This window comes from Typha angustifolia, chromosome 3 (genome assembly GCF_048772165.1).
Source record: "Typha angustifolia cultivar Huaian chromosome 3, ASM4877216v1, whole genome shotgun sequence".
NCBI classification, from domain to species: Eukaryota; Viridiplantae; Streptophyta; class Magnoliopsida; order Poales; family Typhaceae; genus Typha; species Typha angustifolia.
In genome coordinates, this window is record NC_133241.1 from 23,891 (window position 1) to 573,918 (window position 550,028).

Genomic DNA, 550,028 nt, shown 5'->3' on the forward strand with positions numbered 1-550,028 from the left:
TTTGCTGTCCTCCATTAGAACAACAAGAAAACCTCTTTTGGAATTATAAATGCAAGCGGGTTGCTTCCTCTGAATAAAGTACAATTGTTCTTCCAAGAAAAGTTAGCTAAGGCTGGAACAAGATATAGTGATGAGCATAAATCCATGGTCTGTTATATTACCTTTGTTTCTTTTTTATTCTGGAAGCATCTTAATACACATTGTAAGTCATCTTTTGGTAATTTGATTAATTTTTTAACTTACAAAGCATGCTTTCTAGGTCTCTTTATTTTCTTCTTCCCTTTCTGTTCATTTTTAGATTATTCCTGCATTAAATTTTAGGCTTGACCTTTGTTTTCCTTTCCCTTATGCCAGTTAAGATAATCCTGCAGTTCTTTGACATCATATTTTCTACTGCAAAGTTAGAATAATAACTGGTTATGTCTACCATCTGAAAGCAAAATAAGTCAAAGTCATCTAAGATGTTTTGGTAATGTTGACTGAATAAAGTGCGTCAGAAGACTAGTAAGAAGGAATTAATTGAATTTCAAGATGTTGCAGGTCAAGTACAGATACCAAAAATTAACTGTAGATACAGCTAAGCATTAAATAATTCCTTATTTGTTAGAACAAATTTCCAAGAACAAAGTTAAGTACTTGAAGGCACAAACAGCTTCTTTATTGGGCTCCCATTAATTGAGCATGTTTGCTAAATGTCTATTCTATAGTACTAATGTACACAAATGGGTCTCTTCCAAATAAAGGCTAGTATGCATCTGCACATACATTATAAGTTTATTTAACCTAGATGCTTGAGTTGTCCTAGGCCACTTTGTAAGTTCATCGGATACTTGTTCTTATTTCATCCATTTAGCCCAACATTCTGATTATGCACACTTTTGTCTTTTATCCATGACTCCATGAAATAATCCTGTGCTATGTAACTTTTATGATTGAGAAGCTCCATATCCTGCTATTTTGCTTAATTGCTTTCCTTGAATAGCCTTATCATTTGTTTATCTCAGTTTGAGTACCTTCATTTTCTGTGTGTAATCATGACTTCATGATAGCATCAGAGATTAAAAAAAGAAAGAAAAAAAATTCTAGCACTGACATGAACTATGACATGCTAAGGAATAAAACACTAAGTTACAAGCAGAAATGTCTGGTTTGCAACAAGAAGAAACATCTGTATAATAAAAAATTTAGTAATAGATATTTCATGCTTGTATTACAAATGTACAATTTCTGGTGCAATTCCTGGTACAGTAGCTTTGCCCATTGTGATGATTCACATCATAAGATTATAGTTTCTCATCATTTAATTTAGTAGCTGCACCACTATTATTTTACTACTCTGTTTGGTTGTATTAAACTCCAAAATTTTCTTTTAAAAGGTTGATGATCCTGATTTTGATGGTGATAATGGAACACTGGACATATCTGATGGACTCATACACTTTAGAATGAACTTGGAGGAGCTTTTTATAGATATCTGTCAGCTCTTAGGATCTGCTACATTTGTACAGAAGGTATGGAATTCCATGTGAAATTGCTCCATTATGTGACATATCTATGCATATGTGTGACAGAAGATTATGAGTTTTAGCTGTCACCATATAGTTGATATTTCTGTTATATTGTCTGTTGTCTCTTTCTGGTTAGACAGAACCACAGCAGTGCTGTAAATGACTGCACGGTTTTAAGACATTAGTAATGGTTTTTTTTTTCCACTTATTGAACTGACACCATAGTTCATTTGGAGATCTACTACTTTTGTGTCCCATGTTTTTGAGTTAATGCATCTCGCAATAAAAGGTGTTGTGTGTGTGACTTTATTTATACCAAACAAAGTACAAACCACCAAGGACTCCAGTTTCGGCCGATCCCGAGTGGGATCGGCCGAAACGGATCGGGATCAGCTATGCAGGCCGAAACCACCCGCCTGTACAAGTGGCTGCAAGCAGCCACCTGCAGCAGCAGCTAGAGAGTGAGGGAGAGAAAGGGAGAGAGAGAGAGGGAAAAAGGAAGAGAGAGTGAGGGAGAGGGAAAGATTAAAAAAAAAAGAGGGTATGAGAGAGAGAGGGAAAAAGGAAGAGAGAGTGAGGGAGAGGAAAAGATTAAAAAAAAAGAGGGTATGAGAGAGAGAGAGGAAAAAAGGAAGAGAGAATGAGAGAAAGGGAAAGATTAAAAAAAAAGGTGAAAAAGAGAGAGAGAAAAAGATAGAAAAAAAGAAGTGTGGGAGAGAATGGATACTTTAGACTAACAGTTAGAGGGACAGAAAAGAAGAGCGGGAGAAAAAGAGATTTTTACTTTTTAGGCTTTATATGTGAGTAATTATTATTTTTTATTTTCTTATAATTTTTTTCTAAATTTTTAGAAATTTCTCAACATTTTTAATAATATTTAGAATTTTATTTAATTAAAATAGTCCGATCCGATACAGGCAGTCGATACGGCTGATATAGCTGATACAACCGATATGTATCGTTTTTTCGGACGGCCGATCCCGATCCCGATACCGATTTTTGGAACCTTGCAAACCACTACTTTGTACATATGGTTAATGCACAAACATGAAACACTGTCTTTTAAAAAACTATTGCTTTCTGTGAACTTAGAAAGATATCCTTGTAGGGAATTGATTATTGCTATCGACCAGCATTTAACTATATCCTTGGAATGATATATACTTTAGTCAAGGGGAAGGAGACTAGCTTGCTACTATGGTGGTAGTCCTATTTCCTTTTGGTTTTCCTATCTTTTTATATTCATCTATAGGCCTCCTAGAATCCAAAAATTACTCTAGATGCTTGTGTGAATCCACAATAGAACTAAGTGTTGTTTTGTTGAGTATTACTTTTGCAGTTCTAGGGCTAGTAAGAAAATTTAGGCTTCAAGTTGTTGTCTAACTTGCATGCTTTGTCAAGGAAAAGCTAAAAGAAGTTAGCACCAAAAGGAAAAGAAAGAAAGAAAAAAGACAAAGCCTTATGTCCAAAATTAATTGGGACAACAAGATAGGCACATATAATATCAAGTGTTGGTATGATAGTGCTACACAACGCATACTATTTCCCCATTAGGTTGTCGTGCCCCATGCCAAAAGGACAACCGTGCCATTGACATGACATCCATTGCTTTTAACTCTCTTTCCATCTTGTGTGTTCCTATTCTTTAATAACTTAATCTTAGGTTTTGCTACCTAGGGACAATCCAACCCTATTCTTCCATGCGCAACAATAAGGCCTCGTTTACTTTAAGAATAATATCAATTTTAGAATAAGTGTTTATTTTTATTATTACCAAAATGAGATATTTAAACAGAAAGAATAATTATTCTTGTGTGAACTTGTATTATAAAATAAGGGTATAATAATTACTTTTGATGCAATATAAAGTGAAAGAAAAGATGAGAAAATTATGTTTTGTTTTTTGTGAAATTACTATGAATAATTTTTTATTTGACATAAAGTAGGTTGATGGGATAGATAGCAAAAATAAATTAGTCATTAAGTGATATAAAATATAATTTTAATGAATAGTATTTGCATCCTAGAATGAGAATATTGTGGTGTTTAACTGTTATTCTAAAATAAGAAGTTATATTCTAGAACAAGAAAAAAATTATTCCTAAAGTGAATGGGATCTAAAGCAAAGAAACTGGAGATGCTATGGGACAACTAACATGGCAAAGGATAACGTTGAAGACATTGACCAGCAGTTAGGCAACGAACCAAGTTAGATCACACTGAGTTAGTGAGTAGCGGAGGACTGTAATAATTTTAAAAGGGACCAGAATTATTCCATTATCTTGACCAAGATTTACCACACTCAATGCCAAATTGGTGCTTGCTGGTGTGGAATCACCTACTTTTGCACCCAGTACTCTATTCTCTTTTCCACTGGAATAACCGGTAGCTTTTCAGGCTGCTAAATTTGCATTACTTTTGACATGGCCCTTAGAGCAGGTGGGATACTTCTTACTAAAAGAAGTACGATAAAGAAAGTCAGATCAGAGAATTCTGAAAGGGCCTACTTTTGCACCCAGTAATCTACAGTTCTGATCAGAGAATTCTGAAAGGGCCTACTTTTGCACCCAGTAATCTACAGTTCTCTTTTCCAGTGGAATAACAAGTAGTTTTTCACACTTCTAAAGTAGCATTACTTTTGACGTGGTGCATGGCTCTTAGAGCATAGGGTATAAGTTCTTACTAAAAGAAGTATGATGATGAAATATTTCCCAGTAAATGATGTCTTAAGCTTTGGAACATTCGAGAGTTCATATGTTGACATGAGAACTTCATGCCTCAGCCATTTCTGATGCTACTTTAGCTGTCGAACTTGATCTACTTGTGAAAGAACTTGAGCTTATTGTCCTTTTTCAGAGCTCATGAATATTGATAATTGCTTCTATTGTAGCTCTTTTGTGGTAGATGGGCCTCTACAGACTCACTAATTCCTTGGGTGGAGGTGGAAACTAGAATGTTTGCACTTAATATGGTGAGCTCTTTTCTGTTAAACTACTATGCTTTTGATTTTTCATACTTATGCTAGATAACTGTTCAACCTTTTCTCTTTCTCCCATAATCACATACTTGTGAGGCAGTGGTGCTCTTGTATTATAGTTTTAATTTCTTAGCTTGGTGAATGCCAGAGTACCACAGCAACTATTTTTAATGCATTACATTGATAATGTTAGAGTTTTTCCTAAATTGGGTCTTCAGAAGATTTGGGCATTCAAGAGTTTTTTATTGCCATAAACTATAAACCAATTACAAAATTTATTAACTTGTCCAGCCAACTTATCACTATTAAGCCCGCATTACCAATATTATGGATCTAGTTTTAATTTCTTAGCTTGGTGAATGTCTGAGCACTACAGCAACTCTTTTTAATGTGCTAATCACATTGATTATGTTAGTCTTTCCTAAGTTGAATTTTCAGAAGATTTGAACATTCAAGAGTTTTTTGCCATAAACTACAAACCAGCTACAAAATTTTATTGGCAAATGAGTTAACTTGTCCAGCCAACTTGTCCTTATTAAGCCCACGTTACCAATATTATTGGATCTGGTACACTATAAGAGTGCTATCTGTTTGAATCATCCCATTTGCATGGGTACTGTTGCTGTTAGATTACTAAGTTCCATATGTTATTTCGCACTTCTTTTATATTCCATATGCTATATGTTGTGGTGGACTATCATGTATGTTTACAATTGTATGACTTAGTACCTAGATTTCATCACCTTGGAGGTTTAATAAATGCCTTTATTAGTGAAAATTGTCATGGAGCATGTGTGCTAATTTGCTGAGTTCCTTGTATGTTTCTTCTAGACAGGATAGTGATAGTAGAGTCATTTCTTCTTCTTGATATCCTGTCATTTACCTACCTAGGCCATAAAGCGGAGCATGTTCCCTACTTGAGCAATTCGATCTTTCTTCCTAGATTGCTATACATCTAGGTGTTTACCTTCCTTTCAAGCTAGACTTGTTACGTACACATCCGGTACGTTATCTGTAAAGTAGACCAAGTAGTTGATCACCTTTTAGGAACTATATGAAACAATATTCAAAAGATTATCTTCTTTTTTCTTTTTCTCAAATATTCTATTTGGGGCGGACACCAAACTAGATCATTGGTCAAACATCATGAGATGGGGACTTTGATTATGTGATGAGAGTTTAGTCTTCCTATGCTAGGGTATTTTAGTTTTTTGGTCTTTTAGGGTTTGCTTATATAAAGACTTGTTATCTTCTTATTCGATGTTAATGAATGCTTCGAGATTTGAGATCATCTACTTTGTTTCTCGTTGGTGGATTCCAACAACCCATAGGCAGATTCCATGGGTTTGCTATTTTGTTCTTATCCCATTATCATTCTGTGTTAATTTTTGTATAAAGCCAAATGTCCTACTATATTTCTTTTGATCATTGCAATCATTGAGCCACACATAAAGAGATCATCGTCGTTGAACAACAAGAAGATCTTGTTAATCGCCATCGAACCACAAAACGAGATTCAATGGCCATCCTCTTTAGTTCTTTTGTTGTCACACTGCAAAACCTTTTACCGTCTTCTCTGCCTTGAAATTCAAAATTGTCATTGATGTTAGCAAATTAGTGGATTCCATTGGTCTAGTATGCTCTTAACAGGAAAGGATTAATTTTTTTTTTATTGTATCTATTGATTATACTTTTTTTTCTAACTAATATCTAGTTGAATGTAGAATAAAAACGAGGACCAAAAACTTCATTTGTCAGCACAAGAATAACACGAGAATATTACATTAAATATTATTGATTTTTTAAAACTTCTGCACTATAAGTATTGCTCGTTGGAATGTCTCACATAGTCTTTATATAAATAAGAATTTTATAATTCTCCTATGATATAACATGAATATTGAATATACACTAGAAGTATCGACACCAACAAAAGCGCAGGCACACCAAAAGTATATGAAGATTGTGAATATAGAGTATAATAAGAGTGTTATAGTTTTGGTAGGTATGTTTGATATAATGGTAATGATGATAAACTTATATCATCTTATAGGTGCATCTTTCCTGATATTCTGTTACCTACGTACTCAAATTCTACATAAAAACAATACCTCTCTAAGGAGATTGTGTAATAGGGGTGCATATCTCATTTTTATCATCGTGGTCATCATCATCATCATTTCTAGTCTCACAATCATCAATTTTATCTAAGTCTTCTAAATGATTAATTAATTAGTTGATTTAATGATTAACGAAAATAGAAAAAAAATTAAAAAAATGGCTCCACATGATATAATGACCGGGCACGGCTCGGCACAGGGGTGTGCCATTGGCATTTGGTTTGGCGACCGCAAAGACAGCGAATAAAGCAATGGATAAGGCAGCGAATAATAAATAAGATTAATACAAGGCTACTTTTCAAACTACCATGCCAAATGGCGTGCCACTACTAGCACGGCAAGTGCCAATCAGCACAGCCATCTATGCTATTCCATTAGCTACTCATAATTAATATATTTGTTATTTGCATGAAAATTTGTAGTGCACGAAGATTAACATTTTGTGAACTATAATATTGCACATAGTACAATATGGCAGGAAGTATTAACATTACACAAAGACAATTATAATGCACGAAGTATCATATTCCACAAATATAATACAATGAATAAGACGATTAATATGTGAGTTAATCCACTCATCCGTGGTCCAAGTGGAATAACTCAAATCTCTAATCCAAGTAAAGATCTTCACCTTTATTCATAAATATATTTATATTTTAATTTAACAATATACAAATCTTCTAAAGTTAACATCTAATTAACTTTGGGTCAAATTCAAGCCTAAGACCAGCTCACAACACTAAATAAATGGTTTGGCCCAAACCCAAACTATATAGGATTGGGATGTTAGTCACAACCCACACACATGCCATCGGTTGAGCCCTCTCCTGGCCCAAACCCAATGACTCACCCAAACTCAACTTGTGTTTAGGCTCAGCCAAGTGGATTCCAACACCCCCTTGGTGGATTCGATTGGTTTGTTTCTTATTGATGGCTTCTAACACCTTGTAGGTGGATTCCTCAGGTTTGCTACTTTATTCTTCTCCAATCATCGTCCTACATCACTATTATTTGGTCCTTTCAGCATTTTAATATCCAACTTTACCAAGGAAGTATATTTCTTTTGATGGTTTACTAGGGACAATTGTGGTATTCTTCTGCTCATATAGATTAACAGCCTGCTAATATAATTTTCTAAACTTCAACATATATTAATCTTGTAACACTTGTATGCTGAAATATATTTATTAATTTTAACATGAATATATACATATATTTATTTACAAATGAGCTCTAATGAAATTTGGGCCAAGCTAGGCTCTGCAACAGTTGGGCTGAGGATAGTTTAGTTGATAGAGCATATATTCAATTTGACAGTAGATCCAAGAACTCAATATAAACTAATAGCACTAAATCAATTAAGAAAAACTCTCAAAATAATAAAGAGGTTCAAAGTTAGACAACCCATATCCTTCAAAATAATAATAAAACGACTAGTGCGACTAATGGGAAAACCAAAGTCCCAATTGGTGGTAAAAGATTTCAAAAGTTCTATTAACTGCTATATCCTGTCGGCAACTTCTAATATATTCTTGGTGGTAACTGTTATCAAGTCACCTGGAAATCATTCATATCCTCCCTAAAACTTATAGATTGGCTCCTCATGTCTCAGGTTGCAGAGACAGTTCTACAAGATGGAAGCTCCTTCGATTTTTCAGTGGTTATGCATTTGGTGACAGTTCTAACGAATAGTACACCTGATAAGTGCAAGGGTTTTTTGGCCTTTGTAAGATTTGACTGCTCTCAGAGTTTTGCTTATTCAGTTTGACCTCAGATTTCCCATTATATAAATGTTCATGGTATTAATGCTCCTATAGAGATACAGATGGGTAACATCATTTGATTATCACTTCTAATTTTCTTTTAAGGTTTACAAATCTGTTGGCGAGGTTGTTGGTTCTTATTCAAAGTGGATATCATCTTTTCCAAGTAACATAAGACCACTACTGTAAGTGTTGCAGCATCCCGTGGTTGGATTCTTTTTGTTATGGCTGTGTTATTTCTTTACTAATCATTCCATTCAGTCTATTTTGTGCGTCAGGGATTACAGAGTCCATATCATCAAATGCTTGCTCATCAGCATTACGCAAACTTTGCGAAGATGCTTCTGCAGTGATCCATGAACCTCAAAATCTGGAAATCCTTATTTGGATTGGAGAGGTAATCTTTGTCTTCTAGTTCAGAAAAATTAGCACTATGATTCTGTTTATGGGTGGTAGTTCATCTGTTCATGAAATGAAGAAACAATTTAAGCAAGAACAAGAGAATACGAGGCAATGAGTAAAACCCGCCATACAGGATAATGCTCCAAGCCTCCAATAAGCCCATCGACCCTATTTGTCGTTGCAAGTTACAAACATTTTGAAACCAAAGGTTCCCTAGATCCAGCTGGGTTCTCATCTTACATAATACAACCCTAGAATAATTATCATCATTACAACTTCTCATCAACCTAAAGCTGACATTCCAAACTTTTGACTTTGAAAATGAATTATGGCTCCCGCTCCCTAGCTGACCTTTTATAAACAATTATAGGACTTCCTAAAAATAACATAATACATAAACTGCAAACTTACAAGATATATTCCTAAATTGTAAAAATTAAGCACTTTTTGTGATTTTGACATATTTACGGTTGCATTTGTAAATCAATTTGTTGATCTGATGCCTCTTACATAACCAAGTATACCATCTATGCAATAGTAAGAATGAACTTTGAGCCCTTCCTTGAATTTCAATCTCGAGGAACATGGTACTATATGCATTGGGAGTTTCAGTCTCTTCATCTATCAAATAAAGTTGATGAGTGAGACTTACATATGCTTCTTTCTAGAATATATATGTCACAACTCAAAATCAGAATCATGACTAGCTATGTACCTAATAAAACTTGAGATAGACGAAGTCTTAACATTTAAATTTCCACAATTTAATATAAAAAACTCAATATAAGTTAATAACACTAAGTCAAGTAATAAAAGTTCTCAAGATAATAAAGAGTATTACTAGGAACCTTCAGATCATTTGAGCAATCCAAACCTCAAGGATCTTCTCAATCATAAGCAGCCATACTTTTACCTTGATTAGATTAGTCGATCCCTTGAAGGCTGTTAGGAAGCCTTGAGGAACTTTTTGAACACCGAGCCTCTATCCAAACTAAGAGGCATAGCATCAAATGTAGCTTGGGGCTGTGATGTTTGCCCACTAATAGTCTGGACCAAAGTCTAGATAAGAACTGAGTTAATAGTATGGGCAGAAGTAGTCATTGGCTTGGAAGTAGGAACTGAAGTATGTGTAGGAGTTTGCACATGGCCTAGAGCCGACTCTTGTCTCCTACTCTTACCGGGAGCCATCCTCTATGCAACAACTCGTCAACATGTATTGTTCTTCAAATTTGGAAATAAAAGTAAGTATAAAACTACTACCTGAGGTAAGAATGACTCATGCAAACTTGAGCACATGCAATTAAAACTTGACTCTATAGGGTGGCTTAAACTTAGCTTTGGTACCAATTTTGCCATGGCCCAAAAAATGAAATCACGAGAGATCATAGTACCTTAGTAGAACTTGAAAATTTGAGATACACGAAGCTTTGACATTAAATTCCCAAAATCCACAATATAAATTAATAACTCCAAGTCAATTAATAAAAGTTCTCAAGGTAATAAAGAGGTTTAGTACTAGGCAAGTAGGCAAACAATGCCCATTCAAAATACAACTTATGCGACAAAGCAAAAGGGTCCTAAGTGGAGCTAAAAGAATCCTAGCACACTGGAATCTTTTGTCCCACCAATCATTATATGGAATTTTGAGAGCTTGATAAGCTAACAATTTTAGTTCAATAGATGAACTCACTTTGTATAAATAAGTGAAAACTATAATCCATAAAACATGATTTAAAATCCAAATTCAACAATTTGTAATACATGGGTAAAACCAAGCATGCTCATAATATGAATAGTAAGACAAGAGCAATAACAATGTGAATAATAAAATGATATCATGTTTCATAATGTAAAACCTCTCAATCTCAATAAATATCATATTTCTCTTCTTTGGGTTTGTGCTCTTGGATCCTCATTAATTAGAAGTCACCGTCGAGCTTTGTCGCTAATCTGGTTAGAATTATTAGAAGATGTCACTAGATGATAAACGCATCTTGTTTTTTTATCTAACCATTGAGGGATTAGAATCACTATAGGAAGATAGACTGAGACCGTTTCCTAACCCCGCTAGTAGCGATCAGGATAAATTTGTTCTCTAAACTTTCAGGTAGACTCGAGCCACCTCCGAATAATTTTCAATCTAGCTTGGGGCTGGTATCAAAGTAATACATATTTATAATTTAGATTTCACTAGATAAATATGATATAACATTGAACAAAGTATAAAATGCTAGAAAGAATAATATAGCACAAAGAAAGCCATTGCATGAAGAATCAATGTTTTGAATGGCATTTTTGGCAGCCACCCCACTTTCTCAATTGGCGTCGGCTAAAGACGTTTACCCACCTTTGCGGGTCGCCTAGGTGGGCCAATTTGGTGGGCTGGCAGTTTGCCCACCAAATCTTAAGACATTGGAAGCGGGTCGAGTTGGAAGCGAGTATGAGTAAGTTCTATATATATAAAAAATAAATAACTATCTTCTCTTTCAATCCTCTGTCGGCCTATCCCGTGAAAAGTGAACCCTAAACCTCTCTTTCTCTTCCTCTACGGCTTGGCCAGCGACAACAATAGAGAAGGTCTCTCTTACTATTTGGCTCTCCCAATCCTCTTCTCTCGAGCAACTATGAACGACGACAAACGTCGTGGCAACTATGAATGATGGCAGACTCTGTGGAGTGTGGACAACGGCGGATGAGTGGTTTGAGAAGGGGTTGAAGGTGATAAATGATCGGTATTTGTTGAAGCCACAGATTGCCTCAGACATGCTGCTCCTCTTTTTCTTCTTTTTCTCTCTCTCACGTTGGGAACCACCAATCTTTAGTTTCTTTTCTTTTTGTCTGATTTAGATGATGGGAGTGGGACGAAAGCCACATGCTCCATATTGGCCACTTGCTCTATCACTAGGTTGTAAATAGAGGTCATGTGCTCCCTTATATGCCACATGATTGAGCTCCCAAATTCTCTTTGAAGTCTCTGATTTAGAATATGTATATGATTTAGAAAAGGCCACATTGCAATTTTTCATTTAGATGGCTATGTGTTGTGATTTATTATTAAGCTTTTAATAAAATATGTATACATATTTGTGAATTATGATCTTTTGTTTTTATAGTTGTGAATTGCACTATTAAGAATTATTATATATGGTATATTAGTATATAATATATAACACATATATTATTAATTTTTTTTTATATTAAAAATGTTATACTATCTTGGCATCCGTCTTCCGCCTTTTACACTATGCTGTGGGGTGATTGCCCACCAGCCGCAGCCATCTTTCAATACACAGTGGAGAAAATAGTAATTCATGACAAGGAGTATACATATATTTTTGTAAAATATGATGCGGAGTAAAACTAGGTGAATCTACTCACCTGTGTTCCATGCGGAATAACTCGAATCAATAATCATAATTGGTAGAAAAAATTGACACATTTTATATCTTAATTTAACAAATGGAATTTCTAAAATTAAAAATAATTTTATTCTAACAGAATTGAATCCCAGATAGTTAGGCTGATATGTGGCTAGGCTATAATAACCCACTTATTATGCTTGCACAAGTTGGGCCTTGGCCCAACTAAACCCAATTCAGTGCTGAGCTCCCAGCTCAACCCAATTCTCTCGACCACAGGTTGGGATCAAAATGTCCCAACCCATAGCTCATCTCCTCTCTCGACTAAGATGGAGAAGAAGGTGGCTGTCCACTGCCAACAATCCAAACCAAACAGTGCCTGAACGTGTAAAGAATTTTTTTTTTCTGGTTAGAATATATCTACTTATTGGTCTAATAGGTACTAAGATAAACCATTAGAACTTGAAGGATGTAGAGAAAGTAACAATGGGAGGGCAGATAATTCACACAGATTTGTAAAAAGTGGGATGAACTGGATTTACAACTGCATATTGTGGAATAATTATCTATATGTTTTTTACCTGAAAGAATGTAAATTCAAAATTTCCTAACTTTTATGGGCATGACCATGATAAGCTACTAAGCCAAAGCAGCTGCTAATTTTCATATGTATGCAGTGCTGCTTCAATAATTCTGCTAATAAAAGGCAGCATGCCATGCACGTAGAATTCTGGCGATGATTATTCTTGTAAGATCTGATGATATATTCTGATGTTTTGACAAGCAGTTCTTTAGAAGTATGACTTTATAAGTTCAACAATAGTTGTGTTTTCTAGGACTTGGAGAAAAGGGACATACCATTAGCAGAAGAAGAAGAGATTGTTAGTGCTATAACTCTCACTCTTACTTCAATTCCTGACAAAGAGCTAAAGAAGAGTTCACTGGCAAGGCTGCTTTCTTCTAGTTACGGAGCTATTGAAAAGCTTGTATGTTCCCCCTTCTCAATTCATGGCTTCTTATATGCAATACCAATATTCATATCATTGCCTAGATTAGCTAATGTCTTTAATGGAGGCATCATGCTTATTTTTATTTTTTTTGCAGTGTCATGTAATATTTACCAAGTCAATTTATAAAACCCTGTGACTGCCAGTAGCAATATGGCGGAAGTTTAAAGTAAAATTTACTTTTAATGGAAATCTCAACATCTCTTCACATCATTGCATGAAGGAGCATTATGCACATATTTAGACACATACAGTTATATTATTTATTTTTGTTTTGTTTATTTTGGTTGAAAACATTTATCACTTGTTTCCAATTTCAAAGAGCTATCTTCTTTCAGTCAAAATTCTTGAAAGATAAAGTCTTAAGTTCCAAAAATATAGTGACTGTATATGGCTAATTTATTGGTCATCTAATACATTGTTGTCTTCTAATAACTTAGTTTTGGAAGAACTAATTGTTCTACCTTTTTCAGCATCATCAACCTTAACCTTGGCTATTTATCATAAGTTAAAATTAGGAGAGGAAAATGTAAATGCATGCTTTAATCAAGTTATTTTTCATATGCAAGTACAATAAGCTCAGAAACCAGCTTGGCTTTTTTTGGAAGGTCAGCAACTGGGGCTTAGTCAAATGCAAAGGTCTCCATTGGTAACAGAATGATTCGACCATTGTGTTTGCTCTCAAGTTTATAGTCGATAAGAAAAAATCACAAGTTAGATTGGATTTATAGCAGCAGGTGTGTCAGCAGATGAGCTGGGAAAACTCATCCATCAAATAGCAGGGTTCACTGCAGCATAAGATAAGTAGGAAACTGGAGGATACAGTCATTACAAACAATAATGCTAGTGATAGACTTGGAGATCTCTGTCCTTCCTCTCTAATGTTACATTAGTGTGAACATAGATTTTTTTAGAATTTGGCATATCAATAAGTGGATCTCTATAAATTTTTGAATCATAAACGGTGTTAAAGACATGACATACATTGTTAGTCATTATCTAAAAGCTCAAGTTTTTTTGGTTGGTTAATATTTAATGTAGTTTCAGGCTAGTTTGTTTGGAGGTCATGGATCTAAACTTCAAACCTTGTTAGCGCACTTCGACTAACATGTTGGAAATTTATCATGAGGCTTATGATAAAAGTGATAGTGATAGTGAAGAACTGGAGATCTGTGTATTTTATCCTTTAAATGAATAATTGGATAGTTTTTGGCTTAAGGCAATTTTTTTGAAACTGGACAGAACTGAAGCTTTAAAGAAGGTTCACATATCCAAGAAATTAGGAATCTTAATTGTGGTTAATTTACTTGAAATCATTGAGACTCTCTCAGATAATATAGATGTTCAATTACCAATTTACCGTTATCTAACAGGGTGTAAGGTCATGTTATGTACTCCATGAATCTGTGAATCCATGAATCCATGAATGTTGATGTACATAGTGGAGCATTTTATATATCCAAATAGAACTTGGAATGAATTGAAAGTAACGTAGATTTCCAAAAAGACTGATAAGACTAAGAAGCAGTTTAAATGTTTAATCATGCAAAGCAACAAAGGAGGATATTTGACAGTTTACTTAAAATGAAGCAACACTCAGAGTCAGCACGGTGTTTCTAATTTATGAATTTCTGTTCTGGAAACTCTGATGGTGCTTTTATAGTTTTAAAAGTATTAATTATGATAGTCTTATCTTCCTTTCTCTTTCCTGGTTTGTTGTCATTATTATAAGCTATGAAGTACAGATACGGTTACGAATATGGAGATACGACATACTGTTAAAAAATAGAATACAGATACGGCAATAAATAAGTTAATAGAAAAACACATTTTCAATTTATACCAATAAAGCATACATAAAAAGATGTATATCATTCTCTAAAAGTTCATAGACAAAACCAACTTACACCGTTAGATAATTCATACACTAAATAAGTTCATGCACTATGACACCAAATGACCAAAATGACTAGAATAAAGACAAAATGAGACTAGCATAGACATTGCTACAGATTTACAAAAGCATTTTTGTTTATATAAGTAATATAACATTAAAACATATTTTATTTTAGTTAATGGTCACATATCTCTACTATCTAACAATAACATACTATGAACAAAAAAAAAAAAAACAAAACAGAAAGGACAATATTTATGTAGTCTTGGGCATTACTAGAGAAAAGAAAACAGAGAAAAAAAAATCCGAAGCATATGAATCTATGAACTCAGTGAAAGAAAACATAAAAGAAAAATGCTTCTAGAAGCCTGCCAGCGTGGGATTGATGCCGATGGCGGAGAGGATAAAGAACAAATATCGAGGGGGTGGAAGCCATGGGAGAAGAGGAGGGAGAAGTGGAGGAAGGATTGATACCTTCTAAGAAGCCGCCGGCAGCAATGGAGGAAGTAAGCTTTGTCAAGAAGGGAAGAAGGCGTTATCGAAAGAGGAAGAAGGCGTCATTAGACGTTGAGGGAGGAAGTAAGTGTTGGTGTCAAGGGAGGAAGGAAGCTAGGTCACGGTGGGTTTAAAAATTACTCATGCCCAATTTTTTCTTCTCTCACTCACTTATATTGTCTTGGTAGGTTAAACAATTAATGGGTTTAACCATTTAACTGGCCCAATATACAACCAATAAACTTAAAAACGTATCCCGCCAAATCTTGAGCGTATATGGTCGTATCCAGTAATTAAATTATTTTTTTTAATTTGGATACTCCAGATACGTGTCTAGAGCATATCCAACCGTACTCGTATTCGATACGAATCGGTTATGAATACGGGACCTGTTTTCCCATATCGGTGCTTCCCAGATTATAAGCAAGCATTCTGTTAGCAAAATCTTGGATGTCATTTGGTTTTAGCTTTATATCTGCCTCTTTAAGGAGCCATGACATGTTCAATTTTCTTCATTTCCAGATGGTTGAAGATAGAGAGCAATCTCTAAGGCAAAGTCCTGCTGCTTATACACAAACGTTGAACCTTGCTGTCAGGGCTCTTTACAGGTTGGTTTATATTAATCTACAACATGTATATCCTCAATTTCTGTATGTTATGCACTTGTCACATTGTTTTAATTGATGAATCTAGGATAGCATTGGATTCCAAGCCAGATGTAGAATGTAATTTTCATAACACTTTTGTGACAAGAGTATCTAGGAAGGGAGTACTTCTGTTATCTTGTATCTACAGTTCAACAAGAAGGTGACACTGATGAGGACATTGAAACAGAGCAGGATTGTTAAAATAAAGAATTGCCTCTACTATGTTTTGTGATCTTCATATACCTTAAGCTAAATAAAAATTGTATAACATGGCTATGAGACCAGCCAGCTTTGTGGGCCAGACTTCTGGGCAACAAGGTCATTCAAAGTTTGCTATAGCTAACTTAGAATGCTCGGATGGATGAGTTGGTTACTGGAAAGGATAGACTAAGTATATCTGATAGAAGTCAGAGGCAGCACCTATAGAATTAATTGCATGAGATTGGCTAGATGGTTAGAATTTGTGCAAAGTGCAACGGAGGCACATAATTGATCAACAAAAAGTAGGTTCGTTTGAACTTTTTAAGTAGGTGTCTTGAGTGGTATTGAACGACCAATGCCAACTTGAAACGAAGTAAAAAGGGAATTAAGCACTTAGTTTGTCAAAGAACCTTGCATTAAATTTTCATGCGGTGCTTATGAGTTCAGGATATACGTATGCACTCTGTTATCATTATTTCAACAGTTTGATACAGAAATCGGTGCTATATTTTGAGGCCTTACTTCCTGAGATACTCAATATTTACTCAATTAGTTTGTTATTTACAGTTAGAATTAGATAATAGATTCATATATACCTTTATTGAGCATCACCCTGTCACAAAAGTGCTACTTTCTAATAATTCATATTTGGTTCTTAATTTATCCTCTCTTCGGGTGGCATATATATTATTCAAAGTCCTAATACCTGTCATTTTGCACAAATTTCTATTTAATCGTATTTGATCTAATTCATGATTATACATACATAGACATTAGTGTTGACTTTCAGGATGGGAGCTTTATTTGGTCATCTGGCAAATCCTCTGTCAACTGATCAGGTTGAAGATGACACAATTCTTATTCTTCTTGGAGTATTTTGGCCGCTTCTTGAGAAACTTTTCAGGTCAGCGCACATGGAGAATGGTAGTTTATCTGCAGCTGCGTGTCGGTCTCTGTCACTGGCTATACATACCTCAGGTAAGTCTTATGATTTCTTTTCTTCTCTTGCAGCGTCTTCTACTTTTTAAAATAAAGGAAATTCATTTGTCAAATTTCCATCCTTTGCAGGGCAACACTTTCTGATACTACTACCTAAAGTTCTTGACTGCTTATCTACAAACTTCTTGTTATTCCAAAGCCATGAGTGCTACGTAAGAGCGGGTGAGATAATTTATATAATTTTTTAACTGTTCTTTCAGTGAATATCAAGTTAGCACTCTAAAATAGATCTAGCCAGCTGGCATAGATGATGTCTCTCTCTTGTTTTGTTACTTCAGTCAGGAGCATGAAACAAAACTTATCTCAATACTTCTTAAATAATCAGTGTGCTCAACAAATATCTCATACCTCCACATCAAGATAATTGGTATATATTGCATCAAACCCAAACCAAACTGACCATAAGACTTCTATCTCAGTGTATATTATGGTCTATTTCTACACTACAAAAAATGTAATGCAAATAAGAATCTATATATTCTATGTCTACATCCTCTCTTTGTAAATTTTATCTTCGGAGTGTCATCCCTATGTTCGTTTATAATTTTCTTCTTCTCTTTTTATTGTAGAGATGGGATACCTTACATCACCAAATACTTTCTTTCTAGAGGATCTAACCCAACCTACCCCTGGTCCCACTACTGCCATTGCTTCTAACTCCCAAGTCCAAGCCTATATTATTCTCTCTTTCAAATTCACTGATCTGGACTGACTAACCTTATAATATTTTTTTATTAATCTCCTCCATGTAAGTTTCTTTACGTTTTTCATTGTTATTCTCATTTGTCAATTATGAACCGACCACGAGGGTCGAATCAGCTAGGTCGAGTCAAGTCTAGTTAATTGATTTTTGTTTATTGCTTTTAATCTCAAATTAAAGCAGATGTAAACCCAGTAGGGCAAATTGGATCTAATCTACTACAACTCTACTCCTATAAATAGAGCTTATGAGTTAATTATTATCATGGAATGAAAATGAATTAGATCCGATGTAGTACGAGAACTTTTAGGCCATGTTGACTAAGCTGACTTAGTTAACAATAGTTTGAACTTACCGAAAAGAGTTTGAACGAATCTGCAACCGAGTCACCGATTGGTGGGACTCAACCCCAAAGAGTATTTTCATCAGTGGGGTTAGACATTGATATATAGGCTAACATCAAGGCTCTAAGGCTTTACTTTTGATGATGCTTTCTCTCTGATGGAGTCAAAGTTGGATCAGCTAAATCAGCTTCACAAAAAGGAGAAAAGGAAGGCGGCTCAGACCCAAAGCCCATTTGAGCCTACTCCTACTCCAGCTCAGCCTGCACGGGTGGCCTAGCACAACTGCCAGCATTTCAGTCAATAAACTAATCAAATTCAACCACCAATCATTCACAATGCTTTTAACTAATATGCAATTACTTCTCTTTTTTTTTATGGAAGTTTGTAGACATATCATTCGAAGAAATTAAATACAAGTTATGAGCAGTGATGTTAGATCTGCTGGTGTAGAAAACCTTAAAGGAGAAAACAATTTAAGCCACTGAATGCATTCATGGATCACAGGGGCAACAAGCCAGTCCATCTCCAGCCCACACCAATTAATTCCAAGCAAGTTTACATTGAAACAATTTATCAAAATTTTCACTTAGATCCAAAGTCAATGAACAATATGATTTTTAACAAAGCATTGAATCAAACTACATAGCATATAATGGGAATTAGATTGTTTTTATTTTTGGATGTATTTTTATCTAAGGAAACGAGGTTCGTGTCAAGTCAAAGCGATAAAGTGGGTTTAAATTTCCCGCTTCTGACTCTTTCCATTTTTTCTCAAAATAAGGAAAGGAGTGGTTTCTAGAGAGAAGCACTTTAACCTCTACAAGCGAGGCCACTTTGTTCGCTATCCCCTGCTACGTGGATCCCTCAACTGAGGAATCCGACCTCCTATACTGAAGGAAGGAGTTGATCGGGTTCAATAGGCCTACTAAAAGGTAGGTAGTCAGGCTTTGTTAATGCCTTAAACCTTCTTGATGAAGACATAAAAGCCCCTACTAAGGTCAAGATTATCTATCAGTGAGTGCAAACGTAAGCTTCAAACAAAGTGGTTGGGATCTAAACTTCATTGATTTGAGCACCTCTCTTTGTGTGGTCCATTCTAGTGACATTATTCCTAACCAAACCAAGTTGTCGAGCGGCCAGCACCATCAACTAGGTACCCATTTGTATTTCGGTTTTAGGTCTAACTCAATCTCTTTAAGAAATAGACGAACTGAGTTAAGCCAAGTAGGAAAGGAGGACACTAGTAACAAATCCCTGAGATTGGAATTCAATCTCTAGAAATTCATTCAACTAGAAAACAAAAAATTCAAGAGTCTCAACTCCAATAAATACTGCCAAAGCGTAAGTTTTCGGAGGAATTTTTTCCCTAAAGACTATTTGAGTTTAGAGTGTCTAATTTGGTTAAATGCAAGGTTCCCAGAGGGTAGGATAGGCCCTAACTGATCCTGATCCTAGCTAAAACTAGCCGGTTGGCTAGTTTCGACTGGGGTATCAGCCGCTTCGACTGATACCCAATCCATTTCGGACAAGATTAGCCATATCGGTCGATCCGGCTCGAAACGAGTCGAAATGGGTCCAATCCGACCCAAACCACCACCCCACCCCCCTTTTGCCTCTTTTTCTCTCTCTTTCCTTTCTTTCTCTCTTGCTCTTTGTCTCTTCTTTCTCACCTCTTCCACCGGCGACCGAGAAGTTCTCCGATAAAAATTCGACGACCTCGACCTCCGACAATCTCGGGTGTAGTTTTTATTTTTTAATTCCTCTCTGATTCTCTTTTTTTTTTCCTACAGATCCAATGACTTCTGTTGCTGTTGCGATGCAATCATAGCAGCAACAAGTGCTGCAGCATACCTACAGCAGCAACAAGTGCTATTGCAATGAAGCAGCAACACCAGTTGCTGAGAACCTAAGAGATAGAGACAAGGAGAGAGGGGGGGAAGAAGTAAAAAAATGAGAACCTTGTCTATGTGAATACTTTTTTAGTAAGTTTTGAATTTTGAGAGGGGGAGAGAGAAATCTTGGTATTCATTAAAGGTTTTTAAGTTAATATAATTTTTAAGTTTTTAGGCTTCATATATGACTAATTTTTATTTCTTATTTTTTCTAAAATTTTAAAAAAAATTCTGCATTTTTAAATAATATTTATAATTTTACATAATTAAAAAATAGTTTGATTCGATACGAGTGGCCAATACGGCTAATACGTATCATTTTTTTCGAATGGCTGATATTGATCACAATCTCGATACTAGGAACCAACGATGGCTGTGCTAGTAGCACGTGCCGTGCCATGTCATTATCGGCACGGCACATACCGATCGACACAAGGCATGCCGAGCGGCACGCTTCCGCATGCCCCGCTGTGCCAATGGCACACCTTTGTGTGCGAGTGGCACACCTCTGCATGCCAATGGCACGCCCCTATGTGCCATTAGTACGCATTTAAAATATTTTTAATAAATTTTTTAGGATATTGAAAGATGTTTTTCGGTCTTTGCTATGTCAATTTTTAGTTTTTGGTTTAAATATATGTATTAAAAGTTTAGAACCTACATTATAATGTTTTATCTTTAGATTATTTTTGTAAATAACATATTTTATTAAAGATAAAGCAACAATTAAATATAAATATTATTCAACACATACTATGATCGAAGACATTCATTAAAAATAATATTAATGATTAAACACTCCATAATATAATTGAATACATAATAGTCTTCATACAAATAGAAATTTTATAATTCTCCTATGATATGATATAAATATTGTACATGTATGGGAATGAATATCATCGGCACCGGCATCGGTACTGGCATATGCACACCATAAGCATATGCAGATTGTAAATATAGAGTATAATAATGGTGTTTTAGATCTGGTGGGTATGATTGATATGATAGTAATTATGGTAAACTCTTATCATCCTGTGGGTATACTTCTCCTAATGTTTTACTACTTACAAATTCAAGCCCTCTGTAAAAAAAAATACCTCTCTGAGAAGGTTGTATAACAGGGACGCATGTCTCATTTCCATTATCACTACCATCAGACTGAGTCTCGTTATTATCACCATCACCATCATCATCATCATTATCATCTCTAGTTTCATTATCATCAATTTTATCTAAGTCTTCTAAATGATCAATTGATCAGTTGATTTGATAATGACTGATAAAAATTTTAAAAAAAATGGCTCCACATGGCACAATGACTAACACCATGCTGTGTCAAACGGCACACAGCCGTGCTAGCCCGGCACAGGTCGGCACGGGGTTGTGCCAGTGGCACACCGTGTGCCAAGTGCCGTGCCATTACTGGCACGACAAGTGCCGGTCAGCACGGCTAATACATATCATTTTTCTGGACGGTCAATATCAATCACGATCTCGATACTGGAAACCTTGGTTAAATCTTCTAAAAATTTAGGAGATTTTATTGTTTAGAGTATTTTGAGGTAGGTTTTGCTAGGATTCAATTGATTTTAAGTTAAAAGAGTCATATTTTATTTATATATTAGATTAGGAAAGATCTGCATATGATTGTGCAAAGTAGCCGAAGAAGCTCATTAGATCAGCTGTCAGATGACCTCAGTAAAATGTGAGGGGTGGAAAAAGAGTGTCTCAGAGATAGAGGGTAAAACTTGAATCTTGAAAAAAAGACAATTAGGGACATCAATTACTAACGACTCCTGAGTCAGATCTATTTTAACTACAAAGAATTTCAGAAAATTTATTGTTGCAATGACTTTTTCCATTTCTCTTTTTTCTTGTAGTTAATATGTTTGCTCTCAACTCTTTTCAGCTGCTATTGTCATTGAAGAATTTGGTCATAGAGAAGAATATGGTTCTCTATGTATCAGCACATTTGAGAGGTTAACCTCTGCTGCATCAGTGACAGCTCTCAATTCTTCCTACATATGTGATCAAGAACCTGATTTAGTTGAAGCTTACACTAGCTTTGCTTCTACATTTGTTCGCTGCTGTCCTAAGGTCTCAACTCTTGCTTTCAGTAATTTTATTGATATATGATTTATGTTTGTGACAGATTTATACGTTTAAGAAGCAATGATGACTACAATTTTTCTTTTTCATGTATAAATCAGGAGGTTGTTGCTGCATCTGGCTCACTACTTGAGTTGTCGTTCCAAAAGGCAGCAATTTGCTGTACAGCAATGCACCGAGGGGCAGCTTTGGCAGCAATGTCATATATGTCCTGTTAGTAGAATACTATTATTTATCCTGCACAGCATACACAGTTAAATTCCACTTATCAGTAATGCGACCTTAATGATTTGGTGTGGTTACCTGGTATTAAGTTAATAACCTATTATTTCCTGCATGATATCTGCTCACAACAATTTATGAGAAGAATTTGTGAATTACCCAAATCATTAGCAGCAAGTTCATCCAAATTTGGTTTTATCTGCTGAGCGGGTTTAGATTCTAATATGTCCTCTCTGTTTCTTGTCCTTGCTTTCCTTGATATAGTGATCCGTAAGTTTGTGTATTCCTTTCCATATTTCGACCTTCTGGTTTGAGAAAATTGCTTAAGTTGGGACTCTTCAATTAGAAGTTATCACATCATGCTATATGCCTTGATCATAAACTGTTTCCTAAGTTCCATACCTTTTACATTTAATCTATAGGTTGTTATGTCTTGTATAAATGTAGCTGAAGTTTTCTAGTAGAAAATTTTGGAATTTGAATCTTTCATTTAATGAGATCCATTGTAGCCCAAAAAAGTCCTCATTATTTGGTTTATATTCCTTGCTATTTGATAACTAAAGAATACTCGTGTATGATTCCTTCATAGGATGGAAGTGGAGAGTCATACTTTTGTGGTATATGGTACTTATTAGTTTTCTTCAAGTAATTGTTATTTGTTTAAAGTTTAGACGTTACCTTTTCTTCTTCTTTTTCCCTCTACTCTGAATTAGATGATTTGAAATATATCCTTTTATGGATTCTTAGATACATTATTGTCTTATTGTTTTCTAACTAAGGTTATCCTTAGCTCCTCATCTCTAGGGATGTAAATGAGTCGAGCCTGAGCGAGCCCTCCAAAGATGTTTAGGCTCTGCTCAGTTCAACTCGAGCTGAGCTAGGCTGAGTCCAAGCTGAGCCCGAGCTTGATTAGAGGAGGAGGTGGCTGGGACGGCGGCTTGTTAAAGGAGGAAGAGGAGACAATAGCAACTAGGCAAGGCTGGAAGAGGATAAGAAAGCTGAAAGAGGAGGAGGAAGCCGATGGAGAGGAGAAGCAACAGCAGTTTGTTTATAGAGGACGAGGAGGCCGGATGGCCGACGCCGACGCTGATGGAGGAGGAGGCCAACACAAATAGAGGAGGAGGCTGACATGAATAGAGGAGGAGGCCAACGACGATGGTGGAGAAGGCCGACAATAATAGTGGGGAGGCCGACGCCGATGGAGGAGGAGGCCACTAGAAGAGGTCAAAGGAGCCAGTTGATGGAGGAGGAGGAGGAAAGGAGGAAGCGGTAGGGCGTTGGGTTTGCTGGGAGATTTTTTTAGATTTAGGGTTATGATTAGATAGAGATAGGATAATAGTAGCCATTAGATCAAAGATCTAATGGTTATAATATATTTTGAGGCTCAAAATTTAAATCAAGCCTTAAAAAAAGGCTTAGGCTCAGCTTAGCTCAAGGCAAACCAAACCGGGTTGGAGCTGAGCTCGAGGCGCTTGTTTATTTTGACACCCCTACTCGTCTCTTTTAAAGTAAAATCTTCTGGAATATACTAGCATGAATTGCGTAATGTCTGAAAGATATTTTTGTGTTTCATGATTTCATCCACTAGATGTTACTGCATGCGTAAACTTGCAATTTATATTGAATGGACTGCAATTATTTATAAATTATAGCCTTACAATCTATAAGCCTGATTTCGTCTAACTTTTCCCACAAGTTCTGTATTTGTGCCATTTTTGATGATTGGACCTTGTTATCTTTCTCTAATGTTTGGATATACCTTCTTATTGAAGAATCCTTGTGATGAATTTTGATGAACATTGAAATGCATATTGACAATGATAAGATTAGAAAGAACGAGATTGTCACCTCTGTTAAATTTTCTAGCTCATACTTGCCTGCAGGTTTCCTAGAGGTCAGCTTAACTTCTGTGCTAGAATCTCTTGCTTGTATAACTGAAGGATCACTAAGCTCAGTGGTAATTCATGTTTTATCCCGCTGCGGTGAAGGACTAATATCCAATGTGGTATATGCTCTACTTGGTGTATCAGCTATGTCAAGGGTAAGCCTTTAATTTCCGACTTTGGAAAATTGAGCATGAGCTCTTTTGTTTGTTTTCTTACATATGGCTGTTTTGTTTGCAACAAGATATTGCTTGACCATAAGTTTAACAAAATGAGGGGTCGTTATGTTTGAGAATATGTAACATGGAAATTGCATGAAGTTCTTTGAGTTTTTTACCATACTAAAATTGAGAAAATTGCAGAAAGATATTGAGTTGAGAAATTGCAGAAATTGAGTTGTAATATGGAAATTGAGTTTACTGCCAAATTTTCTTCTCACTATACATGTAGTAAAATTATACACAAGTCGCAAACTAAAGTATCAAAAAACAAATTATACAATTAAATTACCAAACTATCCTTTAGGTGCATAAATCGTAGATAGGTAAGCTTCTTCCTCTTATAGACCCGTGTACGCCATACAAATCTATACAGTATAATGTGATTGTCATAATTGATGAACATTTTCACAAAAACAATTTACAACATTTAAAATTTTAAAGCCTAAAGTACTTGCTGCACCAGCAAGAAGAATGGGGAGCAGAAATTTGATACTATACAAGCTAGATAAATTTTCACCCTAAATCATAAATTTTAAAACCTAAATTACACAATACAAAACTAAAGTACACGATAATGTAAACATGATTTCCATAATTGATGAACATTTTCAGAAAAATAATTCTCAACATGTAACAATTTACAACATAAATTACCTACTGCACTAGCAAGACCAGCAAGCCAACCCTAGATGTGGAGAACAAGGATGAGGGCAAGCTCTTCCAACCAATGTCACGAACCCTAGTGCGGAGGTTGAGGACAAGAGCACCAGCAAGAAGATTGAGGAGGAGGATGACAACGAGCACGAGTTCTGGGATTCCACTAGCAAGGAGTACCTAGATGAAGAAAGAAAAAACAACAATAAGAAGAATGAAAAAAATTACTAAGGGATCTGCTCTTATATAAACTATGAAGTAAGGATATTTCAAATAGTATGCTATGTCCATGTTTGACACTTGTCGAACAATGACACTCGTTGGACAGGTGACGAACAGTTCTACAACGTATCGAATATTTAAGAAATTATAGAATAAGTTAAATACTCCTCGGACACTTTTGGACACTCTTAAGACACCTTTTGGACATAAGATTTATCATATGTTATAAAAATTAATAATAGAATTATCTATTGTAAAATATTTCTGCATATATTATAGAAATATAATACAACAATCACAAATTAGTACATCAAAGAAAATTAATATTAAATATAATTATTATAAAATCACAAATTCGTCTATGCCATTTGCTGTCAAGTAATGGTAGTTAGTTATTTATTCTCATAATATTGAATTGTATTATCACGTATTAGTATTATCATTTTTGACTTTGTGATATTGTGTACATTTTGTTTTTCTCTCATTAATAATTTGTGCATGCCTATGTATTTATATTATAAATTTAGAAAAATATTTCTTTAAACATATCAATAATATATGTAATACTTTATTTATTTATTTATTTATTTATTTATTTTGTCGTCTCCTAAACATATCATGTCCTATTTTTTCAATATTTGTTGTATCCCTAAATGTTGTATCCCTATATCCATATTGTGCCATATCTGTGTTTGCGTCCGGGCTTCTTAGTAGATAAGTAAATCCTTGAGCAATTAAGCATTTTACTAGAACATGTCGATCTGGACAGCAGGTTCTTTTTGGCTTTCCCATTCTGCTATTATTATAGGTCAATGAAGAAATTATATAAGTTGCTTAACTATTAAGCAACTTATTATTTAAACATAAGGCATTTACTTATTATAAGCCACTTACCTGATCAACGAGTTATTGAGGAAAGTAATTTTCATATAAGTCACCGACTGGGTAAGCAATTTACTAATAAAAATTGCCATCTAGTTCAGTGACTTTGCTGAGTTGGATATACCCAAATTTGACGTGGCAAAAACGCACCTAATTTCTTATTAAAGTTTAGAAGTCAACTATTTCTGTATTGAAATTTAGTGGGGGACTTAGTATGGTCAAAAAGTCATATTTGGTTTGATAATGTGTCCAACTGTGTCTGACCATTTGACAATATATCCGAATCCAGTTCTCTTTAAGGGAAAACTGTCCCAAATATGTTTTTCTTGTTACAATATGTCCAATTTTGTGCACTACTTTCTGGGGATTAGTTCCTACATATTTCCTGTTAAATTACTTTGGAAATAAAAGGAGCCATACTTTATTTTACCGTGCTGATTTCTTGCTCTACTCAATCCTGTAACTCAAACTAAAAGTTATCGTTAGGATGTAACTTTGTGACCATACATCACCATCATGATACCAGATTTGTGTTCCTATCAGAAGTTTGGTTCTGTATTAACTTTGTAAATAGGAAGCTGTAATTCTACTGTTCATTAGTGAAGGATAAATTTTTGCCAAATTTTTACTTCTCGATTTGTCAAAGCAGATCCTCTTTCCATTTCTCTTACCCACTGCCACTGATGCCACTTTTAATTTCACATGCAAACAGGCTCCATTTTCCATTTGTCTTTCAAATTTCAACATTTCCACTTTTCATTCCGTCAGCATATTTGATTTTAGCAGTGAACCACTTATCCATGATATCTTCATTTGTTGTTAAATAAACATTAAGACATGAATTTTAATAGGCTTGTTTTTAACGTGTGATTGAGCCACTAATTATTTTTCATGTTTCTTAAACAGGTGCACAAATCTGCAACAGTATTGCAGCAATTGGCAGCATTATGCAGTCTTTGTGAGAGAACAACATGGAAAGCAGTTCTTTGTTGGGATTCTTTATGTGGATGGCTGCAGTCAACAGTCTCTCTCTCTCTCTCTCTCTCTCTCTCTCTCTCTCTCTCTGTTTTTTTTATTTTCATTTTAATATCCATTATTGAAAACATGGAGCTGCACTAAATTTTTGTCTGGTGGCCTTCAACCAATGGCTGTGCCTAGGCATGCCAACTGGGGATTGGCCAATTTCGGCCGTATCGATCAAAACTATTTTTTTTAAAGACTAAAATCGAATTTAAAATAGATCTGATATAAGAGATATCAGTAATTGATTTCCCCAGCTGACTTCTTTCAACATGGACATTGAAAAAGGCTTTTCCGAAAGTTCTCAAAACAATCTATAAGCAATTTGATTTCAATTATAAAGGTTCTTAGGGGTATGAGGAAATTCAGAAGGTCCAATATTCATGTGTAAGTAAATTCCAGAAAAACAAAGTAGAAAAGATGCACATGGGCTTAGTCCAAGAAAAACCTAGGACTTTGTCTTCTTTGGGGCCCACAGTGAGATCTCGAAACCCTAACCAAATTGGATTGAGCTTTGATGATGGATCTGGGCTTTCGTATAGGAGTAGTAGTGAAGTTGCATCGGGAAGTGTCTGCTACTTTCACGCTAGGCAGAGATCTCAAGGGAGCTGGATCTGAGCATGTTGGGGTAGAGGCTCCTGAGAGTGGTGTGTGAGATGAGGAGATAGTTTTCTATAGTACTGAAAGTGCTGAATCAGAGTTGGTTATTCTAGAAAGGGAGTCGGAAGGGAGAAAAGTTTTGTTTGAGGTAAACACTTGGCATAAGATGATGGTGGCTGGTGAAGACTTAGTTTGGAATGTAGTTGCTCAAATGAAGACAATGCTAAATTGCTAATAATTCCAATGAGTGGCAGTTGGCTATGTTCTTTGGGGACAACGTGTTGGATGTGGCTCCTTTGCAAGAAGTTAAGTCTCCAAAACTTAGACAATAACCGAGAAGGAAGAAAAGGAAGATGCCTCAAATCCCTACTAGAAGGAGCATTAGGCATATTCTAGAGACTGGGGGATTGGGAAGGCACACAAAAATGCTGACGGAGGCACCTAGGAAAAAGCCAGCCCAATCAGGTTTGAAATTAGACCCCTTCATTCACTGTTTATGTCTTAATAAAGTCTCTGATGATGATTTGCTTTTTAATTACAATGACTTGTGGTATTAATTTGTGCGAGAATAAGGAGGAAAAGGAGAATTTGATAATTTTGAAGGCTTTAGAGAAAGAAAGAGCCTTAAAATTTATTACTTTTATGAAAAAAATTCAGGGCAAAATAGAGAGGAAACAATGATAAATGAAAGGATCATCTGGAATATTAAGGGCTTTGGGGATCATGAGCAACGATGGCCGTGCCATGCCACCATCAACACGGCACGTGCCGGTTGGCACGAGGCGTGCCAAGCGGCACGCCCCTTTGTGCCACTGGCACGTATTTAAAATATTTTTAATAAACTTTTTAGGATATTTAAAGATGTTTTTCGGTCTTTGATATGTCAATTTTTAGTTTTTAGTTTAAATATATATATTAAAAGTTTAAAACCTATATTATAATGTTTTATCTTTAGATTATTTTTTTAAATGACATATTTATTAAAGATAAAGTAATAGTTGAATATAAATATTATTCAACACATACTATGATTGAAGACATTCATTAAAACTAATATTAATGATTGAACACTTCATAATGTTATTGAACACATAATATTAATCAATAATAGTTTAATAATTAAAATTAATATCTAGCTAAATATAAAATGACAAAGAGAATCAAATACTTTATTTGTCGACATAAGAATAACACGAGAATGTTGTATGAAATACTGTCAATATTTTTCAAAACTCATTCACTAATAGTATTGCTCGTTGTAACGTTTCACAGTCTTCATACAAATAGAAATTTTATAATTCTCCTATGATATGATATGAATTAACGATGGCCGTGCCACAGGCACAGCACGTGCTGCGGCGCTTGCCAGCCGTGCCGTAAGAAAAGGAGAGAAAAATGTACCACGTTAGTCATCGCCTTCGTCGCTGGCCTTCACCGTCGCCGCGGCGACGGCGACAGTGAGCTCGACGACAAGGTCGATGGTGAAGCTATTAGGAGGGGTGCCATGCGGCACCCCTCGTGCCATGTGCCGGTATGCCGCCAGCACGGCAAGTGCCGACCGGCACAACCATACTTGATATGAATATTGAATATGCACTGGAATGAACGGCACTGACACAGACACACCATAAGCATATGTAGATAGTAGATATAGGTATAATAATGGTGTTCTAGCTCTGGTGGGTGTGATTGATATAATGGTAATTATGATAAACTCATATTATCCTATGGGTACACCTCTCCTAATGTCTTGCTAACGACAAACTCAAGTCCTCTATAAAAAGGATACCTCTCTAAAAATGTTGTGTAACAAGGACATGTTTCATCTCTATTATCACTGCCGCCAGACTGAGTTTCGTTATTATCACCATCACCATCATCATTATCATTTCTAGTCTCATTATCATTAATTTTATTTAAGCCTTCTAAATGATCAATTTATCAGTTGAGTTGGTAATGACTGATGAAAATAGGAAAAAAATTTAAAAAAACGGCTTCATATAGCACAATGACTGGCACGGGGCTGTGCCGCACGGCACATAGCCGTGCTAGCCTGACACGGCTCGACACGGGTCGGCACGGGGGTGTGCCACTAGCACACCCCGTACCAAGTGTCGTGCCATTATTGGCACAGCACAGGACATGCCGACCGGCACGGCCATCCATGATCATGAGAAGAGGCAAACAATCAAAGAGTTAATTGGACATAATCGACTAGATTTTATTTGCGTTCAGGAAACTAAATATGAATGATTTAGTGGAAGGGTCTTAAAAACTATGGGTGTTGGCAGAATTAAGTCTTAGTTTACTTTACCTTCTGTTGGCCTATCTGGGAGAATGATTGTTGGCCTCAATGAGAATAGTATAAAGATGATGGATTGTAAAATGGATAGAAGGATGGGGAAGAATTGGACCTTATTAAATGTCTTTGGTTCCCAAGATTGGGATTTGAAACAGGTGTTCTAGGAGGAGTTGAGAAAAATTAAAGGGTGGCATGGGGACTTATGGTTGCTTGGAGGTGACTTTAATTCCGAAGATTTCTAAATGATAGAAAAGGGAGAATCAATGGGGACAAAGAAAGAAGGATATCAAATAATGTGTTGAATGATTTGAAGGTGGAAGAGATTAAGATATTTGGCAGAAGGTTTACCTAGTCTAGTCCAAGAGGATCCAGTTTTGACTATTCTGGATAGAGTGTTTGCTTCTGTAGAGTGGGAAGACTATTACAATCCTATCAATGTCAAAGTTCTACCCAGATATGGATCAGATCAAGTCCTTTTATTGGTGGATTTTACATTTACTCTGAGGAAGAGGTTGAGCTCATCATCAAATGCCTCTAGAAGAAACCCTAGATCCGTCTCCCACAAGTCCATCAGATCTATGATCTCCTCGGAGCGTGGAGGAGGGATGGCAATCACCTCGAGGCTCTTCATGATGGAAACGAGCTCTTCCATTGTCATCGCGGATATCAATGAAGTCATCAGGACGCATCTTCATATCCGGTGGTTCCTCTGGCTTAAGCCTCTTAAGGTTTGCACTATCGTCCATATAAAGTGTCGGAGAGAGAAGACTTTTATTTATGAAAGAGCTGATATTGCTCAGGCTCGGCTCGTTTAAAGCTTGAAAATTGGCTCTTTTACAGTCAAGCTTGGCTAGAATACGGCTGAGTTGAGCCTGAACAGAAATCTCAGCTCAAAATTAATTTCAAACCAAAGCCAAAGCCACTTGCTCAGGCTTGGCTCGGCTTGTTTACACCCCCAACTCTAGTAGATAACAATGTAGACAGGGTTATAAGAGAGTAGAAGCAGAAGGATACAAATAGAAGTGAGACACAAGAAAGAGTTGAGAAAATGGATTGTGATTTTAGGGTGGCAAATATCAAGCTGTGCCCATACTGGTAGCTCTCATGTTGTTCTTATTGTAGTTTTTCTTCAACAGTATGTTGCTATGCCTTTATATTTATTACTTCACATATTCCTGACTGATTTTGTGAATGACATTAGGTTCAATCTCTGCCTTCGGATTATCTAAAGCAAGGTGAAGGAGATATGATAGTTCCATTGTGGCTAAAGGCCCTTGCTAGTGCAGCCTCAGATTATCTTGATAGCAAGACCTGTGGTACTGGTAGAACTGATCATGGGCACATGCAAGGACAAGGCGGAAGGACCCTAAAGCGTATTGTTAGGAATTTTGCAGAGACCCATCGGAATGTTCCAAATCCCACATGATAGTGCTGTTCACCATACAGCTGATGGCCAATTTCTCTATACCTCCTTGCAGTTGCTGCCACATGTAACGTGATTTGTACATTGAAGGCCTATTATATAGCATCATTTTGGATCCAGCAGCTGCTTCATTAGGCTCTCTGTAATCCACTACTGTACAGTCAAGTAAAGTTCCAATTTTTTATGATCCAACATATGGTCCGGAGAAAGTCATAACTATAATTTCAAAGGTTGCACATCAAGAGCTTCAAACTTGTACATAATGTCTTGCTCAGTACAGTACGGACTACATGTTTGACTATGTGGCAGTCGTACAGCTGGGTATTTTGGAATCAGAGGATAATGGCGATGAGAGTTTGGAATGCCAAAATATGGCTTTTTTATTGAAAAAAGAAAACTTGAAATGATATTTTCGTTGGATGTCATAAATTTATTGCTGGAAATCGTATTTCTTTCCTTTTAAATCTTGACAAATTGTTAATTAGGATTATCAGGAGAGTTTTGTCCAGAGTTGTCATTATTAGGTAAGTGGCTTTAGCAACTTTATATGAAATGTTAGTCCACCAACTTAGGTCAATTTTCTGGCAGGTTTGCAATGATAAGGAACATATAAATAAAAAGAAGTTGCAATGTTACAGAAGAGTTCACTTTTAAGTGGCCTTTTTCTGTTTTACGTTTTTCTTTTTTTTTCTTTTATTTTTTTATGAGAAGGTGAACTAAAAGTTTGCAAAAGTTTGACATGCGAACGCTAGTTTCTTCAGAAGCAACAGGTAAGGTAAGAATGTAAGACAGACCTGCACACGATATTGATAGTATCTGCCTGTCAGAATTCTTTGTTGTTACTTGACGGCTGCTTATTTTGACGCAATGCTAATGTTGGCTAGTTTGACATTTCAATTTTTCATGGATACTGTTTGAATAGCAGCCCAATGGCATTCGTCATCTTCTGTCAATCTTGATTTGTTTGAATGTTGTAATTATTTTTTGTAGAGTGGTTACTGTCACCTGTCTACGATTTGAAATAATATGGTCGTCTTGCCTCTAGAATCTCAGCTTTTAATAAATTGTGAATTGGTTATTGGTAGGGAAAGAGTGCATGCAACTGTGGTTACTAATATTTGCCTCAATAATGGAATGTAGTCTCTATCATTTCAGTCCCTCAAATTTCAGAAATACACTGAACATTTTTTGGATGTTGAAATTGTTGGATTAACTGTGCGCTTGTGTGTTGATTCGTTTTACCACTGTTGAGGCCCAAAACTAATTAGAAATTTGACACTTATATGCTCTATCAATATTTTTCAAATATCTTATATGGTACTAAATTTATTTTTCTTTTTTTTTTAATTTCTATGATGGTCATTTTAAAATCAATTTTTCAATCACTTTTCTTCATAAATTTGAATAAGTAAATATATGACATTAAAATATTTTTTAAGCTCTTTTAATTCCACCACTAATTCATCATTAATAATATGTGAATCCCAAAGCTCAAAGTTTATAATATATTTATATTTAAATACATAATATTTTCAACAAAGTCAGGGATGGTTTGTTTCTGGCCAAGGTTCTTTTACATGGCAAGTGAGGGAAAACTTGCTTTTAATAGGTCATAATTATTTAAGCTTTTTATTTCTTTCTTTGATGATATTTCCACTGGAATGTGCCACATCACTATATTATGGTATATTGTCCTCTGTACTAATACTTGACAGCATCACAGCATGCCACAGTAAAGTAGCTTCAGCTTGTAATTCTTTCATCTGAAATTCATGATGATGCTCCATTTTCAATTTTTGTAGACCCGTTGCTTGATTGATCTTATATTCTTCTTCAATAATTTATTATCATTTTTGGACATCATGGTTTCAAATTCATCAGTTCATGTAAAACAGTAAAAGAGGCTTGTCAATTGATATAGGATATGAATTCAAGAATGTGAAGGGAGAAAAGTCGCCTTTAGTCTTTGATAGATTAAGGCTCGGAGTGAAGAAGACCGAGGCTTTTGCCTGAGGTTCACTATTTAGGATTTACTATTTAAAAATTAGAACTAAAAGAATATTAATTATCTACTAGAAACTTGTAGAGTAAAAGTTATATATCTCTTGTACAGTTTAGCGTATTTTAGTTCACAGCAAATAAGCAATCATTTGAAAGATAGATTTTTTTCGTTTTTTTGGATAAAAATTTGAAAGATAGTTATCAAGTGTGGTTATTTCATAAATTAAAACAGCAACTGTCAATTGATGTTTACACCTACACTCCTAGACCCTGCAAATTGGCAGAATCATGCATAATTCATGCATTGAGAATTAGGAATTGGGATGCCTTGGTCTTGGAAAACCTAAATACAAGTGGCCTAGAATATGACCAATTTCTTGATTCGTCCAAATAAAAGGCTGGTTTTTCTCCTCAAGTTATAAATTCTTCGTTCACTCAAGTTTAATCTAAATTCCTGATCTATGACTCATCCAAAGACTTAATCCAGTCTATGTGTCAACCATCTAGATGTCTAGACCAATCAACTAATCAAACTCAATTGGGCCAAATCGAAGTTGAACTGAAATCAAATTTAGTAAACCACAATTGGGTCCAATCGAGTATTAATGACATGGATCTCCGGATTCTCGTCATGACGAACTCTTGCCCTAATCTTACAAGAGGTTGCTTCTCTAAAGTTCCTATGACGGGTTTGCTTTAATTTATAGCTTCTGATAAATATCTTCCAGTGTTTTTATGGATTCTGAGTTGTCTGCCAACTGGTAGTTCTTTGGTGACTTCTAAGTTTGATGCTTCATGAAACATCACAGGTAGGTCAGAAGTTCTTACAGCCACAAACTGAAGATGTATAGTTGTATACTGCACTCGTGCGAGAAGCGTGCTGACGGATCTTGGTCTCCAGAAAACTATGAGAGAGAATTTCAAGAAGGGCGTGTTCACGGATCATACTATTGTTGAGGCTCTTTGAGGTGTTTGATGGGATTACCTAGCATCTATAATCACTGCTTTGGTCGTAAAGAGAAGCATTTGATTGAGTTATTTTTCAGATCAGAAATTACATATCTATATATATATTTCTCCGTTTTAGCATTTTGCAGGCCATTTAGAGCTTGATAAATTGATCAGAAATAATACAGTTCTGATGTCAGGGGCAATTATAGCAGAATCAATTGCAATTCCAGGAAACTTGAGGCAACATTATGAACGGAATAACTGTATTTAAGATTTCTTTTATGTAAATATATACAGATCACATTATTAGCATCTATACAAGGAAAGAATAAGTAACACCCATCGGGTGAAATAATAACTATAAATGATTGATACAAGATTGTTAAAGTGATGATGTTGCGTCTGACAATTGAATGGTTTGATCACGTGGCCGACTCACAAAAGGGTTCCCAGAGGCATCAACATCGATCAAAACTGTGTCTCCAGGCTTAAATTCTCCCGAAAGGATTGCTTCACTTATGACATCCTCAATGAGACGAGTCACAGCTCTCCGTAAAGGTCGCGCACCATAGCTCCTATCATAGCCTTGTTCACAAACCAAATCCATGATTGCAGCAGACACCTCTAGACCAATCCCAAGAGATAAAAGCCTGCCCTTCACTTCTTGTAGCATGATATTCAGAATCTCTAGCATCTGAAAGAAGATAGTAATCTGTATTAACTTCAAATTTCAACTTGTGGAAGTAGAGTATAAATTGAGGACCATACCACAAGGTATAGTTTCGAATCAGCAATCAATCTATCCTACATTAGCAATTCATAAATTGATGCTAGAAGCAAATAAGTTCATATACTACATGTTTTAATTTGAGAGACTGAAATTTTAGTCTTTTTTCCAACTCACTCCATTTTTAGTTAAACTTCAGTTTTCTGCACACAAACGTTCTTGTGGAACAGAGATCAAAGTCAGAGAACTGTCCAAAACCATAATCAGAGGAAAACAAACCTGAGCTTTCTCCAGAGGGCGGAACACAACCACCTCATCTATTCTGTTGAGTAATTCAGGCCGGAAATATGCTTTTAACTCTTCCATCACTAGAGTTTTCATTGCAGCATATGAGCTTGACTCCCTGTCTTCTGCAATCAAGAAACCTATACTCCGCCTTCCCTTGGAAATTGATGTGGAGCCCACATTTGATGTCATTACAATCAGTGTATTCTTAAATGAAACTCTGCGGCCCTGTTGAATACAGATTTGGAGGTTATGGAAGATACAAGCTTAAAATAACTTTGAAACATGACAGATATAATTATTTGCTTTCTCTACACATGATGTAGTTTTGTTACATAAAAGTTACTTAGAAATTAATAACTCAGAAATTGATAACAATTTGTTAAACCCTACCTCTATTTGCCCCAACCACTGCATAAAGAATAATTAAGAAATAAATGAAAAAAAAAAAATCAAGCACGTGTGCTATGTGATCATATAGTGAGAAATCAAAGATGGGATGTCTAAATGAATGATCCATTTCATTGGAGCGATATGAAACATCTAGAATAATAGAAAATAAAATTGTGATTTGGATGGCTTCAATAGTGCATCAAGCGAAAGAAAAGGATAGGTTTAAATGGGATGATGCATCACTATGGATGGCATTCTGAGGTCTCCAGACCAATTGAAATTTGTACATATGACTGGAGATACATAGACTGTAACAAACCATGTGGAGTCAAATTTTGGTAACACTATCAGATATTTTTTGCAAACTAGGAGTATTTTTATCATCCATTTTGAGTCTAACTGATGTACATGCAAGAAATATCACAACCAAATTATTTGTATTTTATAATTAATATGGGCGTCCAATCAATGCCCTTTCAGTGGTTTGATGGCACCTCTAATCCCATCAACAGGATTCCAGGTCAACTCTTAAAGGATGAATGTAGAGAAAAAATACACCAAGCTCATGATAATATTACAATTGAAGACAAAAGATAATAGAATAGACAACAAGATTTGAATTCATGAAAATCTATATCAAAAGAATGCAGCCATGCTTGTCAAATGGGTTCTCAAACATATGGGAGAAAAAAGAACATTGTGATATTATGTCAATCTTCAGAATTACCAGGTCAGCCTGTAAAGACTGTAAAATAAGTAGAAGGATCAGTGATGAAGTTCATGACAATTATATATGGAGTCAACCTACATAACCTACATGAGAACCTCATTTGAATAGATTCAATTATGAAGGTAATGACCCTTGTTGAAAATGAGACACTAATATATCAAGAGCACAAGGTATTTTCCATTTTCTGTTAGGCAGTAGGGGGGTGTAAATAAGTCAAACCTGACCGAGCCGGCTCCAACTTATGTTCGGCTCAAAATTAATTTTGAACCAAGCTTGGGATCCAGGTTCGACTCAGCTCAAGTCAAGTCAAACCAAATCAAGCCCGAGCTTAAATCAAACCTTGAATCAAGTCTGGCCGGACCGAGCCCAAGCTATCAAGCCTATATAATATTAATAAAAATTATTCTTAAGCCTAGCTTGAGTGAGCTGGCTCTTGAAATCGAGTCTAAAAACAGAGTTCAGACTCGCTCAAATCAAGCTGAACCAAGCCCGAGCGCTGGTTAATTTTGACACCCCTATACCTCCAAACAGTACATTTCTCAGGCACTACTGGTTCTGTAGATCAATTAGCAGGTACATAAATTTGACATAATAGAATTGAGACTTCAATCCTATTGGGAGGAGTGTTGCTATATGACATGAGCACATTGATGACCTACTGCACAACAAAATTTAATTAGTTATGCCTTACGAGGATCAGATCCTCGTTTATATGAACAAAGGCATCATGTGAGATGTCATGACTAGTAAAAGGTTAAGAGCAAACATAACTATGCAACAGAAAGCAATAAGTTTGTATACCACTAACCAGTTTATGTAGCTTAATGAAACAATGTGAAATAAATATAGCTCGATTAGTTTTGTTTGGTCTTGTTTAAGTATGATTCGCCATTCTTTTGCAGGAACAGCAATTCTACATGTCCAGGTATTCTACACAATACAAACTGGAACCAAAATATGTTTCAAACTTTCAACTATGCCATGAGTTATGGACATTCCAAAATTCAGTTGACTACACTTATAGCACCAAGTACTAACCTGAGAATCAGTCAGGTGACCATCCTCAAATATTTGGAGGAGGATATTAAATATATCTGGGTGAGCTTTTTCTATTTCATCAAGCAATATCACTGTGAAAGGTCTTCTCCTGACTGCTTCAGTCAAAGCACCTCCCTCCCCGTAGCCTATGTACCCTGGAGGAGATCCTATGAGTTTGCTCACAGTATGCCGCTCCATATATTCGCTCATATCCAGTCGTAGCATAGCTGCCTCCTGTTACAACAAAACAAGAAACCTACTTTTTAACCCCCCAAAAAAAAAACTGATAGTAATAAAATATTCATTTCAAGAGATACTTGTGTGCAAAAACATGTAGAATAGAAGAAGAAAGAAAATAGAACTAAATGGAACAAGTACTTCTTCAAAAACTGAAAAGTAAGAATGGAGGTCAGAAACTTGGAGATTTGAGGCTACTTAATGCATAAAACATAGCTCCAAAACCTCCACTTTCTCTAGAGATCTTCTGGATATTATAAATAGGGGTGAAAACGGTCATTTAATTCCGACCCGACTCACTACCCAATCCGGATCGGATACGGATAAAAAAATCTTGTCTGATAGTAAACTGTCTAGATCAAGATATGGATAGTCTGTTAAGAAAATATTTGGATCCAAATACGGATATAAGTATAACTAATATTATCGAATATGGATTCGGATAACGAATATCTATTTACCCACTATTTAAATACCTAACTCATCTAATTACACCCTAGCCCTACCCTCTCCATCTCCCCCAAATCCCAATTGAGCCCGTAGCCGCCTCCACCCCCAACTCTAAACTCTCGCATCAGCGTCCTCGCCATCACCAATCACCGGACGCCATCACCTCTCCGATCACAACGTCACCAACCTCACCTCCTCCGGTCTCTCCTCGAGCTCGACGGCTTCCCAACATAATCTCTCTACCACCATCGCATCTACGCCGTGACCAAACTCCGCTGCCATCACCATTTCGTCGCTTCACCAAGCTTCGTCTCCTCCCTCCTCGAGTTCACTATGATCAAGCTCCACAGCCATCACCACTCTATCGCTGTCACCAAGATCCGTCGCTTCATCAAACTCCACCTCCTCCCTCTTTGAGCTCGCCGACATCACCACTCCATCACCATCACCATCACCAAGCTTCGCAGCCATCACCACTCCGTCGCTATCGCCATGCTCCATCACTTCCATAATTTATATGTAATTTGATAGGTAATTTGAGTTAAATTATCTATTTATAGGTACTTTGATTTATAGCTCAGAGTTAAATTACCTATTTTGCTGGTTAGTTAGCAATTGGTTTATTCTAATCTACTTTTTTACTTCTTTAATTAGCAATTGGTTTATTTCATTGTTTTGGGTTCAATGCAATTATCTAATTATAAATTTTATTTTGAAAGTAAAATTGTAAGTTTACATCTTATTCTAATTCTTGTTTTGTAATTATCTAATTCTGATTCATTTTTTACTGAATATCTAATTCTTGTTTTAAAAGTAAAATTGCAAGTTTACATTCTTCTTTATTAATCTCTGCGTCTATTAGATCGTGTTTGGTTACTTTAATTTTCCTGAAGTTAATGTTAACTTTTGTCTAGACTTTGAATATGTGTTCATTTAATTTTCTTAAAATAAATGTGAATGAAGTGACTGTATGTTGAAGTTAATTGAAGTTTTTGAAGTTCTATTTGTATCAATGGTCAATTGAAGTGATTTATTATTTTCTATGTTAATTGTGTCTAAAAGAAAGGCCATAACCTGTTTAAGATTCGATACGTATCTATTTTAGATCCGATCTGTATCTAAAAACTATCTGATTCATATCCAAAAATTATCCGAACTGTATCTGAAAATTATTCATATTAATTTAGTTAAGATATAGTTTTAATTTTTCCTATCCGTCAAATATCTGTATCCGAACAAAAAGTATGGATCTGGAATGTGGGTTAAGCACTTTCCGATCCATTTTTACCCCTAATTATAGATCAAATCTCAAATCCAACAGTTAAATCTTGGACTTATGAACTCTATACTGGATTCCCAAGTCAAGTGTAAGCTTTCTGATTCATAGATATGTATTTTATAAGCGTTCCAAGTTTATGCTTGTTGTTGGTTCATCTATGCTTGGATTCTGTATATATATGTGTGTGTGTGTATGTGTGACTGAATATCAGTACATCTATATCACTTATATGTGTGTATATATATACACACACACACACATATATATGTGTATATGTAGAGAAAGAGAGGGAAATACCGATCCAAAGTAGCTTGCTGCTAAAGCTTTCGTGAGTTCAGTTTTGCCCACTCCTGTTGGCCCACAGAAAAGCATGGTGGCGATTGGTCTGTCAGGATCATTCAAGCCAACACGTGATCTCTTCACAGCCCGTGATATGGCACTAACAGCATCATCTTGGCCAATCACACGTCTTCTAAGTTCTTCATCTAAACCAACTAGAAGTTTTCTTTCATCAGCAGTAAGTTGCTGAACTGGTATTCCTGACCACAATGATGCAACTGTTGCTATTTCCTCAGGTCCCACAACTGGTCTGCATGAAATAGATAAAGTTAAAATAAATAAAAATTGGGTGCAGGTGCTAAACAACTTCAAAACATAAAGGAGGACATCTAACTCGTCATTGTCTAGAGCCGATGACACAGATGCTGAGTCCATCTCAATGTCATCCACTACTTCAGCATTAATATCATTTTCTTGGTTGCTCTCATTTTGAGAATACTTCAGTTTATTTGTCAATACCTATATACAAAACGAAAACAGACAGGATATATCTTTATATCAATTGAAAGAATAATTATCCACAAAAACACTGTGTCAAAGCCACTACCACATCATGCATTGCCTGGACAGCTCTAATCTCTTGCCAATATTCATCTGGTGATTTTGAGAGTATGGAAGTCTGTTCTTGCTTCTTCCTTTTGAACGAATCCATACGAGCTCTACTACCAGCTTCATCAATTAAATCAATAGCTTTATCCGGAAGACGTCTATCAGGAATATATCTAGCTGATAGGTATACGGCAGCATTTAAGGCTTCTAATGTAAATTTGCATTTATGATAACTTTCATATTTTTCACATAGACCAAGTAATATCTTCAAAGCATCCTCCTGTAAATCATTAAAGGGAACATAAATGAGAAGTGAAACACAATGAGCATATATACTAGGCAAGTTTGTCAAAGAAAGAACTCAGTACCTGGCTAGGTTCATCTACGAACACTGGTTGAAATCGACGAGCTAAAGCTTTGTCCTTTTCAAAATGTGTCCTATGTTCATCAATGGTTGTAGATGCAATGCACTGGCAATTCACAAATGATAGCAAATCAATTAATGAGAATTCAAAGATAGAACTTAAAGGGATGAAAGAACATTACAGTAAAAGAATTTGCCACATTGACATCATTATACATGCAGCAAAAAGTGTAATACTGCCGATCTGGACAAGGTTGCCTCATGGCAATATTGACACAAGTATCTTAACACATCTAATTTCCAAGACATAAAAACAGCAATGTGAAGAGATTTCATCTACACCTACATGAGCATATACTAAAATCTCTTATAGTAGTACCTAAATTTGTAAAGCATCGATACATATTTGATACATGGACAGGAAAGTGGCGCAGACATGCATTTCAATAAATCATGGAAAGTGAATCAGATGTCCCAAGATAAGGTTCAATGAAAACACTACTATAAAAACTGGTATATCATGTGCAAATGAGATTAGATTTATCTATCATAGCATGTCACTCAAGTTCCAGGACCACCAAAATGGTGGTTCATGCCCAGCGTTGACAGCCATGGTTCTACATGCAGTGGGAGACAGAACAATGGTACAGCCAACAAGTAATGCTTCTGGATCTATTTGGCATAGTACATACGTATAGTGCCGAACATTCTGAAGAATCCGTGGTTGGTTCACACAACATTGCAGGGCATCAAAGAAAGTCATTTACGTGATGATAGCTGACAAAAGTCGGATGAGTCTTCATAACTTACCCTCCGGGCAAGGAAGAAGTAGGAGAAGCATGATTTATCCATGTTTCTTTAGGTACTATCACTAGAACAACAGGAGATAGACCATTTATGCTGTCGGACCACTGGTAATCTTGGGAAGCAGAAATTGGAACTTAGAGACCATCTTATATAAAATTCTTAAATATCCATGCAATCTGAATGCTTCAATAGACATGGATGATGAAAAAAAATTATTATTTATTTAATTTCTATTTTCTTTCTGTTTAATGTAAACAAGATCACACAGCCAAGATCAGATGCCTTTACAAGCAATTGCAATCCACAAGGAACAAACTATGTGTGACTCTTATGTGACTTCTTAAACTTCTGTCAAATAAAAGTACATTAGGAACACAAATTTTAATCAACAAAGTGTCTGTAGGTACTACTATCATTTCAAGGGTCCTTTCTGTTGCAATATTATCTCAGAGGAGAGTGTCACCTGCAATTCACCTCTGGCAAGTGAAGGTTTCAGGAGGTTAGCAATATCCAAACCTGAACCCTTGTTCCCTCTCCCAACTGTGCCAGATCCAATAAGGTTATGAACCTCATCAATAAAAAGAATAACATCACCTGCATGTAGTTTAACAAGATCAATGCACAAAAAATGTGATCTTTAGAAGCTTTGATATCAGAGCATATATGCTAAAGCACCTGCTTTCCGCACTTCACTAATTAAACCAGTAACCCTAGCTTCTAGCTCCCCCCTCTCTTTTGCACCTGCCATAAGTAAACCCACATCCAGAGACATTATGCGCTTTGCCTGCATTAAAGCAACAAAAAGAGGTTAGGCCAACATTGCAAGCAGAGAAGAAAGTCGTATCACTGATAAAAGCATCTTGAGCATACAGCAAGAAAGATAGGAATGTCTGCATTGGCAATGCGGAGGGCCAACCCTTCAGCAATAGCTGTCTTGCCAACACCAGGTTCACCCAAGAGAATTGGATTGTTCTTCGTTCTGCGGCATAGGATCTGAACTATTCTCTGAACCTCAGTGTCCCGTCCAATTACGGGATCAATGAGGCCCTCACTAGCTCGTACTGTCAGATCCACACAAAATTGATCTAGTACGCTTTTCTCTGAAACTCAGAATCAAATAGATCAAATTGAGCGAGAATTACGAGCAGCCTAATACTGGACAAAGTAACAAACTTGATTTCTGATTGATCAGGGCTACGGACCTTTCCTCTTCCCAGAAGACTTGACAAGTGCAGCCTTTCCAGAAGGGGATTTTTCACGCAGTTTGGGGGATGATGCCACTGGCTCTCTGCCATCCTTTGCGAGCTCCCCTTGAATCCTGGAGAGTGCCACCGATGCTAAGTGATTCAGGTCCGCTCCTAAGCTACGAAGGCAATCCATATTATCAGACAAGCAGTCGGGGATTTTTTTGTCCTAAATGGAGAAAACACCCAAGGGAATGAACTGGGATGACGATGTACGTTTAGTATTCACAAACCTCTTGAGGACCTGGCCGGCGCTGCCATCGTCGACGGTGAAAAGGCCGATGGCAATGTGCTCCGGGGCGATAAAATTGCAGCCCATGTTCCTGGAGAATTCTACGGCAGCCTCGAAGACGCGTTTAGTGCTAACGGAGAAGGGAACATCGGTGGCAGAGGTGGATTGGGAGGAGGTCGCCGTTGGGTCGGTCTGGACGGCCCAGATGGCACGGACGGTTTCCCTGGCGCGGTCGATGGTGATGCCGGACCCGAGGAAGCCACCGGGGGTGCGGTCCTCAGCGACGAGCCCGAGGAGGAGGTGCTGAGTGAAGACCATCTCCTGGCCAAGGGCCCGGGCTTCGCGCTGGGAGAACACCACGGCCTTGATGGCACGCTCGGTGAAGCGCTCGAATACGGCCGAGATCTCGGTCGGGCGGCGGTGGTGGTAGCGGCGAGGACGGGGGAGAGGGCTAGGGGAAAAGACGGGAAGTAAAGACGGCCGGAGGAGGAGAAGCCTGGAGGTGGAGACAGAGGAGGGCCTCGTCCGTGAAACGGTTAGGGACGATCGGTGGTTGGGCCGCCGGGAACGGATGGTCACAACGATTGGTGGGGCGGAGGAACAGCACGCCGCCATGGTTTCTGATTTCTGATATCTGGTCAGAGACGATTGAGAAATTGGTCGTCTTCTAATCTTAGTTTTGATCGATGCGAGACTAAGTTTCTCTCCTTGCTTTTTTCCCCCCCTTCTATTTTGCTTCTCCTACGGCTTCTTCTTCAGAGAGTTGTAGCTTCTTTCTGCTTCTTTCTTTGAACAGTTCTAAATACTCTAGTTAGATATTTTCATTTTCTCTTTTCTTTTCTTTTTTTTTCTTTTAAAGTTCTCGTTTCCTTCTTATGACAATCGAGTATTCGTAGTAGCAGCGGGGAGGAAGAGTTTGACCAAGAAAGAAGAAAAGGAGAGAAGAAGATAACGGGAAGGAATCGGCGGAAGGAAGCAAAGAAGAAAAGAACTGGGTGGGCCTGGGGAAAAGGTAGGGATGGCATTCGATTGTCTGCAGCCCCGACCGCAGGAACTCCCGTACTTGCCAGCATTTCGTTAGCTTCAAATCCATCCAACAATAGAGTTACTGCAGTCAGGGATGCATACGACACGCTTGTTTCGTTATGGAGAGAGTGGAATCGCACACGCCTTTTTTTTTTTAATATTGTTATTCGTAGACACTACCACGTGGCACGTTGAATAGGAATGCAATCGGGCTGCCGTGACGAGTTGTCAAGGGCTTGATCAATTCTGGTGGGCTTCTCTGGTGAAGAAAACGAAAAACTTAATAATTAACCTGTTTTTCGTGCTCTTAATTTGGCACATCAACCAACGTGTCTTTTTCTTTCCCTATTTCTTTCTTTCTATTTCTATTTCTCTTTTTTATGCTGAGGCGTGGAAGTTGAATCTAAACGACGCGGGGCGTGCGTGCGTGCGTGCGTGCGTGTGTGTGTGTGGGGGGGGGGGGGAAATGAATTAAATTCCAAACAAAAGGCCAGAATAAATAAGAAGAAGTGAAAGTAGTAATTTTTAATTGATGGAATGAATAATTGATTGATGATACGTAAAAGGAATTAGCAGTAGTAGAGTCGCACACGAAACGGAAGCGAACTAGCAAAAGAGCGTGGCGTGAACACGAAGAGAGGAAACCAAAGTAAGCCGACATCAATGCAAACGTACGTGGAGCGACCACCTTCCGCGGGCGCTACTAACAGTAGTAGTCGTAGTCGTAGTCGTAGTCGTAGTCCTTCTGTCTCGCTGTCATTATATTATAACTTTTAGGCACTACTTATTTGCGAGTACTCTGACTTAATTGCATGGATCGATCGATGATTAAGACTCAATCGCCTAGTCCAACACAGCAAATGAATTAGTTTTGCTTTCCGTCACATTTCCTCGGCCACTGCCATCCGTAAGAAACACCAACAAATCCATGGAATTACCGACTCCGTCTGATTTAGTTCTCCCCTGGCTTATGGAAATATTTAAACAAAGACAGTTCGTAAAGAATTCACTACATTATTTTTACACGTATAACATAATTACAATAGTAATAATGAAAAAAAATAGAAATCTGCTATACGAATAATATAATAAAAGAGAAATTAAAACATTGTATAATTTTGCTTAGGTGCACTTTCCTTGTGAGCGGCCAGAATATCTATGTTGATCTGATTTCTATCGTATCCTTTACCAACGGGAGACTCTCTCATTATATATATATATATATATATATATATATATATATATATTAGCACCTAGAGTATATTGATTGTACTCTTTAATATGGTCATCCTACATATACGTGCCGCTGTGGTCGCCTTATTCATTGTATGCCTTGCCTGCCTGATCCAACCTAGCTAGTTAAATATTTCTGGCAGCAGATGGGTTAGAGATTCTTTAGCCCAACGCATGCATGCATCAGGCCGGTTCTCAAGTATTAAGCAAAAGTATCCCTCCATCTGAATTAATTGCACGCGCGGCTAAGGGATTAAAGCCGGCCAAAGCCTAAATAATTTTCTCATAATTAAACGTATAAAATTTGTGAGATCGATAGACAGAAAGCATCACACACACACACACACACACACACACAGAGTTGCTATATTTCTGTACTTCTCGGGCTCGATCGTCGTATCTAATAATTAATCATGCATGTTACATATCTAACTCACATCTCTCTTCCCGTTGCCCTCCTTTTTCTAGCTTGGACTTCTTAAGATCGGTACCTTCAAATATACAGAGAACCCGTTTCTTTGTATCCCTAATCTAGCTGAAGGATAAAACTCTGCGGCCTCTTGTAAGCTGTACCAATTAAAGCTCGACAGAGATAAAGGGAAACTGATTCTGCTGACGCTTTCCTTAGCTAGGTCTGCCATTTCCCTTCATCATAATCGAGAGGAAAAATAGAATCCTTCATCTACTACACATGTATGCATGTATGTCCAAGTTAGCTAGTAATGCTCGTAATGCGCTACCTGCAACGTCATGCGTGAAGTCCTATTGTTGATATATAGAAGAGTATTAATATATATATATAACCCCTAGCTCATAACATCATTAGCTAGCTAATAAGTGCAAGAGTGATGATGGATGGATGTACGATAACCTACTTTTCGTCGCTATTTGTCGTATCCATCGACTAAATTAAATTAGGTAAGATTATTAAATTAGTCAGATAAGTTTTATATATATATATATATATATATATATATATATATATTTTTTACGTTCAACCACATGAGCGAGGCAGTTGGACACATATTGAAAGGAGACTGATGTTCAGCTTTCTCTGATTTATTATTTATATCTTGTGTTGTAATATAGAATCAAATTAAACCGCATGTATTATATTGTGATCGAATGGTGGTGTCAATTTATATGTTAAAAGAAAATACGAAGGAAACAGATAAATGAAACCGATAGGGAGTGCTTTCGTTCTAATTTAATTCGTACATATAATATGTATAGTGACTTCTTTAATTCTCTTGCAATCTCTGATTTAAAATATATTGGTTATTTGAAAAATGGGAAGAATGTTTCTGCAATCTTCCTTCCCTCGAAAGCTTGCTTACACCGCGGCATACGCAAAGTACGAAGAAAGGAATCCTATACCTGGGAACAGTTTGCTATGATGGAAATAAAATAATAAAAATAATATATTATTTTTATATATTCTTGCTTGCTTGCTTGCAGAAACCTGGAAAACATACGTGTTAAATACATGTTTTCAGCAACCTCTTGGCTACTACTCCACATATATTATTGTTGGAAAATGGCTGCTGAAATGTTAGTTGCCAAGTTGAGCATTTCCTGACTTTCATCTAATACCAAACTGGACGAACTAGGTGCTTGCATGGTTCGGTATTATTGATTTGATAACCGAACTTACAGTGATCTATGACATATTTTTTTTCTCACTTTCCGACAATCTATTCAGACTAAAACCGAACAAGCTGTAAAGAACGGACAAAAGTGATGTCTAATGGAACTGATAATAACAACAACAATAATAATAATAATAATTAGAAGAAGAACATATGTCTATAGCTTACATTCGAGTTATATATAAAATCTTTTGTCTTCAGTGGTGCAAAGGAAACCAAACCAATACGGTGGGGATTCGGTATGGACCCTTTTTGTTTAATTAAACTGATCAGGTTGTTTAAAGAAGATAAGAGTTCACGGAAAAATACTTCGACTGATCTAAAATAGATGAAGGTTAATATATTAAACGAGATGTAAACCAAATTTCTGTCAACATCTTCCTAGAATAAATATGCATGCGTTGGTATCGTGGGAGGAATCGATTATTATAGGAGATCAGCACCAGCTGGATAAAACGTAGTACCTTTTTAGCATTCGATTACTGTATTCGTAAAGTGGGTCATAGCTAGTACGTACAGACATGCGTTCATGAGTCATTCCGTGCCGGATTTTTGGTAGGTAATTAAACAGCCATTGGCAGCGCTGCTCGATCATTAATTGAAGGAAACCTATATATACCTACCCAAATGTTTGGCTCATATGTATATATTTATTATTATTATTATTATTATTATATATATGCCATGTTCCAGTGGAAATTAAGGACAAACCCGGCCGCCACTTGCTCTTCTTTTTGAATGACTTGACGGATTCAAGTTTTAACACCATTCTTATAATTTACCAATATATATATATACATATTGCATGGTGTCAGCTATTTAGAAAAACGTGTGGAGAGAATCCAAATTCCAGTGAAATCAACAAGCATGTTTGAACTCTCCTACCCGATCAAACAAAGGTAGGCACACTCATATACTGGAGGCAGCTGCTAATTATTTAGGCTGCTCAGGCTACCAATTTATTAGTTGAATGAAGAGATAATTAAGATGACCTAACCTCAATTAATCAAATGCAAGCACCTAAAAAATCTAGAAGATCTAGGATCTCCTTTTGGCCTGTAACTGGGAGGCTGCATATAAACCCAACTTGATCCTCTCGTGCACAAAGGGAGTTACTTGAGAGGCACCAGCCAACGAGGACTAGTCCTTGTTAATTATCTCATGACCAATGAAGATGGCAAAATGAATGGTAAAAAGTGTGCCTGTCACCAGTTAGTGGTTATATATATATATATATATATATATATATATATATTTAAATGATAGAATCCAATACCAAGGTTTCACTTTTCCTAACTTATCATATGGCAGTACTCATAAAGAAGAGCAACCCCACTAGTTCATGCCTCCTCTAAGCCCACCAATTGGCTTTACCGGCGGAGAGGGTCCCTTCTCATTACCATTCGCGAACTCAATTAATTGGGTTCCGAGGATTGGAACATATTGCCGTTGGACACGTGGAGCGCAACATGTGAGATCTTCTGGATGGAAAAAAAAGGTTCCAATTAGTCAACTCAAAGTTCGACTCAGTTGGATCTTGGGTTGACTCAGTCTTGAGTGCTTAAAACTCTGGGTCTACTCGGCCAAACTCGATCACTCATAGGCTTACCTAGAATCTGTATAAACCCTAATGGCCCCACCAATAGTCATATGTCCCTTAAAGATTCTATTATCCTTTTATCCTTAAAAAAAAATTCAGGGTCCAATATGCTCTATGTTGTACGTAATTTTTTTTTTTATGAAAATGTTGTACGTTAATTAGTATAATCGTTCCCCAAATTCTAGCACTACTACTGCTAATAATAATAATAATAATAATAGCTTTTTTCTTTTTAGTTTATTTAAAAGGCCGTGGGCGTATATATAGTTCTGTTGCGCCGTGCACTATAAATAGGAGGAAAGAGAGATTGAGAGCCGCATTCCTCCACCAAGAGCAAAAATAGACCGAAACGATCGGTTAGGATGCGAGTATTGTAGGAAGGGGGAAGCAGAAGAGACGCCTTGTCGATTTATATAAATTCGTCTCTCACTAGGAGATCTCTTTACCTTCGAATAAACATCTTCTTTCCTTTCTTCCTTCCAGGACTCCTCCTCTTCTTATAACGTGTCCTGGAAGTACTAGAGAGAGAGAGAGAGAGAGAGAGAGAGAGAGAGAGAGAGAGAGAGAGAGAGAGAGAGAGAGAGACTCCAACTCCAACTCCAACTCCAACTTCAACTCCAATGCGGCGCGCGGCTTCCTTCGATCTGGTGATTCGTGCTCTCCAAATCCCTCCCTCCCGTACCATATATCGTCTCGCAGGGATGGGGGCATACCAATTCATCAAGAATACCGACGATGACCTCATTATTACTAATAATAAGAAGGACCTCGAGTCCGCCAATTTCTTGGGATCCCACAACCCTAACAATTCCAACACCTCCTCCTCCCAGCCTAGGATGCGGCAACGTCTCCTCTCGCTCGACGTCTTCCGAGGGATCACCGTAGCGGTATGTATATATACAATCTCGTACTTCTGCCTCGCTTTTAATCTATCTGCATTGTGAATCTCAATCGGATTTCTTCTTAGTTTTTCTTTTCCTTTAATTTCCATTAGACTTTTACGCTATGATTTATGTATTCTGATTCTTTATTTTGATCATCTCCGATGAGATGTTTTACTAATAGTCCAGGTTCTCCGTACTTTAAAAGTCTATCTTTTTCGATCTTATTTTTGGTTTTTTTTCCTTGTTCTCTCTCTGAAAAAAGAAAAGAAAAAAAACCCTCCCCTCTCTTTCGTGCTTTTTGTTGGAACGGATAGTTATTTGATAATATATTTTTGTGCCATATCGAACTTTTCGGATCATATCTATATCTGTTGTGGTCCAACAAATATTCCTTGCAATAGATGCAGCAAATTTAGGCGGTGGACAACTATTCTTGTTAATTTGATCGATACTGCGTCGTAACTTTCGGAGTTGGTTCGGAAGAAATATCTCTTGAAATAAGGGAAGGCCTTCTTAATTTTATCCAGAAAAATAGGCTACTAGAGTCGGTTGATAAGGATATAAATCCACATTTCCGATCTCCTCTTCCAGTTACAAGTTATAATCTTATGCGTGAGCACCTGTCTCTTTGGATGCTTTAACCAATCTACACCAATAGCTGACTTCTTAATATGTTCTTAATTAACTTTACGTATGACATTGACATATAACAATTGACGACAAGACGTATTTTAATAATTTTTATTTAATACCCTAATGAGTGATCATTTTCTCTATTTTGGGTAACACGTACATCCTTCCTCCCCCACGTTATACTTTGGAAATTCGTTAATGGCATATTAGAGCTTTCTTTTCTTCTTAACTCTTGTGATTTGTGGTCGTGTCCTTACCTAAAGCTTTCTTTTTGGGTTGGGGCAGTTGCGGAGATCTGAAGCTTAGTTGCTATTAACATAGTAACAAGCTAGGTGGCACAAGTTTTTTCGCTAACCTTGCACGAGGAGTTTAGGTGCACGTCACGGGGTTGGTCTAGCTCTCTTTGCTTTCATCTTCTTCTCTTTTCTTTTCTCAGTTTGTGAAGTGATTCTGTGAGACGTGTGGCTTGTTCGGTTCCTTTAGGAGGACAACGTCGTCTTTCCTTTTTAAATGTTAAAAGCAAGATGGAATTCCGTTTGGTAAGGACTAAGGAGGGTGAGTTGTGAGACCTCTCGTTGCTGGAGCTGGTCTACTGCCCGACTCCGTCCTTGAGAGATCCATGAAATGGAAGATGCATGCGCTTTGGGCAGTACCGTTAGAGTTTGGAATAAGATAATACAGAGGTGGGAGGATACCTGGCACCAATCTCAGCGAAGCATAGAGGTTATATGCTGGAGAAAAACGAGAAACCTATATCACGATACATGAGAGGTGAATTATTTAAAGAATAAGAAGACAAGTTCCAAAGGACGGGATACTGTCAAGGCCAGCAATGGAAACGGAATTTCTTTGATTTTTTTATATCATAGTGTTTTTCTAGAGAAAAAAATTTAGTAATGTCACAATTAAATCGATATCGTTGTAATTCAAACTCAGAAACACTCATATAATATAGGCTCTTTTAACCGTCTCTAAGTACTAATCCATTGGGGATTCGACATTAGTGTTGTAATTGGGAAATGGGAAAAAAGTTGATTGGATTTTACATGCTAACCGAATTTTATCTATCTATACACATAAATAAAAAACATGTGCCCACAAATTTTATCAAGAATCTGAAAAGCCTTTTGGAGGAAATATGCATGACTCCCCAAAACATAAGAGTGCACACAGCCTTTTGGAAGAAACATGCATGACTCTAAAAACCTGGAGTGCACACTGCCTTACTCTGGAAGGAGTAACATGTGAAATTTGTATTACAGTATCATGATTTTAGTCATTCTCGTGTTGTCCTGTGACAGCTGAATTTCTATGCAGAGCATATTATACAGGGAAGATTTTCGTTGGACTCTAGCATTATGCTATCTTCTTTATGGAGTTTGATCTCTTTACATAGTCATGTTCTTCATGTACATTATTATCTGTTGGCAAATCGTACTAACTACAATTGCTAACATACTGTCCTGTGTGCATTTCCCTCATACATATCCTTGTTTGCAGCTAATGATCCTTGTTGATAATGCCGGAGCATTTCTTCCCTCAATAAGTCATTCTCCCTGGGATGGTGTAAACCTAGCTGATTTCGTCATGCCATTTTTCCTATTTATAGTTGGAGTTTCTTTGGCACTGGCATACAAGGTAAGCTTAGCAAATTAAAGGACGAATCATGTAGCATTATTTTGGGACTTGTTATTTTGCATAGATCGTCACGGTAGCAAGGGAAGTATCTTGAATATATACATCATTGTCTAAACTTTTAGAAGTATGATCTCTGATGTATTGTGGTGACATTTGACCCTTGGAGAATAGATATTGACCAAAGCTATTGTTCACGTTGTGCACAGAGAGTACCAAACAGGATTGCGGCAACTAAGAAGGCTACACTTAGGGCAGTGAAGCTTTTTGTTTTAGGCCTAGTTCTCCAAGGTACCTGATTTTCTACTATTTACTGTTTATTAAGAAGAATCTGTTCATTCCAGTGCTCTGCTTTCTAATCTGAATTTGTTCTTTGACAAGGTGGCTTCTTTCATGGTATCCATAATTTAACTTATGGAGTTGATATTTCAAGTATACGGTTAATGGGTGTACTGCAGGTAATTTCCTGCAATTGTTTTCATCTCGTTACTACACTGATGGTTAATTTTAATTACGAATCGCTTCAACTAATTTAATACTGTGAAAGATATGATTTTATAGATAGAACGAAGCATGCAATTGAATAATTGACTAATTTTTTCTTCCGAAACATCTATAATTATTTTTATCTTCTTTCCTGAGAAGAGGTGATTATATGATTATCATCTTCTGCTGCTTGAAGCAGATGGCCATCCATTGTTGATGCATGTGCTATTTCTTATTGTTCGGAGAACTAAACTTTTATTTCCTGAAGGCTATTTTCCATGCATGGTAATGATCTACTAGTTGAAATTTTATTATGATGCAGAGAATTGCAATAGCCTATTTGTTGGTAGCAATTTGTGAAATTTGGCTAAGAAGTGATGGTGATGTAGATTCTGGATATGGTTTGCTAAGGAGATACAAGTTCCAATTGTGAGTACCGTGACTTACTATAAAGCTTTTAAATAGACTGGTCGACAGTTCCATTTTTTTATTTTTTATTTTAATTTTAGGTCATTCTCTTAATTTTCATGAATTTCTTACTTCATCCCTATTATTTCTTGTTAGATTTATGGGTTTCATTGTCACGATGACCTACATGGTCCTCTTATATGGCTTGTATGTGCCGGATTGGGAGTACAAGTTGCTGGACTCGGGCTCCGCAGGGGAATCCTTCTTTGTAAGTGCTATCTTATGTTTTTTTTTGTTTTGAATTGGATGGTCTTTTTGTCTTGGACATTGAGAAATCTGCTTTGCTTTCATAAATTTGTATTGCATAACTTTGTGAAACTTATGAAATGCTTTTATATCTTGGTAGCAATACTAATTTCAATTTGGAATTTTATTATTTTCCTGTTCAAATGAAGGTTCAGTTTTCAATTGTTAATATCTGCATATATAATATTCGCCAGGTGAAATGTGGAGTGAGGGGCGATACGAGACCTGGTTGCAATGCTGTTGGCATGATTGATCGCAAATTTCTAGGCCTCCAGCATCTCTATAAACACCCAGTCTATCAAAGGACAAAGGTTCTTACATGCATAGATGAGTCATACCTTTTGCCACCCCTTTCCTATATCGTAACAGCTAGCTGTTCTGTCCCTACAGCAATGCAGCAAAAATTCACCACAAAATGGGCCCCTTCCTCCAGGTGCTCAATCATGGTGTCAAGCTCCTTTCGATCCCGAGGGGCTCCTTAGGTCCTTTCTTTCTTCTCTCTCTCTCTCTCTCTCTCTCTCTCTCTCTCTCTCTCTCTCTCTCTCTCTCTCTCTCTCTCTCTCTCTCTCTCTCTATATATATATATATATATATATATATCAGCATCATACCAGCTTTAAACTTTCAACAAATGTCTTCTATCTATACTGACATTCTGTGTTACCATTGCAGCTCCATGATGGCGATAGTGACTTGCTTGATTGGGCTGCAGTTTGGGCATGTTATTGTACATTTTAAGGTACGATAATAATCTTCACGGTTTTATATTTAACCTTCACCTTAGGAAATATCTTATCCAATGGAATCTTAAACCTTATTGTTTGGATTACAGGATCATGGAGAGAGGATCTTCCAATGGATGATTTCTTCCTTTTGCCTGTTAGCTGCGGCCTTTTCACTTGATTTCTACGGTAAACAAACTGGCTTGTGTATTCATCTCAAATGGATTACACTCTAGTTAATCGCAAGCACTAATATATTTACCACTTCTCTTGTGATAGGAATCCATATGAACAAGCCATTGTACACGTTAAGCTACACTTGTGTCACCGCTGGTGCAGCTGGGCTCCTATTCGCTGGAATATATGTGCTGGTGAGATCTCTAAATTCTATGAGCCATCTACATTGTCTTATATCTCCTAAACATTGAAGTCCTCAACCTTGTGGAATAATTTCTCTTGGCAGGTTGATGTGTATGGCTATAGGAGACTAACCTTTGCAATGGAGTGGATGGGAATGCATGCATTGATGATCTTTATTCTAGTGGCGTGCAACGTCTTGCCGGTCTTTATCCAGGGATTCTACTGGAAGGAGCCTCAAAACAATCTTGTGAGCTTCCTGTTCCTTATTCTCCTATCTAGAAGCTGAAACAAATGTTTGTTTATTTGGTTTGATTGTCCTATCTTGTTGATTCTAAACAGCTGAAGGTCATTGGGATCTGAGATTGGTCTTCAAATTTTGGTGGGGAATGCAGCCGCTAGCTTATATCAAGTGCTGTGAGTGACGAGTTTTCTCATCAAAAAATAGCTTTGCTGAACCTTTGGGACGAAGAGGGAGCTGCAACATTGCTCTTCCAACTTGTATTGTATGTTAGTGGTTTAATGAGTAGCAAGTAGATATAAATTTGCTGATCTCTTTCTCTCTCTCTCTCTCACTGCGTGTGTCTAAGCCAAAATGATTCTATTTGAGGAACATGTGGGATACCTTATCCTTAAGGTCTCCCTCTATGGGTGCAAAGGAAATAAAAATCCCTCCCAACAAAGTTAACTTGAGCATCTGCAATCGTACTCCAAATCTCCAAATTTGGAGTTCCGGGACCCCCAATGGGACTCCAAATTTGGTGCAGCCCGGCTCCAAATAATTTCAGACTTTCTAATTTCAACTTTGCCTTATAAATGTTTATCGAGACTTTTAAAATAAATTTAATATTAAATTATTTTTGAATTAATTAAAATATTAAAATTATGTAATAAATATTCTTTTATTATTTAAAATTGATGTGTTCTAAAATTATTTAGATAATAACTCAAAATTATTTTTTAATATAAATATTAAATATTAAATATTAAAAATATATAAATACCTCAAATAAAAATTATATTTTTTTATTTCAGTTCCGTCTTAAGTATTCAATAAGCGTATTTTGAGTCTTAAAATATCTTTTCTATGGTATGTAGTATTACACAAGCACTCATATTTTAATTAAATAATAATAATTTAAATTAAATATTAGTCTTATTTTAAAGATTCGGAAGAATATCTTACCATATATTTTTATTCAAAAAATAATATTATATTAAGTGATTTAAAATACGTATTATAAATATATACATTATATTAATTTTTTTTAAATATAGGCCAAGTACCGTACTTTTGGCTATATATTTGGAGCAGGAGCAGCAAGCTCAAAAAAAATCCCCACCTCTATTTTTTTAAATTTAAAAATCTAAAGAAATTTGTACACGAATAAAAAAAATAGTCTTTGAAGAAAATAATCTCACAATAAAACATCAAATAATTAACTTGATGCATATTGATCATAAAATTCTCTTAGGAAACAATTAAGGTTATATAAATAAAAGATCATACACCGGTTATATAGTGAAAAATTCAAGAAGGGTTATCTTTCCTTCTCTTACTTTATAAAATAAGACTAATGAAAAATATAGTTTAAAGGCTCTCTCAGTTCTCTCGTATACTCTTACGTAACTAAATAAGACCACTATAAGTATATACTTGCTATCCCCAAGGTTCTCCTGCTTAATAAGTGAAATATCAAAATGATCTTAGCAGTAAGACATCAATTAGATGAGAAAATAATGACAAAAATATAAGCAAATAAAACACTAATTTTCAACACAAGTATTTAGAAAATATATTTCTTTAGGAAAAACCAAACAAACATTTCTCATGTAACAATCACTCACTCATGCCCACCATGAAAAAGCGCAAGCCGAAACAATCATATAATAAACTAAATTTTCAAGAACACAAAAAGAACCAATCATTGCGGAGATGGAGCTGTCGGCGGCGATGGTGGAGGAGATTGGCCTTGGTAGTAGGGAATAACAGTATAGATGGTCTGCAAGATGGTCATGACGAGCAGGAAGATGGCGGCGGCGAGGGAGAGGAACGCCCATGGGCTCCTGAAGTAGGTGTGGATGAGGTTGGCCCTCCACATGTTCCATGGCTTGCGGCAGTAGGCGTTCACCATCCGGTGCACATCGTCCAACGAGCTCTCCGGATCTAATGCCACGTCCTTCGACAGGCCGTTGAACAGCTTGGCCACGGCCTTGTCGCTCCCCACCGCGTTCTGGATGATCCCGTTGGAGTTGAGCAAGCTGACGTCCTTGGCCGAGTCGATGATGTTGTCCATGAAGAACACGTAGGACGTTACCTCGTTGCCGGCGCCGACGTGGAGGCGCTCGAAGGCCATGAGGTTGAGGAACAGGAATTCGGTGGCATCGTCGACCACGATGACCGGGAGATGGAGGACGCCGTGGCGGAAGCGGATGTCGCGGAGGCTGTTGGACTTGCTCTTCTTGAATCGGATGCCCGCCTCGTACAGCTCCAAGGCTGACCGGATGATCTCGTTGGACGCCGGCTCCGAGTGGCGGCGGCGGGCGGACGGGTACTGACCTTGGAGCATGCTCTTGCGGAACACGTCAAGAGGGTGGAGGCCTAGGCCTCCAATAGACGTCCGGGCCGCTATCGGGCTCGCCGCCAAGAACCTGAGCACCATCTTGTTGATATGGTCCTCGTCCTACATTATTCATTCCAATATTAATTAGTGGATCAAATTAATTTGAATAAGAATTAATAGTACCTTGAATTTGCCGGTCTCGACGGCGTTTAGCTTGTCGAGGACGAGAAGAGGGAGCTGGTTCTCAATCATGAGCATATCCCGCTTGATGTAGGAGACGGTGTAGAGAATGCCGTGAAGGCTAAAGATGGGATCGTTGCTGGCGTAGTCGTTTTGGCCCCAATTGGCGACGCGCATGACCTCCATCATGAAGCAACCGTCCACGATCATCAGCTGCAGGAATCGATCCTTGTGTACTCTCCAATCCTCGTCCAAATTCTCGTACGCGTCCTGCAGCTGCTCCACCACCTCCTCCATCGCAATCACGAACTCTTCCAAGGGCTTCTTGGCCCTCCTCAGGAAGTGGAGGAGTGCCCTGTGCTTGTGCTCCTCCATGGGTCTTAGCTGGGTCTCCCCGTGGTGGAATGGACCAAAGGACACGATCTGAGGCCTGTACGCCTTGCTGTTGAGATCTTTGATGCAAGCCGGCAACCTGTAGATCGAGTGCTTGCTCCAAAGCTCAAGCTCCAAAGAAGGATCCCAGTCCTTGAGCCTCTTCTCGGTCTCTATCACCCAGCTTTGCTCCCCGCCGGCCATTCCAATTTTACACCGAAACTATAGAGATAACAGAGCTAATGAATTAATAGCCCTTGTTCCCTGCCATTTATATATGTGCTCAGACAGGGAGAATATAGTAGGACTTGCAAAGGAGATCATCGATCATCTCGGCGTCGAAGCTTCCGCTTGTTCTCTCTGCTGCATCCTTTACAGCTAAGCCAATCAGGAGGATTTGACAGGCTTTACTGCGGGATATTGATCAGAAGGTGAGGGAAGAGTGTAGCGCAGGGGAAGTATATCTCTTTCTGGGAGACCGCTCCCTCCCGCAGGATTTTGACGAAGGGATGGCCCCCATGGCAAGTCATCTCACATATGCATAATTTTAGATCGATTTAAAGATCCGCCTTTGTATTTTCTATTCCCTCATGCACAAAATGATGATTGTCTGATTGCCTAAAAACTACTAGCTAGCTTAAAAGGCAACCTCATATTCTGGAATTTTTACCCTACATTATATAAATGCGCTTGCACAGCCTCCTTTATAATATTTACCATATTTGCACTAGGGGAAATGCCACTGGAATACGTTCGTTAGAAGCAGGTCGATCTGAATATCTGATGCATGCTTGTGCCTTGTCAAAATGTGAAAGGATCTGCTTAATTGGTGGATGTGATCTGATCTGACAGACACGCCAACACAAGACGACACGTGTATAATACTTTCAGGAATCTCTCTTCTCTAGAAATGGAATGTATGGTATTAAAAAAAAAATGAACTAAATAAACTAGAATATTCTGATTCAGGACATAATCATGTAAACTCAGAATAATGTGAGACAGGAATAGAAGGATGCTGAATTTGAACGCATGGAGGTATTAAACACAGGCTGGAGAACACAAAACATTCAATACATGACCAAATGAACATCAGGAACCAAAAATGTTTATTGATACATCAAAGGTAGTCAAAACTCCTTTTTTTAATGGTGCTGTGAATGTCTCCCCATTTGTTGTAGACATAGCATCGAATTGATAATATTTTAAGATGGCAACTTGAGGTATCAAACAGTTGATCAAGCCGCTATTTGTACTAGTAGGATGCTGAATCTCATAAACAAGGGAAAATGCACTTTTACATACATGGTTCTTCTGCAGCTTACTTAAATATATGAGAGTTATCTATAGTTCTTGCAATCTAATGCTAGCTGTCAATAAGTGCAATCAGCTGGTCCACAACATCAGGATCAGCGAGAGTACTTGTATCTCCTAGTTCATCCAGCTGCCTGGAGGCAATTTTCCTTAATATTCTCCTCATTATTTTCCCACTCCTTGTTTTAGGCAGTCCAGGTGCCCAGTGAATTTTGTCCGGAGCAGCAAATGCACCAATCTGAAAAATCCAATTCTAACCTTATCAGAACAAAAAAAATCTGCTCATGATTGCATCCAGTATAACAACCTTAAAGAAATGTGATGTTTGGGTATTTCTGGAGACAGATACTAAATCAAGTGACAGAAAGCAGGGATCAAATGAGTTATCTTTTCACCAAGAACTTATGTTGCCAGATATTGTAGATGTAATAACCTATCTAGAGTCAGAAGCACATTTAGCCGATGCGGTTACCACTGGGATTTCAAGTTGTCGTATGAAACTATAACTTGTCTTAGGACAGGGTAATATCTGTTGCTATTTCTAGAAGTGTTGCTACCACTGCATGCATGAAGTCTTAGGCATGTACACCAAGTCCACACAGAAAGGACCTCCTTTTGCAAGAATATGAGAGCCTAGCACTTGGTCTTATTAAATAAAGAAAAACAGAAATAAGAGCTAGTATAGAATCACTTGAGATTGGCACTCACAGCTGCCACAGAATAATTACTTTCTTACCTCATCATGACATACAATAGGTGAAATAGATATGACCATGTATAGTATGTTTGCAACTATTAAGGTAGAGTGAGAAAACTGCTGTGTAATGTAATTGTTAACCCCTAATATATCAATTCTGGCGTGAATGGATTAGGATGTTTGATTCACAACAGGCACACATGATAACGAAAAGGTACCAATGTTAAAGGATGCAAATTATGAAGGATAGTACTTGCCAACCTAAGACGTGATGTAGATTGTTCACCAATAGTATGAGGAAATGTGCAACAAGGGAATTGGAATGCTGAACTATGCATTTTAGAGGCCAAAAGCGAAGGCAGAAAAGGGAAAAAGAAAAACAAACGAATGAAGGGTCAACCACTGCAACAAAAATGCCAAATACCATTTAAGAGAAAAACTACCTGGTTGCGAACTGCTAATATGAAGCTCTTCCGGAGTTCTTCACTGTAAGAAACACTGTCCACCAAAGTAACAAAAGCATATATTCCCTGCCCTTTAACCTGGGGAAAATAAAGCTTGTTAACTGAGGGTCATATAATACAAAAGTAATGAAATGGAGAAGAGGCAGAGTTGCACTTCGTGCTCAACACCAACAACAGCAGCCTCTGCACACAGGGGATGTGAAACAAGGGCAGATTCTACTTCTGCTGTCCCAATCCGATGTCCACTGCAAACACATTAAGACAGTTAAAATAACAAATCCTACATATATATGAGAATATCTAAGTTTAGATGGAGGAGGATTGTCTCATTGAAGCAAGCTGCCAGTAAGTATCAAAATGGAAGATTAGCAAGCACATTTAAGATACCTGACATTTATAACATCGTCCACCCTTCCAGTTATCCAATGGTAACCATCTTTGTCCCTGAGTTATCAACACAAATAGCAGAGCATAACCATTCGTGCAATGTAGAATCTAGATGATGAAGGGCCAATCATATTGTCCAATTGACTGAATAGTTATAACTTATAACATACACTGGATAGAGATGGAAACTGGATTGGTCAAATTCTGAAATAGATTTACCTGCTGCAGCCATCACCAGTGAAATAATAGCCAGGGAATGGTTTGAAGTATGTGGTCTCATATCTTTCATGATCACCATAAAGTGTTCGAAAAGCCCCAGGCCATGACTTTTTGATGCAAAGATACCCTTTGCATTCGCCTTCTATCTCATTCCCTTTCTCATCAACAATGACTGGCTGTAATTTTTGTGCATGCTTAGTAATAGAACAGAACAGAATTCTAGTCGAAAACCTATTTTACTCGTTCAAGTCATGTCATAACATACATGAACCCCAAAGAATGGAAAGGTGGCAGAACCAGGCTTCTGTGGCCATGCTCCAGGTAAAGGCGTTATCTGCAGCAAACACATAAGAACAAAAATTATGCTGATAAAATATATGAAGGACCAGAGAGGAGTAGGCAATTTTGCTTTCCAACTTGAAAATCAGAAAACAGCAGGCCACTTATACATTTCAATAAGAAAATAAATATTGATGAAAAGACAAGAGTTTACCATAAAGCCACCAGACTCAGTTTGCCACCATGTATCTGATATTGGGCATCGAGAGTCCCCAACAACATTGAAAAGCCACCTACAGAGCATATGACGAGATCTCAAAAATCATTTCCAGTGAAAGTAGATCTAGTAATGCATAAATAAATCCTTGGAGAATTTGTATGACCTCCATGCACTAGGATTAATGGGCTCCCCTACACTTCCTAGAACACGTAGAGATTTACGGGAGTGGCGAGTAACATACTGCATGAGAGAATCAAGATGAACATAGAATATAATGAAAGTTAACAATATACATACTTGAGAAAGCCAGAAAGCTATTTCATATCACAATAAAACACATACCTCATCACCATCGCGCATGAGGGAACGAATCAGTGTAGGAGCAGTATAGAATATTGTTACTTTGTACTTATCGACAATGTCCCAACAACGACCAGGATCTGGGTAGTTTGGGGCCTGAAAAATGTTGTACACAAGTACTGTAAAGATGACAATTTCTCTGGGTACAAGCCTAGTGTACCTTGAAAATGAGAGTATAACAAGTATTAATGATTCACAAGTAACTTTTGTAGTTATAAGCATGCATATTACTGTAAGAGAAAACCATGGCTGCTTAGGATCGCAATCATACTGGGATACCGATGTGGTGTCTTCTGCTATCAATGAGCACAAAAATAAAGACTAGACTAGTAGTATAGCATGGAGCATAAATGACACGATGTTCAGATGACTATCTGGTGGTAGAAACTAGTAAGTAGTAACTTTAAAATAAAGATGGGAGCAAAATATGATAACTTTGTGAAGATTACCATTATATAAAATTTAATAGTATTTTAATAACTAATAACAAGTAATGGTTCTCTCAAAATCAGCTATACTAGAATATGGACCAGTTTTCTACCACCAATGCAGAAACATTAAGTTATCTAGGTCACTATTACTATGAAGATGTCAAGAATAAAGATATTCATTTCCTACATTTACGATGCATTAAAGATCATAGATAGTTACCCCTTCAAAAACCACAACAGTTGCCCCGTTCAGAAGAGGGCCATATGTAACATAGCTATGCCCAGTGATCCACCCACAGTCAGCAGTGCACCTGATGTCAGAAAGAAAAGGACAACAAGGATGTTATCAGATGACCAAACTTTGCAAACACAGCACCTCAAAGAAGGAAATTAATAACCCGACATATACCAGTAGACATCTGATGGCTTGTAGTCAAAAGCATATTTAAATGTTGTTGCACTGTATACCATATATCCCCCAGTTGTATGCAGAACACCCTTCATATAAAAAAAAATCAAATGTTAACTTTTGGCCCAAAAAGATGCTGGCGACAATTTAAACAAGTTTAAGGTGATCAACCTTAGGTTTCCCAGTGCTGCCACTTGTATAAAGAAGAAACAGTGGATCTTCTGCGTCAATCCATTCGACCTCACATGTGGTTAGGAAATTAGGGACAACATCCTGAGAGACAACCTCACACAAAGTATTAGCATCTACCCACTTACCATGATAAATAAATGAGATGAGCATTCAGTAATTCAGGACAAACTTTAGCACAAAAGAGATACACTTTAATCCATCCTCCTAAAGAACTGCAAAGGAACAAGTATAGAGATGCCAGTGCCTGAGCAAAAAAGTAGACCAACCTGCCACCAAACATCTCTTCCATCCTGCCATTCTGTAGCTTCTCTCTTCATGACTGATTTGTTTTCATACGTCAAACAGATACCTGCTTCAATAATATAGGGAGTGAATATGAACTAAGACAATGAAGAAAGAATTACCTTTCTAGGTGTCAGAATTAAAAAAAAAAACAAAAGTGTTCCAATGCAGAAGTACGGATATGACCAAGAAAAGAAAGATCTTAATAGTTAATATATCAAACATACCGTACTAGACTATCAGAAATTTGATGTCATGAAAGTAGGGAAAGGATAAGTCGTTTGATATGAACTCAACATCCTAATATAGATGCCGATAATCATCTTATTTCAATCTCTCAAAAGGTGAGCACAGTTGATGAATAGAAAATGCACCAAGGAACAATAATGTTATACACAGGTTATCACTATGCAGAATCTTATCTCTCCTGAAGTTCTTACTGCATACCTACAAGTATGTTGTTATTGGCACATTCAACCAGAGCAGCATCCACAATCTCCTTGAGATGGAGGACTTTCGAGCCTCTTCGTACGCCATTGCAAGTGATCACAACTTTCGGTTTACAATCTATGATCCTTTGGGCAAGTGCCTCTGCAGAGAACCCAGCAAACACAACCTGAACAAAACTGAAGAAAATCATCACATCATCCATTTATGAACCTGATTTTGTCGGTTGGACATTACCGAGTGGACAGCACCAATGCGTGCACATGCCAACATGGAAATTGGCAGTTCCATCAACATAGGCAAGTAGATCACCACAGCATCCCCCTTCCCTACACCGACATGCTTCAAATAATTGGCGAGCTGCAGTAGAAGATTTGAAGACACATTAGTATAAATCATGCCTTTGACATCCCAAACTAGGATCAGATGATAGATTGGTAGAGGTGTACCTGGCAAACCTTGTCCAACAGCTGGGTGTAGGTCAACTGACCGTCTTGACCCGGGTCATTCCCTTCCCAATACAGAGCAACTTTCTCCCCATTTCCTGCCTCGATATTTCGATCCAGAGCATTGTAACATATATTTGTGGTGGCTCCTTTGAACCACTATTGAATTACAGCAGCAGAAGAGGAAGATCAAACTCTGATGCAGCTACTACACTAACAGACTGATAAATGAACTAACCTCAATCTGAACAGTCCCCTTGGTCACATCAATATTCTCTGTATAGACCTCCGGATCCCATTTCTCTTTCCAGTAGAAACCGCTGGCAATCTCCGACCAGAAACCCGCAGGATCCTCTATCGACCTCTTATACATTTTGTGATACTGATTCAAGAGATAGTATTAGCGGCGAAACTAATTCAAAAATCCTTCCTTTCTGTCGTCTATCGTGGATTCATCGTTAACCCGAAAGGGAAAAAGTTACCATTTGTGTCCCGAAAAAAATACAAAAAATCGAACTACTACGTTTTTTTTTTTTTTCACTTATCTATATTCGAGTTAGCAGAAGTGTTGGCATAGGCATGGATCAAAGTTGTTAATAAGTAATATAATTCTAAACAAGACAAATGGCGGCGAAAGCAAGAAAGAGAGAAGAAGAAGAAAAATTATATCTTTGGGTGGACGGAATTGATAGCGGACCTGCACGGGGGAGGAGACGAGGGCTTGCTGGGAGAAGTCGTGGCTGGGGAAGACGAGGTCGTTCTCCTCGGAGGCGAGGGACTCGCCGAGGACGACGGCGTTGAGATGGGAGATTCTCCCAGCGCCAGACGGCAGCTCGGCCATCGACTCCACGTGCCGGAGGTTGTCGGAGGCCGCAATGCTCCGCCGCGATGACGACTCGGCCGCATCGTTCGTCCCCATCGCTCGGCAACCGGAGCTCGTCAGAAGAGGGTGAGAGAACCGCGCAGGGGAAGAATGAGAGGAGTAGTAGTAAGAGCGCAGGAGAGAGCGAGTAAGACGAGAAGGAGACGAAGAAAGATAGACGGGATAGTGGTATATAAGTTGATGAAGATGGGCCATCATGCGTCAGCGCCTGCGAGGTCCTTTTTAACCTAATTTCTGACCGATGATAATCAAACATTCACCAAAATATACATATATATACCACCATGCCCGCCGTATCCCTCGCTCTTTCCTCCTTTTCTCTGGTGGCAGCAGTGGAAGAAGCCCGAGGGCCGGTAGACTCTAAAAACGATTCCTTCTTTGGTAGTCTAACCAAGGATTAACTCACATTTATCTAATGATAGATAAGTAGGATAGGAAGACCGTCCTATTAAGATTTCAGGGGCATACGAAATTTAAAACCATCTTCACATTTGGGCTGCCTTCACCCCTTCCCTGTCGAGAGACGCTGTCGTATCCAATTTGCAACTTGGGCACATGACATGAGCCACATGTCTCCAAAGTCTGGCTAAGCCTACCCAACCAGAGATGGTGACATGGATAAATTAAAAAAATAATGAAACATGCTCCTTTACATTATTTACTCGTTGACAGAGTCAAGCAGCAAACTTTTATTTTTCTTAGCTCAGCCTTTGCGTCATATGGATCAAATAATGTCAGCGTACCCTTTAACGGGGAGACGTAGCTGTTGAATGGTTGGCCGGCACAGAAAGAAAACATCAATGCTTTTTTTTTTTAGGTGGCTTTTATAATTTTTGAGTTTAAATTTGTTTTATGCTTTCACAGCACGGAATGTAACTAGCCGAGTTTTTAGCTCTTTATGAATTCCAATAAAAAAAAAAAAAAAAGAACGAAGAGATAAGATAGACAGCAAATCGAAGGACTAATTGCCTCGCTTAATTAAGCTGTTGCGCTGCTTGCGCATACGTAGTTGCTTTCCTTGAAATCAATATTTAGAAATATTTTGCGGCAGACATGCATAAGACGTGGGTTATAAGGTTGGACTTAAAAGACTTTTGGAAATCAACGATTGAATAGAAAAGAGATGATTGTAGGTGCTGCTCAAATATCTTGATACTACGGTTTCTTTCTATTCTTGTATATATTAGCAGCCGAATAGTCAATATTCTGATAGTACGTTGTATTTAGTTGTCGTCGAACTCGGTCTTGTATGTAGGGTCGCTCAAATGTCCTTTCGGGAATCCACCCGGGAGGCTTGTATCTACGATGCTGGTTACACCTTATTAGAACAATAGGAATAGCTCACAAGTTATTGAAGCGATTCTCTTAAAGTATCGAGCCATAAAAGTTCCTTGTTTTTGTCGATTTGTCGAGCTTAGAAATTAAGCCAATTGTCTAATATTTTACTGAGAAAATAAGACAACGAAGAGAAGAGAACCAAACAACTACTACAGTGGGCCGGGCTTTTGTTTTTGGGCTGATATGAACCCAAGAGCGAAATATTGGGTATGTGCCAAATCTTACTTAATGATGGGCTCGGCTGTTGGAGTCGTTCTAGGCCCACGTATTCAAATATTGTTAACACGGTGTTATACGACAGTATCCATCTCCATGAATCCACTAAATCCTACATGTATTCTCCATTCTTTTCTCCTCTCTGAGAGAATTCTGGCACCGGAGGAGGCCTTACATTTTGTACTTCTCCTACTTGTATTGTTCCTTTTCTTTTCTTTTCTTTTCTTTTTTCTTTTATTTTTCCAAGTTACGTTACCAAGGGCGCCCTCCAGCATGTACAGATCCAGAGAAGTAATGCTTTTATCCATAGGTGGTAGTTTATCTCTGTCTCGTCAGTCTTAACTACAGGGCATTAAGATTGGAAGTAGGAGGACTAATACGGTAGATATGGAAGAATTCAAGAACAAAGATACAAATATACTAGTAAGTACGTAGCTTGTGATCTTCCAGTTTAAGCTAGCTTTTGAATGAACATACAGCTTCGCGAACATGTTATAAAATTCTTCTGCAATCAATGCTTGGACATAGGGAAAGGTAATTCTTGTGCGAAATGGCTACCCAGATCACCCCTGTGGCACATGTTGGATCTCTTGGGAAGCCAAGGGCATAGCATGGGCCCCTCGCCACCTAATAATACTTGTACGATTATTGTGGCGGTTAGCAATCCGGTGGGCTTGGACCTACGGGTTTCCTTTAACCAGATCTAACAGATATATGCAATGGATCAATCCTATTCCTGGGTGCGCTACGTACCCAGGACCAGCAGGATGACCCTGATATCTCAACCGCCAGCCAATGGTTTCGCCACAAACCAATTGCTGCCTATTATTTATTACGACACCCGAGGCTATAACTTTAAGCGTCATTTGTGAAACAAAAAAAATGTTAGATTACCTTGCTATCCTTAATTCTTGCGATGGTTAACTTCCTCCATTCTCCCGGAGAATGCCGGAAGAACGGAGATAGATATCTATGTAAAGAAAGAGAGGGCATTTGCGTCATTCAGCGGACTATTTCATTGTGGGCCCATGGTTTTCATTTCGTGGGGACGGGACTGCGAGTCGGTATCCCGGGATGCTTGGAAACGGGCTGCCCCGGCTCGGTCTATAAACAGAATCCCTCCAGCAGCAATGGGTTAACGCAGTTTGGCGCCTCAATTAAGGTTCTTTACTACTGGTATGTGCCGTGTCTCTCCTCTTCTCCCTTGTCTTTCATTCTTCTTCATTAATCCCTGCCTCACAAACGAGATCATAACCTCATTTCACCTAAATAAATCATCAATTAAGGAATTCTCTTTTTAATATCTTTGTCAAGTAAATGAACTCATTGGCGGCCCATTTCCTTGAATTTCTTTTTTCTCATACTGTTATGGATCTGAGTGAATGATTTGTTGTTTCGGTAATTCAGATCCTGATCTGACACTGGGGGAAGAAAAATAATACATTCTGAAACCTGAAATGGCATCCAACTACGTTGACGCCGGCGAAGAGATTATGGTGGAATCCTACCTCCACCACCATCACCATCACCATCAACAAGAAGACAAGGCGTCGCCGTCGCCACGGGAAAGCTGCCATAGTAGGAGTAGTGCATGTTCCCCCAACTCCTCCAGCTGCGGCCACGGCGCTGGCCCCAAATGCGTGTGCGCGCCGGCCACCCATGCCGGCTCCTTTAAGTGCCGGCTCCACCGCGCGAACTCGCGCCACCCGCCTTCCTCTCCACCACCGAGGGCTATCTCCTCTTCATCCAACCGAACCATCGCGGCCCAGTAGTATTATTTATTTTAGTAGCAATTCATGTTGGAAGTTGGATGCATGCCCTGCTTGCTTGCCGTTAACAAGAAAATAAATTAGATAGCTACAAGCTAGAAGAAGAGAATTATACGTACGCATGTGAATTGATCTCCATTTCTTTCCTTCTTGATCCTCTCGAATGTCACGGCCGGCCTACTTAATCTATTCCCTGTATAAGCGTGGAGTGTGACCACTCGGTGCAGCTAAGTTCATTACTACCAATATGTGATTGCTCTTTTAATTCTTAGAGCTTCATTGAGTGGGGGTGATTTTTTATATTGTTTTTTGAGAAGATTTGTTATCATTCAGAGGCATGTAACCAAGGCCATGTTCAAATGAATTCGGTGCATGCTATTTCTCTCGTCTCTCTTGTTACTTCATTATCTGTGTGAAAATTAAGCATAAGAAATGGAAATGATTGAAACCAACACGAAAGTTTGCAATCTGTCAATTAATGTCGACGGGCATATATAGTTTTCAGTGATTGTGCAGTTCGGTGAGATATTTATCTGGGCCAGCCACTGACGAGAAAGTGGGTCATGCATTACGTCAATGCTCTAGATCGCAAGCAAACTGGGCCCTTCTAAACTAGAAGCCCACACACATCTTTTTCTTTTGTCTAATTATTGTTGTACATTTTCAATCTATTCTTATCTTCTCCTATCTGAGATTCGTATATTTTAATTATTATCTAACCATGTGTCTCCCTTTAACTATATGATCATTGAATAAAAAATTTTAGTATCTTAAAAATATTGGTAGAAGACTCATATTTATTCAAGCAATGAGATTATTAATGTTCTAGGGTATTACAGTAATTTACACTTTTTCTATCCAAGTTTGGAAAATAAAAGTTAATAATTTTATATTAGTCTAGATCACACAAAGGGTAAAATGATATAAATAAAAATTTAACGAGAAGGAAATAGATACAATTAGCAATTGGAATAAATTAAGTAGGTTTGGATTGAATCAACTTCACCATAATATAAATATGACATAATGATTAAATAGATCAAAAATGGTAGACATGAACATAACTCTATTATTAAACAATTAGCACAATATGATATGTGCAATCAGTTTAATAAATAGGTCATTTACACATATAACACAATAACTGACACAATTTACATAATTAAAAAAAATTAAAACACTACACATTTGCTCGAACTTAAGAAACTTAAACAACACAAAAAATAAGTGGAAAAAGATATATCAGTGATCAAATAAAATGATCAATAAACACATAGCTAAATGAATGTATAAGAAAAGATTTCTATCAACTACTTGCACTTCAAACCACAAATAAGAGCAAATTAAACTGAATATTACAGTGAAAAAGACGAGATTAATTATTATTTTTTCCACTATTACTCGAGGTCAAGATTGGGTTGGTGGAATGTCTTGGATTGGTCGAGATCGAGGTTGTGGTAGCGATCACAGTTCAAGGAGTGGAGAGGGATTTGGTACGTTGATGGTTTTAATATCATCTATAGATACTGCATACTCTATATATAGGTAGGGATCGGCTTCGGTCTTCGGAGAAGAAGTCTCTGAATCCGACCGTCCCCTTTACCAAGGCCATTAAACATGAATGCGTCCATTTATCTGCTGTCCATCTGTGTAGAAGTTATGTAAGATGGGGATTGGTGATGTCAGGACATTATGGTAAATTTAAATAGATAAACTAATTGGGAGAGGTTCATATCAATGTGAAGTTTGTAATCTTCATGATTCCTGAAGGTTATGGATAGATTAATATAGCATGGTTATCATGGTGAATCGGTCCACCAAGCAGCACCCGGACTACGTATATTATAAAGCAGCTTGATTATTCTGATAATATTTCCGTCGAAATTAACTCAAAGTACTTATTCCTCAATGCATCTCTCTTCACCTGGATCTATATATGGATCTAGGACTTCCTACTACGGTAGAGGCATTAAAAATTATTAAACTCTCTAGCCAATTAGATATACAACAAGTTGCTCGAAGGATCAGATAGTTGACGTTATAAAAGGACAAAATTGATCCTTTTTTCCTCCTTACTAGAAAATGACATTTGTTATATTCTATGGAACTAACGTATATTTTATGGAGCAAACATTACTATTGAGACAGGCAAATCCCGTCCACGTCGAGGCATTCGAATATTTCTTGCTATTTGAGTTTGAGAAGAGAAACAGAATAAAGAAGTTTAATAGAAATTTTCTTTTCTTTTTTTCTTTTTTCCGGTCAAGAAATATTCAACTTGGTGAAGTACTGAAGTTTATGGTTTTATGGTAGTTTTAGGTCATCATAATATCTTCTTTGTTCTTAATGGGCTCAAACAGTGGTTTAAGCCTAAAGCCCAACCAAGCTTGTCTTTTCAAACACAAGTGTCGAATAACCTTCCACTTGTATTACAAATCAAATAAAAAAAGTTCCAAGTTTACACCGACATACACACTCGACCCATATAAGTTTAGTATATTATCTCTACGCCTAAATTTAATAATTAAAAGTCATAGACTATCAACTCAAAGATCGTAGAAGCAGAAACAGTCCACGGGCTTGTACGTGCTTTTTTATTTATTAATTTATAGGAATTGTACAGAATTTTTTGTCAACTCCTCTCTCATTAGATACTTTGAATCAACTCCTCTGCAGATTCATACGAGATACTCATCCATCTTCTCCCTTAACTTCGCATGCTGAACGCTACCAGGTAATCTCTCTCTCTCTCTCTCTCTCTCTCTGCTCTATAAACTTCGGAAGAGCACTCTTCCAAGAATAATCTGTTGCGCTTTCTTTTCCTGCAAGGAAATCCATTCATTACGTTGGGTTATGCATGATTTATTATCCGGTGTGATCGATCTACTTACTCGTATGAAACTTTTATTCAGATTGAATAAAAAGGTGAGGGATGGGAAGAGGAGAGCAGCTCAATCCTTGGGCGCGATCCGCCATCTGAACTAACTAATGGAAACATCGGTGCGCTCCATTTGCTCCTCGCTGTTGTTCTCTCTCTCTCTCTCTCTCTCTCTCTCTCTCTCTCAAGGACGTAGCTCGATGTGCCAATATACAGGGAATCGCTTCAAGGGAAAGACAAACTGCTGCTCCAACAAGTGAAAACGCCGAGTCCTACCCATGGGTTCATTCGTTAAGGAGAAGAACTCCATCCTCTTTGCAGGTGATGTTTGCTTCTCCAATAATCACATACTTGTTGACTCAGGTTGTCTTAGTCATCCAAATTAAGCAATTCCGTGTTTTATATCACAAAACCACTCTTATTTAGATTCATGACCTATGTACTGATAGCTATATTCACCTAATGATATCGAATCTCTTTGGTGGTATTAACTATCCTATGCCCTGTTATTGCTTCCTTTTTACAACAGAGACTGGTGTTCGAAGATCTTTAAAGATCGGTCCATCACTTGTTTTTGCTCAAACGCATTTTTATTGTTTCTAGTTTTCTACACAACCCATGTGCAGGAAACACCTATTTGAATTTATATAATCTTTGGAAGAATCGTATAGAAGTTGTTGTCAAATCGTATACAAGAGATCATAAGATGCACTGTGGAAAAGGTATCAAGGTTGTTCCAACTATTTAGATTCCCAATATTGCAGCCATTTTCACAGTTCTCATTTCTATTGCTCAAAGTAACTTTGTCTTTTCTTTATCGAGTTACATATAATTCAAATTAAGGCATCAAGCGACCATATGATATGAACTAATTGGAGCAACATGAAAGAAAATGAGGTACATGAAGAATAAGAAGTTTATCTAAGCTACAAGCTGATTGCTAGAAGCTCCACCAAAATCCACTCTAACTAATTTGACCCATATTTTGCATGATTTGGGAACTTTAAGTAACTACATGATAGACAAGTTATTACAAGAATATTCCTCTGAAATTTTTTCTTGAGGATAGGTGGTGTATCATTGTGATACGTAAAATGCACATGGACCAAAGTACTAGTGTCCATTTGTATGTTATAAGTTATAACTAAGGGAAGAGCTATAGTTAGCCTGCCAGAGGGATGAATAAGGTTATAAGGTTAGAAATTATTGTCGTTCTTGATTATAATACGGATTGGACACGACCAACTCGCCTCGAGTTGGATCATTTTTTGTATTTGTTTTGGATAAAAATAAGAAATTCTGGCTGATGCGTTCGAATGTCAGGAAGGGCCGTTCGAACGTCTACACAACGTTCTCACATACAGAACAATATTTTTGGCCGTTGAATGTGGTCAAAGGGTGTTCGAATGCCCATTGGCTAGTTGTTTCTTATTAGGATTTATTTATAATTTTTGAACGATTGGCTAATATCTAAATATGTGGAATAGTAGCCACTTTGTGATTTTTTATTATTGGAGCATTTGTTTTGCATCTAGGCTTGAATTGACCTTTTTCCTTCTCCTTCCTTCTCCTCGGTATCTATCCTGAGCTTCCTTCCACAACCGAGATTAATCCTCCGTCACTTCTCCCTCCTCACTCCAGCAACCAGTCAAACCTAAAAGTTCTATTTTCCTCCTCATCTTGTTCAAGATACTATTTCACCACCACAGTCATTATCCTCTTCTATAACTCTAACCCTAACCATATCACCAATTTTCATCATCCACATTCATCCTATCACCCTCTCGTTTTTTGTCAATATATCAACCATAAATTTTGATCTATCAATTCGATCGATAAGATTCCAGTTATGTTGGATTACTGATTTCGAGAGGAATAACATATATGAATCTCAAGTAATTTCAATAGTTAGATCAATTTCTATTGCCTTTAAAAATTCTATGTTCAACTTTATCCAGTATTGCGACTCGAATCAATCTTCTTCAAAAGTGATTGCAATAGAAGCATAGTAAATCTCATGTAGAAATCAGATGATTCAGGATGATAGCTAGGGAAACTTCTTAAACTAGATAGATTGGCATTCAATAGGAACAAATGATGTAACTGAATTCACAGAAAGTATGAATTCTCTTCTTCTCATACTGGAAAAATGTTAATATCCATTAGAGCTGTGAGAAATTTCTATGGCATGATATATATTTGCAAACTTCACTTGTCTTTACTTGCTAAGCAGTTGCATTGATATTTTTCGCTCTTGACTAGAATATGACTCTTGAGCGAAGCTAGCATAGCTAAAATCCAAGTTCAACTTGTTCTACATATGGTAAGTATCTTAAGCAAAAGCAGTTCTTGAAATGTTATGATTTAAGAAGACTATATTATCAGCATTAACTTTTTCTCCAGATGCACATGTGCAATTCAGTGTATTTACGATGGATTTTTATTTCATAAAAGAGTGATACTAGGGATTGGTCACTTCAGAATGCAAAAGTACAGCATAATGTGGCTCCTCAACAAATTTCCATAGATGATGCAAGTTGAATATTATTTCTCTGTATAATAACCATTTTTCACTAGTCATCATTACATTAAATCTCCTTTGATTATCTAACATGTTACCTGCATCCTACTCATCTATTAGCAAAGGAGTAACATATTTAAATTTATGATGCTTGTTCGAACATTATGTCAGAATAACATAATAAGTAGCTCTCATATTGTATCAGAGTTTCCAAATTCAAATTCCAATACTGTGGGTATATTGTGGGATACCATTAAATTCTCGCTTCTCTAAAAAAAAAGCAGCTTGAAGAAATCTCCTTGTTCATGTTTTGACTGTTACACTGGTGGCATTCTTTGTAACAAACAATTTATATTGTGGGTAAGCTATTAACGTCTTGAAAATCATATTTTCATTCAGGGTTGGTTTGCTTTTGGCTTTAAGTACAAAAAATAATATCTTTCAGCATGATATAGAGTCAAGTCAATTTCAGAAAGAACTAAACCACACTATAGCATGAGAAGCCGTTCATCTTATCCTCAAGTGGCTATGGGAGGATTTGAAAAGCTTGATAGGACAACCAGTGATCTAAATATTAGTTTTGGCTATCAATGCAATTCCTATCAAAGCAGTGATACTGAAGCTAATTGTGAATATAAGCTTTCTACCGGGCTTGAGGTTCAAGATTCCAGAATTTTGTCACGAAGTAATTCATTTTCTTGCTTATCCAGTGCTGCCCTTAGTGCCAATAATACATTGGCGAATACAAGTATGTGTAACGGTCTTCTTGGAAAGAAGATCTTACCAGGATTGGATTCCATAAATTCATTCAGAAAGTATTCTCCTATTGCAAGATTGGATTTGTTGTCATCACCTTCTGGGAGCAGCATATCAACTGATAATGATATACTTGAAAATAATATAAACTCATGGAGATCTATGAGTGCTCCTGCAACTGTTGAATCCTCAAGTTTTCTAAATTCTATGGACGTACAGATGGCTGGCGGACCAGCTGGGGAAGATCGAGTCCAGGTTGTATGTTCCGAGGAAAATGGATGGCTATTTTGTGGAATATATGATGGATTCAATGGAAGAGATGCAGCTGATTATTTGGCAGGTACTTTGTATGATAATATAGGATTTTATTTGTATCTGTTAGAGTGTCGCATTAAACAACAAAAGGAATCAAGTGGCTCATGTGAAAAAACTCTATTTTCATCAACTAGTGAAACCGTTAATAATGAGTTATCTTTGAGGAGATCAGAAGTTGAAGATACTCAAAACATGCCTTCTAATTCTTTAGATGGAGAATTCCCTTCTGAATCTTTTCAATTTAGTGTATTGAATTGTCTTACTAGTGCTCTTGCACAAGCTGAGAGTGATTTTATGAGCATGATTGAGCGAGAAATGAATGACAGACCGGATTTAGTTTCAATCGGATCTTGTGTCCTTGTTGTGCTTCTTCATCGGATGGATTTATATGTTTTGAACCTAGGAGATAGCAGAGGCGTGTTGGCTACTACTAGTTTTTCTGGTGATTCAGTGCAAGCCATCCAGCTAACTGAGACTCATACAGTTGATAATGAAGTAGAGCAAAAAAAGCTTGTGTCTGACCATCCAGATGATCCTTCAGTCATCACTTATAATAGAGTAAAAGGAAAGCTGAAAGTTACTCGTGCATTTGGAGTTGTCTATCTAAAAGAGGTAATAATAATATGATTGCTATTTTATATAATAATGATTCAAGTAAATTAAACTTTATGTTTGCTAATACCTATGCAGAGAAAATTTAATGATGCACTCATGGGCATTCTTCGAGTTCCAAATTTATGCAGCCCACCATATGTTTCTAACCATCCGCACACCTTGACCCACCGAGTATCAGGAAAGGACTTGTTTGTTGTACTCGGCAGTGATGGTCTCTTTGATTTCTTCAGCAACAATGAAGTTGTTGAAATAGTTCATCAGTTCATGGAGGAAAATCCTTTTGGTGATCCTGCAAAACATTTAATTGAGGAGCTTCTAGTTCGAGCAGCTAAAGATGCAGGTACCTGTTGGACTCTCTTTTATATGCAGTGCATGTGGTGTTCTTTTTTTCATTTCCATTTTTATTTTTATGTTATTTTGGTATACCTAGAGTAATATAACATGAATTGCATGTGCAATTTAGCCTCTTATTTTCATCTGAATGTGAAATTTGATATATGTCTCAGAAAACTGTCTCATAATTCTTCATGATTCTGGTCAAATCATTCAGATGGAAGATTATTTTCAAAATAATCAAAGCTCAAATCCAAATTATCACTGGTCTATCACAAGCTATAATGAAACATCAATTAATGTATTCTCTCTGCCATCTTAAAATTTTTCATTTGGATCATGATAGGATTACCCTTCTTTACATTGCTTTTGTTTACAAACTTCAATTTGGATGTCTACATTCTATCAGGTAACCTGAAACTTTTTCCGTTCCCTTCTGCTCTTAGATTTTTACATATGAAGTTCTTGATTCTCTACTTATGAGCTAAGATTATAATAAATGTATCTATCAGTTTCTAGTAGTTCTCTCTCTTGAGTATATGAAAATCGGTTCCTATTTCTAATCTCCATTCATTACTTGCATTTCAAGAAAGAGTCTAACAAAAGCTTTAAACTTTTACTGTTCATGTATTGAGTTTCGAAATGTTCTCCTTGGCATCAATTTCTTTGTTATAGACTAGTTATCTATTATGGTATAAGTGTTTGATTTTCTAGAGGTTTAGAGTTTAGACCTTGTTTAGCCTCATTTATTCCATCTTCTCTATTATATATTCTTGTGTGGTGTTGGGGACTGCCCACTCTATTATCTTTTATCCGTCCACATGCGTTTGTACAAGGGGCTGCATAAAAGGATGTGTTGAAGGCATAATATACATTGTTAGTCTTTTATCTTGTAGTTAAAGTTTTTGATTCAATTGATTATCTAACAATCTTAGTTAAAACTATTAAGTTTGACTTAATTTGCAGGTTTCAGTGCTGAGGAATTAATGAAAATACCAACTGGGATTAGGAGAGAATATCATGATGATGTGACGGTTATCGTGATCATCCTTGGAGATAAGCAGCAAACATCAACAGCATCAACGTCATTTTAGGGACCACCCAAAATGTTGAGCTGCATTGGATATTCTTTGAGAGCAGTTCGCCTGTAAGATTTGAAGGATAGTCAACAGAGTACTTAGTGTAGAAAAATCCTGAAGAAGTTTGCTGATTCTGTGTGCAATGCTATGTCAATCAATATGTTATCAATAAACTCTGGATTGTCTCATAAGAACAAGAGCTTTTATGTACGAGTTTCTGCAGAACTCACTAAGAGTTAAAGATCGTTGCCTGGTTAGACTGTGTAACCTTCCTTATCTGTAATTGCAATACGTTCTATAGAGTTGATGCTTGGTTCAGGATACATATTTTTGCAAATGTTAAATGGACCGTTGCTTATTTTATCCTTATGGTATAATATTTCAACATAGAAGATTTAATGTGGGCAACATAATTCGAATAATAATGTGGACTCTCCTAGCGTGAAGGGAGGAAGAGTCTGGAACATTGATGACTGCTGCAATTCCTAGTGATAGCACAGTGTTCATCTTTTCCTGTATGCTAGAAACAAGGAGGGTCATGCATCATTATCATAATTCATTTTAAGTAGAACTATTTATGCTTGCAAAACGGCCCAAACCCAGCATGTCACAAAAGGCTAAGTGGGTCATTCGTGCGATTAATAGGTTGCACATCTGCAGGGGAGTGCATGGCTACTCATTCGTGACCAAGTGATGAAGCGAGGGTATAGGGACGAAAAAAGGCAATCAAAGGTAAGTAATAAACTTCCGAAAATTAAGTTGAATATGTACGACAATAAACTGGAACGATTCAAGAGCCCAAAACATCATCCATGAGTAAGACATTTTCCATTTTAAAATAAAAATCCATTACAGGAGGACTGTCTTAATAATATGTTCAACAAGTTTCTAACAACACAAATTCAGACACAATAATAGATGCATTGTGTACAGGCAGTCAAATTATAAAAGTTTTAATTAATTCAACACTGGAGCTACAAAGCTCAGTAGTCATCGCCTCGCGAAATGACTTCCTTACAAGTAGGGCGGAGCAAAATGGTGTGCTCAAACTGCGATACATAGCTCCCTTTCACATCACAGAGAGGTGGGTATGGCTGCAGAGTGAATGTAGACAATGTCAGTGAATGCACCTTCACCATTCATCATCCATGAAACATCAACCTCTACTATGTATAATATCAAATTTATGGAAATGTAGAATCAACAACATATAAGACTCAAGTAATAAAAAGGAAGATGAGCTATACAAGGAATTTGCTGAACCACATAAATTTTTTCCACAAATCTCTTTTATTTTCCTCACATTGCTCTTGATCCAGCATTCTATACTTGCCAGAGGTTCAAATTCTTTTTCTTCTAAAATTACCAACGTGAAAACTCAGCTGAGTATATTTTTCCAAAGAAAGTCCTGCATGCATGGGTTTAATGTTGAGCATTAACTCTACATCAATTTCACCAGTCCATCCTGTAATAGAAGTGTAGTTGGCCCAACCTAGCATTGTTTTTTCTAGGAAGTCTTCTGCACGATGCATCAGCAGGATAAACTCTGTAGTTTTTTTTTTCAAAATTTAAATAACAATTATTGTTTTGGAAGTGATTTAGGCTATTTTAGCTGGGGTTAATTATAATTCGTAAGTTAGGAGGGGCCTTATAAATTAATAACTTAAGCTACATTTTATGGGAAAGACAAAATTTCAACATTAGTTGTGTATTGGCCAAAACAATGAACAGTATGTACAGAAAGTACTTGCATATGGACTACTACTTAAAAAAAAATATGTCAACATTGAGAAAGAACTCGTCGCAGATACTCCAATCAAAATCATACTAATAATCAACTATATTTATAAGCCTTGATGCTAATGAAATTAAAGCATGCATCTATGATGCACTGAGTATCATCAGCAGGGTAGCAACCAAAAGATCAACTTAAACACAAACCAACACCTCACAGGAAGATATGCTATCAAGTGCACTTCCTATTCGTCTACTGCATGATAAGAAGTACAAAAAACAACGTTGCGCCAATATGATATACCTGAACTATACCAGCATCACTTAGATTTTTCAGTGCCATAAGATACTTGGTTTCTCCAATGCGGTCCAAGTAACGCCTGCAAAAAGCCAACGTCGAAAAATGCTTGTTGATTGTTGTAAGAAGCTGCTTTGCTCTAGGCAATCTTAGCGGTATGTGTCCAACATCAAAGTTTTTCATGTAATGACTGCATTCCAAGTCCTCCCTAACATATCCTTTTCCTGAAAATTGCAAATGAACATGAGTTTCTATTAGGTAACTGTAATATCTGCTTAAATAACAATCAATTAAGACCCACTTTAAAAGGAATTCATTGCTTGTTGACATACAGCTTTTTGGAAACATAAGCCTCAAAACTAGCCAATCCTATCTAGGTTCACACCCACTATAAATGCACACTAGCAGGAGATGGATACCAATCCCTAGAACCAAAACTGCTCTAAGCCTATTATAGAACTATTCTAGTAAAAAAATTACTTGCATGTTTGAATAACTGCAAGTACAGAAAATAACTGTGAGGCTTAATTTCAGCACCCAACAACCTAATCATTAGTATTGAAGTACATGCGGTCATATTACCTGTAGATGCAAATGTTTCAATTGCAAAAAACTCTCCTTCCTCCATTTTTGTCTGCTCTCCACCTTTTACAATTGGAACAGATTTTCCAGCATGGATTTGATATGGCCCAATGCTGTGCCCATTCAGGTTTCGCACACTTTTAACTACAACAAACAGGTGGAATCTTTAACTTATGATCAATGAAATGAATTTATGAAGGAAATATACAATAAGCTTCAATATTTGTAGAGTAACTTAACAGCAAATGTTGCAAATCTATTTACTAATAAAGCTGTCAATTTAGCTGTTTGTTCGCAAAGAATTGTGTTCAACTTGAATAGCTATATATATATATATATATATATATATATATATATATATATAAAATCTTGACCTTCATACTCAAATCTAATAGTTGACAGGAAATCTAGCTATTAGATTGAGATTTAATGGTTAGATACTTAGATCTTTACTTTCATAAGTTACGAGTTTAATCCTAGCCAATTGAGCTGAGCTATGAACAAGCTCAACTTAGCTTGCCAAGCCAAACAAGCTGAACACTAGCTGGCTTGAATTTCTTTTGAGCCGAACACGACCTAGTATTTCAGTTCGTTCACTTTGGCTCGTGATTGAGTTCAATCAATTTAATTCATATATTATCAAAATTCTAATGCTTCTTTGATGAGGAAGTGTAGGCTGCAACATCAATACTGCACTGCCAAATAACAGTAAGACAAGTCCTTTACATTGAAACAACTTCGAAGAAAACAAATACAGCATCAGCATCCAATAAACAGATGATTTGCCATGCATAAGCACAACATGACCATAAATCACAATTACACACCTTGGAACACCTTTCCATTAATTTCAACCTCATATGATTCCATGACCTCTTGGATTGCAGCACCAACATCACAGAGTCGTACATCAATTCCAGATTCCTAGACAATAAGATGAAATAATTGATATTACAGTATTGGGAAGTGATGCACCAGAAAGTAAACTACTTTTGCAGAAAATTTGATTTCCATTGAAGCTATCCTGAACATATTATATGGCACTATGTTGGTTGATTGATCAGTTTTTATTATTGTCTCACAGATAGAAGTCAACAACACTTCATGAGATGAAAATATGAAATAAATGACAGTCAGGAATATCAGGAAATAAGAACCAAGGTATATAAGAGATTACTCCGGTAAGTCACAAGGATACAACATTAGTACCTCGCTGATGATATCCAGTATGTAACGCATTGTTCTTACAACTTGAGCATTATCTCTAAAACAATGTTATGTCCACATCTACATATCTGGTTTCTGGGTAAGGCAGCATCCACTTTACACCATAAGTTCTTAAAAAGAATGTATCCTTGATGCAGACGCACAGTCAGTTGCATTTATGAGGTACTATATTAGATATTGTGCAGCCATTCTTGAGACGGCAAACTGTCTCCCTGACCTGGTTTTTACTTATTTTTTCTGTAATTGGTAGCTTGGCAAGAAATATCTGAATACTTCATTTTAGATAGTAGGTTATTAGCGGTTCAAGGTTGGGCTCGGTCCGGCTCCGCTTGAATAAGGCTTGAGTTCAAAAAGTTATAAAGCTCAAAATTAATTTCAAACCAAGCTTAAGGTGGAGCCAACTCACTCAGGCTCCGCACGTTTACACCCCTATCTACAAGAATGTTGAAAATAGTGGGCATTCTATAGCCTCTATCTACATTATAGAACAAAGGACTTACCAAAACAAGAGAAGCTGAACTTTTCAAAGCACGTCAAACAAACTAAAGACAAGGTGAAGAACATTACCTTAACCCCAGTATTTGTAGCTTCTCTTGAAGCTTCAAGCAATGGAGTGAACATGGGATTAAATGCCACCGTGAATGCACAATCAACTATATGCCCTGCAATAGGTCATTGCAATATGTTGGTTAAAAGAACAAATTAAATGCCAGTATCTGGCATGGCAGAATTAAACCAGGGAAAATGCAAGTAGAGAGTTTGATGCTACCATCCACTTGTGTTCCAAAGTCTAGCTTCATCACATCATCATACTGGAGCACAGTTTTATCACCAGAATTTGGGGTCCAATGAGCTGCAACCCTATTAAGTTGGTCATCATCGAGTCAATGTTAATTGACCAACCAAAAGTAACTAGGATGTAAAAGATATAAAGTACCAATTTAAGGAGCATCCTGTAGGAAAGGCAATGCCTGCTTGGAGTCCATTCTCTTTGATAAGCTTCCGCACCATATTTTCCAAAGTCTCACACAGGTCAACCATCAAAATTCCAGGCTTCAAAATACTCCTGATATACTTCCGCACCTAAGAATTAGTAACAATATCCTGTCACTACTAGGTAAAGCTAGATCCATTTACTACTTACAGCAATGAATCTAAGCCTTGTGCTAATGTAAAATTAACAGTCAATGGCAAAGACGAGGTGCCTGTTGGAATTGTTTAGAAACCCTAACCTGTCTATGAACTTCCGCTGCTCGTCGAACGGAATTGTAAATTGGCTTCTGTAGCCGCTCCAGTTCCCTCTTTTCCTCAGATGTTGTTCTCCACAAATTACTGGTCAGAAGTAACTAACTTATTATGGAGTCCAGTAACTCACAGATTACTCACAAACAGTTCCATGAGCTGCTTAATGTATCTAGGTCCAGAAATCAACAACTCCTATCTTCTAGCAAGTTATTAAAATGATAAGACAATTATCTATAAGCAGACGAACAAAAACAAAATTTCAACTTAACTAATATTGGTAGAAGAATGGCATTAAGTTAAATGGTAGTAGGCTAAGTAATACAGGGAGATTCTGGTTAAGGGTGCCCAGCATTGCTTGAAATACATTTAAAGTAATACAAAGAAAGTATGTCATCTACTCCTAGACTTTTAAAGTTTCAACATTCAAGAACTCAGGAAAAATAGTTGCACAAATGGAAAGAGGAAATTTAGATGAAGCACAACTCGCTCTCCATAACAGTATTATCTCTACCTCCACAAAGTACAAAGAAATGAATGTGGGAAAATAATATTATGACTGCCCATCATCACCATAACAAGTTCCCTTTTCTTCACTTGGATACAGCTCAAAAATCACAAAATCTAATTCGGCTATCCACAGAGACACCTAACTACCTATGCAATTGATCTTCATGCGTAGAGCAACATAGCCTAAATTACATAGGCACAGAACTTTCAAAGCCTCACAAAAGTCATCATGCAGAAAAATATGTAAACATCATCCATAAAACTAGAAGGGTCATGCTCATAACCCACTTGTGTCCAAGCAAAAGAATGTAAAAGAACATTCAATTCTAAATTTCTGAGTATTACCACTTGAGTGTGTAACATTCTCACCAAACCATTAATAAGTTCAGGACATTTCAGCTTTGATGGCAAAAAATTAGGCTCCTTGGTAATAAGTTTCTTTGTTTATGATCACATACCTTCTCTTCTTTGGATACTTCTGTTACTTTCTAATTTCCTTTGCAATAACTTCAAGGTCCTAACACCTTAACTCCATATGATTGTAATAAGTCAACTCAGCCAATATGGAAGAGGCCCTATTTTGTTAACCCCCGCATACTTTGTGTAAGACAACATGTAAAAGCTTATAAAGCACAGCGCAGAACCTATATTTATCATATATGGAGAAAATCCGCAATAAATTAGAAAAGCAGAGGTTAAGGAATTAACTGATTACATTGGCAATCTAAAGAGCAATAGGCACTATAGAACCATGCTTTTCATATGTGTATCAGCAAACACAAGTAGGTCTCTTGAAAACATAAATCCTTTTCAATGATGAAACTACGAAAATAACTCCTCAATACTAATCAAAGCTAAACAATGTCACACACACACACACACACACACACACACACACACTCACTCAACTCTCACTGTCTCAACATTCCATTGAGAAACTATGACAAGAATAACAGTACATTACTTCAATCAATTTATTCCTGAGATCAATACATATTATAGGTAAAAAAGTAGAAATATAGTAATGATTAAGCTAATACTAAAGAGGTTGTCCAACATAATAGTAATAGTAAAAATCAATTACTTGGAGAATGCAAACCATGAAAAATAACAAAAATATGGCACATTGGATGTTAATAACAACTAATTGAAGTACAGAAAACTATGCTTACTCATCCTTGTACTGTTGGACTTCACCCTCAGGAAATTCCTCAGAAGGAAAGAGTTCATCAACAGGAATTGACGGAGGATCAGTCTGCTCAAGAGGTTCTTTCTTTTTCCTATACACATAAAAAAAACACATAACTGAACCAACATTGGTCCAAACTTTTAAGGCTAACCTAAGAAAACTTACTTAGCTCTGCTCTTCTTCTTTTTCTTCTTCCCAGATTCTGGTTTTAGAAATTCAACATGTACTTAGACATAGAACAATTGAGAAGCTACAGTTACAACAAAATAAACTGCGCTAACAGATAAATACAACAGACAGATGCAAAAAATTAAACTAATGTAGCTTTGTCAGTATAATGAAACATTAAAATTAGATTGATAAAAATTTGTATCAAGCCCAATGTCCATGCATATGATTCTTATATTCTAATGGAATGCAGCTATCAATAAGATGCTTTGTATATAACAAGTCAAAGCACTAAAATATAGCATTGAAATCACAGCAGGAATATAAAGGACTCTTGAAACCAAGGAGAAACAGAGCATAGCTTGAAATAAATTAAAAACCAGGATCTAATCAGTTCTATTATCAGCATTTTCTGCATAAGAGATGAACACGGAGAATAGATTTTGGCCATTCATTAGACCAGATTGCAACTTATTATTATTTTATTACTGGAGTATAACAAAGTGCTTCTCACCCTTTTGACAGCTCAGCCATTAGATTGACAAAATGTTGCAGGTCCAATAGCTAATCATCAACAGAAGCATGCTTAGGAAGGACATCATGAGTTTTAGCAGCAAGTCCATAAATGACAAGTGGAAAGAAATTCAGTAGCACCCATAGGCTTGCCATAGTTGGATGATTACAATGTCACATTGCTCCATAAGCATTTTACTTTAGCTCTCACATAAATTGCAGTATTGCACTAACATATTTTCCCCATAAAAAATGATGCAGTAAACACTAAGTTAACAGATCTTGGCAGCCATAAAACAGAGAAAATATGATCAATCAACAGCACCTCATGAGTCACTTCTTAAAGGTGGGGCCAAAACATATTAGATGTTACTTTGTTACTAAACTGAATTACTAACTAGTTCCAACGATGGCCATACCAGACCGGCACGCCTTTGGCACATTTTTATTTAAAATTTTTAATATTTTTGAGTCTTCGACATATCAATCTTCAATTTTTTATTATATTATAAAGCTTATAATAGAATCTTTTATCTTTAGATTATTTTTGTAAATGACTTATTTTATCAAAGATATAACAATAGTAAAATAGAAAATTATTCAACAATTCATTAAAACTAATATTAATAATTAAACTCTCCATAATATGATTAAAATATAAAAAAATTAAAAATAGGCTCCACACAACGTAACATATTTGTCACATAATAATAAAAGGTCCTCAAAATATTTCAGATTTATTACTCTAATGGATGCATTTCGGATCAATAAAATCCATTTTGAACCTCACGTGACTTGTACCAATCGGCACACATCCGCGCCAGCCAGCATTGGGGTGTGTCACTGGCACACCCCATGCTAGGCAAGTGCCGGTCAACACGCCCTTGCTAACTACTACATGGTTCACTGCCTATTATAAATTTATTAATACATTGTCCGCAAAAATAGCACAGCCAAGTCAAATATAGATGAAACAACATGAATTTAGAAGAGTATAAGTATGTTACCTGGTAATTCATCTTGAGTTGAACCATTTACTTGCTGTTCTTCTTCATTGTCTACCACGGAAGACTGGGACAGGGAACCCTTACCATTGTTATCTGTCAGATTTGAACCATTTCTTTCTTTTGACAAAATTTCTGATGATTTCGTATTAATGACCTTAGTCAAGCACCCCTGCATTAAAAAACTTTTAATGCCTCAAGTAATTTGCATGAGCATACTATGGCAAACATTTATACATGCAAACATATAAATATTTTAGCAGATAACAGAACATTAGTCTGAAGGGCAGCAGACTTATGACGTGCTAAAGACATATTTCAAGCTAAGGATCAGATATTTGCAAACTATAACTCAGATTCATAATGCTCCAACAGAAGGGTCAATTGATTAAGGTTAAATATAAGGAAATGGTTTTATAGAAGATTTATGGTAACCTTCACATAACCATCATTGCAGAAAACACTAAGAGCACTAATCTAAGTTTGAGTAAGTTCTTAAACAGGCCCAGAATAAATAGAATTGGTTTCACATAAGAATACCAGATAAACATATCAATAATCAAAACTCAAACAAAAAGCCAACAAAGGCCCAGAATGAGGTTATCAAGCATTACATTTGAACAGGTAACTTTTTAATAACAGTTACACAGTAGTGAGCACGTTGCTCTAATGAGTATAAGGCATATTAGACTAATGAATCCCAATCATTTGAAACTTTGAACTTCAAATTCTATTGTTAATAGTACATACATCTGAGATTTACCTCTCATCTTTCTGAAAGATTAAACAAGAATGAAAACAATTGAAGAATCCAAAGTTTATCTCATATATTTCCAAAGGATGAAACAAGAACATAAAAAAACAGGTAATGCAAAGTTTATCTCTCATATATCCAAAAGATGAAACAAGAACGAAAACAATTGAAGAAAGCATGCTCATCCAAGGAAATAAATGCCTGGAATGCAATCATCAATATGCTCTACATCTCATGAGACCCTCAGGAATCAAAGTGGATAACTAGAACTCGCAGAGAATACTAACTCCAGTTGCTGGATTTTGTCCAATATGCAACTCTTCCATGTCCTGGCCTACTTCTTGAACTTCTCCAACATCACTTCCACCCATACCTTCTCCCTTATAGTATAGAACCTCTTGTCGTAAATCTGTATTAAGAAAGAGTATGCAGTCATTCTGCGGAAAAGATTGCAGAAGTGAAATTCCATTTGAACAGTTATTTATATAAAGTTGACTAAGAATTCTAATTTCTAACATCAAATTGAGACAATATGAAAAGCTCTTCTTGCTGCTCACTTTTCTGCACTTGTGATATTTGAAATTTCCAATTAATTTCCCATGAAACCCTTGTCTTCTAGATCAAATATTGGTATTGCTCAACTTTGAAGTTGACTCATTTCTGTAACCTATGTTGTACAGAGAATATAGACTCCAACGAGATGCTTTTCTTAGCCGCTGTTTGGTTTGTGGAAGATTATATTAGAACTGAAATTCCCGTGCCTCTTATTGACAACTTAATTGTACAAATTGGCCTCTATTTCAATTGCATTTGCATCCATTTACTTGCAAAATATACTGCTGTGCCTGATTGGTTTAATTCATTGTCAAATAATCTTAATCTTACACTGTAAATTTGCTACATTAAGATATGGTCATAGAGGACTTGATATTTTTGTGTACTATTAGTTCATGGAACATATTATCAGTATTTAGAAGCAGCTTTTTTTTCCTTCAAGGTGAAATTTTCTAATGTAATCAAAGTTAATTATGATGATACCCACTACTGTAGCAAATTAAACAGATAAACTCCTCTACCACCGAAAATCTTAAAGTACCCAAAAGTACATCGCAGTCTAAAAAATTTATTCTTCATTGCAGTGATATAATCTTTATAATAATGTTTTTAAACGAGTCGCGTGGAGGCGATGGATGTTTAAGTTCTCCCAATCTGCTAACGAGAAGTACCGGATTCTCATGATGATCTAATTGTACACATTCCGAAACAAATAATAGTAGTAGTAGTAGTTAATTCGTATACCCAAAACAATTTTGTTTTAGAGCACAAACGTCAAGATTACACCAGGTATCGGTGTCGGCTAGGGAATTATTGGGTAGGGGGCCGAGTGAGGACGCGGCGATAGACCTGCAGTACCTTAGAGGAAAAATATTAGGATGAGGAGTTTGAGAGTTGAGATGATGAATAAATTCAATTCGAGGTCCGTCTGTTAGGGTTTATGGGAGCAGGTTGAGAGGCAGTTAAGAAGATAAAGACTCACCTCAGCCGCGGGTATAACCGATGAGATGAGATGAGATGGGGGTGGCGGTGGCGGTGGCGGTGGCGGTGGTAATTGGCGAGGTAGGAGACGTGATCGTCTCGGCCGCTTTGGGGACGGTGGAGCAGTGAGAGGGAGGAGGGTCGGGGAAAAGACGAGAGCTACCGTATTAATATAGGGAAGGGTTGTACCGGATCGGGTAGTTTGTAAACGGTATCCAGATCCTAACCGGGTCTATCTTTAGTTATCAACTCGATCCAGTTCCATTCTGAGTTTTTAAATATTTATATTCATATCCGATAGAATAGTATCATAGTCAATATAGGTATATCACTAGTGTAAACTACTATAAAAATAGTGACATAAAAGACTTTTATATTTAAATCTCCAATCTAATTTTAATATATATGTACTAATCGTCTATAAATTTCAGTAATTAAATCAAAATTTCTTTTTGTAAATTTAGAGAATGAATATGACATGTTGGACATTAGATTTGTATTCATAATTATAATTAGTAGATGAATAACTAAATTCGCTATTTGTTCACTATTTGTCTCTGTATTCAACAACATTTGTTGGATTGCATAATAAAAGAAGAATATTCGGTGGCTTCAACAGTATAGTTACTTTCGAAAAATAAGAACTTCTAACATTGTAGATAGCTTAACCAAACATCATCAGTAACAAGAATGGTGAGATTTGGAAGAAGTGTAAACATAGTGGGTTTTGAACTGCAAAATTCACTTAAATTCAAGGCATTATATGCAGATTTACGTTCTCTGTTTTTTAAATTTTGTTTTTAAGAGCCGCATCTCTCTTTTAATAGTCGAGTAACATTTAAACTAACAAGAGTGCACCATTCAGCATCAAGTTGCGATTTGAAACTGCATGGCAAAGGAAAAGTACGCAGCAGAGCTGATTCTTGATGCAACCTGGATTTTAATAGCCTCACAGTAACAAGAGGAAACGTAAAACACATCCCAATTGATAATTTCCGTCCACAGAATGACAAAACCAAATATCAATTTGATTACAAGTATTACAGTGCAATATAAAATTCTGGAAATGGTCCAATAGAATCAGCAAAACCATAGTATACTAAGCTTATTGATTACCATTGACAGCCAAGGCCATCTCTTATTTCCCTATTGTCAAAAGCAAGAAATTGATCAAATTCTGTTCACTTCAAATTGTTCCAAAAATATCGGTTGATCTTGTACACTGTAGATTCTTGCCTCCAAGAGTATTTGCATAACTTTAGCAGAAAAAAGACAACTTTCTTAAGCAGCATCTCACTTCCACTCATAGTTGTGCTTCATTTGATTCTCTAGCTCCTCCATGACTCATAGATGCAAAAGATAATGCTTAATAATTATGCTCTCACTGACTCGCTTGCATTTGTGTTCTTTCAATGTCAAGCTGAACTTTTGAGTTTCTCTATTTGGGTTTCATCAGCTTGATGACCTGTAAAACAAATAACTAAATTCACTTACTGACTAACATATCTCACAGCGGCAACTCTGATGCCTGGATTTCCTTTTATAAGTAAAGGTTGACATCAAGTGGGATACCAATCGGCTGATTTATCACCAGTAACCAACCGGATAATATGGCCTGAAAACTAGAAGGACAACCAGTTGCAAAATCTTGTCCATTCTTTTGACTGCCCATAACCAACTAGATAACCTGAGCTGAACAGTAGAAAAGACAGCCAGTTGTGCAGTCATGTCTATTCTACAACAGCCCAGTCTCAACCTTGAATTGTATGATTCGCAAACCCCCACATTATTTCGAGAATGCTCAGAGCCTCATTTTCAAGCAAAAGCTTTACAGAGTTGCCATTTTGTGTATCAAAATACTTGAATGCACTTACAATCAATTCTCAGATGAATCAACCTGGCTCCAGAGCATTTCTGCATAAATTTTTTCCTCTTCGTTCACTTCAGGAAAATAATCAGTTGTCCCCAGGATTTCTTCCTCTTCATATGGTATATCCTCATTCATCTCTTCCAAAGGTACTGCTGCTAAAGAAAAGTCCCTTTGTGGGATAGCTGTGTCAGCCAAGGCCTCCCGCATGGCCTGTGCAGTCGCTGGCCTATCATTTTGTTGGTATTTTGGTGCGGGCATAACAAATGGCAGGGTGATGCTGTCAATATCTAATATCTTTCCACCAATTTCTTTTGCCGCATCTGATGGGGGAACAATTATAATAATGCCAACCTCATAATTGCATATATGAAGTCTTGGTTCTAAAGCAGGGCTTCCAGCATCTCTAGACATATTTGATGAAGACGATGGTAAAACAATTTGTCCCCATGCAGCTGGGCTGAAGTTGTGCGACCCACAATACACCCAACCAAATGACTGCCTACCTACTTTGGACTGGAAGCGCCTCTGACCTACCTGTTGTAGAATAGATATATCAGACCAACATTAGAGTCTCCCAATGAAAAGATCATTCATCATCTTAGAAAGATGGGTACCTTGACATGCATTGGGTATCCTACTCTATCACATGGATTAGGAACAGCATCATGAAATATATCTGCCCTTCTCAATCTTTGCCATGTTTTCTTGTAAAAAGGAACATATGAGTAGAGTAAGTCAGGTCTGCTTGTCAAAAGACTTAAAATTACCAACACTATGATACTGTTAACGAAGAAGAAAAAAGGGACAACTTTCTAGTCAAATGAAAGATCATATAGCCCCCTTGTACGCCTTCACATGAGGATGGGACTGCAAAAACTTGTGTCCATAAAGTTAAACAGCTTACCTCTGAGAAGGAAAGCAAACGCCTGGATAGCTGGATCCCGTTAGCTCCACTTATCACTCTCTTGATGGTTGGGAATAAAAGCCTAATTGATGGAGTTCTTGATTCATGATCAGCTGTCCAACAACCCCACTGAAAGAGGAACAGAAGAAATGAACTCTCAAATAAGATGATATCCAATTTAAGAAAGTAAGAAACTACTTGAGATATATTAATAAAACTTACCTCCGGATCAGATTCTTCAGAATCAGGGTATTGGGATAATCTTTTGCCAGCTGCTGCAGAGAAGGCAGCAAGAAACTGTGTATTGACTGAAGTTCCAATTGAGGAAGAACCTTTGAAAGAATCAGAGAAAGGGTTAAGACAACCAACACACAAGGCAAATTTAATTGAGCAAGAAATTTGCTTCCTTGTGTAATCTAGTCTCTTACCATATACAAAATCTGTCTCTAATGATTCTGGCCACCTGTAGTGAGACAGTACCTAGATAGGGAAAAATAAAATCATTATCAAAGCCTCAAAAGGATTTGTTGGTCGATCATGTGCTGTGATAGCACTAATATGACTGATTGATTCTACTATCAAGACAAGCAAACCATATGTCAGTATGACACAAGGGGATGGAGTTCTAGAAATGATCTCAAATAATGTTAGCAAAACAAAAAAAAAGTCCTAAATCTGACAAACTTCTTTATCTTATTCCCTCTTGTTACAAACAAAATTTTATTGCACCATCATTTTTACATCTTTGAATTGTTCACGTGTCTTACATATTCCAGAATTTAAGATGTAAATAATCAAATAGCAATTAATAAATGTGTTCCATGAGCTAGTAGATAAAGAGACCTAAATCTTGCATAACATGCTAAGGGCAACACCAGTACCTCTTGTAAGCGCCAAAGACCAAGGCACCTCTTAATTGAAGCAAGAAGTGAGCATAAAGAAGCAAGATGTTCAGGGATCAATCTTGATATTTCAGAAAATTTTGGTCCCTGAATTGCACAATATGCAGATACGTAAGCATATGTTTTCATCTTTGTGGATGAGTGGCAGTTGACTTCTTGCAAGAATATATTTACATGCCTCAGACACAGAAAGTAACAGCTGCACTTTTGTATTGATTCCACCAAATGCAGCTGCAAGAGCTTCTTTAGGATAAATGAATGCAGAAAAGTTGAACAATCCCAAGTCACTGAGAGGGGATACCCACTTTGCGACCTCTTTAGGCAAGAAACCTAATTGTATAGAATCTGCTTCAAAGTAGTAATAGTATTAATACTCAGAATATAAAGGTTGTAAAAGTAGTGACAGTTAGCTTCTTGAACACCAAATATATATGCTCTTTAGCAAATGGAAGTAGCACAAGCATTGTATGACTCGAGTGTCTAGATCTCTTCCCTCATTCATGCCCCTGCTACACCTATCAATAAAATTGTAAACCTCAGGAATCCCTCACAATTGGATAAATGGCCTTTCATTACAGGTAACTCAAAGCATACATGAATATTCCCCAATACCTAAATAATAGATATCCTGATAAATAGTGTTCCTTAAATCTATAAGCTTGTAGGTGGTTTTCTTACATATATAGGAATAGACTACAAAGTACAAACTTTTACCCTAAATCTTTAGAGCAAGATTTAAGTATTTAACATATTCACAGCAATTCTGTACACCTGCCAATCCATAAAGTCATCCAGAGGTGAAAAAGAACAGAACACCTTCTATCTATGGATAAGTTACAAATTATCTATGCAGCCATAGATAATTTCTAATGAAGAGAAAATCAGTCAATGGACAAGTTAACTACAAACATTGAAAGATGGAAATATGGAAGTGGTGTAACATAAAAGGTGTTATATGCGAATTTCAGATTGTCAAAGAATATTGAGATATATCTGATAATAAGAGAAATAATAAGATAATTTTCTAGCTTGACTCTACCTGTTCGAGGCAATAGAAGCAAAAAGTAAACGATACACCATCCTTGCTGAAAATTTAACCCAATGGAAAACAAGAAAATTACACTTTTGAGGTGCCCACATTCAACTGGATAATACTGCGATGCTATCTATTGCAAAAGCAGACAAGTTTTGCCAAAGACAAATGCTTTAGAACCATATAAACCCATTGTAATTTGGTTTTCGCATGGCTTAAGATGTATAATAATGATCCAACTGGTGGCCTTTTAGTATGCACGGCAAATCCTATATTTCATGTTTTCAGTAGAATATTAACATTATGGAAAATGAACCAAAGGCAAAATATAAAAACAAGTTAGAAGTTATAAAACAATCTGAACTGTGCATACCTCCTGGAGAAAATTCCACTAAATCAGACACAAGAACACTCAAAATGTATGCTTTTAAAGTATCCACATGAATATCAAGTGGATAAAAAAATCTATGTTACATGGCAAGATACAAGGTTTTGCAAAAGATCGGTTAGAACTTAGAAGCATACTGACCCATCTAATTAAGTTTTTGCATGATTTAAGCCACATCATGATGATCAAATTTCTGGATCATTAATAAAAATGCAGAATCATATTGCTTCATATATTCACTAAAATCCAAAAATTGTAAAAAATGCAGCAAAAGGAAGAAACACCAAAGCAATTATAGAGTACATAGAAAAAAAATTCCAAAGTGTGCATACCTCCAGCAGAAAATTCATCTAAATCTGCAACAAGAACACTCACAGCATTAGCATCTGCAGGTATGTTTGTATTTCTTTTCAAGAGCACCTCTATTGTCCCATTTGCGTTCTCTTGGCATGTTCCAAGGAGTGAAGCCAGCATTTTCAATTGAGCCCCATTTGAGTCACTTGAAATGCGAAAAAGATGGCTTAAACCTACTACTGATGCTTCAACAGAACCAAGAAATTTCTCAGAACCAGAATACGAACGCAAAATCTGCTTAACCTGTATATAACAATTACTATCAATCAAAAAAATATGATAACCACATCTCCATAAACCATTGATTGCCCCAAAAGTCTACCCCATACTCACACAGCATGGGCTTAGCATATATTATTGATTGTAGAATCTTAAGCTTTGTTTGCTTTGAATTTAGGGACCCTCACCGAATTGGTTTAGGGACCCCTAAACCGGTTCAGTAACCAAACATCTTTTTATTTTTTTCATATCTAATCAAGTTTACTCTCAAAAAAATTAAGACTAAAAATGAGATATCTAATCAAGTTTACTGTCCAAAAACTTCAAAACTAAAAAATGAGACTAACTAGTAAAGTTCGAACTTAACCTCAAACCAAACAAGGCCTTACAAAACAATTTCTTACAATTTTACAAATCGCACTTGGTCCTATAACAACAACACTTAGTTCTGTAGTAAATGTACACGGATGGAATAGGATTCCAATTTCTTAAGACTATACCATTAATAAGAGAGCATAATAACGACAAAAATGTAGCATATGGTTGACGCAGCATATACCATAATAGAAGACTTTTCAAAAGAAATTCCAAATGATATATTACAGTCAAAAAAAAAAGGAAAAGGAACATGAGAGCACTAGAAGTACAAGCATCAGGATAAATTTACAGCACAAGATGCACAGCGTATTGCTTATAGTTTTCTTGTAGAGAGTGTGTTAAGTACAATATACAACCATGCCATGTGCTTAGCAAGTTTGAAAAATATCCAACCTCAGAATGCCATGAAACAGACATCTTAAATTCCGAAATGACAAAAATAAGAGTTAAGTATTCTCAATAGATGACAATTTCTTTAATAGTTTTATCTTGTTTTTGCAGCACAAAAGAATGCCCTACAAGTGTTCATTAACTCCACATGATTAAAAAGACTGGATAGCTCTGTCTATGTATCCACTTCTAACTAATCTACATTGTGTTTTGGTCTTTTCTCAATCTAAACATAGATCAAATTCCGATTGTATACGCTGCATTCAATGGGATTGCACTTTATTACAAGTGTATTAACTCAATATGCTAGAACTACTTACTGATAGAACATAATTAGCCCACAAAGGACATGGACTCTTAGCATGAATTCCAGGTACTGAAGCAACCAGTTGTCCAGCAGCCCCAGCAAAGTCATACTTAGTCAACTCTTTAATCCAGTCTGCTTGGCTGGGTACATCAGTAATAAGAGATGCCATAAACCCAGCTAGTTGAGCAGCAAAGTCAGATTTTGAGTCCTCAATTGAGCCAAAAAGAACTGAATAATCTGGAGCTGTTCTGCAAGGGAAATCTTGCCACCAAACTGTATTTGTTACGTGGTCCCACTGCGAAATGTAGCTTATTTCAAAGTAAGTAGGTAATGCAAAGTAAGTAGAACAAACATGTGCCCTTAGTACGGATAAGTATGACACATTCCAAAGCAGGATGAACAGATGCACGATATAATCATGGAATCACAAATTATACGAGACGAAGAAAGGAAATTCAAGATCAGATTAAGTCACTGTAATTTAGATAGAGTTGAATAGAATATTATTTGGAAACATCATAAAGTAATCGAAGTAGTTTATGAAGAGATTTAATAGAAAATTCAGGCTAAGCCCAAATGAAGACAGTTAGGCACATAGGCAGCACCCTGCAATAAAAATTATTAAGCAACTAAGTTACACCCACTCCGCCTGCTCAGCCAGCCGCACCCATGCAACATGTGAAATAAAAGAGAGGAAAAAAAACACTTTTGACAGAGAAATGGCTGCATCAACTTCCACTTAATTGACCTTTCAATTATCATGATAACATATCATTTTCACATCATAACAATCTAGAATAAGAGCCTCTTTGAGAAATTGAAGCCAAAAGAAAAAACCATGTATATTCATATTGTAAATTTGTAATACTATCGAAGACTATACACTTGATATAAGACAAGCAAGACTCTAAAAAGAAAACAAAGTGGGCCATGAAGGACCGCATCACATGATGGACAGGTGGGACCTATTATCTATTGGAATAATATTGACTTGCCCAGACCTAAATGGATAGCATCACTCTCTAAAGGTATGGAGTCAAAGAGAAGTGGATGGATAGGATCAGAATGAGATCAACTAATTGGGCCCTAGCAAAATGTGATTTATATATATCAAACTTATTCGCCCGCATTGATTGGCATGACTATGCAACCGCCTTAAGATAGAGCTAGAAATGATGATTCACATAACCAATGCAAGGCTTTAGGCAAAGCCAGCCCATTAAGAAGGGATTACTTTGTTATAAGCTCGAGCATTGCTAAGAGAATGGAAAATGATCAAAGAAATGGACAGACTGAACATAAAGATATAAAATGGACTTGTAGCATGTCTCACCTTTACATGTCACACATTATATAGTAGAAAGAAATACTAATCTGTGACAGAGTTAAATAAAAAATAGTAACAAGAATAGTAGAGCACTTTCCAAGCCCACTAGACGGACCAACAAAGAAGTCAATGCATATTTACCAACGAAAACAAAATGCGAGAAAGTTGATTCAGATGGTATTATAAAAAGTAATAACATCGTACAAATACAAAGAGAACACGAGTCAGTCCACATAATCATGATATGGTATCAAGTGGTCACCTGCTTTGGAACTAGATTGGCAGAAGTTATAACAACACGAACACTATCCTCCCTTTGCAAGAAAAAAAATTTTGGATGATGGCAAGCAACACCTTGCTTGTTGCGGTCTTTCCCAAAGGCTATTACATCAGGAAATGGAGGGTATCTTCAAAATAAAATCATATATATGTCAAAAATTATGGCTGTAGAAAGGTGTCGATTATTATTTTCTAGATTCGACATGTCTTAGAAAAAACTTAGTAAGGTCTACGTACACCAACAATAAGTTCGGATAACTTAAATATGGTATTAATGTTCTGCTTTCACGGTTAGCACTCCAACATCTTTCGCTGCTATGACATGCAATTGTCACTGGCAGATGGTTTGGGATTTTACAAGAGGAGAGAAACCTGAAAGGCATGACAGTACGAAAAATCTAATCATGGTGAGCAATTTGGAGTCAATTACATGGTGAGGTAAGTGAGTAACGTCAACAATCAGATATGAGGACGTGGACATACCATGAAGCATCAGAAGTAAATGTTGCAATAAAAATCCGCAGAAGACTTCCTACAGGATGGAGAAGCTGTGGCAACGTAACTCCTGTGCATTGGTCTGCTGCGCCAGGGTCAATACCTTTAAGGCGATTTAGAAAGAATGTCTTACCATCTGAATAACAATCAACAGCCGCATCCTTATTGGGATATGTGTGGCGACTAATTTTCTCACTTTCTACTGCTAAGTGGATACGTGGGTTTATAAATCCGCTACTCACAACAAGATTTTGTTTGCATCCATGCGAACAGGTCTCCTCACATCCATCATTTGTGTGGCTGTTGTCCAAACTGGAGCATTCTTTTGAATCTGAAACTACATTACTTGCGGCCTGATGCTCCTTGGCATTCACATCAATGTTAGCACCTTTGGTCCCATTAACCAAATGGAATGAATTCCTCAAATAGGAAACTGGATCCGAACACTCTAATATGTTTCTCAATTGTCCTAAAAGTAGCTCTGCCCTCGGGACAACATCATCGAACCCTAACTTGGCCTCCGGAAATAACAAATCACCTGTATCAAACCTTTTATATTCACTTGACAAAAGAATCCTCTCCACAGTAAAGCCATACTTAGCTCCTCTACAGCCAATTCCTAATCCATTCCCACAACCAAATAATACCTCGTCCCCCACCTTGAGTTCCGCGACAATGGTTCTCCGGAGCCTACGACCGTTGACGATGACTCCGTTCAAAGAAACCCTAGGGCTAGACCCTAAGCATACAGCCGACCGTAACCGCTGCCTGATATCTTCAATATCACAACTTTGAGAAGGAAAGAAGCCATCAAGCAATCTAAGCCTGTGATCGGAGCCATCGAGGAAGATCTGGCAGTGGCGCCTGCTGACGCAGCTGCCGCCGAGAACGATCTCACAGCGTCGTCGCTTCCGGCCGATGGTGTAGAGCCGATCCGATCTAAGGACGACTATCCTGCGGGATCGATCTGTGCCGCCGTCGAGGAGCCGGAGGTGGAAGAAACCCAATTTCTTATTACAGACTGGAAGTCTAGGATGATTCTCGGAAGGAGAAGGGTCAGCGTGGTGTAACACCATCCGTTTAACAAAAAAATTAAAAAAAAATTAAAAAAAGAAGAAGAAAAAAATCAAATCAAATCAAATCAAATCGAAGAAGAAAGTGAATCTAAAAACAAGGCGGGCGCTAGGCAAATCTCTAACATCCAATCGAGCAATAGTAAACCCTAATTCCCGCCATTCTCCAGGGAGGGAAGCGAAAAACAAATTTCTTTTGATTTTGCTCCTCCGGACCAAAACTTGGGGCTGAACTTTAAGCAGGCCGAAATCTGGCCCAAATACATGGCCCGTAAGGCGGCGTGATATAAAAAAGAGCGTCATTTAGATTTCAGGGCAGGCGGGCAGGCCCTACGTAAGGTAAGGTAGCTCTCCGACTCCATGTCCTCTCCTCTAGTCCTGTTTCAAATCGACAGATTCAATCAATTCAAAGCCCTTCCATCAACTTTTCTGCTATCATTCTCATTTTGGGCTGCAGTACTGCAAGCATCTATGGACCATTTTGGAGCGACTTACCATTAAATGACACATCATCCATCTATATATATATATATATATATATATATATATATATATGCATAAGTATGTGGTCCTCATCACTGTACATGAAGCCGTAGCACTTGCCACCCACACACCTCATTTATTGCATGCCATTAATCTTAGCATAACATGCATGCGATCGATGGCTTGGGGAATGGAGGGGGGCCACGTAAAATTAGGAAGCCCCCTCACAACTTGCAGACTGTTCTTGTTGGCTTGCATGCATGTATGAATGAGATGATAAAGCATTAAGTATCATCTACTGTAGGTCGTAAAATATCATTTTATAAGTTCCTATGGTGGACCAGAGACGCGTGGGGTCATGATAAGAAAGAAAGAAGACATGGAGCAGCTAGGTAGTCATAAAGAATTTGGTCGCTCTATCTGGGCGCTTGCAGACAGCGTGTGTTTAATTTGTGGTTGCATGATTGTTCATGAATCATGAAGGAACGAGGACAGTTCATTTGTGTACATATCCTCCTGCCCTGCCCTTCTATCTCAATAGGACAACGAATAATGCAACTAGTTACATATATACATATAGCATGTGAGCACAATTAATAGCATTAAAATTTACTGCTTTCACTTGCCTCTCTGCAGAAACTTTTTATTAATTTTTTGGGTGTAAATTCGCTGCTGCAATTAATTAATTGGCTTCAAGAAAGAAAAACATGTGCACAGTTTTGGATGTTTGGGACAGATGGGTAAGAGTTGAGTTGAGGGTCTTTGTAGTGACTCCAACGCAGATCGAGACCATCTTGCAAATTCCAATGCACCAGTTCAGTAATTAATATATATGCCTTCATATATATATATATATATATATATATATATATATAAATTAATTGACCGTAAAAAAAAAAAAAAAAAAAAACCCACTTGGGTTCAGGAACACCACCAACCAACCCAAGTACGTAGCTGTTGCGGGTGGTGACTGGCATCTTTTAATTGCTGCAAGATATCTCAAAGTGGGGTGGGGGGGGTACCTCGAAAGCTGAAACCTTGCTACCTCTTTGAGTGACCTTTTTCTTTCTTTTCTTCTTTCTCTCAAATCTTTTACTTAATGTATGTATATATCTTTTCATATCCTCCTTGCTTTAGTTAATAAGACTAGTGGATTCTTTTCTTCGGAATCTGGATTGCTTCAGATCTTAAAATGGATCAACATATAGTTTACAGGGGAAAAAATAATTATAATTATACATGCAAATGCCACCCCATGTGAGCAAGCAGCAAGATTGAAGAGGGCATTATTCTATGAATGCGACCAAGACTTTGGATAAATGCTCGATGCTTTATTCTTAAATTCTCTAATCTACCTTAATTATCTGCTGTAACTTAATTTTGGTATGAAGAATCTCATACTGTAATTAATGCTGCACGATTCCAATGAACTAATCTAATGATTTTTTGTTTTAAAGCGAGAACATGGGGTTAATTTGGCATTTCTTTACTTTACTTTGATTAGATATCTGGTATATATATATATTGAAAAAAGAAGTTTGATGAATTTTTTTTTTTAACGTTAGTTACATTGTCATGCTTATATATCTAACTCCATCCATCATTTTTAGTGGTGGGGCTAGCTATCTTATCTTATCTTATCAGATGACGAGATTATTTGAATGAGATTTACTATATTTATAGGAGATGTACCCAATGAACGGCTAGATCCATGGTTCGTCTACTCCTCTGCAAGAGCCAAAAAGCCTCTGTATCTATGGCCTAGCTTGGAAGGGATTAAAGGGCAATTCCCCAATTTCCCTGGCGTATATATATACATACATATATAGGGCCGTAAAATCTGTAAGTTTAAACATAGGGTGGTGTTTAGCAATGGGCATAAAATCTTGATCAAATTTACTCACACCTAATACCCATGACTGATGAATATATAGAATATCGTTTTATCGAACCCGAATATTTGACTCTTCCAACCTTCTCATACGATGGGAGCCTTTATCATTGTGCCGGTGGGAATTGAATATGGACAGCTTCTTTGACGGTAACGAGGCTTCGTTGCTCCATAAACTAATAGTGCTCTAATCTTTAGAGAGTCAGCCACAAATTAATGTGATGGTGGAAGCTATTGTAGTCAGAACAGTGTTGTTGTTTCTCAAATACAAAGAAATATCAAATATCACTACGAAGCAAGCTAACTCGGGTTAATTATCTAATAATATCTCTAAACTAGCTTGGCATGCGGAGACAATGGCAGAAGATATTATATAGTTTGTCATGTTTTTAGAGAAACTAATCGTGTTGCCAATTGACTTAACCAATCAAAGTAAAATTATAAATTATAATTATACTTGAGATAAGAATTTTACGTTTCAATCTTCTATCGTTTTTTAAGCCTCCCTCCAACTCCAACCCTGACAAAAAGAAATTTGTAACTATAAAAAGTTAATTTATAAAATCTTTTTTTTTTTTTTTCCATCGAATATGTTTGGGATGGGGGCCAATATCCCACATCACAGTACAAGTAAACCTCACAGCCTTTCTTTGGAAGCAGTGGAAAAGTGGTGGTTTCCTTTTATAAAGGAAGTATTACTATTTACTATTATTATTATTATTTATTTTTCTCTTTATAACAATTACTATTTTGCTTCTGTTTAATTATTGTAGACACGAAGGTTGTGAGATTCTAGGAGGACAACTTTTGGTGGCACTGCCAACCAGTTTCATTCACTCCACTGGGTGGTGTGGAGCAGCTAGCTATCTACTAGGCAATAAAGAAGCAGACTCTGTGGCCTAAACAAGCAAGCCTGCCTTTCATGTGACGAGAAAAGAAACCTAAACCTAAGAAAAAGCTACTAAAAGGTTTAAAGTAGCTAGGACAAGTCAACTGATATATATATATATATATATATATATATCCATATCCATGTTCAAACACTTAACCTCTGCCAAACATGGACCCCACCATCCATAATTCCTTGATTCCCACCACCCCCCCCCACCACCACCACTCACAGCAATATATATCGCATTCGTGAGCTAGCTTTAATTTACTAGTCTCCAGTCCATCAAATGTTTGTTGAACAAAACAACAAGAGATCTAAAATGAAAAGAGGAAGCACCGAAGCATGCAATATATCCTCACAAAATCTCGTTATATATATATATATATATATATAGTTTTTTCATGCATGGACCACAATTGCGAGGGACAGGCAGATGAGGACGATGGCATGCCGAGCAGAAGAAAAGTGAGGTACGTGGGCATCTGATGCCATTAATTTGCCTTAAGTTTGCTCCTGCAAAGACAAAGTCATGAGTTGGAGAAAAAAGATGGATGACAAAGATAAAAGCAGCTTCTTACTCCTGCTACTACTACTACTAGTGCTCACCCATGTGAAGTTGGAAAGATATTAATAGGTAGCAGCTATATCAACGGATCCATGATGATGATGATGATGATGATGATGATGATGATGATGATGATGCATATATATATATATATCCACACCTTTTGATTTGATTGCCGAGTGGTACAAATTTAATTAATGTGGGAGTACTCTATAATAATGCAAAGAACAATTCAGAGTAGTACGTACGTATCATAATGTGCAACATATGGTTGCATCGTCATGTCACATGAAAACTATAGTGCCGAGAGGGTTGATGATAGCCATGCAGTAAGAGTATGCAAAGCAAACAGCACAAAGCAATAGAGAGACCACCAACATGTACATATATTAATATAATGTGCATAAATAATTAAAGCATAAAGGAAAGGAGGTATGATTCATTCCTCCATCTCGGCAACTAGCCACCTAATAGGGTGTAGATAAAATAAAAGTTATGCCGATTTGGTGGTCCCAAAACGAGATTGTGATATATGAGGCATGCCGGTGCCGGACTGGATACTGCACCAAGCAGTAGACAGCCTTTTGTCTTGTTGTTGAACTGGAGAGATGATAACTATTAAACTGACAGCTCTGGCGAATCCTTTTCTTTGCAATTATAGCTACTACCTTGAGTTGAGCTATGGGAAGTGTAAATGATAATTAACAATAATAATTATTTATATATATATAAAAAAAAAGAGATAAAAGGAGTCGTGAGTCCGTTCTCTTTTGTGACCAACCACTCAGTTAATTGTAAAAACTAAAAAAGCCAGTGGCGGTGGTGGTGGGTGGGGGTGGTAAAAAGCCTGCTTCTCTACCTTCCATTCAATTTCCTCCCAATCCTCTCTGCCACCAATTGACCAAATATCTCTTCACTTCGGCCTTCCGACAAATCCCAATTCAAAGATACGGTCACAAATGAACCTCCATCAGAAAAAAGAAAAGTACGCCATCAATTTTGGTGGCGGTGGGAATGGTCGGATCAATATTTTCCTTTCGGTTCAAATCTTGTTGAAATTTAACAGGAACACTATTTAATTATAAATTAAATTTCATAATAAAATTAAAATAACAATTGGTCGAACTCACGAGATTTTGGATGTACATAAATTTCCCCCTATTTATTATATATCACAATAATAATAAAGTATAATATCACAATGCGATGCGAATGCAAGATTGATTGAAACGGATAAGGGGCACACAATTTAAGAAAAAAAGATAAAACTGCAATGTTAACAGGTCAATATCCACGTCTTCCTACGAAACCATAACATTTAAATATTATTTAATAGCAACCTGCGCAACTCCTCAACCTTTCTGTTTAATTAAAGAGAAGAATAAGTACGCAACTCCACTTTCCGAGGGTTGAGATCGACCACTACTGCTCGATTGACATGAACCTTGCCAAAGAATCACGCCACTAGTAATTAACACATCAACAACTCCCCGACGCGAACACCCCAGAGATATGTTTTGGAAAAAAATAGCCGCCGAATAAAAATGTGAACCAAATTGAAGCGTAATAGACAAAGAAACAAGATAAGAATTAAACAACGTCTATATACATTAATCAAAGAACATGGAAACAAATCGTCGCGCCAAAAAAAAAAATGAAAAAAAAAAAGCCTATCCCTGTCCACAGGGAGTAGCATAGCAGCAACCCGTGAAAACAAACTACCATCCATGATCATCCATCAACACACGGCCCCCCCCCCCCCCCCCCACACAAAAAAAAAAAAAAACTTGCCCACAAATAGAGCAGCAATATGTGCCAAAACGAGAGCTAACACGTTACCGGCCATGTCACCGGTTGACCTCCCCGCCGCCCACCGGGAAAAACAGGCACCAAAAAATATTTCAAGCCATGAAGATCTGGAGGCAGGCGTTCTTCGTGGAACAGCAGACGGGACACGTGTCGACCTTGGATTCGCACTCCTTGCAGAGGCAGAGATGCCTGCAGGGGAGTAGCAGAACGGATACGTCCCTCTGGCGGCACACCTTACACGCCCTCCGGCTTCTCATTTCATCGTCCTCCTTGGATCCCAGTTCAAAGCAGCACGACTCGGCGTCGTCGGCGGCACCGGCATCGCTGTCGCCGAAACCCTCGGGGTGATTCGCGCGTGCGCCGGAGTCCGCGTTGTTCTGGAGGAGGAGCTGCTCGAGCGTGGCGCGGAGACTGGTGGCGATGGCCTCGTTGTTCTTGGCCACGTTGAACCAGATCTGATTCTCGGCGGTCATCTGCTTCACTTTCTCCTCCAGTTCAATATTTTTCCTCCTGGCGATCTCCAGCTCCGCCTCCTTCTCCCTCAATCTCTTCACCGTACCCTGCTCCACCGCTGTCAATAAAGCCTTGCAGTGCCGCTTCCTCGCCTCCTCCAGTCCCGATCGCAGCCGTTCGTTCTGTAATCAAGAGTCGAACAACATCATTGTTGAGAAGCCCGAATCTCAGGAGCAGGCAGGGAATAATATCGTATCGTTAGAATGTTGTAAGTACCTGGAGACGGACGAGTGCGTCGACCTCGAAGTTTTGATGGTAGAGATTGGAGAGGAGTCCCTGGGCGAGCGAGGAAGCGACAGGTGTCCTTCCACTGGTGGATGTACCGGCGGATGCAAGAAGCCTGCTCTGGTGGTTGCAGTTTTTGTAAGCGGCGGCATCCGCCGCCGTAGCGATCGGGATTTGGATCGGGAGAGGAGTCATGGTGCTTTGTTGCTCTCTAGCGCGCTTCCTGGAGCCAGAGGTGGCATTGCAGGTGAGCTCGCTCTGAGGATTGCTCAACGCCGTCGTCCCGCCGCCGTTGCCGTTGTCGTTGTTATTGACTGCAACGAGCAATCGAAACCGTTGATGAGCGAAACGGACGATGGCTAAGCAAGCAAGCAAGCAAACAAGCGATGATGACTAACCGAGATGGGCGTAGGCGTTGATGAAATTGCGATCTTGTAGCACCTGAATGTCTTCCATCACATTGTTCCGAGGAGCCCTGCCATTTTAGAAACGGCGAGAGATTTTATTAGATGTTAATTCTTTTCCTGGCATAAGGAGAAGAAAAAGGAAACATACGAGATCTCTTATTAGATATTATTACCTGGTGCGGTAGTCGGGGGAGAAGGCGTTGGCCGGATACTGGGCTTGCACGGCCATTGATTACTACTTATTACTTTGTTAGAGAGCGGGAAAGGGGGAGGGAGGAGGAGGAAGAAGAGATTGCGAAATAGCGTATGGTAGCGATGGGGTGGTTGTATTTATATAGAGAGGTGGACACGTACGCCAAGAGAGACCCTCTTATATATATATATATATATATATATATATATATATATAATAAATAAATAAAAAGGGAGTGGTGGGGTGCACTGCAAATGAAAACAAAATAGGTGACGAGGGAGGGAGGGAGGGAAGGAGGTTAGGAAAAGGAAGGGAACTTGGTTCCGCTAATTCATACTTATCCACCTTGGTCTTGGACTTGATTACTTAACAAAGAAATCTTGGCGGAGAAATAACCGACCCGTTTCGTATCTTCGCCTTGTTGCCGTTCATAGAGACTTTCCTTTGCGTTGGTACAAAGATTGGGATGGCGGGGCCGACCAGGATTAAGTAGGAAAGACTGGCTGGAAGCGATGGTATAGATGGGAGAGTCTAGAGATTTGCAACTGACCGTCAAACCAACAACAGCTCACCGCGCACCAATAATTGAAGGTTTGATAGGTTTCTTTGGTTGGTTTTTAAATATGCACACCACAATCTTTCTTAGAAATAAGATAGCAGCAGGGATGGAAAGTAAATAAAACCCCAATTCTCTTCCCATGGTTTTTGGTTGACAATATAATATCTCTATATTTGGGAAATTGGTCGATTGACTGACTGACTGATTGATTTAGAGAACCTAATTTTCGTGTATGTATTGTGGGTTGGACCACATCCGACGCATTGAATGCAACACGAATAACGTGATGAGAGTATAAATAAATTAAATAAATGGAGGAGGAGGAGGAAGGAGGTGAGGTGGTGGAGACGTAATTACACGCGACATACATGAATTAATTACAATATGCACTAAAATTCGTGGGTTGCGGTGGAGAAGGCGGGATTGAAGTGGTTGTTGTATTTGTGTGACCGGACGGCCCCGCCCCGCATTGGGAAACCCCAACCTAAACCCGCAAAGGTACAGGACTACAGGGGGGGCACAGTGCACAGGGCACAAGGCACAAGGAACAGGGCAGTCAGGCATACACCCCTTTCCTAGCCGTAGTGAGTTGGCACGGTCTTCTGGACCCCACTCCATTTTCCACAACGGTAGGTTCCTGGCCCCCGCCATAGACGACGTGGTAGAGGAAGAAGGCCAACCTTTGTTGGGTCCCATTGTATACTACCAAGCATCTCGGCAACTGTGACCACTAAGATCTCTTTTCTTTTTTCTCTCTCTCTCTCTCTCTCTCTCTAATTGTTCTTGTTATTTCATATAACACCATTTCATCTCGGAACCCATAAATTAAGTTAAAAGAGAGGGTGTTATATGTAAATACGGTTTATTTGTTTGTTTGTTTGTTGGAGAGCTTTAAACACATGAACGCTGGGGTGGGGGGGGGGGGGGGGGGGGGGGGGGGGGTGGGAGAAAGGGTGGGTTATAGGCCATAGAGGAGGGGCAGGTGTGGTGTCGGAACAATTACAGCCAACGGCTTCTGACGACAGTGTCCTCCTACCTCTACTGCCTTTCCTTTTTTTCTATTTTCCTACACTTGTACAAATTAATAAGTCTCTTCTTCACTTTTTCTCTCTAAATAATAAATAATTAAGTAGAATTATAAGTGGAGCCCATCCCCATCCCCATCCCCTTATTATGGTTGTGGTGGCTGCTTTTACGAATGTCCGTACCTCACACAACTGCTACTTTTATGAAAGGAACTCACAGGGAGAAGGGTACGTTCTACAGTCCTCACCTCTGCTATTACCTTTCCCTTCTTTTTATTTCCTTTATCTCTTATCTTTATATATAGATATATAAAATATTATTCCCTCCACTGCGTACTGCTCCCTCCGCTGCCGATGATGATGTACCATATTGGAGGAATAAAATAGTAATAGTTAGAGATAAATAAAAAAGATAAGGAAAGTGCAGTAGTACATATGGCAGACAAATAACTGAAGAGTAATAAGAAGGGTGATTGCGAACCAAATTAAAAGTAGCTTTTTGGAGAGTGCACCCGAAAACCCCCCTCATTAAGGCTTAAGCTACTACTGGTTGGCTGCGTTTGGGTCAAACGAGGAAAGCCACCACTAGCTAGTAGCTAGCTACTCGATTCTCCTATCTCCAACGTAACCCCCACCCTTATGCCTTTTACCCTTAGCCCTTAGCTCTTAGCCGTAGCATTCCTTTTCCTTATCTATTATATCTTCTCCCCTCCTTCACCCCCTACTTTCTTCCTTTACTCTTTTTTTTTTTTAAAAAAAAGAAAAGAAAAAAATTCTCTGCCGTATGCCCTGCCAAGTGGCAAGTGGCAAGTGGCAAGTGGCAAGTGGCAATGCCATTCCTTGTTCTCCTCCGGAAGTGCAAAGATTCTTGTAATCCCACTGCTAATCTGCATCATATCACACACTAGAGTCCGTCACAATGCTAATTAATTTAGAGCAAGCAAATGGTTTGGTACTATATATATAAAAATAAATAAATATATAGATATATAGTTAGATGATAACTTTTGGGATACCCTAATCTGATCACGTGTACTTGCATGTGTGGTGGTCACCAGAATTGGATTCCAAGTCCAATCTCCTCCCCTACTCTTCATAGATCTTATTCAGGGACTTTGAATTATTCTTTGCCAACTCAATGAGACTAACTAGCTAACTAGCTAGCTACTCCCCATCCATTTTGTACGTGCGTGTTGGGTGGCTAAAAACTTTCCATGTACCAAGCCAAGCCTTAATTTGCTTACACTCTATAATATACAATTAATATGCAAAGGCAACAAACTTAGGATGCTATATATATTATATATATATATATATATCTCTCTCTCTCCACTTGGCCTCATACGATGGGCTATAGTATATGTCACGTCTCCATTCAATTCCCACTTTTGGACTCTACTCTGTTTTGCATAATTAATTCATTCATTATTCTACGGTTTGGGTTCAGATCCTCATACGCTGGATGATAGAGAGTTGCCAGCGTCTGAATGGACCCAAAACGTTAGTCTAAGAAAGAACAAGAAGAAGAAGAAAAAAAACACACACACACACACACAATTTAAATTGGATTTTGACACCAAGGAACGGACCATGGAGTTGCAAGTTGGACTTTTTGGTATCCAATTTATGCCTTTTTTTTTTTTGTTAGGGTCCACCATATTAATTAATTAATTAACTAATTAATTCCATGGTCCAATTAATACTGCAGGCATCCATACCTTGCTTGGTTCGGATCAAGGTCATTTAGTAAACAGCTAGCATTGACCTACAAAATAGGCCAGGAGTAGATTGAGCAACTTTTTTCGCAGCCTTGGAGGTTGAAATTGTCTACCTTGCTTACTACATTATATTTGCGGTTATATAACAAAGCAAAGTTGTACCTAGAAGATTTATTTAATTATGTTATTACCAATTGTCACTTAAACATTTTATCCGGATCCAAATGGATATGCCTTTTTAAAACCATTAGTGGAGGTGATATCTCTCAATTTGTTGGAATAAGAATCTCATTGACCTCCAATTCCCCCTTTGATATTTTATTAATTAGCTAGCCTACCTTGAGAGTTATGCTGATTGATTATTTTTATGCTATAATTAACTTGAGTTCAACCATGATATTCTTAGAAAGGCCAGCCGGCAATGATCAAATTGTTCAACTCCAAGAGGCGTCAAAGGAAATCTTCTTCTTTGTCAAACTCATTATGTATGTATGGCTGGAAATGGTTAAAGATGCATTCCACTTAATCCCCCTTTTTTGAAAGTAATGGGCATCGTAACAATATATCATATGACCCACAACAAATAATATTTTTATACCAAGGAGAGGAGATAAGAGATGCTACTAGCTAGGAGGAGGTCATTAACGTTTGTGTCCCTCACGATTTCTTTTCAAAATATATAACCCCCAAAAGAGGAAAAAGGAAAGAAAAATGCTTGAATGTTCTCGTTCAAAATTGACACCCCTGGCCCTGAGAGATTTTTTTCTTCTTCTCTTTTCTTTTCTTTTGTCTATATTCCATTTGGAATTCTAAGGATGCTCTCTTGACTTCATTTCCTTACGGGGAGGATTCCATCATGCTCATGGGCCTTTGTGGTGGCCCACTATAACCTTCACCTTCTAATTAAATACATCTCTTTCTCTCCTGTCAAACTAAACTATAGTATAGTATAGATTTATCGTTGCCTTGATGGCTTCTAAATCTAAGTATAAAAATGGAGGATGATGCCTTGTCAACTACTATATACTGTAGCAAATTAATAATGGCGTGGTGAGTGCGTGGTACCCTAACCCCCCCCCTTCATGTGAAAGGTGTATGGAGAGAAGCGCGTCCAATTAATTAATACTTCGATTAGAACAAAGTTTTACCACGTACTATATATATATAAAATAAATTAAACGATATTTAATGGTAGAAAATCACGGTGCTCATTGCGAGGGATAAAGAATGCGTTAGAAAATCTTAATCTTATGGCATGTGATGGCATCGAACAAATCCAACAAAGTGGGGCCCCTGTGAACTGGTCGGTCCAATTTGGCTTCATATATTGCATTAATTGCTTCCATCCAATCCACTTCCCAAAAGTAAAACCTATTCTTTTATATATATATATATACATATCTCTCTTTTTATTGGTTTCGTGCCGTGTTTTGCTTGAAAGTTTTTAATCGAAGCAAATGAATTTGTTTAAAAAATATTGTGGTTGTGCTTAATTGCCTCTTTACTGTCTTCCACCCAAAATTAATTTCTATTAATATTATTAGCCCCTTTCACGTAAGTTTTTGTTGCATCCAACTCTTTTGTTTTTGGAATTAGTTTCGTATCCCTCTCGTCCTCCAATTTGTGACACAAGTAGCCTGCCTGGTCCACCATATATAATATTATTCATTCATTTCTCTATATCTATATTAGTTTGTAGATACATAGTTAAAGATAAATTAATTATAGCCTAAGCTAGTTGTGTGCACGATTCCAGAGTGAGTCTGCCTGTGCAACGCCATAATTTCACATGGTGTAGGCAAGTGGGAAGATGAGTTATATTAATTACATGTTAATTGTGAAAGGTATAATTAATAATTAATTAGCAGCCACGTCTGTATATATATCTGCTCACGCTATTCGTTTGGGTAATTTGACTAGCAAGATAATTTATATAGTTCATTCTCAGATCGATGGTTTAATTTTGGATTAAGTTAACCACTCAACCTAAAGTTTTTAATTTCTGTCACATTTGTCCGACAAGTAGCGACGCTGAAGTTTATTCTTGATGGGCTAGCTCTAATTAGGCAAGTGTCATTAATTAATTTACAGATAGAGAAAAGATATCAAAAGTATCTCGATTTGAAAGGTTGGTCACCTGATAGCTGCATATAAATATATAAATATATATATATATATATATATAATGCGTAAGCTTGATTAATTAGTGCTCTAAAATAATACCCATCAAAGGTATGACTCTTGGTGAAAGGATAGAATATATAATCCCATTTTAAGGAAAGTATTACCTTTATATTCTATGGATTGGATGTTAATATCAGATAATACAACATATTATTTAGGTGGCCACCCAACCATGACTATAATATAAAACCCATGCTCATATATTATTGTTAACTTGAGTATATATATATATAAAAGGTCAAGTGCAAGTATAATGCGAGTCAAAGCCAGGCATTGTATTATAATAAATTCGATCACAACCACGTCTTACCAAAGATACAATGGATAGATCCCAAGGTGGGACCTAGCATGCATGTTCATAAATATATATATATTGTGTAATGGTTTGATTGGATCCTCTTAAAATATATATATATATATATATATATATATGAGCTAATTAAGATGTCCTTTTATTCTGGTTCTCTCTTTCAGTAAACTTTGGAAAGAAGATATCCAAGAAAGAAAGTTATTATTATTATTATTCATCGAAAAGCAAAGGCAGTAGTAGTAGTATATATATGTATACCAGGCTGATCTCTTGCTTTCAAATCACCGTCACTGTCACTATCACTACCCGGCCATCATTCTCTACCATCACCATCATCACTATCACTCTGCCTTGTAAACTCCCAACTCCCATTCTTAATTGATCTGGGCCCACCAAAAAGGCCCATCGTTGTCTCCATCGATCACAGAATTAAAGATGCCCAACGTTCATAAGGTAGCAGTGATGGTGGTGGTGGTGGTGGTGGTGGTGGTGGTGGGAAGAAATAGACAATGACAGAGCTAAGCAACGACTGATGGAGAGAGAGAGAGAGATGAAAGATAAGAATTAGATTCTGATGTAACAGGAGTCAGGAGGAGGAGGACAAAATTAAAGAGAGAGAGAGAGAGAGAGAGAGAAAGGTTTGGGAGAGAAAAGAGAGTTTGAATCTTATACAGACGTTGGTTGTTGGTTGGCCCAGAAATATAAACAAGGGACCCATGATCACTGAAGACAGTGACGTAGAGAGAAAGAGATTAGATATCAGAGATATAGTACAAAACTCCACAGGTACCGACATCGTTACGGATGCTAGCTGATGATGTGGTAGGAGTAGGAGTAGGAGTAGGACCCCACCATCTCCACCAATATGGTAACCACACAAGTCTATTTAATAAACCACCAACATTTTTTGCCAATATATATATATATATATATATATATATATATTACTATTCATGTGTTACCTAATTCTTTAATTCTCCAAGTAAAAGTAAAAGTCGGTACGCAGAGAAAATATCATTCATTAAAGGTTGAAGGTTGGATGAAGGTTGGAGTTACAATCAAATCCTGGCGGTGTTGGAGGTGCAATGTTTATATCAATATGTCCATTGGATTTAATTTGGAATCGATGGACCCCTCGATCCTCATGCAATGGGTGTGATTGAGAGTTTATTTAGTTGGCTATCTTTTTGGAACTTTACAAGGGAGAGAAAGATTACATTTTATGAAGGAAATAAAACATAGTTGGATTTGCTTAAGAGCCTTACTAACAACTACAATTATAATATGCGTACAATTAACTAATGATGAAACAAGAAAATATAGCCGAATGAACGATTCAACGTGATAAGGATAGGCTCATGATATGATATGGTTGAAGTTGGAACCGTTGAAATCAATCATTAATTTGAATTATAATTAATTAGTTTCTCAATTAATTAGCAAGTCAGCATTACATACATGTGCAACTAATTCTATTGCTTATGAGACTGTAAATTGCTTGCATTGTCAACTTCTCCAATGTTTAAATTGCCTTTTCTTTCTTTCTTTCTTACAAAAATAAAGAATGGTCAACCGTCAAATGCTATACCGTCTCATATATCCTACCAATCTACGTGAAAGATGCCTTCAACAACAACAACAACAACAACAACAACAACAAAGTTTTAATAATAAAAGTAATAATAATGATCAAATCAAGCAATCAAGAGGAATTAGATGACCCACTTTACATATATATATATATATGTGTACTACTTCCCACCATGTCAAAGTTGCAAGATCTTTTTTCTTGGGCAAGGATGAGGTTGATTCGAAGCAACTTCATTTTGGTGTACCCATAAATTACTTTTGTGAGTTAATAAGTTTCTTAGATGAAAAGTTATGATGGATGATCCACCAACATTATAGCTTATTATTAATGATCCGATAGGCAAAAGTCCTACATGACATAAAATGCAGACGCTTCCTCCGTCCCCAAAATTGACACCATATATATATATATATATATATATATATATATCAACTAATAGTTAGTTGTGTTTGAAGATGTTAGAGGCCAGTAGATTGTTGTCTCTTTTGGTTTGTCCTCAATGGAAAGCAAGCCATGCATGCATCTACTTAATTAATTAAGTAATTAATATTCCCATTCAGATCTCCTGGCATGTTTTTAATTAGTGTAAGCCATGATCAATTATTGTCCACATCGACATCGATGTGGTGATCGATAAGATTAGATTAGTCCTCACTTTTGTCGCGATTATAATTTGATCAACCTACCTCCCACTTCTGCAAACGTGGTCCAAAAACAACAACATGCGTATGAACATGGTGGTTGTCCGTCCAACACTTAAAAATAATAATAATTAACAATGCATGGGTGGAATGGAGCTAAGGCAGATATATATATATATATTTGATCCATGCCCCATGAATTTACTAATGAAGTTTAATTAGTGAACTAATGAATCATGTCATTTAATACATGTCTTAATTAAAAACCTCACTTGCTATTAATAAAAATCATCATAAGTCTAAAACAGCGTGCAGAATGCGAAAGATAACGACGACTTTGGAAGTAGAGAGGGGTGTAGTTTTCATTCACACGCTGTTGTTGCCACTTTGACATGGAATCTTACATACTCTCCAATCTCTATATATATATTCATATAATCCAATCTTCGTGTTTGTTGTTTTGTTTTCTCAGTCAATTAAGATCACAAAGGAAAGTCAGCAACGTGGCAACGCGGAGATACTTATACTCGATCTATATATATATATACTTTTTTAACAATATGATAATGGAGTTTGAAAAGAGATCCATGAGATGAGCATGAAGCATGCAGGCTTATCATGCTCTACTAATGAAACAAAATACGTACATTTAGCTACCTTATTATGTATTAAATTATTAAGGCCCAATACCGGCCCAGGAGAACATGAAATTGAATTGCAATCAAAGTAACTTCTTCAGAAATTACTTTCCAAGCAATCTTAAAGATGATACTTCTTGGATAACAAGGAGGATTCGTGCAGAGAGTGGGGAGGGTAGAGAAATATATATACATATATATTTGGGAAGAGAAATGTCGAACAGTGCTGTATTTGTTTCTAGATCAATAAAATTACACCACTTGTATGTGGAATAGAGTTTAACACCATTACTCTTGAAACTCTTTTACCCAGGTTTACGAAATTCTAGAGTTTCATTCTAGTTCTGTAGTAATTGAACTCAACAAGAAGACATAAGAAATGGGCCACATTTTACTACCATTGAGCCCATTAACTCTCTTATGTGCCAGAAGGTCTCACAGCCCATTAATAATGTTATCCATTCTCAAAAGCAATCTAGAGTGTTCTTTTTTTCCTTATCTTCTTTTAATCTTTCCTAAACAAACAAATGATTCTATACTTACCTCTAATTTCTCTAATTAATTCATCCTTTGGCTGAAATTTTATGATATTCTATAAAATTATTCGGAAGTATCAGCCTCAACTCTCAACAGTTCAAAGGTAAACTAATCCTTTTATTTTCTTCTTTATTATTTTACGTGGTTCATAAATCAAAAATAAAATTTTCTAGTTAATTTTGTGGAATCACTAGCATTAATGGTCTATGATATATATATATCCGAGAAGAGGTTAATTAGTGACATGCACATGTAACAAATATATAGTTTGGCCTCACATATTATATTTGATTAAACTGCCACTGCGTGCAGTCAACTTAGCATATCGGTGAAGTAATAATTAAGTCGTTATCCAAATACAAACTACAAGATACTAAAAGCAGGCAGAGAGTGAGTTAATAAGATAAAAAAGATTAATTTCACACATCTCTATCCTTAGTACACTCCGCAGGCATAGAAGGGTATCTGGACCTATCACTGCAGTAGTTGTAAATGGTATACTTCTGCCGGACCCAACTCAAGCTCCTGTATTGCAGCCCATCCAAGTCCTGGAACACCTTCTGGTCCCACCACTTCATCCCCTGGGTTGCACAAATCTTGGCCGACGACGACGACGACGACTCGCAGCCGTCGATGTGGAAGCCGCGATACGACGCCACGAATGGTGACTTGGCCCAGTCCGTCTTCTCGACCCCACCCCTCGTGGCCCAATCGTCTGCGTTCCAGAGGCTCGAATATATCTTCATGGGCTGCTCGAATGGAAATTTTACACCCACGTCCTTGCTATTCTTGAATACCCTAATAGGTACCTCATCTACAAAGAAACTGTTCCAACTGCAATGTCATTTTGTTGTATGAGATTTAAAATATATATATAAAGTAGTTACTTACACAATCTGGTACGTGTTCCATAGAACAGAGTAGGAATGGTAGTCTTTGGTTGGATCGAACCATAGATATATCCTCTGTTCTCTATTACCCTCTCCACCGGTGAACACATTGGTCTGCACTATGTATGGTTGGCCCGTCCTGTTGCCCAAGAACTCGAAGTCTATCTCGTCATGCTCTGAGTTTTGAGACGAGAGCTGAATCGCATCATTCAAACAAACCATCATAAGAATCGACATTAGTCGTTTATAGCTAGGGATCGAAGGAATTTACTATGAAGCGAACTCACGTAGAATGCCGTCACGGTTCCAGCAGAATCACCTGGGACTAGTTTTAGTTGCATACTGAAGTGGCCAAAGAGATAAGAACCCCTGGACTGAAACCCAGTTCCTAAAAGTAGCACCACCAAAAACAAGTTATATATATATATGCAGCAAACTAAATGTTAGATTATTCAGGAATAAGTAGTTACCTGTGTAGTTGTCCAAGTAGAGTTGGACTTCAGTGCCGCCGTTGATGTACTTGATGTGATCAGCAGCCCAAGTAGGAACGTAGTTGTTCTGGAAGGGCACATCTATGGGCTTTCTTGGTGGTGCAGCCATGGTGGTCTCAGAGACCAAACCAAGGAAGCAGAGGCATATAAGAGTAGTCAAACCTCCAGCCATTAATTTCTCTGAAAGGAAAGATGGATGGATGGATGGACGGACAATGACCAAGCTAGTGTTGTTGTGGAGGAACAGAGATTGCAACAGGGATCTTTTATAGACAAGAGAAACTTAATTAATTAATTAACTGATCTCTTACGCAAACGGTACGTTAATAGTTTACAACTCTGTTATCTCCCAAATTAGTGCAATGAATCACTGACGTATACACTCTGAGATTGAGGGGCAACATTTATTGGTATGTGGTCACAGTCAAGACCACATGACTTTACCGAAGAAAAAGACTATCCTATTTCGAGTGCACATATGATATAGTATTGTTTGCCAACAGAACCATGTGAAAGATAATTAAGAATGGGTTAAAGAGTCTTGCAGTCCCAAGAATATATAGGAAGAGTATATATATATATATATAACCGAACCCAATGTAGAGCTTAAACGTGGCATATGAATTGGTCAAATTATTCAAGGTCCGGACAAATTGAGAGAAAGCTCATGTTCCCACGTAGTGAGTGATATTTCTGTTCCCCTGGTCACCTGGTGAAGGTGGAACTCGTGCAAGTATTAGACTTGATATGAGGGGTGAAAACGGTCCGATTAACTCCGATCAGATCCCGCTATCCGATTCGATGTGAATCAAATTCGGATAAAAAATTTCTATTCGATTCGGATTCGGATTCGGATACGGATACAGATAGAATTTTTAAAAAAAATTTGGATACAAGTCGGATATATTTTTCAGATTCGGATACGGATATCGGATATCCATTTACCCACATATTTTTTAAAATAATTTACAGTTTTTAGTTTACTTATTTAAATAGTAAATATTAATATTATTACTAATAATACGTTATATATTATTTATAGAGATTAATTTCTCTAATTTTATATATTTGACATAAAAAAAATTATTTGCCGTAAAACTCTTAATAATTTTATATTAATTATATTTAAATAAAATATTATAATTATTTTAAATTCAATCAATATCCATTTAAGATCCGATACTTTATCCGAAAATTATCCGTATCTATTTAGTAAGGATATGGTTTTAAATTTTGCTATCCGTCCAATATCCATATCCGAACTAAAAATACGATTCCGGATATAAGTTAGTACTATCAAATCCGTATCGATTCCGTTTTCACCCCTACTTGATAGCCAAAGACTTTTACTGTCGTAGGCCTAAACTATGGGCGATAGATTTGTTCTTTTTCTACGTATGTACATTGCACTATCTGTATTATATCAGTCTACTGCGCTAGACCACCGAATCCTGAGGGATGGGCTCTGTTCATGTCTCCATTTCGGACACTCATCGATCCAGCAGCAACTTTCCAATTTGAGCCAACCATCATCCAAAGGATCATCTTACCAGATCCCTCTTTCTCTCTCTCTCTCTCTCTCTCTCTCTCTCTGTACTGCATATATATAACCTCCTCCATTAATGTTCCTTTGAATGCAAACAAAAGTATTTGAGGATGGCATATCACCTACCGCTGCCGCACATGCCACGATAGAGCTTCACTTGGTGTTAATCAAATACATGGCTGTTGTTGAAGCTACGCTCTCCGTACTATTTAATGCATGCTTTAATTGTTGTGAGAGTGAGACAGAGACCGTAATGTCTTTATTTGAAGGAAAAATATTTAAGCGTCCTGTGATCATGTGATAATTAATGCCTAATTCGGCCTGCAATTAAAATTGTTAGGCTGACTAGGACGAGTAATCCACCAAACCGGCCTAGTCATCGTTATTCCAAGTCAATTTGGATTTCCATTCCCACGAGGTAGGCCACGATTAACATCAACTATACTTTGAAATCTCACCAACTAGTTGCACGGTAATTTAATTAGCATCACATGTTTCAAACGCGAATGTTTCCTATAATAGCATAGGCTCAAACTTATTTTTCTGGTCATCCATAATGTTGTACTACACGACGGAACGTAACTGTTTAAACACTCTATCCTTAGGGTCTTTTTTTAAATGATTACCTAGCATATCAATTTTCTATGGGAAGCCTAATAAGTTTTTCTATCTTCTATCCTCTTTTTCTACCATCATTTGTTAAAAATTAGCTCAAAATTAAGTTTACCGTTTGAACGGGTTGATAATATTTATTACAATTTATTACCGTTCCAATTCTATATGTCGGCGTTGGCGGATGATGTTTGTAATTTTGGTGCGGCCTTATTTAGATCCTGTTAATAATACGACAACATTAATTTAAATTGCTGGTTATAATTTAAATTTTGACCAAATTTCAGACCGATTAAGAAGGGTTACAATAATTTGACAACATTAATTTAAATATTCTTCAAAGGTATTATTACTAGTTAAGAAGGAGGTAGTTTAATTAATTAATGATTTATCTTCGAACAGACCCATCTCTACCTTTGATCCGGTTATCTGTGAAATTATTGTATTTTAAATACACGCTAGGCGTTGATAGAATAAGTTATTTATTTATGAAATAAAAGAAGGGGACCTTGGGTAGTATTCGGATATTTTAATATGAATCGACCAAGAAAACAGGGTCGTCCTTCTTCTACGACTCTATGACAGATAGTCATAGATCATATATATATATATATATATATATATATATATATATCTTGCCAATTTGGTATTAAACTAAGCTTTACTTTGATTTAAAACTTTCTCAGCATGTACACCAACTTAGTCTTATGGATTCTTCATCTAATCCTTAGACGTCTACGTACGTTTGTCGACGCTAAACACAAGTTAATTTCTCAAGTTACTGTACTGTATTAGTTCATTAAATGCAATTAACTATAAATATATATAGCTCAGTTTACTCGTGGTCAATTAGAAGTACATTTAAAATTATGATTCCTTTAAAATTGCGTTTTCAAGTTGTCATGGACGATGTTCACCAACCAATTGAAAGACCAATGCACAAATCAAGGGTAAGAATTATTCATTATAATCATCAATCTTCTGTACATCTCAGTGCATTCAAGAAGTCATATATGCGGATTAGCCACACTTCCACTCCACCAAACTAAAGTAGAGTTGGTGAGCAAACCACGTGGTAGATTAAGAGCAGTATGGCTGTAATTAATTAGTGTAAGTAGTGGAAATGTTGTGTTAACTGAATTGACTTTCATAGGGAGTAAGTAGCTAGCCAGTGCATGCTTTTTGGCTGCAAATTAAGAAGCTGGATAATATGGCAAGAATTTTATAGCATTAAATTATTGTTATCACTTATTGGCGTATTTTAATTACTTTGCCTCGAACTCTGGATGCAGAAAGGCATCTACAATTAATAATCATAGATAACGTACTCAATAAATATATGTTAAGGTTGTTGGTAACCCCACATATTATTCCTCCAACTCTGGTTAAAACCTTATAAAAATACGTACTAGTGCTTTGATAGTAAAAATAGAACATCCCTATCAGAAGAAGAGAAAAGAGAGAAGAAATTATAGGGTAGATATTAGAACATTCGAAATATGCTGGCTTTGGGGAGAAGAGGATATGACAACTGTGGCCCCACCAGTTGTCCGTTAAATTCAGCGCCGGGGGACACGGATTCGGCGTCCCGGGCCCCACCTCCTACACGTGCCAGTTGACTACTCCCCCCCTCTCCTCCTGCCAACCTCCCACGTGCCCCTGCAAATTCACCCTCCAGTTCACTCACTTTGCCCGTCACAATCGGCCGGATTCGGGCTGAAGTTTGGACCCTAATCCACAATTCCGGATTGCTCACCTTCGATTACCACTCGCTTTCGCTTTGATTGCCGTCAAGACCACACCATCTTCCGATGCTTTCCTGCTTAAAAAAATATAATTAAGGAATCATAAAGAGAGAGAAAGAGAGAGCGAGTCAACAGGAGTCAACAGTAACCTCCCCCTTTATATGTCACTGCCTCACCATCCCCAAATCAACACACATAAGGAAGTTACTCCAATTCTCTAGCACTTTTAATTAATTCGAGATCCCAGATCTGAGAGGACAAGAATGGGCACCGATGGCATCGTCCCCGAGACGGAGCTAGCCGGAGGCGTCCCCTTCAGCGGCCCGCTCAGCGGACCCCTCAGCAAGCGCGGCGGCAGCCGGAAGAGCGCCCGGTTCAACGTCCCAGAATCTTCCTCCTCCTCCGCCGCCTCCGCGAAGTCAGCATCCTTCGCCGAGGACTACGTCGAGATCACGCTCGACGTGCGCGACGACTCGGTGGCGGTGCACAGCGTGAAAGCGGCCGGTGACGAGGATCCCGAGGTGACTCTGCTCGGGCGGAAGCTCGAGAAGCGATCCGCGTCGTTCGGGTCGTCGCTGATCCGGCAGGTCTCGCAGGAGCTGCGGCGGTTCGCCTCCTTCTCGAAGCGCCCCGCTCCCGGCCACTTCGATCGGTCGAAGTCGGCGGCGGCGCACGCGCTTAAGGGCCTCAAGTTCATCGCCAAGACCGACGGCGGCGCAGGATGGGCCGCCGTCGATGAGCGCTTCGACGAGCTCGCCGTCGACGGCGCCCTCCACCGCTCTCTATTCGGCCAGTGCATTGGTATAATTACTATCCATCGAACTGATTTAACTTAACGTTAAATTGTGAATAATTGAAGGGACTCTTTTGATAAATTGGGGGAAATGGTGATAGGGATGAAGGGATCGAACGAATTCGCCAGTGAGCTGTTTGATGCATTGGCGAGGAAGAGAAATATAACCGTTGATTCGATCACCAAGGCGGAGCTGCGAGAATTCTGGGATCAGATCTCGGACCAGAGTTTCGACTCCAGGCTTCAGACATTTTTTGACATGTAATTAATTAGTACTCTTCTTAATTTCGCTTTACTCAGTCTGCAGGTTCGTAGCAATTCCGTCATTAGAGATCTCAGTTGCTGATAGCTGTTAATGCATTCATTACTACGCAGGGTGGACAAGAACGCCGATGGAAGGATAACCGAAGAGGAAGTCAAAGAGGTAAATTAACTAGGAAGTAGCGTTACCTTCCGAGTAAATTTAGAGATTATTCTACTCGTAGGTACGAGTCAGAATTTCCGATTCACTTGTTCATTAGTAACCTTTGCCATTCCACATTGAAGGAAGTAATTACTAACCTTTTGGTTGGGTGGTTGGTTAATTTAACCAGATCATCTCTATGAGCGCCTCGGCCAACAAACTCTCCAATATCCAGGAGCAAGCGGAGGAGTACGCTCGACTCATCATGGAGGAACTAGACCCCAGTAACGTCGGCTATATTGAGGTTATTAATTAATTGCTCGAATGAAATCTAACTAGTGAAGTTCTTAATAAGGGATGGTAAACAATTTATCCTCGAATAATTTTTCAGATATACAACTTGGAGATGCTTTTGCTGCAAGGCCCGAGCCAGTCGGTGCGAGGCGGGACTACCAACAGCCAGAAACTAAGCCGAATGCTGAGCCAGAAGCTAAGGCCAACAGAGGAACCCAACCCAATCCGTCGCTGGTGCCAGAAAGCCAACTACTTCTTAGAGGACAACTGGAAGAGGGTATGGGTGATGGCCTTATGGGTCAGCATCTGCGCCGGCCTCTTCGCGTTCAAATTCATCCAGTACCGCAAACGCGCCGTCTTCCACATCATGGGCTACTGCGTGTGCACCGCCAAGGGCGCCGCCGAGACCTTAAAATTCAACATGGCCTTAATCCTCTTCCCCGTTTGCCGCAACACCATCACTTGGATCCGTAGCAAGACCAAGCTCGGCTATGTCGTCCCTTTCGACGACAACCTCAACTTCCACAAGGTAATTGCGGTTGGGATCGCCATCGGGGTCGGGTTACACGCAGGCTCCCACTTGACCTGCGACTTCCCGCGGCTGTTGCATGCGTCTGACCAGGCTTACGAGCCCATGAAGCCATTCTTTGGAGATGCGAGGCCGAACAATTACTGGTGGTTCGTTAAAGGGACGGAGGGGTGGACGGGAGTCGTGATGGTGGTGTTGATGGCTATCGCTTTCACGTTGGCCACCCCATGGTTTAGGCGTGGTCGCCTCAACCTCCCCAAGCCCCTGAACCGGCTCACTGGGTTCAACGCTTTTTGGTACTCGCACCACCTCTTCGTCATCGTTTACGTCCTCCTCGTTATCCATGGCATCTTCCTTTACCTCTCCCATAAGTGGTACAAGAAAACGGTAATTAATTAGCCATTAAGACCAACCAAGTTGATCATTAGTAATTATTTTCAGGGGGCTTTCTGTCATTTACTTGATTACTTCTTTTTTTTCTCTCTGTGTCTTTATCGGCAGACGTGGATGTATTTAGCGGCACCGATGATCCTGTACACGAGCGAACGGTTGACAAGGGCTCTGCGGTCGAGCGTGAGTCCGGTTAAGATCCTCAAGGTGGCCTTGTATCCTGGTAACGTGTTGTCCCTCCACGTGTCCCGGCCACCGGGTTTCAAGTACAAGAGCGGGCAGTATATGTTCGTCAATTGTGCTGCCGTCTCTCCCTTCCAATGGTAATTTAAAAGATCCATATCAGAGTTACCAATTAGCGAGAGCTTGGCATATTGGTTAATATATAGTCGTTAACTTTTACATACAATATTAGGCACCCATTCTCCATCACCTCCGCGCCTCAGGACGACTACCTGAGTGTCCATATAAGGACACTGGGCGACTGGACCCGACAGCTTAAAGTGGTTTTCTCCGAGGTAATTTGAACATAAAATATGATGATTCAATCTCCTAGCTTTATGAGTATTTAACTAACAACCTTTTTCTATTTGTTGTTATTTGGGTTAATTTGACTAGGTGTGTCAGCCACCTCCGGAGGGTAAAAGCGGCCTTCTGAGAGCCGATTACAATGGAGACGGGACCAGCTCCAACCCAAGGTAACAAGTCGTTACGAATCACTCTTGTCTCTCTCTCTCTCTCTCGTCTGCACATTACTGCACATAAAACCATGGGTTAGTAAAAAAAGGACCGTTGCATGTGCGTCTCCACCGGACCACCACGCGTACAAAATACTTCAATTCGTAATTATATTATGTATCAAGCTTGAAAAGGTCATCATCATTTGCGGGCATGCCCATTTCTTAACGCAACTTGATAAACACGTGACTTAAATATGTTCGATGATGGTGGATTAATTAATTAATAGTAATGCCGCTCATTAGGTAACCCTATATGTCTTAAAGCATGAGTTGATAATATTTCTAATCATCCACCACGCACTTGCATATAATGAATGATCTACGCAGCTTCCCACGTGTTCTCATCGATGGGCCCTACGGCGCCCCGGCGCAGGACTACAAGCAATACGAGGTAGTGCTCCTCGTCGGTCTCGGCATCGGCGCCACCCCCTTCATCTCCATCCTCAAGGACATCATCAACAACATCAAGCAAATCGAGGCAGACGGAGAAGAAGATCTTGAATCCGGAACCGATGAATCCAGTAACAACATTAATGTGCACAGGAGGGGTACTACTACTGGAACTAGCTCGTCGTTCAGGACCCGACGTGCTTACTTCTACTGGGTGACACGTGAGCAGGGCTCGTTCGAGTGGTTCCGAGGGGTGATGAACGAGGTGGCGGAGAACGACAAGAAGGGCGTGATCGAGCTGCACAACCATTGCACCAGTGTTTACGAGGAAGGGGACGCCAGATCAGCACTGATCGCAATGCTGCAGTCACTCAATCACGTAAAGCACGGGGTGGACGTCGTCTCGGGTACGCGGGTCAAGTCACACTTCGGCCGCCCCAATTGGCGCAGCGTCTACAAGCGCATCGCCCTCAACCATCGCGACCAACGCATTGGTACGTACTTCCCATTCACCTACTACTCCACATATTTGCATAAAACACCCTGCAATTTTTTTTTTACCATCTCACTCCTGAAAGGCGGAAGGCTACGTACGAATTACGATGTGAAAACATCTGTGTCTGAATTGAAAAAATCGTTCCAACATGTCAAAAATTTGTAACCTAGCTACACAATATTCTTATCATAGGATACCCATTATTTTCTCCATTTTGTCATTTTATCGCTTCATTGGGGGGCCACCACTTTTGGCCCTCATCAAAGTGATATATTCCCAAAGTTGCGAGCGCGTAGTGGTCGTTAAAAGTCTCACGCCCCCAGATTTGCGTAGGCCCTCTTGCTTACGTTTTAGATGTGGGACCATTTAAGGCATCCAAAGCCGACTACTCCCTCAGATTCAATGGAAGCAATTAATGAATCAAGAAAATATCCAAACTTTAGAATAGGCGAGGCTTCGGGGATATGAGAGTTAACTCATCGTTTAATCTCATCGTTGCATGTGTCAAATAATGCCAAATATTTGCATGTCGCTGTCTTAATATAGTATTGACTATTTATACTTCTTTTGAATAATTTTAACCTCATAGGTTACTAGTTTAGTGGTTCTTGAAATTATTGCAAGCTCCTAAATTTGTTCAACAGTGCGCTTGTACCAGAACGGCGTGCTTATCTTTTTAGTCATGCACGCGGGACCCAAATACTGGATGGCATGGCATCCCACTGTGTCTGTGGTGCACTATTTGATGCTGTAATGAATTGGCAACATACTATAAGTCTATAAGTTGACTTTAAAACTAAATCATTTTGGGGGGAGACCCATTAACCATTCTATCTTAGATTAGTGTCACTTATGATCGTTAAACTTACGTTTCTTTTTCTCAATTTCGCAGGAGTATTCTACTGCGGAGATCCACTGAAGATGAGTGATCTGCGTGATCTGGCTAAGGACTTCTCTAGGAAGACCACTACCAAGTTCGAATTCCACAAGGAGAACTTCTAGTATCTAAAATATCCACTCCCCTAGTCTAGACCACCAGTGGTCCAGTGGGCATATGTGTGTGTTACTTCTTGTACAGCTCACCTCATCCTATATTTTTATTAAATTAGTATTTTGCTCCCCTTCAATTCGTACTGACCATGAGAGATACTGTTGCTTGACGAGGAGAAGAAATCAAAGCTTTTAATTTAGAAGAGCCAACAACCACTTCATCAAGCGAAGACTAACATAGAATCTAACCCAGAAGGGTTGTATTCTGCTTCGTTTTCTTCTCTTTCTCTCTCCTCATTTATACTTCTCTAAATTATTGCTAGTATTCAGTTGTGATTTGTGTAGTAAACAAGTAGAGTCTACCCTACGTTGTATGTTGTGTCAAAATAAACGTGCTAGGCTGCAAGGCTTACTGTGCACTGTAATAATTATTCGTTTTGCTTTTCTATTCTGATTCGATTTCTCTTTCTCTTTATAGGTTTATAAATCACTTTCAATTAAGGATATTATCATGGCCATCACCATTACTTTCTGTCTAACAGGGGCATTAAACCTATGGATGATAAAAAAAAATGACGAGGTAGCTGAAAGCTTGTCCTGCAATAGCTCAAAAATTGCGGTCTAAGGTCACACCTTGGTAGTTGTGGTCCTATGAGTCTCTAATCAGTAGTTGCAGTACTCGTAGTATTCTAGACATGATGACATAACCTCTAAGAGCTTCTTCTTTTTTTTTTTTTTTTTTTTTTCTATAATCCGGATGCCTAATCCATGAATAGGGCTCCTTTATTCTTTAACCATACGCCGCCCACTGAATGAAACAATATTTTAGTGCCAATCATAGAGAAACCAACTAAACTAGAGGACCCAACTAGAGCCCAGTTGTTATTAACTGGCAAACATTCATATCCACGATGAATGGTCAATTAAAATCATATCCACATGTAGTGCATCTCAATCTTTCACAGCCTGACGCACAAATAATCTCATGCAATCACTTCAAGTGGGAGTTTGGTCCAACAGACTCATCCATCAGTAGCAGGCAAAACTCTTTCGATTATGAAAGCGCATAGAAAGGAACTACGGTTGAATGCGACTTCGGCAATGCCCTGCCAATAGATTCTTTAATCTAACTCCTATGCAGTAAAATATATTCACTCTGAAGAATGTGTCACACACTACAAACAGTCTCATTGCAAAAGGCTCCTGCAAATTTTGGTGAGGGCAAGATGTATTAAACCTTACATTAATTATGTGAGAGTCTTTATATATGGCGAAGGCATAGTTGGGACGACAATCTCTGACCAGGGTTCCAGATTCCAGTATTACATTAGCAGACAGGAATTTATATAATCCTGTCGAACAACTAAAGAAGAGCTGATGTCAAGAAAAGATGTAGAATCAATAATGTAAATAGAGGTAAACGGTAGGAAGTAGCTTTGGGAAAGAGAAAATGACTGATCATCAACAGTAATTTTGTACAACCTTTGGCATTAACAATTTTCCATCAATTCACTTTTTAACACCACTTTTTACGTGAAAAATAGTACTTAGGAGTAATCAAGCCACAATCTGATGAGATTTCCATCTGTAGAACTCTCAGGATGACATCAATGCCACAGTTAATTATATATTTGAATGGTCAGCAGAGAGATATTTCATCAACTCAGAGCCCACCACTATTACCAACTTATGACAAGCCAAGGTAGCTTGTCTTGCACAGTATTGTGGGTTCAGCCTTCGTCTCAGAAGGACAAATAATGAACACGACGTGTCATCGACTAACTGCAGCTTTAACCAACCCATTCACTAACTCCGACAGTTGACCAAATCCTTCAAGAATTAACATTTACCTCTGCTTTCTTTTTAATCTCTGGAAGTCAGGTTTCAATGGCTGACTCAAATTTGATTTGAAAGGCACCAGTGGCTTCTTCATCTGCCCACCGATGATACTACTGGAGACTGTCGGCGAACAAGTCTCTTGTTTCTGTTGCTTTGGTGTTTCCAGCCTTTCCAGAATTCTCGAGGTTTTCTCATCTAAATGTCCAGACTGAGTCAACACTTCCGAACTCTGAAGTCTGGATTTGGAAATGCAGGAAGTTGTATAGCTATCATTCATTTCATCGATAATGAGAAGTTGCTCCCACTCTTCTGTAACACTAGAAGAGTTCTTCTCCTCTTTAGTTTGGTTAGTCCACTGCTCTTCTATAAAACCTTGGGTTGATGATGGCTGCTTTAGAATGGAAGAATTGAGGTAATCAGGATCACTCTGTTTAGGACTTCTAAGATGGGATGGAGGGATCGATCTGCAAATCAGAATTTTCTGACGATTAGCTGATAGGTCTTCTGAGGGTAAGGTATAACACTTTGATGATGGATGTTATCACGATTAAAAACTCAGTTTGGTAAGCCAGGATGCTCTGGTTTCAAGTTCAAGCAACAACGCGTCAACTTAAATTTGATACTCTAGTTCCTTCACAGTCATCATTCCTCTGAAAGACTCCATAGATTGAACTTGCAAAATGGAAAAGAGAGCTAAAGCTGTCAGTTACCCAAATTGCAGACTCTCCTTCACCAACCAGTTTAGTTTTGAATGGAAATCTCTTTCATGCTGGAGAGGGTTGTAGTCTCTTAGGTCAATCTGAAAAGACAGATATCAAAGCAAGCAGATGAAAACATGAAAGTTAATCAGAATTAGCTTTAAACTGAACTCCGAGTAATCAAGTTTTATACATTATCAACTAAACAGCGGATAATTTTTCTAGATTGTGAAACATTATGACTTTTGATATCTAATCACCAATCTAAATGAGTCATGCAAAATGTATTGCCTTGCCATAAAGGAGAATGTACCTTTAATAAAGCGGCTTGAATGGAGTTGTTGATCTCCTCAGGTACAGTTAAGTTGCACTGTAGATTAATATCAGGAATGGGCAAGATTTCTTCACAGCCAGCAAGCCTCTATATACATCTTCGTGTAAGTGACTATTAAGTGCAAGCAACATAGACAACAGGCACTAATTTCCCTCTTAAGTTCTATCTAGCTTCTAAAAGATGATAATTACCTGAATTATAATAGGTATTAGGAAAGAATTATATAACCACAGCCAGGTGTATGTAATTTGACACAAAACAATTAGAGATTTATATTTTTCTTGATGAATTAGAGATTTATATTTTTCTTGATGAATCAGAGATTTATATTAAAGCATAAAAATGATCAGGTCCACATTACCTTGTTATTGTACAAAATAACATAAAAAGTAATCTAGTGAAGCTATAAATACCCTCAGAAGCATTGCTCCCTTTTCTGAAGGTTGAAGAACATAATAACATCGTAAGGTTCCATCTCTCATCGTCTCTGTGTTACATGCTGATGAACATACAAGTCCCTGATCTAGATGGAAAAGAGCTCTACATAGCCCATGAAACACTGCATTACATACCCAACACAGATATATTAGCAAGTCGCAGAGCTACATCAAAGCTGAAATATAAAAACCTCACATTGGATATTCAGATCAGACTGGTTATTTTTATCCAAGGAAGCTTCAATATCACGACAGTATGGAGTTACCACATAGGATGTCCCCAGTATCACGCCTGTTGCAGCAATAAGATTTAGATTACTTGGGAAGACTAGGTGTCTCCTTGTAGGTCAATTATAACATTCATAGAAGCAAGAAATGATTGTTCCATCCCTAAATTATTCCCTGTACTATTCCTCATCTCAAGTTACACAGTAAGGGGGCCAACTGAACCCATTTTCTGGGGTATCTGTCATTGTAATGTTTGTCAATGTATTATATATGCAAAAGGAAACAGAAACAATATGAGAACTCTTGCATTTCAAAATATAATACCTGTTGGAGAATTTCAGTAGATGCACTTTGGTTCACTAATTACGTGATTAGTCTGGACTATGATATCTCCTCTCTAATTTACCATTATTAATAAGCACGTACCTTCATTTAGAGTGGCCAAGTTGGTGCGCTCAATTACATCAAAATTTATGGGTGCAGAGATGTATTGGAGATTTGAGCCACCTTCAAAAGAGGGCAGAAACAAGATTGTTTGTTCTCCAACCTTTACTGCATTCTCGATGATCTCAGAAGCACCTAGCTCAAGGCAAGTGAGAGGACAGCAGCTCTTTGTCTTATTTGTTATTGTGATATCGATAGGACGGCCATGGCACCTGCAAGTCTATTAAATATACTAAATAATATCATAAGTTTTAAAGGAGCTATTACATGTGAAGCTATCCTCGTAACTCATTCCCAAATAGAATAATTTAAACCTTCACAGTAAGTAGCTACAATTTACAATGTTCACTCAACACCACTAACAGTTGCTTTATATAGCTATGAGACAATTAACACCGAAGTATGCCACCAGTGAGTTCAAAAGTAATGCAGACCAATATAGTCAGATTGCTAGACATTCCAACTTAAACGCATTAGTTTTAGGTGTTCTGCTGTGTGGACCTTTTCCATGTAAGAGCTGTATAAAACTATAAATAAATTAAAATGCCAAATTGATGTTGCCAACTATATTACCTGACATGATACAAAACCATCAACAATCTGGTTAGACGAAGCGAACAAGTTGCAAGAAATTTGATCAACAGAACCTAGAATGGCATATTTGAAGAGAAAGACGGCTCGCAGTGGCTCTTCTATGTCATTCTTTACCTCTTCTAACCATCTCTTAACTAGCCCGTACAATACAGACGGCTCTGCAATTTCAGATATTCTTTTAGCTCAGAAATAATTCAGATGAGCAAAAAACATTTTCATACCATGTTTCTTCAAAGAAATGTATCCTAATTTCTTTGTATAAATCCAGATGTATCTCAGGAAGCATCTAGATAATTTCAAACTCATGACTCCAGGAACACTTTGTACTTAAAGTAAAGTTTTGAAAAACATCTGTTTGACACCTAACAAGCTTAACGCAATTACATAACAAAATAAAATTCAGGGTACAAAGAATTCGTGCTCCATAGATTCTTCAGAAAACATAATGAACAAAATTGCAGCTACCAGTATTGAGTCAAAAGACTCAAAACCCAATTTCCTAATCAGTGGTATATATTACTTAACTATAAATGTTTTAGGTGACTCTTTACCTGAAATGAGATTTACTTACCAGGAATATAGCTCTGGATAACACAATTTTCTAGGTCACCGATATGGTTAATAAATTTACTGAGCTTCTCAGAAGTGCCATTGCATATCTTTCCCTCTGCTGATTCCAATATTAAAAACTCCACTGTGACACATTGTTCTGCTGCATTCTGTTGTGACAGAATAGGCCAGAACCATGTTAGCAAATGCAGGCATAAACCAGAGCAACAAGATCGTAAACAACAAAAAATATGTTTATGGTTAAAATTCATACCATAAGAGATCTACGTAAAGCTTCAGCATTCATACACACAGACAGAGAGATGACAATCAATTTCTTTGAGACATCATCGCTGCCCCAAGAATATAATGCTTCGTTACTAAACAGGTCCTTCAGTGGCACCTCTGCAGGCAGGCACACAAAGTTATCAATTAAACTACAACTTTCGTGCATTAGATTTTACTTTTAGTCATTCAGAACTATCTTTTGGTTGACCAGCGCAATATTTCAATATTTTTTTCATTTTATTTTTTAAAAAATATTTCTTTGCATTTGGGAAGAAGGGTAAGAGATATTTACCTAGATCATCATATGTGATATGCATGGAATCTCGCAGATCTGGCTGAAAGCTGTCTAAAGGCAAGTTATTGACAGCATGATGAAAATCTCGGAGACTGAATCTTTGCGAACTGGGTCTATATGCAATCTTGAGCTGTGACAAAACTTATTTCATGATCAGTAATATTAACAAAGGGAATTATAAAAACATAAATACACAGGAAACAGATAAATGAACTCCGCTGACTTCAAATTTTAACTTCTAACATGTCAAAATCAACAAGAAACCGAAAGGAATCCGGCTACTTGAAGTAAACAAAGTTAGCAATGTAAGTTGAGAGTAAGGTATTTTGCTAACAAAATTAGTAGTTAAAAAACCGGCGATTTAATTATCTATGGCATCCCGAAACCCTAACTCTTGTTACCCGAGTTGGAATTAGGAAGAGGAAAAGAAGAGAGAAGTGGATGAGGGAAGCAAGAAAAGCCGACCTCGGGAGAAGAGGAAGCGCCTCTGGCCCTGTCGATGTAGCACAACCCTAAACGATCCCGGAGTAAAGGGATCGCATCCTTGGATCGCTCCCTCTCCCCTCTCTCACGAGACACCACGTAGAGATTCGCGAGCTGTAGCAAACACTGGCCACAGAGAAGAAGAATCAAAAGAAAAGCATCTCCGTCCAACGAGATCCTTTATAAGAATTGCACTACAAGATCCTGATCGAGAGAGAGAGAGAGAGAGAGAGATCAAGCTGACCTGCTTGAGATCACCGAGGATTGAAGAGGGTATCCTTCGGAGATCGAGCAAGAAGCAGAGCAGCGTCATATCACTCTTGGAACGGACGAAGGAAGGAGCTTCAAGTCCTCGAGTCGACTCGAATTTTGGCGGGCACTTTTCCCTTCAGCGTTATTATTGCATTTAAAGGATACGTCATAATTCATACATTGGTGGAGGGATTTTTGCATTTAGCACCTTGTTCCCTCACATTTATCCCTGAATTTTGAATAAGAACACAACATGAGAAAGGTCAAAGGTGGCTTTAGAGATTTTTAAAATTGCAAAGATCAAATTAAATTATTCACGATGTAAATTGCAACAAACAAGTAAGACAAGGTGTGAAATGAAAAATCCCCATAATTTTAATTTTAATTTTAATATATTAAGTTAAAGAAGGGCCCTGCCTCAGTCCCTCAGTGAGGATGTCCGAAATCAGATCCAGATCCACACCACATAATCTTGTATAATAATTCAGAACTTCCACGAATCTGCATATGTCCACGGGCTCACAAGATACAAGACAAAGTTCTTCAGTTTTCCACTTCTCATTGTCATTCACCAGTTTAACAAATAAAAAACCATTCTATTTCTTTTGTCACCATAAAGAATAAGAATAATCATGTAATAACAAATATCGATTATATTTACAAATTACAATCTATTTACAGACTATAAATTACAAAAAAGAAAGGTTACAAAATCATTGATACATACTGAGAGATGCTAGTACAATTGGCAGGCAGCTCCTCCAATTTTACGGAGCGCCTCATCGGATAGTAGAATTAAGATCACAACTGCCATATCAGGGGCACACCTGAGGGACTGATAACTTAATGAAGAACTCAAAGGCTTTGATCATTAAGAATTGAAGCAGGATCAGTAAGTAGGCAACTCTCAATCCATTTGCAGAGTCTGTCCAAGCTGTGGTCTCTAACCTAATCTCATATGAGCATCAGCCTCTGGAAACTAGTCACATCAGATCAAAGAGAAGTTTTCCTAATTGAAAAGGCTGCGCCAGTATTCAGAGGCAGTAAGCTCCAACAGTTGCCATTGGCGTCAATACAACAGCTGTGCCACTTAATTTGATATGAACCTTCCGGGAAAGCCGAAACATTTAGCAAGCAAGCTGAGAATCCCTGCAGTTTTTCATTAACTTCAAACTGAACACAGGTTGTCACAAAATCAACATAGCCATTTTCAACACCAACAGCACTTGTCTTTCCAGTGTCTGCCTTTATGTGCCTCAGTAACATGGCATTTAATTCAACCATTTCTTCACTCTCGTGAAATTGAAAATCCCCAAGATGTTGGCCATCATCCCTTTTTCCTGCCTCAGTGGTTAAGCAGCAAGATCGTTTTGCAGCGAGAATGCAATACAGCTTAGTGACCCGTATGGAAAAACTTGCTAACACATTCTTCAACTGAATGCAAAGACTTAGAGACAACTGGAAACCAGGTGAGATTGATATTTCACTTTTATTTCTGGAGTCTGTATCAAATACAAAGAGCTCGGCACCAATGCAAGGTCTGCAGCAACATTAATCACTTTCACTATGAATTTCTTATTATTAATAGATGCTAAGAGACTAATATATTAACTTTAGAAGAAAGTGAAAAAAGAAGAAAAGAAAACAAAGATGATCAACTTTCCCATGGCCAAGCAAGAATTAGTTAAACTCTCCGTGATTATAAATTTCCCGAGGAACCTTCACAGTTTCTTAAGCAGCCAACTATATAGAGATGAGATATCTATGATTTCAGGACTTCTCAATTAAATAAATTTGTAGATCGCGATATCAATCCTACAGTAAAAATTCAAGCAAGAATGCCAAAAGTATAAAAGAGAACAAATGTGTAAGACTTAAATCTATCTATGTGGAATTATAGATGCTTATGGCCAGTGAAGTTCTTCAACAGGTTTGTAGTATATACTCGCACAATCTAGAATCTTTTTACTTCTAAAGACATACCTTACTCTGAAGAAGTACCTGGGAACCTGGAAAGGCAGTTCCATCAACTTCACCATAGTGTCAGATAAAAGTTGCAGTCCTCGGTTATAAAGAGATTGCAGATCTTCCTCATCTGTCACCCCTTTTGAATCTTCCCGTATGCAGATCAAACCTGGTATAGCAAACTGACAAACCAATACAAAATCCCTCTCCATGTGACCAGAGCAATTGACTTGTGGTCTTGACTGGAAGAATTCCATTTGTTCCGAATAGATAGTCATAAACTGCTGAACCTGAACAGCAGTTGTGCTATCGATGCCCCACAATCGCTCAAGTAAGTCTTGTAAAACAGGAAGACCGGAAAGCTTTTTCCTTGTACTGCAGGGCATGACAGTCTCAAAAGTAGGTGATAATGAGAAATCCAGGGCAAAAGCAGTGCAAAATGCCAACAGTGAGCAATTGAGAGCTAGTCTGGAGATGCTTCTAAAACTTCGGTGGTCAATATCTGGAAATGATGTTGTAAGAAGATCGTAGTCCTTAGCAAGCATATTAAACCTTGAAGAAATATTAGCCAAACCAAGTACAATAGTGTGTGTATACTTTCTATCTGTGAGAAAATGAAATCTCACATTTTCTTCACCTCTATTAAGGACGAGTCCAATCATTTCCATCAGGATATTGAGGAACTTGACTCTAAGAGTGATGAACCACCTCTGGAAATAGTAGACGCCATCTGAAGCTCCACTTGATGCCAAAGTTTCCTCTGACAAACATATTCTGCTACAAACACTAGCAAGTTTTCCTTCACAATCATGCAAATCTGCATTTGAATCAAAATTGCAGCGCTTATCTATTTCTGCACAACTAAGTTCTTTTTCACTATCATCCTCTCTCTGCAGTTTATTTATCAACTCTATACCTGCTCTAGGAAAGAGTAGTAGTTTTATTTCACTTTCACCACCAGCAAAAAGCATCAAAGATTTGAACCAGCAACTAAAGGAATTTGACAGAACAACATCTACCAATTTCCGAAAGACAAATGTTGCTGTAAACCACAGACCCTCACAACAAGAATACTTTCCAGCTCTGTAAGCTATCCAGTAATTCCTTTTTCTCACCATCTTTTTACTAAATTCTAGTGCATGTAGTTCCTGAACAACCCAAAAGCCAGGATGGAAGAATCCTGATATGGGATGAAGATTTGATTCATCTAAATCCTGTTGACTGTCACTAGTTATTCTTCTACTATTATATGCAATTAAAGAATGCATACGAAGACAAAAGATTTCATAAGTATCCCAATAATAAGATGTAGTCTGCTGTATGCACTCAATTAAAAGCTTCACAACAGGATAACAGTTGACTACACCTATATCATTAAGGATATTGAGACAAGCATTTGCAAACCTGCAAGTAGATATGATAAGTTCTGAAACAGCAAAACTTTGCTTCTTGTGATGAGATTCTTCAGATCTTGAAACAGGATTTGGCTTATTAACATCCACTTCCATTTGAGAAGCTTCCCTACAAAGAGAACCACATTCATTTTTTATAATACCAGGAGATTGAATGCCAAATCTGTCATGCATACTTCCTAGTGTTTGTATCAGACATCTTATTTTACTCACTGCAGCAATAGCAGAAGAAGGATAGTATTCAGCAAGTTTCCAAATAAGACCAAATAAGGCTTTGTATTCTTTATTTAGATCCCCACAGGAGTCCCTAATCTCCATGTTTACTTCTTCCTCATTGGATTCAATCATCAACTGCTCAACCAGAGATATATTTTGATCTATAGCTAGTGTAGTAACTCGGCAGGCAAGAAGCAATGGGTCATTTTTGTCAGAACCCAATGCTGTTGATTCTGAAATCCCTTGTAACTGAAAGACTGTGGGACCCCACTCACTGGTAGGAGCAGAGAGATGCTCTTCCCATGGTCTCCTTAAGCTGCACAAGATATCAACAAGTAGGTGAAGAGCGAGACGCGTCCTTAACCTCGCACGAGAGTGCATTGTACTTTCTACCATCAGAATAAGCCTAGGTAAATCAGGCACATCAACATAAGGTAGATTTGGTAGTATAGTGCCATATATCTGTGACGGTAAAATTAATATCAGTGACTAAAGAAGTAAAGATACACACAACTACAATAAAATTCCATAAAAAACAAAAGAACAAAACTATATAAACAACAATAGTTCATAGACAATCACCTTTTGCAAAATCATTAAAGCTCTGCAATGGAAATTTAGTGGAAGATTTTCATCCTTCATGATACTGAATAATGCATTACATACATCCTTATTGACAGGAAAATGGCAGGCACCTCCACTAAACAAAAAGTATAAGCATTTCAAAGCTCTATCCTTTTGGGGAGAAGCAGATTTGTCCTTTAGAACCGATAAGAGTAAGTCTACCTGCAACAACAAAAGATGGGGCAAGTAAAACATCAGTTATCTTGCAGAATGTTCCAGAAAGAAGCTTTTGGTAATTGAAAGTTTTCTAACGTTCTGTTAGTTAAAGAGTGTTAATATGTTTTTTATAACTGATAGTTGACAGAGAGACTCCTGAATATTTAATTGGCAAGTAACTTCCTAACAACATGTTCATGTCCTTTTAGACAATGATGCTCATACGCTAACTAAAAAACTGCTGGAGCAAAAACACAATTGCAAAGGTGAAGAAGAAGCAAGTTAAACAAAAAGGAACAAATTTATTCGACAAGATTCTGTAAGTCATATGGCAGAAACCAATAGTGCTTAATGTTTACAAATTTGTCATGCACTGGAAAGCATAAGCATGTATAAGTTTAAATGTTGATAAGTCGAGACAAATTGTACAAAAATGTGAAAATAAATATTCATGAACAAAAAATGGAAACCTGCTCAGCAACTAATATGATCGATTTGACAGCCAACTTTGATAGAGATGACAGCATGTCAGCTCTAAACTCAGCATTCAGTGAACCCAGCACCAGCCTCTTTCCAGCCTGCAACATCAACAGTGACAAAGAATCATAAAATATGCAGATGAGCCACTTAGAATCATTTTAAAATATGTACAAATAAAAAATATATGTACTTCACATCAGGTCTATGACTGATATTATATCGTAGGAGAACAAATCTACTACTACATCTTAGCAATAGTAAATATCTGCAAATCAGTAAAGAAAGGAGAGATAAGGAAGAACAGGAGAATGCTTGCAGCCTCTTAAAGTCACTGGTTCCAAGTCATAAACAAAAAATATGGAGAAGCAAATACAGTAGAAGTTTCAAGGATTTATATGTTCTTTGTCTCCAGGACTCCAACTCATTCTCATCAACTGTTCCAAGCTACAAATCAAGCTGCTTGCATTCTCCACTATGATGTAACTTTCAGTTAAATGATTGGAAGGTACAGAACACACAAGCAGGAAAAAAAAGTGAAGAATCCTAGAAAGTAGAAACACTATCAGCTGTTGGTTATTCCTTTTCAAAGCCTTCATTTACACAAACACAAACATACAATATATACACACACACACACACACATCGACTTCACTAATTTACTAGCTGTTTTATAATTTAATTGAGAAGGTCAGGTTGTCAAAAAGAGTCAAGAAATATAGATTTAAAAAAAAAAAACATAGTAGTATATGTCAGTGGCAATTTTGTATAAAAACTAACAAATGTTACACCAAGACTCATTTGGTTTCTAAAGCAAATAGGCAGTGAGGCTGTTTTGCCACTCGAAGTTGAAATTCCATCTCTTAGAGTTGCAATGTACGAATCACTTATGGAGGATCATACAAGTTAAGCTTCGGTTACAAGAGCTAGATGCACTTGTTGCCTGTCAGAATATTAAATTATATCAAATAAATATGACAAGTGCTTCATCAAATTGTTTATTTTATATCTAATGGGTTGCATGGCCTCAAAATTTATGCAACAAAATGGGTATTCAAGTACCTTATAAGCTCTCCAAATAATCGATGCCGTGCATTGCAGGTTTGAGAAAGCACGAACTGCTGTCACCATCACATCAGCAGGTACCCCTGATGAACTAAGAAGGTTTACCAATACCTTGAGAATTATGCATGCAAAATCCTCTGACAGTCGACACAAGCAACCAGCAGCAAACAATGCTGCCTTAACCTGTAAAGTGGAAAACTATTTTACTACAGATCCTTAATAAACTATTAAATAAGACGTCAATGATAATTTTAGTATTTATGTCATAAGTCAGAACCATATGCCCACTTATTCCTATGATGAGGTACTCTTAAACCAAACTGGGGTGCCAATCACAAAAGACCTAACCTCTGAAGCATGTGGAGCATGCAAGCTTGCGAGAATTGCATATTGTATCTGAGCACTGTCTTTTGCAAGATCAGCCCAACAACCAAAAAGACGCAAAGCCAAAACTTTGGCCTCACGATCACGTGTGTCATAAACTATTTTTACTCTTTTGAGTAGTTCTACATAATTAGGCACCCTCTGCTTTGCCAGAATACCATTATACCTTTTGCCCTTCTTGAACAGGTTTCTCATCTCCAAGAGGAAAACTTTCAGTATACAACTTCTTGTGTTGTTATCCCCGTACCTAAATGCATCGGCTAGTCGAAGAATGATTGTGTTGGCAAATGTCCTGTCCTCCCCTGGTACCAACTCATACATTCTTGATACTCCCATGCTGATGTTTGATTCCATGCTCCACTGTTGAAGTTTAGGACCTATCTGTTCTATTGCCATAATGCGTTGACCTGTATTTTACAGAAATATAACAAAATAAGGTCAAAAAACATGGACCAACAAGCTTACCAGATTAAATTATTGGCTATACCACCATCTAGCAAGTTTATGCATCAATAATTACTAATTAGCACGAAATTAAAACGTGCTCTTCATCAAGAAGCATTGGCTCAAATAAAGGGGCTATAAAAGTTTGAGAACCTTGATAATTGAAAGAAATTTGATTCCGTTGACCAATCTTATGAGAAGCAAACCAACCAGTTAACTGTTTAGCAAATCGGGAAAAGATTACTTGCTTTGGTTAAATTTTGCATGATGTGAAAGATCATCTTGGTTTGCATAATTTTCTTCTTGATGTTTCTAGCGAGTTGTCTGACCGCCTGAAGATAGATAAAAAAAGCTGTTTTTTGCACTCCATCCTGTTGCCATTTTTGGGGTGAACAATTTCCTACTTACCAAAGGAGAGACTCGTGCAAAAAAGGCTATATCGTTAAGTAATCAATAGATAAGGATGCAGAAGTAAATTGTGGTTCAGTAATGTGCCTACATCCACGGATAATGTGAATCTTCAATCCACTAGTAGAGATGTAAAATACAAATTATTTTCAATCCTCCAATCACCCGATATACAACATGTACATTCTCTCACAAAAGTTCTTTGATTAGTTTGCTCTAAAACCATCTTAATAGTATTTATAAGATTGACTTACAAAGGGAAAATTTCGTGAGGCATTCGAACTGCTACCCGAGTGCGTTCGGACACCCTTTTGCAAGTCTATAGATGCAAAAGCTTTCCAAGAGTTCGAACGTCCCGCTCGAACTCCCTATAGAATTGAGCCAAAAAACTAATAATTCTCCACCTTGGATAAAATTCCAAGACTTCAACTAAAATTTATCTCTAACACTGCAAAGAAATTGAAGAAACTTCAAAAAAATACATCGCCTACAAATTTGCGTCCTAAGACGCTAAATCTAAACAATCAAACAAATGTGATATTAATCAAGTCCAAACATCATTGAAACTCGACATTTGTCACAACTTTTGTCAACATATCTGTAAAATTATCTGCAATCCCAATCTTGCAAAGAGAAATATCATTTTTCTCCAAAATTTCTCTCACAAAGTGAAATTGGACATCGATGTGTTTTGTCGTAGCATGATAAACTTGACTATTTGCTGAACAAATTGCGCTTTCAGTATCACAATGCTCCTCTACTTGCTCTTGATAAACACCCAAATTATAAGTTAAACTAATCAACAAAATAGCCTTTTTTATAACCTTTGTCACTGTCATATACTATGCCTCTGTAAGTGATAGAGCAACAACTGCCTGTAAGGCAAACCTCAAATATATCGATCCTCTTACAAGTCTGAATACGTATCCAGTAGTAGATATCCGTTTTTCTAAATCACCTGCATAATCCAAATCCATATATCCAATAAGATGTAGACCAAGTCTATTATCTTTTAAAAATTTCAGACTAACTCTCAAACTATCATGTGTATACCTCAAAATTCACTTCACAGCCTGCCAATGCCCTTTCCCTGAAGCATGAATATATATACTGACAATACTGATGACTTATGAGATATTCGACCTAGTACACACCATTGAGTACATCAAGCTTCCAACTACACTTACATATGGTACATTGGACATAAAATCCCGCTCGATATCTGTGCTCGATAAGATAGTTGCACTAAGTTTGAAGTGAGGTGTCAACGGTGTACTAATTGATTTTGTATATTTGCATCCTATTGCTTTCTTCATCTTAGAAAGTTGCATCAAGTCCCATGTCTTATTTTTATTTAGAGATTTCATTTCTTCATTCATAGCCGTCTTCCAATCTACACTTTTAATATTTCTCACGACTTCTTTGAAGATTGTGGGTATATCTTAAAAACAACCGAAAGTGCATAAGTCAACATATCTAAATATTGTGATGGCTTTGTAATCTCTCTCCTTGGCTTTCTGATTGCTATAGAATCTTCCCCGTTTGTCTCTTGCTCAGTATCAACCTTTTGCAAATTTAGGTATTTATCTCGAATGCCATCATTTGAAGAGGTAGTCTCTGCTGGACCTTTAATTATCTCAAACTCCACCTGCTGTAGAATCTCTATCTTTCTGTTACCATCTGAACAAATTTCTTTTTTGACTTTGCTTCAATATTATTGACTCATCAAAAGTAATGTCTCTGCTAACAATCACTTTCTTCAATTCCGGCATCCAAATCCAAAATCTCTTCACATTTATGCTAAAGTTTAAAAAAATGCACTTATTGGCTCTAAATTCTAATTTGCTTTTCTTGACATGGTAATATGTAGGTCAATCAAAGATATGTAAGGAATTATAATATGAAAAGAATTTGCCATGCCATATCTCTAATGGGCTTTTCTCATTGTTTGTCGATGAAGAAAACAAGTTGATAAGATGGCATGCATAGGTCACCACCTCAACCCAAAACTTCTTGCTTAAACCAGCATTATATGACATGAACCATACCTTCTCTAATATGGTACAGTTTAGGCGCTCGACCATACAATTTTGCTATTTTACTGAGGTGTTTATCTAACAGTAAAGTGTCGCTCTATCTCTTTATATTTGCACAATTTTATAAAAGGATTTGATGTGTATTCACCACCATTATCCTACCTGAACTTATTGATCCTCTTTCCAATCTGATTTTCAATCATTTTTCTCCAATTCTAAAATATTTTCAACATTTCATGCTTATAGTGAAAGTGTACACCTAAGACCTTCTAAAATAGTATTATCTACGAAGGTCACAAACCAATGTTTTTCACCCAAGGAAACATTTCGAGTAGGTCCCTAATATCTATATGAATATAGTCCAAGATGCTCTTAGTTCGATGCGTAACATTAGCAAACTAGACTATTGTTTGCTTGCTCATAACACGGTGTTTGTAAAATTCCAGCTTGAGACTATTCATGCCCTTTAGCAATCTTTTGATTGTCAAATTTTGCAATGTTTTCTCTCGAATGCCCCAACCTCATATACTATAATCTAGTAGTGTTGGTCGCGTTAATTGAGTTGCTAAAAGCTGTGACTACACTACCAATATCAATAGAACGATACAAGAAGTATAAATTTCTTCTTTTATACCCTTCATTACAACTAAGGCTCCGACAAAAACTTTCAATGCTCCACCTCTCAACGTAATAATAAAGCCTTTGGATTCCATCACACCAAGTGAAATAAAGTTCTTCAATTTTGGTATATGCCGAACTTCTATTAGCTTTTTCACAATCCATCATGAAGCTTGAGGCGTATGGTGCCAGTGACACGGGCTGTCATTTTCCATAAATACAACTCCATCAAAGATTTTCTCAAAGGTAGAAAACTAATTCTGGTTATGACATATATGATATGTGCACCCGGAATCCAAGATTCATCCATCAGCCACACAAGAGCTGAGCCTATCAGTGCACTCTATGAATTCTCATTATTCAAATGTGTCACATTTGCCTTTGGAGGTTTTTTCTTCTTGCTCTTCAATATGTGACAATCTTTCTTTTAATGCCCTATATTGTGACAATAGAAGCATTGGTCTTTTGTAGATATTTTCCTATTTAAAGATGCACCTCTTGTCTTCAAATGAGATTTTTGCATTTCTTCACAAATTTTCTGTTCTCCGATCTACCCCTCACTAACAAAGCATCCGATGATGACTCATTAGTATCCAATTATTTATATTCATTATTGATCAATGTATTTGCAACATCATCGTAATGAACAGAGTCATTTCCATATAGCAAAGTAGTAGTGAGATGGTCATAAGTAGATCTAGCAACGAATTCAAGAGTACCAACGTCTTGTTTTCATCCAAGATCTCCACATCTAAATTTTATAAATTAGCAAGTAATTTATTAAAAGAGTTCAAATACTCGGTCATAGGTGTTCCAACCCTGTACTGAAATCGAAAGAACTTCTTCATATAGAGTCAACTTCAATACTCTTTATATGAATTTATCTTCCAATTTCTTCCACAATTTTTTTTGCTGAATTTCTTTTTCAACAAAATACTTTTGATATTTTGCTAAACAAATCCAAGTGATGCTACAAGTTTGCTAGTTCATCTTCTCCATTTTTTATTTGTGATTTCTTTAAGCTTCTCCTCCAATGTCTAATTCTTATTGAAACAAGATATACATTATTTCACGTTGCCGCATCCCAAAATTATCTGTGCCATCAAACTTCTCAACTTCAAACTTTTGCATTAGAAATAATTTTTCAAAATTTGGATGATTCTAACATTCTTTAAAAATCAATACACCAAATCCAAAAAGGCCTAGGTTTGAACCTTCTGCACTGATATTTCTCAACGAGTAGAGAAGCGAAAGCAAATCGTGGTTCAGCAATGTGTATATATCCATGAACAATGTGAATCTTCAATCCACTAGTAGAGATGCACAATGCAAATTATTTTCAAGCATCCAATCTTCCCAAAAATAATAGTTACGTTCTCTCTCAAAAGCCATATGATTAGTTTGCTACGAACTCATCTTAATGGTATTTACAAGACTGAATTCCGAAGGGAAAACTTGAAAAGTCCGCGGGGCATTGGAATGGCTGCCGGAGCGCATCCAATGCCCTTTTGAAGTCTCTGTAAATGCGAACGCTTTCCAGGTGTTCAAACGGGGCGCTCGATCGCACTGCGAATGAACGCACCTTAGAATTGAGCAAAAAAACTAACAGATATACTGCAAAATTTCTTCAAAAATCAAAATTTAATCCATACTTGGCTTTATCAAAAAGAATTATTCAGCTTAAATACACCACCATGGTCAACAAGGAAAATCCGAAAGCATTAACTTAGAGAACACAAATTGGGAACGTACGATTCTTATTTTCATTAACATGAAGCATCCCTATTTCTGGTAGAGAACAGAACAATGTAATGCAAACGAACTCATTCATATCTGCGTCTAAAAGGGGAAACGAACGAACTCGATCGAACTCGAGGAAAAAAACGAAACAAAGGGTTAGAAGAAGATAAGGGCATGGAGACAAGACCAGGGTTCTTAGAGCGGAGGCCCTTCTCGAGCTCGATGCTCCACTCCATGGCGCACGCCGCCGGAATCTTCTCCATCTCTCCGGTACGATATGTGTCGTCGCTGGGAGAGCGACTGGAAAATTTTTATAGCAGGAGGCGCGAGAGAGGGTTTTTGCGGGGACAGAGAGTGTGGGTAAACATATGGCCCAACCGGATTCTCTTTTCTTCTGTTAAAGATTTCTCTCTCTTTTAAATATAATTATACCTTAATTATAGGAGATATTATTTAATATTAAATAATTTAAATTTAATTATTTAGAGATAAACTTCAATTTAAATATAATTCTCTATCTCAATCTATTAAAATTTAATTTAAATCAATCTTAAACTAATGGGAGATATATATAAATAATCAAAAATAATCAAAAAGATAAAATATAATTAAATTTTCATCAAGTTAATTATAAAAGACATCAATATCCTTAATTTGATATATATACATTACTCTCAGTTAATAATATATATGTCTTTTACTTAATAAAATATTAAAATAATATAATTGTTAAAAAATAATGTGTAAGATTATATATCTAAAAAAAATTACCTGCTGAACCGGTAATATCTTTCATTACTATTATATCCTTAAAGATCTTAACCGTTAGATCTTCATCAAATTGATTAAGAAAGAATTAATTTTATTACACGGAAGTAACCATCTATTAATATCAACATATTACAACAAGACAATTTAATATATATATATAAGATAAGAGAAAATAAAACAATAATTAAAATAATAATTAAAAAAAAACTAGTCTCATATCACTACTTAGAGGACTCAAAGGCACACAAAATTATAAAATAAAGAAAAAATCTCTACAAATTCATGTGATAAAAGATTTTTAAGTCAACCTACTATTCTATTCAACAATTCAAGATATACCTCTATAAATTTGAAGGCTACAAGATCTAAACTTACAGTAGCCTATTGTAGATAATAAATATATATATATATATATTTATAGCATACTCAATCTTATACCAAAGAAAATAAAAATATGTTTCCACAAAATGATAATGTGTCAGTCTGGCCAAAACCGTTAGCCTCGGTCTAATAATTATAAGAAGATTATAGAATTAGAGCGAACATTATCTGAATTGTTGAATATGGGTGATGAAATACGACGTTAAACACTATTAACTTGAATGGGATTAGTTGCACCGAATTCTATTAAATGATCAAATTGATGCCATCCATTCAAGTCTACGCATCTATCTGCCTATAGTGAAATATTGAGCAGAGCTGATGCACGACTGGGACCCCCCCCAATTAACGTCCCTCTGCCGAAATTTTACTGTCCCCATAAGCATCCTCTTCTTGACATACATACCTGTTTGATTTGAGAGGAGGAATGTAGTTTATGGGATTTTAATTAGAAATCATCAAAACCCAAAATCTCCAAAGTCCAGAAAAAAATACATAAATAAATAAAGAGCTTAAACTGTGTCTCTATTTTAGTACAAGTGATAATATGAGAATATACTCCTAGTTAAGACATACAACAACAGGAGCAACTAGGGGTGAAAATGGGTCGGATAAAATCCGATTCGACCCGCTATCCGACCCAATTCGGATAAAAAATTTATATTCGATTCTGATGCGAATTCGGATACAAATAGAGTTTTTGAAAAAAATTCGGATATGAGTCGGATATATTTTTCGGATTCGGATACGGGATATCGGATATCCGTTTACCCACATATTTTTTTGAATAATTTACAGTTTTTAGTTTACTTATTTAAATAGTAAATATTAATATTGTTACTAATAACACATTATATATATTATTTATAGAGATTAATTTTTCTAATTTTATATATTTAACATATAAAAAATTTATTTGTCGTAAAACTCTTAATATTTTTGTATTAATCATATCTAAATAAAATATTATAATTCTTTTAAATCCAATTAATATCCAATTTTCTATCCGAAAATTATCCGTATCCGTTTAGTTAAGATATGATTTTAAATTTTCCTATCTGTCTAATATCCGTTTTCGAATCCATATCCGAACTAAAAATATAGATCCGATATGGATTGAGCACTATCCAATCCGTTATCACCCGTGAGAGCAACTCTTTTGAGCATCTAAATACTATTCCATTAGTAAAAAAATTTATAATATTTTCTTTTATTTATCCATTTCTTACTATTATTTTTTGGGTGGAATAAATCATCCGCACTTTTCTTATGATTTAATAAAAATCTGTACTAATACATATAGTTATTATAGAGGATTCTCCCATCGTAAATAAAATAAAAAATAATTATACGAGCAAAATAATTGCCTGCCACCAATCACAAGAAAAGATTTAAACGAGAATAAACGTGCGTTGTAGAGACGACTGTATGTTTTCAGGGAAGGAATCACTTTATCTTAGTTGCTTTTTTACTTTATTTTACTTTAAGGATTTATCTTAGTACTCATGGTGCATAAATTAGCAGAGTGATGCATATTTTTCTACCACAGAAAACCAATATTTACCCTACCAGTACTTATAGATTCTAGACATCTCGGCTACTTTATAAATTATCATAATTTTAAGTTTCAATCTGATTTCGTGTGCATTATTTGCTACGTTAGTCAACTTTATGTGATCTCGATGAAATATGTCTCTTTTAAATATTATTTTGTTACCAGCAATATATCTTTATTAATAATTATCACCTTGCATAAATTTTTACTTCTATTAACACTCATCACTGCATAATCTTTATCTCAGGATTAATAAACCTACCAATAAGACAATTCAAGTTATCAGACCGAAAATTTAATTGAGCTCATAAGAAAAGGTCAACCAGCACTTCAGCTAGCTAACTGGATAGATCTAAGTAAACCCTGTGCTCATTTTATTAAAATTATCTAGTTATCTATCGTATTATTTACCCTAAGAGTAACTAAAAGTGTAATACAAATTTTATATAAATCACATGATTTGATATACTTCAATTTAAATATTAGTTAAAAATAGCTAAATAATAGAAGAAATACAATTGTGTAGCTACATATTTTTTAGTTTATATAATTATTTAAATATTTATAATAAATTTAAATGAACTCGAAATCCTCTAGTATAAAAATCTTTAATTACTAGAGAATTGAGAATTAAGTTGACAATATGCATGATAATGCATAATTCATGAGGTCTTGAGAATTTTTTTTTTAACTTAAACTTATAGTATAGTATGGGTTAGACAAAGAGTTAATCATGGGTCGAGTTATAAATCGAGCCATCAAATTATTAAATATATTTTTTATAATAATTACTTTAGACAGGAGTAGATTTTATGATGTAAAAGGAAAAATGGCGCAGAATTGAATAAGTATTTAAGGCAGGATAACAATTGTAGTGTGGACAGCAAATTTGGTAATTCCTCTAATGATAGAAGGGTATCCTGGACTTCTCATTCATCCATTTCCCTTGCTAGGCTTTATATCTATCTCCTCTCTCTCTCTTCAATTTCCATCACTGTAACGCCTTTCTCTCCGCTTGTCTCTCTCCGGCCGAAGCCTCCACGAGGCGTTGTCTCGCATCCGAGTCTGACGCTTCTCCCTCCCCTTCTCTCATTTATAATTGGATCAAATTGCGGTGGAATACCAAAGAGGGGAAGAGCAGCTTGAGCTCTGATCGGATCTCTTTCTCGTAGGAGATCGGTGCCTTTCCGGAGATCACAGATCGGGGTAAGTTTGTAGCCGCAGATGTTACCGAAATCAACAGCGATCTGTCCCTTTTTGGCTGAAAGATCGATCGTTTTGCATGCTTTTTGAATGGATCTTGGATTTCTATGTGATTAGAGCTCGTCTCTTTGATATATAGTCGTCGATCTCTGTCGTACTGGTCGATCTAGTAAGGTTTTGCTTGATTCTCGCTGCATTCTCTTCGAAATTCTGTTATTTGGCGCCGATCTACGTTTCGATTAAGATGTTTGATTGATCTGTTGGAACGGATCTGAGGTCTTGTTGAGCTTTATTTGTTTGTTTTGATGGAATCTTCTGAATGGATTTTGTTAAAGTTGGTTCTTTTTTATGGCGGAGGTCACTAAGATCGAGAAAAAAATATGCATTTCTTTATGTTCAACTGGCCATCATCTGTTTCACTCAATTAGAGGAAGGAAAGATAATAGAAAATTTTCTGCCTCTTTTTCTACTCTACTTGCTCTCTGCATGCATGTAAATTCCAGCAATATGCAACATTTTTCCTGTGAAAGAACGGTGTCTGTGTTCGCATGTTGGTAAATTTGAACTTGATATGACTTCTTTTATTACGATGAAGAGGGTGATTGATGGTGACAGGTTGTAGCTGCTGACATGGCAACAGCGGCCGGAGCTACAGGATGGTTGAGGGGGAAAGTAAAGGCCGTTACTTCCGGCGACTGTCTGGTGATAATGGGAAGCACAAAAGCGGAGATCCCACCTGAAAAGACTATTACCTTATCTTCGCTCATTGCTCCTAGACTAGTACGTCAATGTACATTGGCTGATCGCTCATCCATGTGAAGAAAATTGTATATTTAATGTCTGTTTGAATTCAGATGTGCTACCTCAATTTAGGTTTATGTTATCAGAGTAGCATATGTTCCAGTAATTTATTTTCTTATAGAAGATTGGTTCCTATCCTTCTTTCATCAAAAAGCTAATATCCTGTAACCTCATAAGATGCTTAAATTTCATGGTGCACATTTCTTATGATGTCTTTTCGTATACTTTTACCAAAGCATGCTAGTGACACGTATCCAGCAATTTGACATTATGCGCTGAACCTAAATCTTTTCATTTGGTGTTTCTGATATATAACTAATGTGTTTCCATTAATGGAAGTATTATTTCTGCTGACATCAGCCTCTCTTTTTCTTATTGGTGATTATTCAATAGGCTCGCCGGGGTGGCATTGACGAACCATTTGCATGGGACAGCAGGGAGTATCTAAGGAAGCTCTGCATAGGAAAGGTCATCATTTTAAACCACAATAAGTTATTAACCTTCATTTAATTCCGAACATATTAATTCTGTTTCTGGAAAAAACTATAATCTATATCTTTCCTCTTGTAGGATGTCACATTCAAAGTGGATTATACAGTTCCATCTATAGGTCGAGAATTTGGTTCTGTTTTTCTTGGAGATAAGAATCTGGCGTATTTAGTTGTTTCTGAAGGATGGGCAAAGGTAAATAATACAAGTTGCCTTATAGGCTTATACCTTTCTTGTTGCTCTCTTTGTCATCGCACTTGTTATCTTGCTGACAAGCAAGTACTATTGCTTATTGCATGGTTACAAATGTCTATGCAGGTCAGGGAACAGGGCCAACAGAAAGGTGAAGTGAGCCCTTACTTGGCAGAACTGCAGCGATTGGAGGAGCAAGCTAAGCAGCAGGGTTTAGGTCGTTGGAGCAAGGCTAGTATATCCATTCTCTGTTTGTCGTATGGATCTTTCCTAGAGAGTATATTCTTTCTTCCATCTTCCTCCTGAGAATGGCACTGCATGCCATGGCAGTAATGCTTGCAGAGCATGTGGATCAATTTGATCCTCCACTTGAGTTTAGAGTCTTCTTTGTATGCCCAGTAGCATTAGGTTTCTTGTCTGGAAGCTAGAGCAGCTTCTGTGGTATAAGCATCGTGAAGGCTCACAAACTTGTGCTTCTCTTTTGATAATTGTTACAGGTAGGTGGTGCTTCGGAGGCATCAATAAGAGACCTGCCACCTTCAGCCATAGGGGACCCGAGTAACTTAAATGCCATGGCTCTGCTAGGTGCTAATAAGGGAAAACCCATGGAAGCCATTGTTGAGCAGGTTCGCGATGGCAGTACTGTTCGCGTTTACCTGCTCCCAGAGTTCCAATTTGTTCAAGTTTTTGTTGCAGGAATACAGGTATGCACCATAGTATATCAATCTGGCAAAAAGAGTTCTCATCTTCCTCACCCCCCTCGCTCTATGTGTGTGTGTGTCTGTAACTTCTTTTAACAATAGCTTGTGCGTTTCAAACATAGGCTCCGTCCATGGGAAGAAGGCCTACCAATGATGTGATTCCTGAAGCTGAAGTGACCACCGATGATGCAAATGGAGAAGCTTCTACTACTAGTGAAGCTCGTCCACAGCTGACTTCAGCACAGAGACTTGCTGCCTCTGCGACCTCATCCACTGAAGTTCCACCAGATCCATTTGGGAGGGAAGCGAAACATTTCACTGAGATTCGTGTCCTGAATAGAGATGTAAGTCTTTCTTTTTAGATCTCAATTCTGTCAAACTGTTAGCGTGTGCCCAGTAATTTCCTTAATTGCTTTGGAACTCTAGGTTCGAATTGTGTTGGAGGGTGTAGACAAGTTCAGCAATTTAATCGGTTCAGTATTTTATCCTGATGGTGATACTGCTAAGGACTTAGCTCTGGAGCTTGTACAAACTGTAAGTTTTGCCCTCATCACATGTTAAGCAATAGTTTCTGGTAAAAGAAGTTCTAACATCTGACAAGTACGCGAAAAACATTATATAATTTGCTGTGCAGGGTCTAGCTAAGTATGTTGAATGGAGTGCAAACATGATGGAGGATGATGCCAAGCGGAAGTTGAAAGCTGCTGAGCTTCAAGCAAAAAAGGACCGCTTGAGGATTTGGACAAACTATGTGCCCCCAGCTTCAAATTCAAAGGCAATCCATGATCAGAACTTCACAGGAAAAGTATGTTGCTATTTGACTTTTGTAAAACCATTTTCTCCTAATCAACATGCTTCCTAGATGTTTTATTCTATAGTTACATCTGCTTTCTCTCTAGGTGGTAGAAGTCGTCAGCGGGGACTGCATAATTGTTGCCGATGATGCCATTCCTTATGGCAGCCCTTCAGCAGAGAGACGGGTTAACCTCTCAAGCATTAGAGCTCCTAAGATGGGGAATCCTCGTCGAGATGAAAAACCAGCACCCTATGCTCGTGAGGCTAGGGAATTTTTGCGCACACGTCTTATTGGGCGTCAAGTACGTCTATGAGGTTCTGTAGTAAAGGTCAATGCTTCGACTGATATTAATTATTTGCTATTTGTCCATTTATTTCAGGTGAATGTGTCGATGGAATATTCTAGGAAAGTCGGCCCAACTGATGGACCCATTTCCGCAGCTGTATTAAACTCAGCTGATTCTAGAGTGATGGATTTTGGATCTGTCTCTCTGGTTTCACCTTCAAAGGCTGATGGTGATGATACTTCTTCTGCTCCCTCTTCTGGGAGCCAAATTGCTGGAGCAAATATTGCTGAGCTGGTTGTTTCACGTGGTTTTGCTACTGTAGTTAGACACCGAGATTTTGAGGAAAGGTCAAACCACTATGAGGCTCTTTTGGCAGCTGAATCACGTGCCGTTCATGGAAAGAAAGGGATTCATTCAGCCAAGGATCCTCCAGTGATGCACATAACAGATCTGACAACGGTTAGAAATTAGAACTGGAGCTGTAAAAATTATTCTACTTCTATCATTTGGTTTATTCATAGCATGCCTTTTCTGTTCAGGCATCAGCTAAAAAAGCAAGAGATTTCTTGCCATTTTTGCATCGGAATAGAAGGCATCCTGCTGTCGTTGAATATGTTCTTAGTGGTCATCGGTTTAAGTTATTGATCCCCAAGGAAACATGCAGCATTGCCTTCTCATTTTCTGGTGTTAGGTGTCCTGGTCGAGATGAACCTTTTTCAGATGAAGCTATTGCGTTAATGAGAAGAAAAATATTGCAGCGTGATGTTGAGGTGATTTATTTCCCATTAAAGTTTTAATATATATATATATATATATATATATATATCAAGTTCATTTATGTCCTTTATCTAAATCATGTGCATTTACTATCCAGATAGAGGTTGAAACTGTTGATAGGACTGGAACATTCTTAGGTTCCTTATGGGAGTCCAAGACAAACATGGCTGCTACTCTTCTTGAAGCTGGATTAGCAAAGCTCCAAAATTCCTTTGGCTCGGACAGGGTTCCAGATGCTCACCTCCTCTCACAGGCCGAACAATCTGCAAAGAAGCAGAGATTGAAAGTGAGCTATGATTACTAAACTATATGTCCACCAATTTCTGAATATTGGCTAATTACTATTTCCTAATTGTTTCTAGATATGGGAAAACTATGTTGAAGGAGAGGAAGCTGCCAATGCTTCTACAGCTGATACAAAGCAGAAGGAAGTTCTCAAGGTTCTAAATTTTAAATTTTTAATGATATTAGATATTACTGGAGCCCTTAATTTGAAGAAGCACTTATTTAATCTTGGTACCGATATTGCCAGGTTGTTGTCACTGAAGTCCTGGGTGGTGGAAAGTTCTACGTCCAAACCGTTGGTGATCAGAGGGTGGCAGCTATTCAACAGAAGCTTGCCTCGCTGAACCTCCTAGATGCACCAGTTATTGGTGCTTTTAATCCTGCAAAGGGTGACATTGTCCTTGCCCAATTCAGTGTGGATAATTCCTGGAACAGAGCCATGGTATGAATACTTCCAGATGTAGCTATTTCAAACTACTAGATCTTTTAACTGTTGGAGCAACGCTTTTGCAATAGGTGTAATCATGGTTCATACTTTCAGTTTCTATCTAGGTTTTAAGTTTTGATCCCTAGGAAAAAAAACAGAAAGTTAGGGCCAAAAGAGATTGTTTCAGCTGATAGTGGTCCGCAATGAAAGCCAAAACCACTGATCATGGTACTTTTGGTCCTGAGCAATGACTTTTGGCCTTAGTTTTCAATAACTTTGGGCGGTACTGTTCCATGTCATATGAAACTTAGACCACGAGTGTGATACACAATGCTTGTCCGGGTTAACTTGGATAAACTATGTACTTAGGTAGTTTTTACATTTTGAGAAACTGCTTGTAAATGAGATTTTCCAACACTTATAATTTCTATGCTTTTACACTTTAGGTTCCTTGCTCTATGTGTCTGGATAGCTCTGATAATTTCCTTCCAATACTTTTCTGCTCTGAGTACCGAAATTATCTGGAAATTCAATCTCGTACTTTATCTTTTATCCTACTACAAATTTTCACCTTTGTTTGCTTCTCAAGTACTTCACCTGAGGTTTATAAGTTGCTTCAGGTCTTTGATAGTTACTTAATTTGTCTTAGAATGTAAGTTTCAGTTCTCAATCATTAGACTAAATTTGAGAAGGTTTTATTTTTCTCGAACGAATGGTATGGTAGCAGTTGTATGGAAAACATCATCCAGGTTATTTCTTTGTTTATGACCATAGCAATTTTATTTTTACTAGCTAAATAGCATACTTGTATTCTGACACAATTACGTTTCCTTGAGACCATTCTGAAATGCCGTCTATGGGCTGACAAATATAATGACAGATGGGAAACCTCATGCTACCTTATTAGGTATCGACAACAGGGTAGTCCTACCACTTTTAAAGTGCATATAATATTGAGAATATTGCAAGAGAAATTTTTTGAATAATGAAAAGAACCATCTAGCCTTGATGCAACTTAGTGTTCTATGATGTCGGTTTTGCTTTTTTTGGTGAAAGATAGATCTAATCTAACTCTGTGTTACTTATAATACAAGGCTTCAAGTGTTCTGGTAATATCTGATATTGACCATCATGAACTTGTCTGGTCTTTTCATAGGTTGTAAATGGACCTCGAGGAGCAGTTGAATCTGCAAAAGACAACTTTGAAGTATTCTACATTGATTATGGGAACAAGGAAACTGTTCCATACAGTCGCTTGCGACCTCTAGATTCTTCAGTCTCATCAGCACCTGGTTTGGCTCAATTGTGCAGTCTTGCATATATAAAAGTTCCTGATTTAGAGGATGATTTTGGTCAAGAAGCTGCAGAGTATTTCAGTGAGTGCACTCTTAATAGTTCAAAAGAGTTCAGGGCTATGATTGAGGATAGAGATACTTCTGGAGGAAAAGTAAGAGGACAAGGAACAGGAACAGTTCTTATTGTGACTTTGGTTGATGTGGAAGCTGAAACCAGTATTAATGCTGCCATGTTGCAGGTTGGTCACCTGATCATTTTGCTAGTCTGTTTTTTGCCGGTCTGAATTTACATAGCACCTTACCAGTTTTCAAATTCCACATCTATATTCTGACATTCACCTCTAATTAGTCTCGTTAAAATGAGACTACAATCATTTATAGGTTTAAAATTCATTGTCCTGTCGGTAGGTAGACACATAATTATGCCTACCATATAGCTTGATGGAATTCCCAGCTAGGTACATCATGACTAAGCTTATTTCCTTTTCGCTCAACTTAAACTAGTGCAAGAAGTGAGATGGCAGTCATTTTATTGGTTTAAGATTCATTGTCAGTTTGTAGCTAGGTAGGTACAGATGTCTATCATATAACTTTAGGAATTTGCAACTATTTATATTTTGACTACAGTAACTTTTTCATGAGAGATATGTTATATTTTTTTCCCCTATAATTTACCAATGTTCTTCATTACTGTTATGTCTTGTCTTCTGTCTTCTTTGGATATCTTCAAATGATGTCTCCAAATCTTCTAAACCTTTAAATCAGATGTGGATTTACTTGTTTTTTATAATTCATTTTGCTTTAATACTTGGCTACCTGGGATTCACCTTGCCTCTGTGAGTGTTTCCTGTTTCTTGCTCACAGACTTCTGTTCTTACTTTGGTACATCACTATGACTTTGACAGCGGTGTGGTGGAGATTCAATAGGAATATTTCATTTGTTATGTTGTGTTCAAACTGCCTGGCTGAATGGATGACTTTTTAACTTGAAGCTATTATACCTCTTAAACTAGCGCATTTTCATGCATTTGAGGCTCAGTCTCTATCCCCTAGTTTTTTTTTTTTTTCCTTATGTCTGCTAATTTCCTCTACGTTTTGTTTAATGTCATATCAGGTTAGGGTCTGTAATTCACTGTCTTAAAGGACTAATTAAGTCTGACATTCCTGATATATAATGAGAGCAGTAATTTCACTTATGCTAATTGGGATCATACCCTGTCAATCTACTTTATAATTGTTCTCTCCTAACCTCCAGCTATTGTGTGACGCTCTTGCTAATTCATTGTTAAGCTATTAATTACTGTTGTTATTGTGAGTATCAACAGCTTATTTTACTAAATACTCCGTTATTTACCTATGATATGCTTCTTGGTAGTGCATAAGTACATATTCTGATGATGATTCTATATTTTAAAACTTTGTTCTTTGAGCATTTTAAATCTCTATACCTTATTTTGCAGGAAGGACTTGCTAGATTAGAGAGAAGGAAAAGATGGGATACCAAGGAAAGAAAGGCAGCTCTGGATAATCTGGAAGAATTCCAAGCGAAAGCAAAACGTGAGAGGCTGAAGATGTGGCAGTATGGCGATGTCCAATCTGATGATGAAGAGTCTGCCCCGCCGCTGAGAAAAGCTGGAGGCCGCCGCTAGTTATGCATCACCACAAGTGGTGCTGAGTTAAGTTATTAGGCTTAGACCGCGGGAGCTTGGCAGTAAGAAAAAAAAAAATATCTAGAGAGCTACTTTTACATTTTGATTGTTGTTTTCTTCTCATCTTATTTTCATCAAAAGCTTTGAGAGACATTGCTTTTCTCCTCCCAATAAGGACATCTTAACTTGTCGCTTCTTTCTTTTTAATCTATCTGAGCATCAGCGTATCCTGAAATATCACTAGATAGAAAATGACAATTTTGTATCCTTTTTAGACCTGAAGACAATAAATATCATGTTGCTTTACCCAATGTAGTTGTGTCTGAATAGTCTATTTGTTGCCATGCATTTCCAGCTTTCCCTCGCTCTTCATTCTTTGTGGAATTTGATCAGAACTCATAAAACTATGAAATTCACTATTTGCATCCCATAAAAGATAATCCTGTCGAAAGACAGCTTATTTGGGACAAATGTTCATCTTCCTCCTCTTACATCTTGGTATCTTTAATTCTCCCACCAGGTCTGTTTGTTTGTATTCCTATACGTATATATATTTATGTGTCCATGGACGTATATATGTTAAGTAGCATGTATACGTGACTCAATAGTTTTGTTACATAATCCGCTACTGGTGATTGCTTAAATTCTTCAGAGTATATTGTAGAACAAAGTGCTCTTTACTCTCTCACACCATGCCTCTCGTTGTGTCTGAACAAACCTAACATTGAAGTAATGGGAGTTCAAGATCCATCAAAATCAAAGCAACTTCCGTTGCTTGCTAGTAACGAAAGAAACTATCTTTTAAGACAAGCACATGCCCTTCTACAATATCAATACACTGTTAACAGCCGTGCATGTATTCTTGTACGTATATGAACCCAAACCATGTATTCATACAATTACAAAGTACGAATTTATGCTATTTTTAATTCCCCTTCTTTTCTTTTTTTTCCTGTTGCCTGCTTCATCTATTTTGTTTTATGATATCGAGACCTTGGAGTAGGTGTGGCCTAGAGACTTGGCACTGTTGTTGCCACCCTCTCGTGGGGACCAATTTTAATTTAGAACTAGAAAATGGGGGTAGAAAAGAGAGATTCCTTTTTCTTTACACACATAGGAGTTGGATCTGGCACGTTGCTCCACAAACCATTCCTTCACATACAAGCTTGTGAGGTTAATGATATATAGAGAGATAGAGCCCAATCTCTTTTATTTATGTTAGAATTTCCATAGGAACGCTATGATTGAGGATATAGAATACTACTAAAATGTTGGTGATGATCAACGTTTCCTATTTTCGGAATACAAATTTAGGGAAACTTATATAATTAACACAATATTTTTGAAATAAGAAGTTAGACCACCTAAACACTAATATTAAGATGTTTTTTTTTTAAAGTAATAAAAGCAAACTATAAGGGTCTAAGGACAACTACAAATATAATCAGATGTTAATAATTATAATAATAAGCGCAAAAAAAAGGTGTGGTTTCATAGACGTATGACGTATCATAATATGCTTTGGAAGAAGAAAAAAAAAAAAACTCCCAGATACGTAGGACCGTAACTCGTAAGTATGTTCTAAAATAGTTTTTATCTGTTTCACACGTTTCTACAGTCCAAATGCTTCTAGAAAGGTTTAATTTGCAATGGTAAATGCTACAGTCCAAATACCCTTCAAAAGTTTCAAAGTTTTGAATGCGTTGGATATGAGCAAGAGAGAGACGTAGTTTTGTGTCTCGTTTGCGTTGCCTCCTTTTCAAAACGTTTGGCGTCTTCTTCTTCTTCTTTCTTATATATATAATTATATACCCTCTCGTGCAACGTAATCAGATGAGGTTGGATTGAGATGAAACTACTCCTCTGGGTGTTACTTTACCTTTTCTTTTTAAGTCTTCGTACTCCGAGCTGTCTCAGGCCCCTCAAAGTTTTGATTCAGAAAAACATTTAAAGGACAGGGCCCTCAGACTACTACTAGTCAAACACACAATATTGAATCAAATACCACTTTGATTCCTTGGTGGTATTTTAAGAGGTTTCTTTTTTGACCCAAATATTTATTGGATTTCTTCTCCCCTAAAATAACTTCGCCCTTTTATTTTCTTCAACAAAGAAAAAAAGAAAACAAAGTTTAATCCGAATAAAACATCCAAGTAGGTGAGTTTTTGCTTCTAAGTAACACTCCTAGCATGGTAGCTATAGATTGTCTAAATAATTGCAAAGCTTAAATAATGTTTGTCATTGATCTCAGAGAAGAGCAAGAGAGCATGGTACTACTTACTACTGTAGCCTAACTCGTCAAACCGACATGTAAGCAGCTTTCCATTAGTGGCCTACGACCTACGTGGAGAATTCTCATCTCAACATGAGTTTTCTAGGTATTAGGTTTCGGCGGGAAGACTTAATTTGGGTCAAAAAAAGAAAAGAAAAGAAAAGGTTCATACTTTAAGCCGTCGTCCTAGGATTATTGTCTGTCTTTGTGGTCCACAAAATAAACGAACGTATGAGACTTACCTACCACACCTCAATCTTTGGACCAAATCGAACCTAACATAAACTTTCACACTAGTACGATTTATGTATTAGTCTCAGCTCAAAAATGGAGTGACACCTACCAATCTAACGTTTGCACAAAGACTGACCACACAAGTTTGACAGGTATAGTGGAAGCCAACTTGCTCTATTTACCCACATTTTATTTTACTCTTTCTATATGACTAAAAACTATGGACTGTATGTAGACTATGGACTATGGACTATGGACCATATATATATATATAGAGAGAGAGAGAGAGAGAGATATATTAATATATATTAATATTAATATGGGGTTGGGTTTTAGTCTTCTAGAGATTCGAATCTTTGAATACGATTTATCCAAAAAGTCGTAAAAGAAAGCGAAAGAGTTTTGAAAAAACTCAGTCAAAGTGTCAAACCTGCAACCAATCCAGTGCCAGAGAACTGAGTTTAAAAAAGAGAGTAATAAATAAAGTTGGAGTCACACACTGTTCGAACCCAAGATAATATTAATGTAAATACATCGCACCTGGTCTCCCGCCTCACAATACAGATGGCAACTCCCCCAATAACAATTATAATTTTCTTCCAAAATGGTATTTGTAACTTGAATTTTCTTTTTTTCTTTTTTTTTCCTCAAGCAACAAAAGTTTGCTCATTTTTATTGTCTTTTGTCTTCTATGAATTAATCACGAGCTAGTAGACTATAGGGTAAATAAATAGACTAGCCTAGCCCCCAAAATTGAGTCACAACTAGTCTAAATCATGCACATGTTGTTGAAAAGATTCATCAAATGTCAACCATAATTTTAATCACGAGCTATTGAAATGTAAACCATTGACCTATAAAGGTAATTTAAATTTTCTTATTTCTCTATGTCATCCGGTGGGATAAGGATAATTTTTTTTCTTATTCCTCGTTCTCTTTTAAACCAATTCTACAGCTCTCTGCTAGGGTTAGAACATATTAATTTTCCTATCCCAGAGGTTTTTACCTTATTGACAATAGGCATTTTCCTTCTCTTTATACCACCTGAATTGTAACCCCCCACCTAGCATGAGCACGTGCATGCCCATGCGCCCACACGATATGTGCGACGTACACGACATGACGGGTGGGGCCACCACAGACAAATACACTCCTGTGCTTATATAATTTATCACAAAATAAATCATGATATCATCAACCTGTTAATGAATCTATATTTAAATCTACAACAATTATACTAGACAGCTACATAATCTGATAGAACCTACACATGCCACAACGAACCATCAAGATATCCTTCTCCTTCTCTCTTCCCCTCCTCCTTTCTTTGGAATTCTCTTCCTCTTCTTTCTCATGATCTACTTTATCCCTCCTCACCTCACAATTGGCATTGCCCTCTCATCCTTCTCCCCATCCTCTCTAGCTTCATTGTCACAGATCTTCCTATCTCTCTCTTCATATGTTGTCTCGCATCGATTATCGCCTAGGGTGACAGCGCTGCAGGTGAAGCCTCAACTCAACCACTAGTGCATCGCTCTACGATTTAGGCTGATTAGGTCCTGATAGTTAGAGCCTTCCTTTGGTGTTATAGACTATCCTTGACTAGGCCTTTTGCTATAAAACTCTTCTAACGTTGTCATCTTCCTATGTATTTGCATCCCGATACATATCTCGTCGTATTTTGACATCAAGTTTGGTCACCGCTATCTTGATTCACTTCTTCCTCGTCTCTCTGCTACATGTTAGCCCCATGCTTCTTGCCGTCACTGTATAGATTGAGTTGCCAAATTATGTTGTTATCTTGGATAGTATTCTTCATTTGTGTCTACTACTAAGTTAGGTCTTCTGTGAGCTCAACAAAGCTACAGGTTGCTAACCCACTTAAGCCTCTTTGGGTTAAATATATGTACTTATGCCAAGAATCACTTTAGCCCATGTATTTCAGAAAGTCTTAAACTATTTTTATATATTTATGACTAAAGTGAGACTTAATTTTTTTATTATATTTAACCGAGTATCATTTAGTCATTTAGCTATATTGTCTCAAAACCTAATATCTTCTCTAACAAACATAATAAGAATATTTTAGTTACTTTGGTGTTATTATGTTAAATTTAATAGAAAAATAATTATTTTATTTTAGGCATAAAAACGAAGATTGTTTTGAAAATTTTGAAAATACAAAAAAATAAAATAATTTTAGATATAAGTATAAAAAGGTAAAATATATTTAACCACTTTTGACTCCAAAATAAATGGGGGTGGATGGAGAAAAATTGACCCGTTGCATTTTGTTTCTTAAAAAAATTAATAATTAAAGAAATACTATCTTGGTCCATATTGGGTACAACCCCCATGAATCCATGACCCATCCCATAGAAGTATAAAGTATAAAACCCACCCACCCACATGGCCACATGCTCATCCTCATACCAACTTCATCCATCTCTCTCTCTTCTTTTCCTCTCTCTCTCTCTCTCTCTCTCTCTCTCGCTCTTTCTTCACCCTTTTGAGTTCTTCTCCATCTCTCCTCCTCTTCTCATCATACTACATGCATCACCGAATTTAGCAAGCATATACATACATGCGCATACACACATAGCAGATCGATGGGACTGAAATCTCTAACCCTGCAAATGATCCCATGGTATTGCTTCCACCTATCGGGCGTCGCGTGTCCATCCCCGGAACGGAGCGAACCGGTCCGGCTCGTGGGCTCGGACGGCCGGGTCCAGATCTACCACCGGCCAATCTCCGCGGCGGAGCTGATGCGGGAGCATCCACGCCACCTCATCTGCCGGTCCGACTCCTTCTACATCGGCCAAAAAGTGCCGCCCCTGTCCTCCCGGGATCTGCTCCAACCCGGCCACTCCTACTTCCTCCTCCCCTCCCACTTCTTCCACTCCGTGCTCTCCTTCGTCTCCTTGGCCTCCTCCCTCCTCCTCGTCAAGGGGAATGGCAATAACAATAACTACAAGAAGGCCGGCGGGGTGCTGAGGCCGTTCGAGGTGGAAAAGTCGGCGACGGGTATGCTAAGGATAAGAGTCAGCGACGAGTTCTTGGTAGAGGAGGAGGAGCAGGAGGAAGAGGAGGAGGAAAAGGGCGGCGGCGGTGGTCTGAGGGTATGTAGCACGGTGGAGTTGGAGAAGGAGTACGAGGAATTGGTGAGGTGTAGGTGGCGGCAATGGAGGCCGAAGTTGGAGACGATCAGGGAGAAGAGGAAGAGAGGGAAAATGGTGGTGTTTGGTGTGTTTTGGGGAAAGGAGGGGAGGAGGAGGAGGAGGAGGAAGAAGAATGGGACCCACCAGTTGTGATCGGTTATTTTGTCTGGGTTAAATTGTAACTATATTTGTAAATTTTTAGTCAGTGAAAACTTTTTTGCAAGAGTTTTTACCAAAAAGTACAGGCTACACGACCTAAATATTATTTTGCAAATTTACCATACTGTTTAACTTAATCTCGAAACTTACCAGGATAATTTTGCTGTCTTCGGCCACGATTCTCAATAGAGATTATTTGTTACTTGTTGTCCTATTTTGCTTTTATTTCTTCTAAAGTTACATTTTTTTTTTAATTAATTAAATTTCTTTGTAAAAAGAAACCCTTAATAATCTCGATGTTACAAACTCTACACGTATGAGTTTGCAATTTTGAATAGTTTTATGTGTATTAATTAATTTCTCTAGTAGTTCCAAAGAGAGCACAAACACACAATAAAAAGCTACTACTACGGACAATCGACAACGAGAAGAGCTTTATTATCATTCTTTCTCCTTTGCCCTTCCATGTTTGCTTTGCTGTCTGTTTGACTCGGTCAAACGAGGTTGCTTTAGCTGGAGTTCTTCTGTCTGTCACCGGGGCAGCTCAGGGAAGATGCTAATTAATCTTTCATAATTGGTCGGTGATGCAAATTTGGGACAAGTAATCTTTTTATGATTACGGAAATTCTTTTGATCAGAACTACACGCGTGTGGGAGATTTGAGTGTAGATCTATCCACTCTAGGAAGAGGACAAATTAGTGGTCAAATGGGTACCTCGGTGAACAAATGAAAGTAGAGTATTAAATATATAAGTAGTCGCACTTTTTGAAACAGGAGGTGAGGGGGGCGTACACTTGCTGTTGTTTCAAATAGGTAAATTTGGCAGAGCCATGGATGCTGGTTAAAATGGATTCGGATCAGAAAACGCCCGAGAAACAAAACCATGTAAAGAAGCTAACCATTTAGACGCTCAACGAAATTAACACAGCAAGAGCATTCAACTCTCTGAATATAGAGATGGGAAAAACTAGCTTAACATCAAATATATATTAGATCAAGCGGGTTTACGTGGAAGAATCCCTTGCATGCTCCTTTTGCAGTTCAGAAATGAAAACGTCTTTCAATTGGTTATAAGAAGAAACGGATGATCAGATTACAGTATAAATACTCAAACCTAAAATGAGGGTAAAAGGTGAAACAGTGCCAGAAATAACACAATCAAAATTGAAGACCTATCTACTCTATGTCTCTCTTCTAGACCTCCTGGGGCGCAGAGCTGGTGCATCCTCTTTCTCATCCTCCTCTTCTTTCTCAGTGCTGCTTGCTGGAGCATCGGTCTCAGGAGCTGCAGCAGTCTTGGTCTCAGTGGGTTTAAGTGGAGCCTGTAACAAACCAAGAAAGGTTCTGAGGTAAGTTCGAGAAAGCAAAGAAAGGATATGATAGGTACAAAGCCAAAAGACTTACTGGTTTCTTTCCACCAAACAAAATCTTAAAGAGGACGGTCACAATGACGACCACAATTGATACAAGAATTCCGATAGTTAGGTTTGGCTGTTTCTCTCCCTTCTCAATGACATCCTGAAATATGGAAGCACAAGTTAAACACAATAAAATAGTCTATACAAAAATACTTGAAAGAGAATTATCGGAATTTAGAGAATATGATGAGATCACAAATGATCCCACATTTACATCTATACATAATCTATTGAATACATTAAGGAATGATACTACAACTATTAGACATGAAAAAAGAGGTCACAGGAAATAACATCACCATTGTCTCGAAATAACAGCAAAGAAAAAGGTATTTGGTGCTTACAATGATCTTGGTCTTGTATGCCTCCAGGAATGGAATATCCGCTATGTTGTAGAGAACATCAAATACCTTCTTCTGCAATACGAAGACATGTCAATCATATTGTTATTTTCAAGCAAAATTTAGACTCAATCCAATATTTCAAAGTACAGTGCATCAGAGTCACCTGGAAACTAGAAAGCCCGTCTGATTGATCTGCAGCTGCTTCTTCTGCCTTCTGCTTTTCCTTCTCGACTTCAAACTTAAGCTTCCATGTTTTATCCCGATATGACTCTGCAACCTTTTCATCACTATCTATCAAGATACTATCAAACAAAATGCCATCCTGCATTGTCCAAATCTCAATGCCAATGGCTGCAATTGGCTCGAAGTCAGGTTTGTCAAGCTCAAAATATTCAGGGTTAGGTATCTGCTGTGGTTTCCAGATACCCTTGTAATTGGGATTGTCAATCAGAGGAGCATGCCATTTTCCCTTGTAAGCAGGATTCTTCTTCATCGGCTTCTTCCACTCCCCACACCCAGGTGCTGTTTCACACAATGGGTTGTCAATTTTAGGTGCCTCCCACTCACCATCCTCATCATCATCCCAATCTTCTGGCTTGGTGGCTTCTGGATCATCAATTTCTTCAGGTTCATCATCCAACCATCCTTCTGGCTTGACAGCATCCTCATCCACAATTTCCATTGGGGCATCTTCATCCCAGTCCTCAGGTTTTACAGCATCAGGGTCGGGAATCTTAGCCCTCTCATCCCAGTCCTCCGGCTTCTTATCATCAGGATCAGGAATAGTCTGTGGTGGGATAAGTGCTGGCTCAAAGTCATCAGCAGACAGGAAATTAGCCTTTTTCTTTTCATCCCCATCAACCAAAATCCTCAACTCGTTGTCAGGTTTCAAAATAGCAGTATAGACATGTGTGAGCTTGTCAGATGGTACAGATGGAGGATGCTTGAGATGATGCTCAACAAACTTCCCAGTATTGGGGTTCTTGTGCTGAAGAATGAAATGCACCTTATTAGTGGAACCACACTTGTCAGGTCCAAACATGATACTATAAGGAGATCCATTATCAAACTCTTTTGATATCCATCCAGCATCCTGTGGACGTAGGTACTTAAGATATGCCCCTCCACATTCCAGACCATTTTGAAGCCGTACTTCAAACTGTAGCACAACAGTGCCATCCTTAAGACTAACAACTTCATCAATTTCTTTAACTATTGCATATTTCCTTGCTTTCTCGCTCACAAGGAGACCATAATCTTCATGGCCATCACTTTTGGAATGTTTCCATACACCTAACAATCAGAATATATTAAGATGAATTACAATGTTGAGCTGGACAGAGAAAATGAGGTCTTGGAAAACACACACCCCCATGCACATACACAGATCAATGGATCATCCAAGTACAGTGAAAACGCAAAACAAGTGCTGCACTAAATATTACTCCTCATAACAGTTCAAATAATAAAAAAATTTGAATATGTGTGACTGCTTCTGTTTCAGTTAATACCAGGTTCTCAAATATTTGGTACACACTGACCTTGAACTTGTTACAATTGATTTGTCACTCATCTCTTTTCTACATGTAGTAAAACTGACGTATCTATGACAAGATGTAACTTAATGTAATATGGTCAAAAAGATTGAAGAATACTCTATGAAATATTAATTTGTCATATGAACAATAGATAAAACAAATGAAGCTGATTTTTTATCCATAGCCATTAATTATGTGGCCATTATACAGTTATCTTTTTTCCCCTCAAACAGGAAACAACAGTTCTCACAAGGACCCCAGTTAGTGGTCATTCGAAACCTGGTGGATGATGGATATCAGCATCAAATGATCCTATTTTAGGGCTCCAAGACATGTCATTCTTCTACATGATATGTCTAACTCGTGTATTTGGAAAGAATGGTGCATACCAATGTAGAGGTAAACTCTACGCTGCAGTAATAATAGTATTTATCCCAATAGTTCAAAACAGGTAACCTTTTGGTAGCAACAACATCCGTACAAAGCTGGTACTATGAAAAAAGTAAATAAAAAAATAATTTTTGCCTCTTTCTTGTTGAAAAATAGTTCCACAAGAAAATGTGGACCTATTTTGTCCCCACTCATCCCTCTATGTGTCAAAAGTTGCTTGGTCATGCATAGTCAATGAAATTAGCTGAGGTAAAAAAAATCCAAAAAAGTTCCACTTTCAAAATTACTTCTTCCTTTTTTAGATTAGAGGTGATTACCAAGCAGGCTGGGCCAGGCCAAGCAGGCTGGGCCAGGCCAACCGGGCTGGGCACTTTTTTCAGAAAAAAAATCTGTTAAAAAATATTTAATAAATACAGTACATCTTTCATGTACTCATATTGTTGTTGGAATACAATTTAGACTGCTGGGCCTAGCTGTAAGCTATTTAAAGAAGTATTGTATCATAAGGCTTATGGGTCGGCTTCTGGGTCAGACTTCGGGCTAGGCTTTTGGGCCAGGCCAAGCGAGCAAAATGCTAGCTCATACCTCCCATTGGCAATTCAAGCTCGGGCTCAGGCCGGATAGGACATGTGAGGGTTGGACCATATGATCACCTCTACCTTAGATAATGTTTAACGAAAGAAACAATCCATTACCAAACTAACGGATTGGGTTCATACACTTGGAGCATGATTTGAAGTTTCATCCGAAATTGAGACATTACGCCGAAACACTTCATGTTTCAATCCTACCCGATTCGAAAACCCCGAAAATAGCAATAAATCAAAACAACCATAAAATAACATTTTTTTTTATAAGAATTCTTTTTTATTCTAAGCTGGATTTGACTTGAATCCAATTTGTACCTTACTTAATATCAACAACATTGCTCAAATGGTATTAGATTTTGTGTGATCCATTGAAAAATAGGATAAAGAAGAGTATTTGTCAAAAGAAGTTCAAAACCGATAGAATAAAACTAGAACCAAAACTGACTCAAGCGGATCAAAATGTTTCATTTTTTAACCGAGCTAAAACCGAAACCAAAACTTCAAACTATGCTCAAAGGTATCAAAACCTTTTGCAGTAACAAGATCAACTTAACCTCTAGATACTAATAACCAAGTTGTACACAATCTGTAATCCTAAAATGGGCATTCTTCATTGCAGTTTGACAAACTGATCTACCAAGACTAAGAATATTAGGTCCTGAGTGAAGATCACCCATACTGCATTTTTTTTTTCTTCTCGCCACCAGTAAATTGAAATTAATGCAATTGACAACAACAACGTGAATCACTGGTAGTGTGCCGCAAAATTCATATTATACTCAACTAACCAAAACCACATTAAGTTCATTAGAAATTAAATCTCTGGATCATAAGCAAATATGACTTAAGCACAACTAAAACAGATCTTACAAATCTGTTTTTAAGACTTGCACAGAACAAAAACTAACGTAGATCAATCCAATCTAATTGACTAAAGGTCAATCATCCTATGACAATGCACATTTTACTAATCGGTCTCTTTGCAACTTGGACAAATAAATTTTGCCGAGGAAGATACTATAGTCATATGAAGACACCGATAAGCAAAACTAACCTCAAATCCGACCTGTAATTGATTAATTATAGATTGGATATGCAAAACAACCGAGCAGACTTAAAGAAATCTATAGATCGGATTAAAAAAACACGAAATATTTAATCTCTTAAACGTGCTAATGCAAAAGTTGCCTGCACGAAACAAAGGCGATACCTGTGTAATCTTCCTTCTCGGAAACGACCCATCGCCCCTCGAACGACTCATCAAACGACTCGTAGAACAACTGAAACCAAATCCCATTAATCTCTCGGCATTAGAACCCATGGATCCATTAAATGAGAGTAAAGAACACATTTCAGATCACAAACTGAGGAAAAATAGATAGTTCAATTTACCGGATCCGCTGCCCAGATATGCACCGCGAGTGAACCGATCAAAAGTAGGAGAAGCTGCGGCAGGAACTGCCTTCCCCCCGTCATAACTATAGAGCGAAACAGAGATCGCAATGGGAAGAAGCGAGGACGAATTCGAGGAAGGGGAGACAAGATCTAAAGAGAAACTAACGGAGGAGATTGACGCGTAGAAAGTCACCTCGGTCTTCTTCGATCGGAAGCGATGGTTGAGACTAGAGAGTAATAAAAAGGACTCCCGTGACTTGTTTCAGCCAATCATATCAGAGAGCACGTCGATTCAGCCAATAACATGCCGCCACGTCATAAATCCTGCGCAAGAGCAAATCGACCCAAATAAAACTTTACACTTGGGATCAAATCGACCCACTTAGGAATGCGGATAAGCCTTGGGTTATCTACAAATAACACAAAATTATTATTATTATTATTATTATTATTATTATTATTATTATTATTATTATTATTTGTTGATGACTAGAATTCTAGTATATCCAAAAATTAAAATTATAGATATAGTTACACCTAAACTAATCTTTTGCGGATTATAATTTTATCCTAACCTCAGACAAAGTCCTTCAAGTCCCTACATCAAACGAATTTTTGGTACATTTTGATGGACTTGAGACATTGCTCTTTAATAATTTGGTATTCACCACGTACTTCCAATACTCCTTGAACTAACAAACGGAAGTTAGTTAGTCACAAGAGTGGAACGCTGTCAATGATGCATACGCATACGTATTGTTTCTTAATCTTACCTCGTCATCACATAATTATTTATCGATTAGAACCTAATTGACTTACTAACATATACTTATTCATCGTATACTTTTCAAATATTTAGTAATTAAATCAATTCACTCCACTTTCAAAAATGCTGGTGAATGTGGGGGCTACAATATGAACTTGGATTTTTTTTTCCTTTTTAGTGAAAGCTCACGGGTAAAAATATTTTATTAACTTTCATATATAATAATAAGATAAAAACTTGATATACAGAGTAATAACCTTTTTGACATCAGTCTATAGTAGACAGCACTATAAATAGAACAAAATATAAAATCTTTTTTGCCTTTGGTAAAAGAGAAAAATTCAAAGTCATAGGACCCACAAAAATTATAAATGAAGTATGACACTAATAATTTTAGAAGAGTAGAGAGACTCGAGTCAATCTGCATCTTCATTTTGATCTAGCAATCCAAAAGATGACCTTATGAATCTCTCAAGATAAGAAGACTGAAAATAACTAATTTACAACAAATTAAAAAAGAACATATGCAACATACTGAACTTTGTAGCGGAGCAAAATAAAGAAAATGAAAAATAAGATCCCATAAAGTATATTGACTGACAATGATGGATCAGTTGAGAGGCTATAGGAACTAGCGATACTTGGCGATAGTGGAGATGAGGAGGGAGAATCTATCGGATCTTGTCGCGAGGTAGTACAAGTTGTCATTATGCATGGAGAATGGAGGGTGGCGGAACAATAAACCAAACTTTATGTCTTCTGCAATGAAACTCAAATCATAGCCACCTCTTCTTAGTCCCCTCTCTCCCAAGGAGTGGAGAGAGAGTAGAAATGTGAACCAAAGTGGAGCTAGAGCTATGCGAACCAAACCTAAGATCTAATATTGTTTTACAAAACCAATCATAAAGCCATAAAGATATAAGAAGGAAGGGTCATTAAATGAGAAAAGATTAACCATAGGCATTCTCGCAACATTAATTAGCACCCCGCCTTCCCCAACAATAGAGAAGAAGGAGACCTCACAAATGGGGCACAATGGATGAGTCTTGGATAGTGGTTTTCATAGGGAATCAAGGAGGAACCGCTCTCGAGCCAAAACAGAGAAGAAGAAAAGAGGAAAAAAAAAAAAAGAAGAGAAAGAGAGAAGGAGAAGAAAAGAGGAAAAAAAAAAAAAGCAGAGAAGAAGAAAAGAAATAAAGAAGGAAAAAGAAGAGAGAGAGAGAGAGAGAGAGAGCCAGATCCTCACAAGAAGAAGGAAAAACCCCTCATATCTTCCAAGCTAATAGGGCTAGGGGAAGGAAGAGTGAGAAGGTCATAAATACTTACATGGAGAATCAATTAATAAGGGAGGAAAAAGTTATTCGGAACCATAGGGCAACAAGACTAAGGTGGCATTTAGTTTGTGCATAAAATAAAATAATTAGTGAATTAATTCTCCCTTAAAAATATTTGCAATTAAATACTCACTTTTTCTAAGCAAAACTTCTATTAAATTAATATAATTATTCACAGTTTGATAATCAAACATATATTCTTACCTAAATTTATTCAAGATAACTATTACATTTTATAACCAAACAACAAAATATATTAAAATTAAATTATAGATATATCTAATTTATATTTAAAAGGTATGCATAAGGTTATCCTTAAAAATATTTCATGACAAATTAGACTGATGCCTAATCTTTTGGATGAAGAGAATTCAAGTCGGGCCAATTCTAATGAGTCATATTAGCCGAGAGAAAGAGAAGATAAATTTTAATCAAAATATTTTTTAATAATATATAAATTTATTTAGGAATCAAAAGCACCTTGTATTTTGTTATTATTATCGTTTACATATCATCTTACTGGTACGTATATAATACATATTAGTTAACTTAATTGTAGGTATAAAATGACTAAAGTGGCCTTGCAATTAAGTACACAAAAGAAGAAAAAAAATGGCACATCTCATGGTGTTTTGATGAGGGGATAATTTAGGCATTTAAAATTTTTATATTTGAAATTTATGAAATATTTTTTATTTTATTAGGTGCTGTCAGGTTAAATTTAATCCGGAGTATTTTTGAGGACTAAATATAACACAAGGATCAAATAATAAATACTAATAAGATAGAATATAATAATAATAATAATAATAATAATAATAATAATAATGAAAAAATATAGCCGAGTGCGCCCTGTCAGTGGAAGTTTGAACTCACCAACTCGCGCCAAGTCCACAAGTTATCACACGTGGCACCAGATAATTGGCCGAATCGAGAAAACCGAGCATGGCCACCTACGTATATAAAACTCGCCGCCCTCTTCCCCGCTACAATCCAAAAGGAGAGAAGGAAATTTAGGAATCGTAGAGAAGACGAGATGGAGGCATCGAAGACGACGCAGGTAGCCGGAGGAAGGAACCGCGCATCCAAGAGGAAATCCACCTCGAGATCCGTGAAGTCCGGGATCCAATTCCCAGTTGGTCGAATCGCCCGCTTCCTCAGGAAAGGGAGGTACGCCGCGAGACTCGGCCCCGGAGCTCCCATCTACCTCGCCGCTGAGGTAGTCAAGTTCCCTCCTTTCCACTTCCTCTGTGATCCGATTAGGTTTCTTCGAGTTGGGTATGATCTAAATTGGCGTAATTTTTTATGGCCGTAGGTGCTTGAATTATCCGGCAAATCAATACAGCGAGGGACAACAAGAAGAATGGAATTATCCCGAGGCACGTACTCTTAGGAGTAGAGTAAGTTAATCGCGGGAGTGACCGGAACGCATGGTGGTGTTCTCCCCCAATATCCGCCAGGTGCTGCTCGATCCCCAAGAACACGAGCAAAGCCGAGTCTGAGACAAAGAAACCCAAAGGCCTTTTAATCATACTTTTTGGGCTGTTTGGGTGCGAAATGATGTAGATATTGGAATGCCATCTGTTTTGGTCTTGTTCGCTGTGAGATACTTGTCTCTTAAATGGAATTCATCGCATTTAGAAAAGTTCTCCAGTGTCGATATTTATGGGGTGTTAAGATTAGAGAAGTAATGTTTAGTTTCAATGTAAGTAATGGCCCTCCAGTCCTAATCCATTTCGACTTCTATTTCACTGGCTCGTGCTCCTCCGTTAATCTCCTCAATAATTAGCATTCAACTAAGTTTTATTCCATTCCACATTCTTGACTCCTCTCCTCTCCCCAAAATGATGCCTTGGTTTATAAGAAAGAATTCAGAGAATTGATACAGAAGGAGAGTTATTTAACGTCCGTCCTAAAGTACGACTATGGAGTGTGGTAAAAGAAAAGCGATCAAGAGGCTGGACGTCTCCCTCGTATTATTTGTAAATTAAACCCATGTCTTAAGCCCCTCATTCCGCAACTGTGGTGGTTACTCCCCATCTCTTCTCACTCTCAGATGATCATTTAGACTCAATTAACCGTCAAGAAAAAGAAAAGAAAAGAAAAATCTCTTTAAGAGGATTCAAATGTAGAGAGATTTAACTAATGGCATCACGCCAAACTATTAATTCCATTAGTCGAGCATCTACATCACATCGAACAGGTAGAACATATATTACTTAAATCTTACAAATGTGATGTTCAAACTAATGCTTTGAAATATTTTCCCGAAATCTAGCATCTATCATTATCCAACCGTCAACTGTGTAATCCAGCTAGTTGGTGTATTTAGTCTTGACTGGAGTTTTTAAAACTCTCAACTAGCAATCGACATATAAATAAGTAGCAGGTTTCTTGATATCCATTGCCGCCTCTAGTTATAATTTTCTTTTCAGAGAGCTACAGAATTATCAAATGGGAACAATTTTACAAGTAATTATGATAATGTTAGACTCTCAACTATGGGCCATGCATGCTCATTAGCTAGCTAGCTGTCCAGAACTTAATTCTCTACTCTTTAGTCCAATTTCAAACTATAATTAATGGCATCTATCATTTAATTTAATTCTCTTGATGTAGTCAGTTCTAGTTTATAATTAATTACACTACTCTATGTCTTGGTTTGTGATCACAAGTCTAGCATTGGTTAACAAAATATAAATTTAAAAAAAGCGGTGCAATTTGTCTTCCACCACCTTGCTTTCCTTCACCACCAAAGATTTCTTCCCACAATTAATGCAATTGCTGTCCTGCATTTTGCCCTCTCTTCTTAAATCCTTTCTATATCTCCATATATATATATATATATATATAGTTATAGCCTTGCAATCCCTTGCATGAAAATAATGGACCAGAAACAGCAGTCTCCAATGGGCGCAAAGAGACTTTGGAGCACCTCAATGAGAATTGCCTTCTTCATGATGAGGAAGGGCCTCATCTCAAAGAGAAAGCTCATGATGGACTTCAACCTCATAGTGGAGAAAGGAAAGCTCTTCAAGAACCATTTCATCTCCAGGAGCAAACCTTTGCAATATGGCCCAGCTGGCTTTGGCATACGTGAGTATGAGTTCTCATGCAGCAATAGCCCTAACCCTATGTTGTTCAACTCCACGTCTCATCGCCGTCGTCGACGCAACTTCTTCTCCTGCTTTGACCCCGGCGTCTTTGAGGATTACTCATCACAATGCGTCTACGGTTCGGCCCTTGTAGAGAAGCCTACACCTCTGTTTTCACCCTTATCTGTTAGGGTTTCCGATTACTCGTCGGAGGACGAGGGCGACGAGCTCAGGCACGAGGTGGATGACAAAGCTGAGGAGTTCATCAAGAGGTTCTATGAGCAACTCAGGGCGCAAACCCTTGCAAATGTGCTGCTTGAGGACGTGCATGCGTGATGTGTCCATATAGTTTGTGGCTATACATGCAAATTGTCGATCCAAGCTGTAATATTGTTCACTTGCTACGAAGATGGTCGTCGACCTCATGGTACGTAATATTGGTTGAAGCACTACAATAAATTCAGGGTTGTGTATTCCTTAAGCCCAACAATATAATAGCTACTTTGGCATATATAATCCGAACTGATAACAAGTCTGATCAAACCAACCCACCGGCGGTAAAAAAATTATTTTACTGTAATAAGTTACCTGGAGTTAACCCTGCGACCAGCTTTCTTAGCAACGTTAGAATTGAAAACGAGTGAAATCGACTAGGTTGTGTGAACGAAATAAACACATAATAATATAATATAGAGTGTGAAAGGTAGATTCAAACTCGGGTAGTGGATTGAAGCCAGATCGAGTGGTTGGGTTTCATAATTCATAGTGCCCAACTACTCCTCTGCGGCGGAGCCCGCATGTCACGTGAGATGTTCTCGTGTCCCTCGGAACTGGATAAAGATCCGGCAGAGCAACTTGACCAGTTGTAGAGTTTCTTTATGGGGATTTTTTGCACATACACGCCTCAAAAAGGGGTACTTAATTACTGCTTCCCATGTAAACTTCAGTTAAAAACCCCGATAGATTTAACAACCCAACGGATAAAGTAACAGACTAACAGCCCAATTACGGACTCCGAGATCGAAAGACAGATCTCTTCTCATCCAGAATAGTCTGAAGCGATATTAATTTCTTAGGACCACACGAAAAATATAAAATAGTTTTGAGGGTATAAATGCATAATACCTACCTCCAAAATTGTCGTCTATAAAGGTAAAGCGCTCCTTGATGGTTGATACTCGAGAGCGCAAAATAGACAATTCAAGAAGAGAGAGCGAGATGGGAGGATCTGAAGCGTCCATTGAGCACCCGCAGCACCCTTACGTGCCTCGGGATCTGCACCTTCCGGGCTACGTACCGTGTTTCCTCTCCCAGTTCGACATAGTCGTCCCCTACATTGGCTCCTCCATCGTCCTCGTCGTCTTCATCTGGCTCCTCTCAGGTCTCTCCTTCTCCTTCCTCTTTCACTTGCTCCTTTCACTTCCTCTCTGATACGGGAGTAAATGCTGCCATGAAGCTTCTCTGATCTGTTCATCTTTCAAAAGTTCAACCTTTTTCTCTTTGACACACGTACCCCGGGCCATCTGTTTGTCAAAATGCGCGTAAAATAAAGGAGCCAACTTTTTTTGTTCTTTTAGCTCATTGATTAGTCTGAAGTAAACCCAGTTAATTGGCATCTCATCGAGCTACACTTGGTTCCGATTTATTGTAGGGCGATATGCGAAGATTACCAAGACAGATAGATTGCTTATGTGCTGGTGGGCGTTTACGGGGTTGACTCATATAATTCTTGAAGGATATTTCGCTTTTTCGCCTGATTTCTACAAAGAGAATACTCCGTTTTACTTGGCTGAAGTCTGTAAGTTTGTTCCTTTTTTTTTATAAGCTAAGTTCCCTTGAAAACTAGAAAGGAAACTCTGATCTCATTGACAAATGTAGACTGCCTAATATGTATTTTTGGTTCATGGCTATTACATTCAGGGAAAGAGTATGGCAAGGCAGACTCAAGATATCTGGCCAGAGATGCAGCGGTTGTTGTTCTTGAAGGAATAACTGGGGCATTAGTGGGTCCGGCTTGCCTTGTTGCTGTGTAAGTTTTCAAAACTATTTGATTTATTGGCTTTTACTTCTTTAAGAGTTCTTTATACTGGGAAAATGACTCCAATAAGCATTTTCCAACTCTTATTTTCACATACACAAGAGAAGTGAAGTTAAGAGTCAAATAGTAATTCTTTCATAATAATGATTATTGAAAAAACTTAGACACGCGTATGTATTCAAACCCTAGATAATGGTATTAACCCTTTGTTTGAATAAATATGAAATAAATATTAAAAAGTAAAAGAGATGAACACCAAGATTTTTACGTGAAAAAATCCAAATGGAAAAAAATTCACATATCCAAAGTCGAATTAAGACCAACACTAAACTTGTAGTAGCTATAAAATTGACTTACAAAATAACTTGTCGATCCTCACAATTTTATTTTCCTCAATCTTAATCGCTAGAGCATGCGATTCACTGCTTTCCGTGATTAATCTTCAATCTCACTAACCCTCGAGATGATGACTCTTAAGACGAAAGTTTGGTGCGTTATAAAAGAGACGAACTTTGTTGGTAGAAGAACGTTGTAGCCTAAAAAGCTTCTTATCAAAAACAATCACCAACCACTCTAGAGTTAGGGCATCCCAACTCTTATATAAGTTAATAAGATAAAGCCAAATTTAAATTATATTAGGACTCACATAGCTCTAGAATTTTGCATATTAACGTGAGTGCATTCGAATGCGGTCTGAGTGCGTTTGAACGCACTGACTTGTTCTTAGGTACGTTCGGACGTGACCCAAGTGCGTTCGAACGCAATGACTTGATTTTCACTAGTTACGTAAATACACTCTTATGTATGTATAAACGCATTGTGAACGTATGTAGGGTGCGTTCAAATGGTCGGTGAGTGCATTCGAACAGCCCGTGAGTGCGTTCGAATGGCCGATACATGTTCTCTGTATTTGTGAATGTTTGAACATGCGTTCGAACAGCCTGAACACATTCTCTGTGTTTGCGAACGTCTTATCCTATATTCAAACGGTCGAAACCCGTTCTCTGTCGATCCAAATGCCTGAGTCCACGTTCGAACGCGATCTGAGTGCATTTGAACACGGTGCGAATGCATAGACTTTTCTCCTCTCGATCTTGAAATTCTTCAATCTAAATATTTTCAAAGCTATTATAAATGCCCATGTACATATATAAAACCACTTAAAATATTTTATACATAATTGCCAACACTAAAAATCTAACAATTACAATCTATATGATGATGACGACCACTGCCACCGCCATCGGTTACATCTTGCTTTCTTGTTAATGCCTCTACCCAAAAGCAGCTTGCCCATATCTTCCTATCTATCCTCCCCAGTTGACCTATTTTTGAAAGGAATTAATGTTCGTTCCTGCAAGGATCAAGTTGGTGGAATTTTTATTACTAATTGCATAAAGAAAATAATAACATAGAATTAACTTATTAATCATCATTATAAAGCGTGTGTAGTATGTACTCTATCACAGATGCCTTCACTTCTGTCAGAATTTTCCTCCGCTTGTTTGCTAGATTGCTTAAATCACATTTAGCTGTTGAGATTTGTCATTCTTTTCTTTTCTCCTTAATATGAAAGGTCTTCGTTGTGTCTTGGGTTGACATACTAAGTTACTCGTGTAGTAGAGAGCGAATGATTGTCGATATTGTCTTCCAAGAATTTTAAGAAAGTATTCAAGTCGAGGATGTAAAATGGAGCTTTGGATATGATTGTAGTTTTACGTTTGGCAGGTATGCAATTGCATCAAGAAAGGCATACAGCTATGCTCTTCAGCTTTCAATCAGTCTCGGCCAACTTTATGGATTCATTGCTTATTTCATGACGGCGTACTTAGAGGGCGACAATTTTGCGGCCAGCCCATACTATTACTGGGCATACTATGTCGGAGCAAACAGTCCATGGCTTCCGATACCAATTCTGATTGTAATCAGGTGCTGGAAGAAGATAAGTGCAGCACTGCAAGTTGACAAGAAGATGAAGATTAAGTGAACTTAGATTCTCTACCAATTTATTTATGATGCTGAAATTACATTTGCAAAAGTGAGATTTATGTTCTACATGCATTGACATTGTGGTTGGCTTGATTCTTATGTTTGCATTATGTTGAATGCCCTTCATCTGGCCATTCATGAGTCACTATTAACTGCTTATTACTTCTTCTTTGAGGCCCTATCAAGTACATCCGTTAGCCAAGCTGTGCCCTTTGAGAAGCCACCATTAGTGGCTGCGGAGATTGCTGAGTTCGTCTGCTGGACCATTATTCTTCGTGTATCGGAGACTAGATCCCTTACTTTGCTAACCAATTCTTGTCCTTTTATTGATGATGCTTGCGCCAGATTGTTAAATGTACTGGCTGGACTGTAACCTGCCTCCCTATCACCCTGTTAGACAACTGAATCCAATTCCTCATGGATAAATTGGCCAAGTAAAATAACTTTGATGTGAATACATCTCTTAATCGAGGTTTGTGAGGTATGTATGTTGAGAAATTTATTTCAAGCATGCTGGTGGAATACTTTGCAACAGGGTTAGTTAATTGTAGAATAGATAGACCTGACGATTTCTGTTGAGTTATTTGTTCAGGACATCAAAAGATCAGTCCAGACTGCATTATAACGGGAAGAGGGAAAGCATGCCTTGGTGCTCATGTTATCGAACTCGGACTCAGACGATTCTACTGGTATGTCTGTAATGTTCTCCAGAGGCAATACGCGAACTCGACGATCTCCTATGCTGGCACCCTGCAAAATTTAAAAATAAATAAATAAAAGTAGCAGAGCATCAAAAGAAAGAGGTGATATTAATTCCCTTCATCAAACTATTGTGATATGAAAGTTCTTCTCTTTTCCAACTACCTACAACTTACTAAAATTTCATACAGCAGGTAAGTGCTCTAGGGACCTTACGGCATATCTACATGAGTACTCATTAGATGTTGCTTGTCTCTTACATTTAAGAGAAGAGCTGTTTTAAGGGCATAAGGTTGACTAAAGGTCACAGTAGCCAACTGGGACTGGTCTCCTTCCCTGATGCAGCAAGAGAAACCACCAAACTGACATCATTGACATGGATAGTAATTGCACCAAGATTGTGAATGAATGAAGCCTAAAGTATATAATTAGATTAATTACCTCTGCAGTTGGATTTCATCTACAGTACCACAGTACGAGAAGAAGATGAGAAGATCAGTCTTGGTGGTCTTGGGAGAAATATTTGTCACCTGCACTGTGAGATCCAGAGTACCCATGGATACTTACTAATTTTTACTGATTTAGCTTTGTTCCACCTTATTATCTATAATATGGAAGAAACACTTTAAAGGTGAGAATCCAATCAGATGAGAATAAAGGATACAAGAAAGCAGGGGAAGAAAAAGTTATTCCTCTGGCTCCTGTAGTTTTGCGATTAAGTGGCCATTGAATTGGATTCGCAAAGATTAGTATGAGCAATAGAATCGCATTTGGGAGCTCTCTCACACCAACAAGTAGAACACATAAATCTGAAGTTGATTGCTTTGGACCATGATCTCCATATCTCATATTTCATCACTAATAGGCAGAAAGAGTTGTGCATTTAAACAGTAGATGGGTTCGTTAGATGAATCAGTTAGTCCATAATCTTAAACTATTAGGTAATAAATTAAGCAATACATATTATATTTTTAGTAGATTATTCTATTGAGATAGATGACAAGAGAGAAAGTGTTGCATATTTCTATACGAATTCCAGTTAAAGATAGATGGTAAGTCGCCCATCATTATCTTTTGCCTACCATTTTACTGTGCTCTTTTTAGAATGTTATTCTATTAATTAAATCTAACTAATCATAATTAAAAATAAAATAAATTAAAAAAATTATTTTACTTTTGCATAGATGATTTAAAATACAATATTATATTAATACTATAGTACAACAATAATATCTCTGAGACAGCCAACTATATTTTAAAATTTTAACAGTCTCATTTAAATTATAGATATATTGACTGACTTGAGAAATTAAAAAAGAGATTAATGACTAAAAGTGGGGGCAATGTCAGTACAAATATAGAATATGCCTAGTGAAAACGAACAAACTTTGACAAAAATGGGCCGAATTAAGTGTGTGTTTTGAAAGAAAGAAAAATTAAAATAATTATGGATATAAAACACACAAAAAGATTTATTAATTTATTTGTTCAAAGTTGAAACCTCTTATCCTCTCCTTGCTATCCTGTTTGAGTATTGAGAGAGGGCAGTGAAGTCATGCTTGTAGCCGTACGATTCCTTGCAGACGGTGTTGTCTTTCCTCCTCATCGATCTGATGAGATTTCAGCTTTGTTTTTCTTTATATATCTCTTTTTGGATAAAGAGAAGCTCTCATCTCATGGGCCATGCCAACCCCTCCCCCCCCCCTCTCACTCCGTCTCGGGTACACAAAAAGATTCCTATACCTCCCCTTGGGCCCCTTCCCCCACCCTTCCTTTAAAAACAAAAACAGAGCTAGCACGCACTCGCCCAAGGGAAACCCTCTTGCTTTTGCTATCATGATAGGGCTCGTCGATTGAGAAAATTACTGCACCAATCGACACTTTTACTTTCCTTTTTTTTTCTTTTCTTTTATTAGACCAATTAACCCTCTTAATAAAACTTACCCTAATAAGTTTACATGGCTAGCTGCTTGAGGGTGTGATAAAATGATTTAAAATTTATAATAGCTGGTGATTGGTTGAGATGAAATTTATTCGGAATATTTTATATAAATATTAGAAAAGTGTACTCCACCACCACCACCATCATCATCATCATCATCATACGGCTCGTGGAAAGAAGGTGACGCCTTTTGTCACCTGCGCGATCACTTCGCTACGCTTTCAGTGGCCCCCACCGAGTCTTTCTCGGATCGCTGCCTAGGATTATTTCCACTTTACCATATTAGCCCTAACTCCAATCCAAAACCCTCTTCGCCCAATTAATGTCCTTGCCAAAACCCTGTGGGGTTTTTCTCGTAATTTCACGGATCCCTTCCTTCTTCCATCGGCGCATTCTACGTCTTTTTTTCGATTCTTCTTCTTCTTCTTCTTCTTCTTCTTCTTTTTATGCTCTTCTGCAACTTATCGTCTAGTTCTCTTGCCGGAGACGAAAAATATCCGAGGTGCACTCCTCTGAGCGGGGCATAGACGCCGACCCGTACCTTCTCGTTGGTATCCAACTCACCTCCTCCGCCGTGGACGGCGGTGTGGTTTACCGGGAGCTCTTCCCTGAGACTCGATCGATCTAGGGGTTCACGATCCTGCGCCTTTGTTTTCATCTCGTTCATCGAAGGTTCCTTTTCCCATTCTTGAGAACGTCCATTTTGGAGTTGCATTCGTCGATTTTATCTCGTTTTGTCCTTTTCTTTTTGTCGATTTGCTCTCGCTTTTCTTGTTCATATTCGTGGAAGATAATGTAATGCAGGGGAGTGGTGAGGTTATCGTCGGAGCTGGGATTCTTAGAGGATGCAGGGGAAGAAGTTATACACAAGTCCTCGTCCTCGTTATGTGTCCGATTCCAACAGGAGGATCATTGAAACTGTTGGTCCACCCAAGCGGGTGTATCAAGTCTGGAAAGGAAGCAATGTGAGGTCCCTTCAATCTTCTCACTACTACTTATCTTGTTGGTCTTAATCTCACATGCCTTCATTTATGTTCTTTTATGGCATATCCACGTTGCTAGTTTGGATCCTTTTCTTGCTCAAAATTTTTGTAGCAGAGTTTATGCATCTTTTCCTTTTAAGCAGACCATCTTATCTTTGTATTTAGCATAAGCATCTCAAAGTTGAGAAAAGCAAAAGCAAAGATGTAGTTTTTATTCTCGGACATCTAAGCTTTCATTTATCAGTAAAATGTTGCTTCGATGCTTGTAGTGGAAGTTGTGTATATTAACTGCATTTTACTTATCTCCTCAATAATCTTGCAGAGGTTCTTTCTTGGAGGCAGGATTATATTTGGTCCAGATGTGAGATCACTGGTGCTTACTGTGTGTCTGATTGTAATTCCACTTATCCTCTTTGGTGCGTTTGTTACGCCAAAGTTGGTTCATGAGTTCCAGCACAATCTTGGGAGTCTCATTCTAGCTATAGCCATCGTCTTTGCGACATATGTGAGTTTCATCTCTTGTTTTATCTATTGCCACTACATATTGTTTACTGCATTAAACTTTTAGACATTTTGTCCAACTATATCTAACCATGGTGTTGACGACATAACAATTTCGAATAGTCTTCGTTTACATTGTCAATCTATGGCTATTTAGATATGCAATTACTTCTGGATGTTATGCTTTAGGTGGGTTTGATATATCCTGTATGGCATACTTCAAATTTCATAATTAAAGTACAGTGAGAATCTTCCTTTTTCTGTTTGAAGCCAGAACTTTTTTCCTTTTCCTCTTAAGGAAGAATTCTCTTAGATAATAATGCATTAGTGGAAGTAACAAATACATATGCAGCAGATGTCCAAGTATCTCTTCTATAATATCATGCTCCTTACAATTCCACTAGAAACAATAATTAATTGAACTATTTGGCTTCTGATCTCCATAGGTCATCGTACTTCTCTTTATCACATCTGGTAGAGACCCAGGAATCATTCCCCGTAATGCACACCCTCCAGAGCCAGATGATGCTGTTGGACCTTCACCTAATTCATCTGCAGAATGGGCTGTAAGTCAAGGTGGTGCGACAACTCTGGCACCAACCAAAGATGTTCTTGTGAATGGCATTGTTGTCAAGGTCAAATACTGCCATACATGCATGCTATATAGACCGCCTCGTTGCTCCCACTGCTCAATCTGCAATAACTGTGTCGACCGCTTTGATCACCACTGTCCATGGGTTGGGCAATGCATTGGAAAGGTTCATATTTTTGCTACTTCATCTTCACTTTTTGCTACTCCATTTTTAATAATTATGCTTGACTAATGCAATATGTGAAATTCTTACTAGATCTTATGATATAGTTAGATAGATAGAGCATATAACTCTCAAATTTCTAATCAAATTGTGGTTGATGTTCTTCTTCACCACATTGTTCTTACAAAAATAAGCATGCCCTCGTGGATCTGTTTTGGTGCTCCTTTTTTCAGTGGAGACAAGAACTTCTCTTGTGGGCAGAAATTTACTGTTTCAGAAAGTCAGTTTGAACAGGTGAATTGTTAGATCTGGTGACCTTTGGTCTTTAGTTTGTTACATCTTTCCTTTTTGAAGCTTTGCATCATTAACTACTGACGTCAAAAGTGTGAAATTGATACTATTTTATTTTTTTCCCTACATAACACTGAGTTTTGAGTATTTAATAACATACTTCATGGTTAGCTGGTATGGTTACCGATTGAATATCCATCAAGCACCAGAACTAATTTCAATTTCATCATATCATTCCTTCTTTTTAATATATGCAGAGGAACTACCGCTTCTTCTTTATGTTTGTGTCCTCCACAACTGTATTATGCCTGTATGTCTTCGTATTCTGTTGGGTGAACCTCAAAAAGATTATGGATGCATATGACTGCAATCTTTGGAAGGCAATTCTCAGGTCACCTGTTTCTGGTATTCTTATTCTATATACTTTTATAGCAGTTTGGTTCGTTGGAGGATTGACAGCCTTTCACATTTACTTAATCTGCACTAATCAGGTTTGATATGCTTTTACCGAGCCTATTACTTCTTCCTATAATTTTATATCAGCTACTCCACCTGAGGAAATATAAAACTCGTTCTACCTGCAGACCACCTATGAAAACTTTCGATATAGATATGATAGTAAAGTAAATCCTTATAACCATGGATGTGCCCGGAATGTCATCGAGATATTCTTTTCAAGAATACCCAAGTCCAAGAATGATTTTCGTGCTAAGGCGAAAGAGGACTCGGCCACCTTCAACTCCTCCCACTCTCTGGGGTGTGCCTTGAGCCCTGAAGTGGCTAAAAGAAGCTTTGACTTAGAGATGGGAGGAAAGAGGCAGGCTGTCGCAGCAGAGGACTTTGAAGATATACACAACCAGATAGAAAAAATGGGAAGTATGGAACGATGCGAGATCCAACCACCACATTCAAGCTGGGGTAATCACAAGGAGAGATGGGAAATAACAAATGATATAGAGGCACTGGCTGCTGAATTTGGAATGCAGCATGGTTATACTGACAGACAGAAGATCCACGGAATCCACTAGATGGATGTTTGGAAGGCCTCTTTGTATAAATTTGTTCTCATCCAGCTAATCTCAAACATATCTATCAGATTTGTCTATTGTTACTGAACAATATGAATCTGGTTGGTGTTTTCCAATCTTAACAAGTGGGATTTTCCTGAGAATTACTTCACGTTTGGAAAACATGCACAAGTTATGCTATATTTATCTGGAGACTCCTAATGTCTGCAAAGAGTGGAGAGTCATGGTTATGGAGTTACCGATCTTGTCGATAAGGATTGCGTAGTTATGCTAATTCAACATGCTGGAGATCAGGGCATCTGGGGCTGATTTTATCTGTTAAAGCTTAGCCTTCTCTGTGTGAATATAATGTCTGAAATCATCTCTTCTTAGGAAAATGGAGGAATGCTACACATATCTATCTCCCAGGAATTGTAATTGCTATGCCCCGAATCAGAAATGGTTCGGTGTAACCAGATATATCATTTTGAGTTTGCTGATTTCTGATTTTATATGATAATGTTTTTCTTTATTTTCTCTCAATGAAGTTATATAAGCTTACTTGCCTTAATTAGCATTACATCTGCAAGAAGACCAGCATATGCTTAAGCATAGTGGGTTTTCAGTAAGCAGAGCAAACGGCTGGTTTCAAACCCGTAGCTTGTCACATGTTGCTTCAGAAACCAAACTTGAGAAATCTTTAACCTTTCCAGCATTAAATATTTATATTTTGTTTTCTTACACTTCTTGGTACGTACTTTATTTATTCAGTATTTTGTTTCTTGCGAGATATTCAAACTCTGGCTTAGACCTCTTCATGTATTGAATCGGTTCATTGTCTCACCATGTCGAAGTAGCAGTTTCTCTGCGTTGATATCCAGAGCTGGAGGGGTTGTAATTTTCATCAACACTCTTTTCCAAGCTGATGCTGCTAATTCGTGTACCAGATGTCAAAAAAGGAACCCACACTCAAAGAATATCACTACCACATGGTACTTCTATTTAATCTAGCAAGAAAAATCAAGAGAGCATAGTTTTTTTGTTAGGAAATAAAGATTTTCATCAGCAGTCCTGATCACTGCAAGAACCAGTAAACTTCTCTTCTGTGCATCACATATGCCTATAGGTGTTCAAGTAGATCAGCAGGAGTGGAACTCTTCTTGCAAAGGCCTGTCGTCAAGGCAATTAGTAGCCCTGGAAGAAGCCTTTGAGGGAGAGAGTTCCAAGAAAGCCATGCCTGGGTCCTAAACTAGTGCATCAAGTTTGCACCAAGAAGGCATCTCTAACTATCTTTATGGCATGCCCATTTAAGTTTGAGAAAATGCTACTTCTAACTACAAAGTCTCTCTTTACTCTCCTCCGAGGCACACACGAAATAAGTAGTTTGACAACCTATGGCCATATATAATGTTGGGAAGCTACTATACAAAATCCTCTAAACAAACTCGAAATATGAGCACTCCTTAATTGTGACCGAAACAAAGACTAGGATCACCAGCTCCTTGGTAAATAGATTTTAAACATATTTTCCCATCTTTTGATAAAGATCTGCTATTTAACCTAAAATCTCTATCAGACTCATATTTTGTATAAGAGAATGAGAGAGAGGGGATGGTTTTTTTTGTACAAGGCCGCTGGTTAAATCGTTTCATGTTTACTTCCTCATCTAGTGTGTTGGTAAGTAAAGCAGCTGCATGGCAAGTCATGGAATTTAACGATCCATGCTGTCAAATGACACCAAATCCTTGCTTACTTAGTATGGAACTACTTATCGTTCATCTTGATGATTTCATGATCTTTGTAACACAAACTGTTTCTCCTGTGTCATATCATTAACTCAACTAGGAGTAGTTGCTGAATAATGCTACCCTTTGTATTACTTTATAAGGTTTGAATGTATTAGCACCACTTAAGGATTTTATTCTCCTAAACTGACCTTTGGAGTTGGGACAGAGTCAAGCTTGATTACAACTATCGAATCGTTGCAAACTCTTATCTTGAAAGAGATTCTGTCTGAAATAATGAACAAAGATAACTACTGCCTAATAAAATCTTCACCAAATATGATAAACACTTTCATGGAACTTCTAGGTGTTGACAATTCTTTATCCCAAGATGGAGAATAGCTGACTTTTGCTCAGGAGATTCCTTTGGCTAAGCACAGAATGCTTTTGCCACATAGGCTACATATATTCTATAGTCTCCATTGATGCATAAAGCTTGATATGGAGCATAATGGCAAAGTTAAAGCCATATAACATTTGGCTTTGAGGAGCTCTATCTGCTTCACTTGGTATTGACAGTCAACTCTTATCGACATCTAATCCTCTTCGACGACTTTCAAGAATTGGAACAATTTCTAGATCATACTTTATTCTCATTCAGTTGCCCCCTTGTAGATAAGTCACATGAGGAACTTCTAGCAGAAGGAAACCATGCGACATATCCAGGTGTCCTGTATGTGAGCATGCTAGAATTGAGGATCAAAACAGTATCTATGTTAATGAACTATTAGATAATGTTTAGAATATACTGTCCCTCTAGTAATATGGTTAATTTAGACGAATTAAAATTGTGATAGATGTCATCATCGTCGTCTAAATTTATGCAAGTTCAAATGTAAACTCGTCTTTTTCCGACTAAGGCCTATAACAAGTCTCATGAATGTAATTGAACATAATCTCAGATGCTCAGGGATTAGTGGTAAACATTGTTCATGTTGGATTCAATAAATTGAAAGTGAATTCTTTGTATTTTGTGCAGAAACGACAAACATATAAGGTGAGGCAATTATACGGCATCCTTGTCATGATAGATTACATTGTCGACTGAATGTAGACGAAGTATATCTCTGCACTAGCTTCTTTTGGTTACTAAGATGATTTTCTAGTGTTCTAATGCTTGAAGAATGTTAAAAGACATTATCACTTCTTTTACTTAAGGAATATGCTGTTGTTTATCATCATAGCTCATGCATTTGCAACTTAACTATGGACAATATCCAATGTAATTTCAATCCACCACCTAAGCATTGGTTCTCTTCTCACAACACTTTCCAGAAAGGCACAAGATCAAATTCCTTTTGGGACCAAAGGGGTCTGAATTGCAGATTCTCAGAATAATTATCGTTCTAATGTTCTATTGATCAGGGCAGTTGTCAACCTAGATCTTGAACTTTATTCTTAGGACTTACTAATCTTGTGGGCAAATTATTATGGGCAAATTATTATGCATAATGTACTGACAATAACCATATATCAGGGAAAATATTCTATGAAACTTGATACAGATAAGGATGAAATAAGAACGAACTAACACATGCCCACTAGTTGAGTGAGATTCTGACAATTCCTTCTGTTTAAGCTTAGTATGAGGTAGAACTTCTATATAAGTCGAAGGTGATGGATACTTCAGCAGCAGGCGAGAAATAGGCATTGTATCTAAATGCAAAACTTCCTCAACATTGAGATATGGCTAGTTCTGCTTCTTGTTCTCCACTAGTCACAGTAGGGAACTTACACTGAGGTGTTTGTTCTTCATCTCCCTCAAAGGCCTCCATTTTGGAGACGCTTGGGGAGATCGAGAGCACACCCCTCATCTTAGATTAGTGCCCGTATGATTCACCACCTCATGACTAGGCTCAAGACTAAGGTACTTCCCATTTTTATTTTTAAATTGTCAAATAAGCATTAATCTACTTGTTATACAGATAAATAATATTCGACGTCGACTTAATCGGTTAGAATGATAAAATGATGAAGTTTTTTTCCTTTGCATTTATAGAAGAAAGGATCCAACTAACTTTTCTCTTTAAATATCACCATGTACTTTACTACTAAACCTCTAGTTTCTTATTTTGCAACTCAGTGATTCAGCAAGTGCGATGATTGTAGCTGGAAAAAAAAACTCCTGTGCCTAGAAGCCCCACAGTTGTTTCTCCAATGCTTCTGGACCTTGAGACATCTGATCATAAGAATATATGTCTTGTTGATTCTGCTGCTGCCCCTGAGAGTAATTTAACATAGCAGGGTCGTCGCCGTAATTATGATCATCAATGCCAAGATTTCTACCAGATGACAAGCCCAGAAAATCTTGGGTCATTCTCATATCTCTTCCCCTTGGGAGGTCTTCATGAGTATCTCCCTGCATCTGTCCTTCCAAACCTTCTGCTCTTATTGGAACAGGAGAATTAATTAATCCATATGGAGGAAATGTAACAGGTCTAACATCAGTGCTAGACCATTGTGAATTTATCCTAAACTCGCTTTGATTTCCTAAATATGAACCATGTGGAGGAAATGACGCACTTTGGACTGTAGAGTTCTCCATGGAGGACTCCAAGCGTTGCAAAGAAGCACCTAAATGGCCACTGTTAGGGTCCTGGATAGAACCAGATGCTCTAGAGGTAGTTGAGTAGCCTGTGAAACCTCTCAGAAGTATAGGTGCAATACAATTATCACTGACCCTCACACCGATCTCTGCTGCTTTCTGCAGTAAAGCAGTCGCAGACATGTAGGAAGAGCCAATTAATCCACTTCCACCGAGCTGAAGGCAAGAAGACCTTGGCGTGATCAGGCTAGAGAATACTTCACAGTTGTCCTGAATGAGAGGATTCATTGACAAAGATCTTAGAGGGTTGTTTGTATTGTGCTCAGGAGTTGATGAGCTTTTTATTGTATCAGAAGTCGAAGAATTCAAACTAGGCATTGAGTGCGAGAGCATGTCTTGGGTTTGGCTGTGGAGGCTTCCGACCATGGCTGCGAGGCCGTGGTTAACTCGATAGTTTTCTTCTGTCAGTGCATCGCAGAAAGCCCGGTGTGTCACAAAGCTATCCTTCCTGAATCATCATAGCATGCCCTTAAGGTTCCAAATAGCAAGTAATAAGCTGTTCTGATAGCAAGAATTTTCATTTAAATACTATTCAATTCATGTTGCTTTTAGTCTGTCATCTTAATATTAGGCAGATAATTACTCATTTCTCAAGGTTTCAGGAGGACCACAAGCATGCAAGTTGCAAGGTTTTTATCATTAGTGTGTATATATGCTAGTAAACATTTTTTTTAAGGATTTATAAGGAAACAATCCTATGCAAGTATATGAGATGCTGGTCTCATGCATTACTATTCAAATATCAGAAAGAGCTAAATAAATCATCAGCTCTGCAGAGAATTACCTCGAGAAAATTGTTCCGCAGTCACACCGATACTCCTTGGTGCCGCATATCTTCAAGTGAGCCTTCCAATCTGATTGAACTGCATATCTCTTTGAGCACTTATCACACTTCCATTTCTTCTCTCCATGCTTTCTTGAGTAGTGCTTCTTGATGCCAGTCAGATCACCGAGAGCTCGACTGGGGTCATGGTGAGTGCAGCTGACCTCAGGGCAAACAAACACCCTTTTCTTAGCCTCTATGCTGCTTCTCTGCTTAAGCTTCCATGGCAAGTTGTGGCCTCTCCTGTGAAGCTGAAGGTTCTGGTCCCTCTGAAAGCCTTTATGGCACACTTCACAGACATATCTGTTTGTTGCCAAGAGTGTTCTGGGAGAAAGAGCAATCACTTCTGCATCTGGGTCTACAAATTATATACACTTACACAGTTTATACTTCTCATGTAAAAGACTTCAAGGACAATTTTTATGACTATGTAACCTTAGCATTTTGCCAAAACTAGACATCATTTTTCAAGACAAGCAAGGAAAAATATATACGATCAAGTTGTTCGTTCTGCATTTTCCTTCAGAAGTCTAATTGCAAAACTTCTTTACTTTTGCATGTGAGGAATTGGATTATAGTAGAGTACTAACATCATGGCTTTCTTTCAACAACAACAAAAAAGAAAAGAAGAAGAATACTAACACATACACGCACGCACACAGTTATATATATATATGTTCATGTGTGGTGATAGAATACAATTGTTCTCTTGCCTGGATTGCCTGGAAGACTACGTCTCTTCTTCGTCTCAGTGGTAACTGTATCACCTTTACTCGAGACCGGAATGCTACCTACTGTAAGAGATTGCTGCTGGAAGTTGTTCTGAGATTCTTCTTCAGATGTGTTGGACATTGTTTGGAAGCCGATGAGTTTCTTTGCATGATGGAAGAAGGAAAAAGAGGTAGCGTATATATATATATGGGAAACTGAAGGATACAAATAATTAAGCAGACAAGAGGAGGAAAGAAAATTCCATTTCTATCTGCTTCAAGGACTGCAGTCTGAGATATATATCAAATGGGCCTTTTAAGAACTGCGTTGCCATTGTTTAGATTTCTTTTGGAGCTACATGGTTAATTGTTAGTAACTTGCTGTATATCTTGGAAATAAATATCTAATATATCCAAAAGATTGTGGTAATAAATTAGTGCATGGATGCCATTATGGATCCTACTCTTTTGGGAATTGTTAGTAGAACAAGTAGGTAGGGAGACGGCTTAATTTGCCGGGCAAAGAAGAGTATATATGCCAATTGCCATTGGAGAGATCCGAGGAATGAGACAAGGTTGGCCAATGTCTGTAACAATGCGCTACTTTGATGGAGACCTCGTCGACTTCTTCTGTTCTGCCAAGAGCTTCGGTTGCATTGAACCAGAGCAAAAGCTAAAACAAATGCAAGCAAACAGATGGCCTTCCTTCCGAGGAATTTCTCACTGGTTGAAAACTTACATTGTTCCAATTTCTAAGGCAGCTTCTTTGGCTCAAACTCCGAACTCAATTAGTTAATATTATTTCTTAATTTTAATTTTTTTAAAAAATAAAATTAAATATTAAAAAAAATATTTATTTACTGAACTCAATTAGTTAATATCATTTCTTAATTTTAATTTTTTTAAATAAATTTAAATTTAAAAAAATATTTAATTACTGAACTAATTTATAGGTCCCTAAATCAAAAGAGTCCTTTACCAAGGAATAAACTGCATTGAATCCGGACTCGAAAGATCATATCAAATTGGCGACTAAAAGGTTCATCAGCAGTTGGATAGGAATATATACATCGTTTATTTCTTATTTATGTTTTGCCATCATTGTTGATTTGAATCTAAAATCTAAAACAGAGCTTCTTCTGCTATTTTCACTGAAAAAAGAGTGCAATTTGCCAATGAAGTGAATGTTCACAACCACAAAACTGACAGTAAACAATATACCCAGGTAAATGAGTTTTAAATTTATTTACATAAATAGATGAGTTTTATTCCACATAGATGCCATGTAAGATGAGGGGTATACGTTTAGAAAATCGCTACTCATAACTGGAAGTTGCTTACAAGTATAATTTATACTCTTAACCCTCTTAATACTATTAAGGGTACCAAAAAAAATAGAAATTTTTATTGAATAAAATCACTATTTCAGAAAGTGATTCTATTCATATGGACTAGAAGTCGATTATACAAAATTGCAAAAAGATCCATCACAGTTTCCTGCATACTGAACTGTCATATATGCAGCATAGATACATCACAGTGAAATAAAATATTACACTCAGTTTATTATAGCCTTGATTAAGCCCTTCTGCCAATTAAGTTGTCAGCCTTTTGATCTTAATTAGTGTTTATTGCATTCTACATAGATTGTTGAGAAAAATCTTATATAACAAGCAGTCTGAGGGACCAAAAAGATAGGTTTGAAAGATGAAATGCTCCATAGCTACAATTCTGTGCACATCTGCTAAAGCTACAATATGCTAACCATCGTAATTTCTATGAGAAAGAAGAGGAACACAACAGTTGACGATGCATCTGATAAAAACCTCTACAAGAAATTTAGAAGAAAAATCAACTACAAAGTATGTGAACATAGGTGCATTCAAGTTCACAATCTCACAAACAATTATTTGGACACTGATGCAGGGTTGCAACTTAGTATTCAATACTTATAGCAGAGATCAGAGAAAACTCTGTGAAAACCTCCACCAGAAGGTCCAAAAGGGTACTAATACAAGCACTTTACCAAAGCAATCTCTTTTTCGTGCACATCAGCAAACAGAACGATGGTTAATAATCAGAATGATGGTATGCAAGTATCCGCACTCGGCACACATGATATTTAAATAGATATTCAAGATTTCCACTTAAATAAGATATTACCTCTAGCATTACATGGAGATGATTAGGCAAACTTTAGCTAGAACATAATATAAATCAAATTAATTGCATGCTCCTAGTTTGCAGTTCCAAATTTCATGCGATGGTTAATATATCAAACACCAAGTAGTTATGAATTATGATTGAATGTATGAAACGACAGCAAAATACTTTTGCCTGCAAAAATCTCTTGACATGCATGAATATGTTGCTAGAAATTAAGATCAATAAAGTGCAAAACAAGCGTGTGAAAGTTGTTTATTCTTCAATTTGCTCAAAACTGTATAAGAGAATAGATGATGCACCATGTGGTTGAACAGGGCATTTCTCAACTTAACAGTCAATTTTTTAAGCCAATTTATCAGTAAAAGGAAAAGACAATTAAAACTAACTCTACCATGGTGAATGGAGATGAGGTCCGAAGAGACGACTTCTGCGTATAGCATCACTGAAATATGAGGGAAACAATTCTTTTGTTGGTTAATTAACTCGCGGTACAGTTTGCAGGGCATATACATTATTGGAGACTCAAATATGCTAACTCTAGCAAGCTTACAGTTGAAATCAAAACTTTAGTGTTCTGCATAATCATGGCCAATAAATACATAGACATCCTTGGACATGGTTAATTATTATAAACAGACACATTCACCTTTGTGCACCAGTGGAGAACCTAGCATGAATTTTACCAAACAAATAGTATTTCATCAGACAACTAACTAGAATTGAGCAGTACTGAACTTAGAAAGACTTCTATGAATAATTGTGGTCAAGTAGGTCAAGATGGGAGTTAGAATAATGGGGAAAAATAATGCACTGTCGACAAATGATGACTTTGAATGGAAAAATGGTTAAGAATAAAGCAGATAATCACTTTTTTTTTTACCAGGGTCAGTTAAAAAAATCAGATCTGAGTTGAAAATTGTTGCAATAGTACAGTGTACTCTCATTCAAAGTCACAATGGATAGTTAATTGACCATGGGCATCCAAATTCTTCACATTCATAGCAGGTCATCTGATCAGAATATATGGTCAGGACAATAGTTCAATGTGATTGATTCATGTAAAGCTAAATCTACCAAATATTGCACCTCCAATGTCTAGTAAGTCCTAGTTAAAACGCAACTAATATTTATATGGACAATCTTTCAGGATTCAAGAATAACTGAAGATGAATTTAAAAAAAATGAAGATGCATTAAAATAAAAACTTACGCCGTAACGAGAATGAACTATAGATTCCATTTGCGTATTAGCATATAAGATGCTGAAGTTATCATGAATCAGCAGATGCATCATGACTAAGAAATCTTAGTTTGCAAACTCAACGAATAATGAATACCTTTATTAAGGTAAACTAGGGTGAATAGAATTCAGAAAGGAATAATATTCTCCTATAGAACATGACATGAAAAAATTATATTCATGCATCTAACTCCACTGAAAGTATCCTTCGATTACAATAAATACAAGAAGCAAAGAAGTTCTATTTCATAGTAAAAAGAAGTTGACAAAGACCAAAATTCACAGCACGAGTTAATTTGATCAAGGAGGATAATCACAATACAAGTAAAGGGGGTCCACCCCATAATTAAGAAAAGTTGTCATTTTAGATCAGAACTCCCATCTGCCATTAAGAACTCCTCCCGCCGCATAGATCCATAAGAAAGGACACATCTCCCTCAGAAGAAAAAAAGCAAGTTTGTTTGTTTTTTTTTTACAAAGTCTCATGCCATTTCCGTCCCAGTAGCTTCTGTGTAAGCGATGTCAAGACGAATCACAAAAAGAACACCTAACATCTAGAGAGAGAGAGAGAGAGAGAAGCACTCACCTCCGATTGACAAATTCACGCCTGCGCTGAGCTCTTGGCAAGAGCCTTCATCTGAACATGATCTAAATCAGCAAGCGCGCCACCGGAAGACGACCTCGGCAGCGACTCGTAGGACCCACCATTATGCCTCCTCGTGATCCCAGCGCCAGCACCGCCTCCACCTCCGCCGCAAAGCCTAGTGACGATAATATACACCACGACGACGATTACCACCACGATTGCGACATGGAGCTCAAAAGCGAGATCAAGGATCTGCTTCGCGCGAGCTCGCGGCTCGTCGATCTCGCACCTGGTGGCAAATCCCTCAAGGAGGACATGGCATCCCTCCGGGATGAAGCCCTCGACGTAGAGGGAGAGCGCGGTTTGGAGAAACCAGAGGCCACGGAGGACGATCGACGAGGCGAGGACGATCTCGGCGAGGAAGAGGCGGGGGACGACGGCGAGGACGAGGGATGCCGCGGCGGATGCGGCGGAAATGAGAGCGGAGATGGAGTCAGACTTGGATTGGAGGTCAGTGGAGGGGAAGGCGGCGGAAGAGTGAGAGGAGGAGAGGGCAATGAGGGCGAAGGCGAGGGAGGCGAGGAGGAAGAGGACGTCGTGGGGGAGGGCCGAGGAGGGGAAGAGCAGGAAGAGGGCTAAGAGAAGGAAAAGGAAGAGGGGAATGGCGGTTTGGAAGGAGAGGAGAGGGGTGGGAATGGAGGAAAATGAGAGGAAGAGGACGGAGAGAAGTAGGAAGAAGAGGGCGAGGTAGAGAGGGAGGTGGCGGAGACGGGAGGAGGGGAAAGGGAGGGGGTAGTAGAGGCGGCCGGAGGTGGAGGACGGGGTTTTGAGGTGGGCGATGGTGGCGGAGATGAGGTGGTAGATGCCGTATGAGAATAGGGCGAGGAAGGAGAAGGCGTGGTAGACTAGAATGGCCATTGACGACTGACGAGAGAGAGGAGGAAGAAGAACAGGTTTGGGGTATTACAAGAGAGAGAGAGAGAGACGCGTTATTGAGTTGATGGGATTTTGGGAAGATCGATACCCAATAACTACCCAACTTCGTCCAAAAGTTGACTAGATTGCGACAAATGATATTTCCGAATAACTACCCAAAACTAACATGCGATATATTGGAGCAGTGGTCTTTTTTTCTTGTCCGAAAATTTGATGGTCGTCTCGGATTGGCGGATGTAACTTGTTAGGTTTGGACCCAATTTTATTGGTCGGGTTTGAACTTTGAAGGGGTCAGACCAATTTGGATATAGCAAGAGAACTGCTGCTCCTTAAATCGGGAGGTGTGGATCCATAGAATTCGAGGTCACATTCACAACATAATTTTCTTTTGCAAGTGTTATTTTAAAAACAAGAAAAGGTGATTTTTATTAAGATAGATTAGCTGCTATGGTTATAAATAAAATATTGTTGAGATTAGAGACCAAAAACTGAAATAGCAACACAGGAAATCCTCCGCTACTAACGTAAACGTAGATCCATATATGTCACACCTAGTACTTACAATAACTCAGCCCCAAGGTGAGGGCTCCCAACGGATGGTCGGGTCGGGTTAGGTTGGCCAGTTGTTCTTTGTTGTTGAAATGAACCTCATTTCCGTTTCCAGTGGATTGCACTCATGATCGGACTCTTGGCCTCGCCTTGTTATCTTTTTTATTCAGACGTAGGATGAAAACAAAATTTCCCTTTGTAAGTTATTAGTCTACTTTAGGAAATTGAACTGCAGGCACGAGGCACTTCTGAGAGCCTTCTACTAACTGTTTCGTAAGCTCAGTTTTTGGTAGATCCAAAATGTAGAACCGCATTGAATCATACTGATGCATAGCAGCTGTAGCAGTAAACATCTCAAACAAATTTGTGGTTCAGCAGTTATAAGCATCGTTACTTTCAGATTGCCTGTATATATTGATGCGCAGGAGACCGAAGGTAAAATGGTGCATAGATTGAGAACAAATCTATGCATGTTGAGCATACAAATATGAATGGCTAAAAAACCCAAAAGACAGTGAAAGCAAAAGTACTTTTTTATGAGCTTGGACTTGCCATTGATATAAAAGGTCTATTTACAAAGTTACAGCCGATTTAAGTCTTCCAACTGCAGCTCAGATAATAATACTCCACTAACAGTAGTAGGAAAGTGCAAGAACTAGATACATGAACACCTCATATATATACAAGGAAAACTCTGCAATTGTGCAGCTTCGAAATGCAACAATCGCTAGGCAAAGATTCATAGGAACCAATATCTAGTAAGGAGATTTACAGAGAATGGATAGTAAAGTTAGTCGGTTTGTGAAAGCTCAGGCGAGAGCAGAGACGACGCGACGGGACTTGGAATTTTCACAAGCAAAACCTTCAATTCTTACTTTGGGGCTACCACCAAAAGAAGCCCCACAAGAAGGGGAACCTATTTCAACTCTTCCTGCCGGCTTTTTGCTGAGTGAGTTTCCTAAAGGAGAACCTAGGGTTTGGGTTTGTTTAGCAAACTGCGGGTCTTGGACTACTGGGTTGTTAGTACGTACAGGGGGTGAGCCACAGAAGAAACCCATTTGGCTGCCAGAATCAAGATCGCCATCAGGGTCATCCTGCACATTATCAAAAAATGTGTTACATGTAAATAAATAAAAAGTAAAAGAAAGAAAGCTAGAGTATCCACAAGTACCTTGCTGAGGATAATATCAAGGATTTCAGAAGGGTAGTCCCCTTTTGGCATAGGCAAAATGCTGAAATGAAATATGCCAAATAGAATCAAATGACACAATCACGAGCAGAAAATATAGTTCAGTATTTAGCATGGAGTCCTAGATTTTTTCGTACGGAAACAAAGGAAGATAATAAGTAAACAGACAATGCCAGTGACCATCTTCTACATCTTCCCATCATCATGGTCGTGGAAGAAGCTCAGAGGAACAGAGCCCTCTGACATAGTCAGAGGAACAATGCATAACCAATGCATAAAGATGACTCAAGATGCTTTATATACCCATCAATAAAGCGCAGGCAGGGAAGGAATTTTGAAAGCGCTTATCTCTAGTTCACTACCATTAACCTAGGTTGCCTACATTCTCCCTTTTGATTCAAGATTTATTTAAGATAAGACAACATGGAAGGCCTATATCAGAAAGGAAAAAAAAACTAAAACAGGAAATCATGTGAGACTCAGTAAAACAAATCCAAACTAGAAGGTTTAGTTGATGATGAAGCAAGTAAACAGAAAGCCCACATAATTCTTTGTGCCTTGGTAATATCTCATACAATGCACATGCGGGTTCCAGCGCTCCAATGTTTAGATGCAATGATCTAACTAATAATGCAGAACTTAATGAGTTAATGTTATGTCAAATTGTAAATGCCATTACATTTTAGTGATCTGAGATCCGTCTTTAGAAAATTCAGGAAACTTGAAAATTTTCTTAAGTAGAACTGTAGAATTACTAACCCATTTGGCTTGACTCTGCTCAAGCTGTCAATAAAACATGGAACACGAGAAGCTCGTCGAGGTTGAGGGCAGATAACTTCTACTCTAGGGGTTGATTGATTATCAATTTGCCAAAATCTAGATTTTCTGTCAGATAGGTAATCTGGATTTAGTTGACTAACAATATTAAGCCTCATTGGACAGTGCTCCATTTAAATTGTCACCTGGAACAGCAAAGTCAGAAATTTCATTAGATCTAAAGCACTAGTGCGATCTAAACAATGGATAAGAAAACAATGGGAAGTGATAGCCCCTCACAATACTATTATTGAACTTCCAATCAAGAACAATCAATGAAGCAAAATGGACGAATGCATCAAAAACAAAATAGGATAGTTTAAGCTAAAAAAAAGTAGACACATAAAATACAGAAATGAACGTAAATGCATAGTCAACAAACACTGAATTATTAGGATAATTAAATGGCTAAAAGAAAGAATTATCAGGAACATCAGCACTATAGAGCGAACAATGAACATATATGAACAACCAGATGCGCAAAAGGAAATTAGTATACAGCTACAAAATACAACTCCTATTCTATGAATATTCAGCAAAAGTAGGACAGCATTTGAAGCATCAATTCATAAACTGTTTTGCCAGGATTATATACAGCATGAAAGCAGACCAAAATACGGACGGAATCTACCTATCATTTCACTATCAGATCTCAACCGCAAGAAAACATAACAAATCCTTTTGAATCCAGGGGAAAGAAGAAAACTTTTCAAGACTGCCAGATTGTTCCCGAAAAAGACATAGATCTGCGACTCGTTCAATAATAATACCCGATGAATACTTCGAGAGCACTCTGATGGCTTCCAACATTCACAAAACTCAGATCGAAGAATAAGTTGCAACAGCAACCAAAAAAAATTGAACTTGTTTGTTTTTTTTTCACAGATAATCGTACATCAAGAACAAAAATGAAGTAAAATTTATCGCAGTACTAAAAAAATTAGACATATATACTACGCAAAGCTCCCAAAGCCGAAGACTAGTCAACAAAAGACTAGATCTTTGAAGGAAATACCTAACAGATACATCTCTCCGAAATCTCTATTCACTTCAAACTAAAATTCTCACCAGGAACTCAACATCATAAAAGAACACATAAAGCAGGCTAAATCGCCTTCTTACCAGATTAAAAATCGCCGAAAAAGCCCAATCCCGCCGAAATCTCTCTGTAAATCTCGAGATCGAACCCGAACTACTCCCGATCGCCAGATCTACCACTCCTTGACTCGTTCGCCCATGAAATCCCCCCAATCGAACCGCAAATAAACCCTAGATCTCCATCTCTACAGATCTAAATCACATCCGAGGAGGAGAGAGATGCGGAAGAGGAGGAGGAGCACCAAAAAGTCATGAGGTAGAGAGATCGAGAGCGAGGAAAGCGGTCAGCCTCCTCCCTCCCGTCCTATCTCTCTCTAGAATTCTTCTCCTCTCTCTCTATGTCTCTCTCTCTCTCTCTCTCTCACCTCTCCTCCTTCTCTTTCTCCGAGAGGAACGCCGAGCTCCACTGCTCGCCTCTGTCTTTCGCTCTGGTCTTTGCGGTGTTATAACGCCGAGTTGGAGCCTCGATTAATCCCCGATCTGGGCGGAAGTTACGGATGTCCTGATACCGGATTAGTAATTAACTACTCTTGTCGTTTTCTTCGGGGACCTTTTCTCGGGTCTTTTTTACTCCGTCGCCGTTACACCTCGTGACATATTGACGAACGACGGTCCTAACTCCTAACGCACCTTCTCTTCTTTTCTCTATTTTTCCTTTTTAATAATTCCACGAGTTTTTCTTTTGACTAAACCAGTAGAATATAATTACCCTTTTTAATAATTAGATTAAATATAAATACAGACAACACTGGGTCAACTCTCGGCTCTAAGTTATATTTAAACTATAAATAATTTATTATTATTAGTAGTAAAAAAAACTAAGATATCTCTCTGATTAATGATTATAAACTAGAAATAAAGTAGTGTTTATAATCATTAATCAGAATGCAGTTAATTTAATTCACATTAGAAATTGTCAGCGATGGCAAAATAAACAGAATGCATGGTGTCTTTTATAAATCACCCTACTACTTCTTGAATAAAATTATTGTTAGTACTAAAAAGGTTTAAGGTGGGTGTTTCTATATTTAGGCTTTCAGCTCATGCGGAGTTAGGAGGGGGGAAAAAGAAAAGCTGACACTACTCATTTTTTTAGTTTTCCACTTTCACTTTTTACATTATTAATATGGAAGAAAAAGCTGACTCTACTCATTATGCCACTAACTTTTATGTTTGAGAGTAACACCTACTTTAGACACGCAGCAACTATTCCGATGAGTTGGATTTCAGAGGTAGAAAGTAAATTTCTAATAGGGCCTTGTGGTGATCACTGATCAAGAGATAGAATCTATTCATCTAATACTTGGTAAGAATTATCGACAATTTATTCCACTCTTATAATACTAATAGTACCGGAAAAAAATCTAAAATTAGGGAGATTTATCGAAAATGGATATTTATCATTAAATTTAGTTCGCCATTGTCTTTTATTCTAAGCGAAAAAACTTATTATGATAACTGATAATTAATAAAAGTAATCGGATATTTTAGAGATATTTTAGATTAATGATAATAAAAATAAAAGTCAGGAGGCTTTTAATAAATTTATCGTTGAATTTAAACTCCTCGGGAACCAGCCGGCTCGCCGCAGCCTCGATATCCGGTTCGCCCATCACGCGCGAAGAGTACACTAACCGTCTGATCAACTGGTCCCACTATCGAAACCTCTGCCGACCGTCCGATCAGCTCATTCAATTTTACGAACCAACCAACAAGGACTGAAAAAGAGGAGGCAGTTAAGATTCCGGTAAAGCAGACCGTCCGATCTTAATCGGACGGACGACACGGATCGATGGTGTGCGGTGGGGCTTTTGAGGACGAAAGCGATGGTTTGTACGATAAAGTAACACGTGTCGGATCGTGGTGGCTATAGCCGTGACGGGAATCGATTTGGTCAAAATATATTGTCAGGTATTGGTTGGATCTTTTCCCGGGTTCGGCGAACCAATTTGCCGGCTTCTGATCTGCCGTCTGATCAGGGGCCTACGGTCAGATGTGTCCTGCGATCATGTTAGATCGGATGTACATGCGTGTCGGTTCCAGAGAGAGAGAGAGCTGTGAACGTACTGCCGGATTTTAAATTTTGAAAATGTCTTGTTGATTGGATAGAGAATAATTTACTATTTTACATCATTTCTTTTGTGGCAATATACATTATATAACTATATATAGCCAAACGTTTCTTTCCCCTACGGGGGTTGTGCATCTATCTCTCTCTCTCTCTCTCTTTTGTAGTTGATGATCCAAGAAATAATTTTGTTACAATACATCCAGAAACTAATACGTATATGAATATAATCAAAGTCTAACCAAGTCACTTCACATTAGTCAAACCCATCTTATCTAGGTTCATTGGATGCTATTTCTTTTATAGGACTTTTAATTTCGAGCTCAAGCGGTCAAATGTCTGACTAACAATATTCAGATATCCTAACTTTATAATATCGTCAATATAATCATTGAACACTAGAATCCGAGACCAGCTTTTATCGTGAATGTAGATTTCAATCCGATTTGGATTATTTTGTTTGTTTATTTGGGGTTAAAGTTTAATTAATTTTAAATTAGTAGGATTAGCTTTTCAAATATATATGATCAATGAATATTAGATTTGCCTCATTTTCTATCTCTCAATCTTAATGTCATTTCTTTTTGTTATCTCAAAGTCAAGGTTGTCGTCTGTCATCTCTCCTTTGACTACTATGACACACTAGTCGTTTAGGATGGGCCTTCTCCTCCCCCTCTTCTCTCTTAATATCCGACCTATCTATTAATTTATAATATCATCACCGTCACCAAAAGATTTATATGGAACATATATGATACGAACTCATCCTAGGAGGTGTACGGTAATAGTGCTAAGAGATTTGATAAAATTTATTTTTATAGAAATACAATAATTATGAGGCCCCCTCCCCCCACCTTAAAATTATTGTTTTATATCATTGACCCATGCGGCCATGCAGCATAAATATTTTCTCTTAATTTATATTTATTTAACACAAAAAATATATATATTCAATATATGTCTTCTTTATTTATTATTTAAAATTTGATAGATATTGTCTTATCTAGTTATTTATAACTTATCGCTTACGAGTATCTTAAAATTCAATTTATAATTAATCAAATATAACTTAAAAATAATAATTTCAGTTTAAATATAATCATAAGAATATAAAGTGTAAAATGCCACACAAACATGGAGTAAAATATAATATAATCCTAATAAAGAAATATTTATGCAGAGTTTGAGACTATTCATGATACGTCAATGAATAATAAGGCTGTGAAACATCATTGTTAACAGTCTCAGTCTGAATTGCCACTGGCTATTGGCATGTGCAATGTCTTTGCCTTCCACAAGAATCTTCTATCCTTCCTTCCTTTCTGTAAAGCTAAGCTAGCTACCTCCTTTGCTTGTCATTTTACTAAGCTTCATGAGCATGTGCCTCGCCATTGGCCCTCCTCTCATTCGCCCATGTGACGCATCTCGCTTCCAATTTATCATTCATATCTTTGATTCCCTCTCTGAAAGCAACTCTCTTCATCTTAGTCGTTGCCTCCTTTCCATTGATATTATTATTCTTAAAGGCATTTTTGCATACTACCTACATCGATAGAGATCTAAAGCAAAGGATGAAAACGAAAAATTAAAATAATTATCGTGGTCGGCAGGATTCGAACCTGCGCGGGCAAGCCCACATGATTTCTAGTCATGCCCGATAACCACTCCGGCACGACCACATCTGATGTAATCAACCACGTGTCCCACCTATCTAACTAATTTAGAAAGTCCAATTTTAGATTGACAATAACTGATAGCATCTTCTTCTTCACTGCCTTTTGCAAAGAGAAAGTGTGAGAATCATCTGATCGACCGTAGGAAAGTGGAGGTGGAGATGTGCAAGAATCCACCATGAGAGAGAGAGAGAGAGAGAGAGAGAGAGAGAGAGAGAGAGAGCTTTGCACCTATATTTAGCTCATGGACTCTAATCAACAAACAAAAAGATAACTTTTCTAATCTAATCTATAGTTTTGAGAGCTGGCTCAGTCCAGCCTAGGGCCATTCCAGGGTCGAAGTTCGATCCCAAAGCCCACTATTTTACTTGGGCTAATCCAACTCAAATTGTATGCAATTTTCTTTCCCGGGAAATTATAAATATTAAATTTAGTAGTAAATTTACCAACAACACCCCATCTTTTGCGTTAATTTCCATTCACATCCAACTATACGTATTTTACGAAGAACCCTGCATCGTGCCTTTTGCCGTTAGTTTCCTTAACAAACAGTTATTATATAGATGAATTTAATTAATTATTAATTATAAAAGATATATTAAAAAGTAAAACGTAAAGGTTGAGTGAAGAATATTCGTAGGGTAGAGTGTATTTGATAAAGATTTCGAACAACTTAAGTTGGTTCAATACTTAATAAAGTATTAAAATTCAAACATCCGATCTCTGGCTCGAGTCCGAAGCCCAAATTGGGAAGCAACTCGTCTCGAATAATCCCCGCGCATGATGTGGCGCCTACTCCGAACCTTGTTATTTTAACCGCGTCCGATGTAAATATATAAATTAAGTTGGCGGTAAAACTCGTGCCTCGTCACACGTGACCTCTTCTCATTAGGCTAGACGTCGTGCGAAACCCGCACACGACCTCCTTTCCCGCGCTAAACCGGAGAAGGTTTCTTCCGTCAGAAAACAACTCGGAGATAAAAAAAAAAAAGGGAGAGGAGGGAAAAGGGGTTAAAAAAAAAAGAAGTAGAAAGAGAAAAAAAAGAGAGGGAAAGGTAGGGTTTTCGGATTTCTTCTACCGATCTTGGAAAACCCTAATCACTGCGGGATTCGAATCCTCGTCTCCGAAGCCGAATTCGCAGTCTGATCCGCCTTCTCTGGGGTCCGCTGGTTGTTAGCCGGCCTCGGGTTGGGTGCAGCGAGAGCAATATCGCGATTTCCCCCGAGATCTGTCGATTCTTTTGTGCGGGATCTTGTTCGTAGTTTCTCCTTCTGTTCTCCGATCTGGATGGATATCCTGAGGTATTGGTGATGGTAGATCTGCTAGGGTTCAGGTGAGCCTCTCCTTGTGTCGATGAGTTCGGGTTCGGTGGATTCGGAGGCTTCGAAGCCTTCGATGTCTTCGAATACTGAGGACGTTGATGCTGTTGAGAGGCGATTCGCCAATCTATGCGAGGTTCTCTCTCTCTCTCTCTCTCTCTCTCTCTCATATTCTTTTCTCTGTTCGCTGTTCTGTTTGTGATTGGGATTGTGATTTGGTTGCGCTGAAGGGATTGGCTGTTGATGAGGATGCCAAAAAGGAGGCAATGTCTCTGCTAAAAGATATCAAGAATATTGTCTTGGCATCATCATTTGGAACCAGACCGGTAAATTTAGTATTTCCTGATTTCTTTTGTTCGTTTTGTTTGCTTTGATCGTAATTGATCTAAAGTTTGAATCTTTTAGCGGGAGGAGCTCGAAAAGTACTGTTTCGCCTTTGTTCTGTACTGTGAAATGAAACTGAGCAAGGGGCAGGTAAAGGAGGAGAGAAAAGGAGGAAAGATTGGACTGTTCCAGATATTGAGAGGCGCTAAGCTGAAGTAGGTGCTAGTTTTCTTGCTTTTAAATTCAGTTCTGCTGCGTACTTTTGATCTGTTGCATGATGTATTTTGTTTTGTAGAGTTGATGATTTTTTCAAAGAGGCACTGCAATTTTCTTTCAAGGTTGGTCATATTTTAGGTGGTCTATATGGAGTTGATTGGGAAGAAAGGATCCAGGTAAATTATGCTTGGGACTTGAATTTAATTGCTAAAGACTAAATTTCTGTTCATCTAACTCCTGCTTATGTTTTTAAAATTTTCAGCTGAAGCAATCAGAAAATATGGTTAAGCTGTTAACTGATGCAAGCAAGTAAACCTCTGGCTTATGTTCATTTTGCAAATTAGTTTCTGCTATCTTGATCATTTTTAGTTACATCAGCTATGTTTTTTTATATTATCTGAAGGAATGATTTTAGAAACCCTGTGTTAACATGAAAGTCGTTCAGTCTTCACTTTACACACAATTAACCTGGAGAGATCAAGATATTGCTACAACATTTGCTAAAAGTTGCAAATGTTTCCAAATTTTACACAATATATTGATTATATCTATCATGTGTTGAATGTTGATAATTTGTCAAATTATGTTCTTTTTTACTTGATTATATATTGGCTAGATAGCTTAGGAAGAATTTATTTGTAAGTTTTTCTGTGAGACCCGCCTTGGAATCATACACCCACCACAAGTTCCTGCCATCCACCTCACACCATGAAACTATTTTTCATCTTTTCTATCTCACTCAAAAGAAGGAAAAAATAAGGATTTCGTGTCAATCCTCACACCATGAAACTATTTTTCATCTTTTATATCTCACTCAAAAGGAGAAAATAAGGATTTCATGTCAATACCTGGTCGGCACTAGATGTGCTTGCTCGGCATGCCCTTGCGTGTTAGTGGCACGCACTGGCACACCTCTACCATATTTTTTAAAGTCTTTTATCCCAAAGAACTTTTTAATATATATATTTAGTTTGCATATATCTAGTAAAATTAAGATTATGAAACTCGGTATTAGCATCATGATCGGCCATTAGAAAAAATGATGTACATCGGTTGTATCAGTTATATCGGTTGCCTGTATTAGATCAAATTATTTTTAATTACGTACACATGCAGAAAATTTTCTAAAAACTTAGAAAAATAATAGAAAAATGAGAAAATAAAATTAGTTACATGTAAGTTTAAAAACTAAAGAAAAAATTCACTTAAAATCCTGATGAATTTTGATTAAAATTTAACAATTTTTTATACCCATAATTACTACTGCAGAATAATAGTGAAGAAAGCGGTCTTTCTCTTCATTGTTGTTATATAGTCATGCATTTTGGCAGCCTATAGCTGGCAAGATTATTTTTAAATGCTTGTCTAGGTTTTTTGTGTTTTCTATTTGAACTGTCAGAATAATACTTTCTCTTTTCAATTGCTAATTTTATAAATGCACATTCATGTTTTTAATTTTTATGTTTTTTGAACATTGATTTGGTACAATGATACACCAGATTCTATGATAAAGCATTCAGAGAGTTATTTTCAAGAACAAGCATCGACCACCAGGCTGCTCTTTCTAGTCGTGGGAGAGGAATTTCCGAATTTCATTATTTTGGATGGCTGCTCTTCTTAGCACTTCGCAATCATTTACCTGAACTATTTAAAGATCTGGTATCCTGCGTTCATGGATTAGTGGCTATTTTGGTTAGTTTTTCTATTCCTCTTCTTTTTGTTAGCTTTTATCTTTTACTTATGATCTGTTGCTGTCTTACATGATGATAATGCTGTTGACAATCAGTAAATCGTTTGATGCTTAAACCATGGAGTGTGTAAAATGTTCGCAGGCCATACTCATAATTCATGTACCCACTATATTCCGGAACCTCACTATTCAAGATTCTTCCCACTTTGGTAATTATCTTTATGCTCATATTTTCTTTCATTTTTGCCTTTCATCCTTGGAAATGTTGCTAACACACTAGATCTGGTGACATTGTTTATTTCTGTGATTCAGTCAAAAGATCTGAGAAAGGCATCGACGTTGTTGCTTCTTTGTGTCACACTCACCATACCTCCGAAGATCGCTTAAAGAGAATAATTGGAAAAGCTCAAAATCTGATAGTGGATATTATGAATAAGAAACCTTTTCCTGCTTCTGAATGCAATGCAGAAAATTTGGATCAGATAAACACAGGTCTAGAAGTCTGCTCGACATTTTTTTCCTACTTGTTTTAAATTACTATATTGTGAAGTATTTTGGCTTCATTACTATGGCAGATGGCTTGACATATTTTAAGGATCTGCTGGATGAGAAGTCATTGCAATCAAGTGTGCTTATTCTAGAGAAACATTATGATGATTTAATCAGCAATCAAGAAGATCTAGATGAGCGGGTGTTTGTTCAAGATTGGGACAATTTACTTGGTACAGAAAGCTCATCTGGGGGTGCCACTAGCTTGTGCAGCACTAGGGTATGTTCATGTTATCATGCAAGTGAGGATTCCTTACTAAATATGATGTTTCCTTTGCAAACAATTTATGGTATATTTTCAATATATGCAGTGGAAATTTGAAACTTTAGCATCACCTACTAGGACAATGACAAGCATGACCCTTCCTCATTCTCCTTCATCGCCTGCCAATGGTAATTCTGTTAATAAGATTGTTCAAATGACACCAGTGAGCACTGCTATGACAACAGCAAAGTGGCTTCGTGATGTCATATCTCCACTGTCGCAGAAACCGTCATCTGAGCTTGAGCGCTTTCTTTCATCGTGTGACAAGAATACGATAGGTGATGTAACACGTAGAGCCAACATAATACTGGAAGCAATTTTTCCAAGTTCATCTGTTGGTGAACGATCCATTTCTGGAACTCTTCATTATGCAAATTCATTTGATACCACTTGGGCAAAAGAGAGAAAAATGGAGGCCTTGAAGTTGTATTATAAGGTTTTGGAGGCAATCTGCAAATCAGAATCACAATTACTAAATGGAAATAATCTAACTTCATTACTATCAAATGAACGTTTTCACAGGTGCATGCTTGCATGTTCAGCTGAACTTGTTTTGGCTACACATAAGACAGTCATTATGATGTTTCCTGTAGTCTTAGAGACAACTGGTTTGACTGCATTTGATTTGAGCAAGGTTATTGAGAGTTTTGTCAGACATGAAGAAACTCTTCCAAGAGAGCTAAAAAGACATTTAAATTCTTTGGAAGAGCAGCTTCTCGAGAGCATGGCATGGGAGAAAGGTTCATCATTGTACAACTCCTTGATAGTAGCAAGGCCGGCTTTTGCTCAAGAAATAAACCATCTGGGACTATTAGCTGAACCTATGCTGTCGCTTGATGAAATAGCAGTACGCAGTAATATTCCCATTGGAAGGTTCCCGCTTGTGCCTTCTAGAAAACGTGATGCTTCCCCAGGTAACTGTTCCTTTTAAAACATGCTTCAAAGTTTCTATCGTTGTTGTTGCATAAATCGAAGTCTACAGTTCATCTGTGAACGACAGGTTTTAAATAAGCTATTAGATGATCTTTTTATTAGTTTATTATTTTTACATGAGAGCTTATAATCTTTGTGAATTTCACTTGCTTCTTGTTCCGTTTTAAGGTTGTGCTAACAGAGTTACTGTTTCAACAGCTTTTTGTTGTTTTCACAGTTTTTGTTTAACTTTGGAGCTCCAAATTGACTTTAGTATAAGCTATATACTGTTATTTAAATTCCATTCCATATCCTTGATCATTATTTTTTCTGATCATGCTATCCTGTATGGAGTTTTGGGCTCTAATGATCTAGCTATTAAGGAGGACAAATAGATTGAGTCAGTTAATGGCTTATTTTGATTCAGTAATATCCAATGTTAGAAGAATTAGTATCAGATTTTCAGTTTTATGGTACAACTTATCTCCACAAAGCAGGAAGGAAGCAATTATCTGGATTGCTTTGGACTACAGAAGATCACTTTTGGATTCAAAACTTTTACATGATATGACAATTAAATCTGCTAGATACTTCTTTTTCTACTTTCTGTAAAGCTAACTTGTAGCAATGAGGATACAAAGAAACATATCCATTTTTATGATATCATGTGACATCTTGAGTTCTTATGTTTACTATGGAAATCGATTGGGCTGATGCTGGGGTCGTGATAGGTGTGTAATATAGTCAGATCCATGAGATTATGATTCCGTGGGGTTGGAAACTTTCTCCAGAAGGAAGCTATGGAACCTTCTAGCTTGGTAGGTAAATTATTCAGATTAAAAATTAGGGGTAGCACCTACAAAGCATCACTTACTATCAGAAACAAGACCATATTATGTTGATATCAGATATGTCTGTTTTATATTCTCTGTTTATTCCTTACATTTGTATTATGTCTTCCAACATAATTTATGCCATACTGTTGCAGTACAACTCACTCATTCCATCAAATCGTTTTCACTTTCTTATAGATCAGAATAGTGATGCTCGATCACCAAAGCGAACATGCACTGAATATAGGAGTATCTTGGTGGAACGTAATACCTTCACATCACCAGTAAGGGAACATTTTTCAACAATCAGTAGTCACAAATCAACGTTACTGCCTCTTCAGTCCACATTTGCAAGGTTTGAGCATATTCCTGGTATACATTTGAGTAACTTGAAGGTTCTTGCATACACACGTGTATTTATCATATGAATTTTACATTTGATTCTTTTTGCAGTCCGACTCAGCCTAATCCTGTAGGAGGTGAGGCCTGCGCTGAGATTGGAATCAAAATCTTCTTCAGCAAGGTAATATTTGTTTTAAAAAAAATCTAGAAGTACTTTTTTTTAGACTTTCTAATTTTTTGCATTTTGATTGTTGTACTTCCTAGATTTTGAAGTTAGCTGCCATTAGGATCAGAAGCTTGTGTGAAAGGCTACGGCAGTCTCAACAAACCTTGGAGCGTGTCTACAGTATATTTCAACTAATTCTCAATCAACAAACAGCTCTTTTCTTCAATCGGCATATTGACCAACTCATCCTATGCTGCCTCTATGGTGTTGCAAAGGTATAGTACTATAATCTGTAAGGCAAGCTGTTTGTTGTGCGTGGTTTCTTAATTTGATATAATATGTTCTTTCTATTAGGTTTCAATATTAAATCTGACATTCAAGGAGATTGTCAACAATTATAGAAAGGAACCACAATGTAAACTGGAAGTATTCCGAAGTGTTTTTGTTAGCCGTTTATCAGCACATGGCAATGGGGTAATTTTCTTGTCTTATTGGTTTGATATACTACTTTGATATATGCTTCTGAAGAGCCATCATTATAAACAGGGAACTGGAGTTGACCATGTAGACATTATTACCTTTTACAATGAAATATTCATTCCGACAGTGAAGCCTTTGCTGGTGGGGCTAGCCCCTGCTGGAGTTCGCGCTGAAGACAGGAATAGTGCTGATAGTAAGTATTCAGGCTTTTCTAGTCACCAACATTCTCTTCACCTGAAGATTTGCTGCTCATTCTGTATCTCCTGTGTCTCTTGTACTAAACAGGTCAGATACCAGGGTCACCTAAGGTATCTCCTTTTTCAAATCTCCCCGATATGTCCCCAAAGAAAGTCTCTGCTGCTCATAATGTTTATGTATCTCCTTTGCGACAATCAAAGGTTCGTCCATTCTTAATACTTCATTTGATCAATTTGGTAGGTTTTTGTAATCTTTCTTCTAGCAATTATTTTTCTTCCATAATCCAGTTATACTTATGGTTCCGAGATTGTAAGCCATGTAGCTAAACTTAGGTCTGGATACAGTTATCTCTGACAGTTTTTACTAGGATGCTGCTGTCACATAAGCTGGAATGTTACTGCTATATCTGGCGTAAGAGGTGGAGCAAATTGTAGGGAATCAATGAAACTATATATGAGGACTTAGTATATTTCATTTCTAATTCCACAATGGCAAAGTTACAAGATTTATAAGGTGTCAATACTATATTGCATGAAATACAAAAAAGAACTAGCCAACTTTTCATAATGAAAGGAAAATCTAAAAGCTGCAAGACTACAAGTCGGTTGTTTTGTAAGATAAGTACTCAAAAACTGTTATTGAAAACTTTGGTATATGCCTGAATCATAGGGTACCATCATAATTGGTCATTTGTGTCCCTCTTTTTGTGTGATTGTTTAGCTATCCGACTTTATACATGTAACAAATTTGTTGCTGGATAATTTAAATTTCATTATTTATCAACTAAACCAGCAATCACTAAAAATTTGAGCATAAAATAACCCAATGGACCAAAGTAGGACTTTTCTGATTAGGCACTAGTTTGGTTCTCAGATTTCCAGGATGTTAGAGAGAGGTACTTAAATGTAAGAGAGTATGAGAATTTAAAATATAAAAACTATTGTTCTGTAATAAAAGCTTAAGTTTTTCGAATAGTTTGTGAGTTATCATGGTATTAGAGCAAATGTCCTGATTTTGGTTTCGAATCTTATCAGGCCTATCCGTTGTTTAAAATATAGAACTTTCTTCTTTTTAAGCAAACTTTACTTTCTGAGCCTATTAATATATCTTAAGCTCAAAAGTGAGGGGGAGTGTCCTAGTCAAATCTATATTTGTGAGCTTTGAGAAGGTCTAGCAGGACTATTCAGTTACAGAAGTGATTTAGGAGCTGGCTGTTTGGTTCAACAGATTATTTTTAGAAAACAAATTTTGGAATTGCGAAGTTGTTTCTCTTATTTGGCAGAACCTCTTAAAGCAGTGAAGCAGTCTGGTTGTAGTACAATGTATGGAAAATAAATGGACATCATGAGAAATTAGTCTTTGCACACTCTTTTTAGGTGTAGTTCTAATGTTGCTTGTTTCCAATCTGAAACACACATAGTTAAATTCTTCCTGTTTACCACCCTTATTCCTGTTTTCAGGTGTTTTGATTGTTTTACTAGAAACCTGAACAACGTGCCATACATGCATGTCATTTATGTCGCATCAATTTTCTCACCATTTTCTTTGCACGTGGTGATTATGTTTTTATTCCATCTGGAGCCATTCTGCAAATTTGAGCTTGCAAGTCAATTGGTTTGGTTAAACCGTTAAAGGGTGGGATAATATTATAGTCATGAGTCCTACAACGTGCATGCACTGGAAATATTCCACTTGCTTATGTCATGACAAAGGCTGTAACTGTGTTGAATAGAACAAACTTTTTGGAATCTTTTTTTCTTTTCCCCTTTCTCTGCAAGTTCTTCTGTTTCTCAACATTTATGTCAACAGATGGATGCACTGCTTTCGCCAAGCTCCAGGAGTTATTATGCATGCATTGGGGAAAGCACTCATGCTTACCAAAGCCCATCCAAAGATCTGGCTGCCATAAACAACCGCCTGAATTTGTATGTCAGATGAATTAATAATGGTACATTTGAAGTACTGATTTTGTAAATGGATTCTGATATTTCTTCCATGTCATTTTAAATATTTGCAGCACTGGTAGGAGAACTAATGGCAGAATAAACTTTGACATCGTGAGCGATTCTGTGGTAGCTGGTAGTCTTGGTTATCAAAATGGCAGTTCTGCTTCTTCAGATGCTGCCGCCACCTTTAACCTCCCAATGAAGCACGAGCAACCTCAGCCCTAAAGAACTAAGGACCAACTGCCTTTGTATGTAGCCTAAAGTCCACACTTCACCTTTGTATTATTTCGAATAAGTTAGAGAGTTTTCACCTTCAAATTGTACATGAAATAGGAAGTGAGGAATTTCATGGGAAGCAGCATTTGCTGTAGAATAACCAATTCTGCTGCCCCTGTCATTCCGTGATTGCTGAATGTAATTTAAGCTCAAGATAAATGTAAGCTGCTGACAATTTAACCTTAATAAAATGTTCTTTTCATCTATTACATATCATTAGAGACTGCCTTTTGTTATGATTGTGCAAGAGTTTACAATATATGATACACATCATCATTCCTTCTGTATTTTCTTGGGAAATGTAGACTCAAACATTACTATTTATTAAGAAGAGGCAGTCATGATGCATGAACTCACAGAAAATATCTCTGGCCGAGACTATGGAAATGGAGAGCTAATGAGGCAGAGAGGGAGTATGGGTGGTTAGGGACCAAAGGTACCATGCTTTCTCTGCTCTGTTTATTATGTTCTTTGTGATATAGATAATATATTCAATGACTGGTGTTTGTACTGGGTGTCTCATGCTGAAGATGAATTGGCGGTGGTGTTGCTGCTCTTGGGCTTGCGGCGGCTGAGGGTCATATGCACTCCAGGGCTTTGCTGGGTGCAGGAGCTGTTGAAGAGCAGCGAATTGTTGAGGCACTGCACATTGCTGTTCACAAGAGAGGCCATGGGCTTTGCATTCTCTGCAGCTGCTGCTTTGGTTCCTTTCTTGCCACTGGCTTTTTCAACGAGAGTCCTAGGCCGTTCTGCTGGGAGGCTGCCTTGGCCGTTCTGCTGTTTCTGGCTGGGTTTGCCGTAACCCACCTCCATGTATGCCCCCATATTTTCTCCTGCTATATTGATGATACTGATCTCTCTCTCTACCTTTTTGCTAGTTTGTGTTACAGTGCTTTTATCTTCCTTTGAGGCAGCAGGAGTGCTTCTCCTGTCAAGTGCTTTTCTCTCTTCCTGTGGTGGAGGATGATCTATCACCGTAGTCTCTGTTATCGGATTTAAGGGTACACTGCTGCGAGGAATTCTGCTGCCATTGGATGCCGTCTTGATGCTCTTCAATTCAGCTGCCGGCATCTGCATGGACTTGGGCTCCGGTTCTGGGTTCACGTTCAGAGCAGCAGGTGGCAACGACCGGCTAGTCCTCGGGGACGGTGGTGGCGTAGGGGAGAAAGTCTTGATCACTTTGGGAGATTGGGGTGGAGTCTTGATCACTTTGGGAGATTGGGGTGGAGTAGGGGTCCGGGGCGCCGCTCTTGGTGCCGGAGCCAATACAGATTGTGGAAGCAGAGAAACTTGGCGGGCGGGCTGTTGTTGAGCCTCCACAACCGCAGCAGATTCAGTTGCGGTTGGTTCCTGTTGCGTCAGGGACCTCAGAGATCCTGGTGTCTTGATCGGGGATAGTGGCTGTGGTGTTGGTGCTCTTGGTGTCTGCACTTGTGGCTGTGGTGGTGGTGGTGGTGTTGGTGATCTCGGTGGCTGCGGCTGCGGCTGCAACTGTGGTGGTGTTGGTGTTCTTGGTGGCTGTGACTGCAACTGTGGTGGTGTCGGTGTTCGTTGTGGTTGCGGTTGCGGTGGTGTCGGTGTTCGTTGTGGTTGCGGTTGCGGTGGTGTCGGTGTTCGTTGTGGTTGCGGTTGCGGTGGTGTCGGTGTTCTTGGTGGCTGCGGTTGTGGTGGTGTCGGTGTTCTTGGTGGCTGCGGTTGTGGTGGTGTCGGTGTTCTTGGTGGCTGGGGTTGCGGCTGCGGTGCTGGAAGTGGCTGTACTGGTGGTTGGGTTGTCGGAACAGGCAGTCTTGACCTAGGGAACGTGGGCAGGGCGGCCAGAGGTGCTTGAGCCGGCTGGGTGGTTTCGGGTTGGGTGCTACCTCGGCCCAGCGAGGTCAGCCGGAACCAGGTGCGTGCAGTTGTGGGTTGGTTTTCCATAGGAACGGAGGCTTAGGGGATAGATAGAAACTCTACTAGGAAAACAGAAGGGAGATGGTCGAGATGGGATGTTTCCCACTCTCTATTTGTAGGAGCGCGGGAATGTTGAGTCTGACCTGGACGAGCCCTGAAACAAAATTAGGAAAAAGTTTAAGGCAAGGGATCCGATTCCAAGAAGAGATCGGGGAAAGGGACCTACACGGCCTCAGAGCTAAAGAAAGATTGGTATCAAATCTTAGAACATTTCTCGTACATCAATGCATGCATGCATGTCTTCAGTCTTCTCTGCTTATCTATTTATATATAATATATATAATACATATAATATATAAAGCGGTATGCATATGACCAGTTATCATCAGCATAGTGGTAACAAAGTTCTTTTGGGTTTCAACTTCATACGAGTATCATGGTTGCGGCTTATTGTGGTGGTTAATCGTGAGGCGTTCGAAGCCTTCATGCTCACTCAGAAGGACTTTAGACTTTGCTTACAGCAGGTAGATGCAAAGAAGGCCGTCCTTTCTGTAACCCCTCCGGTTGGTGAAAAGGCTTGGCATCTTTTTTTTTTCTTCTTATTTCTCATGAATTAAAGGCTTGGCATCTTTTTTTTTTTCTTCTTATTTCTCATGAATTAAAGGCTTGGCATCTTTTTTTTTTCTTCTTATTTCTCATGAATTAAAGGCTTGGCATCTTGGGTTCGTCCCCTTTGCCTCGCTGTTCTCCAAACCAGCCGTAAAGGAAAGATGGTTCCGTTGTTCGGAGTGGAGTACTTTTGTTCCGTGTGTTTCTCCTCTACAACCGGATTCTTCCAAAAAGCTTTGTTCTTTCTTACTTTTTAACATGCCGAGTAAAAGTTAAGTATAAGAAGTTGACAAGAATTACATTGCACACGTCGGCTGGAAAAATGCTCAATTACTCTTTCGACTCTTTATAATAGGTATGTAAAATTTGAGTAAATAGAGAACAGTAGTTCCTTTCGGGCCAGGTAAGAGTCGTAAAAACGCCTATTATTACTTGATTACTTCAGATCCCTTTCATTTCAGCCCTACTTAATTATTATAAGTCTAACTATTAGCGCAAGTAATTGAGTGTATTATCTCCTCAAGTAAAAGGTTAGAGATTTAAATATTTGTAAGAACGAATTATATCTAGTGCACAGATTTGGCTCATTTTTATGGGAGAGTTATTCTAGTTGTTTTTTTTTTTGGGGGTCAGTGGGGTGTTCGAGCTTGGTAGTATGAGCCGGGCTGTCAGTCCAAAAACTAACTCGAGCCAGGCTTGTTCTTGCAGGCCGAAATGCCAAACTCATCATAACGGCCTACTAAAATTAACTGGCATCATAAAAAATGCTTGGGTTTCAGCCTAAGATATAGTGGGCCGAATTCTGGAGCCCATATTTAGACCAGTACGATTCTTTTATATACTGCTTAGTGAGAGACGTGGCAGCAATCTAGAGCCAAACCCAAATCAACAACGATCCTTCTTTCTTTAGCGCCAGCCAAATCATTGCCGACTCTTTTATAAATTATATCCAAATTTCATACACAAAACCCAACGAAACCATCCCCAAAAAGAAAGGGAAAAAGAAGAAGAAGAAGAAGAAGGAAAGAAAGCAAGACCCAAATCGGAACTGCACACATGCATCCACAGTCCACACACGAAGCTGCGAAGGACGAACGAGAAAAGATAGTTTAATCCACGCTCTGGAGATCAAAAGAAGTAGGACGAGGACGAAGAATAAGATGATCCACCGAGCTGGAATCCATCGTTCGCCGCGGTATCGTCCGCCGCGGGCATCGGCCCAAAGAGCGGGCTATGCACGTACCCCTCCTCGAACCACATCCCCGCCACCTCCCCCGCCGCCCCCCTACCACACCCGTTAAACTCCTCCGCGTCACACCACACCATCCCCTCCTCTTCCTGACCCGCATCCATCGTCTCCGTCCCCGACCCGGCGGCGACCTCCACCTCCTCCGCCTCCACCGCCATAGGGGTCGGCGGTGCCAAAGGCGGCAGGGTCACCGGGGTTGGTGAGGAGTAGAGTGGGAGGAGATCGGGGGAGAGGTAGGGGGTGACGGAGGAGCCAGGGGGGAGGTCAGGGTAAGCGAAGTTGGTGCGGGCGCGGGCCCCGCGGAGCGTGCGTGCGGCGCGGTCGTACGCCACAGCCGCCTCCTCCGCTGTGTCGAACGTCCCCAGCCAGTGTCGCTCCTTCGTCGCCGGGTCGCGGATCTCCGCCGCGTACCGGCCCCACGGCCGCCGACGAACCCCCAGGTACCTTGCGCCGCCGTTGTTGTTGGTGCTGCTGCTGTTGTCGTTTTGCTGCCGGCGCCTGCTGCTCGACTTCTTCTCCTGCGGCGGAGCAGGAGAGGAGGAGGAAGACGAAGAGGAGGAGAAGAAGTAGGAGAAGTCCATCTCTCTCTCTCTCTCTCTCTCTCTCTCTCTCTCTTTGTTTCTTTGTTTCTTTAATCGAACGAATTAGTTTTGGTTGGTAGAAGATGCATGGTGAGGTGGGGTTTATATAGGGAGGAGGAGATGGATCATTTTTTTTTTCACTTTAACTACGATATTGCCCTTGTTCCAATGTTGAAATGACGTAATTGCCCCGAAGATGCTGGAGCCCGCGAGTGGTCAACCCAATGATTTGGACCAGTGGGAAGGGGAGTGCCACGTGGACCAACCGTCAAACTACCTATTTGTCAGTCGATCCTCAGTCCTCATGCATATACCGTCCATCAGTCCACGCGGCCACTCTTTCTAAGTCGCCTTATATATATATATATATAAGGATTATCTATTAATCATATATACCACCAAATAAATAAGTCACAGATTAGCTCGATAAAATTAAATAAAATTTACTACCCTTATATATATATATTTATTTTTTCTTGCGTATAATTAAAGCTGTTAAATTGATCTCAATGGACAAATTTCTTTCTTCTAACGTAAATTTTCTCATACTGAGAGAAAACTAAGAGACCAGATTAAAATAAATTTAAAGTTAGATGATGGACCACAAGCATCAAAAACCGACCTCAAATTGGCTACGTTATATATAAATATATATATATACAAAATTAATCCATGATTTAAGTTCAGATTAGATGCACATGCAACCATTAGCACCACCTGAGAAGCTGATGCTTTCCGTATTCTTCAATTCCCATGGAGGGTTCCAAGCGTCAGAAGCAAATCAATATGCCTCCAATGCGCATGTCATGCATATTCCAAAGAAGTCTAATGAATGGTTGTTGATGTGCTTTAAAAGCTCTCCATCATGAACCCTCTCTCTCTCTCTCTCTCTCTCTCCCTCTCCCTCCAAGGCTTCTAACAAATGATGGAGGAGAGGCTTAAATTCCACATGATTAGATGACCTCACATGAATGATTAGCATGTGCCATCTCTTCCCTTTAATTCCTCTCCTTGCTGTCTTAATTAAGGTGGCACTTGAAAAGTTCTAACTTGGATTGCAATCTAATCATGGATTCATTGTACCCAAATGATTACTTTCAGTCATAATAAAATGGGCTATTATAAGATTACACAATTTAAACTTACTTATCTGATCACCACCACCACCACCATCATCATCTAACAATGCAGCTAAATGCATGAGTGATACTGCTAATAATATGTTCTCTTTGCATGTTACTCGTATAATAAATATATCAAAGAAGGTTGAAGGAACGAAAGAAAGTTGCTTTACTCCATTTTAGTAACATTAATGATGTAAGTCCAAGATGGTGATGAAAGTTTTTGACTTATTAAGTCTAGAATGCAATGATGAGTATCACAATGCAACATCCAAGTATTCCTCTCATAAAACTCCATTAGTAGATTAAACCACACCTAATGACATAATGTGGGTCCTCCCTCTTGTATTCCCTTTTTCTAAGCCCAACTACTTGTATAAATGATTGAAATTCTACTTAATCAACTAACAAGTTAGGGTTTTGAATCTCGGTATAAATTATCAAAAGAATATCTTTATGAGAATATTGCAATGAGTACGATATGATTAGAGTTGACTCAATTGTTCAACCTAAAAATCATATAAATTGGCCGGTCTATATCCTATGAGCTCTCTGAATAATTAAAAATAAACTCTCTCAATGTTTAAAATGGTCTTCAATATGCTCCTCTTAATAATAGAAAAAGATTCTATCAATATTAATAAACTTTGAAACAATATGCTCCAATGTAATATCATAACTACAAAACCTCTTACCACCTTAATACTCTGCTTATGATTTGGAAAAAGTCATGCATGATGACCATCACAATCATAAGAGTGGAGTATCTAGTCCTTGCTATGTAGAATTTAAATAGAAAAGAAGAAGAAGAAGAGATTATTATCTCCCTTTTGACCTAAGGATGAAATATCTTAACCATGCCTATGTATCATTCAGAGGCCCCAAGAGCTTGGCAGTTATGGAATCAAAAGATTAGGTACACTTGCATATTAATATTAATATTAATATTATTGTTGTTATTATTATAATTTAATGAGAGTTTTGAGTACATAACATGCTCAGAATCAGCATGTACAAAAATTTAAAAGCTAATTTAAAGGGATTACCATGGCCCATCCATGTGCCTTCCAATTAGAGCCAAATCAATGATAAGCTCCACAAACCTTCCAACTTTTTAAAGCCAAATGGTTGCTTTAATCTTTTCAAGCTCATGGGGAGGAATATAAAGTTTTATCTCTTGTATATTTGTTTTGAGGGGGCATGAGACCTTGAATGAGCCAAAAGACATGTTGGGTTGCATGTGAGGGGAAACTGCTTGCCCTAATTTTCTAAAAGGAACCAATTGGTAGGCAGTACAATCTCTCATATCTAGTGATACAAAATCAATTATGGCAGAAGAAGATCTCTTCTTTTCTTTTTCTTTCTTTTTTAAACCATACTATAAACCCTTCACTGCTGCAAGATTCATGCATACTTGAACTACTTGTTATTGTTAATCCATATAGTCTTCTAGAAACTTTCTGACAAGATCAATCTTTGCTAGTGATGAAAATAATAAAGAACCATAAGAAATTTTGAAGAAGAAATCCTCTGGGTTCTCTTTCATCAGATCAGTTCCTCTGAAAGCTTAGCCATTTTTTTTCACCATCTGTCTCCTTGTATCCACTTTTACAAGGAACCAAGAAATGCTTTTCTTTCAGGATTAAGCTTCTGGTATCAGGTCAAGACTAATTCTCCAACAACTAAACTAGAGGAAGGAAGACAAGATAACAACTGCAAGCAGAAGATAAGGGAAATAAGATAACAACTGCAAACAGAAGAAATGTTCATGTCTCAGTTTGGTATCCTTCTCTCCCTTTTTTTTCCCCTTCTACTGTTCAAGAGAAAGAAGATTATCTCCATGAATGGCTTGGGCAGTGGATGAGTATTGTCTCTCTGATACAACTCTATCATGCAAATATTGTTGTTTGTGTCTTCAATAGTAAGTGGTTAAATTTTGTCTACATGCATTCCAGTCAATCTTTAGATGTGGGTTTTCTTACCTGCCCCCATGGTATTATTCAAGGACACACAGAGGTCACATGATCCATTCAAACAGGTAAAATGTGTTAGGTTGTTCTAATACTATATATATATATATATATATACCTTCTGTTTGAATGAATCTAGACTGGGTCAGTGAAACTCACCTACATAAAAATAAAGAAAACTTATCTATATCTCTCATGTGTTAAGGATATTGACAAATTTTATGCCATCTTTATCATCATCTATTAGCATTAAGCAACACTCTGGCCTAAATTTGAGTATGTCAAACTTCAAATAGAACAGATGAAACACTAAAATGGTCTATAAGAAATGTCATGCAAAGTCACAAGGTGAATGTAGAATGGGAATATTCAAAGGCATCTCTGTTCTCTTCTCCATGTGCAGCTGCATGTGTGTTAAAGCATACTATTACTAGCCAAACAAGCTTGCTTATCTTTACTATAGAGAAGTAAAGCCACAAGAAAACTTAAGCTAATCCATAAGAGAGAATCTTCAAGTCTAAAACCAAGTCCTCAATAAGGGAAATTAGTTTGACAATAGTTCAAATCTTCATTAAAAGGAGGTAGAGGAAATATCAAAAGACAAACCATATGCATCATTTTTTGCCTTATCCATTCATTTATCAAATCAACGTTTGACGAAAGAACCACACTGAAACCTACATTTGACTGGGATCTGTAGACTTGTGACCTCATGACTGTTTGTTAACAAAAAAACAAATACATATCCATAATCCATAATGATGCACTGAGTTTAAATAAACCCCAAGGAGGAATAAAAGCATATGCAAGTGAAAGATATTCGAGGGCCCTCTTGCAAGTTGATACCCATGCTTAACAGTAGCAGACCAAAATGGAAAAAGGAAACAAAAGGATATATATAAATCTATAATTGTAAAATCCTAAGTTTCCTTGTGACTTGCATCCATAAACTGGACAATGAAATGTAGTTATAAAAGCCCAATCCTGCGTGCATTACCTACTATGTGCATCTGTTTCTTGAGCTGAAGGAACCACATAAAAATCTTAGCAAGATTTTAGTTCAAAAATAGTGTCCATAGGAAAACAACTGCTCATTGGCTACTTAATATTTTATGAGAGGGTCTTCTCTTTGTTACATCAATGTCTTGCTGTTTGTTAAAGCAGTGTTGAGTTCAAAGATAAAATCTTTTAATGCTTAGAAAGCATACAAGCTTGTCTCTTAAAGCCCCTATCCATCTAGCATTGCATGGCTAAATAAGCTGAAAATCACACCCAAAAAGGGATCCGTGAAGTTGAAAAGCTGACATGGTGGATCTTGACAAAGTCTCATGAACTAGTTCTACTTCCTAGTTCCTACTCTTTAAATAGAGGAGGACATGGAAAGATGTGCATGGTTAGGAGAAGAGTCAAAAAGGGCAAATCCCACTAGGCTTAATGGGTGGTAACTAGTAAATATCAGTTTGCTAGTGGCTTCCAGTGAAGTGGCATAAGAACAAATCTAAGATTGATGACTCATTACTTTATATGGTGACCACTCTTACGGAACTTTATAAAGTGGATTAAAAATAACAGCCTAGTAAAGGTGACTCCAGGAACCATATAATAGTCTGTGGATGGAAGTGCCATTTTCCACGCTTGTAGGACTTCGAGGAAGACTAAGTTGAGCAGTTGTTTGTTATCGATCGCATCACTTGGTGTGGAAGAAAGACTTCCGGAATCTGGGGTGTGTTGGTTGGTCGATTATGCCTTTCTTCTCTCTCAATTGATATAGGACTCCTTTTTTCCTTCATCCAAAGCAATAGGAGCTGAAATTTCTGAGATTCTATGATCTCTCAATAGATATCCTTGAATCTTTCATAAGTTTGAGTTCTCTAAGAGAAGGGACAAGGAGTCTTTCTTCTCCAAGGGAAGAGAGAGCAATGACAATAACTTAAGGAAAGGTATGACACTAACAGAAGAGAATGGTAGGGACAGAGTACGCAACCACTAGCCAGGTGACATTGATTCTGGACCAGCAAGACCAAGTTGCCATGGAGCTACCCATTCAAAGTCCAATATATTAAGATTGGATTTGGTCCCTAAATGGAATAATGAGACCAAGGGGCTGGTCTCCATCAACCTGGGCTAATGAGCCCACTAATCTGGCCGAAGGTCTCTCCTTAGTAACAAAACTAAAAGATTAAAAAACATAAATGCAATGCACTTTATGGCTGATGCCATGTTAAATAGCAGAAGCAACTTAAAAAATTTTAGATAGAGGATCGACAACTTAAATCATGCCTTAACTGTTGAATGATTATGCTCAATCCACTTGAATCGTGGTTCCTTAAAATGTAGGCAAGTAAGGGCCATGTAAGTTACCTTAAAATGATTCCAACACAATCTAACCCATGCTATATGCACCGAAAAGTTGGCGAATAAGATCATGATTTGAAATGTAGCATAAGAAATCTTCCATTGGAAGAAATAGTACTCTCATAGTTCATAAAATATAGACTACAAATATAATACACATTTGGCACAAAGGGATACAGGCCTAGCAACAAAAGGCGATAGCTAATCGTCTACTCTAACAGGTACATGGATCATATAGAGAATTGACGGAAGAAATAGCTAGATATGAAGGACCGGGAATTGTAGCCGCAATATAGCAGAAATTTATACATTACCAAAGATGCACCATTACTATGGATGAATCACCAACTTGGGATGACCCATCTTACTCAGCCAATGCAATCTTTCTTCCAGTGGCCAACCTTCCCACACTTGAAGCAAGGAGAAGCTGGACTTCCAGTACACTTTTTCATCCAATGGCCTTCTTTACCACACCTGTAGCATTTTCCTGGACTTGGTGCACCTGGGCTGCCTTTATTGAGATTCAATCTTTTGATTGGAGAAGTTTCCACTATCAAGTTTGGTTGATGTACCCTTTTTGGTGAAACAGCTGGTGACTTCGCAACAGTTGAGAAGTCCGGTAAGATTTGGTATGCCATGGCAACTTTCATGCCTTCGACTTCTTCATGGCTGTCAATTTTATTTGTTTCTTGAGTCTCAAGGAATGATTTTTTACAAAAATAATTGTTCACTACCTCATCTATGTTGGGTATGTCCAACTCCTCAGGTAACAGAGTAGGACTCGAGAGCTCATTTTCTAGCTTATTTTCAACTAAATTGTTGTTCCCTATTTCAGGTTGTTTCCCACGGTTGTCGACCCACTGGAAGTGATTGCAGGCTCCTTGACCCTGAAAAAAAAACAAGATCTGATCTTTCCCTACTGTTGATAAGAATGAAGCAAAAGAGAAAATAAATAAGACTAATGATGTGACAGAATCAGTTATCATCTTATGTTAATACAAAAAAGTTACATAGTAATATAACTTTTTAATAGGGATGCCAGATGAAGAGTGGATGGAGAAGCAGAACCAAACCTTTGGATCTGCAAGTCCGGGGGATGCTTGGATGATGGAAAAAGGAGGACTGAAATAATTCCTTCTTCCAATTTTAAACGGCTAATGCTGTTATTACTTACTAGGCATGTATATGTCGACCTCACATAATAACCTACCTTCTTTTTCCATTTTACTTTTCTTCCTCAGTTGCCTAGAAATAATATCAGCTGAGTGTTGTAGGAGACTTAGTTTCTCCAAAAGGCCTGAATAATTTACTTTCTTTTCTCTCTTCCAGGTTGAAGAAGTAACAGGATATTATGTTGTTCTTACCCTTTTTCCCTTCTCTTTTGTTGGAAGGACCATGTAACCATATAGGACTATAATTGGATGCTAATGAGGAACCACAAGAAGCAAGTACCTTCATCCCAATATCGCTTAATATTGTCTATTACACCCATCATTTGAGTGCTGCAAATATCTGATTATAATTACTTGTCCCTTAGCCCGTTGAGAGCATATGTGAATGGTGCTCAACAATGGGGAGTTGCTATCACTTTATCACCTTGCTTTTGCAAGGAACAATCAACTTATGGTAGTAACATTTTCAAGCTTATGGCATACTGAACTAGTAGTTTGTGAAATCTTTGAAAGTAGCGGTATCTAGATTGCAAATGCTACATTTTAGGTCCAGCAGGAAGATGTAAACTTTAACCAACATGAAGTTCCTATTAATGATGCATGGACCCTTCAGAAAGGTAAAAAAGCACCATAGAAGGGCAACATAAAATAGGAACCACTACAACCATCATAAGTTTTTGCAGCATCAGTCTAACCATATATGAGGTTATTAGAGCACGTCATTTTTCAATGCCAAAGAGCAGAAAACAGCAATGTGTTTCATAATAATAGTATAATACTTCATAAGTAAATACTAGTATTAGACTATTCGACAAAGTGCAAATTACCTTCTTTATAGCGCAAGCATAATACTTACGCCCAGCATTCTCCCCATGTTGCATTGTCAAGACACTACAGCGGCCTGCACTGCAAGAACAAATTGGATATATAGCTTTCGAGGGACCATTTTGTTGGTTGAGTTTCACAGGGCTTCTAACATTGTATGTCTGATTGGCTGGGCTGTTGAAACCATGCTGCTGATTGGGACTCGCCATGTCACACCACTGGAAAAAATTGCATCTTTCGCTCACCTAGGATGGTGCGGTGACAAAGAAAAGGATGAACTAGTGTATAACAAAGTACAACTATATCCTGCTTCTTCACTATATAATAATTACAAATTAAAAGGAAATGAGACTACACCAAATGCAGATTACATTTCCCTTAATTATCCTAGAAGAGAGTATCGAAATAACATATAGGACACAGTCCATAAAGCATATTAACTACAACGAGAAAATTGGATACACTGAACGCATTATCATATTACTATAAAGAATCAAGACATAAAATTCACCACTCAAGTAGACTTCCAAGCTGTCAATTACTAAAAAACTTACTGTAAATAAAGCTCTAGAACAGAGAAAAAGGCAAACTAAAAAAGCTGAACTTTTTCAAGGTTCTAAACAAACAGAATTATTTGAAGGTAAAGAAAGGTCTCAAATCAACAAAGAAAGATCAAGATTTTAAGCGTACAACTCAATCATCAACTAAAAATCACATGATTCCTGCATAGAAAGCTCAATATTACAGCAAGATTCACGCAAAAGAAGAAAAACCGATTTATATGCAAACCAAAAGGGACCTTAAAAAACAAACAAACAAAAAAATTCACCGATTTCATGGGGCAACGGTAAAAATGGCGTCCAGGGTTCCGCTCGGTCCTCGATACCAAGACAACACACTGCCCTCCACCACATGGGCACTGCTTCACGGGGTAATCTCGGCCGTCTGCCGCGGGACCGGACGGCCCAGGGCTCGTCTTGGCTTTGAGAGGTGAGTCCAAAGACCGGTGCCCTTCTTGTTCCCCTACGAGACAGAGCGGCTTCTTCTCCTCGGCGGCATTTTGGGCAGTATGCTCGTCTTGCCGGAAAAGCCTCTGAGGCCGGAGAGATGGACTCCACGAACCCACGCTATCCGTACTCATCCCTCCATCAAAATTTGCTCCTTTCGGGAAGATATCAGCAATTTTTACGCACTTGAGAAGACGAATCGTTGAAATATTAACTGAAGATTAAAATAAACAGGAAGAAGGAGATGCTAGAGAGCTTTTCTTACCGTCGATTTCGAGTAGACAGAAGCGAAGGAAGACGGTGGAGCGAGAACATAATTGAACCTTTGGCAAAGAAAAAGGTACAAAAAGGGAGGGAAAAAGAAGCAAAGAGCGGCTACTTTAGCAAAGAAAAAAAGAAGCGAATATTACATAATATGCAATATTTAATATCCGCCTTAATCTCAGATGCTTTAAGCAAACACTGGGGATCGAAACGCCCGCAGGCCGCAGGACTAATTTATGCGCATCGTTGAAGTAGGACCGTTTTGTCCGTACAGGTTTCGGGAGATATGGTAAAAAGGTAAATTGCAAATTTAGTGATGCCTAACGTTAACGTTAAATTTTAAATTAAGTGGTGGGTTAACAAATATATTTATAAATTAAAAAATCTAGGGTTAATACACTTCTTTAACTTTACTTGATTTTCGGATAAACCCATAAACTATTTTTTATTACAATGTTCCCCATAAACTTTGGATCTAAATAAAATAACAAATGCAAGTAAAAAAATATATATCTAATGACTATTATACCCCTACTACTAGTTTTCTCTCTCCGACCTCATGTGAGGTCAACAAGGGGCGCGGGAGAACACCCACAACGAGGTCGGAGAAGAGGCAAGCATCAGGCTTGAGATAGAGGGAGCAAAGGTTGGCAATGAGGTAGGAAAGGAGAGCAGGGTCGAAGAGGGTGCGGCTTGAAGGAGTAGGTGGGGGATGTCTGGGAGGTACTCGTAGAGGTGTAATTGAACTAAGATTAATCAAACCTAGCTTTGATCAAACTTGAATTATAAAAAGTAGCTTAGATTTGTGCTCAGGTTTGAATTGAAATTATTTTAACTGAAGCCAATTTCAAACTAATTTTAAGCTCGAATCAAGCTTGAGTTTAAACAAGCCGATTAATAAGTAATTTTAAGCCTTAATTAATTCAAGCCAAATTATGAGCTTCATCAAGCTTTACTTAAATTAAGGTTGATTTAGGTTTGAATCAAGCTTAAAATAAGATCTAATTCAAAAATATAAACTAATGAAAACAACCACGTATTTAATATATATATATGATACCATAAAAATTCAAAACTGCACATAATAATCTACCTATGTAAAATTTAAAATATAATAAAAGTATATAAAATATTATATATGTTATATATATTATTATTATTTGGAGCCTTATTGAGCCTATTTGTTCAAGCCGCGCATGATCAAACTTGACTTAAAATTATTTTCAAGCCTATTTTGTAAATTAAGTTGGCTTAACTCATTTTCGAGTCGAAGTTGATCTTGACAACCCTAGGTACTCATGGGAGCAAAGTAGGAAGAGGTAGGAGTGTAAACGAGCCGAGCCTGAGCGAGCCAGCTCTGGCTCAGGCTCGGCTCGAAATTAGTTTCGAGCCTCATAATGTTGCTCAGGCTCGGCTCAGCTCAACCCGAGCCGAGCTCGAGCTGAACCTAACCGAGCCCGAGCAAAGCTCGAGCTCGATTAGAGGCGGTGGCGACGTGGGCGGTGGCGACATGGACAACGGCTTGCCGAAAGAGTCGGAGACGGATGGAGGAGGCCAACGACGGAGGAGGAGGAGTCGGAGACGGATGGAGGAGGCCGACAGCGAAGGAGGAGGAGGCCGACGGAGAGGAAGGTGTGGCGCCGTGGTGGTGGCTTGCCGTCGTTGCCGATGGAGGCCGACGGGGAGGGAAGAGTGAAGGTGATTAGGTGGATGAGGGTGAGAGTGAAGATGAGGGTGGGGTGGGGGATTGAGGATGGGGAAGGTGGTGATGGGAAAGGTGAAGTAATTAATGAGGGTGGGGTAGGTAAGAGTAGGTGAGGGTAGGTGAGGGTGATGAATATTGTGTTACGGGTGAGAATGAGTTAGTGAGGGACACGTGGCAATATTTCTTTATGCCACGTGTCCTTAGTCATAGGGAGTCAGACTATCGAGCCTATCGACCGAGCCTGAGCGAGCCGGCTCTAGTTCAGGCTCGGCTCGATATTAATTTCGAGCCTATTATGATGGCTCGGGCTCGGCTCAGCTCTGATCGAGCCGAGCCGGACTCGAGCTTCACCCGAGCCGAGCCCGAGCTGCTCGTCAAGCCTGACAGCCCTAGGAAGAGGAGGTGGAAGGCGAGAGCAGGGCGAAGTGGAAGGCAACAACGAATAAAGAGTAGAGGAGTTGGGAGTGAGAAAAGGAATAGAGGAGGGAGAAGGAGGTTGATGGAAAAACATAATCACTAGTGAGGAGAGAATAGAAGAAGAGGAGAGTATGGTTAATTTCATCCTAATAATATTTTGGTAAGGTGTAATTTAACCGGTGGTAGACTAATAGAACGATGACATTGAAATTGTTCTAATATTTTGGAGAAAATTTATAATAAAAAATAATTTAGGGGTCTTCCTGAAAGCAGATTATAGTTCGAGCAGGTATAAATAACCTAAAAAATAATCTACTGAATGCCTTCAGATTCGTGCCAATCAAAAATTGCCAACTAAATCGGACCATTTCGTAAATATATTTGTAAAGAGGTCTAGTTTGGTCAAATACTCGTCCTCAGCCTCAGGTTGTACGACCCTTTATCGTCTCACCCGAGTCCCTTTCTCTCTGCTCTTCAAGTGTTCTAATGGTGGCGGCCTCGGTGGCTCGGTTCTCTTCTGCGAGAGACTTCTCTCTCAGCGATGGCATCGGAGATAAGCATCGGTGTGCGGAGAAGAAGAAGGTATCTACTGCAATCTCTGCTTCGTTCCCCTCTCGAAAAGCTTCCCATTTGACCACTGAAGCTCTTCGGCTCGATTCGAAGGTATGGCCAATAGATTTATCTTATGCTTTTCTTTTGAGAACCATGTTAGTATCTTAAATCAAGAGGTGATTTGGTTTCATCCTCTCTGCTCTAGCATCCAAGCAAAGAAAACAAAAAACGTCTTTTAGTCTTTTTACGTTTTTGTAGATAAGTTCTCTTGTTTATATATTCATTTATCCATTTAGCATACTTGTGTTTAGATTCCTTTGTTATTTGATATCAAAAGACAAGGTTATGCATTCTTGTGTACGAGAACTATTACAAAAATATGTGATTTCTCATTTCTAAGGTTTCTCTTGGGAAAGTCCATGTTCGGAATCTTGCTTCCGTTGTATGATTCACTCTGTCCTAAAGGTCGTCAGATCTGTGTTTTCTTTTCTCTTTTGCCCCTTTCTAGATTGTTGATTCTGGTTTATGCATTGCATTTGCTTATTGAATTGGGTGCGTGTATTTTATCTTCTTTTGTTATATGACATGAAATAACCGGATTTTGCTTCTGGTTGAGGAAGATAGTTGATTTTGAAGTGCAATTCATGAATTTCTATCTGAATCTAATTTTCCTTGTGATAAGAGAAGGAGGTACATGTTTATTCCTGGCTTGCCGAAACTTTTCAGGGAGAAAATAGCGTCTAATATATGAATAGCTAAAATTTCGGAAGAGAGGAAGGAAGCTATTACTACATATATAATCAATAAGAAGCTATTGAAACAGCAGGGCGTGGAAAAATGATTTCAGATTATATACATACGTATTTTGTTTTTGCAAAATAACACTTTGTCTTGAGCACAAAAGTTTTAAGATATTTTTTTCAGAATTTTCTTGAGAAATCTTGGCTATTGTATTTTTAGTTGTATAGTATTTTCACAAAATAAATTCATTAGGTTGGGACCTTACTAGACAGTGTAAAGTGGGATGACAAAGGATTGGCTGTGGCCATTGCGCAAAACGTGGATACTGGAGCTATTCTTATGCAGGGGTTTGCCAATTGGGAAGCCCTTGCAACTACTATTTCTTCTCGGAAGGCCACTTTCTACAGCCGCTCGCGGTCAACATTGTGGACAAAAGGAGAGACATCCATGAACTTCATCAATGTGCATGACATTTTTCTTGATTGCGATCGTGATTCTGTAAGCATCTCCTGTACTAGTTTTGGAGAGCTTTTGGGTTGGCTTGTTGGAATTGTGACTGAATTTAGGTTCAATTTCTTTACTCAGATAATATATCTAGGAAAACCTGATGGGCCTACTTGCCATACTGGGGCAGAAACTTGCTACTATTCATCAGTTTATGATCAATTGGAAGGTCCAAAGGTTTGCAATCTCAACCTTCAGTAATGCGGTATATCTTTTTAGGATCTGTAATTATTAATTATTAAGACTATGTGGGGGAATATGTTATCTTGTTGTGCCATTAAATTGTTGGGGAGTATGCTATCCTGTAGGGACATTGTATGTTTGGGGAGAATGCTATCTTGTATTGACATTGAATCTTCTGCATTTTTGTGACAGCCCAGTCAAGATAGGTTGGTCACCACAACTTTATATTCATTAGAGGCTACTATTTCTCAGCGCAAAGAGGAAATAATGGAAGAGAAAAATGGAAAGCCATCATGGACAAAGAGGCTACTTCTTGACAAAGAGTTGCTTTGCTCAAAAGTGCGGTATGGATGAAATGTCATTATTTCAGTGCCATATTGTAGCTTATCTCAATATAATATGCATTGCATGGTTTGGCATTCCATTAAAGACAATATACTTTCTCAGTAATAAAATTGATAAATCTATGGTACTTCTCTGCTTTATTACTCAGCTGCCTTCTGTTAATCTGACTGCTCGGGAGTGAGAATGAAGTGTAGCATCAACTAGTTAAACAAAGAGTGTACATTCTGAGCAGCATTTTTATACTTAACAAATTGGCATGAAGATTATTTTTGAGTTCTGACTCTAAGATGATATAGCATACCTTATGTGAACATGCTTTCAGCTATTAAACTATATGACCAAGTTGATCTTTTTTATGTCCTGAAAACATAGAGATGGTAGCTAACTTAGCTATATGGTGATTAACTTTGTAGCATAATACTGGAAATATCTGTCTTATGCTCCTGCACCATGGCAGCTGAAATAAGAAGCATTTCCTGTTTATTGAATCACGTGTTCAATGTTATGTGGTGGTTCATTTCAAGCTTGTGATATCCTTGTGTAACAATTGAACTTTGTTGTTCCTTTTGCCTGCATATGGGACACACAGACACATGATTGTTAAACCATGTAGTGGCACCTTTCTTTTTCCTTGATATGCTTTCAATTCTTGGACATTATTGATTGCCATGAACAATCACTTGCATATTATACTTGGCTCCTAATCATGCTTTGGTCATTTGCCTCTAAAAAATGGGCTCTCTGTGCCAACCATAACTTATCCTTGTTGACGAGATATCTACAATTTTTTTATTCTTATCAGCTAAAGTTGAATAACTTGTTTATCATATCATCCTGATCTCTCCTCTAGATCATTTGCCATCTCTGCATATCTGCCATATTATACTTGGTATCTGATGGAAACAGAAACATATGCCAGCAGCTATTTATTGTAATTTTGATCACAAAATGAATGAACTGTTGAAGATGCTCCAGAGTATAGAGGTTTAATAAAATGAGAAATAAATTTTGGAATGGCATTGGAAGTTTGCAACTAAACTATTAAATGCATCGTGTCCTGAATTACCAAGGGTGGGAGGTGTTAATTGGAATTTTGTTATGATAAAGTGCAGTAGCATTATATGGAGAAGCAACAACCTGCACATTGAGAAGTTTGCTACAGAACCTCCATGTTCAAAGGACACATTAGAGAAGGAATGGCTGCCAAAATGATAAGACCATCTTATGAAATAGAATGTGACATCTGATGTAGGTGGAATACATATCTCAAGGGAATCCTGTTATGTATGTTTTTTATCCCTATAACATAGGTTTGATTTGTTGGTAGAGCCGCACATGACAAGATTTTACTTTGCAGTAGACAGAACCACTTAATGGATGAGCTAGGAGAAAGTTTTGACAGAATAGGGGTAAGATGTAAATGAATATAAGACCAGGAAATTAGAGGTTCCCCATTTCCTAAAATCTTGAACGATTCTAGTTGATAAAACTCCGCCTCTGGTTAAGCTGGTTTCATATTACAAATAATTGCCCTAAAATGCTGAGAGACGATCATGCAGATATAATATGATATGGCTTTCTATTAATTTGGGCACTTTATTTAATTTAAAAAAAAACCTTTTTCATTTTTCTGGAATTTCCTGTAATTTTCTGTACTTAAATATTCCATGTCAGTGAGTATATAACTAGATGCAGCGCTCTAAAAGTTCTAGATGTTTTTGTAAGTGTTCCTTCCCACATTACTTCGTTCAATAGGGTCTTGCAGACTTGGAGATATGATTTTCCAAAGTTTCTGGATCAAAATTTAAATCTGCTAAAATGTTGGCTGGAGTATTTATATGATAGGTACATGTTAAGATCTAGAATGATCGAAATATTGCAAATTTGTCACAATTTAGAGAAGGCTTTTTGCTGAGGTCTTTGATATGCATATCAAATTGCAAGTCATTTGAACGGTCGGATTAAAAAATTTGGAGATATGATTTTCCAAAGTTTATGAATCAAAATTTAAATCTGCTAAAATGCTGGCTGGAGTATTTATATGATAGGTACATGTTAAGATCTAGAATGATCGAAATATTGCAAATTTGTCACAATTTAGAGAAGGCTTTTTGCTGAGGTTTTTGATATGCCTATCAAATTGCAAGTCATTTGAACGGTCGGATTAAAAGAAATAATTCTTGAAAGAATAATTATATATATATATATATATATTCAGGGCTATTTCAACAGTTGAAAATTCTCAAAAATTATATGGATGGTTTTTTTATTATATCTTCAACCTCTATAACAAATTTCAGATTGTTCAGACAAATAGATCGAAATAAATCATTTCTTGAAGATCGAAATGCCAACGGTTAAATGCTGATTTTTGCTGAACTTTAGATCTTTAATGAAAGTCTGAATTTTCAATAGTGCTTGGCACAATCTTAATTTTATCTCCAATCCTCTCTGCTGGTCATTCTGGATCAAACCTTGATGTTCTTGGACTTGATTATCAAGTCTTTAATATAAATCTTTAACTATTATTGCAAATCTTATATAGTTTTAATCTCGTGAATACTAAGTATTTCAATCTTCTCTGTCATCATAAATGAAAAATCAAATCACACCATGTGGCCAAATAGCGGGTATCTATCCATGGATTTGATGTGGTAATCCAAATTAAAAGCAAAAAATTAAAAGTCCAAAGTTACAAGTTGATGTTGACATTTGTTGAGGAAGATCTGCAAATAATGTAATAGATTTGGAAAATTGCATCCTGTGGCCAATAGTGGGTATCTACTCATGGCTTAGATGTGATCATCCAAATCAAAAGCAAAAAGTTCACAAGTCCAAAGTCAAGGTTAATATTGATGTTTCTGAAGAAGATCTGGAATGACAGAGAGATCTAGAAAATCACAATATGTGGCCAATAGTGGATATCTACTCGTGGCTAAGATGTGATAATTAAAATCAAAAGCGAAAAATTTGAATTTCCAAAGTTGAAGTTGATGTTGCTGACTAAGACTTACTGCCATGAGTTCACCTAGCAATTTGAAAGATTGATAGACTTGAATTCTGTAAGGACGTTTTTGCGGACAAGTTTCTGTAGACAGAAAGCATGATAGAGAATCATCTATAATAGCATTGAAATTGTTAACCTCTTGTGACCATCTTGCAAGCTAACCCTGGACATTGTTCCTGTTTTAGTTTCTTGGTAGGTAAATCACATTACTGTGGATAAACTGTCTGGACAATCTTCCTCCAGTATATTAGTCAATTGAACCAATACTGTTGTTGGTGAACTATTCTCAATTTGCACTTTTCCTGCTGCCTTCTCCCAATTTTGAGACAATATTGTTCCTCTGTTTCTATATGGAGGCAGCCCTATTTGTCTTATCTGTGCAGACTGTTTAACACTAAACTGGCATATACGAGGAGTGCTATAAATCTTCAAACTAAGAGATGAAAATATCACAATCAGTTGATCTCCATTGCATTTTTAGTCCCTTGATGAATCTCAGAATTCTTTTAGTGATGGCTCATTAACCTATTAGGCCCAATTTGGAAGTAGGGTTACTTGGAATATAAAATGTTTTAATCTGGGAAAGATATGCGTGGAATATATGTATAATTCAACCATTTAGAACTACTTATCTTGGGATAGTAGGTCAAAAAGGACATCAATTTTTTTTTTCTGCCCGTTTATAATCTCACAGAGAAGGGAACCATTTGGTGTAGCAATAATGATAAGTGCAAAATACTCTTCTACATTGTCCTGCTTCCTGCGTAGCGTAAGAACTGCTGCGCTACATGCGCCTGTAGGTAGAAAAGTTCAGAAATCTTGTGGTTCTTAATGTTTATAGATTATTCCATGCATAACGACTTCTGTAAATAACAGGAACTTGCTTGTTCTCATGTTTAATGGATATATTAATTAGACCTGATAGAACACTCATTTGGTTCATTGGTTGCACTTATTGCAGTGAAGAGGCTGGAGAACTTGTTCAGACTCTGCTCGAGAACGAAGATCAATCGCGTACTGCCTCAGAGATGGCAGATCTGCTTTACCATGCGATGGTGCTGCTTAAAACAAAAGAAGTGAAGATGGAAGAGGTCCTCGAGATATTGAGAAACAGATTTTCACAGTCAGGTATTCAGGAAAAAAACAGCCGCAAGTGATCAAGAAAACTAAATTAAAGCCATTGGCCCTGCATAGTGGACTACATTCAGAAATTGTAATCTTGCTTGCCAAGCTATGATGTGGTAGGGAAACTTGGAACAATTTTATATGGTAATTGGAATCATTTCTGATTTTCTTGTTAAATTTCACAGATTGAGATTATCTGTTACCAGAGTAAGATATAATGATCTCAAAAAGGAGCTTTTGCAATTTAATTGCATGATTTTAAATTTAGCATATAAAATTAAGTGCATGTATATTTTATAGCTGATGCACATTTTGTTATAAGTAGAATACCTACAATTTACATGTGTAGTGTAAATATAATTAAATTGCAAAAGCTCCTCCCTAATAAAAGTTGCATAGAAATTCTAGCTGATATATTTTCTTTTTATGGAAGAATGAGATTGACTCAAGAAGATTTATTAATCTCTAAATATTATAATAATTGCCTACACCAAAAAAATTACAGAAATATTTTTTTAGAAAAATATATATTTGATACTTAAATTTAAACCAATAAGATAAATTTATTATACTCATTAACTAGCCTTATATTAAATTATTCTACTCATTAACTAGCCTTATAGTTCTTACTCTCAAGAGTTTTCTCTACCACCATTTGGCAATAATATTCTTAGAACATCTATGTGAAATTAACTGTTGGCAATACTAAAGAAATTGTCATTTTCTTCCATTTTTGCATCGATAGAGTAAATATTCAGATGATGATGACAATTTCAAGTACCAATATTACTAACAACCACTCTAATAAATGATACAAGTGGTTGCTAACTAATGCATTATATTGATGAGTTTTTGACCAAATTAGATCAGTTTTTTTTTTTTTAATCGAAATGGATCGACTCTCAAACTTATTATCTAATGCAGTCTGATTCACTGTAGCCATAATGAAAATACTAATCAGTTTAGCATTTTTATCGCTAATCAATTTTTTGTTTTCTTAACCGCCAAAAAACTAAGTTAAAAAGATTTAGCACTTTAGAATCAGATAAAAATGCATCAATGTTTTTGCATCGAGATAAAATGTTGATTATTTTAGTATTTTTGTTAGGACTATAATAAATATAATTTATTTTTATAAAAAAAATTAGAACAGGATTAGTTTGGTTAAAAGAAAAAAAAAAACTCTTATATTTATTCCTTTCTCTTTCTAATGTTAACAGCAAATGTTCCAAATGCATGGCAGACGGCACTACTATTTCCAAGAACTAATCTCAAGTGCAAATATAAATGGAGAGCTTGGTTTGGCACGTGATTTCTTGTCAGCGATCTTCTAATACACATTAAAATATTTTAGAAAAAATTATATTTTAACTCTTATAATTAGACTTAGATTTACACTTCATCTTCTATCCTCTTATTTGTACCATTATATTGATTGAATTCTAAATATGTAATATATTTATTATTTGATATTTAATTGGTATTATTTTATAGGTGATTATAAAGCTTATTAAATCCTTCACATCTTTGTCCTTAACGAAAATGTTCAAAATCCACTTTTAATTTGATTAAATATATTAAAAAAAATAACGGTTGCATCCTAGTATAAATGATGGAGAATAAATTGTAAATAAAACCATAGGAGAGTCAAATAAATTCAGAGGGATTACAATATATATTTTCCAAATATTTAGGAGCCAAACTATTAAAATCCATATTATATATTACTTCTAAAGACAAATCTCACTCTAGTGTCAGTGAATCCATGCATCAATATCTGCACCTCAAGTGGATTCAAAATAGTACATCCTTACAGATTAAACATCTTTATCATCTCATCCAATTTTGCATCCTATCTCCATGTCTTCCTTCAAAACTATTTGTTCTTAAATATATATATATATATTAATTAATAAAATAATAAGAAGATTCCCAAACTGTAGCTATTTGACAAATCAAGTGGCAGATTGGCTGAATCCCAAATCCTTAAACTATTGGTAATCTGGCTAATCTCTTTCGTTATGCAGCCGTGAAACACGATTGCTCTACTACCATACATAATACCCAATTGACTAGTGTTATATATATATATATATATAATAGCGGAGTATATTTAATCTACTGCTGTAATTTGGTTTGGAGTGTAATATTAAATCCAACTCAGAGAAATAAATGTTGGGTATAAACTAGTCCAAGTATTTGTTGCTGGGTCTATTCCATCTGATACTAGAGAGGTTAATTGTTTTTATGATTTGATTTGCTTTGCTTTGATTAGGCATAACGTGTCGAATTTAATCACTAACATAGTCGACGTACATTTTCATTTTGAACCTCGGATTTGTAGTTTATAGTGGGATGAGTGTTAAACGAGCAACTTGGCCAATTTAGAGTCACATTAATGTGCTACCAACTCTTTGATTTTCCAACCACACATATGTGCCCCTCCCCCAGGCCTCAAACCCGAACAAACACCGTCACCAACCCGCCGGGAGATACGTAGAGATACACGTGACTTACGGAAAAGAGACGCCGGGTGCGAATCTCGAGGCACTCCCCTTGAGAATCCCGTTGGAATCGACGGCTGGAAACTATATTGTAACGGTCCCACACTCCAAAAGGCAACTAACTGCTGGTCAAGTCGAGCGAATGCCAAGGTTTACTTAAACCTAACCGTCTTTAATTTCCGTTACCAAACATGGCATGGCGGAGGTGAGATTACCGCGCACCCCCCGCAACTAACCGCACCGGGAGGTTACCCACGTGGCGGCGCATCTACCTCGCCTTGGCCCACTTTTCAGCAGCCCACGTGGTAACCTATCCTCCCGTCCATCCGACCTACCTACTTCTATAAATAGCAAACAACGGTTCTTCCTAAATCCTCACCTCCACTCTAGCGACTGCTATCAAAGGTTCCCTGAGCTTCTCCTCCTTCCTTATACCTTAGCGACCTTCTTCTCCATTCCGGGTTAACCCAAGGTAGACGCTGATGGCTCGGGTGGAGGAGATCAGGTCCATGCAACGTGCCCAAGGTCCGGCCACCGTGCTCGCCATCGGCACGGCCACGCCCAACAACTGCTTGTACCAAGCCGACTACCCGGACTACTACTTCCGCATCACCAACAGCGATCACCTCACCGACCTCAAGGAAAAGTTCAAGAGGATGTGTTAGTATTATTATACTCTTCTTCTCCTTTCAAACTTAATTCGCTTTGCTTCAGATAATGCTAAGTTTACATGTGTGCAAGAAGCGTGTGGTTAATTACTTCAGCTGTTTTTTTTTTCTTTTTCTTTTAAAAGTTCGTCCTCTAGAAGTCATTCACTCATTCATCCAAGAAGTGTGCTCGTCTTTTTATTTTATCATTATTTATAAATAGCTTCTCCAACTAACAAACTGAGAGAATTAATTAAGTATAATTATATTACATGGCGATCGAACTTGTCGCTAACTACTTGGCACTAAAATTCGTGCGCGGCGTGGGCGTGATCTTGATGGATGGATTGCAGGTGACAAGTCGATGATCAAGAAGCGGTACATGCACCTGACGGAGGAGTTCCTGAAGGAGAACAAGGGCATGTGCGCGTACATGGCGCCGTCCCTGGACGCGCGGCAAGACGTGGTGGTGGTGGAGGTTCCGAAGCTGGGGAAGGAGGCGGCGGTGAAGGCAATAAAGGAGTGGGGGCAGCCCAAGTCCAAGATCACCCACCTTGTTTTCTGCACTACATCCGGCGTCGACATGCCCGGCGCCGACTACCAGCTCACGAAGCTGCTCGGCCTCCGCCCGTCCGTGAACCGCCTCATGATGTACCAGCAGGGGTGCTTCGCCGGCGGGACGGTGCTCCGGGTGGCGAAGGACCTGGCGGAGAACAACCGCGGGGCGAGGGTGCTCGTGGTTTGCTCGGAGATCACGGCGGTCACCTTCCGTGGCCCGTCGGAGTCGCACCTTGATTCTTTGGTTGGTCAGGCGCTGTTTGGTGATGGCGCTGCTGCGGTTATTATTGGAGCGGATCCTAATCTTGATATCGAGCGCCCGCTCTATGAGCTTGTGTCGGCCAGCCAGACTATACTGCCGGACTCCGAGGGCGCCATCGATGGACACCTCCGTGAGGTAACCAACTATTACTCACTATCACTTCATTTGCATCTTTCAGTAATATTAAGGTTTTTCAAATTTAAGTTAAATTTTAAATAATAGGGAATCTTCAAATTACACAATATATTACATAACATCCTTTTTATATTTGACACCTTGTACTCTTGCTTTCTTCTTTATTACAAAATCTAAAATTTAGTCTTTTTTTTTTACCTCAAATTACAAATAATGCAAAAGATGAGGGTGTCAAGGGCAAAATTACAAAAGAAAATGGTTATAATAAATTATATGTATACATGCGCAGGTGGGTCTGACGTTCCACCTGCTGAAAGACGTGCCAGGGCTGATCTCAAAGAACATCGAGAAGAGCTTGGTGGAAGCCTTCACTCCTCTCGGCATCGACGACTGGAACTCCATCTTCTGGATCGCCCACCCCGGTGGCCCGGCCATCCTGGACCAGGTGGAGGCCAAGCTGGCCCTCCACAAGGACAAGATGAGCGCCACCCGCCACGTCCTCAGCGAATACGGCAACATGTCCAGCGCCTGCGTCCTCTTCATCCTCGACGAGATGCGCAAGCGCTCCGCCGAGGAAGGCAAGCCCACCACCGGAGAAGGCTTGGAGTGGGGCGTCCTCTTCGGCTTCGGCCCGGGACTCACCGTCGAAACCGTCGTCTTACACAGCGTCCCTATCAATTAATTAATTAGTCAATCAATCAATCAATTATTACTGTCGACTGCGATCTGTCGATCGATCTTTTACTTATTATATGCTTGCGGAGTTGGTTAGAGTGATGATGCAGTCACTAGTAAGTGCTGCATCTACTGTTCAATAAGATATATGCTGTTGTTTTTGCCTCTCAAAACTTAATTCAGTTACTGGTAATTGAGGCTTGTGACCATTGCATGGTTGAGGTTGCATCTGTTTCATTGTGTTGTTGCTACTGCTCTGGTACCTACTTCTTTATGGACCAACGCGTAGGAATCTTCCGTGTAATCAATGCCATTCTACTGCGCATACGGACTTTATGCATCGAATAAGGAGAAAAAGTGAAAAAAGAAAAATTGGTTGAATGGATGTATATCTAGAAAGAATAACGAGTTTTTTACCAAATAACCTGCACCCTAAATTTAATACCAAAGATTATAAACTTTTTAAACTGTAATCTTAAATAAAATGTTAAAACTGTTATGCATTTTCTTCTGGATCGGTAGTTTACTAGAAAGTAATAATATACATAATACACTGAAAATTAAGCATTTTATTATTAAGAATAAAAACGTTATAATTTTGTGTTCGGTTATCCATTTTAATTATAAAATATATTATTTTTATTATATGTTGGAATAACATAATGATTCTCTATATCCAACTGTACTTAGAATTGTAAAAATAATTATAACTTCTCTAAATTTTTAATAATATTTTTTTAAAATAAGATGTTTAATTTTTTCTAAACATAAAACACTGAAAAGTTAAATATTTTATGAAATAAAATTTTCGACGTTTTTATTCAAAGATAACATACATAGGAGACGGTACTAAGAATCTATTTTAATAACTAATTTGGGAAATAATTTATTTAGACAAATAGGATATAAAAGAGGGGTAGTTTGGTCAAAAACTGAAAACATTTAACGGATGACGGCTGTACTACCTCGGAAGTCAAGACTCCAGAAGGTAAAGTATTTCCAAAGCGCGCGAGCCTCTTCGCTCTCCCCACTCCATCTCAGTTTCCCCATCCGCATATAAAATTTTCTAAGCAGTAGATCGATCCACCGTTCCTTCCGCCCTCTCCAACTCCAACCACAGGTTACGATTCACGTACAAATTTTATGCACTGGCTCTCTTTTTAAGCTAATAAACTTCAAATAAACATTTTAAAATAACTCTTTGGCAGCCGTCAACGTCAACTCCCGCCTCCACCTACACTCCTCTCTTTCGTTCGTCTTCTTCTTCTTCTTCGAAACTCATTTCGTCGTGGTTCCGAGAAATCGTAAGATTAGGGTTAGGGGATTATCCCAGCTCGGAGATGGGATTAGGGCTAGGGTTAAGGTTATGGTTATGGTTTCTTCTCGTCGCCTTCTACCCTCTTGGATTGGAATCCTCGTGCCGCCGTGGATGCGACCTCGCGATCGGATCATACTACGTCTCTGCAGGCCTCCGTCTCAACCTCACCTACATCGGCTACCTATTCAACCAAACTTACCAGGAGGTCTTCGCGTACAACCACAACCTCTCCACCGCCGACAGCCTCCCCGTCGACATCCGCATCAACGTCTCATTCCCCTGCGATTGCCTCGGGGACGGCGCTTTCCTCGGCCGCACCTTCTCCTACCGGACCATATCCGGCGACACATACACCGGGATCGCCTCCACTGTCTACGCTAACCTCACCACCGTGGCCGCCCTCACCGCGGACAACTCCTACCAGGCGAATCGGATCTCGGCTGGTTCCGATGTCAATGTGACGGTAAATTGCTCCTGTGGGGATCCCGATGTGTCAAGGGATTACGGCTTGTTCGTGACTTACCCGCTTCGCGCAGGGGAGAGCTTGGGTTCGGTGGCAGCGGAGTATGGGTTCTCATCGCAGAAGGATCTGCTGCAGAGTTATAACCCCGGTTTGGATTTTAGCGTAGGGAAGGGGATAGTCTTCGTGCCCACGAAAGGTGAAGTATTTCACGAAAATTCTGTGTTATTATAGTGAAGATGCGAATTTTCCTACTAGTTTAATTCGTAAGCCTGACATTTCGGGGATAAATTACTGTTTTCTGATAATTCAGTACTATTCTACTATGACTAACTTCTAGGAAGAGGCAAATGGAAGATAAAACAGAGGTGGAAGAATAAGAAGCTTTTTTGTAAATAGAAGGATAATTTAAACGGTATTGGTGTTACTCTAATTGGCAATGCAGTAACTGGTGGATTGATAGACCTTGCTTATTATCCTACCTAATTTTAAACCGATGCAAGCATCCAATTTTATTTTGCATATTTATCTATTGTGCATCAGTAGACATTGCTAATAATGTTTCATATCTTGTTGCAGATCTAACTGGAAGCTATCGCCCTCTTCCACCAAGGTAACAGATCTTGGGTTTATATGCAAAGCTCAGTTGAATCTATGTCAAACAATCTTTTCACTAGATAGATTTTCCATGATATTTTCCTTTTGTTTTCTTTTTTGCAGCAAAAGTGGTTGGTCTTCTTTTTGCCAAATCTGTCAATGATGATTTTGAGTGGTTGTTGATTAAAAAGTCAGATAAAGCAAGGCATAGATGAATGTTAAGAAGATATGATTTGGGAATTGGAACTCATGGTTTTGACATTGATATCTTCCAGGGCTTTCAGGAGCAGCCATAGCTGGAATATCAATAGCTGTATTGCTTGCTCTGCTATTACTGGGCATCTACATGTATTTTGGACATTTTAGGAGAAAGAAGAGGGAGAAATTGTCACTGCTTCCATCAAATTATGAAGTCAACTCAAATGCAGAGAGATTTGGTAATTCATCAGCGAACTAATTTTGTTGTTTGACTTTGAATCTTGCTATCTTGTCTAACCAAGCTCACTTTTGGTTATTTCACCTGTCTTCTTGCATTTCAATTTTTCAAGCCAACCAGATCTGGCACTTCATTTGTTTGTAGTTTCATTAGTCTCAACTCCTATATTATGACGTGCTAATTAAGTGTTCATATCAACATGCTAACGAATAAAACTAGGATATTCTATGAAGACTGCATTCTCATTCTGTATGGAACTAAAATGGGCAAATGACAGTTTAAGTGTAGCATGGGGGTCTGAAGAGAAATTGTTTGAATGAAAAGGTAAAAGGCCGCATTGATTTTAGCTGAACATGATCCTACTCCTATATATTTATTTTCGGATCTCTAGGCTAGTTACCTAGTTAATTTTTGACATTTCCTCTGTTAATCTTCTTGTTAAAGTCTGATTAGTTGCTTTTCTCAAATAGTGCTGTGCTTGCTTCATGTAGAAGCTCAGGCTAGGAACTGCTCTGATAGCAGAAGTGGTGCATCTAAAACCTCTTTATAAGAGGTACAGATATATCAATTTGAAATTGAATACTAGGAGAGAAGCAATAAATAAATAAATAAAGCATCTTACAACTTATAGAAAAGAAGAAACTGAGATTTCCAACTCAGATTATAGAATTATGCAAAAGAAAACAGAAGAGTTTTTTTGGTGGGGGGAGAAAATCTAGATTGCATTTGTAGTTGCTTGCATCCTAGACTATTCCCAGCTTTAAGTTATTTTATGTTACTGCAACATGTTGCACTAATAAGTACTTCTTGTGCCATTCAAGTGGTAAGAAATAAGGTTAAATTGTAGTTTGCTTCTTGTCATTGTTGAATAAATCATCTCTCCAAGTTTACATTGTTGTCTCAGTTCATGACATTATTCTTACAGCAGGTCTGCTTTTGCTGATAACTGTTTTATTTACAGTGTAGCAATTCTTTTAAAGATCCTGATCTATTTCTTTCTATATAGCCGATAAAATGGTGCCGGATAGAACTACAGGGTTAACTCCTGGAATTGGTGGTGCATCACAGCGAGATGGTCTTGTTGCTGAAAAGTCAGTAGAGTTCAGTTATGAAGAGCTTACCAAGGCTACAAATGATTTTAGTATGCTTAATAAGATAGGTGAAGGTGGTTTTGGAGCTGTTTATTATGCTGAACTAAGAGGAGAGGTTGGTTAAACCGTCACTGTGATACATGTCCTTTTTGTTTGTCATATAATATGTGATGGATAGCTTGAATGGACTCCAATGTTTTAAAAAGCAGCCGCGGTTTGCGGGCGGTCACCCCACTGCGTAGCGCTTAGGCACCTTTCATGTGTTCTAAGTTCTAACAGAAAAGTACTATTCAAATTAAATGCAAATTCAAAATAGTTAAATGCATTAACATGATCTTAATCATTCAGAAATATCATTAAGATATCACAAAGTAAAGCACGAAATGCACAAGGTATTCATTAAGGTACTAAAAGAGATCCACATTTCTCATAGATAATGCCTTTGACACTTGCAGCATCAAATCATCATGCTGACAATGGATATGAAAAAAAAAATAGCAGTAGTGGACAATATGAGAAGAGAAGATGATAGACAAACTGTGGCAAGAACTATATTATCTACACAGTGCCAAGTCACTAACATTCAGAAGTTGCAGTAGTGCATTACAGCTTCTAGGCTTTTGGCAAGTAAGACATATAGTGGGTGTAATCTTTCTGTTGAACATTCCAAACTAAAGTAACAAGACTTGCAGGAAGAGAACACCAACAAGGTCACAGGCTCACAGTATGAATTCATATGATATTTTTATTTGAAAAGGATACCAATTCCTTTTTATTGTCATTGCCTTTTTGATTGAATGTGATTGAAGGAACATGGTGGAACACAAAAGATCGTGGCGCATGATAGGAACCAAATGCCCTAGGCAACGTAAACAGACCATACAAATGCATAATCATAAAGGGGGAGCCTACATGCTGTTATCATCTTTAATCCTTTCTAGAATTCTTAGTATTTGTACTTTGTAGCCCTTAACCTTTCTGCTTCTCTTTTCTTACAGAGAGCTGCGATAAAAAACGTTTCTAGAATTCTTAGTATGGTACTTTGTAGTCCTTAACCTTTTTGCTTATCTTTTCTTGCAGAGAGCTGCGATCAAGAAAATGAAGGCGCAATCATCTAGAGAATTTATTGCCGAACTGAAAGTTCTGACTCGTGTTCATCACTCAAATTTGGTACGTTGCATTTTTTTTTTTGCACAGTACAATGTATTTATGCTAGATGGCAGAAGCCGCAGAACTTGGAAATTCACTCGTTCCTTCTCAAGTTGAACAAATTCTGGTTTTCTGGAAGTTCTCAGCATGTGATTATTGTAAAGAGATTCTTAATTGTGCTATTGTCTTTTAAGCCCTTTTTACCCTGTACTTGGCTCTTTCTTGGTTTGTGTAGAAGGACCTAGGAACTGCATGCGATAATGGATGAAGCTGTCATGTCCCTTGATAGTATTTTATAAGCATGAACTTTCTTAGTTTCTTCAAGTCAATGACATGTGAAATGCAATGCTGCATAAATTGCATGAAGCAAGTGCCTCTAGGTGTAGTGCTCTCCAACAAAGAAGAAATGTGTAAATAAAGAAATTTTTGGGTAAGTAAAGGAGTATCTTATGTATATCCTCTGGTATACTGAGTGTCATATTTGATATGGTTTTTGATACATTCATGGCTAGAATGTAGAGTATGTCAGTTCAAGAAAAGAGGCAAAAAATAAAGAACCTTAATACTCCATGTTCATCTAAGTGGCATTGGATATTAGCTTTAGCAATCAGGCATGTAATTGTCCAGCTTCATGTACATAATCAGGTAAGTAATTTAAGTTCATAATTTTATGTTCTTTCTTTATATCAAACTTTGACACTAATCCAATACTCCATATGGTTCCATTTCTTTGGACATTTTGTCTATAATAATTCTGATTTATTTAATATGTGAATATGTGTTCAGTTGATTCTGAATACTTCTTTCTCAAATATTGCTGAATGCTGATAACAGTCCAGTGCAGGTGCGCTTACTTGGCTATTGCATTGAGGATTCATTGTTTCTTGTTTATGAATATATTGACAATGGTGATTTGAGCCATCATTTGCGTGGATCAGGTAAAAACACTGGTTGCACATAGCAAGTAATCTCAAGTGTAAAGATTTTTTTTAAGGTTAAATCTATTGTTTTAGATTATAAAACTCTTCTTATGTATTTCCTTTTAGGTAAGGATCCACTGCCATGGTCAACTAGGATGCAGATTGCACTCGACGCTGCGAGGGGCTTAGAATATATCCACGAGCATACAGTTCCAGTTTATATACATCGTGATATCAAATCGGCAAATATTTTGATAGACAAAAATTTCCGTGGAAAGGTTGTCATGGTTGTTGTTTCCCAATATTCCCGCAATATGCATGATACCTGATAATATAACTATGACCACCGTGCAGGTTGCAGATTTTGGATTAACAAAACTTACTGAAGTTGGAAATATGACCATCCAAACTCGTCTAGTTGGAACTTTTGGTTACATGCCTCCAGAGTATGCATTATGCAATTGTTGCCTCATACTAAATAACCAATCTGTTCAATTATATCATTTTGCATGCTGAACACATGAAATTGATACTTATTTCAGTTAGATTCGTTGTTGAACTTTTCTACTGTGTATATTATTTTGCATGCTGAACACATGCTATTGATACTCATTTCAATTAGATTCGTTGTTGACCCTTTCTACATGATATTAATGGGGTTCTTTAGATTTGCACTCCCTTAGAGAATTTTGTCTTTTTCGATGATTGGATTGCCTTTAAGGCTTTAACTTAGCCTCTCTAGGGAATTCTTTGATCGCCATTCAGAGTTAGGTCTTGTCAACAAAGTTTTGGGTAAATTAGATGTTCAGAGAAAAAGGATATTTTGTGTTACTCTTTTCCTATAAGCCTCATCATTTTCAGCAGGGTATGCAAGATTTCTTTTTTCTTTCTTGGTTCCCATCATGGTGTAAAATGAACTTTAGTCTAGGTAACAGCAATGGTTCAGTCTTGGATGACCATTTGTATGACTAAGGTGCATATTTGTTTCTGTTTTTGTGCCAAATATGAGTTACAATCTTGGAAACGTCTAAGAAGTTTTCCTGCTGTAACTGTTGAATACTGAAAAGTATTTCTTTGCATGACAACTTTAGGTATGCTATTGGTGATGTTTCTCCAAAGGTTGATGTCTATGCATTTGGTGTTGTCCTTTATGAAATTATATCAGCTAAAGAAGCTGTAATCAAGAGCGGTGCTGTTACTGAATCAAAAGGATTGGTTAGCCTGGTTCGTTTCTCTTACCTTATTTAACTTGTATTGCTAGCTTTTGTCTTGCTGCTTTCATTTCCTAGGTACTCAATCAGAGTATCTTCCAGTTTCAATAACTATATTAGCAACCTGGTCGTAGGATCATATTGTGTCATGCCTGATAAATTTTCCAGTCTTCACATGTCTCAGAAAGCTGAGCCATCTAAAATTTAGAATGCGGAGCTTTAAAATTTATATGAGGTGGGAATTTAGAACTCTATTTTTGCTGTCAGTCTACTTAATTTTCTTTATCCCTACCATGGATACAACAGTTTGAAGATGCTCTTAATCAATCTGACCCGAGGGAGCATCTGCGGAGGCTAGTCGATGAGAGACTTGGAGATGATTACCCAATTGACTTGGTCTATAAGGTGAGACCAGCTTCTGCTATAAATTAGTATATAGTCTTGGCTCAATAATCAATTTATGTTTTATTTGCTGATTGTATTATTAGATGGCCCTGCTTGCAAAGGCATGCACTCAAGATAACCCCCACCTGAGGCCTAGCATGCGAACTGTTGTAGTTTCATTGATGACACTATCATCTAATACTGAAGACTGGGATGCCAATGCTCTCTATGCAAATCAAGCATTTGTCAATCTTATGTCCGGAAAGTAAACCCTGTGCTTTGGTTTGCTGTACGTAAATCATGCTGTCATGAACATTCATCGCATCAGTTTCTTATAGTTGAGTGTAATTTATCACTTGTACAGACCATTTCTTAAATTGCCCTCTCCCATGAATGTGTGGAAGGAGTAGAGATGGTTTGGAATGTAATGGCCTTTACAAATAAATGTAACAGCACCATATGGTGCTTTCTGATTTTACTGAAAGAAGACTTGTAGCACAATACAAATTGCTTTTGTTCTCTTCCCTTTATTAATAAAAAAATATGCTTCTAGTATGAATGAGATCAAAGTGATATATATTTTCATGTGATACTGGCATCTCTTATCGTATACTCCTCTCAAATGTTTCCTGAGAAAGCTAAAGCATGACTTGACCCTTCCTTTAATTGAGTACACAAATAGCTAGCTCCAATCTAGTGATCGTCCAATCTTGTGAACTCAAGAAATGCTGACTTTCCTTCATATTGTTCTGAACCATTTCCTAACATATACATGAACTAAGAGGAATTGGTAGAGAGAACATAATAGCAACTGAGAATTAGAGTTTTCTGGGTGAGGTTCACGAAGTGATTTGTCCTACTAAGATAAAATAAAACATTGCCTTCCAGAAATTATACTCCAAGTTGGAGAGAGAATTTGAGAGATTAGGTCACAATGACATTAAGGGATGTTGGAAACATTGGAATGCAGCTTATATGGAGGGTTTACACACGTATAACTCACTTTATGCTTGAGAAAGTCCATATGAGTAAAATGGAGAGGTTCATCTATAGAGTTCTTCAGATTTTGTGGGAGAGTTTGCATTTCATTTTTGGTACTTCCTTTCTATTGCCATCCGTGATTATCCCTTACCTAGAGGGTCTTCCACTCAATTTTTGTCTATTTTGTGCTTTTCTAGATAGATTGTCTCAAGCTGTGCATTTCACTGTTTCAATGTTTAATAGAGCACCAGCTGTAGGGTATACAAGGAGATCAAATGCTAGAGTTTGTAGTGCAAAAGCAGGATCTTTGAATCAAATTCATTATCCAATTTCCTGTTTGGCTTTCCTGAATTCTGAACTCTATGTAGCCTAGTTGCATGGCGTCTCCTTTTTTACTCGAGTGATTATGTCTATAGAATAGGAATCTTGAAATGTTACACTCATTTTTATCAAATATAAAGGATATAAAGGTGAAACACAGACTCGAACAATTGGTCTACCGACGACATATTTTTAACTCCTTATGAAGGTCCAAAATGGTGCCACAAAATCAATAATAGCATGCTTGTTCTTTGCCTTGACCAGTTCAATCAATTTCTATAACTTAAGCTCCTCTACTAACCTCCAGAAGCCCTTTTAATTGCATATGTGATGCTTTTTGAACTGTCATTAGATATGGCATCTTAGATTCTTAGTGGATTTAATAAATTCTAGAGTGCCAAATAGATCATCTAGTACATCCAGTTGGTGTATTTAGATTACAAGATGAAAAATAGATAACTAAGTTGATAACCAACTACTCCAGCAAATAAACTCAGGCTAGTGATTTGCATCTCTATACATGGAGATTATGCCATCTGTCTTTTGAGTAATATTATGAACTTAATAGTTGGTGTTACCCTACTCTTCCACGAAAATGCCGATAATGTTTCTTTCCTTTCTATTGTCATGCTAATTGTACTGGCACCCAGCTGTATTAGTATATCACTAAACAAGTTAGATCACTGCTTTTGTACAGAAAAGTGCTGGTAGATGTGCTTTGATATTAATTAGCTGTTCATGATAGGCAATCATTGAATGCAAATTATCGTTCCATGAATCCTAGTCTTATCTCATTAAAAAAAAAAGTTTCTGACACCATACTTAACAAATTTTAGGCTGGCTCACCACTCACCAGCAGCTTAAACTCATAATATGTTTCTCATTTGGTGTCCGTAATGCCAGTTTGTCACTTCTTTGAAATTAACAAAGGTTGTCATTGTGCACATGAGTTCCATTTTTAGCTAAATGCAAACAATGGATCCAACAATGTATTTTTTTGATTTATTCTTGAAAAAAAAATATATCATCTTACTTTGATACGCTATATGATTAAATATTCATCTTCATGGATTACTCACTTCTCATCTTTAGTATGGAAGGCATCATCTTTGTCTGATGTGAGTAATTATAGAACAGATTCCCTCAGAAGTTGAGCTCCCCATTAAAAGATGTCAGATTTGAGTTTGGTGGGTTTGGCCTTTGGGCAGTTGGATTTCTCTTCATAGTCCATGGTCAAGAAACTTCCAAGAGTTTAGTATGGAGAAGGCAGTCCTCAAGGAGTATTTATTGATCAGTTTATCTTAAAAGATTGTGATGCATATGATCTCAACCATAATAGGCTGTCAGAGTTGAGCAGTGAGGCTTGGTCTTTGGGCAACTGGAATCCTCCTCAAAGTCCATGGTTGAGAAACTTCAAGCTGCATTCACTTCAGAGTTTTTAATTGCAGAAAACAAAGAGATTCAGGAGGTAGAACAGTTGTATCAAATTATATTCATGATATTGGGGTCAGGTTTTAGATCCTGCCCTGCTAATGAAATCAGAGCTGATCCATAAAAAAATCGACGGGAATTGGTCGGCAAAATTTAAATCAGGTGATGACTTTAAAATTTTGCAGTGACCATGTGCATGGCTTGAAGACCCAGCTGCAGGATAGGCCTTGCCTCATGTGCCATTCCTTGGAGAAAGATTTGGATTAGAGTGGGCAAAACTAGTTTATGAATTCCACCATGTTCTTCCTTTTTGTTTAAGCTCTCTTATAGCCCATTTAAGTTCAAGGATTCCATCTTACTCTTCCATTAAATCAAGCCCTTGTTCATGTGGCATGTCTCCTAGTGTCCTCTATGACTTACAACAACTTGGGTAATTTCTTTTCCTCTTTTTTTTTTTTTTTTTCTTTCTGAGGACCACTTATTCTTGGATCTGATGAGTATTATTAATGCAATTTGTGTCTAAGATTACTAAAATATTCAGCACTTACCTCCTTATTTATTTAATTCTGGATTGTGATGTTTTGGTTTAGCCAGAGGCTGGTATTATAAAGGTTTGTAATGCCATTTGATTGGATCTTCTTAACAATGTTAATTAAGCAATTGGCTGTCTACATTATCCTTGCAGTTAATATCCATGTTGATGCATCCTCAAAGGAGGCAGTAGAAATGGTGAACTCCCAAATGCCTTGTGGCCCCTCGGACAAAATGTTCCAGTAAATGTACCACATGCTACTTCATCTCAAAGGAAGTTGTTGGATTAGTGTGAGATCCAAATTAATGGTTCCTTAACAGGTTGTCTTGGCTTGAAGTTTGTGAAGTTGCATGAGTTGTTGCAAAGCTTATATATATATTTTTTCTCCTTTCCTACTAAGAATTCCATTGAAGAAGGACTTTTAATAATTCGCATTGCTCAATCATGTGTCAGATTACTTGGTAAAGAACACAACTTTCAGTAGTTTGACATAGTGATGATGATGATGTAGTACTAGTAACATAAAAATGCAGTTAATACTTTGATGTAGATGCAATTTTTTTACTGAGAGACATTTTATATATAGTCACATCTTTCTTATTGGAACTTGCAGATCAGAAGCAAAATCTATGAACAACTCAAACTTTTGTGCATATTTACTTGTAGCTTCCAGATCAAACCTTATGTTTGCAGGCAAGCAGGACACATCATTAAGTGGAACATTCTTAATTCACCATTGTATATATAACCTCCCAAAAGAGGGCAGACACTAACCATAGTTAGATGCATAAATGGCCTTGTCCCTATTGCATTATCTCCTTGTAGGGGTAATATATATCATTTCAGAAAGTTTGCTTGATAGATAGTAAATCTTTCTTCTCTATCAATCTCAACAATCTACTACTTGAATGGCCAAAACACCCCTATGAAGGAGGTGTTATATTTCTCTCATTTGTTTTGTATAAAGATGCTTGGCATGTAGATGGTAGTACTAGTAGCAGTAGTGTTTGTTCTTTGCTATGGAAATAATATCCAACTACCTTTCTTTCTTTGTTTCAGGGAAGATGATGGCAACTCCCAAGAGTGCTTTTATGTACCTCCTGTGGGATCTCCAAGGTTACCTCCCTTTGTGTGCTGCATCAGCAAAGACTCCTCTTTTGTGATTCACATTTGACCAATCTCCAAATTTGGTCCTCCCTCTCACATGCCCTTTTTTTAATTAAAAAATAAATAAACTTTTTGTTTATGATCTCAATGGCCCTAGGTAGGTGTCTTTACACAATAAATTTTGGCTTCTTTTTTCCATTTCACACCCTACATTATGTGGTTATTTCGATTGACACCCCAAATTTTGGGATCCTATGCAACTTAATAGGTGTATAGTTTCATAGCGTGGAGTTTTTAGTTGTTAGCTCTTCCATTTTTACTTGTCTTCCGGCCTTTGCCTGCGCCAAGGCAACAAGCACACAGCCAGGCTTTGAAGAACTGAGTGGTCCTTTGCCCACTTCCTTTTGCTCAAACAAGCCAACTCTTGGTCACAAACACTAAAGAATAATACCCTCAGGAGTTAAACTTATTATCACACGAGAGGTTTTTCCTTCTTAAACTGCCTCAAAAACACTTTGCCGTTAATTTTCGTTAGTTGTTATTGAGGCAAAATGCAGGGATTTTAATGATAGATATTTCTTTCGTAGGGTATTTTTTAAGTAAATTTTTAGTTGACTAATTCGATACAAAGGAAGAGCAGTGGCATTTGCTTAGGCCAAGTTGACTCTAATCATGCCATGATAGCTACAAGCAGTCAAAGATCCAAGTGATTAAAGCCTAAAGTTGGTTATAAAGGTCAGCTTAATGCATCAAATCACATTATAGCAAAGATTAGATAGTAATCAATATATGCACATGTACTTTGAATGGAGGACCGTATATTATAATGCTTTTGATAAGCTTAAGTGTACTATTCTTGGCACAGAGTGATGTAGAGAGAGAGATATATATATATATATATACACACACACACACACACACAAATAGAGAGAGGTAGGGTTGAGGCTGCTTCCTTTGGCATCTAACAGTTAATCCACTTTGGCTTCAAGCTCTAGCTCTCCTCCTCCCCCTTGTTTTCCTCCTCCTCTCCTGCACTTTTCAAGGAAACTGTCCCCTTAAAATACAAAAAATGCTACCAACTATCTTATTCCTATAAATTGAAGCAACCAAATCCAGCAGATCCCGGTTGTATGTATGATGATCTAATCACTAACAAACAACCTGCTCCATCTTCTATTTTGACTCTCTCATTTGGCAACTGCTCCTACTGACCAATGTATAATTAGTTTTAGTTTTTGATGCTGTCATGAATGAATCATAATTAGTTGTAAGTTGTAGAGTAATATTAGGAGTAATTCATCTAAGATCAGCTATCAGCTATCCATGTCCTAAAAAGTCTTAACTGTGGTTGTCGTTTTAGGAGTGAATAAAGAGGAATGACTGCTTAATGTGCTGCTTGTAAATGTTATCAGAAGATTAGTAAATAAGATTTCTTCCAAGTACTACTCCTTTTCAACTTTATGACATTCCATTGACTCTTCAGATGATAGAGACCACTGAAAGCATATATTCAAGCATGAGTATCATAATTAACAAGAACCTGAATCTTGAATCTGAACTAAATTAAGGCAGATATTGTACTAATCTCTGCATGCAGCTTCAAAAAGCTGAAGTTAAACTTGTACTTCCAAATCTTACTTTCTTCCAGGTCAAATTAATTAGTGGAACAACAAGTCTATATTTGGATGTCTCTGTTGTACTATTCTTCTATGAAAAATGATATTTAAAAAAAAGAAAAAGAAAAAGAAAAGAAGATGAACAGTAAACAGTTTGAGGATATCCTTGATTTCAGGGTCAGAGAAAGCCAGACTAAAAGTTTGATCAGTCATACATTGAATGAGACCTGCCTGCATGCATGCATGTTTCAACCACTGAATTCCCTCATGATTCCCAGTACATTCCTTATCCTGATAAGCTTCCAAGTTGCGATTCTGCGGAACAATCGATGACAGAGCTGAACTCAAAACAAGCTATGATTAGATGAGCATGTACAGGAACATTTAAGCTGCATGGATTAGCTAGCTTTCATCCATCTGCTCAAATCTCCTAAGCATGCAACTGTTTGGGCCCTCAAAGTTGATGCATCTGTACTAAAATCTGGTGACATTGGATGGATGATATGGCTTTGTCTCTATCCTACTCATTCATTATAAAAATCCCTGGGGGTTTGACCAATAATATAGCTGCATCTATAACCAGACACGGGCACATGTGTAGGTCCTCCTCAACTTCTTCTCCCCCCTACACCTTATGCTCTTTCCCATAAATCTGTTCCGTATGAAAAGTTCCAACTCAAACCACAACTTCTTTATTCATCTCTGACCCCTTCCTTGATCAGAAGCTACCAAGAAACAGAAACCCAATTCAGAGAGAGAGAGAGAGAGAGAGAGGAGGTTGCTTGCTTTTATATAATGATCAGTCCCTCTGCATGACAGTATAGAGGCCAGAGTCCCTTTGTTGTTCCTCCTTAGGAAATGTGCCACTACTTCCACTGCTTGTGCTTAGTTCCTCGGCTAGCTAAACTCTTCCCTTCCTTCCTTCCTCCTTGGATCGTGAAACAATCTCATTCGCTTGCATTGGAGAAGTAGCTGTAGCTGTTGTTTTTCTTTCTCTCTTTCTCCCAGTATCCCCCCCCCCCCCCACGAGAGCAGCAGCAGCAGGAGGTAGCGATGATACCAGTCTGCGATCCCAATGACGGCCCGGGCAGCTTGAGGCTCCTCGAAGAACTGACCTCCAACGCTGACCAAGTCCAGCAGCGACTGCTGAAGGAGATCCTGACAAGGAATCTGGACACCGAGTACCTTCATGGATTCCTCCAAGGGGGCACCGACCGCGACCTCTTCAAGAAGCGACTCCCCGTCGTAGATTATGATAAAGTCAAGCCTTACGTCGACCGAATTGCTAATGGCGAACCATCTACTATAATCTCCGCGAAACCCATCACCGAACTCCTCACAAGGTAATTGATTAAGAAGCTAGCTAAAACTAGGTATATACATGCGTACTATTTATCATATTGTAACACATCTCATACTAATAATATACAATCCTTGATTCTTGTAACAGCTCTGGGACTTCAGGGGGACTCCCCAAGATGATGCCTTCGACCGAAGAAGAACTCGACAGGAAGACATTTCTATACAATCTTCTCATCCCTGTGATAAACAAGTGAGTATAGCTTACTTCTTCCTATATAGCTTCCATGGAGCTAATGCAACAGTGAGAGTAATTGATATAACACTTGAGAGTGAGCTCACTACACTTAAAAAAAATTAAATTAAATTAAATTTCCAGGTACGTCGATGGTCTAGACCAAGGCAAAGGGATGTATCTCTTATTCGTCAAGCCGGAGATTAGCACGCCGTCGGGGCTAACGGCGAGGCCAGTCCTCACAAGCTACTACAAGAGCAGCCATTTCCGGAATAGGCCTTTCAACAAGTTCAACGTCTACACTAGCCCAGATGAGACCATCCTTTGCTCTGATAGCAAGCAGAGCATGTACTGCCAACTCCTCTGCGGCCTAATCCAACGCGACGAGGTGCTCCGCGTCGGAGCCGTCTTCGCCTCCGCCTTCCTCCGCGCCGTGAAATTCTTGGAGGATCACTGGCAAGAGCTATGCTCGAACATCAGAACCGGCCATATCAGTGATTGGATCTCCGAAACGAGCTGCCGCAATGCGGCTTCCGGAATTCTGAAAGGACCCAATTCAGAACTAGCCGAGTTGATTGAGATGGAATGCCAAAAGGATACATGGGAAGGGATAGTAAAGAGACTATGGCCAAGGACTAAGTACATAGATGTTATAGTGACTGGATCAATGGCACAGTACGTCCCATTGCTCGAGTTCTATGGAGGGGGGTTGCCATTAGTCTCTACCATGTATGCATCATCTGAATGCTACTTTGGGATCAACCTAAAGCCTCTTGATCTCCCCTCTGATGTGTCGTACACTCTGCTGCCCAACATGTGCTACTATGAGTTCTTGAAGGTGGAGAAGGGAGAGGAGGAGGAAGAAGACGGAAGCATAGAGTGCAACAGCAATGGTGAGGCAAAAGTGGTTGATCTCGTGGACGTGGAGGTCGGTCGCTATTACGAGCTGGTAGTTACCACATTTACAGGTGAGCTCTCGCTATCCTTGGATCTGACCCACATGCATGACTCCATTGCTGCCGCTCTTCTGGTCTCCTCCTTGCTCTTCTAATGGTAGACAGCATCCATGTAATCCAACCTCATCCCCAGTACTCATTCTTTAATCTAGTTAGTTATCTCACTGTAGATCTAGCTGATTTGGCATCGCATCTCTAGATTAACATAACTACTAAATGTTATCATCACTTATCTTTCATGTGATCGATATGCATTGAACTAGGACTAGCTAGCATTCATTTAAACAATTCAAGTGGTTGGCCTACTTCATTTTCATGATAGCTTTTTATATCATTTTTAAGCTTACTGCATGCCCAGGTGGGTCCATCCAATCCAACCAAAAATGTCATGTGATTTGAGTTTGATTCCAGTGCTTAATTATGACGTATTACAAGTTTTGCATATATATATATATATACTCTTTTAATTGCCAATGCAATGATCTTGTCTGCTGATGGGTAGAGAGGAGATCTATTTTGTGGCCCTCTAAACCATTACTAGTTGTAAGGATTGATACTTAATTCAAGTAGAAAAACTCGATCCTCCCCATGGTATGAAATGAAGCATCAATTAGAAATTAACTTATCTTGCGGTTGTGGTGGTGGGTGCCAACATATACCGGGGATGCATATAGATGCCAAGTATTCCAACCACAAGAGAGTCTACTTTTGGGTTGAGTGCTCGTACTTTGTCTTCGAGATGGACACTTAGCCCCCACCCACTTCATGGACATTGGCGTTGGGATCTCTATCTCACGTGTTCCAAGTATAGATAAGCACACTTGTCTTACCCATGTGGATACCTTTTTATAGTAATTGTGTTTCTGGTGTTGGATCCAATGCAATATATTGCAAAAAAAAAAAATCAAAGAGTGAAGAAAAGGTGTATATATATACAGACATGCATATTGACCCCAAAAATAAAGAATAGAAAACTCAAACTAAGCAACCATTGAGAAGGGAGTATTAAGTCAAATATTGTCTTTTTGAACTTATGTACTTTAGAAAAATTAGCTCTGATATTAAAGTCTTATCTTCAAACAGGATTATATAGGTACCGCGTAGGTGACATCCTGATGGTGACCGGCTTCTACAACGCGGCCCCGCAATTCCGGTTCGTCCACCGCCGGAACGTCGTCCTGAGCGTCGACACCGACAAGACGACGGAAGAAGACCTCCTCAACGCCGTCACCCACGCCAAGCTCCTCCTTCGGCCACTAGGCTGCCTCCTCACGGAGTACACCGGCTACGCCGACACCTCCTCCATCCCGGGCCACTACGTCCTCTTCTGGGAGATCAAGGGCCCACCACCCCCTATCTCCGACCCCCACCGCCACGTCATCGAAGAGTGCTGCGCCGAGGTGGAGGCGCGCCTCGACTCCGTCTACCGCCGGTGCCGGAGCCGCGACCGGTCGATCGGGCCGCTGGAGATCCGGGTGGTCGGCGGCGGCGCCTTCGACGCGCTGATGGACTTCTGCGTCGCCCAGGGCTCGTCGGTGAACCAATACAAGACGCCGAGGTGCATCAAGTCTAAAGAAGCCATCGACATCCTGGAGGAGAGGGTGGTGGGGAGGTTCTTTAGCTCCAAGGTTCCACACTGGGAGCCTTTCAAGGTGCAAACTACATAGAGAAAGAGAGAACAACAACAACAACAACAACAACAACAACAACAACAACAACAAAAACAAAAACAAAAAAACAAAAAAAAAAATATCAAGATTCAAGAATATTCTAACTCTGAGATTCTCTCTTGTTGTACTATTGCATTGATTAGGGTTTATTATCTTGATTTTAAGAAGATGGTTTGGAATAGTTTGTGAATGTATGTAGTGTATTGCTCTACTACTCTATGTGATGTTTGTATGAAGTAAATTATTCCTACTTTGATTTGCATGGGAGAGGAATTAGGAATGCAATGATTTGGTTTTGTCTGCTGCTCTGATCTGATGGATGCATGAGAAGCTTATCATCTTGCCAGCCATCAAGCATGGGCACAAAAAGGCTCCATATATTGTCTCTTGAGATGCTTCCAAGGACCACATCAATAGTAAGTAGTATATGATCCAAGCATTTAATAGGATGCATGTGAGCTTCTATACTGCCTCTTTCATATCCTCTTGGAGAGATTTGGGCTAGGTCACATACATTAGTGTGAGTCCATGCTTTGATATATAATTAGTATACTATATCTTATGAGCTCACGACAGAGATCATGAATTTAATTTTATCTATCAATGTTGGGGTTGATATTTAGTGAGGATGATAGGCAGACCAAGAGTACTATTTGCGCATAATTTGAATATGTTGCAGTAAGACTAACCCTTTTGTCTTATATATGATTAGCTTACAGACTCATCATCTATCTATCTATATATATATATATATATAATAGGCTCAACTATACAAGACAAACCCTTTATATATATAAGTCCTGAATGAATTATATTGATCGTGGCAGTACTAGAAGAATCGAACGAAGACAAAGGTTTTATATTAGTTAAGCCGGCTAGAATATTTAGATGGTTGGTATTTAAAATTAGAGGTACTTAGCACAGTCATAAAATTTCGACTGTAGATTCAAAATTTCAACAATGGAAAGAAAAAACTGTGTTAAACTTGTATTACTACTCAATTTAAATTGAGTAGAAAAGTAATGAACAAATTATGAACCTTAAATAATCTAATTAGACTCACTAATTAATCATGATTTTGTTTATAAGAATAATGACTTGATCCGAAGAAATTAAATGTAGATCAACTAAATAATTACCACCAAGATCTCAACCCACATGAAAGCCCATGAATCGATATAAAAGCCCAATCCATTTGGGCCTAGCCTATTCTCCCAGCCCAAACGCTATCGGATCCAAGCAGTAAATACCCAGAAATCGAAAACCCGCATTCCGAACCCTGAAATCTCCTTCTCTCTCCTCCTCCCGATTCGGTTTACTTCCTTGCCTTCTTCTTCAGTTCTTCTTCGTCGTCTACCTCCCTTCTCCACCGCAAACACTAACCCTAATTCCAGATCCCCCAAGTTCCCGCCTCATACCTCTCCGATCTCCTCCTAGTCTTATTCGTCCGATGCGTCGCAAAACCTAACCCTCATTTCAAAACCCTAAACCCCCTCCTTCTCCCTTCCTCCAAGATGATGCCCGACGAGCCCTTTTCGCGCCATCGCGCCTTCATTTCCGCCTCCGTCAGCGCCCCTAGCTTCCCAACTTTCAACAACTCCCCCTCCTCCTCCTCCTCCTCCTCTTCCGCCGCCGCCGCCGCGGCCGAGCGCCGGAGCTCCATCTCTGCCAACCCCGTCCTCCATCCTTCGCCCTCGTCCGGAGCCACCTCCTCCTCTGGCCGTATCCTCTCTCCTCCATCCTTCGCCTACAATGCCCGCGTCGCCATCGCTCTTGCCCCCGCTGCCGCCTTCCTCCTGGACCTCGGCGGCACCCCTGTCCTCGCCGTCCTAGCAATCGGTCTCGCGATCTCTTATCTCCTCGATTCCCTCCACCTCAAGACCGCCGCCTTCTTCGCGGTGTGGTCTTCCCTTGTCTTCTCCCAATTCGCCTTCTTCTTCTCCGCTTCCCTCTCCCTCTCCTCCCTTTCTTCCCTACCTTTAACCGGCCTCGCCCTCTTCCTCTGCGCGGAGACCACCTTCCTTGTCGGCGTCTGGGTCTCGCTCCAATTCCGCTGGATCCAGATCGAGAACCCTTCCATCATCACTGCCCTCGAGCGCCTCCTCTTCGCATGCGTTCCCATCGCCGCCCCACCTCTCTTCACCTGGGCCGTCGTCTCAGCTCTCGGCATGGCCAACGCTGCCTACTACCTCATGGCCTTTGCCTGCCTCTTCTACTGGCTCTTCTCCATCCCCCGTCCTTCATCTTTCAAGACTCGCAAGAATGACTCCTCCGCTGGCGCTGATACTGGAATTCTCGGCCCCCTCGAATGCTGCCTCCACACCCTTTACCTCCTCTTCGTCCCCCTTCTATTCCGCATCGGCTCCCACCACTCTACCGTCTTCTCGTCCTTCTCATCGGTGTGCGATCTCCTGCTCCTCTTCTTTATCCCGTTCTTATTCCAGTTGTATGCTTCTACAAGGGGGGCGCTGTGGTGGGTCACTAAGGATACGCATCAGATGCACAGGATACGTGTTGTAAATGGAGCTGTTGCGATGGTGGTTGTCGTCATCTGCCTCGAGGTCAGAGTTGTCTTCCAATCGTTTGGGAGGTACTTGCATGCCCCGCCTCCATTGAATTATCTCCTTGTCACTATAACGATGCTGGGGGGTTCTTCTGCCTTGGGGGCATATGCAGTTGGTATGGTTGGGGATGCCTTCAGTTCCGCAGCTTTCACTGCATTGTCCATCCTTGTCAGTGCAGCTGGTGCCATAGTCATTGGGTTTCCAATATTGGTATGTTTTGACTTCTTTATATCCTGTAATTCAGGCCCTTATTTCTTGCAGCTTATTTGCTTGCAATTCCAGTTTATGTAAGCTTCTTTCTGTAATAGATTTATGTGCTATCTGCAGGAGCCTATTAGTTATCTATATTTGTCGACACATAGCTATGTTGATTACTTATGCTACAACTTGCTTATAAACATGCACTAACTTTACCTCCATTTTAGTTAACTTAATCAATTTAGTATGTACAGTCTCTCTTAGGTTTTATGCCCTTTTGTAGTCATGTTTTCTCTTAAAATTTAATTTACCATACAAAGGTGTAGTACTGTAATAGAGGTTAGAAACTCTTATAACTTCTTATGCAATTACATAAAACTAAAGACAAGAGTAAAAGCTCTCAAGAATATCTTTTAAGATGATATGGTGATATGAGCGATGTACTTGTGTAGTTGTAGATGCATACATTATTTGTATGTTTGCGTCTGTCAGTCTGTCTCTGTATTTTGTGCGCGTAGATATTTCTAGGCATATAGAACTCATGAAGACATGCATCAGAAAGCCTAGTTGGGTGCTTTTATTTCTGGGTTCAGTTGGATTTTGCAAATGTTATTCCCTAGGACCTAACCTACTGAAATGTATGATTGCATCGGGAAAATCACATCATTTTGTATTAATGACAAACCTAAATGCAGAGTTTTGGTTTTGGGTTCTTTATTATGCATAGATCTTGCAATCTTAGATTTTAGATCAGATGACAGACTCTAAGTGCAAGTTCATCTATTCGATGCAAAACGAGCTATACCAAGCACTAAACAGGCGGCTAGTTGATGGATGAGCTCGCTATATCAATTATCAAAAAGGTTGGATAGTTGAATCTCATGACCACTACCCTCGAGCCCCCAAGCATCTAAAAGCTGTAACATGTGTGTTACATCCTTTGTAGAATTTATCTTATCGCTTTATGTTTCAATATCTCATTTCATCCACTCTTGACCATTTCTTGAAGCATGCCTATTTATTGCTTCACATATACTTGCATTCTCTGAGTATATTATTTTTTACATTTTCTTGTCTTTAGAGCTTCACCAACTTATTTTGTTATTTTATGCTACATGCAAGATGTAATCCTGAGCACACTCCTATAAAGGATTTGTTTTCACCATAAGTCCATAACAAGTTTCTAGGTATTCGAGTCTTGAACCTAGAGTAAAGACCTATTAGCTATGGATGTTCAATAATTTTACTAGACTATGGCCTTGGTACAATGAGAAGTTATATTGGTTCTTAAATGCAATAGCAGATAGATGACAAGGATGATGCAAATTAGGCTTCTGCTTAGCTTTTATTTGAATTTTGAAGAAATCATTTGATGTTGCTATTGTCACCTGTAATTTATTTCTATTCTATGCCTGTGTGTTTGTTTCATCATATTGACATTTTGATTCCTTTTGCAAGTACAATGAAAAATATTTATAGTTCACCATTTTTTATTTATCACATTGTGGCCCTACTTTTCTTTTATGTGTTGTTGTTTATGACTGAGTGCATTCATGCTGATGGCATGATACTGTATTTATCTGTTTTATGCAGTTCCTCCCACTTCCCTTGATTTCTGGCTATTATCTGGCAAGGTTTTTTACTAAGAGGAGCTTGTCATCGTACTTCTCCTTTGTCACCTTAGCAAGTTTGATGGTCCTCTGGTTTGTTGTGCATAATTATTGGGATCTCAATATTTGGATAGCTGGTATGCCTTTGAAATCCTTTTGCAAGTTGGTAGTCGCAAGTGTGTTCATGGCAATGGTGGTTCCTGGGTTGGCACTTCTTCCATCAAAGTTGCGCTTTCTGACTGAACTTGGACTTATTAGTCATGCATTGTTGTTGTGCTACATAGAGGACCGCCTCTTCAACTATACTTCTTTGTATTATTTTGGATTTGATGAGGATGTCATGTACCCAAGTTACATGGTTTTGACGACTACCTTCTTGGGTTTAGCTCTTGTGCGGAGGCTGGCTGTGGACCATAGGATTGGACCAAAAGCTGTCTGGATCTTGACTTGTCTGTATTCTTCGAAACTAGCAATGTTGTTTATTACATCAAAATCAGTGATATGGGTTTCAGCTGTTTTGCTGTTGGCTATTTCTCCTCCGTTGCTCCTTTACAAGTATGCTTTATGCCTTCATCCAATTTATCTTTTTTAATGGAAGTAATTTACAAATTAGTTGATCAAATATTGTCTATGCCTTTTCTCTACATATCTTTTGCTTTTCCAGTTTGTTGCGTTTAAATGTTATCAGCATGTCCTCATTGTTGTTATTTGTACTCGGTTCTATTTTTTTAAAAAAATTTTGGCTTTAATTCTATCAGAGATAAATCGAAAGGAGCTTCAAAGATGAAGGCCTGGCAAGGTTATGCTCATGCATGTGTGGTAGCTTTCTCTGCTTGGTTGTTCAGGGAAACAATCTTTGAAGCTCTGCAATGGTGGAATGGAAGGCCTCCATCAGATGGTTTGCTTCTGGGATCCTATATCCTGTTGAGTGGAATTGCTTGCATACCAATAGTTGCCCTTCACTTTTCCCATGTTCAGGTACTTCCAGTTCATTTCTTTATTGTAATTTTAGACAGTTTGGATCTTGTATTAGCTTTGTTGACGCCTTTCTTGATTTTGTAATACTAAGAGCAGAGATGTATGCCAATTACGTATAGTCCAACTTAGTCACTATCATAAGTTCATAACCACCTATTTCAAACTTGAAAGTACTTGTGCAGCTCTCCATTGGCTACAAGTATTCCTGTTTATTAATCAGCAATTCCTTGTTAGTTTTGATTTAGATTCTTGACTATTTTTCTATCGCACAAATTGCACATACATCTATCCCTATTTGAAAACTAGTAGTAAAAGGCTAAATTATCTCAATTTGGCATACTTATCATAGTTACAGATAATAAATTTGGTTCCGGAGAATTGGAAACTATTATCAATGTCGACTTTTTTTAATTGTTTGAAACAAGAAGCAAGCTGAATACAAAAATTAGGAATGAAAAGCAAGAATGATAACAAGAAGCTACTAGTTTCACTATCATCTACTTGGGATCAGCTATATGGAGCCTTCTTTTCTTTTTGGCTCTATTTAACGTTCTTCGCTGAATGAAGTTTATCATGTTTTTCCTTGTTACTTCATTTCACTTCAATTCTTGGCCTTCTTTCTCTTAAGACACCTTTTTACATCAATAAAATTGCTCCTCCGTACTAGTGGATTTTGTGGTCTCATTTTTTACATGTCCAACAAATGCAAACCATCTCAAGCATTCTCACTAAGTTACCTCATGTAGGTGTTATCTCTAAATTTTATAGGATATTAAATGTGAGAATTGATACAAGAGTGAAGAGTCTGAAGATTTGATTGAACCTAAGGTCTAGGTGTTCAAGATAGAAGGGAAAGTTAATCAACGTCTCTTTGGGTCGGAAAGGTATAGAACATGCATCCTTTCCCCCTTAGTTTGACTGTTAAAAGAATTTTATTGAGTCATAACTATTACACTACCAATTGTTGTATACCATTATAATCAAGGTTCCTAGGATCAAGATCAGTATCGGCTGTTCGAAAAAATGATACTTATCGGGTGTATCGGCTGCTTGTATCGTATTAAACTATTTTTTAATTACGTAAAATTTTAAATGTTATTAAAAAAAAGAAAATAAGAATTTATTCATATATGAAGCCTAAAAACTTAAAAAATATAGTAACCTTACTTCCCTTTCTCTCCGTCAGGCTCTCAGCAGCTGATGTTGCTTCACCGCAATAGCAGTAGAGTTTGTCGAATCTACTCGGTGTAGGAAAAGAATGAGAGAGGCAATACAAACTGAAGAAAAAAAAAACTCACCTAAGGTTGCCGGAGGTTGAAGTCGTCGGAGAACCTCGCCGTTGCCAGTGGAAGAGGTGAGAGAAAAGAGAGAGAGAGAGAGAGAGTTGGGGGGGGGGGGGGGGGGGACATCAATAATTAATGTTTCCCGAGGTCGGATTCAACCCGTTTCAGGCGGGGTTGGCCAATCCTATCTGAAACGGATATTAGCCGATAACTTAGTTGAAACTAGCCAGGTTCGGCCCAATCCATTTCGGCTGATCCCACTTGGGATCGGTCGAAACTAAGAACCTTAATTAAAATGCATTGACTCTAATTTGTGAATCACGTTATCTAGTATAACTATATGCTAATCATGTCATAGGACTGTTCATGAGTTTTTCTGGCTACTTTCTGCTGTGCATTATTAGGAGATGAATTACATCAGATTGACTTGTTTGGATCCTTCAAATAGTTGTGAGTGTAGCTATATAGTGACAAATGCAAGTACTTGTTCCTAATGGAAGTGATCAACATCTGTTTCCCTGGGAATTATATATATTGCTCCTTTATTATTATTATTTGTTAGTTGATAATGTGAAAAGCCTGTAGTTAAATAGAGCTGTGGAATGAGACTGGTTTTTGTGGTGATTTTCAGTTAGTCAAGCTAATCTTAAAGAATAGGAAACAGTGTAATTGATGCAATGCCTCCCAGGAATTTCCAGTGTAGGATGTTTTGTCACTTCCAGAATAAGATTCAAGTTACCCAGCACCTTCTAGTCATGTCTAGCTTATCCATTAAGTTGACCAGGGAGATGTTCTTTATTTATTCTTCCCTGAGCCACCTTAATGTTGTGTCAGGTACTCAGATTTGTGTTCCAACCTCTGATTTGTAAGCACTGGGAAAACCTAGTTTGTGTTCCAACCTCTGATTTGCAATTTCGCTTGGGATTTTATGAGTTCTAAATTTATCTTTGCTCACATATCTTCTTGAACTCTGGTTTATGTGTTACAAATTTCTCTTCAGTATAGTAATTTTTTGCAATTTGGCATTGGTAGTTTGCTGAATTTGTTCTTTTCCTGATGTTTCTTGAGCAAAGAGTTTTGGTAGAAGATGGTTGACAGTTTAATACCTTAATCTTTTCTTGCAGATGGCAAAGAGATTCCTTGTCCTGGTTGTGGCTATGGGTCTATTATTTGTTGTTATGCAGCCTCCTATTCCTTTATCGTGGGCATTCAATTCAGAGATGATCAAGGCAGCGCATCAGTCTAATGATGATGTTTCGATATATGGATTTGTGGCCTCTAAGCCTACATGGCCATCCTGGTTGCTTATAGCAACAATTTTAGTTACGTTAGCAGCAGTCACTTCCATCATTCCCATAAAGTATATTGTTGAGTTGAGGGCATTTTATGCAGTAGGAGTTGGGATTACTTTAGGAATGTATATCTGTGTAGAGTACTTCTTCCAGGCTATAATTCTCTATCCCCTTCTTGTTGCAACCATTATTTGTGCATCTGTCTTCTTAGTTTTCACACGTCTTCCATCTGCATCTAGCACAAGGGTTTTGCCGTGGGTATTTTCTTTATTAGTGGCCCTTTTTCCGGTGACATACTTACTGGAAGGACAAGTAAGAGCCAGGAGCTTTGCAGAAGGCGAAGAATCAGATAAGTTCACAACCATGTTGGCTGTTGAAGGGGCAAGAATGTCGCTGTTGGGGCTCTATGCCATGATTTTCATGCTTATTGCATTAGAAATTAAATTTGAGCTGGCTTCAATGTTGCATGAGAAATCCCTTGACAGAGGTTTTCCACAAAATCAATCTGGTCGAAGTTCAGGCTTCCCACCAAAAACGAGGCTTATTCAGCAGCGAAGGGCTTCTGCTGCACCGTCCTTCACAATCAAGAGGTTGACAGCCGAGGCTGCTTGGATGCCTGCTGTAGGCAATGTCTCTACAGTTCTGTCCTTCACCATCTGCCTGATTCTTAACATGACTCTGACTGGTGGATCAAATCGTGCAATATTCTTCCTGGCACCAATCCTGTTGCTTCTGAACCAGGACTCAGATATCTTTGCAGGGTTTGGGGACAGACAGCGATATTTTCCGGTGACAGTTGCAATCTCTGGTTATTTGATCCTGACTGCCTTGTACAGAATATGGGAGGAAGTATGGCATGGAAATGCTGGATGGGGGATTGAGATTGGAGGTCCAGGATGGTTCTTTGCTGTTAAGAATGCGGCCCTTCTCGTTCTCACTTTACCAAACCACATTCTTTTCAATCGCTTTATGTGGGACTACGTAAAACAAACTGATTCAGTTCTATTGCTGACGATGCCTCTTAACTTGCCATCAATAATAATAACCGACATAATCACTGTGAGAGTTTTGGGATTATTAGGAGTTATTTATTCTCTTGCTCAGTACTTCATATCAAGGCGGATAAGAATTGCGGGAATGAAATACATATGATCTCATCCTGTTTTTTTTACTCAGGTGCTGTGTTTCTGATTCAATAATTCTCATCATATCATAGACCATATCTTAATCAAATTGTTGAAGTCACTTAATCCGTTGATTTGCAGGTCTCAAAGCAAGAACAGTGGTTTTTCCTTGGTAATCATTGTCTTTGGCTACTCTTCTTGGTGGAAAGAGAAATGGTTGTCACAAGCACTCATAATGTAAGCTTTTGTAGACAGATGAAAGTCAGCCTATTGCTTGATGGGTTCTGATGTTAGAGGGTGTGTTCTATTGTGAACTTGTGAACCACACTACAGTGAGAAATGATCTTTCTTAAGCTTTTTATTTTGAACTAGCAGGAGGGAGATGGTGTTTGATGCGTATACATTTGTGAGCCCTATCCCTGAAGTAGCGTCATTTTCTCATATATGGCTGCCCTCTGGTTGAATGAATTAATAATCTATTTCACAGGTCTTCGTAAGAAACTGCATTTTATCGATTTCTCCGGGACTGCTATACTGTTAATTCTATGCTTCTTCCTTCAGTTTTTCAAACTTTTCACCTTCTTTGAGCAACTGCTGTAATGCAGAAATTTTATGTGAAGTGTCAAACCAATGCAGTGTGATATCATCTCATTGATTAAGAACAACCTGCTGCCCGTTGCGAGTGGGACTCATTTAGGTCTTGGTGCTCTTTATCTTCTTTCTTTTAAAGATGAGGTTAAGCCTCCGATCTACAACCACTAGGGGAATGTTTATTCATTTATTTTTTTCAATCTCAAGCTAGTCTGATGATTTGTCAGATTATACTTTATTAAAGCCCTGTTAATCTTCATCTTGATACGAAGTGATGCCTAGGCCTTCGCATTTTCCACACTGCTGCAGTTTACACTCAAACTGTACTTGATCTTAGCTTTGGCTAGCTGATTAATTTGTTGAGACTCTCTTCTCCTTATTATCATAAAGGATTTCATGGGTATACATACCAAAAAATAAAAAATTAAAAAAAAAACCTTTTCCGGGAACTACCACTTACTTTCTCCCCGTGAGGCGTGAGTAAAGTGTCCAATAAAACCCTGGTCATTATTTTTCCACATTAGCATCCACGTGGCAACTCTCCCTCCTCTCTCTCTCTCTCTCTCTCTCTCTCCCCCCTAATTATAACTAGCTCTTCGTATAATAATTTGGTCGTCGTTGATCACATGCCCGAACGCCCATGGCGACGCTACGAAGAGCTCTCTTCCGGCTCCATCAAACCCTAGACCTATCAGCAAACTCCTTCAGAGCTTCACAATCTCTTCTCAGGTTACGGATCCTCTCTCTTCTCTCTCTCTCTCTCTCTCTCACTCTGCTTATCGACGCCTCTTTCTTCGACCTTGCAGGCCTCATCTTGGATCGGTCTCTCGTTTCTACTCTGATGGCAGATCGATCGAGGTGGATTTCTCTAACGAGGAGAGCAAGCGCCGCCTTTATAATAGGTATATTTTCTTCTCTTATTCTACCTTAGTTATGATTTTTTGTTTTGTTTTGTTTTTGCAGTAACCTTAGTTATGATATCGGAAACGCAATTCGGTTGTTTGGAATCCTTAAAGTTTTTTTTTCTTTATATGCATAGGTTGCTGTATAGGAGCAAGCAACGCGGGTTTCTGGAATTAGATTTGGTCTTGGGGAATTGGGTTGAGGAGAACATCCGTTCCATGGATGAGTTGCGGATCAAAGCACTTGTTGATGTCCTTGACCTGGTAAAGAAATAAAAAATCGAATAGCTTTATGTCGTTATGTGTCTTTTGCTTCTCCTCCTAAATGCTGTTCTTTTCTACTTTTGGTGTTCTTTCCTCTGTCATGTGTCTCTAGATGAGACCATTGAATGGTTTGCATGAAACCAATGGAAATGGTATTCCCACGAAATCCTTCCAGGAATTCATGTACATGGTCACTGGTTTTTCATCATGCCCTCCGCATGTAAGGGGTTATCACGGGCTAGTCTTACCCGGAGCTTTACATTTCCGGATCAGCTAAAGAAATCTCTCCCAGGATATGTAGCATACTTATTATCTTAATGACTTAGAATTGTTGACTTTTGCTGGTGGTAGTTTTAGTGAACCTCTTACTTTCTTGTTGCTAGCTCGACAATTGTGATTGCTGGTTTTAGGAGCTAACTCGTTTTTGATCTGCAAGCTGCTCTTCTGTTTTACAGATTTTTCTTCCCTTCAATTGTGATGGTATGTTTGGCGAGTAATAAGATGGATTATGAGGATTAAGGGAGAAAATGAGAGTGGGGAAATTGTTTTTAGAATAATTCGAAATGACTTTGAGGATCAGGAAGCATAGATAATATAAATCAGCTAAAGCTGCAGCATTTTATGGTTTTGCATAGAATTATAGAAGAGTTTAAATGCTTATGCATAGAAGTAGGAGTTCTAAGAACTTGTCGAATATTAAGGATTGTGACAGTTAGGAATGGGATACCATTTGCTTTAAGGCACCTGTTGTCTCAATGTAGTTTATTTGAGGTGGGGTTGTCCCTTTGTGTTGCTTCCATATTTTTAACAGTCATGCAGTTCTTTGATATGCTTAGTTGCAGATATATATGGTCATGAGGAAGCATCTAATATATGATTTTTTTTTTCAGTAATTCTACATACAACTCCTTTAATGGTAGCAACTTGCAAGAATTCCCAAATTCAAAAACCATGGTTATTTAAATTACACCAAGTCATGCTTGTATTACTATCTATCAATTTGATTTGAAATGACCATTTTCTTATGTAATCGTAAATTTTTTCTTGCTTATTATAATATTTATTGGTAGAAGCATCTAATAAAGAACATTTAGTCAACTAAGAAAAGCTATATGTAGCCATTCTTAGTTCTTGTCTAAGTGGAAACTGCTCTAAAACCAGAGTTATAGTTATTCCACAAAGATTGTCAAGTGATAGAACAGGCAAAGTGGCTAGGCATTCTAATATGCCCAGTGGGAAAGGTCAGAAATGTCTTTGAGTATAGCACAGTGATTAGACATGAGCTATGCCTATTTGAGTACTAATGCAACATGACTTGTTTGAGCTGGTTTGTGGAGGACAACAATTTATTTGTGCTGCATCTGGGCCAGCTAGTTTGGCCTCATTGCCTCTCATATGCTGGCATACAAACAAACAACACGTGATCACATATATACACATCACCTGAATTGCTAAATGTTCTTTGAGAAATCAAGACAAGTAACACTGTATGCAATCTCTGCAAAAGATTTGTCCAGCAAACTTAAGTGGAGTGAATCATAGTAAGAGATTTCTTGAGATCTGGGTTAGGAGAACTTTGATGTTATTTTGTGTCACAAGGTTGATAAGGAGAAGAACCTTTTTTTTCTTTTGCACTTGATGGGTGAGACCTTATTTAGCACATTGCTGAACCGAAACTGCAACTTGGCTATTGAAGGCCAACACACCACTACCAGGGTGGGACCTGGTCCTCGGAAGGAGAATAATGATTGGTAGAGAAGAATGGACACAGCCTTCATTAAAGAGCTTATAGAGATTATGGGTCAACAAAAGTTCTTTCCTTTTGTGCCTATAACACTCAAATGACTATCCACTAAGATTATTTTATTTCTATGATTAAAGCAGTTGCGTTTTGTATCGAGTATCATAAGAATTAGTTATGAGGTCTCATTATGATTGACTTCTGACTGATTATTCAGGAAAATCCAGATTTATGGAAGTGGCTTACTGGCCAAGAGCAACCGCCAGAGGCAGTAAATAATAATCCTGTATGGCATATCAAACTAATGCTAGTTTTCCTTTCTACCTTTCACGAGGTTTATTCTTTGTGCTAACATCTGTTTGTTTAAGTAGGTATTTACGGCTGTTCGGTCAAAGGTCATGGATAACCTTAACAACCATGCAGCTCCAGAGACTCGTTCTAAGCCTGGTCAACCATGGGTAAGAGGATGGGATGACAAGAGGGGGCTAGATGGTGGTCCAAAGTATGGGAACCAGTGATCTCGTATTCACATTAAGGAGGCCAATCAGTTTTAGCATATAAAAGTGGGCATTTTGTATAATATCCGCCTAAAAAGGAAAATAGTAATAGCTACTATATTCACGTCTATCTGCTTCTTGCCTGCAGCAACGCTGGTTAAGAATCAGTGTGATCCAATAATCATATTGTCCACTTGATTGGAATTGTAACTCCTGAAAGTTTTCCTGTTGCACCCTACGCTGTAATTCCTACTGTGTCAACTTTTGAATAGGTAATATTAGTATTTGCTTGAGAGCTTGTTGCATTTGGTGGTGTATCCATGGAAATATTATTACGTTGTCCTCAGAATCGATGGTTTGAGAATTATGTTTTCTAACTCATGAACGAATTGCTTGTTTCAAGTCTCTTCTGAGGGGATTTGCATGTTTTTTTTTAATTTTCAATGAACTCAAGTTTCTCAATATTCTTATTTAGCTCAGAAATGAAGCAGTTTCTTACTTAATTTGTTGTGGTACTCGCTTTGTATCCTGCTATTTCGTTTACAAGATTTTATCCTAGGAAGTTTGGGAGAAAGGGAAGTGATAATCATTTTATGCAGTCTTCTCCCCAAAAGAAAATTTTGGGCAGAAAATAAATAAATAAAACACAATCAAATTGCGAGGAAGAATTCGATTGCATCTTGTTGCTAATTCACAGCCAAACGTGGCTGCGTTGTACTGATGAATCTTTGCAATGTTGGAATCCTTATTAGGTTGCTTTGAATCAACAAAGAAGCGGAAACTCTGCAGTTCAACATTTTAGAGCTCTTTTTCCACAGACAAGTTTATTGAAAAAGAATGGCACACAAAAGATAGCTAGTTGCAACATAATAACTCAGATGATCCATATATACACCTTGTTCCAGGTTACACGAATGATACAAGGAGGACAACACATAATTACAGATAAAGTAATGAACGAATGAAGTGTAGATTCATGTTTCTCTTATATTACATACACTACAAGCGTGACTGATGAACATAGAATCATTGCACTAGAGATTCCATGAGTGCAGATAACTGAAAACAAAGAATACCATTTCAACATTAGATTATCCTAAAGATGATGAAAAAGAATTAGCAAGCAATTTCACCTTGGAGAACTAGGGGATAACGCCTTGTTGGGCTCTCATCACCAGTTCTTCAGTTGTAGTGCCTATGATCTCGTTTGCACGCTTCAAGGGAACACAAAAGATTCTACCAACAGAGTCCTGAATATGCAAGGTAACCAAATAATTCAAGTACAACACGATCTGTACTCGTGTACCAGACTTCTAAAACTCAAGTACAGATATGGTTCTCAACTCATCATGCCAGGATTTGGACAAGAAGCAAAATTGCTTGCTGCAACTTACAGATATGATAGCAAAGCTCGAGAATAGACATGAAAAACAATAATAAGTTCAAAATCTACTAGTGATCTCTATAAATGAGATGTGCGTGATTTTTAAGGTTGTATCTGATTTATCTAGAAAATACTAAGTAGCATAATTTCAAGAACTACCAGGAATTAGCTCCAGTATACTTTTTCGAATTTTTCATCTATTGCTATAAGATATATTTCTTGTTCTATGATTCATTCATTTCTTGTCCTGATTCTCCTATATTAGCAGTATCCTCTGTTTAAAATTTAATCAGCAGTTCAGCACCATAGTTGAGTATTCTTTAATGATCTGATTCTTATCGTCTACAAGCTTCAAATTAGTCATAGAAAAGAATCATTTTCAGCAATAAACCTTTGGCAGGTGATAAAAGTACAATAGCAAAGATTTCTAAGATAGAAAAGGCATATGAAGAGTAAGTTGGACTGGAATTGAAGAAGTAAACTCACCCTAGAAACAATACCGAACTTCTCCAGCTTCTTTACAGCATCCATGACATCAAAATTACATTGCTCGTCAAACTCTTCTTTAATGAGTTCTTCACACTGGTAATCAAGATCCTGCATGTCTTAGAAGTAATTAGTAAAAAAGAAAACTGCACATGGTCTTTGACTTTATCTGAAATAAGGGATACCATGAAAAAGAAAGAAAAAAGCAACTTGTGATTTGTGAGATCTGCTCACCTGAATGGTTGCCTTTCCTTGCTCCATCAAAATATAGTACGCAATTATCACCTCTTTAACCTATAAATTAAGAGATGAGATGCTATTAGAAAATTAAAGAGATAAGTTGTCAGCAGAAATAAACAAATGCCTGCAAAGAATCATTTCTTGTTGTTAACACCTACTTCTTGTTGAATGACATCATCACAAAGATGAAGAAGTGTGCCCTTCCCACTATCCAGTTGTTTGTCATACATTGACTTGGTGATCAAGTTTTGATAAGTTGCCATGTTTTGCTGAAACCTGCATGGCAATTGATAAATCAACAAGATGATGATGCATTAATAATAAAAAAGGGAACCAACTTTCCCGTGGATTACTGAACATGAAAAATTACTTCATGTACCACCCAACACAAAAACCATTAAATGCAAAATGAATAAGAAAAAGTGTATATCAGTGGTCATGGACACCAGTATCAGTAAATGCTAAACCATGCAACATAATAGATCAGGAACCACAAACATAGTCCTGATTAAATGATATCCTGTTTACTGAGGGCAAGTAATATTTGAAGCATCTAAAAGTAAACATATCCTGTATAATCTGGAGTACCACCCCATAAAAAACATACACATAAGATAGGCAGGGGAGACCTTAGCACAACAAACACACACATAAAAAGAGCTTTAATCATGAAAAATGCACTTACGTGAAGTAGACCTTGGCACAGTAGCCAATCAAACCAGATAAAACAGCTATAACAACCCAAATGTCAGCTTTAGGCATCTCAAGTGAACTAATTAGAGTAACCTGCAAAAAGTAAATCATGAGATGGAGCCATTCCCCTGAATAAAAGTAATATGTAAAGTATCTGGGACTTACAAGACCAAGCACAACGGAAATAAGGAACTTGACCCAGTCCATCGGTGTTAAACTAGGATTCTTCTTTTCAGGCTACGAGATAATGATCCAATCTCAGTGACTAACTCATGCAGAAAAGTTTAATTCTAAATGACAAGCATTGTTCCCATAATTTTCTGGCAGTATCTCACCAGAACAATCTCCATATCAGCCATTGGAATATTCTTGAAATGTTTTACAAAAATTCCACGATCTGCTTTTGTTTTTGTGATAGCCTTCCTGTAAAGTTAATTTAGCATCCCCATTAGTACCACGTTCCCCAATAGGCTATCCAAAATCTCACAAGTTTCTCTATAAAATGATAATTATAATTGCAATTTTCCTTCATATAGCATTATCAGTAACAATTTAATATGTATTATAATCAGAAGACATCCTCAGTAACTAACAGACAGTATAAAATCTAACAAAATCCCCTTATCAAATATAAGCTCATAATTAAAAGGAGCATTTACAGAAATTTCTACCTGTACACCACAATCATCCTATCAAACGTAGGCTCTTGAATTGTGATATTGCTGAACAGGTTTTTCATGCTGTAAGAAATTATCATATGCATCTATCAGAAGAAGCTAAAGTTACAATGCAAAGATCGATAATGAAAGAAGCAGAGTAACTAAAACCTTAGCTCCATGTTTTCAATTCGAATACGCTCAACAGATAATTCCATTTCTTCTGCATCAGCAGTTATTTCATCAGTTTTCTTTGTGTCCTGTTTGGACCTCAAATGTCTCTTTCTAGAGAAGAAACTTTGAAGCCTGTGGTCATAATAATTCATAAAATTGCACTTGCAAATCAGTTTTGTAATAGGAGATTGCACAAAATGATAACAATGGAAAAGCTAAAGAGAGCCTCACCTAGTAACTCTGAGGAACCACATCCAAATACGTGATATGATCATATCCAGTTTCTCCATAAAAAAATAGTCTGTTGTACGGTCCATCCCAATGCCCCGACGAAAAATGATATACTACAATTCATGAAGTAGTGAAAAGATTTAGTATAGGAAACATTAGGATTTTTTAATATAAAAATTCCTAAGAAGAATCAACAGCCAATTACAGAAAGTTTCTTCTATTTTTCATGAAAAATAGAGTATATGATTAATAACAAAACCTTGCTAGAATATAAGTATCGAAGAGAAGCTCTTGACACTGATGAATGAGATGTCCACATTAAATGCTCAATACGTGAAGGAAATATAATCAAGACACTGCAAGACAAAAGACTAAAGAAAGGGTCTAATGCACTCTTTCTACTTAGTTCCACCAACAAATTATAAAATGAATACTACCAAAACAAAGTTCGGCATTCAATGAATCACCCGGAAGAAAATAAAGCATGCATTTGCTGTACAAATCCACAGGCTGGCCTTGACTAGAAATGTGCAACCCAGTACAGAAGAGCTTGGAATCGAGCATCAGGCCTAGTAAACATAATTAACCTTAGAACTGGGCCATGAGGTCATTATCAATTAAGTACCCATAAATATTGCACCATAAATTGAGTTAGCATATGGTGGTAGGCAAGAACACTGCAAGTCAGTAACCCATTGGCACGGTATGCAACTGACAGCATTGTGGCATAGGTGGTTAGTTCTATTGTTGCAATTACGACACTGAACTTAGAAAGTCTCATTTTCATAGTAGACCAACATAGTGAGTGAACACACAGGAGCTGAGGGCCAACACGCTTAAGCCGTTGCACCATTAGTTATACTAGTATATGACACTAGCATTGTACATATCAGCCCCTGATGTGGCCCACATGGTAAAGCAATGGATATAATATAACAAGACATCACTTATATGGTTATATTTTACTTTTGAATTGGTCATCATCTCTTCCCTTATCAAGAAGTGTGGAGGTCTTGACGACTGAGTATAATGATATTGGATTAAAAAAAAAAAAGAGAAGCCGTATAGGAGGTTAAGTTGTATATAATATGAAATAAGCTGAGGTTGGCATGACACTCTATTTTGACAAAAGGCCAGGTTCTTGGAGAAGTTTCTTGTGCTACTCATTGCACCAAAGAAACATGCCCAAGCACAAGAATAGGTTATTGTCTAAGTGAAAATTCTGAAAGAAAGTTTGGATATATGCACACTTGAATGGTTAAAACTTCAAACACATGCATTCCCTATGGATGTAAATATCCATGCCAACTAGATGTGTATATCGAAGTCATCAAGAAACACCAGCCAGTATCTTTATGTTCATGTGGAGAGATACCCTGTCCCATGTTGCTGCATCTAAATTTTGGAACTTGACTTGTCAGCCAGTTGTATCTGTCATTGTCATCATGTGGCAACCATGTCTCTATGCCATCTATATCAAAGTTCCAGATAGCAGATCCAAGATTATGACAATATCATAATGAAAATGTAACCCAAGATATTTCATCTCCTAGCTACTAAATCATACATCAAACACATGTGCAGCTATAATTTAACATCAAGAAAAAAATGAGGTTGTCAAGTATAAACAATTTTAGCAGTATTGCAGCTATGAAACTTTTAAAGTTTTTCAATGATAGCACAAAAGAACTGATATCTACATAGCATTTTTTTTGTCAGCACTAAATGCTGAAAAATAGCATATTTCAGACAAGTCGAATAACGGATGGGCAATAAGTGATGTTCTCACATTAGAACTTGGTGAAAAGGAAAATATGATACCATGTAAAGGGTTCAGGATAGAAACTTGGGTTTTCATGTTCACTTGAAGGTCAACCTGAAATCTAAACAAATCAAGCATTCAATTGGGATACTAAAAATGTGGCACTCTTTTCTCCTCCATGTGACATCTAACCTCAAATGACCAACTGGCTAGCTTAACAAGTTTCACTACTATGCCCATTGCAGTGAGCTCCTCTAATTCACTTGTTAACATCATGAAGTTACTAATAAATTTTTGAGATGCATATGTTTTAAGTATTGAGTAGCTTTTCTAAAAGGGCAACTAAAATCCAAGTATAAGAGTCAGCTCCCAGAAGTCAGTACTACTCAAAGAATTGTTCTACACTACTTTACTTACGATAGCCATTTTGCTTGTGATTTCATTCTGAATGGTTGAAAAGGGAATGCACAATATTGAGTAGCATGTGGTGCTATCATATAAACAGAAACTGCAGAGGGTGTGCAACTCGTTTCCGGGGGGAAGTCAATGTTTAGGAATTCTAGGTTGAAATGTCAAATGAAAATGATTATTCTGCACCAAATAGATGAAGACAATATGAACTATCACAATTGTGCATTCCATGGGGAACAGGGCAGCACATTAGTTAGAGAATATTATTCATGGGAGTAAGAGTTTAGTGCTTGAGAGAAAGTAAATATGCACAGAGATATTGCAAGTATGTCTAGCCACATCAAACAATTGGCAAGCTTATAATCAGGAACAGAAAAGAAGAAGAATAAAAATTCTTTAGGAAACTTTAAGTTTCATATATGAGACAAAATTGTCGAACATATCTTACTGAAGGAAAAAAAAAATTCCCATTACTGGATAGGAGAGTACCTTATCAGAGAATTCTGGGAGGTTACTGTAGGGATGATCTCTAAAGTACCTCGGCAAGAGTTCTTTGTCCAGCTACAATTGTCCAAGAAATCAGAGTTAATCAGATGCACTAAATATATATGTAGGATCAATCAAATATATTAGGCAAAAGTTACCGAGAATCAAAGTATGGAATCATTATTAAACCTTAGATTCATCCACATTAATTGGTAGGTTTAAGAGATATTGCCCAGACTGTGCAACATCATACTCCTCATCGGTTACCAGCTTGAAGTTGCTCTTTTCCATTATCTGCTTCAAGTAAAAAATATATACATATTGAAAGATCAGATTAGAAGTTTCTTACAAAAGCATTAACACAAACATCCCAGACAACTTGGGGATGAAGAGTGAAGTTAGAAACGTCAGAACAAAAATTGAAGTCCATCACATATGGACACAACCATGACTTCAAAGCATAATGCAACAACTAATCAACCTGGAAAAGATATGTCAGAAAATTGAGTTCAAGCTTATCAATCTCGTCCTGATGCAAATTCTGCTGTTCCAACCTCCTGCCACCATCCACAGGATCAAATAGAGAGTATAGTTGCTGCAAATTAAAATACAACCAATCATTTAAAGCTCACAGAAGGAAAGTTGACAAGACTTTTCACATAATAATCACAATTAAAATGAAATGAGCACCAATAAGCATTACCATCAGATCCTCAAATTGCAGAAGATACCAAGCCCGAATCGTGTACTCAACTCTCTTGCAGAGCTTCAGGAACTCATTCCGGTCAGAATCATCCACTGGAAAAGAATCAAGATTGTATATTTCACAGTCCAGAAAACATGCTGAGAACTGTCGAGGTAAAGAAAGCCAGCATGACACCCAAGCAATCAGATTCAGACCATGTACTTTCTTCCAAAGACAAATCCCATCAACGGAGAAATTGACGATTGACCCAATATAATACATGCAAAATTATAGAAAGACACGGACTGCAAAGATCATATAGGGAGGGAAAAAAATTTTGAAGACCCATAAAGGCAGCACTTAGGGGAGTGCTTGGTTGTGGAAAGAGAGACTTCGCGAATTCCTCTACTCTCCTAAATCTACTCCTTCTCCCAAGCTATGGAGAGTGACTCCCTCCTTTTTTTCTCTTTCATCATCGCTATCCAAGCCTCCACTCTCTTTCCACTCCCCATTTTATAAAAATATCCTAGTCTTTAAACTTCAACTCTAGAATTACCAATCTATAACACCACGAAAAGAAAAGGAAATCCATCATTTCAAATTAGGGCAGTAAAAGCGAGAGAAAAACAAAACGAAAACCAAAAAAAAAAAAAAAAACAACAGAAAGCAAGAGAACGAATCGAAAAGGAACAGAGAAGAACAGGGTTACCGATGAGTTTGGCGAGCTTGATTATGAGCTTGGGTTTGATTATAGGGATCACGGATTCGCGCTCGAGGCGTATCACCTCCTTCCCCTTCTCCATGCCTAATCTAGCGAGAGAGACGAGATGAAAGAGAGAGACTTGTAATGAGCTAATATATAAATAGCAGCAATGGATTCGAAGGCGAGGAGAAGAGATAAGCGAGCGCGGAGGCAAATCAGATTCGTCGCGTGGTCGATACTTCTTTAATTTGTGCTGCGACACGTGATGATGACGGCTGATATTTTTATCCGAAAATCAAATATTATAAAATAAATAATAAATAAATAACAGAATGTTTGGCGCCGTTTTTTTTTTTTTTTTAGTTTTTTACTGCAAATTCCTTTTTTTTTTATTCTTTCTTTTTTGGAAAATATGCCAAAAATCTCGAGTTTTTTTTACCAAAATAGCTCTATTTTTTTAATTTTTTACGGAAATAAACTATCCTCAAATTTATTTATTAAATAAGGTATAATTCACTATAGCCCTATAAAAACGTTAATCAATTCAGCATTTTTATCGCCAGATAATTTTTCTCTTAAATTGCTGAAAGACTAAGTTAAAAAAATTTATATACGTTGAGCAGATCGTCGTTTTAGGATCAGACAAAAATGCTGAACTGAATTTCTTATTTTTTTTTAGAAACTTTATAAATAGCATCTCCATGTTTTAGATCTTTATGATTAAGCCCTTATCTTTTGCTTTAATTAGCTTATATAAATAAATTTATGAGGCTGGATCGTAAGTTATCAAAATTCCAAATGGATAATTACAGTAAAAAAAATTTGAACTATCATTTATTTTCATATGTACCCCTTCATTTTCTTATATTAACTCTCTTGAAAAAATCCTCACCTCCTACGTCAACGAAAAGCATCAAATAATTATTTTATTATTATTATTATTATTTTCTCTTTCTTGTTCCAAAAATAATGATAAAATAGTCTCGGTGGACTTTAAATTGATTATGTGACACCTACTGTGTTATTCTTCAAAGGAATTATATACATATATATATATATATATATATATATATATATATATATATTCCTTCAGCATTTGGAAGAAATTATTGAGTAAACTAGAGACAAAAGCTAAGTTGTAGACTGGTACGGAGCAGGGATTATAACGCACAAATTACTTGTTGCTTATATATATATATATATATATATATATATATACATCCATGTTTTGCCAAAATTTGGTGGGCTATTGAATGATATGATTGGCATGCATTCACAATTATTGAGGTGGCTGTCGTCGGTTGGTGTGATGTTATTTTCCTCAATCTTTCTTTAGAGAGAATGCCATTGTGACCTTATTTCTAGTTCAAAAGAGCATGAATGCTCTTCATTTTGTGAACTTTTCTTTCTCTTTTTCTTTTTACCAATTAGATGAATTTGAAAGAATAAATGCCACTCTGTTTGGCACCTAGATAATGCGCAATTCTCTCCTGCCGTCTCCAATGCTCTCGAGCTCAGGATATATTTCTAATAAACTTTTTAAATACTTTGTTATCCTTTCCTTGGAGCATCAAATCTTCTTGCTAAGCCACAAGGATTTCCAAAAATTCAAGCACATAGCGGTAATGCGAAACTCTAATTTTACTAGTCAAAACAACTAAAAGATCTAAAAGTGGCATGCACAAGAAAATTTAGTAGATTTGGATCATAATTGAAGTTAAAAGCCTAGAACTGGAGATAGCAACAGTTAATCCAGGGGCTAAATTAGATGGCAAGCATAAAGTAATTTACTTTCATCAGTTTGATTAGTCATTACATATGATGCCAACACTAGCTAACCAGATGAAAACTCCCATCAATGTAAAATTATCATTCTCACATGAATTGTGTAAATCAACAATCTCCTGATCCTACTTGCCCTCAGATGAACTTATATCTTTGTTCAGTTTTACGACCTCCATCTCTGTCGCCTTCCTAACCCTGTATTTGTACCTCTTAGCAAAAAATAGAAATGCACAGAAGTTGATTATACTCAGACCGGCCAATAGCCAATACAAGTAATCGAACCTCCCAGTATTTATGTTCTGAGCGAGCCATGATGAGCGCCCCTCAGCCTCATTTCCCGTGATCGAATTGATAATGTTGTTCAATATGGTTGCGACAAAGCAGCCAAGACCACCAGCCACAGCAGCATAGGCAGAGCCAATACTCCTCATGGCATCTGGAGCCTCCTGATAAAGAAACTCCAGGAGAGCCACAATGCAGAAGACTTCAGCTATTCCGATCAGGCAATATTGTATCAACAACCAAAATGCACTCAGATTTGGCATAGGAGACAGGAAGAGGGATTGAAAACCATGCTCGATGGCGTAATTCCTTCTGTACCTCTCAAAAACCCCAGCCCATGCCACAGAAAGGATGGAAATCACCAGTCCTAGGCCTACTCTTTGAAGCTGTGATGCACCCTGAGGGTGACCTGTGATGCGGCGTGCCAGGGGAGCAAAAGTTGAATAGTAGAGGGCCAGAATGAGGAAGATGCTCAGACCGGGAAATACGGGCATACATGTGACCGGTAGTTTCAGGTGGCCCAAGTGAGTGTTCAGTGTATATGCTTGTTGGACGGATAGAGTCAGGAATTCTGTCAGGATTACACTCAGCATAATTGTGCAGCTAGGTATTGGCAGAAGCTTCAGTAATATCTTAACCTCTTCAACTTGTGTAACTGTACAAAGCCTCCACGGACTGGGATCTGTGCCATCCTCTTTAAGCTGCAGAGCTGCCTTATCCAAACACCTAAGCATTCAAATAAGCATGGTCAAGTGCATACTGATGGTCATTTCACATAAAACAAACTAAATAAAAATATAAATAGATTTGAGAAACTTCAAGTTGGAGATCAATGTTATTACCAATTCGGAGAGAATTGGGTGGAATCTATATTTGTATGACCTAGTCCAGTTTTAAGGAAAGAACAACTGATCAGCGTACACAGTTTAAACTTTAAGGTACCTGAAATCATCGGTGTGTTCTATTTTCTCACTACCCTTGATGGCAGATCTTTTCCCTGGAAGCTCATACAGGCCAATAAAGTCACTGCTAGAGAAAGGGATATTTCTCTTTCTGAAAGCAGCAACTAAAACCTGAGCAACTCGTGTGAAAGGGCTACCCCCTGGTAGCCTATGCCTGTACAGTGGTGTGCCAACAAAAAAGACTGCATTTGAGATGCCCATTGCAAGGGCCAGAGAACCAAAAGCAGAGCCCCATCCATGTTCCATTTGAATGTAGACAACCATGGTGAAGGCCACAATTGCTCCAACTGTAACAGAAAGATAAAAGAAATTAAAGAACCTATCTAAATGAGCCTTGTAGTCTTTACTCCTCTCATCAAACTGGTCAGCTCCAAAAGATGAGACACAAGGCCTTATCCCTGCGGCTCCAAAAGCTGTAACATAAAGAACCACATAGAGGTATAGCATCTGCCATGGCTTCGCTTGTTCACAAGTGCCCAGGAGTACAGATAGTTGATCGCAATCAGCTTGATTCGGTACAAAAACACTCATGGTAGCGCATAAGGTTATTCCAGTCAAACCCTGGATGATAGGTTATAGAATGTTAAACTTCTTAAGAAAAGTAGTACGAGAAATGGTTTCTCCATGTCTTCTTAAATAACAGAAGATACCCTTTAATATCATCTAGTGGGAAAAGGTGTTCTCTCAAGAGTCAACTAAATTGGTACCCGTCTCCACCATACTATATCAATGCTTATAAATTATAAAGGACGCATTTCAAGGTTACTTTCAGAGCAGATATAAGTACAATATCTATTTCTTAAAAGGGTGCATAGTTCAAAAGGCACATAGATTTTCATATTTGAACTATTAAAGAAACATGGTGTCCTCAGGACTTCTGTATCTTATGTCACAAACCTCTCACAGTGGGAAGGTATAAACTGTAAAATGGGACGTTTGTTGATAATATCACCAATCCACCTCTCCATTTTTTGAAATCATATCTAATAAATTTATTGCCTTGGAAACATCGGGGCACCCATGCCGACATTACCACTGTTGAACTCATTAAATCATACCTATATAAACTTACTCCAGGCTAAGCAGACAGCATCCCACATGCAACAAGATAGGTAACATCAAGAATAAACTTCAGGTTCTAATGTCATGAATCATTGCAGAAAGATAAAGGCAAGCAGAGTTTTCATTACTAAGTGTCAAATATACCTGAACCATCAAATAACAAAGAAAAAAGGATAAATATAAGTCCCAAAAAATTCTGCCACTAATCAGTAAAAAAAGTAAGCTGAGAAAAAGTCGCTTAGTAGTTATTAACTTATTATCAGCTTCAAATTCATGGTTTCTGAAACTTTCCAATTTCGGAAGGGAGATCACATGATTTGAAAAGGAGTAATACAATCATGCATCTTAACTACATAAAATGAGCAAGAAACTGAAGGGACATCACTTGAAACAAGAAAAATGTTCATACCAAAAGATAGATAGTAGTGAATATAGCAATTGTCCAATATCTACCGAGATAGGCGTCAGCCAGAAAACCACCCAGCACAGATGAGGCCTGTGATATCCCCAGAAAGTTGTTCACCACATTAGCCGAGCTTGTAAATGGCCGATGCATGATGTAGAACATGAATGTCACCATATTGACTGACAGCCCAAAGTATGCCATTCTCTCCGCCATTTCGTTACCTGTTTGCAATCATATCTGACTTATAGTGAGGTAAGTCTTATAAAAGTTCAAGATTTGAATTGCAAATGTTCAGACAAAAAAGCACAGGAATATTATGTTGCCACTTTTCTAACAAAGATAGCACAAAGACAGTATAGAGTTATAATATATAAATCATTGATACATCAAAATATAGCAGTGATTACGATGTTTCTAGGAAGAACTCAGTACTAAAATATATGCAAAAGAATGAACTATAAATTTTGTTCTTCAATTTTACAAAACAGGACTATATGTCATGCTTTCGCAATAATTAATAAAATTATGCTAGTATCAGGGGAAAATACTAGTAGCCAAAGAGAGATCAGAGACCAAAATGTGAACAGAGGTAATAAAAGTTGATGAAAAAATTAAACATTCTTTCTCGTTATTTCTTTCATATTCATAAATGACACTGTCTACATATATGCAAATTTCTACTAAAGTAACTGAAAACTTGCTTGTTCCAGCAAAGTAATAGTCTATCAGTCAGAATCTTTCAATAGAACTAAGAGAAGAACGCATTTTTTTTTTCAATCAAAAGACAATAAAGCATTTCAAAGGAACAAATACGAGAAGAAGGAAAATACAGGATAGGTTACCAACCAAAGATGAAGAAAGCTGCAATCCATCCCCCAGTCTTAGAGAGATCCTCGATTGGCTTCCCCCTTATGTTCACTGGTGTTGTCCCAACCGAGACATACTCCCCACCCATCGCCTTCGGGAATTGCCTCTCATCACTCTCGGCAAAATGGATTCCGAGCTTCTTTCTCTGCTTATAAACCATGATTCCCTTTCCGTCCTCCCCTGCACTCCCCATTTGCGACCTCTGTGGCACGCTCTCTGGCGACTGGATCTCAATCGACCCCATCTCTCAAACACCAAAATGAGGCAAGGTTCAAGGAGTCCTCGGAAACCCCTTTAGCTCCAAAAAGATCAACCTGAGAAACAAGACCCAGGGATCTCCAGAATACCCCCTAAAGCTCCAAATAAGAAATCTTTTTCCAGGATAACAACGGTATGAGCCACATTCGTACTCTTTAACACGAAAAAACAAGACTTACACAAAAACAAAAAAGAAAATAAAAACCCAATTTTGCCAACGAAACAAGGACCAGGGAGCTCTACTAGACCTTCTTAAACACCAGAAAGATCCAAACGTTTCTATATAAAGAAGATCGAAGAGCCCCGATGTATCACCCACAGCCGCAGATTTTCCTCACGCCGTGCAACAACGAGGCTTGAAGGCATCATGGGTATGTGATGGGCGGGCAATTAAAGCGTCGCCCACCAAATTGTTCTGCTCGGACATTTGAATGTTTGGCACAATAAATGCCGACAGAGAGATATATATATAGAGAGAGAAAATTTATATATATACATATATATATATATATATATATATACACACACACACAGAAAGAGAGAGAGGCCATTAATGGCCGCAACTGTGAGATAGAAGCTGATTGAGATCCGGCTGCGAGCTTCGAAGGGACCCACGACATGGATTCCTCGCCGCAGTTATCGATCGACCCAACCCCCATCGTTTTCAAATTGAAATTTGGAGATGTAGGGTTTGAAACCCTACGGTTTAGCTAATCACTAGGCTTAAATATCTCGACTTCTCTAGCAATAAGGCCGTTGGACGATTTTAATGGCCGTGGAAGAACTTCTATGCGTTCGGACGCGAGATCGCGTTCGGTAATAGCTGGTTTGGCGGCAAAAGGGAATGACGGGGGCAACGGGGGGTTTCTCTGCAGCCCGTATTGCACGAATTTGCTGCATGTGAGATACTTTGCAGTTTATGCCACATGTCCACGTGTATGAACCCTAAATAAAAGTACAACCGGTTTTAGAAAGAGGTTGAATAAAAATTGTTGGATGGTTTGACTCAATGATTAGACTTAATTCGATTGAGTTTAAAGTATAGATTAATCAGCTTAATATATTAATTTAAATATAAAAAGATCTAAGTTACTCTTATGGAGACAAAAAAATAAAATAAAATTTATTAGACGGCAGCAAAGTGATCCACCTACCAAGATCCATGGCAGCAAATATAGCCCTCATAAACAAAAGTGAAAGTGCTTTTGTCCTTAAAATATCTATTTAAATGCAACCCACTCGAGAATAATTTATTCAATACCCCTCACCTCCCCCATATAGTACGAGTTTAACCAACCCTATTAATACTAATTTTTATTGCGGATAATTTCCTAGTTTTTCGATAAATTTCATCTCTATATGTGATGAAACATCCTCTAGTTCACAGACGAGGAACTCTCTCTCTCTCTCTCTCTCTATGTATATATATATCCTTGATTTGGTCTTTCTGCGAAGACATCCCTTATGATCTGAAGGGATATTAGAATTTTAAAATGAACCAAAAAGAGGAGTTGTATGAGAATCTCTTCCAAATAAGACTAAAATATGGATATTTTATGAAAATATTATTATAATTTTGTCACATCAAGGAATGAAGAAGTTGATCATAATGGTGGTTGATAAGGTAACCTTTCAGATATCATTTTCTGAGAAGAAGATTACCAGAAGATGAGGAAAGAGATTTAAGCTTAGTAAGCTGGGAATGACCAATGTGAAAAGTATCTTTGAAAGACAAGTAGATGACAGAGTGTGAGGCAACCAATTAGGGTAATTCACACAGCTACAGGGAGAGAGAGAGAGAGAAGAGAAAACCACTTGGTGAAATAATCTTTGGGTTTCCATGATATGAAGGATAATCCATACGACTGAAGTGCTGGTACTTTTAAGCGTCTTTATATGACATACTGTTGAACTACTAAAAAGAAATCACGAATCAGACCTCAAAAAGCAAATCATACAGAATCATAGATATTGTATTTCTGAAAGTAAAAGTATGAGATAATTTTACATCCACCTGAAAGTAATATTGATGGGCAATTGACGGTTCAGCCTACCAAGTGAAGAACACTGCAAATCATATGAAATCAAGTTCCAAATCGTGGATGATCTGAGGATTGCACCATCTTTTGTGCGAGTCAGAACTCCAGTTCTTGTTCTGGTTAGTTCATAGCAACTTGAATTGCATGCATCTGTAACTATTAGACCTCCTAAAGTTAGCACATTAACAGAGAACATTAAAGAAGATAATGAACCACAAATGAGTACCTTGTTTACGATTAGCTTGGAATGATCTTGAGAAGCTCTATATCAAAGAGGAGAGTTTTGTCTATTAAGCCCTGATTCCTCAGAACAAAATCCAGAGCTCTTTGTCCCTGCCAGGTAAGTGTGGCAATCAACATTAATTGTTCAAAACTGACAGAATGCAACTCCTCCATAGATTTAGTACCGAAAAATTTGTTGGCCTTGGACCGAGTTTGTTGAAGTCACTATCTGGATAGCCCAATTCTGGAGGTACTATTATCCTGCACTCCATCAAGTAATCAATCAGTGCATGCATCTTCAATACAAATCTTTCTGTGATAAGAACTCTTAGTATCCATCAAGAGGTAGAATAAGGTCCACAATACACAAACTAGAACTAATTGATCATATAATTCATCAGACGTATGCACCATAGAACATGGATTTGGAGTAACACAAATTGCTGATCACTACAAATTTCCACCTTTACCTCTATGGATTTGTCACAATAAGAACTACATGCTTCATATGTGGACATCGTGCATTATGAAGACTCAGCTGGACCCTAGTGTGCATGAATCCCTAGAGAGCACCAGCGTACAGCCACTTGCTAATCATGCGAATCACCACAGGTGGGTGAGCAGATTTGTGTTGGTCCCTATAGCTGAAGTTTGTTGCATCCTGGGCCTGCCCAAATTTAGAATTAGGCATTGGTGGTGACTCCTGTGGATGGCGGATGACTTCACATCAACCTCTCTAGGGTTCTGTACACACCAGAGAGAACTCCATATCTACTGTATTAAATGCACACCTACATCTGCAATGTACTGTATGAAATCCTGCTACATGATTTCTGGCTCAGCTATTAATTAGAGATTGACGACACAGTTGATAAGTAGCTAAAAAGACCAGCTTCAAATCTAGTTAGTGAAAGAAAATAGTCATTAGTTCTACCTTTCTGTAACTTATTATGCTTCCAGGAACTACTTTTTGGTTCTTCGGGTTACATCTTAATCTTAACATATATTATTATCCTTCAAGACTATAAAGCATTTGTGGCATAGCAATATTTATGATAAATTTACGCATGAAGCAGATTTGCAGCAGATTATGGAAAGCTGAACGTGGCTTCCTGTTACTACAAAATTGAGAATCATATCCAACATACTGAAAGAATTATTAATTTACCTCCTGACACCTCCTAAAGCCATGCCTGCAACAGCCTCCTCAAAAGCTGGTATGACCTGATTACTCAAAACAATAAGCATCGCAAAGCTAGCATCCCACTTATTACTCTCCAAATAGAAAACAACAGAGTTTAAATAATACATCAAATTAGAACTGAAAATTCAAATAAATGAAATTATCTCCTTTAAACAGGTCTCATGTCAGATTATCACATGAAGGATAAACTGAGGTAAGAAACCTCATTTCATTATGATAAAGAACGGTAAATTAATACTTAATTAACTTAAAATATCTAAATATTTCACCAATAAACAAGACCGTGGAAGCCGAAGCAACAGTAAGAGTCAAAGAAAGGGGAAACCAAGTTACAATAAAAGTGATTTGGGGGGGGCGGGATCAGGATTCAGATACAGAATTGATGAGGACTTTAACACACTTTCAGTTTGTGTCTGTTCGACTCAATTAGACATGCATTCTACATCAAACGTCCGACTATGTTTGAGATCTATGTCAAGCAAAGAACAAGAAATAAACCACGAGATCTCCATGGCAGAGTGAGGCAGACGAAGCCAGGCACTGTCAGAAACAACATTTCCTACTAAGATAAGAAAATTGGTGTAAGAAGATAACCTCAAATTGTGTCTTCCTTCTCACTCACATGAAACCCACAATTCAGACAATGACACACGTCAACCAAAGAAAATTGCTTATTACAACTATACAAAGATTCATGAGTGACTGAAAAGATATTGATGTCTAGATCCTGAAGGATGAAATCCAGAAACAAGAATGTTGGGTTTTCAGTCTCATCTCTTCTATAAGTATCCTTCCAGAAAGACTAACAGATTGGAACTTTCCTATCTATATGGCATTTGATAGAGCTGGCAAGTAAAAAATTATGAACACATTAGATCAGATCACAGGAAGCACATTAAATATAGGATAAAATGCAGAACAGCAGAATGGATCCCTGAACAGATAATGACATATACTGATAACCAGACATATAAAGGTTACTTGAGTATTCATCACCTCAACTGCAAAGATACCACTATTGAAGTGGTCAACTATTCAATCACCTGTTGTGATCCAAGCTTAAACTTGAAGAAATCTTTATCATCTCCCTGCATATTGATAAGATATCATATGTCATCTTAACAGTGATGTGGATATGCCAAAAGCAGTTGAGTAATCTCAGCTACCATTTTCTTTTAGTGAATTATAAAAAAGCTCATGTAGTAGGGTCTGAAGGCTAGGTGGTTGTTGTTGTTGTAGCAGTAACAGAAGAAGATGAAGAAACACAGAATTTTCAGATACACACAGATTTTAATGAGACCTGATTTATCAGATGTTGATGTTGTAAAAAAATGAATAGAAAGATTTTTTTATAAAAAGTCCCGTGAAAAATCACGCTTTTCGGCAAAAAGAGAAGACATAAGATGATAGTAGTATAGGACAAGAATAGTAAGTACAATCTGTCCAAAAGACCCAAGTTCTATCTATGCAAAAAGTTTTTATCCCATATTAACAAATTCATAAGGTCTCCAAAATGTTACACGATGTGATTCTATGTAAGATAGAATCAATATACTTTTCAACCCTTATGTGCAACTTTAATAACTCTCAACATTTTAATAGTTCATCCTAGGGTTGTTTTCCCTATTTTATAGATAGAATTATCTGGCTCATTCCTAGCATATCCTATCATTTAAACACGTCACTCCGATTTTTGAGTCTTTTGACATCACCTATAACATGTACCCAACCACTCCCTTGCTCGCAGCCTCAATAATAAAAATCAGTTCAGTAAGGTGACACAATGAAATATCGCTTACATTTCTTATGTTGACAATTTAAAATCAACAGCATGTCAAAACAAAATTACAAGTTTGATATGTTCTGCAGCTGTAAGCCAAAATAGTTGGATTTGTTCAGTACCTCGAAAGAACCACCTTTCGTCTTGTTCCTAGCTTCAAAAATGCGGCCATAATATCCAATTGTATAACCGTCCCAATCAACCTTAAATGCATTCATAATTTGAAATCTGCATCAGAGTGTGTGTGCAACTCAACCACAATTCAGAAGATTTTCCAAGTCTAGTTACAAGAAAACATGTCAGTAAGGTCTAAAGCTGATTGCATTTTAGTCTAGAAAAAACCTCATGTTCTGGATACTGTGCCAATAGATACTCTTATAGAAAAAAAAAAAAAAGCATATATCAGGTATTATTAGATTATCCCACTTAGCTTGTGCTCTAATTTATATGACATCAAGAAAACGAGAACTTGTACCTTAATAAAACCTATTTAATGAAATAAGGAGTCCAATAGCAAGTAGAATAGGAAGTTGCCACTTACCACCACTGTCTCCCCCATCTTCGGAGAGGGACCAACACCAACTCGTAAGTCCTGTTAAATGTAGTAATTAGAATTCTAGCTAAATTTGTCTCCATTATATGCATGTAGCAATGCATTACAGATAACCTTGTACTGAAGACCTGACTGTGTCTCAGTGTAATCTGGATAGCGCATTTTTGTTTTACCATAGTCCTTCCCACGAAGTGCTGGCACTGGGTCCAGGAATTCAAGAAGCAAAGAATTAGCGCTCTGTTATGCTAATAAACTTGTTTCGTTCTTTATGCTTAAAATTGTCACAGTGAAAAGGATTAATTCCAAATAAAGAACAAAGAATAATATTTAGTAACTATGGAGAGACTTGTTGGGTAAAGGTGTACCCCATCAAGGTCCAGTTCGAAGCAGATTGTCAATTGTAATGGTAATTCAGGCATTCAATGAAGATCATCCCTGGTGATTATGAAAAAAAAAAAGAAGGGGCTGATATTGAATTTTAAGCTAATTGCATAAATCTGCTTGGTTCTGCTGTTTGGGCTCTGCAACTAAAGAATAAGAGTCTCAAAGTGGTTTTTGAACGTGAAAGGGAACTCCAGAAAAGGTGAGGATGAAGGTAGAACTAGATATAAGGGAAAGCATTTGTCTCTAGGAGAATTGAAAACTTCAGACAGATAACCAAATAAAATCTCAACAGAATTACTGAAACCTTCATGTCTGTGACCTCTTTGATTATGTCACCTCTTTGTTGATCCAGAAACCAACTGGATAACCTTCTTATTAAATTATACACAAGTTAAATCCCTATCTCTTAGAATACGTTTTTGTTTTGTCTTACAGAGAACAGGAGCAAAGTTGTGAACCAGAGGACAAGTTTATCACAATACCTTTTTGAATATGTTCCATCTTTATCAGTTACTATCTTGCATGTGAGTAATAGTAACAAGCAGTCCCTGGAGTGGAATACAACCAGAAATTTCATATTTACATGGTTCCTTAGGTATGCATACAACAAAGAACGAAGAAATAATAGAGAAAGCTGAGGCTGATTTGAGAGACTAATTGAGCAGGCTAATCCCTTAATCTCATGGAGAATGTCTGAGGGGAGAGATTATATAGTAAATGTATCAACATTAGTTCAAGAAAAGGCAATTCAAAGAAGACTTACTATCAGCAAATTCAGATGCTACTGCCACTCCCTTGTCCAGAACATGCTGAAGGGCCCCGAGAGTAAGCCCAATTGTCGAAAGGGACAACAGTTTCCGTCTTTCTAAAATTTTACCTAAAACCAACATCACTCCATGTAAATGAACAAGGAAAAAGAAGATCATGAAAAAAAAAGAGGTGAAAACCCAGCTAAGCATCATTTAATAAGCAAAATAATTATGAATTCACTCGACTTCATGGCCTCAACACAAACAGTAACACATGCTGAAACATTTATAACAACCTTTATGAAGAATGTTGGAGAAATACTATATACGAAAAACAAATGAATCGCTTACATTGTCTAGCAATAAAATAACCACCATTCAAAACTAAGATAAAATGAGAAGGAACTGGTATTACTAATGCTAAAATATATAGTGAAGGTAAAGATTGGACTTTTTTTTTATATATAAAGCAGATGAATTGCCAGAGAACTCACCCATTGAGCTGGATACCTCCGACTCCGCAATCACTTCTGATTCCCGGTAATATCCTCCCACAATCCACAACTTCCTTCTCTTTAATTCCATCCTCTGGCGATCCAAACCATGCGAAAAAGAAAAAAGAAACGAAATGAATTCATATTTTCGATCCACAAATCTGCACAGCTCGACAACTAGATTCTTAACAAACCTTGGGATAACAAAAAGATCTCGCCATGGAAGGGCTCGGAAGAAACCCTATAATTGAAGGCGACGCCATTGACGTTCTCTGGAAGGAAGCAACGGGAGGAAGCAACGAGCAGATGGGGTCCGGCGAGAAAGAGAAGATAAAACGGCCGTAGTGTGTTAAAAAGACTGTAATGCCTTTATTCTAAGTACTGCAGCGGCGCAAGGATGAGGGCTTCGTTCGTCATTTGGAGGTGTGCTGCGTTCTACCGTCTGAGTCTTTCAGAGCTATCCCGAAGATAAGAGTACGTGGATTGGAGCGATCCAGGGACCATACAAGTGCTGATGAACCACTAATCGTAGCAGCATCATGGATGACCATTCTCTTCACATCACCGTCCATTTTATTTCTATTTTTTGGACAATTTTATATTGTTTTTTGAGTGAAAGGAAAATGTACACTGTTGTTGGGGTTATTTACAGAAAAAGTCATTAGATTTTAGTAATAACAAAATTATGTTTTTAAAACTAAATACTTTTGTTTTTTTATACTAAAATACGTATAATTTATATAAATAATATGTAAAAAACTCATGTTTACAATGTAAAGGTTATTAAAAAAAGATTGAATATCCCATCGTTGATGTGTAGGGTTTTCTATTGGCAAACTTTCGAGTATTACACACAACTCTATCAAGTCAAAAAAATCCTAAACATTAACAACATTATTAGGTAATCACAAGGTATCCCTCTCGCATTGCTCATCGAATACAAGCAGATATGATATAAGTTACGCCTTTGCGAGATTCTCCTCACTTATTCCACACTTCAGGACAGGAGAGTTCGCAAGAGTTAAATATGAATTTCGAGTACAGAGATGGGGGAGACACGAAATAGAAGTTCACAATGCATACAATTGATGAGTTTATAGTAGAGCAATAGGCCCAACCTGGGGGAAGAATTATTCAGAACTCGCAGCCAGAATAAAACTGGCAGATTCAAGATGATGACATGCTGAACAAGCAAAATTATTAGTATGTAAATATCTAAACAAATCATACACTCCTAGCAGGCAAAAGCTCAGCCAATCAGTAGCTTGTTCTCCTCCATGAAGGAGTAAGTTGGCACCTCCAGGTTGAACGGTGCTGGGCCCTTGCGGATCCGACCAGAAATGTCATAGTGAGAGCCATGGCAAGGACAGAACCATCCGCCGAAGTCTCCTGCGTTGGGCAGTGGAATGCAACCCAGGTGAGTGCAGACACCAACGACTACAAGCCACTCAGGATTCTTCACTCTAGATGCATCCTCCTGGGGATCACGAAGGGACGCTACATCCACACTGTTTGCCAACTTAATGTCATCTTCAGTGCGGCGCCTAATGAAGACTGGCTTTCCACGCCACTTCACAGTGACTGTGGTCCCTGGCTCGATGCTGGAAAGATCGACCTCTAGAGAAGCTAGTGCGAGGACATCTTTACTGGCTGACATACTCAACACAAACTTGAGAATCAGGAGACGAAGCAATGAGGCATAGACAAATCTTCCTCCAGTCAAAACAAAGTAGGCGAAAGCTCGTTTGCTGGGATCTCCTGGGGGATAGCGTTCATGGTTATGCTCGTCATAGACAATTTTTGAAGTTGGATTCTTGACAGCTGCCACAGTCGCAGGGAGATCTGCCAACCCTACATCGTGGTGTCTTGGGATGAGAGATTCAGAAGCAAAACCTGCGAAGGCTAGTGATCATCACTGAATGTATGGTAACTAATACAACTACCCAGAGAGAAAAGCTCAGTGTGCAGTTAAAAGGGAAAAGGAAAAACGAAAGTCACATCTGTAAGTACGGACCAACCTATGATAGAATAAAATACACTCACTGTACTAGCAGATCTAATTCACACAGCATAACATGCAGATGGACATAGTAACACAAACAATTGATAAATCAAGCATGATGTAAGACAAGAAGGGGTAAGCATAATGAAGTAACCTATAGAAGTGTTGAAATGAAAAGGCATACAAATTTTATTGAGTATCATCAGCTTGTTATTAAGAACTTGATAAAAATGTAAAACAAAGCTCTAACGAGAGAATTCAACTTTAATAAAAAGGTTGAACAGGTAAAAACCTCTACAATAAAGACTAGCAGTGCCAAGGTTTTAAAGACTGCGGCAGCAGATAGGCAAACAAACAGTGGGCAGTTGACTAGGCAGATGCCCAAAAATCAAAACAATTAAAAAATAAAGAAATACATCTAGAAAAATAAACTATTTGGGAAAATTTGAGGACTTACTTCATGGTGACCTGGGCAGATAAAATTTAACAATCTCAGTCATATATAAAAGAATATATGAGAATTCCAATGGTAGAAATTGATCCAATGAGAATAACAAATCAACTAAGATCCGAAAAGGTACTATAAGAAAAAAAATAAGCTGATTGCCCACAAATTTGTGAAGCAGGAGCGCTTTAAAGACAAGTAACAATGACCAAACAATCAAAATTACATCTTTGGAAATTAAGGACCTTAAAACCTACCATCATACTGATTCCTACAACTGAAATTAGATATGCATTCAGAATATGGTAAATTGATAGAAAAATACAAAAACACATTGAAACCCCTAATGTCATACAGGATTAGGAGAGGGAAAAGAACCCTAGATTTATTCAAAGAGAATAGGAGACAACCAAAAGACAGAGAGAACCCGAACCTCTGGCCTAACCAAGAAAACCAGATTTGAAGGCATATCGGGATAGGGAGAACAAGTGAGACGCCGAATCATCTCTTGAGAAGGCCAGATAAGCGTGGATCCAGATTCTTTGAGGCAAGGGCAGAGGAGGCAAGGCTCGACTGCCATGAGAAACAATGCGAGCAGATTAAGGTATATAAACAATCATAACTTAGTTCTTGACAACAACGTCAGATGGTGCTTTTCCAGTAGGATCATTCCAACCATGTAATGCATACCACAGATTCAAGTAACCTTTGACTTTAAGCATGGCTAGAATACCAATGCAGAAGAAGGTAGCCAATAAATCACCGCATTAGTTAGGCCTGACTGAGACATTGGATGATATCTTGAGTACACAAAGTCCCATCATCATATGGTAAGAATTATCGAAGCTCTAGGAAAGTTGTGACCTCAACCTCAAAAAACAGCCTACCAATAGTCCTTACAAGAACAAGACCCCTTTTCAAACCGATGAAAACGGATCCTATCTCTCACCACAATGACACGACATAGAACCTTTGATATCATCTTCATCCACTCATGACAATCATTGCATGTTCGGAGATTCTTTGCCACCAGTATCTCTGTCCCAGGAGCAGTCTTAAGCACACAATAAGCCACTGCTAGCTTCTCACTGTGACAACTAAGATTTTCCTCCCGTTCCTCTTCCAATATATCCATAGTAACCAGCTCAATCATTGGGGCAAATCCTTCAGCCTTGACTCTTTTTGCCAAACTATTCAAGATGCGATATATACCATCTGTCTCAGGATGGGATCGATCACCAGCTTTAAATTGGTGTATGTTTTGCCCGAACTCCACCCAACTCAAACCCCGATTCTTCCTAATCTTCTTCTCCTTCATCACTTCCCACACTTTCTCAGCATGGTCCCATCTCTTTGCAGATGAGTAGATGCTAGAAAGGATCACATAATCCCCACTACCGCAATAGGCCATTTGCCCAATTGCAACCTCGCCAAGTTCAGCATGTTTATCTCCTCTACAACCACTAAGCAATGCCCTCCATATTGCAACATCCGGCTCCATGGTCATCGACCTTATCATATCATATGCTTCTTCCAATAAACTAGCTCTAGCTAATGCATCCACCATTGCACCAAAGTGCTCGATCTTTGGATCAATCGAGTATTTCACTTTCATCATATCAAAATAAGAACGAGCCTTTTCTACCAGACCACAATGGCTGCATGCTGTCAACACCGCAACAAATGTGACCCCATCAGGAGTCAAACCTTCTCTCTCCATCTTGGAGAACACTTCACTTGCATCTAACCCAAGCCCATGTATTGCTAGGCCGTTGATCATCGAATTCCATATGGAAACGTGATTCCTCTTAATAGAATTGAATATCTCCCTAGCCACCTCAATCCCTCCACACTTGGCATACATATCAATGATAGCTGAATTAAGTATATGATTGAACTCCACCCCATTTTCTACCATCAATGAATGAACCCACTCACCATAACCACGGGCACCAAGACGAGCACACGCCGACAGCACAGCTGAGAACGAGAAGCCATCGGGCTTAAAACTCAAACCAATCATCCTGCCAAAAATGCTCATAGCCTCCTTTGGGCGCAAGTTCTTCACAAGTCCAGCAATCATGGAGTTCCATGAAACCAAGTCTCTACATGGCATTCTCTTGAATACACAATTAGCTTTGTCCACTTCTCCTCTTTTAAACAGCTCCATTATCATCAAATTCCCATAGAAAGGATTGATATCCCATTTCAAATTCAAAACATCATCGAACAACATTTGTGCTTCCATTATGTGATTGTGGTCAATGTAGAATCGGAATAGCGGAGTTACTACAGACCCATGAGACAAGAACCCGGTTTTAGTAATCCTAACATGGATTTCCATGGCGGCTTCAAGGTTTGAGGATTTGTTGCATGCTTTCAACAGAAGATTATGGGTCCTATGGTCAGGTTTGAAGTCTATGAAGAGGAGCATGGCCCTGTGATCCATGATAGCCTTATCAAAAGAACCCTTTTCTAAGGATGCTCGGAGGATGGAGTTGCAAAGAGGAAGAAAATGCTTGCTAGGGCGCTCTGTTGAATAGTTGGGTTGCGAGAGAGTAGAAAAGGGCCATTGAGATGAGGGTAGTTCGATACACAAATGAATCGTAGATTTTCTGAAGCTGTTGTAGCTTCTTTTCTTTTTTTCGTACTGGGCTGGTAATTCTGAGAACAGAAAGAAACAAGCACGTGATAATGCAATCCTAGAGGTCTTGAAGATCATTTGCATGCATATGATTACTCAGAAATATAGACTTGTATTTGTCAGTATCTGCATCTTATAATCATTCATAAGCAATAGTGGCTTCTAACCATGTCGTCGTACATTCGATTCCCAGACTGCAGAAAAGAATAGCATTTTTTATTATTCGTGAATCTCTAGGTCACTATCCTAACCCTATAGGTGACATAGGCCTCAAAAAAAGTTCCGCCTCAAAAAGATCACATAGTGTATCATAAGTGCGACTATTGATGCATTCTATCTATTCTGTCATTCTAGTTATACATCGTATGAAATACCTCAGGAGCAACTCCAAACCTCCATAAGCCATTTTTTTCTTTTTGATAGAGTGTTCGCAGGCTATTTGGGCAGAGTTTAGCTCTCCCCTAATTGGATATAAGATCCCTACTTGCACAAGCGAGCTCGTTATTCTTTCTCTACATACATAATCCCACAAACTGCTCATATGAGCTTTGAACCCAGGGGATTAGCATCACGTACTATCCTGTTTTGCACTCTTCCAAGCAGAGCCCTTTCAATATTTGGTATTATCCTCCTTTACATATCATATCAGGACAGGGATCTATAAAGAGAAACAGGAACAGATGATATTTTTTTTTAGCTCAATACTGATCGGTCGAACTTTAATTCTTCTTCTGGATTAACTAAGAGTTAAGCCTACAAGAAAGTATTAGCAAATGCATCCAGTGCTACAGGTATTCAAAATTATGCGAAATTGGCAATTCGCTAGAGAACAAGTAGAGTGTTAACTAAACTATAATTTAATATTTCTTATCATGCATTTTTTAAGATAAAAGCATAAAGGATCTTAAAAACTGCCACCTTATCATTACCTCGACCATGAAACTAAATAAAACCTATTGAGAATGATAAATTGACAAATAAATACAAATACACATCGAAGTCCCTTATATTATACATGATAGAGAGAGAGAGAGAAAGAAAAGAATCCTAGATTTAGTCAAGGGGAATAGTAGACAATCCGAACATAGAAGGAACCCTAACCTCTGGTCGAACCGAGGAGAGCCGATTCGAAGGGAAATCGCAAAGGGGAGAAGGCGTTAGACGACGAATCGTCTCTTGAGATGGCCGGATCGGCATGGATAGGATTCCTGGAGGCGAAGACGGAGGACGCGGAGCTCGGCCGCCATGAGAACGATGCAAGCCTTCTCCCTGCGACCCTCAGCATTCTCCCAGTTTTCTTGTACTCCGAGCTCTCAGGGGATTCTAGGGCTTCGTTCGATCGAGAGGGGGAGAGGAGGAGGGGGGGTAGCGTAGAAGACGTGGAAGTAATGGGGGAGAGATCAGAGATGTAATTAGATGGGCTAACAATTAGGCCCAAACTTTTCATCCTAGTTGTGGGCCTAAACGATATGAATGATGAGGCCCACTTTATTTTCTTCGAATTAATATACACAAAAAAAAATTATATAGTATATATCTACTGTAAAAATATTTTATAATAGGATAAACAAGCATATAACCTCGAGTTGCTTTTTTGATTAATATTTGATAAATGATTTAATTAATTCTTCTATAGCTTAATCAAATGTTAAGCTTAAGAAAGAGGAGGAGAAGGAGAAGAAGAAGAAGGAGGAGAAGAAGAAGAAGAAGGAGGAGAAGAAGAAGGAGAAGGAGAAGGAGGAGAAGGAGAAGAAGGAGAAGGAGGAGAAGGAGAAGAAGGAGAGAAGAAGGAGAAGAAGAAGAAGGAGAAGAAGAGAGAAGAAGGAGAAGAAGAAGGAGAAGAGGAGAAGAAGAAGAAGAAGAAGTGAATTTAGGACTTAAACATCTCAAGACCAGAAAACTGCAGATCACAAAGAGATTGAAGATGGATTTCTCAAAGCTGGTCAGCGGAGTAACAGAGGACCCACGACGGGTATGGACCAGCAGTGAATATGATAACTTTGTCTGGTGAAAATATCAGAGCGTCTATGGTCAGAGGTGATGCAAGAAACAAAGAAATGTTGAATTCTGGAAGCAGAAAAGGCCCGGAAATGGGTGCTAGAGTTAACAGCAATGTGCAGAGCATCAATAAATCACAAGTAAACAATCTGAACCAGTGATTCAGACGGCTAGAATACTTTTTTAAGTAAGAGGTGCCAATTCGCACTTGGATAAAAGATTACCTCACGAGCCCAGAATCAGAAGAAGGTGCCTTCGTGCGTTGTTTTCATGGAGAGCGAGAGTGATCCAGAGAATCCTCAGAAGCCACGGCGCCATGGATGTCGGTTTAGCTGCGACGAGAAAAAGGACCAAAAGGCTAATCATGGTGAAGTATCCACTTCTAACTCCAACCACTTCTGGCATGTCAGGAAGAGCTTATGGATGGTGCTGTAATGGCGCATACCTTTTAAGTAGATCTCGAATGATATGTATTTATCTAAATTTCCAATTATCCATTCATTCGTTTGCTACTGAAATGTCTATTTTTCCCTTCAAAAGAAGGCACAGATGTTTTCCCCCTGTTTCTTTAGATTAATTCTTTAACTACAAAAAACTAACATAAACAAATGTAACGTAAGTGACCCATCAACTAAAAGGATCCTCTTCTGCTCTTCCAACTCTCTGAATTCAACTACATCCTTATTCTACGCTACACTCCTACTCTCTTCCCAGCTACATCTCCTTTGTCTTGAAGATAAATCTTCAACCCTAGCTATTTGGGTCTTGGCCAAACGTTCCTCTCAATCCTGTTATCCTATTACCATGCACTTGTTTTCCCTTCCTCCCAGATACCCATCACCTCTTGCTTCCAAGCATCAGTTCAACCTAATGAAACTCTCACCAACTACTTGTCCTCCTCCATTAACAAACTGATGCATGCCAAACCCTGCAACTGGCCTACCTATATATGAGCCAGGCACACCTGAACATTGTACATCTCAAAGTCATTCACTTCTAGCTCTCTTGAAAGAGAATTAAGGATGGGTTTCTCCTTCTTTGGCCTTCTCTTGCTCGCAATCTTCTTCCCCTCTGTTTCACTCCCTGCTGAGGCTGCCATTAAAAGATACCAATTTGATGTGAGTAATTGATTACAAACTCTTTTTAGCTATATGTTTATGTTCCGTTAGAAGTAGTACATAAATGAGTTTTATGTTTTTTTTTCTCTATGAACCATAGGTTGTTGTGAGTAATGTGAGCAGACTATGCCATGCCAAGCCTATAGTTACCATTAATGGGAGGTTCCCTGGACCAACCATCTATGCTCGCGAAGGAGACAGAGTCATCATCAATGTCACCAACCATGCACAATATAACATGTCCATCCATTGGTATGCTCATCTATATCAAATAATCTCATGCAATTACCAATATATCTTCGAGCCTTGTATTTGCCATTAATCGTACCATTAATTTTCAGGCACGGATTGAAGCAGTTTAGAAATGGATGGGTTGATGGCCCAGCTTACATAACTCAGTGCCCAATCCAGAGTGGAGCAAGCTACACCTACGACTTCAATGTGACAGAGCAAAGAGGAACACTATGGTGGCATGCTCATATCTTGTGGTTGAGAGCCACTGTTCATGGTGTCATTGTGATCATGCCCAAGAAAGGAGTCCCTTACCCCTTCCCACAACCAGATGCAGAAGCTGAACTTGTCTTAGGTGAGCTGGTGATGGTTATAATTAAAGCCTAGTGCGCAAAGAATTGCATATTAAGACATGATATACACTGTTGATCTTATTGGGGTTGTAGGAGAATGGTGGCATGCCGATGTCGAAACCATCGAGGAGCAAGGCAACATGCTTGGCTTGCCGCCGAACATGTCAGATGCGCATACGATCAACGGAAAACCAGGGCCTCTCTTCCCCTGCTCAGAAAAGCGTAAGCTCTCCTAGGTTTCTAACTTTCTATTGCGTTCTAGCTATTCCTTAGTACAAACTGTACAAGAACTAACAATGCATATCGTATCTTTTAGATACATACGCGTTGGAAGTTGAACAGGGCAAGACTTACCTCCTCCGGATCGTCAACGCTGCACTCAACGACGATCTCTTCTTCGCCATCGCCGGCCACAATATGACGGTCGTCGAGATCGACGCGGTCTACTGCAAGCCCTTCACCACAGCCGCCATCTTCATCGCCCCGGGACAGACAACAAACGTACTAGTCAAAGCCGATCAGCCCTCCGGCCGGTACTACATGGCCACTCGAGCTTTCAACGACGTTCGAATTCCGGTAGACAACAAGACGGCGGCGGCGATCCTACAATACAAAGGCGTCTCTACATCTGTAATCCCGACCTTGCCTCAATTGCCTGCACCAAACGATACGACGTTCGTCGGCAGCTTCCATGACAAGCTGAGGAGTTTGAACTCTCCCCAGTATCCTGCAAACGTGCCCCTCAACGTTGATCGCCATCTCTTCTACACGGTTGGGCTTGGAGTTAACCCATGCGCTACTTGCTTAAACGGAACACGGCTAGCTGCCTCGTTGAACAATATAACCTTTGTCATGCCTACCATTGGGCTACTCCAAGCACACTACAATAACATCAAGGGAGTTTTCCAGCTAGACTTCCCCGATAAGCCGCCGACGGCGTTCAACTACACCGGCGCGCCGCTCACCGCAAACCTCGGGATGTCGAAAGGAACGAGGCTGAGCAAGATCACGTTCAACTCCACCGTGGAGTTGGTGTTGCAGAATACTAACCTTCTCTCCGTGGAGTCCCATCCTTTTCACCTGCATGGCTACAACTTCTTCGTCGTCGGCCGGGGGATCGGAAACTTCGATCCGGCGAAGGATCCAACGAAATATAACCTGGTTGATCCACCGGAGCGGAACACAGTTGGGGTTCCTACAGGAGGGTGGACTGCAGTAAGATTTAGAGCTAACAATCCAGGTGAGAAATATACATACATATATAATCTTTTCCAGCACTAATTAAGAGCTAAGATGAAACTAATAATGAATGTTTTCACGCATGCCAGGTGTTTGGTTCTTGCACTGTCACTTGGAGCTCCACACAACTTGGGGATTAAAGATGGCATTCGTTGTAGAGAATGGCAGCGGAAAAGAGGAGTCAATCTTGCCCCCTCCCAAGGATCTTCCACCTTGCTAGGGGAAATTTTCTTTTGTCTCTTCTCTTCTTTGTGTTTCAATTTATGAAAAGAATTGAGTGACCAAATGGTTGTAAGCCAACATTCATTAAAAATTGCAGTGAAGTTTTACAAATGATCTAGTATTCCAAAGAGTACATTGAATATATATTTACTGATATAAGAAGATGAGATGAGATCTACTTAATGCAACCACCGGGTCCGCCATAGTAGAATCTGCCAAAAGTCAAACTTACCAACTTGATGACGATCCTTGTTACTGTTAACGTAGTCGCCGTGGCGAGAAATATACTGCACACCTTTAAAAAAAGTCCACGGGATGACAAACTCCACCCTTCTCAAAGTCAACGTACATATCCTATCCCACCAAAGAGTAGTATGATTAAATAACATTCTTTATTAATTGATGATATCTGCTATTTGAGAATAGTTAGCTAGATTTAATAAACTTGTTATCTTCCTCCATATACCATGAATATTCTGAATGTCATGTCATACACTGTTCCCTTGCCAGTATAAACTGGTTGGATAACATTGCCTGGAGTGATCACAGCTATCACAGGTAGTGTAACTTATCCATGCTCATGCTTATCGTGACTTATCCATGGCATTGTTTTATTCACGATGATCACGATGCTCTCTATCCACCTGTATCACTCCTTAATTCCAGCTGCATGCTCTACCTTTAACTGATGCGAGTGCAACCTTTATTTGAATCTCTAGTGTGGAGAGTTATTGTAACGCATAGTGAAACTTATCGCGACTTATCCACGCTTACGTCCGTTATAATTAATTTTCCGGATAACTAAGCTTTATACGTTACTCTTATGCACTTCTCTTGCACGTGTCTACTCGCATGGGAGCGGTTGAAACAGAATAGGATTCAACACGTGTGAGGTAAAATTACATCTCACGTAATTTATTCTCAGGTTTTAGACATATAATTTGTATGAAAAATATGCCCAGTTATTATATTTACGATTATTAATACTATAAATAAAAGATTATTTCATGCATCTTGCTCGATAATAAGGCTGCGAATAATAGATTAAAATATAGGATGAGAAATATAACTTATCTTAAACTCTCTAGATTATTTATAAATTTTGAACTGCTTAAATATCTTAAACACTCCTTTTATTACATTTTCTTTATAAATTATCACGGGTAAGTATTTTGATATTTTATACAAACGAGGTTGAATGGACAGGTGGCGGGATTTAAAAGGCAAGCTACGTGATGGGCTCGAAGTAGTACGGCGGGTGATGTACACTGCAGTGGAGGGGACCCTTTTGGGCTGGCACTAGCGCTTGTATTATTAAAACACGAGATACATTAAATATAATGGAAAACGTATGGCAAGTTAAAGCAACGCATCCCTTCAAGGATTCGCTCAAAGATCTTTTTTCTCCTCTTTCCGCGAGAGTCGCCTCTTGTTCCCTAAACTACCCTTTGGATACAGGGAGGATGCGATATACTAGCGTATCCACCAAATACACTGAAAAAAAGAGGAAATTAAAATGGAGTGGTAATTATGATATTTTAAAATGTTTCGAGTGAATATTACGCAAAGGACCCTTAAATGTAATGTTGAAATAATAATCTCTTTAAAAAAGACATAGTCAACGTAATATTTGGACGAATACTATCGGAAGGCAATATTGTCATTTTGGATTCGTCAATCGTCATCCCTTACCATTTACCCCCCAACGCCGCGGCATTTCTCTTTCTAGTCGCTTACTATAAACCAAAGAAAGCGACCAGTCCGTCTCTCAAGCCAAGAGGTAGAAAAGAAATTTCAAACCCCCTCCATTTCTTTTTTTTTTTCAAAACCCCGCCTCTTCTTCTTCTTCTCCTTCTCCCCTGCCGTCTCCAAAACCCTAATCCTCTCCTCTTCTCCTCGCTGAGTTCTCCAATGGCGTCAGATCTCCCGTGCGACGGGGAAGGCGTGTGCATGATCTGCAAGGCGGCTGCGCCGGAGGCGGAGGTGATGCTCTGTCGCACGTGCGCCACCCCGTGGCACGGGCCGTGCCTTTCCAAGCCGCCGGAGACGCTCTCCGGGGCCGTCGACTGGCTCTGCCCCGACTGTTCCTTGCCGGACGACCTCCCCCTCGCCGGCACTGGCGCCGCAGCAGCGCCGTCGGCGGGTGCCAGCGCTGACCTGATTGCGTCGATCCGGGCGATCGAGGCGGATGGTTCGTTGACAGAGCTGGAGAAGGCGAAGCGGCGGCAGGCGCTCCACGGCGGCGGCGCGACGGCGGGGGATGACGAAAGTGGAGAGGAGGAGGAGGAGGAGGAAGGGAAGAGTAAGAAGAAGGCGAAAGCGAGCAATGACGTTCTTGATCTTCTTGACGAGAAGTTTAACTGCTCCTTCTGCATGCAGTTGCCGGAGCGGCCCGTGACCGTGAGTTCCTTGCTTCTCTTTTTAGTTTTGACGATTTTTTCTTTAGCAATTTTCTTATTTATCCAAATGTTGTATTGGGAGTTGCAAGTGAAGAATTTTGAATTTTTAGATGGCGTGCTTGTTTTAGATATTTGCTTTCAACCGGATCATTGCTTTGACTTTTATGTTTTTACTCTTATCGGAGATTATGAAGTTTTTTTCATGCGCTTGTGTATAGTTTTTCAATAATTTTGGAGGCCCTTCACTTCAATGCTATTTCTTTTCTTTTTGCTGGTCTATCGATTATTGATGGTCTCAGTAATCCTAGATTGCAGGTAGTTTCTTCTTTCGTGTTTCCTCTCTGATTTCTTTGGGATTCATCGTTGTGTCAGTTGGTGAATCAGAAATCTTTGTGTCACGCAGTCATACTACCCTGTAGTATGGCTGTTGTCATATGGCTATTGTCATAAATTAGAACTTAGTTTAAATGATTGTATGTTGTTACTGAAATGAGATTGTTGGTCTCCGAAGCATTGAATGCATTCCTTATCTCCTTAAATGAGATTATTGGCCTCCGCAGCGTTGAATGCATTCCATATATTTTCCCAGGCCGGGTTATAATTAGCAAGTATTGTTTGTTTCTTTGTTACCTTTTCTCCATTGGCATTAATTTTTGTAGATAAAACATGAATGATGCATTGAAGAATTTTTTTTAATATAATCCTTTCCTCTTTTACTTTATGTCGTATATGAAGTACCTATTAATTGCATCTCTGAATTCTAAATGGCCACCTGGTCTTACCTTAAACGGCTGATGCAGCTATTCGTTTTCATCTGTCTTTTGGTTCCACCATTAGACATTACTAAACTTGTTAATTTCATGTGTTCTCATTCACTACGTTACATGTCTCATGAAAGCAAAACTGCAACTTAACTACTTTTGGTCTGGGTAAATGACTATTCCATAGAGAATTAAAGATCATAGATGCTAATCCAAAGTTTTGGAGGGGGTCAATACTTCACTTCAACAGGCCCTGCTACTATTGCCATATCTAGTTCTAGATGGTATAAGTTTCTTAGATGAGAAAACAGAAAGCTGTTTAATGGATGCATTGATAAAGTCATCTTATTGAGTTACTTTGGCATACAATTTATTTTAGTCAACGGTTCCAAATGCTGCGTGTTATCTCATAATGAGTTAATGACAAACAGATAATGAACAATATGTTTTGCTATACAATATTCCAAGTACATAACTGCTGCACTATAGTTCTTACTTATTAGACATGATTACTGCTTTCTTTAGCTCTTACACATGGCCGTTTGACAGTTTGTATGTAAATGGGGAAATTAAAGAAGAAATGGAAAGAATGAAATGACACTAGGTAGGCAGCGATAGGGAAAATACAAATAATAAAGAGTATAGGAGTAGCAGAGGGTTGACTATGGTTTGAGTGGCGAACTTGAGGAGATTGAGGAGCATGAGGAGCCACAGTGAGACAGCAAGAAAGGTATTATAGGAGAGGAAGAAGAGATTAAGAAGGATTGAGACATTGCATTAAGGGAAAGGGAAAAGAGGAGTGCACTTATGGGATGTAAAAGAGGATTAGAGAGGCCATGCTTACTGGCAGTTTAAGATAGAGGAAAGATTTGCAACCATAAGTTGCTCTCAACTATTTACCTCTAGCTCTTGTGGAAGGATAGAGAGAAGTGGAGTGCATTAGGACATTAAAATTGGAGTTGGCATGTATAATGATTCTAGTTGTATTCTCATTCTCAGTGTGCTTGCTGGCACAATCGAATCGTCTAGGAGATTCAATTAAGCCATCAAACACTTGCACATTACACATTCGCTTCACAGAAAATGTATTCTCTTGGAGAACATATGTGGCCCGTTAGATGATGTTTTGGATATGGTAATAGGCCCCATATTTTGGGGATCCCTATCACTTGCACACACGTCAACCACGCTTACACATCCATCAACCAACTTCCATGGCACGGTCTTTTGGCAGTTGGCTTTCCTTGATCCAATTTCTTACAAGCATGGAGTCACGCTTACACATCCATCAAACAACTTCAAGAGCATGCTTACACATCCATCAAATAACTTCAAAAGCACATATTTGGTATAAAACTTGCTATGATTGGTTATTTTGACGGTGTTGAATAGATGAATAGTGAAATAAAATAATAGAAAGTTAATATAAGGATGAACGAAGTTTGTATTTTTTTTGTCTTGCATTTATGGCTCGAAATAATAGAAAGTCAACAATGAGCAAATGATTTTTAAGACATTAGGCACAACATCTTGGTACAAAACATGGTTGAAGTGATCTATTGATTACGTGATCACAAATCAATCTTCATATAACTTTTCATTGCTTCATGAAAGGAAACAATCGCTTGTAAAATGATATTAACCATCTAAGAATTGGTGTCATACTATTAATCAGATATATTTTTGTTAGTGCTAATAATAGTAGAGAGGAATGAGGTATTTACATTGAGATTGTAAAGAGAACTCTAAAGGGAGATACTTTGAGATGTTCAGAAATTTATAATTTGATGACCAATATTATCGCAACTCTTAACTACCAAAGTATTATGAATGTCAGGCATTTTGCTTTTTTGCTTGGGGGGAAACGACACCTAGTGATGGACCACATCCAATAGTTTAAGTATCACAACCTAGGTTTTCTTTGAAAGAATAGAAACGACAAGGCAAGAAGTGAAATATGTGTTCTCGTAATCAAGGTTTGGAATCGTGAGTGGGATCATGATCAGTATTGGCCACCCAAAAAACGATATGTATTGATTGCCAGGATTCAATCATAGTATATTTTTATTATGTAACATTCTAAATATTATTTAAAAATACAGACAAATTTCTAAAATTTATAAAAAAATAACAAAAAAAAGGAGAAAATAATAATTATTTGTATATAAAGCCTAAAAATTAAATAAAGATACCAACTTACTCAAAATTTTGATGAATACCAATTTGGCTATTATAAATAGCTAGTGAAGATGAAGAGAGAGAGAGAGGCAAAATAGAAAAAAAAACTGCAGTTAAGAAGAGAAAAGAAAGAAAGAAAGAAAAAAAAAATCATATACCCGAGGTCATCGGAGTTTGCTAGAGTTGGTTTTGCTTGTCGAAGTTGGACCTCAACGTCAAAGAAGCAATAGCTATGGTATAGAGAGAGATTATTGATGTCCCCAACCAATTTTTTGATCCATGCTCATAATTACAGTGAAGTGATGTATGAGGTTATTCAGAGTAGTTCCCAATTAAGTTTGATATCAAGTTGATCAACTAATTTAGCAAGAGATAAATGGGAGGCAATACGACTTAATTGATGCATCCGAACCAAATCCTGTTTGAGTTGCTACTACACTAAAACTAACAGCCAATCAGAGCTAAGGAAATCAATTAATTTCCTTGGTACTCATTTTTTGTGGGTGGGGGGGGGGGGGGGGGGGGGTTAAATGGTCACCATGTAATTTAAGATGGAAAGAAGTTAGTTGATCATTGAACATGCGAATCTCTAACTTTGTATCACTTGCCTTCGCCTCTTTTAAGATTGTAGGTCAAGAGTCCGAAAGTGTAACTATTGTAGTGCTATTTCAAATATGCTTAGATGCTGGTCATTTTGATAGTTAATGTTGGATAACGGGGCAGTCTTTAGTTCTCTTTGATGTTCTTTAATAAAATTGTGTCCTTTTTCATTTCTATATCATTCTTTGTAATTTCTATGTGTGCTACATATGGTTGTCATCTATTTCTCCATTGAAATACCTTTCATTGTTTGTTAGAATATAAATAATAAAAACTATCATTCTCTAACAGCTTAAACTTTTAGAGTTGATAAGTTAACATGGTATTGAAGTATGAGGTTGTATTAGAGTCTGTTTAGCTTTTATTTAATTTCTTGATGGTTTTTCTATTTGGCAGACACCATGTGGTCACAATTTCTGCTTAAAATGCTTCCAAAAGTGGATCGGACAGGGCAAACTCACGTGTGCAAAATGCCGATCATCCATTCCATCCAAAATGGCATCCCAGCCTAGGATTAATTCAGCCCTTGTTGTCGCTATACGAATGGCGAAAACTGCAAAGACAGTTGCTTCTGGTGGTCCAGCACATGTATATCATTTCATGCGTAACGAGAACAGACCTGAAAAAGCATTTACAACTGAGAGGGCTAAGAAGGCTGGAAAAGCAAATGCTTGCAGTGGCCAGATCTTTGTTACAGTTCCACCTGATCATTTTGGTCCGATTCTTGCTGAAAATGACCCCAAAAGGAATAGTGGTGTTTTGGTAGGGGAGTTGTGGGAGGACCGAATGGAATGTAGACAATGGGGTGCCCATCTACCTCATGTTGCAGGAATTGCTGGCCAATCTGAGTATGGTGCTCAGTCAGTTGCTCTTTCTGGTGGCTATAAAGATGACGAAGACCATGGAGAGTGGTTTCTCTACACTGGCAGGTTTATTCATTTGACTTGATTTCTTATCCCTAGATCAGTTGGGTCATTGTTTTGTGTGATTTTTATTATATTAATTGTCTTAAGTCTCAACATCAGCTTTTGTGGAGTTGATCCAACTTTATATTCCATTTTTCCTTTGATCTATTTACTTGTTGGTTGCCTTGTTGGTCTAGTTTCCTCAACAATGTTACATTTTGTAACTGCTTGTCATAAGTTTTTTGACATCTCAGTTTTCCTTTGTGAAAAAATTGTGCAGTGGCGGTAGAGATTTGAGTGGCAACAAGCGAACAAACAAGGAACAAGCCTTCGACCAGAAATTTGAGAAGCTTAATGCAGCTCTGCGAGTGAGTTGCTTGAAGGGTTACCCTGTTCGTGTAGTGAGGTAAGTCTCTTGGTTATTACTTGTCATATGTTGTCTTAACAGATTGACAGGCAATTGTATATTTATAAAGGGCGATGTCTATCCTCTGTTATCTGCGTGCATAAAGACTTGATTGTGCTGAAATCTTTGCTAGGAATTCTCTATTTTTCTGTTATAAGCTTTTATTCAAGCTGCAGCTGTGATCAGTAGTTTTAGCTGACAGGGAAATGATGGAATTACCTTTTATCTAATGATACCCAATCAGAAATCTAGAAGTTATAGTATTAAATGGTGCATTTAGATCTTTTATTGGTGATTAAACATTTAAACCCCTTTATTTTTGAGCCCATGTCCGTCCTGACTTTTTTACACTATAACTTGCTGATTCTATTTTAGTCGCATTCTTTATTAAAGATATCTTTACTTGGAAGGTCTCATAAAGAGAAACGCTCTTCGTATGCTCCCGAGTCTGGTGTGCGGTATGATGGAATATATAGGATTGAGAAATGTTGGCGAAAAGTTGGGATTCAGGTAATTCTCTCTCTTGTCTAGGCAGAGGGAATAAATATCCCTTATTTAGTACCTCTTTTTGTAGACCAGTTTTGGGAGAAAAAATTCTTAGATCAATTGATATTTGTTCTGCATCTTGTCTCAGGGTTTCAAGGTCTGCAGATATCTTTTTGTTCGATGCGACAATGAGCCAGCACCTTGGACCAGGTATCTTTGATCTTTCATCCTTGCATTTCATCCTTTTTTTGTTCTTTTCAAGAGCTATGCAATATTGTTGTCTAATATTTTATTCAACCACATGACAGCGATGAACATGGTGATCGTTCAAGACCATTGCCTGCTATTAAAGAATTGAAAGGTGCAACAGACATTACTGAGAGGAAGGAAAGTCCAGCATGGGACTATGAGGTATAAATGTGCTGTTGAATTTGCTTTACAACATCTTGAGTCATGAATTGATTAGGCTAGAGACTTTATTTGCTTAAAGCAATTCCTGAAAAATCTACTGTGGGCTATTCAAGTTCCAATCTTTTAGCATTTACTGTGATATTTGTAGATAAATTTTTATTACCCATTTGCATTGAAGAATTATAATAACAATTTTGGTAGTAAATCATAGCATGCTTTTCCTTATACCGATATTTGCTAGGTAAGTATGTTGCTAAATATCTATTTTCCATATCTACAGAATATCATCATTGTCCTCTAAGTCTCCACTGTGCAGAGAGAAGATAATAAACAATGAATAGAAGTGCATCATTTGATAACATGCCATTTATAACTAGAAACTTCTGTAATTGAAGTAATGCTGTATCTCTGTTTTGTGTAACTTACGGTTTTATTTTGTAGATTTTTATTGTCCTTGAAGAATTGGACTTTTAAGGATTACGAGAAAATCTTTGTTTTAACTTTCTGCCAAATAGGAAGAGAAAGGCTGGAGATGGATGAAGCCTCCTCCTGTAAGCAGGAAGCCTGTTATAACTGGAAACCCTGAAGACCAAAAGAGAGCCAGGAAAGCAGTAAGGCTTGCACAGAATACATCTGTCAGGGAGAAGCTGTTGAAAGGTTTCCACCCTTCTGTAATATGTTTCATTTGCTTTTTTATCATGGCATCCTTGTGTTTGTTGGTGTTTTATTTTATGTCTGCATGCTTTTCTGCTTTCTATCCTCTAATTAATTATTGATTGCTTGGGACTGCAGAGTTCAGTTGCCTTATATGCCGCAATGTGATGACTTCACCACTCACAACTCCCTGTGCTCATAACTTTTGCAAGTCTTGTTTGCTTGGGGCATTTTCTAATCAGTCTTTTGTGCGGGAGAGAACCCGTGAAGGTGGTCGGACCCTGCGAGCACAGAAAATTATTAAGAAGTGCCCTGCTTGCCCAAATGATATATCTGATTTTATACAGAATCCCCAGGTAACCCCTATTCAAAGCAAAGCATCATACTCTTGAGTTCTTGCTCTTCCCAAACACATTTGAGAGCACTCACACTAAAGTATATGCTCGTTCCAGGTCAACAGAGAGTTGATGGATTTGATCGAGTCACTTAAACGAAAGAATGAGGTGGAAAATGTGGAGCAGCAAAATGAGGATAGAAGCGAGGTAGTGCTAAAATACAATGAGAATGTATATGATAATACTATGGTGGAAAAACAACTGAGCAAAGATGAAAGTGCAAATATGGAGAGCAAGTTTGCATTAGAAGATGCCAGTGATTGTGTAGATGATAAGAACTTGAACGAGGAAGAATCTGCTATTGGAGAGGATAACAAGATTGAAAATATACCAGAAGGTGCAAACTCCGCCAGTGGAACTGGATCTATGTACTCCTGCAAACGAAAGAAGCAAGCTGTGAGTGGCCCAGGTGGTAAAAGGACCAAGAAGAACAACAAAGTTGACAATGATGCAGTTGGCAACTTTCAGTTAGACTTTAAGAAATCTGGTGCTGAAGTTGACACCCACATCAACCTGGATGGAAAGTCTGAGGTTGCTGCTGCTGCTGATTATGAAGTTGAAAATAATGGCGGGAAAGAACCGCAAGATCTTATGGATGATAAGTTTGCTGGTTCTCTGAAGCAAAAGGTTGTTAAGAAGACTGGGAATGCAAACTCTGAAATAGCCAATGCTGAGTCACCATTAAGCCCCCTCCATGTTCCAGCTGATGACGACGACTCCCAGTAATCAACTTATCAAGCCAACATTTATTTACTTTGAAATGTTTTCTCTTTTTGGGTTTCTTTTCTTGCGGTTCTTTTCTGGGGAAGCGCATTAGAAAGTTCTCTATAGGTAGCAGTGAGCAACATGTTTAAACCTCAGGTTTTGCAGATGCCTCAATATCTGGCATCTATATATATATGTGTCTGAACCGTTCTTTTTGGGCCCTTAAATGATAGTATCGTCAATGTTTCATCTTTCTCATGCAAATCTCACATTATTTTCTACTTGTTTCTACTTCTTTCTTCATTTAAATATTTGATAAGATAAAGAGACACTGCCTCTCAGATATTACTCCAACTGACGAGGGTTGGTGATGTTAAGCACCAAATTTATATGCCAGAAACTATACGCAAAGAGATTCGAGTTCTATTGGATGTGTGGTTGAGCCTAATATACCTCTTATTAGGTCTACGAATATTATATAAGAACGACGGGCACAAATAAATCAATGCTGGCTCTCAATGAACTGAAGAAATCTTCTTGGAAACTCCACACGCGTTTTCGACCAAATTAGGCCTCCTCCCAAACTTAAAATACTCGAATAGGCCACCCTTTAGACTTGGACATAGATCGATAAACTAGTTTGGACTTTGGAGGCCACCCAAACTTTTGGAGCGATCTACTTCTAAGATTTATTATTATTTTACTAGAAAAAAAAAGGGGGGCATACTTAATTATACCAAAAAGAAAAATTCTGTTTGGGTGGAGTCTATCCCTCTCGTCATAGATATTTTGTATAATTCTATTTACTATACTTTCTATCAAAGAAGAAAAATAAAAGGAGTATTCAAAGAAGACTTTGTCTCATCCCTTTTTTATTGCATAAAATCAAAACCAACTAAAGGATATTACTTTTGAATTACAAGACAAGATGCTTTTTAATAAGTCAAAGAAGAGCCTCTTTTATTTTCTTTTACTAAAACGTCAATCATATAGGTGGTCATTCTAAAAAATAATTAAAAAGGACAATGTTGTTATATAGTCTAAGGTGTATTTCTTATAATATTGTCTATGATCATAATGTTTTATATGACAAAATCACAGAGCACCACAAGAGGGTGTTGCTTGGAACATCCCAATCATAGACATCAAAATAGAAGATATCACTCAACAGCATCCTAATCTCGATCCGACTCGGATTCACCAACTAGTGGAATTGGTGGATCCACATGGCTTTGGTCCAGCCCATCTCCATTGTGATGGTTACAGAATTGGTCCATCCCCACCGAATCTTTGAGATTTCTTTCATGGATATTGCAATGGCTTTATCTCCATCAGAATTCATCCACATTCTGATAATTACTTTCAAACTTTTAATCATAAAAGCCAACAAGTTTGTAGAGCCCCATCATATAGTTAGGTCCCTGTATCATAATGAGATTGACATATTCTTTTTATATTATTATGTTAGGCTTTGTTTGATTCGAGGCTAAGTTCCGAACTCGATCAGTTAGTCTTATTTTTTAGTTTTAATCTTTTAAATAACAAACTTAATTAGATTAATAAAAAAAATATTTAATTACTAAATTAGTTTGAGAGTTTCTGAATGAGGGTTCTTAAACTCAAAAGTGAACGAGGCCTTAAAATTTTAAAATTTAGTCCTCGGAGTGTTTTCTTTAGAGATCTAACATTGTTAAACACATTTGCTCCTCAAAGTTTAAAAAAAAAATGGATTTGGCTTAATTTTAATGTCTCAAAAGACGATCACTATATATAAGTAATAGAATATTCTCCATTTCATTGGTTGCTTTGCCTGTTAGGTGAAAGTTAACTCTCTTTGAGGTATTAAAACAAAACGTATGTTTGAAAGATAAATATTAAAATAGTAGGGTGTGAATGATAAAAGTTTAGGAGAGGAAACAAAACATAGGATGTATTTAATTTGATAAAAGTTTCCAAAATTTCACACAAAAACCCCTCTTATTTTAGATAATTATTTGCATGCAGTCTGCATGGGAGGAGTTCCTTCCCCCACAAGGCTACAAGCCAAGATACACGTCCACACACGCATCCCCGCGTGCATGTCTCCACGTCAGCACTTGGACCGGGGGGGACCACGTCAAAGAAATCGGACGGCATGCATAGAGAAACACACACGTGGCCGAACAGGAGCGACTTAGATTTGAGGAAGATCTAGTCGCCACGTGGTGTCGTACCGAAGGACAATTAAAGTGCTCAAGAACTCTTCTAGATATCGATCCACGTAGGCATATAAATAAGCTGCAGGCCAGAATTAAAAGCTAAGCCAACGCCTTAAATCTTAAATCCTAAAGCTCGTATTGCATCCCTTAAAAAGAGAGATATATATATATATATATATATATATATATATATATATATTTAATGATAGTTATAAGCTAAAACCAAAAGCCAAAAAGAGAAAGAAAAAAAAGGTAGCTATAAGCTATGAATGGTAGTAGAAGGACCATATCATCAGATAGCATAGATTCTTTCCTCTCTTCTTACTTCTTCTTTGGATCTTTTTAGACTATAAGATTGTATATGTCTTTCATATAGGAACTGTAATATGTTGATATATATATATATATATATATATATATATATATATATATATATATATATATAATAAATCCTGTTGCCTAATTCCTTTTTATATTCTATTCTATATTCTATATTCTATTCTGTCTCTTTCTCTTGGAAATATTGCCAAATTGTTGACAGTATTGCCTCTTGCTATATTCTCTTCTGTCTAACTGGTTAGCACACAGGAAATCCATGTAATCTAGATTTTTATGGGTATCAATAATATATCCTTCTTCTAGATAATCACTGTGACAAACAATTTCCATGTCATATATTCCATATATCACATTAATTTTCTTATTCTTTTCTATTTTTAATTCTACTCTCTACGGCCTAGAATAGTATTGATCTTGTGCCATTCCAACCCCCTAAGGCGCGATCTCTCTCTTTATCTCTAAGAATTCGGCGAAAAAGAAGTCATAATACACATTGTTGATTCGTCATCTAACAGCGTAAACTTTTGAGTGAATCGGTTACTTAACATGGTACCGAGTTAAGTTTATCTGTGAACTGTTATGCATCAATTAATTGGTTATTTGACATTCTTCTCAACAAGCAACAATATATGCCTTGTGCTTCACATCCAGTGAAGGGGTGGAAGAACAACAATGATCGACAAGAAATTAATAATAGATCAGCAGTAGCTAATTATACAACAGTTAAACTGCACCAGTTTATTATTGAGAAGGGATCTAACAAATCAAAAATATCTCAGATCTATAAATCTAAACAAAGTGATTTTTTTTATATGATGTTATCCTAATGCACACATATCAATCTTTCCTCATTGCACTATGAGCTAGCTAGCACCTCCTCTCTTTGTCTCCTTGTTGATCAACATGAGTCCATGATCTAGAAGAAGAAGAGGAAGAAGAAGAAGTTGTGAACTGCTGCGAATTAGAGAACTCTATAAATTGCTGCGATGAACTACGAGAGGATCCTGAAAGCCCTGATGGCACACTGTTCGGGTCCTCATCCCTACTCTGGAGGAGTTGAGCATAATGGAGGAGATCAGGATATGCAGTAGTTGCCTCATTCTTCGCCGCCGGTACGCCGGGACTAACCAAGAAGCCGAGCTCAGTGCGGCCTTGGACTCTCTCCGGGAAGTTGAGCTTGGCCTTGGTGCCTTTGAATCGGAGGGCGGCCTCGTCGTAGGCTATCGCCGCCGTCTCCGCCGTGTCGAAGGTGCCGAGCCATACCCTAGCTGCCTTCTTGGGATCCCTTATCTCTGCCGCCCATTTGCCCCATGGCCTCTTCCTCACTCCTCTGTAGTGTCTCATGCGCACATTACCTTAGATTCAATGCAAACTTGGTAAGAATTTCTTAGTAACAACTGATTACCAGCTTAAGATTTAGCTTATGTTTGTATATTCACATTGTAGATCATGAAAACTTACTTATGAAGCGTATCTATCTACTCATTTTATTCTTGAATGCAATCTCTTAGAACTAAGAGTCTTGAGCTTAAGCTTTTTAGATAATTAATATGGTCATTTCATAGAGTTCGTGCTCAAATAATATAATACATATGTATCCATATAGTTCTGGAGATCTCAAGTTGCAACCAATATAAGTTCATAGTTCTAATAATTCATGTCCACAGGGCTGTTAGCCTTAGTTTTCTTTGATAGTTACTCAATTAATTTATGGGTTTTGACTTTTGATAACTCTATATCCAGAAAACATGAAAGGCATGAAGCAAGAGCACTACATGATTTGAATTTTCTATTGCCGATTCATCTTTGAACAAACTCACATACCCAAATTCGAATTGTAATCTTTAAACATGAAATTAGCTACTAGAACAAGAAAAGAGATACTGGTGCAATAGCTACTTTAACCTATATATATATACCTTGCTCCTCCGAGGACTGGTTATTAATTACCTCCCTCTCCGTTGATCCGAAACCTGGCACAACTACGACCGAGTTCCCGCCGATCGCCGCAGGCTCCCCTTCTCCTCCTCCTCCTCCTCCTCCTCCTCCTCTTCCTCTTCCTCCTCCTCCTCCTCCCTGAGAGCTCGAGCTGATCACTTGCGCGAGGGCCGACACCATCGCTGACGAGTCCTGATCGGCGCGTGCCGATGTGTAGTGGTGTGAGGCCATGTGTCTCTTCTCATGCCTTACTTTGCTCCACCTTAACTCTCTTAGTAGCTTTCCTCTCTTTAGCCAATCTAATTGGCCTTTGATATCTATATCAGAAGATGAGATATATGTAGTGAACCTCGAGAATATATATATATATATATATATAGAGAGAGAGAGAGAGAGAGAGAGAGAGAGAGCTGAAAAGAATAGTGGCAGCGGTTGGGTGGAGACTTTTATTTGTTGAAAGAATCGAGTCATATTATGGTTTGATATTATCTCTTACTTGGTAAATAAACAAATTTCACAGGTGATATATATATATATATATATATATATATATATATATATATATATATATATATATATATATATCCTTTGAGACTAAGTATAGATGTGTAGAGAGATGAGAGGAATAATGGAGTAGGAGGAGATTCCAATTCCCAGGTGATATAGTCAATGCTCTGATATTCTAGAGAGGAGACATAAACTTGTGATCAGGTCTATTATGTGACACTTCCCGGACTTGCACGTTCCTAGTTGCATTTTTGAATATGGAATATTTCAACTTGATTCAGTTCCCATTAACATTTGGTTGGTTACAAGTAAAATGAATAGTTTATATAGGTGCCGCGAAATATTTGCATTAATAATTTCTTCAGGTGGATTAAGTTCAATTTTTTTTAATAAATAAGTCAAATAATAGCAGCATGTCATTATCTGCACCATGCATAGCGGTCATCATCTTCAAGTGTGACAGTTTAAATGATTTTATTATCATTTACGCTGCTCTGTTGTTTGAATCTTCACGGTTTGACTCCTTTTCTTCTTCTTCTTTTTATTTCTTATTAGAAGACACTATGAATTGGATTATAGCTTAATATGGGCTAACTTGACTGTGTACAAAAATATTCCATCTTTTTTTTTTTTTTTTCATTTGAAAAGAGGGTATTTTTCAGCTAATAAAATAAAAGCAGGGATCGAACTGTTAAAATCCAAAAGACAAAATATAAATAATAATAATGATAATACACTGTAAATCCCCTTCTTATTATTATATTGTCTTCATCGACTATGTAAAACCTACGAATATTTGTTATAGAATATTTCTTTTCACCTGGGCTAGATCTTGGCAAATGACAAGCTATTGCTGTTAAGAATCTAACAGGCCGAAGCAATTAAAAATTTAGTATTAGCTCTCGTGCCGTGTCCTCTTTTGGTTGCCCGTAACCTGTTCGAGTTTTGGCTTCTACGAAAAGATTGCAGTTTGTTTAGTCCTCGAGCTATTCACTGCAACACGCATCCACTTGTTCTCATTGTTCCTCCACCCAAGGGACACGTCTATCCCTTGTCCTTTCCACTTCATGACCTTTTAGACGCAGAAAATAAAGAGAGAAAAAAAAACCGAGAAGAGTTCCCTTGGAGCCAAACACCCTTGTTCAAGGTTTTCAAGCTCTTGGATTTAGAGTTAAGTTCCAAGTTGTACTCCACTTCTTTTGTGGTTGGATAAGCTAGTATATACGACCGAAACAGTGGGGCATTTCTTAGAAGAAAAAAAAAAAAAACAATGGGCCATTAATTTTAGCCAGTAGGATATATGACTTGACCGTTGAAGTCTTTAGTGGAGGCTATTTATTAATTCAGCTGATCTAAACCTTGGAATCTTGCTTGAATTTTAATCCACCGTCTAGAGTCTTCTGGAGTGATGGGTTTTGGGCACCATTAATGCAAAACTTGATGTCAAGGAAGAATGTTTGTCTCTCTAATGCGTGGTGGTTGTTGCATATTGATAACGATCAAAGTGTGATTTGTTGTAAACTTAAGATCAGAGCCTTCAGGACTAACTCAAATACCTAAAATGATTACAGTTAAACAAAGAAAAAAGTGATACAACTAAAGACATGAAAATCGTTAAAACCGTAGTAACTGTCAGAACCTAGGTGAACTGTTTTATATTTTTAGTAGCTGCAATCATAGGTTGAGACTTCAGAATAATGGGGTTAGTTAAATGGGCCAGCCAGTCCAGCAAAACCGAGTGGGATAGGCATGGTCTAAAGTCAAGAAACTCTACCCACCAATTGAATAACACAGTAGGGCAACTAGAACTTTAGGAAGCTCTACCCTACTCTAAACTGTGCCCAAGTCAATGGTTTGAACTTTAGATGAACAACCAACAACCATCAATCATTCAACAACCCAGCATGGCTAAAGATAAAGAAACTCCTCCAACTTACAACCTCTATTCATCGTAGAATTCAGAAGTAGTAGTTATGGGTTGCTTTACTGTGGCATCAATTAATAGTCTAGTAGATTACGTCAAGGCTGCAAACCCAATTTATTTTGAAAGTTACTCAAGGGACAGGCGAGTTTCCAAACATTAAAGACCAAAAAAAAAAGGTTGAATCAAATGGGCGACTTTTGGTGCAGAGGTACAACCTAACGACTCCATATTTTGGCGAAAGTTAATTGCTCCCAAGATGGGGGACTTTTCGTGCATAGGCACGACCTAACAACGCCTAGAAAGAATGCTAATAGAATGATGTTTAGATAGTTAAAGAGAGAATTTCTTTCTAAATTTGAATCTTAGCAGCATTGATTTAACTTGGATATTATTAAGTTTTCACTTCTTGATACCATTAAATTTTCACTTCTAAATAAATATATATATATATATATATAAATATACCACTACGGAGAACACCCACGTATGTTGATTCTGATAGCAATTAATTTTCATCAAAAGTGATTCGACCTATTTCTCTAAAAAAAATTAGAAGCTCACATATTTCTACAATAAATTAAAAAAAATCCAAAAAAATATATTTGAATACATATATACTAATATACTACATTTTAGTCTACTGTTGGGTCTTACATGATTCAAACTAATGGCTTCTGCTTCCTAATCTATGTTAAACTCATCTTTTTCAAAAGGTAAAGCTAGTAAAAGAGGTTCGAGTCTATCTTTGATAAGATGCTTGCCATGATTCATGAAGCAACCTAAGGTTGACGAGGACGTTCGCAGTTTGGCTTGTGAAAAAGACATGTATGGCCTACCACTATAGCTCTAGTGTACTCCACAGAGAAGGAGGGGTAAGCATAGAGTGGTCTCTGATTTGGAATACTTAAAAAGATTATCCTCTTCTTAACCACAGAGGAAGAAGTGTGTGCTGGAGATATCCAGTCTCCTGAGAGTGATGTGAAGCCGACTTCTTCCCCTCAAGGTCTCAGAGACAACTTTGTGATGTAATGTGATGTTGGTTAGGTTAACAATGTCACATAAACGGTTGCGTTAAGTATAAGGGAAAAAAATGTAATTCATTTAATATAAACAAAATTTGAATCTGAGAATGTTTCAAGATACTTACACGATGTGATCTGAAGCAATCTTCACCAGAGGACCTATGAATGACACAGCAAACACAAAATTGACTTGGCTCTTAACCTTGGATTGATAGATAGTTAAATAGTTAATACAGGTCCGAAACTTCTAACTCATTCTCTACAATTACCCGACTCAGATTCTTACCGTCCTTTCCTTTTCTGTGGAGCAGGTAAATCTGAACAGGCAACAATATGAAGAAGAGCAACTGGAACTGGACATCAGTTCCGAAGAGCAAATGGCAGCAAAATGAAACAATGAAGGCCATATCACACATCTACATTTCAAATGCGCAGAGAAAAGAATTACTTATGTACCGACTTGTTGTTTATATATCTCTAGTCCTCATGTAGCTCATGAACTGTCCAGGCAACTCAGAAAGAAGTGACTGAATCACTGATATCTCTCCATCTGAAAGAAAGGAAAGGCAGAAGTCATCACTATTTCTCCCCTCTAAATAAAGAAAGGTTACAACATAAATTATCTAAGTGGAAAAAGCCATATTTAAAACTCGTAACTTGTAAGCAAGAAATATTGAATGACTAAACCCTAGCCAGATTAGTGAGGATTTGTACATGGCACTACAGTCTTTCTAGAACAGCGGCAAGCTGCCTCCCTTGTGGAATCAAACTTTTATTGCTCTGATTCCTAAAAAGCCCAACCCCGCTAGGGTGTCTGAATTCCACCCTATCTCCCTTTGTAATATAACTTATCGACTTCTAACAAACTGTTAGCCAATCGGCTAAAGCCTCTTCTGGCTCAGCTCATTACGCTTGAGCAGTTTGCCTTCGTTGAAAGCCAATTTATTGGGGATGATATCTTGCTTGTTCAAGAGATGGCACTCTTTGAAATATAAGCTTACTAATGAAGCTTATATGATTGTCAAATTTAACATGGAAAAAGCTTATGCAATTAAGGCTAAACCCAAATGGGAGCTTCTCTGGAAATTGTCGATTGCCCCGAGAATTAAAACTTTCTTGTGGAAGCTCACTTAGAACCGTCTGCCTACTTAAGCAAGACTTCTTAGGCTAGGTATGCCAATCAAACCCCTCTATAACAATTATGGCCTTAATCTTGAAACTGCGAATCATATCTTTTTAAATTGTATCAATGCTAGATTTGGGATTTGAACATGACCATTCTTGGTCTATATATTTCCTTCAACGGTAATTGGTTGGAGAGAGATTGGCTAAATGATGGGGAAACTTTACCAAAAGAAAAATAAAATTTCGTTCTGGCTCTGATTGCAAACTCTTTATGGCAACTCTAGAAATATAGAAACTTGATTAATATCAAGGCTCGACAATTCTCCTCCTATAATTGCCGGTGAACTATTATCACAATGACCATGGACTATTTTAACCCTAATAGAAGTTCTAGATCCCCAAAAAAGCAACTTCCTCCACCACCAATTAGGTGGGCTCGGCCTTCGCATCCTTGGGTAAAACCCAACTGCAATGGCAAGGTTGGCTTTTCCGAGATGCCGATGCTGATGATCTCTTGGCAGGTGGTGCTCCTACTAACTACGATAGTGCACTGGCTACTGAAGCATGGGCCGTGTGCGAGGCTCTGGAGCAAGCGGGACATCTAGGCCTCCACTACTTGATCATTGAAACGGACTCCAAACAGCTTAATTAGTTTCTGGCCACAAGAGTAGGCAGCCAGAATACAAAAGACACTATTATGGATGTATTGCACCTCTTTCGTTCCTTCACGCAAGTTAAAATTAGTCACACCGTTAGAGAAGGGAATTTTGCTGCTAACTATCTAGCAAAGCAGGCTAAGTTAACCTCTTCCTCTTTTTTGTGAAATGGCTCAGGAATTCCTGAGCTCTCCTCTATCTTATGTCTTGATACTGCTGGTACCCTTCATAGAAATGACAGTAAGAATGTAATCTTTTGAGGCGCCTTGCCCATAATTATTGAAGTTTTTAAGTACAAAAAAACCAAGATAGAGCAAGGACGAGCTAAGTCATCATGTCTATATTGCCAAGTAAGATTTGCACTAGATACATACTACGGTCTTATCCCAGATAAGCAGTTCCATCATTTGGGTACATTTTGATATTTCACCGACTATAATTCATTTCCTTTGGCGCAAAAGGCCAAAAAAATAAAAACTCCCAAAGTGCCAACTATAAACATTAAACTACTATATGTTACTTTCGCTCCTCTTCCATCTTATTCCACTTTGTGACTCATTTTTTCATGCCATTGCAATCCCTCCTTTCCTCTCTCTCTCTTTCTCCGCGCTCTTGGTTTTAGGATCATTAAACTAAGACTTTATGATGAATAAATTGTATGAATCTAATAATCAAATTATAACAAGATTCCTGAAGTTGTATAGCAAAAAAATAGGAGGAATGCCCACGTGATAACAAAAGAGCAAATGTTCCTGTTCATCGCCGAGGATTCTTCAGCTTGTACTTTCTTACCTAATACATTTCTATCAGATTCTCTAATTGTATAAGAACACTTAGATCTTTTCATGGACACTCAAATGCAAGCATGAGCTTAAACATATGCATGCGAGCGCGCGCAGACACACAGACAGAGAGAGGTCTATATTTATTACGTCACGGAAGGTATCTGAAATCAGGTAGGAAGAACTGAAAAAAGAAAACCCATGATACTCCAAGAGGTAATTTGTGAGATATATATACGTACACTGCACGTCGCGCATAGGAACAAACTGTACAATATCCCGCGATGCAACTCGTCCAGAGGAACTTTCGAGTTTCTCCCCTTTGTCTGCATCTAAAATCTGCATTAGTGAAATTAGTGAGATCAAAATCTATACTGACAGGAACAAAGTGCTTCTGTTGCTGCTGGTTTTCCTTAATTACATACGTTCATGCAACAAAGTTATTTCTGTATATTAGATAAAATGATTTCTTTATATTAGACAAAATGGCTTCATGTAACAAAAAATATTGAGAATATAACAAGGAAAAATAAGCAGTTTGTCACTGCACCTCCATTTCTTTGAAGTCAGCCCCACCAACTCCAACAATGAGTATTGACAAAGGTAGATCGGATGCCTTCACTAGAGCATCTTTAGTTTCCTGAAGATCTGTAACCACTCCATCCTGGATATACGTTTCATAGGTTCAAAAGGATTGCAATAATAAATATAGAGTACTAAGCCTACTTACTTACCGTAACAATTAACAAAATAAAGTACTCCAGTCGACTGCTGGCAGAGGACTGGCTTGCCATCAATGCAGCAGTATTAATTACTGGACCAAAAAGGGTAGGGCCTGCCAGTGATACATTGTGTAGAGCACTGATATAAGCAGACATTATACCATGGATTCCTTCAACCTGAGACCAATTAAATGCAGTCAGAATTTTCACATCATTTACCCGAGATTAATCTCTATACAGTTGATATTTAATACATTAAACAATGTAGATTGCAAGTAAGTAACCGTATATCCTTCCAAATCAGATTCATTATCATTTTACTGACATGACTGACAAGCTTTTGTGAACAAAACGGAAAGGAAATAATCATAAAATACTTAGAAATGACCTCAGTGTGGTAAGTACTTCCATTCAAGTTGAAACAATGAGAGACAGGACCATCAATTGGTCTTGCTCCAAAGCCCCAGGCAGGAAAACGTTTATCTGTGTCGTAAAATTGCAGCACCTCTCCAACTTCTAGTATTGCCTGCAAATAAAGAATAATTATGCATCAGTCTAGCCTTCAAAGGATAGTTAAGACATTAAACAGACAAAATATTATCATGTGCAAAGAAAGATGCATAAAACTGTTCCTCACTCGCTGATATGCATTCGGCCGACCTGAGGGGTCAATATAATGCAAGGAATCTGGGAGGCGCGGATTTCCATTGGAAGCTGTCAAAATAGATATTTAATAAAATTATACTGTTAAAAGCATTATAGAGATTAAAAGGCGTGCTACCACTTAAAATCCACCAAGTTGAAGTTGTACCACTTAAAGCATAGATATACCTGTGAAGTCTATAGCTACCATGAACTTCAATTCACATCCACCAGAAACATAATCCAGGAATGTCTGTCTCTTGCTTTCAGAGTATTTCTCCACAACTATCTGACTTTTCAAAACCTGAATGCAAAACAAAATATTATTGTCAATACACAATTATTTTGGCCATGGTCTATGGAGAAAGGAGTGCTCAAGATTCCAGATCAGAAGTCTTTACCTTATTGCAGTAATCATGCCCCACAACAGTAGGTAGAAAGAAATTCTCACCATGCTTACTGTGGTGAAGGTTTTCCAACTCTGCCAGTGATTTCACAACTTTGCTGTCCAGTTTACATAAAATTGATAAAAAGTTAAATCCCATGCATAAATCATGTTAAAACCTTTTATCTTGTTTTATCATATATTAAAATGTACAGAACCGAAGTCATGCACACTCAAGGATGTATAAAGAGTACAACCACATGCACGTGCAAGCATCAAATATAAGAGGGATAAGTCAGAGTACCCAATCAAATCATGCTTGCCGTTGCTGTTGAAGTTAAAGCACTCTATGTTTAGAGGGTTTTCCTGCAACAAGTATATTGGATGGTGAGACAAGCAACAACCAGAAAACTGAGACAGTCAAGTAGAAATTGCTAATCTTTCCAACAAGGATGTTTCCCAATTGTTGGCACCCCTTTATGGTTAGCAAGAGGTGCTATGCTCATTCATATAAAATTTTTTCACTCAATTTAGCAAGGGTGCCATTGTAATACTCCTTAAAAATAGTTGGTGATGATCAAAAGGAAAAAAAAACAGAAATAGAGAAAAGAAAAGGAAAGAGACACACATGCCTTGCTTCCGACTTGTTGAAGATTCAACACTACTGGCTTCCACATGGGATTTAGGTCATTTTTTCTTACTTCTGTCTTGCAAATTGGAACAGGCACACCACTCTCTGTTACCCTAGATAATAGCAAGAAAGGGTCCTTAAGAAGGAAAAAAAGAGAAATAATGAAGCATCAGTAAAATCCATTACATCATATAGATATTTCTTACAAGAAAGAAAATGAGAAGCTGCCTACACTTTTAGAGAAAACATCCTTGTTTTCCAAATCCGAACAACGTAAAACCATCTCTACTAAGGTCTTTGAACCGATGCATTCTTCAGCATGAACAATGAGCTTGCCAAACTTTTTGGGGTGTGAACCTTGAGATTCTCCATGGTCAAGATCTAGAGTCAGCAATCTGGAAGATTTAGTGATGACCTGCAAAAGAACCGGAATAAGTTCAGACATCTTTGATAAGCAAGATGAAGTTATAGTTCTCTGCAAGTTGCAACCTTGAACTAGGATGCCAGTATGCCATCAAGCTAATAGAATATAATAATGATTGCTGTAAAAATGGATCACTATCCATTATCCATACTGCACATCAAATATTGGTCAAATCTCTAGCTTCTGGTAATATTAGAGTATTCCAAGTAGATTTCTAAAAGTTCTATTTTTCTAGAAATATCCATACAATCTAATTTTAGTTAAATTTCAAATTACCCCCCATGGCTATAACTAAAATTAGACATTTAAACTACCTTTCTGTATCACTTTGCCTCCCTGTAGTTTAGACTAATAAGAATCTATTAACTTTGTCATTCAAACTTAACAGAGAAAGCATAAATTACCGTTAATACCCCTATAATATTAATAATCCCATTGCTCGAGAAAATATGCTATATATTTAAGGTGATTAAAATTTCATTCCATGATCATATATAAAGAGAGGAACATTCTGGTAGTTAGATAAAACTAAGATTTGAGACTTGCAATCTTATATAGGAGAAGATAAAAGAGGTAAATAATTTCAAATTAGTTTAAATCACAGATGAGCAAAATAATATAAATAAAAGTTTAGGAGGTAATTTGTAGGCAAAACCGCAAAGGGCAATTTGTAAATTACCCTTGAATTCTTCTTAAAATTCCCATTATTATTGTGTACTTGTAGATCTGTTGGTAGTGGCACATTACAAGGTTTCTTATATGCTGGAAGGAAATAAAATGTAAGAATATAAATTGCGGGAAGAACTTCCATTATAATACTAAAAATAGATAATATTCCTGAACAAAGCATTTCATTCAGTGGAGATTTTCAACAACTAAATGTGCTTTCAGCAAGCATACCTCAGATAAAAGACAAGTAGCTTCTCCAAGAAATTCTTGCTCCTCCAGCTTAAGACTCTGCATAATGTGAAAACTTATTCCAAATAAAATCACCTAGTAGATAGCTAAACATGATATGAAACTACAACAGAGCATATGAACTATGAAGATCCAATCTTTGTAAGTGATTTTTTGACTCTCAAGAGTCAAGAATACTAATGTCAACTTTGGAATGAGAATAAAGACTTGGAAAATGATAAGTAGATATCACCTCATAAAATATACATCAAATAAGAAAAAAGTAACCTCATGCCCCATTGAACTTAAAACATACAAACACATAAATGATATGCATATATACTATATAACATGGATGATCGTGCCGACAGACATGCCCTGTGCTGACCGGCACTTATACCTCATAAAATATACATCAAATAAGAAAAAAGTAACCTCATGCCCCATTGAACTTAAAACATACAAACACATAAATGATATGCATATATACTATATAACATGGATGATCGTGCCGACAGACATGTCCCGTGCTGATCGGCACTTATTATGCCGGTGGCGTACCGATACGTAGCATGAGAGGTGTCGTACAGCACCACTACTAGCAGTTTCGCTGCTCTTGCCACTCATATCGGGTGCCCTAGCCCGAGGAAGAAAAAAGGGTGAGAGATGAGTCGAATTAGGTTACTTTAAAAAAAAAATTTAAGTTGCAAATCCGCAAACAGCGAGCCCATTCTCCTTTATATTTTTCTCTCTATCTCTTGCAGCAACAGCCGGCAAGTGCTGCAGCACATGCCTTGCCGGCTGTTGGTCGGCACAGTCCGTGCTTGTGGCACAGCCATTCTTGCTATATAGAATAAAACGAAAGACTATTCTTATAATAAAAGCATACATATTAATCAAAATAAAAGGTGGAATATGGAATCCAAACATCTATATCAATTGACATGATAAAATACGATATACAACATCTAGTTGCGTAACTTCAACTATATGTTGTATAATCATTCTCTTGTCAAACTTCAATAAAGTGAACACCTTGTCAAAAGAAAATTATGCTTGCCTATTTTTTCCTCATATGAATTACACTAACAAGAAAATGCATATAATGACAATTAGCAGAAGAACAAGCTACTATTTCACTGAACTTATAAGAGTGTAGACATACCTTCTCTGGTACGTTATGAAACTGTGAATCAATATCATATACCTGAAACCTGTGGCAAACAAATTATTCAGAATATGTAATCTGACAATAATAAAACAAGAAAAATAATAAAACTGATTCTTAACTTAAAAGGGGAACCTATATACTGTCAAAAATGCAAATACATCAACTGTAAATCGAATTGAAGCTTACACCAAGGGCTGGACAACCTCAAATTGGTAGTTCATAATAACTTTTGCAATCCATGAAGGATTCAATGAATTCAATATTACTTCAGTGCGGCCAATTTCTTCAAGTGTTCCATCTCTTCTTTTTGTGAAAATGACAGCCATTGGGTCACTCTATGAAGAATACTAAGATCATCAGTAGTATATATACATGAACCATACTAACAAATAATGATGGGATCATGGAAGAACACTGTGAATCACTTTTATCACAACGACTAAGAATTTATGAAAAGATTCAAAATAAACATATGAGAACAGAAGAGGTCCACTGTATAAACCTCGACTCCACAAGGTAATAAGAGAGTTCAAGCAACATCATTTTCCGTCTTCATTGACAAAAGAGAGAATGGTCTTGTTTTTGAAATATTCATGTTCTCTTTGAAAAAGAGCTCAACACTAAAACTAACTAGAATGACTAGCACAGGTGTAAGACAGATTGTACGGTACAAGAGAGCATGTGAAAGACAGATCATACGGTATAACAGAGCGTGTGCTAAATGCTCAATATTAATCAACATGTGCTTCTTTATAATTCATCATAGTTATGTAGTTGCATAGTCTTCTTAATAAATTTCTGGTATTTCTGGGGTAATATTAAAATTAGCTCTCAAAAATGAATTCTTATATCATGATGGTCCAAAATCTTTAGTTCCACTTACAAAATAGACTGCCCACATCCCCCAATTGGATTGCCATGGTGAGTCTGCTGACCATATATTGACACAAATATGTGGCTTATCTACAATAACACCTCTGTATCAACTATTGACAGTGTTTTTTTAAGCTAGAGCACCTTATGAGATTATAAAATATAAATCACTACCAAGCTCGTAAATCAATGCAGTCAGTGATACTTTAATTGGTCAGTGGTCATGTTATACAAGTTTGTCTCAAGTCTCAACTGACATATTATGTCGATGAAAGGAAGGAGGAGGTGTGGTCAGTGATCTGGTGGAATCTGTTATATCATGTACCTCTACATTTGAGCAGTCAGTGATCCCATAAACATTCAACTTGACTTAGTGCACAGTTCTCAGTTGAATCAAGTGCTAATGTCTTTTTTACCCACCACTTTCCCATGGACTTTGGTCTTCCCTTTGAAAGATGTTCCTACAGAGTAACATCCAAAAATTTACACATGTATATCTATCAACATCATCCCAAAGCCTTTTCTCTGCCAATGTGGGAATGGCTAGATCATAGACAAGGAAGATAAGTTCCAAAACGATTGATATATTTCTACAATCAACCACAAATCTGACATCAACCCTCTCAAAATTAACACTAGAGTCCCGACTAAAGTATGACTATGATCAAACAATAAAGCTGCCAGAAAAGTTATAAGGTAGTTGTCTTGAATTGTGATGGTGGTCTGCTTTGTGTTGCTGCTTACTGTTTAGGATTATACTGCATCCTTTTTCAAAAAGTCCTCTAGAAAAGAGAATGATTGACACAGGGCTAAAGGTGATAGCTTTTAATTATAGTTCTCTACAGTCTAAATATTGATCATATAGTCCTTTATATTTATCATTGAAGGGGATGGTTAAAACAGGTTGATCACAAAAGAGAAAGTCAATTGTGAGGACGGTTTGAACCTTAGTATCATTAATATACAAGCCTATAACTGTTTATATCATGACAGCACGAAAGTCGTTGGTGATGAAAACCGGTTCTTTCATGAGAATAGACAAGATAGACATGCTTTCACTTAAAAGTTCAAAGCATATATTAGCGAGTAATGAAGCAAATAAAAGGAGAAAAATACTTTTATTCAGATCTCAACACAACTAACTCCATAGTAGTACATTTTGGTGAAAGGACCATTTATTAAAAGTACAAAAGAGAAACAAAAACATCAAAAATAGGCCACTACATCAATCTATGAAATATTACTTACCTTTGAGAGGAAGTCTCGATCGCGCAGGTCAGATGCAGACAGTGACAGCTACAAAATATTGTGCAAAAGGCAAAATGAGGAATGATATCCAGGATGTGAACATAATGTTAAATAAGAATAGCTAATATCTCCGTAAACATGGATGGCATAACATTCTCAAAACCGTTCCAAATTAAGGGAAGTTGGGTTCAATTCTTGTAAACCAAAACTGACATCAGAATAGCTAATATCTCAGTTAAAGTTCGATCTACTTCAGCCAAGAGCAAATTGAGCAAATCGACAGCAATTCCAGAACCCAAAGATCTCAAACAAGAATTACAGAGCAAATCACAAACTAGAGCTACTTCAGAAACTAGATCAGAAGAATTCAGACCTCGATCTGGGAGAAAAGGCCGCCGCGGGACTTGAGTAAGTGCTCGACGGCGTCGGCCGCGTCGCCGCCTCCATGGGAAGCGACGGCGCCGCCGGATCCGACGGCTTGCCGCCCTCCAGGGACGTCCTCAGAGCAGCAATTTCCCATGACGAGGGCGATCGACCTCAAGAGAGATCGAGAGAGAGGAGGAGGTGACGGTGAGATCCAGAACGGAGAGGTGATAGAGAGCAGGGAAAGCGCGTAGCATAGATAGAAGGGAAGCACCAGGGAGAATAAACGAAGACTAAACTAGGACGGAGGAAGACTAAATTATCATCTTAGCCCAATAGATAGTAGTGGAATAGTCCGGAAGAATAGGGGCGAATTAGGGAATAAAAAATGTAAACATATGACGGCGTTTTAGGGCGAATTAGGAACAAAAGCGGTTAATGACCAATTACGGGCCTGGGAATTTCCGTACTTAAAGAGTCGGCGATTATAAGTGTTACGGCGGCGTGTTCTTTCTATAGTCGAAGCATTATGCTATGCTAGACAAGTAAAGAAAGTTAAGTGGACTTTGGCTTTTGAAACTAGTTTTCAATGCCTTGTATAGTGGCTTGACTTACAGTTTGACCATCTTCATGCTCCAAAAGCAAAGGGCGGTTGCTGAATAAAGAATATGTATTATATATGGGTTAATTATTTCCGTTGAATTATATTTGATTTTTACGAGATCCTCAGTAACTCTTTTAAGTTATAATGTCCTCTTAAACTTTAAAGAAATTTCAATATCATCATTCTATTTGAAAAATTGGATAAGTTAGCTTATGCAGCAGTTAATTGACTCCAAAATGACTTAGATGCCCTCGTTGCGTATTTCAATCAAATTAATAAAAATTTAAATACAGCTTTATGTTAACCCTTTAATTAAATTAGAATAAAGAATATATATATAATTAAGGCTAATTTATCATCTTCAATCTTCGCTCAACCTCCCCTTCAACATCGTATTCACGTAGAAGCTAACAGCGCTGAGATTCTTGCCGATGACATTTCCCTGTCACCAACTTATAACAGCCTCACACCAATTGGCCCAAGACCCTAAGCCGATCCCCACCTTTCCCTCCTCCTCCTTCCCCTGCCTCACTATTGGCAACTCTTTTACACACAGTGAGGGTGAGGGTGAGGGTGAGGGTGAGGGTGGTGAGGGCGACGGCCAAGGCAATGGTTTTGCCTTCTAGCAAACTAAGGTCATTGTCTTGTGGCTTCCGAAGGCCCTTGGTCGTTGTCCCACCTTGAGTAAGAGGCAAGTGATTTTGGGAAAAAGAATGGTCGTAAGTTTGGTGAAGGAGATGGGTGATTTGAGACTATTAATAAATTTATCTTACTTTCTAGTTATGGCTAAATTGATAATCTAGTTTACTTATTAGGGATATAATTGTCATTAGATATTTTTCATCATTCTCATTTTATTTTGTCCCAAAATTCAAGAGATATTGTAACCTAAATTTTTTTTAAGGGTCCGTAAAAATTAGATATAATCTAGAGTTGTAGTCGTAATTAATATATATATCGTATGCACTTTATTATAATAAAATAAGCATTGAATATATTAAAAAAAAAAAGTATGCTCTTAGTTTTATAAAAAAACTAAATAATTGAATTGCAAAAGTCTAGAAATCGGCACATTAGGTTTTAACATTTTAAACTATAAAAATTAACTGACCAGCTGTGTTATTGTTTCTTTTTTTCTTAATTTTTATGAACTAAAATACCTCTCTATCGTATATAACTAAGAATTATTAGTTTTACATCATAATTTTAATTTCTCTAATATAAATTCGATATGAGAGTAAATTTTTGATGCAGTTCTCGATTTCTTTGACCAAACTAGCCCTTCTAAACTTTTTTTAGGTGTCTAATAATTTAAATATGAGATTTGATGAGTTAAAAAAAAAATCACTTACTGCCCAAAGCGTTAACTATGGGAAATTTTTTTTATACATGTATTTTGATTCATCTTGGTAAAAATATTTAGAAATATTTATATATAACTTTCTCCTTTTATAACGTAATTATAATTTACTCTTAGTATGATTTAGTTAAGTTTAACTAACTGATTTAAAGTAGGGCATTTTTTTTATATATTCATTAAATTATAGAGTTTGATAAATGAACAGTGAAAATGTAGAACGTAAATTATAATTTTATTAAAAGATAGGGTGTTATATATAAATTTTTTTAATAATTAATCGTCTAGTAACTTTAAAAAAATGATCCTAACAAAAGCGGTCGGCCTGAGGGCCTCTATGAATGAATGCCCCGTACCACTCACTCACCGGTCGTTTGGTTGGGTGTCGGGAATTAAGACACTCCTCACGGTCTCTATGCTGCCTTCTCTTTTTGGCCATATTATTGGATCCATCGCCCCCGTCTTTAGTTATCAATTTATTGCAAACGGATAGCTCCTCTCGTCATCGATCTCTTCTCCATCTCTCACCAAAAGGCTGCGACGGAGCTCTCGAGGGATCCCTCCTCTGTTCCCTTACTATATGTTGATGTATAATCCCACTCTCTCTCGGCTGCTACTCTATTTGGTTGCTTGAGATCTTGTTACCGAGGGAATTCGATCTCTTGATGATGATCCAAATGGCGATTTGTTTCCATTCTAAGCCCGTCCTAGGCGGTTTCGATCGGCCGAGAGCCTTTATGGTTCGTGGTACTGGAATCTCTCGAGAGGGACGTGATTGCATTTGGTGGCGTCGCGGGGCCCGGCGAGCTAGGGTTTTCTGCAGCTTGGAGGTGAATTTGTTGACTTCTTGGTGTCTCTTGTACATGATTGTTTTTTTTTTATTAAACTCCTTTTTATTTGTTCCCTTATGTTATCCGTTTGGAATAGTAAAATTAGACCTGGTATATAGATCGGTGGATGGTGGTACTGTCTGTTTTTTATTTGAGAGCATTGATTGTTGATTTTTCCTAAAGGTGGAATCATCTTTTGGACCACAATTACTGCTAACGTAATAAAGAAGTGCATGAGAATTTTAGTGGATATACCGTTGGAAATATCATGGATTTGACACTAATATTTTATTAACTTTGAGCTAAGTGTTAAATGACATATTATTAATGATGGATTAATAGTAGAATTAAAAGAGCTCAAAGAGTACTTTATTGTCATATATTCATTTATTCAAATCCATGAAGAGAAGTGAATGAAAATTAGTTTTAAAGTAGGTATTATGACAATGAAAAATAAAAAAAAGTAAGTTTAGTACCATATTGGATATTTGAGTTAATAATTAATATGATATAAAAGTACCAAATTTCTTATAGGATTTGGGCCCTAAAATGAGTACTTATTTTGTGGATAAATGATACTATGCAAATTAATTTACGCACACGGACGCCGCCCTGATTCAGGTTCGGATCTGGTCTTGTTTGGGTTGGGTTTAGTTGGTTGAACCCGTGCATGCTTACTGTTATAAATAAATCTTTAATATGCATTTGTGGTAGTTGAAGACCTACATCCACATGGAGAAAAGCTTGAGAAGTTCGTTGTCACAACTCAATAGATATAATCCAACATAAACAAAAGATCAATGTCATGGATAAAATAGTACAATATGAAATTTATAACTTTAATAAAATTTAAATTCAGCGATATAAAATGACAATTCTACTAAGTATATTCTTAATAACAATAATAATAACAGCACATGTAATAATGTTGTAAATCATAATCATAATATGCTTAGCATTAACATACTGAATTTTTCTCAATAATAATAATAATAATAATAATAATAATAATAATAATAATAATAATAATGACATATGTTTCAATTGGGTCAATACTCTTCGGATCCACATTACTTAGAATTCACTTCGAAATGACGCTCAAGTCTTTTCTTTATAGTTGATTTGGCTAGGATTAGCAGGAGGTGTCACCATGTGATAAACACATATTGTCTCTTCCCTTAAGGGTCACTAGAAGGTGTCACTATGTGATAAACGTATCTTATTTTTTTTTTCTAAGAGTCACTAGGAGGTGTTACTATGTGATAAATACAACTTGTCTCTTTCACCAACCATAGAGAAAGATTAGAGTCACCTTAGGGAGATTTTTGATTTAGTCTGAGATTGTTTTCTAACCGTACTAGAGTTGCATAAACGGATCATGTACTGATTAGGAATAGGTCTGTCTCTTGGACTATTATCTAATCGTATCAGAGTCACCTATAAGTATCATATGCTGATCAAGAATAGTTTTATCCCTCGGACTATTCTTTAATCGTACCAGAATCACCTAAACGAATCATATGCTAATTAGGAATTACCAAATAAGCCTGTGTCTGTTCTCAAAGTTCTACCACGTATTAATTATATTTTTTCATTAATATTCATGATCATTTATATGGTTATATGCACTAAGTATAGCAATGCATTGATTCTTATTTTTGCTCATAGAACATAATAATGCACACAAAAAATAAAATAATTAATTACACAGAAATATGATGTTTTATTTGCATATAAAGATATACTTGATCTAATAAGAAAAACATGAAGTATAAGATAAATAAATATAATTACATACGTGAATAAATCCACTCACCTAAGTCTAGGTGAAACAACGAAAATTTCTAATCCACATGCTAAAAATCATCACCGAGGAGTAGTAGTGGTTTTTGATTGCTTTGGTGATGCTCCGGTGATCCGATCCTACTAGGTGATACCAATAGTAAACAAAATAAGAGAAAGACGAAGAAGAGAGAAGAATGGGCTGGGTGAGTCTAGAAGAGGGTATTTTTTATTTTTGTTTATAGGTAGAATTTTTGATTTATATTTAGATTTGGAAAACTAATTGAGTTGGCTGAAAAACTCGTAGCTGCCTCGTTGCGTGACGGCGAAAGAGATGGCAAAGGGTCTGCACGTGCGGTGCATGTTCACTTTTAGAGATTTTTTTTAATGTTACATATAAGGAAACAATATCTACTTCTAAAACTCTTATATGAAAAGAAGCTATTAACAATGAAGTTGAATCTATTTTGCAAAATCATACCTGAGAGTTGGTGGATCTTCCACTAGGGTATAAACCTTTGGGTTACAAATAGATCTTCAAAAAGAAGATGAAAGCAGATGGTTCAATTGACAAATACAATGCGAGACTTGTAGTCAAATGATATAGACAGATAGAGGGAATAGATTACTTTGATACATATTCACCAGTAATAAGAATAACGTCTATCCGATTAATAATTACTCTTGCGGCATTATATAATCTAAAAATATATCAGATGGATGTGAAAATTGTATTCTTGAATGGTGAATTAGATGAAGAAATCTATATGGAATAATCTGAAGGGTTTGTAGCTCCAAAACGAGAAAGGTGTGCAAATTAGTTAAGTTTCTTTATGGGTTTAAACAAGCACCTAAACAATGGCATGAAAAATTTGATCGACTTATGGTGTCAAATTGTTTTCGCATTAATGAATGCGATAAGTGCATTTATGTGACAAACACATCAAATAATTATATGATTGTATGTCTTTATGTGGATGACATGATAATAACTAGTAGCAATATTAATGTCATTAAAGTTACCAAAAATATATTCTAGTAAGTTCGACATGAAAGATTTGAGAGTTGCAGATGTGATTTGTGGTATAAAGATCACTAAGACAATTGAAGGATATGCTATATCTAAAACACATTATATTGAGAAATTACTCGATAAATTTAATAAAGATAATAATAATCTAGCTAGAACACCTGTAGATATGATTCTTCATCTCATAAAGAATATAGGTGAATATATATATCTCAGTTATAATATTCTCGGATAATAGTCAGTTTGATATACGTCATGAATTGCACTCGTCTAGATATTACATACTTTGTGAATAAATTGAGTGAATATATAAGTAATCTAGAAAATAATCACTGAAAGACGATAGTTAGGATACTCAGATATTTAGAATACATCAGTAACTATAAATTGCACTACTTAAGATATCCAGCAGTACTTGAAGGATTTAATGATGGACTGATACAAAAAGCACCAAATCTACGAGTGAATATGTCTTTACATTTGGGAGGGTGCATTTATTTCATGGAAATCTTTTAAACAAATATGTATAGTCAGATCTACTATGGAATCTGAATCATAGCATTAGATAACGTTGGAGATGAAGCAGGTTTCAAAATTTCTTAGAATATATTCCTATGTGGTCAAAACCTGTGTCAACAGTTTGTATACATTGCGATAGTTAATCTGCTATAGAAAGAGCACAAAGTCAAATGTATAATTCCAAGATACGACATATACGTTGTAGACATAATACTGTGTGACAATTGGTCTCAACACAAACACGGCCTATTTATTAAATGGGCTATATGTGTCATAAATGGGTTTGTCGGATGGCACAAGTTATTAAATTTTTATAAGTTATTTGGGTTATGAACGAGTTTATTCAAATTGTAAATGGATTTTTTTTTCGTGTCATAGACGGGTTACTCGGGTAATAAATGAGTTTATCATGTTATAAACAAGTTAGTGAATAAATGGATTAATTGGGTTGATGTAATAAACACGAACATGACTCGTTTAATAATTGGATTAGACAGGTTAACATGTTTATGATCTGAATCCGATTAGATTAAACTCAAACTCATTAAAAGCCAAGTTATTATGTCGAGTTATCGGGTTGGGTCAACTTTTGCCACCTCTAGCTCGGACTAAGTTGAGTTGAGCTTGAATAAAACTTTTGGCTTGAAACTAGTTTCGAACTGAGCCTGAGCCAAAACCGACTCACTCAGGTTCGGCTTGTTTATACCTCTATAGACTTTTAAGAACCTCTTCAAGTATGCTTGGAGATTCATAATTTGACAGTAATTAGCTTACTATCAGGATTGGCTGCTCCCCCTAGACTAAACTATCATTTATGTAGTTTAATGATTCCTGATCTAATGAATCTTATGATTGCCTTTTGAGGATTTTGAAGTTATGGAATCATACATTGCCTTATCATGTCATGGGCTATTATATGTAGCTTTCTATTTATCGTTGTTCCTCTTTAACATATTATCTGATGGCTTCTTAAATTTGTCTCATAGTTACAACATCCAGTAAGGAGGAGGTACTCCCCTTTTCTAGATAATGCACTATTGCCTGGTGCCAACAAATTGGTTTCAGATGACTGCGGAGCAGTTCCAGATATTTGGAAATCATCAGCGGAAAAATATGGTGATCGGGTTGCTTTGGTTGATCCTTACCACAAACCTCCATCAAAGTTATCTTATAAGCAGGTGAAGACATAAGAAAAATGTGCATTTTTTATTTGGTCCATTATCACATGATAAATTATCTGTCCTAAATAGTGATTGCCACATCTACAGAATTTGAATGTGATGTCTAACACTGACACATGTATAGAATTTGAATACAACATTATACAAATGCATAGATGTAACAAATTTAAAGTAGGGCACAGTTTAGTTGGTTATATAGATATATAATTATATAGAATGTAATTATTTTAAGATTGAAGAAGGGAAAAGGACATTGAAGAGGCTGTCATAGTTCTCATTATAACATAAATTCCAACTGTTGAACCCCCTGAGATTTGTAAACCATAATTCATTAAATCTGAGATCAATATTAAATGGAAGTCTCTTTTCAGTTTGACCCATTAATATAGGGGTTCTTCATCAATAATTAAAACATAAGTTCATCCATCTGTTCGCCAGAACTGTCCTAGAAATCTGAGCATATCCAAGTTTGGGTACTATAAAAGAAGTATCTGACATGTTTTGGTGAAGCATCCTGAGTATTGTTTCCTATACTCATTAGGCACAGTAGTATGTCGACCAGATAAAAGTTGTCCATGATTATATATATAACCAGTATTTGACATCTCTAATGACTTGAAAAGTTTCCAGTGATCCAAAATTGCATGGAACTTTTGGCACATTTTTAATAAGCAAGGTTTCTATCTTTATGTGCACATGACAGCAGTAAACCTAAAAAGAAAAGATTCTTAAACTTCTAGAAAGTGGAATCACAATTCATGTTTTAATGGTATCAATATCACATGTTTTTAGAGACTTGGAAATGGCTTAAAGTATGTTATAGGGACTCATGAATAGTAGTTGAATACTAAGTAACATCTAATGAATGGAATGATAAAATCATGGTTAGTTTTTTATTGATCAAAACAGTTGAAGCAATCAAGTAGTCCAATTCCTTTGATTTGAATAATTTTGCATTCCTGGCCAAATGGAAATGGCAATTCAAGATTAGACATCTAACCAAATAACCTACTTGTCGGAGAAAGACACATATTTTTGAACTATTTGATTTCAAACACCAGATTTATGTCTTTATTTTCATACATACTGATGGAGATCAGTCAAAATCGAGGCATATTTTTTTTCTTGAGGCCTCGTCAACCTGAGAATTGTCTTCAAATCCATGAGGGGAAATATTTTGAACACTATATGTAAATTTTCGGAAATAATTATCTTCTTAGATTTTATGAATGCTTTATGTTGCTCAAATTGTAAATTGTCTTCTCTACTGCAGCTTGAGCAAGAAATTTTGAACTTCTCTGAAGGCTTAAGGGTTGTTGGAGTTATTCCAGATGAAAAGCTGTCACTTTTTGCTGACAACTCTTGTAGGTGGCTGGTTGCAGATCAAGGTATCTGTGCTTTTCTCTTAATAAATTGGCTACTATAGTAACCTCACGGACACCCTTAATGTACTATAGGTAAATTCATTCTTGATTATGACAGTCCAGATTAAAAGAAATTTCCACAAAACCTGTTTTTGTCGGTTCTGAACAAATTTCTTGTTCATGGATAGAGCAACAACACCTTTACTCATGTTACCAAGAACACTACTAGCATTGCCAAGAATGTCAACACCAGAAAGTAGTTAAAGAGGTTGGCTAAGAAAATCCTGATATAGTGGACTATTGCCAATCTTGTTGTTTTCCCACTTCTTAATGACTTTCTCTTTCATTGTTTTACTACTCATTTGTTGCTTTTATCTTATTAGATTCATGTCTTTGCTCTTTGATTTAAATGGTTGTGTTCCAGGGATAATGGCTACTGGTGCTATTAATGTGGTTCGAGGTACGAGATCTGCTGATGAAGAGTTATTACAAATATACACGCATTCTGAAAGGTGAGAATTTATATTCTTCAATCCTTGGATTCATTTAAATTGTTTTTCTTTGAATTGCAGGAAAAGTACAACCTATAGATATACCCTTCTAAATCTCATTTAAGAAATGCTAATTGCTAAAAATAAGATATCATCAAAATACATAATCTCAATTACCTACGTTTTGGAGACTGGAGAGGGGCTAGAAGCTTCTTTGGTTCCTCGTATTCCCTAAATCACTATACACATAATATGGTTATTTGATTTTCATGTACTGGATATTAAATCAGGTGTTTAGCAATGATACCTCCTTTATAATGGTGTCAATTTTTAATGATGAAAGATGGCCTTTTTGTATTAGAGTGTAAATTAACAATCTTTAAAATGTTACATCCAATCCCTTATGGACTCTCTTTTTCATGTCTATTAAATTTTCTTTTGAAAACTTTATGATACTACTTCATTGATGTTTGTCATCACAGTGTTGCACTTGTGTTGGATAGTCCAGAATTCTTTAATCGGCTAGCAGAATCATTTATTCTGAGTGTTGACATAAGATTTGTTGTTCTACTTTGGGGTGAAAAGTCATGCCTAAATAGCAAAGCTGTAAAGGACATACCCTTATATGATTACAGCGATATCATAGAACTTGGACGAGAAAGCCGCAATGCATTGCTCCAATCTTTGAAAGAAGGTAATTCTCATATCATGCAAAGGTAAAGTAGCATATTCAGCATACATGTCTCTGAATCATTGTTGTTTATATTTAGATTATATATGTCACTACAACGTATACTCAGTAACTCCATGTCGATGAACTAAGTTACCACTATTTGTAGGGCAGCAGTATGTATTTGAAACCATCAATCCTGATGATGTTGCAACTCTGATGTATACAAGTGGAACAAGCGATACACCAAAAGGTGTGATGCTCACACATCGGAACCTCCTGCACCAGGTGTGATTATGGATAACCAGAAATATACTTTTGTTCTCAAATCAATAACCATTAGAATTACCATTGTATCAGGTAAACTTTGCTAAAACTCATCTGTTTTGTGTGCTGGTTTTCTTTAACCTATTTTGTGATTGAATAGCATGGGCAGAGGGAATTAAGCATTCCTGCTTATCTATGAATTCTCTCTCTTTATTTACAAACAAAAGTATATTAAAGAATATCCATAAAATGGTCCTTGATGCTTATTGGTTATTTTTTCAATTCTCGACTACTCCTAATTATTGAACTTTCCTTCTCTTCAACCAAAATTTATAATATTCAATTTTTCTGTGTTTTCAATATTATTATAGATAAAGAACTTGTGGGACATTGTGCCTGCAAAAGCTGGAGACAGGTTCCTAAGCATGCTTCCTACTTGGCATGCATATGAGCGAGCTAGTGAGTATTTCATATTCACTTATGGAGTCGAGCAAGTTTACACAAATATAAAATATTTGAAGGTAAATTTCTTAGATAAATTTTACTGCAATGTTAGATTAGCTTGCTGCATGAAACTTGGTCTGTGCACAAGAAACAAGTCAACGACATAAGATACATATCTTTGTACTTATGTGATGGCTTTTAGCTAGTTATCAATTATATCCTTTTTCTTGTAGCATACCAGTTTTATAAATTGACAAGTATGCTGAGTTACTGTGCATTTGACATTTTTGTCTATACATCTTGGTAGGATGATTTGAAGAGATATCAACCTCAGTACCTTATATCAGTTCCTTTGGTTTATGAAACACTGTACAGGTTAGCTCTGTGTTTGCATTTGTTATAGTCCAATGTAATTTCAACTCAATGATGCTCACTAACATCCACAGTTTGGACAACACCACCTTACATATGAAGACTACAATTTTTCCTTCTGCCAACCTTTGTTATTTAAATTTGTTAAATAATAAAGAAATAACATAAATTTTAATTTAACCCTAATAAATTTCTGAATTTTAAAACTAAAATAAATGGCTAAAATAGGTTTAATAAAACCCATTGGATTGAGCTGGGCTGCAGCTTATCGGCAGCCCACCTTCTCTTACTACTCGGGCTAGGCCAAGGCCCAACCCAAAACTAACGAAGGATTGTGCTGCAGGTCAGCCTACAGCCCACAACTTACTAGTAAAGGGTCAAGTCAGGTCCACAACCCAGACTCAAACTTGAGAGAAGAAAAGGCCAATCCTTTTCTTCCCCAATGAGATCGATAAGGGAGAAAGAAGAGAGAGGGAGGAAAGGGAAGGGAGAGAGGGAAAAACGCCGGCGATCATTGTCGCCGGCAGTCTGCCAACCTCGCCAAAGCCCTCCTCGTGACCATGCCGACTACACAAGGTGGAAGAGAAGCCACCGATGACGACCAACAGCCTTATTCCTTGGTTGGTGGCATTTCGAGCCATGAGAGCTCTCCTTGAAGGCAACCATGGCACGAGGCCAACAACGTGGAGCTCCTATGCATGAGCGGCAGTGACCTGAGGCCGCCGGTCGACCCGATTAGCCAACGAAGCCGTGATCCTCTAAATTAGATATTTTTATTTAACCTATTAAACTTAAATTAAATTTGAGAGGTGCGAGAGGGCTTACCGAAGAGTCACGTGATGGTCTCCAATTGCTTTGACGGTGCTCCAGTAGTTTGATTCTATGGCAATAACTCCGACGGTAAGAAAGAAAAAGAAGATAGGGAAGAAGGGGACTAGGGTGGGTCAATAAGATAGGATTAGGGTTTTTATTTACAAGTTATGTTTTAATCCTAATCCTTAATCAAATTTTGATTCGAAGTGGCTAGAAATCCCGCCACTCCCGTTATGTGACTGAGAAGGATGGGGGAAGGTTGCACGTGCACCCTCTTCTCTCTCAATTTCTTTTCCAACTCTTACAACTATTTCCAACAAAAAAAAAATTTCGTTCTCGAAATTAAATTAATGTAATAAAATGATGAAGTAATATCGTAATGGTCGCTATGTATATTGAGGAAATAGTTCTGGATGCTTCTCCTGCATTTCATCTTCATGCTTCCAAGTTGTTTTTTTCGGCTTGTGGTTTTGCTATAAAATCTTCACAAATAAGATTACCTTGTTGCACAGAGTTTTTTGTTGAGTTTCTAGAATTTCTACAGGTTGCTCCTCATAAGATAGAATTTCTCGGATCTCCAAAGGTTTAAAATTAATCGTATGATCAGCACTAGGTACATACTTTTCCAACATAGAAAAATGGAAGACATTATGTACTTTAGCTAACTTCAGTGGCAATGCTATTCGGTGTGCCACCTCTTCAATGCGCTATAACACTTTAAAAGGCCCAATAAAGCCAGGACTCAATTTGCCTTACTTACCAAACTTGATCAATCCTTTTCAAGGTAACACTTTTAGAAAAATTATGTCATCCACTTGAAACTCCAGATTTCTTCTCTGATTATCAGTATAACTCTTCTGACGACTCTGAGCTATTAGAAGCTTTTCCTTGATTTTGACAATTGAATGGCATTTTGTACTATATCTGGTCTCAATATCTATCTTTCACGACCTCGAATCAACAAAGTGGAGAATGAGTAGGATGCACTGAGACTTCGCTTCCACTTAAGATCTACTTTTTTTACCTTTCAGTTCTTTTGGTATTTATGTTTTAGACTATCTGTTAATTCTATTTGCTTAGAGACGCATTTTGTACTATATCTGGTCCCAATATCTATCTTTCACGACCTCGAATTAACAAAGTGGAGAATGAGTAGGATGTACTGGGACTTCGCTTCCACTTAAGATCTACCTTTTTTACCTTTCAGTTCTTTTGGTATTTATGTTTTAGACTATCTACTAATTCTATTTGCTTAGAGGCGCATTAGTGATAATTTTTTATTTTTTATTTTTTACCTTTCAGTTCTTTCGGGTCATGGCAATATATAATATTTTTGAATTTTTTAAAAATAAAAAATACTAGATCGCCTTGTCACCTGCCTTCCAATTTGGTGCTAAGCTATGGGGTGACTGCTTCTCATCTGCGGCCGCAAAACATTGGCTAACACGTAGGAATTTATGCGCACGGTGACAAGTTGACTACAAGTTCTGGAACATGAAGATGGACTTGCTTGGCTGCCATGTATACTGTATAGCTTCCTGGCCATCTCTGCTGCATTGCTACAATCACACATTCCTAGTTCCTGAATACTTTTGCCAGAATTATTGCCTTAAAACAGCTTTTAGTCCACAGCTTTTATTAAGCCATTTCGGATCTACTCTTAATGCTGAGTTATCAAATTTTGTTAACCATCTAAAGAAACTTAAAGCTTATGGAGCCAAAGTTATTGCTTCTGTTAACAGAGAGTCAGAGGTAATCATACTGATGATCACACTACCTGTCTGTAGTTCAATCCAGAAGCAAATCCATGCAAGCTCTGCTGCTCGAAAGTTTGTCGCATTCACATTAATCAAGATTAGTTTGTTATATATGGAGGCAAAGAGGGTTTATGAGGTTCGAAAATAATGTAACTCTAACTTGTTTCAGCTTAATATAACACTAGCAAACATGCTGGCTTACCTTGTTTTCTTTTCCTTTTCTTGCGTGAAATGCTTTTCATCTGGAAAAGGGAAAATTCCTAATAGAAAAGCATATCCAGCCATCATCCTTTATTGCTATGATTGACTGGTTCTGGGGAAGGACTATGGCTGCACTGTTGTGGCCCTTGCATAAGCTGGCAAAACAGTTAGTCTACAATAAAATCTACTCTGCTATAGGCATATCACAGGTATAATTCTGGGCTAATGTTTTTGTTTTTGGATGATAATCTACTTAATCTAGTGAATTATCTGTGTTATCTTTTTGTCTTGTGTTAGAAGGGGTTGTTTTATACTTTTATGTGTTTCTGCCTTTCTGGCATTCTGAGCTTTGTATGAAAAATTGCAGGCTGGTATAAGTGGTGGTGGAAGTCTTCCATTGTACGTAGACAGGTTTTTTGAGGTCAGAATCTTTAAATGGTATTTTGATACAATTTTTGAGTTCTGGTGTTGTGAAGTCAGAATCTTTAAAACATCAGACAGGTTCTTTTTTTTTAAAAAAAAAGAATTTTTGGGGCTGTTATATATTTTCTTGTTTCAGGCTATTGATGTGAAGCTGCAAAATGGTTATGGTTTAACAGAGACCTCTCCTGTTGTTGCTGCTCGACAGCCAGCATGTAATGTAAAATATGAAACCTTTCCTTACTAGAAACTACATGATTTCCAATTTTCCATAATAACTTTGCTGTTTTGCAATATGACAGTGAAAGAATGGAGGACATGATTTTTTGCACAAATAGGCCTGTTTTGAAATTTGAAAATTTCTAGAGTAACTAGATATACAATTGTGTTTCAGGATCTCTTCTGTTTAGGTTGCAAGAGATACTCTTCAATTCACAGTAACTCTTGTTAAGTTTCTGACTTCTTTTATAATCAACATAGACATTGAATATCCTGATGTCAATACCAACGATGGCCGTGCCGGCCCGGTGGCCGACACGGCACGTGCCGTAAAAGGAGGAAAAAATAAGAGATACTCACCTTCGTTGTTGCCGACTGCAACTCGCCGCTCACTTGCCGTTGCCACTCGCGCGTCGGGTGCCCTAGCCCGAGGGAGAAGGTGAGATCTCTCTCTCTCTCTCTCTCTCTCTCTCTCTCTCTCTCTCTCTCTCGATCTCACCTCCCTCGGGCTAGGGCAGTTGATGCGCTCGTGCGACGGCGATCGGTGATGGTGATCGGCAACGGGTAGCTCGACGGCGAGCGGCGGAACTATTAGGAGGGGTGCCGTACGGCGTCCCTCGTGCCATGTATCGGTATGCTGCCAGCACGGCCATTCATGATCAATACTATATCATGTATATTTTTGGGTGTTGTTGGCACTTTAGAAAAGAAGCACTATGCTTAGGTGGTTACTTATTGTATGTACAGTGAGACATGATATTGGTCTCATAATTTGAGAAGTTTTTTCCATGAGCTGTTATTTTAATTTGCAATTGTTTTTCATGATTTTGTTGTATCTGCTCACAAGGTTCTAATAGATAGTTACAATGGATTGTGACACGGGATATTTACATTACCATGACATTATTTTTTGCTAAAATGCTATTCCTTGTAAACAATCATATCTCATTTGAATAGAAATCTTTTTCTTACTCCTCATATATTTATTTTTATGAGGAAGATTACTCAAATTATTTTGTGAGAGATGGAAACAATTCTCTCTGAAAAAAAAACTGAGCTTGCTGACATGCTTGATATTTAAGTCCCTCTCCTCCCTTTCTTGGTAAAGCATAGTAGTAGTTAGAAGAAGCGTTCCACATAGGTATCCTCAATTAAGGATACTTTTATACTTGGAGTAAACCTCAGTTGAGTAGTATGGGAAATTTTGGATCCAGGTAAGCAACATCAAAAGGAAAACCAATGTGTGTTGCCTAAAGCTTTTGGTATGATACATGCTGACTATAAAGGTTGTCATGATGGCCCCCCTTTCCAAACGGACCAATATATCCTAAAATGGATTTGTGAGGTTGGTATGTGTTTACTCTTTACACAAGTTAACGTGAGCCCAGTGATGATTACTTCTGTCATGTTAGTGAGTACTGAGGTAACAGTGAAAATAACAAACTTGCACATTCTTCTAGTTAGGATGGAACAGTGAACAGAAATCCATGCTGGTTAGGACCATATAATGTCTAAGGAAAGTTGTGAAAGAAGTAAATGCTTATTCTTTTTAGGGATGAAATCATAATTTAGCATCCTATTGAAAATGAGTCAGGAATTTCTTTTATGGTTGATAAGTTCCCTTTTCTTATATTAATGTTTGAACGATTTCGTTTTATTTTTTTGTGTTTACTTACCGATTACGTTAAAAATTAAGTTGTTAGAGAATGATAATTTTTTATATTTATATTTATATTCTAACTTTTCCTCACTTTTGGGCTCAAGACATTTTGATTGGTCAAAAAAATAGATTTGACTTAAATGGGTGGAGGATTTATACTTTTAGACAAAAATGAGCGTGACGGGATTTGAATCCATGATCTCTTGTTTAGATATTGTTAACTTATTGTTACTTTAAAATTTTAAGTTGCAAGGTAATTAGCCCTTGTTTGCTTTGAGTTCAGGGTGGGTCCCTGAACTTGGTTAGGGACCCTAACCATATTTTTATCTTTTTTATTCTCCAATAAATGAAATAAAAATAAAATAAAATTTCTAATATAAATTCAAATTGATTCTAATTTTATTCTTAACATGATTTAATTCTATCATTTTCATTTCTTATCAATGTTTCATCTCTTCTCTCTCCTTTCTCTCTCTTTAAAAAAATACATAATTTTTTATTATAAAAGAGCTCCTCACCATGACTCACAAAAAAATAACCTTGGAAAAAATATTTATACAACACCGGTGAAAAATATTAAAAATATTATTATTGACTATGGGTTTTAAATGGCTAACTTGCATTTATATTTTTATAAATTGATAATAATATTTTGGTACGATTTGCATGACGCATACTCAATTTCCCTAAATAATAAATATATTTTGCTTTTTTATGTCAAGTAATGATTACACTCTACTATCATCTATATCTAATTTTCCTCCAAAATAAATACATTTCTCTTTAATTTTTTTTTAAAATTTAGTAAGTCCAAAATAAATTATAGAGGGATTTCGAGCTTATGAGCTTTTAAGACCGTAATAACTCACTTTTTTTAATAAAAATTTGCAATACAAACTTCTTAAAAGTATTAAAAAAGTAAATTATAAAATATTAAAAATATTTTAAAAAGGGTTTAGATATATTTTACCATCCTATACTTATGCCTAAAATCATTTTACCTTTTATACTTTAAAATTTTCAAATCAATTTCTATAATTATAACTCAAATGAGATCGTTAGTTCTTTTGTCAAATCAATCTCTATAATTATAACTCAAATGTAAGCCCATTTGTGGGCATGTATATATAAAGGTGATCATCGAGCGGGCTAGGCCGAGTTCGGGCCAAGCTTTTCAGGCTGACCGAATTTAAATATTTGTTCACAGCCTAAGCCACCAATCACTCGGGCTGGGCTATAATCTTCTAGCCCGTTATCGCCACACTATCCTATTATATATTGCGCTTGAGTCGGGCGTAATAGGTCTAACATAACATGTTGTCTTTAAAAAATATTATATCTTATCAGGTCGAATATAATAGGCCTCTATAAAGAGTTTTAGTTATCTTTCATGAGAATATACTTATATATTGATATCTAGTTTATTAAATATTTGATATGAGACTTAAAAAAAGTATATGAATATGCATGTATTATGGGTCGAGCCATAGATAAGTGTAGTGGGTTGAGCTTGCGGGCCGGGCCAGGTAGGCAAAAAGCTTACCCCATGCCATACCATCTTGGGCTCAGATTGGACTAGGTCTAAATAGGGCTTAGCTCAGTTAAAACCGAGTGGGTTTGGGTGAGTCGGGCTTAATGATCACCTCTGTGTATATGTAAAGTCGCAAATAGTAATTAAAATAATTGATTAAGAATAATATTTTTTAAGTTTATCATTAAAGTCAAAGGGCATCTTGGTCTATTAATTTTATATATAATTTATTTTTCTCCAAAAATAAATTTTTTTTTTTGCTTTTTTACACCACATCAAGTAATAGTTGTACTTTAGCTTAGTTCACGACCTCAAATACCATATTTTCTTAGCTTAGTTAAAAGTATTTAAATTAAGACTAAGAAATAAGGTTAGCTAATCAAGTTCGGCTAGCTAATTAAGTTCGGGTTAGCCTCAAAACAAACACAACCTTATAGTTTTTATATTTATATTCTAATGTCCTACAAACCAAGTTTAAGTGTCTAACCATTATATATTAACAAAGGCTCTTAGATCTAGCGGAATAAATTTCTCAACATATAGTCAATATTACACCTAAATGCATATCAAGCTTGTCCATGTTCCTATGATTGCTATTACGTAAAGAGTTGTTTTACGAGTTTGATCAATTTCCAAGAAAATAAGTAATCCTAAAGCTTTACTTTCTGGATCAGTTGATTCCAAATAATATTGACTGGATCATTTGTTATGAAAAGAGTTTTAAAATTCATCTTTCCATACTGGTTTATGTTTCTATTATGAGATAAATACCTTTATGTCATGTCACACGCCAACCTTTTGGGCAGCCTTTTTCTTTTGGCTTCATTAGAAGCTCTCCTGATTCTAGAACTTTTTCATGTTGACAATTTGATATTTCCCTGCTACAATGCATTTGTAGTTGGATCTGTATACTGTTGCTTTAGTTTGTTTGCCTTATAATTTTTAAAATTTCTCTTCTATTGATTGCCTACTACACCAAGTGTGGTATTTCTTTTATTACTTTGCAAATATTATTCTTGAAGGTTCTTGGCACAGTTGGGCACCCTCTGAAATACACAGAAATTAAGGTTGTGGATGTAGAAACTGGTGCAGTGCTCCCAGATGGTTCAAAAGGAATTGTGAAAATCAAAGGGCCACAAGTGATGAAGGGTTATTATAAGGTACTAATTTCATCTGGGGGAGTAATATTCTGATGCATTATGTGTAATTGAATATTTTTGAAAGATTTATTAGCTGCTTAGTTATATGCATGGTTTTGTAGCTAATAAGCTCCGCTCCCAATTCACCAACTTAAAATAAAACTAATATAGATATTGATTTAGTGTAATTATAATTTGGAAAATGCTCTATGAAATGATAAATAATAGGATTAATTATGCTGACACCCTTTGAAGTATACCTAGTTTTCATGGGAATCTCCTAAACTTTGGGGCAAAGTGAAACGGATAAAGGCGGTGACGAAAAATACATAATGACCAACTATACCCCTAATAAGTTTATTTAGCTCACAAAAATATATTAATTTATAAACTTACCTAAATACCATCAACTAACTTATACAAGTTTTTTAAATAAATTACCTCATTATCATTCCCCATCTCAAACCCACTGTCCGTTGCTCATCTCCTCACCTTCTTCTCCTCCCTCTTCCCTTGCCTCACCAGTAGCATGATGACGATCGCACCACTGATGAGATCAGTTGAACCCATCCATCACCTCGATCACGATCACCTCTGTGACGATGATAAGCATGCACTGGCCCATGCGAAGGGTAAAGATGGGGCTGTACCGGATGCGTAGGTCGCAGGCCACGTACATGAACGAGCGTCGCTGGAGGATTGATGTTGTCGAGGAGGGCGAGGACCACGGCCTCAGGGGTGCTGCCCTGAATCTCGTGCGCTGATGTCACTGCCCATTTGTGAGCGTGTCAAGGAGGTCGACGGTGAAATTGAGGTGTGTGGAGAGGGCAGGGTAGGAGAGATGGAGATCCTGTCGCGGTGGAGACCCTTGCCGTGTACCTCACAGATGGTCAAGGCGTGGGCGGCAACATCGTCAAGGAGAAAGAAAATAGAAGGAAGAAGGGAATGGGGAGGGAAGATGAGGGTAAATTCGTCGTTATTGTTAGGCTAAAATAAAATTAAGTTATTTACCTCCAACAAGGACAGTTAGGTTATTTTACATCTAAAATTACTGCCACATAAGCTAACTCTCCCAGTTTATCTGACGGTACACTAACAGAAGAATGTCATTGAAATTCTTCTGAAGTTTAGGGATGATAATATAACCTAAAAAAGTTTAGGAGGTCCCCGTGAAAACCAGGTATACTTTTAGGGGTGTCAACATAATTAATCCTAAATAATATTCACCACATACTTTCATTATCTATTAGAAGTTTGTAAAAAATATAAAATGTCTTTAAATGTTAAGCTATCATTTTCTTTATTGCTAGTAAGAATCAGTTAATTATCTTGTAAATTGTGACAACAAAAAGGCTTAGCTTGTTTTGAAAAATTAGGAATTTATGATTGTTTCTTGAACTTTGCATTCATATCAAGAGTTCATATTATATGAATATATATTATAAGATTGGAAATTTTGGAATGTCTAACTTTATCTGAAAGTGCAATGTGTTTATGCCCTTCTTACATCCTTATATATCTCACATTCCACAGAATCCATCTGCTACGTCTGGAGCAATGGATGAAGATGGCTGGTTTAACACTGGTGATATTGGTTGGATTGCACCTAAACATGCCATAGGACGGAGTAGGCAATGTGGGGGTATGCTTGTTCTTGAAGGTCGAGCAAAGGACACTATAGTTCTTAGCACAGGTTAGTAGAAGCCAAACTTTACAAATCTGACACTGGAATTTGATTAGAAGGTAACAAAGTTGAATTTCCTACTAAGTACTAAACTAGGGCAATCCATAATATGTAGAATGTTCAGAAACTATCAGTTGACCAAACAAATACGAAGGAGCAGCTTTAACTTGCCAGTCTATTTGTGTCCAGTTGCGTTGTTGAGTCTGATTACACTACTTCTGCACAAAGATTTTGGGTGGAGTTACCAAAGGGAAATGACTAGGTAGATATTGAGGAGTAAGATTTACAGTTTAAAAATGCTAAACTGTGATTCTTCTAATGCAGTCCTTTAACCAAGGCAATGCATTCCTCTGACAAATGTCAAAAGTGGGTTTCTGCTAAGAGCTGGTTATGCTATTACTGCTATTCCTATAGGATTGTTTGGTAAATTGGCGGCGAAAAGGGACACCTAGAATTGTGGCACTAACTGCATGTAAAATTCTTTTTTTTTCCTACTTGTCAATTTAAAACAGATGCGTCTGTTAAGCTTTTCAGAGCTCCTTAAAATTTGGTTTGATGCTCATAGAAATTTTTACGAAGTTCTTGTGTTGGTAGTTATTTATACCCTGCATTGTTTTTTCCAGTTGGCACTGTAATATTTTTTTATAATCTTTTGAAAAGAGATATGATAGCAAGAGAGAAAAAGTAATTTTAGGATCAAACATCTTCCAACCTCCGCGTTCTGACTTTTTAAACTTAAATTGTAAAACTTGTAGGTGAAAATGTGGAGCCTGCAGAACTTGAGGCAGCTGTGACAAGAAGTAGTTTAATCCATCAGATAGTGGTCGTTGGTCAGGTGAAAATAATATAACTGTAGATTCTTTTTGCATGTGAATAGATAGGATAAGGAAATAAAACTCTGATCATATAATGCATTTAGAAATCTTTTCTACTTCTATCTATCTTTTTAATGTAGGATAAGTGTTGGGATAATTACTTTTAAAGTGTAAGCTGAACTCCTGATCTTCTAACTTGGAAGTCTGGAAAGAAAAACTTGTGAAAAGATCTCCTTTCTTTCTTTTGCCTTCTATTAAACTTGCAGAGTGTTTTTTTTTTCTGCAACCTTTTCTCCTTCTTACTTAAATTCTAAGCTTTGCATGGTGTCTAGGATATTTTCGCTGACCATACTCCTTATAATAGGGTAGCTTCATGGTTAATTAGAGTTCATTAGTTCGTTGTAGATTTTTCACCTAGCAGAAGTCATTGGGAGAAGTTGATGTGCAGTGGTCCAAAGGCTCTAAACTAGTCCACAGTTGTAAAGTATATTCTTTATTCTGTTTTCTCTGATTGGTCAATTGTCATATCTAGGATCAACGACGTCTTGGTGCTCTTGTTGTTCCAAATAAAGATGAAATTTTAGCGGCTGCAGAAAAGCTTTCCATTTTAGATGAAAGCATGGAGGTCAGCAAAGATAAAGTGTTGAATTTGTTATATAATGACATAAGAGCGTGGTAAGAATCAATCTTAATTTCTTCCTCTCTCTTATTTCCAGAATGTATAATTGCACATCTTGAAATCAGATGTTTGACATTCTATGCCATGCTAAGCCTGATAATCAAGGACTCACTGCTCTTACTTTCATTTTTATTTAGCTCACTTCTATTTGCCTTTGAATCTCTCTCTCTCTCTCTCTCTCTCAGACTACCAAGTTCTTCCTCTCTGTTGTGTTCAAGACCTTTTACATTATTGATGAGGATTACTGCCTATTAAAAGAATAAAGGCATACGTAGTTTGAATATTGACTCTTTTGAGTAATCTTGACTTTTGTTCATCTCTCATGAAATTTTTCTCATAATTTTACAAGTTAGCTGGACTTCTGGCACTTCAGAAACCAAATTTTGAACCTTCATGTTTAATTGCAATTTGTACATGTTGCCTATTCAATTAGTTAGCAGAAAGCGATTAATTGCTACTATCTAATTTCAGGACGGCTGGTTGTTCGTTTCAAATTGGACCTATAGTGCTTGTGGATGAACCATTTACTGTAAATTTCACTGATCCCTCCTTTTACTCTTATTGCTTTCATCATTTTATAGATGAAAGTTGCATTTGATGTCTTCATCTTTTCAATTCAGATTGATAATGGCTTAATGACGCCAACCATGAAAATACGGAGGGAGAAAGTGGCTGACAAATATCGCGAACAGATTGCAGACCTTTATAAGTAGATAGTATACTCAGATCATCGTTCTTTTGCTTGTAATTTATGTCAACTTGATGTTTGAAGAAGATATCGACATCGATGATCTACCCAACAACTCAAAGAATGTAATAATGTGTTCTATTTTTTTCTTGAGATAATGCCTCAAAGTATCTTCTCTTTCTTTTTTATCTCATTTTGTTGTGAGAGAGACATTAGATAAAGTATCAAACTGTAGATACTTCTGGAGCCAACTCTCTTATCACAATGAAGTAGTCTATCCCGAGATATAGATTTCAATAAATATACATGAAGCAAATATTAGGAAGTTTTGTTGTAGAAGTTACATTAAAGATGTGGCTTTACTAAGCAAAGCCTACAAATATGGTCAAGGATTAACATAAAGCAAATTTCCATTAAAATAGTTAAACCCTTTTTTTTTATTTTTTTATTTTGCCTTTCCTAATTTGAGATGTTTGCAATACCCGAAGTTTATAAATTAGAGTAATCTGGAACCAAAAGATTATTCTACATCATAAGGGTATTTTGGTCTTTTCAATAAGATTACTTTTAGGGCTTCTTACACAATTACCACTGAAACAAGGAAACTTTTTAAAGATAATATTTAACACTATATTTTTCAAAACATTATAATTGCCATGGAAGTAATTATTTTGCTCTTTCAAAAATACTATTTAAAATGGTTGCTTTATCTTTGCACAAGTTTTTTTAAAAAAAAAGTTTAAATATATAATATTTTATTTAATATTATAGTACCATGAAATATATATATATATATATATATATATATATATATATATATATATATTGTGAGTTAAAAAAAGTATTTATAAATACTTTACACTCTAAACTTCAAGAAAGAAGCACATTTTAAATATGTTATTAACTTTAACCCCCCTAGTCTGTCAGGAATAATTCAGTTGAAAAGCTTTCAGTGGCAATTATGTAAAAAAAAAACCCTTGTATATATAACTAAGTTGGCAGCCGATGAAGGACTACCAAGTACCCGACTGCAGCAGCAAATTCCTGCAGTCCGATCTGCCTGCTGCCTCTCGACGTCTATAAATACACGCTTTAAATCTTCAAATCCAAGAAACCAAACCAAAATCACCACTGAAATGGAATCCTCGAACGAGATCGAAGACAGCACTAAAATGGAAACATCGAACGAGATCGAAGACTCCACTGAAATGGAGTCCTCGGACGACGTCGAGATGGAGCACACCACTGAAAGTGAGATGGAGGAATCGAAGCAAGGAGAAGAGGAAGAGGACGTCGAGATCGAACACACCACTGAAAGGGAATCCTCGAAGCAAGGAGAAGAGGAAAAAGACGTCGAGATCCAAAAGGTGGCGTCATCGAATCCTTCCTCTCCTCCTCCTCCTCCTCCTCCTCCTCCTCCTTCTCCTCATCCCTCTTTCGCGATGGTCTCTTGGCTCAACGAAAGCCGAAGCAAGGGGATTGAAGTCTTCCTCAAGGCGGAGGAAGACAGGGTCATCTTGCCTCTCGTCGGGAACAAGGTCGGGATCTCGTCTCTTTTGAATTCATCTCATTCTTGGAGTTTTTATGTTGATAAAGATGTGCTGCTTATTTCCTCTTTGAGCATTCTGCATTCGTGAGAAGTGTATAATGCCACATGATTCACATTTGCAGATTCTTTTGCATTTATTATATTTCCAGATTCCATATTCTTGAACAATTAGTATAAGAATCTGGAATCGTGCTTCTGGCATCCTCTTTATCATCACAAAGTTCTCTCAAGATCTTAAGGGCAAATATCGGGATAGGAATAAAAATGAGGAGTTAGAATAAGATGGATAAGTTTTGGATAAAAACATGAGATAAGAGTGATGTTCGGTTGCAATGTAAAATAATTGTTACTTTTTTAAGAAAGATAAAAAATCTAATTAGGTTAAAAATTAAATATAAAATGTCATTTTGTTTTTACTTTTTGAATTCCTTTATGATTTTAGTTTTATGAAAGATTGGTATTTTGGTATTGCAGGAAGCTTTATCATCATTACTCACTGATTTTCTTCCAGGCTGCTCAGTCATACAGGAAAATATCAAGGTTTACAACTTGATCCTGCTTTCTTCAAGTTTTATAGACATAGTTTTGACTTCAATAAATTGTCCTGAGTTGATTTAGGTATATAATAGGTTGATCATTTATGTTTCAGTTGCTTGATAAGGAATATGCTAGTGTCAGACGAGTACGCCGAGATGGGAATAGTTTCTACAGAAGCTTCATCTTTTCCTACGTAGTAAGGCATTTCAAATTTTGCATCTCAATTGTGGTTCATCATTGCATGGAAATTCAACTTTCCAGAGGTCATAGTGTCACTTACTCAATCTGCATGACATAACTAGGAGCAAGTTATTGAAATGCCTGACGCAACAGAGATATATCGTTTTCTTGAGCGTCTTGAACAACACAAGCTCGCGTATCTGAGTCGTGGAGGGAACGAAGATGTTTTCAAGAATCACATCTCTGTAAGTCCTATCTTATTGCATAGGAATATTGTTTATTACTATTATTTGTTAATACTGTTTTCAGGAATTTCATAAGATGTTCATGGCACTTCTGAATTCGAGGGAGGATAATGAAAGGTAGATAGTGACACTAAGATTTATCTGGTGGATTTTGAGTTTATAAGTCACTAGGACTGTGTAGCATAGTTTCTGCATATTTCATTCTGTCATAATTTCAGTGATTTTTCTGCTTAATAAGTTGTGTGCTTTTTGTAGTTTCAGCCATCAGCAGGTTCTGTGGCGGAACCGAGAAAATTATTTTTCAGATCACTGTGAGAACCGAAGAGCATACCCTATTAATGTTAGAATAACTGTTCATATAGCTAGACTTTGATTTTAATATGTAGTTCATATTTCGGATCAGGTTTAATGTTCCTCAGATTAGTTACTTCTGTTGAGATTCAGTCACGACAAGAATTTTACCAAACTTATCTTCAAGAGTTGAATAAAACTAATCTGAACGAGGTTAGTGGTGCCCCCAAATTACTCTTCATGCATCATATGTGATAATAGCACGGTATACTGACTCAAAATTTTGGCTAATTTTTGTTAATCTTCTAGTGTTGGTCAATTTAACAGTCGTAGGACGACTTAAATAAATATATGTGAATTAACATTTTCTGGATTTTCTTATGCTACATTAGTTTAGCAAACTTTTAATTGATCTTGTAGTCTATGTAGGAGTGCCTAATTGATGACTATTTATCAAGATATCCTCAATTTCTGAACTTTAGTCCTAGGCTCCTAGCTTTGCAACTGGAGCTTATCTTTCAAAGTATCATATTTTGTTCTCCTTGATATCTTCTTTTTTTTTTGTGTGTGGTCATAATAGGCAGAAATAAGTGGAAAAAAAAGGTCTCAATTCCCTCTCCTCTCTACTTATTTCTCTGGTTGCTTTCTTTGGCAACAGTTCTGCCAGGAGGAAGTTATCCCTATGGGTGTAGAATGTGATCTTCTCCAAGTTGCTGCCCTCTCGTGGGCACTAAACGTGCCTATTCGACTAGTGCAGCTTGATGTTCCTCCTCCTCCTGGATCTCGGTGCTTGATTCACATTGAGTTCGAGGATTCGAATTCTTCTTCCGCTGGTAGTAATGAGATCAATGGCGGTGGCGACACTTCAAATCCTTTGTCAGCAGCTGCTGGTGAAGATGTTAAGGATTCTCACACCAGTAGCCCTACTGATGATCCTACCATCAATCCACCATCGCCGAGTACCAGTGATGACAGACAAGTTCCGCTTGTGATCCTACTGAGCAGCCCGGTTGGCTATGACATTTTGTATCCCGACTGACTCTTCTACCTCAGAAGCCCACTTCTCACACCATGTCGACGTGATTCAGGATTTCACTTGCTACTCTCTCTCTCTCTCTCTATACCACCCACTTTGTTTTCGTCGTGTAAGTAACATCTGGTACAGCAATAGGTTGCATTTTGAGGAGGGTACATAACGTTCATTCTATCCTGTGCACTCTCTTGGCTACGAAACTCTCTAAGTAATTCACTGTGGTCAACTTTCTCTTCGCCTAGTTTGAAATATCATACTTCTGTTGGCTAATTTTGTGATTTTTAGAAAAATGTACCTATTATAGTTTGAACTCCACATACATATTGATGGATATTTTTTGTTCCTCTCTAATTGTTTCTGTTATCAGTTTTCTTTGGGTCCGAATTTAAATTGTCTTCTCGTTATTTCGTTTCTTTTGTGTTTAGCCTAAAACCAGCAGAAGATTGATGAATGTCTATGACAATAAAACAAAATACTTAAAAGATGAGATAGTAATAAATAAATAATAAAAATATATATAACGTAAGTTGATTTAAGTTTGACATGCCCTATTATTAGTACGAATTACTCCCTATTATTTTCAGGCGTTGCTCTATTTTTTATTTTTTTTTTCAATTAGTTTGTATAGAGATACAGTAAAAATGACATTAAAAATTGGTTGTCTAGTCCAATTAAAGAACAAATTTATTAGTTGCTCAAGTAAATTCGAGCAATTGTTTAATAGACTTGAAACACTCTCTATTGACAAATATGAAATATCCAATACGACACCAACCGCTACAACGACCTCATGCTTCCTCCCAATTCTACCCTTATAAATACCCCCCCCCCCCCCCCCCCCCCTCCCTTTAAACCTTACAAACCCCCAAATTAAGTGCAATTTCCCGCCTTCTGGAATCCGAAATGGAGGGTTCGAGCTCGAAAGGCGAAGACGACGAGAGCGAGAAGATAGCGAAGGAGGAAACCCCACTCGACCCTTCCCCCTTCGCGCGCCGCGAGGGCAAGGAGCCTTTGGTCGTCTCCTCTACCTCCTCCTCATCCGACGACGAGGGGATCGCTCGCCGGAACCGTAATCTTGGAGGCACGAGCGGGGCCGCTCCAAGTAGATCGATTCTGAATCTCGGAGGCATGAGGGCGGACGCAAGGCGAGAACGGAACGCGCCGGTGATTACTGATGTGATCGATCTGCCGCCCGATGAAAAGAACTTTCAGCTTATAGGTTTGGGAGGAGCAAATGATGAGAAGACTAAGAGCACGGAATTGCCCTGCATCGGAGACAAGGTCGGGATCTCGTTTCAATTTGAATGATTCCTTGATCTCGTTCTTGAAATTTGTTTTCTGAAAAGGTATGTTGGATCTTATCCTTGCCTTGATATGTTTGAATCTTTTGTCTTATTCACTGATATAATCTCTTTCTTGCATAACCGTTAAATAACTAAAAACTTTTGTTCTTTCTCGATCTCTTTGTGGTTTTCTTGATTTCAGAAGGTTTTCTTGAATTTTCCTTGCTTTCTTCTCTCTTACATGCCCTGATTTCTTGTTTAATGCGATGCGAACGTCTCATTGAACACTATCCAGGTACTCGGATGCATACTTACGCGTACTTGATTCGAGGATGTGTTTTGATTGCTATCCAAATATGTAGCTTTTGATCTTTCGTTAAGAGCTTCTACGTGGCTTTTGTCTCCCATTTAAGACCTCAACGGAAACACGTTGCATCACATGATGATGGTTTCACTACCAAGCACTCCACATTTTTGCATATCTATCTATGCACCTTTCTTCCTCAAACGAACTAGATTGGCCCTGGTGGTATTATCGCAGTCTCTTAGATGTCCAGTAACTTCCTGGAACAACAGAGTATTAATCATGAGTAGTTGGTGCCCTTAGGTGAATTCACTGTCTAGGCAGGTGAAAACTGAATTGTTCTTGTATTCTTACTTCATGGTTATATGCGTGGAAGATTATTGGCACATGCAATGTGCAACCTGTCTCATGCACCCACTATTTGTGTGGTACTCTAGGTTCTTGTGCAACAATATGACCTGCTAACTGTGATTGAAGCTAATGTAGTAGCACTGCTCATTTCCGTAGCTAGAGAAGATTTTTTTTTATGAGCAAAAATGCTTTTATCTCTGGGATTGCAATTTTTAGTTTAAGGGGATCATTTCGATAGGCATTAGTTTACTCTGCATGATATGTATATGCAGAGTGTTTAAGGGAAGTGCATAAAGAGAGAAAAAGAAAATCTATAAGCAAATTTGAGGATGACATCTTTGAGACTATATTGACAATTTAATTCAGGAAAGAATGTACATCAGAAAGGCTTAAAAATGTAATCGAGCATGTTTTCTTAGTAAGATTGCTATCCTTGATCACTAATCACTAAGAGAACTCTAATGGAATATATTTTCTTTTTACCAGTGGATTCTATATCTTTTAATCGAGGTTTTGACCTTTTTCACCAAAAATAAAATCACAGAAACGAGAGAGAGAGAGAGAGAGAGAGAGAGAGAGAGATGGTTGGGTGAAAGTGTGGAAACGAATAGATCCTGATAGAACTGGCACAGGTAGGAGGATTCCATCTTGATCTTGCTTATTTGCACCTTCCATTGATCCATTCCCTTAGCATGAAATAAAATCAGAAAATACATTGTGTATGTATTTCTAGGGTTATCCGAATTTTGTGCATCTTATTAGATTTGTCTGCTATATGGAGATAAACCAGATACCTCTCCAATATAAGGAGAAAAGATCTTAGTCATAAAGATTTCTGAAAAAAAAACTGCTAATTGTTCAAACAAGTGAAATTTTGAGGCTCTTTTATAGTAATCTCTTGCTGCCTGCAGCATGCTATATATGAATAATGATGAAGATGGATCAAAATAATGGATTTATTTCTTACTCAAAGGGTATAACTGAAAGAAAAGATTTTGGTTTTGCAGGAACCTTTCTCAGCATTGGCTACTGATTTTCCTCCGGACAATTCCATCATACAGGAAAAGATCAAGGTAAATTGAACTTGGTTCTGGTGCTTCAACTTTTATAGCTATAACTAGTTGCCTCATTCAATTATCATGGTTTGGCTTAGGTGTACTGATAGGTAAATAATATATGTCACAGTTGCTTGAGGAGAAATATGCTTCCTTTAGACGAACACGTCGAGATGGAAATTGTTTCTTCCGAAGCTTCATCTTTTCCTACATGGTAGGGCAACTCTCGTGATTTTCTGGAAATCTGATTCATAATTATATGAACCTAAATCTTTTGGACATCCTGGTCTTAGTGACTGATTTTGAAAGAAATAAGCAGGAGCAAATTATTGAAATGCCAGATGAAGATATAATCTACAATATTTTTGAGCTTCTTGAGGAATTCAAGCTGGTACATGTGGGACTTGGGGAGATGGAAGATACCTTTGGCGATCTCCTTTCTGTAAACCCTCTTTTATCTTTGTCAATGTGTTCAAATCATTACAGTTATCATGTAAATCGTCATTCAGTGTTTGCTATTTGTATAATGAGGACATACATTTTGCCACCAACCCGTTATTGCAGGTTTCTTCATAACCATTATTTGTCAATATTGTTTTCAGGATTTCCGAGATATGGTCATCACAGTTCTGGAAGCAAAACAAACTTCTCTAAGGTAGACAGCTCTGATAACTTTTCTTTGGTGGGTTTAAACTTGCAAGTTTATTGTCTGATGTTTCACTCTCTTAGAGAACTGCTATGCTCTCTGCAGCTTTTGCCATCAGGAGCTTTTACAGAAGAGCCGAGATGATTTTACTTCTGATATGAGTGAGCATACCCTCTGATATATCTCGTACCTATTTGTACCCCATGATTTTAGTTTGTAGTGCATATTCCTGTACAGGTGTAATGTTCCTCAGATTTGTTGCTTCTGTTGAGATTATGATTCGGGCAGAAAATTATCTATCTTTTCTTAGTGACATGAACCAAGGAAGCCTGTACGAGGTTAGTGGTGCTGCTGATTACTTTTTGAAATACTTTTGAAAAGAGTGTTATTTTGACGCGACAATTGCAACTAATCATTGGCTTCTTATCTTAATGGTGGTAAATTAAATAGTTGCTATATGCCTTTTAAATATGTGAATCAGCTTCTTTTTTTTTTAGATTTCCCCATAATACTTTCTTTTGCCGTCACTATCTTGATAAACTTCTATCACGATCTTATTATTTTTCAATCTCACAGTTCGTCACTTCATGGTATTAGGAAAGTAGACTTGTATTTGGTTTCTGAACTTTAAACATAGCTTGGTCTGGAACCTTTTTTTTATTTAGTTTTATTCCCCTTGACTGCTTGGTCACAGTTAGTCACTCCCCTTCTCTAGATGTGTGTTCTTATTTTCTGATTACTTCCTTGACTACAGTTCTGTATGGAGGAAGTTAAACGCATGGGAGTACCGTGTGATCAGGTGCAAGTTATTGCGTTGTCAAATGCATTATGTGTGCCTGTGAGATTGGTACAAATTGATTCACGTCTTTCTTCTTCTGGCGCTGTGAGTTTGATTCAACATGACTTCATCCCGAACTTAGTCCTTCCTTCCAGTGGCTCTTCTGGGACAGACGACTCAAATGCTAGCATCCTTCCAGTTTCAAATCCTTTGTCATGTGACAACATCGAAGGTACTCCAGATTCTCTGCCAGACATGCCCTTCGTGACCTTACTCTGTACCGATGGCCATTACGATATTCTCTATCCCAAGTGACTCTTCTACCTCTGAAGCCACTCCTTACAGTATGTCCAACTGATTTAGATTTCAGTTGTTATTCTATACCACCTGTCCATAGCCAGCTCTAAATTTGCCTTGTAAGAAAAATTTACTGACAAAAAGCCTAGTGTGCTACTAAGTGAGAACATTGAGGAAGATATGTAACTTTCGTTCTCTCCTGCCGTCCCTTTGCCATGAAATTCTGCAAGTAATTCACTGTTGTTAACATTCTTTAACTGGTCCGATATATCAAGGTTGTATTGCCTATTTTTGCAGCTTCAGTGTCCTCTAGCTCTAGGATTCTTCACAATTTCAAGTCTCATGCCTAAGAAAGATGAACTTATTATAGTTTGAACTCAACAGACAAATTGCTGGACACCCTTCTCTCTCTCTCTCTCTCTCGCTCGCTCTCTCTAATCAATTAATTTTCAGTTCTTTTTGGAACCGAATTTAAAAAGTATTATTTTGGTTTTATTTCATTTATTTTCAGACTAAAACAAGTAGATGTTTAGATGAATGCCTATTAAATGATATAACTCAAGATAGTTGATCCTGGTAACCGCTGGTTCGATTGCTTAACGTAAATTCATATTATAAATGAAGCCACACAAGCTTAACTTGATTCAAGCTTGATGCCGTATTATTAGAATGAATTATTTGAGATACCACATATCTAACTTTTCTTTTAAGGTCCTTTATTTCCCAATATTAAAATTAATTTGAATATATTTCATTCTAAAAAATAACAAACAAAATTTTTTTAATCCAGTCTTAGACGTGTACAGGCTACAGGCTACAGCATCTCTGCCCAAACTGCATCGATTCTATCTAACTCAACAGCACTGAAGTCGGCGCCGATGTCGACAAGCATTTCCGTCTACATATAAATACCTTGGAAAGAAAAGAACCCCACTTCTCCCGCCGAAAAAGAAACTGAGGAGGAAAATGGCTGCGCCGCTAAAGAAGCGATGGCTACAAAAAGTCGACGTCTCGGCATTCCAGGAGAAGCCGACCCTTTCCTTCTCACCCCGCCCCCTTTGCCGTCTTTCCGCCTTCGTCCTACGCGACCGGTTCGAACCCCTCCTCCTCTCGGAGTACGAGGCCATCCTCGCCAATGCGAGACGCTTGCTCCAAGGGAGGAACACCTACCTCCGGCCGAAGCGGACATCGACGGTGGACGACGAGGTCAGGGAGCAGCAGCAGATCCTGCTTGATGAGGAATCCAAGAACCAGCCCATCCTGGGAGAAAAGGTACCGTTGTCTCTCGATCCCGTTCTGGTTTTTTACTTCTTGATGCCGTTCTTGCCTTTGGAGAGTTTTGTTAGGAACTCTCGTGACGATTTCTTGGAAGATTGCAATTGGGACTAAAAAGCCTATCTTTTTGTTGCGACTAACGTTCTGAATCTTTCTCTCTTTTGATATAATTGGAAATAAAAGAGTCTATCTTGTGAATCTAACTGTCAAGTGATTGGTTTCATGTGTACAGTAGTTCACATGACTGTCGATATCCACTCTGAAATTTATGAAATGAAAAAAAAAAGTATTTAAATCTTTATTTTTTCTTGCGAATTTGTAAACATCTTGGAGTAGAGGAACAATCCTTATCATTGATTGTGAAGCTTCCATATTTGAAATGCATATGTAAATGCGGGAGACTTTCACATCGCAGGAACCTCTGTCAGCATTAGCCACTGACTTTCCATCAGATAGTTTGATCATACAAGAAAAAATCAAGGTTTGGTAAATCGGATGCACTCGTTTCCTGTTCATGGTTATTTTTCGTATTCAGATAGTAGGAGCGATTCAATTGTATGCATAACTAAATTATCTTAAAAACAGCTGCTTGGTGAAAAATATGCTTCCTTCAGAAGAATACGCCGAGATGGAAATTGTTTATATCGTAGCTTCATCTTTTCCTACCTGGTAAGTATTTTTCAAGCCTCCTGTTTGTGATTAGTTTATGGTTGGAGATGTTATGAGGCTGTCTTTGGAAGTCTCCTACTCATAGAGACTGAATTTTGGGTATGTAATTAGGAGCATATTGTTCAATTTCATGATGAAGATGAGGTCTGTCGGATTTTTGAGCATCTGGAACAGTTAAAACTGGATTATGTTAGCCTTGGAGAAAGTGAAGAAACCTACGAGCATCACCTTGATGTAAGTCCTTTTCCTCTGTAGTAGTTTTTCATTTAGATTTCTATCATTTACCATGTGGCCGCTGTGTTATTCTTTATTGGTGCGATGTTTAGTTGATGCATAAATTTCATTATGCAAACATGGTCTCAAATTCAGGAAGGAGATCCATGTTTGCCTATGAAATCGTAAGTTCTTCCCTGTACAGGTGTTTTTCTTTTTATAATTGTTTACTCTTTCGTTCATTTATATGCTCTGCTCTAAAAATCTTGTAACTCTGTTTGCCAGAGTTCCATTGGCTTTTAATTTTCACCTAGTTTTCTCAGGGCTGATTTTGTTGACAGTATTAATAAGGCATATGTTTAGTTGATGCATAAATTTCATTATGCAAACATGGTCTCAAATTCAGGAAGGAGATCCATGTTTGCCTATGAAATCCTAAGTTCTTCCCTGTACAGGTGTTTTTCCTTTTATAATTGTTTACTCTTTCGTTCATTTATATGCTCTGCTCTAAAAATCTTGTAACTCTGTTTGCCAGAGTTCCATTGGCTTTTAATTTTCACCTAGTTTTCTCAGGGCTGATTTTGTTGACAGTATTAATAAGGCATATGCTTTTTACTAGATATATTTTCTGATATTGTCCAACTCATTAACTAAATTATCTAAATTAAAGAAGTATATTTTGAAGTTCTCAGTCCCCATTTTCTGTTGAATGAAAAGCCTTGATTCATAGGCCTGGATCCCTTATGTTTCTTTTGATCTTATAGTCTTCTGTATGCAAGCATGATTTTCAAAAAGATTATTCATTCCTAGTATTGTTCTATTTTTCCAATTTGCTGTATTTAATTTAAATTATGTGCAATGCTTGCTTATGCTGTTTTCAGGACTTTCGAAGTGCAGTCATATCAATTCTGGAAGCAAAAAACACTTGTACAAGGTAGTTGCTCATGAGTAAGACCATCTTGGAAGTTTTAATTATAAAAGAAATCAACGAGGTAGCTTTGTATGCTTGTCTCCGATTGGTTGCCCAGTGGCAGAGACAGTGACTTTCTCTCTCCAGTGACGAATAATTTTTAACTTTTTAACTTCTCTAAAGGAAGAGAGAGAGAGAACAGAAAGCATCAAATTCTCTGGAGATCTCATCCTACATTCTATTTTCAGAGATTTTCTTCTCTGAAAAACAAAAAAAGGAAAAGAAGAAAGAAAGCATCAGATGCTCTGGAGATTGCAATCTGTATTCTATTTTCATTGGTCTTCTTTTCCTTTCTTGGAGCAAACTATCTTTTCTGTTTTCTCCTGCTCCGAGATTGACCTGTTGTGGTCTTTAATAATTCCAGCTTCATGGAGGTTGTGCAGAAGAATCTGACTGAGATTGATTCACATTGCAGTAAGATGCATATTTGTAATTCTGTTTGTCCCTCCTTTTACCATGGCGATAATTCAGTAATGTAATGTTTGTTTGTTTCCCAGTTCTGGTCTTCCTCAGATTAGTCACTTCTATTGATATTCGCAAGCGGGAAGAGTTCTTCAGACCATTCTTTTATGATGAGATGAAGCATATACCCATTAAAGAAGTTAGTTCTGCTGCTACATTGGACTTTATTTCCTCTGCAACAAAATTTGGACATTGCCAGTAATTCTTCGGTTTGCTGCTCTGACAACAGTTCTGCGAGAGGGAAGTCCTCACAATGGGCGTGGAAGCAGACAATCTCCATGTCATTGCTCTCTCAAATGCTTTCTGCGTCCCCATACGTGTGGAGAATCTCGACTCGTTCTTATCTGCTGGAGCTGTGAAGCTGAATCCATACGATGTTTTCCCCAACCAACATTCCAAACATGCTCCAGTTTCAGATCCTCGGACAAGTGGTGTTGACCAGACCGATTCTGCAAGCTCTTCTGCTCCAAAGCTCTCAGGCATTAGCTCTGTTTCACCTGGAGGAGTGCCATTTGTGACCTTACTATATAGGCCTGGCCATTACGACATTCTATATCCCAGGTGACTCCTCTGGCTACACCTATTAATTTGGTGACTTGGAGTTGGCACCTTTTTTTTTAACTCCTTTTTTTCTTTAAAAAAAAAACTAAGAACTCTTTAACATAGTCTCTCTTTCTTTTCTTTTTTTAATTATTTATGATCCCGAAAGTTAAATATGAATTAAACAAAGGACAAACTCTTCTTTTATACAAAAATACTTAGATCTCATCGAGCTTTTAGCTGTCTAGTATAGACTTTAAGCTACGTATATTGCCGAATAATTATTCCTAATCAAACGCCACAGGTGTTTCTTTAAACTAACCGTATTATAGAGTTATTAAATAAAAAAATTAATGTCAAACCGGCAATGCAACGAAGATGTATTGTATACAAAGCTCGAAATAAGTCTTAAAACTTATTAATTTGTCTCTGATATAAGCTAACCATAATTTTGTCATTATTTTATCCTTTCAAAGAGAGACGAAAGAGAGGCATCTAAGAATAAACATTTGAAATTTGAAAAAAAAATTTATCAAGAACACCCTATTTTTGTTTATATTATTAATTCACGCCATATAGTTCATAGGAGTATTAGTGATAAATATGTATATAATCGCATAAAAGTAGTGCGTTTTTTTATATAAAAAAATTGCCCTAAAATTAAAATGTATAAGTAATTGAAATTACGATTTAAATAAAGCCTAAAGAAGAAATGACGCGGTTTGAAAGGCCGGGAAGGAGGCCAGCTTACTGGGGAAGAAGCTTTCCCGCCTTTTACCATCGTCCTCCTCCTCCATTAATACCACGAGGCCAACCTCGAGGTAGATGGCGAGGCTGGATACCACCGCTATCTTACCGTTCTCAGCCACGAAAGTGGCGATCTTACCGTAGAAGGAGGGAAAGGAAACATCATCCCGCCTCTTCCCGTCCTCGGCGTCCTCCGTCCCTTTCCAATCCCAAGCCGGAGAAGCTCGAATTTGATCCCCTCCTCGTCCAAGACAAGGCAAGGAGGCTCCTTTCTCGGTGTTTTTGATTCCTTTTTAGTTCTTCGAGGCGGTTCTTGAGCTCTTCTTCTTACCTTTCATTTTTTTTAAGTGCTTTGCGATGAGATGTAGACGGTTTAAGGATGATTCTAAGTAATAAAACCCAATTGGTTAATTCGTTTTGGTTCTCCGATTATTCGATGGTTTTCTGATTTGATTGCGTTCTTGATCGTTTCTTGAGCTCTTCTTCATTAAAGTATTAATGAGACCGTAGCTTTGGTTTGTTAGAGATTTGATGTTCTTCGATATCTTTTCTGCTTGTTTACGTCATCATAAAAGCTTTTATTTTTCGAAAGACTGGTTTTTTAAGCTCGGATTTTTCTGGGTGCCTTGCAATATTTTTCTTGCATTCTTTTTCTTGGTTTTTGTGTTGGTAGAAATTGGGCATGTTCTTGAAGCGATTCTCTTTCTTTAGTGGGAGCAGTGGATACTGATATAGATTACGGGAATTTATTCTTTTCCAGAATCTTGTTCCTTTTGTGTGTGCGCGTTCTCTCTTTGTGGGTTAATCTGTGCAGTCGAATGGAGATAAATGAAAGGTTGTTCATATTGCAGGAACCTCTTTACTCATTAATAGCAGAGTATCATGATGGATGCCCGATCATGCAGGAGAAGATCAAGGTTTACTGGGCTGATGCTACTGCGCTGGATTCTTGTTTTTTATGTAACATTGTTTGTCAAGCTATTTTAGAGAAAAACTGTCCGAAATGCAGATGCTTAATGAGAGATATACTGCTTATAGGCGAGTAAAAGGAGATGGGAACTGCTTTTATCGAAGTTTCATGTTCTCCTACCTGGTAATTATAGAAGAATTATATTTTGTAAGCTTGGCTATCACAGTAATATACCGTCAACTCAGTCAAGCAAAGTAGTTGTGTTAATTAAGTATTTTCATAAATGTGTATATAGGAGCATATTTTGGAAGCACAAGATATAACTGAGGTTGCTCGCGTTGATGCAAAGACCGATGAATGCAAAAGGACAAGGGAGAGTCTTGGAGCTGCTGAATTTTATTTTTCGCTTTGCGCTCTGGTAACTATTCATCGAGAACTTTGACCATTTGATCCTTCAGCTAATTTCTCTATATGTCTTCTTATTTTTGGATGGGCTATTAAGCTTGAGTTCATGATCCTGGTCAGTCATCTATATATTTTTTTTCTTACTCAGAACTAGGAAGGTAAACATTAAGAGCACTTAAACAGCTAAATCTGATAGTTACTAACTGGTGTTTCTACTCTCTTGTCACTCCGACAGAGGAAATAATATTATTGAAAATGTTAATCATGTAACTAGAAATTAAGCCCTAGAATAAGTGGCACCTGCATAATTTATTTTCAAGGGAGCACTTTTTTAGATGTGATTAGGTCACCTACTGTGAAGATTCTGGCTGATCAAACTGATTTAAAAGTCCTTCACGTTCACTAACTTCCAATCTGTTTTATTCTATTCAGTTCATATTTCAGTTTATAACAAAAGCTGGATGGATCTGATTGCTGACTTTGTTGTCATTTGACATTCTTTTGTTTCACTAGGTTGCTCATCTTCTCCTAGATATCTCAGCACAGTAGTATACTTTCTGTACTGAACTTTCTGTATGTTCTTTTTTGTCCTAGCCTCATTAAAGTACTTTACTTAACATTTCTTTCCACCGGATTTTCTTTGCTTATTGTCAGTTGTTCATTTCCAAGCTGAAAAAGATGATAGAGGAAGAATCAATAAGGTATACTTTGATACTCGTCTACCACTTATGAATAAAATTCAGAAACCCAATAAGTATTTATCTTTTAAAAAGTGCTTGGACCTGAGTACCCAGTAAGTATTTATCTTTCAAAAAGTGCTTGGACCTGAGTAAACATATGTGGTATTTTCGTATTTCAGTCATGTGGAATTGTTGAAGATATGCCGTACAGTGTGGTTTTCAGACAACTGTGAGAACTGTCGTTCACATTGCTACTTTGCTATGTCATGCCTCTAAATTCTCCTTCTCCCTAATAGAGTTTGTTTGTCAGTTGTGAAGTTCCTCAGATGTATTACTTCCCTCGAAATACGCCGGCATCCAGAGTTCTTTCATCCATTTCTCACATATGATACTGTCCTAAGTTTGGATCAGGTTGGTGATTCAGATGACCTTATCCATTTCTCCTCCTAATTGTACCAATTGTTGCATGGTATGCTGGTTCGCGTTGATGACACCAACCATCTACTCATTCCTTATACTCAATATTTGCCTACGAAAAAATATTTGCTTGTTTCCATAGAATCTGGAGTTGGACTTAAAAGAATTTACAACATGCCCTATGTCACTTCTTAATGGCCATCTGATTCTTAACTTGATCTCAAAGTATACCTACCACAAGAAATCAATATGTGTAAATTTGAGAAGACTAGTAGATAAAACTGTATCCGACTGATGAAAACTTTAAAAGTTTCCTTTTTCTAATGTTGCTTCTGGATCAAACAGTATTGTGTGAATTTTGTCGAGAAAATGGATGAAGAGTGTGAGCATGGCCATATAACAGCTTTATCAAACGCATTGGGCGTGCCGATTCGTGTGGTGTGCGTTGATTCAACCATGCTGGATGGCAAACCATGGCTGAATCATTATGACTTCACCCCTTTGCTCGCTGCTAGTGATGCAGGCACCAGGTATGGCTCATCTAAAGAATTCTTTTATGATCGCATAGCTATATCCTGCTTCATGTTCTTCCCATCACAAAGGCTGAATGAAGTATCGACTTCAAGCAGCGTTGCTGAGCCGAGTGGATGTAGCACAACAAACTATAACACTGCAAAGAATAGGAGCTCCAAAGAGAAGAAAGACAGTCTCCCTGCTTGCAGTCCTCCAGAGAGTCACAGCGCTCAGAGCAGTGAATGTGATACAAGCAATGCAGGCACAAGTGATCCTAGTTATCCACAAGAAAACCCAGAACCATTTGTAATCTTGCTGTATAGGCCTGGCCACTATGACATTCTCTACCCCAATTGAGACTTCCTCTCCTGCATCCTTCCTTATTCAGCAAGTTGTTTTCGGGAGGGTACAAGATCAGGATTTGGACAGTGGATTGCATGGATGGTAGATATTGATCCAATAATGGCAAAACAAGGAGCTTTTTTTTTATTTGTTGCATTGTCGTTCTTTAGTTTTTTGTGGTGTACATACCATGCTTAGGATATGAATAGCTTATGTGGTGGAAGTGTATGTAGATTGATTGATTACGTTCACATACAATGAGAATTCACACTTTGTGAGCAAATAGTCTCTTGTGCCAAAATATTATATTTTTGAGGTTATGCCTTGTTGAGTAAACCACAAACATATATTGGTTAATAATATAATTTACACATCATGAAGGTGAAAGATGGAAAATATGTGGTTCTTCCGAATGGCATGTAACAAGAATTTGGAATTAAAACCACAGAGATCTAAACTTGACAGATTGGGATTTAATTAGGTAGGAAGCCAATCATAAGTTGAGAAAGAAATGGCATTAATTTATGACAGTATAATTCATCATTATTCTGGCACCCAATCATTTGAATTCAATTGTTTTTTTATATTGATCATAAGGTAATCTGGAGATGGATAAGTTATAGATAGAACAGCAGATAACTTTTGAGGACCAAAATGATTATAAAAAAAAGGGGGGGCATGGAAATCAGCAAGATTTCATTGTCAATCTGTTTCAACAAATAGCATATCCTATCAAATTGCAGAGCCTCTTTTTTTTTTTTTTTTTACCAAGAAGAGCAATCACTGAGATGGAAGACCAATATGTGAAGTATTAATGTAAACATTGATGTCACACCCCAACAAAAAATAACATTCAACAGGTAGACCAAAACACCTCAAAATTCATGCCATATAGATGTGCGCATGAGTACATCAAAGATGACAGACAACAATAATTGATGACATGCCGGGAAGAGCTCACAACAACGGCTCCCCGGCTGTCTCCAAAAAATTGGAACTCCCTAAAACAAGGGGGAGTCCCGAACTCGAAAAGATGCAAGAGAAGCCAAAAAATAACAGAAAGAAAAAAAATGCAGGGATGGCCTTCTCAAACTGCGGTAACTGAGAGTATTTCATACTGTCCTCCCTTACTCTGTGGAAACTCCTGTACAATGGGCATTCATCCAAGGACTTAAATCTCTCCCTGCGCCTTTCTGTATTTTTGCCTTCAGTTACTATTTTCATGATCAAGGAAAACTGGAAGCACCCTCTCACTTAACTTGGTGATGAAGGGCAAATCTTTGGCAAGCCTTGCCATATTAGTTATCACTACACATTCTGGATACACAAAAACAACAAAAGAAAAATGGACTTGGAAACTGGAATTGAGATCATGTCACAAGACCGGTCTTTAAGGTTAGTGCCCCTGGAGGGACTTGGTCACTCTGGGTCCTTGGTGGAACCTGACGGTGAGTCAGCTCCATTGCCAGAAGTTTCTCCATTAGCGGAAGTTGATGATGGACTGCCCTGATGGTTCTCTTCGTTACCAGAGGTTCTGTTTCTCCCAGACCTTGAGCGAATATTGACACCCATGGGGAAGGGCTCCTGTAAAGGAAAAGCCTTGAGTAATTTTCAGATGATGCATAACAAGAGCCATTATGAACATAATCATCTCTTTCTTCTTTTCTAATTTTATTCTTTTGTGTTGGAGGGAGTTGGAAGGCTCAGATATGGGATGTAACCTGTGAGATCAGAAGTCCTTAAAGAATCTATTGTGGATTATTTATCAACCTGTCTAAATTATTCACAGAAGCACCAATTTATTTATCAGTAGACAATAGAAAGCAAAGCCAATATTTGAATTGACTACACCAACCATATTAAGAAAAAAAAAACCACTTGCTCAAGGTGACAAAACGCAATAAAAACCAAGTGCTGTATAAGATTTTACTCTGCACTTCCTAATGGGATTGGAGCAACTCATGGTACACTACTTTATACTTCAATATAACCCCAAGATGATAGCCTATGAGGCTAAGCATATATTCCAGCAGTTGCTGTGACTAACAGGCAAGGAAAAACCTAAATCCATAAGAACAAGGAAAAATGTTAATGTATCAAATTTGGCATCAATAGAGGAATGATAAAAAAGGCTTCCAGCTCAACTACCAAATTGATGAATACATTCACAAAGCACAGACTTACAAAAGGAAGAAAATATAGATAACAGCTTTAACATGTGAGAGGAAAAAGATCATTGCAGGTAAATGAAGGCTTGGCATGTACGGTTCAAGTAAAAGTGTCAAGACAGGTAATAATAGAGGTTTGGAATGAATCAAAAAAGGGTAACCCGAAAACCAAATCGAAAAATATGGAAGGCAACTCATACCTGATCCCCCGCATTGGGACCATCTGAATGGAAGAGAATAGGACGGCAACGTTTGTCCTCGTTCATCAGACTTGAGTTCTGGAAATGAGCGATGAGAGCAGATTTTCCTTGGATTCTAGCATATGCAAGTGATGCCACTTTTTCACTGTTAAACTTCTCCCATTTTTTACCATTAAATGTCTGCAGAAAAATTCAGCCACTTACTTTTAGCATTTTCCACTCAGAACGTGAATGCAAACTTAAAAAGAAAAACTCCAGAAAGCATCAGAAATGAATACTTATATGATAACAGAAAAAAGAAATCTTGTAAAAAGTGAATTTCAACTTTATCATACATTCATGCTTGTAGTGGTTAATGGAACCAGACACGTCAGAATAAGTCTAATTCTTGTATCGTCTACGTTTAGCAAGACAGTAGATCATACCTTATAAAATGAAACAATGTGCTTAGGATCAATCATGTTGATAAAAGCATAACCCACATTGCATTTGTTCTGAAATGAAGAAGGGGAAAATATAATTAGACACCAATGATGGAAAGACTTCTGTTATAAAGAAGCTATAGTTACCTTAAAGTCAATTGGCAAATAGATGAAATCATAAGTTCCTCGGTGGTTTTCGTCAATAGCAGCCAAAAGCATCTTAGAGGTGTACCTGTTGATCAGTTTCAAGAGAGTTAAGAAAAATACAAAAACTGAAAAACAGTTAAGGTTGTGAGGAAAGACATGGAGAAAAGTTTGGCAGGTATTGTACACATACTTGTTAGGAATGTTCTTAATCATAAGTGTTGTCCGTAAGTCTTCACCACGCATAATGCAGTCAATGTCAAGCTCATACTGCTTCTTATTGTCACCCTGATTAGCACTTGCATCATTTCTTCGGCTCCTCATCCGATCATTAGGAGAATCAAATGAACCGGGCATGGGGATCATGGAGTTCCTTCCGTGGAACATCTGACACCTTTGCTGAGGTGACGGAATTCCAACATGTGCTGGAGAAATTAAAGCATCCATACAGTTTGCTCCGTTATGAGGAAAGATGTTACGAGAGGCAAGTTCCAACTGGTGCAACTGAGGACTGCCACAGAACCCCATACTTCCAAGAGATCCAGGATGAAAATCTGCTGAATCCCCTGCATAGGCATGTCTCCTGTCCCAGATAGATGGGTTAACAGCAGGCGCAGAGCCCACATGATGGTGTAAAGGAAGAACAGCGTTTAGCATATGAGATGGTGCTCTCGGAAGTCCATGTATCTGGGATGGCGGATGAGCAGGAATATTATTAAGAAATGTTGGTGAATTTGACCATAACATGGGAGCAGAGGGGTGATGCTGGAAACCATTTGAATTATTCCAGGAAAACTGCTGTCCATGCAGAGTGCAACTTCCATTTCCAGAAACCCCAAATGCTGGAAGGCATATGACGGTTACATATTAATACACAACAAAATGAAACTAGATAAGAGAACCTACACATATGCTAGCAAGAAATAATTATTTTGTCGCTAGAAAAACTGAGATATATCTACTGGCAGTTCTGTGTAAGGAATATCAGATTATAGTTTAAGTTTATTGAACTTACCACTTTCACTACGATCAAAGGAATGGCTGTTGAGGCTACCGGAGCCTACTTTAGAAAGATGTCTGTTGTCCACTCCTTCAGCAGGTCTGGAGTTGATACTTATTCCCATGGCTGACATAGTGTTTGGGTTATAAGGGACACCATTTGCTACTCCATTGTGATACTCTGGCAGAGAATGAGGATGGAAGGAATGCATGCCCTGAAATCCAAAGTTCATCTGACCCAATGAATGGCTGAGCTCACCATTAACAGACTGATTACTGTGATTACCGACTGATGAAATTCTGGCAGGGGAGGCTAAAGTTTGAGGTACACTAGAAGAGATGCCACTAAATGCTGTTTCCACAAATGGTCCGATTGGTGCACGGATGGTAGAATTAAGACCCTGGATAGCTCCATTTTCAAGGGAACCAGTTGTGCTCACACCAAGGGGGATTGATCCTGCTAATTCAGAATTTTAAATCATGTGATGCCCACATAACATAACATAATAACTGTCGGAAAACTTTATACAGCAGTTAGACATTGCATAACATCATCTAGAACAAGTAAAGATTAATATATCATACCAAAGCATCCAGATGGAGAGTTGTTAGGGCTCCCTTGCCTGCATAAACTAAATTCTTCCTGCTCCAACTCCAGAGATAACTGTTGCATTGAGCTGCCAACGCAGAGAGTATCATGTCACTAAATGGCAGTGCACAAAATATTTTTAAATCTAAACTTCATTGGAATTCTTAAAGACTGAAAGGTTTTGTTTCTGGGCGTATGTGCAATTAACTAGAAGGACAGAAATACATGGAGGGAAAGTTAACCCCAGAATAGAAATTGATCATGTTAGAAACCAAAATGCTGAGCATCACGCAGCAAATTACCAAAAGAACTTATTACATAATTATACACTTGAAATAATCAATAATTGAAGCGATGTATAATAAACTACGAATAGCACAAAAACCCACATGCATCTTTGCATCTTTTAAGAAGGCTGGATTCTTCAAACTCAAATACATGGAGGGAAAGTTAACCCGAAAATAGTAATATATCATGTTAGAAAAGAACCAAAATGATGAACATCATGCACCAAATCACCAAAAGAACTTATTACATTAGTATACACTTGAAATAATCAATAATTGAAGTCATGTATAATAAACTATGAATAGCACAAAAACCCACATGCATCTTTGCATCTTTTCAAAAGGGCTGGATTCTTCAAACTCAAAATCATGACAAATGTGTAAAAGAGGGAAATCTTTCAACTGTCATTATCAGAATCATCTTATCTAAATAGGGTATTTTCAACATATAAGACAAGGTGAACAATTTTGACAATTGTAGTATCAAAGTTAGGGTCGATTTGCTGGGTGAATGTCCTACAAGAAAGAGGAAAAAAAAGTTCCAAATAGCAAACAATGTTGAGAGGAGAAAATGATAATGGCTCGTTTCTTAAAAAGAGCAATATATCAATGCAAGGATACCAACTAAGCGCAAACAAAGACATGCAACATAACTATAAATTGCTAAAGCATAAAGAAAGCATAATGTCATAAGAATCTCCATATTGACAGATATAGTGTATCTAGCAAAACATATTTCTAGAGCTGATATTCAATCTTTTAACATGCTAACCTGAATTTTCAATTTCCAATCATTATTAAAGTGTTAGAAAATTTAAATATGATGACTACAGGGTTTTCTTTTCTCAGAAAATCATCTCCAATTTGACCTTCAAATACCTTCCTAGGGGGAAAACGAGATTTCTAAAATAGCAGTCTGTTGGGTGGTAAATGTCAATTATCAGAACAATCAGTTAGGAGTGCTTGAAGTTCCCTAAGGATAATGTCTAAAATGACGAAAGAGACAAGTGTGTCTGCATGGATAGTATTACCGTCTTGTGCCTCCAGGACGGCTAGGCTCAAGCTTGATTTTCTTGCCTGCAATATCGCTCCTGTTTAGAGCATGAAGGGCAGATTCCGCTGCCCTGACATCATAAAACTCTATAAACTTGTGATGACGTTTGTGGGGCGTCTCCCTGATCTGAAACCAAAAGCTTAGATGAGTATAATTTTAAGGAGTTCAGCACCACAGCTGAGAGATATATTACCTCTTTGATTTCACCATAAACACCAAATATCTGATGAAGTTCGTCGTTCGAAACAGATGAGTCGAGATTAAATACCACCAGAGTTCCCTGATTAATATCTTTCTCCGAAGGATTATCCTAACAAAAGATAGCCCATCATCATAATGGAAATATCAGATTCACTGGAATGCAGGTATATGTCCAGAGGGACTCAAAAGAGTTACCCTAGACAAATTTAAAATAAAAATTTAGCATGATAAAGCAACACTGAAAACATGTGATAGTTTAGTGAGTGAGACAAGGTGTGAAGAATATCTGGCTACACACCACTCCTGTAGTCAGCAAGATCAATGTTAAGATGTACAGGTTGATACAGCCTTGAAACATGAGATGTACATGTAACTTCTTTGACTGATGAAATTTGATATTAAATAAATGGTGTCATCATGTTCCGCAAGATAGTAACTTATGTAACTTATGCTATCGTTTGCATAATTAAGAGAACAATACTAGCAAGTATTCATGTAGATAACTTTTCCTAATAAGAAGTTGAGTTTGAGGATGGGATCAATACGTAGAATTACTCCGAAAAAATAGATGCTTCCAAATTGTATATTTATCAACATTCAGGACTACTCAACCTAAGGCCAACACATCAGGGTCAAAATCTTAAAAAATGTGAAGAGGAAATATGTATTGACAATTCCCATTAAATAGACTACTAACACTCTGCAAATGCTAGTTAGATCAGTTGACCACAGAACAGTTCCACGTCACCAGCGATGCAAATCTTGGGATCTGAGGACCATCTGCATATTTGTTTCTTTAATTTTTTCAAGCACCAGAAACATTGAGAATTTAAGCATTTAGAGAATTTGAATACTGCTGTGACATTCTTCTGGGAGGTACTCAGGACAAAAGGTAAATAGCACAAATCGTTTGGTATATCTTACCCACATAGGACAGAGATACATATCACATGGTCCAAGTGCATATCATATTGAGGAGACTGAAGGATGAAACTTAAAAGAACATAGAAGTTTAGAACCATCTTTCCCCAGATAGGAAGCATTGAAGTTAGGGAAAACAATAGTATCCATATTTATAATCATTATTAAGATGTCAGATGTTACAAACAGAATAAATTTGAATTATACTCCTCATGGTTTGCTTCAAGAAGTAGATATCCAGGTTGAGATAATCTGGTCAATGGGACACTTCTAGGGATTTCATCGGAAAGAAGGGAAATTAATAAAACAGAAACTCCACAAAATTCAAAAGAATATATACATAGTTGAAAGACATTGCATAAATCGTCACCTTTGGAATAGAGAAGTGTATGTCAAGCTTCCGGCGTCTCAAGGGCTTGCTCTGAAGTGCCCTCATTGCATTTCTTGCAGCCCTTATATCATAGTAAGATATCATCACAAAACCACGATGTTTGCAGGCTGTATAAAGCGTGCGTATGTCCCCATATTGCTTAAAAGAAAAAAAAAACAATATATTAGGAAATGAAAAGGCTTTTACATCAAGAAGACAAAGTATGAGTACTTAAAACAACTATAATTTAGGTAAAATAGAAGTACTTAAAACAACTATAAAATTTAAATAAAGTATAAGTGCTTAAACAAATATAAATTTAGATACCTCAAAAAGAAGTCTTAACTCAGAATCCTCCACATTGCTATTGATGTTTCTAACAAAAAGGGTTCTAGAAGGGTGTTCACCATATGGGTGTTCGCCAGCAAATGGGCCACTCATCTCCCCTTGCAGACCATTAGAAGCTTCTAAACCAATAAATTCGGAAATTTTGTTTCCATTGCCATTATCATCAGCTTCTAGTTCCATTCCTCCTCCAGTATAGAAAATATCATCATCATTATCATCCTCATTGTTTCGCTGACCAATATATCCAATATCATCAATAAGACCAGATAGTAATTCATCATCATCAGGGAGAAGATTTCCAATGGTTTGGGCTTCCATTTCTTCCATAGATTCAAAAGGCTCATCTTCACCACAGTTGGAATCAATGGACTGACCAATAACACTGTTTGATGCCAATATCACTGCCCATCCATGAAGGACAAATATTACTCAGAGAAAAAAATTCTGAAATTGTTGACACCATACAGAATTTATACCATAAGTACTTGATAATATGAAACTGTTATTTTTAAGATTTTCCTCAGAAAATTAATGGCACTAAACAACAAATTGCAACTTGCTATTTTTTATTTTTTATCACTAGGAGGAAAATATGCCTCTTTATAGCAGCAATTCATTAGCATCAATACTGTAACATATAAGAGAGAAAGAGAGGGAAGTTTACATTTCTTATTGAAGATATCCGGAAGGGAACTTGAGAAGTGCCCATTCTCATAGTTGTTCCCATTCTGGTCAACTTTCTTCGCTTCCGCAAATACTGATGCATTGACGAATAAACCGGAGTGGGATCCAGAAACTTTGTCACCAGTCCTCCAAGAAGTTGAAGACAAGTTGCTAAACCTTTCTTGTCCCATCAAATTATGCTCTAGGCCAAACTTAGTTCTCTGGTTTTTAAGGATATAAGCCTGTGGAAGTTCTAGACTTCCAACACGATTTTCCTCCATTGGATGAAGCTTTTCAAGTGGAGAAGAAGAAACTGACTTGCTTCCTGACAATAATGGCAATCCCTCTGTTCCTGCAGTTCAATCAATCATCATAATGAACCCAAGGATGAGTATAGAGAAGTAAAGATGTCCTTAACCAAATAGTCCGGGACAAATCGTGTCCAAAAACAAGTCTCAAATACCATGGCAACTGGAATTTTAGATAGCAAGAATTTTCACCGTAAATCCAAATTTTGACCTTTTCATACCACTCATGAGGCATATATACAGCAAGATGACTATTAATGAATGTTAACACAGATTTGATGTCTCTGTCAAATTGATCAGGTGATCTTCACTAGAACAGATAAAACTCTGTTCAATTTTATATCGCAGAAAAAAGCGGACATTTCCCAGAAAGATCACCCAAACCAAAATAACTATACAGAACTTCAACGAAGTGCTAATACTCACCACGATGATCAGACTCGAGTTTCCAAAATCCAACTTGCTTCTGCATAAAAAAAAAAAAGCTGACTAATTAAGACACAAGGTAGAGTTCATCTGGGTCACCAATGAACAGAATTCAAGAGAAAATAATACAGTTCATGAAAAATTCCCATAAATAGAAGACTGGCAAAAATAAAAACATCGCCATTCTATCGTGAAAGAACAACATAAATGCACCTAATTTGGATGAGGAATTGCGAATAACATTTTAACCAAAATATAATACCTCATTTGGAAAGCGGAACTCCTCCGAAAAGAAGGACGACGTCTCCGAGGAAAGGCGGAATGGGGACGGATGCCTCTGATCCATGACTCTAGATGGCATCCTGCAGCTCCCACACCATAGACCTACCCCAAATTCAAATTCTTCTTTCAAAAGACTTGACCTTCCTCTGGTTAACGACCCACAGCGCTCTCAGCAACAATACCTACTGTATAAACTTCAATCAGATCAAAGAAATTGTAACGGAACTTTTAGCCCAAAACTAGCAAATTGTATAAGTCAGTCGAGATAGACTTCGTGTTAAATTAGGTGATCCAGTTCTGGCTTAAGAAACTAAATAGAGGGTAAAAGGATAAAACGATCGCTAATAATTAGGCGAAATTTCTAGAAATTCAAACCATTTTGGCGCTGAGAAATCTAAGGTCACCAAATTTGTCAAACAAAGGGACGAAAAATTGGAATTCGACGTGAATCGTTTCAAAAACTGAAATTTTCAAAGAAAAAAAAAAACGAGAACGTGGAAGCGACAGAAAGTTTGAGATCACACGAAAATTTCATCAAACGCCAGCAAATTAAACAGCCCAAGAAGAAAGAGAAATCCCAAATTCAAGCTCGGACCCACTCCTCCCGCCGCGATCCCAAATCAACCCCAACCCAACACCCAAACTTTCCAACAAGAACACACAGACAAGAGCTCAGAACGGGAATCCTCACCAGATCTCTCTCCTTCCTCCTCACAGAGTTCGAATTAACGACAGAAAACCCCAAAGGCGCGAGCTTTAAAGGACAAAACCGCCTGGAGAATGGATTACGCCATAAGGCAAGGAAGAGAAGAGGATTAGGAAGCGAACAAGGAAGGGATTCTACTTCTCCGCAGCCGTGCCGTGCGCGAGAATCCAACTACACGATACCTTTCCTCCCCTTTTCCCTCCAATGCAAGCCTCCTCTCCCACTTCTCGCGCCGCAATCCCAAATTATTCTATTCGCGCCCCCACTTTTCCTTTCCCCACGCCTTCCGTGCCTCGATCCTCCAGATTCGAGCCGTGATCTCGGCTCGCCGGTATCTATGGCGCTCGCCGGCGAGCAGAGAGAGACAGAGAGAGAAAGAGGGAGAGAGAGAGAGAGAGGAGAAGAAGGGTGGGGTTGGTGCCTATTTAAGCGTGGGAATGAAGGAGGGCGGTGAGCGAAAGGGCGGAGCACCGAATCCCGGTTCCTATAAACACGAGGTCGACGGGGTGGCTGAAGAAACGCCGTTATCCACCCCCGTAACGGCGTTTTATCCGAGCACGGGAGTGGGTCGGATCGACAGGTACGTACCGGTGATTTAGCTGCTACTCTCCCCATCTCGAATGACAAAATTACCCTTCTCTCTTATTTTAATGGCGAACGAGACCGATCCGGTTTACACTCACCGCTACAGTCCAAAACTGGTTCTCGAATCGACTTCATAATGACGTGATTTTAGAATATCACCATTATTTTTCAAATAACACCCCCAAGAAACGAAATATTCTGTACTTTTTCGTCGATCCCATTCAAACTAAAGGGCATCTACATCTTACTATCTTCTCTCCTATTAAAGAAACCGTAGAGGGTGATCTACAAATGATTAAAATAAAGGGGTATTATATGCAAATCTCCTTTAGATATTATTTGTTTAACAGGCTGCTGCTAATAAGCGCCAAGGGGAGAGAATTGCGGACACGCCGAGGATAAGTATGAAGTACATGAAGCACGTGGGCCCCGCTAACTGCACTCCTCTCAACGTGGCGTGGCCCTACTTGCGAACTAACTGTTCTCTGTTCTCAGTGTCAGAGCTGTTCTCTTCTGCGATCCTGGACGATCCAACGGCGGAGATTGAATCCCAGGTTTAAACTTGTCACGGGTACAAGATGGAAGATTCGGAGGAATCAAACACGCAGGATGCGGCAAATCTACGTACTCAAATGCCGTAATTAACACCGAATTATTAGGTAATAAATGGGCAAATCCTCCATCATACGCAACGTCTACTCTTGACCAGATCCGCTGTTCTCATCCTCAATGTGCTTTCGTCTCGCCGCCCACTAGGATCCTCCCACGTATACAAGATGCCCTGGCCGCAAGTGTAGAGGACACAGCGGATCCACTCCGGATAGCGTGTGCGTACGATACACGGAGCCGGCAAGTGTAGTGTGTCCTTAACGCCGACGCGTGGACGAGGCGGGAGACGGAAAGCGTGAGAGAGTAAACCGCTGTACGCCGTCTGATTCAGATCGGACGGCATCACTGAATCCTAATTCGTTAATTTCCCATTTTGCACCCTGGGCTTCTTCGTATTTATCGCAATTCACATTGCCACTATGTTTCTCATAAAATTTTAATCACTTTTATTTATTTTATTTTATATGTAAACCCTATGTGCATTATTATATATTATCTTAATAGGCAAATAAACTTTATAGAGCCTTAGACATTGTGTGAAAAGGATTTAGAACTCAGAAAGAAAAGACTATCCAACTAATTAAGGTGTTAATGGGGAAGTTGGGAATAGTGCAATAAATGGGAGACCAATCAATGAGTAGGGCATATTATATTCAAGGGTGTGGGGATTATGATAGTAATAATAAGGTTGGATTTATAATTCTATAGACACACGTGTGTATATTAGCATTATTACGTTGATTAAAAGAAGTGCCATTATACTTTCACAGAAGAAGATGATTAGAATAGCAAGTAATATAAAAAGGAAAAAGAAATTGGGCTATGATGATTATCATGTAACAGCTAGAGCTATTATTTTGACCAAAACTAGTAATGTTTTAATTTTTTTTACCAAAATATATTACTCTTTAAATTTATTATCAAATGGGGGTCTAATTTATTATAGTCATAACAAAAATGCTGAATTAATAAGTGTTTTATTCCTAAGCAAAAATACTGATTAATTTAGCGTTTTTAACTGAACGGAAAAAAAAAATTTGGATATAAATAATAAATAAAAAATGCCTCTAGTTTGGTCAAAAACTCTTTTACACCTGTTAGTACTCTCTTTTTTTAACAATATTATTTTTATTTTATGGTAGATATTAGAGCAAGTATATTTATTATATATATATTTTTTATTATTTTAATTGAAAAGTAGTTATCTTGGAGCAGTAGATAAGTCAATTGCTTGTTATGCTGCACATTTGACTGGCAAGTAGAGGTGGAAAGAATGTAATTGTGGGTTGAATTTTTATAGCCTCTGTTGATATTAATTTTGGATCTATTTGAAGTTAGACAGAAGAATAGTCCTTCACATGAAACAAATGACTGAGATTATTGTTATTTTCTTAGTAGAATCTCATATTTTATTACCATTCATATTAGATATTTCATAGTTCTTTTAAGATATTTGAAAGTCTAGTATGATGTTAATATTTTAAGATGAAAACACTCATATAATGTGAGTTTCTTTGATCACCAATCATATTGGCTTTCATACCTTTGTAACAAAGGTTATAGACTTAGAGAATTATAAGGAGAAAACAACTATTTATCTTAAATACTCCTCTTCCATTTAATATTTTTATATTTACTAATTATTATTTTAGTCTCAAAAAAATATCACTTCGACTAACTATTATCTTAATCTCTAATTTATACATTATAAAAGGGTATTTTAGTCATTTATCAAACTATCATTTTAATTTATGTCATATTAAATATAATTATTACACGTTACACTAGTTTACAAATAAACATCACAATAGCTTATACCGGTATAACATCTCTTGAACAAGCATCGCTACACCAGTATAGAACTTATTCCACGAGTGAATACTTTCTAGATTTTTTTATTAAAATCCTAGAGAGACGATTTTACTTTTATTTTAGAGAAGAAAAAAAAAAGAGTTGAAGGTAAGTGGTCACATTTTATATACTATTGTTAGAATGAGAGAAATATTAAATAGTTGACAAGGTTTTTGATAAAACTAAGTATAGTTAAACTATAGCATTATTATATATAATAAAAAGAAATAGAGGGCAAGGGCAAGCAAGTCATCATCAAGAAAGAAGAAAAGGTTGCATAATGTTACTGTACCTGCTGGTGTTCCTTTCTCGTGACCAACAACAGCCTTTGCATTCGAGTAGTATTCAATGATTCAAACCCCTTTTCTTTCTTTCTTTCTTTCTTTCTTTCTTTTAAAATCTCTCTTTTATCTAAGTGGAGTGTTCAGCTTTATCCACCTTAGATTTAAATGGATTATGATAAATTCAAACTTGTTTAAAGCTTTTGATTAATGTCAGGTTATAATATAACATAAAAACACTATCACTATTTTACCACTTGATATTGTCTTTTATATATATATTGTTGCACTGCAAGTGCCCAAAAAATTGAAATAAGAAATATAACTACTTTCTAGTTCTTTTCTTTTTTTTCTTTTAGATTCTAAGTATTTTTTTCTTTCTTATCCACTGCAATGCATGTACCTAAAAAACTTCTTTATGATAAGCAATAAAGAGGAGAATCATCTCTAAGAAAAGATGATGACAATAATAATAAAGATGAGTTATCTCTTCAATCTCTGTAAGGCTGTATGCAAGAAAAGAGAGCAAATTCATGCAGACCAAGTGATTGAAGTCCAAAAGGAATTATTTTTTTGCTTTGGCAAGTATAAAGGACTTCTCCAATCACTTTAAACCTTGGGATGAAGGCTTTTGATGTTATATTGTGATTTTGTTCACCTAAAGAACAAGTCTTATATTACTTCTTATCTGATAGATTATGAGCTCGTAAACTAATTATAAGCTAGACTTTCTTAATATATAACCTAGATAAATACGGGAGCTACATGGGCCGGTAGGATACGATTATTGTGGTATTTTTGCTATTCATTATCGAAAAAAAAAAGAAAAAAACTTTTTTTATTAAAGAAAAATATTTGGTTAATCTCGGGGGAAAGAAAATTTATGGAATAATAATATAATTTAACATAATTACCTTTATGTGATTAGAAAAATTAAAATTGTATATCTCTCCATTTAGTATCAGCTGTATTCTTAACAATATACATGTCATATCTTCATCCTCTTAGACTCATTTTCTACTCTAATTCAAGTGGATCATATTTAATAGAATATCATAAATAATGTGAATATTTTAGTACATCAAGGATTCATCATAAAAGATAAATTTTTATTTATGATCCCAACCATATTGTTTTCCTTCCTCCATTGATAGCAAAGACTTAGCAAACAAGTAATTAGATCTAAGAGACTAACCAACAACCACATTGATGAATAAATACAAGCACCTACACATCTATACTACCAAACTTTGGTTATAAATACATCATATGAAAGATAGCTACTTGTGCTATTATTAAATGAGGTGTCGGTATAGCTAGGATTAAGTTATATAAGAAGCTAAACATTAATGCAGGAATCTGAGTGGTAAAAGATATGATTTCCAAAAACATAGAAAATATAGTCTACATGTCTTATCACTTTATAGGGGAAAAATCAATTCAAAGTAGTGATCTATTTACAAAATAGACAGCTTATTTTTTTTTCCTTTGTTGATAAGATTGTAGATTGATATATTATGGCAGTTAGTTAATCAGTTGATTCAAAAAATTTAAAATTATTAATTATCATCGTATAAATCGACTATGATACATTTTATATAATATATATCACTAAGCAAATTCGATAGTTATCGACCTAGTAATGCGAAGGAATAAATAGGAGAAAACGATAAAAACTACTATATATTTTGTTTTTATTATCATTTCATACTTGGCGAGAGCATTTTCGAGGCAATAATAGCAAAATATAGAGAGTCAAATAGAGTGTTTTTGATTGATCCTCCCATAAAATTAAGAAAATGAAAATCTAAACAGTATGAAACAGGGTTTTACTTTGGCCTACTGGGGGACACAATTGAGTAAAGATTTGGAAAGGGTTATGCAAATGGAGATCTTTCACATGGGGGAGGCCTAAGTTGGTGGGACACCTGCAAATATATATCCAATGGAGCCTGGAACCTGGAGCCCTACCTGATTATATTTAATTCACAGTGAAGGACCACTCTGGGGGCAGTAGGAAGGTGTACTTGGTGGATCACAATGCCTTTGTGTTTGTGATCAGTTTGATAACCCCTAACAACAACACAGAGAGGGCCACCATTGCCATGGCTAGAAACCACAAACAAGTTCTCTGCTGCATCCCTGACAACTCTCTTTCTACATCTACAATCATTGTTCAGTTCTATATCAGCCTGCAAGGTTGTAATCCAGTGGACTCTCTCATAAAAATTGGACAGAGGAAAGAGAGAGAGAGAGAGACAGAGAGCGAAGGAATTCAGTTGAGAATATTCTCATTTGCCATCCCTAGGGAGAGAGGGAGAGAAGAAAGTTACTGCCCTTTTTGTTCTTTTGTTGTTTGCATTCCAAACAAATATATCTCCAGGTCACACTAGTTTTATTTTATTTTCTTTAAATTTTTGCAGAACTACTATTCCAAGTCCTGTTTACTATCTATGGATTTCATAAATATAATAAATAAAGAATTGATCCATCTCTGTGCTTTATCTGATTAAGATGCTCCTAAGAAAGCATCTCTTAGAAGTTCTTATCTTATCAGGAGAAGACTTAACCCCTAATTATAATGAGAGAACTACAATAGAGATGTACTAGATCTATGTCATGATTGAAGCCTTCCTCCGTTTACTTCTACTGCATCAATATTATAGAGATCTTCTAACAAATTAAATGCAATATATATATATATATCTATAAATTACACTGGAGTCAACAGTGGAGAGAGATGGAGTATAAAATCTATCTGGCAGTCTCTGCCAGCAATAATTGAAGTGAAGAGTTAGACAACTTCAATTTATTTTAAGAGTTTAGTATTATGGGTTGCTAATTGTCTTGATAATTGCAGGAGATTCTTGCAATTATTGCTGCAGTGCACTGAAATGATATAGTACTTGTGGTCCTCTAAATCCTTTGAAATAAAACAAAGTAAACCTCAAGTAAAAAAGAAGAAGAAGAAGAAGAAGTAATTCCATCTCTTTTACCTTTGGATTATGAGATTAGCCTTAAATTGTCCTCTAAATCCTTTCATAAATTAATTACCTAAGCTAGCCTTTCCCCTAATTGGATATATATATATATATATATATATATATATATATATATATATATATATATATATATATATCTGTGTGTGTCCACTACTGTCTCAGAAAACAATTTAAAGCATTGGCTTCCCAACCAAATCCCTCTACCCCTATCTTTCTTTCTTTCTTTGGATTCTTAAACAAATCCCTGTCAGTTTATCTTGATCTCAAGAGTAAGAGGAAGAAGAAGAAGATAATAATGCAAACAATTTTGATTTGTGTGTAGAAAAAGGACACACACAATGAGCTTTTAAGGATATGAGTTGTTCAACAAGGAGAATATTCCATTCTTATTTGAGAAACATCTCATGCCATCCAATCTTAATGCCTTTTTGTAGATAGATAGATAGATATATAGATATATAGATGGATGGATGGATGGTTGGTTGGTTAGAGAAAGGGATGGATCATGTGACAAAGAAAGCCAAGGTTTGCCAATTGTGGGGCTCAAGATCAGAATAGAATAGAATAGGGACAATGTAAAAAGACATAAAAAGGAGAATAGAGTGGCATAGTCTTCTCATCTCCTCCAAACAACAACCTTAGGAATTCAAGAGATGGACCCAATTCAATCATTCATATTCTTTGAGAATTTTCCACCCTCTTTTTTTTTTAACATAATTATCAGAATCGAACACGATGTTGACCTAATTAATAAGCCACTCGGTCGAACCGTTGGTTTATCTAAGAAAGTATATCAATAAGAGTACCAATACAATTATACTTCTTCTATTATTTAGCTATTTTTAACTAATGTTTAGGTTAAGTATATCAAATCATATGATCTATACAAAATTATATCTTAATTAGATTTTTTAAATATAATTATTTTAATTTTAGGACTAAATTACCCTTAGGGTAAATAGTAAAAATTAATTGAATATTAAGAATAAACAAGTAAACTTTTTTTTTAAAAAAAAAAGAACAACTCATTCAGTTCGTAAAAACTCATTTAATTGTAAGTTTAGCTGGTTGAACCATCCGGTCTGCTAGTTTTTATTGAATCAATTATATATTTGGTCGGATAAAAAATCAAATCGACTTAGTGGTCAATTCACCGACTCGATCTGATTTTAATAATTATGACTATTATCAAAATTACACCCCGAGCATAAGTGGTAGTTTATTATCGAAATTTTATGTGGGTGTCATATGTATATAGTTTATGGACTTAATTACACCGCAACATCCACTGGATTACAACCTTGCAGGCTGATATAGAACTGAACAATGATTGTAGATGTAGAAAGAGAGTTGTCAGGGATGCAGCAGAGAACTTGTTTGTGGTTTCTAGCCATGGCAATGGTGGCCCTCTCTGTGTTGTTGTTAGGGGTTAACAAAACAAAACTTCTCTGCTTGCCTCAAAAGCAAGTGTCCAACCTTTGGGCTCCAGTAATAAAGAATACAACCCAACTTGCATTCTATTCAATTAATAGATGATTCATTGAGTAGTGAAGTGGTCTATAAGATTAGGTGAGTAATAAATAGAGATCACTAACTTTAGATTCTTTTTATTTAACCCCCATATTAGATGAGCAATAATATATTATATGTGTCCATAGGTATATATTTACAGTCATGTTATCTATGGGATAGAAACATATTAAATAACTTATAAACTTAAAAGAGAATTTTCACTTGGACTAGTTGTGAATTATATAAAGTAGGGATAAATATATTTTACTTGCTGAATAAATCAAAATCATATGTGATGATATAAAAAATATAAAATAATTTTGATCCAAACTAATATTAAAATAAAAAAAGAAGAACAAGAGTTGTGCTACTGATGATGGAGATGATGGTTACTACTTTTATTCCCTGGGCTAAGTTAGTGGGATTTAGTTTTCAAATTGGCCCTAATCTTATATTAATGGGCATATAGAATCTATTGCTGTATTATATGTTGTCATTAGCAATCATTAGTTGAATGTGCTTTCATGGTGGATGTTTAAATGAAATATTTTTTAAAAAGAAAGGAGGAGTCTATGATTAATTATATTAAGATATGTTTAACATTAGTTAATTACAGCATTTTAAGAGGAAATATTGCATATAATATTAAATAGTTTATACTTTAAAGTGCTACTCAATTTTGGGGAATTCTTTTTCTAACAAATAATCAACTATATTTTTTATATTTGCAAATGGAGTCCTTTTATTAGTAAAAAAAATAATAATCTTATTAATTTAAAAATTAAGTGCAATTAAATTAGAAAAGCCACGCACTTAGCACGTGGGTGCAAAAATGGCCCAATGTGGCCCATAACCCATTCCAATCATCAACTCTTTCAACTCAATTAAGGTGAAAGGCAAGTAATGAAGAATAAAAGGATGTTTAATTTGTTTAATTATCTCTCTCTCTCTCTCTCTCTCTCTCTCCTCACCTTATTTAATAGAGAATGTTTATGGCATTTGGTAAGATTAGGACCTCATCTTGGGCCTTGGCATGTCAACATTAAGCAGATAGCATTGTGATCTAATCCATTTAAGACACCAATAAAATCTTCTAAATGAGTAATGAGTTAGGTAGATTAGTTGAGTGAATAAATGATGATAACTTACTCTCAATTTTTTTTTTAAAAAAATTCATATTTAATAATATATTATTCAGGGCATATTGTCTAGTGGTATGATTCTCGCTCAGGGTGCGAGAGGTCTCGGAGTTCAATTCATGGAATGCCCCCAAAATTTGTACGTAGCACCATGTCTTTTAATGAATTTATGGTTTACATCTTATATTTTTACTATTTATAAATTAATTTTTATAATTAACGAATATGTAAAGAAAACACTATGGATTAGATTTGAACTAACATTGTTAGCTAGTTAATTAAACTTAACCAAATCTTTGAGTTAAGTTAACTAAATTATAAAAATACCTTTAAATAAGTCATACTAAGAGTATTTTAATTATTTAAAAATAAGAGTATTTTAGTTATTTTAAAAATAAAATATTTCTACTTAATAGAATATTCCGACTGTGTTAGCTTAAATCTAACACATAGTATTTTATATATATTCTCGCTAAATTAGAGGGATCGATTTGTAAATAATAAAAATGTAGAGTGTGAATCACGATATTGTTATAAAGCTGGGTGTTATATATAAATTTCTGAAGATGTTTATGTATTGTACTTCAATTCTCGGGATAATTTCCTCCTTAATTTTGGCAAAAATGAAGAAATGGATGCTTTTGTTGGTTGCAATACTTGAACAGTAGTAGGAGCAATGTGTTTGAAGTTTGTATCTCATAGCCTTAGAAATCCTATACTACCATTTAAATCCAATGCCTTTCCCTCCTTTTCTTCTTCCTCTCCCCTTCTCAAATCCCCCATTGACCCCTTTAACCATGTGGTGGACGCACGAATGATCAAAACTGGCTTTGATCTCCACACCTTTCGCACTAACCTCCTCTTAGAATCCCTTGTCGCAAGGGGGGAGCTTTGTGAAGCCCGCAAATTGTTCGATGAAATGCCTCACAAGAACAACTTCACCTTAAACCGCATGATCTCGGGCTATGCCAAGGCCGGCGATGTTGAGGAAGCGGAACGGCTATTTGATGGCATGAGAGAGCACAGCGCTGTCACTTGGACCATCATGATTGGCGCCTACTCCGAGGCCAACCGCGCGGGAGAAGCATTTCGGCTTTTCAGGGAGATGACCGCCGGAGGAGTTAAGGCTGACCGTGTCACGATCACGACGCTGCTTAGTGCTTGCAGTGGCTCGGATGCATCGAATTGGGTTGCACAAGTTCATACTTATGTTGTCAAATTGGGTTTTGGAATGACCCTTTTGGTATGCAACACATTGGTGGATTCTTACTGCAAGTGTGGCCTTCTTGACATGGGCAGGAGGCATTTCGACGAGATGCATGTCAGGGATTCGGTCACTTACAATGCGATGGTCATGGGCTACTCCAAAGAAGGGTTTTACTCTGATGCTTTGGAACTCTTTGTTGAGATGCGGGATTTGAACCTTAAGCCATCCCAGTTCACTTTTTCAGGTGCTTTAACTGCAGCAATCGGATTAAGTGATTTAGGTCTTGGACGACAAGTCCATGGTCTTGTGATGAAAGCAAATTTTGGTTGGAACGTGTTTGTGAGCAACTCTTTATTAGATTTTTACTGGAAAAGTGATTGCTTATGTGAAGCAAGGACACTCTTTGATGAGATGCCTGAGAGGGACAATGTTTCTTACAATGTAATGATCTCAGGCTACGGCTGGAATGGATACTTCAAGGAGTTCTTGGAGCTCCTCAGGGAGATGCAATTGATTGGTTTGGATAGGAGGAAGTTTCCTTTTGCTAGTTTGTTGAGTGTTGCTGGAGGTCTTCCTCATTTGCAAATGGGCAAGCAAACCCACGCTCAGATAATCCTGACTGATTCAGCATCTGATGATCTTGTGGGAAATGCCCTGATTGACATGTATGCAAAATGCGGCATGTTGGATGTTGCGGAGATGATTTTCATTGAAAAAACTGATAAAAACACAGTCTCATGGACAGCAATAATATCAGGCTACATCCAGAATGGTCACTGTGAAGAGGCATTAAGGTTACTCGGTGAAATGAGAAGAGCTGGTCTGAGCCCTGACAGGGCAACATTCTCTAGCATCCTCAGAGCTTCTTCAAGTCTAGCAATGATTGGACTTGGGCGGCAACTACACTCTGTCTTAATAAGATCTGGCCATATGTCCAATGTGTTCTCAGGAAGTGCCCTTCTTGATATGTATGCAAAGTGCGGTTGCTTGCACGAGACCGTTCAAACATTCGAGGAAATGCCTGATCGAAACATAGTCTCGTGGAACGCAATGATTTCTGCCTATGCCCAGAATGGGCAAGGTATGAAGGCTATCGTGTTGTTCGAAGACATGTTTCTGTGTGGTATTGAACCAAATTCAGTCACCTTCCTAAGCCTCCTCTCAGGCTGTAATCACAGTGGCCTTTCTGAAGAAGGTTTGCATTACTTCGACTTGATGATGCAGAGATACAATCTTACACCAAGGAAGGAACACTATGCTTGCGTTATTGATATGTTGGGTCGGGTAGGTCGTTTGGATGAGGTGGAAAAGTTAGTGGATCAGATACCATTTGAGGCTGATGAGATAATATGGAACTCAATTCTTCATTCGTGCAGAATCCATGGGAATCAAGAGTTAGGCAAAAGGGCAGCTGATAAGCTGTTTGCCATGGAGCTGACAGATGCTGCCCCATATGTCATAATGTCAAACATGTATGCTAAAGCTGATCAATGGGAAGATGCCGCCAAGGTGAAAATAATGATGAGAGATCGAGGCGTAAAGAAGGAGCCAGCCTATAGTTGGGTTGAAATCAAGCACAAGATTTATACATTTTCGTCAAATGATGAGACCAACCCAAGGATAAGTGACATTAGAGCACTGTTAGATAAGTTGGGCAAAGAAATGGAGAAGGAAGGTTATGAGCCTGATACTGGGTCTGCACTTCATTTGGTTGATGAGGAAATGAAGGTGGAATCTTTGAGATATCACAGTGAGAGGCTAGCAATAGCCTTTGCAATGCTCAACACCGCACCAGGAACACCAATAACGGTGATTAAGAATCTAAGGACATGCGTGGACTGCCATTCCGCAATTAAAGTTATATCCAAGATTGTAAAGAGGGAGATTATCGTGAGGGATTCATGCAGATTTCATCATTTCAAGGAGGGGTTTTGCTCTTGTGGAGATTTTTGGTGAGCATCTGAATTACCGGAAACAATTGGAACTTAATGAACTGGAGCTCCATTGAATGAACTCGAGGAGCGAAGCAGACATATGAATGTGCTACTATAGATGATCCAAAACATGTAAGTTCCTTCCCCATGTATATATTTCTCAGAATCTGGCATCCATAGACTACCAAAGTCATTGTGTTGAGATTGTCTGACGCAGGAGTCACACATTGAAAACTAATACTAAAGTCTCATCTCTTCGCTAACTTTTTGTTTCCTTATGCACAGCATCTATAGTTCTTATGTTTTATCATGTGGTGTTGGTTGTATACCAAAGTCTGAAATGTGGAATTGGTTTGTATTCAGGAAAGCATTACCAGAACAATCGACGTTTTGTTTGCCTACTGCTGGATTTCAAGTGCCATTCTGAGATGTGCTTCAAGCGAATGAATTCATTAACTATGCCAACAAGGTAAAATCTACTTCCAGGATAACTTTGTAAAGTACATTTTGTGTGTATCTATTCATAAAGTTTGCTTATGAGAGGGCTTCTATGTGTAGGTATGAGAAAGGCCAGGAGTCAAAATCCCATGTTGGAAGCTTTGGGTTTAAAGGAAGGCTTTCAAAGAAACCTAGAGGGTGGAGATGCTATGCTGCAGGAAGGAAAAATGCTCACTAGTATTTGATAGATTAACTGTTGTAGTTGACTACTAAAATATGGTTTATGAATGGTATCGAGAACTACACAATTATACTCAATAAAAATATGTCAGACCACTAAAAGCATATGCAAAAATAAGGTTGAAAAACATATGCTATCATACAATAGATCTTCTGCAAAAACTGTTATGTTCTACAACTTCCTTCCCAATTTGTTTGACTTTCTGCAAAACTTCAACTCAGGCTCATAATTAGCCTTATCTAGCTATCATGTTATTAAGTGGGGCAATCGATGCTAGGAAATAACATACCGTTAAGCAAATCAAAATTAACTGCTCCCTATGTGAAGCAAAGCATGACGCAAATAGAGGCAAGTATATACATGAATTTTCATTTCCTATAAACAAAACTTCCAGGATATTATTATTCATTAATTACATAAGGGCTATCCATCTTTTTCTCCAGTGACAATGAAGGGGGGAAGTTTAAAGGTGAGAACATATCATCATAACTCAGCTGTGGAGCAGGCTTGAATTCATAGGGACCTGTTTTTGCTCCCCATACCTGTTAAAAAAAAAAATCATCATGTGCTTTATATTCTTCTTTCAAACCATTCTTGATATCAACTGATAACTCGTGATTTTTTGACATGGTAAAATAATATACCAACATGAGAAACTAACCTGAGCTCCTTCATTATCATGGCCCTTGTCCCAAGTATGTATTTCACCATTCCTGTAAATTGCTACTTCTGATGTGCAATAACTGGCACCATTCTGTCAAAAAAGGAAAAGAGAAATCATGAGACATACATCTCTATAGATGGAAGAAGTTAAAGAACAGGAGATCTTATGTTTACATTTAGCAGATTAGATAGCTTCTTGTTGTTGAAGCTATGAAGAATCAATAGGGTTGGAAAGGTTTTAAAGGTAATCAGAATAGGGAACTGTAAAGAAGGATACCCAGGAATTAGGGAAGCCACCAGATGGAGTTGATCCTTCATATAAGCAACGCTTTCCTCGTTCGCACCGTGAGAGGTGTATAGTTGTCAGATGTTCCGCAATATCCTGAACACAACCTTCTCCTTGTACTTAATAGAAAAAATAACCTTGTGCTCTGAAACCCTAGAGAACTCAGATGACTTGATTAAAGAAATTAAGATCACAACAAGACTTCATATGCAAAAAGAGAACACTGATATGAAACTAAGGAATTTACTATATCAGGAAGTGACATAGCAACAGTTAGCAAACCCAATAAGGCAACAAAGAAGCTAGTTAAGATGAGAAGTTGATGCACATATGAATATTCACAACAATACATTCTAGTTGAAAGACTATTGTAGAGCCTGGATAAGCCCTAATGCTTAAGTGAAACAGCAGATATTTTTGTGATAATAGTCCTCCTTGACAGAGTTGGCTTTAAACTTCATATGGCTCGTTGCTTTATTTGGATTTCAGAGGAAGACATACAATCAAAAACTACCACCTTTTATCCTCTTCTAGACTATTCTCATATCAAAAGGACTTAGTCTAGAGGTGGCTTGTGAACTGGGTCCAATTATATAATTCTCATTCACTCTCTAGCAAATGACTCCAGTATTAGCTCAGTGACAAAAATATGTAATATAGTGCTGTTCCACCAGCCAGTAGATCTCACTTCAATCTTCAGCATCCATGATACACGGACTTGAATAAACTAGTATGCATTTGATGGCAAAGAGAAGAAAGAATATGTATGTGATCAGCAACAGAAAGTTCATGAGCAAATCAGCATGGGAAGAGGAGGTCAAGCAACGTTCTATTTTGTACCTAAAAGGACTCCATTTATGGAAACTCCTCCATAAGGCCATATTTTCCCTTGTGCTTTATATTTCATTTATATCAATAATTGCACACCATAATGGGATACCTCATGAAGAATCAAGAAAGTGATCAATATGTGTAACAAAAAAGTGTATTATTACGAATTTCATTTGTTGGGTGTTTGGATTTCTTATACATAGGAAAAATAATTTTCATTGGACCTGGAGCATCTAATTATTGGAGAACTAAATCGTACTATAAGGCATATTAGCTAAGACATTAACAATCTATTGAAAAACAAATTAAATGGTATGTCAGAGATAATTGTGCACTCAAGCAGAGCATCTCATGGTCTGTGTAAAATTTGAGACTAATCTTAAAGTTGTATTGAAAGCAATCCTAACTATATACTAGACTGGAGACATTCTGACAAATAACACTATACTAGACAACAACAAGAAAAGTTGATCCAGCAAAATAATCAGACAATAAACAAACACAGATTATTAGAAGACAGAAACATACCCCAATAACTTCTTCAGGCAGCGGCCTCCCGTCCGTTGGACGGTCACAGAAATTCTTGTACTCTTCCACATCCCTGATGGCATACGAACTCAACTGTCCATTGAAAGACTTGGAGGATTAGAAATGGCAACTGCAACTGCAACTTTGTCGAATGCAGTGTTGCTGACAAGTATCCAGGTTTATTCATGATGCAGATATGTCCATAAATGGTGTCTCTATTTCAATCAGTTTACCCAATTAAATACCTTTGCTTCATGGATTCTGAGTTACTGAAATTATTAAGTGATTTAAGCGAGAGTTGGAGTTACAAATACCCTAGAACCCAACAAGAACATACCCAAAGTGATTATGGTTTGACAAAGTTCTACAAATGAGAAAGGACTATATGGTGCCTCAAAATAAGTGACTTCCACGATTCCTGAATAGCATGTCTTTGGCATAGTTAGGACCCACACCTAAACCAAAGGGCTATATTGGATAGCAAAACCTAGTCTCATATGTTGAGATGAGAAGATTTAGAGTGTGTACTTGCTAAGATTGCTTATTACTATGGCAGATGAGTTAACTGCTGAGCTACTAAATAAAATGAAAAGAAACAAAAAGAAAACAACTCTCAATTAAGTGCCTATGTATCTCCTATTTACACCAGTTTCCTTTGTTGTTACTTATCCATGCATCTTTTGTGAAAGTTCTTTCCTTAGTAAGTGGGCAGGTAAGCATTGTCCACATAGACAGACCGAGTACTGACCAAGTTTGTCTTCTCATTCCAACATGACTGAAAGTTGGGACATTTTTGGGCTTAGAGTTGAGAGTTCTCCAACTAAAATCAAATATCAACCAATCCAATTCATTGTTGGCTGACCAAGATATATATAGATAGCTAAGAAAATATTACGACTCTTAGAAGATAAAATTAGGCAGCCGGCAAACCCTATTTGTGGCTCCCGGTTGGCAGTTAGACTGCATTGGCAGGCTTGGCTCACCTTGGAGTTTGGTAGCCTGGCAAGCTGCAGTGGTGTTTAGAGGGCTTGATGAGCTGGCATAATATATTAATATATAAGTATATAGTATACTATATTAGAATACTATATACAATATTAGTATATAATATACCATATTAAACATATATTATATACTATATATAATTATTTTTAATTTTGTATATGTTAGACTCTCAAGGCACTCGCATATCATCTAAGCGCTATGCAATGGGGTGACAGTCTACATATCGCGAGCACTTCTAAAAACATTGGACTCACTTATGCCAAATAGTCACAAAGACTGATGGATCAGTAGTTTTAAGTTTCATGATGTTACGAAGGAAAGCTTAAAAATGCCAAAGCAAATCGAAATATCTTAAACAAAAAAGGAGATCCGGTATTAATGCAAAACATTAGCTAGCTCTTTAATATAAATAAATATCAGAGAAGTAATCTCACCTCAACATCACATTTCAACTCTTTTGGACAAGGCTTCACCATGTAAAATCTCTACAACAACCAAATAACAAACTCTTATTACTTAATGTAAAAGACAACACTAAGTAAGCAGTTGACAATAACCACAGTCTCAACCAATCTAAGTGAACCAATTATTACCAACACTACAACACAAAGCTCACATTTAAGGTCCTATATATACAACAAAATTAGCAATTTACCCTTATATTTCTTCATGACTTCATGTATTCTTGTGTTTTTAGATGATGATGATTACATAAAGTTTAGTATGACTACAGTGTCAAAACAACCATGAGAGACATACTTTTCAGAAGCCAGAAAGGACAAAAGTATGCCTATAGATTGTCCACTCTAAAAAAGAGAGGAAATTTTAGTACAGCTTCGAAGTTACCATACTTGCCGAAAAGGTTTTTCTGGAATTCTCCAAAATGCCTGCCATGAAGAAAGAAATAAACTTATTCTTTTTAAGAAAAAATATAATCACAAAAGGGAAACCTAGAGACAAGAAGCTAGTACTAACTTGCTCAAAGTATAAAACCCTGGAGCCATCTACCATCTCTGTTGCAGGGCAAGTAAGCATTCTGTAGTTTAGGAGAAGAAAATTGATGAATAATCACCAGTAAAAGAATTATGCTTGGTCCATCGTATGCACAAATGAAGATATGCAGCAACATCCTGGTCATAAGCTCCGATAACTAAGGTTATTGTAACTGTAGAGAGTTGCTAAGACAAGAACAAATCAAACAATCTCACAACACATTGTTTTCTAAATTATCTTACTGGGCATCATGTATTACTCAAATCATCCTAAAAGATGAAAAACAAAAGAGAAAATGCATATAAACAGCTGATAAATCCTAAAGCACCTAATTGTGCAGACAGTGCTAACGTAGTACAAGTCCAATTTCAACAACTACTTCAGTACAGCAAGAACGATGAGAATTTACAGTTTAAGCAACCTTAGAACTAACTAGGACAACTGATTACTAATTATACGGAAGAAGGCACTAATTCCATATGCTTCAGTGCATGTAACATTTAAAGCAACTTTTATCATCAATAGTACAAAGAAGAAACCTCACCTCAGATTGAAATAATTATCTGGGTCCCTCCGAGCTTGCTCCCTCGAGAACTTAATCACAAATCGCACCGAAGAAAGCATCAGATGATCAATTGAACCAAAACGCAGAATATAATACAAGCAGATGAAACGAAAACAAAATCTCATAGAGATCTCCTTACCTTCTCCCCCGAGAGGGCTTCGGCGACGGCGCGAGCATGGTCCCACCTGGTCGTCGACTTCCTCAACCTTTTGAGAAGCATCACTCCACCGAACAAAACTAGAGCTTTCAGGACGAAACCCCGAACTCGACTTCCCCCACTGCTGGATCCCGATTCCATTCCCATCCCGCCTCGAACCAAAGGAAGCTCCTCTCCGAATCGAGAAATCACTGCGCCAATTCCGAAAATTGTAAGAAGCGATCCAGAAGAATCGTATCCGTAGAGAGAGAGAGAGGAGTAGCACGATACGCACGTGAGATGCGAGGTGTTGCGTTCTTGGTATAATGACCGTAGAGATTGGATGTGGTGTGGCTCACGGCTCTCGCGGTGGAAAAGGATATGCCCACCAAATGTTTGACAAAATGTCTAGATGCGTTACTCCTGCCAAACTCGCTTTTGGTTTGTCTTTGGTTTGGATTGGCCTGGTTCCATGAACTCTTTTTACTTATGAGACAAAAGCTCCACATTTTTAACGCAATTTATAATTTACACCCTACAATTCTTTTTCTCTTATTATCACTAAACAGCCTGCACTTTATTTTTATTGCATAGAAACACCCTGAGTCATTAGTTTGAATTCGAGTTTCATGATCCTCCCATTTCAGAGGACATTTGGGTAGTTATGGGGTAAGTTGTGCTCAAGGGCAAAAGACCATACGGCCCATTTTGCCCCCAAGGACGGGCCTGCTATTGCCCGTCCATCGTGTGGTGAGCAGGAAGTCTTAGGGGACAAAGGAGAGCCCACGAGGACCGTCCGATCCATGGGCCCCACTACCCACAAGCCCAAACTAGTGTACCCGACCTGACCCCCGTGCTCCTTTGATCCACTCATCGCCTGTGACCATTCTGGCACCCAAGGACGAGGACGTGGACGATCCCCATTTGCCAGCTCAGTGGACCCACTGTTCCATTACTGCCGCGTGAGCAATCCGAGCCGTCGATCTGGAATCAAGTTGTACCCGTGCATCCCGCATTACAGGCTTTTGGACCAACTTGAACCGGCGAGAGCAACCCGGTCCGGCTCGCAAACACCGGCTCAGGGAGCGAGGTCTAACCGGACGGACGAAACGGCGGAGGGGCCAGCTCTGAAGCCATTCAGACGATGCCACGTTACTACTGTAGAAATATTATTACATCCGGGGATGTAGGCGACCGGCTGGACCCTCACGCCTTATCTCGCACCGTAGGGTGAAGTCGGACATCGCCATCACCATATCACGTCCGTCCGTATCGTACTCGGGCACGAGATGTCACGTGGCCTCCCTCTTGTGGTCCCCACTTCGTAGCTTTATTGTATAATTTTCTTGCTCCGGCATAAATAGGGCGTTCCTATTCGATGGGTCCCAGGACTCAGGACCCAATAGTTAATCAAATTTGAAATGCTAATTGCTATCATAATCCCATGATTACCGGACCTGCTCCGTGCTTGACGTCACCTCAAACTATAATTCAACGAGCTTTGGCCTCCGGAACGTAGCGTGGACGGTCAGGATCCGATCATAAGCCGGGATATTAAGGAGAAGGTCAAATGGGGTGGGGCCAGGGCCTGAGGCCACGTGGGCAAGAGCTCCTCAAATAGGCTGGGAGTTGGAGTGGGCCCCAGTACACGGCGGCACTTGTCGCTTGCGAGCGGACACGGGTGGAACCCTCTTGAGATCTCATGATCTGTCACACATGTTGTTGATGAACGGATGTGATTAAGGCAGTCCGATGAGTATTTCGAAACTGCCGAGTCGGCAGGAATAGCTGTGCGCTGCTTGTGGCAGACAGCTAGCCCTGCTCCACAAGGACCACAATAGCTCGGCGAAGGCACAGGCATCATGATCTCCCACGGAGCACCGGGATCTGCTTCGGTCGATCTAACACGCACCTCCCCGCCGCTTGCCGCTCTTCTCCCGAAACGTGTCCTCCCGTTCCGGGACTAGCCACGAGAAAGCCGACGTTGCCCGTTGATACGGGACAAGGCCAGCCACCTCGGACATAACGGAGTGGCGACGTTTCCGAAAATAGTAAACGGCGTCAGGTCCGGCCTAACGGAGTTGGATTGGAGTGCACTTTCGGCTCGGTTTAGAGTTAAACCGGTCGACGACTGTCCCAAAGTGACAAGTGGGCGTCCTCTTCTTCCTTCTCTCTGAGCTCTTACTCTGTACCAGAGAGAGAGAGAGAGAGAGAGAGAGAGAGAGAACTACAAAGGAGAGGAGTTTTAGGGTTTAAGAGGAGGAGATTTCTTCGAACTAGGGTTCTACTACTTGGAATTACGGGTTTGGTTGGGGATTTTAGAGTTTTACTTGGTAGAATTGGGGTTTGAGAAGTGGATGAGGTGGGACTCGTGAATGGAGGCGAGCAGTGGACGCAGCGAGCCTATCGGAGGAGGCAGAAGAGCCGGCGGAGAGGATTGTAGTGTTCTCGGTGGAGCTCCGGTTCTCGGGAAAGGTCGGACCTTGCCGGTCTCCGGCGGTTGGCCGGAGAGAGTCCAGGTATGGTTCATGATCAGCGTGTTCTGATTAGGTTCTCTTTTGTTGCAGATGGGGTTGACGCGCTCTATAATGAGCTATGGCACGCGTGCGCGGGGCCATTGGTGACGGTGCCGCGAGCAGGGGAGAGGGTGTTCTACTTCCCCCAGGGCCATATAGAGCAGGTAAGCTTCTCAAACCTAGTACTTTTGAGGACCTCTTGGCTTCGAATTCGTTATCTGAGGTTTCGGGGTCGTGGCTTAGGTGGAGGCTTCGACGAATCAGGTGGCGGACCAGCAGATGCCGGTCTATGATCTCCCGTGGAGAATCCCCTGTCGTGTGATCAACGTGCAACTGAAGGTGATTCCTCTAAGACCCTAAACTTTTAGAAATCAAAGTTCGTGAGTGGTTCTTCTTGCTTGTTAGGCGGAGCAGGACACGGATGAGGTGTTTGCTCAAGTGACGTTGCTTCCTGAATCCAAGGTACTCTCTTGAGACCGCTGGACTTTTCATGCCAAAGTCTTCATATTTTTGGTCAAGTTGGAGAATTTCTTCTTCTCTTACTTTTTACTGTTTGTTGCTTTTATTAGCAAGATGAGAATAATATGGACAAGGAAATGCCGCCCCCTGCGCCGCCCTCGCGACCTCAAGTACACTCCTTTTGTAAGACTTTGACTGCGTCGGACACCAGCACGCATGGCGGGTTCTCGGTGTTGAAACGGCATGCGGATGAGTGCCTCCCTCCGCTGGTTAGCGTTTCAGCTATATGATTATTACGCGTTGGTATGGTTGGATTTGTAGGGTCTTGGCTAGTACGCAATATTATAAATCTGGTTGTGTTGATCAGGATATGTGTCAACAACCTCCGACGCAAGAGCTGGTTGCAAAGGATTTGCATGGGGTCGAGTGGCGCTTCCGCCATATTTTTCGGGGTAATTTCTTACTGACATCATATTCTTATATCATTGCATCTGTTTTTTCGTTGTACCAAAGATAATTCTCTGAAGTTTATTGGCTTCATCTGTGGAAGAGTAGCAAGTGGTATTTGGATATACAGACTGGTTGTTGTAACTTTGAACCCTGGGCTATATAAGAGTTTTGAATATTTGCTAGGATGGGATGCTAGTAATGCATTTGTGCTATTATCTGAAGTTGTTTGGTCTGAAGTTTCTAAGGTTAAGCAGTTTATTAGGTCTGATAGAGCTTAATTTTTCGATTACTCTTTAGAAATAATGCGTAAGTGCTTGATTTAGATATGCAAGATTTTTGTGCTTACTTGGGCATGCTTGACTGCTACTGCATTTACTAAAGGCCAACCAAGGAGGCATCTGCTTCAGAGTGGCTGGAGTGTCTTTGTCAGTTCCAAAAGGCTTGTTGCTGGGGATGCTTTTATATTTCTAAGGTCTAAAACTCTTTTAACCTTTGATGGTGTATGTTGTTAACATTTAAGTTTCAGTATCTTATGTATTAAGAGCTGCAATTGGCAGAGGAGAGAATGGCGAACTACGCGTTGGAGTCAGGCGTGCAATGAGACAACAGCCAAATATTCCATCTTCAGTCATATCATGCCACAGTATGCACCTTGGTGTCCTTGCAACAGCATGGCATGCTGTTAACACGGGGACCATGTTCACCGTCTACTACAAACCAAGGTTTGTGGCCACTGCTCCCTAGTCTTAGGAACAGGCTCATCTAATATACCAACTTTTACTGTTATGACTGTCGATCTTTAATTGGGAAAAGAATCTCAAATTTTTGCAAAGCACTGTTACGTCTGCAGTTCTATTTTTTGTCTTTTCTATTCTGTATATACTTTGTAATTAGCTTCTCTCATTCAATTGATCTGACAGGACAAGCCCTTCTGAATTCATCATCCCATACGATCAATATATGGAATCTGTCAAGAAGAACCATTATATAGGGATGAGATTCAAGATGAGATTTGAAGGAGAAGAAGCTCCTGAGGAGAGGTATAAGTAGTTGGTGATTCCGTGTCACTTAGTGGATATGATTATTTTGAACACTCCAAAGTTAGCTGACCCATCAGAAATGTCTCAAATTTGTCATTCTTCCCCTCTCATGTCAGGTTCACCGGGACAATAGTTGGCATAGATGAAGCCGACCCAAGCAGATGGACTGGATCAAAGTGGAGATGCCTCAAGGTAGTGTCAATGAGCTTCTTTTATGGTCTATGTCAGTTATATTTAATATTTGTTTCTGGATGTCAGGTGAGATGGGATGAAACCTCTTCTGTTCCTCATCCAGAGAGAGTTTCTCCTTGGAAAGTTGAACCTTCTGTAAACCCTACTCCCATAAACTCCCTTCCAGTGCCTAGACCAAAGAGGCCTCGGTCAAACATTGCTCCTCCCTCACCTGATTCATCTATTACTATGAGAGAAGGTAGAACCATTATCTTGACTTAGATATGTGAATGGTTTCAGTTATCGTTATCCTTTATGCAAACTTCCATATCATGCTTCCAGCTTCTTCTAAAGTCACTGTAGACCCTTTCCAACACAATAGTCTTCCAAGGGTCTTCCAAGGTCAAGAAATGACGACCTTGAGATGCAATTTTACAGATGCTAACGAGTTGGATACCGCTCAAAAGCCCATTATTTGGTCTTCAAAGTTCAGTGAAGATAAAACTAATGTCTCTTCCCAGAGATGGTTAGGCCCTGAGCAACAGGTGCAGATAACGAGGCATGGTACTTCTAATATGGAGTTCTCAGGATTACGGGCTCCTATCTATTCACGTGATTCACATGGATTTTGCTCATCCTTTTTGGACCAGAACTCAACTGATGAGATGTCTTGGAAGACACAATACCAAGATCAAGAAAGCAACCACATTATGTTTTCTGGCTCAAGGTCTTTAATGCCTCCACATCCTTTGAATCAGCAAAACTCGAAGATGACCGCCCCAATTGGTGACATACCTTATCAGAAATCTGGAATTATTAGTTATGGTGGACTGGGGGATCATGATGTGTTGCAGAGCCCACGGGATGATCAATACTCAAACTGGGCTGCACATTTTCTGCCAACATTTCATACAGAGAAAACCTTGCAGCATAGGTTGGTCAAGCCTCAACCTCTGGTAGCTTGTCAGAGGGAGGTTGCAAAACCAGAAAGTAGTGGGATATGCAAGCTATTTGGGATTCATCTTAACACCAGACCAGCAACATCTGGACCGTCAAGATCATCAAGTGCGCCCCATGAGCCGCAGACACATGTTCGTCCAACAGCAGCAATGCAACAGTTGCAAACCATAGAAGCAGACAGATGTTCAGATCTACCCAAGTTAGTTAAGTCCGTTGATATTTCTCCAGCTGGCTGTGATGTGGAGAAACCGCGTTACCCCCAAGCTTCTAACTATATGCAGGGCAAACCTCAGAGTGTCTCAATGCGAAGTTGTACAAAGGTACTTATTTTTACGTACAGCGAGCTGCCATGTTGTTCCTCATGAGTTGCAACTAAATATCTATTCTCTTCTATGATTCATGTCTTGGTAATCTATAAGCTTACTCTCTTGTATTATTCATATCTTGACAATCTATAATCAGTTTGTATTCTAACTTCTACGAACTAGCCTGAGTTAAATCTTTATATTGTATGACATACTTAAAATTCACATTATTGATGAGATCTGAAATTTAGAAGTTTTCCTGCCTCTTTTAGCAGAAAACTAATATTGATTTGACAATATTCTGAATCTTTTAGCATTAGAGTGAAGAATTTGGATACAGTTTCATACTTGTGGATGTACTGCTTTCACTCTTTAAAATTGCTTATCGAACTTTGTCCCATGCAAGCACGACTAATTTCAAGCAAGCTTTAGTAATTTTTATTGCGATGCACATTTATCTGTCTGAAATATCATTGTTTCTACAACGAGCTATATATGCTAAACTCTTGAAATGAATTGATTGCCTAGTTGACCACAAAGACCTAGTTTGTGAATCAAGATTGATTTGTGTAAGCTATAAATATCAATAGCTATCAGTTATTATATATTCTGCCATTAATTTAACACAACTATGTTCTGAATTTAGCTTGTAGTCTTCAGATTTTTGAAGTTTGTTTTCCTAGTCTTTTTAATTGAATCAAGGTCTTTTTAGATTCAAGTTTGCAAAGACATTTTTAATATTTTTCCCTCTTCAGGTGCATAAGCAGGGAATTGCCCTTGGCAGGTCTGTGGACCTTACAAAGTTCGATGGTTACGACAAATTGATTGCTGAGCTGGATCGGATGTTTGAGTTTGAGGGTGAATTGATGAGTCCTGCCAAGAATTGGCTGGTTGTCTTCACAGATAACGAGGGTGATATGATGCTTGTTGGGGATGACCCCTGGCAGTAAGTATGCATGTTTTAGTTTTATACTTGCTCTGGAGATTACTCTACTGGTTGACATTACATAAAATTTCTCCTTAAACAGCGAATTCTGCTGTATGGTTCGTAAAATTTCCATATATACACGAGAGGAGGTCCAGAGGATGAATCCAGGTAAACTACACTCCACAGTTGAAGATAATCCAGCTGCTTCAGAGGAACAAGGTGTCTCTGCCAGAGAAACAGAAGGCAGTTCACCTAAATCCTTTCATCTAGAGAGCTGCTAGGGTTACCTTTCAAACTGACACTGTGAGTGGCATGAACACAGTAGATAATTGTCTGATATTACCTCTTATATATAGGGTGTTTTTTTTTCATATATACCCTTGTAACTCCCTTATTTGCTTGTATGTCCCTCTAATGTGGATATTTAAAATTCATAGTTTTTAAATGTATACCCTTTAATTTTTCTGATTTTTTGCATATGTATCCCCTTAGAGTTAACGGTAAAATTTGAACAATTGGGAGGATTTCTATGCAAATAATATATGTTTTGAAATGTATACCTGCAAATATCGACATCAGGGCGGCACAAAAGTAAATAACAGATTTTGTCAGGGTATACATGCAAAAAAAAAAAAACTTTATATAGAAACATTTCTTTTGCTGGTTACTGCTTGCTTCATGCATTGCTACTAATTTGTTCTGTTGGATCTGCAATTCTGCAGCATACTTTTCCATTTGAAACATTAGAACTGAAAGGAACTCATCTTCTCTCAATTGGTTTGCACAGGTCTCTGAAGTAACAGAGTGATGGAAGTGAACACAAAATGTTTTTGATAGTGGGGCCATGCTATGATATATTGGTAAGCCCCATCTTATTCTCCAGTTGGACTTTGAGCTGCTCTGGAGGCCACCTTATCTTAATACAGTTTTGGTTATGTATCGGTTTTGGCTTGCAATTTGTCCTTTGTTTATTTTCTATATATAGGCATATATATGTATATTTGCTGCCTGAGCGTAAGAGGGGCTTTGAACTTTCTCAATCTACCATGTAAATACTTCTTTTTGTTTATCTTATTATGAGCCTTTGGTGTCTCACCTTTGCCTCTGTTTTTGCTGAACACCCATCTCTAGTGACTTGCAGAATTGTTTGCCATGATTATTGTGTTTATGCTTAGAGGACTAGTGGTTTGAATGATGTGAGATTAGTGTAGTAATTTGTAGAATATTCGCGTAACAATGTCTAGTTATACTTATTGGATTGCATATATGCACTCTGGGATATCCTCTCTTGTATGGTAACCTCTTAGGATAATTTTTGTTGAATGTCTGGACCATCTATTTAGTTACTTTTCACTGGACTGTTTATATAAGAACAAAAAATTTCTTCACAAAGTTGTTTCAACATGGTTATTTTTATCTTCTCATTTTTTGAATGATTCAGTGGAAGTAACCTTTATCATACCTAAAGTACAGAAATAACTATTTATCTCAATACTATTTTATTAGTACCTACTCTCTCTACTCACTTTAAATTACTTAATTTATTTTAAAAAATAGGTTACATATCTATCCTGATTATGTTCCCATCAATTATCATTTCTCTTTTAAAAGCCATGATACTGTGTGGAACCCCTAAGTAAATAAAATAAAAATTTAAGGACTGTTAATGTATATATATATAGAAATTTAGGCTATTCCATTTTGTATAATTTATATTGAAAATGGTCCGTAGATTTCTGCATTCAGTCCAGGTTATGACCCCACTCAAAGAGGTGAGTCATCATGATACGTTCTACGAGAGCAATGCTGGAAAGCAAATCTAGCCAAAGTACTGTAGCAGATCTGGAGGGAAGGAAAGGCTGCAGTCTAGGGGTGAAAACCGATCCGATAAGGATCGGATAGTGCTCAATTCATATCCGGATTCATATTTTTAGTTCGGATTCGGATACGGATATTAGACGGATAGTAAAATTTAAAACCGTATCCTAACTAAACGGATACGGATAATTTTTGAATTTTGATCGGATAATTTCCTAATATGTATTAAATTTTAATCGAATTTTAAACGGATACAAATCGGATCATAAATGGATATAAATGAGATCATAAACAAATTATAACCTTTATTTTAGACACAATTAACATAAAAGATTATTTCAATGATAACAAGCGAAAGCTTCAATTACAAAGAGTCAAATCACACTTCCCTTGCACCTAAAATAACAGAGAAAACTTTGACAAGTCAAAGCACACCTCCCTTCAGACTTGATTTCTAAGCTAAAGATACACTCCCTTTTAAACCAATGTAATATTTACTGGACACAGTGATAAGAACAATAAAAAAAATAAATGGTTGTGACAAAAACAACATATATGAATTCTTTAAAAAGACGTAATAGAGAAGAAATCATGCAATTTGCTCTTCTAACATATATATTCTTCATTTCTGCACAGCCTCCAAAGAGAATCTGGAGGCAAAGCAGAAAACACAAACATTGACGATCTTCTAAAGTCAATCCGAAGAGATTTGCTTCGCTAGTTCTTTTAACCCTTGAGGCCAATCTGCCATTTGTAATGGGCGCTACATAGCTGCCATTTTCTCCTAATTTGAAGCCATGTATCAAATGTCAGTTATTGAAATCTCAGGTCTTAAAAGCAGCTGCAGTGAAATAAATGTTCTGCTTAGTCTGTTTGCTTACCCAACTGATGTTATGAAACCAGCAAGTAACATCGCTATGGTGTCGATATAAGACTTATTAGGGTTGTATGGGAGCTTTTCCCTTCCAAATCGTCTTCCCACTATGTCAGCCACACCTGCCAGCACACAAAAAGGTGGAATATTGCTTATATAATTTAAGAATATTTTGTTGTTTGTTTTCATGAATATCTGGTTAGAACTTAAAGGTAATACCCAATAACATCTATAATGTCTGAGCTTAAGAAAGATGCTATTTATCATGACAGAGAAAATTATTTCATATCTTCCAGATGCCATCTCAAGCCTACTTCTCTAAGATCTCTCCTAGAATCTAATTTGATCGAGTCAAATTCAACAATCAACAAGTAATAGTGTAAATCATTGATCCGGTAATAAAGCAGTATATGAGTATATCAGATAACAAGAAATAATTTTCATACCATCTCTAGCACACAGATTGCAGATTGCAACTATTGTAATGGGAGATCGCTAGAAAACAGTAGTAGCCAGCGTAATAGTACAACAGACCCTTGCTCGCAATGGAGTTCCAAGCCAATAGTGCTGCAATGGACCCTTGGTGATGACGAGCTCGAGTAGGGAGGACCGCAGGAAGCGGAGCTTGGTGACGCCAAGCTCGAGGAGGGAGGACCATAGGAGGCAGAGCTTGGTGACGCCGCGACGGAGTGGCGATGACGACGGAAAGGCCGGAGAGGTGATGGCGACGAAGATGGTGATCGGTGATGGCGAGGAGAGATTTTGGGTTGTGGAGGTGGAGGCGGCTACCGATTGGATAAGAGATGGAGAGGGAAGGGTTAGGGTAGATAAGTGGGTTGGGGTTGGGTATTTATATAATCGGTTAAACGGATATCCGTTATCCGTATCCGAAACCGATAACATTAGTTATACCCGTATCCGTATCCGTATCCGAATCCGAATTTTTTCTAATAGACTATCCGTATCCGGATCCGGATCCGGACATTTTATTACACCCCTATCCGTATCCGTATTCGGATCCGGATCGGATAGAATTTTTTTATCCGTATCCGATCCGATCCGGATCGGATAGCGGGTCGGGTCGGACTTAATCCGACCCGTTTTCACCCCTACTGCAACCTATCCTTACAGTCCAGGATAAGAGGCACAATTCCTCTTACTCTAGTTAAAAGTTAACATCCATTCCATTATCGGAATTCTGAAGACCAACTACCTCTTATATATATAGTTACCATTCCTTACGAATAAGGTTATGAGATCCACTCTTAAACTCAAATAATTATTATAAAAAAAGTTATATAGTGGCTTGGTAGCTTACAACTCTGTTTAGTTTGAAGTTTGACGAAACTAACGACTTAAAGTTTAAACTAAACAGTTTATATATTAATTAAAATTTGATGAGATTAAGTATCTTTGTTTTTATGAAAAGTCTATGTCTTAACCTTCGGGCTCTTGGCTTTTGAACGGCAAAAGAAGAAAAAAACTGAAGCACACCAGAAATAAGAAACCATATTCTGCGAACATTCTCCAGAATAAATTGAGGATCTTATCACAACTTTTTTTCTTTTCTCTTGACCTTTTTTGGGATTGTCTCTCTGTAGAGTATATAGGTGGCCCAAGCCAAATCATATTCGTTGACTAGATCTGAACATTCCAGACATTCCCAGTAAGATCATATTGTACATTAGAAATAAGAGCACCAACCCTACCACTCTTTAACAGTGGAGGGAAATGACATAATAATTAGAGACTTTTATAGTTTCTCGTTGTAATATTTGAGCCAGTGCATAAATTATTGGGGCAACAAAAGAAACGTCGACAAAATGACGAGTTAAAAAATAGCAGGAAGATCTCCTAGAGATTTGGAAGACATGGGCCCTGAACTAATCGACTATATCTATTAGGTAGTAGAATTTGGCAGCCTCAATTTATTGTTGAAAATGCTCTACTGCATCAACATCAGTCATTGAGCCATTCTCGGCCTCAAAGAAGGCTGAATGGAGTGCTTGGATACACTGCTTCGCCTCGCTATCATGAACAACTAGGGAAATGTTTACCTGTTGCAGTGTGTATTCCATGGCAGGGTCAGATATGAGATATTCATAGAAATGACACAGGTGAAATCAAGCAGGATGAGAAAATTGCAAGAGAAAAGACCTTCGAAGCCCCTTGCGAGATCATCTGGACATTGACTCCTTTATTCCGCAGAACGCTGAATGCCTAACATCGCATATATACATTATAGAAGCAATGAGTTGATGAAGTATTAGGATGGAGAGGAAAACAGAAACTGAAACTGAGGTGATAGGCATGCCTTTTCTAGTATCAGTGATGATCGTTGCACGTTTCCAATGAGAGAGATTATTGATCTTCGCTGGAGAAGATGAACGAAAGCAATTTTCTCGAGCTCTTCTACCAGATGATCAAGTTCCTGCATAAAATAGTTATTTATAGTATACATTGATCTAGCTGTTATACTACATTCAATCAGAAGTACTGCAAAAATGAGAAAAAAAAAAAACAATGCATTACTCTGTACTGAACATGGTAAAAAGAATCTAGCTAATCTCAGATGCAAGTTGCTGATACCCATTAATGAGCAGACTAAGAAATCTTATGTTGAAAGCATGACGGATAGATTTTTTAAGACTACAAGAAACCAATAAAAAAGACAAAAAAAAAGAATAATATTTCAACTGGCATCTTAGACTTTTAAGTTTCAACACTTATTTTACATGAATAGATCACTGGTCATCATCACCAGCCTCAGTACTGCCTTCAAGAGAGTCATGTTCATGGCCAATGCTATAAGGCATTTGTATTTGTAAATCCGTGAAGAATTAACTAAAGGCATGCAATAGTGCAATAGTTGGATGAAGTATGAATAAGTCACTTACGCTTTCCTGCTGAACTAGTTCTCTGTTCCAAAGTTTTGATGGGTCCAATGTCAGTGAGATACTCACTTCACTTGTTGCTACACAATCGACAGAAATACCCAGGTCTTCAAATATGGAAAAAACCTGGATTAATAATGTCCGACATATTTGCAGCAATGAGAATTGGCCAAATTTTGTTACACCACAGATAATTTATAAAATGGGATTTGAGACTCCACCTTTGCTAAGAAACCATACTGCCCGAGCATCCTAGTGCTCACAATATCCAACATGGTGATATTTGATTTCAAAACAATACTGGTTAGTACAGCCTGTAATAACATGTCAATGGCTAGATTAATTCAACACAATAACCCATGAAAAAGAACAATGGTGCAACAAACCTCACTCATATCTCTTGATCTTGTTATGACGGTACCTGGAGCTTGAGGGTTGTATGAGTTCTTGACCCTCACAGGTATATCACTTTCTCTGGCAGGCCTCATCGACTGGGGATGTAGAACCTGCAATTAGAGATTTAGAGAATGAATTTGAAATAATGCTGAAAGAAGCTAAATTCTCCAGTAAAAAGTGAAAGCATATTCAGATTCTCAAATTTGTTTGGGACTTGCTGATGCATAACTAGACATGACTATGATATCTTTAATTTCACATGTGGCATGGATATACAAAATATGTTCCCTCAAAACACTGAAATATCTGAAAGTACAAAAAATTCTTCCTTGGATGTCATTTCCTAAGGAATCAAGCAATCTGCAAATAAAATGCCTTTCATGTGATCGAAACATGAGTAGTGATGCTAAAATCAAAGATCGTTGGAAACCAGAAGAAATTAACAACTGTTATAGTAGCGATAAACCTACTTGTGCACCAAAATATGCTAATTCAGCTGCCTCTTCAAATGTCAAATGTGGTACAGGCTTTGCCTTTGAATGAATATTAGGATCACATGTCAGAACACCATCAACATCCTTCCATACCTGTTAAAAAGGTTCTTTAATTAATATGACAACACAAGGGATGTAAAATTTCCAGAATCATATAGTAAGCAACCAAGAAGGATCTATTTTCCTTCTACAGATGATCCAGGCATAATCAACCAAGATATAACTTTCAATGTGTTTTGAATCTCGATTTGACATAATGAGCACAAGATGAGCATTATCGGGCTGGCAAAAACAAATACACTTTAAAACTTGAATAAGACCTGTATCTCTCGTAAACCTAAAGCTTTGCCAATTGTGGTAGCTGTCAAGTCACTACCACCCCTACCTAAAGTCGTCACCGCACAGGATCTCCAACCCTGTTGTAAAGTCAGAAGATATATGATCAATGAAGTATTACTCTCATGTACAAATCTCTCTAGAAAATAGATGTGGTTCTAGCTTGGAAGAAAAATACCTTTCCAAGAAAACCAGTAATGACAGGGACTGCAGGATCATTTAGCCAGTCTTCATGCAACCTCTTTGCTATAGCAGGGTAAGTAGCTTCCAAGATGTCCGCATTTGTGAAGTCGTCTGTGGTTATGAAGCCAATATCAAATGCATCATACTGCAAAATATTTCGTTGCAATCAGTTAGCCATAATTCAAACCAAAATTTAGTACAAGGCATATTTGTAAGAAGTAAGAACAATGTTAACAGAGAGCAAACGTGAATAGATAGGTGATCATGGAAGATACTTGAACGACTTAGAATCCACAGAGATTTTCCTGATGTATCAATGTTAACTACAGATTACGTCCCTTTGTCCCCACAAAAGATTGAGAGGCAGCACAAAAGCAAAAAATCCACAGTTAACCAAACAAACTGAGTGGGCAACTATAAAGCAGAAATAGTTAAATTACTCCAGCAGATTTCGAATTAGGCATTGGATCTGATGTTTCATTTTAGTACATTATCATGTGTTTGGGTACTTTTTAAAATCAATATTTACCATAAAATATATAAATGTTGACACGGCTCAGATATATCTAATTATGCAACTGATAAGTCCAATGAGCAGAAAAGATGCAAGTTATCCCACAATTGTACTTTAATATACAACTTCCACTAGATTAAGATTAAATTTGGTTGATGACTTACCTGGCGTGCTTTGATACCAATTTTGCTCAAGTATGCAGCAAAAATTCTTGTCGACATGCATTCTCCGAATGAAACCAAATAATCTCTAGTACGAAGAGTCAACTCTTTCATCATTGCAATGCCCTTTAAAAGTTGCTCCAGGTCGTCTAATAATGCTGTCAAATTTCAACAGGAATACAGATGTGAAGAAATTAATCTAAAGGCATATGTCATAGTACAAATTGTGAAAACACAAGGTTGGCGAACTTGTCAATGAAATTCGGAGATATAAACTTCCTAAAATGCAGAAGGATTACAGAAGCAGCAAGTTTTACCATACTAAGGGTCATTTCTGTGTAATTAAAGCTTAAGATCAACAAAGGATAGGGTCAAGTCCCAGAAGTCATGACAGAGTATATTAATCTAACAAGATCAGATCGACCCAAATACTTGTGCTAACCTATTTTCAGCCCAAAATGCTTAGTTGTTATCACATGACAGTCTATGACCCTAACCAGCCGATATGTTGAATGGGTCACATATGAGTCAGGCAAAATATAGCTTCAAGTGTGGTTCATGGTTCAGGTCTAGCTAGGTCAGCTAGACATAGTGGAGGTTGACTGGCCATAACATGATACAATGCAACTCTTATGATAATCAATTCAAAAATATAAAAGAAGATAACGAACCTTCAAGAGTATACTAGCTACTAGAAAACATACTCTAGGTAAAGGTAATTAGAGCCAAAAGGAATATATTACGAAACATCACAGATAAAGAACGAAACAAGTGGGAAGGCTTAGTTTAGTGGCAAAAGATGAGTATATTCTGAGGTTTAAACAAGAGTGCAGAATGGCAAAAGCAGATAAGTGGACAAACAATTTTCTGAAAGGAAAAAAAAATATGACGGAATTATTACATGTAAGTGAATCCAACAATCTTTTTGTAATTGCAAGAATGAAAAAACTGAAAAAGGTGATCTCCTTAGTAACTTGCTTTATTTTCAATGATCAGGTGAGGGGTCCATGATTCAATAATATCATGAAAATATTTGATTCCTAAAGCTCTAATATATTGTACACGTAATGTTGTGGGATATCTTAAAACTTTCATCAATGAATAGGCGATTACTCACCAGAAATAATTGACCTATCAATTCCAAGTTCCTCAACAGTCCTGCACAGAGCAAGAGAATCCAAGTCGCATAAAAGAACAACTCCATGACTATCAAAGCAACAAAACAATAAAAGCGCATCCTAGTGCAAGAGGCTCCTGCCTATGCGAGTCTGGAGAGGTTGTTTCCAGAGCTTGAATTCATGATCTCTTAGATGTAAAGAGCAAGTATTACCATAACATTAACCGACGTCCTAGCAAACCAATGTAAAAAATGAAAATCGTATACAATGGCATACCTAATATGCAATTCTCTAATAAAGTTTAACTCTGTAATTGCAGCTACACATGACACGCCACAGCTGACTGCTTTTTCCCCAGCCTAATTTAGGCATCAAGAAACAATTCACCTGAGAAATCTAACCAAATAAGCGAGTACTGTAAGTTAAGATCATAAATTTCATATTACCAGCAAAAGCTTATTCGTAGTCTTCCCCATGGCAGAGAGAACAATTATTGGCCTTTCCTGTGGAAAGCTTAGAATGAGGTTGGCGACCTCCTTCATCCTGTCAGCAGATGCTACCGACGACCCGCCGAACTTCATCACGACAGTCATCTGTTCCGCTGCTGTATCTTGTCTTACATCCTCATCCTTCTTTTTGACATCAGCAACAGCTAATCCCTTGCAATTTACCTCGAATCCTCTGCTCTTTCCACACTTATCTTCCCTGCTCCTTAAAAATTTGGCTGGTGACAATAATCCAATTCTATTCCGCAACCTCGGATGAGAAGCAAGAGAACAAACGGACTCCTTTCTGAGTAATGCACAGTGGGATTGGACACCAAAATGGAGCGCAATAGCCATCTTCTCGAGATCTGTCGTCAAGATTGACATTTTTACCAAACATCTATGAGAAAGCTCGCACCTTGTTGGAATCTAAGCTAGTGAAAGCCACCCAATCATATATAATTGGCTCTTTACCATCTTTGAGAGATCAATGCACAGAGATGGCAAGAGAAACAAAAAACTGCCAATAAATTTACAAAGAAAAACCGCATCGCGAACCTACCAAAACCCTATATACTACCTACTACACCAGCAAATCAAGAATCCTAACTCGTTCGAGAGCGAGTAATCAACGAATTAGTACCTGGAGCTGGGAGATTTCTACCAGAGCTACACAGAGAAAGGAGAACCAGGGGGTTTTCCTTCTCCCTTCTTCTCCGACTCGAGCCGACAGAGAGAGAGAGAGAGAGAGAGAGAGAGAGAGAGGAACTAAAAGAGATCTCAAATGACCGCGGCGACGGCGTTGGAATGGAGGAACGAGAGAGAGAAATAGAGGGTTTAAATAGCTACGGAGAAGAGAGAGAGAGAGAGAAAAGAGAGAAAGGGGACCCCACTTTACTCTCCCGCCCGAATCTTTCATCAGAACGGATGGATGGGATTCTAAGCTCGAATCTTAACGCGCAGTAGATTTGACAAATGATTTGACTTTTGACTATAGGCCACGTCACCTCGACTCAAAAGGCCAAGCGCCTTTAAATTTTATGCATGCCATCGTAGCACTCATTGCACGTTTCCAACGCTTCGTAGCATAACTAATATCCCGATCATTATCCTTATTTCAAAAAACATTAAAATAAAAATTATGACAATTAATTTCTCAATTATTCTATTGGACTATTAACCATGTGAAACACATAATTTGAATATAAAAGCATGTTAGTCAAATGCTATGGATCAGATTCAAAATTTAGCCTTGGATTCTATCAATACTATCATTTAGCTAAGAGAGAGTACAGGCATAACTTATTATTTAAGAACACTTTAGGTGAATTTAATATTCTCAAAATAGTGCATATATGAATGCTACTAATCCATGGAGAACATTCTATGTTCTGGCTGGATGCTAGTAGGCAATTTAGTGCAAAAGTACAATTATTCTTGCAGCCATCCTATCTGATCGTTTACACTTCCATCATTTTCAGATGATAGCCATTAGATTGGCAAACATGTCACATGTCACGTAGATGTTATCCATTAATGCACATAATTCCGTCGTCCTTAAGTTCCACCTTAGAAGTAAAAATAAAATAATAATAATAATAATGACTTTAAATTCACCGAAGAGAATAACAAAGGCATCAATGCATGAGCTCCGGCATGGGCAAGTTCAACTGCTTGAAGGTTGTGAACCCGCCGTCGACCACCATATTATGGCCGGTGACGAACTTGGCGTCGTCGGAGGCTAGATAGACGGCGGCCTTCGCGACGTCGACGGCCTCGCATTTCGCACCCTTGAACTCCCCTAGACTGCTGACTATATCTAGTATTTGCTCCTCTCCACCGCCCCTGTATATCTTCGAAAATTGTTCCAGAACTAACGGCGTCGGTATTACAAACGGCGAGATGCAATTAACCCTGACCCCCGTCCGGCCTAGCTCACCGGCGGCGGCCTTGACGATTCCGGCGACAGTAAACTTGGAAATGGTATACGGGTACGACCCGAGCCCACCCATTAGCCCGCATATGCTCGCGGTGCATAATATCGAGCCCGAGCCCATTGGGCCCATCACGCGGGCCGCGTGCTTGATTCCGGCAAGGGTTCCCCTGACGTTAACGCTCATTACTTGGTCGAACTGGGCCAGGTCGAGCTGGGCCATTTCCGGCGCCGTCATCGGGCCGGTGATGCCGGCGTTGTTGTACATTATGTTAAGCCGGCCGTGCTCGGCGACGGCGAAGTCGACGGCGTCGGCCACCTGGCGCTCGTCGGCGACGTCGCACTCGATGAATTGGGCTTTCGGGCCGAGTTCTTGGGCCGAGTTGAGTCCCGATTGGTGGTTGACGTCGGCTAGGATGACCGTTGCGCCCTCCTGGATGAATTCTCGGGCCGTCGCCTTTCCGATCCCACTCGCGCCACCGGTTATCAAGGCAACCTTCCCTTCCAGCCTGCCATCAAGATTCGCGAAAATAGCGCGATGCCTTCAGATTCGTGCAAAGGGAGAAAAGAGAAAATTAGAGCTGAAAAAGGTTTGACTGACGCGTGTACCTTCCTCTTGAAGACGCCGCCGCCATCGAGGAGAAACCGGCTCTCCCGGTCACCGTTGCCCTCCTGCCCAAATCCCATCGGTGTCACCAAAAAAACGAAAAAAAAAAAAGATCCGATATAGTTCGCCAAAATTTCCGAAATTCCACTCATCCCATAACCGCGGACAAGAGCTCGAGATGGGAAACGTCCGGGTAAAAATATCATACCTTCCGATGAGGCGAAGCATCGCACCGGGGGTGGCGAGGCGGAGAGGCGGAGCACCGGACACCAGCGGCGGAGGACAAGATCCCGTTCTCTCTCTCTCTCTCTCTCTCTCTCTCTAATCCCTCACTTGGTCGGCAAAAGTCTTACCGTTTGTTTGCATTGCTGAGGGTGGTGGGAGGCATAACGCTTAAATAGGCCGAAGAAACGCTCGAATCCCCATGCAACTACTCTTCTTCTTCTTTTTTTTACTTTTTCCTTTATTTTATATCAAAGTTTATAATCTAATAATATTATCGTAAATATTTTATTTATGTCACTTTATATTTTATATTTGAGACTAATGTTCTCAATTTATTATCACTGTGTAATTTTCTTTATATATACGATTATATGTATTTAAAAATAATTGTAGAATTTTCTTAGATATGTAAAATAAATATTCGAGAGGGGGTAATTTGGACAAAAAACTCGTCCGAGAGCCGGTTGACGAGACTACTTTGGACAATGAAACAGGAGCGAAAAGCTTACAGTTGCCTCCCTTCTCCTCCAAGTGGGCGCTCCAAGTCGTGGCACTGATAAACAAACCACAGGCGTAAGATTCTTACGACGCGAAGGACAAGTCTTGTCCAATGGACAGTGGAGCTGATCACGTGAAGGTACCGTATCGAAGGAGTTCGCTCTCTTTTTTACTGGGGATTACTTCACACGCAAGAAGGTGTACGCAGCCATGGAGTTGTCCCGTCGAGTACGACTTGACATCTTTGAGGGTCTTAATTGCAAAAAATAAAATAAAGTTTTACGTTGGCTGACGTGTAATTTTTTATTTTTATTTTTATTTTATATATTTTTCATCGCAGCTGCTGCCTATTTGACGAAAACGGATGCATCCACGTGGGGGATGTGGCAGTGGCCAAATCGATCGCCATCACCTTCATTGCCTCCATGGACCAACAACGCCAACTATCCCATTAAATACATTAATTCTATATAACTTTTTTTTCATTTTACACCCTGAATTTGAACTATTCTTAATTTAACTCGCATAAAAAATATAAATTTTGTTATATATATATATATGTAAGACATGATAATAATGTTAGTTGCCAGCAATTGACTTATTAGTCACACTATAGGCCAAATGGAACACCCTTTTGCCATGGTAGCAAATATTGGCTTATTTGGTGTCCAGTAACAAGGGCCATGTTCCTCTCCAAATCAACGAGTTTAGGTAGGACCCTTTTATACAATATGTAGTTGATTTTGGACCTATGTGCCTTTTTGCCAACTATATAATTTGATACTAAAGTTACGCACTTAGACAAAGTTAGGGACATGGACATATAAAAAAAAAAACGGTAGGTTGCTGTGCATTGCCCCAACATTGACAAGTTATAGAATTTTTCGTATGGTTTCTACCTTAGGGTTCTATATGCAAGATTTCTCATGTGTTAGGGAATTTTACTAGAAACACCCTGCATTTTGCCTGCCTGTGTTGTTATTAACTCCTATTATACGGGTATTTTGTAATTTTAAATAAATTTATAAATCAAAACCTATATTTTATTTATTTTATAATTCGCACTTCGTTTTTATAACCGACTATTCTTTTTTTCTTTATAATTCTCGTTTAACACTCTAACACTATTTTGACTAACTAATATCGACTAAATTACTGAAATATTTTTAACATTATTTTTCCCCCTCTCTGCTTCTTTTCTAATGAAGGCACGAATAATTTAAGTATATATAAATTATTTTATATATTATAACATAATATTTTGTTGTCAGTAATATTTAAATTAACGGAATGTGTTAAATAAGAATTATAAAGAAAATAGGAATTTTATGTTATGAAAATCTCGAAACGAGATATAAGTAGCAAAATAGATAAAATATTAGTTGTGATTTGTAAAATTCTCAAAATAATACCACAAAAGCCTATTTTATTTCTCTCACTTTTGTTCAAACTGGATCCAGACATCGCGGGTGTTGACAATAATAAAAGAAAATAGATGGTGTTTTTAGTAAATTCTTGTTTTTAATATTAGGGAGAGGAAGTGGGGTGTGGGAGACAACATTGAGACAGGCATGGGTGTCCCCCAGCTGGACTCTCTTGTTGTTTAGATAGACTCAGGTCCAGCTTAGCTTAGAGATGGATTACAGGGTGTGCTTTTGTTTAATAGTGCACCTTTCTCGGTTTCCCTAATCATCGGACTGTCCATCAATGATTGGGACGATCGCCAGACGTCCGATCGCGATCCTACGGTCACTGCTGCCATTAGAGCAACGTATTATTTATTAGAGAAGATGAATCTACTATTAGGTGGTTTTTGATCAGCAAAATGGACCATTTTAAATTAGTCAATATAAATGTGATGCAATTTTTCTTTTAATATTTTAAATTTAAAATTCTTCAAACTGTGTAAGTCTTTATTCAACCGTCTCAAATAAATTTAAAAGACTATTTTGATCCAGATCTCATGCATGAACTGGGCCTGAATTGGGCTAACAAAGTTGAAATTTGGGCCGGCTAAATTTTTCTTTTTTTTTTTAATAATCCTTTAGTCACAATTCAATAAGTGTAACTAATTTAATAGAAAAAAAACAAAAAATGTCCTTAAAAAAGAGAAATATATGAAAACTATTATAAGGTATTTTTATCTGTTTTATAATCTAAATATTTAAATTTTAATTATTAATTAACTCTAAGAAGTATCCGTATAAAAAATATATGTATGCAAAATTGGTGTGTTTCAAGGAATATACATACAAATGTTAATATTAGAAGGGTTTACATATAAACAAGAGATTTTCAAAGGGTGTATATGGAAAAAAAAACCTTTTATTTATAATTTATAGCAGGCCATAGCCCATCCCAAGCCCGTTTTGTAACCGGCCCAACTCGACCCAAAAGTCTATTGGATTGGCTCAGAGTCAAGCCATGTCTAAGCCTGACCTTACTCGACTAGAGCCTATAGTCCGGTCCATTAAGGCCCATAAAGAAGGACATGTCTTTTGAGCTATGTCCCTCTACAACTAGTTTGACCCATATCTTTTAAATTTAAATTCCTTAAACCATATTTAATTGCTTATATTTCTTAAATACTAAATATATGTTTCTATTATTGTGTTCATTAAAAAGCATTGCGGAGGACCACAAAATTTGATTATGACTAACTTGGCCAACATTGAAAATAATTATGGAAGCAAGAACATTTAGAAAATTTTGAATCGTATACACATTTTTTTTTCAAGCATTTGAAAAATATTCTACCATATAAAAATATTATTTTTAAACATTTACATTTGAAAAATATTCTACTCACAATTGGCATGGACTGGACGGGGTTAGAAAACTTAAACCTGACTTGAGCCTGGACCCGATCCAATACTAGTCTAATCTCTAGGAATGGACTACACAAGATCTTGTCCAAGCTCGAACCTAATTTAATTTTGTCCGGACCAGACCTAACCCGCTCCATGAGTCCCTGAGTATGAAAATGATACCAAAAAAATCTAGTTACAAAATTCTTAAAAATAGGGTGTGATTAAACTTTTGTAAGGTGTAGATGAGTTAGAGTAGTTAGTTTGACAAGTTGTACAATTTTCAGATAATAGAAGAATTAGGAGGACAAATTATACCCTCATCTTCTTCAAAGGTGTGATATAACACAGGCTAGTAGTTCAAGGGTACGATGGTAATTTAATAAGAAGAAGAAGAAGAAGGAAAACGTGTGGCTTCACTCGCTGTAGCGTAGCTCAGGCGGCTCATCAAACTAAGAGACAAAGAGGAAGCCGAACTTATCTTTCCCTCTTTATCTCCCCCATTTCCTCTTCCTCCTCCCTTTGCTTCCTCCTCCTCCTCCTCCTCTTTCTCTCCTCTTCTAGGGTTTCGCCTTCATCAACTAAGCGGTAAGCGGTTCCTCGCTGTGCTTTTGAATCCTCTCGAAGCCACCTCTCTCTCTCTCTCTCTCTCTCTCTCTCTCTCTCTCTCTCTCTCTCTCTTTATCTTCTTGCGCTGTTTGGTCTAGGGGTCGCGCTTCTTCTTTACTTACCTCGCCGATAAGGATTGGATAGGATTTGGATTGATCAGCTCGTTTCGGTTTACTTTCGTTTAAAAAAAGTTCCTTTCTTGCTTCTATTAGTTACGGGTCGGGAGTTGCTTCGATTTATTGTTATTTTCCTTGGTGGTATGGATTTGAATTTCTTATCCGTAGTATCGTAAATCATGATAGGTATTATAGGCGCAGAATGGTTGACTTTTAATAACTTGTTCTCCTTATATATTTTCTTGATATCCGATAGCTAGATTGTGTATGCTTGTTTGTACAAAATGATATCTTTATTGCTGATGCTAATGTTTGTTAGTGTAAATCCCCGAAATGGTTGTAGTAACTTTAAAAATACCACGTTCTTAATGGGCGCAGCACGCGTGGTCCTCTTAATGGCCGCAGCAACCTCTTAACAAATGTTTTGTCTATCATTTCTTTTCTCTGACCGTGGTAGTATGTTCGAAAGGAAAAACGAAACAAGAAAAGAATTTGGTGCATTACATTTTGTAGTGCAGGTTTCTAGAGCCACTGATGTCGTGTTTAGGACAATCTGCTTCACTTTGAACTTTTCTGCATATTTCTTTGTTTCTCTTACTTGAGTTCACCGAGAAAATTTGTCTAGTTCTTTGTTAGATTTAGTGTACTGTAGTGAATTTGATTCATCATGGTTCCTTTTGGTTTTGGTTGGCCGGCTTCACATGTGTCCATTATCAATCTTAATGATAATCTTGATTTTTAGGATCTGTGCTTTCCTAGTATCAATTTCTTGTCTTAAAATTTGAGGAAGTCCTCTACCTATCTACCGAGTACTCTTTTTCTGTCTACCTGTTATGGGCCATTGTTGTAATCTTGTAGAACTGTTTTCATTTGCAGAAGTTATGGCCGGGGCTTTGATCCAGTCAGCAGTTCTTCCTGCTCTAAGTAGAAGACACAGTCAGACTCGCAGATCTGGGAAGGCCAGAAGGGCAGCCAAAATGATGTGCAATTTGCAAGTGGGCCCTGTTAGTTTCCAAGGATTTTCAGGCTTGCGATTAGCAAATAATTTGGATTTCTCATCTCGATCTAGGCAGGATTTTCGCTCTATGGTAGCAAGTCAAGTTTTTGCAACCAAGGGAAAGGCTAGCCGGGGAGTTGCTGTAGCTATGTTTGAGCGCTTCACGGAGAAAGCTATTAAAGTTATTATGCTAGCACAAGAAGAAGCAAGGAGGCTAGGCCACAATTTTGTTGGAACTGAACAAATATTGTTGGGTCTTATTGGTGAAGGAACTGGAATTGCTGCAAAAGTGTTGAAATCAATGGGCATTAATCTTAAAGACGCACGTGTGGAAGTTGAGAAGATTATTGGGAGGGGCAGTGGATTTGTTGCTGTTGAAATACCATTCACACCACGTGCCAAACGTGTTTTGGAACTCTCATTAGAGGAAGCCCGTCAACTAGGTATCATTATTTAGGCTGCTGTCTTATGCAAGAGCATTAATACTTGCTTCTAATAATTGTTGTGCTTTCTCTATGTAGACATACCACTATTCTGATTTAGCTTTAGTTTGATGCTACTTTAGCCAGATTGCAAGCCATTGAATGAATACTTCTGATCCTAGCTCTTAGTCCATGTCCAGCTAGTTTTATTGTCTCTCAATCTTTCCCTTATTTTGTCCTGAAAGTTAATCTGGCTAACCTGTGAAGGAATATTTTCATGAAAAATGTTCTATAATGAGTTTCTATGATTAGTGCTTCTTATGAACATTATCGTAGTTTTCTATAAGCTTCAATAGCCTGATTTCAGAAGCAAATGGATGAATGATCACCGGCTGTTGGGTGCTATAATTACATGAGACATAAATTAACATGAATGAAATAGTTTATTTTATTGATTGGCATTGTTTTGTCCAATGGTGCCAAAGATTCTCAATATATGCAGTATTTGTCATGTGATTTTTTTATTACTTTTACTATTTTTGGTTGCGTCATGGCACCAAAGCTTTTTCCCTACCATCATGCTGTGCAAGTTGTGTAGATGAACATTCTCATCTGTACCTTCCTTACCTTTTTTTCGAAAGTCATAAAACCTTAATGTGCTATGCACAATAGATCCTGAATTTAATTTCAGTTTACTACTATTTAGCTAGGTTAAAAACTTAAGTTGTGGATCTGGATTGAGCGATGGTGAAGACGATGGTGAGAGGCGAAACTATTAGGAGGCGTGCCGTGCAGCACCCCTTGTGCCACGTGCCAGTAGGCCGTCGGCGCAACAAGTGTCGACCGGCATGGCCATCCATGAAAAGAATATTTTTCTTAAAAGATTGAAAGTTAGGTTCAAGTCATGTAATCTTTTATAATACACATGATGTGATCTTCACAAAGAGTATCACAATCTCAATTATTTTAGAAAGCGAGGGTAAGGGATCTCTTTTCTTAGTATAGTTATAGGAGGAAATGCTGCCTATGAGTTCGTAAAGAATCCGAGGTGGTAAAGATTGGTCTCTCTGACGGCAGTCCTTATCTGCTTTACCAGCTTCTGGTTTTAGACTCCAAAAGGAGACTGTCAAGGACAAGACTAGTGACAAATCACGGGTTAAGCAGAAAATTCTACTCTAATACGAGATCTGGCAAGAAAAAATGGCAAGATAAATAGAAAACGACAACCCTTGCTCGAAAGACCGAAGTGGCAGTGAGGGACTTATACTTCTCCTGGGGCTATCTACTCCAACTGGATGGCCAATGGCTGGAAATGGGTAGTAGGGAATATGAGAATCCCGTATCCCGTTCATCGTCTTTCTCCTTCCTAGGTTCCCGTGGTTCCTATGCCCTTATGCGAGGACGGTAGGTGGTGCTTTAGAGATGGGAGGAAGGCTTTCGGCTGAAAATCTAACTAGGAAGGGCTAGACTAATTGACTGAGCAAGACTCCATCCAACTATTCTGCATCCATAACGCAAATTCACCGAGTAGAAGTCTTTTTAGTTGTCTCCTGCTGTGCCCCTTGGACCTTGGATTGGAGGAGACATATCCTACTGAACCTGCAGTGCTTCCTCAATAAGGGAATGATGTCTAACAATGGTTGGTAAAGTACATTCTCATAAGGACAACCCCATTTTTTATGCTAGCATTCCAGATAACTGTTATGTTTCTCTATTTCCTAGATTGATCCTTGCTGTTGGATTGCAGGAGCCCGAGCTTCAAGTAAAGGGTAAATTAGCTTACTTGTCAACTGCCGACCCTATAGTATTTATTTATGCACATTTTGAGTCCTCTAGCTGATATGTTTGGGAAAAGTTTAAATGATGATGAGTAGTACCCTCATGTAGTTGAGGAGCCAAATATATGTGCTTATTAAAATGTTGCTAGTTATACTATCTTTGGATGTTTTAGGTTCAAGGGATCAGTTACATGGAAGCACCACCAAACTCAATGCTATTCTCTGTTATTATAGTGCTTATTAAAAATTAAAATGTTATTGGCCATACTGTCTCTGAATGTTTTAAGTTCAAGGGATCATTTATATCGAAGCACCACCAAACTCAATGCTATTCTCTATTATTATAGTTCTTTCCAAGTAGAATAGTATTTTTCGAAAAAGAAAATCACTATCTTCTATATGTAAAATTTCTTTTCCATATCCAGGTCATAACTATATAGGGTCTGAGCATTTGCTTCTGGGATTGCTTCGTGAGGGTGAAGGTGTTGCTGCTCGTGTACTTGAGAGTCTAGGTGCTGACCCAAGCAACATCAGAACACAGGCAAGTCTCCACAGTGCACGTTGATTTATTTATCGTAGTTGTGGGCGAAGATTAAGTTTACATGAGATCTTTCTTTGTAAGTAGGTTATACGAATGGTTGGCGAAAGCACAGAAGCTGTTGGTGCGGGAGTTGGAGGAGGAAGCACTGGCCAGAAGATGCCAACGCTAGAGGAGTATGGAACTAATTTGACAAAGTTAGCTGAGGAGGTATCTTCTCACTTTTGCTTATAAGTGATGCTTGTTAGTGAGTTAAACTTGAATAAGTTATTTCATTGTGTTGTTTTACAGGGTAAGCTGGATCCAGTTGTTGGCAGACAGGATCAGATAGAGCGTGTCACTCAGATCTTGGGAAGGCGGACAAAGAATAATCCTTGCCTTATTGGTGAGCCTGGAGTTGGGAAGACTGCTATTGCAGAAGGACTTGCACAACGCATAGCAAATGGTGATGTTCCAGAAACAATTGAAGGAAAGAAGGTCAGCTTACACTATTACTTGATGTCTATTATGAACGTTAATCATACTTCGTTATTCTTTGGGTCTATCATGTGTGTTAATATGCTATTAAATCTCCTCTCCACAATAGTTATGCACTGACTTGTATTCTATTTTATTTCTGGTTACTTTAATCTGCAAGTATGCTGTTTTTGTTTTTTTGACTACCGTGCCTAACACTTGCCAAGATTGTTAATTTGTGCTGAATCTCTCTTGATGTTTTTCCAATCAGGTTATTACCCTTGATATGGGACTCCTTGTTGCTGGTACGAAGTATCGTGGAGAGTTTGAGGAAAGATTGAAGAAACTTATGGAGGAAATTAAACAGAGTGATGAGATTATCCTCTTCATCGATGAAGTCCACACATTAATTGGAGCAGGAGCAGCAGAGGGTGCAATAGATGCTGCTAATATCTTAAAACCAGCTCTTGCTAGAGGTGAATTACAGGTATTAATCTGTTCCTCATATAGTTACATGCGAACTGATTTTGGTTTCTTTTTCTCTCTCTCTCTACTCTCTTCACAGTCTCAACTCTCGAGTTGTCTTCAAAGTTTTAAACATTGCTTCATAACCTAGACAACCTCTTTCCTGGACTTATAAAAAATTCCTTGTATTCTCTTATTGATACTTCATAAGTACCAAAAATGCTAATGTCTAGTGTACTAACTACTAACATTATTGTGTTCAGTGTATTGGGGCCACAACACTGGATGAGTACAGGAAACACATTGAGAAAGATCCAGCTTTGGAAAGACGATTTCAACCAGTGAAAGTACCAGAGCCAACTGTTGATGAAACAATACAGATTCTGCAGGGACTCCGTGAGAGATATGAGATTCACCATAAACTTCGTTACACGGATGATGCTTTAGTTGCTGCTGCACATTTGTCACATCAATATATCAGGTTTGCAACACAAGACAATAACTCCTGTGCTTAATATGCAGTACTATAACCAACAAGCTTCATCTGTGCTTGATGTTTTCTATGCATGGTATGTGCCTATATGATTATCAGCATAAGCTTTGGTCATGCACAAACCAACACCCTGAGATTACTTCTGTCACTACCTCTGTCACTACCACTTCTGCTTTCAGGCAAGCATCACCAATTGCCAACATTCCACCATAAACAAATTCTCTATTTGTCCTCTTCATTTTAATGTCATATCTCTAAGCTTAGTTGAACAAATCCTTGTAATGAAGCCAGTGAATTTCTTTCTTGTGGAGATCACATTTGCCATATATCTATATAAGTATTCTGGTTATTTTGTTCATCCTGAATATACTAATTCAGAAGGAAAAAAACAACATATCATGATTAGTCATTATGAGGTTGAAAGACCATACATCCAAAAGGGTATATTTAACCGAAAATTGCCAATTGGCAAATTTGTACATTTGCAGTAGTCCATTTCTTTTCTTTCCCACTGTGAGTTTGTCTCTTATTTATTTCATTTGCCTGCAGTGACCGCTTCCTCCCTGATAAAGCGATTGACTTGATTGATGAAGCTGGTTCTCGTGTCAGGCTTCAGCATGCACAGGTACATTACTTTTCACTCCCGCCCAACTGGCATATTTCATTTGCTTAATTGTGGTTAAGCAAGACATGTTTTTGACAGCTTCCTGAGGAGGCCAGAGAGCTAGACAAGGAGCTTAGGCAGATCACCAAGGAGAAAAATGAGGCAGTACGTGGTCAAGATTTTGAGAAGGTATTCTCATATCTTATCTTTGATAAACAATCAATTCTTATATTTAATTGGTGCCTTGAAAATGTAAAGTAGAAATCAATTCTATATTTAATTGCATCAGAAAATAGCCTTATGGTGTAAATATTATTCTTGCTAAGGAGCAACTATATGCTACATTAGCTTTTCTTTTCTTCTCGTAAAATATTAATATGTCACCATTTAACATTTTTTTTGGTGTTATATCTCAATGATTTGTCATGTAATTCACAATGGCACAAACTTACTCTCACAATCTATTAGTACTTATAATTTTTTACTTCTGTAAAGGCCGGGGAGTTGCGAGATCGAGAAATGGAGTTGAAGGCCCAGATCACAGCCCTGATTGATAAGGGCAAAGAGATGAGCAAAGCAGAGAGTGAGTCAGGTGATTCTGGCCCAGTTGTCACAGAAGCAGACATTCAACACATAGTGTCTTCTTGGACTGGAATCCCGGTGGAGAAAGTCTCAAGTGATGAGTCAGACCGCCTCCTGAAGATGGAGGATACTCTTCACAATCGCATTATTGGCCAGGATGAAGCTGTCAAAGCGATAAGCCGTGCCATCCGCCGTGCCCGTGTTGGCCTAAAGAATCCCAACCGGCCGATAGCCAGCTTCATCTTTTCTGGTCCAACTGGTGTTGGAAAATCAGAATTGGCAAAAGCATTAGCTACCTACTATTTTGGGTCAGAGGAAGCCATGATCCGGCTTGACATGAGTGAATTCATGGAGAGACACACAGTTTCCAAGCTAATTGGCTCACCACCTGGTTATGTCGGCTATACTGAGGGAGGTCAGCTAACTGAAGCAGTTCGCCGTCGCCCCTACACCGTTGTCCTATTTGATGAAATTGAGAAGGCCCACCCAGATGTCTTCAATATGATGCTTCAAATATTAGAAGATGGGAGATTAACAGACAGCAAAGGACGGACAGTAGATTTCAAAAACACACTCTTGATCATGACATCTAATGTTGGAAGTAGCGTGATTGAGAAGGGAGGGCGCAGAATAGGGTTCGATCTTGACTATGACGAGAAGGACAGCAGTTACAACCGAATCAAGAGCCTGGTCACAGAGGAGTTAAAGCAATACTTCAGGCCTGAATTCTTGAACAGATTAGACGAAATGATTGTGTTCCGTCAGCTGACAAAGCTAGAGGTTAAAGAGATCGCTGATATAATGCTGAAGGAAGTTTTTGATAGACTGAAGGAAAAGGAGATAGATCTTCAAGTAACAGAGAGATTTAGAGATAGAGTTGTTGATGAAGGTTACAACCCAAGTTATGGAGCCAGGCCCCTCCGGAGAGCTATCATGCGGCTTCTAGAAGACAGCTTAGCTGAGAAAATGCTTGCAGGTGAGGTGAAAGAGGGAGATTCCGCAATTGTCGATGTGGATTCAGAAGGTAACGTAATTGTCCTCAATGGTGGAAGCGGTGTTCCCGAGGCACTATCCCCAGCTATTCCTGTATGATGAATGGCGCCCTTAAGTATTTTAGGGCTATTGTTCTTGCTAGAGAGTCTTCCTAGAAGGTATCAGGACACAACGCAAAGCCTTACATCCTATCTTTACTTGTCTGTTCGGATTTGTGAACAATAATAGGTAGTTTTGAAATTAAGATGCCAAATTTGTTTTATTCCTCCCAGCCAATTCAACTATCATTTGTCAGTGTAACACTTCTTCCTGCTTCTATACAAAAATATGAACTTGCACTTTCTTGTGGGCTGAGTAGACCATATATTGACACAAATTGTACTGCAGAAGAGAGTTGTTCAAGATTTCGACGTACCTTTTTGCTCTTTTCATTCAGCATGAAAAATCGTGCATTGGATATTTACCAACCAAACTGATAAACTTTGAACAAGGTAGTCTGGAAATGGGCCTCTTTTGTGGCTCTGGTGTTGATCATTGGATGCAAAATCTGTTGATTAAAGTAATATGCAGGCTTTAGTGCTTCCAACTGTTTCTGCAATTGCTTTACACCTGAATCGTTGTTCTCTGCTATTTAATTCTAGTCTCTTATATCTTGTTCGAAAAGATTAAAATTAACAAGTTATCCATCTCTTTTGTGGAGAAAGAAATAAGTTTTTTCCTCTTAAACTATACCAAGTGATTTTGTCCGGTCAAAGCACTATCCTTCTATAGACTTTGTGATGATTTGTGGTGGATTTTTTTATTTATCGGATAGGATTAACTCAATTATCTCATCTATATAACAAAAGGGCTTATGATGGATTAAAAAAAAATAAAGAACTATTATCAGATCCGACAATGACCTTTACCTTTTCCCTTAAAAAAAATGATGGCCTTTACCTTTGCCCTATAAAAAAGATGGCCCAGTACTTGCCGATAAATGCACTTTGTTTTAGTGTATGATTAGTATAAATTCGTCCCAGTATTTTGTCAGAAATTTAATCTATGACGAGTAGTCATTACAGTCTTAACACAGGGGAAAACTTACACACTGATCCATGATATGCACATCCGAGGTTAGATGTCTCTGAGATTACCTCTAATCTTAAAAACATTATAGCTTTCTCCTTCTTAAAGCTCTTAGTTGAAATAAATAAATTATAAATTAGTGTGTTATTATGCCTTTAAGCACTTTTGCTGTTGTCAAGATAGTGATTAATAGAATTATTTCATGATTAGTTAGTAATAAATGGATGAGCACAATGAATAAGTTAACGAAGTCATCTTGCAAGCATTGTTTTAGGAGTACTCTTAATTCAATTGCCTAATTCACCATCATTTTAATCCTAACTTGTTTTTGTTTCATCTTTATGTATAGTTTTCCATCTTATTTGGTACTTCTGAGATAGACTATCATGAGGAAGTACAAAATATTCCAAGGAATGCTAAAACCTTTTACCAGGCTTTGGTCAAAAGCTGTATACACTTGAAATTACTTTGCTATGTAGTACATTAGTTCCTCTGCAGCATTCATCATTTACTTATTATCCAAGCTCATGTGTTAGATCTCTTTAAATTGTGTGGAAATGATGAACAGAAATGGAATGTTCTTTACCTCTGATTGAAGAAATGAACACACTTTCTTTGTTTCCTCAAAAGACATATTGACATGCAGTAGAAGTTGGTAGCTGATTGAAGAACACACATTCTAGTGCTCTTTACACACACCGGCAAAATAAAAACTCAAAAGGTGAATGCTGATCTCTCCTTTGCCTACATACACAGACGCGACGCAAAACAACCGCTCACCGGAAAAAGGTTGATGTTTTCAGAATGTCTCCGGTAGCGGTCTGCCTGTGAGGAAAGCTCTGAACAGCACAAGAGACCTCTCAGGCTGTGAGAATGGAGCTTCATGAGAAGCTCCCCTAATGGTGGCAAAGGAGAGGATATCCCCGTACACCTGAGTCCAGCCACCAACCTGCACACACACCATTCAGAAATTTGACCATTAACCTAATTGAGTAGAGAATAAGAGGTGGCTACAAATGTTGGATTTGATTCTACCTGCTTCCCTTCAAACCAAACTCTGTAAGGAACTGTAGTTCTAAGCCCTAATCCTCTCGCCAAATTCTGTACAAGCTTTCGGCTTCCCGTTAACGGAATAACGGAATCCTGATCACCACTACAATGAAAGAAACAACAATGGTATAAGATCACTTCCATTTGATCTTGTTCATATGCTTCTAGTTAACAACTTCCAGTATGGATTTACCTGTAAACCAACACTGCAATGCCGGACTTAACAAGCGATCCAACTGTTGTAATTGTAGGGATTTGCACATCTAGTAGCTCATATTCAAGAACACTGAAACGAACCAAAAACATTATGAATTCGATAATTCTTGCATGTATGTGGAATTTGAAGACTACCAACTAATAGTGAACTAAAAAAAAAAGGAGCATTAGCACCTGCTGCAAACTGCCCATTTCGTCACTCCGGTGAGACGAGCATGTAGGGCTTCTCGAACATCTCGCCGGTTAAGGTAATTCACAGTTTCATCTTCAACGCATACATCTATATGTTCACCAACTTGCTGCACCAATTAGGCAAAATGAGGTGAACTCTGAGAATGTAATAAAGCTTGGTATTATGTGATCGTTAAGGTATGAAGCTTACTTTTGGAGTAAGAACCATGGATTGCGAAAGAACTGATGAGATACATACATCAAGGGTGACATCATATTTATCAACAAATCTACTGGTTTCTCTTGTCACTTGGCTCATCACTCTTGCACAAATTGGGCTAAGTGAGCCACCATAGTACTCGCTTACATAGCGCGAATAGTTGCAGGCTGAGGTAAAGATCTTATAAGTTGAATCTGATATCAATCCATGGGACCAGAAGAACTCAGCTCTTGAGTTGAAATCAGTGTAGAACTCAAGAACTGGATTACCCAACTGTTACAAAACATAAGGCTAGTCATATTTATATAGAAAAGAAAAATGAACTAATTGCCTGACATACTGTTTTTTGTTTTCTTGATTACTTACTGCAATTCCTTTGAGATTGAAAAGCTTTTGGTTTTTATTGAATTCAACCATGAGCTCTGCCAGTTGTGGAACATAATGACCTAATCCCCCCACCCCCAAAAAAATAACTCTGTTACACGCCAAAGCCAATGGCAACAAATAGAAATAGAACAATAAGAGCATTAGTGCTCTACCTGCATAGCTTTCTCCAGTTATGTAGAGATCTCTGTCCTTGTACTGTGGGAACTTCTCAAACCAATGTTGCAAGAACACTAGATTGTCGCTAGCTTCAAAATCCAACAAAATTCACAGTTTTAAGATGCAAGCTATTCCATACATAAAAGATCTCTTCAAATCAATTGATGTATACATGATCCAACTTAAGAAAGAGAGAAGAGGTTTCTTTTTTTCTTTCTTTTTTTGTACCTGTCGTCTTGTCATCCACACCCTCATAGTAGGAAGGATCAGAGGAATAGGAGAATCCAACTCCTGCTGGGGTCTCCAAATACAACATGTTGGCTTCTACAGGCACCCAAAACAAAATTGTTTTGAATCAAGAATGTACCCAAGAAATTGGAAAATTAGTAGAAAAAAAAACCCATTAAATTTCTTGTTTGATACCTTTGTTCCAACTATACTCATTTCTGATTAGGCCTTGCCCACTTGGTCTGAAAGGTCCATTCTCAGAGAATGCTCCAACTCCCAGAGAAGAACACCCAGGCCCTATAAAAAAAAAAAGTAGAACTTATTAAGAGCAGTAATTACCAGTGTAGAAGAGAGAAGGATATGAACCTAACTTCCCAAGCGACCAAATTGATGAAGAGAGAAAGGTGGGAACTTGGTTACCTCCATTTAACCAGAGCACCAGAGGCTTTGTGGATGGATCTATCTCAGCTTCCACAAAGTAGTAGAAGAGAGCCCTCTGTTTCAAATCATCCACTGCAATGTACCCTGAGAACTGCTGGAAATTGACCTGGGGTTGGCCAGGGAGCTTTGTGATCTTATCTGGGTGGGAAAGCAAGGATTCAAGCTCTCTGGAGGAGCACAACTGGAAGAGTGCTGCAGCTACTACCACCATGGCTTTCCATGCCATAGTATGCATGTTTCAAGAGAGACAGAGAGCGAGTGAGAGAGAGAGAGATGTGAAGTTTGATGGTAAGAAGTGACCCAGAAGGGTATTAATAGTGGCAGATTGGCCAATTAAGCTATAAAGATTACAAGTCAGAGACTAATCTTAGAAACTAATTTTTTTCTTACATATTCAAGTTGGACAATTAAACTAACTTCTTTATAAAAATTAGTCAATAATATTTAGGAAGAAATAGAACCTATAACTTTATTATGAGCTGTTAAAATAAATAATAAACCACTTAACTACAGTGATGAACTATAGCATCAAAAGACAGATCTTATACATAGCTCAGTTATATGAGCATTATATTATTTATTTAATGTATAAAAAAAAAAAAAAAATATATATATATAGTCAGTTTTTAAGATTATAGAAAGTTTAAAGCTTTTTAGGGTCACATCATCTGCTTAAACTTTTCCCCCTCACAGACAAGATGCTGCATTTGGTTTCTTGATGAGAGTGAAAGGGGGAAAAAACTCTAAACTCAAAATAAACAAGAAACTGGTGCTTGATCTGTTTTTTTCTTGTAAGAAGCTTGCCAAAAACCTGAAGCTCTTGTCAGGAATAACTCATGTCACTTTACATGGGTCTTGTCTTCCACCCAAAATTATTATATTCACAAGGCCAGTGACTGGAGTGACTTGATGGTTGATAACAGTGTTTAAGTACTAACCCTCATTTTATTGTTATTGATCTCATTTTAAGGATAGGGGGAATTATGAGTTATACAAATACCAAGATATTCCTCCAATTTATGTCCAATTTCCAAAGAAAAGGCATGATTACACTTCCTATCTTTTGAAGAGTTCTTTTCCCCCTTCAGCACCTACATATTTGCTCATTAACACATGATTTTCAAATTAAGAACTATACCCTTGTCAATTATATATGCATAGTTTTGATTTATTAGATACTTAATTGTCTAACTTATATATTAAAATAAATAATTACATTGTTTACAAAGGAAAGTTGAATATTAGCAGAATGAAGAGGTTTATTAAAAAAAGAATTTGAAAAAAATTTGCAACTCTATTTTTTATATCTTATTATCCACAAAGGAAAGTAAAAGGAGGGTGGGGGGGACTCATTAGAAAACATTAGTGGAACTATCAATGCCTTTTTACTCATAGATAATTGCCTGTAATTATTGATGTTTGGTAATGAACAACCTTTCTCCATGAAAGTCTACAAAAGGGGGTCAAGAAAAATGGCACAATATGTACTGTATCACATGGAGAATTGTAGCATTCCAGGCCATGGATTGTATTGATGAAGACTGGTAAAAAAAAATGAGAGAGCATTCTTCCTTTGGAAACTTCACAGTAAAGCCATGCTTGTCTCTGGGCTTTGGCCTTCTGGAAAGGCATTCTATTAGTGACACTCAGATTAAGATCAACCCATCTATCTATATTCTTGGCTTATTACTCCATCCATGTCAATAAAGTCTCACAGTACTATGACAACATCTTTTTATTATTCCACAGCACTCAAGCTAATGCTATATATATATATATATATAATATGTGCAATATGTCCATATCCATCTACTGTATTTAGGTTTGCAAAAGTTAAAAAAGAGGCAATATACCAATTGATAGTAGTCAAATATAAACTAAGTCTAAATTGTTGTTGTTTAGCTAGCAGGAAAGCAAGAAACCATCATCATCATCATCCCATCCTTCATCATCAGTCATCACTATCACCCCTCTCTGCTTCCTTGTTTGAAAATGGGCCTGCAAAGTAGGCCACTGCTCAGTAGCAGAGGGGAGGAATTCCTCTCTGCTCTCCTCTGGTAGCATAAAGCATTTAGAGGCCAAAGAAAATAAAAAAGAGTTAGAAAAGAAGTAGTCTGCAAGTGTAGCAGACTGGCACTTAGAACTACTGACATGGTCATTCATACATGTGAAGTCACTGCCATTAGAGAATCTCCAAAAGAAATACTTCTCCATCTCATCTGCTATTTTCTCTCCTCCTCCCTTCTGACCTACTCAGCTGCTCTGCCAGAAGATGCCACACTGCAATTCCCTGAACACAAAGACCAAATTCTTTTGTTTTGCTTTTATATATATATATATATATATTTTATTATCGTTTTGTTCAAATTTATGGGGGTTTCTTTTTTTTTTACAGATAACCGCCTGCATTTTAATCAAATTTGCAGATGGCTCAGAAAATACTCTAAATATAGCTGTAAAATGAGGAGCCGATTTGAAAATATCGAAAATAAGAGTCGGACAAGCTGGTGGATTGTTTGCAAAAAAAACCCCTTTAGATATTATATATATATATATATATATATAAAGAAATCTACGTAGAAATGAGCAATAATTCCCGCTGTCTCCCACTAAACATTAGAGGAGGCCTACGATTTATATAAATAATCTGACTAGCAAATATAATAATAACATAGAGCTAGGTTTTTAATGCAAAAGTGTGCATGCGTGAGTAGTATTGAATGAATGCCTCCCGTGCTCTTCTTCTTTGGACCCTTGCGAGGAAAGCAACGACCAAAGACGATGAGGATGAGAGGAAAAACAAAATAAACTCTCTTTATTATTTATTTATTTTAAGTTGGTTCTTTTATTTTACCTTTTGCACCCCCATCTTTTTCCTCTTCTGTCGTCTGCCCCCTCTCCTTTTGTTATATATATTACTTTTAAAAAAAGAGTGAGAGTGAGAGAGAGGGGGGAAAAGGCCAAGAGCTTTTCCACCATTTTCTTTTCTTGTGGTCTTCTTCTGACAAATTCCCCTTGTCAATCTGAAAGAAAACAAAACAAAACAAGAGCTTTTGACCATTTCTTGAGAGTTTTGAGTACAGTGTAATAATCTGTATAACAGAAAAATAAATAAAGAATAGTAGAAGGTGTGGAATGGAAAGAGAGAGAGAGAGAGATAGTAAGTTTTAAAACATTTTCTTCCTTCCTTTCTTCGTATTTTACTTTCTGGTCCCTCTGATAATTTTGTCAGGGTGGTAATGATACATAGGATCCAGGGGGGGAAACCGAAAGTTGGGACACCGCGTGACACGGGTACGATGACGTGGCGGATCGCAGTACACTGGAGACTGCCAGCTTTCAAGGTGGGCCCCACACCGGCAGGATGACTTTTGCTATTAAACCCCCCACCAATTACCCTAATTTATAATTTTCTCCCTGATAGAGTTTTTATTATGGTTAAACGCACATTAAACCGGTTCTTATACTCATGATTAAAAATAAAATTACTATTCTAATAATTCGACAGTATTATCTTAAAAAACTCACGTGTTTTACTTAACAAAATATAATTAAATCTATTAATATTAATGTTTTTAAGTCTATTATTATTATTATTATTGCATGAATGCAACGATATAATAGAGTGCGACATAGAGATAGGTTGTTGACTATGGAATGCTTTATCCTCACGATTCATTCCAGTTCCACTGAAGTGACACCACTAACTATGAGCACTAATGTCCCCCCTGACTTTCTCAAAAGGAAAATCAATTAAGCCTTCTAATCTTAGCTTCTCTTTTTTGACCTATTCATGCAGCCAAAGCTTTTAGGGAATCAATCAAATTTATCCTAAATATCAACCAAAGTTATAGGCTCGACCGTAACCCTAAACAATATTGTTAAAATGTTTTTTTAGTAGTTTGGTGACTTGAATCGATTCTATTGATGGCTCAGCAATTTGGTGAGTAGGTTTCGACAGCTTTTGATTCGGAGTAATTGTTCGACTATACCTATGCCTTGAGGCATAGGTATCTAAAAAGAGTTGGCTTTTTATCCAGCCCATACCAATTTTAGTAAAATTAATAGATAAGTCTTCTATTACTCTAATGCTAAATTATTTTTATACAGAAAATTACTTGATGACTTAACTTGATAGTTTGATTTGATTAATAGTTTTACGGTGCAGTAGTTTGAAGGAGCGGTTCAACAACGCGATCAATTAAATCAGTGTCTTGATGTCGATTAGTTCTGAGCAATAGCTCAGCAATGCATACGACATAAAGTATAAACACCTGAAGGGCTGGGTAGAAAACTTTTGACAGATGTCATATTTAAAAAAAAAAAAATCTTAACTCAACTAAATATGAGATATTGTAATATGATCAAGACCATAATTTAGTTTGTGAATTGAAATGAAAAAAATACACAGGGATCAAGGAGGAGGAAGCAAAATAGAGCTATAGAAAATTGCAGCTATATGGGTAGGTATTTTGTCTATCTCTTGTCCACTAAAATCCAATGAACAAGCTTAAGCCAAGTAGAATAGCGACAACTCATTCCGTGATTCCCTGCAATTTAAATCATCTCTGTCTCTCTTCGAGTCAATGGTCTCAAAAGACCTAACCCTCCTCCCTCTTGGACTGGAGCTAAGCAACTACTAGACATCTAAATGCAAAACAACAAACGATTAATATACCCCTTTGATTTAGTTGTCTTTATGTGTGCACATTACCTCAAACAATTTTCTTTTAAAGAGAAAGAAAAACAAGTTTTATTTACACTTTATTATATAGATATTTACGGTTAGTTGCTGTATAGATGAGTAAATTCTTATTTTAAGCCGTGGCAAAGGCCCTGACCACCGGCCGACACGACACATGCTTCAAGAAAAAGATAAAGGACACTCACCTTTGTCTTTATTGTCGCCGATCGTCGTCACTTGAGTTTGAGTCGGATGCCCTAACCCGAGGGAAGGATGAAAAAGAGAGATATATATATATATATATATAGAGAGAGAGAGAGAGAGAGAGAGAGAGAGGTTATCATATCAGTTAAAAACTTAAGTTGCAAATCCAACCAACGTGAGCTCGACGAGTCGATGTTGAGCAACGAAGCTATTAAAATGGGTGTCACATAGTACTCCTTGTGCCACGTGCCGGTATGCTGCTAACACGATCATCCATGATTTTAATAGTGAAAAGAAAAATAAGAATAGAATAGGAAAAGTAAAATGTAGAGATATAATGAATACCTATAAGGTAAAGTGTGAATGATTCAACTATGAAGAGACAATGCAAATTGAATTAAATTCTGTGCCGGTGTTTGGCTAAAAGAATAGAAGCTATATTTTGGAGGAAAAGAATGATTCAGGTACAGTTCAGAAAAACTTCTTGTGTAAAGTTTATTTGAAAAGTCAAATCTTGCAATGGAAAATAATAATAATAATAATAATAATAATTTACAATCATATAAAAACCGAACAAATCATATATGCCAGTAAACTGCTGCTGCTGCCGCCTTAGATTATACCAAGTAGAAGTAGGCAGCATGGTGAAATGAAAGCAAACCGAATTAATGAGAAGTGAATGCATCCTGAAGAGAAGAGTAAGCTACCAAACAATAGGAAACCATGCTAAGTGCTTTCATTTTGATTGGCCTTGAAATCCTTGTGAGAGGCTTCCCATAACAATTGTTCGATGCTCAGCTTCCTCAGCTCTATCAGGCCTCGCTCCACTGTGACATCAAAGAGCACATATAGATAGGTATTAACGTCCATCCATAAAGAGAAGAATGTCATGTCTCATGCAATGATGTGCAGTTTTCTCAACGCCAGTTTGCACGAGTTGAGTTGAGTTGAGTTTAATGGCTGTGTTATCATGTCAGTAACTATTGACTGGGAAACAAGATGTTAGTTCCTTAAACTGAAATCAGCAAAAAGTGATTCAGAATTCGGAGCAGAGTTGTGTCAAAGCCCAGTCTGCAGAAGGAATTCCTTCTAATTCATACATGCTTTCTACAAACAAAACTTAAGCGTAGTTAAGAGAATGGATAAGGAAGAATTACCATCAACAGCGTCATGTGAAGTTGGTTGCTGACCAAGGCGGTCAATCCAGAATTGCAACCTCTCTTCCGCGATGTCTTCTTCCACAAGATGGTCTTTAGCTCTTCTCCAGAAATAAATCAGCCATGCCTGTTCATGCAAGACATGTTGTAGGACGATAAAATTGAATTCATAAAAAGAAGAACCGCAGGAATGGAATTCCAAATAATGTTGCCATGAAGACTTAATGATAGACTATAACAGGTGGTATCATCTCAATTCTCAAACCACGCAGAACTAGGAAGTCTTAAAGAGCAAATGTATCTACTCATGCATGAGAAAATAAATCCTCACCATAATAAGCTGGAGACTCTTGTAAACATTACAACTGGTTGTATAAATTAATAGCTGGACTAAAGAATGACAATGATGGCTGAAAGAAACCGTGACGGAAATAGGAGTAAGAGTTTGGCAGTGTAAGTTCGAACAAAGGATTTTTTATTACTTCCAAATTATCTTGGTTTTGCCTCACCTCTCAAGGCACCACCTGCTTCAATAAAATCATTCCTTCATAGGTTTATTCATCCTAGCACTATATCACCTTCTCGCTTACCATATAGAATTGCTGTTTCAATTATACTAAGTCAAAACTAAATCTATGACCATCTGACGTACCAACAAGAAAAGAACCTGTGCCCTTTAAATGTGTCAGCTTGTATATCAAGATGACTTTATTTGTGTACTTATCTATGTGTATATATGTATCACGTCACCAATAATCTCAATTTCAGTATTTCCTGTTCTATTTCATTAAGAAACTGAAAGATAATGTCGATATGCCAAATGTTCTCCTTTTGTTCTCTCAACCAGTCAACCCAGTTCAGCAACCTTTACGAGTATCTGCTATATTTGACAATTTTTTTGCACTATAATATAGAGAGTCGAAAGAATTGGAAGTTGTTAAGTGAACAAAAATAATAGGAACAAAATTAAAGTAAATCTAATTCACCAAGAAATTGCATGCCAAAACAACAACCAATCCCTTAGTCTCGACCATATGTGGAGCCAATCATTATGAGGAATTACATATAGCAACAGTAATGCAATGAGGAAAAAGCAATCCACAAGATATATCTAAAAAAATTCAGGATGGACCTGCTTGAACAAGACATCTTCCACCTCCTCCTGATGTAGATCTGGAAAAATCTTGATTTCAGTAATATATATGCTCCAATAACTCGTACATCAAGTGAGAAATATACGAGGCATAATTGAGCACCGTAAAAAACATATGGTAGTAAAATAATGAAGAGAATATCATAAGCAAACAGTTTGTAGCTATAGAATAACTGCTAATAAAATTATAAATCACATTTGACTAGAAGAGAGCAATAAGGAAACTTTACACCTAACGCTTGAGAAAATATAAAATATCTATACCAAATGCCTCCATGAATTTTGGATCACCAGGCGATTTAAGATCTGCAGCAAGCAAAAATATAGAAATGTCTTATGTGCTTCAGATATAGGAAACATGTGCAAATTGCTCAGCAAAAAGAGAAAGGAAAATGAAAAGCAACTTGTGCTGGCAGAAGATTCTAACTGAGATCTTCCCCATTTCATTAGGAAAAAAAAACCTTACATTTGCAGAAGGTTGCAACAATAAAAACTGAAATGAATTTAGTACATATTTAAGCATCTTTTCATACATTTAGTGATAATGCAGTCCAATTATTGAAGAGCAATACAGTAGAGCAGATTGTATCTTGATTAGGCTCCTTTTGTTATAATCTACCCAGAAGATAAATGCAGCTACTGTATTCAACCTCATCTTCTTCCATCTTCACCTAGACTATTCTCTGGTGAACCTCAATGTTGTTACATTCAAATAATCTAAAGGGCATGTTTGTATGGCAAGAATCATATAATACATGTTCTAAGGAACAAACCTGCATCCGTCTGCCAAAGTAAATTAGGGCGTCGATCATGGGCTAAAGCAAGTATGACAGCATCCTCAACCTTAAGATAACATCAACCGAACTTAAGAATAGGGAAACTTTCACATAAACTGAAAATGGTAAATGAACCCAGAAATAGTATTAAAATCAAGAAGATCAGAAAAAGAAAGTTCATATGTCAAGAGCTACACCAAGGAGAAAGAATACATGAGTAAAAAAGAGAGGAATATAACAGAATCTCTGAAAAATGGAGTGAAGGGTACCTTCAAGGAAGCTAGTTCTCTCAAACCTTTCTCAACAGAGAGCATGCTTTCTATGTTGCCTTCTCCAGTTAGGTCACTTAAATTATGAACAAACTTGTTTCCTCCCTCAGGATCAACATTACCTATTTAAAAATAATAATTAATAAGAAAAGAGAGAAACTTCTAGATTTATTTATATCATAAATGTTATAGCAATAGTAAAGGCCTTAAGGCTTTCCACTGCACAACCTTCTTCCTTAGCTCTTTGTCCAGCAGAAATGACAACATCAAAAGGACGAGGAGCAAGTGATGACCAGTGCTCATGCTTGGATACAGCAATCTCAGGGTAGATGCCTATGAAAATAACAAGGCTCAGTAAGATGTTATCTAACTGGCTTCAGAATGAAATCAGTAAGAATGAGAGTGCAAGGTATACTTTTGAAATGTTTCAAGTATTAATTTCTCTCGTGCCCATACATGCAAGTGCAGGCAAATACACACAAGCACACAAGTGCTGAAAGTTATACAATGCTTGCCCATGCACTGCTGATTATGTCTGCAGCTGCATAGTGGGAGCACAGACACAATCTTGAGCAATCAAGTGTGAGGTGTCCCTCATGGTTGCATGGCTGCACACTATAGAACAACATGGGCACAATATTTGTTTTTTTTCACATACACATTTTTTACATTTCTAGATCACATGCAATAGTTGGCATCAGCCCTTGAATATTTTAGAAATACCATGACTTAAATGATTACCATATTGAACAGCTAGGCCCCAGTACCGTGAAAGCCAACACCTCTTTAGCTCAACCTCTTCCTATAATATGGACGAGCATATGAAATCAATTTTTCTTGAAGCACAGTAGTTTTCAAACTTCACAAAGGACTTGCTTAAATTTAGAGAAAAAAAAACCATTTCTTCTTTGGTTAAGATCATTCTCTGTGTCATGGAACGTAAAGCTTGTCCTTCAGATTCAGCTTCTCTAAGTTGTTGCACAGCAGTTGCAACCTCCTCCCTTGCAGACTATAATTCAAGATGCCATTGATTAAGCTAAAGCAAAAACTCGCCTGAATAAACAATGCTTAGCAAAATACAGGTTCCAGCACAAAATGGGAAAAAAGGCTTGTACCTGAACTTGTTGGTGAAGAGCTGCTACCTCCTCACCTTTCGTATCATCCTTAGTTTGCATGGCATCTCTGATCTCTTTCTGTTTTTTCCAGATTAACATTGCAATTCATTCAGCATCTCCGATCTTGATAAGCTGGTCGGTAACATTTTAAGAGCAAAGAAGAGGTATGCAAGCAGCAGAATATTCTTTTTACAGGTTCATTCAACCATTTAAGGAATCAAGCTTATTAAAGCTTTACTTTTCTGGGCTTTTTTATATTACTGCTATAGTAATGCTACAACGAAGAAAAGAAAAGGAAATGATTTGCAAATGAGTCAAAACCCAGGACCTATTTACTCTAATATGGACTTCAACTGAGGACTTCCTAAAGTCTTGCTAGAAAATTCCCTCTCCCCACCCAAATTGCATGTCTTTGTAATCGAAAGGAACTACGACACAAAGATTCTAATATTCTCTATCAACGAAAGGTAGAATATATAACTGAGATTCTTCATTTGAAAAAACCCCACCACTAGCCTTCTTAACAAAAGTACAAATAAAACTATGTAAAACATTTTTAGATTGCTATGGCCTAGGTGTTTGAGCAAGTGAGCATGTTGGGATCCAGTTTGTCATGTCTCTGCACATCCCTAAACATTTTTATCGGGAATATTCACAAAATCAAGTGTATCCAATTAGATAAATCTTCCATTTTATTAAGAGACAGCTATACAATTCATACTGTGCAATATTAGATTAAATTATCTGGTACTGACTAACAATATCTTAACCAAGTTAAGCTTTGATTTGATTACAACAATCTACAAGAATTATGACTCAATTGCATAACATCATACCTCCTTTTGCAACAGCATTGCCTCCTTCCTGCATTTAAAATATCTTATCCATAAAAGGAGCAAAAAAAAAAGGAGAGAGAGAGAGAGAGAGAGAGAGAGAGAGAGAGAGAGAGAGAGAGAGGCTCCATAATATGAATTGCTCAAAATTACCTTTTCATTAGCCGAACCTCCAAAGATAACCCTTCTCCAAGATTGGAGACCTGAAAAGTTGATTAAAAAATTGTACTCTTTCAACATCACAGAAATTATTCATATGGTCACACCAAACTAATATGAAATCAAGGTGCCCTAATTTGCATTTATCCAGTTCTCAACTACCTCTGTCCATTTACATTGATCTATTTACCAAGGATTTAGATGTAAAAAATAATCTCTCAGGGTTCTCTTCCACCACAAATTACCTTCCAAATGCGCCACATATAAATCAAGCCCCTTGTCCTTTAGCACTACATATTCCACATTCTTTAAATTAACAGGCCCCTAGAACTTATACCATAAGAGTTGTTGCAAAGACCTGCTCGTATCTATATGGTCAACGCTATCAACCAGTGTTCTAAAACTTCATCAAGTATAAGTGTAAATCGATGGTTCTCTATGTATTCCAATATGCGACATGACATGCATGTATGTTCGAGATAGATGCCAATATTTGCTGAACAATAGCTTTCTAGATACATAAAAAAAAAAGCTCTGTCAGAATAGTCAGACGTTAAAAAATGTTGCATTTCCCAATTTATAATACTGACAGACTTAATAGCAGGTTTCGTTGACACTAAACCACAGATCTAATGTATTTCACCTTCAAGTTGAATCTTGACAGAAGAAATCATGTGAAGATCTATAACTAGACTCTTCCAAATCTAGATAACAATGGACTAGATCGTGCACTTGGTATATGTCCCTAACAGAAGAACAAGTAAAGCTGTTATATAGTTTACAATAGTATTTAACAGAAAAACTGATAAGAACCTAAGACATCATTTGATTTGCATACTTATCGAACTCCAAAGTTCTTCAAATCACAATAAAAAAAGACAATCAGTTCCATGATAAAAGACTTAAGACAACCAAACAATCAACATCTTGATAATAGTTACAAAATAGTAAGATGACAACTAGACTAACAAATAACCTGTTTCTCGAGCTCCCTGGACCTGGCTTCTGCTTCCTCAAACTTCTGTTCAGCTAGTCGCAACTGAATGACATATTCCTAACAGTTACCAAACGCCTTATAAAGCTAGGATACTTTAGTTCAAAAAGTAGAGGTATAACGTACTCCATTGAGAAGTTTTTCATTCTCTTCTTGTAGCATATCAACCTGCAAATTTGCAAAAGCCAACTAAGATAGAATATTCACTGATTGTTTAGCATTGCCTCTAATTACTAATGATTCTAGCTTGCTTGAAAATTGAAGAAAAGAAAAGAGTGAAAAATAATCAGAAAATTCATCCTCCAAGTGCTTCCATTTTATCAAACTGTTGGGGAATGAACTTATAAATTAGAGGGATTACCTCATCTCTTAACGCAGAAGTCTCACGTGAATCTACTGGTTCTCTTGAGTTTAGATGCCCTATGTCCGGAAGAACTCTGCAACATAACCAACAGTTTTTATGGAAATCAAGAATAGTTCAGTAATTTTCTTTACCTAAACTGGCTATATGTTGATTAGTGGAAAGATTTTCAATGAAAACACATGAAAAAGCAAGATATGCATAGACATGTGCAAATTTCACTGATTAATGATATACTCTAAAGAATTTGGAAAAGCAACTTGAATATTATTCTTAATTACGAACGGTTCAATTTGACCAAATAGTATTGTGAAGAGGTTTTGGGACTATAAAGAGAGGGCAAATCAGACATCACGTCCAGATTGTATACTGGAGTTACTGATTGCAGCTTGTAAGCCTTTGATTTATATTATTTTATATTATCAGTTCAGTAAGACAAAACTAGAAACTTCAGAAAATTTTAAATCAATTATGTTGAATGTGAATTATCAGCTGCGCATCCAGAGCTTATAGTGTTCCAAATGAATATAAGGAATAACAAGAATTGCTGACAAAAAAAGAGATGCACGGTCCGAAAATATCCACAGTTATGAATATACTGGAGATTAAAAGCTTCATATACATCCATCTGTGGCTTCAGATAAATAGATAAATAAGTGCACCTTATATTGATCAGCACATCAATAACCATAGGGTAATTCTATGAATTTATAAAGCTGGCAAAACAAACTATAATTAAGCTGGCATTCCTGAATAACTACCCAAGCATCTATATGAACCTATGTGAAATAAAAACCGCATTGAATTGTTCTGGTAGTTATCCACCTATTTGGCAAGCCTAGTAACAGTCGAGCTAGTAATACACTTCACATAATATTCCTAAGCAGAAGTGCATCATAACATTGAAGAAAAATGACAGTCTTACCTTCTATCATTCCGCCTAGTGACGGGAACCTCTATTGCTGGTAAAGCTGACGGTGTCCTGTAACTTGATGGCATGATAGACGGTGTTGTGCGAATTGATAAAGATGGCCTTCCGGTAGAAGTAGTGCGACCCACTGGAGTTGGTTCTATAAGTTTCTGACCTAACTAGGTAAATTGTGATAAGATAAAATTAGCCAGGTCATCTTACACAGCCATTCAATAATAATTAAATCTTCATTCAAGCAACTAACATCATTATATTATTGAAGTCAACAGATCAAAAATCAATCCTAACAGTAGTCAATTGGAAGGAGATCAGAAGAAATCCAACTAAAAATGAATCAAAGGCAAGAAATTTCAAATTAAATCTCAAGACAATCAAATTAGCTCAATCTAAACTAGGAAACAGAACAAGGAAAACAAAAACCCAAACTTTTCTAATTCAAGTTAGTTACCGCTGGCGAGGTGGACCTGCGAGACGTCCCAAAACCAGCGGCGGCGCTTTTTACGCTCCGGGAAGGACGGGAGACGGCGAACTGGAACTCGCCCTCGTCGTCCTCGTCGTCCCCGGCGACCCGCGACGCCATGACCTTGGCGAGGCGGGCGTTGGCCTTCCTGGCAGCGGCCTTCTGCGCCCTCTTGATGGCGGAGGCGCCGGTCTCCGAAGCTGAACGGTAGTTCGACGGCGGCGACGTCGAGCCCGTGCTGCTTGAGTCATCCATCGCCGTCGGGATATTTAGTTTAAGGTGGAATGGGGAACTCTCCGAGGTGATCTCGCAGGGAGTGGGAACTTAAATGCGGGGGAGGGAAGGAGGGAAGTAAGTCAAGCGGTGGGTCCCATGATCACGTGTCAGATTGTAACACGTTGTCGAACGGATTGGGTCAATGGGTTCGTTGGATACGGGAGTTTAATTTTTAGCGTTGAACGACGGAGTTTGGCGGGCAGACTCGGAGTTGTTGATCAAAATTCGTCTAGTTTTTAATTTATTTACCAAAATAAATCACACTCAAACTTAAATACAAAATGGGTCTATTTAGCTCTAACTAAAAAGCTCAACTATTAAAAATTTAATTAAAAACACTAATAAGATTGACATTTTCTTAAATAAAATACTAATTTTATCATATTTTTATTTTGAAAAACGTTTAACAATTAAGTATTTTACTAAAACACTTAAAAAGATAATTATTTTAGTTAGTGTTACAGTAAATCAGATCCCCTTTTTTATCTAAGTTTGAGAGTAATCTATTTTAATAAATAAATTTTAAAATAGATATAATTTGATCAAAAACTAGTAAACTTGAGACCGGTGAACAAGTAATTTTATTTTTACATCGTTACAAATTTACAATTGAAAGTTTTTTTCATATTACTATATTCTTTTTTAAATATCATAATTATTACCAAAATTATTAAGCTATTTCCAAAATATCATATCATTAGTTAAATCTAATAAATTATAATTAACACCAGACTAAAGATTAAAAGAATATTTTACCGTTGCATAAATAATTTAAAATAGTTTAAAATATATATAATATTCTATCTAATGTTATAAGCTCATAGCACAACAAAAATACTCCAGTTATTTATGTGTATTTATAAATTTTAAGAATAATATGTTAGAAATATTGTTAAAAACTAACTAGGAATCCTCAAAATGCAAAATAGTTTGGTAATAGTATTAATAATAATTACGCTATTAAAAAATGTATTTAACCCTTATTTTCATCTTAATATAATTTTAAGCTTAAAAATCAAGCTAAATTGTTAGAGAGACGCTTGATTACAGTAACCGAGGCTAGTTCAAATCAAACACGCGTCAAGTTTAATTTCACCAGCTTGAATCAATACAACCTTGAGCCCTTTGACTTAATACCTAATTTTAATTTTATAATATATTATATATAAACACGTCTGAACAATCCAGTCATGAGGGCCCACCTCCTAATACACGAATCACCGACGCACGGATCTCAGAGCATGTTTGACTTTTATCAATTTGAATTAGAAAATTCTCTGCTCACTTTACGTGCTTATTTCATTTTAAAACTTATATTTTTTTCAAAATTTCCAATTCAAACTGAAAAAAATAATTTATTTGGACGCTTTTTGAAGTAAATATAATAAGCTATTTCATAGGTATTTAATTAGAAAAGCAGAAGTGATGGTGTGATCCGGAAAAAGAATATATAAAACGAAGGGTGTGAAATGAAAAATATTAAAAAGAAAAAAAAATATACGAACGAGGGTTTACCTTAGGCGAAGAGTTTCTCCCCACCCTCTCCAACCCATAACCTCCGCCTCCGCCACCGAATCCGTTACTAACCATCCCTGACATCCTCGGGGATCCGGTCCGATACCTAGCCGTGGCCCCTCCTCCGCCGCCGACGATCGCCGGTATGAGACCGCCGCGTGCTCCTCCTCTGCCGTGCTCATCGTCATCGTCGTCGTCGTCGTCGTAGACCGGCGTCACCATCCTCTTCGCGAGGAAGGCGCTCACCGCCTTCGCCCTCTCGGCTCGCCTGCCACTCGCCAGCGAGTACGCCGGCGAGGAGGGCTCCGAGTAGCCGCTGCTCCCTTGCTGTCCGTACGCGGGGCTCCCCGCCCGCCTCCGATCCATCGAGGCCGACGACGGTCTCCCGGCCAGTTGGATCCGGATCCGACGACGGAGATGGAAGAGACGGAGGGAGATGAAATGGGAAGCGATCGAGGACGAGATTCCAGTGCCGGAGAGGTTATATACGTGCGAAGGTATGGGGATCGGGTGTTTCGTCTCGAACAGCAAAACAGGTTAGTCTCATAACTCTCTTCTTTGTAATTGGTACACGTGGCGTATCAAATCATCCGACGCACGAAAGATAACTGAGTCCCAAGTTGCCCATTCAGGAGTTCCAACGTCACGAATCACGAGGCAATGCTTCTGTCACGAGTGCATTAAATGTTAGGTTCGTCAACGTGGCATCGCCTCCTCTATTTTATTTTATTTAACCATTTATTTGATTAATTCATAAACGAATATAGATATAAATTAGACAATAATAAGGTCTCCGGCATCGCTCCTTTATCTATTAGCGATTACTTTTCTCCTTTTCTTTTTATTCAATTTTAATTTCGGTGAGTTGGATGGCAGTTGATATTAAAAACCGACCATATTTGATTAAATTAGGTTTCATTCACGAGAAAGTTGTAGGGTTTGTTTGCCTTTTTCAGCTAACTTGACATCAAATTAAAAGCGATTTTTCCCAAGCTTTTTGTTGATAATTATAAGTTATTATATTTTTCTCGTTAGCTCAGATGATGACGTATGCGGAAAGAATTATTTTTCTTAGATTTGGTTAACAGACAGGTTTGAATTAAAACCAATTTGAGTCTACGTGATCAAGTTTGAATTAAAATTATTTTAATTTAAACTAATTTTAAGATCATTTAAATTTAAACTGGGCCTAAATAAACTCATCAATAAATAATTATAATTTTAAATTAAATTTTGAGTGAAAATATAAACTAATAGGAATATTTATATATTTAGAAAAGATATGATACGATTAGAATTCAAAATTAAATTAAATTATAAAATATATAAAAATGTTTATTAGAGATTAAGTTGTAGAAAATTAAATAGAATTTCTAACATATTTAAATTAATGATTAAAAACTATTTAAAAAGTATTAATTATAAATTATAAAAAAGATAAGTTGATATATGTAAATTAGAGGGAGTAAAGTGAATATAAACATTGAGTGTAATTTTCCTGAAAATTTAAATGAAAAAGGCATATGTATTATATATCCACAGTTGGGAGGGTGAAAATGTAAATTAAGCCCCAATAGAAAAGGCAGACAAATTTCGACCGCGTGACTACCTCTCTCTCTCTCTCTCTCTCTCTCTCTCTCTCTCGCTTCCCCTTCAGATCTCGATTTGCTCGATGCTTCTTCCTCCGTAGCATCAGTCTCCCCCCATGGGCTCCGCCTACTCCCAAGCCCAACCTGAGGACTCCGACTCCGACCCCGACTCTGATCCGCCTCCGGCGGCGGAGCCGGATCCGGATCCGGATCCTCGTCGCTCCTCCAAGGAGAAGGTCCTCGAGCAAGAGCCGGAGATCCTGCCCTGCCGCGCCGCCGCGTCCCCCCTCTCCCCGCAGCTGTCCGCCGCAGGCACACCTCGCCTCCTCGGCCCCACCGTCAAGGTCTGGGATCCCTGCCACGTCCTCCTGCCCCCCCCGGCGGCGTCGGCGGCGGATCGGGCGGCAGCAGAGGTGCTTCTGATCAGCCACGGAGAGTTCGCCGCCTCGCTGCGGCCGGATCTTGTCGGAGGGCGGTGGCCGGCGGCGGGGCTGACGGCGACAGGGGAGCGGCAGGCAAGGGCGCTTGCGGTGTTCCTTAAGTCGCAGGGGGTGACGTTCGAGGCCGTGTACTGCTCCCCGCTGGATCGGGCGAGGGCCACTGCGGCGTTGGTTTGCCGGGTAAAAGAAGTTCATCACATCTTTATTCCTTCTGCATTATGGAATTAGAGCATAAATTTTGTCACTTTATCTAATTCTTTCAATATTAGTTTCTAATTGAAGCGTGTTTTTCTTGATATTGAGATTCCTAAATTCCTTAATTGTTTGGAAGTCGGATAAAGTAGTTCAGGCACTGCCCAACATGATATTTTTAATCACGTTGAGAAATCGATGCACATTGTGAAATTCTGTAGATGTTGTGAAAGAATTTAGTATCTCTTTTCTTTCATGAACGCAATTTGCTAATTCTTGACTATTGTTTGCAGAAAATTTAATTTGTTATTTGATCTTGGTTCTCCTTTTATTCTAGTAACGATATTAACCGTTAGAACCTAGCCTTTAAGAATTAGTTAGAAGTTATTGATCAAGTGAGAAGAAAGGAAACTTTCTAACTGTTCCTCTGGGAGATCTATCATATCATCTAGACACCTACTAGGGTGCAGGTTGCAATGTAAAGTATATAATCTCGATTCCCTTTAACAATTACCTTCCTAACCCAACGATCATTGCGAATCTAATCCGAAGATGGAATTGGTTTTCGACTCACGAGCAGAAAGTTTGGGTTACCACTAATCTCAAAATTAAAATGTAACTCTAGATCAAATGGTCGGATGATAGAGTACTTTTGAGGATCGAGATAGATTCGAGATGGAGAACAAATCTATCTAGATGGATCATGAAAATGGGAGGCCGAAGAGGCGTGGTTGTGATCGGCCTAAGATTGTGGTATGGTTGTGGAGATGACAATGGTGAAAGTTGAGGTACTCAGTAGGAAAGTGATAGAAAAGAAGTAGAGCTATTCCTTAGGGGCGCAGCCAAACAAAGAGGAAGGCAGCAATAAAGATCCTAGATGGTGACTAGGGTTCTAAAGCTTAGAGGTAGCCGAACAAGGAGGAAGGAGGCGATCTTGCAAATTAACTTCAATAATCCAAAATAATTATTTGGGTGTACACCACATCTATTTATATGTAGCTCTCTGACTCGACTAAATTTGGCAATAGAATCAAACAAGCTCGAATCTTATTGCCTAATATAAACAAAAACACTTAATTAAAACACCTAAGTTAGGGTTCCTCGCCGTCCGGTGTCCAAACGCCTATTAATTTTTGGCTCTCAGATCGTTCGAATGCCTGTAGGGTCGTTCAAACGCCTATTTAATCTTTTGCTATTAGGAATTTGTATTCAAATACCTGAAGGGCCGTTTGAATTCCTAATCCTGAAATTGGTTCTTTCGACTGCTTGAACCTTTATTTCTTTTGCAAATAAACTATTAGCTATCGGTTAAATTCCCCCTTTTCTACTATGTGCTAATGCATGTTGCACACTTATATGCAGAGATATAGGTGTAGGTAGCAGCTTTTTACTGTTGATGTTGTTGTCTATGGTGGCATTGCAATGTGACCTTTTGTTGAAGATAAGTAGATAACTGATCTTAAAAAATCATGCCAGTAATAGATGATCTTGGAGTTCAAAAGGTCTATTTGCCATTGATGAGGTTATTGTTGATCTTTTGTCACACATCTTGGAGTTCGATCTGTTTCTCTATGGCATGTTTCGTTTTTCACGAACCACTATTATCCTAATAATAAATCAATCTCTATTCTACATCTCTCATATATACTGAACCATTTCAATATAATTGTGCAACTGACTGGCCAAGAATAAGCAGTCAGTTGAGTTATTGCAACTTCATGATTTTTGTCCTGGAATATGATAGCATATGGGCTTGATGTGGCTGTTCTTTGACTACGTTCCATGCAACTTCTTTAAACGCTGACACACAATTTTTGAATTTTAAATATTTAAGTAAAGATGTCAACTTTCTGACGAATCATTTTCAAAAGCTGTAATCTGTAAAATGACAAAAGTCATTTTAGCAAGGATGAAAATTGCTTTCCAGCAGAGAAGAAATAGCTTTGAGAGGAAATGGTTAGAAAAATGGAGAAAGATAAGATTGATTGAAGAAGAAGAAGAAATGGACGAATCAATAGCTGACATTTACTCCTTTTCCTATATACTCTATCTGATACGACTGATAACTTAGCATAACTGGCCTAGGACTTCAATTGGTAATAATTGACTCGAAAGAGAATTTTATAGCAAAAGATTAGCTAAAGATTTTGAGAAGTACATAACGGTTAGTATACTCAACAAAAATCTCAGACAACTAAATATAATTATCATCCTAGAGTTGGGTAGCATCTGATTGTATTCGAGATGCTCAAAAACTCCTTTGCTGCTGTTCACACGCCCTTTTCTACCAGTTTGCTAGGATACTTTAAATAGATGCAATATAGTTTCTGACCCTTCTAAAGAGAGAGTTACCTGATCAGAAGTGGCTATCCTGTTATGAGAATTGCCATCCTCAAACTGAACAACCCGTCTATGAGAAACATCTGGAAAGTTCTGCTAGTCTGTCCTTTGAACTGTTTTTAGTACTCTTTTCATCTGCATGGTCATCTGAACTGAATGATATATCATCCATTTATGCAGGAGCTTGATTTTCCAGATGATCAGATACAAATCTCGGATTCTTTGGTTGAGATGAGTCAGGGGCAGTGGGAAGGCTGCATTAGATCAGAAATTTATACCCCAGAAATGGTTAATTTAATTGACAAAGCCCAGCCAGATTTCTCTGCACCTTCAGGAGAATCACTCAGGCAGGTGGAATTTCGGATGATTGAATTCCTCAACAGGACAGTCATCAGATTACCTGAAAAGCTGGCCATAGAAGATTCATTAATACATCAAAATGAGGTCAAGGGGTTCTCTCGCCAAAGCTCAACTAATTCAGTACAAGAACGAGATGGCCCTCAATGGGATTTGCTTTACAGGCTTAATAGACCTGGCCTTCAGAGGAAGAAATCTGGAAAGAGCAGGCTTCAGTTTGTTACATCCACAGAAAATGAGACTGAAGATGACTTTTCTCCTAGTGAAGGCCACAAAGGAAATATAGGAAACCCTAACACTGCCATTGGGATTTTCACTCATGCAATCCCAATAAAATGTCTTCTTGCTGGCTTGTTAGATTGCAGTCCTATGATATCTCATAGAATATGTATAGATGACTCTTCTGTGACAGTCCTGGAGCACTCACTAAGAAACGGATGGCAGATAAAGGGGATGAACGATACTGCACATCTCAGGCTTCTTTAGAGAACCAACAGTGAAAGACTTCCTTTTTCTCAAGCAATTATGAGTCTGAAAGATTGCGACATGCTAATTCTTGCTAAGAATTGGGTGTCTAAACTGTGTTTGCTATTGCAGAAAATCCTGTATGCAATCTATCAGTCAGAATTGTCAGCTGATTTTTGATAATATTAGCAGGGGATAACGGTTCTTTTGTTGATCTTGGTGCAAGTGGCCAGACCATTGAAAGATTTCAAAGGAGAAAAAAATGTTATTTGTGCACAAGGCTCCTGGAGTTGTCCACTTGTACTTGTATTTTTAATCACCATCTCCACAAGCTAAGGAGATCTGGTTTGTGAGTTATTGTATTTTTTTTCCCAGTTCCTTTTTATGCTTAAATTCTTAAATTATGATATTTTGTTTTTGATCCAATCATTTAAAATATTTTGCGTTGATCTTTTTGTAATGATAAAATCTTGAGAGTTGAGACTGTTATGTTCTATCTAAATGTGGGACTACAATTCTATAGTTCCTTCGAGGTGTTTCTACTTAAAATTTTCATGCCAATCTTGGGACTGGAGTTGCCTAGCCTTGGTATCAGCAGTGATAGAATGGTTGGTACCCAGGAACTCTGTACAACCATTAAATGCCTGTAGCTATTCATCTCTTAAATCAAAATTACGATTGTGAATATAACAAATTCTTGATTGAATTATATTTATATGTGAACAGATGGAAACATTTTCTTCTATGTAAAGATAGTTTTTAGAGTTGAACTATGCAAACTAGCATTTCCAGAGGGGCTTATGTGCAAACATTCTTTCTGTGATTATGACATTGTAAGTCTAAGATTGGTGTGCCAACTCTAAATTGAAACCATAAAGCTAGCCACCTACCTTCTAAGTGAGAATTTTCAGTTATAGTTGGACTTTTAGTGTTACAATTTGTCTCTTCTTAGTTGCTTCCCAAAGATGATTTAAGCAGTGGCAACTTTTCCCACCAAATTTGCAACCCCCTCTCCTCCTAATTATAAAACCTTTACACTCTCTGTCACGATGATCATAATCACAATAATGGCCTCTTTAAGCATTTTATACATCATTCCTCTCTCAATTTCATTGCTCCTCTTGGTTACCTTCAACTTGGCTGAATCAAAAACTTGCTTCATAAATGCAATATATAGTTTCGGTGACTCCATCGCCGACACCGGCAATCTTCTCCGGGAAGGTCCGATAGGGTTCTTCTCCGGTATCGGAAAATTTCCCTATGGAGAGACCTACAAGAAATCCACAGGCCGCTGCTCTGATGGTCTTCTGATGATAGACTTCTTTGGTATGCCTTAATTTCTTTCTTCTCATTATTATCCGAGTATTCTATCATTATTCAGATGCATGCTTATGTTTACATGACTAATGATTTTTTTTTAAATTTTTAATCTCTCATCTCAGCTTCGGCACTGAATATATCATTCATCAACCCTTACTTGGATGACAGTGCCGACTTCAAGAATGGCGTGAATTTTGCAGTAGCAGGAGCCACAGCACTTGATAAATCCTTCTTCCTTGGGAAGGGGATTTATATGCCATTAACGAGTCCTCTAAATGTTCAACTTGGATGGTTTAAAGAACATCTCAACTCCACTTGCACCTCACAACCAGGTATTTCTTTTCTTTTCTTTTTCCCCAAGAAGATTTGAATTGGGTACTTTACTCCTCAACTTCAACTGAACTCTAAAAAACTTACAGATAATTGTGCTAAACATCTCGGACAATCATTGTTCTTGGTGGGAGAAATCGGAGGAAACGATTACAACTATGCTTTCTTGCAAGGAAGATCCATGGACGAAGTCAAGAGCTATGTGCCCCAGGTTGTGCAATCCATAATAGATGCTTCTAAGGTACCTCCTATATATTTTTCTTCCATATACTCTAAACTTAAGCATTTTAACATCTTTGTAATGGAAACAAAATTGCAACTGTTATCGCCTACAGAAATACATGAGGTCTTATTCCAACAAATATAGACATGGGTCTGTAAACAAGAGATGATACCAAAGCAAAGTAATCAATTTCTTTTTCATTTTTGTGGTAATTAATTACATTTTTTTTTATCTATATTTCAGGAAGTGATTAGGTTAGGAGGGGTTCAACTAGTTGTTCCAGGAAATCTCCCAATTGGATGCTCACCAAGCTATCTCACAGAATTCTCCTCCTCAGAACCTGAAGCTTTTGATGAGAGGAATTGCCTCAAGACTTACAACTCCTTCTCTGTTTACCACAACACACAACTTCAAGCAGCACTAGATGATCTCAGGGATGCCTACCCTGATGTTACCATCATGTATGCTGACTATTACCAAGCCTTTTTGCATCTCCTTGATGAGGCTTCAGATCTAGGTAAGATCCTACCATGAATATATTTCCATCTATTTTTGAGTATTTTCCTCTCGATATATCATATATGAGCTCAGTTTCGGTCCGGGTTAGGGGGCTTTTACAATTTAATTACATATAGTTCTTTTAATTTAGTATATAAACCTGAATGTATATATCTTCTATAGTCAATGCATATTTAATTATATTAGAGTGTACATAATTTATTTGTACAATACACGCTAGAGTCTATTATTATAAATTTAAAAATTAAATATAATTAAATTGCAAAAGCCTACATCTGCCGGTTATAATTACACATGAATAGAATTTCACAAGCATATAAGTTATCTGATTGGCAAATGTGTGCCATCAATATGTTATTTTTCTATTTTTTTCTTCCACTTACTATTAATAGATATTCGAATACTATATTTTTCGCTCAAACTTAGGGTTTTTTTTGGGGGGTATCTTAACTTTCTATGTTTATATATTTTCAAATTGGCTCCAAATTTAGGTATTTATTTGCAAATTTGCATTGAAAACTCTACATTTTAAAAATATTAAAAAAATACCATGTGAAAAGGTTTGAAATTAAATGCAAATTCCCTAAAAAGAATCAGTATAATTCTCTTCTTCCAAGATTAATTGCTACCACAGAATTGGGTTTCAAAATTAAAACAATTACATTGGCCAGGGTTCAAGCAGGATTCTCTACTCAAAGCTTGCTGTGGAGCTGGTGGTGCGTATAATTTCGACATCAGCTTGAATTGTGGATCACCAGGCACCAACATATGCTCTGATCCAACCCAATTCATAAGCTGGGATGGCATTCATCTCACTCAAAAAGCATACAAGATCATGGCTGAATCAGTGATCATGGAGGGCTTTGCTTACCCTAATAACAGAGTCCAGGAGATGTGGGAGTGTTAAAATGCCAAGTATTATGTGATTGCTGCAATGTACTACCTTATCTTAGATCATTTTTGTTTTGTTTCTACTCAAATACTTATACTAAGTTTTAAAACTTTTATGTCTTTTTCTTTTTGTTGAGATAAATGACTTTTGAATCCAAATTAATATGACAAAGCCAGCAAGGGTTATTGTGGTTATTGTGAGGAAGAAACCCTCTTCTCAAGGAACCAAACACTCCATCATGGAATGGATAGTGGTCTGGATGGGAAAAAAGGAATCTATATATATTTTTGTGGGCAGACCAATGATGTAAAAAAGTAGTAGAAAGAGCAAAAATGTGATCATTCCAAAGTTCAAACTCAAAAACAAAATGAAGCCATCTTTCTAATTTTTGGAGGCAAAGTGCCTGATGTTCCTTCCCAAAACTTCAAACTTCAAGTAAATATATATATCTATATATATTTTAAGAAAAAGAAGAAGGAAACACTCATATCCACACTCCTCGTTTTCACCATAGCAAACACCCACATTCCCATGAAAAGAATACAAACTCATGTTTGAAATAGTTTTAACTATATGTCAGCAAATATTATTATTTGTACATATGTGTGTCATATTACAATGTACTTAAAAAACTATATACAGTCCCAGAGAAGCATATGGATAATAGATAAAAGGAATTGGGGCATGCATGAGGATGAAGTCCCTTAATTTTGCATGCCACTGCCTCCCAAATATTCCATTCCCTTTTCCTTCCTCTCTTTCCATGCTTCTAACTCCACCATCATCACTCTCCATCATGGCCAAGCCAAAAAGGCCTTTTATATACCCCTTTTATGGGGGTGCATGCACTCCTCTGTATATATCACTTTATAGAGAACGAGAGAGAGAAAGAAAGAAAGACCCATCTTTTACCCTAAAAAATAAAAGTCTAGGAATTGCATAGTGTTTCCATGTTCTCTTCTTACACAATAGTAATAATATATATATATATATATATATTATATTAAGAGCTACATTGGGCTTTCTTCTTTTTCCTCATCAATACCATTACACTATTAAAAATTCAGACTATACCGACAGTTAAAAAATTGTCACTGTTGGTCAACAACGGTATTTAACCAAAAGCCACTTAAAGTAATATCGGTGTTAGTTAACACCTGCATTTGCATTTTATTTAGCAGCATTTTCTATGTGCGGACGAATAATCTAATGCTTATTGCGACTTAAATTTAAACTGTTGGATAACGATGACTCATAATACCACAATATTAAGAGTTAATAATTTTAATACTAATTAATTCTTAAAAGTGCCAACTAGAGTTAGTTTAAGTCTTATATAATATCACTCAAAAAGGTGTATTCATGTAAGTAGTACCACTAATTATTTAATTAAGGGTAACCATAAAAGAAATACTAATCCCTAGTCAGACGAGTTCTAAAACCATGGGCACCCAGGGAGGAGACCCGGAAAGGTGACCGAGGCCAGAGCCACCACAAATGCCGCGACCCCTCTCGCGGGCTCCGCTTTTGGTACGACCCACGAGTAAAATTCCCGACATGCGCCGGGCCCACCGGATTCCACGCCCCCTCTGAGCAACGCGTGCATTGGTGGGCCTCCAAGCGGGCCACCACTCGAGGGAGGGCCCACTTTAAAATTCTATAGAAATTATGGGGTGTTACCAGAATTGTACAATTTTGTCACGGCCATCCATCATTAACTCGTCCACTAATTTGGCTATAATGTATGTAAAGTTAACATACTTTGAGGTTCGTGCTAACTATATTTTTAATAACATACTTTTCCACCCTAATACTATGTTAACCCCCCTCATGCTTCTCTCTCTCTCTCTATTTATATATATATAAATATATAATATGATCTATGTGATTCATATATAACCATCATTCCTACACGTAGAGTTTAGTGTCTTATTACAAAATGATTAAATTTAAATTTAAAGCGATGGTGAGATCTTTGAATAATAATAAACTTGGGAGATGAATTGTTTAGGTAAATAATTCTGTGAGGATGTCTCGTTTGGTCAGCAATATATATATATATATATATATGACTTTAGAGTTGATCCAACCAAAGTTGGTGTACTATGTCTTGTGAGAAATAGTCAAATTAGAGGTAGACCAGACCTGAATAAAGACATCATTCTCATGTGAGGGTGGTGTCAGATATGAGAAGGAAAAAAGAAAGGAAGAATGAATGAAAGGAAATAAAATAGAATATATTAGTTGTACTACTACTACTACTACTACTAACTTGATCACTATAAGAACTATCCACTTGTATATACTCTAAGCATGTTGTTTAATTTGAGTGCAAATATAGGCACCGAAATAACCCACTAGATATTTGGGTACAGCTTTTGGTCCACAAGATCTTGTATGATAAATCATAGACTTCATAAGGGAGATTACTATCACACATCTTATCATGTCTTCTTTTTATCATGAGTAGTATTAGTCACTACAAGTTTTTTTTTATTTTTATTTTTGGGTGGAGTGGTGGCAAACAAAGGAGCTGATCAAAGTATATATTGTCAAGGTGGGAAACCACATGCATGCTGACAAAAACTTGTATGGAGAAAGAAAGGAATGAGACTTTTGCAAAAGTACTTAGTAGATCAAAAGTTGATGCTATACTTTTGTTAGGAATTTAGACCAAATACCACACCAGATGTTGGTGTTCAACCTTATCATAGTGGGTCCATTCATCATTCAAACATATCCTCGTTTAAGATTCTCTCTCTCTCTCTCTCTCTCTCTCTCTCTCTCTCTCTCTCTTAGAGATATAAGTGTGCTTGTGTTTAGTGTGTCAGCTTCTTTTTGAGTAGATGGTAGTTCGTATGATATCTAGTAGATTAAACCAAAGATTAAGATGAAGAAGATGAGAGGTTTAAACATCTGGGGTCGTCTGTACGTATGCTTGCATGCAAGCATGCACGTGTTAAACGTAGGCAGAGAGGGAGTACTCAAGATGGCCGTAACATTTGCTGTAGGGTTATTGCAATTAGTAACAGATTGCTTGTATGCAATAGTTAGCTTGCTTGCAGTAAAGTCTATCTGTGGATGCATATCTTTTGGTGCTCATGAGCAATGATGCTTCCTATATATCTATCATCTCTTCTCTTCTGTAGCTCCAAACAAGATCAAAGAGAGAAAGAGAATACATATATAATATAATTAAATATATACATATATAAAGTTGAATCCTTTTCAATTCCCAAGGTCTTTTAGGCCTTCTCTGGTGGTTTTGATACGACTGTGTATGAAGTGAGAGAGAAGTTAATTAATGACAATCTGGGAACAAGAACAAACATGTCATGTCCCATCAATGGTCAGTAATATGAACAGACAAGCACCAATTGCTGTCTTTCTCTCTCTCTCTCAAAAGAGAGTCAATCACTAAATTGTGTGAGTAGTACAAACAAAAAGGAAAATAAATAAATAAAAAGAAAGTGGACCAAAATAATATATATATATATATTATTATATATAATCTAGTTTAGGGTTTGTGAGTATTGATTAAGACACCACATGCTTGGTGATCATAATGTGTGGTCCAAAATTTTAAGGACGTTGAAATGAGATAGAGAAAGAGAGGAAAAGGGAAAAGGAAATTTGGGCTCTCTGTGTGTGTGTGTGAAAGAGATAAGAGTATGGGCAGGCATATTAGAATCTCCCATGAAGTGGGTAAGCAGTTCAAGTCATCATGTCTCACTCTATCTCACAACATAGGTGATAGGGGGGATCAAATGGGAAGGGGGAGGCATTCATTTCAGTGTACTGTTTATGGAAGTTACAGAAGAACTGAAACAAATGAACTCTCTCTCTCTCTCTCTCTTTCTCTAACAAGTCTTCTCAACCTTTAGCATAACACCATTCTGCAGTCCACCAATTTAGAAGCTATAAGCCTAATGGCATTTACTTAGCCCATATCTTGGGTTGACACATGTTACTTGTCTCTGAATTTTAATGATTATATCTTGTACTTTTTCATACATTATTTTACTAGAAAGCGTGCATTAGCATTTACCCCTCTCTTGAATATTCCAATCAAAATTGATTACATATCTGATAGAATATATAAAAGTCAACCAGTTTATTCTCCTCACCTAATAAATGAGAGTGGGCATAGGGATAACATTCAAGAGAGGAGAGATCATTACTGCATGTACTTGGTATCATACTTCAAGGGTGGGAGTATGCAGGGAGTTTAATACCCTAAATCATAATCGATCAATATAGTATTGGTTGTTGTTTTTAAATTTCAAGACATGCCTCTGTACGTATATGTACGTATACACATATACATGACTATGAATATTATATACATGTCACTTATAAATTAAAGATGTAAATCCTAATTAAGCTCTGACTTCTTATGATGGTGGAAAACTTTCTATTAGCTTAAGTCTTCTGTTAGTCTATAAATAATCTAACAAACTTTTGGTCCAAGAAGTTGAGTTCATATCAATAAAGTTTCAAGATATCTTCTCAAAAATTTCAACTTCTGCCTTCATAAAAAGCTACCTTCCCTGCATTACCTTCACAACAAGATGACCAAAATATTAACTTCATTAATGAGTTACACACACACTCTCTCTTTCTCTATGTGTTAATAATACAAGTTAAAGTCCTTGGTAATATTGATGACAAAATTAATAAACCTGACACGACTTCCTTCCTAACACGCACACACCAACTCATGCATGCATTTATACTTGCAATGCTGACATCTCATTCAGTAGTAGTCCACATGCATGCATACATACAACTCTCTTCTCTCTCTCTCACTTTCTATCTCTTGGTCTTTAATTCCTTCCTTCCTATGGGTTATGGCCTTATGGGTATGTTCGGATGATCAGGAGGGTCATGATGGTACGATGACGACTGGATGCATAACATTTAATCATACATGCATCCTGAGGATATACATAAAGGCATGGATACACGCATGCATCCATATATGCATGTGAAAGAGAAGTTCCTGACGTGAGCCCGGGGGGGGGGCATCTCTCCACTTTGCATGCATGGTTGTCATGCCCATCCCCATTTAAAGCCCTAACATGGAATGCTTCCCTCATGGTACAGACCTTTATTATTTCTTCCAATATTATTTTCTCTCATGCATGCATGTCTTCGATCCATTTGTATCCTGCTACACTGCCAATGGGATATAATTCAGTTGATTAAAGAAGCTCATATTACATTAAAGGCTCTGTAATTCTAATCTTTAGAAAAACTTACTATGTAGCATGATGGCTATGCACACAGATGAACTCAAACTTACCTTTGTAACATTAATAAGTAGATCATCTCACATTAACCAAACTAATCGCATGGTTAATTGAGCCAACTAATAGCCAGTCTAAGACCATGACTGCTATCAATCATTTGAGCTCATATTGCTATCTTTTCAGAGTTGACATTTTGAGCCTCCCATCTTAGATTTTATTTCTAAACACTTGGTAAGTATAATTTATGAGGAACAAAATGGTATTAATAACACATTCTCTTATCTATCCAAAAGAAATTCCTCCAATATATATATATATATATATATATGAGAAGCCATTAATTAATTCCTTACTCAAATTATGTAATAAGAGTTGGGTGTGGTGATGTATGCATAGCCAAAGAATGACTTAAGCTTGGAACGAAAGCATATATGTATAGATAGGGGAAGTTGATGGTGATATTATCTTCTCAACCAAAATTATTCCTCCAAATTCTATTTATTTAAATTTAATACTAAAATAACTTATAGTTTTTTTTATCAAATAAAATGATAAAATATTAATAAATCGAATTAAAGTAAATTTACTGATGATCTTATAACGTCCATGAAGATAATAAAAATACTAAGATATGGTATATATTAGTCAATGAATTAAAGTTAGAGGAGTAGCAATCGTTGGTAGTATGAGTTGTATTATGGCAACTTAATTTCACATCTCCTTATCAAGGCCTCAAATTGTCATTAAACATTTAATGTCTCATGCTAACATCACTATAACGTTGCCTCAATATTTAATACATACAATCCTTGGATTTCATAGGCCTTTTATCACGTATAATATCTCTAATAAATCTTCCTTATTTAAATTAAATTAAATTTAACTACATACGGATAATGAAAGACATGCATATATTATAAATTTATATGCTCTTTTATATATATATATATATATTTTGGTGGGGGGGCGGGGGGGGGGGGTGTTTTTCATTTTCGACCCTGTGAGTAGAGAAATTGCAGTCAATGAAGCAACAGTGTGTGGTAGGTAATGGGTGCTGAAATTTTTGTTCGAAAGCACAAGGTAACAAATTTTAATACTTTTTTTTGGGGGGGGTAAAAGAAAAAAAAGGATTTTGGAATAAATGAATAAAAGGACAGGTCCGTAAATAACCCAAACTCCCATGGGCCTCCTCGTAATCCGGGTCCACTCGCAAGCGGCAATCACATCACGACAACTATTCTTTCCGGACCCCATGACTCCCACGTAGATGATATTTATTTTATTTTCCCTATTCTATCCTTTTTGCCTTTTAAACCCCTCGAAAGACGCCGATTTATGAATCAGCCCCCGCGATTGTCAAAAGTCAGAGGGGGCTTTTCGCATGTCGCGAAAAAAAATAATAAGAAATCAACTCCTTTGCTCATTTTGACTAAAATGCCCTTGTTACTTTCCTCTTTCTTATATTAAGTAGAAATCATGTGAAGGGTATTTTAGTCAACGTAGCGAAAAAATAGAATTTTCTATTTCAGACCCTACCGTATGCACTTATTGCAATTACACCCTTTTTTTTATATGGTTATATAAAATAACGAAAAGAAACACCCAATTGCTTACCCCTATATAACCACCCTCGTACTTACCATCGGAAAAAGAAAATATACAGCAGAAGAAAAGGACACGGTGGTATGCAAAAACTTTCTAAGATCTGAGAAAAAGAAGTAAGGATATTAAAAAGTAGTAAGGAGAGAGTGAAATTAAATAAATAAAAAAATTTAAGGGTGCGAAAAAGGAAAAAAGAAGAAGTAAACCCCGATGAAAACCATATATCAGAAAAATGGAGGTGGTAATATGCAAAAGCCCGGAATAAGGACCGAGAAACAAGAAAGGAAATGGAAATATAAACAACCATCTCTCTCTCTCTCTCTCTCTCTCTCTTCTATTTGATCTCCATAAGCTTCCAAGCAATAGGAATTAATGGAAAAAAGCGATCTCGAACTCTTCTCCTCTCTCTCTCTTTCTCTCTCTCATAGTCCACCTGTGTCTACGAAGCGGTAATCTCACCTCCTCCTCCTCCTATTAACTATTAACCATCTCCTCCCCCATGAAACCCTCCTCTTCCTTCTTCCACTTAGGTTCTCTAGTAGTTTGATCATCGAAGAATAGAGAGAGAGAGAGAGAGAGAGAGAGAGAGAGAGAGAGAGAGAGAGAGGATCGAAGGGGGGGAGAGGGACCATGGTATGAGACGATGGTCCCGGCCCGCAACCTCCTCCGGCGACACTACGACTCCTATGGAGCCTCGTTCTTCGACGACAGCCACCACCTCCTTCTCTCCTCAACTCCTCCTACTCCTCTTCTAATCCACAAGCCCATGGCCCAGGAGCCCTCTCCTCCTCCTACGCCGAACCAAGAACAAGCACGAGAAGAAGTCAAGGAGCAAGACGAAGAAGACGCGGGAACCAGCACCAGTGGCGGGGCCAACTCTAAAGCATGGCTCCAGTTGGGCCTCGGCCCATCAACGTCGTCGTCGAGGGGGGAGGGCGGCGGCCCCACCGAGCTCGACCTCTTCCCGAGGGCCTCTCCTCCCGGCGCCGCCGGCCCTCCTCCCCCGCCGGCGCAGTGGGCTGGCTTTCGGTTTATCAGCCCGAGCACCCAGGCCACAGCCAGCGGCAGCTCATCGGCGCCGCCGGAGTTTTTGTCGGCGGGGGCGGGGGCGGGGGGAGGAGGGATGAGGGTGATACTGCCGCCGCCGCGGCCGCAGGCCGGCATTTGGTTCGTGCTTCAGGCTGCACGAAACCAGTGAGTTCATAATTAATTAATAAATATATGGTCAAAACTACTACTAAATGTGAGTACTTTTATTCCTCCTTCATTAAATTAATTTGTTATAATATTTTGTGTGCAGAAGGAAAGAGCCATTCTTGCCTCAGATAACCAAGAGCTACCTGAGGATCAAGTACATTGCCTTACTATAATTCTTCTTAAATACATTTTCCATTGTACTAACTATCTTTATCTAAGAATTATTTTTTTCGTTCATATATAGGGATGGAAGGATGAAAGTTAGGTTATTGATCAAGTACTTGGTTAATAAGCTTGGACTTGAGCATGAAACAGAGGTACATATCTTCATGTTATGCTTCAACCTATGTTTGTTTTTGAATGTATATCTATTTCATTATAGTAGAACTATTTTGTTTTTGTATGATTGAAAGGAATTTGGGAGCTAGAATGTGTACTCTTAGGAGTCTAGCTTTTGTATTAACTTGTTGTAGGTGGGATGTGAATGTCTGAGTGGCACATCATTGCTCAGCGTGATGTATGCCCCTTGAGATTGTCATTAAGCATGCATTTTGGGGTTGGGTAGATGGTTAGTTATCACTGGTGATGTGGGTTATACAAATATATTATATATATATATTAAGGTACATAGAGGTGTATATAAATATAGATGTATTATAAGTATGCTCATAATGTGAGTTGAGGGATGGAAAAACCCTAGGGCTCATGACCCATCATGGAATGATGGAAAAGTAACTTTTCCATCCTAGGCTTGACATGCCATGGATTGAAGAGAAGAAGTAAAGGCATGCATTTGATATAAAACTTTGGCATGCTATAGGCTGCTAGGTATGTGTGTATATATATTTTGCCATAAAATATTATGTGACACTAGGAAAGGTTTGATAAAAGTTATGTTTTTAGGGACATCACTGTCCTTTCTTTGTTCCAAGTTGGGTGCGTGTGATAAACTCCAAAAGCCATTACTTACCTACCTTCACTGAAAGTTATGCACCATCCTAAGCATGAAGCCACTCGAAGGTTGGAGTTGCAAAGAGAGACTCTCTCTCTCTCTCCCTTTCTCTCTCTCCCCATCACTGCTAGAGAGATCTCATCATAATGACTACTAGATTGTGCTCCATTATAAACTCAGTGGACCTATATATATAGGTACAAAAATGTACAATATATGTAAGGTAGCCATCTTTTGTTGAAGAATAAAAACTATTCCTCCTAAGAAAATATTGAGTCAATATGTAAGATAAAAAGAAACTATTTTGAGAGACTATAGTTTGCATGCATCTTTCTATCTTCAAACTTTGGATTTGTTGGCGACTTAGGCATATACTATTACTTTTTATTTATCGTATCACATAAGATTAAAGCTCGTTAAACTACATATAATGTTAGAGCATCTTCTCATTGATCATCTTCCAACAAGTTGCTATATAATTTGACTCGATTGGATATGTTAGTCCATGACATATCCTTTTTCAAAATAAGTTGCTCATTGTTGATACGCCCCTTTTCTATAATTACTACTAAGCATTATTCTTGGATGTCAATCCTTCATCTAAACATAATCCTAGGTAAACTCAACCATCATTGTTAAGATTAATATTTATCTTAGTTTCATTATTCCTATTCACCATTGGAGTACACATATAGTAACTTGTATCCTATCTTTTGTAATAACAACACCCAAATATTAACTGTCGTGAATAAACTGTTATCATAGTAGGAGGATATAAAGATTAGAAAAGAAACTGTAAGTATTCTAATATTCTATACTCTGATGCATAATTTTGCTCAATTTTTTTGGTACACCCAAATATCTTATTACATATGAATTCTAATTCTTTTCAGCACCATAATTTTAATTTAGGAGTTACTTACATTCTAGCCTCATCTAGGGTAATGACATTCTTGATTTCGTTCAAAATGGTTCTCAAAAGATCAAGAAAATAAAGTTTCAGACGGTTTATGTCTTCATATATTTCGTCCGTGGCATGTCATTCTACACCTTTCGGTATCCGCTATACTTTAGAAGCAGGCTCTAAATATATATACTTTCAATATTTCAATTACTAAGTTTATAGTGCAACTCAAATTACTATAGCAATTTAGTTTGTTAGGATTAAAAAGATGCTAGATATAAATGACCATGTAATCCTCACTACCCTTCTGTTCAAGGAAAACAAACATGTCATACTATAACAATTATTATTAACTTGTCGAACTCTCTTGATTCTTTTCTCGAATTATTGAACCACCCACATGGTAGTTATCCAATGCATATGATTTAATTAATAAGAACCACATTGGTTCTTAATTTGCATTAGCTTATCATATATTGTATATATATATATATATATGCTTTCTTCCCTATAACTATGCTCATCTTGATGAACATGCAGTTTAGTATATAGAAGGTTTTATTTTATCCACTCGACTAGTGAGTCTTCTTTCATGGCTACTTCTTTGTGAGTTATTATATCCACACCTACAACATTCACTTCTATTTAAATAGACTGTGAGCATATATATAAATTCATGCCATCATTACTTCATCCTTTACAATATTCATGTCATAGTATTACATCACTTATATATTACAAGGTCAACTCTATGCCCTCAATTTAAATAGGCATCTATGTGACATGTTGCATGGGAAGGAGAGGGAGTTGAATAGCAGAAACCATATAGATTAATTACTCTCTCTATACATATATATATATATATAAGTTTTGACAACTCTAGTTAAAACCTTGCCTGTATGTGATCATGGTTAGCGTTAAATTACGATCAAAATTCCCTACTGATCAAAGATATTCCATCCTATTTAGTACAGCATAGGATGATGATATCTCCACTTATTTAGTTCTTAATGCTTAATTAATGACCACCTAGTAATATATTCTAGAATCATTTTAGCTAGCAAGAATTTTATTATAAGCTTTCCAAGTACTAATGATGAAAGCTACATGTTGGAGAATTACAGCATCTCTTCAAGTGGATCATCATCATAGTTTGATAATTCTATACGTGGATTAATAGATAAATTAAGCTTGCAAACTCTATGCAAACATGCTTGACTTTGATTATAAATATATGCACTGTATAAGTGGTGGCCAAATATATAAATTAATGAAAGATATACTCTTATCACCTTAGCAAGATTTGCATGGCCGGACGAGGCGCTCCGGTTCACCGTCGTCACGCTCTCGTCTGCCTTACCTCATCCTTCTACTCTTGAAAGCAATTAAACTAGGGCCCTACACTCCAATCCTTGTTTGAAACCTATGTTTTGTGCTTTGAGGGCACATCAAGGGTGTCAAGTGGTGCACTTTTGTTAGGAATTTTTAAGGCCCATCATCAAATCCTAGGTCCACAAGAGAATAGGAATTTGAGAAGGTTGGTGTTTGGGGGAGGTGGGGGGACCTGAAATCACTAAGCTAGAAGCACATTCCTTCTATATAAGGAAACAACAACAAAGTAGTTCTTCTACCCATGCTTAACAATGAAAGAGGAAGCAAAGAATAGACAAATCCAAGGACTGCCTCGCGTCGTCTAAACCTAGAGCTCAGAAGAGCAGTAGCCTGGTTGATGGAGATACTCCATCTTCTACAATAAAAATAAAGAAATATTTGCATGCATGGGAGTACTTGGATATATTAAAAGCTGGAAGAGAGACCTCAAAAAGTATTTGTCTGAAGGATTTGTGGGGATAAAGAATTGAGAGAGAATATTGACTTGTTTTGGCTTTTACGATAAGTGGGCGAAGTGGGGGTGGTGGTTGTAATGTGTGTGTGTTTGTGTGTGGAAAGAGTCACAGCAACGTGAAAGGAGACGTGCATGAGATTGTGTCGTCGAGTGTCTACGTTTGGTGGGGAAAGGGAAATTAAACAACAACAACAACAACAACAACAACAACAACAAAAGAAAAGATCAAATCGAATAAGAAAAGTTAGGTGGAAGGTGTGTCACCGTGGAATAATTTCCATACTTAGTTTAGCTGTGATCATATTCTAATACTTGCATAAGATGACGTTATTATGGTGTTTAGTTGTGAACTAGTATAGTAAAAAAGAATGATTCGAATGTTAGATGGAAGAGGAGACTAATTATACTAGATTAAGTGGTAATAAGTTATTTCTAATTCATTAATAAATGTTATATATATATATATATATATATATATATATATATATATATATATATACGTTTTAACTTTGGTATATGAGAGGGGTCTTTTATTTATATATTTTCTCTACATGAGGGTACAAAAAGAAGTCTAACAAAGAAATGATAATTACCTCATAATAAGATATCACTAAAAATGGGTGGAAATTTATTTGACTAAATAGATTTGGATGATTTGTTGGGCAGCTTTAGGTATCATAGAAAGTTTAACAAACAGTATGCAATTTATTACTACATATAGAAACTATATGAACACATTATTAGCTTAGGGTTTAATAAGGTCTTTTTGGGGTAGAGAGTTTTTGTTTTTAGTTTTAATTTTAGGGTTAGAGAGTTGCCTATTTCCAATGGTATAGGAATTGAAGGGGAATCTCTTTAATTTGCCTTTGGAGTAAAGAAAAGGTAAGGGTAAAGTAGAAGTCAGCTTGTGACCACAATGCATCCATTCATTAAAAGTAGCAATCATTTGATTAATTTAACAAGTAGAAAAAAAAATATATTATCACATCTATAAAACTATAGGGTATACAATGATGCATTAAATTAGTCAATTTGATCCCTCAATAGAGAAGAAGAGCATCTCAGTATCTTCTTCATCTTCTTCTTCTTTAAATTAGCTCACATTTGAATGTGGACAAAGAGAAGATCAAAATGTGATCCCTAGAAATTAGAGGATACAACATCAGTATCAGCAATATAAAGAATCCCTTTCATAGAGACAACATCCTTGTCAAAAAGATTAAAAAAAAAAACTAAGTTTTAAGACCCCAAACCTAACAATGTTGCTCAGTGAATCTTCATATCATGATATTCTTGTATATTGCAATGAGAATTTGATACAAAATTATCAAACCTAAAGTTTGCAATTACTTGTACAATTCATCAGGTAGAGGTTACATGTAGAGGACAAAGGCTTCTTCCATTCTTGACAATACAACATGTTCGAGATAACATTTGGCGTTCGACGGAGGCCATGTCTTCATCGTCGATCGCAGACCCACCGACGGCAGACCATGTCACAGATCATGTGATGACATTGCAATACAGTAGAAGCGCGTAGATTTCTACTACGCCTACGGTGTAAAACTATTCACTTTGCTAATTTCTTTCTCATCCAATTCATTGAGAAAGGAGCTTGGAAGTACAAAAAAGCATCAAATGAACTGTATTTCCAAGCCATCTTGGCTTGATATTTGTTTACCTCCTCTAACTTACTAATTCCAATTTCAGATGTTATTTTGTTCCTCAAATTTGTCATGCATTTGATGAGCCATCAGACTAATCATTCATTAAAGTGAAGCAACCTAGATGCTTGTAAAAGGAAATGTTGGCCATAAACTGCTCAAATCAACTGAATAGAAATCCGGATAAGCCTAATACTAGTACTAATTAGCAACACTCAATGAAACCCAACACATTATGCAATTTTTAATTATTCATCAGCTAGAGTTCCAACAAAAATGAAATAGCTTAAAACTAACTTACAGTAAGAAAATTGGCACACTGGGAATTAATCTTGAAATGGTGCCTGAATAGAAAAAAAATAGCAGGATAAAATAAAAGAGGAAAGAAATGATGAACTTGATGTATAGTTTGATACAGCACATACTCTACTCAGGTATATGGCAGTAGGAAGTCAGCATCATTGAGAGAAACAAAGAGAAAAAAGTGAGGGCCAAGTCAAGATCCAGGCAGAGAAGTATGTAAAGCATAACCACGTATACTTTCTTAGAAAGTGACAGAGAACCAAAGTACATAAAGTCTGAACAGAAAACAGGAACTTTGTATGCCTGAACCACATTTATAGAGATGCAACTAGGAAATTAAGTTGATTGAAGACTAGCAGAAATGGCAACCATTTGAAAACCCAATAATTTGAAACCTACTAATTCCGAAGCTTTTGCTCTAGAATCCAGAATCCTAGAAATAGTCTGGAATAATAAAGCAAACTGAGGAAACTTAAGTTCCATTAAAGGCGACGAGAATGCCAGAACAGCAAGATCAGTGCTTATTAGGGCTATTTACAAAATGGAGAATAAACAGGTCTTGCAGCCGAGAAGAATAAAAAATGTCTCATCTCTGCTCAGAGGGTGAGTAATGCCATGATATCCAATGTAGCACCACTGGGCTCTAACCAGGCTACAAGAGAGATCATGATCCTAACAAAATGCATCAAAATAGCTTCCAGAAGCAATAGAAGAGGATATCACAAAGTTTTTTCAGTACAAATACAGCCAGTTGGATATACAAGTAGGGCCAGGAAAGAAGTAAGAACTTACAATAGACAACCCATAACAGTTGAACTGATAACAAGAAGATGTCAAGACAAGTTGAAATAGTAGACAGCACATTCCAACAAACTAAAAATGTCCGCTACATAATACCACCAATAGAATGTAAAAACAAGACAATTGGTAGTAGTTAATTGCTTTACTTCTAGAAGAACAATGGCCACTGAATTACACAGATGAGCTACAACCTTTACTAATATTTGCTCAAACCCCATAGTCTATGAGGCTACATAACATTTAAAAGAAAGCGGCACTTGCTCGCTTCTTACCTAGTTTCCTGACACTAAATGATGTTTCCAAGAATCTAATGACGACAAAAATGTGCCAATCAGTTTGAAGACTTTGTATTGAATAGAAACACTAAGCAATCAATTATCCATCCATCTTGTGTCCACCCTGAGAGAATAAATCCTAAATTGAAAAATAGATCTTCCCACTCCCAGCACTCAAAATACTACAACTATACAGAATAGAGCCACAAGCCATAGTCAAACAAGAAATAAGAGATGCAAACATAAATCCTAAATTTTAATATATTAGTTGACAATGCAGTCACATAGGAAGTTTGGCATGGATGGACTTACCTAGACATTCAGTAATTCCAAGAAACGAGAACATTTGATCAAACCAACAACCATCTTGTCCGATTATATGGCGCCATTGTTCACCTCAACCCTAACATGTTTTAGACAAGGTACCAAAGTATTCAAGCTAAGTGCCTTTCGACATAACAGTCCACAAAGAAGAAAAAGGCAAAGAGATTAATGCCAATGGGTTAATCCCAAAGCATGTAGGCAAAATGTTACTATGGGCCTTAAAAAAACATAAAAAAATATGTTTGAGATCAACCTAAAAGTCTCTATAACTATCAAGTAGCATCAAGATTCAAGTATCAAGGCATCAATTAGAAAAGATAAATGATTGCATTATCAAGTTGAAACACAGGAAATTCCATCCACATAAATTCCTGAGAAAAGAAAAAACAACTCAGAGGCTACAAAGACTATTACATGTTTTAATTATTCCCATTCATTTCATTACAAAGTAGCCAGCTCTTTTGAAATTCAAGAAGTTATTTCTCACCATCTTCCTCATTATTCTGACCATATCGGCGGTTGAACTTTGCAATCTGACCAAGACTTTGAGCCATTTGACGCTTTGCTCTGAAATGATATACTTTGCCAACATTATGTATTTTGGTCATCATAACATTCATCAGCCGACCACTTTGTGTCACGTATGAAATCCACTGCACCTGAGGGTGTAGCCCTTTCCTCATCTTTTTCCCTGACTACCACGAATTCAAGTACAATCAGCAAAGCCAAGAAGTATGATAACAGAGTGTTCGCTTTTACATCTCTAGAACCACCATATAAAGGAGAAAAGAAGAAGAAGAAAGCTAATGAAGTGTGCAATTTACCAAAATCGCATTACCCCCCCTCTCCCTTTTGCTTTAGACAGTATAAGAGACAAATTGTATGATATTATTCTTCAAGGGTGCGTGCTACATTCAGCCATAGTAGAGGGGGTAAAAAATTTATGATGCAACAGTTTATTAACTATAAAATAGCTGTTTTAGAGAAGTTACAAGATCACTAACTTGCCTATATTTGATTTTAAGCAGAAATTGGTGTACTAGAAGAGCAGCATATAATATATTTTCAAGCCCATATGCAAGAATTTCATCAAGAATAAATTTAAAACAGAATTACTAGGAAAAGAATTCAGCCACAACATAAAGCGCAACACAAAAATAGTGATCTTTGGCTCAGATAGCAAGCCCTCACACTTGTAAACTCAGAATTTGCATGTAATCAAAATAGTAGAATTTTAGAAACACCAAAAACACCGTGAAAGGCTCGTTCTTTCACACTTTTGGATCTCTCTCTTCCTAACGAAGTGCACAAAAAGTGCTACTTTTCGTAATTCTACACATACACTGAGAGAGAGAGAGAGAGAGAGAGAGAGAGATAGAGAGAGAGAGAGAGAGAGAGAGAGAGAGAGAGAGAGAGAGAGAGAGAGACCTGTGGCTGTGAGAAGTCTCCGCCTTGTCCACCGACAGATGGAGATCACGCCGTCGTCGATGAGGAGAGAGCGAGGGACGATCTGAGAGAGACGAGAAAGGAGGATTAGGTTTAGGTATGGGTTTTCAAACGGCCCAGATCCGGCCCGGGTTTCTCGGCCCAATGACGCCGGCAGTGTCTTCTTTACCATTGCCGACTTCGTGTAAAGTACCATATGTATCAATTGCCGAGTTCGACCGTAAAGTCTTTATACTGTAACATATCTACACTTTGCCGACTTCAATGCAATGCATCCTGCTGCCATATAGACACAAGAGACTTGGTTCTTAGATCAAACAAAGAAAAGTCTAAACAACTTGAGTACTCATTGATAAATTAAGACAATTGAATAGCTCATTATTATATGCTCCATTCAACTACTATTCAATTTGTTTCTCTTATCCTTACAAGAGACATAGGTAGTTCCCAAAGTTAATGCAGCATCCAACTCAACTACCTGACAAGTTTCATGAGTTTTTAATCACCCATAACATTATCCTAATTCCTAATAAATTTCAATGCCTCCTTATTCAGGAACAAAATATGGCCAAATGGGTCATCCTCCTCATCTTCTGGGGAAATACTTGGGAGAGGAAGAAGACCTCCCACAGACTCTTCATTCAGAGGAGAAAACAGGGGAGAGCTCTGCTGAAATCCACTGTGTGTAATGTGCTTGCAAGTTGATAGTTTGCTACTTAACCTAATATACTTCTTCTTACAAATGGCACTTGCTGCTCAAGATGAACCACATAGATGAGCTTTCATTTTTATTCTATTATCATTCACACACGACTATATGGATATTTTTATTGGACTCTATATTTTACTTTTAATGTCTCAAAAACACGCAAGCTAAATTAATGCTTTCGAGTAAGTTTTTTAATATTAAAGTTTAATATACTTTGAAAATTGGGTTGGTTGTTATTAGGGTAAAATTAACTCGGACCAAAATGCAGAAGTATGGTAGGGTGTTTTTATTTATTTATAAATTTCTCTTTAATTTATTTTACATTTAATAGAAACAAATCTTATGGGCACATTATGTGACACCCTCCATCAATGCACCAGAAATGACAGAGAATTAGTTGTTTCCTATTTTTCTAAGCCTACATACAAAGACAAAGTATTGGTCAATGCCAAGAGGATATGGTGAGAGAGATTTGAGGAAGAAACCAAAAAATAAAGGGTAAAGAAAGATGCAAGAGGAAATTAAGAACATGTAAGGATATCAATCACCTCTCTGTTTCAAGGACAGATCATGCCAAAGATTATTAACAAACATTGTAGTATTTTTTTAATTCCATGTTCATCTTCTCTCCCTTCCCTAGACACAGCCACACCCCTCACCATGCTGCCATGCTCCACCATGATGGGCCCCAGCCAAAGCCCGGCACCGGCCCACGTCGGCCGGGCCCAGCCCACATAGGTAAGTCCCACCACTACAACACTAGTTCCTTTCTTAGTGGTTATCCACAAAAATATTAATATAAAATGGACAGGGCTACTTTGTGGAGACATTGGGGGCTGACACTTGTTTCTAAAATCAAAAATAATACTGTGGGAGATTGTTTGGAATCACTTACCTACAAATGCTTGGTTGCACAGTCTATCTCTTGCCCCCCACCCCCCACCCTTCAGTGTCCTGCCCTATATGCAATATGAAGACTGAAATTATTAGCCACCTGTTGTTTATTTGTGACAGAAATGAAACAATGTTTAGGTACCCAGTTTAGGTTTAGGTAGCATTGAAAGAAAGGAGATTAGATCTGTGAGGAATCAGATGACAATATGGAAGTGACTTTCCAAAGAAAAAAAAAACATCCGTATAGATTGCTGGCTTTTGGATTAGAATTCTTACTCTTTTTTTTTAATCTTTTATGAGCCGGTATGTTAGATATGGGTCGGACAAAGGGGTCAACCATTCCTAGATACAGAGACACTTTAGGTCTCACCGAGTTTTTTAGCTATCTAGTTTAGGTTTCAAGCCATATACGTTGCTGAATAATTGCTTCGAACTAAATACCGCCGAAACTTACTCCAAGCCGTTACTTTGCTAAGCTAACCGCACTGCCGAGCTATCAACTGAATCGAGGCAAGCAACCAAACTATCAATTATCAAATAATTTCTCTATAATATTATTAAGGGTTAGAGTTGAACTCATGACCACCTTGTTGACGAAATCATCAAGATTAACTCAATCAAATCGTACTACCCATCACTTCTTTAGAGGGGGTCATGCCTATCTCGAGGTCCTCCAACTAGACTTCCAAGCTAGAGATGCCAACTTTCTTAAGATAGCTATTGAATTGGACTCTGAAGGCCTTACAAAAATTAAACATCATCTCCGAATTGTTTTCTGGTGGATCAAATACTGTTTTATTTAATTTCATGTATCACTTTTGCCTCAATGTTTCACTGCTTCAGAGAAATTAACCAACTAGTAAATTGGTTAGCAAATCTGGGTAAGGAGCAAGGATTAATTCAATCACATCTTCTATAACTAATTCAGAGTATATAGAGGGTATTGTTTTGATACCTAATGTTTCTTTTTTCTATTTTAACATAATGAGATTACCTTTTCTGATAAATATATGTATATATATTTGTATCAGAAATTATTTCAATCCACTTGTTTTTTTTTTCCTTCTTAACTTGTTGTAACTTGTTAGGGTTTACGCCGTCGATCAACGAGGGCTTTTGAAAAAGGCACATGAACAAACCGAGATATAGTTTAAATGTAATCATTTATCCTTTGAAAAAGAAAATATTAAATGAATAGATTGTAAATTATAAAATTGTGGTATTTCTTTTTCTTCTGATATGTGAATGATAAAAGAAATATGGATTAACGCCCCCGGATCTATTTAGTTTCATGCAAAGGGTTTTAAAAATTGCGAGAAGAAGAAATAATACATCTCTTTAGTAGCTAGTGATATGAGCTACTTACAATACAAGATCCTTTTTCTCCCTCTGTGTCACCCTTTGGGAAAAAAGAAAAAAGAAGAAAAGAAAAGAAAAGAACCTAGAAATACACCATGAGATGAGCATTTTAAATCTTTTGGTAACAGTCTCTTGTACTTTGTGCATGAAAGAAGAGGTCCAATAGCCTAACAAGAAAGAATCCCTAGGAGATATGGCCTTTCAATTTGTGGGCTCCTCTATTCATTTACTATAAAGAAACTTTCATATGACTATGATCCATGCTGGTATTCTCCATCACTTGTCTGCCACCAGTCACTGTTGTTTCCAACTCCTGTAGATGTAGCAGAAAAAAAAAAGAATACCATAATGATATAATTTAAAATTGACAAGAAGTGAAACTACTTTGAGATAATGTCAAGACTGTTCTTTCCCTACTTGATTCATAAATCCTTGTATCAGAGAAACCACCACTATCCTGGAAAAAGATGTGCATGATTCAGTAACAACCTGGTGTATTAAGTATTTGAAATAGGATTAAGAAGCTCTACAAAGATATATTAAACCTGAGGGAAGGAGTTGGATCTTTCTCCATGCAGTAGAACAGATGCTGAATGATCCATCATTTGGTAATTGATTGTGGCAGTGCTCTCAAAAGCTGCAGCCTGATTGTGATTGGTGTGTTGGTCTAAACCTGGTACTGTTTCATGTGGTAGGGTCCACATCCTCTGAGACTTGGAGACAAAAGAAGCCCATCAAGATGAGAACCATGCAGGAATGGATAAGTAGAGATTAGTAGAGTGGATTTCCAAAATCCCCTACCTCTGAAAGACTCATGAAATCATCAAAAGCCACATCAGAGTCATAACACATGGGACTCACAGAAGCAAGCTTCAATGAGAGAAACTGGAAATGTGTCATAGTAGTTGGTTAGACAAAGCTCAGCAAGATTGCAAAAAAGAAAGATAAAAGAAACACTACTTGTACCTCAATTTGATTCTGTAAGGACTGAACATAGTTGATTATCTCATCAAGCATAAGGGCCTTTCCAGTGACCTGCTGAACCAAAACCATCAACTTTAGAGTATCTCCATATGAAATATAGAAGGGACCAAGAGAGAACAAAACAAACCATCACCTTCTCACAGCCAGGAACAAGGCTTTGCAGTACCTTCATCCTCTCATTTATTTTCTCCCTTCGTACCCTCTCTGCAAGGCTATGGCTGTCTGTGGCCTGACCTCTCCTTGCCCTGACATGAATGTACTCACTACAAGTCTGCTTGGCTTTAAAATCAACAGCAGCTTTAGTCTTCTTCTCTTCCATTTCCCTCAAACCATCATTGGATCTTTTCTGCTTCTTCCGCTTGCTCCCATTTGTATCCTGATAAATTCAAACAAAGAGAAAGCAGAGTATGTAAAAGCCTACTTCTATGTGATTCAAGTACTATAGTTGATGATCTTACCTTGCATTGAACTGAGCTTTGAGTGTTAGAATGATGAGATCTTGTTACAGTATCAAGAGAGCTGGTGTCACTTGTTGTGAACTCTGGAATGGCTTCAGATGAGTAGTAGTAAGGGGAGGAATGGGAGGATTTGGTCATTTCTCCAAATTGTTGTAGGGGTAGGAGCTTCTCCAATGGGGTGCTATTTGTTAGGGTGGTGGTGGAGTTAGTATGGGAAGGCTTTCATAAGTGAATTGCTGAGAAGTGTAGCAGTGACTTGAATGCAGAGAAGAGAGAAATGGATAGAGAAATCAATACAAGCCTTGAAGCAGGTAGCTTTGATGGCAGACTTGAATTGGCTTATAAAAAGATGGGAGGAGAGAGAGAGAGAGAGAGACAGAGTATAGATATGTGTCAAGTTTGACTGGTCTTAATGTAAGGGCCTACTGGAAGAAAATTTAAAAAAAGGAAACAAATAGAATGGCTTTCTTTTCTCTATCTTTTTGATGATACATAAAACCACATATATTTTAGCCTGATTGCAACCCAAAAAAAAAAAATCCTCTTATGACATAGCAAAATTGACAATGAAATATATCACCTAACATATACTTTAGGAGAAATTTTTCTACGACACAAGGAAAACTTGAATACCCAGAGAATCTTAACAAGTATGAACTCAAGACTCAAGAGTTCTGTTTCTAAGTCTCTATTGATCAAAGACAAAAGAGGCATTAATTGCTAACTGTTTGATCCATGCTGCATAGTACTTCTTGAAAAGAAAAGGGAAGAACCTGGACGTGTTTCCTATGTTTTGACCACAAAATTATCCATCATGAAAGGTTGGAAGCTCTATCCAAATGACCCACAATGGTCTCTGCATGGGTTATGTATGTAAATATACGTACAAACCCGTGAAACATGAAAAGAAGCCTCTAAATATGCGTCTGAGATCTGAATTGGATCACACCCAGCGTTCGGAGATTTTAAAAGTATACTCGACAAAAGTCAACTGGATCTGGATGTGGCTAACCATTTGAGTTTAATTTGAACATAAAGATCTGACAATGTTCCTAACTCACATGATTTACTATAGAAGTACAGGGATTCGCCATAATGTTACACAGTAGATGAATAAATTCGTCAAGTTTGAGAGTGTAATCAATCACTACCCAGTGTTTAATTTGTAAGCCTGGCTATTAAAAATTGCATCTGAGGTATAATACTCATCAAAAGACACTAAACTTGGGTGTTAATCCAATGGAAAAGTCAAAACAGTACATTAGCACCAGAAGAGCAAAAATAAAAATAAAAAGTTGCACTTATCATTCAACTAAATACACACATATAGAAGGTCATGAACAGTAAATGAACGACATTTTAGCTGGAAAACAATATATATAATGCTTCTGATATATTTGCGTAAGTCAATTGGGCTGGTTTGCTTCAATTGGAATGATTTGCAATGGAACGGTGGATCCTTTCAATCATTACTTTCTTACTGCAGCTTCTCATGACCCTGTTCTGCACACTTGGGGGGTTCCACAGGGAAGTATTTGATGCCAACAAGGTCTCCAACTCTGCTGATAACCTGGAAATGCAGTAAAACATTAGGATTACGTAAACTGATTAGAAATAACTTTCAAGGAATGGTTTGTTGAAAGGTTGTGGCTTGAGATTTTAGATTCATTCACCTCCAGGCCTTTAATCAGGTCTTTCCTGGTGTGCGAAGCAGAGATGCAGAAACGAGCCCTTGCCAGGAGAAGAGGTGTCGCAGGAAATGCAACAGAGGCAATGGCAACCTGAACAAAATCCAAAAGAAAGTATAAAATTTCACTGCAAAATAGTAAGGCAATCAATGCCGATAACGTATAGATCAAGAGGAAAGAACTTGCATTTTGTTTACGACATGATGAGTTCAAGGTGTATCCTATTAGAATTTATAGAGTTGAATGTGTTTTCTACAGCATGCAACATATCGAATGCAAGGTGAAAGAGATCCTACTCACATTTTGTCTAAGACATTCCCTTGAAAAAGCTGGGATTTTTGCTGGGTTGTAAAGCATGATTGGCATAACTGGTGAATCATTGTCACCAAGAACCTCAAAGCCCATTTTCTTAAGCTCGGATCGGAAAAAGTTGCTGTTCTCACGGATTCGCGCAAGTTTCTGTGCACCTGATGTATCATGTAGGCCATGAATACAGAATTAAAGTGAGCAGCAACAACCTCATGAATTATCCATTAGGAAACAGGGAGAACGAAGCTATTTCCTTAAAATACCTCTGTTAGAGCCATCTTCTCCAAGAATAATTTTAATGGCACATATAACTTGTTGCACTGCAGGTGGTGACATGGAAGATGCATAAAGATGTGCTGGACAAGTGCGCTTTACGTGTTGAATTATCTCCTGACAATAAAATAAGATGAATTTGGAGAATAAGTATCATCATTGGGCACAGATGGCATGTCATGTTGGCAATATAACAGTGATTGTTGAAGGAGTAGCAGACCTTTGATGCTGCAATGTAACCTCCACAAGACCCAAAAGATTTTGTGAACGTTCCCATCATTATATCGACATCAGCTGGATCCACTCCTAGGAGCTCACAAACACCTCGTCCGGATTTTCCAACTGCCCCAATGCTGTGGGCCTCATCTAAGTATAAGTATGCCTGTTTGAGAACAAAAGGCAATTACACTAAGCTCTTATGTTCTCATTGTTCTACTTGAATGCTCTGAAAGTCAAACTACTGATATTTATCTCTTAACTTATGAAAGAGCAACTAGTTGTGATGTTCCTAACTGCGCAAAATGAGAAAATAAACTAGATTGCAAAGGAAAGCTCTAAATTACCTTATATTTCTTGCAGATGGCTATGATCTCAGGGAGTTTGCAAAGTTCTCCTTCCATGCTGTAGATGCCCTCCACAATAACAATTATCTTTTTCCAGGCTCTATGTGTTCGAGGTTGTCCCTCAGCTATCTGCTCTCTCAACACCTCTTCCAAGTGAGAGGGAGCTACAAGTTCATCAGTAAGAAGTTACCGGTGTACATGTCAGTATACTAGCTTATATTCATGCAACAGAGTGTAAAACTTACAATTATGTTGGAAGACTCGCACCGTTGCACGCGATCCTCGCGCACCACTGGCAATTGAGTTATGATTCAGAGAATCACTAACTATTAGTCCTCCCTAGAAATGATGAGAGTGAATGCAAAAAATATATATATTAGCAAAATCCTCCGAAAAAAATGATATAGTAAAGGGGAATTGCATTTTATAATTTGGAAATATCATATAAACCTTTCCAATCAGACAAGGAATAATCGAAGAATTTGTAATATAACCCATTCCAAAGATTATAGCATCTGGCTTTCCGACAAAACGTGCAACTAGCTCCTCGAGTTCGGTATGCAGTTTAGTTGTGCCTGATGGCAAGGCAAAGCGGCATTAACTTCAAAAGAAGGTCACTGGATATTTCAGATTCAGTAAGTTAACATGCAAAATTATTCCTACCGCAATCTACACGCACGCTGCAGGTACTTGGTGAGTATTTCTTCAGAGATTCTATAACTCGCGGTGTGCAGTATTCATCTGCTGATGCAAAACCTAAGTAGTTGTAGGATCCGAGGTTGAGGCATTTAGTAGTATTTGAGGTTCGGCTGCAAAAGAAAGAAGTTAAATCATAAAAAGTCTTCCAGATAAATCATCTTGAAGCCACCTGAATTGAATTATAGTAAATGATCATTCAGATCTTTCTATAACTTCTTCCGCAGTCGGATTTTTATAGACATAGCCGATTAATCATACTGCAAAATGCCACATAAAACATGGGAAATACTTACTGTATTGTCTTGTTGTTGTCATTTGAGTAACGCTCGATTACATCAATCCAAGCATCTGGAGCACTTGCTATCGGTCGGTTAAAACAATCCTGGCGAAATCACGAATATCGAAAAGTACACATCACGGAGCATACAAATAACAAATGTAAGTAGAATTATTTCACACAATCAAATGCTCGAACATTTGTCCTGCTACACTATCTTGTTCTATCCGGTTCTTCTGCACAAATTAACTTCAGTTTCAGTAACCAGGCACATTACATTCAAGTCCAACAATTTTGGCTATATTTCCACTTGATCACCTCTACTTCATCCCCTCTTCTTCTAATCTTTAATCAGTTCTTATTCTTCTTTGCTTCCCAAATCGAACACCCATCGATCTTTGAAAAAAGAAAGCAACCTTTGACATCTAAAATAGCGCACCTGGACGCGGAGATAGAGGCGGCGGACGTAGAAATCTTCGAGGCCCAAGCAGATTGGCGCGTAGCCCGGCTCCTAAACCGAAATCCGACACAAAGGGTAAGTGCGAAATGGAGAAGAAAATCTTTGATGCGTTAGAAATGAAAAAGGTGCGACCTTTAGGTCCTTGGAGCTGAACCAACCGATTAGGTTGCGGAAGAAATCCCGCAGCTGGCCGAAGGCGAAGAGGAGGCCGTAGCTGAAGAGGGTCGTCAGCGCCGTCGTGTAAGGTAACCTCACCATCTTCACGAGCCCAAGAAAGAGAACGAGAAAGAGAAAGAAAGAAAGAAAGAAAGAAAGAAAGAAAGAGTTGGAGGAGGTAGGCGGCAATAGGGAATGTATATAGAAAGGGAGTAGATGGAGGAGGATGGGATTTAGTGGAGGAGAAGAGTGGAGCTTTAATGGAGTTGAGAGAGAATTGAATGGGATTACTACGAGGGAGGGAAGAAGGAAGGAGGTGACTTTTTTCCATGCAATGTATGTATGTATGTAAGTATATATACATAGTTGCACTAAAAACTCCATCCAAAATGAGGGGGAAATTGGTGAAAATAAAATTCCAATCTTTGAAGAGCGCATCTATGTAGTTGTGATAAATGGTCGCCAGAGTTGACACGAGAAGAGGCCAACTAAATCATTAAAAGAGTGGGACTCCGGGGACGCATTCTTCGGTAGATTGCCACTGTATTCACGTACGAACCAATGATCGTTTACTATAGCTAGCGAACTATTCAACATGTCGGTACAATCCATACGTGGCAATTGCCAAACGTGGAACACCTTCTGTCGGTCAACTTCAAACTTAGTCAAGCTCTCAAGAAAAAAGAAAAAGGGGAAAAAAAAAAAAAACCCCCCTCCTCATTGCTAAGTTCAAAGAGTTAAAAGCTGATTTACTGGTTAATAGGTATTTTAGTCCTTAGATCTCTATTTCTAAATATTTATTAGTTTAAATTTAGGAACTTGGGTCACATTTGAGTTTGATAAATTATAATTATTTCATTTAAATATGTTAGGTGTAAAATAATAAGAAAACATATTGGGAGGGTCCACGATCAATAAATTTTAAATTTCCTATTACATGATTTAGTTTTTAATATTAAAATTATATTTATCTTAAAAGAGAGGAGTATATGACAAGATTTTCAGAATTAGTTCTTTGTATAAAAATTATTAAAAAAGTACTAATAAGAAACGAAATTACTCCTTAATTATGAAATGTTTCGTAAATATGACTCACAAAAAATAATGGCTATTTTTTTATTTATAGATAAGAAGGTTTATTTATTAACTCCCACGGTTATAAAAAACTTCTTTTGAATGAGAAGCTAAAAACTATAGAAGATCCGAAGGAAAGGACCCAGTCAAGGACTCAAGGTACAACTATAGCCTATGGTTCTAGCCCAGCTAGCAAGCCAGTTAGTAGTCCGATTGGTCTCTCTAAGAACGTGAATAACTTTAAAATTTTAAAAATTGCTAGTTAGGATTTTAATGTTGGGGATATTCTTGTTCGGTTGCTCTGAAGGAAAGTTAGTGCTTTCCGCATTGCTATTGCTTTTGCTACTAATACCGAGTTAAAGAAGCCGCATTTTGAACTTACATATAGAGGAGCACAATTAGGTTGTTGAACCACAAAGCCGATCCTCTCTGCTGTCCTCTTTGTTGATGAATGATCCATCAAATATTCACTTTAATCCACTCCGGAAGAGGTGGTTCCCACTGAATTAGGATAACCGAGTTAGCTGGATTTGTGGGTTCAACAAATCTGTGTTCAAAATATTCATTGGTTAAGATTAGAATTCGACGATTAATTTGATTAAGATCCTCTCTTTCATCTAAGAAGGACACGCGGCTGTGATATCTCCAAATTTGTCATAGTACAACTCCCTTTCTTCATTAAATTGTTGGAATTTTTTGTTTAACTTAACTAGGGAATATTTCAAACTGCTCCATGTCGCCCTGCTCCTACAACTTATTTCCTTTTTCTTTTTCTTAAAAATAAAGCGGAGTCCAAACTATAATAAACATATAACATAGGGTGTGAAATGCAAAAGAAGCCTTTTATTTTCGTTAGGCTTTCTTCTCTTACAAAAGCTCGGCCCAAATTAGTTTATGCAACTTAGATAGGTCGTAGTGATTGCCTACATCCTGATCTGTAGTCGATCCCACATTCAGGAAGTTTGCCTTTGTTTCTCCTCCCTAAACCCTAATCCCCATTGGCGGAGGACAATGGAGGACGACGACGAAGTGGGAGGAATAAAGGAGGTAACTTTTCTTGGGAGGTATAAAGGATGTAACTTTTCTCGGCGCTGCATTGAGTTGTAATGGATAACGATGTTTGCATGCACCTTTCTGCTATCTTGGATCAAAATTCCAATTTGGGATCTTTTGAGGTTCTTGATATATCTTCGTCTGTCTTGTTTGGTTAAGAATTTCGAGGCTTAGACTTTTGCGAAAGAGAGTTGTGAAGCTGTAGTTTAGTTCTAAAATCTTGATGCTTTAGGAATGAAATGAATTATTATGCTGTTCTTTGTTTGATTGTTCTTGTTTTCACATTGGTAAATGTTGAAGGGTGGCAAATTTAACCTAAATAACGGTCATTGACAGGTATATAGATATTAATCTTTTAATGGCTATTGGTGCTAATTATTTAATCATATTTATTCCTTGGTTATTGTTTCTTAAGGGTATCTTAGTTGACTAAAAGAGCCCTTTTTTCCTTCACATTACTACTCTACAATAACACTATGTTGGTAGAGTGAACTAGTAAATTTTCTTCAGCAATGTGAGGAACAATGATATCCTTTTATAATTGGTAATCTGAAGATCCCATAATATGACTTAGTTTCTCCTAAATCTGTTAGGATTGATAATAATCTTTTGTCATTAATTGTAAATCTCGAAAGCTAGATGTATTAGTTTCTTTCGTTCAACATTTGAGCCAAAATTTACTCATGCTGGGGGTGTATCGATATTTTTATAGAACAGCAAGGAGGTCAATGCATACAGGTGTATTTTGAAGAGCTAATAAAATTCATAATGATCTTTTGTCATTATCTTTAAAGCTCTAAAGCTAGGTGTATTAGTTTCTTTCCTATTCAACATTTGAACCAAAATTTACTCATGCTGGGGTTGTATCGATAATTTGATAGAACAGCAAGGAGGTCAATGCATACAGGTGTGTTTTGAAGAGCTAATAAGATGCATCCAAACATCTCCTATTTGTTTCTTTTGCACGTTATTCTACTAGAAATTGGACTAGAAGTCACACTATAATGGTTGAGTGTTTATATAAGAAGACAGGGTTGGATGGATACACTCTTCAGGCATTTTTACCTCTTTAAGTCACAGCTAGACAAAGAGATGCAGAGCGAGAATCCGGCAAAGATACCATGCATCAGTGTGATGGTGGCTCTATATGACTATCCTTTCAATCCTACTGTTCTCTATTGGAGTTTTCTCCATATGAACCATTTCCAGAAAAAGATCTTCCACCAGCATATCATTAAATTTTATTCTATTTGCTTGTCCTTTTGAACTTACCCAAATCCATATGCTTTCTCTTGTTACTTTTTGTTATGTTTTATATAACTCTACACAGTTAGAATCGTTGGAATCTTAGCACCTACATTTACTTTGCAATTGCTGTTTATTTGTTAACCATAAACCTTTGCGATTTTGGTGCTTCGATTTGCATGATGATTTGTAGTTTGGTAGATAAGGAAATTAATTTTCTGCTTAATTCTCAGATGATCCTACCCATACTCTGTTTATTGTTTCTGTAGATCTCTCTTCATCAACAATCTTTCTGAGAAAAGGAAAAATATTAGGGGTAACTAATCCTTCTGATCACATACACAGATGTGAAACATAGCAATGGCAACCACTAATTAAGCATTGTTTGCCCTGGAGTATGATTGTACTTGCATATAATTTTCTATCAGATCAGTTTATTGCAGTTTGTTCTCACTATTTCCAATTCATTCATTTGTCTTGTTTTGGTTATGGCCCTCATGGATGGCCTGAAATCTTCTGAGATTCTATTATTAATCAATTCTTTAGGAGAATCTATGGTAGTACCAGTACATTATGTGGCACCATCTTTGATTACTTCTGGTAGAAGTTATTCATCTCTCCATAAGTTGCCTAGTAGATAATTCATAATCATCTCTTTTCCAACCAAGATTCTCTTTCATTTTAATGTACTTTTACAGGTAGACCTCCTCATGGCTATTGATAAAGCTTGAAGATGATCAAATACAAATACTCTAGTTTTGTTTCAATGGAATCTCAGAGAGAGAGAGACAGAGAGAGAGAGAGAGAGACAGAGAGAGGTGTATCATCGATTCCTCTGTCGTCTGATCAGAATCGAGAGGCGATCACGGTAGTGACTCTTTTGGCTCTGCCTCATCATAATATTCCAATAATTGATTCAAGTAGTGCATCAGGGAAGTGGTTGCAGTTGTTGTGAACTCGTGTATATATATATATATATATATAGGTCTAATATCTTAAACAGATTGCTCTCCACTTGCATTGCTACTTTCTCTTTGAAATGCTTCACATGGTTGCAATTCCAGCAAATGATGTTCAAGAGACATGAAAGTTATAACATATCAAAGTAGATCTTGGGTGCCTTTTTATAAACCATTCCCCATTGCCCATTACTTGGCAGTCACAATATTGTATGTGAAAGTGGAGCTCTCTTCCTAATCTTTTTATCCTGTGAGGTTATTGGCGGCTCCGATCTCGGCCGTCGGATCGTCATCGGATTCCGGCCGTCAGATCCTCGTTGTCTGATTCCTCCGATACATGCATCGATCGAAGAAAAGGACAAAAAAGGACAGGTGAGTGTGGTCTTTTAAAACCCTAGTTAAGGGAGGAGGGAGGGGGAGGGAGGGGCCATTATCCCTAACACCTACAAGATGCTTTCCTTGCTTAATTATTTATTTACCTCTTATATGATAATTAAGCAAATTGTACAACGTTTTTATTCTTCGGATATGCAATTGGCAACAATAAAATAAAATAAAATCTGGATGACATCATGATCGATCGTTTGTAGCCGTCCATCTACTGCCGCTACAACACCTTCTACTGTATGGGAGTCACACCGTACTCAGCCACCGGCGGCAAACACGGCAGCCGTCTGATCTATGCCACGTGTTTAGCCGGCAGCGGATTATGGGATCAGGACGGTGTCAGTCCCCGTACACTCTCTGATGTCACGGCGTCCACGTGGGCCCCGGTCGATCACGGCCGTCCATTGGGCGCGGCTCACCTCCCGATATATTCCGTCATAAAACGGGATAATATAAATAAATATATAATCCGTAATTTCTTTGGATGTCAGACCAAATCATTAAAGACTCATGATCCCGTTACTAGTTAATTAAAGCATCGTGTACATTATACGATGGCATTTCATGTAATTTGGTTTCAAACATCTGGGCTTTTATCTGTCTCGGTATACGGTCTTCTCTCTTTCCTTTGCTATCCTGACCTCTTCTTATCCTCTCAACTGGCGGATAAGGACACATGGGGATGGATAAACCGGAGACCAAGATCTGACGGTTGGGATCGGTCTATGTGAACCGTCAAAGAGAGTGGAACCGTCGGATCTTTTAACCGGGGTTAAACGCAGCTAACTCTGGTCAATGGAGAGAAGAAAAAGGAGACGAGAAGAGAGAGGAGGTGGTCTTCTTCCCCTTCTCCTTCTTCTTCTTCCTCCTCCTCTTTCTCACTTTGGGCTCGGATCTTGTACTCTGCCGATTTTATTACTAGTTTTATCTTTTTTAAAATTGGGATCGAACGGTCGATCTCTGAGGAGGCGATTTGTGTATATTTTTCTCGGATTTTTTTTTGGGGGATTTTTCTGATGTTATTTTGAGGTTTTGAACCCCATTTCGTCTGCTCCTATCTCTATTAGTTTTGTACGAGGTAAAAAAGATCATTTTTTTTTAATCTTGATTTAGTGGTGGTAGGATCTTTACCCTCGCCGATTTACCCACAAAAGAAGAGGTTTTTATGCTACTTTTGGTGATCATGGTGGGTTATGGAGTAGATCTGGAGTAGAAGTAGAGTAGGTGGAAGCTGGAATTTAGCTGCAGGAGCTAGAGATTTCGTCTGTTGTCTTCTTCTTCTTCTACTACTTGGTGTTACTTCGAGCGCTAACCCTAATTTTTTAAACCTAAGTGCAAAGCTCGAAGCTATGACGTACTTCCCGGAGGAGGTGGTGGAACACATCTTTGATTACCTCGTCTCCCACCGAGATCGGAACTCGGTATCGTTGGTGTGCAAGGCGTGGTACCGGGTCGAGCGGTCTAGTCGCCGGAGTCTGTTCGTCGGCAACTGCTACTCCGTCCGGCCGGAGAGGGTTCCAGCTAGGTTCCCCTGCGTGAGATCTCTTAGCGTAAAGGGGAAGCCACATTTCGCTGACTTCAACCTGGTACCGCCGGACTGGGGCGGGTTCGCGATGCCGTGGATTGCGGCGGCGGCCCGTGGGCTTCCGGATCTTGAGGAGCTCCGGTTTAAGAGGATGGTGGTTTCGGATGAGAGCTTGGAGCTGCTCGCTCGATCTTTTCCCAATTTGCGGTCGCTGGTTCTCGTCAGCTGCGAAGGGTTTAGCACCGATGGGCTCGCGGCTATTGCTACTCATTGCAGGTGAGGCACTCTCTCTTGGGAATTCTAGTGATTTTATATTCTAAAAATTGGAGCTTTTTTAGTTCCTACTGATTAATGGATTAATGCATTTAATGCCAAATTAATTCCTTGAAATATTTTTTAGGGTCTCAAAAGTCCTTCATTTAGTTCATGAAATTCTGGTTGCTGCATTTGATTTTTTAAGATGTGAATTATTAGCTGACTTTTTTCCTCTTATTTATTATTTTTTTTTGTCTTTTTGTTCTTGTAAGGCTACTTAGGGAACTAGATTTACAGGAGAATGAGGTGGAGGATAGAGGGCCTCAATGGCTCAGTTGCTTCTCTGATTCCTGTACTTCAATTGAGTCCCTAAATTTTGCCTGTCTGAAAGGGGAGGTGAATGCTGGAGCATTAGAGAGGCTCGTCGCAAGATGCCCGAACCTCAGGAGTTTGCGGCTTAATCGTGCCATCTCTGTGGAGTCATTGTCAAAGATCCTTGCTCGGTCACCTCATTTGGTGGATTTGGGAACTGGTTCGTTTACGGCAGACCATAGGTCTGAATCTTATTACATGCTAATAATTGCTCTCCAGAAATGCAAATCTCTGAGGAGCCTGTCGGGATTCTGGGATGCTTCTCCTCGCTGCCTTCCTGCAGTTTATCCCATTTGCGCAAACCTGACAAGTCTTAACCTTAGCTATGCTCCTGCAATTCAGGGTGCTGACCTCATCAAACTGATTCGTCATTGTTGGAAACTTCAACGTCTTTGGGTAAGATTTTCATAAGTCATTTCTTGGGTTGGTATGGATTTTCCTTGTAGAGGTTAAGGGTAAGTAGTTAATGGTTTGGATTGTATTTCCAGGTCTTGGATTGCATAGGGGACAAAGGATTAGCAGTAGTGGCTTCAACATGCAGGGAGTTGCAGGAGCTGAGGGTATTCCCTTCAGATGTATTTGGTGCAGGAACTGCCTGTGTGACAGAAGAAGGGCTGGTTGCTGTATCTGCAGGATGTCCAAAGCTGCATTCCTTGCTATACTTCTGCCACCAGATGACAAATGCTGCACTTGTAACTGTCGCAAAGAACTGTCCAAAATTTATACGCTTCAGATTGTGTATTCTTGAACCACGAAAGCCAGACCCAGTAACTAACCAGCCCCTGGATGAAGGTTTTGGAGCAATTGTGAAGTCCTGTAAAGATCTAAGGCGACTGTCAGTATCAGGCCTCTTGACAGACCGAGTTTTCTTGTATATTGGCATGTATGCTGAACGACTTGAGATGCTTTCTATTGCATTTGCTGGAGATAGTGACAAGGGAATGGTATATGTGCTCAATGGGTGCAAGAATCTAAGGAAGTTGGAGATAAGGGACAGCCCATTTGGTGATGCTGCACTTTTGGCAGATGTTGGGAAGTATGAAGCAATGCGATCCCTTTGGATGTCATCCTGCGATGTTACTTTAGGGGGTTGCAAGGCCCTTGCGGCAAAGATGCCAAGACTCAATGTGGAGATCATAGATGAAAGGGATGAAGGTGATGAAATGGAAGAAAACCTTACTGATCTACATAAGGTGGAGAAAATGTATGTTTATCGGACCGTTGGTGGACCAAGAAATGATGCACCACATTTTGTCTGGACAGTATAGAGTCAGAACAGGACCGGCCCCACTATATTAGTAGACTATGAGGTAATGTTTTTGTTGCTTAGCTATGTCTTTCGGTATTGTTTGTTAGTGGTAGAATATCTTGGTTATACATGCTTGTAGATTGAAGTTAGGTGGCTGAACTCTGGACCCAAGATTTGTAGTTTATTTTCTGTTGTAATTCTTCGAAAACTTTGCATTTGTAATGGTAGTTGAGGCAATTATTTGATATTGCTAGTCTAGTTTATGGTCCTCTTGGATTATCTTTCATATCTCAATATTCAAGTAATTTGAATAGAGGTTTGAAAAGATTTTACTACTACACCTTTCCAGTTTCTATACATACAATTGTGGGTATATAACTTGCTGAACCAAGTTAATCTGGAAGCACGTTCAATCTTATTGAGTGCTGCATCTTGGAAATCTTAGTATTGTTTGTTACCTCTCTCCTTTTTTAGTTCGTATTCCTTCATACAACTTGTCTCAAACGGTTAGGCTAAGGTAATTCATACACAAAGGGAAGGTGCATTTTGTACCAGGCATTATATCTGCAAGCTTGTTCATCCCTCATGCATTACCATCAGAGTTACCTCCATATGTGCATGTACTTGTCTCTTCACCTAACCTTCGCCATGGCTACTTGGTGGATTTGATCTCCTAATTTGGGTTCAAAAACTAAACAAGATTGGTGAGGGATAATTATCAAACAACTTCAAAATTGAAAAATTCTTGTTTGGATATTAATGAAACATATCATTAATAGGCCCAGACTGGAATTGGATTTGGGCCAGAATCTTTTCAGTAATAGGCCTCCAGCCCAAGGGTGGTGAAAAACTCCTTCATTCACCTAGCTCATCCTACCCGTGGACAAGAGTTTAGAGGGCATTATAGAAGCACCCATAGCACTTATGTTCTTAAAAAAATGTTTCATGGTCTTATTTAATATAAATAATCATCCATTTGAGCGATTTTCGGTCGACTTACCGAAGCTAACTCTCTGTATGATTCAGTGATTTATTTGCATTTATCTGATTTATTAGACGTATTCATCGAGTTAGTGATTTTAATTGGATAAAATGCTATTATAAAATGTGATACTTCTTGATGTATACGCATGGTTGGCATTCATATGAGCTAGAAGTCATATACTTGGATAAATAAGTTTGCATCCGGAAGCAGGTGTGCAACTCTAGGTTTAGCATATGGTAACCTTTGTAGTACCTTATACTAACAAGTCTTTGCTTACTCATATACTAATACAACTACACGGATGTAAATGGAATACAACAAAGTTCCATGATATATTTGTTCTAATTTTTCTTAATCCAAGAGGCAATTACAATCACTCATTTGGAAAAAGGAATGGAAAAAAGATAGAAAAAGAAGGTGTCACCATCTTAAAGCAACTCTCATTGTAAGCAGGAAGAGGACATATTAGAAGTCTGGGAGTCTTTTCTGAATAGGAGAAGAAGCTGATGGGTGTCTCTGTAACAACAATGAGGAAAGCTGAAGCTATCTTTGTTTTGCTGCTCCTCTTCCTGCTCCCCTATATCACAAGCCCTGCCCTTTGCCCTAATCGTGGACCAATCCATCACACACACACTCTCTCTCTCTCTCTCTTCCTCTGTATAGATTCCTTTCTGGCAAACCGAGGAAAGGTTCCTTCGTCTGATGCTGTGAACTCTGTTGCCCACCACTTTATTCCCTTCCTACTTCCTAGTTTACTAGATAAAAATAATAAATGAGGACTTTATAGAGAATTATTATGCAAATGGGCTAGACGTCTTTTCAACTTTGAAGATCTTTATGGGGATTAGCAAAAGAGATTGAGTGATCGGAACAATTAATTGAACTAGAGCTAGGAATTAAGGCCATCTAATTAAGTGGAAATAATAAGAATTCTAAGAAACAATTGGATAGTGATGTTCAAATGCCTGACAATACTAGGGACGTTATTTCCGTGACCAACTTACAAATACAGAGGTTTCAAATAAAAAGATGATATAGTTAACACAAGACTGATGCTATCTTGCTAATTATTTGTAGATTGATCATCAGGGTTTCTTCTTTCTGTTTGTGTTACCAGTCCGGGCTTTCCTGAATAACAAGTCCCCCAAAGCCCTGTTTAAGCTTGCGAAACGTGGAAGAATGGTGGTTCCCATCGAATATGCCGGCATGCGATAGCAACGCCCACAAATGGGTTAGGAATTCTCCACCAGAAAGAATATATGCTTGATGTGGAGCTGGTCGTGTAGATGCAGCAAGGTACAAGACGAACCCTGTCCAAAACTCCATCAACAACTCCCAGCTCTCTTTTTGATCAGGAATTCCGATCAGTTCCTGTGCAAGCTTTGCACCCATTTTCAGTATGCTATGTCCCTCCTCTCCTTGATCATCAGTCTGATGCTCGTCTGTCGTCCTTCCCTCCTCTCTTTGATCATCAGTTTGACGATCGTTTGCCGTCCTTCCCTCTCCTTCAGTTTCAGGCTGGTCTCCTCCGTTTTCAGGAATATTGTGTTCTTTTCCAACAAATAGTGCATCAAAGATACTTTGCAAAGAACGACAACTTCGTAAACGCTTCCGAGCATCACGAATCGTTGCTTTGAGGACAAATTTTTGAACAAAAATATGATCTGGCACTAGGTCTTTTCTCTTCCCCAGTAAGTAGGCACAGTAGTCTGATAAGCTGGTAGCGGCTATGCAATGAGATCGTAGCTCCTCACCGAGGTTTTCATTTTATTGACGGAGCTTAATATCGCACAGGCAGGTGGCAATATGCCAGACCAAGATTGTGTGAGTATCAGTTTTAAGATTACAGGCCCAAGAGAAGTGTTCTCTAACTGATCTGTGTAACAGCAACAAAATGGCATCACTTGGGCGCCGGCCATCGGAGGAGCACCGGTGAACGCCGTCGAATGTCAATGACTTGAGTGATGTAACGATGGCTTTCTTCACTTCCTCGGGCAACCTAGTTTTCCACACAACCATGTAGCGCCGCCGATTCCAAACATTGTATCTGAAAGACCTGAAAAATAAGTCACACTGAGAGATGCTGTCATGGCATCCGCGTAGGACTGTAAAATTGCACAGAAGGCGGAGCGCAGTCTCCACGATCTTGATCCTCGTCCATCCAGGATTCTTGACATACTTACATAACACAAGTACTTTGGTCCAATCCGAGGAAATAAAAGTCACCATCTCCCAGAACTCTTTTACTATAAGCAAAGCCAGAACCCAATATGTTATAACAACATCAACATTTACTCCATTGATGAAGTTGTTAAATTCTCCTTCTGTACGTCTGTAGGTCCTATGTATTGCTACGGCAAGCCAAATGATTACGCCAATCACCATGACTGATAGCGTAAGCCTCATGACCGGGAAGCCGTTGGCAAACAGAATGGCGTTTCTATTGCAGAAATAATCATTAAGGAATGCCATCTCAACTTCAACGATCCTGAATGCCCTCTCGTAATCCTTGTCGTCTCCGTTTCCGAGGATCCCTCGAAAGACCAGATCCCAAGTTTTTGGGAGTTGGGCCTCATGTATCTCCAAGTCATCGAACCTGCGCCGTAGCAGTTTGTACAACGCGAATGAAAGGCAGACATCTTTCAGTCGACCATCCGGATCACCCCAAGTCTTTTGAAGCAGCCTCCCGTCGCACTCCCAGACCTTATCGATGGTGATGAGCTTCTTCTGCTCGTGGGTCACATCTTGTTGGATCGAGTAGCCGGCCGATCTGGCTCCCACCGCCTGTTTGGTTTCTCCGAGGACCAAGTACCTGTAACCTCTCATCCGAACCGGATCGACTTCCGTGGTTCCACTCTGGTCGTGCTCGTGCTCGTGCCGCATGTACTCGGCCACCAGCCTTGTGTTCTTTCCATGGCTATCCGATTTATTGGCCTTCTGCGAAGCCACGGAGCCTTGAATAATTCTAAACGAGTCGAGAGACCACAGCAACCAAAGAAGGAACTTGAACCGACTAGTGCGTCGCGTGCCTAGGAGATTTGCTGACCACAAGGACGACATCAATTTGGCCAAGGAATTCTCCTTCACTGGTGGATCGAAAGCTGACATGGTAGTGATGCTGGTTCCAAGTGTAACCGAGATAACAGCCCATACCTGGAGGAGCTCATTGTCGAAAGGAGCGAGCTGCATCAACCCAAGGCTGTAGTGCAGCATGGAGCAGGACAACGCGTCAATCACACCTATCCGACAGTTGAACCGGCCTCTATAGCGGCTCCGGAATGACCTCAAGATGAAGCGCCAAATTTGAATCAATGTCACGACTGCCACCGCAACTTCTATGCGCCCTAACATTGCGCTGTTGCTGTTCATCATCTTCCAATTTGATCCACCCACCGGAGACTACTCTGCTTGCCTCCAACTCTACAATGTTATGTAGGGCATGGAGTTTTATAATTCAAAAGAGGAATTAGTATTAGTCTCCTAGTAATAGCATATATCCCGGCCTTAATCAATCATATAAGCTAAACTTATTGGTGGGGACTGGGGATGGGATGCTTTCTTATCTTTCTAAAGTTTAAGAGACAACAAAGTAAGCTCTGAGGAAATAATTTTATACTCAAGCCTCAAGCCTCCCAGAGGTTGTGAAGTCTTTGTCGAGGAGTAAAGATCCCCATTAGAGAATCTGCTGCAGAGGACAAATTCTGTCCAACACATGTGTCTCTCGTTGATGATACTAAAATTCTAATTAGTAATTTTAATAATTATAAAGTTATACATACTTTTAGACAAACTAATCATACAGTTTAATTTTTAACATAACTCTTTTCTTAAAAGAAAATATTTGAATAGTCTATAGTCTCCTTGAGTAGATAACATAGGAGTCAAAAAGATCATCTTCTATTCCAGAGTTAAATTAATGCAGTACATGAATTTAGACAACGGATGAAAGACAAAGTTGTCTTTCAGCAAATCAACATAATTAATACATGATTCTGTAGACAGCATGGTTAGTAGCATGGAATAAAGTAGAAGGCAGTACAAGTTCTCTTGACTCTTTTGGTGATTTCTCGCGCTAACTCCCCTCCCATCCCACTGCCAAGAAGGATGGGCAAGATGATGGACGGCCTGCGTTCTAGGATTTCATCCTTCCTCGTAATGCTTGAGACCAACAGCGCCAGGTTAGCCCGCTTGGAGTTCCTGGTGGTCGTGATTGCGTTGCTTCTCCTCTTGGTGTTCGTCCTGGACACGTACCGGCACCGCTCCCGCAGCGCCGCCGTCAAGTACACCCTCTTGGTACTTGACGCAGTTTCCGAGTCCATGGTGATCTACACCATCGGCTTGACTCAGAGCGCTCCCTTCCACAATGAGTTCTTGCCCGTGTGGATCGTTCTCTTGATCACCCTTCGGTATAGTACCGATTGCATCTCCTCCTATGGCCTTCGACAGCCGGAAATCCGGAGGAAAAGGGAGTTGAGAGACGTGGTGATGTCCTTCTTGACGGCTAACCTTAACAGCACAAGGAACACAAAGTTTAAGCTTCCTCTCTGGCTGTTTTGGTCTCTAAACCCGTTAAGGGTCCTAGATCGGGTGGTGGCGTTCGAAGTGGCGACCCGATTATTTCAGCGGAAGAATATGTGGGTTGCGGGGTACATGATGTACGAGCACAAGCTGGCGACCCAGCCTCTCAATCCAGCCGTCATGGGAGGGTACAGGTACTTGGTTCAGGGAGAGGCCAAACAGAGAGCGGAAGCCAGAAAGCCTGACTCCCTGATCCTACTTAATATAACATGCGAGAAGAAGCTCATCACCCTCGAGAAGATCTGGCAATGTGGGGGGAGGCTGCTGCAAAGTCGTTGGGGCGATCCGGATGGTCGACTGAAAGATACCTGCCTTTCCTTCGCATTGTACAAGATTCTGAGGCTCAGATTTTATTGTATCAATGTAGCTGAAGAAGAGCAATTCTTGAAATCCCAGGAGTTGGTCTTTCGAGGGATTCTAGGAGAAGAAGACGATGAGAGGGCGTTCAGGATCACTGAGGTGGAGTTGGCTTTCCTAAATGATTTCTTCTATACTCGATACCCCATTGTCTTCTGGAATGGCTTTCCGATCATTAACGTTGTACTCTACTTTGCTACCGTCGGAATCGGTGTCTGGCTTGCATCAACTATGCACCTATCTGGGACACCGAAGGAGGGTGAACTTATCCATGTCCTGCAGAGAGTCGACATTGATGTTCTAATTACCTGGGGAATTCTGTGTTTTATTTTCCTTAAAGAGACCTGGCAGATGGTCGCATACTTGTTCTCAGACTGGTCCAAGGTGGTGCTGCTATCTAAGTATGTCGAGAGGCCTTCGTGTTGCTGCCAGAGGAACGCCTTGATGGAGAATTTGTTATGGCTTTTGTGCAGATATAACCTCGTCAACCGATGGCATAATAAGATGGGCCAGTACAACTTGGTGCAGTCCTTCGGTTACAGCCCTCGGTTGTGGAATCTGCTGTCCTACGCGAGTCTTGGCTTGGTGGACAAGGCCATTGATGGAGGAAAACAGGGCATGGAAATCGAATTGCCCAAACAAGTAAAGAAAGCCATCGTCCGATCACTTCGCTCCGTGGAGCGCACCGACGGCGGTCAATTACCAAGCACCGGCTGGACACTGCAGGGAGACGAGACGAGCAAAAAATTTATGTGGGCATGCCAATTTGAAACCAAATCCGACGTTATCCTCGTCTGGCACATCGCGACTTGTCTCTGCGAAATTGAGCTCTATCAAAGCCAACTCAATACCAACCCAAGCAGCAGCTCCTCCTGCTTCCCTTCTCGTCTGTCTTCTTTGAAAGATTGGTGCTGCTCGAAGAACGAACCTTTCCTTGTAAAATTAGAAAAACTTGAAGGAAAGGAGGAGTTAAGATCCCATTACGTAGTGGCCAATGCCATATCCCGGTACTGTGCCTACCTACTGATATTCTGCCCAGAGCTGTTGCCTGATCACAGCTTCGTCGCTGAATCTGTCTTCGAAACAACAGTCCGTAAAGCTCGACAAATTCTACAAGGCTGTGATTCCCTCGAGAGCATATACACGAAACTCAGAAAAGAAGGAATGACAAGGGATGAGACGGAAGGCGAGCAGGAGGAGAATGATGAAGTGGTGAAGAAGGGCGCGGAGCTCGGCATGGAACTAATCAATACGATCGGTGCTCAAGTAGCTCGCTGGAAGGTGTTGGCCGACTTTTGGGCAGCGTTGTTGCTGTCTTTAGCTCCGACTGGGAAGACAAATGCCCATAGAAAAGCTCTAGCTACAGGTGGGGAGTTCATTACACATCTCTGGGCTTTGCTTTCTCATGCAGGCATCACACACGTAACATCAGAAACGGATGAAATAGCACCGGAGGACACATCGGAGATCAGTAGTAGTCCTTGACACTGTTGTCGAAAATGATGAAATGCTCGATTCAGACATTACAGAAGTTGTTTACTGTCTGTTTGCTTCTATAAGAAGGAGGTGTGATGAAATAAATAGATGAAAAAGAAAAATTTGGTGGCCGATATTTCCAATCAATTTTATAGACTAAATGTGCACGTCTTTTTCTCCTGTGTTTATATTTAAGACTTGTAAACCAACCGGGAAACATGAGTTTTTGAAGCATTTGAAGCCTCCCTGTTGGCTTTGTAGGAGTGAGCAATTGATTATGTGCTAAATCACCCGGTGTTGAGTATCTTTACTATGCCAGATAAATTCTACACAGGAAGACAGATATCTTGAGATAATCACCGTCTTCCCCAAGAACTCAAAATGGCTGCAAGAGTTAAACCATTAGTCAACTGCTATCTAACTAGAAGAAACAAGTATTTTAGACTCTAAGGTTAGTGTTTAGTGTTTAGTACTGGATTTATCACTAAAACGCTATATACGTGTATAGTTTAAATCCGTTATATCTTGTTACCTTAAGAGATTGATTTAGTTGTCTAATCTATAAATAAAAAAAAAATGTTAGTATCTTTGTCTAACCCGTTGTAGCCGACAAACTTATGATCTATGAAAATAAATTTAAACAAGATTGATAAGGGATAATTATCAAATATACCTCCTCATTATCAAACAACTCCTTCAAAATTGCATAGAATGGTCTCAATTTGTGACAGTGGCCCTGTGAAATATATCAGGCCCAGACTGGACTTGGCTTCAGAATCCTTTCAGTAATAGGCCTTCAGCCCAAGCCTTATAAGGAACGGGCTTGAAGAACTCCTCCATCTAGCTCATCCTACCCATGGACAAGAGTTTAAAGGACATCATAGAAATACCTGTAGCTATACATGGGGTTCATGAGTTTTGATATGGTTGCATAACAGGTCAGTCCCAAATTACATACATAGTATATTTTATCTATTTTATAATTTATATTTTTTTTCTAAGGTTTTTATAACTTGACTTTTTTTTTCTTATAATTCTCATTTAATACCCTCCGTTAATTTAAACGGTACCATAAAAAAAGAATTTTATTACAATATGTGAAATATTTTTTAAATACCAAAATTATATATGTCTTCTTCAGAGGAGGGTTCGAGAGGAGAAAAATAGTGATGATGGTATATTAGTATTTTGGTCGATATTAGTTAGTAAAAATAACTTCAGAGTATTAAGTGAGAATTATAGAAAAAAAAATGAGGGATCGGATTACAAAATCTTAAAGACGAAGTGTGAATCGTCAAATAGTTAAAATGTAATGTGTAATTTATAAAATACTCCAAATTTATTTACCTTACTAGGTCATATTATTTTAAAAAAATCGCTTACTAATTTGATTTAATATAAATAATTATCTACGTGAGTAATTTATCTAAATTACTCATGACTTCTTTAGAGAAGAGGCAGAGAGGAGGGAAAAATAATGGTGAGGGTATTTTAATAGTTTAGTCAATATTAGTTAGTAAAAATAACTCAGAGTGTTAAGTAAAAATTAAAGAGAAAAATGAGGAGTCGGATTATAAAATCGTTAAAAACTAGATGTGAATTACAAAATAGGTAAAATATAATATATGATTTATAAAATACCCTAAATTTATTTACCTTACTGGGTCATATTATTTAAAAAAAAAATTGCTTACTAATTTGATTTAATGTAAATAATTATCTACGTGAGCGATTTTTGGTACTCATGCAACCTACGAAAGCTAAATTATCGTACGATTTCAGTGATTTATTAGACGTACAAAAAATTGTTCATGTATATACGTGGTTGGCATTCATGATTCATGTGGGCTAGGAGTCAATCTACTGGGATAAATAAGGCAGTAACTCTTTTATCTAAGCATAATTAATATTCATTCGACAAGCTGGTCTACAAGTCTAGGTTTAGCATAAACTATAACCTTTGTCCTACCTATACTAACAACTCTTTGCTTACTATATATTTTTCAATCACTCATCTGAAAGAAAAAGAAAGTGTCATCCACCATCATCTTAAAGCAACTCTCATTGTAAGCAGGAAGAGAGCATCTTAGAAGTCTGTGAGTCTTTTCTGGATAGGAGAAGAAGCTGATGGGTGTCTAGAAAAGCTGAAGCTACCTTTGTTTTGCTGCTCCTCTTCCTGCTCCCCTATATCACAAGCCCTGGCCTTTGCCCTAATCCTGGACCAACCCATTACTCTCTCTCTCTCTCTCTCTCTCTCTCTCTCTCTCTCTCTCTACTCTCTCTCTTCCTCTGCATAGATTCCTTTCTGGCAAACCGAGGAAAGGTTCCTTTGTCTGACGCTGTGAACTCTCTTGCCCACCACTTTATTCCCTTCCTAGTTTACTAGATAAAAACAACACCCATTGCATCTTAGCCCCTTGGCAATGCTGCTGCTGCTGCTCTCTTATTATTTACTATCCAACATCCCCCTCCCTTTGCTCTGGTGGCAATGAATAAAGAAAGGTTTTATCCTTGTATTTTTTTGTTCCTATGTCATCTAATCTTCTTGGGTTCCTACCAAATGACCAAAAGTTCATAAGTTAAAACAATTAAATGAAGAGTTTTTAGAGAATTGTTATTGAGCAAACTGGTGAAAAGTATGAAGGGATGGGAAGAGTAATTTTCTAATTGATACTAGTAAAAGATCTCCTAACAGTACTATATACACACAGTTGCTTCGTTTACAATCTTCTGAACAACAATGTCTTGGTACTTAGAAAAACAAGGCAGTACAATAAACGCACAGAGAGAAAGAAGAAATCGAATCAGGATAAGACAGAGATATTAACCGTGAGATAAAGCTATCTTTGTTATAAGAGCAAGGCAAGAATTTGCGAAAGGGTTGCTAGAAAAGAAGGATTTTTACTCCATTTCCCGAGCAAGAACACAAGACCCAGATCGATTTACGCCTCTAATGGTTAGATGCAACCACTACGACCAAGGTGGAGAAGTCCGCCGCCGCACTTGGGGCAAGCCTCGTCGTGCTTGGGCACCATGAAGTACATGAAGCAGGACTTGCATCCGGCCAACACGAGCACGTGAGCGGCGGCTGCGTCGCCGCCGCCGATGAACTCGGAGGTGGAGGAGGTGTAGGAAATGGTGGACGAGTCGTCGTTGTCGTCGTCGTCGTCCTCCTCCTCCTCGCCATTGCTTGAGGTGAAGTCATCGTCTTCGTCATCGTCGTCCCAGTCGATGTCGTAATACATTGTTCCTCTCTGCTATAGAAATAGGGGAGAAAACTAAAAAAAGATTCGAACTTTGATGCGAGGAATGAATAAGAATGCAATAAGAAGAGAATCTATTGGTCACTAAAGTAGAAATCGAAGAGAGAGATTGGAGACTTAGGCAAGCTACATTTATGATCAATGATTGGAAAAATATCGTAATAAAGGAGGGCTTTTTTCTTTCTGTCACCTGCATGCGGAGGCATTGCTCCCACACCTCCGAGTTCAACTCCACAGCGAGCTCGCCGTTCTCGTCGCTGGATTCGAGGAATGGCGGCGGCGGAGGCGGCGGTGGCGATGAGGCTATGGATGTTGCCAAGGAGCAGTTCTGGAGAGAAGCGGTGATCATCTCGATGTTGGAAGCTGTCATGGATGAAGACAAAGCCTATAAAGGAGGAAAGAAAATAAACAAGAGGATGTTGTTATATCAGAGTGAGAGTTAGGAAGGGTATTTTGGTAGATATAATTTTAATAGAAAAATACTAAATTACCTTTTTATCCTTTAAAAAAAATGCCCCTTTTATCATATTACACAAGATATGATATAACTTATTAATTTTTTATATAACAACTTAAGCTTTTTAATCAATTACTTATCTATTATTTATTTTTATTTTGCATAAATTCCTTTTTTGAGTTTAGAAGGAGTTCAAACTTTTTTAAATTTAACACCAGACTCTGGTAAAGTCTGTGAAATTGGATCAGAAGAACTTAGGACAGAACTACGGAAGACGTTCTACCATGATTAGCAGCCCAATCTACGCATTCTTAATGATATTTTTTAATGTTCTCAGTGAAAGGACTTAGGAGGAGATTTTGAGTACCTTTGCTTCAATCCAAGTGATTGAGTAGCAAGACATAAGAAAGAAAGGGCTAGAGGAGGAGTGGATGTGGAGATCTCACTTTGGAGTCTAGGGAGTTGAAAGGGGGTTGTTACTAATTTGGGGATTGGAGAAGCTTGACTTGCAAAAGAGTTATTCTTTTATTACCTCATTGGTGTTGATGCATCTTTAAGTAAGAAAGAAAACCTTTTATGCCATGTATTAAAAACAGTAGAAATATTTTACTAGAGTTTAGAGTTTAGAATTTTATTACTTTTATTTGCAATGTGTTTGCTTATATGCTAAAGTAGACCTTTGTTTGCAAGTAATATATAAGTTCTGGTTCGTTTTTGCTAATTTGGAACTAGATCCGGGTCGGCATGCCCAATAGCCCAAGACCCGTTAACCCGATTCCGTCGGTCCAATAGGCCGCCCACTACCTGGTCTCCTTCGACCGACGACTTGGACCCGTTACGCGCCTATTTTAATAGACCTCTCATGCTTGCTTCGAGAATTAGACATTTGACGACGAGGAACGACTCGATCTCGAGATCAGCGATGGCGACGAAGGGAATGGGAGGAGAAGAGCCAGCCGTGGGAGTGCCCTACGCCTACCCCGGGGCCGGGAACTACAACGGCCACATGGCGGCGCCGGCGCCGGCTGCGTTCTACGTCCGCGAGAATCCTTACCAAGCTGGGGAGATACCGCCCAACGCGGTGTTCGGCGATCCCAAGGGGATCCCTTTGCACCAGACGATGTACCGCGACACGCCGGCGCCGTTCCAGTGCGTGTATTGTGGGTCATCGGGCCTCTCGAGCGTCAGGTCGTGATTCCGCTCGCTCTCTCTCCTTAACCTCCCGGTTATGGATTAAAGTTGATTTCTTTTGCTTCTTGACGCTAGGGTTTTGGTTTTCTATTTCTTCTGGTTGGATTTTATTTCGGTTTTGTTTGATTGCGTTGGTCGGTCGAAGGAATTGGGGGTTTCTTGAGGAAATATATGGCTTCTGGAGTTATGGAGTTTTGGATGAAAAAAAAGGCTTGATTTTGAAGGACCTATCTTTCTAATTTACCATTTCGGAAATAAAATTAGAGATGTCCGATTAGATGAGCATATTAGATGACAAAGTTAACTGAGATTACCGTTTTTAGTGATTCTTTGAAGTCTACTGTTGTAAGTTTATCTATGCAAAGAGTCTTAATGTAAGCTTCTTTTGGATTTTGGATTTTTTCCTCTTCTTTTCCGCATTACAGTAATAGTACATATCACTTTATACTATAATCGCATTGAATAATCAGCGATGTAGATTATTTTTCATCCAGTTGCCATTTAGATTGCTGTAGATTCTCCTTGACCTTCTTCTGCATTTGTGACTAGATCAAGATGATTACCATGGTAATGTGATGATCCTTTAAACATGAAGAGCTGCAGATTGCCAATGATTAGGCTTTAACAAGTGATTCTATCTGGAATTGCCGGCATACCATATCAAACACCTCATTTAAGATAAACTTTTAAGTTGTGAACATTCATTATCTTTTGGAGCTTGCACAGGTTTTCATGATGTGTTCTGTAATTTCATTGCTTTATTCTTCATTCAACTGGCATACTGAAGATTACAAATCACGAGTGCTGCATATCTGGCTATTATCAGTAACATTTTACATCAGTTTATCTGTATTACTGACATTCTCTTTAATTTGTATAGATCAAAGCCAAGTCTGGCAGCCGTTGTGGCGTGCATGATGCCATTTATGTTGGGAGTTTGCTTCCTTTGCCCTTCCATGGACTGCCTCTGGCATAAGTACCACTACTGTCCTAGCTGCGGAGAGAAGGTTACCTTTCTTTTTCTTGACTTGATTTTCTCCTTACTCCTTCGTCATTTGCAGTGCCGCGTGCTTAACATTTAGCTTTTGCAATTCCTTTATGTGAACCTCGCAGGTTGCTGAGTTCAAGAAATCAGATCCGTGCCTCGTGATGGATCCGCCCAGTTGGAATCAGGAGAGTTTTGCCGTGCCTGCATAGTTCATATTTATCATGCTGTTCTTCATCTTGCTTCCAACTTTTCTACTATTTGGATTGCCCTGTGTGAGACTGTAAATAAGGTTGTTACAGATGAATTGACTACAATATTACTATGGAATAAGAATGTGATACTCTCAACTGTGATTGCTCATTCCTTATGTATACTGTTGCAGATCTGTCAACAGTTTGATCTGAATATAACTACTACATAATGTTTGTGGAGTTTTTACTACCTTCACTTTCTTTTGGTATTTTCCTTTTGCCATGCTAACATTTGTATGTGTTTTTCCTCTCATAAATCTCCACTGAGATCACGGTACTTATAATCTCTGATGATTACTGAATTGGGATGATAAAAGTATCAATCCTCATTAGTTTGTGGAGATTTGTAGATACATCTCAATTTATCAGTGTAAACCGTATGATTACACTAAATGATATATGAATAGATGTTGTATGTCAATGCTATGTTATTGTTTTGCATCTTCAATCATGAAGTTTACAGCTAAAGTGGTTTTTGAAGCAACTTCTTTGATATCTCATCTGCATTTTGGAATCTCCAATTCTTCATCTCTGTCTAAGTCTTGAGCTTGGTTTATAGATGTGTTGGACTCCAACCAATTTGTGCCTCTACTCTACTTTATCTTCAACTATATGAAAACAAGAGATGGAAACTCAAGTACTTTGAAACTATGACTAATTGATTGCTACAATTAGATAGGTTCAAAGCCTTTTGTGGTTGGGTGGGTAGAAAGGATCGGTCATGTCCAATAGAGACCATATAGGATAACAGTTATTAAGGAGATTAGAAGAAGTGATATTTTAGCATAAGGTGATCTAAAATGGAGAAGTCCATACTGTCCATTTACTGTCTTGGGAGGAAGTAAGATGATGGCAAATAATTTAACAAAGAGGGAGACCAAAGAACACAACTAATCATTACAATGTTTATCTAATTAGAAGAAAAAGAATTAAGTTATAACTAATACACTATGGTTAAGTTATAACTAATACACTATAGTTAATATCTGACTATAGATTTTTGTCAAAAAAAAACTAATGTTTGAATTAGATTAAAAGGATGTGAACGATATCAGTAGCTAATTGTAGTCACATAGTGTTTAATAGTAACTAGTATGAATTTTAAGTGGAGATAGTAGTTTTAACATTGAAATAATTGATATATATTAATTTTTTGTTAACCAACTGCAAGTTATATCTGATATATAATTTTATAGATATGACTCCTAAGTTTATGATCAAATGCTGCAAGCATGAAAAATCAAACAAGCAATAAGTTACAGGTGAAACACTACTGGATGCATAAACAATCTCCATGCCTGAACAGCAGAAACCATGCATATATAGGTCTAGAAATTTAAATCAAAACAAATCATTGTTAAATGACAAGATTAGTCTGTCTGTCTAAAATTGTTGACAAATGACAAATGTGATGCTTTCAGATGGCTAATCCTCAAAAATGTAGAAGAGATGCAGGCCTAGCATGAAGAAGAAGAGCCACCCAGATTAGCCAAGGAGACTGCCTATGAACCAAGTAACAATCTCGACCGCCATGGCTTCGATCACCACCGAGATTTTTAGGATATAGGCAAGTCATCCTTGGCTATCAGAGAGATGCTCTTATTCTCATGTAAGACCTCATCTCCTTCAATTAAGGCCTTCTTCTCTGATGATGAAAGTACTGGCCTTGCTTGCTTCTGTATTTATAGCAGAGTGGAGGAAGGTACAGACTCAGCTCACCACATACATTGCATCAACACAAAATTGTCTTACGCATGACATTCTCTAAGGTCTGTGAGTGGCCTTTCTCTCAATATTTTCACACACAATATATTCTCTTGTGATCTTATGGGACCAGTGGTAGTGCCATAAGGGGAGAGAGAGAGAGTTATCTTTCAGAATACCTTATTGATTACACTTCATCAGATAGCTAATAAGTTCTTTTATAGTTTCTTTCAATGATAAAAGTCTTTCCATATTGATATTAGGTCAATAAACCTTATCTCTCTCTATTTCACTTGCTTTTCCTTCTACTTTAGGTAGTAGGATTTGTGGAATGCTTAAAAAGAGGAGATTCTCATAATACTGTAGAAAATATTCTAAGTATCATTTTGATGTTCGAATGAAGCCTTATGTGAAGAATTTCTAGTATGACTTCTTTCTCATGCTTTATGTAGATGTTATTCCAATTGAAAACAAAAAATTGAGTCAATTCAGCCGCAACTTGATAGAAGTTTTATTTGTTCCCTTCTTATTGGGGTTGACATATGTTAAGGATCCACAATGCTTAAATTTTTCAGGTAATGGCAATGCAAGTAGGGGGATTATGCAAAGCTTCTTCAATCAAAAAGGTTAATGAGATTGTTATCAATTTACATATCCTTTTGTTTTCTTGTTTGGATTGCCCTAATTGTCAATGTTCAGTAAAGAAGAATAAGCATTAGAATCTCTTCAGAATTGGTTTACGTGTCTCGATAAGGCGGCGAGGAATCTTGGAAGGTTGGACATTGACATTCATATCATCTTTTCTGCCTTTCTGCCATTTGATTTCTGTAGCTTTTGGCAGAGGAGTTTTGAGCATCACATCTTTAGGTGTAATATAAGCAGAAGCAGCATAAATGGAGATGGCTCATATGCAGTACTTGATTCAAGCTTAATAAGATTGAGTTTGACTCACAACCAAATGGGTGAAGGAAGCGGAAGCAAGACCTTCACCCCTAAATATCTCTTATGGGAATAGTGAAAGAGAACACAATGCAAAGCTTGAAAATACTCCAATAAGGATGTTAATGGTGTTAGAAAAGCCCTAAGCAAGTTCTAATCACGGATTAACACCCTAATATATGCAAGCACCAACAAAGACAACAATGGAGACAATAGAGAGAGAGAGAGAGAGACAAGATTTACGTGGTTCGGCGATGTGTCTACGTCCACGGGCGGAGCAATCTTCTTTACTATGCAAATCCCTCACTTACAAAGAGTTTAGCAACTCTAATCACTCTCAATACAATGGTGGCTCAACCCTCATTAATGTTCTTCCAACTACCAATCCTAAAAAACCCACTTTAGTATTTATAGTCAGGTTCATATTTGGGGATTTTCAGTGTCGCATTCGAACGCCCTCGGGGCGCGTTCAAACGCACCCAATGTTAATACAGCAAAACTCAAGGGGCATTCGAACGCGGGAGGGGGCCGTTCGAACGCCTGCAGAAACAGCTGCTCTCGGGTTGGCTCGCGTTCGAACGCGGCTGGGGTCGTTTGAACGCCTGCAGAAAGTCTGCTCTCGGGTTGGCTCGCGTTCAAACGCGGCTAGGGCCGTTCGAACGCCTGCTTCACAGACTGCTCTCTGTCTGAGTCCGCGTTCGAACGCGCGGCACAGAAATGCTGATATAATGCTGAATATTGCTGAAAACTGAATTTGAGCCAATTTTTAACAATTGGAACTTGAGTTTTCCATGATACAAATAGATTCATACCCATGTCCTGTTTCATGCTTTATCCTTGTTCTCCTCATCCAATTAATCATTTGTTTAGCTAAACTCTTACCACGAGTGTTGGCTATTGTATTCATATATCTATTTGAATCTTTTCAAGCCTAATTGCCTACAATTAAAGATCAAAAGCATATAATTTTTAAGTGCAACTAGAAGATCAAGTAGATACTACATGGTCATCCTAGAAGTTGTTGTCTTGCAACCTATTCAATGGATTCAAAGCCACTGCTAAAATTTCTTACAAAGTTTAAAGGATAATTACAGCTAAACTCCTGAACTCTTGTCCACTTTCATATAAACCACTTTTATTTATTTTTCTTGACACCATTTTAATTATATAAAACTTCTAAAATGCTTCTTTCCTTACTTATTCATAGGATTTTTAACTTTTAAAGAAAAGTTAAAGATTAGATGATCATACGACGTTTTCTTTAACACAACGAGCTATATTTCAGAAGGTCTAAGTGTAATTAATACAAAGCTTAAATATAAAGTTTATAGTCTTTGAAACTATATATATATAATACTGATGGGGGTGGGATAAATATATTCTTCATTCTGAATGCCTTGCTGAAATAAATATATGCTGTCAGCTGAATGTTCCTCAAAACTCCTTTTAGATGTACAGATCTGGCAATGATCTCTTTCAGCTGAATCCAAAGCCACATATAGTGATCCATGAGCTGTTCATGTGGGTCTACACCATTAATCTACTTCTTCTTCTCTTCTCTCTCTCTCTCTCTCTTTTTCTGGGAGTCATGAGAGGCATGCAAAAAGGCAACCCCTCAATTAATGAACCCAAATCCATAATCCACATGTGACAACATGCACAATGTTTGTATAAAAAAATGGTTATACCTATAACTTTTAAAGAACACAATCAAGCAAACATCTGTCCTTAGAGTAGTAATATATATATATATATATATAATCATCTATAGAGAGCATCAAAAAGGTTGTATTAATGATTCCTCCATCTCCATGATCAGTAAAATAATAGCAAAGATTCCTCCTCTTGTTCTTCTTCTTCATGGTGATTTGGCTTTGGTTTTGTCATATTAGCTGACTGATCAATTATGCTGGCAAACTTTTGGTCATGTAGATTTTATGATTTAAAAGATATCAAATGAGCATTTTTACTCTCAATTCTTTTCTCTAGATGATGGTAGAATGCTAAATGATCATTTATAAAGTTTTACATATAGTTGAGGGAGGTCAAAGTTCATAAAAGATTAATGAGAGAGTTTATGTTGTAAAAAATGAGCAATAATTTAGAAGAGTTTAGGTATAACTATCATTTTTTTTGTTGATATTCTAATGTCACAGGCTAATTTAATTATTGGACAAGAGCCACCTCTCATAATAAAAAATATATTTTCTGCTAGATAACATTAGATATGAGATGAGAAAATGAGGAAGAAGAATGATATAAGACTACACTTGCATAAGATTCAAGCAAGAACAATTTGAAGATTTCCATGACTTAAAACAAAGAAGGTTTGAAATTAATTGACATAAAATCATGTTCATCAATTAAAGTAAACTAAAAAAAATATATTACCTTATTTTAGGAGCCAATAATATCCTGCAAATTAACCTAATCATTGTAGGAATTCCATTAGAAGATAACCAAAATAAAAATCTGAGCCCACTTGAGTTGATAAGATCACATTGCAACTTGTGGAGGGATTCAACTTGGCCAACTCCTCCACTTAGGTTTGAGCCAATAACTTCCATACAGATGAAGTGTCCTTTTCTTCTCTTAAGATTAGTATGTGAAATAGACAAGTTAGTTAAATGGTTGCTTTCAATTAATCAAATCATAAATGTATAAAAATATATTACCAAAAGGAACAATAATTCATGAAACTTTTCATAATAATAATAATATTATTAAATGCATTACAAAATTAGTTTGAAAATTGGAAGTTCACAAAAACATTATGGAATAAAAATATTATATAAATTTCAGTCACAATTTGAAAAATATAATATATTTTTTTTGCAATTGGGTTATTGATCCAATATGGGTCATTAATACTTGTCCTTGATGGTCTTTGCTTATGCGTAAAGAAGCTGCAGTTGACCATGCAAAATTTGATGATTACCCTAAACCTAATTGCTAAGAATTTTAATCACCCATTCCAAGTCAACAACTAATAATTAAACTACTTTCAAATGAATATATATATATATATAGTTGTATTAATAAAAAAAGAGAAAAATATAATATTACCTTTAAAATTAGTTTTTAGAAAAAATAAAGGTAAAAAAGAAAAAAAGAATTTGGTGTAATTATTACTGTAATTATTTTATTATTATTTTACAGAATAATTTTAGAGTATACTAATTATTTAATATTCTTTAAAGTGTTAATAAATAAATAAATAAATAAACAAAGGTCTACGTGAGGATCGGCTCAAAGAGTTTAGGATGAAATTAACCATAGTAGGCTAGTAGGTAGTAGTGTGGGACCTAGGCATTACTTATCGAGTCCTTTTTTTGGGTCTACTTTCTAGGTCAACGTAAAAGATGGAAATCTTTTCCCTCTTTTAATAAAGTCGCAGTTCCCTCCTCTCCAGTCTACTCTCTCGCGTTCCACTTCCTTTCCTTCTCCAGTTTCCCCGCCACTTCCCTTTTCCAGCTTTACCCCTCTCCCCGCCATGAAATTACCCGACTGCCCCGTTGCCGACGAGGACGAGGAACTCCTCCTCCGCTGCCGCGGCTTCCTCTCCCTCCTTTCCTCCTCCGCGTCCTCTGTCGTAGCCTTTCGGGGGCGGTGGTCAGCAATCGCCGCCACCGCCGGACGCCTCTCCGCCTCCCTCGACGACCTCTCCGGACTCGCTGGAACCACACCCCTCGCTGCCGACCTCCTCCGATCGCTCTCCCAGACCCTGGACCTGACCCTCGCCCTTGCCAACGCCTGCCTCTCCGCCGACCCCCCGGCCGGGAAGCTCCGGACGCAGAGCGACCTCGCCGCAGCTTCCGCCGCTCTCGACCAGCTCGCTGCCGATGCCGACCTTCTCATCCGCTCCGGCGCGCCGGCCGCGGCGGCGGGGGGCCTCGTGATCGGTCTTCAGGTCGGAAGCTCGGCGTCGCGGATCGCGGCGTTGGATGCTCTGATCGCGTTCGTCGCCGAGGACGACAGGAACGCGGCGATCGCCGCCGAGGAGGGAGCTGTGCGCGCCATCGTCCGCCTCCTAGACTCCGCCTCCGGCGGCGGAGTCCGGGAGAAGGCGTCGGTGGCGCTCGCGAGGTTTTCATGCGTACCGAACTGCCGCGATGCCCTCGCGGCCGAGGGCGCCGCAATCCTCGGCCATCTCGCTCGAGTTCTCGAGTCCGACGGCGGCACCGCTAGGGAGAAGGCGTGCGCCGCCCTCCAGACCATAACCTTAGCTCGTGACGCTGCCATCGTGATTGGATCCCGAGGTGGGATCGCTGCGCTCCTGGAGATCTGCCGCGGCGGGAGCCCCTCCGCCCAGGCCGCCGCAGCCGGGGTCCTCAAGAACCTCGCTGCCTTCCAAGAACTCCGGCAGAGCTTTATCGACGAGGACGGTATCCCAGTGCTCATCGGCGTTTTGGCCTCCGGGACGGCACTCGCGCAGGAGAACGCCATCGGTTGTCTCTGCAGTCTGGCGAGTGGAGAGGATGAGCAGGGTTTGATAAAGATCACAATTTTCAAAGAAGGTGCTTTGGATTACCTCAAGAATTACTTAGAGAATGGTCGAGGAGAGGACCGGAATCTTGAGCCAGCGATCGGATTGTTGAGAAATTTGGCATCTTTTAGGTACATCGCGGAGATCATTGTATCTGCGAGCTTCCTTCCACATATAATTGCAGCATTTGGGAGCAACAAATCCAGCCTCAGAACTGAGGCAGCGAAGGCAATTACTGAACTAGTTGTCGTAGGGAAGGCGAGGAAGGAGATTGGAGAAACTATAGTTCCACTAGTTCGTATGTTGGAAGCCAGGACACCTGAGGAGAAGGAGTCGGCAGTGAAGGCTCTAGCCTCTCTGGTGTCATTCTCATTCTACCGTAAGATATTCCATAAGGATGAGAAGGGAATTGTGAATGTGGTTCAACTTCTCGATCCTTTGGTTCGGAATGTGAACAAGAAGTATCCCATTTCAGTATTGCTATCTCTTTCACAGTCGAGGAGGTGTCGGAAACAAATGGTGGCAGTCGGAGCTTGTGGATTCTTACAAGGGCTTCTTGTTGCAGAGGTGGAGGGGGCAAAGCGGCTTCTAGAGAGCTTGGGTAGGGGAAAGATACTGGGAGTGTTTCCTAGGGCATGAGAACTGACGGTTTCGAGTCCAATGGTTTCCTCTTGATCTGTATGTACGATAACCGCAATCTCTATTCTCACTTGCTTTGTTCCTTTCGTTCATCTGTAGATGTGTTAGTGAGCTGGTTGGTGTTGTACATGTTGTGGATTCTTGTTTCTTAGCAGGCCTGTTAGTTCATGTGTAGAGAGAAAAGGAAGAAGCTGCAAATGTGATATTTTTCTTCTATTGACACGATAAACAGATAGCTAATTTATCTGCAATGTTTCCAATATTAATGGTTATATGTTTTGATCTGTCTTCTGGTGGTTTCCTTCTCTTATTATCAAAATTGCACCAAGTCCTTTTGATGGACCTAGGCTGCTGCAACTTGGGTTTTCTTCATCATAATGAAATTATGATATAGCTGTGAAAGCTAATGAGTAAATGATCATTTGGATTACTTCCTCCTTCAGATAATCTTTTCGGTCGGAGATTTTTAGTTATTCATTTGACAATCATCTGCTGTTCCACTTATATGTATCCTGCCATGCTCTATAAATCTACTGGAAGCTTGATCTAATTTTCTCCTGTCATATTATCATGTAAGGGTGTCAGCTATATGTGTATTTATTTCCCCTGAGACAGTTTAGCTCAGATGCACATTATTATATTCTTGTCTCATTGTTGACGGAGTATTTGGATTTGTGCATATCTTTGGCCTTACTATAAATTTAACCTAAAATCCATTCAGGGGAACCATTTGCATCACATGCTAGCGATGCCTAGTTCTTCTTTAGGCTAATCTTGTTTCAGACCCTTCTTTTTCTTATTGTTGAGGGTTAAGAACAAGTGAAACCTTTGACTTTCTCTCTAATAGTTTATTAGCAACAGGTAGGTGAAGAGCAGTATCCTGCTCCTTGAATACCTTTACTGCTTTACATGAATACGATTGCTTAACCTTTTGATCTTCTCCTTATGTGCCATTTGGAGATTCTCTAAGAGCCTCGTATCATTGTAGGTCTTATCAATGTTTAATAATGTCGTAAATATTAATTTTATGACAGCTGCAGACTAAGATTCCAATTCTTTAGCCTTGATCTTCAGGTCATGTTTCACAGCTACTCAGGATATTAAGCTCATTTCAGCCTCGCTATGTAACATAACAAGGAAGCCTGTTGAAGACTTGAAACTTTGTTAGCATTAAACCAACACATGAGTGTATTTACAGATGCACTGGAAAAGAACTGTAACTCTAGTAGCAATTATGTATGTAGCTGTCAAAGTGACACTAGTCACACTATTATTCTGGTGTTGACCATTGTTGTTCGCAGGTTTCGGTTTCAAATCCAGTGCAGGTTTTGCCATCTCTAGTTCTCAACTGTCAAAGGGGTAAAAAGGTGTTTTGGAGATTGTTGGGCTGGGTGGGGTGGGGGGGGAACATGGCCTTAAACAACGACTTGGACAATATAAGCAATGAGAAATGCGATTGATTGAACCTTGCCACCTACTTGAGTAGTTATACATCACAGATTTGTTGTAAGAAAGGTGAGTAACTGATTGATGGAACCTTGGCAACTAATATCTGTTCCAATATCTGTTCTTTTGCTGCATATAATGCCCATGAGTAATTATCTGTCACATATCATTGTGATTAAAATTGTCTTATGACTTGGATGCATATACAGTATCTGCTTGCAAAAAATGCTGTTTATATTGCATACAGCAAATGTCGGATACATTGGTTTGATATTTTGCCTGTCATATTTCCATTTGATATCTGGCTAAAGTTGTAGCTCCAATCTACATGCTGATTAATGAGTATAATCTCTGGCAGTATAAATCTGATTTTGTCAAAGATTAAAGAGTAATGCTCTGCAGTTTGTTTTAGCTTTCACTGCTAAGTGTTTGTCATCTTGTAGGAGATGAACTGAGGATTTCATTTGTCTCTGTGAAGACTTAACTGTTCTCTTTTTGGAGGAACCGTTTGTTGCGGTTTCTATATGGTGTACAAACCATGCAAGTGGATAAATTTCAAGTTCATTTGGTTCCTTTCTCTATGCATCACTACTGACCCTTTTGAGGTATGTACTAATGAATTATTTTCAGGATTGCCAACTTCTTTATAATTCTCCTTAATATGTTTTCCACTCACAAGGTCTCACATTCAGAGTAGTTCTTCTTATATATTCTGTTAGCATGGTCCACTCAAATTCAGAGTTCCAGTGGAAGCATGAAGTCGATACAGAATCAAAACATTATTAAATGCTAGCATATCCATATCCCCCACCCACTTTATTTCCAGCTAGACTGAGTATGAAGCTTATCTCCACATTTATTTGTCAATAGATTTGGATATCAATCATACACATGCTTTTTCTATTAGAACATATATATGCTGGACCTACTAGTTTCCCCTCCACGAGGGTTTCTCCCTACTGTTGGCCAGCCTCAGCAGAGGCTTCTCCTCTTGCTTTACTTCTGATCTAATCTCTCTCTCTTCTTCCTCTTCTGTCCCTCCTCCCTCTTCTCTACTGTGAGCACCCCCCTCTCTTCTTTCTCCTTCCTCTCCTTACCACCCGCACAGCCCACTCGCCCTTCATCTCGTCGTCGCTAGCATTGTCACTGCTACCGTCTCTCTCCTCCGTTCTATGTTGACTTACCACCATACGTCGTCTAACAGCCAATGTCTCTACCTCTCTTCTTGTTCCTATTGCCATTGATCAAATTACTAGACTGTTTATTTTCTTAGTTCGGATATTTTATAGCGTTTGTCGTGATTATCATATTCATATTTGTTACTGTCTGTTGTGTTGTTTATATAAGTTTGCTAGCAGATTGCTAACTCACTAACTCTTGTTGGCTGAGATGGATGCTTATTTTTAGGATCGCTGTTCTTGCTTCTCCGATTAATTATAACATGAATGTTTATATTGTTATATACTCGATACCAATATTTTATTATTGCTTTGTTTGTATTTTAGAAATTTGTTATATAATTATTGTCCTTTCTCTCAAATTTTTTTTTTCTTGGGTATCAAGTTGTAAAATTTGCGTGTTTAATTTTTTATATAGCTCTCCAGTTTGGTTATATCCATGTGGCAAATATTAATTTTAATATAAAAAATTAAAAAATATATTATTGTTTTACGATGAAAAAACTAATTAAAAGTTTGACAGCTCTAATGGAATATCATCTTCACAATTAATTAATTTTGGATGGAAAAAATTAATGGGTGCACTTTTCTAATGGAATATTTGTTCTAAAACGAGATAATATAAAGGATAAAATAATTTAAAATTTGATGGCTAAAGTTCACTTTTATTTTTTGAACGAAAAAAAATAAAGGCTAAATAACTTAAATAAAAGTTTAGAAATATACTTTAAATTTTATAAATATCCTAAAAGAAGTGGTTTCTTGCAAATAAACCTTCAATTAACACATAAAGCAGGGTGTTAAATGAAAAAATAAAAAAATAAAACTCTCCACCACGAGCTTCTCGCTGTTCTAAGTCATGCATGTACTATTAAAAATAAAAAAAGAATTCATGCGAGTAGTAATATCTTTCTCGACTCCACTTGGATGCTAAACAAATTAAACCTCGACTCTCTTTAATTAAGAGACTACCACTCTCATGCATTTAATTGCAAGATTGGAGAGGATCAAGATAAGAATAATGGAGGAAATCGGAGGTAATTTAGCAGAGGAAGAAGATGAGAACTCTTCTGGTTCTGTTTCACTGCTGCTGTAGGAGGAATAGTTTCAGAAGAACGTGAAATCTATGGTATAAATATATAATCTAAGAATCTTAATTTTTTTTGCAATGAAGTTAAGATGTAGGGGATTATTTGCAAAAGAAAGTTAAAAATCTATTGTTTGATTTGGTGGAAGCGTACGAGTTTAGTGTCTTTGTTTACTACAGACTGGCTGCTGTTCCTCCGCCATCGCCATGTGAGCTCTTCTCGGGAACCGCGAAGATCTCCATGGCGCGCGGGCGAGAGAGATCTCCTTCTTCTCCCTACTCCGAACCTTCTCCATCCCTTCCCTTCTGTCCATTTCTCGTAAGTCTCTCTTACCCCTCCTTCGTCTCTGTTGAGTTGATCCGCTTCTTGATTGAATTCGACAAATCTGCAGCTGTAGAGATCGGATTTTGTCAATTGTTTCGTGGTGATTATGCCCATTTCTCTGTTGGGTATTCTTGGATATCGAATTTTGTTGCGTTGTTCTGGTCTCAGGGTTTCGTATGGTTGAACTTGGGACTAAAAACCCGATCTTTCTGCGGATTTCTTGCGTTTCCACCTCTTTCTCTCTAATTCTTTCTCTTTCTTGGGATATTGCTAAAATGATGTTTTATTACTGTTATTTGGTCCCCTTGGTTCGTTGGGCATGCAATACTTTACGATCTCAATCGATTAGTTTCTTTTAATATCATGCTACTATAGAATGTAGATGTGTATCCTGTTTTACTTATGTTTTCTTTTCCTCTAATTATCTTAGAGTTTATAATTTCTGCAGTTAAATTTCAAGCTCATCAATTTCAAGATTAATTTTATATCCACCTACTGCTCTCTCTCCCCCTCTCTATTGAGCTATTATATATTGTTGTACTATCTGATATATTTGATTTCTTGCTTCTTTGATGATACTAGGATGTTTGGCAAGGGAATTTGCTGGATCATTGGGAAGAATGGGATGCACTTCATCCAACCCGAAGAGATACATCGCAGGAAGGAGGAGGAAGAAGCAGAGTATCATCCATGAGGTTGCAGTTTTTGTGCCGGCTCTCCGGGTTCCGGTGGCTGTGGATTTCATTCGTCCTCTCAGGGGACTGATATCTCGAGATGTAATAGACAAGCTCTGTGTGCTTCGCAGTCGGGTCGTGTCATTGGCTGAGGAAAAATGTATGTGTTGCTGTATGTGATAATATCCTGTATTTTTGCTAGAGTTTGCATTTATTCTTCAATTTGTTTGTTCACTAGGCCTTGTAGCTTTACCTACTGTTTTGGTGCTTCAGCAAGCCCTTGAAGAGTACTTGCCTGTTCTTCTTGGCTTGACCAAAAAAGGTTTGAATTTTCACATAACGGGTTCTGTTTCACTGATTACTGATATGTAGTCTTCTGATTGAAATTGTTTGTACTTAGAGAACCATCTTGAGGCATTGGTAGAATTTAAATGGAAAAGCTTAGATGATGATAAAGTAAGAATCTAATCTTATCACTGTAGTGCTAGGATTATTCTTTATATAACTTTTTATTGATATTATCTGAAAATAATGAGCTTTAAATGCAGCAATCATGTTTTGCAAGCGTTTGGTATGAAGTTCTGTCGGTTGTTCACATGATGGCAATGCTTTTATTGTTGGAGGCCAACTTAATGCTTGTTCCAAAGGACTGTCAAGAGACCTGTGACAGGAAGGTATCAGAAGGTTAGTTTCACTCTTATTCTCCAAGTACTTGACTTTCTTTCTTCTTGTGATGATGGATTTTCTGGTATGATAAGAAATACTTGATAAGTAATTTAAATTATACTGGCAAGCTAACTAAGATTGAGTTAATTCAAGTTGAAATCCTTGCTCAATGCATGATTCTTCTTACCTGCGTAGCTTAAATTTACTTGCATTATCTCTGTGCCATGCAAAATAGAGGAAGAATTTTCTTATGATTGATGGCTAAATAGGTGATTATTCATTAAAATGAGTGTACTAATACTTTCTACTTTTCAAGTTCACAATTTATACATTCTTATTTCGTTTCTTACTATTTCTGGGATAGAGTACCTACTGATTAGAACTTTAGAGAACACAGGACATTTATGTTATAATTATTTCTAGGCTTTTTAGGATTCCTTTTGAAATATGTTCTACTAACTTCCGTAACATTTTTTTCCTAGTGACAAGCTGAAAATTATTTCTTTTGCACTCAATTTATGCCATAAGCCAATACGTTCCTCCATTTTGCTTTAAATACTCAAATTTTCACCTATATCCTTACAGTCGTCTGAATATTATACCTACTGATCATCTTGTTTCTGTCAGCAGATTCCAAGAAGGATGTCATTGATTTGTTGCTAAAGGCAGCAGGATGCTTAGATTATTGTGTTAATCATATAATCATCCATGTACCTCTGCAGATTAGGTATGTTGACAACCTTACAGAATAATTATATTGATGATTGATTTATCAAGCCAATTGTATGGGTATTTTGCTTCTGAATTATTGTATTAATTCTACTTCTAGATGTGAATATTAGTGCTCTAATTAACTTTCTAATTTCTAGGAAGAATTTTCCAAGAAACTTGCAAGAGGACATGCTGGAGGCCATTTCCATTCAAGCATTGGGTCAGGTGGTTGTTGAAAAATGCTTGAATACTAATTAAATCTTTCAAGCTAATGGAGTATATGGTTGTTGAGAAATGCAACATCCTGGTATTAGAATACTTTATCTATTTAAGTATTTATCTGGAAGAGATTGGATGAAAATTAGGTTAGTCATTTCTGAGTGGAAGCAGTTCTCCATTTTCTCTCTTTCTATTGCCCTCTATTAATTCCTGCTCTCCGATTTTCAAAAAATTGTACTGTCAGACATAGATATATCAATATGTGAAAGACTTTGGGCCATTGACTTTCTTGATTTGTCTTTCTAGTATGTAATGATCTATTTATTAACACCTACTTGAACCCTAAATATCCAATTTCAGAAAGTACTCGGCTAGATAGTAAACTATCAGAGACCAAGCATGAAACATGAAAATTTGGTATTACGCTAAGAAGAAACTTGTCATACTTGTTCTAAGAGACCAAGTATGAAACCTGGAAATTGTATGGATACAAACCTTATTATTTGTGGTTTGATAGTTCTTTAGGATGGAGATATATGGGGATGCAGATCAACATGCCATAGTGATACAGATTTGGCTTTACGAGTTGTATTTCATCTGTCCACCTTTGTCTTGAAAACTAGACATGTTCACCTAATTATTATTGTTTGTCTTGATTGGAGAGACCATTTCCATGGTACAATATTCTCTTAGTTAAAACTCAAGGGTACCAGACTTGATGGTCTAATGGAAAAGGAAAACTATGACTAGTCTCAACAGACTCATGTTCTGCTACATTACTAGTTGTATCTGGTAGCGCGCTAAAGTCTAAGAATGCAACTTGCTTGGTATATTTTCTTGTCCTATGGAGATTCCTCATTTTTGACTTTTATACGGCATCCTTCAGGTTGCCGCATAACAATAGAAAATGATCTCTTTTCCTGTCTGTAATAATAGTAACAATAGCTTCACTTTCGGCTTAATAATAGCTGGTAGAATGAACTGATGGACTTCTTAAATGAGTTGCTCAATAATAAGCCCAATGCTTAAAATTTATGAGGTGCTTCATTTCGTTTCTATATATATTAGTTATCATGTTCTTCAGTTGTCACTTATCTGAATAAGATTCTATTTAAACTATCACATTCTACATTGCAAGAACAACTTCTCTTAACTTACATAAGTTTCCTTAGCATCCATATCACATGTGAACTGTTCTCTCAATTGGAAACTTCACAGGGCATAGAAATGCAACTTGCTTTGGCTCTTGAATGTGAAAAGGCCACTTTGTCTGTAAAAAGGAGGTTGGCATGTGAGGAGGTCAGCTATTTCTCTCAGGTTAGTTACCTAGATGCAAAGTACAGTGATATGCATGCCACTGGACTTTTCTGAATTTTCAAACTTCTTCACTAGTAATGAAGTATTAGCTAATGAAAACGAAGGACACGACACTTATTTATGCTGTTTGAAAATATAGTGGCCTTGTTGTAGCTTAAAACAAAGCCTTGATTTGATTTATCTTGTTTAGTGATCATAAATTACTGTCTAGTGAAATTTTTTTAAATAGGCATGTGGAGAGCAAACTTAACGTATAAATTGTGAGTCATCAGCAAACTTTCATGATTTTGTGGTTATTGCTTATTTACTATATCCATTCTCTTGATCAGGCTCACTACTGCTTGTCAGGATGTGATACTAGTGATTCTTATGGAAAGAAGCTCCTCTTGTTCATAAAATGGAAGTACCTAGAGGCTAAGGTGAAGCAATTTCTACCGCATCCTGGACCACTTTTCTATTCTTCTATTATACTCAGACTGATCTAACCATCACATTATGTCATCAGGCTGCAGCATTTTACTATCATGGTCTTGTTCTTGACAAGGGTAGTGAACCAATCAACCATGTTAGTGCAGTTTGCTGCTTTTGTGCAGCTGATGAGCTCCTTATCGATAGCAAGAGAGCTTGCTTAAGTTTTTGCTTAGCAGTTCCTGTTACCAGGTTAGAGTTGCGAATAGTAGTAGTGTTATTATGTGAAGTTATTAACTTTACAATGTCATCCTTTTTGTTTTCTGATAGATCTCCCTGACAGGGTCCCTCCTTCATGGGGTGTCATGAAGAATTTGCAAAAGAAAGTTCCTGAAATGGCATGCAAGAAGTCACAGATGTATGGGTATCTTTTTGAACAAGATAGGTACCTCTTTAAGCTCAAGTTCCATTCTCTGTGCTTTTACGCCTTGGGTGACGCAGATGCTATTGTCCTATAGGACTATGCTAGAATTTGCTTTCAATTCAATTTTTTCTTCAAATTGGAACTTCATATTGTCTTAACAAGTGGCTCATATTGCAATAATGTAACTTCTTGGCGTTAGGGCAACAGAAATCTAGGCTGCCCTTTAATAGGGTTTCTTGCTAGATATGCCGCTAACCAAATTGGAAGAGCCAAAAAGATCATTCCGATACGTTGTCTAATGTGTCATGCTGGAGTTTTATTTTAGTTTCTTTTTCTTGTCACCTAGTAGTAAGTACAATAATATACCAAAAGTTTCCATATGATTTGTTCTGTTCAAATGTGCACTCACTTGGACAACCAAACAAGTTTGAACAATTCTTGCTGATGAACAAAACCATTCAATTACCTACTTGGTGTAGGTCTCTCCAGTCCTTGCCTGATCTCCCAGAGTTTCCTCTCTCACTGAGCCCAGAAATTTTCGAGTTGCCGCCTATCGATGCATCATGGGATAGTGAGGATTGCCAGCCTCAGATCCAAAGCCTCAAGGAGCATCTCAAAGATGAAGAAGATGAGATAGGGATCCAATAAAGCTTCGCTCCGCAAACCTCATGTTTACTGCAGTCATGACATACTCCTACATAAGCCGAAGTACTATTAATGGAAAAGGTTTGCCGAATCCAGGATTTGAACATATTCATGCTCTGATGAAATCATTTGATGTATTACTAGAGGGATGAAATCGGATTATCTTAATGTTTGTATAACGAAAACATAATTAGTAGCCTGTTTCTATGGGGGATTTGTTTAAAGTGCAAAACCAAATGCTATAAACTCTCATACCTGTGAATGAGGTATTCATTGAAGCTTGTGGGTAGAATTAGCATTCACTTATCCAATGAAAAGTTGTTCATGAACTTTTTGATTCTAGCTCATTAAATTCTGTTGGAAATGCTTAGTTTTAGCTCCTTAATTCAATCCAAACTCATCCATTAAAACTAAACAAGTGAACTCAGATATCATATCCATGGGATTAAGCTGGATTTTAAGAACCTAGAATCACAGAATCACTAAACTGTAGGGTGTTATATGAAAAATTCTCACAAATTAATTTTGGATTTGGGTAGCCACAGAAATGTGTAGTTGTTTTGAGTCTTTTAGATAACGTTCATGGGCCCACTCGAGGCCCAGATTCCATTCTCGCAACCGTTTCTTTTTTCCAAGGCAAATTATATTTTAACACTTTAATTTTCCATTATTTCCGATTCCAACCCTGCCCTTGCATCATATTTCTGAACTATTCTAGGATGGATTGAATATTCACACGGGTTAAATATATGGTTTGTTTAAATAATAATAATAATAAATACAGGGGTTTAATTGAGATTTTGTCGAACAAGAAGGGATCGAACCAAGAATAACAAAAAGAGAGGGTGGAAAATAAAAGTTCATCTTTTTTTTTTCTTCTATCACTTCCGTCTCCTTTCTCGTCTATCGCGGAGAGGAAGGAGAGGGGGAGAGTTCTCCGGCTGAGGTAAGAGACCGATTCCTACGAAACCCTAACCCTAACCCTATTCGACAATCTCCTATCAAATCTACTAGGGATTCCGATTCCTTCGGTACAATTGGTTCGAGTGTTAGATCCCCGAAACCTTCGTTGCCATCAGCTCAGCTGTCCTATTTCGCCGCGTTCGGGGAGGTTCTTGGAGGCGAGAATAGAGCAAGGTACGAACTAGGTTTTCGGATGTTTGATTCAGTTCTAATTCCCCCTAGGGTGTGGGGAAGAGATTTCTGTGAAATACTTTTCCTTAGTTTTATCCTGGATTAGACATTGTGCTCTTTTGATTTCACATTACGTTTAGTTGCGATTTGTGATATGCTGTATCGATTTCTTGCTAGTTCCACTTGAGATTGGAATGGCGGATTGTGTTGCTGTGCCAGTGTTTTCTCAGTATCAAGTGCAAAAGATACAGTTCAAGAATAACGTTGTCATGACCAGGAATGTATATGTTAGGATGTTGAAAAGGTGAACTTATTGTCCCAATAGGGTTTCCATGGGGAAAGTCTGATCAGGAGACTCGAAATCATGTTGCAAAATTCTCTCTTTTGTACAGGAACTACATTTCATGGGATGCTCATCTGTTTACCAGCATTCGTGTTCCCTTAACTTTAAATGGAAGGCGATATCTAAAAGAGAACTCCTTGAAGTGTCGTTGCCTACGATCTTTTATAAATTCCGAGAGTGCTGATCCATCAGATTTGATGTTTGTTGTTGATCAAGCACTTCTGGCTATCAGCATAATGTTCACATATCTTGCTGGAGTTATACCTCAAAGAAGGACCTTTCCGGGTGTTGCAAATGACAATGCTAGTCAACAGAATGGTGCTGCTAACTCGATCAGTTATGGTAGGTAAGAGTAGGCTGCTAAGGTTTTTGTAAGTGCCAAGAGCATTACATCTTTTGTTCTTACTCTTCTAGAATCTTATACATCTTGCTCTGAAGGTGTTTGTCTTCTACTGATGGATTTCGTATAACATGTTCTTGGTAGGCCTATTGATTTTGATGTAAATTATCCTTGGGATGAGGTGAAAATAAAAATTTTGGAAGCTTTGAAAGCAAATGAATGTATGGGTGATTTAGATGATAAAGCAGTTGGATTTGAGAATTCTGGAAAAACTCGCCCTTTGAATATGTTTGCTGTTAATGAAGGCCCCAGGTTGCGATTGCTATGGGTTACTTTCAACCAACTGCAGAAAGAGGCAAGTGGCATTTCTAATTTTCTACTTCATTTCTGTCCTCTGATTATGTGGTGATTACGCTGGCCTTTTTCAGGTTTATTGCTAATAACAAAGACAAATATTTTAAGCTAATTCATTATTTTAGCATGGTAACTGTTATAACCAAATGTCAATATCCAACAAGTTGTTCTGTTGACTTCTATCCAAGCACAAAAGTTAACTAAGTTAACTACCTTGTAATGGCGGACCTACATAGAGTATGACTTTGATTGAAGAATATGTCGTATTTCTTGCTCACAGCAACAAAAGATAATCACTTCATCAGCTTAGAACTCAACCATTATTAGTGTAGTGACTGCAACAAAAAAAAAAAAAGTTCCAAGTCTCAAAAGGGAAAACACCTCAAACTGCAGAAAAAGGATAATCAATAGTTCTGTTATGTTATAAAAGATACAGTGCCTTAATTTTTAACTTTTACCCTTTTTCCATTGAAACAATTGCTTTCGAGTCTTATATCTATTGTATTGATGCCCCTACACTGAAGATGCTACAGCCTAGTGCAGGTCAGTAATGTCTCAGAAGCCTGTATATTCGCTGGTACAGATAGCTGGATGGTGGTCGCAACAGACATCATAAAATCTTCAATCCAGGAAATATCCTTAAAATGGCTGGAAGAGGAGCTAATGCTGAGAATTGGAGACCCAAATTCAGTATGGTGGATCTCTAGAATTTTCATTGTTGTCTTCTTAATTTCTTCGTCTTGTATTAACTTGTGCATTTCTGTTTCAGATGGTTATTACTAGAATTTGTCAGAAGTTAAAGGGAGATGATAGGATCTTACAGAATTTTAATAGATCAGGAAAGGTTGAACTATATTCAGATTTACTGTTCTTCCTGAGATTTGGTTCTCTCAGGTATGTAATAAAATTCTCACAGTTATTACCGCCTAGTCAATCCTTTAAATTAATTCTAGTTTTCACAACCTTTATTTGGATTTGCTTATAGCTTTAGCTACAACATGATGATATAGTTGTTTAATTCTTCAGAAACTTGTCAAGCTTTGTCTCTTGAGAAACTTTCAGTAGACAGGTTAAGGTAGTGCTTTTAAGCAAAACTTTGAGATAAGATCTGCAAAAGATAAGCAGGTTAAGTTAGTGTATGTAGGCAAATGTTTGGTTAAGGCTGAAGTATAAAAAATCAACTTGCTAAGCTATACTATCTTCTCCAGAAAACTTTCTATCTTTACCCTATCAGGCTGAAATTGCCAGATGGTATCATACATCTAAGCTGGATCCTTGGGAGGCTAAGAAGACATTTATAAGATTTGGTAATGGCTCATGAAGCCAAGCCTCACTTGCATTAAAGTTGCTTTACTAGAAATGTTTGAAGATGATGATTCACCTTCTGATGCCTAGTTGCACATATTAAAGGAGCGATTCTCTCCACCTGCCATTTTAATTTGTTTTTTCATACCATTTTTTCATGTCAGAGCAGATTGTAAATGCTTATATTTCACTTGCATATCTTTTACTCTTATTTTTAGTTTGAAAAGGTTTTTCTCATCTCAAAATTACCCTGTTTATCTACTTGTTGATTTGTTTTGCACCATGCCACTTATTTTCCTTTAATCTGGTAGCAGACCTGGCTGCTGTTATGACACCAAGTTAATGACTAAAAGTGGAACTGAAATACTAGAAGATCTGGTAATTTGGTTAGCAGATGGAATAGCAAGCATTTATCTAGAGCTTATTTCTGTTGACGGTGAATCATCTAGTGAGATAACTAGCTTGGGCTTAAGCCTATGTTCTCTCTCCACCAGAGCACTTCAAAGACTCCGTAATGAGGTAATGTAATGCAAAGATTTAGGTCATATGTTTCTAAGCAATTTTCATCATGTCTATGCTTCTCTAACCTTTCATTAGGAATGCTCTTTTGACATATTTTATTGTTGCCACCCTTGTGGATGCTGGCACGTATATCTTGGTCAAATTTTGTTCTTTTTCTCTGGATACCATCTTATTTTGATGCTCATATCTGCTCTCCGATCTTGTTTTTCAGCTTGCACTGAACCGGTGGCTGCAGCAAAATTTTGAGTCAGTTATATCAATGTATGAGGACAGGTTTGAGTTATATGTCCTCTGCAGGCAACAACGAGAGATCCCAGATGATAATCAAGAGGAAGTTATTTGGTGGAAGAGATTAGCTTTTAGAAAACCTGCAGCACGATCCTTGGTGAATTGTGTTCATATCAGCCCATTTTCCTTGCCTGTTAAGCGGACAAAGGAGCTGAGAGCCTTGACTGGATGGTATAGTCATCCTCTGCATAGTTCTTATGAGATAAACAATTTGGCGTTTAGTTTTTTAAATTAAGAATACAGCTCCATAAAGTAGTCCTAGAGATTAACTTAAGACTTCTTTTGTCGCTATATCATTCATCTGTAAGTTTTATAAAAAAATAAATAAAACCTGAGTAGCTAACAATATGCCACTCTTAGCAGCCCAACAATTATCTTCTTTTTCAAACTTTGTTGATGTCACAATTCAACTGATCAATTGGCCACCACATTGTTTATGAACACATTAGCTATTTTGTGCTTGACACCATCTTTCCTCAGATGTGATGCAGAATTTTCAGTATATGTGAATTAATTTACTAATTTAGATATCAGAGAACCAGTCTTTACATTTAAGATATTATGATAGACGTCAGACAAACAGAAATTATTATGTTCTGATGTGCTTTCAGGAGGTATTACTTCAGCTTGTTTCTGGAGCTATCTGATATCACAATGCCATTTGTGAGAGCCACTTGCACAAAGATCAGCAATGCGGTGTCTTTCTTTCTGGTCTACATGATTGGGAGGTCCGTAGGACTTATTTTTAATGGGATAAGACAGTCCCTTGGCTGGAGGTAAGAAGTGATTTGTTTTCCACAATATTTTTTTTTCTTTTCTTTTTCTACATCATTCCAAATTGTACTGGAATTTGATTCTTCAAGCTCACAAAGGGCTTCTGTTAATAGTTATTTCTTTTGTCCTCGAGCTCTGAAATGACACTAGATGAAAATTTTGATGAACATGTTTCACTGAATCACTGTAACCACTGTCCTTTTTAGTCACCTGATGAATGAAGGTTGGCTATTTTTCTTCTAAATTCAAGTAAGCAAATAGTCTTTCCCTTCTCAATTATTGACCTATATCTACTCATATAGTGCTGGCATGATCTGATTCTTTTGAATACCATTTGAAATGAAGATTGCATTAGAACTTCCAATTAATTTGTACCACCCCATGGAGAGACTCTGCTGGTTTTGATTTGATGTACTTGGTCTGATTAGTGCCATCGGTAACTTGGATAAGTTATATAGGGTACTTTTTAGGTGGATAGTATATTAGGGTGTTAACTTGGAATGTATTTTCCAAATTTGCATACTGATGCAGCTCTTGAAATCTAATATCATGACAGTTTTATTCTCGACCATTTGAATCAGCTAAATCAGATGCTTAGCTTGAGCTGTTTTGATGTTAATTTGAGATAAGTATGAATTGGAGATTATTCTAGGTAAGAGATAATATCAATTGTAGCAATTTGTAAATGGTTATCAAAATCTTCATATAGATTAATGGGTCATTATTGCATTTAGTTGACACATGTGAGTGGAGTGTAGAGAGAACCACTTCCTTCGCTGATCTTTCACATAGGATGTTTCTTAGGCAAGCATAAATATCAAACTTGCCTTATACATTATACTTTTGGGGTTTTTTATGTATACTTGTCTGAAGTTAATACCTTTACTATCATACTTTTGGAATTTTTTTGTATATATATTTTAAAGTTAATATTTGCATGTCCATCCCTCCAAAACTTCAATTTTTCATGGAAACCCTTTAAAACTCTTATATTTTAAATAGATATCCTTCAAACGTAACTAACCATTACAAATTTCATCAAGTTAACTGTAGAAAGAGCAAAAGCACACTTATTTTTTATTCACATACATTCTTTTTAGTTGAGAGTTTTCATGTCTTTTTGTCTATTAATTTACTGAGTTTTTAACTTCCAGCAGTTAAAAAGTTACTTTGGAGGACTTACATTTTTCCTCATTCCAATATGTAGGTTCACTTCATAATTGTACAGTCCTTGTCACACTTTGCCATTCTTTTTTTTTTTTATTCACATACATTCTTTTTAGTTACGAGTTTTCGTGTCTTTTTGTCTATTAATTTACTGAGTTTTTAACTTCCAGCAGTTAAAAAGTTACCCTGGAGGACCTATATTTTTCCTCATTCCAATATGTAGGTTCACTTCATAATTGTAAAGCCCTTGTCACACTTTGCCATTCTGTTTGCTAAACCTCTGCCACAATGGAATTAATTCCAAACTAGTCTAGTTATGATTATTTCTTAAATTTGCAGCTTATGTTTGATTAGACTAATATAGTGTTTGTTTTTAAACTTGGTACAATGGTATAATAATTACACTTAATGTGATATGAAAATAATAACATTTTCAGATATTTTAGTAAATGATTAAAATACTTTTTATAGCAGATGGATGAGAAGAAGAAAGGAGAGAGGAGAAAGAGGAAGAGAATGATTTCAGTGATATATTTTTGAGTGTAAAATAGTAATTGATAAATATAAGATATTAGATGGAAGAGGATAGGAGAGAGTAGATATTAGATTTTTATCTAGCATGCAATTTCAGGTAGGATATTTTCAATTCAATAGGAAATGTAGGATGGAAGAAGACTTCATGCATTGCTGGGTCCAAAGTTTGAAAGCTTCAAGCTTATCTCATTGACCAAATAAACTCTTTGGCATACTCTTAGTTCACTACTCATTAAATATGTTCACAAGTGTGAACATGCTATGGGATAAATTACTTGACAAGTTTTATATGCATTTTAGAAGCCCTGAGATCTTTCATTATTTGGACTGAGCCCATTGACTTGCCAACTCATTTCATCTAGAAAAATTATAATCCAGACCTTATAACACTGTTTCTCTTATGGGTTCTTTGGTTGTTAAAAAATAATAGAAGAAAGTAATTACTTTAAATTTTTTATCTATATTTAATGTTTTATTATAGAAAATAATTTTTTACCTATTAAAATTAGTTTTTTTTTTTTTGTTTGGCTTCCTTCTTCGAGAGGAGAGAATCAATATTGCTGCTTGATTAAACTCTACTTTTTAGCAACCAAATATGCACATCAAAATGCTATCTTTATATCTATGTAGTTATGATTTCTCTGTCAATAGAAATCTTTGCTCTGTAAACATCACTCCCATTTTTATCAGCCTTATTTAAATACTGTAAAAGGTGAGATGTTAGTTTATAAAATTATGAAAAATATAGCATTTGAAATGTGAGCTTTTTGTTCTTTCTTCTATAATTAAGTTGTCAAAAAAAAAGAATCATATCCTCTATGATGGAGTTTGTAGCTCACATTTAATTGGAAGGGCCCCAAAATGATCTACATTAAAGAATCATGTGAATCATAGAAGTTGTTGTAGTATATGCTCCTACACTTAGCTATAAAATGATTTGATTAGGGTAAAATTTATGCTGACATTTTATTAGACAAAACCAAAGAAAACATAAGCAAAGGGCACTAACCAATATATCCACATCACTAGTTTGTGAGATGTTGTAATTCTTAAACAAGGTTAATATTTGCAGAGCAAGAAATGTGATGTGATTAATTAAATAATGAGTCTATGCAAGACTCCCTAAAACGTGTATATCTTTTGGATTAGAGTTATTAATCTTCTAGCTGAAATAATCTTAAGTAGAAATAAGCTATTTTTCAAATTTATTACTAAATAGGGTCTAATTTATTGTGGCCCTAATAAAAATGCTAAATTAATTATTATTTTATCTCTTAAAAAACAATAAGTAATTCAGTATTTTATATATATAAATACTTTTAATTTAATCTTTTATTAGTTAAGATAAGAAAGTCTAACGATAAAAAAGCTGAACTGATTAGTGTTTTTAAAAATGCTAGTTATTTTAGTGTTTTTGTGAGGGCCACGTTAAATTAAATTTTATTTTGTAATAAGTTTGAGAGATAATTTATTTCGGTAAAAAAATAAAAATAAAATTAGTTTGGTAAAAAAACTCAAAAATTAAAAAGCTAAAATAGGGAAAAAAATTCTTCCTTGTTTAGGCGAGAAAGAACTTATGTATTAAACTTGGTGTTTGCTGTTTGGAATGCGATAGCGGATCAAAGTGACGCTGTTCTGGTGGTCGGAGTAATGGGGCGGGTGGTGGCAATTAATAAGAATGTCAGGGGCATTAAAAGCGACTGACACGTGTCCGTGAGCAGCCCTTCGTTACACTGTCATCGCGTGCGTTGACTTCCTTCCTCTCCCGGCTCCCGGCAAAGGAATCCCTTTTTCTGTCCGGATGCTTCCCAAGATAACCCTCAATTTTCCTACAAAACTACGAGACTGCCCTTCTCTCCATTAAGGTAAAATTTAAATTAAACGCTTTCTTCTTCTTCTTCTTCTTTTTTAATTAGTTCTTTTTTCTTCTTTTAAAAAAAAAATCTGTCTTTTATAAAAAATTATTCAAAAAAAACCCTGAGTTAACTCAAACTTATATTAACTTAAAAAGAATAGAATTGTTCCATTTTATTTAAAATAATATTTTAAAAATTTCCATAGTTATCATCATCACCGTCTTCTTCTATAGAACCTAGAAAGAGTCTCGAATAAAAATAAAAAGAGTAATTTTAAAATTTTAAACTATTAATTTAATAGGCTAATATGAGTTTAACTAAAAGTCCCATTATGTAGAAGCTTTTAAACATATTTTCCTATATTATAATATCATTTACTCCAAACTCATTAATTAAGACCAAAACTTTGAACCATGACTATAAAAATAAAGATAACAATAAGAGCTTTGGAAAATAAATATAATTCTCTAGAGCACCTACTTTGATTTGGTCCATATCCTACTCATAACTGATGTTGAAGCCTGTCTTTGACATTTTGGTGGTTGATAGATATATGGTAGCTAACATTTCTCCTTTTATATTACAAGAAGCTCCTCTCTTAGCCTCTTGACCTCCTTCCCTCTGGAAGGTAGTGTGAATGTGAACTACTTAATATAAGCATATCTAAGTAACTTATCCTCATTATTATGTGAACACACATTGACACACATATGACCATCATTCCTAAGGAATTTTTATAGAAAATACTCATTTTGCAACTACAATATATATATTCTTTTGTTGATGAACAGAGTAAGTATATTACCGTAAAATGGGCACAGTATTACCTCGCAGGTATCTAGACAGATACCCGATGTATCCCTATACGCATGAAGATATTAGCAGCTTAGTTAACCTCCCTAAGATAAGATAATGAGAGAATAAATAAAATTAAGAAAGTCATAGGTGAGAGAGATGCCTAAGGAGGTTGTTGAGATTTCAGAATTTTAATTTGATTAGGAAAAGAGAGTCAGACTAGAGAGTGTTTGCCAATCACTTCTTTTTAGCTTTTCTCATTGTAGATGTCTTCCTTCCAGTATTATCTATAAAATAGGTGAATTTAATGCAATCTTATCAAGGTGTTAGATGTATGAACAAGGAGAACAAGGTTACATGACTCCATATGTGCTCCACTACTTGTAGCAGATCACCTTGCAGGATGGCTACATGAATTCTTTGCCATTTGGGTATGTGGCAGCTTGTGATAGGTTATCTAGCTATGACTTATTTCTTTAAGGAGAAAATTTTATTGCATCATAGGACTTTTTGATCAAATAGTTTGTCTCTTTCATTAGGTCATAATATGATGTCCTAATTTATAAGGAAGTGAATATTTCAACCACTACTTTCCATTCTCTTTGGAAGATAATCGGGTGGTTGACTGGACAGCCAACTACGATAAGCTGGCCTCGTCCACTACTGTTTCAGGACTTTCAGATTTTTACACCCAGATCTTTATAATCTTCAGTTGGTCAAAAAATACCTAGTTGAATATAACTCTCTTACTTTAAGAAAATAAGGGATAATTATATTTAGCTCTATTATAATTTTTCATATATACTTCTTTTTTTTTATCATCGATGTAGACTTTTGAACTAAGAAAAATATCTACGTAGACTCTTCAATTAAGAAAAATATAGTTACTATACTAACTCTCTGAAAATCTTTTGAAGTTAAGGAGTCTAAAAAATATATATGTGGTAAAAAATAGTTGGAAGTGTATGTGGTAAATTGTGATAATTTGGAGGGGCTAAGTGTAATTAATCAAGGTCAGTTGGGTTGTATGAACATGCTGCAATGTGTAAACTTGGCTGCTTGTTATCCGAAGTACACGTGATGGAGGAAATTCCTGCTATAAGAGGTGTAGACGATCCTCTGCCTCATTTGCCTCCTGCCACCATTCTGGCTTCTGATACGACCACAGTGTTAATTCTGCAATTTGTTCTGAAAGTCGTGTCCTCTTTCTTCTCCCTTCCGAACTGCATGCCTCGACTAATTGGAGCACGAAGAAGCGAAAGCTACTACTAAATCGACATCATCTCTCTCTCTCTCTCAGACCTCCTACGAGTTCCTCCGCCCACGAGCATGGGCTGCTTCCTCAGCACAAAGCGCCGTCGTGGAGGCGCCGCCGCCACCGCTGCCTCCGCCGCAGTCAAGGCCGATGCCCATAGCCGGTCAACCCCCGAACAGCGGAGGCCGAGCCCAGTTTCGATCCCGCCCTCTCCAACCGACCAGTCGGCCTGGCCGGCGTGGCTCGTCGCCGTGGCCGGGGACGCCCTGGCCGGATGGGTCCCCCGCCGCGCCGACTCCTTCCAGAAGATCTCCAAGGTCCCGTCTTTCCCCTTAAAAATGGTAGAAATCCTTATGTAAATTCGAAAAAATCCGTTCAAAATTTGATCTTGTTGGTTGTTCACTTGGGTTGTTAGATTGGGTCGGGGACGTACAGCAACGTGTACAAGGTGAGGGAGGTGGGGAGTGGGAGGGTAGTGGCGATGAAGAAGGTTCGGTTCGAGGCGGGCGAGAAGGAGAGCGTCGCGTTCATGGCGAGGGAGATATCGGTGCTCCGGCGAGTCGGGTCCCACCCCAACGTCGTCCGCCTCGAGGGCATCGCCACGTCACGCGTCTCCCACGCCCTCTACCTCGTCTTCGAGTACATGGAGCACGACCTCGCCGGCCTCGCCGCCGCCCCTGGCGTCCGCTTCTCCGAGCCCCAGGTGAGTCCCACCTCCTTCCCCCTGTACCCCCCTCCTCTCTTCCTTAGCCCCGCACGAGTTTCAAAGCATCGAGTTCTCTTGCTCAACTATTCGCCGCTTCGATCCCGACAGAATTTTTGTGCTTTTTTTATATTTTATTTTTATATTTTTAAACTTGGTCTCCTCTAGAGCTGTTCGAGATCGCATCTTTGGCTGTTTACAAAGAGAAAGATCGTATCTTGGATTACATTTTACCCCATCCATTGTACCAATATCTCTCTCTCTCTCTCTCTCTGTTTTTTTGGAATTTTCTTAAAAGGTCTCCTCCTCTTTAGCTCTCTCGAGTCTTTTAACTCTGCGTCCTTTCTCCTTATCCACAGTTAGGCTCCAAAGACCTCTTCTTGGAACAACTTTTACCTCTCCCCAGTTTCAGGTACAGCAAAAGCTTTGGCCTTCCCCAAAAAAGTTCCCTCCTTTTAAGCTCTATTCGAGTTCTCTTTTTCTTCGTCTTCTTCTTCTTCTTCTTCTTCTTCTTTTTCTTTTTTTTTTTTACTACACTTTACAGAGCTTAATCTCATAAAATTGTTGTACTCTGGGACAGGTGAAATGCTACATGAAGCAACTCCTCTCTGGTCTGGAGCACTGCCATGGCCGAGGAGTCTTGCACCGTGACATAAAGGGCTCAAATTTACTCCTCGACAACGAGGGTGTACTCAAAATAGCTGATTTTGGACTAGCTTCTACCTTTGATCCTAAGCACAAGCAGCCCATGACCAGCAGAGTTGTCACCTTGTGGTATCGTGCTCCGGAGCTCCTCCTCGGGGCCACCCATTACGGCGTTGGCATTGATCTCTGGAGCGCCGGTTGTATCCTGGCGGAGTTGCTCTCCGGGAAGCCCATCTTCCCGGGCAAGACCGAGGTACAGTAGAGTTCGCAGCCATGGCCATGGCTTGGCTCACTCGTTTGTGTTGCTAATCCTTCTGCTCTGCTGTGCTATTCTAGGTTGAACAATTGCATAGAATCTTCAAGTTATGTGGATCTCCTTCAGAGAATTATTGGAAGAAATCAAAGTTGCCGCATGCAACTATTGTTAAGCCGCAGCAACCGTATAAGCGATGTATCGCGGAGACTTTCAAAGACTTCCCGCCGTCGGCACTGTCTCTTGTCGAGAAGCTCCTAGCTATTGACCCTGCTGAGCGAGGAACAGCCACTGATGCTCTTAACAGTGAAGTTAGTACTCCATATTTGATTGTAGTCAGGAATTTTGAATACTAGCTAATCTTGTAGTAATCTTATGTATTTGTTTCGGATGCAGTTCTTCACAACAAAGCCTTATGCGTGTGAGCCGATGAGCTTACCGAAGTATCCTCCGAGCAAAGAGATGGATGTGAGATTGAGGGAAGAGAAGTTAAGAAGGTCAGAAATACATAATTGCCTCTATGTAGATATCAATGCAGAAGCTTCAATGTGGTTACTAATTTCGAATCTTCTTGATCTGCAGACAGAAAAGGGTTGAGAGGAATGGAGATGGCGAAGCTACGAGGAGGTCACAAGTCCATAATCGGCGAAGCAGAGCAGTTCCAGCTCCAGAGGCAAATGCTGAGTTGCATGTTAACTTGAATGTATGTCCTCACTGTCTCTATGTTTCAGCTCTTTTCCGCTCCCAATTTAGCTATCTGAGATTAAAAAAAAAATGGTGATGCTTATATACATTGGGTAGAACTAATTTATGAAGAAAAAGTATTTCGAAGCGGTTCGCAATTAATTGCATGTAGTGAGGTGTGATAAGTGAGAGAAAGGTTTGCCTCACTTAGCCAATTGATGATCATCTGTTAAAAGAAACTATCTTTCAGTAGATTGCTCCAATGTAAGCTACGGCAACCAAATGTACTTAATATGTAGCAGTAAAATGTAACTTTTGAAGGGAAAAAAAACCTCCAAAACTGTCACAAATTAACACTTGGTGTGCTAAATGGTGATAAAATATGTAACTCAATCTTCGTAAAGAGTAAATTTGGTCAGCGGATCATGAAAAGAGTGCATTAGTATTCAGCAAAAGTGGTGGGATTATCGACATTCCTGTGACTGAAAGAATTTTATATGAGAGAAAGAATGGTTACAAAATGGAACATAATTTAAGCAAAACATCGTAGCTAGCTTACTGAACTCTGATGGTTCTTTCTACTTCTATGTTCTTCTAATTTCCAGAGACAGAGGTTCATGGCTCGAGTAAATCCCGTGAGCAAAAGCGAAAAGTTCCCACCACCGCACCAAGATGGATCAGTAGGATTTCCATTGCAGGATCCATACAAGGGGTCGATGTCTTTCGTCGCAGCTGATGCATCTTTCACTTCCTCAATCTTCGAAATGAACAAAGAATCCCGCAATCACAGGGGCACTAACGGACGGAAGAGTTCGAGTAAAGATAAGCCTCAGATAGCTGCTTCTAATAATTTGATGAAAGGACTCAAACCTTCATCCATTGGACTGCTTATGGAACTCAGAAGAACTACCAAGATCCATAGGAGTAAGGGAAAAGAAGAACTAGAAGTGTTTGGTGGAGGGCAAATAAAGATTTCTGAGAGTTAGGTGTGTTCTTTTACTTTTCAATATTGTACAGGTAGGCTTTTGTATTCTCTTTTAGTACACAATTAAGATGGTGATATTGGCAATGGATTTGTATTTGATGATTGGATAACAGGAGGGCCATTGAATAAAGTGTGATGCTCTGCATTGTCTTCTTTGAATCACTTTGTCATGCTGATGCCGATGGATAACCCCCCCAAATTATTCCTATGTTTAGTGTTTGATTAAAAGAAAAAAGGATAAAGTGTAACACGATTACAGAGGATATTATCCTACCAAATCTCAAATGTGGGAATTATCAGCAGTGTATGTACTTGTAGCAAAATGGTATTTTGGTCCGACAAGGGACTTATACCCGAATAAGATCCCTTATCCGGATTGCGTCCTGTTCCTCTCCTCGTGGGAGAAATCTTGGGTACGTGGAATAGCATCTCAACAAAAATGGAGGCTAAAATCGTAATGGCAACGGCTTAGGTCTTCTAGCAATGGCGCTACCCAATCCCAAGACTTAATTCGAGAGAAGAGTTGTTATTCCGTTCTCTGGATCATTGGTTTCAGGTGAGTGCAATCGTCTCTTTTTCAATCCTCTTAGGCGAATAATTCTGGTGATCTCTGCGTGCTCTGATCGTCGAAAAGAGTTTAGGATTTGGGGATTTGTTGTGGGAGAACAATCTATGTCATATGATCGCTGCTCTTCTGATTGGAATTGATCACGTAGAGGTTATTTGATCCCTCTGTAGATGGCATATCACTTCATTTGTCAATGCTGATTCTTCTCACCATATTTGAGTCTTTTGTCAACGGAAGTAGAACACGACTTAGATGAGTAGGAAATGCAGTTGAAACTTCCTTCGTATTACTCGTTCTCAGAATCCTTTGTTTCTTGTTCAAGATATCATTTAGGGTTGTGCTAAACTGTTAATTATTGCAAAGATCAGGCTTTTACAATACTTTTTCGGAGAATATCAGTAAATTAATCTGGATTCCGGGGGATTCAGTGCTATAGTAAATTGAAGGGCTATTGTTAAATTTATTAAATTATTTTATGAGGTTATAGAGAAGCATTTGCTTGTTTGTTTTACCCTGGATGCATCTTTGCAGCTCATCGGTGTGATCTTCTTGAAATTAAAATGTGGTCTCATTTTAACTGATGCTCTCAGACTAAAAGGTGATCAATCACCAGTGACATTATATGTCTTTTGGTAACTTAGTATGCATAGATACCATGAGAATTGAGAACTAACTTCGTTTAAGACTACATTTGAAGGTTATTGTGTTAATGGGTGATGTTACTTCAAAAACTTGAATAATGTATCATATATTGTGCTGCTCATTTCAGTTGTTTCTAATGCTTCCCAGGGATGCAGAAACTTTAGGTACAAATTCCCTTTCTACGAATGTGTGAGAAGCCCTTGAATATGCATTGATAAAGACAACTACTAAAAGCTCAGAAGTTACTTCAATGCTGGAGTCATCTCTCTCTCCTGCAGCAGATACTGCACAACTGAGAAGTTCATCATCAAAGGAAGAAAGCAATCCTGAAAACCAAGAAATTAGTGACGATGAGGATGATGATCGGAATCATAAACACCGTAGGAGGGAGGTTGAGCCTCATTCCTTTGACAACAATGTCATCAAACAACCTCTAATAAGGTCTAACGGCAAGAGAAACAGGCCTTTTGGGAATGGGAAACTCCTATCAGGAACTGATTCTCAGGGTGAAATCCTGGAGGATTACTCTCCAAAGTTTGAGAAGCGACGTCCTGGCTTGACACCTCTTCGAGCTTCTTCGGAGTTAGGTGGACGGAATAGAGTAAACCAAGCATATCGTTCTAATCCTGGTCCTTGTCTCACTGTTTCTGCATCCCCAGCTCATGCTGTGGGACGAGGTAGAGGACAAAATATGTTCCCTTGGAGTCAGCATGATTCAGGATATAACCTGCTTGACACAATCGATTTTGCATCAAAGATGGCTTCACAAGGACTATCTACACATCCTAGCTTGTTTGTGCAGACAGGCCTACCAAGTGCTTCTACACAAAATAGTTCTTGGGGTGCATATGGGTTTGTTTCTGGAATGACCAACAGAATATTGGATCCACTTCACTCACTTGGTTTTCATGGGGCTCTTCAACCTACTATTAACCCTCTAATGAATCTTAGCATGGCCCATCAACATTGCAGAGACTTTGAGGAGCGTGGGTTTTGCTTGAGAGGTGATATGTGCCCAATGGAGCATGGTGTAAATAGAATCGTTGTCGAAGATGTGCAGGTCTGTTTCTTTTCAAAATTCCGTCTGTTGTTACTATGAGCTCATGCCATGTCCATGCCAATTTTTATATTCTTACATTATGTTATGCAAGTTCTGGGAGCATCTATCCAAACTGTAGGTTATTGTATCAAAAATACATCATGTTCATTTTTAGCTTTATGTGATAACTGACATGATCCTGTCTTATGTATTTTTGTATATATGAACCATTATATACTCAAATTAAATACAAGAATTACTTGTCCCTCGATAGTTTATTATATTGTGATGATATTATCTGGCCCTTGCTTACTCAAGTACAAACTTCAGATGCAAGTCCTCCCAGATATATGTGGCTGCAAGAATCTATCATTCACATACCATTTGTCATTTCAATGAAAGGGTTGACAAGGCGTTGCATTTTGTTTTCATATTTCACAATTAATATCTTCTTTGACATTTTGCAGAGCCTTTCTCAATTCAATTTTCCCAGCTCAGTTCCCAATTCACATGCACTGGGTTTTCAAGCTGAGGCAGATCCACCTATTGTCAGTGCTTCATCTGGTCTCCTAACAAACAGAAAAGCTCTACCTGCAAAAGATATCAAGTCCGGAGTGACAATTGATGGATTAAAACTGAGTGGAGATCTGTCTACTGCAGCTGTAGCTGAAGCAGATGTGTATGATCCTGATCAACCTCTATGGAACAATGAGCATCCTGAAACATCACCTACTGGCTTAAAACTGACTTCACCTAGTAATATCAACGAACTGGTAGGGGATGCTAATTCTTCTGTTCGTCAGGATCTCAGGTTATGTGATGACATTGAAAGTGAATGCCAGAGTGGTAGAGTTGCAGTCAATGTGGGTCTAGAATCTACAGATTCATCTATTTGGGGGCAGACTACATCTGGGAGTAAGTCAGAAGCAGAGATTTTTAATACAACAAGTTGTCTTAGAAACAAAATGAAGGTAGAAGGCATGGAGGCAACACCTGTTACAATTCAAGGAAAATCTGCAGCAATGAGGGAGATGGCCCTGATGTCCACAGATGAACCTCATTCAAGACTGCATGCAGACTTGGGACAATATTGTGCTAGTAGGACATCTCAAAAAGCTTCTCGTAGCCTATATGTCAATGGTATACCTAAAAAAAACAACCGAAAGTTTGCTCTTCTTTCGCATTTCCAGAAGTTTGGCGAAGTAATTGACATTTATATTCCACTGAACAGTGAAAAAGCATTTGTTCAATTCTCCAAAAGGGAGGAGGCTGAAGCTGCCCTCAAAGCACCTGATGCTGTAATGGGTAACCGTTTTATAAAGCTATGGTGGGCAGACCGAGATAGGATTTCTGATGATGGAGAAAGTAGGGTCCACTCTAAGTTGCCGCAATTGGCAAATATTGTGGGGCACTCTATCCCACATCGGCCATTTGTCTCTGACAGAGAAAAAAGAAATCTACAATCTGCAGGTCCAAAGTCAAGAAATGCATGTGATGTTGAAACATCAGTGCCTGCTGTTAATCCTCCTAAAACTTTAGCAGCAAATGGTCAAAAAGCAGCTCCTCCTGTACAAAAGAAATTGGAGAGTTTGGAGCTTCTTGAAGAACTTCGTAAAAGGCAGGAACTTTTAGCCCAGAAAAGGGATGAGTTCCGACGACAATTAGATAAGTTTGAGAAACAGGTAATTTCCTCTTCTTCTTTTTCGAGTCCTTTTGATATACTATAGAGTATAGACTGTTAATGATATCAGTCGTTTCTCAAGAGCAAGACTTTCTACTGATGCTAAAAGTATTGACTCAGTGTATACCTTTTTTTAATAGGAATAGTTGTCCTCTCATTGTTGTTTCCTTTTGCTTTTGACCCTTTTAAGTTCGTTAAAAATATTGTTTTCCAAATTATGGGGACAAGGTAATCAACAATGATAGTAACTTCAAGGTTCAAGATCAACGTGTATGTTTCCTAATCAATTGGGCTTATATTACAGGCAACTTCAGTCAAAAAGGGAGAAACTACCGGAAAGGGGCGTAAAATGGATATGCCTACTGAAACTGTGAAAGTTGCAGCACCAGAGGCCGTAAATTGTAGTGCACAAGGTATACAACAAGAAGATGGAAGTATACTGGAAAGGAGAAATGCTGGTGATGCTCTTGTTTCGCCCAATTCAAATGCTAATTTAACAAGAGTGCAACAATCACCGAGGACTACAAGACAGACTAATTGCCTGCCATCATCACAGAATAGATTTAAGCTGGACAACCATCCCACTTCATTCAGAATTTTGCCTCCTCTACCTGCTGAAATTGCAGATGTAACTCTCTCTCTCTCTCTCTCTCTCTCTCACACACACACACACACACACACACACACACGAGACCTATCAACTTCTACTGAATTCTATAATATGTGAAGTATTGGATACATATCAATTTCAACCTTTGTATCTAAATGGAAATAAAAAGCCTTTTTATTTAAGCAGTGGTTTCCATATTGTTTAATTTCTTCTTACTTATTTGCCACTGAACTGAGAGCCTTTTGATAGGAAGCTTTGCTCCTTTTTAATCATGGATACCTATTCTCTGTACTAGTTGTGCTGATTATGACAGGTTAATTTCGGAATGTTTTTTCTTACTGTTGACGTCCATCTTATGTTCTCCGCAGGTTGCTGTCATAAAGGATCATTTTTCATCATTTGGTGACCTCACATCTGTTGCACTTGAGAATAGTGAAACCCTCATTGAAGGTGCAAGCTTGAAGTCTTCTCAATGTTGTTCTGCTTGTGTTACGTTTTCGACAAGTCAATCTGCTGAAAGAGCATATGCCGCTGGTAAATGTTTGCAAGGCCACAATTTGCAGTTCATGTGGCTTATAGAAACTGCCATCTCCAAGGATAACACTGGGGTCCGAAAGACTTCTATTCCCATGGAGACTTCTAATGTTGAGATCCAAACTGAGCAGGTGACAGATGGGTCATCCTCATCAAATATAGGGAAGTCAGCATGCAGTGCCATCTCAGATTCAGCTGCCAGTAGAAATTATGAGTCAATGCTAAATGCGAAGAGCGTCATCTATGCTTCTCTTACTTTCCCAAAGGATATAGTAGAGGCTTCTAGTTCCAGTCCACCTCTGTCATCGTGTAAGGAATGTTTTGCTGATTGTGATGTTCCGGAAGATGGAAAATAACATGAATGATGGTTTTCCACACTGAGGTATGCTCTAAGTGACTTACATCTTAACTATTTAGGCATAATAAATGATGTATTATTTTGTTCCAGATGAATACTATGTGTACGTCTGTGTGACATTTTAGTTAGCACATTTCTTTTTAGATCAATTGTATAAAAGAAAGATAAATATGCGCTTAATCAAACCTAAGTCCCAAATAGGAATTATTACTTCAAAATCTAGTAAGGTTACACTTGATGCTTGGTAAAGAAACAAACTTGGATTTTAAATTCTTTTTAAGTTGGATGATACTAAACTGATTTCCCCCAAAAAATAGTCATATTTGAATGAAGAGCTCATCCTTGTTCCTAATAGAGTTGGTCAAGAACAGTTCTGTTCCAAATAGGTTTTAGCATGATTCTTATCTTTTGGCTCAAAATCAAATTTTACTGAAGAATGAAGAGACCTTGATGTGCTGTATCTATTGTACTTCTGCCAAGATGACAACTTACTTTCTAGGTTAGAAATCCACCTTGTGCTAGTTAATTATAGCTACATGAGTCCTTAGTATGGTGGGAAGGCTTGTCTTCTTGCACCCAAGTAGATATGTGTTTGAGCCAAGAAGATAGGAAGTTCCTCTTAAATGGTTTATATGGAATTGGATTGCATCCATATAAAGCTCAATTAGAATTACCAGCCAAGTTATTAAGATAAATGTGGTATAATTTTTAACCTCCCTACAATTCATCCTTTGAGGAAGTCCATGTAAGTTTTTCCTGCACCTTGCATGCACATGTAGGAACATATGCTTGGATGCATTTTCAGGTAATAGCATAATTGCAAACTTGTAATATTACCTAATTTGAGAACTTTAAATTTATTGATTGTTATTCTTGATGCACTGTAGTTTGCTTTCTTCACTTCTCTTCCCTCCCATAATATGGAGAACTTTTACAGGAAAAAAAGAAAAAGAATCAGAGATCCTAAACATAATATTTTGCAAGATATCTGCGTCTCTCAAAATACACAGATATATTCAAATGAAATTTTTGCTTTTATTGCTATTGTCTTCTTTCGCTTTGCTGTCCTAACTCTTAAAATATTCAAATGAGGTATTTCTTAATTTCTTTGTCAAGGTTTGATTGATGTCAAGCTTCATGAGGTTTTCCAAAGGCCTTTATATTTGAAGAAAACTTATTACCGTTTGAGACAGAATTATTTTTATATTAAAAGATTCTGTCATTAGACTCATTACTAACATTTGTTTTAGTCCATATTCTTCCTTCCTCAAGAAAGTAACTGGCTAAAATTCTCCACTGTTGGCAAATTCCTATCTTTTAGCTGGTAGACTTTTCTGCAGAATTTATCATATGGTAGCTGGAAACCTTACTTTTCACTTTCAGTAGTTTCCTCGTATACTCGTGAGTTATTGTAATATCAAGAAAGTGTAACACCATCTGTTTCTTGGACTCATGTTGCTATGTATTACATGTTCTTGCAGGCAGTAGTCTGTCCTTAATTTCGTGTTAATGAGGCTTCACAACTTCGGCATACGTAATACCCCTTGCTCCTATGGCACATATTGAGTTTATCATTTCCTGGGCTGGGAAGAAGGAAGACTTTCTACCAATATTTGCAGTACTTTAAAAAGTTATGCAGCCGAGAAAATCTGACTACAAAATAGGTAGAAGATAACTTGACAACTGTGAATTACTCACCTTCCACACATCATGGCCTGTTCTCTGTATTCTGGTTTAGAGATATAATTTCTTTTTGATTACTTGTACATTTCCCAGTAGACATTGGAAGTTTTACCTTAAAACATACATCAAATTCTTTTCTAATAGCTTTCTTGGCATGTAGTTGAATGCCAAATGTTCAGAATTATTTGTAACTGCCTATTTTTGTTTAGCTAATGAGCAGGTTATATTGTGCTGAATCTCTTACTCTGCATAAGCACAGGACATTTTTTTACTGTTTCACATTTATGTTGCAGATCAAACATTTATTCTGCATTGCAACATAGATTTTCTTTCAGTAATTTTGTGAAAAGTATAAGGCAAAATGAGGGGGAGAGAAGTTGTGGAATGGTTGGAAGCTATTAGAGATTTTTCAGACAGGCAGAAAACATAATGGGAGATCATACAGAGTACAAAAAAGAACTCAAAAGAGGAGGGAAAAAGAGCAGTGGTGGAAAATGAATTCTGACATACTGTTCAAACAATCTGAGAGATCAGAAGTTAATTCTAAATTTTATCTGCTTATCAAATTCTATAGTTTTACTTGTGACATTTTATCTGCTTATAAATATCTATTTTTTTATAATATTTAACCAAAATACATATCAAATTCAATTGTAGAGAATTAAATAAACTTTCCGACGCATTTAAAATAATATCGATTGAATTCAAATAATAAAAATATTAAAGAGTATATATCTGTTCAATATATTTGTCATATGAAATCTCATCAGTATTACCTGGATGCGTTCGAAGGCTTATTTATATGATTTTTAGATTCGACCTTTTCAAACTAATTAAATATGATAAAAAAATTAATAGTTTCAGTTTAGATATAATTATAAAGAGGTAAAATAATACAAATAAAACTATAGAAAATTAAATAAATCTAAGCATAATCATACGGTGACAAAGATACAAAATCCCATTAATTGGAAATAAGTTTAATAGATTTACAAACTTTCCAACTCTATCTTTGCAGCATCCTAATTCCTAAGCTCCATTACTTGGCCAAGAAGTAAGGAGTAAAGTATAAGGATTGCATCCGTACTAAACTTTCACTAAGCAAACCACAATCAACACCGAAAGTAGAGCAGCAAAGAATCAAAGATAGCAAAGCTAAACAGAAAAAAGAAGGAATAAAGAAACAGCACAGAAGAAAGGAGAGATGACAATAATGACATAATAGGAAGGAGTACAGGAAGAGAGAGAGAGAGAGTTAGGCATAGTTAGTGGATGGATGTGATTCGTTTGCTTTTAAATTCAAGTATTGGGAATTAGAGGGTTAAATTTATTACTTTGGGGAAGCCCAATATCACTCCAAAGGTCTCAGATGGGGAATTCGAATAGTTTTTGTTTCCTTTTTAAAAAAAAAGAAAAGAAAATGTAGTACTCGAATAAAATTATTTTGTATTTCATAATTTTATTCATATCAATTTACTTGGGTTATAATTACTGAAATTATTATTTTTATTAACGAAATTTAACTTACATTTTTTTTGTTCTTTTCCCTCCAAAATTACAACCAAAATAATTAAAAATTTAAAAGAAGAATTTACATATAACACCCTATCTTTTTAACTAAACTTAATTAAACTAAAAGAAATTATAAAAAATACGCTCAACCAAGTCATATTAAGATTTTAGTTATTTTAAAACTAAAGATATTTTAGTCATTTTATAAATAAAATATCTCACTCTAGGGTGTAATTCATAATAATATTATATGGCAGGGTGTTATATATAAATTTCTCTGTTTAAAAAGATTAAAATACCGTTGATATTACGCATATTTGATATCTTCTTCCACCGGTCGTCAAAAAAAAAGGACACGTGGAGGTATCCGTGGGTAAACGAAGGGTTTTCTATATGTATTTAAAAGGATATTTAATAGAGAACTTCTTTATGGGAAGTGACGTCCCTCTTATTTTATATGCGGACGTCTCGAATATTCCATGTAAAGCATTCCTACCTATCATCCGTACGTGCGTACGGAGCCTTTGGTTCCCTAACGGCTAAGGCATGGGATGTGCTTTTCTCTGGCTCGGTAATATTTTCTACAATAATTCTCATTCGAAAAGCGATTATAAAATCGTTATCGATTAATTTAATTTAATTTAATTTTAATTCGTATCTATCTTAACAAATTACAATAATAATTTAAGAGCGGTTTATTAATTGAGTTCATTTTTTGATATTATTTTCTTAAGAAATAGTTTGAACATATCGTAGCAGCAAACAGTAGCGAAGACGTGAAATGGAGAAACGGGCTGTTCTGAAACTTATTATCGGATAATTCACTGTAGCCATAATAAAAACACTGAATTGATTAGCAGTTCAGCATTTTTATCGCCAGATAACTTTTTTCCTAAATTTTTAAAAGATTAAGTTAAAGTGATTTATACATATAGGACTAAATAAAGACGCTGAACTTATCGGCATTTTTGCCCTAGAAAAAAGAAGCCATAGCAAATTAAATTTCATTTGATAAATAAATTTAAGGATAGTCTACTTTGGTAAAAAAGTTTTGGAAGAGGGCTAGTTTGGTAAAAGAACTCGTGAAATGTAATATAAAACGACGAAGCCCTCCACTCCACTCCACTCCACTTCTTCTTCTTTAACTCTCTCTCTCTCTCTCTCTCTATATCTGGTTTTGCTTCGTCTTCTTCGTCAACAACAACGGCAATGAGTACTCCACGAGAGCACGTTGAGAAGATACGAAGGGAGAGGTTTTACATAGGGAGGGAGGAGAGGAATCCACTGGCGGAGGACATCCACCAGGCCGTCAGCTACCTCTCCGAGGAGCTATACTCCAAGGACGTCCACTTCCTCATGGAGCTCATCCAGGTCTACACCTTTTATTTTAAAATTATTATTATTTGCATTTCACCCCATATATTCTTCTATAATATCTCTCGTTATGCTCTAGTTTTTTCTCTCTTCTTTTTTCTCAATTTCTTCAAAAGGATATACATGCAAAAACAATGGTTTTTGAAATGTATTCATGCAAATACTAAATTTATAGGGGTATACATGCAAAAAGAGCCTTCCAAATATTTTTGAGTGAGGATTTCGTTTTTCGTTGTTCTCCTGCTGTCCTCCATCTTTCTATGCTTCAGATTTTAGAAGGGCATAAACCGAAATAAGGGACTCTTGAGGGGTATAGATGTAAAAAGAAAACCCACAAAACTTTTAAAAAATAGGAGGTGAGTTTTGTAAATATGCTTGTAAATATGGAGAAAACCCAAAAATGGGAGAACGCGACCTTTGGGTGATAGTGATGGACGGTCGATCTGCAACATTATTCCTCGAGATGGGAAATAATTAATTTGGATCGACGGACGCGCGATGTCTCTCGAATTGTAGTCTGAAATGTCATCGACTAGAATTTCGAAATTCTTCAGGGGTTAAACTGTAAATACCACTTTCATTTTAATTACTAATCCCTACAGTGAACTCGTCTCAGATAGCTTAAGCTTTGCTATCTTAATATTTTAAGCAATTTATACTATTTGATTTTCGTTTATTATTAGGTAAATATTCTACAGTTTAGATTCCGAGGAAGAAGGGCATTTTAGTCATTAAATTGAATTTATTTAACTTTGGGAATAATCTGGTGGTAATATTCTATAAATATTCTGTTAAAAAATTAATTCTAATAGCAATCCTAAAAGTGACAAAATATTTTACTGATCATTATGATAATTTGTAAGTTTTTAGTGGCAATTAAGTAAAAAAAACCCTGGTATTTTTATTTTCATTTGATTTAAAGAAATTCCGCAAATAGGGTAATAATAAAAAATACGAGGTGTAAACTCGAATAAACACTTAATACAGGGTATTAAATTTTAAAAAAAAAATACAGGGTATCAAATTTACAATTTTGCCCATGACCGTTGCAATGTCATAACCGCTGCACTTGTATGACATCTCCCTACTTGATGTGGTAATAGAAAACATGAGTAGTTCTGATTAGATTTTGGTCTGCTTATTATCATAGAATGCTGAGGACAACAAGTACCCGACCGGGGTGGCGCCGTCGCTGGAGTTTGTCGTCACATCTAAAGACATCACCGGGACCGGGGCCACATCGACGCTTCTCGTCTTCAACAACGAGATGGGCTTCTCTCCGGCCAACATTAACTCCATTTGTCGGATCGGAAAGTCTACCAAGAAAGGATGCAGGCACCGCGGCTATATTGGAGAGAAAGGTTCGTCGAAGACTAGATTCTTCTTTGATACATACAGTGTGAATTTCGAAATCTTTTTGCCCCCAATATGTGGTAGACATACTACTAATCGATGCAAGATATAGATATTAATCTTATTTTAAAGATCGTGAATAAAAACGATATATATTCAATCATGTGTCTTTGATTTTGTTTTTTTCAATCATTTCCATGTTATAGATCCCTCTGCTCTTCTTTACTCTATTATTCCTTGTTCAGCAAAGAAGTTTTACTCCCTATGAATTGTATGTCAATTGCTCATCCATATTATAATTTTAGCTCTAATGGCTCACTTAACTACTCTGATTAGCTTATGAGCTGAGATTTTAGAATGCCTGATCTTACTATGATTTTTCGATGTAAAAAACTAGGCATCATATGCATATTTTGAGGTAGTTTCACAGACTATCTTGAATTAATTCTAGGATGGCTACATTTTAATTTTTATGGATAAATTGTATGCTTTATATACTTCTTTTCTGACAAGTGATGGTAATGTCAGGTGCTCAAATAATCCTGAGATTAATCTTTAAAAGTATCTCAGCTCTGCCCTGTATGATTGAAGTATAATGTCTTCAAAGTATTCTATCCTATTCCATTTCACTAGAAAGTTAAAAAGGATGCATGCATTTTTCATCATCTCCGAGATTATGTTTCTAAAAACAGATTACATTTTGAATGAACGTACAGGTATTGGATTCAAAAGTGTCTTTTTGATCTCTAGTCAGCCACACATTTTCAGCAATGGGTATCAGATAAAATTTAATGAAGAACCATCAGCAGAATGTGATGTAGGATACATTGTCCCTGAATGGGTTGAGAATAGTCCCACTGTCTCTGACTTGGAGAAGATTTATGGTTCTTCTAAACCTCTCCCCACCACAACTATTATTTTGCCTCTCAAGGCTGAGAAGGTGATTGCTGTGAAGAAACAACTCTCAAGCATCCATCCAGAAATCCTTCTCTTTCTTTCAAAGATTCGGTGTCTTTCCGTCAGGGAAGACAATGATGATCCGAAGCTCAGCACAGTCAGCCAGGTTTCTATCTCTAGTGAAGCAAATTACCAGATGAGAAAGAACATCGACGCAGAGTCTTTTACTCTACATCTATCTGCACAAGAAAATGGGCAAGGAGGAGAGGAAGAGTGCACTTATTACATGTGGAAGCAGAAGTTCCCAGTCAAGTCAGAATGTAGAGTAAAGAAGAGGATTGAAGTTGATGAGTGGATAATCACCCTCGCATTTCCATTCGGGCAACGGCTGAATCGGGGGATGAGACTTCCTGGTGTTTATGCCTTCTTGCCCACTGAGATGGTGACAAACTTGCCATTCATAATTCAGGCAGACTTCCTTCTTGCAGCATCAAGGGAGTCTATACTTTTTGATAGCCCATGGAATAAAGGAATCCTCGACTGCGTTCCTACTGCTTTTGTCAGTGCTTTTGTTGCACTAGTGAAATCAATTGACACTGCACCTGCATTCTCTCTTCCCTCCATGTTTAATTTTCTACCAGTTAATGCTTCTTCTATCCCATTGCTGGATTCAGTAAGGCTATCTATTAAAAACAAAGTGGCTGCAGAACATATTGTGCCATGTGCATCCTATACTGCACAAAAGATATTCTGTAAACCCACTGAAGTTGGCAGGCTCTTCCCTGCCTTTTGGGATATACTGAACAAAGCACAGAAGTCAGGAGTAGATTTGCAGAACCTGTCATCTCATGGAACTTATGTTCTGAGCTCCTATTTTGATGGGGAAGAATATGATAATGTGTTGAACTTCCTCGGAGTTGGATACGTCGATTGCAAATGGTACGGAAAGTGCATTGAAGGATCTAATCTTGTGAAGGAAGCCTCTGAGGAAATTTACCTGGATCTTCTGTGTTTCATAGCTGATAATTGGGACAACTATTTTCATAGCACAAATATTCAGAACATACCCCTCCTGAAGTTTGTGAACATTAATGGTGGGCTGTCCTTCTGGAGCATATATAGAACATCACAGTGGAATGAAAAGATCTGCATTGCATCTGGTAAGAATTACATCTCTTGGCTTATCGAATGGAACCGGGAGTTGGCATCTGCCTCTGGTCGCTACTTCATGCCTCCAAGTACGCAGACATGCCTAGAAACATTCTATAGCCGAGGAACTGTTCTGGATTGGCTTCAGAAGTCTTTGAAAGTAGAAGTTTTGTCTCCATACAAGTATGGACTTCTTGTTGTGAAATCACTGACTGAAAGAAGACTAGTCATCATATTCACTCACTTTCTATATCATTCACTTTCAAAGAAGTACATATCGGAGTTGTATATAAATGAGTTGTGTTCTTCCATGCCTCTTGTCGATAACTATGGGAGTGTAGTTACTCAAAGAACTCAGATTTTAGTTCCTGCTAAAGGGAGCAAGTGGGTTGGATTGATGGGTTCTAATCCATGGAGAGGTGAAAAGTATGTTGAATTGGGAGCTGATTACATGTCCGTTGGAACTTTTGCTGGAAACTATACATCTGATGGTCAGCTTTTGATGTTTCTCAAAACTCATACGCAGGCCAACGACGTGCCTTATATATGTCCTCCTAATGCTGACTTTCCTACAGTCTCTTCTCCATTGACAATGAATCATGCATTCTTGCTGCTAGAATGGATTCGGAACTTAAAGTCAAGAGAAATACTACTTCCTGAGAAGTTCTTGAAGTGCATTAAGAATGGAAGTTGGCTGAAGACATCCATTGGTTACAAGCCCCCATCAGAATCCTTTCTATCAAGTGCAGAATGGGGAAGTTTGCTTCAAATTGGATCTGTCTTGGTTGACATACCAATGATTGATCAAGAGTTTTATGGGTTGCGGATCTCTAATTACAAGGAAGAACTGAGGGCAATTGGAGTGAGGTTCGAATTTGGCGAGGCATCAACTTATATAGGCAAGCATCTCATGTCAATGGCAGCTAATAATACTTTGACTAGAACAAATGTGTTTTCCCTGCTTCAACTGATTAGATTTCTGAGGCAGAAACATCTATCTCCTGAATATCTCATCAAGAGCATCAAAGATGGCAATTGGCTAAAGACTTCCCATGGCTATACATCCCCGGTTGGATCAATTTTCTTCGATTCTGATTGGAGAGATGCATTATATATCAGTAGTCTACCTTTCATTGACACCAAGTTCTATGGTGAGGACATTCTTGACTACAAGACTGAGCTTGAGTTACTAGGCGTTCTAGTCAGCTTTAAACATAATTACAAGCTTCTTGTTGATAACTTCAAGTTCTCTACAAGCCTGATTACAGCTGATGCCACCATACTGATACTTGACTGTATTCGATTTGTGAGTTCATCAGAAAGTTTCATAAAACAGCTGAAAGTGTTGAAATGGATAAAGACTAATCTTGGCTTCAAAGCTCCTCACGAGACTTTCTTGGGCAATTCAGAATGGGAATGTCTTCTGAAGGTAGTTGATGATGTGCCGCAGATTGACTTGGGTTACTACGGAGATAGAATCAATTCATACCAGGAAGAGTTGAAGAAAGTTGGAGTAGTTGTTAGATTTGAAGAAGCATCCAAGGCTATTGCTCACAAGTTCAAACTATTTATATCAACTTCTCTTGTTTCAAAGAGAAATGTGCTTGCACTACTAGCAGCTTACAGACAGATCTGTAACAACTATACCTTAGCTGTTGATCTTCTTAACTGCATGCGCAGCGAGAAGTGGTTACATACTTCATTGGGTTTCAGATCGCCAACTGATTGCATTCTTTATAATTCAGAATGGGAGTCAATCTCTCCAATAGCCAATCTTCCGTTCATTGATATGAGTGATTCTTACAATGGTCTGGGCAGGGAAATCTATGAATACAGAAAGGAGCTCAAGGCTTTGGGTGTAGCAATTGGATTGAAAGACGGAACAAGGTTTGTCGTTACCGGTCTTAACATTCCGAAAAATCCTTCAGTCATGACTACAGCAAATGTCTTCTCATTGCTGAATTGCATTCGGAATTTGAAGGAAAGCAGGATTGACATTCCTAAAGAGCTCATGAACAGAATGAGTAAAAAATGGTTGAAGACGGTCATGGGTTACAAACTTCCTGTTGAGTCCATCCTGTTTGACTCAAAGTGGTCTTCGCTTATTCACAAGGAGGATGGTCCTTTCATTGATGAAGCATTTTATGGCTCAGCAATTACTTCATACAAGGATGAGCTTAAAGACATTGGTGTAGTTGTTGATGTCAGTCATGGCTTCTCCTTAATCGCACGATATCTAAAATGCCACTTGCAAAGTACTGCTATCTGCAGAGTGTATAAGTATTTGAAAGAAATTAAATGGGAGCCTGACAATAAATCTGAGGATTGGATTTGGATCCCAAGTGGAAACGATGGAGGACAATGGGTGACATCAAGAAGCTGTATACTTCATGATAAGCATAACCTATTTGGTTCACAGCTGCATGTTTTGGAAAAGCATTATGAGAAAGATTTACTTGGATTCTTCTCCATGTCTCTTGATGTGAGGCACGGTCCGACGGTGGAGGACTACTGCAAGCTCTGGAGCATCTGGGCAAGCTCAAATTGCCAACCGACAGTCGCCAACTGTTCTGCTGTATGGGAGTTCATTGCGAAGCACTGGAATGCAACTACAGAGAGGCTTCTTTCGCAGTGTGCAACAAAACTTCCTGTCTGCACTAAAAATGGGATCTTGCTATCAAACAAACAAGATGTCTTCATTCCTGATGACCTCTTGTTGAAGGACTTGTTTGATAAGGCATCTGAGGACTCTTTATTCATCTGGTATCCTTCATCTAATCAACCTTCCACGTCTCGGGCAAAAATGAACTGTATCTATAGCAGCATTGGAGTTCAGAAGATATCTGAGGCTGTAGAAAAGGATGAATCCTACTTATCAGAAGTCAGTGATTTTAGAACAATCGACCCAAGGGATACTGTGATAAAAAATGGTTTGCTCCAAATTGTCCTTGCCTTTCTTGCCAATCCTTCACTTGATATATGTGCTGAGAAGAGGCACGAGATTGCTGGTTACCTCCTTGGTCTGACAGTGTTGGAGACTGATGATCCAATACTAGTAAGCTATAAAGTTGCACTGTCTTCAGGGAGGACTTTGGCAGTGAAAGCTAGCAGAATGTTTCGTTGGGAGAGGGAGAAGGCGAAGCTCTTAATGCAGACAATTGATCGATCATCTGAAAAGAAAGGGAGGATTGAGTTTGCAACATACTTCTCTGAGGAGATATCTCAAGGTTTGTTATTTGAGACAGCTGATCAGATTGCTTCACTCACAGAGCTTGTCAAACTCGGTTGCTTGTTAGATTTTGAGGAAGCCGCCGTTGACTTTTTGCTGAAGACGAAGAATCTGCAACTCTTCGCGGAGGATGAGGAGTTCCTCCTGTCATCTGCATTGTCCTCTACCAAGGTCTGAATATGAACTATGCAGCTACTTCACTTTGAACTGTTTCTTGCTCCTTTTAAATTTGATTGTCTGATGTTTAGAACTTCAAATTTATGTGTGGTTTGCTTTCCCATCTTTTGTGTGTGATATCAAATAGGAATCATCTGTAATATATAAACTATTTGCTACATATATATATAGATAATCCAAGATCGATATTTATGTTACTTGCTTTTGGTTCTCATCATCATTTCCACTTTAAACTTGTTCTTTGTTCGATAGTATGTTTCATGAAATTATGCTGCTTAGGAGTCTTGGAAACAATCAAACTTGTGGGCTAATCTTTGTTGCTTCCTATGCTATGTTGCATATGACAAGCAGGAGTATACCCCCTGAATAATGTACAGAAATTCTACAGAATGAATTCATTAAAGCATAGAGAGAACTATTGATGCTAAAAGAAATGCTACTCTTCTTCCTCTGCAATTTTTAAGATTTGAAGAGCCATTTAGAATCCCATCAAACGATTCAAACCCAATCTCATGAGAAATATGATGCGTAGTATCTTCCACATTTGCAGGATAAAGCTAACATATTTGATTCATTCTGTGCTATGCCTTCCTGCAGTCAGATTGCTATAACTCACTCGTCTGTAAAGCAGGCTAGATCAACTTATAAAATAATCTACTTTCTTCTCTTGTGAAACAGCAAATTAACGTACTCTTTAATCTTTAAAATAGTAAAAAAATATTGTGCATATCTTTTATATAAATTATATACATTTCCGCATAAAAGATGTGCATCTAATATAATTAACAAATAGCCCGATGTCTCAGCCAAGGGCATGCCGATCTATCTTCTACCGGTTGTCAAAGAGAGTCACAGCAGAGGAGGTATCCATGGATAAATCAAGAGATTTGATATGAAAATTTAAAAGGGTACATAGAGATGTTGTAACTCACTCATATATAAAGCAGGCTAGATCAAATTAATGTATAAAATATTCTATTTTCTTCTCTTGTGAAACAGAAAATTGACATGTTTCTGCCATTCCAGATTCCTATTTAACTGAAACACAAAGTGACGTGTTGAATATCTAAGATTAGTGCAATGAACTCCACCAAAGCAAAACATATTATCAGTCAAAATTTCACAATCCGGAAGGATTATTTAGTGTCACATAAAAAGAGAATCAAGGCCCACCCTTAGTGACCATCTCAGCCTATAAGTCGAGGAGAAGCCTACGAGGGTCTTCAACCACATCCTTAATACGACGAAGGAAGAAAACAGCCTCTCTTCCATCAATCAATCTATGATCGTATGTCAAGGAAAGGTACATCATTGGCCTGGGGATAACGTTTCCATCAACAACCATTGGACGGGAAACTACGGAGTGCATTCCCAGAATGGCTGACTGCATTATAAGCATGCATATCAGACGTAAATAATTGTGAATAGCCAATGTACAAATGGCCCTTAAAAGCAGTAATGGGGCTTTACCTGTGGGGGATTGATGATAGGTGTACTCAGAAGGCTCCCATAGACCCCGCCATTAGAAATTGTAAATGTTCCTCCAGCCATCTCATCGATTGATATTGTTCCAGCGGTTGCCTTCTTGGCAAGCGTACTAATCTCCTTCTCTATTTCCGCAAAATTCATATTATCAGCATTGCGGACAACTGGAACCACAAGGCCCTGAGAAGAAAAATGTTATCCTTCCAAAGCGAATTTAAAACAGACTGCTTCAAAGCAGCAAAGTCGATAAGTTGTCAAACCTTAGGTGTTCCGACAGCAATACTGATGTCAATATAATCCCTATATATGATATCATCACCATCAATGACTGCATTGATGACTGGCTGGTGTTGAAGTCCAGAAACAGCAGCCTGCCAACATGAAGAGGGTGAACGTAAATAACTGGACCACATAAGCAGGATTGAGTATTCATCAATTGAGAGATACCTTAACAAAACCTGACATAAGTCCCAACTTCACACCATGCTTTTCTAAGAATGCATCTTTATAATCAGATCGGAGCTTCATCAAGTTTGTCCTACAATATACAATTTATGGTGGTCACAGAGTAAAAAAAGGACATATGTACTAGAAAGAACTGCCATATAGAAGAATTCTACAAGCCCATCGCATGAGTATTTAGACTCTCGTGGTGCACAAATTCCACAAGTTAAAAAATAAGCTCCAGAAGAAGATGAAGTAAATATAGGTGTCATCAGGATATAATTAAATAGCAAGAAGTACAAAGAGTCCGTGACCTACATGTCGACTTCATTAAATGTAGTTAGCAGTGCAAATGTGTTCTGAGAATCCTTCAAACGTGTGGCAACTCGTTTTCTGAGTCGTGGCATAGGAACCTGCAATTATAAATAGGTTCAAAGGAGTTGATTTAGGAACAATTCTCTAGAAACACTCTAAATCTTTGTGAATCAACCATGTGTTCTTTAGGAGAAGAAAGAGAGTGCTATGGGACTTACACGCCTTTCTCTTTCCTTGGGGGGAAGCTGCGGTTCTGAGGGTGAAATTTTAGAAGATGAAGGGGTAACTGCTTTGGGCTTTTCTTGTTTGGGAGTTTCAATTTTAACAAGTTTCTCCTCAATCTTCTCTTTCTCAGCAGGAGGAGAAGGCACAGGGGAATCCTTCTGAACTTTCTCCTCTGATGGAGCAACATGTGTATCACTGGGAACAGACTTTGATATGACAGCAACCTTGGTTCCTGGTGTAACAGTATCACCTTCCTTGGCTATCAACTGGTAAAAATATACAGAGTCACAGTATTTTGAAACAATTGAATGAGTTAAACTTCATAAGAGGGACAATAAAGAATGCTGCTGGCAAAACTAAAGAGTAAGCCACAATAAAATGGCTTTAACACCTTTTGGATGATCCCAGATTCAGGGCTAGCGACATCAATAGTCACCTGGAACAAGAATGATGGGGAAGAAATTTAAGCATTATTGAGATAAAGAACAATAACCATGAATCCTGCATGATACAATGTGAAAAGATATCCTAGATAAAGCAACCACACCTTGTCAGTCTCAATTTGAGCTATTGGTTCATCAACTTGAACTATGTCTCCAGGTTCTGTTTCCCAATCATAACATTAAGATAGTTGAATATAAGGACAAGCAAACATAAAGAATCCACATACACTGCTGGCAGTTGTTCCTATAAGCTATGATGATACATGTGGTCACTCAAGTGGATTTTCCTATGTCAATGATAGATACAGGCACATACATATCGCTTGCACACTGACTACATGAATGTGTGTGTGTGCGCATGCGTGCGTGCATGTGTGTGTGTGTGCGTGTGTGGCACATACATATCGCTTGCACATTGACTACATGAATGTGTGTGTGTGCGCATGCGTGCGTGCGTGTGTGTGTGTGTGTGTGTGTGTGTGTGTGTGTGTGTGTGTGTGAGAGAGAGAGAGAGAGAGAGAGAGAGAGAGAGAGAGAGAGAGAGAGAGAGAGTACAAACTCTTCAAAAAGGTTGCCAGAGTTCCATCAGTTATAGATTCGCCCATAAACGGAACAACAGCATCAATCAATTCACCTTTAAAAAGGAAAAGTGATGCGTACAAGTTAAACATATTTTTCTAACAAGTTAATAGAAATACTAATCTATCGAGTAAGAGCAATAAGCCAAAAATGGTGAAAGTAAGAGCAGCAGCTTACCGCTGTCAGAAGCAAATGACCTACTCCATACTTGGTAAGGAGAAGCCTTTGGAAGAAAATCAATAAGTTCCCTACAGTTTCAGGCAGAACCTTGTGAGGAAACACTCCGAAAGGGAAGCAAGTCAGCAACATAATCCAAAAGACAACCAGTTCTATGTAAGGTGAAAAATATTTTCAGTAAGAGAGGACAAACAAAAACATAAGGAAAAAGTGAAGAACAAAATAATTCAAAAGGAAAGTAGCATGAGAATATCAGAATTTTCAACTCCACAGCTGACCTTGTAGATTTCGAGCAATTTGAACCACCTGACAAACAGCATTCAATAAGAAATCATACTATTGTTGTCAACAGAAACTGAAAAGAAGAGATCAATAAATTACCTGGCAAAATGTGATGGCTAAATTGTCGAACGTGTCTGTAACTTCTCAAGAGAAATAATGTCTGCAACCACATCAGGATTATCATTATATTCCGTGTATCTTTACGACTACATGCAGAATGAAAGGCAAATCTTATTCCAAAGCACAGAGACAATAGAATCCAACAAGTCAGAAATATAGGTATTAGGATTCAAATTGTCAAAATAAGAACCCATTGTGCTTTGAGAGCTCTTATATCGTAGGAAACTTCAATTTCAAAGAATGTAGAATGCATTCTGAAGTCTGAACATTCAGATGGTTTTCAGTTTAAGAAAATTAGCTCCTAGTTCCTTCTAAGTTCTAACTACATCAATATTCTTTCGAGTTACAATAACATGGCTCATTAGAATAGACTTCCTATCAAATCACCTGTTATAGAGCAAGAGATTGTTTATTGTATGTCGGGCTAAGAGTGTTTTGACATTTACCAACCATCTTTCGCTTTCTTCTTCCTCTACCTCTACCTCCTCGTTGATGTTCTTTTCACTTCATCTTTCTAGTGATAACTCCGATTTCAATTCCATTATTGCCTATAACTCTTCTTAACCTATTCTCTTTTTTTCTTTCACTATATAATGTAGTCGTACGTCCCAATTTCGTGCCCAGATTTAGCACGGTGACTTAGTATGATTCTTGATTGGCCCTACTCTGGGTCCAACAATTAACAGTACATTAACATCATTAAATTTTAGTCGTTTTTACTACAGGTTAGCTCCTTTATATCTGCGTCACATTAAGCATGCTCCACATCTATGTCATCCTGAACCAAATCCGCTCCCTAATTCCTCAATCACTAAATCAAATCTACACAAATAAAATTCAGAAAAATAAAAAATTAAAGTAAGAACACTTATTAATCATCAACAAATGCAATGATACCAAACAAGAGAAGGATGAGTAATAAAACAAAAGCTTTTGTCGAAGAATAAACAAGGGAAGAGGAAGAGAGGAGCTTACGGCCGCGGGTCGGCGGATCAGGCGAGCAAGATTCGACGCCATTGCCCGAGATCTGACACCTCACGTTGTCGATGGATGGATGGATGGATTCGAGAGACGATTTCTGGATTTAGGGTTTCGTCTCCTTGCTTCTTTCCCTATTTTTCCTCATCTATTTCCTTTTTTCCTCCCCTCTTTCTCTCCCGCTTCCGTCCATTCTCGAGATCTTTTCATATCCAAGATCCAACGGATACTATTCTCGGTTTTTCTTTTTGTGTGCAAATAACCACTTTACTTTCAGATATATTGCGAACCAGCACTTCCTTTTATTAGTATATTTGCAAAAAATATTAAAAAAATTCTAAAAAAAATAAAAACTTAATAATGTCATAATTAAATCTGTTAAAAAAGAAAATTTGAAAAAGTATTTCTTATCCTTTTGAAAAAAGAAAACTAACCAACTCGTAAGTACCTTTCCTATAACCAAGGAGGTCATGGGTTTGACTCTAACCCCAAATAATATTATGGAGAAATTATTTGATGATTTAGCTCGATTCGACTGATGACTCAATAGTGCGGTTAGCTTGAAGGAATAGCTTGACAACGCAACGGTTTGGAGCAAGTCTCGACGGCATTTGATTTGGAGCAATTATTCGGTGATGCATGTGGCTTGAAGCCTAGATTAGACAGTTAAAAGCTCGATGGAGCCTAAGTGTCTCTGTATCTAGGGAGGATTTACCATTTGTCCAGCTCATATCTAATCTTTGGACTCATGAATGATAAAAAAAAATAGAAAAAAAATGTTTTTAAAATATTTCTTATGACCTAGTCGATGATTATTTGTAGATATATTCTAAGATAAGTAGATTCATAAATTTGATACAAGAGAGGTGGTTTTTAACAATATAATCAAAAAATAAGTGATTATTCATAAAATAGTTATTCTTTCCATTTATCTAGTCGCTTTAAATTTAGATAATATAAATGAGTAATCCTAGATAATTCCCCTCGAATAAAAATTCTCATTTAATTTAACTTCATGTTGAATAATACTACAAGTTCTAAATATATAAAATATTATATAATTATTTTTCCAATACTTCCTGTATTTGATTCCTTGCTTCTTGCATGAAAAGATTCAATCCAATTATACACATAGAATTAATAATAGGAACCTTGTACCCTTTTCCCCTCTCCACAAAGTATACACACAAATTTTGATGTATATGTTGCTGAGTGCTGACTGCTAGTTTAATTGCTTACATTAGAAATATAAAGGAATTCAAAAGGGAATATGGAATTGCTTCCACACAATTTCTTTGTCAGTCCATAGAAAGCAAATTCTGGAATTATATTTGAACATCGAAAGGGATTCAACCCGAAGAACTACTAACATCGATCTCGAACAGAAAGTTCTGAATTCATAAATTCGCTCCTTCGCTGTGATTCCACTGCAAACCTTCATCCTGTGAGAAAGCAATCGATACGGCACAAGTCTGAGATTACATACAAATTTTGGAATCTGAAAAGCTGGTGGCAAATCTTGAGAACTTTAGACATGGCCTCATCCATTAGGAGGCATTATATAC

General features: G+C 37.7%; 73 protein-coding genes, 2 long non-coding RNA genes and 1 other non-coding gene across 132 annotated transcripts in view; 38 read left to right on the forward strand and 38 right to left on the reverse strand.

The window, feature by feature from the left end:
• The window catches only part of LOC140758347 (transportin MOS14), a 42,602-nt gene extending 10,281 nt beyond the window's left edge, over positions 1–32,321 (forward strand). For 2 of the 3 annotated variants that reach the window (XM_073094474.1, XM_073094475.1), the window contains exons 11-24: positions 1,377–1,511; positions 4,399–4,479; positions 8,221–8,334; positions 8,477–8,556; positions 8,633–8,768; positions 12,969–13,118; positions 16,054–16,139; positions 17,170–17,357; positions 17,448–17,540; positions 22,227–22,414; positions 22,528–22,639; positions 24,532–24,689; positions 27,417–27,533; positions 31,634–32,321. In XM_073094474.1, coding sequence (XP_072950575.1) covers positions 1,377–1,511; positions 4,399–4,479; positions 8,221–8,334; positions 8,477–8,556; positions 8,633–8,768; positions 12,969–13,118; positions 16,054–16,139; positions 17,170–17,357; positions 17,448–17,540; positions 22,227–22,414; positions 22,528–22,639; positions 24,532–24,689; positions 27,417–27,533; positions 31,634–31,858 — 1,863 coding nt within the window. In that variant the 3' untranslated portion in view covers positions 31,859–32,321. Of the gene's footprint in view, positions 1–1,376; positions 1,512–4,398; positions 4,480–8,220; positions 8,335–8,476; positions 8,557–8,632; positions 8,769–12,968; positions 13,119–16,053; positions 16,140–17,169; positions 17,358–17,447; positions 17,541–22,226; positions 22,415–22,527; positions 22,680–24,531; positions 24,690–27,416; positions 27,534–31,633 lie in introns of those variants that run through there. The other variant, XM_073094476.1, reaches the window with a different exon arrangement.
• Positions 32,322–35,053: 2,732 nt separating this feature from the next.
• On the reverse strand, positions 35,054–44,359 carry LOC140778957 (chaperone protein ClpD2, chloroplastic). The gene is made up of 12 exons (XM_073123872.1): positions 43,483–44,359; positions 43,208–43,368; positions 42,876–43,105; positions 42,681–42,789; positions 42,469–42,599; positions 41,203–41,304; positions 40,833–41,114; positions 40,620–40,744; positions 40,244–40,535; positions 37,981–38,214; positions 35,814–36,047; positions 35,054–35,501 (listed from the first exon to the last, which is right to left on the reverse strand). Exons 1-12 carry the CDS (start codon positions 44,094–44,096, stop codon positions 35,190–35,192), a joined length of 2,826 nt encoding a protein of 941 aa, XP_072979973.1. The 5' UTR covers positions 44,097–44,359; the 3' UTR covers positions 35,054–35,189.
• A 4,963-nt stretch (positions 44,360–49,322) lies between these two features.
• LOC140779360 (uncharacterized) lies at positions 49,323–55,106 on the forward strand. Its single transcript, XM_073124387.1, has 13 exons — positions 49,323–49,876; positions 52,007–52,144; positions 52,351–52,432; positions 52,523–52,599; positions 52,950–53,056; positions 53,192–53,303; positions 53,536–53,652; positions 53,732–53,823; positions 54,014–54,080; positions 54,174–54,252; positions 54,343–54,434; positions 54,527–54,670; positions 54,763–55,106. The coding sequence occupies exons 1-13, from the start codon at positions 49,610–49,612 to the stop codon at positions 54,781–54,783; spliced, it is 1,395 nt and encodes a 464-aa protein (XP_072980488.1). The 5' UTR covers positions 49,323–49,609; the 3' UTR covers positions 54,784–55,106.
• A 1,140-nt stretch (positions 55,107–56,246) lies between these two features.
• Positions 56,247–58,507, reverse strand: LOC140779369 (UPF0481 protein At3g47200-like). The gene is made up of 2 exons (XM_073124398.1): positions 57,168–58,507; positions 56,247–57,104 (listed from the first exon to the last, which is right to left on the reverse strand). Exons 1-2 carry the CDS (start codon positions 57,738–57,740, stop codon positions 56,346–56,348), a joined length of 1,332 nt encoding a protein of 443 aa, XP_072980499.1. The 5' UTR covers positions 57,741–58,507; the 3' UTR covers positions 56,247–56,345.
• Positions 58,508–58,628: 121 nt separating this feature from the next.
• LOC140779337 (acetyl-coenzyme A synthetase, chloroplastic/glyoxysomal-like) lies at positions 58,629–64,994 on the reverse strand. 3 transcript variants are annotated; one of them, XM_073124369.1, is made up of 19 exons: positions 64,847–64,989; positions 64,381–64,774; positions 63,922–64,065; positions 63,687–63,842; positions 63,475–63,597; positions 63,238–63,406; positions 62,775–62,860; positions 62,488–62,589; positions 62,317–62,405; positions 62,128–62,218; positions 61,459–61,572; positions 61,280–61,356; positions 61,111–61,189; positions 60,883–60,951; positions 60,618–60,793; positions 60,399–60,455; positions 60,166–60,256; positions 59,991–60,089; positions 58,629–59,088 (listed from the first exon to the last, which is right to left on the reverse strand). In XM_073124369.1, exons 2-19 carry the CDS (start codon positions 64,762–64,764, stop codon positions 58,903–58,905), a joined length of 2,292 nt encoding a protein of 763 aa, XP_072980470.1. In that variant the 5' UTR covers positions 64,765–64,774; positions 64,847–64,989; the 3' UTR covers positions 58,629–58,902. The 3 variants fall into 3 exon arrangements, with proteins under 3 accessions (XP_072980470.1, XP_072980465.1, XP_072980478.1); XM_073124364.1 differs by having other exon boundaries at positions 64,381–64,994; XM_073124377.1 differs by having other exon boundaries at positions 62,775–62,857; positions 64,381–64,992.
• Positions 64,995–70,385: 5,391 nt separating this feature from the next.
• LOC140758415 (probable protein phosphatase 2C 39) lies at positions 70,386–76,722 on the forward strand. Of its 7 annotated transcripts, none has more exons than XM_073094571.1 (8): positions 70,386–70,471; positions 70,566–70,623; positions 70,802–70,889; positions 70,984–71,088; positions 73,688–74,384; positions 74,763–74,971; positions 75,050–75,314; positions 76,274–76,722. In XM_073094571.1, exons 5-8 carry the CDS (start codon positions 73,784–73,786, stop codon positions 76,399–76,401), a joined length of 1,203 nt encoding a protein of 400 aa, XP_072950672.1. In that variant the 5' UTR covers positions 70,386–70,471; positions 70,566–70,623; positions 70,802–70,889; positions 70,984–71,088; positions 73,688–73,783; the 3' UTR covers positions 76,402–76,722. The 7 variants fall into 7 exon arrangements, with proteins under 7 accessions (XP_072950672.1, XP_072950666.1, XP_072950670.1 ...); XM_073094572.1 differs by having other exon boundaries at positions 70,387–70,471; positions 74,264–74,384; XM_073094565.1 differs by having other exon boundaries at positions 73,688–74,971.
• Positions 76,723–77,199: 477 nt separating this feature from the next.
• LOC140779310 (methionine aminopeptidase 2B-like) lies at positions 77,200–87,280 on the reverse strand. 3 transcript variants are annotated; one of them, XM_073124342.1, is made up of 14 exons: positions 87,145–87,280; positions 86,907–87,011; positions 85,895–86,016; positions 84,857–85,025; positions 83,334–83,370; positions 83,152–83,259; positions 81,460–81,559; positions 81,165–81,310; positions 80,997–81,088; positions 80,795–80,889; positions 79,828–79,924; positions 79,001–79,144; positions 78,425–78,642; positions 77,200–77,480 (listed from the first exon to the last, which is right to left on the reverse strand). In XM_073124342.1, exons 3-14 carry the CDS (start codon positions 85,976–85,978, stop codon positions 77,370–77,372), a joined length of 1,401 nt encoding a protein of 466 aa, XP_072980443.1. In that variant the 5' UTR covers positions 85,979–86,016; positions 86,907–87,011; positions 87,145–87,280; the 3' UTR covers positions 77,200–77,369. The 3 variants fall into 3 exon arrangements, with proteins under 3 accessions (XP_072980443.1, XP_072980448.1, XP_072980434.1); XM_073124347.1 differs by having other exon boundaries at positions 86,907–87,020; XM_073124333.1 differs by lacking the exon at positions 86,907–87,011.
• A 797-nt stretch (positions 87,281–88,077) lies between these two features.
• On the reverse strand, positions 88,078–97,324 carry LOC140780116 (uncharacterized). Its single transcript, XM_073125468.1, has 12 exons — positions 95,978–97,324; positions 95,732–95,866; positions 95,478–95,622; positions 93,902–94,183; positions 92,573–92,837; positions 90,998–91,164; positions 90,799–90,906; positions 90,346–90,397; positions 90,140–90,249; positions 89,918–90,046; positions 89,628–89,717; positions 88,078–89,547 (listed from the first exon to the last, which is right to left on the reverse strand). The coding sequence occupies exons 1-12, from the start codon at positions 97,063–97,065 to the stop codon at positions 89,020–89,022; spliced, it is 3,099 nt and encodes a 1,032-aa protein (XP_072981569.1). The 5' UTR covers positions 97,066–97,324; the 3' UTR covers positions 88,078–89,019.
• Positions 97,325–102,648: 5,324 nt separating this feature from the next.
• On the reverse strand, positions 102,649–104,180 carry LOC140758546 (probable BOI-related E3 ubiquitin-protein ligase 2). Its single transcript, XM_073094760.1, has 4 exons — positions 104,021–104,180; positions 103,839–103,915; positions 103,432–103,754; positions 102,649–103,337 (listed from the first exon to the last, which is right to left on the reverse strand). The coding sequence occupies exons 1-4, from the start codon at positions 104,074–104,076 to the stop codon at positions 102,795–102,797; spliced, it is 999 nt and encodes a 332-aa protein (XP_072950861.1). The 5' UTR covers positions 104,077–104,180; the 3' UTR covers positions 102,649–102,794.
• Positions 104,181–113,493: 9,313 nt separating this feature from the next.
• On the reverse strand, positions 113,494–114,880 carry LOC140758113 (xyloglucan endotransglucosylase protein 34-like). Its single transcript, XM_073094148.1, has 4 exons — positions 114,604–114,880; positions 114,421–114,521; positions 114,135–114,328; positions 113,494–114,068 (listed from the first exon to the last, which is right to left on the reverse strand). Exons 1-4 carry the CDS (start codon positions 114,794–114,796, stop codon positions 113,663–113,665), a joined length of 894 nt encoding a protein of 297 aa, XP_072950249.1. The 5' UTR covers positions 114,797–114,880; the 3' UTR covers positions 113,494–113,662.
• A 3,739-nt stretch (positions 114,881–118,619) lies between these two features.
• Positions 118,620–124,000, forward strand: LOC140780179 (respiratory burst oxidase homolog protein C-like). Its single transcript, XM_073125578.1, has 10 exons — positions 118,620–119,328; positions 119,422–119,581; positions 119,696–119,744; positions 119,914–120,027; positions 120,115–120,933; positions 121,048–121,259; positions 121,352–121,454; positions 121,555–121,634; positions 122,004–122,560; positions 123,455–124,000. Exons 1-10 carry the CDS (start codon positions 118,791–118,793, stop codon positions 123,562–123,564), a joined length of 2,742 nt encoding a protein of 913 aa, XP_072981679.1. The 5' UTR covers positions 118,620–118,790; the 3' UTR covers positions 123,565–124,000.
• Positions 124,001–124,966: 966 nt separating this feature from the next.
• Positions 124,967–130,193, reverse strand: LOC140758053 (uncharacterized). The gene is made up of 12 exons (XM_073094054.1): positions 129,986–130,193; positions 129,724–129,867; positions 129,256–129,388; positions 128,950–129,080; positions 128,698–128,845; positions 128,106–128,284; positions 127,515–127,752; positions 127,057–127,152; positions 126,837–126,982; positions 126,403–126,510; positions 126,102–126,190; positions 124,967–125,855 (listed from the first exon to the last, which is right to left on the reverse strand). The coding sequence occupies exons 1-12, from the start codon at positions 130,052–130,054 to the stop codon at positions 125,399–125,401; spliced, it is 1,938 nt and encodes a 645-aa protein (XP_072950155.1). The 5' UTR covers positions 130,055–130,193; the 3' UTR covers positions 124,967–125,398.
• Positions 130,194–130,590: 397 nt separating this feature from the next.
• LOC140780139 (uncharacterized) lies at positions 130,591–141,909 on the reverse strand. Of its 6 annotated transcripts, XM_073125499.1 has the most exons (9): positions 141,726–141,909; positions 141,230–141,364; positions 136,257–136,699; positions 135,906–136,091; positions 134,837–134,944; positions 134,169–134,372; positions 132,596–134,048; positions 131,977–132,460; positions 130,591–131,533 (listed from the first exon to the last, which is right to left on the reverse strand). In XM_073125499.1, the coding sequence occupies exons 1-9, from the start codon at positions 141,799–141,801 to the stop codon at positions 130,987–130,989; spliced, it is 3,636 nt and encodes a 1,211-aa protein (XP_072981600.1). In that variant the 5' UTR covers positions 141,802–141,909; the 3' UTR covers positions 130,591–130,986. The 6 variants fall into 6 exon arrangements, with proteins under 6 accessions (XP_072981600.1, XP_072981598.1, XP_072981596.1 ...); XM_073125497.1 differs by having other exon boundaries at positions 131,995–134,048; XM_073125495.1 differs by having other exon boundaries at positions 131,977–134,048.
• Positions 141,910–145,219: 3,310 nt separating this feature from the next.
• Positions 145,220–153,452, forward strand: LOC140780052 (ribonuclease TUDOR 1). Its single transcript, XM_073125358.1, has 17 exons — positions 145,220–145,451; positions 146,064–146,228; positions 146,643–146,717; positions 146,820–146,933; positions 147,057–147,165; positions 147,432–147,634; positions 147,754–147,975; positions 148,058–148,165; positions 148,266–148,436; positions 148,531–148,728; positions 148,807–149,172; positions 149,253–149,483; positions 149,588–149,776; positions 149,853–149,930; positions 150,023–150,217; positions 151,359–151,736; positions 152,958–153,452. The coding sequence occupies exons 2-17, from the start codon at positions 146,079–146,081 to the stop codon at positions 153,144–153,146; spliced, it is 2,976 nt and encodes a 991-aa protein (XP_072981459.1). The 5' UTR covers positions 145,220–145,451; positions 146,064–146,078; the 3' UTR covers positions 153,147–153,452.
• Positions 153,453–158,167: 4,715 nt separating this feature from the next.
• Positions 158,168–159,162, forward strand: LOC140758070 (uncharacterized). The gene has a single exon (XM_073094084.1). The coding sequence runs from the start codon at positions 158,262–158,264 to the stop codon at positions 158,964–158,966; it is 705 nt and encodes a 234-aa protein (XP_072950185.1). The 5' UTR covers positions 158,168–158,261; the 3' UTR covers positions 158,967–159,162.
• A 763-nt stretch (positions 159,163–159,925) lies between these two features.
• Positions 159,926–164,862, reverse strand: LOC140780230 (calnexin homolog). Its single transcript, XM_073125644.1, has 6 exons — positions 164,646–164,862; positions 164,464–164,533; positions 160,899–162,028; positions 160,736–160,807; positions 160,378–160,491; positions 159,926–160,295 (listed from the first exon to the last, which is right to left on the reverse strand). Exons 1-6 carry the CDS (start codon positions 164,727–164,729, stop codon positions 160,155–160,157), a joined length of 1,611 nt encoding a protein of 536 aa, XP_072981745.1. The 5' UTR covers positions 164,730–164,862; the 3' UTR covers positions 159,926–160,154.
• Positions 164,863–169,645: 4,783 nt separating this feature from the next.
• On the forward strand, positions 169,646–170,316 carry LOC140758339 (uncharacterized). The gene has a single exon (XM_073094460.1). The coding sequence runs from the start codon at positions 169,658–169,660 to the stop codon at positions 170,177–170,179; it is 522 nt and encodes a 173-aa protein (XP_072950561.1). The 5' UTR covers positions 169,646–169,657; the 3' UTR covers positions 170,180–170,316.
• Positions 170,317–171,034: 718 nt separating this feature from the next.
• On the forward strand, positions 171,035–173,870 carry LOC140758100 (probable 3-beta-hydroxysteroid-Delta(8),Delta(7)-isomerase). The gene is made up of 4 exons (XM_073094131.1): positions 171,035–171,224; positions 171,495–171,641; positions 171,764–171,872; positions 173,610–173,870. The coding sequence occupies exons 1-4, from the start codon at positions 171,062–171,064 to the stop codon at positions 173,866–173,868; spliced, it is 678 nt and encodes a 225-aa protein (XP_072950232.1). The 5' UTR covers positions 171,035–171,061; the 3' UTR covers positions 173,869–173,870.
• Positions 173,871–173,875: 5 nt separating this feature from the next.
• On the reverse strand, positions 173,876–175,230 carry LOC140758101 (protein vip1-like). Of its 2 annotated transcripts, none has more exons than XM_073094133.1 (4): positions 175,011–175,230; positions 174,830–174,905; positions 174,516–174,620; positions 173,876–174,271 (listed from the first exon to the last, which is right to left on the reverse strand). In XM_073094133.1, exons 1-4 carry the CDS (start codon positions 175,124–175,126, stop codon positions 174,194–174,196), a joined length of 375 nt encoding a protein of 124 aa, XP_072950234.1. In that variant the 5' UTR covers positions 175,127–175,230; the 3' UTR covers positions 173,876–174,193. The 2 variants fall into 2 exon arrangements, with proteins under 2 accessions (XP_072950234.1, XP_072950233.1); XM_073094132.1 differs by having other exon boundaries at positions 173,882–174,260; positions 175,011–175,189.
• Positions 175,231–176,850: 1,620 nt separating this feature from the next.
• LOC140758066 (probable protein S-acyltransferase 7) lies at positions 176,851–180,604 on the forward strand. Its single transcript, XM_073094077.1, has 6 exons — positions 176,851–177,183; positions 177,316–177,476; positions 177,817–177,999; positions 178,442–178,753; positions 179,299–179,532; positions 179,626–180,604. The coding sequence occupies exons 2-6, from the start codon at positions 177,357–177,359 to the stop codon at positions 180,067–180,069; spliced, it is 1,293 nt and encodes a 430-aa protein (XP_072950178.1). The 5' UTR covers positions 176,851–177,183; positions 177,316–177,356; the 3' UTR covers positions 180,070–180,604.
• A 2,868-nt stretch (positions 180,605–183,472) lies between these two features.
• LOC140778049 (uncharacterized) lies at positions 183,473–185,780 on the forward strand. Its single transcript, XR_012107144.1, has 2 exons — positions 183,473–183,699; positions 185,214–185,780. It is a non-coding gene; the product is annotated as an uncharacterized lncRNA (long non-coding RNA).
• A 3,817-nt stretch (positions 185,781–189,597) lies between these two features.
• LOC140758405 (uncharacterized) lies at positions 189,598–190,959 on the reverse strand. Its single transcript, XM_073094555.1, has 2 exons — positions 189,962–190,959; positions 189,598–189,883 (listed from the first exon to the last, which is right to left on the reverse strand). Exon 1 carries the CDS (start codon positions 190,877–190,879, stop codon positions 189,977–189,979), a length of 903 nt encoding a protein of 300 aa, XP_072950656.1. The 5' UTR covers positions 190,880–190,959; the 3' UTR covers positions 189,598–189,883; positions 189,962–189,976.
• Positions 190,960–191,961: 1,002 nt separating this feature from the next.
• Positions 191,962–195,033, reverse strand: LOC140758305 (uncharacterized). The gene is made up of 4 exons (XM_073094406.1): positions 194,574–195,033; positions 193,395–193,597; positions 192,618–192,678; positions 191,962–192,540 (listed from the first exon to the last, which is right to left on the reverse strand). Exons 2-4 carry the CDS (start codon positions 193,583–193,585, stop codon positions 192,256–192,258), a joined length of 537 nt encoding a protein of 178 aa, XP_072950507.1. The 5' UTR covers positions 193,586–193,597; positions 194,574–195,033; the 3' UTR covers positions 191,962–192,255.
• Positions 195,034–198,215: 3,182 nt separating this feature from the next.
• Positions 198,216–198,296, reverse strand: TRNAS-AGA (transfer RNA serine (anticodon AGA)). Its single transcript has one exon. It is a non-coding gene; the product is annotated as a tRNA-Ser (tRNA).
• A 986-nt stretch (positions 198,297–199,282) lies between these two features.
• LOC140779560 (retinoblastoma-related protein-like) lies at positions 199,283–208,011 on the forward strand. The gene is made up of 18 exons (XM_073124683.1): positions 199,283–199,746; positions 199,841–199,936; positions 200,016–200,149; positions 200,230–200,326; positions 200,413–200,459; positions 201,650–201,842; positions 201,983–202,049; positions 202,153–202,332; positions 202,416–202,609; positions 202,701–203,568; positions 204,598–204,754; positions 204,853–204,922; positions 205,006–205,182; positions 205,262–205,381; positions 205,454–205,580; positions 205,673–205,785; positions 207,395–207,510; positions 207,603–208,011. Exons 1-18 carry the CDS (start codon positions 199,645–199,647, stop codon positions 207,754–207,756), a joined length of 3,012 nt encoding a protein of 1,003 aa, XP_072980784.1. The 5' UTR covers positions 199,283–199,644; the 3' UTR covers positions 207,757–208,011.
• Positions 208,012–208,098: 87 nt separating this feature from the next.
• Positions 208,099–210,126, reverse strand: LOC140779570 (uncharacterized). Its single transcript, XM_073124695.1, has one exon. It carries the CDS (start codon positions 209,722–209,724, stop codon positions 208,327–208,329), a length of 1,398 nt encoding a protein of 465 aa, XP_072980796.1. The 5' UTR covers positions 209,725–210,126; the 3' UTR covers positions 208,099–208,326.
• Positions 210,127–211,233: 1,107 nt separating this feature from the next.
• Positions 211,234–212,172, reverse strand: LOC140758345 (uncharacterized). Its single transcript, XM_073094471.1, has one exon. The coding sequence runs from the start codon at positions 212,134–212,136 to the stop codon at positions 211,435–211,437; it is 702 nt and encodes a 233-aa protein (XP_072950572.1). The 5' UTR covers positions 212,137–212,172; the 3' UTR covers positions 211,234–211,434.
• Positions 212,173–217,643: 5,471 nt separating this feature from the next.
• LOC140758448 (uncharacterized) lies at positions 217,644–222,589 on the reverse strand. Of its 2 annotated transcripts, none has more exons than XM_073094620.1 (4): positions 220,852–222,589; positions 220,409–220,740; positions 219,582–219,824; positions 217,644–218,469 (listed from the first exon to the last, which is right to left on the reverse strand). In XM_073094620.1, exons 2-4 carry the CDS (start codon positions 220,718–220,720, stop codon positions 217,951–217,953), a joined length of 1,074 nt encoding a protein of 357 aa, XP_072950721.1. In that variant the 5' UTR covers positions 220,721–220,740; positions 220,852–222,589; the 3' UTR covers positions 217,644–217,950. The 2 variants fall into 2 exon arrangements, with proteins under 2 accessions (XP_072950721.1, XP_072950720.1); XM_073094619.1 differs by having other exon boundaries at positions 220,409–220,771.
• An 825-nt stretch (positions 222,590–223,414) lies between these two features.
• Positions 223,415–229,611, forward strand: LOC140758532 (histidine biosynthesis bifunctional protein hisIE, chloroplastic). Its single transcript, XM_073094735.1, has 5 exons — positions 223,415–223,635; positions 224,518–224,763; positions 224,851–224,946; positions 225,145–225,296; positions 229,266–229,611. Exons 1-5 carry the CDS (start codon positions 223,459–223,461, stop codon positions 229,459–229,461), a joined length of 867 nt encoding a protein of 288 aa, XP_072950836.1. The 5' UTR covers positions 223,415–223,458; the 3' UTR covers positions 229,462–229,611.
• A 2,701-nt stretch (positions 229,612–232,312) lies between these two features.
• Positions 232,313–234,419, forward strand: LOC140758480 (chalcone synthase C2). Its single transcript, XM_073094666.1, has 3 exons — positions 232,313–232,593; positions 232,934–233,535; positions 233,825–234,419. Exons 1-3 carry the CDS (start codon positions 232,416–232,418, stop codon positions 234,215–234,217), a joined length of 1,173 nt encoding a protein of 390 aa, XP_072950767.1. The 5' UTR covers positions 232,313–232,415; the 3' UTR covers positions 234,218–234,419.
• Positions 234,420–235,234: 815 nt separating this feature from the next.
• Positions 235,235–242,325, forward strand: LOC140758192 (chitin elicitor receptor kinase 1-like). The gene is made up of 14 exons (XM_073094279.1): positions 235,235–235,330; positions 235,419–236,187; positions 236,568–236,601; positions 236,709–236,716; positions 236,861–237,022; positions 237,492–237,548; positions 238,028–238,227; positions 239,193–239,282; positions 240,106–240,199; positions 240,308–240,459; positions 240,536–240,627; positions 241,273–241,405; positions 241,699–241,797; positions 241,881–242,325. Exons 2-14 carry the CDS (start codon positions 235,551–235,553, stop codon positions 242,043–242,045), a joined length of 1,923 nt encoding a protein of 640 aa, XP_072950380.1. The 5' UTR covers positions 235,235–235,330; positions 235,419–235,550; the 3' UTR covers positions 242,046–242,325.
• Positions 242,326–248,437: 6,112 nt separating this feature from the next.
• Positions 248,438–252,186, forward strand: LOC140758061 (indole-3-acetic acid-amido synthetase GH3.17-like). Its single transcript, XM_073094073.1, has 4 exons — positions 248,438–249,107; positions 249,215–249,316; positions 249,443–250,266; positions 251,338–252,186. Exons 1-4 carry the CDS (start codon positions 248,818–248,820, stop codon positions 251,919–251,921), a joined length of 1,800 nt encoding a protein of 599 aa, XP_072950174.1. The 5' UTR covers positions 248,438–248,817; the 3' UTR covers positions 251,922–252,186.
• A 1,032-nt stretch (positions 252,187–253,218) lies between these two features.
• LOC140758484 (uncharacterized) lies at positions 253,219–261,543 on the forward strand. Its single transcript, XM_073094669.1, has 5 exons — positions 253,219–254,698; positions 256,280–256,851; positions 257,055–257,274; positions 259,682–261,025; positions 261,115–261,543. Exons 1-4 carry the CDS (start codon positions 253,439–253,441, stop codon positions 260,999–261,001), a joined length of 3,372 nt encoding a protein of 1,123 aa, XP_072950770.1. The 5' UTR covers positions 253,219–253,438; the 3' UTR covers positions 261,002–261,025; positions 261,115–261,543.
• A 597-nt stretch (positions 261,544–262,140) lies between these two features.
• LOC140758485 (succinate dehydrogenase assembly factor 2, mitochondrial) lies at positions 262,141–265,273 on the forward strand. The gene is made up of 5 exons (XM_073094670.1): positions 262,141–262,293; positions 262,371–262,466; positions 262,604–262,730; positions 264,689–264,757; positions 264,843–265,273. Exons 1-5 carry the CDS (start codon positions 262,205–262,207, stop codon positions 264,987–264,989), a joined length of 528 nt encoding a protein of 175 aa, XP_072950771.1. The 5' UTR covers positions 262,141–262,204; the 3' UTR covers positions 264,990–265,273.
• Positions 265,274–265,773: 500 nt separating this feature from the next.
• Positions 265,774–273,094, reverse strand: LOC140758364 (uncharacterized). Its single transcript, XM_073094494.1, has 16 exons — positions 272,886–273,094; positions 272,195–272,289; positions 271,973–272,086; positions 271,681–271,785; positions 271,495–271,566; positions 268,833–268,945; positions 268,599–268,733; positions 268,443–268,511; positions 268,107–268,194; positions 267,937–268,008; positions 267,764–267,864; positions 267,237–267,354; positions 267,073–267,132; positions 266,839–266,949; positions 266,102–266,218; positions 265,774–266,027 (listed from the first exon to the last, which is right to left on the reverse strand). The coding sequence occupies exons 1-15, from the start codon at positions 272,977–272,979 to the stop codon at positions 266,111–266,113; spliced, it is 1,455 nt and encodes a 484-aa protein (XP_072950595.1). The 5' UTR covers positions 272,980–273,094; the 3' UTR covers positions 265,774–266,027; positions 266,102–266,110.
• Positions 273,095–274,624: 1,530 nt separating this feature from the next.
• LOC140779577 (protein NRT1/ PTR FAMILY 6.1) lies at positions 274,625–280,654 on the reverse strand. Of its 2 annotated transcripts, none has more exons than XM_073124708.1 (5): positions 280,516–280,654; positions 278,223–279,446; positions 277,380–277,597; positions 275,889–276,469; positions 274,625–275,672 (listed from the first exon to the last, which is right to left on the reverse strand). In XM_073124708.1, the coding sequence occupies exons 2-5, from the start codon at positions 278,485–278,487 to the stop codon at positions 274,790–274,792; spliced, it is 1,947 nt and encodes a 648-aa protein (XP_072980809.1). In that variant the 5' UTR covers positions 278,488–279,446; positions 280,516–280,654; the 3' UTR covers positions 274,625–274,789. The 2 variants fall into 2 exon arrangements, with proteins under 2 accessions (XP_072980809.1, XP_072980817.1); XM_073124716.1 differs by having other exon boundaries at positions 278,223–278,557; positions 280,516–280,653.
• Positions 280,457–286,358, reverse strand: LOC140779603 (peptidyl-prolyl cis-trans isomerase FKBP19, chloroplastic). 2 transcript variants are annotated; one of them, XM_073124769.1, is made up of 11 exons: positions 286,121–286,358; positions 285,927–286,020; positions 285,447–285,560; positions 284,414–284,499; positions 284,288–284,338; positions 283,869–283,949; positions 283,010–283,054; positions 281,931–281,986; positions 280,948–281,023; positions 280,767–280,873; positions 280,457–280,690 (listed from the first exon to the last, which is right to left on the reverse strand). In XM_073124769.1, the coding sequence occupies exons 1-10, from the start codon at positions 286,187–286,189 to the stop codon at positions 280,778–280,780; spliced, it is 768 nt and encodes a 255-aa protein (XP_072980870.1). In that variant the 5' UTR covers positions 286,190–286,358; the 3' UTR covers positions 280,457–280,690; positions 280,767–280,777. The 2 variants fall into 2 exon arrangements, with proteins under 2 accessions (XP_072980870.1, XP_072980863.1); XM_073124762.1 differs by having other exon boundaries at positions 280,457–280,696; positions 286,121–286,356.
• A 622-nt stretch (positions 286,359–286,980) lies between these two features.
• On the reverse strand, positions 286,981–292,390 carry LOC140779593 (cytochrome b-c1 complex subunit Rieske-4, mitochondrial-like). Its single transcript, XM_073124751.1, has 2 exons — positions 292,119–292,390; positions 286,981–287,819 (listed from the first exon to the last, which is right to left on the reverse strand). The coding sequence occupies exons 1-2, from the start codon at positions 292,300–292,302 to the stop codon at positions 287,176–287,178; spliced, it is 828 nt and encodes a 275-aa protein (XP_072980852.1). The 5' UTR covers positions 292,303–292,390; the 3' UTR covers positions 286,981–287,175.
• Positions 287,681–292,112, reverse strand: LOC140779589 (pentatricopeptide repeat-containing protein At5g50990). Of its 2 annotated transcripts, XM_073124739.1 has the most exons (3): positions 289,080–292,112; positions 288,807–288,946; positions 287,681–287,819 (listed from the first exon to the last, which is right to left on the reverse strand). In XM_073124739.1, exon 1 carries the CDS (start codon positions 291,099–291,101, stop codon positions 289,257–289,259), a length of 1,845 nt encoding a protein of 614 aa, XP_072980840.1. In that variant the 5' UTR covers positions 291,102–292,112; the 3' UTR covers positions 287,681–287,819; positions 288,807–288,946; positions 289,080–289,256. The 2 variants fall into 2 exon arrangements, with proteins under 2 accessions (XP_072980840.1, XP_072980829.1); XM_073124728.1 differs by having other exon boundaries at positions 288,807–292,112.
• A 1,637-nt stretch (positions 292,391–294,027) lies between the features above and the next one.
• Positions 294,028–296,226, forward strand: LOC140758164 (laccase-2-like). The gene is made up of 6 exons (XM_073094244.1): positions 294,028–294,133; positions 294,234–294,385; positions 294,475–294,719; positions 294,811–294,939; positions 295,034–295,957; positions 296,046–296,226. Exons 1-6 carry the CDS (start codon positions 294,038–294,040, stop codon positions 296,174–296,176), a joined length of 1,677 nt encoding a protein of 558 aa, XP_072950345.1. The 5' UTR covers positions 294,028–294,037; the 3' UTR covers positions 296,177–296,226.
• A 1,731-nt stretch (positions 296,227–297,957) lies between these two features.
• Positions 297,958–306,330, forward strand: LOC140758521 (E3 ubiquitin-protein ligase ORTHRUS 2-like). Its single transcript, XM_073094722.1, has 9 exons — positions 297,958–298,578; positions 302,513–303,045; positions 303,302–303,427; positions 303,838–303,937; positions 304,062–304,123; positions 304,222–304,324; positions 304,840–304,981; positions 305,117–305,334; positions 305,431–306,330. The coding sequence occupies exons 1-9, from the start codon at positions 298,090–298,092 to the stop codon at positions 306,097–306,099; spliced, it is 2,442 nt and encodes an 813-aa protein (XP_072950823.1). The 5' UTR covers positions 297,958–298,089; the 3' UTR covers positions 306,100–306,330.
• A 2,972-nt stretch (positions 306,331–309,302) lies between these two features.
• On the reverse strand, positions 309,303–310,870 carry LOC140780064 (uncharacterized). Its single transcript, XM_073125378.1, has 2 exons — positions 310,535–310,870; positions 309,303–309,970 (listed from the first exon to the last, which is right to left on the reverse strand). The coding sequence occupies exons 1-2, from the start codon at positions 310,782–310,784 to the stop codon at positions 309,483–309,485; spliced, it is 738 nt and encodes a 245-aa protein (XP_072981479.1). The 5' UTR covers positions 310,785–310,870; the 3' UTR covers positions 309,303–309,482.
• A 3,267-nt stretch (positions 310,871–314,137) lies between these two features.
• On the reverse strand, positions 314,138–324,231 carry LOC140780063 (protein BONZAI 1-like). 3 transcript variants are annotated; one of them, XM_073125377.1, is made up of 16 exons: positions 323,936–324,231; positions 323,563–323,610; positions 321,628–321,776; positions 321,436–321,484; positions 320,274–320,330; positions 319,156–319,364; positions 318,951–319,062; positions 318,623–318,684; positions 318,335–318,437; positions 318,123–318,237; positions 317,929–318,005; positions 317,680–317,817; positions 317,304–317,468; positions 317,120–317,233; positions 316,812–316,895; positions 314,138–314,556 (listed from the first exon to the last, which is right to left on the reverse strand). In XM_073125377.1, the coding sequence occupies exons 1-16, from the start codon at positions 324,080–324,082 to the stop codon at positions 314,539–314,541; spliced, it is 1,647 nt and encodes a 548-aa protein (XP_072981478.1). In that variant the 5' UTR covers positions 324,083–324,231; the 3' UTR covers positions 314,138–314,538. The 3 variants fall into 3 exon arrangements, with proteins under 3 accessions (XP_072981478.1, XP_072981477.1, XP_072981476.1); XM_073125376.1 differs by having other exon boundaries at positions 316,812–316,908; positions 318,951–319,085; positions 319,182–319,364; positions 323,936–324,229; XM_073125375.1 differs by having other exon boundaries at positions 314,185–314,556; positions 316,812–316,908; positions 323,936–324,230.
• A 2,015-nt stretch (positions 324,232–326,246) lies between these two features.
• On the forward strand, positions 326,247–346,628 carry LOC140778776 (probable acyl-activating enzyme 16, chloroplastic). Of its 3 annotated transcripts, XM_073123642.1 has the most exons (18): positions 326,254–326,716; positions 331,034–331,225; positions 332,502–332,616; positions 333,017–333,104; positions 333,566–333,777; positions 333,923–334,041; positions 334,392–334,541; positions 334,772–334,839; positions 337,437–337,542; positions 337,658–337,816; positions 337,975–338,028; positions 338,167–338,247; positions 342,460–342,597; positions 344,110–344,269; positions 345,016–345,095; positions 345,608–345,750; positions 346,226–346,283; positions 346,375–346,628. In XM_073123642.1, the coding sequence occupies exons 1-18, from the start codon at positions 326,552–326,554 to the stop codon at positions 346,465–346,467; spliced, it is 2,181 nt and encodes a 726-aa protein (XP_072979743.1). In that variant the 5' UTR covers positions 326,254–326,551; the 3' UTR covers positions 346,468–346,628. The 3 variants fall into 3 exon arrangements, with proteins under 3 accessions (XP_072979759.1, XP_072979743.1, XP_072979751.1); XM_073123650.1 differs by lacking the exons at positions 334,772–334,839; positions 337,437–337,542; positions 337,658–337,816; XM_073123658.1 differs by lacking the exons at positions 342,460–342,597; positions 344,110–344,269; positions 345,016–345,095; ... (1 more) ...; positions 346,226–346,283; positions 346,375–346,628 and adding an exon at positions 339,461–342,453 and having other exon boundaries at positions 326,247–326,716; positions 338,167–338,242.
• Positions 346,629–347,569: 941 nt separating this feature from the next.
• LOC140758354 (uncharacterized) lies at positions 347,570–350,435 on the forward strand. 3 transcript variants are annotated; one of them, XR_012104093.1, is made up of 7 exons: positions 347,570–347,980; positions 348,466–348,531; positions 348,641–348,724; positions 348,831–348,953; positions 349,209–349,264; positions 349,357–349,457; positions 350,002–350,055. XR_012104093.1 is itself a non-coding variant. In XM_073094482.1 (5 exons), the coding sequence occupies exons 1-5, from the start codon at positions 347,579–347,581 to the stop codon at positions 350,281–350,283; spliced, it is 1,056 nt and encodes a 351-aa protein (XP_072950583.1). In that variant the 5' UTR covers positions 347,570–347,578; the 3' UTR covers positions 350,284–350,435. The 3 variants fall into 3 exon arrangements, 1 of the variants encoding a protein (XP_072950583.1); XR_012104091.1 differs by lacking the exon at positions 350,002–350,055 and adding an exon at positions 349,903–349,919; XM_073094482.1 differs by lacking the exons at positions 349,209–349,264; positions 349,357–349,457 and having other exon boundaries at positions 349,903–350,435.
• A 739-nt stretch (positions 350,436–351,174) lies between these two features.
• Positions 351,175–355,983, forward strand: LOC140778442 (OVARIAN TUMOR DOMAIN-containing deubiquitinating enzyme 1-like). The gene is made up of 9 exons (XM_073123158.1): positions 351,175–351,558; positions 353,223–353,288; positions 353,401–353,484; positions 353,590–353,712; positions 353,873–353,925; positions 354,022–354,077; positions 354,154–354,254; positions 354,671–354,926; positions 355,782–355,983. Exons 1-9 carry the CDS (start codon positions 351,181–351,183, stop codon positions 355,856–355,858), a joined length of 1,194 nt encoding a protein of 397 aa, XP_072979259.1. The 5' UTR covers positions 351,175–351,180; the 3' UTR covers positions 355,859–355,983.
• LOC140778434 (uncharacterized) lies at positions 355,854–363,370 on the forward strand. The gene is made up of 17 exons (XM_073123145.1): positions 355,854–356,263; positions 356,682–356,747; positions 356,852–356,935; positions 357,047–357,169; positions 358,030–358,082; positions 358,483–358,532; positions 358,616–358,719; positions 358,810–359,141; positions 359,850–360,123; positions 360,719–360,784; positions 360,877–360,960; positions 361,073–361,195; positions 361,837–361,883; positions 362,042–362,091; positions 362,173–362,273; positions 362,625–362,809; positions 362,909–363,370. Exons 1-17 carry the CDS (start codon positions 355,958–355,960, stop codon positions 363,147–363,149), a joined length of 2,289 nt encoding a protein of 762 aa, XP_072979246.1. The 5' UTR covers positions 355,854–355,957; the 3' UTR covers positions 363,150–363,370.
• A 566-nt stretch (positions 363,371–363,936) lies between these two features.
• On the reverse strand, positions 363,937–373,594 carry LOC140777967 (protein MEI2-like 4). Of its 9 annotated transcripts, none has more exons than XM_073122473.1 (16): positions 373,405–373,593; positions 373,208–373,289; positions 372,497–372,698; positions 372,235–372,274; positions 371,502–371,852; positions 370,817–371,238; positions 370,490–370,648; positions 369,191–369,307; positions 368,975–369,123; positions 367,653–367,744; positions 367,084–367,524; positions 366,262–366,910; positions 366,072–366,156; positions 365,928–365,996; positions 365,503–365,682; positions 363,937–364,718 (listed from the first exon to the last, which is right to left on the reverse strand). In XM_073122473.1, exons 3-16 carry the CDS (start codon positions 372,593–372,595, stop codon positions 364,554–364,556), a joined length of 3,018 nt encoding a protein of 1,005 aa, XP_072978574.1. In that variant the 5' UTR covers positions 372,596–372,698; positions 373,208–373,289; positions 373,405–373,593; the 3' UTR covers positions 363,937–364,553. The 9 variants fall into 9 exon arrangements, with proteins under 9 accessions (XP_072978574.1, XP_072978556.1, XP_072978564.1 ...); XM_073122455.1 differs by having other exon boundaries at positions 372,497–372,701; XM_073122463.1 differs by having other exon boundaries at positions 373,361–373,593.
• Positions 373,595–382,732: 9,138 nt separating this feature from the next.
• LOC140758045 (putative pentatricopeptide repeat-containing protein At2g01510) lies at positions 382,733–386,125 on the forward strand. The gene is made up of 3 exons (XM_073094021.1): positions 382,733–385,474; positions 385,706–385,811; positions 385,901–386,125. The coding sequence occupies exon 1, from the start codon at positions 382,878–382,880 to the stop codon at positions 385,362–385,364; it is 2,487 nt and encodes an 828-aa protein (XP_072950122.1). The 5' UTR covers positions 382,733–382,877; the 3' UTR covers positions 385,365–385,474; positions 385,706–385,811; positions 385,901–386,125.
• A 221-nt stretch (positions 386,126–386,346) lies between these two features.
• On the reverse strand, positions 386,347–391,482 carry LOC140758378 (chromophore lyase CRL, chloroplastic). Its single transcript, XM_073094509.1, has 10 exons — positions 391,324–391,482; positions 391,032–391,240; positions 390,872–390,921; positions 390,310–390,370; positions 390,186–390,221; positions 389,769–389,819; positions 388,330–388,422; positions 386,962–387,066; positions 386,683–386,775; positions 386,347–386,563 (listed from the first exon to the last, which is right to left on the reverse strand). Exons 2-10 carry the CDS (start codon positions 391,194–391,196, stop codon positions 386,423–386,425), a joined length of 795 nt encoding a protein of 264 aa, XP_072950610.1. The 5' UTR covers positions 391,197–391,240; positions 391,324–391,482; the 3' UTR covers positions 386,347–386,422.
• Positions 391,483–392,911: 1,429 nt separating this feature from the next.
• LOC140758320 (auxin response factor 23-like) lies at positions 392,912–398,976 on the forward strand. 2 transcript variants are annotated; one of them, XM_073094431.1, is made up of 15 exons: positions 392,912–393,503; positions 393,596–393,708; positions 393,788–393,883; positions 393,950–394,006; positions 394,114–394,272; positions 394,371–394,455; positions 394,835–394,925; positions 395,011–395,175; positions 395,374–395,493; positions 395,610–395,685; positions 395,752–395,923; positions 396,103–396,944; positions 397,685–397,875; positions 397,958–398,160; positions 398,645–398,976. In XM_073094431.1, exons 1-14 carry the CDS (start codon positions 393,404–393,406, stop codon positions 398,136–398,138), a joined length of 2,448 nt encoding a protein of 815 aa, XP_072950532.1. In that variant the 5' UTR covers positions 392,912–393,403; the 3' UTR covers positions 398,139–398,160; positions 398,645–398,976. The 2 variants fall into 2 exon arrangements, with proteins under 2 accessions (XP_072950532.1, XP_072950531.1); XM_073094430.1 differs by having other exon boundaries at positions 392,913–393,503; positions 396,007–396,944.
• A 1,019-nt stretch (positions 398,977–399,995) lies between these two features.
• On the reverse strand, positions 399,996–401,395 carry LOC140758299 (uncharacterized). Of its 2 annotated transcripts, none has more exons than XR_012104082.1 (3): positions 400,996–401,395; positions 400,557–400,671; positions 399,996–400,459 (listed from the first exon to the last, which is right to left on the reverse strand). It is a non-coding gene; the product is annotated as an uncharacterized lncRNA (long non-coding RNA). The 2 variants fall into 2 exon arrangements; XR_012104081.1 differs by having other exon boundaries at positions 401,084–401,394.
• Positions 401,396–402,226: 831 nt separating this feature from the next.
• Positions 402,227–407,944, reverse strand: LOC140779801 (aspartokinase 2, chloroplastic-like). Its single transcript, XM_073125080.1, has 14 exons — positions 407,774–407,944; positions 407,092–407,498; positions 406,922–407,004; positions 406,645–406,685; positions 405,531–405,685; positions 404,848–404,997; positions 404,654–404,749; positions 404,310–404,426; positions 403,830–403,949; positions 403,665–403,757; positions 403,447–403,569; positions 402,864–402,980; positions 402,707–402,769; positions 402,227–402,606 (listed from the first exon to the last, which is right to left on the reverse strand). The coding sequence occupies exons 2-14, from the start codon at positions 407,485–407,487 to the stop codon at positions 402,478–402,480; spliced, it is 1,683 nt and encodes a 560-aa protein (XP_072981181.1). The 5' UTR covers positions 407,488–407,498; positions 407,774–407,944; the 3' UTR covers positions 402,227–402,477.
• Positions 407,945–408,432: 488 nt separating this feature from the next.
• On the reverse strand, positions 408,433–410,038 carry LOC140779809 (momilactone A synthase-like). The gene is made up of 3 exons (XM_073125093.1): positions 409,879–410,038; positions 409,673–409,735; positions 408,433–409,572 (listed from the first exon to the last, which is right to left on the reverse strand). The coding sequence occupies exons 1-3, from the start codon at positions 409,896–409,898 to the stop codon at positions 408,768–408,770; spliced, it is 888 nt and encodes a 295-aa protein (XP_072981194.1). The 5' UTR covers positions 409,899–410,038; the 3' UTR covers positions 408,433–408,767.
• Positions 410,039–413,630: 3,592 nt separating this feature from the next.
• On the forward strand, positions 413,631–421,595 carry LOC140779796 (chaperone protein ClpC1, chloroplastic). Its single transcript, XM_073125068.1, has 10 exons — positions 413,631–413,788; positions 414,802–415,365; positions 417,548–417,663; positions 417,748–417,870; positions 417,952–418,137; positions 418,388–418,603; positions 418,845–419,062; positions 419,624–419,699; positions 419,778–419,867; positions 420,174–421,595. The coding sequence occupies exons 2-10, from the start codon at positions 414,807–414,809 to the stop codon at positions 421,350–421,352; spliced, it is 2,763 nt and encodes a 920-aa protein (XP_072981169.1). The 5' UTR covers positions 413,631–413,788; positions 414,802–414,806; the 3' UTR covers positions 421,353–421,595.
• A 1,287-nt stretch (positions 421,596–422,882) lies between these two features.
• On the reverse strand, positions 422,883–425,574 carry LOC140779429 (serine carboxypeptidase-like 45). The gene is made up of 10 exons (XM_073124493.1): positions 425,170–425,574; positions 424,945–425,046; positions 424,750–424,845; positions 424,518–424,610; positions 424,345–424,424; positions 423,970–424,251; positions 423,762–423,886; positions 423,565–423,657; positions 423,357–423,474; positions 422,883–423,270 (listed from the first exon to the last, which is right to left on the reverse strand). Exons 1-10 carry the CDS (start codon positions 425,423–425,425, stop codon positions 423,121–423,123), a joined length of 1,395 nt encoding a protein of 464 aa, XP_072980594.1. The 5' UTR covers positions 425,426–425,574; the 3' UTR covers positions 422,883–423,120.
• A 4,896-nt stretch (positions 425,575–430,470) lies between these two features.
• Positions 430,471–440,580, reverse strand: LOC140779414 (coiled-coil domain-containing protein SCD2-like). Of its 3 annotated transcripts, none has more exons than XM_073124465.1 (17): positions 440,078–440,572; positions 437,821–437,984; positions 436,896–436,971; positions 436,661–436,702; positions 436,517–436,579; positions 435,535–435,584; positions 435,385–435,412; positions 434,549–434,626; positions 434,332–434,442; positions 434,175–434,235; positions 433,662–433,766; positions 433,434–433,555; positions 433,162–433,231; positions 432,653–432,694; positions 432,368–432,408; positions 431,236–431,362; positions 430,471–430,905 (listed from the first exon to the last, which is right to left on the reverse strand). In XM_073124465.1, the coding sequence occupies exons 1-17, from the start codon at positions 440,441–440,443 to the stop codon at positions 430,805–430,807; spliced, it is 1,647 nt and encodes a 548-aa protein (XP_072980566.1). In that variant the 5' UTR covers positions 440,444–440,572; the 3' UTR covers positions 430,471–430,804. The 3 variants fall into 3 exon arrangements, with proteins under 3 accessions (XP_072980566.1, XP_072980582.1, XP_072980574.1); XM_073124481.1 differs by lacking the exon at positions 440,078–440,572 and adding an exon at positions 438,275–438,595; XM_073124473.1 differs by lacking the exon at positions 432,653–432,694 and having other exon boundaries at positions 440,078–440,580.
• A 1,078-nt stretch (positions 440,581–441,658) lies between these two features.
• LOC140758146 (uncharacterized) lies at positions 441,659–446,009 on the forward strand. The gene is made up of 2 exons (XM_073094203.1): positions 441,659–442,286; positions 444,819–446,009. The coding sequence occupies exons 1-2, from the start codon at positions 441,783–441,785 to the stop codon at positions 445,479–445,481; spliced, it is 1,167 nt and encodes a 388-aa protein (XP_072950304.1). The 5' UTR covers positions 441,659–441,782; the 3' UTR covers positions 445,482–446,009.
• A 496-nt stretch (positions 446,010–446,505) lies between these two features.
• On the forward strand, positions 446,506–448,859 carry LOC140758147 (GDSL esterase/lipase At5g03980-like). Its single transcript, XM_073094205.1, has 5 exons — positions 446,506–446,786; positions 446,903–447,112; positions 447,200–447,351; positions 447,577–447,850; positions 448,524–448,859. Exons 1-5 carry the CDS (start codon positions 446,510–446,512, stop codon positions 448,757–448,759), a joined length of 1,149 nt encoding a protein of 382 aa, XP_072950306.1. The 5' UTR covers positions 446,506–446,509; the 3' UTR covers positions 448,760–448,859.
• Positions 448,860–455,940: 7,081 nt separating this feature from the next.
• Positions 455,941–464,039, forward strand: LOC140758441 (uncharacterized). Of its 2 annotated transcripts, none has more exons than XM_073094610.1 (4): positions 455,941–456,792; positions 456,899–456,949; positions 457,040–457,112; positions 461,864–464,039. In XM_073094610.1, exons 1-4 carry the CDS (start codon positions 456,242–456,244, stop codon positions 462,035–462,037), a joined length of 849 nt encoding a protein of 282 aa, XP_072950711.1. In that variant the 5' UTR covers positions 455,941–456,241; the 3' UTR covers positions 462,038–464,039. The 2 variants fall into 2 exon arrangements, with proteins under 2 accessions (XP_072950711.1, XP_072950712.1); XM_073094611.1 differs by having other exon boundaries at positions 456,902–456,949.
• Positions 464,040–464,172: 133 nt separating this feature from the next.
• Positions 464,173–465,424, reverse strand: LOC140758443 (uncharacterized). 2 transcript variants are annotated; one of them, XM_073094613.1, is made up of 2 exons: positions 465,293–465,424; positions 464,173–464,559 (listed from the first exon to the last, which is right to left on the reverse strand). In XM_073094613.1, the coding sequence occupies exon 2, from the start codon at positions 464,545–464,547 to the stop codon at positions 464,341–464,343; it is 207 nt and encodes a 68-aa protein (XP_072950714.1). In that variant the 5' UTR covers positions 464,548–464,559; positions 465,293–465,424; the 3' UTR covers positions 464,173–464,340. The 2 variants fall into 2 exon arrangements, with proteins under 2 accessions (XP_072950714.1, XP_072950713.1); XM_073094612.1 differs by having other exon boundaries at positions 464,173–464,555; positions 465,293–465,413.
• Positions 465,425–468,240: 2,816 nt separating this feature from the next.
• On the reverse strand, positions 468,241–470,047 carry LOC140758302 (basic helix-loop-helix protein 80-like). Of its 3 annotated transcripts, none has more exons than XM_073094403.1 (7): positions 469,715–470,047; positions 469,423–469,632; positions 469,239–469,307; positions 469,074–469,157; positions 468,818–468,985; positions 468,690–468,729; positions 468,241–468,585 (listed from the first exon to the last, which is right to left on the reverse strand). In XM_073094403.1, exons 1-7 carry the CDS (start codon positions 469,850–469,852, stop codon positions 468,524–468,526), a joined length of 771 nt encoding a protein of 256 aa, XP_072950504.1. In that variant the 5' UTR covers positions 469,853–470,047; the 3' UTR covers positions 468,241–468,523. The 3 variants fall into 3 exon arrangements, with proteins under 3 accessions (XP_072950504.1, XP_072950503.1, XP_072950502.1); XM_073094402.1 differs by having other exon boundaries at positions 468,244–468,585; positions 468,818–468,979; positions 469,390–469,632; positions 469,715–470,045; XM_073094401.1 differs by having other exon boundaries at positions 468,244–468,585; positions 469,390–469,632; positions 469,715–470,045.
• A 951-nt stretch (positions 470,048–470,998) lies between these two features.
• LOC140758086 (long chain base biosynthesis protein 2a-like) lies at positions 470,999–474,468 on the reverse strand. The gene is made up of 12 exons (XM_073094111.1): positions 474,116–474,468; positions 473,963–474,034; positions 473,540–473,628; positions 473,211–473,356; positions 472,998–473,122; positions 472,793–472,886; positions 472,548–472,711; positions 472,205–472,366; positions 471,975–472,101; positions 471,703–471,869; positions 471,388–471,495; positions 470,999–471,284 (listed from the first exon to the last, which is right to left on the reverse strand). Exons 1-12 carry the CDS (start codon positions 474,239–474,241, stop codon positions 471,192–471,194), a joined length of 1,473 nt encoding a protein of 490 aa, XP_072950212.1. The 5' UTR covers positions 474,242–474,468; the 3' UTR covers positions 470,999–471,191.
• Positions 474,469–479,693: 5,225 nt separating this feature from the next.
• LOC140779817 (transport inhibitor response 1-like protein Os04g0395600) lies at positions 479,694–482,505 on the forward strand. Its single transcript, XM_073125104.1, has 3 exons — positions 479,694–480,658; positions 480,910–481,405; positions 481,498–482,505. The coding sequence occupies exons 1-3, from the start codon at positions 480,207–480,209 to the stop codon at positions 482,275–482,277; spliced, it is 1,728 nt and encodes a 575-aa protein (XP_072981205.1). The 5' UTR covers positions 479,694–480,206; the 3' UTR covers positions 482,278–482,505.
• Positions 482,506–482,649: 144 nt separating this feature from the next.
• LOC140779826 (uncharacterized) lies at positions 482,650–486,905 on the reverse strand. Its single transcript, XM_073125115.1, has one exon. The coding sequence runs from the start codon at positions 486,613–486,615 to the stop codon at positions 485,011–485,013; it is 1,605 nt and encodes a 534-aa protein (XP_072981216.1). The 5' UTR covers positions 486,616–486,905; the 3' UTR covers positions 482,650–485,010.
• Positions 486,906–487,273: 368 nt separating this feature from the next.
• LOC140758155 (uncharacterized) lies at positions 487,274–489,877 on the forward strand. Its single transcript, XM_073094228.1, has one exon. The coding sequence runs from the start codon at positions 487,348–487,350 to the stop codon at positions 489,661–489,663; it is 2,316 nt and encodes a 771-aa protein (XP_072950329.1). The 5' UTR covers positions 487,274–487,347; the 3' UTR covers positions 489,664–489,877.
• A 2,432-nt stretch (positions 489,878–492,309) lies between these two features.
• Positions 492,310–493,318, reverse strand: LOC140758334 (protein CURLY FLAG LEAF 1-like). 2 transcript variants are annotated; one of them, XM_073094450.1, is made up of 2 exons: positions 493,108–493,318; positions 492,310–492,908 (listed from the first exon to the last, which is right to left on the reverse strand). In XM_073094450.1, exons 1-2 carry the CDS (start codon positions 493,285–493,287, stop codon positions 492,612–492,614), a joined length of 477 nt encoding a protein of 158 aa, XP_072950551.1. In that variant the 5' UTR covers positions 493,288–493,318; the 3' UTR covers positions 492,310–492,611. The 2 variants fall into 2 exon arrangements, with proteins under 2 accessions (XP_072950551.1, XP_072950550.1); XM_073094449.1 differs by having other exon boundaries at positions 492,310–492,911.
• A 930-nt stretch (positions 493,319–494,248) lies between these two features.
• On the forward strand, positions 494,249–496,013 carry LOC140778209 (GSH-induced LITAF domain protein). Its single transcript, XM_073122816.1, has 3 exons — positions 494,249–494,562; positions 495,446–495,572; positions 495,679–496,013. Exons 1-3 carry the CDS (start codon positions 494,297–494,299, stop codon positions 495,760–495,762), a joined length of 477 nt encoding a protein of 158 aa, XP_072978917.1. The 5' UTR covers positions 494,249–494,296; the 3' UTR covers positions 495,763–496,013.
• A 5,840-nt stretch (positions 496,014–501,853) lies between these two features.
• LOC140780110 (uncharacterized) lies at positions 501,854–503,792 on the forward strand. The gene has a single exon (XM_073125450.1). The coding sequence runs from the start codon at positions 501,941–501,943 to the stop codon at positions 503,570–503,572; it is 1,632 nt and encodes a 543-aa protein (XP_072981551.1). The 5' UTR covers positions 501,854–501,940; the 3' UTR covers positions 503,573–503,792.
• Positions 503,793–504,966: 1,174 nt separating this feature from the next.
• On the forward strand, positions 504,967–513,027 carry LOC140780111 (uncharacterized). Of its 8 annotated transcripts, none has more exons than XM_073125456.1 (13): positions 504,967–505,087; positions 505,462–505,623; positions 508,191–508,442; positions 508,521–508,604; positions 508,683–508,738; positions 508,831–508,966; positions 509,579–509,675; positions 509,818–509,884; positions 511,097–511,195; positions 511,525–511,614; positions 511,701–511,855; positions 511,947–512,048; positions 512,507–513,025. In XM_073125456.1, exons 3-13 carry the CDS (start codon positions 508,229–508,231, stop codon positions 512,673–512,675), a joined length of 1,269 nt encoding a protein of 422 aa, XP_072981557.1. In that variant the 5' UTR covers positions 504,967–505,087; positions 505,462–505,623; positions 508,191–508,228; the 3' UTR covers positions 512,676–513,025. The 8 variants fall into 8 exon arrangements, with proteins under 8 accessions (XP_072981557.1, XP_072981555.1, XP_072981559.1 ...); XM_073125458.1 differs by lacking the exons at positions 504,967–505,087; positions 505,462–505,623 and adding exons at positions 506,812–507,325; positions 507,433–507,602 and having other exon boundaries at positions 511,947–512,021; positions 512,507–513,027; XM_073125451.1 differs by lacking the exons at positions 504,967–505,087; positions 505,462–505,623 and adding exons at positions 506,822–507,325; positions 507,433–507,602 and having other exon boundaries at positions 512,507–513,024.
• Positions 513,028–513,562: 535 nt separating this feature from the next.
• Positions 513,563–521,144, forward strand: LOC140778733 (uncharacterized). 4 transcript variants are annotated; one of them, XM_073123600.1, is made up of 10 exons: positions 513,563–513,809; positions 513,984–514,110; positions 514,199–514,495; positions 514,634–514,844; positions 515,387–515,533; positions 515,613–515,737; positions 516,460–516,667; positions 516,882–517,129; positions 517,570–517,734; positions 521,049–521,144. In XM_073123600.1, exons 2-10 carry the CDS (start codon positions 514,001–514,003, stop codon positions 521,059–521,061), a joined length of 1,524 nt encoding a protein of 507 aa, XP_072979701.1. In that variant the 5' UTR covers positions 513,563–513,809; positions 513,984–514,000; the 3' UTR covers positions 521,062–521,144. The 4 variants fall into 4 exon arrangements, with proteins under 4 accessions (XP_072979701.1, XP_072979685.1, XP_072979693.1 ...); XM_073123584.1 differs by lacking the exon at positions 521,049–521,144 and adding an exon at positions 519,374–519,434; XM_073123592.1 differs by lacking the exon at positions 521,049–521,144 and adding an exon at positions 519,374–519,434 and having other exon boundaries at positions 516,463–516,667.
• A 16-nt stretch (positions 521,145–521,160) lies between these two features.
• LOC140778725 (probable serine/threonine-protein kinase At1g54610) lies at positions 521,161–526,739 on the forward strand. The gene is made up of 8 exons (XM_073123574.1): positions 521,161–521,298; positions 523,385–523,656; positions 523,755–524,042; positions 524,623–524,940; positions 525,024–525,251; positions 525,337–525,437; positions 525,523–525,643; positions 526,230–526,739. The coding sequence occupies exons 2-8, from the start codon at positions 523,414–523,416 to the stop codon at positions 526,608–526,610; spliced, it is 1,680 nt and encodes a 559-aa protein (XP_072979675.1). The 5' UTR covers positions 521,161–521,298; positions 523,385–523,413; the 3' UTR covers positions 526,611–526,739.
• A 133-nt stretch (positions 526,740–526,872) lies between these two features.
• Positions 526,873–533,950, forward strand: LOC140778711 (zinc finger CCCH domain-containing protein 27-like). Of its 2 annotated transcripts, none has more exons than XM_073123555.1 (6): positions 526,873–527,165; positions 527,967–528,879; positions 529,326–530,540; positions 530,844–531,167; positions 531,518–532,065; positions 533,523–533,950. In XM_073123555.1, the coding sequence occupies exons 2-5, from the start codon at positions 528,070–528,072 to the stop codon at positions 532,037–532,039; spliced, it is 2,871 nt and encodes a 956-aa protein (XP_072979656.1). In that variant the 5' UTR covers positions 526,873–527,165; positions 527,967–528,069; the 3' UTR covers positions 532,040–532,065; positions 533,523–533,950. The 2 variants fall into 2 exon arrangements, with proteins under 2 accessions (XP_072979656.1, XP_072979663.1); XM_073123562.1 differs by having other exon boundaries at positions 527,975–528,879.
• Positions 533,951–536,415: 2,465 nt separating this feature from the next.
• Positions 536,416–543,593, forward strand: LOC140778417 (uncharacterized). The gene is made up of 3 exons (XM_073123120.1): positions 536,416–536,607; positions 537,761–537,971; positions 538,680–543,593. The coding sequence occupies exons 1-3, from the start codon at positions 536,446–536,448 to the stop codon at positions 543,413–543,415; spliced, it is 5,109 nt and encodes a 1,702-aa protein (XP_072979221.1). The 5' UTR covers positions 536,416–536,445; the 3' UTR covers positions 543,416–543,593.
• Positions 543,594–544,373: 780 nt separating this feature from the next.
• Positions 544,374–548,665, reverse strand: LOC140758464 (dihydrolipoyllysine-residue succinyltransferase component of 2-oxoglutarate dehydrogenase complex 1, mitochondrial-like). Its single transcript, XM_073094645.1, has 13 exons — positions 548,461–548,665; positions 547,465–547,525; positions 547,362–547,389; positions 547,084–547,154; positions 546,887–546,961; positions 546,432–546,487; positions 546,276–546,320; positions 545,878–546,150; positions 545,663–545,757; positions 545,348–545,438; positions 545,161–545,271; positions 544,886–545,080; positions 544,374–544,799 (listed from the first exon to the last, which is right to left on the reverse strand). The coding sequence occupies exons 1-13, from the start codon at positions 548,500–548,502 to the stop codon at positions 544,608–544,610; spliced, it is 1,335 nt and encodes a 444-aa protein (XP_072950746.1). The 5' UTR covers positions 548,503–548,665; the 3' UTR covers positions 544,374–544,607.
• A 1,238-nt stretch (positions 548,666–549,903) lies between these two features.
• Positions 549,904–550,028, reverse strand: part of LOC140758372 (uncharacterized) — a 2,358-nt gene continuing 2,233 nt past the window's right edge. The window contains exon 4 of the mRNA XM_073094501.1: positions 549,904–550,028. This exon is cut by the window's right edge and continues 145 nt beyond it. Within this exon, the coding sequence (XP_072950602.1) occupies positions 550,011–550,028 (18 nt within the window). The 3' untranslated portion in view covers positions 549,904–550,010.

What these genes read in the sequence shown, in the direction of transcription:
- LOC140778957 (XM_073123872.1), bottom strand. Translation starts at nt 44,096, where the DNA reads ATGGCGGCGTGCTGTTCCTCCGCCCCACCAATCGTTGTGACCATCCGT. An exon ending in GCCGGCCAGGTCCTCAAGAG is followed by an intron (nt 43,369 to 43,482) that starts GTTTGTGAATAC and finishes TTGCCTTCGTAG; the next exon opens with CTTAGGAGCGGACCTGAATC. An exon ending in TCGGCTCTAGACAATGACGA is followed by an intron (nt 40,536 to 40,619) that starts GTTAGATGTCCT and finishes TATTTCATGCAG; the next exon opens with ACCAGTTGTGGGACCTGAGG.
- LOC140779360 (XM_073124387.1), top strand. Translation starts at nt 49,610, where the DNA reads ATGCGGCGCGCGGCTTCCTTCGATCTGGTGATTCGTGCTCTCCAAATC. An exon ending in CTTTGGCACTGGCATACAAG is followed by an intron (nt 52,145 to 52,350) that starts GTAAGCTTAGCA and finishes CGTTGTGCACAG; the next exon opens with AGAGTACCAAACAGGATTGC. An exon ending in AGGAGCCTCAAAACAATCTT is followed by an intron (nt 54,671 to 54,762) that starts GTGAGCTTCCTG and finishes GATTCTAAACAG; the next exon opens with CTGAAGGTCATTGGGATCTG.
- LOC140779369 (XM_073124398.1), bottom strand. Translation starts at nt 57,740, where the DNA reads ATGGCCGGCGGGGAGCAAAGCTGGGTGATAGAGACCGAGAAGAGGCTC. An exon ending in TCGAGACCGGCAAATTCAAG is followed by an intron (nt 57,105 to 57,167) that starts GTACTATTAATT and finishes TGAATAATGTAG; the next exon opens with GACGAGGACCATATCAACAA.
- LOC140779337 (XM_073124364.1), bottom strand. Translation starts at nt 64,764, where the DNA reads ATGATGGCCCATCTTCATCAACTTATATACCACTATCCCGTCTATCTT. An exon ending in GCATTGGTGCTGTCCACTCG is followed by an intron (nt 63,407 to 63,474) that starts GTAATGTCCAAC and finishes AGTTTTGTTCAG; the next exon opens with GTTGTGTTTGCTGGGTTCTC. An exon ending in TATTAGCAGTTCGCAACCAG is followed by an intron (nt 59,089 to 59,990) that starts GTAGTTTTTCTC and finishes TGGATTTTTCAG; the next exon opens with ATTGGTGCATTTGCTGCTCC.
- LOC140758415 (XM_073094565.1), top strand. Translation starts at nt 73,784, where the DNA reads ATGAGAAGCCGTTCATCTTATCCTCAAGTGGCTATGGGAGGATTTGAA. An exon ending in GAGTTGTCTATCTAAAAGAG is followed by an intron (nt 74,972 to 75,049) that starts GTAATAATAATA and finishes ATACCTATGCAG; the next exon opens with AGAAAATTTAATGATGCACT. An exon ending in TCGAGCAGCTAAAGATGCAG is followed by an intron (nt 75,315 to 76,273) that starts GTACCTGTTGGA and finishes CTTAATTTGCAG; the next exon opens with GTTTCAGTGCTGAGGAATTA.
- LOC140779310 (XM_073124333.1), bottom strand. Translation starts at nt 85,978, where the DNA reads ATGGGTGGAAGTGATGTTGGAGAAGTTCAAGAAGTAGGCCAGGACATG. An exon ending in AAGAAGAAGAGCAGAGCTAA is followed by an intron (nt 83,260 to 83,333) that starts GTAAGTTTTCTT and finishes TTATGTGTATAG; the next exon opens with GAAAAAGAAAGAACCTCTTG. An exon ending in CTTTGGAACACAAGTGGATG is followed by an intron (nt 80,890 to 80,996) that starts GTAGCATCAAAC and finishes GACCTATTGCAG; the next exon opens with GGCATATAGTTGATTGTGCA.
- LOC140780116 (XM_073125468.1), bottom strand. Translation starts at nt 97,065, where the DNA reads ATGGTGTTACACCACGCTGACCCTTCTCCTTCCGAGAATCATCCTAGA. An exon ending in CCAATCTAGTTCCAAAGCAG is followed by an intron (nt 94,184 to 95,477) that starts GTGACCACTTGA and finishes TACATTTCGCAG; the next exon opens with TGGGACCACGTAACAAATAC. An exon ending in TGTTACTTTCTGTGTCTGAG is followed by an intron (nt 90,907 to 90,997) that starts GCATGTAAATAT and finishes TGTGCAATTCAG; the next exon opens with GGACCAAAATTTTCTGAAAT.
- LOC140758546 (XM_073094760.1), bottom strand. Translation starts at nt 104,076, where the DNA reads ATGGCCGTGCAAGCCCAGTATCCGGCCAACGCCTTCTCCCCCGACTAC. An exon ending in TCCCCCGACTACCGCACCAG is followed by an intron (nt 103,916 to 104,020) that starts GTAATAATATCT and finishes CTAAAATGGCAG; the next exon opens with GGCTCCTCGGAACAATGTGA. An exon ending in ACGCACTCGTCCGTCTCCAG is followed by an intron (nt 103,338 to 103,431) that starts GTACTTACAACA and finishes TCTTGATTACAG; the next exon opens with AACGAACGGCTGCGATCGGG.
- LOC140758113 (XM_073094148.1), bottom strand. Translation starts at nt 114,796, where the DNA reads ATGGCTGGAGGTTTGACTACTCTTATATGCCTCTGCTTCCTTGGTTTG. An exon ending in CTACTTGGACAACTACACAG is followed by an intron (nt 114,522 to 114,603) that starts GTAACTACTTAT and finishes TGCTACTTTTAG; the next exon opens with GAACTGGGTTTCAGTCCAGG. An exon ending in TGGAACACGTACCAGATTGT is followed by an intron (nt 114,069 to 114,134) that starts GTAAGTAACTAC and finishes CAGTTGGAACAG; the next exon opens with TTTCTTTGTAGATGAGGTAC.
- LOC140780179 (XM_073125578.1), top strand. Translation starts at nt 118,791, where the DNA reads ATGGGCACCGATGGCATCGTCCCCGAGACGGAGCTAGCCGGAGGCGTC. An exon ending in CTTCAGACATTTTTTGACAT is followed by an intron (nt 119,582 to 119,695) that starts GTAATTAATTAG and finishes ATTACTACGCAG; the next exon opens with GGTGGACAAGAACGCCGATG. An exon ending in GGGACCAGCTCCAACCCAAG is followed by an intron (nt 121,635 to 122,003) that starts GTAACAAGTCGT and finishes TGATCTACGCAG; the next exon opens with CTTCCCACGTGTTCTCATCG.
- LOC140758053 (XM_073094054.1), bottom strand. Translation starts at nt 130,054, where the DNA reads ATGACGCTGCTCTGCTTCTTGCTCGATCTCCGAAGGATACCCTCTTCA. An exon ending in GCGCTTCCTCTTCTCCCGAG is followed by an intron (nt 129,389 to 129,723) that starts GTCGGCTTTTCT and finishes GTTTTGTCACAG; the next exon opens with CTCAAGATTGCATATAGACC. An exon ending in TATCACATATGATGATCTAG is followed by an intron (nt 129,081 to 129,255) that starts GTAAATATCTCT and finishes GCCTGCCTGCAG; the next exon opens with AGGTGCCACTGAAGGACCTG.
- LOC140780139 (XM_073125495.1), bottom strand. Translation starts at nt 141,801, where the DNA reads ATGGAGAAGATTCCGGCGGCGTGCGCCATGGAGTGGAGCATCGAGCTC. An exon ending in CCTCCGCTCTAAGAACCCTG is followed by an intron (nt 141,365 to 141,725) that starts GTCTTGTCTCCA and finishes GTTCATTCGCAG; the next exon opens with TGCGATCGAGCGCCCCGTTT. An exon ending in ATGCTCCACATGCTTCAGAG is followed by an intron (nt 136,092 to 136,256) that starts GTTAGGTCTTTT and finishes TCCACTTTACAG; the next exon opens with GTTAAGGCAGCATTGTTTGC.
- LOC140780052 (XM_073125358.1), top strand. Translation starts at nt 146,079, where the DNA reads ATGGCAACAGCGGCCGGAGCTACAGGATGGTTGAGGGGGAAAGTAAAG. An exon ending in ATCAGAACTTCACAGGAAAA is followed by an intron (nt 148,437 to 148,530) that starts GTATGTTGCTAT and finishes CTTTCTCTCTAG; the next exon opens with GTGGTAGAAGTCGTCAGCGG. An exon ending in CACGTCTTATTGGGCGTCAA is followed by an intron (nt 148,729 to 148,806) that starts GTACGTCTATGA and finishes CATTTATTTCAG; the next exon opens with GTGAATGTGTCGATGGAATA.
- LOC140758070 (XM_073094084.1), top strand. Translation starts at nt 158,262, where the DNA reads ATGGGACTGAAATCTCTAACCCTGCAAATGATCCCATGGTATTGCTTC.
- LOC140780230 (XM_073125644.1), bottom strand. Translation starts at nt 164,729, where the DNA reads ATGACGGGGGGAAGGCAGTTCCTGCCGCAGCTTCTCCTACTTTTGATC. An exon ending in ATATCTGGGCAGCGGATCCG is followed by an intron (nt 164,534 to 164,645) that starts GTAAATTGAACT and finishes ATTTGGTTTCAG; the next exon opens with TTGTTCTACGAGTCGTTTGA. An exon ending in ACGGGCTTTCTAGTTTCCAG is followed by an intron (nt 160,808 to 160,898) that starts GTGACTCTGATG and finishes TTCGTATTGCAG; the next exon opens with AAGAAGGTATTTGATGTTCT.
- LOC140758339 (XM_073094460.1), top strand. Translation starts at nt 169,658, where the DNA reads ATGGGCGCAAAGAGACTTTGGAGCACCTCAATGAGAATTGCCTTCTTC.
- LOC140758100 (XM_073094131.1), top strand. Translation starts at nt 171,062, where the DNA reads ATGGGAGGATCTGAAGCGTCCATTGAGCACCCGCAGCACCCTTACGTG. An exon ending in CTTCATCTGGCTCCTCTCAG is followed by an intron (nt 171,225 to 171,494) that starts GTCTCTCCTTCT and finishes GATTTATTGTAG; the next exon opens with GGCGATATGCGAAGATTACC. An exon ending in CCGGCTTGCCTTGTTGCTGT is followed by an intron (nt 171,873 to 173,609) that starts GTAAGTTTTCAA and finishes TACGTTTGGCAG; the next exon opens with GTATGCAATTGCATCAAGAA.
- LOC140758101 (XM_073094132.1), bottom strand. Translation starts at nt 175,126, where the DNA reads ATGGGTACTCTGGATCTCACAGTGCAGGTGACAAATATTTCTCCCAAG. An exon ending in AAACAGCTCTTCTCTTAAAT is followed by an intron (nt 174,621 to 174,829) that starts GTAAGAGACAAG and finishes TAAATTTTGCAG; the next exon opens with GGTGCCAGCATAGGAGATCG. An exon ending in TCGATAACATGAGCACCAAG is followed by an intron (nt 174,261 to 174,515) that starts GCATGCTTTCCC and finishes GTTGTCTAACAG; the next exon opens with GGTGATAGGGAGGCAGGTTA.
- LOC140758066 (XM_073094077.1), top strand. Translation starts at nt 177,357, where the DNA reads ATGCAGGGGAAGAAGTTATACACAAGTCCTCGTCCTCGTTATGTGTCC. An exon ending in AAGTCTGGAAAGGAAGCAAT is followed by an intron (nt 177,477 to 177,816) that starts GTGAGGTCCCTT and finishes ATAATCTTGCAG; the next exon opens with AGGTTCTTTCTTGGAGGCAG. An exon ending in CCATCGTCTTTGCGACATAT is followed by an intron (nt 178,000 to 178,441) that starts GTGAGTTTCATC and finishes TGATCTCCATAG; the next exon opens with GTCATCGTACTTCTCTTTAT.
- LOC140758405 (XM_073094555.1), bottom strand. Translation starts at nt 190,879, where the DNA reads ATGGCCATTCTAGTCTACCACGCCTTCTCCTTCCTCGCCCTATTCTCA.
- LOC140758305 (XM_073094406.1), bottom strand. Translation starts at nt 193,585, where the DNA reads ATGGAGCACTGTCCAATGAGGCTTAATATTGTTAGTCAACTAAATCCA. An exon ending in AGCAGAGTCAAGCCAAATGG is followed by an intron (nt 192,679 to 193,394) that starts GTTAGTAATTCT and finishes ATTTCATTTCAG; the next exon opens with CATTTTGCCTATGCCAAAAG. An exon ending in TTGATATTATCCTCAGCAAG is followed by an intron (nt 192,541 to 192,617) that starts GTACTTGTGGAT and finishes GATAATGTGCAG; the next exon opens with GATGACCCTGATGGCGATCT.
- LOC140779560 (XM_073124683.1), top strand. Translation starts at nt 199,645, where the DNA reads ATGAGTTCGGGTTCGGTGGATTCGGAGGCTTCGAAGCCTTCGATGTCT. An exon ending in GATTCGCCAATCTATGCGAG is followed by an intron (nt 199,747 to 199,840) that starts GTTCTCTCTCTC and finishes GTTGCGCTGAAG; the next exon opens with GGATTGGCTGTTGATGAGGA. An exon ending in CTTCAGTCCACATTTGCAAG is followed by an intron (nt 204,755 to 204,852) that starts GTTTGAGCATAT and finishes TTCTTTTTGCAG; the next exon opens with TCCGACTCAGCCTAATCCTG.
- LOC140779570 (XM_073124695.1), bottom strand. Translation starts at nt 209,724, where the DNA reads ATGGAAAACCAACCCACAACTGCACGCACCTGGTTCCGGCTGACCTCG.
- LOC140758345 (XM_073094471.1), bottom strand. Translation starts at nt 212,136, where the DNA reads ATGGACTTCTCCTACTTCTTCTCCTCCTCTTCGTCTTCCTCCTCCTCT.
- LOC140758448 (XM_073094620.1), bottom strand. Translation starts at nt 220,720, where the DNA reads ATGAGTACGGATAGCGTGGGTTCGTGGAGTCCATCTCTCCGGCCTCAG. An exon ending in ACCGTTGCCCCATGAAATCG is followed by an intron (nt 219,825 to 220,408) that starts GTGAATTTTTTT and finishes GCACCATCCTAG; the next exon opens with GTGAGCGAAAGATGCAATTT. An exon ending in ATGCTTGCGCTATAAAGAAG is followed by an intron (nt 218,470 to 219,581) that starts GTAATTTGCACT and finishes TTTTTTTTTCAG; the next exon opens with GGTCAAGGAGCCTGCAATCA.
- LOC140758532 (XM_073094735.1), top strand. Translation starts at nt 223,459, where the DNA reads ATGGTGGCGGCCTCGGTGGCTCGGTTCTCTTCTGCGAGAGACTTCTCT. An exon ending in ATCAATTGGAAGGTCCAAAG is followed by an intron (nt 224,947 to 225,144) that starts GTTTGCAATCTC and finishes TTTTTGTGACAG; the next exon opens with CCCAGTCAAGATAGGTTGGT. An exon ending in TTGCTTTGCTCAAAAGTGCG is followed by an intron (nt 225,297 to 229,265) that starts GTATGGATGAAA and finishes CACTTATTGCAG; the next exon opens with TGAAGAGGCTGGAGAACTTG.
- LOC140758480 (XM_073094666.1), top strand. Translation starts at nt 232,416, where the DNA reads ATGGCTCGGGTGGAGGAGATCAGGTCCATGCAACGTGCCCAAGGTCCG. An exon ending in GGAAAAGTTCAAGAGGATGT is followed by an intron (nt 232,594 to 232,933) that starts GTTAGTATTATT and finishes GATGGATTGCAG; the next exon opens with GTGACAAGTCGATGATCAAG. An exon ending in TCGATGGACACCTCCGTGAG is followed by an intron (nt 233,536 to 233,824) that starts GTAACCAACTAT and finishes ATACATGCGCAG; the next exon opens with GTGGGTCTGACGTTCCACCT.
- LOC140758192 (XM_073094279.1), top strand. Translation starts at nt 235,551, where the DNA reads ATGGGATTAGGGCTAGGGTTAAGGTTATGGTTATGGTTTCTTCTCGTC. An exon ending in GTGTTCATCACTCAAATTTG is followed by an intron (nt 239,283 to 240,105) that starts GTACGTTGCATT and finishes AGTCCAGTGCAG; the next exon opens with GTGCGCTTACTTGGCTATTG. An exon ending in TTTGGTTACATGCCTCCAGA is followed by an intron (nt 240,628 to 241,272) that starts GTATGCATTATG and finishes TGACAACTTTAG; the next exon opens with GTATGCTATTGGTGATGTTT.
- LOC140758061 (XM_073094073.1), top strand. Translation starts at nt 248,818, where the DNA reads ATGATACCAGTCTGCGATCCCAATGACGGCCCGGGCAGCTTGAGGCTC. An exon ending in CTCATCCCTGTGATAAACAA is followed by an intron (nt 249,317 to 249,442) that starts GTGAGTATAGCT and finishes TTAAATTTCCAG; the next exon opens with GTACGTCGATGGTCTAGACC. An exon ending in GGTAGTTACCACATTTACAG is followed by an intron (nt 250,267 to 251,337) that starts GTGAGCTCTCGC and finishes ATCTTCAAACAG; the next exon opens with GATTATATAGGTACCGCGTA.
- LOC140758484 (XM_073094669.1), top strand. Translation starts at nt 253,439, where the DNA reads ATGATGCCCGACGAGCCCTTTTCGCGCCATCGCGCCTTCATTTCCGCC. An exon ending in TCATTGGGTTTCCAATATTG is followed by an intron (nt 254,699 to 256,279) that starts GTATGTTTTGAC and finishes TGTTTTATGCAG; the next exon opens with TTCCTCCCACTTCCCTTGAT. An exon ending in TTCACTTTTCCCATGTTCAG is followed by an intron (nt 257,275 to 259,681) that starts GTACTTCCAGTT and finishes CTTTTCTTGCAG; the next exon opens with ATGGCAAAGAGATTCCTTGT.
- LOC140758485 (XM_073094670.1), top strand. Translation starts at nt 262,205, where the DNA reads ATGGCGACGCTACGAAGAGCTCTCTTCCGGCTCCATCAAACCCTAGAC. An exon ending in GCTTCACAATCTCTTCTCAG is followed by an intron (nt 262,294 to 262,370) that starts GTTACGGATCCT and finishes TCGACCTTGCAG; the next exon opens with GCCTCATCTTGGATCGGTCT. An exon ending in AAGCGCCGCCTTTATAATAG is followed by an intron (nt 262,467 to 262,603) that starts GTATATTTTCTT and finishes TTATATGCATAG; the next exon opens with GTTGCTGTATAGGAGCAAGC.
- LOC140758364 (XM_073094494.1), bottom strand. Translation starts at nt 272,979, where the DNA reads ATGGAGAAGGGGAAGGAGGTGATACGCCTCGAGCGCGAATCCGTGATC. An exon ending in TTTCCGTTGTGCTTGGTCTT is followed by an intron (nt 267,865 to 267,936) that starts GTAAGTCCCAGA and finishes TACTTTTTGCAG; the next exon opens with GTTACTCTAATTAGTTCACT. An exon ending in AAGGAAAGGCAACCATTCAG is followed by an intron (nt 266,950 to 267,072) that starts GTGAGCAGATCT and finishes TAAGACATGCAG; the next exon opens with GATCTTGATTACCAGTGTGA.
- LOC140779577 (XM_073124708.1), bottom strand. Translation starts at nt 278,487, where the DNA reads ATGGGGTCGATTGAGATCCAGTCGCCAGAGAGCGTGCCACAGAGGTCG. An exon ending in TGCAGCTTTCTTCATCTTTG is followed by an intron (nt 277,598 to 278,222) that starts GTTGGTAACCTA and finishes GATTGCAAACAG; the next exon opens with GTAACGAAATGGCGGAGAGA. An exon ending in TCACTACTATCTATCTTTTG is followed by an intron (nt 276,470 to 277,379) that starts GTATGAACATTT and finishes CCTATCATCCAG; the next exon opens with GGTTTGACTGGAATAACCTT.
- LOC140779603 (XM_073124769.1), bottom strand. Translation starts at nt 286,189, where the DNA reads ATGGCGTCGCCTTCAATTATAGGGTTTCTTCCGAGCCCTTCCATGGCG. An exon ending in CGAAAGGTGGTTCTTTCGAG is followed by an intron (nt 283,055 to 283,868) that starts GTACTGAACAAA and finishes ATCAATATGCAG; the next exon opens with GGAGATGATAAAGATTTCTT. An exon ending in TTAAGCTTGGATCACAACAG is followed by an intron (nt 281,987 to 283,009) that starts GTGATTGAATAG and finishes TTGAGTAATCAG; the next exon opens with GTCATACCAGCTTTTGAGGA.
- LOC140779589 (XM_073124739.1), bottom strand. Translation starts at nt 291,101, where the DNA reads ATGCAAATGATCTTCAAGACCTCTAGGATTGCATTATCACGTGCTTGT.
- LOC140779593 (XM_073124751.1), bottom strand. Translation starts at nt 292,302, where the DNA reads ATGCTGAGGGTCGCAGGGAGAAGGCTTGCATCGTTCTCATGGCGGCCG. An exon ending in TCTCCTCGGTTCGACCAGAG is followed by an intron (nt 287,820 to 292,118) that starts GTTAGGGTTCCT and finishes TAGCCTTCGCAG; the next exon opens with GTTTTGCTTCTGAATCTCTC.
- LOC140758164 (XM_073094244.1), top strand. Translation starts at nt 294,038, where the DNA reads ATGGGTTTCTCCTTCTTTGGCCTTCTCTTGCTCGCAATCTTCTTCCCC. An exon ending in AGAAGCTGAACTTGTCTTAG is followed by an intron (nt 294,720 to 294,810) that starts GTGAGCTGGTGA and finishes TTGGGGTTGTAG; the next exon opens with GAGAATGGTGGCATGCCGAT. An exon ending in CTTCCCCTGCTCAGAAAAGC is followed by an intron (nt 294,940 to 295,033) that starts GTAAGCTCTCCT and finishes CGTATCTTTTAG; the next exon opens with ATACATACGCGTTGGAAGTT.
- LOC140758521 (XM_073094722.1), top strand. Translation starts at nt 298,090, where the DNA reads ATGGCGTCAGATCTCCCGTGCGACGGGGAAGGCGTGTGCATGATCTGC. An exon ending in GTCCAGCATGGGACTATGAG is followed by an intron (nt 304,325 to 304,839) that starts GTATAAATGTGC and finishes TCTGCCAAATAG; the next exon opens with GAAGAGAAAGGCTGGAGATG. An exon ending in CAGGGAGAAGCTGTTGAAAG is followed by an intron (nt 304,982 to 305,116) that starts GTTTCCACCCTT and finishes TTGGGACTGCAG; the next exon opens with AGTTCAGTTGCCTTATATGC.
- LOC140780064 (XM_073125378.1), bottom strand. Translation starts at nt 310,784, where the DNA reads ATGGCCTCACACCACTACACATCGGCACGCGCCGATCAGGACTCGTCA. An exon ending in CCAGTCCTCGGAGGAGCAAG is followed by an intron (nt 309,971 to 310,534) that starts GTATATATATAT and finishes ATTGAATCTAAG; the next exon opens with GTAATGTGCGCATGAGACAC.
- LOC140780063 (XM_073125375.1), bottom strand. Translation starts at nt 324,082, where the DNA reads ATGGGAAATTGCTGCTCTGAGGACGTCCCTGGAGGGCGGCAAGCCGTC. An exon ending in GAGGTTGTCCAGCCCTTGGT is followed by an intron (nt 321,485 to 321,627) that starts GTAAGCTTCAAT and finishes TGTTTGCCACAG; the next exon opens with GTTTCAGGTATATGATATTG. An exon ending in TTCATAACGTACCAGAGAAG is followed by an intron (nt 320,331 to 321,435) that starts GTATGTCTACAC and finishes CACATTATGCAG; the next exon opens with AGTCTTAAGCTGGAGGAGCA.
- LOC140778776 (XM_073123642.1), top strand. Translation starts at nt 326,552, where the DNA reads ATGATGATCCAAATGGCGATTTGTTTCCATTCTAAGCCCGTCCTAGGC. An exon ending in CTGCTATAGGCATATCACAG is followed by an intron (nt 337,817 to 337,974) that starts GTATAATTCTGG and finishes GAAAAATTGCAG; the next exon opens with GCTGGTATAAGTGGTGGTGG. An exon ending in CACTATAGTTCTTAGCACAG is followed by an intron (nt 344,270 to 345,015) that starts GTTAGTAGAAGC and finishes TAAAACTTGTAG; the next exon opens with GTGAAAATGTGGAGCCTGCA.
- LOC140758354 (XM_073094482.1), top strand. Translation starts at nt 347,579, where the DNA reads ATGGAATCCTCGAACGAGATCGAAGACAGCACTAAAATGGAAACATCG. An exon ending in GCTTCATCTTTTCCTACGTA is followed by an intron (nt 348,725 to 348,830) that starts GTAAGGCATTTC and finishes TGACATAACTAG; the next exon opens with GAGCAAGTTATTGAAATGCC. An exon ending in TTTTCAAGAATCACATCTCT is followed by an intron (nt 348,954 to 349,902) that starts GTAAGTCCTATC and finishes CTTTGGCAACAG; the next exon opens with TTCTGCCAGGAGGAAGTTAT.
- LOC140778442 (XM_073123158.1), top strand. Translation starts at nt 351,181, where the DNA reads ATGGAGGGTTCGAGCTCGAAAGGCGAAGACGACGAGAGCGAGAAGATA. An exon ending in GCTTCATCTTTTCCTACATG is followed by an intron (nt 353,485 to 353,589) that starts GTAGGGCAACTC and finishes AGAAATAAGCAG; the next exon opens with GAGCAAATTATTGAAATGCC. An exon ending in CCTTTGGCGATCTCCTTTCT is followed by an intron (nt 353,713 to 353,872) that starts GTAAACCCTCTT and finishes TATTGTTTTCAG; the next exon opens with GATTTCCGAGATATGGTCAT.
- LOC140778434 (XM_073123145.1), top strand. Translation starts at nt 355,958, where the DNA reads ATGGCTGCGCCGCTAAAGAAGCGATGGCTACAAAAAGTCGACGTCTCG. An exon ending in GCAAAAAACACTTGTACAAG is followed by an intron (nt 358,083 to 358,482) that starts GTAGTTGCTCAT and finishes TAATAATTCCAG; the next exon opens with CTTCATGGAGGTTGTGCAGA. An exon ending in ATTTTTCGCTTTGCGCTCTG is followed by an intron (nt 361,196 to 361,836) that starts GTAACTATTCAT and finishes GCTTATTGTCAG; the next exon opens with TTGTTCATTTCCAAGCTGAA.
- LOC140777967 (XM_073122491.1), bottom strand. Translation starts at nt 372,595, where the DNA reads ATGCCATCTAGAGTCATGGATCAGAGGCATCCGTCCCCATTCCGCCTT. An exon ending in GGATATCTTCAATAAGAAAT is followed by an intron (nt 371,239 to 371,501) that starts GTAAACTTCCCT and finishes ATGGATGGGCAG; the next exon opens with TGATATTGGCATCAAACAGT. An exon ending in TTTATGGTGAAATCAAAGAG is followed by an intron (nt 369,124 to 369,190) that starts GTAATATATCTC and finishes TTTTGGTTTCAG; the next exon opens with ATCAGGGAGACGCCCCACAA.
- LOC140758045 (XM_073094021.1), top strand. Translation starts at nt 382,878, where the DNA reads ATGTGTTTGAAGTTTGTATCTCATAGCCTTAGAAATCCTATACTACCA.
- LOC140758378 (XM_073094509.1), bottom strand. Translation starts at nt 391,196, where the DNA reads ATGGGAATGGAATCGGGATCCAGCAGTGGGGGAAGTCGAGTTCGGGGT. An exon ending in CAGAAAAACCTTTTCGGCAA is followed by an intron (nt 389,820 to 390,185) that starts GTATGGTAACTT and finishes TGGTTGTTGTAG; the next exon opens with AGATTTTACATGGTGAAGCC. An exon ending in AGTTGAAATGTGATGTTGAG is followed by an intron (nt 388,423 to 389,768) that starts GTGAGATTACTT and finishes TTCAATGGACAG; the next exon opens with TTGAGTTCGTATGCCATCAG.
- LOC140758320 (XM_073094430.1), top strand. Translation starts at nt 393,404, where the DNA reads ATGGAGGCGAGCAGTGGACGCAGCGAGCCTATCGGAGGAGGCAGAAGA. An exon ending in GAAGAAGCTCCTGAGGAGAG is followed by an intron (nt 395,494 to 395,609) that starts GTATAAGTAGTT and finishes CTCTCATGTCAG; the next exon opens with GTTCACCGGGACAATAGTTG. An exon ending in ATCTATTACTATGAGAGAAG is followed by an intron (nt 395,924 to 396,006) that starts GTAGAACCATTA and finishes TCATGCTTCCAG; the next exon opens with CTTCTTCTAAAGTCACTGTA.
- LOC140779801 (XM_073125080.1), bottom strand. Translation starts at nt 407,487, where the DNA reads ATGGCTATTGCGCTCCATTTTGGTGTCCAATCCCACTGTGCATTACTC. An exon ending in ATTAGAGAATTGCATATTAG is followed by an intron (nt 406,686 to 406,921) that starts GTATGCCATTGT and finishes TGCTCTGTGCAG; the next exon opens with GACTGTTGAGGAACTTGGAA. An exon ending in TAGCATATTTTGGTGCACAA is followed by an intron (nt 403,950 to 404,309) that starts GTAGGTTTATCG and finishes CTCTAATTGCAG; the next exon opens with GTTCTACATCCCCAGTCGAT.
- LOC140779809 (XM_073125093.1), bottom strand. Translation starts at nt 409,898, where the DNA reads ATGCTTCGCCTCATCGGAAG. An exon ending in ATGCTTCGCCTCATCGGAAG is followed by an intron (nt 409,736 to 409,878) that starts GTATGATATTTT and finishes GGATTTGGGCAG; the next exon opens with GAGGGCAACGGTGACCGGGA. An exon ending in GCGGCGTCTTCAAGAGGAAG is followed by an intron (nt 409,573 to 409,672) that starts GTACACGCGTCA and finishes TCTTGATGGCAG; the next exon opens with GCTGGAAGGGAAGGTTGCCT.
- LOC140779796 (XM_073125068.1), top strand. Translation starts at nt 414,807, where the DNA reads ATGGCCGGGGCTTTGATCCAGTCAGCAGTTCTTCCTGCTCTAAGTAGA. An exon ending in TGACAAAGTTAGCTGAGGAG is followed by an intron (nt 417,871 to 417,951) that starts GTATCTTCTCAC and finishes GTTGTTTTACAG; the next exon opens with GGTAAGCTGGATCCAGTTGT. An exon ending in TCAGGCTTCAGCATGCACAG is followed by an intron (nt 419,700 to 419,777) that starts GTACATTACTTT and finishes TGTTTTTGACAG; the next exon opens with CTTCCTGAGGAGGCCAGAGA.
- LOC140779429 (XM_073124493.1), bottom strand. Translation starts at nt 425,425, where the DNA reads ATGCATACTATGGCATGGAAAGCCATGGTGGTAGTAGCTGCAGCACTC. An exon ending in GGTGCTCTGGTTAAATGGAG is followed by an intron (nt 425,047 to 425,169) that starts GTAACCAAGTTC and finishes TTTTTTTTATAG; the next exon opens with GGCCTGGGTGTTCTTCTCTG. An exon ending in TCAATCTCAAAGGAATTGCA is followed by an intron (nt 424,252 to 424,344) that starts GTAAGTAATCAA and finishes GTTTTGTAACAG; the next exon opens with TTGGGTAATCCAGTTCTTGA.
- LOC140779414 (XM_073124465.1), bottom strand. Translation starts at nt 440,443, where the DNA reads ATGGATCGGAGGCGGGCGGGGAGCCCCGCGTACGGACAGCAAGGGAGC. An exon ending in CCAGGGAGCTCGAGAAACAG is followed by an intron (nt 435,585 to 436,516) that starts GTTATTTGTTAG and finishes TCAACTTTTCAG; the next exon opens with GTCTCCAATCTTGGAGAAGG. An exon ending in AAGATGTCTTGTTCAAGCAG is followed by an intron (nt 431,363 to 432,367) that starts GTCCATCCTGAA and finishes TTGCATGAACAG; the next exon opens with GCATGGCTGATTTATTTCTG.
- LOC140758146 (XM_073094203.1), top strand. Translation starts at nt 441,783, where the DNA reads ATGGGCTCCGCCTACTCCCAAGCCCAACCTGAGGACTCCGACTCCGAC. An exon ending in CTGCGGCGTTGGTTTGCCGG is followed by an intron (nt 442,287 to 444,818) that starts GTAAAAGAAGTT and finishes CCATTTATGCAG; the next exon opens with GAGCTTGATTTTCCAGATGA.
- LOC140758147 (XM_073094205.1), top strand. Translation starts at nt 446,510, where the DNA reads ATGATCATAATCACAATAATGGCCTCTTTAAGCATTTTATACATCATT. An exon ending in TCTGATGATAGACTTCTTTG is followed by an intron (nt 446,787 to 446,902) that starts GTATGCCTTAAT and finishes CTCTCATCTCAG; the next exon opens with CTTCGGCACTGAATATATCA. An exon ending in TGATGAGGCTTCAGATCTAG is followed by an intron (nt 447,851 to 448,523) that starts GTAAGATCCTAC and finishes TACATTGGCCAG; the next exon opens with GGTTCAAGCAGGATTCTCTA.
- LOC140758441 (XM_073094610.1), top strand. Translation starts at nt 456,242, where the DNA reads ATGGTCCCGGCCCGCAACCTCCTCCGGCGACACTACGACTCCTATGGA. An exon ending in CTTCAGGCTGCACGAAACCA is followed by an intron (nt 456,793 to 456,898) that starts GTGAGTTCATAA and finishes TTTTGTGTGCAG; the next exon opens with AAGGAAAGAGCCATTCTTGC. An exon ending in AAGAGCTACCTGAGGATCAA is followed by an intron (nt 456,950 to 457,039) that starts GTACATTGCCTT and finishes GTTCATATATAG; the next exon opens with GGATGGAAGGATGAAAGTTA.
- LOC140758443 (XM_073094613.1), bottom strand. Translation starts at nt 464,547, where the DNA reads ATGAGGAAAGGGCTACACCCTCAGGTGCAGTGGATTTCATACGTGACA.
- LOC140758302 (XM_073094401.1), bottom strand. Translation starts at nt 469,852, where the DNA reads ATGACCAAATCCTCCCATTCCTCCCCTTACTACTACTCATCTGAAGCC. An exon ending in TTGTTCCTGGCTGTGAGAAG is followed by an intron (nt 469,308 to 469,389) that starts GTGATGGTTTGT and finishes TTGGTTCAGCAG; the next exon opens with GTCACTGGAAAGGCCCTTAT. An exon ending in TACAAGGATTTATGAATCAA is followed by an intron (nt 468,586 to 468,689) that starts GTAGGGAAAGAA and finishes CTACATCTACAG; the next exon opens with GAGTTGGAAACAACAGTGAC.
- LOC140758086 (XM_073094111.1), bottom strand. Translation starts at nt 474,241, where the DNA reads ATGGTGAGGTTACCTTACACGACGGCGCTGACGACCCTCTTCAGCTAC. An exon ending in GCCTCTATCTCCGCGTCCAG is followed by an intron (nt 473,629 to 473,962) that starts GTGCGCTATTTT and finishes TGATTTCGCCAG; the next exon opens with GATTGTTTTAACCGACCGAT. An exon ending in GTTACATTGCAGCATCAAAG is followed by an intron (nt 472,102 to 472,204) that starts GTCTGCTACTCC and finishes TTTTATTGTCAG; the next exon opens with GAGATAATTCAACACGTAAA.
- LOC140779817 (XM_073125104.1), top strand. Translation starts at nt 480,207, where the DNA reads ATGACGTACTTCCCGGAGGAGGTGGTGGAACACATCTTTGATTACCTC. An exon ending in GCTATTGCTACTCATTGCAG is followed by an intron (nt 480,659 to 480,909) that starts GTGAGGCACTCT and finishes TGTTCTTGTAAG; the next exon opens with GCTACTTAGGGAACTAGATT. An exon ending in GGAAACTTCAACGTCTTTGG is followed by an intron (nt 481,406 to 481,497) that starts GTAAGATTTTCA and finishes TTGTATTTCCAG; the next exon opens with GTCTTGGATTGCATAGGGGA.
- LOC140779826 (XM_073125115.1), bottom strand. Translation starts at nt 486,615, where the DNA reads ATGATGAACAGCAACAGCGCAATGTTAGGGCGCATAGAAGTTGCGGTG.
- LOC140758155 (XM_073094228.1), top strand. Translation starts at nt 487,348, where the DNA reads ATGGGCAAGATGATGGACGGCCTGCGTTCTAGGATTTCATCCTTCCTC.
- LOC140758334 (XM_073094449.1), bottom strand. Translation starts at nt 493,287, where the DNA reads ATGACAGCTTCCAACATCGAGATGATCACCGCTTCTCTCCAGAACTGC. An exon ending in AGCAATGCCTCCGCATGCAG is followed by an intron (nt 492,912 to 493,107) that starts GTGACAGAAAGA and finishes CTATTTCTATAG; the next exon opens with CAGAGAGGAACAATGTATTA.
- LOC140778209 (XM_073122816.1), top strand. Translation starts at nt 494,297, where the DNA reads ATGGCGACGAAGGGAATGGGAGGAGAAGAGCCAGCCGTGGGAGTGCCC. An exon ending in TCGGGCCTCTCGAGCGTCAG is followed by an intron (nt 494,563 to 495,445) that starts GTCGTGATTCCG and finishes TAATTTGTATAG; the next exon opens with ATCAAAGCCAAGTCTGGCAG. An exon ending in GTCCTAGCTGCGGAGAGAAG is followed by an intron (nt 495,573 to 495,678) that starts GTTACCTTTCTT and finishes TGAACCTCGCAG; the next exon opens with GTTGCTGAGTTCAAGAAATC.
- LOC140780110 (XM_073125450.1), top strand. Translation starts at nt 501,941, where the DNA reads ATGAAATTACCCGACTGCCCCGTTGCCGACGAGGACGAGGAACTCCTC.
- LOC140780111 (XM_073125456.1), top strand. Translation starts at nt 508,229, where the DNA reads ATGGGATGCACTTCATCCAACCCGAAGAGATACATCGCAGGAAGGAGG. An exon ending in GGAAGTACCTAGAGGCTAAG is followed by an intron (nt 511,615 to 511,700) that starts GTGAAGCAATTT and finishes TTATGTCATCAG; the next exon opens with GCTGCAGCATTTTACTATCA. An exon ending in TTAGCAGTTCCTGTTACCAG is followed by an intron (nt 511,856 to 511,946) that starts GTTAGAGTTGCG and finishes TCTCCCTGACAG; the next exon opens with GGTCCCTCCTTCATGGGGTG.
- LOC140778733 (XM_073123584.1), top strand. Translation starts at nt 514,001, where the DNA reads ATGGCGGATTGTGTTGCTGTGCCAGTGTTTTCTCAGTATCAAGTGCAA. An exon ending in AACTCGATCAGTTATGGTAG is followed by an intron (nt 514,496 to 514,633) that starts GTAAGAGTAGGC and finishes TGTTCTTGGTAG; the next exon opens with GCCTATTGATTTTGATGTAA. An exon ending in TTCAAAGACTCCGTAATGAG is followed by an intron (nt 516,668 to 516,881) that starts GTAATGTAATGC and finishes CTTGTTTTTCAG; the next exon opens with CTTGCACTGAACCGGTGGCT.
- LOC140778725 (XM_073123574.1), top strand. Translation starts at nt 523,414, where the DNA reads ATGGGCTGCTTCCTCAGCACAAAGCGCCGTCGTGGAGGCGCCGCCGCC. An exon ending in CCTTCCAGAAGATCTCCAAG is followed by an intron (nt 523,657 to 523,754) that starts GTCCCGTCTTTC and finishes TTGGGTTGTTAG; the next exon opens with ATTGGGTCGGGGACGTACAG. An exon ending in CTGATGCTCTTAACAGTGAA is followed by an intron (nt 525,252 to 525,336) that starts GTTAGTACTCCA and finishes TTTCGGATGCAG; the next exon opens with TTCTTCACAACAAAGCCTTA.
- LOC140778711 (XM_073123555.1), top strand. Translation starts at nt 528,070, where the DNA reads ATGCTGGAGTCATCTCTCTCTCCTGCAGCAGATACTGCACAACTGAGA. An exon ending in TAGATAAGTTTGAGAAACAG is followed by an intron (nt 530,541 to 530,843) that starts GTAATTTCCTCT and finishes CTTATATTACAG; the next exon opens with GCAACTTCAGTCAAAAAGGG. An exon ending in TACCTGCTGAAATTGCAGAT is followed by an intron (nt 531,168 to 531,517) that starts GTAACTCTCTCT and finishes TGTTCTCCGCAG; the next exon opens with GTTGCTGTCATAAAGGATCA.
- LOC140778417 (XM_073123120.1), top strand. Translation starts at nt 536,446, where the DNA reads ATGAGTACTCCACGAGAGCACGTTGAGAAGATACGAAGGGAGAGGTTT. An exon ending in TCCTCATGGAGCTCATCCAG is followed by an intron (nt 536,608 to 537,760) that starts GTCTACACCTTT and finishes TTATTATCATAG; the next exon opens with AATGCTGAGGACAACAAGTA. An exon ending in CGGCTATATTGGAGAGAAAG is followed by an intron (nt 537,972 to 538,679) that starts GTTCGTCGAAGA and finishes ATGAACGTACAG; the next exon opens with GTATTGGATTCAAAAGTGTC.
- LOC140758464 (XM_073094645.1), bottom strand. Translation starts at nt 548,502, where the DNA reads ATGGCGTCGAATCTTGCTCGCCTGATCCGCCGACCCGCGGCC. An exon ending in TAGCCATCACATTTTGCCAG is followed by an intron (nt 547,390 to 547,464) that starts GTAATTTATTGA and finishes GCTGTTTGTCAG; the next exon opens with GTGGTTCAAATTGCTCGAAA. An exon ending in AATTGCTCGAAATCTACAAG is followed by an intron (nt 547,155 to 547,361) that starts GTCAGCTGTGGA and finishes CTGAAACTGTAG; the next exon opens with GGAACTTATTGATTTTCTTC.